Source organism: Bufo bufo, chromosome 2, assembly GCF_905171765.1.
Source record: "Bufo bufo chromosome 2, aBufBuf1.1, whole genome shotgun sequence".
Lineage (NCBI taxonomy): Eukaryota > Metazoa > Chordata > Amphibia > Anura > Bufonidae > Bufo > Bufo bufo.
The window spans coordinates 653,292,262-653,868,977 of NC_053390.1; the positions used below are offsets into that span (position 1 = coordinate 653,292,262).

At 44.2% G+C, this 576,716-nt stretch overlaps 1 protein-coding gene across 2 annotated transcripts; it reads right to left on the reverse strand.

Annotated features, from left to right (window-relative positions):
• Nucleotides 1-1,096: 1,096 nt before the first annotated feature.
• GATB (glutamyl-tRNA amidotransferase subunit B) lies at nt 1,097-250,017 on the reverse strand. 2 transcript variants are annotated; one of them, XM_040418541.1, is made up of 13 exons: nt 249,841-250,017; nt 210,363-210,513; nt 161,138-161,251; nt 134,876-135,074; nt 117,560-117,682; nt 81,014-81,127; nt 80,247-80,331; nt 78,263-78,307; nt 77,210-77,399; nt 24,813-24,946; nt 17,121-17,199; nt 2,335-2,469; nt 1,098-1,768 (listed from the first exon to the last, which is right to left on the reverse strand). In XM_040418541.1, exons 1-13 carry the CDS (start codon nt 249,975-249,977, stop codon nt 1,640-1,642), a joined length of 1,635 nt encoding a protein of 544 aa, XP_040274475.1. In that variant the 5' UTR covers nt 249,978-250,017; the 3' UTR covers nt 1,098-1,639. The 2 variants fall into 2 exon arrangements, with proteins under 2 accessions (XP_040274476.1, XP_040274475.1); XM_040418542.1 differs by lacking the exon at nt 161,138-161,251 and having other exon boundaries at nt 1,097-1,768.
• Between the last annotated feature and the right edge of the window lie 326,699 nt (nt 250,018-576,716).

Here is a 576,716-nt window from a genome sequence, read left to right on the forward strand (position 1 = left end):
TCCACCCGAGGGAACTTTCTAGATACCTCTGAACTCTTATCTACTTGCAGGCTATTATGTAAACAGTTAGGAGAGGTAAAAGTTAAGACATGGTTTGAAAAGTTAATGCATAAGAAGACTGTCCAACCCAAATCGATCTCACTTTTGTACCACTCCCAGTTGACACCAAGGAACAAAGTGACCCCTCAATATATAGACATATATATAAGACCTGGGCCACAGAACTGAACATTGATCTTTTTGAAATAGATATTCTGCGTATACATTCTAACTCCTATGGGTTCTCGAGATGCATACGGGTCCAAGAACACTCTTATAAAGTATTGACACAATGGTACAAAACCCCCAAGCAGATGTACTTAAGGGGTTTACAGGACTCAGGTGCACGCTGGAGATGTGGGACTGGAGAAGGCTGGTTAAGCCACATTTTTGGTTTTGCCCAAATATACTAACTTTTTGGTTGGAAATTACACATTTAATTAATAGTATATCCCCTCCCCTATTACTTTGAACCCAGAAACTGTCCTCCGTTGGTTACTCACGACCTCTTGGCAACCATCTAAAGGGAATTTAGCTACTCACCTGATTCAAGCAGCAAGACTATTAATTCCATTGAAACGGTTGAGTAAGAACCTACCATAGAACATTGGAGGGACATGACTCCTTAGGTATGAGCTCGAACACCGACATCACCATGTGACTGCAGGTCACTTCCAGCATATTTGCAGATGGTTTAACATTATGCATAAGCTTTTTGTGGTCCATTTGCCCGGATCCAGGCATTTTTAAATACTTAAGAGGATAATTGTGTGTCCACCAGGGGAGAGGACAGAAGATGACTTGTCCCTCTCCTCGTACCTTCCTTTCCACCCCCACCTCATCCCCTCCCTCTCCCAGTACCCAACATGCCACTATTTCTAGATTTTGGTGTGGTATTTCATCTGTACCTGATACCTCATTTGTAATTTGCTCCCATGATGCATACCATGTTTGATGAATGGCTATGTCAATTCAGAATCTTATGCTTTTGAACTATTTGTATGAGCCATGTATGTTTCATTTATCCCTTACTTAATAAAAATACATTTTTAAAGAATATAAACATATTTATTTCATGTACATATAGGAAGAGTTACAGCTTAAATTTATTTACTTGACTTGTCACATTAAAGAGAATCTGTCACCACGATCCCAGACTATTATCTGAAGTAAGTAGCTGCACATAATGAGTACAGATCTCCATTTTTTATATTCCTACCCCCCCCCCCCCCCCCAGTTAGTGCACAAAGCTGCACTGAAATACACAGCACATACTCCTGTGCTAACATAATGGAGAGGACTCCTATGTGAATGCACAGCAGTCCTGACAATGTATTTCAATTCAGCTTTAACCGCTGGCAGTGGGGGAACAGGGGCAGTATGAAAAAAAAAAAAAAAAAAAGGTATGATCTGGACTCCTTAGTCCAAGATCCTGCTCTTTAAAAACTAAATGTCTCTTTGAGGTGCATGACCTGATAATCCAAATGCATCACAGGACTTCAATAAGTTGTAGTACACATCAAGGTGATCACCACATAAACTGAAGGAATTCACATGTTCACACATTCCGTTTTTAAGTTAAATGTATTATGATTATACATTAAGGTAACAACTTTTCTTCTAATATAGTCTTTACGAGAACTGGATCTGCTCGTCCTTTCGTAGTCTTCTGGATTAAGCCAATAAGTTTATGCATAACTTTAAGGTTCCCTTGTTGTATGGCAGAAACCTATTAAAGATATAAAAAGTTATATACCATGTGAATACATGCTTCTTAAATGCATCTTCATCTTCAGGTTGTTTTATGTGTCTATTGTCTCACTGTCTGACTAAAAACTGTAGCTGAATGTTGGGTGTATGGCTTTTAGAAACTGCTGGGCAGCGCAGTTCTAATAGTGATGATAACTATAACTGGGGCTGCTGTGCAGCCTCAGTTGCAGTGGAAAATCATTCAGTACATCATACAGGAGCAGCAAGCAATGTTTTTCTGTCCGGCATGGGATGTGGAGCAAGATAGATCCATCATGACACACAATCTAAGTCAATGGTGCTAGATCCATTTTCTAGGACATAAAAAAAAAAAAGGATTCACCCCCATTGACTTACAATGGTTTTACTGACGGATCCGTCATGGCTATTTTAGAGATAATACAACCAGATCCAGTCATAACAGATGCAGACGGTTGTATTATCATGTCGGAAGCGTTTTTCCATGACGAATTCAGCAAAAACGCAGATGTGAAAGTAGCCTTAGCTATGTTTGAAAAATGGTATGAACGTTGGTAAAGGCAATACCTCTTCTTTGTGTCCATCTATAATATTCTGGCAGATATCTTCTAGATGTCCCTTATCAGTGATCAGTCCTAAATTCTTCTCTTGAATTATTTGTGTTGGGGTCTTTCCTTCTTCCTTGCAGAGATCCTGAAACACCTAGAGTTTACCATAAGAAAACAGGTTTCAAATTCTCTCTCTATTTACAATTCACCATTGCTACTAATTACCGCGCGTGACATTTGTAATTTCTATTTCATAGCTTTAAAACTTCCCTTTTATTTGTAACTTAAAAAAGAAAAGAAAGAGGAGATATTGGTTTAAAAGCCCGGCTTGCTATCACTGTACATGTAATTGTTATAGTTTGCCAAGATAGCGCTGGAGCCCGCTTCCACCTGCATTTTTATTGCACCAATCTGCTAATTCATTTTGTTTGACTCTTACTGACAGCCATAGTGATCTGTTAAAAAAACACAGTCGCTCACACTCTGCCACCCTGACATGTTTCGCCAGATCCCTGACATCTTCAGGGGCATTCTTTCAGCGAACAGCGGAATACATAATATGAGAATTAGTGTGCTATCTTGGTCAATAAAATATGCCAACGGCCTCTCTCTCATGTACACCATTCTCGATGTATATATATATATATATATATATATATATATATATACACACACTGCTCAAAAAAATAAAGGGAACACAAAAATAACATCCTAGATCTGAGTTAATTAAATATTCTTCTAAAATACTTTGTTCTTTACATAGCTGAATGTGCTGACAACAAAATCACACAAAAATAAAAAAATGGAAATCAAATTTTTCAACCCATGGAGGTCTGGATTTGGAGTCACACTCAAAATTAAAGTGGAAAAACACACTACAGGCTGATCCAACTTTGATGTAATGTCCTTAAAACAAGTCAAAATGAGGCTCAGTAGTGTGTGTGGCCTCCACGTGCCTGTATGACCTCCCTACAACGCCTGTGCATGCTCCTGATGAGGTGGCGGACGGTCTCCTGAGGGATCTCCTCCCAGACCTGGACTAAAGCATTTGCCAACTCCTGGACAGTCTGTGGTGCAACGTGACATTGGTGGATAGAGCGAGACATGATGTCCCAGATGTGCTCAATTGGATTCAGGTCTGGGGAACGGGCGGGCCAGTCCATAGCATCAATGCCTTCGTCTTGCAGGAACTGCTGACACACTCCAGCCACATGAGGTCTAGCATTGTCTTGCATTAGGAGGAACCCAGGGCCAACCGCAGCATCATATGGTCTCACAAGGGGTCTGAGGATCTCATCTCGGTACCTAATGGCAGTCAGGCTACCTCTGGCGAGCACATGGAGGGCTGTGCGGCCCTCCAAAGAAATGCCACCCCACACCATTACTGACCCAATGCCAAACCGGTCATGCTGGAGGATGTTGCAGGCAGCAGAACGTTCTCCACGGCGTCTCAAGACTCTGTCACGTCTGTCACATGTGCTCAGTGTGAACCTGCTTTCATCTGTGAAGAGCACAGGGCGCCAGTGGCGAATTTGCCAATTTTGGTGTTCTCTGGCAAATGCCAAACGTCCTGCACGGTGTTGGGCTGTAAGCACAACCCCCACCTGTGGACGTCGGGCCCTCATAGAGTCTGTTTCTGACCGTTTGAGCAGACACATGCCCATTTGTGGCCTGCTGGAGGTCATTTTGCAGGGCTCTGGCAGTGCTCCTGCTGTTCCTCCTTGCACAAAGGCGGAGGTAGCGGTCCTGCTGCTGGGTTGTTGCCCTCCTACGGCCTCCTCCACGTCTCCTGATGTACTGGCCTGTCTCCTGGTAGTGCCTTCATGCTCTGGACACTACGCTGACAGACACAGCAAACCTTCTTGCCACAGCTCGCATTGATGTGCCATCCTGGATAAGCTGCACTACCTGAGCCACTTGTGTGGGTTGTAGACTCCGTCTCATGCTACCACTAGAGTGAAAGCACCGCCAGCATTCAAAAGTGACCAAAACATCAGCCAGGAAGCATAGGAACTGAGAAGTAGTCTGTGGTCACCACCTGCAGAACCACTCCTTCATTGGGGGTGTCTTGCTAATTGCCTATAATTTCCACCTGTTGTCTATCCCATTTGCACAACAGCATGTGAAATTGATTGTCACTCAGTGTTGCTTCCTAAGTGGACAGTTTGATTGCACAGAAGTGTGATTGACTTGGAGTTACATTGTGTTGTTTAATTGTCGTTCCCTTTATTTTTTTAAACATTATATATATATATATATATATATATATATATATATATATATACACACACATACACACACTATATATATTTATTTATTTTTTTTGTTTGTAATTCAAGTGCCTAGACAACATCTTTAAAGGGAACCTGTCACATTGAACATGGTGCCTGAGCTGAAGGCAGCATGTTATACAGCAGGAGGAGCTGAGCACATTGATATGTAGTTTTATGGGAAAGGATTCAGCAAAACTTTATTAACTGTTAATTATTATTAATTTACATATTTAAATTCCTGCACATTCTGGGCTTTGAAGTCAAGGAGTTGGTCCTATCAGTGACTGACAGCTGTATCTGTATACACAGTCATAGAGGGAAGGCCGTCAATCACTCATAGGCCCTCCTCTTGTACTTCAAAGTCCAGAATGAGCAGTTTTGCTGAATCTTTTTCCACTACACTATATATCAATCTGCTCTGCATCTCCTGCTCTAAAACATACTGCCCGCAAATTATTTAGCATTTTCATGGAGACAGGTTCTCTTTAATGACCAGTTACTACTTAGCAATTTTTGGTAACTGCTGGAATTAGGGATGAGCGATCACTGCTGTATGGAGATCAGTCTTCATACAGCATTAAAATGTATAGATTCCGACGAGACGAAGTCGGTTATTCCCAAAGTCGCACGAGACTTCGGTGAATAACTTCAGTTTTGAACCGAAAAACTATTTTAAAAGTTTAATCTGAACTGGGCTTCTGTTCCGACTGGTACCTCGGAACTGCAGCAGAGTTCGGATACAGGTTTTCAAATGATTTTCGAGTTTAAAAACAAATACCGAAGTTATTCACCAAAATCTCGCGAGACTCCATACAGGATTAAACTGAAGTTTTGAGCGATTCAACTTCGGATCTAGGATCTGAGGATCGCTTCTCTCATCACTATAGCTATAAATGACATCTGATAGGCTATCGATTTGATTTTTGCCTTTTCCATATGTTCTTACTTTATTATTATATATTCACTTTTAATATTTCATTTTCACAATACAGCTTAGGGATCCCATATAAAAAATTTTTTTTTTACTTTACATCTGTTTTCCTTTGTAGCTGCCACTGCAGCCCCAGTTACAAAGTAAAACTGCCTTTCTTTATGCTTTTTTGGGTCTGGTTAGACTGGCCAACTATTGTTCATGACAGCTGTGGCAATTCTACTTCCTTCGCTGAGTGCTGGGAATGTGGATGCGCTGCTGGATCTTAGCAGACCAAACAAAAAAGAAAAGTTATGTTAAGGGTCTTGCATGTCCTTATGGGGGCACAAATTGTAAAAAAAATATAGGTACCACACATTCGGGCGCTTCTAGCACCACCATCAGAGACCATAAACTATATATCTCTGTATATCAAAATTATCGAAAGGGTACATAATTTAAAATTATATTCTAGTTGCATTTAAAAGTATTAAAAAATGTTTAAAAAAATTAACTCTTTTTCAACATCTTCTCGAGTACGAAAAATGAAAAAGAAATATATAGTAAATAAATAAATAAATGGGAAAGGCCTCTGGTCAGGAAAGGGGGTAAAAGGCCCAGTCTTGAACCAGCCCATCATATTGCAGATGTGAAGTAAGGGCACTTTTAGGCTACTTTCACACTAGCGTTTTGGCTTTCCGTTTCTAAGATCCGTCATGGGCTCTCAAAAGCGGTCCAAAACTGATCAGTTTTGTCCTAATGCATTCCGAATGGAAAAGAATCTGCTCAGAATGAATCAGTTTGCCTCCGTTCCGCCACCATTCCGCTCTGGAGGCGGACACCAAAACGCTGCCTGACGAAGCAGAACCAGACAGATCCGTCCTGACACACAATGTAAAGTCAATGGGGACGGATCCGTTTTCTCTGACACAATAGAAAACTGATCTGTCCCCTATTGACTTTCAATGGTGTTCATGACGGAACCGTCATGGCTATAGAAGACATAATACAACCGGATCCATTCATGACGGATGCATGCGGTTGCATTATTGTAACGGAAGCGTTTTTGCAGATCCATGACGGATCCGCAAAAAACGCTAATGTGAAAGTAGCCTTATCCTGGTGGTGGCATAAATGTACCTCAGCATATTTTGGAAGGTAGCACTGCCATAGAGGAACAGTTCGATTGTAGGCAAATGAGAAAAGCAGAGAGGAAGCAGGGCGTGCAGACCAAAATCACCTCGAAGGTCTGAAGTACCAAGCAAAAATATAGGTAAAAAAGGATGAGTGTTAAGCAATCATAGCTGGTCTTCACGGTCCAAAGAGTGCTCGAAGTACCAGACTGTACAGCAGCAACATTCAAATATTGTAGATTTGATTGAGCAGGAAAAAGTTGAATGATACTGTAGATCGCCAACAAACAAAAATGTTTCATTCTTTTTTGCAAAAAAGCGTATTCCCTGTCTCTTTGCAGAAGGAAAACCAGCTTCTTCAAAAAAGTTGTAATTTCTAAATCTGGAAGCTAGTTGGTTGCCATGTGAAAAACACATAACTAAAGTTGTTTGGAGACATAAGCCTTAGTGTGTACAATGATCTATGGAAACACAGACACACATCAGTCACAACAAAAGTAGCTCACAAAATCATAAAGTTATAAAGCTTAGCAGTTCTCAACATGAATAGACTGACTTTGCAAAGATCAAAAACGTTCTCATGGAATAAGCTGTAATATTTTATTTTGAACCAGGTATATTTAGTCCTATTACTAAATTAAGTGCTGCTGTCATTTGCTCCTAGCTTGTTACACAGAAGAACAAGGGGGATTTTCACCCATTTCCTTTAAGTTAAATGTGGGTGGGGAATGGAATGCAGCTGAAGCATGTCCTCCAGTATTTTTATGGCTAGTATTAATAGCCATGTATTATGTTCTGAATATCATAATTCCATGTTCTCATCGTGCTTTCAAGCCTCCCCAAGCATTTATCACACACTGAAATAAGAATAGACAAGTTACAACCCAGCATTAACACTTTCCTACATGGACACGCTCTTCTTTAATCACTTCAGTGAAGTACAAGGTCACTTTTAGGATACATTCTGCGACAGTGAAAAACATAAAAACACAAAAAACCTTAAGGCTACATTCACAGGAACATATTTTGTTTCCTTGTCCGTTCCGTTGTTTTTGCGGATTGTCCGTATGTCCGTTCCGTAGCCCTGCAAAAAATATAGAGCATGTCCTATTCTTGTCCGTTTTGCAGATAGGCATTGTTACAATGGATCTGCAAAAAAACGGATGCAATATGGATGCCAAAAGGACATCATCTGTATTTTTTGCAGATTGCAAACACATACGGTCTTGTGAATGTAGCCTTAAAATGGATAAACTGTCTGTTTTTCACAGACATTTTGCATCTGTGCATCTATTTTCTGGTTGTTCAACCATTTTTCACTTGTTTTGTATCCGTTGAAAACAGATGAATTTAATATAATTTTTTCTTTAAACTCTAGCTTCTGCAGTGCCCTCAGTATAGTATGCCCCCCACAGTGCCATCAATATAATGTCCCCATAGTTCCCACAGTGTAAATAATGCTCCTATGTTGTGCCCCTAGGACATATAATGCCATGAGTATAAATAATGCCCTTCTGTAGCACCCCAGGACATAAAATGAACCCCACAGCAGCTCCTGTATATATAATGTCTCACCACCACCCATGGTAGTACCGACAAATCCACTTAAAAAAATAAAATACTCACCGCACCAAAAGCACATGCAGGAACACTTGCTTCCCACTGGAGGCAGCAGGACCTGATGCTCCTAGCGTGATCATGTGATGTCACAGCGCTGGGAGTGTCAAGTCCTGCTGCCCCCAGCGTGGAACAAGGGTTCCCACATATGTCTGGTGAGTATTTTTTTTTATAGTGTAGTCCTTTTTTCAAAGTGCATCCCTTTTAACGGGCAGTCAAAATAGTCAAACATAGGACATATACTATTCTTGGACGTCAGTTATTCACGGACCATTAAAAAAAAACGGCCATGTGAATAGCTCCACAGACTGCACTAGTTCTGAAAATGGAAGTGTTACGGCCATTTATCACTATTGTGTGAATGAGGCGTTCCTGTATGTATTTCTTGCAAAGTGCATCAGTTACAAGAAGTCTTCAGTTTTAACCCGTCAAAACTGCTGACTGAGGTAGATGGGAGAGATGTAAAGCTGTTAAAGGGAACCTGTCACCAGTTTTATGGTGTCCTAACTAAGGGCAACATAAATAAGTGATTGATTCTCTTAGCACAATGCTGGGTCACTTTCTTTAATTGACCCAGTCAATCTGCCAACATCTTGTATTGAAAAGCTCCAGCTGATAATGATGAGTCCTGAATATTCATGAGCTCCTGCCTCTCCCCGCCTACCTGCTGCTGAATGACAGTTTGTTTCCATAGGAACCAGCAGCAGGTGGGCAGGGGAGTGGCTATAGCTCTGAATTAAATATACGCTGGACTCAATGACATCACGCTGGACTCAAATTAGCTCATTAGCATGCGGCATGTGGCATCTTTGTGTGTATATTATGAGGTAACCATCTGTCACACCAGTAAGTGAATACATCTAAGGCACTTTTTAGTAGTTAATGATTGTATATAATTAGTTCGATTATAATCAAATATCCACATGACAGGTTCCCTTTAAATATACCTCACAGTGCGCTCAGCGGAAGTTTTAATGCTCCTGCCATGCCGTAAGGGCAGTCCCTTCATGTACAGTGCCCAAAGCTCTCTGCATTAAAGGCTTCCCAACCCCCCTCCCCCTCTGCTCTGAATGATGGCTTTAGTGGCCAACCAGAAGACTGCTAGAGCTGTCATGGAGCAGATGGTAGGGGTTGGAAAGAGTTCTGGACTCTGCATATGAAGGGACCACCTCCATGGCACTTTTGACTGTGCTGCTGGGGGCATCAAAACCTCTCCTACTCGGTCTTAAAATATACACTTGAAAGCTTGTGAAACCTTCAGAATTTCTAGATTTCTGCATTTATTTCACCTAAAACTGAATCAGATTTTCACTAAAAGTGGATAAAGATAACCAATTCAAACAAATGAGTTAAAACATTAAAGACTTGAATGATCCAATATCACATGTCTGTGAGTGGCAAAAATATTTGTAATTTTAACAGATAATTTGAAAGTGAAATTAGTGGGCGACCTGTTTTATTTAAAGGGAATCGGTCACCCGTTTTAGGATGTACTAACTAAGGGCAACATAAACTAGTGACAGGTCTCCTAAACAAAATGCTGCGTCACTTTCTTTAATTGACCCAGCCATTTTGCTTAAATTTTGTATTGAGCATCTCCAGCTCATGCCAATGAGTCCAGAATATTTATCAGCGCCTTGCTTTCTCGACCCACTGCTGCTAATTCAGTTAGAAAAAAACGGTTATTCAGTGGCAGGGGAGCAGAGAAAGCCAGAAGATCATGAATATCAGGACTTATTGGCATGTGCTGGATCTGTTACTTAGCAGCAGAAGGGTCCATTCACACGTCTGTATGTGTTTTGCAAATCCGCAAAACACGGCCACCGGCAATGTGCGTTCTGTATTTTGCGGACCGCACATCGCCGACACTCTCATAGAAAATGCCTTTTCTAGGACATGTTCTATTTTTTGGCGGAACGGAAGTGCGGATCGGCAAATGCGGATGCAGACAGCACATTCTGGCCCCATTGAAAATGAATGGGTCCGCACCTGTTCGGCAAAATTGCGGAATGGATGCAAACCCATTTTGCGGACGTGTGAATGGACCCTAAAACTGGTGACAGATTCCCTTTAACATGCACGACATTAGTGTACAATGGATGTATGGAGTAGGCACACGTGCTGAGATTGTACCATACATGGTAGGGGCCGACTGGCCACGGCAGTGACCGGCTCCCCTTACGTCATGACAAATTGTCCCATGATGCAAGGGGATCCAGTGTCCGCCATGGCCAGTTATTGGCTGAGGTGATGTCAAACCGGATGTTGACATCAAAGGAGCCCCGCAGAGCATTGCAGGCTTGTAGGAGAAGGACAAGGAGTTGGCACCAAAAAGCAGGTAAGTCATCTTTCCTTTACAGGTCTAGCCAAATTGGGGGGGAAAGGGGGTAGGCATTCTTTTGTGATTTACCGCATGTGGTGGTTTATCAGTTGTAACTTTTTAAATTGTTGAACCACTAAAATAATCTTCACACCTTTTTTAAGTGACACATTGGGCTTTTTACAATTTTTTTTCTTTGATTTAGTGTTGTGTGTCTTTGTTATTTGTTCTTATTTTGTTATATATTACAATTATAAACTATGAAAAATAAACTAGAAAAGCAGTGCATTGTTCTCTCAGACTGCAGCCATTTATTCTCCCACTACCTCTCACCCTTAATGCTAGTGCATGTGACCTAAGAGGAGGATGCTGGGTTTAGTCTGGATAATATTTCTCTACACAGTTAGCATGGTCATTTTGTTGGAAGGAATCTCCTAGTTACTAATAGTACAAAATAGATGTGTTAGCAGCCATAGAACATACAGCCGCGAGCCGGTCTGAAATCAAATGCGGTCACCGGGAGCAGGCAGTTCCGAGAACAGCCGCCGGGGGCCTTTGATTTCAGACCGGCTCCCGGCACAGGTAAGGGCTTACCTGTGCATCGCCGGACTTGTGAGTCAAGATGGCAGCCCGCATGTGTTCGCTGGCGAACACTGCGAACTGGCCATCACTGTATGGCACTATTTAGGAGTGAGGAGGGTTTTTTTTTCTTGGCGAAGTTAATATTCTGCATTCTCTATTACAGGTCCACATGGTGGTGACCCACCTTTACACGGACCCTGAAAAGCATATCTGCCTAGCTATGACACTACTTCGGAATGGACAGCAGGATTTATCTGGTAGAGTTTGTATTCTTCAGTCTACTAAAATAGCTTAATCCTTGCCTTTTGGCAGCTTTAGAAAGCTGGGTAGCATGTGGAGGTATGCTGGAGACTAAACTACACACACACACACATTATATATATATATATATATATTCACGGTTGTCCAGCTATTATATTTATGAATATAGTATATATAGACTGAATGTACCAAGTGTTGCCTCCATTACATCTTTACACAGAGATTGCTGAATTACAAATTTGCCTAGTTATGTAGTGATAAATCCCTTCCTATAGCTAAACTAACTTGTCTTTCAGGATCCTGGAAAAGCTGGGTGACAAGACTGTAGTGCTGCATTGGCGACAACGGATTATGTTGCCCTGGTACCATATGATAAACTCGTTTTTCAGGGTCCGGTAAAAGCTAGGTTACCACCATGTTGAACTGTAATAGAGAATATAGAATACGAAATTAACCAAGACAAATCCCCCTCCTCACTCCTAAATAGTGCCATAGCTTGGCAGATTTGCCTTTTAGGGTCCTTGGGAGGCAGGAGTTACTACTATAGAAGTGTAAAAGATCACAGAATACTAAATCTATCAAGACAAATCCCCCTCCTCACTCCTAAATAGTGTCATAGTTTTTGAATTGCCTTTCAGGGTCCTTGGAAAGCTGGGTTACTTGAATAAGGTAAGATAACATTATCTGGATAGAGTGTACAGACCCACAAGACTTGTACTCCAGCTTTCCCACACAAATTGATGAATTTCAGATTTGCCTAGACACACAGTCTAAAATACTTCCTGCATATACAGGCAAACTTGACATTCAGGCACCAGGGAAAGGTGGGTGGCACTTTCTGTAGTGTTAGTGCACTGGTACTGTACAGTATCCCTGCACACACACACACACACACACACACACGAGGAGGCTTTGTAAGAAGCTGCTACATTTCCAGTGCATTCACAGTGGTGTGACTGCCTATTGAAGTGTATTGGAGTTAAACCACATGCCTTCATGAACTTCCTGTGAGAGTGAGGTCATGACAGTAGAAGTTTAAAGATGTCCAAGCAGAAAGAGAAAGACAAAATAAGCAAACTGACAGCCAAATAAATGATTAAAAAATGGTTTCCTATTTTGTGTCAGATATTTTGTGTGAACGAGTTGGCAATGGCAACGATTTTGGTTGATATGGGCGTTTGTATATATATTTTTTATAGTTTATTACGGTATATGTTTTACTTGTATTTTTTAATGTATTTTTGGAACATTGTATTATTATTATTATTATTATTTATTATTAAAGCACCATTCATTCCATAGCGCTGTACATATGATAAGGGGTGCACATACATAATACAGACAAGTGACTAAGCAGGAACAAGACGAGTTACAGACTGGTACAGAAGGAGAGAGGGCCCTGCCCGTGAGGGCTTACAATCTACATGTCTCAAAGAGGTTATGGGACATTGACACTGGCAACCAAAATAGCCCCAGTTACAGGGGAAACGGCCCCCTGTGGCAGCACTGTACATGGCAGAGATGATCAATGTCTGCTAAGACCCTGCAGCTCACTTACTCCATTTACTGCATAGCATTCATTGATTACTACGCACCGAGGAAAGGAGCAAACAGAAATGGTAATATACTGTCACCGACATCCTGGGGCCCAACCTGATAGACTGCAGGCGCTTTAATCCAATGGCATACGTGTACAGCACTCCACATTAAAGACCACCACCAAGTGCCATACATGTACAGCACTTGATCCAAAAGGGGTTAATAAATAAATGTTGTATGATGGTCTGGAAAGTTAATTCTACTTCTAAAAACTGAAGTTAGGTTATGTTCAAAGTGGGCAAAATCTGCAGCGTTTACAGCAGAAGCAATGTGGATGAGATTTTTATTTTTTTTTAAAGATTTTACAATGTTACTTTTAATGTGATCTGGAAGAGCCTTCAAGTATAATTGCATATAAAACATTTCTTAACATTTGTATCCAGGAAGCAAATACCAAATGATTCTAACATAGTTTTTCATACACACCTTTGTATAATTTTATGAACTGTACATGATATAACAGTCAATCTCTCTTTCAAAAGGAAGCTAATTACTTCCTACATGAAAAAGCACATGCCAGCAGGATCAATCATAACAAACTAGGCCTACTGCCTGGTAGGGTTGGTCCTGCTGATTAAAATAACACCTATCTTCTGAAAGTCGGTTGAAGCGTTTCCAAAAAAAAATAAGAGAAAATGCTTTTATTTTTAATGCAAATAAATACTTCAATGCACCCAGGGATGTGGCCAGCACTGGACAGCTGAGGTGCACTGTGGGGACTAGGATCTTCCCCTCGGTGCACTGAAGCCCTCATTTGCATAAAGAATGAAAGTCTTTTCTTTGGATTTTAACAAGGCAAGTATAATTCTAAATCAGCAAGATCAACCCGATGAGACAGCATGCTTGATTTTAATAGGGTTCATCCTGCTGACAGGTGCTCTTTATATTGTATATCAGGCATGGCCAACCTGAGGCTCTCCAGCTGTTGCAAAACTACAAGTCCCAGCATGCTCAGACTGCCTACAGCTATCAGCCTGCAGCAGGGCATGGTGGGAGTTGTAGTTTCACAACATCTGGAGAGCCACAGGTTGGCCATGCCTGTTGTATATGGTAGATAGTGATGAGCAAAGTCACTTCGCTCAAAACATCTTTTGAATACTGTACGAATATTCGTCTCCGCACAGTACCAAAACGTGGATGAGATTTATAAATGTACTTCACATGCAGTGGATGTAAATTTTTGCCCCAGATTTCTACAGTGGATTTCACCCTTTGCATTACATCCGCCGTGCACTTTTTTAGGTTGAATTTAGGTTCTGTGTGGACGTCTCTTTACCGTTTAACTGTGTAACTGGCGGTTTTATATTTTCATTAGAAAGATTCAATTTGACTGTGCTTTTGTGAATGTATACAGAACACTGAAGAGAAATGAATAATTACAATGACACAAACTTTACCTGCAGAGAAACTAAAAGAGCTTTATCCTTCTGTCACGTAAAATCTGGGAAAACAACTAAAATGACAACAAATTGTGCATTTCATGCAGCATATAGCTGAGCTGAGAAGCTCCAATTTATTCTGTCACATCCGACTGGCAGACAATGAGTACGAGTTTGTCAAAAGCAGATTATCATCTAGAATTAAATTTATATTTACTGCTTATTTTCCGTTATGAATGTTCCTAGACGCACTCTGAATTTGAAGTATGTAAAGTGGTAAATTAACTTGTACTTTAAAAGGAAAAAGAATAGCAGAGCCATTACCTCCAGTGAAGCGTAAATGCACAACTTCATTTTGCCATCCGTATTTATAGAATACCTAATATGTATGCAAGGCTAAATTCAGATGTCCAGTACAGAAAACAAGCTCCGTGTGGGAACGCCATTACCCGCTATGGACGCTGCACGTTTCACAGGACTGCAGGGAATTATAATAATAATAATTTATAATGCTGTGCGTCTCTGCCTGACCTTGCATCTACAGAATTGTACCGATATGATGCTGTCAGTATAATTCAGTAGATGCAAGGTCAGCCAGAGACACACAGCATTATGGAATCGCTATGCCATGTGGTCCGGTCCTGTGGAAGGAGCAATGTCCAAAGGGAAATCATGCTTCTACATGGAGCATGTTTTCTGCAGTGGACACACTCATCTAAAATTAATCTAAGGCAGCCAACTGCATGCACCCTATAGATGATGAACCTCCCGGAATACTCGGTAGCTGATAACTAGTCTGTATGAGTGATGCACAGGAGTTTTTCAATAGTGATCCAAGGGAATGCTCAGAATGTTCCAAAATCAGGTAACACCAATGGTGAGGATAATGTCTAATTCCTCAGTCACTGCCCACTTTTATAGGTAGCATTCAGCCTCTGCCTATCACTGGAAAACAGTATGACCGGTGGTATCATACAGCACCATTCCATAAAGTGTACACAGTTCCTGTTAATCTCCAGGTGAACCAGGGGGTATGTTGGACACTTGATGATTTGTGTAAGTCCCTGGAAAAATGTAAAATATTGAAAAACTTTTTTCTGTAAACTTTGTATCACTATAATTTACAACTTTTGAGTGCACCTACATACATGTAGGGGGACATTTATTAAGACCGGCGCAGGCCTCTCCATAACTTCGGCGCATCCAGCTCCAGTCTAAATGTAAAGCCTCATTTACACGTCAGTGTTTGGTCAGTGATTTCCATCAGTGATTGTGAGCCAAAACCAGGATTGGAGCCTCCACAGACATAAGGTATAAGGGAAAGATCTGCTCCAATTCTGTGTTTAGAGCCGCACCTTGTTTTGGCTCAAAATCACTGACCAAAAACTGACTGTGTGAATGAGGGATAAGACAGCCTCCGGAGCTGTCTTACATAAAGAACCTTTTTCTACGCCTAAAACCGGCGTAGAAAATGGTGTATGAGATGGCCCGCCCCCTTCCCTGCCTGCAATTTTAGACCTGGCGTGAGCGGGGAGAAGTAGCAGATTGTGAAATATGCCTAATTTAGGTGTATTTCAGCATAGTAAATGACCCCCATAAGAGAAAGAGAAAAAAAAAAAACTAGTTACGACTAAGGACTTTGTCCGAAACGTGTCAACAAAATACCGCTGGTGTCTGCATGGTCTGTACGTGGATTTATGTTGCTTCAATAAATGGAAGATTTCTACTGCAAAGCATCTACAGTGCCGGATTTTCTTCTCTTTCTCCTCACGTTTTGGATCCCCTGGTCCTTCCGTGCACGCAGAGTATTCATACACAGGTGAGCTGGAATTGTAACTCATTGCACATAAATGATCCCCATAGTCTTGTTTTCTTTGCCTCATTATTTTATAAGAATATTTTTTATTAGCGCTGGTGTAAACGCCATATGTACAAATGTCAGTAAAAAGTGGCTGTGCAATTGCTAGGTGGAGCAGTAAGATCCTGCGTAGTTTGACATGCCACAATAGGCCCAAGGCCATATTTCTATGCGTAACTGAGACTAATCGATGATATAGCAGGTCGATCAAGGTACTTTTCATTGGTAAATAACCCAAATGAATGGCCGGCATGAACAATCAACCAGTACTTATGATCATTTGTTTCCATTATTGGTGGCAACACATCCCCTTTTTACATGAGGTGATGCAATACTTACTTTGTCCACATAAAAAACGTGATCAGCCGACAAGCAAGCAGTTAATTATTTGTTGGCTGATTGCTTGGGGGCAATGTTAAAAAAATGAGTATTCTCAATTGCCACTGTTCGCCCGATCATGTGCCTGTGTAAAGGGCTTGTCCATATTAATGGCCTATTCAATACCCTGTCCCTCCGCCAATCAGCTGTTACCATGTACAGTAGCTCTGGCACAGGAGTGCCATCACTGGAATACACAGCTCCATCCATTAAGTATAACATTGTGCTAATTAAGCATAATGAAACAATAAAAGGTTTCATGATGCAGAAGAAAGTAAGAAAATCCATGGCTGCTGCACTCAAAAACCAAAAGCTGAGAAGGATAAGAGCTTAGAAACACAGTGGGAACAGGAGATTGCATATCCACATGTTACTGTTAACTAGTCCAAGTAAAAGTGGAGCAGGATTGTCTCTCTAATCCTTTATCCCAAGAGATCAACAAATGTTTCTAGGGCTGTAATCTCTTACTTGCAATATGACAATATATGCACATACCTGTTTAGCGGCAGATGAAGAAATTATTCTTTTCTCTAAAAGTGTTAAAAGTTCGGCTAATGAGCTGGGACTGACCATGCTAAAAAAAAATAAAAAAAATAAGACAAACTGATAATAAAAACTTTTTACACATTAAAGAAACACTGATGAGATATACCAATTAAAACACACTAGAATTCTGGTGCAATTTGCACCAAAAACTGACACATGCTTCGTACCACATTTATTAAGTCTTTTAGACACTAATTTTCTCAATACCCAACAAGGGGGCATGGCTTAGAGGAAAATGCACCAACATTTTGAGGATATAAACTGAGAACATTCTAAAGGTTCTCCAGAATAACCTTCCAGCATCAGCCACTGTCCTAAATCTGGTACATTTTTAGACTCTCGAGTCTAAAGGTCCCTTTACACTACTCGGTGGAGCAGATGACTGTCGGGAATGAAGCGTTTCTCCCTGACAATCACCTGATCGTCAGTGATGGAGACCACTGTATTTACATGCAGGGATCTCCTCCACAGTATGGGGAGTAGTGATTGCTAATGCCATCACTCGTCCTCATACACAATCATTGTTTACCAGCAGCAGAGTGCTGTTTAGATGGCACGATCTGCTGCCAGCAAACAATGATTTAGGTGACCGCATCAAAGATCCAATTACCTGATGAATGACACCTTTACACCGGCAGACCACTGCTAACGAGTGTTTGTTACCGATGATCTGCCCGATGTCCAGTGTAAAGTTTTCACTGTCTCAGACAGTAAATCTGCCACGCTGTTGTCACTTTATAAGTATCAATGCATCCTTAAAAGGAACCTATCACCAAGAAAATGCAAACTATCTGCAGGCAGTATGTTTCAGAGCAGGAGAAGCTGAGCAGATTGATGTATAGTTTTGTGAGAAAAGATACAGTAAAACATTTAATTTATTAAGGCATTTGGATTCCAGACTTCTTCTCACGCTTTAGGGCCCCTAAAATGCCAGGGCAGTATAAATACCCGACATGTGACCCCATTTTGGAAAGAAGACACCCCAAGGTATTCCGTGAGGGGCATGGCGAGTTCATCGAAGTTTTATTTTTTGGCACAAGTTAGCGGAAATTTTTTTATTTAGTTTTTCTCACAAAGTCTCCATTTCCGCTAACTTGTGACAAAAAGTTCAATCTTTCATGGACTCAATATGCCCCTCAGCGAATACCTTGGGGTGTCTACTTTCCGAAATGGGGTCATTTGTGGGGTGTGTTTACTGTTCTGGCATTTTGGGGGGGGGGGGCTAAATTGTGAGCAACCCTGTAAAGCCTAAAGGTACTCGTTGGACTTTCGGCCCCTTTACGCACCTAGGCTGCAAAAAAGTGTCACACATGTGGAATCGCCGTACTCAGGAGAAGTAGGGCAATGTGTTTTGGGGTGTATTTTTACATATACCCATGCTGGGTGAGAGAAAGATCTCTGTAAATTGACAACTTTGTATTAAAAAATTTAAAAAGTTGTCATTTACAGAGATATTTCTCACACACAGTATGGGTATATGTAAAATACACCCCAAAACACATTGCCCTACTTCTCCTGAGTACGGCGATACCACACTTTTCTGCAGCCTAGGTGCATAAAGGGGCCAGGGCCCCTAAATGCCAGGGCAGTATAAATACCCAAGTGACCCCATTTTGGAAAGAAGACACCCCAAGGTATTCCGTGAGGGGCATGGCGAGTTCCTAGAATATTTATTTTTTGGCACAAGTTAGCGGAAATTATTTTTTTTTCTCTTACAAAGTCTCATATTCCACTAACTTGTGACAAAAAATAAAATTTTACATGAACTCGCCATGCCCCTCACGAAATACCTTGGGATGTCTTCTTTCCAAAATGGGGTCACATGTGGCGTATTTATACTGCCCTGGCATTTTAGGGGCCATAAAGCGTGAGAAGAAGTCTGGAATATAAATGTCTAAAAATTTTTACGCATTTGGATTCCGTGAGGGGTATGGTGAGTTCATGTGAGATTTTATTTTTTGTCACAAGTTAGTGGAATATGAGACTTTGTAAGAAAAAAATAAAAATAAATAAAATCAATTTCCGCTAACTTGTGACAAAAAAAAAAAATCTTCTATGAACTCGCCATGCCCCTCAAAAGTAATCTTTATAGCGCCGCAGCGATTTTACGGTGTTTTTGCAGTGATCAGAAAAAAAAAAAATTCTGTCTGTGCGGTGGGGCGGACTGAACGCAAGTGTGCGCAGAAGATCAGGCCTGATCGGGCGAACACTGCGTTTTTTGTAGAGCCTATAGAACATGTCCTATTCTTGTCCGCAATTGTGGACAAGAAAAGGCATTTTCTATATAGTTCTGGCAATGTGCGGATCCGCAAAATGCGGAAAGCACATTGCCGGTGTCCGTGTTTGCGGATCCGCGGTGTCCGTGTTTTGCGGATCCGTGGATCCGCAAAACACATACGGATGTCTGAATGGAGCCTTACAGGGGGGTGATCAATGACAGGGGGGTGATCAGGGAGTCTATATGGGGTGATCACCCCCCTGTAAGGCTCCATTCAGACGTCCGTATGAGTTTTGCGGATCCGCAAAACACATACGGACGTCTGAATGGAGCCTTACAGGGGGGTGATCAGGGAGTCTATATGGGGTGATCACCCCCCTGTAAGGCTCCATTCAGACATCCGTATGTGTTTTGCGGATCCGCAAAACACATACGGACATCTGAATGGAGTCTTACAGGGGGGTGATCAATGACAGGGGGGTGATCAGGGAGTCTATATGGGGTGATCACCCCCCTGTCATTGATCACCCCCCTGTAAGGCTCCATTCAGACGTCCGCATGTGTTTTGCGGATCTGTGGATCCGCAAAACACATACGGACGTCTGAATGGAGCCTTACAGGGGGGTGATCAATGACAGGGGGGTGATCAGGGAGTCTATATGGGGTGATCAGGGGTTAATAAGTGACGGGGGGGGGGGGGGGGGTAGTGTAGTGGTATTTGGTGCTACTTTACAGAGCTGCCTGTGTCCTCTGGTGGTCGATCCAAGCAAAAAGGACCACCAGAGGACCAGGTATATTAGACGCTGTTATCAAAACAGCGTCTAATATACCTTTTTGGGGTTAAAAAATCGCATCTACAGCATGCCAGCAAATGATCGCCGCTGGCAGGCTGTAGATGTACTCGTTTACCTCCGGTTCCTGTGAACGCGCGCTCCTGTGTGCGCGCGTTCACAGGAAATCTCGCCTCTCGCGAGAGGACGCGCCGGCACGTCCAGGAGGAATAACAGGTCCTGAGGTGGTTAAGTTCCTGCTCATTCTGGGCTTTGAAGTCAAGGAGGGTGTCCTATCAGTGATTGAAAACTATCTGTGTTAAGTTCCCAGTCACAGCAGGGGCAGACTGGGAACTTAAATTGGCCCTGGAAAAATACTAAAAGTGGCCTCATTTTGTAGTCGGGTGCAAATTGATGGAAGGCAGGGCCAGCAATACCATATTGTGGCACATTATACCCCCCCCCCCCAACAGAGCCAAATATCACAGTCCATCACAAAATACTGCCAGCAGTATAAAATACATCCTCAAAAACTTCCACTGGCCAGCCATGAAGAGGGCCCTGGCGGCGCCCTGGCCATCGGCCCACCGGGAAATTTCCCTCTAAGGTCTATGGCCAATCCGCCCCTGATGCACAGTCATAAAGGAAGGATGTCAACTACTTTACAGGACTGCCTCCTTGACTTCAATGCCGAGAATAAGCATGGATATAAATGAAGTTATACTAGTTTGCTATAAAACTATATACTGTATTTTTTTATTTATAAGACGCACTTTTTTTCAACCAAAAATGCTTATTAGTAGTAGGACTGGGAAGCAGTCCTCCTGGTGCTGGCTTTACTGACTGCCCTCTTTTCTGCCGACACCGTGCTGAGCCCAGTCTGCGTACGCTGGGCAAAATCAGGTCACAGTGCAGTGCTGCAGGAAGAGCGCGCTGAATCTCCTGAGTGGCGGCGCTATCTGGAACAGGAAAGGAGTTCTTTTTGTCTGATCTGAGGTTGATTGACATTGGATTGGAAGGGGGATGAGTGAAGTCTGATCTGTGGTTTGATTAACATTAATTGGAATAAGATATAGCTGATCTGAGGTCTGAATAACATTGGGGGGTCTGGTCTGAGGTGTGGTTAATATGGGGGGGGGGGGGCTGATTACCATTAGGGATCTAATATGAGGTCTTATTAACATCGAGGTTCTGATTTGAGGTCTGAATAAAACTGGGGGTCTGATCTGAGGTCTGATGAAAATGAAGGGTCTGAACTGAGGTATCAATGGGGGTGATTCACATTGGAGGTCTGATCTGAGGGTCACTAACATTGGGGTGTGATCTGAGGTCTGAATGTTTTTTTTTTTCACATTGGGGGTCTGAAGCTGAAGTCTGATTGGGGGTCTTATTAACATCGGGGGTCTGATTGGGGCTCTGAGCACCAGAGGCTACTTTTAGGTAGTGTACCCCTTGGTGAGAGATTGTTGATTGCCAGACATGCCACTACAATGCACTCAAATACATTTTGCTCAGCTCACAGACTTTGAAACAGAATGCATCAATGGATTAAGAGAAGCAGGATAATCAATTTGAATCCACACAAAGAAACTGAAATCCAGCACTGATGTAGATCTTTAGGTCTGGTCTTTATTCACACCTTCTCCCACTCGCACACATTTACTGTAAGGGGAGAGTGGGAGAAGGTGCCACTAGATGTTTATATTGGGGTGAATAAAGACCAGACCTAAAGATCTACATCAGTGCTGAATTTCAGTTTTTTCGTGTGGATTCACCAGGACTTACTGGGGTCGTTCCGTGCACTTATTAGAGGAAAGCTACGGGTTAGCTGGACATTTTTTCTACTACATTAATCAATTTGAAGTATTGCCCATCATCATAGATGTTCTAACCTAGCTGTTAGGACATGCTGGGAGCAGTGGATATCAATAAAATAAATAGCTTGCCTGCAAAAAATGAACACCCACACAGCTTCATCAGCAGAAAAACAAAAAAGTTATGGTAGTCAGAATTTGGAAACACAAATCAATAAAATATAACAAAAAAACATAATTGTACTGATCAACACAATACAGTTAAGATGTCGCTATTATTCCACAATGAATACTGTAAATATGAATCCCTAAAACCAATGGCGGAATTGTGTTGTTTTTTCAGTCAATTCAACTGATGTACCCCAAACTAGTGCCATTAAAAATACAACTTGCCCTGCATAAATCATAGGGCTATATCAACAGAAAAACAAAAGAAGTGGACCTATCGCTATAAATTGCAGGGCAATCTGCAGACAGCAGGAGGAGCTGAGCAGACTGATGTATAGTGAAATGTATAAATTTAAATCTTTCCTCTTTTTGATTTCAGTTGTATATGGGGGGGGGGGGGGTGTTATCAGTGATTGATAGCATTCTCTGTGTAAGTGTGTATACATAGATAGCTGTCAGTCACTGATAGTTGTACACAGGAGAGGTGTTATCAGTGATTGATAGCATCCTGTGTCTAAGTGTGTATACATAGATATCTGTCAGTCACTGAAAGCTGTACACAGGGGAGGTGATATCCGTGATTGATAGTATTCTCTGTGTAAGTGTGTATACATAGATGTCAATGTGAACAATGAAATCAGAAACAGCAGAAACTAAAATATATTAAAATATATTACCCTTCTCAACTCCTCCGGCTCTCCTACTGACTGCAGAATGCATTGCATTTTGTAGCAACAGGTCCTCTTAAAGTAACAAACTAGACAGCATCCTTAAGTTAAAAAATATAAAAATAACCTAAATGCAGAAATTTTTGATGCATTAACTGTGGCTGTGCTTGAATGTTCATATTCTATAACGTTCGGTAACAACAAGCAGTGAAATTATATGTTAATTGGTGAACATGTAACACTATAGTACTGATTCACTAATGACTTTAAAGCGGTTTTCCAGATCCAGTATCTGATCGGTGGGGGTCCGACACCTGGAGCCCCTGCCAATCAGCTGTTTGATAAGGAATTGGCATTCCTGTGAGTGCTGCAGCCTTCTACGTGTTTATCAAGCACAGCGCCGTACATTGTATAGTAGCTGTGCTTGGTATTACGCTCAGCCCCATAGATACCAAGTGTACGGCGCTGTGCTTGGTAAGCAGATGGAATGCTGCTGCCTTCCCAAACAGCTGATTGGCAGGGGTCCCCGGTGTCGGACCCCCACCAATCAGATACTGATGACCTATCCTGAGGATAAGGTCATCAGTAGTAAAATCCTGCAAAAAACTCTTTAACCCCTTAACGCCATATATATATGGCGTTATGCGCCCGCGGGTGTTTCATACAGCCAGCACTCGACCGCACTAACACTAACGGCTGATCGCGGCACCTGTGAGTGAAGGCAGAGGGATGCGGTTCCCTCTGCCTTCCGATCGGAGACCCGGCAGTGAAATTGCGGGGCTCTGATCGGTTGTCATGGCAGCCTGGACACTGCTGAAGCGATCCAGGCCTGCCATTGCATTCTCCATGGTGAGCTATGCACGAGGCACAGCTCAGATAGGAGCGAGTAAAAATCCTATTCACCCTAATAGATCTCTATTAGGGTGAATAGGAGAGGGGATCAAAAGATCCCATGTACTAGGCCCCTATGGGGGCGAATAGTGAAAAAAAGTTTTAAATTTTAAAAAATAACCACCATTAAACGTTTGAATCCCCAAAAATCTAAATATTGGGTATCGCCGCGTCCGCAAATGTCTGAACTATTAAAATTTAATTTTTTTAATTCCTGTTCGATGGACGCTGTAACAGAAAAAAAATGAAAAACACACAATTTTCCATTTTTTTTGTCATCTTGTCCCCCTAAAATATTGAATAACCGTTGTATATACTACAAAAATTGTATTAATAAAAACTACAGTTCGTTATGCAAAAAGCAAGCTCTTATAGAGCTCTGTAGACCGAAATATATAAAAGTTATGGCTGTCAGCGATGCACAAAAATTTTGATTTTTCTAAAGGTTTAAGTTTTTTTAAAGTAGTAAAAAAACAAACAAAAAAAAAAATGTTCAAGTTTGGTAACGCCGCATTTATATTGAGCCGCAGAATAAGAATGTCAGGTCATTTTTAGTGCATAGTGAATGCTGTGATGTCAAAATCCCAAACACCTTGGTGTAATTCTTTTTTTTTTCAATTTTGCCACACAAAGTATTTTTTCCCGTTTTCTAATACAAGACAAGGTAAATTAAATGGTGCCATTAAAAAATGCATCTTGTCCCGCCAAAAATAAGCCCTCATGTAGCTATGTGAACGGAAAAATTTAAAATGTATGGCTATTGGAGCATGAGAAGGAAAAATCAAAAATGTAAAAATTAAAATAGGCCCGGTCTTTAAGGGGTTAATAAAGGTATACGCTAACTGGTAATAGTTTACTTTCACTGATCAGCCACTTCCACTGTAACATATATAAATGCCAGTATAGTTCATTAGAAAATATCTAGTCTAATCATACATTTATTGCTTTAAGTGATCCATTTATCTATAAAGAACACTATAACTAATGATTCTTGAGAAAAGTAGGTATCTTGACATTTTTGAAGTGTGTTACTGGTATACCAAAGGGAAATTATTTCAATTTATGAGAAGAATGGCTTGTTTATTAGGAAACTTACAGTAAACAAGACTGACCTTTGTTTGATGGTGAGATTCTGCTGCCTTAGGTGGCCAAGTAATTCCTTAATTACCCAGCCAATTATCTTCTTAGGGTCAGCTTTAGACAGTTTCACGACTGCTTCAAAGTATTCTTGAAGTCCATCTTCATTCTAAAAAAAAAAGACGATACGAGATGGTTATTAAGAAATAAATAGTTTAGCTTGAATATGCCACACATGATTTTTACAGAAATGATGCTGTATAGGCATAAAACACAGTAAAATGCCACAACCTGCAAGAACAGGATTAGAGCACTTTCACACTAGCGTTTTATTTTTTTTTTCGGTATTAAGTTCCATCCTAGGGGCTCAATACCGGAAAAAAACAAATCAGTTTTATCCTAATGCATTCTGAATGGAGAGCAATCCGTTCCGTATGCATCAGGATGTCTTCAGTTCAGTCATGCTGCAGTATTTTCTCCGTCCAAAATTCCCGAACACTTGCGGAATGCCTGATCCGGCATTATTTTACATTGAAATGCATTAATGCCGGATCCGGCCCTAAGTGTTCTGGAAAAACGGATCCGGTTTTGCAGTCTGCGCATGCGCAGCCCTTTAAAAATGTGAAAAAGATAAATACTGGATCCGTTTTTCCGGATGACAACCGAGAGACGGATCCGGTATTGCAATACATTTGTGAGACGGATCCGCATCCGGATCCGTCTACAAATGGTATCCGTTTGCATACAGATTGCCGGATACGGCAGGCAGTTCCGGAGACGGAACAGCCTGCCGGAATCCAGCGACGCTAGTGTGAAAGTACCCTTATGAAAATGAAAGGGTTTCTGTCACCAGAATTAACCCTATTAAACTAGCTGACATTAGCGATGTCCTAATGTCAGCTGAACCTAACTAGCCTATTCCTACTTTTATCTATGACCCTGTTACTCCAGAAATATAACTTGTATAATATGCTAATTAGCCTCTAGGTGCAGGGGGGGCGTTGCCCCTGCACCTAGAGGCACTGTTCTCCCACATCTGGCCACACCCTGCTACACTAGATTGACAGTGCGAGGCAGCCTTCACCTCCAACTGCGGGCCCTGTGCGCTGGGGAAATCTCGCGCCGTTCAGTATTTGGCGCAGGTGCAGTGAGGAAGCTGTCGAGCGCCCTTCACTCACTGCGCCGAATACTTAACAGGACGGCGCAGGCGTGAGATTTACACGGCAGACAGGGCTGGCAGTAGGAGACCAATGCTGCCTGCCCCTGTCAATCTAGTGTAGCAGGGCGTGGCCAGAGGTGGGAGAACGGCGCCTCTAGGAGCAGCGGCAACGCCCCCCCCTGCACCTAGAGGCTAATTAGCATATTATACAAGTTATATTTCTGGAGTAACGGGGTCATAGATAAAAGTAGGAATAGGCTAGTTAGGTGCAGCTGACATTAGCACATCGCTAATGTCAGCTAGTTTAACAGGGTTAATTCTGGTGACAGAAACCCTTTAAATACTGAAAAAAATGTGTAAACCAAAAAAGTGTATGGTTTATATACGCATTACAACAAATTCCTGTTTTTTTTTTTTGTAAATGTATTTATATTTGTGTTCATGACTTTAAAGAGAAATGGCTTTTGAACACTTATATTTAGTATGTTAATGCAATGTAAGAGGAATGGTAGGACTTAATAATGTGGACCATGTAAGAAACAGATCACTGAATACAGATAAAAGTAATACCAACTTACATCTGATACGTGAAAATTCTAGAACAGGTGTTTAAAAGGGTTTTCACAGGTATTTTTACTGATGACTATCCTCAGGAAAGGTCATCAGTATCTTATCAGCAGTAGCGCCCGCTGCCTCCTCTCAGCTCACCAAGCACAGCACTGCACATTGTAAGGAGGTAGAGCTTGGTATCGCAGCTCAGTCCCATTCACTTCAGCCATGTGACCAATGAACGTGATGCAACATAGCCTAGAAAAAGCTGCAAGAAGGCTGTGGTGCTACTGCGAGTGCAGGTGCCTTCGGTGATCACTCACTTCACCTCACGCCAGAGCGTATACATTTTTAAGCTGTACGGAGACGGATCTCTGTACAGCATTAAAACTAAGTTTAGAGCGAAGCCACTTCGGATCTTGGATCCGAAGTTCACTTCACTCATCCCTAAGGCCTCTTTCAGACGGACGAGATTTCCGCGCGGGTGCGATGCGTGAGGTGAACACATTGCACCCACACTGAATCCGGACCCATTCATTTCTATGGGGCTGTGCACATGAGCGATGATTTTCACGCATCACTTTTGCGTTGTGTGAAAATCGCAGCATGCTAGATTTTGTGCGTTTTTCACGCAACGCAGGGCCCATAGAAGTGATTGGGGCTGCATGAAAATCGCAAGCATCTGCAGGCAAGTGCGGATGCGGTGCGATTTTCACGCACGGTTGCTAGGAGACGATCGGGATGCGGACCCGATCATTATTATTTTCCCTTATGAAATGGTTATAAGGGAAAATAATACCATTCTTAATACAGAATGCATAGTACAATAGGGTTGGAGGGGTTAAAAAATAAATAAATAATAATTTAACTCCCCTTAATCCACTTGTTCGCGCAGCCCGCCTTCTCTTCTGTCTTCATCTTTGCTGTGCACAGGAAAAGGACCTGTGGTGACGTCACTGCGCTCATCACATGGTCCGTCACATGATCAATCACCATGGAGATGGATTATGTGATGGACCATGTGATGAGCGCAGTGATGTCATCAAAGGTCCTATTCCTCAAAGATGAAGACAGAAGAGAAGCCGGGCTGCGCGATCAAGTGGATTAAGGTGAGTTAAATATTATTTTTTAACCCCTCCATCTCTATTGACAGTATTGGCCAGATGAAGCAGTGATACGCGAAACGGCCGTCTGTGATTGCACTGTTTTTGTCATCCCCCTCTCTGTACCCAGTAAAAGATACATTTGCATCGAATGGTGAGTGCCGCTTATTTATTTCTATTTGTGGAACTATTTTTGTACTTGACAAGCCCCGTGGCCCTCGCTTTCTCCATGTGACTAGTGGTGAAGCGAAGTCTGCCGCAGTGCCACCTTATCCTGAATCTTATTTCACCATTTGTACACTTCCATCCCTATTGTTCTATGCATTCTGTGTTAAGAATGCTATTATTTTCCCTTATAACCATGTTACATGGGAAAATAATAAAATCTACACAACCCCTAACCCAAACCCGAACTTCTGTGAAGAAGTCCGGGTTTGGGTACCAAACAGGAAATTTTTCTCACGCGAGTTTAAAATGCATTACAATGTTTTGCACTCGTGGCGGGAAAAATCACGCATTTTCCCGCCACGCACCCGCATCTTATCCGTGCCAAAAACATGACGCCCGTGTGAAAGAGGACTAATGATAATGATGAAATGTAATGACACATTCATTTTCAGAAATCAATGTGACTGAATTTTGTCACATTTACATTAGTAAATCCCATACTAGTTTACAGAAATAGTTTTAAAAAAATGGTTTTCTTTTGCAGGGGTAGTCCACTTGAAACTAAGGTGGGGTAACTACCAAAGAGTCACCTGTGATTTTTATTGTCACAAGGGCAGTTGAGGGAAATATAATCCTTATAGTGCACTGGTCAACATAAAACAAAAAGTTAAAGGGGTTATCCAAAGCTGTACCCCTCCCCCCCATTGCTGGGCCCCTCATACAGACAATACTTACCTGGTCCCCGACGCCTGTATTCTCCCGTATTCCTCCATGGAAATTGCTGCATCTCTCCATCACAACATCTGGCAACGGGAGGTGCAGCCAACCGTGATGGTGACCTACCACTTGCGGGAGAACACAGGCGTCTGGGACCAGTTAAGTATTGTCTGTATGAGGGGCCCAGGCATTGTGTGGGGTATATTGATATTTTAATGGAGGCACCGTTCAAAGCCTCTAGCTGCAAATCCGTCAGATGTGACGGCAGGATTAGTGCTGCAGGTGGATCAACGACGGAACTCCGACAGACTGCATTTTAGGTCAAAAGGATTATTGGGATCCATCGTACAACCAACCAGGAACCGTGATGCTCTGACATGAAATCTTGTATTGTACTTTAGCCATATTTGAGCATAAGTTATGTGAGGGTAAAAAGTTTTTCGCCAGAGCTCTCCTGAACTTGAGCCTGATTAAGAGTAAGTAAACGGGGCAAAGTATAACACACATTTTGTGCGACATCACATCAACCGTCAATTTAGCAGCATACAAACAAAGAGGCTTTGATTTACAGAGCCTTAGAGATGGCGCATACTCTTACACTTCATGGCAAAAAAGAAAATCTAACAAGCAGACAACATGAGTAAACATCCACTGGGAGGTGACATTTGTACTGTGATGTCTGCCAGTTCGTCTTTAGAACGCTGACACATTTTACTGTGTCTGCCAGGACTCCAGCACACTGATAACTACAAAGTGAAAACCAATTTAGAAGATCACAGACATGCCGTTCCAGATGAGAGTCTATTTTAGTCAAGACAATATTCTCTACAAGACAGTTGGGGGCACAAACAAATCTATGTGAAGTCCACGGTCCCATGTAAACATCTGCGGAGCATATACAGGTACATCCTCTTTATCAAGTAGCTCTGTGCTACGCACTGCCTGTACAAAGGGCTTAATAGAAAACCACATCAATGATGGAAATTACAATAGGTACGTGTGTGAAAACAAAACAAAAAAAAAAAACACGCAAGCGACGTATCTCACTCATCTAAGTGAATACAGAAATACAAGGAGAATGTGTATGTGTGTGTGATTATATATATATATATATATATATATATATATATATATACATACAGTCGTGGCCAAAAGTTTTGAGAATTACATAAATATTGGAAATTGGAAAAGTTGCTGCTTAAGTTTTTATAATAGCAATTTGCATATACTCCAGAATGTTATGAAGAGTGATCAGATGAATTGCATAGTCCTTCTTTGCCAGGAAAATTAACTTAATCCCAAAAAAAACTTTCCACTGCATTTCATTGCTGTCATTAAAGGACCTGCTGAGATCATTTCAGTAATCGTCTTGTTAACTCAGGTGAGAATGTTGACGAGCACAAGGCTGGAGATCATTATGTCAGGCTGATTGGGTTAAAATGGCAGACTTGACATGTTAAAAGGAGGGTGATGCTTGAAATCATTGTTCTTCCATTGTTAACCATGGTGACCTGCAAAGAAACGCGTGCAGCCATCATTGCATTGCATAAAAATGGCTTCACAGGCAAGGATATTGTGGCTACTAAGATTGCACCTCAATCAACAATTTATAGGATCATCAAGAACTTCAAGGAAAGAGGTTTAATTCTTGTTAAGAAGGCTTCAGGGCGTCCAAGAAAGTCCAGCAAGCGCCAGGATCGTCTCCTAAAGAGGATTCAGCTGCGGGATCGGAGTGCCACCAGTGCAGAGCTTGCTCAGGAATGGCAGCAGGCAGGTGTGAGCGCATCTGCACGCACAGTGAGGCAAAGACTTTTGGAAGATGGCCTGGTGTCAAGAAGGGCAGTAAAGAAGCCACTTCTCTCCAAAAAAAACATCAAGGACAGATTGATCTTCTGCAGAAAGTATGGTGAATGGACTGCTGAGGACTGGGGCAAAGTCATATTCTCCGATGAAGCCTCTTTCCGATTGTTTGGGGTATCTGGAAAAAGGCTTGTCCGGAGAAGAAAAGGTGAGCGCTACCATCAGTCCTGTGTCGTTGCTTCTCATCCAAGGGAGTGGGCTCACTCACAATTTTGCCCAAAAACACAGCCATGAATAAAGAATGGTACCAAAACACCCTCCAACAGCAACTTCTTCCAACAATCCAACAACAGTTTGGTGAAGAACAATGCATTTTCCAGCACTATGGAGCACCGTGCTATAAGGCAAAAGTGATAACTAAGTGGCTCGGGGACCAAAACGTTGACATTTTGGATCCATGGCCTGGAAACTCCCCAGATCTTAATCCCATTGAAAACTTGTGGTCAATCCTCAAGAGGCGGGTGGACAAACAAAAACCCACTAATTCTGACAAACTCCAAGAAGTGATTATGAAAGAATGGGTTGCTATCAGTCAGGAATTGGCCCAGATGTTGATTCAGAGCATGCCCAGTCGAATTGCAGAGGTCCTGAAAAAGAAGGGCCAACACTGCAAATACTGACTCTTTGCATAAATGTCATGTAATTGTCGATAAAAGCCTTTGAAACGTATGAAGTGCGTGTAATTATATTTCACTACATCACAGAAACAACTGAAACAAAGATCTAAAAGCAGTTTAGCAGCAAACTTTGTGAAAACTAATATTTGTGTCATTCTCAAAACTTTTGGCCACGACTGTATATATATATAGAGAACAAAAATCGGACTGCACTCCAAGCAACTCTTCAGAAAATGTGTTTATTCACCCATTTGGTGGCAAAAGCGACGTTTCGGCTCAAGCATGAGCCTTTCTCAAGCATTGGTGAACAGTAAATAGCAGGTATATAAAGGTGTGTCAAATACATACAATCAAACAACATAATTGATGCATTAAAAATAATACATACATACAATATACAAATATGTGCAAAAACCGCATAATGGTCATGATTATTAAAGTGACTAGTGCATTTCATACAAGGGATTTCCAAGATACAGTAGATTACATGTCAAAATACCATAAGACATATAATTGATTACATCTGTAGCTCATCAATATATCATTCGTGCATCAACCATAATAGTGTACATGTGCAAATAGGGAAGACTGATGATTAACTACCTGGGGTAATGCTGTGGGCGACAGCATTACCCCAGGTAGTTAATCATCAGTCTTCCCTATTTGCACATGTACACTATTATGGTTGATGCACGAATGATATATTGATGAGCTACAGATGTAATCAATTATATGTCTTATGGTATTTTGACATGTAATCTACTGTATCTTGGAAATCCCTTGTATGAAATGCACTAGTCACTTTAATAATCATGACCATTATGCGGTTTTTGCACATATTTGTATATTGTATGTATGTATTATTTTTAATGCATCAATTATGTTGTTTGATTGTATGTATTTGACACACCTTTATATACCTGCTATTTACTGTTCACCAATGCTTGAGAAAGGCTCATGCTTGAGCCGAAACGTCGCTTTTGCCACCAAATGGGTGAATAAACACATTTTCTGAAGAGTTGCTTGGAGTGCAGTCCGATTTTTGTTCTCTATAAGTGGGTAAGCACCTTTTACCGTACTTGGACATTGCACCCGTCCCGTTTTTCCATACTTCCTAGGGTGGTGCTGCCAGTGTTTTTTTTTTTTTTTTTCTGTATATATATATATATATAGATAGAGAGAGAGAGATCAGAGAAAAATGGCGGCACTGGCAACAATTGAAAAAATCGGGTGCACGTTCCAAGGGAATAGACTTCTTACCCCAGTAAATAATCCAGAAAATGAGCGTCACTCCGGTAGGTTAAGAACAAGTGATTCCTTTAATCACCCGTGCTGTGCAACGTCTCGGCTCAGAACTAGAGCCTTTTTCAAGCAGGAAAAATGCTCTAGTTCTGAGCCGAAACGTTGCACCGCACGGGTGATTAAAGGAATCATTTGTTCTTAACCTACCAGAGTGCCGCTCATTTTCTGGAATATATATATATATATATATATATATACATACATACGCTCGGGTCGTTTATGTTTTCTGTTTACCTGATACGTTCAGGTCGTCTTGTGGTCCACTGCCTGATACGCTCAGGTCATGTCATGTCCTCACCTGATACGTCCAGGTCACGTCGTCTCGTCCATCTGCCCCTCGGTTCTGTCTATGTTTTTCCGCCTGATCCACTCAAGCCAGGCCAAGCTTTAGGTATGTCTCTCTTTCCACCCGTCACCTAACCTGTTGTACAGGGTTCCCATGTCTCGCCATCACGTTCACCTCATCTTTCTTCTCAGCACCAACCTCCAGGCCGCATCCCCGTTCACCAAGCCCGATCACCCAGCACGGTTTAAACGTTTTTTTGTGGATTGCCTGACACGCTCAGGTTGTCGTTTCTTTTCTCCTCGTTCAGGTTTCATCTCTCCCTAACCGTCACACTCGGTCCATACGTAAGTCTCCCAATCAGAATGTTCTGGGCGCATCCTTGCACGCAGGCTCCCGTTAAGCTTTTGCTTCCTTACTTACAAAATCTTAGGTTCTCTGGGTTTGAGAAGTTCCATCCTCATTGCGGCCATATCCAGGCTGTTTCAACTACTGGCAGTTAATCCTCAAAAATTCCGTTCTAATCTACCCTTGGCTTCAGGTAAGGTTATAAAAAAAAAAAAAAAAAAAAACTTTGATACATGGGGGTTTGTCAGGTCCTCCCAACAGGGTCCGGCTCAAGCGGTGTGCCCACACTCACAGCGGTACCATGTCCCACGTTTCCGACATAGAAGAGTCGATGTCAATTCCAGAGTCAGCAATCTCCGAACGAGCCAGCCGCGCATCGTTCAGAAATTGGACTATCTCCAAGTTAATTTCCGAACTTAATAAAAAGGGGGATCCGCCACTCTGCATCAGCGCGAAAAGCTGAGCTATATTGGTTACTATTTCCCGAACCGCTCAGGGGCCCCGATGAGCAGGTGTCCATGTCCACCATCCAGTTATCTCTAACCCAACTACATGCACCATTAATAACCTAACATCATCAATTTCCGACATTGATACCAGGCTTCAGGCCATCGAAAATAAGGATACCACGTCTCCTCCTCCCTCAGATCCCGAAGCTGGCCCTTCCACTTCCTGTTCCTCCTCCCCAGGTACGGGTCCCAGCATTCCCGACATCGCCCCCGCTTTCTTTGTAACAGAAAATATCAGGCGAGATATATTGGCAGGGAAAGATATCAATCTTGCCGCTATCCTTATTTCTACCCATGACACGGTTGAGAATAAGACGATTGCCTGTGGTGATGTATCGGTCGTGCTTAAATCAAAGGACGCCCGCCTCAATAGGAAACTCACTATCCCTGAATTCATGCTAACGTTCAGTCTATACCGGGATATTGTGTGCTCCGCACATCCCCACAGAAGGGAAGAATTAGACATTTACATGTACAGGATCACAGAGCTAGGCTACAAATACGGCGGTTTCGCTTTTTACGACCACCACCGATCATTTTCGGCAAAGGCAGCAGCGGCCTTTCTCCAGTACCAGCATGTCACAAATTGGGCCGCCCTTGACATGGAGCTGTTCTGCAGGCATTTTGCCGGGCAAAAAGCCCCAGCATGTTCCAACTGCCAGTCAGTCCTCCATTCCTCCGACTGGTGCCCCCACATCACCGGCCAACCACCAACACCGGAGCACAAAAATCCAACCCATTCACGGACAAACTCGGACGTCCCATCACCTTCCTAGGCAAAAACCAAATTTGTAATAATTTTAAATCTAGGCTTTTGTAGTTACGATAAATGCAAAGCACTACACATTTGCTCCATTTGTTTCAGGGCCCACCCCCAGTCCTCCTGTTCCCAGCGAACGGCCAAGCGCTCCTGACTAGTCGACATCAACATCGATCTATTACTCTCCCTTCTCCAAGACCACCATGACCCTGATTTTGTCCAGTTCCTTAAAAATGGTTTCACCGAGGGCTTTCACACTGGGCTAGTCACCCTTCCACGGGTCACTTGGGAATGCCCCAACCTCCTATCGTCTTTGGCAGACCCTGTCAGTTGACGAGCTGTTGAATGCAGAATTGCAGAAAGGCTTCATGATTGGTCCGTTTTACGTTCACCGTGTTACCCCATAGGCCTAGTATCCAAAAAATCTTCAAATAAAAAGAGATTAATTTACGACTTGTCTGCTCCTCATGCATCCAGCACCCCTAGTCTAAACTCTCTGGTCCCGTCAGAAGAGTACTCCATGCAGTACTCTTCATTGTACGAAGCCATACAACTGATCCTACAGGTCGGAGCAGGGGCTTGGTTGTCAAAGGCAGACATCTCGGATGCCTTCAAGCTGCTACCAATCCAACCACACTTATGGAAGTTTTATGGCATCAAATGGAGAGAACTGTATTATTTCGCCACCCACTTGACATTTGGATCAAAGAGCAGCCCCTGGCTCTTTGATCAGTTCGCCCAAGCGCTTCATTGGATCCTAGTAAATCATGCCCATTGTCCGAGGGTAATTCACTATTTGGACGATTTCCTGCTCATTGAGCACGTAAATCATGTCCCAGATAGGTTGGATAGCCTACTCGGCCTGTTCGGCAGTTTGAACGTCCCAGTAGCCCCTTCAAAGGTAGAGGGACCTTCCAAGGTAATCACCTTCTTAGGTATCACCCTAGATACCATCAAAATGGAGGCCAGGCTTCCCCAGGACAAATTAACCAGACTCAAGGAATCAGTAGCCAGGTTCGTGGGTACTCGAACAGTGTCAAAGCTTGAACTCCAATCTTTGTTGGGGTCTTTCAACTTTGCCGCCAGGATCATGCCGCAGGGCAGATCATTCATCTCCGGACTACTTAGACTCCTACCAATGGCCTCAGACCAGCATTCCCTCGTTCATTTAGAACGCAATGCATTGGCAGACGTGGCCATGTGGTCAGTCTTCTTGTCCAGTTGGAATGGCATCTCACTTTTTGTTCCTCAATATAATGACACCTCCCCAATGGTATTTTCTGATGCCGCCGCATCCCTCGGGTTTGGAGCCATTTGCGGGGATCAGTGGTTCGCCGGTCCTTGGCCCTCGCAAATCTTTTCAAACCAGGAGGCTGCCAAATCTTCTCCCCTTCTTGAAGTATACCCCATCGTAGCAGCTGCTCAGGTCTGGGGTCAGTCATGGAAAAACATGCCAGTATGTTTCATGACAGATAATCAAGCGGTAGTCGACATCCTCACCAGAGGTAGGTCCAGTTCCCCCAAGGTCATGCGTCTAGTTCGCAGACTCACCTGGTTTTCCTTGCAGTTCAATTTTCACATCATCTGTAGGCACGTGTAGGGTAAGAAGAACATCGCAGCCGATGCCCTTTCACGTTTTAATTTCAATTTATTTTTTCAGGTCATGCCAGGAGCTCGGAGAGTCGGAATCAACCCTCCAGGGTTCGAAGCCCTGATCATGGATTAGATAGATACATTTCCGCAGCCCACGGTCTCATTCGCAAGTCACTCTCAGCCAATTCAACTAGAAACTACCAAACTGGGTGGAACACCTTTAAACAGTTCTCACGTCTCCATCCTAGGGGGGGACAAGGACAAAATCTCGTTCGTTTTGGCTTTCTTGGCATACTGCCATAAAGAGCTCAGATTGTCTCATAACACCATCAGACTCTATCTAGCAGGCGTCCAGCATCACTACATGATTAAACATCCCAGTAAAATCTCCTTTTTTTCTTCCCAGGCTGTCAAGGCAGCCTTAAGAGGTATTCAGAAGCTCTCCTCACTGTCCACTCCCTCCAGACAGCCAGTCACAGGGGAATTATTTCAAAAAATTTCTGCCGCCCTAGATGGTAATCCTTTAGGGCCATTTAAAAGCTTGATCCTTAAGGCCGCCCTCTACCTCCGTTTTTATGGGTTCCTTAGACCAGGGGAGGTCTGCTGCACCTCAGTTCAGCATCTAGGTCCAGCTATAAGCCAGATCCACCATAGACTTGATCACTTCATTCTCCTCCTACCCACCTCGAAAACCTCCCAGGTCGGTCCGCCGGTTCAGATTGAGTATTTCAAAACCTTTAACCCCTGGTGCCCAGTGGCAGTGTTAAACAGACTGCTCGCCATACTTGGTGATAGAACACCAGACAGTCCCCTGCTGCCATTTCCCGTGCTCTCACTCACTTCTGCGCAGTTCATTAAACACATCCGCTCTCTAGCTTCAGGTCTAGGGTTCCACTCCACCACCATATCCGGGCACTCCTTCCGTATCGGGGCGGCATCCAAAGACGGCATCCCAGCCCATATAATCCGTAAAATGGGGCGGTGGCGATCATCATGTTTTTCTCGCTACATTCCCCATTCGCAAGTCAAGATCGCCAAAGCTTTTTCTAACTTGGTCTTGTAATTACTTATTTAATAAAAGTTGCCTAAATTCATGTTTTGCCCCCTTTTCTTGGCTTACCCATGTACGTGGCTAAAGGCACACCACTAGACAATTTTAGGTTCTATAGTAATTAGTTAGCCACTCACCTTCGTCCAGTGCTCCTCCCGGAGCCTTGACCACAAATATAATATACACAAACATATATACACTCACCTAAAGAATTATTAGGAACACCATAACAATACGGTATTGGACCTCCTTTTGCCTTCAGAACTGCCTTAATTCTACGTGGCATTGATTCAACAAGGTGCTGATAGCATTCTTTAGAAATGTTGGCCCATATTGACAGGATAGCATCTTGCAGTTGATGGAGATTTGAGTGATGCACATCCAGGGCACGAAGCTCCCGTTCCACCACATCCCAAAGATGCTCTATTGGGTTGAGATCTGGTGACTGTGGGGGCCATTTTAGTACAGTGAACTCATTGTCATGTTCAAGAAACCAATTTGAAATGATTCGAGCTTTGTGACATGGTGCATTATCCTGCTGGAAGTAGCCATCAGAGGATGGATACATGTTCTCATTCTGTTTACGCCAAATTCGGACTCTACCATTTGAATGTCTCAACAGAAATCGAGACTCATCAGACCAGGCAACATTTTTCCAGTCTTCAACAGTCCAATTTTGGTGAGCTCGTGCAAATTGTAGCCTCTTTTTCCTATTTGTAGTGGAGATGAGTGGTACCCGGTGGGGTCTTCTGCTGTTGTAGCCCATCCGCCTCAAGGTTGTGCGTGTTGTGGCTTCACAAATGCTTTGCTGCATACCTCGGTTGTAACGAGTGGTTATTTCAGTCAACGTTGCTCTTCTATCAGCTTGAATCAGTCGGCCCATTCTCCTCTGACCTCTAGCATCCACAAGGCATTTTTGCCCACAGGACTGCCGCATACTGGATGTTTTTCCCTTCTCACACCATTCTTTGTAAACCCTAGAAATGGTTGTGCGTGAAAATCCCAGTAACTGAGCAGATTGTGAAATACTCAGACCGGCCCGTCTGGCACCAACAACCATGCCACGCTCAAAATTGCTTAAATCACCTTTCTTTCCCATTCTGACATTCAGTTTGGAGTTCAGGAGATTGTCTTGACCAGGACCAAACCCCTAAATGCACTGAAGCAACTGCCATGTGATTGGTTGACTAGATAATTGCATTAATGAGAAATAGAACAGGTGTTCCTAATAATTCTTTAGGTGAGTGTATATATACACTGTATAAAACACTGAGGTGCAACTTTGTTGCGGTTGCAATACAAAAGTAAAAATTTACCTTCATAAATGACCCTTGTGGCCCAGAAAATAATCACATTTATTTACACAAAGTAGCAGTAGCTACAAAATTCTGTTTGTGGCCGTGTACTTAAAGTAAAACATCCCTTTTATTTCTAGATCATTAAAAATGTGTATTATTTACACATGTGGCTTCATCAGGGGTGGCGAAACATGTTGGGGGGGAGGCGGCAATAGGGACTCTGATTTTAATAACTGAGGCATAGGCAGGGATGCATGGGGGACGTACTGCAGACGTCTTCTCCCACGTCTAATAGCTAATAATACAGCAATAGCGCTGACAAACAGAGCGCCTGTCATAAGCAGATATCTCAGGGAGAAAGAAAGTAACTAACTTGAGTTTAGATAGTGTTATTACCTCAGCTAAATTAGAAAAGGTGGATATCTGGCATTGAGTAAAAGGGAGCATTCATACGACCGTGTTGGTTTTGCGGTCCGCAAATCACGGAACCATGTGTTCCGTATGTCTTCAGTTATCTTTCCGTTTCCGTTCCGTAAGTCTGTATAATACGGACGTGGTGCTTCCGTGTGTCATCCGTTTTTCACGGTCCGCAAAAAACTGAAATGGGGTTTCCTAGAACGTTTTCAGTCTAAGGGTCCGCAAGAAAACGGATGACATATGGATGCATTTCTGTGTGCTATCCGTTTTTTACGGACCCATTGACTTTCTATAGGGCCAAGGACCGCAACTTGCGGCCAAGTATAGGATATGTTCTAAAATAAAAGGAACAGACAGCACACGGATGACAATGAAAGGCATTCCGCAATTTTTGCGGACCCATAGAAATTAATGGGTCTGTGCAATGTCCGCAAAAATTGCGAAACAGACACGGAAAAAAAACACGGTCATGTGAACGCTCCGTAAGCCAAATGAGGCGGTGATTATAGTGGATATAGTGTGAAAATAACACATCTCCTACTCTCCACCGCAACACACTGCTCTCTCTCATACATAACATATAGCTATATCAGTTAAATAATACCAATGTCTCAGTATGGTTTTAAAATCACATATGGCTTTAGGTAAAAAAAAATACACATTTTTAATGATCTAGAAATAAAAGGGATGTTTTACTTTAAAGGGAACCTGTCACCGGGATTTTGCGGACATGGGTTGCTAGATGGCCGCTAGCACATCTGCAATACCCAGTCCCCATAGCTATGTGTGCTTTTATTGTGTCAAAAAACCAATTTGATACATATGCAAATTAACCTGAGATGAGTCCTGTCACTGACTCATCTCACATACAGGACTCATCTCAGGTTAATTTGCATTTGTATCAAATTGGTTTTTTTACACAATAAAGCACACAGAGCTATGGGGACTGTATATTGTGGATGTGCTAGCGGCCATCTAGCAAACCATGTCCTCAGCTCTATACCCAAAATCCCGGTGACAGGTTCCCTTTAAGTACACGGCCACAAACTGAATTTTGTAGCTACTGTTACTTTGGGTAAATAAATACAAAAGTAAACAAACGGAAAGATATAGCAGTATCCTGGCACTGCTAATCACTCGGAAACATATGCAATTCTTTTACAGCATAATGATAGAATGGAGTGGGTGCCAAATGTGTAATTGCTCTGGTCCCAGTTATCTAACTCTTCAGATGCTGTGGTCATTATGGAGCATCTGAGCAGTTGCAGTGAAGGGGCTCCCTATAGCCTCTGACCAGCCTCCCTCTTGCAGCAAAATCGCAAGGTGTCCATCAATTTCTATGGCAGCCTGGGGCCTTCTGATCTTTAAAAGATGCGCCCACCCTAAAATCCTCTCTTTATTCACGAATCCATAAAATACATAGGCTTTGAAGTGCAAGATGCCAAACAGTGGCGACGGCCGTTTCGCGCTGACTGAGCTTCCACAAGCCTCCACACATGAAGCTGGGGGAGTCTTAAAGGGAACCTGTCACCAGGATTTTGTGTATAGAGCTGAGGACATGGGTTGCAAGATGGCCGCTAGCACATCTGCAATACCCAGTCCCCATAGCTCTGTGTGCTTTTATTGTGTAAAAAAAAAAACGATTTGATACATATGCAAATTAACCTGAGATGAGTCAAAGCTTGAAAATATGACTCTTCTCTGGTCACACGAGTAAGATATGACTCTTTTATGTTAATTTGCATATGTATCAAATCGGTTTTTGTACACAATAAAAGCACACAGAGCTATGGGGACTGGGTATTGCAGATGTGCTAGTGGCCATCTTGCAACCAGTGTCCTCAGCTCTATACCCAAAATACAGGTGACAGGTTCCCTTTAATTATACACATTTTAGGCCAAGTTCACACCTCAGTCACCTGGCCAGCCACCTCCACCAGCCACTGGAAGCCAAAACACAGAACAGGTGCAGATCTTTACATTACACCTAATCTCGGTGTTGACTTCACTATTGGTCCCGGCTCCCAACAATCAATCAATGGAAACAACTGACCAAACAACCGAAATGCAAACTCGCCATTACTCTGACATCACTTCATGTCATTAAAAAACTGAACATATATGATATATAAAAATAGCAAGGTATTCACAGGTCCGCCATTATGAAATGTCCATCAATTAAGCTCTCCCTGCAGTAGAGCTTAATAGGAAGACCACAGAATCCCCATAGGCCGCAATAGCAAACTAATAAAGTCTATATATGCAACTGAACAATCACACGTTCAAGTCTCCTAGAGGGACTAAACATAAAGATAAGTAAAATCATAAAAAATTCAAACTACCCTCCTTTTGCAATTTTACATATAGAAATAAACAAATATAATTTGCATCACTTTGTCCAAAAATGCCTAAACTAAAAAAAAAAATCTAAAAATATTTATTATGCACAGTGAACACCGTTACAAAAAAAACAAACAAAAAGAAACAATATCAATATGCCCAAATTTCCATTGTTTGGTGACCTCACCTCAAAAATTTTGATAAAAAGATATCAAAAAGTTACATGTACCCCAGAATATTACCTAAAAAAAACTACAGCTTAACCAGCTGGTGCCTGATCTGTTTCATTAATGAGAAAAACAGATCCGGCGCCCATTGAATAATTTTCATGCCTCATCAGGTTTGTTCAGTTTTGATTTACTACAACGGATCCAGCCAAAACTGAGCCATCAGGATGTATTAAATGGTACGGATCAGGGGTGTAACTAGAAGTGACTGGGCCCCACAGCAAATATTTGTAAGGGCCCCTCCAGCGCGCTTCGCACCTCCCTCCTCCTGTGTAAACAGTGTAGCGGTATACTGTATATTGTGTGGCACAGTGGATGCTATATGTGTATAACATAAACATATTTCATATGAAAACGTACAGTTACGTACACCACTTCAACACTTGGCCGGGGGCTCGGCGGAGCTGATGTTGTGCTTTATCCTAATGAGAAAGATTTCATAATAAGGATTTGGAGAAGGGGCAGAGGGATAGCAGAGCAGAGAGAGGCTGGTCCTGCTACTAGGGGGTCATACCATGGAGGAGTAATAAAGCCCACTATAATGCCCCCCCCCAGTAGTAATAATTCTCCTTATAATGTGACAGTGCAAAAATACCCGCTTGTAATGCCCCCAGTTGAGCTAATGTCCCCATAGTGCCCCCATAATGTCCCAGTATAAAATACCCTTATATAGTGCCCCCAGTAAATTCCCCCATAGTGCTCCTCTCCCCCCTTCCTGCTAGTGCCCCCCATAATGTACCAGTATAAAATGCCCCATATATAGTGCCCCAGTAGATGCCCCTCAGTGTCCGGCCTCTGATAGGCTGCCGGCCTAGTGTCCCCCATAATGCCCCCCAATAATGTGCCAGTAAGTGTCCCCATAGATGCCCCCCTATCATGTGCCAGTATCAAGTGCCTCTCTCCTCCCCCCCCCACATGTCCCAGTATCATAGTGCCATCTCCCCCCCAATGTGCCAGTATCAAGTGCCTCTCTCCTTCCCACATCCCATGTGCCAGTATCATAGTGCCAAACCCCCCCATGTGCCAGTATCAAGTGCCTCTCTCTTCCCCCCCATGTCCCAGTATCATAGTGCCATCTCCCCCCCAAAAAAGTGCCAGTATCAAGTGCCTCTCTCCCCCCCCATGTGCCAGTATCAGGTGCCTCTCTCCCCCCCATGTGCCAGTATCAGGTGCCAACCCCACCCATGTGCCAGTATCAAGTGCAAACCACCCCCCCACGTGCCAGTATCAAGTGCAAACCACCCCCCCACGTGCCAGTATCAAGTGCCTCTCTCCCTCCCCCATGTGCCAGTATCAGGTGCCTCTCTCCCCCCCATGTGCCAGTATCAGGTGCCAACCCCCCCCTACCCCCCCAAGTGCCAGTATCAGGTGCCAACCCCTCTCCCCCCCCATGTGCCAGTATCAGGTGCCTCTCCCCCCCCCCCCCCCATGTGCCAGTATCAGGTGTCAACCCCCCTCCCTCCAGTATCAAGTGCCTCCCGCTCCCCCATGGCAGTATAACAGTTGGGTATTAAAAAATAATAATAAACACTTCTACTTACCTCCATGACAGCGATGCGATGCAGCCTCTTCCTGTGTCCCGCCCTGTATTGTGTCCTGCCCTGTATGTCCATATATGGAGTCAGTGCTTGTATTTCAGAAAAGTTTCTGCAGGGATTCGAACCCACGACCTTCTGTATCAGAGGCAAAGCACTTAACCACAAGACCATAAGAGATGCCTTGCTGCTGACTGAAAAAATATGAGACTTCTACTGTTATAGCTGGCTAAGTGTACATCTATACACATGACAGCTGCTCATATATAGAGATATAGCAGAGCTGAGTGTGCTGGGACAGCTGTCATATAGAGATATAGCAGTGCTGGGTGTGTTGGGGCAGCTGTCATGTGTAAAGATGTACACTTAGCCAGCTATAACAGTAGAAGTCTAATATTTTTTCAATCAGTTGTAATGCAGCCTTTATGGCTGTGAGGGTAAATGCTTTGCCACTGATACATTGGAGGTTGTGGGTTCGAATCCCAGACACATCAGGAGACGGTAAGATTAGATCACATTAGCGAGGGGGCCTGGTCAGCCGCCGCTGCTGTGAAGGGGCCCTGAACATTAAGACAAGAATCGATATTTAACTAACTTGAAAATAAACTGTCACACAAGCTGCCGGTGGCGCCGGGCCCCCTTGGCAGCCCGGGCCCCGAAGCAGCTGCTTCCCCTGTAGTTACGCCACTGGTACGGATCCTTTTAATTCAGGTTCTGAGATCCTCTGCCGGATCTCAAAACCTGAATTAAAAACGCAGATGTGAAAGTAGCCTTAGGCTACTTTTACACTGGCGTTTCTGGGTTCGCTTGTGAGATCCGTTTCAGGGCTCTCACAAGCGGCCCAAAACGGATCAGTTTAGCCCCAATGCATTCTGAATGGATAAGGATCCGCTCAGAATGCATCAGTTTGACTCTGTTCCGCCTCCATTCCGCTCTTGCATTATAGGTGCAGATCCGTCTGTGAAGATACCAGACGGATCCGAACTGGGGGTCAGTTCTACAACTTTGCCTACCAGTGCCACCTAAACTGAACAGAATTGGAGTGAAAAGTTGGACAGAATTTCAGAATAGATCACTTTTGTGTCACAGGCGTACTTTTACACAAATTGGAGAAAGTATTATGTGTTTGGGCATAATATATTATTACTGCACAACATTTTCATAAATTTGGCACGTATAGCATCTCCATTCGGAAAACTAACCTCCAATACAACTAGCATCAGGGGCGGATTGGCCAAACCCTACAGGGAAATTACCCGCTGGGCCAATGCCTAAGAGGGCCACCCAAGCCCTCCTCACAGCCGCCAGCTAGGTAAATAATGATCTGATTCTCTCTTACGCACTTGGCCAACAGCCAATCTTCAAGTGGTACCTTGGAACCGAAACAGAGTTTGGAAAATGTTTTTTTACAGTAGAAATCAATTTATGAAGTTATTAAGCGAAGTCTCGCAAAGTAATGACTTTGGCTCATCGGAGCCAATACATTCTAATACTGTACGGAGCGCCTGCTCCGTACAGTATTGAAACAAAGTTTTATGCAAATCGACGTTGGATATCTCATCTGAAGTCAATTCGCTCATCCCTAGTCATCACAGTAAATGAGGATCTATGATCGTAACAGTAACAGTTACTTCAGTACTGTCCAAAATAGAATATTTCGTGCAGCAAATAACTTTTTCAGCACAAGCACTTTACTGATGAAAATTTTTGAGCAAAATAAAAAATGGTAGGATTAAGATGTTATGTAGGAGTAAAAAATGGTGGCAAGTACATTTAACAACATCCGGGTTACTCTTATTAGGTCTGTGCTTCGTGTTTTGCCCCCAACAGAATTTCCTTGCTGCCCCGCAGCTGTAAAGTACATAACATGCTTATTGATGAAAATAAATCACATTTTAATTCTTAGCTGTACAAAAAAATATATAGAAGTGAGCGGTGAGGATGCCTGACAGCCCTAGGGTCTTGGTATATGCCAAGCAAATTAGCATACTCTCATTGCTTCATAAATGTTATGGATAACACTGTATAAAAAGCAAATGATATTTTTCAGAATTAAGACTTAGTATAAAATGTTGCCTAAAGACACAGTGAAACAGGTTTATGATAAATTGTACTACATAAAACAGAGGTTTCAGGTGGTTAACGTCTGTTCCCTTACAGACTTGAACACCACCCAGAAATAGAAATTCTAGATATTTTTTAGACATTTATGCTCGCTTGACTAAAAAATATTTAGAGTCACAAAATGTTAGTAATTTAGATTAAAGTTTCAGCAATATTATGCAGACGTGGAATTTCTGAGCATTGTTAGGTCCAAGTGTTTTCTTCCTTTTATCATCACATTCCAAGAGATATTGCGTTTTAATTGAGAAGAGTGCATTTTCTATACTTAGAAAGCTAATAATACATATTACTGCCTTATTCACAGGTACAATACATGATTATAATGAAATCATTAATATGTGTTAGCATTCTAAGTACATAAAAACCACAGTCCTCATTCTGATAAGGCCTCATGCACACGACCATATGTATTTTACGGTCCGCAAAAAATACAGATGACGTCCGTGTGTATTCCGTATTTTGCGGAACAGAACAGCTGGCCCCTAATAGAACAGTACTATCCTTGTCCATAATATGGACAATAATAGGACATGTTTTTTTTTTTTGTGGAACGGAAATACGGACATACAGAAATGGAATGCACACAGTCATTTCCGTTGTTTTTGTGGACCCATTGAAGTGAATGGTTCCACATACGGTCCACAAAAAATACGGAAAGAAAATACATTCGTCTGCATGAGCCCTAAGACTGTAGCCTGGAGGTAAGTGGTCAGCCTTGAATCTAGAGAACCCAGGTCTGAATATTGGGAGAGACTTTGGCCGCTTTCAGACGAGCATATTGAATCCGTCAGTATTCTGGCTCAGGATCCTGATGATATACCATCTGTATTGTTATTGCTTCAGGATTTTATCAGGATTTACATGCGTATTTCTTCCTTCCTTCCTTATTTATGAACTGCACAGACTGTAATGTGCGTATTTGGAAACAAATCTGCACAAAACCTGGACACGCTGAGGATTTCAAATACTGACGGAAATTATACGCCCATGTGAATATCTCCATTTATTAACATTAGCAGCGCATTCTGGTACATTAAATCCGGACTATATACACATTGCAAATACACTCGTCTGAAAGCGGCCTTTCAGATTTTTTTCTTCAGATATTTGTTTCTCCCTCATTTAACCCATAATAAAAGATTATAGCCTCATGTTTTGAATGAGTTTTTTTTATGCTGGAAGCTATTTTCTTTTTAATCATATATTATGGGTTAAATGAGAGAGAAGCACTTAGGATCTCTACATGCAAGGATGATCACTTACCACAAAGCTATAGCCTTACCACATAAAGAAGAATGCTTTTCCTATACTTAGAAAGCTAACACATATTACAGTTTTTTTTTTATAATCATGTATTGTGTCTGTGAATAAAGTAGTAATATGGACATTAGCTTTATAAACATAGAAATCCACTTTTCTCATTATAAGGCTATAGTAAATAGTGTATATGATATGTACATGCTAGGACACAGCTCTGCCCTCAGCATGCTGATGTCTAGCCCTGTCAATCAAGTGGGGGGGGGGGGGGGGGGGTGCAGAGCGTGGGGGGTATTACAAAAGCAGTGCTCTAAGGATTCAGCCCTGCCCCCTGGTGCTTCAACTTGCTCATTTGAATATGACTAATAACACAGACATTGCCGCAGCTGTTAGCATACAGAAAAAAGAAAGGCTATCGTTTTAATCAGCATGGTGAACCCTATGGTATGTCTTAATAGACATACAGAGCCTTTTTAATTTTACTTTTTTCAACTCTAATTTTTACATTTCATACACTTCAGCATTTGGTGACTTTACTGGGTCTTCTGCTTTGAGAGATGAGATACAGGTACTTCTAGTTGTTTCCACTTTGCAGCGACAGCACAGTTTACTGGGCAGATCTAGCAGATCAGAAATTTGAAATACTGGGGGTCATTTACTAAAGACCGTAATTTCACACGCCAATCTTACCAGGAAAGATTAAAGGACCTTAACATGTATAGCTTTGAAGAAAGACGAGACAGAGGGGATATGATAGAAACTTTTAAATACATAAAGGGAATCAAACAAGGTAAAAGAGGAGAGAATATTTAACCTCTTCAGGACACAGGGCGTACAGGTACGTCCTTATGTCCTGGTACTTAAGGACACAGGGCGTACCTGTACGCCCTGTGTATTTCTGATCACTGCTCAGTATTTCTGATCACTGCTCATTGAGCAGGCACCTCGGCTAAATGCCCGGGGGGGTCCCGTGACCCCCCCATGTCGGCAATCGCTGCAAACTGCAGGTCAATTCAGACCTGCGGTTTGCTGCTTTTACCTATTGCGGCGGCGGGCGGTGCCATCGGGTCCCCATGCAGCTGTGGGGGGGACCCGATGGCATGGAAGGCAGCGCGATGTCTAAGGAAGGCATCGCGTTGCCTTCTGGTGAAGAGCCTGTGAGATCCAGCCCCCTGGATCTCACAGGCCCCGGAAGCTGTATGAGTAATACACACAGTATTACTCATACAGCCAATGCATTCCAATACAGAAGTATTGGAATGCATTGTAAAGGAATATACCCCCCAAAGTTCAAGTCTCAAAGTGGGACAAAAAAAAAAAGTACCCCCCCCCCCCCAAGAAAAATTAAAGTTTCAAGTAAAAATAAACAAAAATGTCATTTTCCCCAAACAAAGATAAAAAAAATAGGTAAAAAATAGGGTGGGGGGGGAGAGAGTATACATATTAGGTATCGCCGCGTCTGTATCGACCGGCTCTATAAACATATCACATGACCTAACCCCTCAGATGAACACCGTAAAAAATGAAAACTGTGCTAAATAAACCATTTTTTTGTCACCTTACATCACAAAAAGTACAACAGCAAGCGATCAAAAAGGCGTTTTCCCACCAAAATAGTACCAATCTAACAGTCACCTCATCCCGCAAAAAATGAGCCCCTACCTGAGACAATCGCCCGAAAAATAAAAAAACTATGGCTCAGAATATGGAGACACTAAAACATCTTTTTTTTTCTCGAAAAAAGCTGTTATTGTGTAAAACTTACATAAATAAAAAAAAGTATACATATTTGGTATCGCCGCATTCGTATCGATCGGCTCTATAAAAATATCACATGACCTAACCTTTCAGATGAACACCGTAAAAAAAAAAAAAAAAAAACTGTGCTAAATAAACCATTTTTTTGTCACCTTACATCACAAAAAGTGTAATAGCAAGCGATCAAAAAGTCATATGCACCCCAAAATAGTACCAATCAAACCGTCATCTCATCCCGCAAAAAATAAGACCCTACGTAAGATAATCGCCCAAAAACGGAAAAAACTATGGCTCTCAGAATATGGAAACACTAAAACATGATTTTTTTTGCTTCAAAAAAGAAATCATTGTGTAAAACTTACATAAATATAAAAAAGTATACATATTAGGTATCGCCGCGTCCGAATCGACCGGCTCTATAAAAATATCACATGACCTAACCCCTCAGATGAATACTGTAAAAAATGTAATATAAAAACTGTGCTAAATAAACCATTTTTTGTCACCTTACATCACAAAAAGTGTAATAGCAAGCGATCAAAAAGTCACACGCACCCCAAAATAGTGCCAATAAAACCATCATCTCATCCCGCAAAAATCATACCCTACCCAAGGTGATCGCTCAAAAAATGAAAAAATTATGGCTCTCCGACTATGGAAACACTAAAACATGATTTTTTTTTTTGCTTCAAAAATGAAATCATTGTGTAAAACTTACATAAATAAAAAAAAAGTATACATATTAGGTATCGCCGCGTCCGTGACAACCTGATCTAAAAAATACCACATGATCTAACCTGTCAGATGAATGTTGTAAATTGTGCCAAAACAGCTATTTCTTGTTATCTTGCCTCACAAAAAGTGTAATATAGAGCAACCAAAAATCATATGTAACCTAAACTAGTACCAACAAAACTTCCACCATATCCCGTAGTTTCTAAAATGGGGTCACTTTTTTGGAGTTTCTAATCTAGGGGTGCATCAGGGGGGCTTCAAATGGGACATGGTGTAAAAAAAAAACAGTCCAGCAAAATCTGACTTTCAAAAACCGTATGGCATTCCTTTCCTTCTGCGCCCTGCCGTGTGCCCGTACAGCAGTTTACGACCACATATGGGGTGTTTCTGTAAACTACAGAATCAGGGCCATAAATATTGAGTTTTGTTTGGCTGTTAATCCTTGCTTTGTTACTGGAAAAAATTGATTAAAATGGAACATTTGCCAAAAAATTGAAATTTTGAAATTGTGTCTCTATTTTCCATTAATTCTTGTGGAACACCTAAAGGGTTAACAAAGTTTGTAAAATCAGTTTTGAATACCTTGAGGGGTGTAGTTTCTTAGATGGGGTCACTTTTATGGAGTTTCGTTTGGCTGTTAATCCTTGCTTTGTTACTGGAAAAAATGGATTAAAATGAAAAATTTGCCAAAAAATAGAAATTCTGAAATTTCATCTCCATTTGCCAATAACTCTTGTGGAACAAGACCCTTGCTTTGTAACTGGAAAAAAATTATTAAAATGGAAAATCTGCCAAAAATGTGAAATTTTGAAATAAAGGGTTAACAAAGTTTGTAAAATCAGTTTTGAATACCTTGAGGGGTGTAGTTTCTAGAATGGGGTCATTTTTGGGTGGTTTCTATTATGTAAGCCTCGCAAAGTGACTTCAGACCTGAACTGGACCCTAAAAATTGGGTTTTTGAAAGTTTCTGAAAAATCTCAAGATTTGCTTCTAAACTTCTAAGCCTTGTAACATCCCCAAAAAATTAAATATAATTCCCAAAATGATCCAAACATGAAGTAGACATATGGGGAATGTAAAGTAATAACTATTTTTGGAGGTATTACCATGTATTATAGAAGTAGAGAAATTGAAACTTGGAAATTTGCAATTTTTTTTATAAATAAAATTTTTTTTTTTTGGCTTCATTTAACCAGTGTCATGAAGTACAATATGTGACGAAAAAACAATCTCAGAATGGCCTGGATAAGTCGAAGCGTTTTAAAGTTATCAGCACTTAAAGTGACACTGGTCAGATTTTCAAAAAATGGCCTGGTCCTTAACCCCTTCACGACTGCAATCTGTATATATACGCGATAGTTGCACATGCCCCGTGCAGCTACCACGTATATAAACGTTCTGGCAGCTCTTTAATCCAAGCGCTTGGATTAAAGCTTCTGCCCTTGCCCTGCTGCTGTCACGGACAGCATACAGTGCAGTAATGCCGGCAAGGGACCAATCAGAGTGGCCCCTTGCCGGCAATCGATCCGATGTTAAAATGCCGGTTTCAGGCTCTGATCTGCGCTCTGCAGATCAGAGCCTGAAATCAGGTAATGTGTCCTGAAGCCCCCGATCTGTGCCCCCTTCTTGAAGCCCCCGATCTGTGCCCCCTTCTTGTCCTTCTTCTTATCCTGCCCCCGATGCGGTCCGCCCCCTCCTGCCCCGATCTGTAATTAGTAAAATGCTGCCCCCCCCTCCCCCCTTTCCAGCGCTGCCCCCAATCGGTCCCCCTTCTGTGTGTGATGGCGGCGGCTCCATTCCTGAGCCGCCGCCATCAGCAGCGTGTGTCAGCTCTATGCTGACACTGCTGTAACCCCATAGATGCCGCAGTAGCGGCATCCATGGGGTTAATAGAGGGAGGGGGCTCCCTCTCTCAACCATCAGGGCTGCTGCGATCGCAGCGCCCGATGGTTCCCATGGCAACCGGACGCTTTGCAAAGGCGTCCGGTTGCCATGGCATAGGCGTCCGGTGCTGCCACCTACAGGGCATCTGATTGTATTATACTTTGCAATGCAAGAGCATTGCAAAGTATAGTACAACCATCAGCCCCACTGGATCTTCAAGATCCAAAAGGGAACTGATAAAAAAAAATTTTTTAAATAATAAAAGTAAAAATAAATAAATAAAAATGTAAAAAATAAATTGCCTTTTCTTATAAAAACAAAAACCACACATATTAGGTGTCACCCCGTCCGTAACGACCATCTCTATAAATATATCACATCATCAACCCTGTCCAATAAACACCATAAAAAATAAAATATAAAAACGGTGTAAAAAAATAAGCCATTTTTGTCACCTTACATCACAAAAAGTGCAACACCAAGCGATCAAAAAGGCGTATATATACCCCAAAATAGTACCAATCAAACCGTTACCTCATCCCGCAAAAAATGAGCTCATATTTAACACAATCGCCCAAAAAATAAAAAAGCTATGGCTCTCAGACTATGGAGACACTAAAACATCATTTTTTTGGTTTCAGAAATGCTATTATTGTGTAAAACTTAAATAAATAAGAAAAAGTATACATATTGGGTATTGCCACGTCCGTAACGATCTGCTCTATAAAACTGTCACATGACCTAACCCCTCAGATGAACGCTGTATAAAAAAATAAAAATGTTCCAAAACAGCCAATTTTTTGGCCACCTTGCCCCATAAAGTGTAATAATGAATGATCAAAAAATCATATGTACCCAAAAATGGTACCAATAAAAACCTCAACTCTTTCTGCAAAAAACGAGCCCCTGCACAAGACGATCGGTAGAAAAATAAAAAACATATGGCGTTCAGAAAACCAATCCAGCAAAATCTGCCTTCCAAAAACCATACGGTGTTCCTTTCCTTCTGCGCCCTGCCGTGCGCCCTTACATCAGTTTACGACCACATGTGGGGTGTTTCTGTAAACCGCAGAATCAGAGTAATAAATATTGAGTTTTGTTTGGCTGTTAACCCTTAATGTGTTAAAGAAAAAAATGTAATAAAATAGAAAATCTACTAAAAAAGTGAAATTTAGAAATTTAATCTCCATTTTCCTCTAATTCTTGTGGAACGCCTAAAGGGTTAACAACGTTTGTAAAATTGGTTTTAAGTAACTTGAGGGGTGTAGTTTCTACAATGGGGTCATTTATGGGGGGGGTTTCCACTATTTAAGCCCCACAAAGTGACTTCAGACCTGAACTAGTCCTTAAAAAGTGGGTTTTGGAAATTTTCTTAAAAATTTTAAGAATTGCTTCTAAACTTCTAAGCCTTGTAACGTCCTAAAAAAATAAAATAACATTTCCAAAATGATGCCAACATAAAGTAGACATATGGGTAATGTTATGTAATAAATATTTTATGAGGTATCACTTTCTGTTTTAGAGGCAGAGAAATTGAAATTTAGAAAATTGCAAATTTTTTAAATTTTTGGGTAAATAAAGGTGATATATATTGACTCAAATTTATGACTGTCATGAAGTACAATGTGTCACGACAAAACAATCTCAGAATGGCTTGGATAAGTAAAAGTGTTCCAAAGCTATTACCACATAAAGTGACGCATGTCAGATTTGCAAATTTTGACCTGGACACTGGGGCATCAATGACCGTTGGTCATGAAAGGGTTAAAGAGGACCTTTCACCAGAATAAAAACATCTAAACTAACTATACAGACATGTAGAGCGGCGCCCAGGGATCCCCCTGCACTTACTGTTATCCCTGGGCGCCGCTCCGTTCGCCCGGTATAGCCTCCGGTATCTTCATAGTTAGGCTCCACCCAGGGGAACCTGCCGGCGTCTCATTCTCCCATGCTGTAGCGCTGGCCAATCGCAGCGCTCAGCTCATAGCGGAGCCTAACTATGAAGATACCGGAGCCTATACCGGGAGAACGGAGCGGCGCCCAGGGATAACAGTAAGTGCAGGGGGATCCCTGGGCGCCGCTCTACATGTCTGTATAGTTAGTTTAGATGTTTTATTCTGGTGAAAGGTCCTCTTTAAGGTGAAATAAGGCTGTGTCCTTAAGGAGTTAAAAGAAGAAAAACTGCTACAGAGGACATAGTTTTAAATTAGAGGGGCAAAGGTTTAAAAGTAATATCAGGAAGTATTACTTTACTGAGAGAGTAGTGGATGCATGGAATAGCCTTCCTGCAGAAGTGGTAGCTGCAAATACAGTGAAGGAGTTTAAGCAAGCATGGGAAAGGCATAAGGCCATCCTTCATATAAGATAGGGCCATGGCCTATTTATAGTATTCAGTATATTGGGCAGACTAAATGGGCCAAATGGTTCTTATCTGCCGACACATTCTATGTTTCTATGTAAAAGCCCCTGGTGTAAATTGTGACCAATTTATTAAAAAGCACAGGCCTCCTAATAAATTTGTCTCATCTGTGATGTGCAGGAGACAGAAACTGAAACCTACTCTGATTCCAGTAAATGTGTCAGGCTACTGTGTCTTCACCCCCTGTTGTTAAGCTCTACCAACTTTTGAATAAAGTGACAAAAGCAATGTAAAACTTTAGTGTAAAATTGGAGTACACTTTCGGTGAATCATCCCTACTTAGGCCTCGTTCACATCACCGTTTCTCCTTTCCGTTCTCCTGCTCCGTTGAGGAGCAGGAGAACAGAAAGGACGGATTCTGCAGACAACTGAGACCTAACTGAGCGTAACGGAGCCTAAAGACCCCATAGACTATAATGGGGTCCTTTCGGTGTCCGCTCGGAACATGATTTTTGAGCAGAGACGAAAGTCCTGCATTAATAGTCTATGGGGTCTTTAGCCTCCGTTACGCTCAGTTATCTGCAGAATCCGTCCTTTCCGTTCTCCTGCTACTCAAGGGAGCTGGAGAACGGAAAGGAGGAAACGGTGATGTGAATGAGGCCTTACTTGTGGTAAAGGTTAACATCTATGACAGTGCCATGATGAAAGGGGTTGTCCCATGACAACTTATCCCCGGAGGATAAGTTGTAGTCTCCTACTTTCTAATACAATTTTTTGCTTCAAAACAGGATAAAAGTATAGTACAAATAATGTTAAATGACCTATACATTGGATGGGTCTCCATTATGGGATCTGTTTGGATCCAATACCAGGTACTGCCCACAATCAGATCTGATATTGATGAACTATCCTGAAGAGAGATCATCAATAGTAAAAGCCTGGACAACCCCTTTAAGATGGATCAAAACTGTATTCAGCAGTACATGGCATCCAATCAAACTAGTGGATTGTCCATGTAATGCATGAAAATGTCACTCCTGCACAATGGCCCTGAAAGCCACTTTTTGTAGAGGTCTTTTCATGTCCATTATGGAAGCGCTTCATTAGTACAGAAGGACCAGGAAGCGGTGAAGGATCTGTACTCACCGCTTCCTGGTCCACGGCTCGGCTATCGGCTGTGCAGGGCTGCGCACAGAGTGAGGTCGCTCTGTGACCTCACACTGTGCGCCGCTATACACAGCCGACAGCAGAATAAAGAGGATCGCGATGGTGACCAGGAGCAAGAGAGGTAAGTGTTTTTATTTTATTTTATTTGCACTGGGGGCTGATGTCTGACATGAGGGGCAGACATAGGAGGGGCAGACATATGGCTGACATGAGGGGCAGACATATGGCTGACATGAGGGGCAGACATATGGCTGACATGAGGGGCTGATGGCTGACCTGGGGGGATTATGGCTGACATGGGGGGGCTTATGGCTGACATGGGGGGGGGCTTATGGCTGACATGGGGGGGCTTATGGCTGACATGGGGGGGATTATGGCTGACATGGGGGGGATTATGGCTGACATGGGGGGGATTATGGCTGACATGGGGGCTTATGGCTGACATGGGGGCTGATGGCTGACATGGGGGCTGATGGCTGACAATGTATATAAAGGTCTACAGCAAGCTTTGCAATGTAAAGGTGCTCATAACATTTTAAGACCAGGTGAGTTTACTTGTCAATAAAGTTTTATTTGCAACACAATCAGCAGACACTAAACAAAGGTTAGCAAAAGAAAAATTGTTACGGATAGGAAAGCAGGAATGTTATCAATATTAATCACCTTTCATATTAAAAATGTAAAAACCTCTGAAAATGTCCCTCTTTTAATTGTAGATTTTGAAGTTATCTCTCAAATAAATTTACAGCAATTGGCACACAACTCAGGGGACTGAAGTGCAGTTTAACCCCTTATGACATAACTAATTTTAGCCTTAAAGAGGTTTTCCGAGACTTTAATACTGATGACCTACCGTATCCTCGGGATATGTCCCCCCCCAGCAATTTTACCTTTTCTCGACATGTGACATAATAGTACATCACATGTTAAGTCCGAAGCAGAGCGAGCAGCATAGCCACCAGGTGCCAGCTGTTTCACACAGACACCCAGGCCTTATGTCCGTCATTGGCGGTAATGCCGAATGCAGACAACTAACCCCTCAGATACAATGGTCAAATGTGACCATGTAATCTAAAAGGCAAAAAAAAACAAGAATGCCTCCCCGAGATGAGATCGGGGAAGGAGTTCCATTGCAGTATTAAGCCAACTCCTGCACTTGGCTTTTAGGCCTATTACTGGTATATTCAATTCAGTCCTGCAGGTGGCAGCGCTTTATTGGAATATACTGATTTTTGTAAATGGTAATAGATACAATTCCATTACTTTATACAAATTGCAATTTAATGATTGCATGCTGGGGCCCACTAGGGGGCCTTAAAAAAAAAAAAAAAAAAAGTTAAAAAGTTAAAAAAATAAAATAAAAATTCAAATAAACCCCCCCCTTTCCCCAAAATAAAAAATAAACATAGGCATCACCACATTCGCTGTTTTTCGATCACTTCACTTGAATAAAAAGTGATCAAAAAGTCAGACACGTCCTAATAAAAAATACAGATTGTCCCGCAAAAAATGAGTCCTCACACAGCTCAATATATGCGTAACTATAAAAAAGTTATGGAGGTGAACAAAATAAAATAAAAAAAAAAAGTAAAATTTTAATTACGTTTTTTCCCCCCCGGTGTTAAAACACAAGAAAAACTATACAAAGGTGGTATCCCCGTAAACAGGACTGTCCTTTTCTGCTTGAATGACCAGAGCTAGACTGATCAGTGTGTGGAGGTGGGGGTTAATCTAATGAGTTCATGATACTGATCTAAAAACATTAAAGGAGTTATCCAACCTCTGAAATGCCCCCCCCCCATATGCCCAGGCCCCTCACACACAATGTACTTACCTCGCTCCCCGGCACCCGCGTCGCTTCTGAAGCCCGCACGGGCTGCCCTCCGTTGTCTGGGTGGAGGGCAGCCAATGGCAGGTGGTGACGGGAATGAGCCTCCGTAGCATCGCGGGTGACGCTAGGGAGGCTCGTTCCCGTCAACGCCTACCATTGGCTGAATTCATGTTTTCATTCGCGCACGGCGAGATGCAGCAGGGGCTGTGCGGGCTTCATAAGCGACACGGGTGTCATGGAGCGAGGTAAGTACATTGTGTATGAGTGGCCCAGGCCTGGGGGGAAGGGCATTTCAGGGGTCGGATAACCCCTTTAACAGGTTTTCCACGCAACTGACACTCCTGTGTACATCTAACATCTGATGGGGTTCTCAATGGAACCACAAAAATGACAAATATATTGAATTAGCACTGTCAGTAACAAACACAATGCTGAATAATCCTCTCTCTTTGCAGACAGTTAAGGATCCAGGATGTGAGGCGGCAGTGAACGCACCTCTTCTGAACCTTTCTAGCACGCTTCGATAGTTTCTGAATCTACTTTTCAAACAATAATTGACAACAGGTTGGCATAGAAACAGACTACTTCACTAGTTACAGCACACCTGTCATAACACTTCCACTAAGTACTTTTCATTGTGAGCTACTTCCTCTCCAGCATTTACATTCTACAGGAAGGTGTCTTGTCATCACAAAAAATAAAACTGGGTAACCGCACACACAACGAGAGGGGTAAGGCTACTTTCACACTAACGCTTCCGTTACTGATAATACAACCATCTGCATCTGTTATGAATGGATCCGATGAACATGTGTATCCACGGAATGCGTTCGCTGAGCCATAAGCTCGCACATGCGCCGTGGAAACACATGTCAGAGCCTGGAATCGGCCTCACAGGACGCACTGCACATGCGCCAGCCTGCAATGAGGAGTGAATAAATTAGCAGTGGGCGGTGGCTGGGCTCCAGGGAGAAGGGGCACGGCTGGGCACCAACGGCCGGAGAGACAGCCCCTTGGGCTCCTTACTCAGGTAATTACCATATTAATAAAAGCGATTTTCTAGACAAAGGACAACACTTAGGGCAGTAATACTAGTATATTTTAATACAAAACGAGCAGACTGATGTGATGATGTTAAAAGCTCTGTCACTAAAATCCAGGTGACAAAATCCCTTTAAAAGTCAATGGGGGACGGATCCGTTTTCTATTGTGGCAGATTTTGTCAGTGAAAACGGATCGGTCCCCATTGACTTGCATTGGGGGTCATGACCCTTGATCAGTTTCCCAGGACGGCAAGCAAACTACAACATGTTGCGGTTTGCTCTACGGTATGGGAACACAACTAAACAAATGCATTTTGGAGCATTGCGTTCTGTTCAGTTCAGTTTTGTCCCCGTTGAAAATGAATGGGGACAAAACTGAAGCGTTTTTTTTCCGGTATTGAGCCCCTATGACGGAACTCAATACCGGAAAACTTAAACGCCAGTGTGAAAGTAGCCTCAAAGTAATATCAGTAAACAATTTACTCTTTTCAGTAATGTTTATAGGTATTTAGGGGCACACTTATTAAGACCGGAGTTTTAGACGCTGGTCTTAATAAAGCCCTGCACTGGCGTTGGATCTACCACAGTTATGTAGAGGCGCCAGCCTCTACACAACTTCGGCGGATCCACTGCCGCTTCAAAATATATGACAGCTTCCTAGCTGTCTTACATTTAGGCCATTTTCTATGCCTAAAAGGCATAAAAAAAGGTAAATGAGATGGGCATGACAGCCCGTCACCCTTACCCTCCAACTTTTTTAGACCCGGTGTAAGCTGGGAGAAGTCGCAGATTGCGGCGCAAAGGCCCTTTTGCGCCGCAATCTACGCCAGAAATTCGCCTAAATCAGGCGTACGTCTGTTTAATAAATGACCCCCTTAATGTTGATGGGAAAGTTAGGGGGGCAACTAATATGGCCAACCTTATACCTTTCATGTGAGTGTTCATCGAGCTCCTTCAACCTCTTAAAGAGGAGCTGTAACTTCTTCTAAGACGTCTTAGTAACTCCTTGCATCCCCCATGTAATAAGTCTGTAGCATCTATTATTATGACTCCATATTGCGCCAATCCTTTATTATTCTTGCTAAAAGTTACAAACTAACCGAGTTCACGCTTCAGTTACTTCCATTAGTTAGGACTCTTGTACACGAACGTATTTTTATTCCGTTTCCATTCAGTTTTTTTTGCGGATTGCATATGGAACCATTCAATGGGTCCGCCAAAAAAATGGAAGGTACTCCGTGTGCATTCCATTTCCGTATTTCCATTCCACAAAAAAAATAGAACATGTATTATTGTCCGCATTACGGACAAGGATAGTACTGTTCTATTAGGGGCCAGCTGTTCCATTCCGCAAAATACGGAATGCACACGGATGTCATCCATATTTTGTGCTGATCCATTTTTTGCGGACCGCAAAATACATACGTGTCCGCTGATAGCATTCTGCATTTTTGCGGACCCACAGACTTCAATGGGTCCACTTCCTGATTTTCAATGACAAGTATAGGACATGTTTTATTTGTTTTGCGGAGCTGTAGAACGGAAGAAAAGGGTCCCATAGAAGTGAATGTGTCCACTAGGGATGGGCGAATCGACTTCAGATGAAACATCCAAAGTCATTTCACATAAAACTTCGTTCTAATACTGTACGGAGCAGGAGCTCCGTACAGTATTAGGCTACTTTCACACTGGTGTTTTGGCTTTCCGTTTGTGAGATCCGTTCAGGGCTCTCACAAGCGGTCCAAAACGGATCAGTTTTATTTTGTTTGATCAACTGAGCATGCTCTATAAATGTCCCCTCCGCCAGCAGCCATATCGGATGAACTTCACAACAAACAGGTATGTATAGAAAATTCTATCTATCTTTCTATCTATCATCTATCTATCTTTACTGGCTGGCATGTGGGCAGATTATGGCACTGAGGGGGGCTTTGGCAGATGCCACAGGAGGGGCTGATGGTACAGGGGGGAGAGGAACTGTTGGAGGGTCATGGAATGGGGGTAGATTATTGCACTGGGGGGGGGCGAAGATGGCACTGAATGGGGGCAGATGGCAGAGAGGTGTGGGCTGATGGCAGGGGGGGGGGGGGGGGGGAGGAACTGTTGGGGGGGTCATTGTCATGCCCTGCTCAGACGATGTGCGGAGGTCTGCCAGATTAGCAGCACGTGTCTAGTCATTTGATTTGGAGTCGTGCTAGATCCGCCTCCCTTCAGGTGCTCTGGGTGGGGTCGTTGGTTTAAATTACTCTCACTCCCAGGGTTCCGTGCGGGTTATAGCTTCTGTTAGGCTGTGGAAGCAAGGAAGGAAGGAAGGATTGGCTGTTCCTTCTCTGATAAGATAAGTTGGTTTCTGATTTCTTTGGTTTGCTGTCTAGGCTGTTTGAGTGACGTCTGTCCCCTCCAGGTCCTGAGGGAGCAGGCTGCTCCCTTTTCCCCCTTTCACCATCTCAAGGATTCTAGGGTATTTTCAGCCCAGGCACGAGGACACATTATTCCCACCATAAGGGTCTGAATGTGGGCTTAGCAGTATAGGGAGAGCTGTTAGGGATTTGCTAGGAGGTGACCTTATCCCCAGCTTCTCGCCTAGAAACTTGTTTGTTTAGTTATCTGTGTATCTTAGATCCTGTCCGCCGTGACAGTCATGTAATAGGGGGCAGATTGCACTGGGGGGGCGAAGATGGCACTGAATGAGGGCAGATGGCAGAGAGGTGTGGCTGATGGCAGGGGGGGGGGGGAAGAGGCACTGTTGGGGGCTCAAGGCATGTGGGCAGATTATGGCACAGGGGGTTGAGTTGATGGTACTGGTGGGGGCAGATGGCATTGGGGGGCTGGTGACATGTGGGAAGATTATGGTATGGGGAAAGTTGATGGCACTGGGAGGGGGGCAGATGGCAATGCGGGGAGGCAGATGACACTGAGGGGGGCATCAAAAACAAAATTATGGTAATTTTTTTTTTTAGCATCTTCACTAAAAAAAAAAAAAAAAAAAAAAAAAAAAAAGAATTTCTGTGGTGGCCAAGTGCCAAAAAAAGTAAGTTCATCAAATTAATATTTTATAAATGTGAAAATGTGATATCTGTCAATGTTGGTATAAACATGTTCATATAGCGTGTTTAATCTATATTTGCTTTTGGATTATGTCTCGTACAGATGTCTGAAGGCTCAGAATCAAATACAAGAAGGCCATTCAGAAGGCGCCGTAGAATTCAACAAGCGGTTAATACAAGCGACAATTGGATTTTGTAATACAATTAGATTCATTGCATTAATCAGTATGTGTTTTATTCTATTCTTCATCATCAACCAGCCCACCCGCTGCAGCACCCTCACCTGCTGGGGACAGCTCACCCCAGGCCTCAGCGTCACCAAGGGGAGGTGGACAAAGCACGGACCAGGGCCGGCAGGAAGTAAGTCTATTTCTATATATTCTGTTTAAAAAAAATATAATATATATTTTTTTCATGGTTTTAGGAACCTTCACCTAGAGCCGCTAGGCAGGATCCCCCAGTCTCCTCCAGAGTTCGTGGGAGAACCCGTGGCGGTCGGGGACGTGTAAGTATCGAATACGTAGTTTTAATTTGCATTTGTTTTTTGTACTTTATATAATTTTTATTTTTCTGCCAGGGTTCCAGAGTCTCCACTGGGGAAGATAATGAGTTCGTTGTCCCTCACATCGACAACGAACTCCTTATCCAACTGGTGGAGGCGCGTCCCGCTTTATGGGACAACACCGACCGCCACCATGCCGACCATAACACCCGGCGGCTCTGGTGGGAGATCAGTGAGTCTTTATTCACTGGCTGGCGGGATCTCACTGCGGCTGCTCATAAACAATGTGGTAAGTACAGCAATATTATTTTAATATAATTAGATATATTTTTTGTTCACAGTTGACAAGGTTATCATTCGGTGGCGGTCAATCCGGGACCGCATCAAGAGAGATTACAACAAGGAGGTTCAGGCCCCGAGTGGATTTGGAGCAACCTCAAGGCCGCCATATACAGTGCTGCCCATAATTATTTATACCCCAGGCAAATTTTGACTTAAAGTTACTTTTATTCAACCAGTAAGTAATTTTTTGACTAGAAATTACATAGGTGTCTCCCAAAAGATAATAAGACGATGTACAAGAGGCCTTATTGTGGAAAAAAAACTAACATTTCTCAGCTTTTATTTACATTTGTGCAAAAAGTGTCCAGTCCAAAATTATTCATACCCTTCTCAATAATCAATAGAAAAGCCTTTATTTGCTATTACAGCATTTAAACGCTTCCTATAATTGCAGACCAGCTTTTTGCATGTCTCCACAGGAATTTTTGCCTATTCATCTTTAGCAATGAGCTTCAAATCTTTCAGGTTGGAGGGTCTTCTTGCCATCACCCTGATTTTTAGCTCCCTCCACAGATTCTCAATTGGATTCAAGTCTGGACTCTGGCTGGGCCACTCCAAAACGTTAATGTTGTTGTCTGCTAACCATTTCTTCACCACTTTTGCTGTGTGTTTTGGGTCATTGTCATGCTGAAATGTCCACTGGTGCCCAAGGCCAAGTTTCTCTGCAGTCTGCCTGATGTTGTCGTTGAGAATCCTCATGTATTGCTCTTTTTTCATGGTGCCGTTTACTGTAATTAGGTTCCCTGGTCCATTGGCTGAAAAACACCCCCAAAGCATTAGGTTCCCACCACCATGTTTGACAGTGGTAATGGTGTTCTTTGGGTTGAAGGCTTCTCCTTGTTTACGCCAAATGAAGGAAACATCATTGTGACCAAACAATTAAATTTTTGTTTCATCTAACCATAACACAGAAGACCAGAAGTCGTCTTCTTTGTCCAGATTAGCTTTTGCAAAGGCCAAGCGAGCTTTTGTGTGCCTTATCTGGAGAAGTGGCGTCCTCCTTGGTCTGCATTGTGCAGTGTCTGTTGGATTGTCTGCCTTGAGACATTGCCACCAGCAGAGCCCAGATTCACTAGGATGGCCTTGGTGGTGATCATTGGATTCTTTTTCACCTCTCTAACTATCCTCCTGGCCAGCACAGGTGTCACTTTTGGCTTCCGACCAGGTCATCTGAGATTTTCCACAGTGCGGAACATCTTGTATTTTTTTACCACAGTAATGCCTCCTGTACATCGTCTTATTATCTTTTGGGAGACACCTATGTCATTTCCCGTCAAAAAATGACTTGCTGGTTGAATAAAAGTAACTTTAAGTCAAAATTTGCCAGGGGTATGAATAATTATGGGCAGCACTGTATGTATAGTGCGGCCTTGGGGTTCCTACGAAGGACGCTGGCTCTAAGAAGGTATTTACTTTTTTTCTTTCTGAAAATAAATATAAAATGCTTTTGCTTTCCTCTCTCTCTGAGTGCAAGGGGCTGTCTGAGACAGAGGAGCGTCTTGCGCCTCTGTTTCTGGCAGCCCCTACGGTCGGAGGGACAACTGTTCTCTCCCTCTGACTGCAAGGGGCTGTCTGAGACAGAGGAGCGTTTGGCCCCTCTGTTTCTGGCAGCCCCCCTACAGTGAGAGGTAGGCATAGCATAGAACCTGGACGCATTAATTCATTTTTTTCTCCACAGAACTGCCAGCAGCACTCAGGCGCCTGACCCAGCTCTTGAAGCAGACCCGGAACTGGCCGCCACCCCCAACCCTCCTGTCCATCATGCCCCTGTTCAGGACAATCCTGGTCCCCTACCGGGTCCCTCTTTTCAACATATACTCTCTAATTGGAGACAAAATGTGAGAGCTATGTTGAATAGTAGAAGATCCGTTAGGAGCCGTCATGAAGATTATCAGAACCTTGTAGACATAGTTTCTGATGCTCTAGAAGGTTTTGCCGATGAAATGAGGCGAAGGTTAGATGACTTGGCATGTCGCCTAGAGGGGGCGGAGGCGGCGCGCCAACTCAGCCCTCACCATCATTACGTGCTAACCTTAATCCCCAGGATGGACCAAATGACGCCCGAGCAGGTGCACGAAATTTGACGGAGAATGGGTCATGGGAAATTTTGCACCGCCCACCGTCCCACACCTACCCCCCATCCCACACTTACCCCCCATCCCCTTTCCGTCAACCATCCCATTCTCAACCACCATCCCATTCCCACCCCCCCGAGCATGTGTTCAATCTTCCTTCTTTTTCTTCTACGCCTTCTCCTCCTCACTATGCCGCTCCCACTCTTTCCAAACCCCCTCTTCGACACATGCTCGGGAACATTCCAGCGCAGACCCGTCCTCTCTCCACATCCCTCAAATCCCACTTGCATCTTTTCCTGCGGCCCGTCATTTTTATCCCGCCACCGAAGACAGGGGGCTAGCGCTACTGGCCAAAGAGTGTCCACCCTGCAACGGTCCACCTCCCCGCCACATTGTGAAAATGTATTTCTTTATTTTGTTAATATTTATTTTACATATTAAAAAATGTTTTTGATAATTTTTGTTAAATAAATACGATTACTATACTTCAGTGTGTGTGTGTGTTTTTTATTTCCTGGTACAGGCTATCCTCAACTTTGGCCACTCTAGCTGTTGGGAAACTATAACTCCCAGCAACACAGAACTTTGCGTTTATTATAGCGCTCATATAATTAAAAATAGGTTTCTAGGAGTTTTATTTTCTGAACACCTGTTGTGCCAAAGGTGGCTGAACTTTTGATGTTGCACGATCAATAACGGGCTTTCTTATAGCTCCTTATTGATCATATTCCTGCTGATTGGCACATGAACAAGCTAATGCTTGTTCATCAGTCAATCTTGTGCAAATTCACATGAGCCCTTGTGAGAGTCACGGTACATGTGAATCAGCCTCATCAACAATTCGTTTACTAGAGAGCACCAAATTTAAATTTCGCTCTTTAGTACAGATGAAGCTGTCACATAAACTAGCGTCATTACCACAAGGGACAGGAAAGGGACATTATGCTGCTAAAGGTGTTGTCCGGGTTCAGAGCAGAAGCCGAACCTGCACCCAGCCAATGACACGGATGTTAACAACGGAGCAGTTCAAGCTCCAATGCTCTCCCTTGCCCTGCGCAGGATCGGGCAGTACAAGGGCTGACAATAACACACTGCTAAGCGGAGGATTCCGCCAAACAGTGTGTTTGTTGATGTCACCGTCTAATGGGCAGGCTTTAGCGATGTCCTAGCCGTTTTTCAGGCTATGGCAGGGCTACAACCGGCCCAACAGTGCTGGTGATGCCACGGGACTCACTGATGGGCGCAAACCTCCGCCTGGCAGCGCTATGGAGACCCCAGTACGTCAACAAATCTCCATAAAATGCCTATGCCCTGCAAGATTCAGTGGGGTAGTTGGGTTTAAATTATGGCTACGTCCGGGTTTAGCTCTGAACCCGGATAAACCCTTTAACAAGCATTATTTCTCATAACAAGGCAGATTGTGTGATGTAGTCAAATAAAATATATCAGCAGTGTAGCAGAACAATTCTTGGGGCCGAGTAAAAAAATAAGACAAAATGTGTATAAAATTTTTTTTTTTATTTAATATAAGAGAAAACAGTTAAAACAATTAATCAACATTATCCTGCCAACTCACTCTGCACGCTTCAGAAACAAAGTAATCAGCAAAACTGTCCCTCATTCGGGCGACAGCAAGGGTTGACCGATATGACAAATCTTGCAGCCTGGTGAGTGTGCAATCAACCTCTTGCAGGTCCAGGCACAGTGGTTCCTCTGATAAAAGATAGTTATGTAGAACTATACAAGCCTTGACCATATTGTCTATGGTTTCCACTTTATGATTAATGGCTTTGGTGAGAATACGCCATTTGGCAACTAAAATGCCAAAGGCGCACTCCACCAGTCGTCTAGCTCGTGTCAGTCTGTAGTTAAACACGTACTTTGTAGTGTTCAAGTCATGGCTAGAGTACGGCTTGATTAGGTTCTCGCACATTTGGAACGCCTCGTCCCGTACCACCACAAATGGCATTGGAGGTCCATCAGTACCTAGCAAAGGTCTCGGAGGTGGCAATCCAAATTCCTTTGAATACAGGAGGTGTCCCATAGTTGAGTTTTTGAAAGCCATCAAGTCATTGGTCCGCCCATAAGCTCCAATGTCAATGGCAACAAACCGATAATCAGCATCCGCTAAGGCCAAAAAGAGAATTGAGTAGTAGTTAAAAATTCAGAGCCACTTCTGCAAGGTTTCACAATCCGTATATGTTTGCCATCCACAGCTCCGACACATTTAGGGAATTGGCAGGTTTCCAGGAACTTGTCTGCTATTTGAAGCCACTGTTCTGTAGTTGGATGTGGGATGTAATCCTCGTGCAATACCTCCCACAAGGCACGACAAGTATCGCAGACTGCACAGGCGATCGTCGAAATTCCCATGCGATATTGGTAATGCAGCGATGACCGACTTTCTCCTGTAGCAAGAAACCTGTGAAAAAAAGAATAAAAATATCAGTAAAAAATAAAATTTTATATATATATATATATATATATATATATATATATATATATATATATATATACACACACACACACACACACACACACAGTATATACACACATACAGCTATACAAAAAAGACAATGCTTACCGTATGTCACCATTAGCTGCTCTACAGGAGAAATTGCCCTTCTGTAGCGGGTATACTGTCTTTCAATGCGTGTGGAAATGCGCTGCAGTATCTTGTCATAACTCTCAGTCATGCGCATATAAGTGAAAAAAAATTCAGTATTCGCACGAAGCTCCAAATACACGACAGAAAAAATGCCTCTGGTCATCCGTTTGGAAGTTATCGGGTGGATTCAATACCGGCGTCTTCTCTCCTGGGCACGTCTTCTCCATCTCGCTTTCAGGATTAGAAACCTCAATCGCAGACGTAAGTGTGCAGGCAACATGGTTCCAAAACACAATGAGCCTTAAAGGAGGTTTACCTGCTTAAATACACTGTAAAAGTGGGTGTGGACACTTTGAGACACACCTTCCCCTTAAAAACAAATCCACTAAACGGAAGCCAAAACGGAAGCAAACGTAACAAATGGATCCGCTTTACAGACGGATCCGTTGTAAAATGGTCAGTTTGCATCCGTTTTGCCATTTCTGAGACAGATCCGTTTTAAACTGATCCGTAAAACGCGAGTGTGAAAGTAGCCTTAGAATGCATTGGCGCAATAACTTCATAAATTAATTTGTACTGTAAAAAAAACTTGGGTTCGGTTCCAAGGTACCACTGGCAGTCTGACACTATCCAGTCAGTGCTGCCAGTGTCAGACTGTACAAGGACAAACCACCAACTGGTAACACATCTGGACTTTCACTGCAAACTGTTAGCAATTCAAAACTTTTAGCAGGAATAATAAAGGAATGGCACAACATGAAGTCATAAAAATAGATGCTCCAGAAATGTTATATATGGAGAATGCTAGTAGATGTGAAGACAGACAGACAGACGTTTCAAGAGTGGTGACAGCTCCTCTCTATTTTTACTCTTGTTTGAAAATCCCATAAGGGACAGGGAGAGCAATCAATTGGTTTACTGGCCACTATACTGGAGAATTTTGTACAGTGGTCCCTCAAGTTACAATATTAATAGGTTACCTCAATTGTAAGTTGAAAACAATTTAGCTGGAGTCCATAACTCTGTGGAAAACCAGTAACTGGTTACAAAGCCCGAAATCGCCATCCCAAAATAAGATAAATAAAGCAAGTCTTTACATAAAACAGCCAGGAATAGAAGCTGGAGGCTGTAAATCACTTTCTATGATGAGGGCAGGAGCTTCTTCAGGGTCTTGCATAGCGCAATGTGTACCGGAAAAATAAAATGAAGCCCCAGCTCACCTCATGTTGTCAGAATATTTATACTGCTTCTGATAAACAGTCAAATTTATTTATGTAAACTAATGAGGATCTATAATAGAGGAGACAATTTGTTTTTATAAACAAAAAGCTCACCAGAGCTCTTGATCTGCGTTCAATCGAAGACGAAAAGAACTCAGTTGTAAACAAAATATATATTAATAACAATGCAGTGCAAAATAATCAATATAATATAAAAAATTGTGACAAATAATAATCAATTATAAAATCGGTAACAATAGTATTATAATAATCATAGATATGCAATCAGGAAATCCAAAATTTATCTTCACATACTGCAAAAGGTACACTTGATACTGCAGGTACAAGAACCCAATTCAGTATGTATCCTACACACAAAATATAGTTGATACAAGATATATATATATATGTATATATATTTATTTTGTATCAACTATATTTTGTGTGTAGGATACATACTGAATTGGGTTCTTGTACCTGCAGTATCAAGTGTACCTTTTGCAGTATGTGAAGATAAATTTTTGTCATATTACTGTATCCTCTCCAAAGAACGGTTTTAGTTCTAGTCACATATAGTTGAATATATATACACTGCTCAAAAAAATAAAGGGAACACTTAAACAACACAATGTAACTCCAAGTCAATCACACTTCTGTGAAATCAAACTGTCCACTTAGGAAGCAACACTGATTGACAATCAATTTCACATGCTGTTGTGCAAATGGGATAGACAACAGGTGGAAATTATAGGCAATTAGCAAGACACCCCCAATAAAGGAGTGGTTCTGCAGGTGGTGACCACAGGCCACTTCTCAGTTCCTATGCTTCCTGGCTGATGTTTTGGTCACTTTTGAATGCTGGCGGTGCTTTCACTCTAGTGGTAGCATGAGACGGAGTCTACAACCCACACAAGTGGCTCAGGTAGTGCAGCTTATCCAGGATGGCACATCAATGCGAGCTGTGGCAAGAAGGTTTGCTGTGTCTGTCAGCGTAGTGTCCAGAGCATGGAGGCGCTACCAGGAGACAGGCCAGTACATCAGGAGACGTGCAGGAGGCCGTAGGAGGGCAACAACCCAGCAGCAGGACCGCTACCTCCGCCTTTGTGCAAGGAGGAACAGGAGGAGCACTGCCAGAGCCCTGCAAAATGACCTCCAGCAGGCCACAAATGTGCATGTGTCTGCTCAAACGGTCAGAAACAGACTCCATGAGGGTGATATGAGGGCCCGACGTCCACAGGTGGGGGTTGTGCTTATAGCCCAACACCGTGCAGGACGTTTGGCATTTGCCAGGGAACACCAAGATTGGCAAATTCGCCACTGGCGCCCTGTGCTCTTCACAGATGAAAGCAGGTTCACACTGAGCACATGTGACAGACGTGACAAGAGTCTGGAGACGCTGTGGAGAACGTTCTGCTGCCTGCAACATCCTCCAGCATGACCTGTTTGGCATTGGGTCAGTAATGGTGTGGGGTGGCATTACTTTGGAGGGCCGCACAGCCTGACTGCCATTAGGTACCGAGATGAGATCCTCAGACCCCTTGTGAGACCATATGCTGGTGCGGTTGGCCCTAGGTTCCTCCTAATGCAAGACAATGCTAGACCTCATGTGGCTGGAGTGTGTCAGCAGTTCCTGCAAGACGAAGGCATTGATGCTATGGACTGGCCCGCCCGTTGCCAGAATGTGGTTGTCAGCACATTCAACTATGTAAAGAACAAAGTATTTCAGAAGAATATTTAATTAATTCAGATCTAGGATGTGTTATTTTTGTGTTCCCTTTATTTTTTTGAGCAGTGTATAATTAATGTATAGAAATTTATACTATACCAGAGAATCTGACTGGATGAGATTAGAGTCAAGGTTCAGGAATATAGACTGGTCTGGTCCTATTTGTCACCGTATTGTTGTGGCCTTCTTGGATAGATTGAAGAATGGAATGATGGGTGGATCTGATTCTGAATGGATCAAAAAGTGGCTCTCCAGAAATTAGTGTATCCCCTTGGATGGCTGTAGAGGTGGTAGTGGTAGTCCTCCCTTCTCCCCACTCATGCAGCCTTTTTATCCCATTTAGAAGTGGGATTGGTCAAGTTGATCAGTAACTACTGACATCAATGAAGTTACTCTACCCACCTATTTCACAACACCTGTCTTAATTTCCTCTACCATTAGATGGCACTAGAGATCCATGTAAAAAGGTTTTACAATTACAGCTATTTTCCATTTTGTCTTTTAAAGAGGACCTTTCACCAGAGGAAAGCCTCTAAACTAACTGTACAGAGGTGTAGAGCGGCGCCCAGGGATCCCCCTGCACTTACTGTTATCCCTGGGCGCCGCTCCGTTCGCCCGGTATAGCCTCCGGTATGAAAGTAGTTAGGCTCCACCCACTTGATCCTGCCGGCGTCTTCTTCTCCTATGCTGTAGCGCTGGCCAATCGCAGCGCTCAGCTCATAGCCTAGTTTAGAGGCTTTCCTCTGGTGAAAGGTCCTCTTTAAAGTAGGGATAATCTTTAACCAAGATTTTAGACAGAATTTCTAAAACAAAAGAATGCAAACATAAATGTGTAATAGGGATTTATACCTCTATTCCCACAGACATCTTAAGTATAAACTCCCAGACATGACTAAGGCCTTTTTCATTTATAAGGAGAAAAACAAAGTCGTATAACACTTGTCCTTATTGTCTCTGTGAAAATCCATTGTTTGCTCTTGAACACTTGTGTTTACAATTACCCTTCAAGAGACTGTCCGAAAAACTTACTAATTAACTACCCCCATCTCTGACCTAACACTCAGACTAAATTACAATTTTCACCTCAATCCTAACACATGAATATAATGTAATTACCACACCTCTAGTTATTTAACCACCTCCGGACCGCCTAACGCAGGATTGCGTTCCGGAGGTGGCAGCGCTGCGCAGAGTCACGCATATACGCGTCATCTTGCGAGACGCGAGATTTCGCTCAAAGCCGGCCCGCGCATGCGCATCGCGGGCCGGCAAAATTAAAAGAAGTATTTCGTCACCAGCCTGCCAGCAACGATCATTGGCTGGCAGGCTGGCGATTTTCAAAAAATCCAATCCAAAGTCATATAACAGATCATATTAGTAAATATGATCTGTTATATGGCTTGTCTGCTCCTGTGCTGGTCCTTTTCGTCGGTTGGATCCAGCACAGGAGCAGACTGAACTGTGAGTAGCACCAACACTACACCTTAGCCCCAGATCACCCACCTGCACCCCAATTAACCCTTTGATCACCCCTTTGATCGCCCCTGTCAATCACTAGTGAAAGGAAAAAAAGTGATCAGTGTAAACTGTCACTTTTTTTTTTCCACTGGTATTGGCTGTTAGGTTTTAGGGATAGTTTAGGCCCCTTGGTTAGGTAGTTAGCGTCAGTTAGCGCCCACCCCACCGCACCACAATCACTTTTATTCGCTGTTTAGCGTATCGCTAATCAGCATTTGTACTTTTATAGTATCTGTAAGTGATCAAAACTGATCACGGTCAGATCTATAATAGTATTAGTGTCACTTTAGTTTGCCCTCCACCCAAAACGCAGTGTTTGCCCGATCAGGCCTGATCGGTCGCCCACACGTGCGTTCACCCACGCCCGCCCCACCGCAGTGACAAAAAATTATTATTTTTTGATCACTGCACATTCATTTTACACGCACTGCGGCGATAAAAAAATCAGTTTTGATATTTTTTATCAACCGCAGCAGCCTCCGGTACTTCGCTAGCCTCCCCTTTGTAAGACAGGTTTGCTTTTTTTCTTGGGTAGTCTCAGGGAATACCCCTAAATTTAGTAGTCCAAAATGTCAAACAGGGGGTATTCTTCTGAAGAGGCCTACAGGATTCTGACCCAGTCGGATGAGGAGTGGGAACCCTCATCTGACGAATCTAGCGGGTCAGAATATGAACCTGTGGAAAGCAGTGGCTCTCTGACCCAAAGTTCGGACGAGGAGGTGGAGGTCCCTGGCAGCACCAGGCGTACCCGGCCCCATGTCGCTAGACCACAGGTTACGCAGGATCCGCTTCAAGAGCAGCAGAGTGGGGCTGTCGCTGCCGGATCACGTGGTGAGGCATACACCAGCAGCGCAGCCCTTCCTGGACCTAGTACCAGCACTGCCGTACAACATGGTGAAGTAGCGAGCACCAGAAGGGCAGTTGAAGCTGGTACGGTGGCACGTGCAATAGTTACCCCGTCGCAGCCACCGCAAAGACAGGCCCGTAGAGCCCCTAGAGTCCCTGAGGTGCTGGCAAATCCTGATTGGCAGTCACCAACTTCAGCCGCACCAGTAGTTCCCCCTTTCACCGCCCAGTCTGGAGTTCGGGTTGAGACGGCTCAAATCGGTTCGGCCCTTGGATTTTTTGAGCTGTTCTTGACTGCGGAGCTCTTGGACTTAGTCGTGGCAGAGACCAACCAATATGCCACACAATTTATAACCGCTAACCCGGGAAGCTATTATGCCCAGCCTTTCCGGTGGAAACCAGTCCAAGTTTCCGAACTTAAAATTTTTTTGGGCCTTCTCCTCAACATGGGCCTGACAAAAAAGCATGAATTGCGGTCATATTGGTCAACGCACCCAATTCATCACATGCCCATGTTCTCTGCTGCTATGTCCAGGACACGATTTGAGACCATCCTACGTTTTCTGCATTTTAGCGACAATACCACCTCCCGTCCCAGAGGCCACCCTGCTTTTGACCGGCTCCACAAAATTCGGCCCCTCATAGACCATTTCAACCTGAAATTTGCAGATTTGTATACCCCTGAGCAAAACATCTGCGTAGACGAGTCCCTAATACATTTTACCGGGCGCCTTGGCTTCAAACAATACATCCCAAGCAAGCGTGCCCGGTATGGGGTCAAATTGTATAAGCTCTGTGAAAGGGCCACAGGCTATACCCACAAATTTCGGATCTATGAGGGAAAAGATCAGACCCTGGAGCCGGTCGGTTGCCCTGACTACCTGGGGAGCAGTGGGAAGACAGTCTGGGACTTGGTGTCACCCTTATTCGGCAAGGGGTACCATCTTTATGTGGACAATTTCTACACAAGTGTGGCCCTCTTTAGGCATTTGTTTATAGAACGGATTTGCGCCTGTGGCACCGCGCGAACTAGTCGCGTGGGCTTCCCCCAACGGCTTGTAACCACCTGTCTTGCAAGGGGGCAGAGGGCTGCCTTGTGTAACGAAGAACTGCTCGCGGTGAAATGGAGAGACAAGCGTGACGTTTACATGCTCTCCTCCATTCACGCAGACACGACAATCCAAATTGAGCGAGCAACCCGTGTCATTGAAAAGCCCCTCTGTGTCCACGACTATAATGCGCTCATGGGAGGGGTGGACTTCAATGACCAGATGTTGTCTCCGTATTTAGTTTCCCGCAGAACCAGACGCTGGTATAAGAAGGTGTCTGTATATTTAATTCAATTGGCGCTCTACAATAGTTTTGTTCTCTACAGTAAGGCTGGGAGAACAGGATCCTTCCTCAAATTCCAGGAAGAGATCATCGAGAACCTCCTTTACCCAGGAGGTTCCGTGGCCCCATCCACCAGTGTAGTTAGCCGTCTACACGAGCGACATTTCCCCAGTGTCGTTCCTGGTACCTCAACCCAACCGTCACCCCGAAAAAGATGTCGTGTCTGTAGCAGGAGTGGAATAAGGCGTGACACCCGCTATTTCTGTCCTGACTGTGCTGACCACCCTGCCCTATGCTATGGAGAGTGTTTCCGGAAGTACCACACACAGGTACACCTAGCATAGGGATCACATCTCACCAGGACAGGCACACAGGGCTATTAGGGCCCATTCACTCACAGCTGCTGCAAACCTCTCCTTTCACCTGGGATAAAGTGCATAACGTACTTCGCCACATCTTTGGGCGATTTGCGCTTTGCACATTGTCCCATGGGGAAGGAGAGGTTTGTTCTATAAAAGGTAAAAAAAACTAAACAAAAAAAAAAATACCGGTAAGTAAAAAGTTAAATGTTCAGTTAAAAAAGTTTAAAAAAAGTTTCTATGTTCTGTTCAACAGTTAATAAAGTTATTGCTTTGCGGCCTGGTTTTTTCTTTTTTGTTTTGTTTTTTTTACCTTTCAGGTGGACCAACCGATCGACTAGCTGCAGCACTGATGTGCATTCGGACAGAAGCATTGCGCTGCTGTCAGATTACACGCAAGTCGGTGTATGCGGCGCTGCAAGACGAGATTTCTCCTCTGCAGTAAAAGATACGTTTGCCGAGGCATATGAGCTGAGGAGGTGGCGGTGTTCATATACTTTGGCAAACACTTTGTATATATAAAAAAAAAAATCCCGGCAATGATTTATTCATCCACATCGATTGATGTGAATGGAGAAATCTGGTTTGCCAGGGCATACGAGCTGAAGTGGGTATGGATGTTGGGCGGAGCTCCTATGTCCTGGCAGACGCCTTTCCCCTCCTTTTTCTTTTTTTGGCAGAGATTTTTTCATCCACATTGATCGATGCGAATGAAGAAATCTGTGCCGTTCATTTTTTTCTTTCAGCCCAGAGGCTGAACGGAAAAAAAAAATCTCATTACCCGTATGCTCAATATAAGGAGAATAGCAGAAACTCCTAATGCTGGGCATACATGTAATGATTGCGGAGACCCTCAAATGCCAGGGCAGTACAAACACCCCACAAATAACACCATTTTGGAAAGAAGACACCCCAAGGTATTCGCTGAGGGGCATATTGAGTCCATGAAAGATTGAAATTTTTGTCCCAAGTTAGCGGAAAGGGAGACTTTGTGAGAACAAAATCAAAAAAATCTATTTCCGCTAACTTGTGCCAAAATTTTTTTTTTCAATGAACTCGCCATGCCCCTCATTGAATACCTTGGGGTGTCTTCTTTCCAAAATGGGGTCACATGTGGGGTATTTATACTGCCCTGGCATTTTAGGGGCCCCAAAGCGTGAGAAGAAGTCTGGTATCCAAATGTCTAAAAATGCCCTCCTAAAAGGAATTTGGGCACCTTTGCCCACCTAGGCTGCAAAAAAGTGCCACACATGTGGTATCTCCGTATTCAGCAGAAGTTGGGGAATATGTTTTGGGGTGTCATTTTACATATACCCATGCTGGGTGAGATAAATATCTTGGTCAAATGCCAACTTTGTATAAAAAAAATGGGAAAAGTTGTCTTTTGCCAAGATATTTCTCTCACCCAGCATGGGTATATGTAAAATGACACCCCAAAACACATTCCCCACCTTCTCCTGAGTACGGAGATACCAGATGTGTGACACTTTTTTGCAGCCTAGGTGGGCAAAGGGGCCCACATTCCAAAGAGCACCTTTCGGATTTCACAGGTCATTTACCTACTTACCAGACATTAGGGCCCCTGGAAAATGCCAGGGCAGTATAACTACCCCACAAGTGACCCCATTTTGGAAAGAAGACACCCCAAGGTATTCCGTGAGGGGCATGGCAAGTTCCTAGAATTTTTTATTTTTTGTCACAAGTTAGTGGAAAATGATGATTTTTTTTTTTTTTTTTTTTTCATACAAAGTCTCATATTCCACTAACTTGTGACAAAAAAAAAAAATTTCCATGAACTCACTATGCCCATCAGCGAATACCTTGGGGTCTCTTCTTTCCAAAATGGGGTCACTTGTGGGGTAGTTATACTGCCCTGGCATTCTAGGGGCCCAAATGTGTGGTAAGGAGTTTGAAATCAAATTCTGAAAAAAATGACCTGTCAAATCCGAAAGGTGCTCTTTGGAATATGGGCCCCTTTGCCCACCTAGGCTGCAAAAAAGTGTCACACATCTGGTATCTCCGTACTCAGGAGAAGGTGGGGAATGTGTTCTGGGGTGTCATTTTACATATACCCATGCTGGGTGAGAGAAATATCTTGGCAAAAGACAACTTTTCCCATTTTTTTATACAAAGTTGGCATTTGACCAAGATATTTATCTCACCCAGCATGGGTATATGTAAAAAGACACCCTAAAACACATTCCTCAACTTCTCCTGAGTACGGGGATACCAGATGTGTGACACTTTTTTGCAGCCTAGGTGGGCAAAGGGGCCCACATTCCAAAGAGCACCTTTTGGATTTCATAGGTCATTTTTTACTGAATTTGATTTCAAACTCCTTACCACACATTTGGGCCCCTAGAATGCCAGGGCAGTATAACTACCCCACAAGTGACCCCATTTTGGAAAGAAGAGACCCCAAGGTATTCGCTGATGGGCATAGTGAGTTCATGGAAGTTTTTATTTTTTGTCACAAGTTAGTGGAATATGAGACTTTGTAAGAAAAAAAAAAAAAAAATCATCATTTTCCGCTAACTTGTGACAAAAAATAAAAAGTTCGATGAACTCACTATGCCCATCAGCGAATACCTTAGGGTGTGTACTTTCCGAAATGGGGTCATTTGTGGGGTGTTTGTACTGTCTGGCCATTGTAGAACCTCAGGAAACATGACAGGTGCTCAGAAAGTCAGAGCTGCTTCAAAAAGCGGAAATTCACATTTTTGTACCATAGTTTGTAAACGCTATAACTTTTACCCAAACCATTTTTTTTTTACCCAAACATTTTTTTTTTATCAAAGACATGTAGAACTATAAATTTAGAGCAAAATTTCTATATGGATCTCGTTTTTTTTGCAAAATTTTACAACTGAAAGTGAAAAATGTCATTTTTTTGCAAAAAAATCGTTAAATTTCGATTAATAACAAAAAAAGTAAAAATGTCAGCAGCAATGAAATACCACCAAATGAAAGCTCTATAAGTGAGAAGAAAAGGAGGTAAAATTCATTTGGGTGGTAAGTTGCATGACCGAGCAATAAACGGTGAAAGTAGTGTAGGTCAGAAGTGTAAAAAGTGGCCTGGTCTTTCAGGGTGTTTAAGCACTGGGGGCTGAAGTGGTTAAAACATACAATTTTAGGACATATCATATAAAAACCCAAATCCATTCATATAATGATTAATATAAACATTACAATGAATAATAAAATTATATCCTCCTTCTATTCACTGGGAATATCCAAAACTCATCACATTCCCTCCATTTGGTTACCTATCTACAGACAACATTTTATGATACGTCTCTGTAAAGGCATAAAGACTTTTATGATACGTGTTAAACCCCCTTCTCTCAAGAGAATACTTATACAAACATTTCTGCACAAATCCTTTCTCTCAGAGTTAGGGATTCTAAGTCCAAAGGGTTTGAACTCATATTACCGTTTTGACAAAACCAGAGAAGATGGCTTCTCCTAATGTTCATTTCCATATATCTATACAGGCCTTATACTATGGACTCTTTTTATATCTAATAGTTCTGACAATGTCCAAAGGAGCAGCTCATCCTGGCAGTACAGAACATTTAGTAACACAGAGGAGCTACTAGACAACCAATAAAAGTGTTTTACCAGTGAAATGGCCGTGTTGATTGGTTGAATCTGAGTCTGAGGCATTGTATGTCGAGTTTAGTTTCAACTTACGATGGCCCAGGAAAGATCATGTATATTGAAGGCGTTGTATCTTGAGGGATCGCTTTACTTTGTTCCTAGCTGCCACTGCTCTGACTGATTCACACAGTGTCTGCTGTGTGAAATGGAGATCAAATCTCTCATAGGATAGCCTCAATGTGCTACCCATGATTAGTGGGGGTTGAGTAGCATTACTGCTCAGCATCTGGACATGAATGATTCTGTGCAGGTAAAAATACTAAATGAGCTGCAGCACAAATGGTGTGCACAGTTGTATAACTTTGAAATTTATTGCTGTACATATCTTTAATGATATTGAGTTTTAGCCTGTATGACAATCCAATTTCATCTGCATTTTTAAATGTACTGTAAGATCGGTTTTAATTTTTATTGACGCTTAAAGAGTCCACAATTTAGCCGATTGTCACTGCAAGCCTTTCAGACCTCACCTAACAGCTTAGCTGATCTCCTATAATACAGCACAACAGTTTTCTCTTTCTACTGACATATAGAGGGGAACTCTCCATAATACAAATCCCCAGACCAAACATACTGTTGACTGACAATAGCAATTTCCTCTGCATTTTTAAATCCATTGTAAGATCAGTTTTAATTTTTCTTGATGCTTAAAGGGGTTGGCACCCCACCTGCTGAGCAGACCTGCAAAGGAAAGCATATTGACCTGATCCCTGGCACTGGGTCCCGGCTACTTTGCTCCCCAGCCTCAGCTGCCTCGCTCGGGTCCTACACTATGTCAACATGTGCTTTGACACTGCTGCAGCCAATCGCTGGCCGCAGTGGTGACAGGCTCCTCTTGCATCATGTGAATTGGTCATGTGACACAAGGAGGGCAGGTCACCGCTGCGGCCAGTTATTGGCGGCAGTGGTGACAAAATGCACAATGACAGCGGGGATCTAAGCAAGACAGCGGAGGCCAGGGAGCAAAAGAGCCAGGACCAGGCACCGGGAGCAGATAAGTATGCTTCCCCTTGCAGGTTTGAGAGCCAAAATTCCCCCCTTCAAAGGTGGCCAACCCCTTTAATGTCAGTTCTAGCAAAAATGATTGAGGTTTCTAGGTGCTGGTAAAAGTCCCATGAACTGCAGTAATAGTCCGTACCATGTATAGTTCGGCATTTGTATGATTTGAACTTGGATGATAAGTAAATATGGAGGGCTACTTACCACTAAAGTAAAACTATGTTCAGGTAATATTCCATATTGTTCAACAAGTCTCTCCCTGGCGACACTGGGAAGTTCTGGGAGTCTCTCCTTAAGCAGGTCAATATTTATGACTTGAGCCGCATCCATGTTAGTTGGCAATGACTTGTCATCATAAAGTATCAGAGGGGGGAGGTTAGGTTCTGGCATAAACCTTTATAAACAAGAAGAATAAGAAAAACATAGGCTGGTTCACATCACGTTTTGTCTTCCATTATAGGGGTTTTCTGGAATTGTAATATTAATGACATAGCCTCAGGATGGTTGAAGGGAAGGCCGTGCTCCGTTTCAGCGCTGCCTTCCCTTGTTTGTTTACCTGCTCGCCGGCAACATCACAGTGGTGAGTAGGTGTAATTACAAGAAGTCCCATTCACTTCTACGGGATGGCTCTGTAGTATACACTTGAATAGGAAGGAGCTGTCCCATTGAAGTGAATGGGACAGCTTGTAATTACACCTGCTCACCGCTGAGCTGTCAACGAGTAGGTAAACAAAGGGAAGGCAGTGCTTGCACAGAGCACGGCCTTCCCTTCAACCAGCTGATTGGGGGGGGGGGGGTTGCCACTGATCCTGCTGAACTGAGGATAGGTCATCAATATTCAAATCCCAGAAAACCCCTTTAAACAGGTGCCTATGACTGATGACAGAGTGGCATCCGTCACCACAGAATTCCGTTGTAAAATAAAAAAAATAATGTTAGTTTTTAAATGGACTCCGCAGGATGGAAAAATGTACCACGCTTTTGTATCTTTTTTTCCCCCCAAACGTAGACGTTAAACGCAGAGCCAAAATGTGATATGAACCCAGCAGGTTGACATCCGTCTGAGACATACATATACGTTTTCTTATATGTTAAACGTAAGACAAAAACATAATGTGAACCTAGCCTAAGACAGGGCAGGCTAAATGCATTCACTGTATCAGCATGTGTTCTGTAACACTATAAATGGTGTATATTTCTTATACATGTGTTTACAAAGTTATGCACTTACTGTAAGTAATAAAGCAATATACAAACCTGTAGTCTTGCTTTCCTTCCTTGTCCCTCATAGGTATGGTCACACTTACATAAAATATTAAAAACAGAAATAAAGTATGTTAGGTCTTGTCATAAGCAAACTTTTTGGCTACTTAGCACTTCCATAAAGGGTTTCTGTCATCAGAAAAATCGTTATGTAGCTGGCTGACATTAGTGATGTACTAATGAGAGCAGAACATAACTGTATGACTTATATCTCGCTGCCTGCCGCCGTTCACGCTAAATAGTGACTTTTATAATATGCAAATGAGCCTCTAGGTGGTAGTGGGGCGTTGCTGCAGCACCTAGAGGCTCCGTCCTCTCCCCGTTTGGCACACCCTTGTAAAGGTGATTGACATCCTCGGACTCCTCCGTGCCCCGCAAATCCCGTGCCTGTGCCGTACATTTAATGCTACTTAAAAGTCTCACAAATTTATACTTTTGTACATTTATAGTAAAATGAAAGCTAATGTATAAAGAGCTACATACTTAACCCCTTCACTACCGGAGGTTATTTCGTTTTAATTTTTCTTCACCATCTTCCTTGAGCCATAACATTTTTATATTTCCGTTCACATAGCTGTATGAGGGCTTAATTTTTGCAGGACAAGTTGTACTTTCTAATGCCACCATTAATTATGGCATACAATGTAGTAAGAAGCAGGAAAAAAATTCCAAATGGGGTGGAATTGGAAAAAAACACAATTTCTCCACAGTTTTACAGGTTTTGTTCCCACTGCGTTTGGTTTGCAGCAAAACTGACCCCTGCCATTCATTCTCTGGGTCAGTAGGATTACAATGAGTGAGTGCTGGGACATCGCTGGGCGCCGCTCTGTGTAGGAAAAGTCGTATCATTGGTGGCGCAGTGCGCCCGCCCCTCCTCTGCCCCTCTCTCCTCTCATTGGTGGCAGCAGCACAGGGGGAAGGGAGACACTGCTTCCTTCTCCCCTGTGCTGCTGAGAGAACATGACAGCAGCGCGCTCATGTTCAGAGATACTAGACTGCGCAGCAGCGCAGCCCAGTATCAAAAAAAAATCTAAATCCCGGTATCGTATCGATACCGGGACAAAAGTATAGATACCCGCAACAACCCTAGTAGGTCGGACACTTTAGATGCTTATCTCACTTGATCACGGCATCTAAATGCTTTAATTACCGCAATCGGCATTATTGCCGGTCACGGTAATTAGCGGCAGGTCTTTGCTGTTTGAAAAAGCAGAGACCTGCCGGCCAAGACGCCCGCTGCACGTGCCAGCGGCTGCAATGTTTGCCTATCGCACATGTAAGGCGCTGGTAATGAAAGGGTTAAAATGGTTGTCCATTTATAAACCCCACTTTCCAATCGTCTATTCGGGTCCCCAATTCAGGACACCCAACCATGGACAGCAGCTAAAAAGAGCCTATATTATGATAGTGGACAGGCATGTCTAACAAAAAGTTGCATTTTAAAGCAGATAATGAGGAACATTTACCAAAGCTGGTGTAAAGGAAAACTAGCTTAGTTGCCCATAGCAACCACCTTCTAAGGGGCTTTGAAAAATGAAAGGTGCAATCTGATTGGTTGCTATGAAAAACTAAACCAACCCCTGTAGCACCACCCCTAACAATGCCCAGCTAGTGTATAGCTCCTCCCACCCAGTTAGTTAAATGGAAATTCCCCTATCACTGCCCTTGTTGCTGGTTTGACACGCCCATGGACATAACATCATCTCTTTTTTCCTCCAAGCTCACCTATATGCATGGGGTTCTCCACACCTATGCTTTAGAATTCAAGAGTTCTATGTTTAATGACCAACCAAATGATATTTTCAGTAAGGTGCATCTCCCTGTTCAGCTTGGGAAGTATCATGAGTAATAACGGCAACTAAAGAATAATTTTGACAGGTCACTATCTTATGTTTTATGTCCCCATCAACAGTTTTTAATCAGGATGAGGGAACCAGAAACCTGGTAAAAAGCACACTGAAGACAAGACAATTCTTACCCAAGTTTGTAGTCAAAGGCCCTTGTCTCATTCAGAATCGTTCCGCCAGTGTCAAGTATTTCTGTTTGCCTTTTAATTTCATAATCTAGAAGAAAAAGATGTAGCATAACATTTGTGAAAAGAAGAAAACTGTGGATCAGATGTTTCATTGTTTGAAAATTTAATATTTGATAACTAATGTGACTTGTGTGTTTAATAAATGAACCCAAAAGTATCATGTGATGAAACAACTCTTCTGCAAAATCATGAAATAACTACGAATAACAACAGAGCACTAGTTATAGAGTATAACAACCTTAGGGCCCTTGCACATGACCGTATGCCCTCCAAGACATACTGTCCGTGAGCGGGCCAAATGTCCTGGAGTGGGAATGATCGTGCGCACGGGAGCACACAGCATCATAGATTACAATGATACTGTGCATGGCAGGCCGGCCGTCGGACTATTGTCCCGCACTCCTATGTTCTTACGAGTGCGGGACAATATCCCCGCGGGCGGCCCGACGTGCACAGTATCATTGTAATCTATGATGCTGTGTGCTCCCGTACACACGATTAATGCCGCTTCGGGACATATGGCCCACTGACCTACCGTATGTCTCGGAGGACATGCGGTCGTGTGCAAGGGCCCTTATGTTTAGGTTTTAGAACCGGGAAAAAAAAAACGTGTAGTGTGCATTATTGGAAGATAGCACCAATAATAAAGTAAATTAATTTGTATCAAATCATATGCAAATTATCAAAAAACTGAAAAACAAGTACAGTACCGATTGCTTTTGCGAGAAAGCGTGCACTGTTTATGTTCTTAACCTCTGTCCTCACACCATACGGTTCACCAGGATGATGAACAGAAATGTTTGCATCAACTCTTAACTGGCCCTCTGAAATGAAAAAAAGCAGAAAAGAAAGAAATACAAATGTTGCTCACCTTGAAAAAGTAGTTAAAGGGGTTGTCCGAGTTATGAAAAAAAAATATAGCACTGTAATTCTGATGGTCAGCAATATACAGTCAGGTACATAAATATTGGTACATTGACACAATTCTAACATTTTTGGCTCTATACACCACTACAATGGATTTGAAATGAAACGAACAAGATGTGCTTTAACTGCAGACTGTCAGCTTTAATTTGAGGGTATTTACATCCAAATCAGGTGAACGGTGTAGGAATTACAACAGTTTTCATATGTGCCTCCCACTTGTTAAGGGACCAAAAGTAATGGGACAGAATAATAATCATAAATCAAACTTACATTTTTTAATACTTGGTTGCAAATCCTTTGCAGTCAATTACAGCCTGAAGTCTGGAACGCATAGACATCACCAGACGCTGGGTTTCATCCTTGGTGATGCTCTGCCAGGCCTCTACTGCAACTGTCTTCAGTTCCTGCTTGTTCTTGGGGTATTTTCCCTTCAGTTTTGTCTTCAGCAAGTGAAATGCATGCTCAATCGGACTCCGGTCAGGTGATTGACTTGGCCATTGCATAACAGTCTACTTTTTTCCCTTAAAAAACTCTTTGGTTGCTTTTGCAGTATGCTTTGGGTCATTGTCCATCTGCACTGTGAAGCCCCGTCCAATGAGTTCTGAAGCATTTGGCTGAATATGAGCAGATAATATTGCCCGAAACACTTCAGAATTCATCCTGCTGCTTTTGTCAGCAGTCACATCATCAATAAATACAAGAGAACCAGTTCCATTGGCAGCCATACATGTCCACGCCATGACACTACCACCACCATGCTTCACTGATGAGGTGGTATGCTTAGGATCATGAGCAGTTCCTTTCCTTCTCCATGCTCTTCTCTTCCCATTACTCTGGTACAAGTTGATCTTGGTCTCATCTGTCCATAGGATGCTGTTCCAGAACTGTGAAGGCTTTTTTAGATTTAGTTTGGCAAACTCTAATCTGGCCTTCCTGTTTTTGAGGCTCACCAATGGTTTACATCTTGTGGTGAACCCTCTGTATTCACTCTGGTAAAGTCTTCTCTTGATTGTTGACTTTGAGACACATACACCTACCTCCTGGAGAGTGTTCTTGATCTGGCCAACTGTTGTGAAGGGTGTTTTCTTCAAAAGGGAAAGAATTCTTTGGTCATCCACCACAGTTGTTTTCCGTGGTCTTCCGGGTCTTTTGGTGTTGCTGAGCTCACCGGTGCATTCCTTCTTTTTAAGAATGTTCCAAACTGTTGTTTTTGCCAAGCCTAATGTTTTTGCTCTCTCTCTGATGGGTTTGTTTTGTTTTTTTAGCCTAATGATGGCTTACTTCACTGATAGTGACAGCTCTTTGGATCCTATCTTGAGAGTTGACAGCAACAGATTCCAAATGCAAATAGCACAAATGAAATGAACTCTGGACCTTTTATCTGCTCATTTATCTGGCCATGGAACAGCTGAGAAGCCAATTGTCCTATTACTTTTGGTTCCTTAACAAGTGGGAGGCACATATGCAAACTGTTGTAATTCCTATACCGTTCACCTGGTTTGGATTTAAATACCCTCAAATTAAAGCACATCTTGTTCGGTTCATTTCAAATCCATTGAGGTGGTGTATAGATTCAAAAATGTTAGAATTGTGTCGATGTCCCAATATTTATGGACCTGACTGTATAACTAAGCTAAGCAAGTTTTAGGTAAACAAAACTATTTCCTCATCATCCCGGTTCTCTTCTAGCCCTTTGTTTACCTGCAATAAAAACAATCTCTGAAGTTTCCTTATAAATATTTGTGCCCCTCTTCCTGCTCTGCAAAGGGAGTGAATAACACTGCTATCCTAAATGACATATACAGTCGTGGCCAAAAGTTTTGAGAATTTCATAAAAATTGGAAAAGTTGCTGCTAAAGTTTTTATAATAGCAATTTGCATATACTCCAGAATGTTATGAAGAGTGATCAGATGAATTGCATAGTCCTTCTTTGCCATGAAAATTAACTTAATCCCAAAAAAAAACTTTCCACTGCATTTCATTACTGTCATTAAAGGACCTGCTGAGATCATTTCAGTAATCGTCTTGTTAACTCAGGTGAGAATGTTGACGAGCACGAGGCTGGAGATCATTATGTCAGGCTGATTGGGTTAAAATGGCAGACTTGACATGTTAAAAGGAGGGTGATGCTTAAAATCATTGTTCTTCCATTGTTAACCATGGTGACCTGCAAAGAAACGTGTGCAGCCATCATTGCGTAGCATAAAAATGGCTTCACGGGCAAGGATATTGTGGCTACTAAGATTGCACCTCAATCAACAATTTATAGGATCATCAAGAACTTCAAGGAAAGAGGTTCAATTCTTGTTAAGAAGGCTTCAGGGCGTCCAAGAAAGTCCAGCAAGCGCCAGGATCGTCTCCTAAAGAGGATTCAGCTGCGGGATCGGAGTGCCACCAGTGCAGAGCTTGCTCAGGAATGGCAGCAGGCAGGTGTGAGCGCATTTGCACGCACAGTGAGGCGAAGACTTTGGTAGATGGCCTGGTGTCAAGAAGGCAAGCAAAGAAGCAACTTCTCTCAAAAAAAAACATCAGGGACAGATTGATTTTCTGCAGAAAGTATGGTGAATAGACTGCTGAGGACTGGGGCAAAGTCATATTCTCCGATGAAGCCTCTTTCCGATTGTTTGGGGCATCTGGAAAAAGGCTTGTCCGGAGAAGAAAAGATGAGCGCTACCATCAGTCCTGTGTCATGCCAACAGTAAAGCATCCTGAGACCATTCATGTGTGGGGTTGCTTCTCATCCAAGGCAGTGGGCTCACTCACAATTTTGCCCAAAAACACAGCCATGAATAAAGAATGGTATTAAAACACCCTCCAACAGCAACTTCTTCCAACAATCCAACAACAGTTTGGTGAAGAACAATGCATTTTCCACCACAATGGAGCACCGTTCCATAAGGCAAAAGTGATAACTAAGTGGCTCGGGGACCAAAACGTTGACATTTTGGGTCCATGGCCTGGAAACTCCCCAGATTTTAATCCCATTGAGAACTTGTGGTCAATCCTCAAGAGGCGGGTGGACAAACAAAAACCCACTAATTCTGACAAACTCCAAGAAGTGATTATGAAAGAATGGGTTGCTATCAGTCAGGAATTGGCCCAGAAGTTGATTGAGAGCATGCCCAGTCGAATTGCAGAGGTCCTGAAAAAGAAGGGGCAACACTGCAAATACTGACTCTTTGCATAAATGTCATGTAATTGTCGATAAAAGCCTTTGAAACATATGAATTGCGTGTAATTATATTTCACTACATCACAGAAACAACTGAAACAAAGATCTAAAAGCAGTTTAGCAGCAAACTTTGTCAAAACTAATATTTGTGTCATTCTCAAAACTTTTGGCCACGACTGTAGTGTGCATAAACCAGTAATATTTTTTAGGATTCTAAGTATAAAGAACACTATTCTCAATACAGTAAAGCTATAGCCTTCTTATGGGTTAATGAGAGAGGGGGGAAAAAAAACAAAAAAAACATATATGTCTCTCATGGGACTTGAACTTAGGATATCTACATGCAAGGCCGACCAAGCTATAGCATTACCACAGAGAATTATATTTTTTCTATGCTTAGAAAGCTAACATACAGTGCTGCCCATAATTATTCATACCCCTCTAACCTGAAAGATTTGGAGCTCATTGCTAAAGATGAATGGGCAAAAATACCTGTGGAGACATGCAAAAGGCTGGTCTGCAATTGTAGGAAGCGTTTGATTGCTGTAATAGCCAATAGAGGCTTTTCTATTGATTATTGAGAAAGGTATAAATAATTTTGGACTGGACACTTTTTGCTCAAATGTAAATAAAAGCTGAGAAATGGTTTTTTTTTCCCCACAATAATGCCTCTTGTACATCGTCTTATTATTTTTTGGGAGACACCTATGTCATTTCCCGTCAAAAAATTACTTGCTGGTTGAATAAAAGTAACTTTAAAGAGGAGCTTTCACCGATTCTTACCCTATGAACTAACTATACAGATAGGTAGAGCGGCACCCGGGGATCTCACTGCACTTACTATTATCCCCGGGCGCCGCTCCGTTCTGCCGCTATGCCCTCCGGTATCTCCGCTCACTAAGTTATAGTAGGCGGAGATACCAGTCCCTAAGTTATGGTAGGCGGAGTCTGCCCTAGCGCTGGCCAATCGCAGCGCAGAGCTCACAGCCTGGGAGGTTATTTTCTCCCAGGCTGTGAGCTCTGCAGTGCGATTGGCCAGCGCTAGGGCAGACTCCGCCTACCATAACTTAGGGAACGGAGATACCGGAGGACATAGCAGGAGAACGGAGCGGCGCCCGGGGATAATAGTAAGTGCAGAGAGATCCCCGGGTGCCGCTCTACCTATCTGTATAGTTAGTTCATAGGGTAAGAATCGGTGAAAGGTCCTCTTTAAGTCAAAATTTGCCAGGGGTATGAATAATTATGAGCAGCACTGTATATTACTGGTTTTGTTATAATCATATATTGTGCCTGTGAATAAAGCAGTAATATTTATATTAGCTTCCTAAGCATAGACATCCACTCTTCTCAATGTGGCAAGGTTACAGATCATCGGTAGAGGCGATGAAAAACAGCCGACCTGGCAAGGATCTGTGAGCACCTGACCAAGCTGCCTCGTCTTCCAACCACGGACTTGACTGCTCCAAAGAACAATACCCACTAGATTGGATCACCGGGTTATAATTAGGGGTGCACCGAAATGAAAATTCTGGTCCGAAACCGAAAATTCAGGATGCCCTTGACCGAAAACCGAAACCGAAACTGCCTTTTTGCCCAAATACTTTTAAAATACTTTTTTTTAAATGATTTTATTAATACTTCTTTTTCATGAATGAAATTCATCTGTGGGTGGCGCTGTTATGGAGAGGGGGATCTGTGGGTGGCGCTGTTATGGAGAGGGGGATCTGTGGGTGGCGCTGTTATGGAGAGGGGGATCTGTGGGTGGCGCTATGGAAAGGGGGATCTGTGGGTGGCGCTATGGAGAGGGGGATCTGTGGGTGGCGCTGTTATGGAGAGGGGGATCTGTGGGTGGCGCTGTTATGGAGAGGGGGATCTGTGGGTGGCGCTGTTATGGAGAGGGGGATCTGTGGGTGGCGCTGTTATGGAGAGGGGGATCTGTGGGTGGCGCTGTTATGGAGAGGGGGATCTGTGGGTGGCGCTGTTATGGAGAGGGGGATCTGTGGGTGGCGCTGTTATGGAGAGGGGGATCTGTGGGTGGCGCTGTTATGGAGAGGGGGATCTGTGGGTGGCGCTGTTATGGAGAGGGGGATCTGTGCACTGTTATGGAGAGGGGGATCTGTGGGTGGCGCTGTTATGGAGAGGGGGATCTGTGGGTGGCGCTGTTATGGAGAGGGGGATCTGTGGGTGGCTCTGTTATGGAGGGGGGGATATGTGCACTGTTATGGGCATAACAGTGCACAGATCCCTTTCCCCATAACAGTGCACAGATCCCCTTTCCCCATAACAGTGCACAGATCCCCCCTCCCCATAGCAGTGCACAGATCCCCCCTCCCCATAGCAGTGCCATAGACCGATCCCCCTACCCATAACAGCCCCGGCCCTGCTGCTCACAGCATCACTCACTGCATCTTTATTTTACCTTACAATCGTGAGGCTCCAGTAACTAACAACTCTGCAGGCAGAGCGGAGGGCGGCGTAACGTCACTTACTCACGTGACGCACCTGCTCCGCCCACTTTATGAATGAAGGAGGCGGAGCAGGCGCGTCACGTGAGTAAGTGACGTTACGCCGCCCTCCGCTCTGCCTGCAGAGTTGTTAGTTACTGGAGCCTCACGATTGTAAGGTAAAATTAAGATGCAGTGACAAAGTAAACCGCCCGCCCGCAGATGGTGGGTGACAAATCCCACACCCCATATTTTCGGCCGATATGTAACAATATCGGCCGAAGTGGATTAGGTGCATTTTCGGCCGATATTTTCGGCTGCCGAAATTTCGGTGCACCCCTAGTTATAATAAATATATAGTGCTGAGAGCAGCCCAAACAATTCAATGTACTAAACACACCAAAAATTAGCACCAAACACAAGTATATATAAACATGAAAGAGTCTTTATTTAACCACTTAAGGACCACAGGTTTATACCCCCCTAAAGACCAGGCCCTTTTTTACAAATCGGCACTCCACAACTTTAGCGGTTTATTGCTCGGTCATGCAACTTACCACCAAAATGAATTTTACCTCCTTTTCTTCTCACTAATAGAGCTTTCATTTGGTGGTATTTCATTGCTGCTGACATTTTTACTTTATTTTTGTTATTAATCGAAATTTAACGATTTTTTTGCAAAAAAATGACATTTTTCACTTTCAGTTGCAAAATTTTGCAAAAAAAACGACATCCATATACAAATTTTTCTTAAAATTTATTGTTCTACATGTCTTTGATAAAAAAAAAATGTTTGGGTAAAAAAAAAATGGTTTGGGTAAAAGTTATAGCGTTTACAAACTATGGTACAAAAATGTGAATTTCCGCTTTTTGAAGCAGCTCTGACTTTCTGAGCACCTGTCATGTTTCCTGAGGTTCTACAATGGCCAGACAGTACAAACACCCCACAAATAACCCCATTTCGGAAAGTAGACACCCTAAGGTATTCGCTGATGGGCATAGTGAGTTCATAGAACTTTTTATTTTTTGTCACAAGTTAGTGGAAAATTATGATTTTTTTTTTTTTTTTCTTACAAAGTCTCATATTCCACTTAGGCCTCTTTCACACTTGCGTTGTCCGGATCCGGCGTGTACTCCACTTGCCGGAATTACACGCCGGATCCGGAAAAACGCAAGTGTACTGAAAGCATTTGAAGACGGAACCGTCTTCCAAATGCGTTCAGTGTTACTATGGCACCCAGGACGCTATTAAAGTCCTGGTTGCCATAGTAGGAGCGGGGAGCGGGGGAGCAGTATACTTACAGTCCGTGCGGCTCCCGGGGCGCTCCAGAGTGACGTCAGAGCGCCCCATGCGCATGGATGACGTGATCCATGTGATCACATGATCCATGCGCTTGGGGCGCCCTGACGTCACTCTGGAGCGCCCGGGGAGCCGCACGGACGGTAAGTATACTGCTCCCCACTACACTTTACCATGGCTGCCAGGACTTTAGCGTCCCGGCAGCCATGGTAACCACTCTGAAAAAGCTAAATGTCGGCTCCGGCAATGCGCCGAAACGACGTTTAGCTTAAGGCCGGATCCGGATCAATGCCTTTCAATGGGCATTAATTCCGGATCCGGCCTTGCGGCAAGTGTTCCGGATTTTTGGCCGGAGCAAAAAGCGCAGCATGCTGCGGTATTTTCTCCGGCCAAAAAACGTTCCGTTCCGGAACTGAAGACATCCTGATGCATCCTGAATAGATTTCTCTCCATTCAGAATGCATTAGGATAATCCTGATCAGGATTCTTCCGGCATAGAGCCCCGACGACGGAACTCTATGCCGGAAGACAAGAACGCAAGTGTGAAAGAGCCCTAACTTGTGACAAAAAATAAAAACTTCTATGAACTCACTATGCCCATCGGCGAATACCTTGGGGTGTCTTCTTTCCAAAATGGGGTCACTTGTGGGGTAGTTATACTGCCCTGGCATTCTAGGGGCCCAAATGTGTGGTAAGTAGTTTGAAATGAAAATGTGTAAAAAATGACCTGTGAAATCCGAAAGGTGCTCTTTGGAATGTGGGCCCCTTTGCCCACCTAGGCTGCAAAAAAGTGCCACACATGTGGTATCGCCGTACTCAGGAGAAGTTGGGGAATGTGTTTTGGGGTGTCATTTTACATATACCCATGCTGGGTGAGAGAAATATCTTGGTCAAATGCCAACTTTGTATAAAAAAATGGGAAAAGTTGTCTTTTGCCAAGATATTTCTCTCACCCAGCATGGGTATATGTAAAATGACACCCCAAAACACATTCCCCAACTTCTCCTGAGTACGGAGATACCACATGTGTGACACTTTTTTGCAGCCTAGGTGGGCAAAGGGGCCCATATTCCAAAGAGCACCTTTCGGATTTCACCGGTCATTTTTTACACATTTTGATTTCAAACTTCTTACCACACATTTGGGCCCCTAGAATGCCAGGGCAGTATAACTACCCCACAAGTGACCCCATTTTGGAAAGAAAACACCCCCAGGTATTTCGTGATGGGCATAGTGAGTTCATGGAAGTTTTTATTTTTTGTCACAAGTTAGTGGAATATGAGACTTTGTAAGGGAAAAAAAAATATATAAAAAAATCATCATTTTCCGCTAACTTGTGACAAAAAATATAAAATTCTAGGAACTCGCCATGCCCCTCACGGAATATCTTGGGGTGTCTTCTTTCCAAAATGGGGTCACTTGTGGGGTAGTTATACTGCCCTGGCATTTTCCAGGGGCCCTAATGTGTGGTAAGTAGGTAAATGACCTGTGAAATCCTAAAGGTGCTCTTTGGAATGTGGGCCCCTTTGCCCACCTAGGCTGCAAAAAAGTGTCACACATGTGGTATTGCCGTATTCAGGAGAAGTTGGGCAATGTCTTTTGGGGTGTCTTTTTACATATACTCATGCTGGGTGAGAGAAATATCTCGGCAAAAGACAAGTTTTCCCATTTTTTTATACAAAGTTGGCATTTGACCAAGATATTTATCTCACCCAGCATGGGTATATGTAAAATGACACCCCAAAACACATTGCCCAACTTCTGAGTACGGCGATACCAGATGTGTGACACTTTTTTGCAGCCTAGATGCGCAAAGGGGCCCACATTCATTTTATGAGGGCATTTTTAGACATTTGGATCCCAGACTTCTTCTCACGCTTTAGGGCCCCTAAAATGCCAGGGCAGTATAAATACCCCACATGTGACCCCATTTTGGAAAGAAGACACCCCAAGGTATTCAATGAGGGGCATGGCGAGTTCATAGAATTTTATTTTTTTTGGCACAAGTTAGCGGAAATTGATTTTATTTATTTTTTCTCACAAAGTCTCCCTTTCCGCTAACTTGGGACAAAAATTTCAATCTTTCATGGACTCAATATGCCCCTCACGGAATACCTGGGGGTGTCTTCTTTCCGAAATGGGGTCACATGTGGGGTATTTATACTGCCCTCGCATTCTAGGGGCCCTAAAGCGTGAGAAGAAGTCTGGAATATAAATGTCTAAAAATTTTTACGCATTTGGATTCCGTGAGGGGTATGGTGAGTTCATGTGAGATTTAATTTTTTGACACAAGTTAGTGGAATATGAGACTTTGTAAGAAAAAAATAATAATTTCCGCTAACTTGGGCCAAAAAAAATGTCTGAATGGAGCCTTACAGAGGGGTGATCAATGACAGGGGGGTGATCAATGACAGGGGGGTGATCAGGGAGTCTATATGGGGTGATCACCCCCCTGTCATTGATCACCCCCCTATAAGGCTCCATTCAGATGTCCGTATGTGTTTTGCGGATCCGATCCATGTATCCGTGGATCCGTAAAAATCATACGGACATCTGAATGCAGCCTGACAGGGGGGGTGATCAATGACAGGGGGGGTGATCAATGACAGGGGGGTGATCAGGGAGTCTATATGGGGTGATCACCCCCCCTGGAAGGCTCCAGGGAGACGCCTGTATGTGTTTTGCGGATCCGATCCATCTATCAGTGGATCCGTAAAAATCATGCGGACGTCTGAATGGAGCTTTACAGGGGGGTGATCAATGACAGGGGGGTAATCAATGACAGGGGGGTGATCAGGGAGTCTATATGGGGTGATCACCACAGTCATTGATCACGCCCCTGTAAGGCTCCATTCAGACGTCCGTATGCGTTTTGCGGATCCGATCCATTTATCAGTGGATCCGTAAAAATCATGCGGACGTCTGAATGGAGCTTTACAGGGGGGTGATCAATGACAGGGGGGTGATCAGGGAGTCTATATGGGGTGATCACCACAGTCATTGATCACGCCCCTGTAAGGCTCCATTCAGACGTCCGTATGCGTTTTGCGGATCCGATCCATCTATCAGTGGATCCGTAAAAATCATGCGGACGTCTGAATGGAGCTTTACAGGGGGGTGATCAATGACAGGGGGGTAATCAATGACAGGGGGTGATCAGGGAGTCTATATGGGGTGATCAGGGGCTAATAAGGGGTTAATAAGTGAAGGGGGGGGGTGTAGTGTAGTGGTGTTTGGTGCTACTTTACTGAGCTACCTGTGTCCTCTGGTGGTCGATCCAAACAAAAGGGACCACCAGAGGACCAGGTAGCAGGTATATTAGACGCTGTTATCAAAACAGCGTCTAATATACCTGTTAGGGGTTAAAAAAAATCACATCTCCAGCCTGCCAGCGAACGATCGCCGCTGGCAGGCTGGAGATCCACTCTCTTACCTTCCGTTCCTGTGAGCGCACGCGCCTGTGTGCGTGCGTTCACAGGAAATCTCGGCTAACGCGAGATGATGCCAATCGGCGTTAGCGTAGCCTGGGGGAGCCGCCGCGATGATGCCTTTTGGCGTTACAGTTGCGGCAACTGGTTAACATACATTAATTTAACATGTATAAAAATATACTTTTAGAAAAACAGCAGCAAGGAAGGGGGAAACCTTTAGTGAGGAAAAAACAACCCTAGTGGAGGCTGAGGGGTCAACACACAAGGGTATATAGATTTCAGAGAGAAGCCACACACAAGCAAGCCAGTAAGACTACCCAAGAATGCGTGTGGAACCCTCAGCCGCCTCCTCCCGACGCCATTTCGCCAGTAACACCTGGCTTCTTCCCCGGAAGAAGCCAGGTGTTACTGGCGAAACAACGTCGGGAGGAGGCGGCTGAGGGTTCCACGCGCATTCTTGGGTAGTTATTTGCTTATCCTTTCCACACATAGGTCTGTTTATGCCTTACTTTTGGATTTTTATGTCTGATGGCTTCTATTGTCTTACTGGCTTGCTTGTGTGTGGCTTCTCTCTGCAATCTATATACCCTTGTGTGTTGACCCCTCAGCCTCCTCTAGGGTTGTTTTTTCCTCACTGAAGGTTTTCCCCTTCCTTGCTGCTGTTTTTATAAAGTATATTTTTATACATGTTAAATTAATGTATGTTAAATAAAGACTCTTTCATGTTTATATATACTTGTGTTTGTTGCTAATTTTGGGTGTGTTTTGCTCCAAAGAACAGTTAAAGAGGACCCGTCACCATAAAATTCAATACAATCTGAAAGCACCAGTTATAGAGCAGGAATAGCTGAGCAGATATATATTTGTGGGAAATGATTCAGTAAACCCTGTAATTTATACATTTATATCTCTGCTTTTTTTACTTCCTGTGAACAGCTACTGGTAAAGGAGGGAGGTGTTATCAGTGATTGTATTGTGTATATGCATAAGTGTGCATACAGAGATAGCCGTCAGTCACTGATAAACCTTCCCTCCTATACTGATAGGTATTCACAGGAAGTGGAAAAAAGCAGAGATATAAATGTATGAATTTACAGGTTTTACTGAATCTATTCCCGTAAAAATATATATCAATCTGCTCAGCTCCTCCTGCATGGTGCTTTCAGATTGCACTGCACTTTGTAGTGACAGGTCCTCTAAGTTGAAAAGAGTTTATGATATCAGGAACAGATAGAAGGACAGAGTTTATTCATTTTCTAGCTATATGTGACCTAGACACTGTAAGAATGCGAGAGATCAAATAAACATCAGTAACCGACAGCTGGTCTAATCCTAGATAGAAGAGAGCCAAGGCAGGATTACGTTTTGGATAGTAGACCAAAATGGGTGCAGGATTTCACACTCCCATCAAATATGGAAAATAGTTCCAATCTCTTTGTGGAATTTCTAGCATATGGCTGAAGAATTGGCATATACCTTTGCAAGGGTAGAGAGTCATGTACTACCTATACAAAAGGTTTCTGGTGGCCTGAAGATGTCTAACACATTGGGATGCTCTGCGGCTCAGATTAAAGCGGTTGGCCACTTTCTGTCTAGTTTTGACCAATGTGAATGTAAGATGACTACATGGCACTTACTAGAGCTGAAACGATTACTTGAATCAATCAAGTAACTTGACACACAAAAAAAAATTGTTTGTACCATGTGACAACAGAGCTAGAGTGAAGCACTTGCTATTACTCACTGCTACGTGGTCTCCCGCTGGTTGGCACCGCACTGCACTGTCCTGTCCTCCTGATGTACACACATGTTCAGGATGTAGTACACGTTAGCGCTCACTATGTCCCAATGAATTGCGTGAAGAAGAGGATGGAAGAACTGTGGAGTGTCGGTGGGGCCCCTAGCAGGAAAGGTAAGTATTAGGGGTGCACCGAAATTCCGGCAGCCGAAAATATCGGCCGAAAATGCACCTAATCCACTTCGGCCGATATTGTTACATATCGGCTGAAAATATGGGGTGTGGGATTTGTCACCCACCATCTGCGGGCGGGCGGTTTACTTTGTCACTGCATCTTTATTTTACCTTACAATCGTGACGCTCCAGTAACTAACAACTCTGCAGGCAGAGCGGAGGCCGGCGTAACGTCACTTACTCACGTGACGCGCCTGCTCCGCCTCCTTCATTCATAAAGTGGGCGGAGCAGGTGCGTCACGTGAGTAAGTGACGTTACGCCGCCCTCCGCTCTGCCTGCAGAGTTGTTACCGGAGCGTCACGATTGTAAGGTAAAATAAAGATGCAGTGAGTGATGCTGTGAGCAGCAGGGCTGGGGCTGTTATGGGTAGGGGGATCGGTCTATGGCACTGCTATGGGGAGGGGGGATCTGTGCACTGTTATGGGGAAAGGGATCTGTGCACTGTTATGCCCATAACAGTGCACATATCCCCTCTCCATAACAGCGCCACCCACAGATCCCCCCTCTCCATAACAGCGCCACCCACAGATCCCCCTCTCCATAACAGCGCCACCCACAGATCCCCCTCTCCATAACAGCGCCACCCACAGATCCCCCTCTCCATAACAGCGCCACCCACAGATCCCCCTCTCCATAACAGCGCCACCCACAGATCCCCCTCTCCATAACAGCGCCACCAACAGATCCCCCTCTCCATAACAGCGCCACCCACAGATCCCCCTCTCCATAACAGCGCCACCCACAGATCCCCCTCTCCATAACAGCGCCACCCACAGATCCCCCTCTCCATAACAGCGCCACCCACAGATCCCCCTCTCCATAACAGCGCCACCCACAGATCCCCCTCTCCATAACAGCGCCACCCACAAATCCCCCTCTCCATAACAGCGCCACCCACAGATCCCCCTCTCCATAACAGCGCCACCCACAGATCCCCCTCTCCATAACAGCGCCACCCACAGAACCCCCTCTCCATAACAGCGCCACCCACAGATCCCCCTCTCCATAACAGCGCCACCCACAGATCCCCCTCTCCATAACAGCGCCACCCACAGATGAATTTCATTCATGAAAAAGAATTATTAATAAAATCATTTAAAAAAAAGTATTTTAAAAGTATTTGGGCAAAAAGGCAGTTTCGGTTTCGGTTTTCGGTCAAGGGCATCCTGAATTTTCGGTTTCGGACCAGAATTTTCATTTCGGTGCACCCCTAGTAAGTATTTGATTAGCGCTACAGCTGGGCACTGATGGCTAGGACGGGGAGTGGGGAAACTGATGGCATGGGGGAGTTCATGGCCATCTGATCGAGGGTCATGTGACCACACACCACTAAGTTTCCTCCATTCACACCCCACCTGCAGCCTTTTTTAGGGACAGGACCATGTGTGGACACCACACAAGACTTGGCCAACAAGCGGGCATATCTAATAAAATATAGAAAATAATGTAGAATTTCAACAAATGTAATATTAAGTAACCATAAAGTGGCCAATCTCTTAAAATACAGATTCCCATTGGGAACCAGAAAATACAGCACCTAGGTCAGTCTCCCATCTGGTAAGAACAACAAAGGAATGAGGATCTGGTGACACTTAAAATGTCAGATACAGGTGAAGGGGGAGAGGAAGGGAACCACATAAAGAAAAGGCATGTAAAGGGAAAGAGAATGTTTTTTTTTTAGAACAGTGCAAATAAGAAGTTCCTGTATATGAGAAAGATGTGAGGACAGCCAATATTACATTGTTGCCAAACAGACCAATTTTGTGTTCCTTTCTGCCTTCAAGTATTCTTGTCACTACACCGTCTTATCAGTTGTGCTAAGGGCTCCATCACCAAGTTAAATATTAAAGGAGATAACAGCCACTTCTGTTGTGTGCCATTGGATATATGAAATAGGTAAGTGTAGATTTGCACAGATGGAGAGAAATACAAAGGGAATATTGCTGTTAGCATGGGACCTGTGAAGCAGAACTTGTTCAACACAGCCCATATTTAGCGCCACTGTGCCCTTACAAACGCCTTCTTTGAATCCAACTATATAATGTTAATAAACCATGGGGTACCATCCGAGGTCTGGCAACCCTTCACAAAACGTACGTAATCAAATGATATTAGAGAAGACAACATAGAAGTTAATCTTCAGGCAATAATGGTGGCATACATTTTAAGGTCACTATTTAGCAATGATTGCAGAATGCAGAGGGCTCACCCAATTTAAGAAGAGTGACCATCAACGTTTTTAGCATCTCTTTGGAAAAGGGAGAATCTTGGGCAAAATCATTAAATAAACAGATCAAAAAGGGGGATTTTGTAGTTATACTATTTATAATAATTTGTCAGACCACCCATGGATGGATTAGCCTTAAAGGGGATCTCAAAGCTCCGAAACACTCTTTCCATCTAGAGTAAGTGGTGAATAATTTAAGTCCGATTTTGTAATTTTTATCTATCTACTCACTTGCATTCTGACACAGTGCTCTCATAAACCAGCAGTAAGATGCATTGAGGGGATTCCTGTTTGAGTCCTCTATATTATGCGCATGAGCACAGGAGTCCTCTTAATACATTTTACTGCTTGTTTGAGAGCGGGGTCTGAAAGTAAGCCAGTATAAAGATAAAAATAATCAGACTCAGCACTACTTACGCTATACGGTACATCGCTTACTCTAGTTTGGAGGGTGTTTTGGCTCATAGATTCCTATAACTTTACTATAAAGGGCATAGAGAGTTGTGATACTTGGCTGTGGTTAAACAGGGGTGACACAAGCCATATAGAAATTGATCTATTCCTTCTTGGGTGGGGTGGGTGACCTGTGGGTAAGACGTTATATACGGTAATTTAATGTAGAAGTTAGCCAAAGTGTGCTCCATTCTTTGTGTGGAATTCTGGATTTGGAAGTATGAAGACCTTTGGCTCATAGGGAACCTGTTTTTTTTTGTCTTGCAAGCAAGTAGGACATTTTAAGTCACCATAATGCCAAGTCATATTTATAGGCATTTGATTTGAGTAGTTAAGCTTGTATATTCGTTATTTCCTAGGCTGTATGGGGGAAGAAATCGGATTTATTTAAATTATGTAGAGAACTAAGCCACCTTAGAATATATACAGATATTTCATTTATTTCTGTTTTATCATGGGAGGCTGCTTGAAAAAAAAGGCTTCTCATAAATGCATTGTGGGAAAAGAAAGTCGAGGAAGATACCAAACCTTTATTATTAATACAAAATAATTTCTCTAGGGTTGTTCTAGAAAGAGTGGTGGAGTAACTAGAAGAGTGTAGGATGAAAGTGTTGAGTCTCCACACGTATGGGGTCATTTATCAAACTGGTGTAAAGTAGAACTAGCTTAGTTGCCTATAGCAACCAATCACCTTTCATTTTTGACAACTCGTTTAGAAAATGAAAGGTGGAATCTGATTGGTTGCTATGGGCAACTAAGCCAGTTCTACTTTACACCAGTTTGATAAATGACCCCAGTAGTACAGGGACAAGTTGTACATTTGAGATATCTGGTCATGAACTAGAGAGTGGTCTGACCATCATACTGATGGATGTGGAGAGAAGTCTGGTAGTTGAGTTTATTGACCAAGATAAAGTAAATGTGTGTATACGTTTTATGTGGGTGGGAGAAAAAGGTAAAAGCCCTTTCTGTTTGTTGTGTGTCACCATCACCATTATATTTTTATGGTGGACAAGGTTCAAGAGACAAAGAGTTTTGGCCAGAAGAGGAGGAGATGGAGTCCACTGAGGGCCACATTGTTATTTTAAAATCGACCAGCACGATAAGGAAACCTTTAGTAAGTGGGGTGAGGATTTCAAAGAAATACCTAAAAAAATATAAATAAATAAATACAAATATAATTCAGCAGGTGTTGGAAGTTTAAATTACTAAAATGGTGTATAGGATGTTATTAACGGTACACACCAATATAAGAAAGCTTGTATTAGTAGTTTGTTCAAGTAAGAAGAATGCCAAAGAATCTTTTATGACTACACCGTCCCCCCTTTTTGTTTTTGGTAGGAGCGTGAGAGAAAAAAATGTTGGGGGACTTCTTATATGTGAGTCTAATCACTTTGAAGAATGTGTGTCTCTTGGATGTATATAACTCCAAACCTCATCATCATAGACAAATCAGTTTGAAAATACTGAAAACTGTCAAAGTGGGAGCATTGATAGTAAGAATAAAGATTTGAGAAGAGAATAGTAAACTCAGGAGGTTAAGCAGAGTAGGCCTGTGGGCTAATAAATGAAGGCATGTGTGCATATGTAGGCAAGAGGTGTAGTTATTCTTAGTGTATTTGTGCAGTGGCCTTCTAAGTCCGTTCACTAGTATTAGGAAAGGGGTTCTTGCTGCAGAGGATAGCACTTTGGAAAAGGTGTTTCAGGGTAGCTTGGAAAACCGGACACCTAGCCTGTGCTCCTGTCTCCTCAGCAATAAGAAGTCTTGCGCTGCTGATATGGCTGCATCTCTTAACGAGAGTGTCCTGGCATCAACGGAAGTTCCAGAGAAAAAATCTGGGGCCTACTAACTCTCCTCAAGAGTGCTAGTTTCTCCGGCATGTGTGGCCTCTGGTCCGGCCCTCTTTCATGGAAGACACTCACGGTTTGGTCAGAAAGCTATCTTTCCAGACTCCCCCCAAATCCCTGGTCACCATGATTCTGACAAAATAACTGACCCAGTCTGAACTCTCTAAGAAGACCTTCCCAACCATCTCAGTGCAACATATATTCTATCTCTACAAGCTAACAGAACACTGAAAAACATCTACTTAAAACTACCAACACACTATAAGATGCACTGAACTTTGAGTCTCATTTTTGGGGACTAAGTGCATCTTATTGTCAGAAATATATGATATTTCTGGACCAGAATGTATGTATTATAATCAGCCCATAAGCAAATGAACACTGTAGTGTCTGAAATTGGCACTAGTTCTATTAGGTTACTAACCATGTAATTGAAAAGAAACCTATAAAAGGAACATTCTGCTCGTATGAGCAATTAGAAGCTGCTCACTCTTCAGAATGAGTGGAGGTCATGCTTTCAAATTAAGGTCTGACTGGGTTGAGCCTACCTGGTTTAACAAATGTTATTATTGGCCAGACATTATTTTAAACGTGGGACCAGATGCTTTTTTAGGTTCAATGAAGCATTTCCTTTTTGTCACATGTTCTGCTGCAACATTTATATCTTCCAATTAAGCAACGCTCCATTGCTACAGATAATAAGAAATGCTTTGAAGACTTTAGGCAATTCACAGACGCAGCACACTCTCCTGTGAAGATTGACTACCCATTTATTTAAGGTTTAATATTAAAATGATATCACAATTGCAGTAATAAAGGGCAATGGTTCACAGCACACCGTCTTGGAAGTAGCTTAAGTCTGCTCAATACTATATAAATCGGAAGGATTGATAAGCAAATCAGCTACACATATGGCTAACTTTTGCAGGTCTAATTGTAGTACCCCCCATGCTCACAAAACCATTCTATAACTAACAAGGTATATGTAACAAATTACACAATTACAGTAAGTGGCAATAGCCTTTTCCCATTGATGTGCAAGTGGGAAATGAAAGCACGTAATACAAAACTACACAAACTATTCTGTATGAGAAAACATTGAATGGATAATCGTTGAAGATGTGGCCACTGTGACTTGAACTTTAGCTGGCATTTTTTAGAGGCACGGGTTGATACTGTATGTATTTGTGTAAGTAACCATATGAGGTTACTATGGCCGACAATTTTAAAGGAACTTTTTTGGGGCACTGACTACCATGGTACCAGATGAGAAATGTTTGATACATACTAATGTAACCCTTTCACACGTGCGAGTATTCCGTGCGGATGCGATGCGTGAGTTGAACGCATTGCACCCGCACTGAATCATGACCCATTCATTTCTATGGGGCTGTGCACATGAGCGGTGATTTTCACGCATCACTTGTGCGTTGCGTGAAAATCATAGCATGCTCCTTTTTGTGCGTTTTTCACGTAACGCAGGCCCCATAGAAATGAATAGGGTTGCGTGAAAATCGCAAGCATCCGCAAGCAAGTGCGGATGCAGTGAGTTTTTCACGCACGGTTGCTAGGTGATGATCGGGATGGGGACCCGATCATTATTATTTTCCCTTAAAACATGGTTATAAGGGAAAATAATAGCATTCTTAATACAGAATGCATAGTAAAATAGGGCTGGAGGAGTTAAAAAATAAATAAATAATAATTAAACTCACCTTAATCCACTTGCTCGCGCAGCCGGCATCTCTTCTGTCTTCATCTGTGCTGTGAGCAATAGGACCTTTGATGACGTCACTACGCTCATCACATGATCCATCACCATGGTGATGGATCATGTGATGGACCATGTGATGGACCATGTGATGAACGCAGTGACGTCATCAAAGGTCCTATTGCTCACAGATGAAGACAGAAGAGATGCCGGCTGCGCGAACAAGTGGATTAAGGCGAGTTTAACTATATATATATATTTTTTTTTTTAAACCCCTCCAGCCCTATTGTACTATGCATTCTGTATTCAGAATGCTATTATTTTCCCTTATAACCATGTTATAAGGGGAAATAATACAATCTACAGAACACCGATCCCAAGCCCGAACTTCTGTGAAGAAGTTCGGGTACCAAACATGCACGATTTTTCTCACGCGAGTGCAAAACGCATTACAATGTTTTGCACTCGCGCGGAAAAATCGTGCATGTTCCCGCAACGCACCCGCACCTTTTCCCGCAACGCCCGTGTGAAAGAGGCCTAAGTATTAAGAATATTAGAGCTCACCCTAAACATAAGATCAGACAGGGCAAAAAATGTTAGCAGTGGGAAATGTAGTAATGTTGCCCTATACAGTATATAAAGGGAAACAGAAGTGCAAAATACTACAATGCTAACTACAACTATATAAATATACATGACTTCAATCAAAACCTTACAAGCTTTAATATATCAGACTGTCTACTATACCCTACACAGCGTTTAATAAGATTCCCTCTTTCTTGATGCATGTCTTCTATCCAGAAGCTTTAGGCCCCTTTCACACGAGCGAGTTTTCCGCGCGGGTGCAATGCGTGACGTGAACGCATAGCACCCGCACTGAATCCTGACCCATTAATTTCAATGGGTCTGTGTACATGAGCGTTGTTTGTCACGCATCAGTTCTGCGTTGCGTGAAAATCGCAGCATGTTCTATATTCTGCGTTTTTCACGCAGCCCTGGCTCCATAGAAGAGAATGGGGCTGCGTGAAAAACGCATTGCATCCGCAAGCAAGTGCGGGTGCGATGCGTTTTTCACTGATGGTTGCTAAGAGATGTTGTTTGTAAACCTTCAGTTTTTTATCACGCGCGTGAAAAACGCATCAAAACGCATTGCACCCGCGCGGAAAAAACGGAACAACTGAACGCAATCACAGACAAAATTGACTGAACTTGCTTGCAAAATAGTGCGAGTTTCACTGAACGCACCCTGAACGCATCCGGACCTAATCCGTCACGCTCATGTGAAAGACATGGTTTATACAGTAGGCTTCCAGAAGAAGGTCCATTGGTAACTTAAAAAAATTGTTGTATGAAGACCGCTCTTTCTGAAGAAAAAGCTGGCTGTGTGTAGCGGGTCCACTTTCTGTAACCGCCGTGGATACGCTGCTATAACCTGGGAAAATGACCTAATGTTTAAATCACGTTTTATGTTTAACTTATTTAAAAATAATTTTTGATGATATTATTTTTAATTTTCCATGTTAATATCAAAAACCATAATATCCGGCAGTTTTCACATTAGCAACTAAGCCTAATAATAAGCGCTACTTCTTGGTCTGTACAGATTGCTTTACTGCAGTTATCTGCTTATCTATAGAAAGAGGTGATATCATTACAGGCAGAATTAGAATGACAGATAAGACGGGATCCACCATTCATAATAGGTGAATGTCAGAGCTTATCTATTCTTCCTTGTACAATGACATCTGCACAGGTCACAGAGCATGCCCAGAAAACACTCCCATAGAAGTCAATGAGGTCCCCTCCTGTTCATTGTGTCTATGGCCCATGGGGCTGCCGTAAAGCAATTGTTAAGAACAGCTAAGGCAGAATAAATAAATCTGAAATGAGAAAATAAAAACAGATTAGAAAAAAGGATATGTGTTTTTCTGGTTTTAACCCTTTCGCTCCCAGCGCCGTACATGTATGGCACTGGAGCGATGTGGGAACATGGCGCCCGCTCGCACGTGCAGCGGGCATCATGGCCGGCAAGTCTCTGCTTTTTCAAACAGCAGAGACCTGCGGCTAATTACCGTGAACGGCAATAATGTCGATCACGATAATTAAAGGCTTTAGATGCCGTGATCAAGGGAAATCACGGCATCTAAATGCGCAAAAAAAAACTGCGGCCAATGAGGGCATCAGTAGTTGCACTGAACACTACGAGCCTCACTGACAAGGCTGATAGTGTTTGTGCTGCAATTTTTATTTTGGCCACCAGATGGCAGACCAGGATAAGAAATGATCAATTTTCAGTCCAAACCCCTTTTTAAAAATCCCTGATAGTACAAAATAAAAAATGAATTAAATAAATTAATAATAGTTAAAAAATAAATACCTATATAACAATAAATAAAAACTACATGGGTATCACTGCAGAAAAAAAGGTCTAAATGGCCGATTTGCCATAATTTTTCATTGCTTCTCTAAAATGTGATCAAAAAGTCACACACACTCCAAAATGGTATCAATAAAAACTAAGGATTGCACTGCAAAAAATGAGCCCCTAAACAGCTCAGTAGACATAAGTATAAAAAGGTATGGGGGTCAGAATATGGTGATGTAAAAAAAAAAAAATACCTATATCAAAGTTAACATTTATTTTTACACTATTTAGACATAAAAAACCTATACATATGGGGTATCGTTGTAATCGTACTGGACATGGGTCAGTTTTGCCGCAAAGGAAACGCTGTGGGAACAAAACCCGTAAAACGTTGGAGGAATTGCGTTTTTTTTTCCAATTCCACCCCATTTGGAATTTCTTTACTGATTCCCACTACATTTTATGCCATAATTAATGGTGGCATTAAAAAGTACAACTGGGCCCGCAAACAATAAGCCCTCATACAGCTATGTAAACTGCAAAAGTTATGGCTCAAGGAAGATAGGGAAGAAAAATGAAAACGCAAAAACAAAAAATAAAAATAAAATCTGGTTGTGAAAGGGTTAACTGGCAGAAAACATTTTTGGTGACACATTTTCCTTTAATTTTTGCAAAATGTACCAGCACCAGAGGTTTTCATTTGGTGCATCTGCAGTAGTTGTTCATCATTCTCCCTGAAGTGAGAACTTTTTGGCTAGGCTCTCATATTGCGGAACCTCTGAAACACGGCTGTAAATCAGCATGTAATAACGAGGACTTTCAGATGGTTTTACATTGATCTAACCTCTAATAAAAGTGTGGAGGAAATCCGCCACAAATCTGAAACAAACCCACAGCATAACAAAGCAAGCTGTAGGTTATAAAATCCACAGCATGCTCTGAAATCCATGAAGACTTTTTTTCTGCTCTGCATGAATGGATTTTTTGAAAAACCATTTACATGAACTTTGTTGTAGAATTTTGGTTGCAGTATACCCAAATGTTTAAAGGGTTTCTGTCATCTGAAAAATGGGTATTAAGCTGGCTGACATTAGTGATGAGCAAATGTCAGCTGAGCATAACTATATTAGTCCCATTTCACTATGTGCTGCCGTCATTGAGAAAAACTAACTTGTATAATATGCTAATTAGCCTCTAGGAGTGTCTGCAGTGTAAATCTGCGCAGGCGCAGTGAGGAAGCTGGCAGCCGGCGAGCGCCCTTCACTGACTGCACCTGCGCCAAATACTGAACGGCGCATGATTCACACTGCAGACAGGGCCGGAGGTAGGAGACCAACGATGCCTGCCCCTGTCAATCTAGTGTAGCAGGGCATGGCCAAAGGTGGGAGAACGGAGCCTCTAGGAGCAGGTGCAACGCCCCCCCCTGCTCCTAGAGGCTAATTAGCATATTATAAAAGTTTTTTTTCTCAATAACGGCGGCACGCAGTGAGATGGCACTAATATAGATATGTTCAGCTGACATTAGCACATCACTAATGTCAGCCAGCTTAATACCCATTTTTCAGGTGACAGAAACCCTTTAACCCCTTAAGGACTTAGGACGTACTGGTACGCCATGTTTGCCTTAACGACCCAGGGCGTATCGGCACTTAACTTCAAAATTACATTGCGGCGGGGGTTAATCGCAACAGGATGTCCGCTGAATTCATTCAGCGGGCATCCTGTCACAACGCCGGGGAAGGGGTGTCATGTGACACACACACCCCATCCCCCCCCCCACATCGGCGATCGCAGCAAACCGCAGGTCAATTCAGACCTGCGGTTTTCGGTTTTACCTTATCTGGCGGGCGGCGGTGCCATCGGGTCCCCATGCGGCTGTAGGCATCTGCGCTGCCTTCCGGTGACGAGCCTGTGAGATCCAGCCCCCTGGATCTCACAGGCCAGAAGCATTATGAGTAATACACACAAAAATTACTCATACAGCCAATGCATTCCAATACAGAAGTACTGAAAGTAAAAAAAAAAGATAAAGTTTTCCACCCAAAAAATTAAGTTTCAAGTAAAAATAAACAAAAACGTCATTTTCCACAAATAAAGTTAAAAAAAAAGTTGACATATTAGGTATTGCCGTGTCCGTATCGACCGGCTCTATAAACATATCACATGACCTAACCCCTCAGATGAACACCGTAAAAAATAAAAACAGTGCTAAATAAACCAGTTTTTTGTCACCTTACACCACAAAAAGTACAACAGCAAGCGATCAAAAAGGTGTTTGCCCACCAAAATAGTACCAATCTAACCGTCACCTCATCCCGCAAAAAATGACCCCCTACCTGAGACAATCGCCCAAAAAAAAAAAAAAAACTATGGCTCAGAATATGGAGACACTAAAACATCTTTATTTGTTTTAAAAAAGCTGTTATTGTGTAAAACTTACATTTAAAAAAAAGTATACATATTAGGTATCGCCGCGTCCGTATAGACCGGCTCTATAAAAATATCACATGACCTAACCCCTCAGATGAACACCATAAAAAAGAAAAACTGTGCTAAATAAACCATTTTTTGTCACCTTACATCACAAAAAGTGTAATAGCAAGCAATCAAAAAGTCATATGCACCCCGAAATAGTGCCAATCAAACCGTCATCTCATCCCACAAAAAATGAGACCCTACCTAAGATAATCGCCCAAAAACTGAAAAAACTATGGCTCTCAGAATATGGAGACACTAAAACATGATTTTTTTTTGTTTCAAAAATGAAATTATTATGTAAAACTTACATTAAAAAAAAAGTATACATATTACGTATCGCCGCGTCCGTATAGACCGGCTCTATAAAAATATCACATGACCTAACTCCATAGGTGAATACCGTAAAAAATAAAAACTGTGCTAAATAAACCATTTTTTGTCACCTTACATCACAAAAAGTGTAATAGCAAGCGATCAAAAAGTCACACGTACCCCAAAATTGTGCCAATAAAACAGTCATCTCATCCCGCAAAAATCATACCCTACCCAAGGTAATCGCCCAAAGACTGAAAAAATTATGGCTCTCAGACTATGGAAACACTAAAATATGATTTTTTTTTTGCTTCAAAAATGAAATCATTGTGTAAAACTCACATAAATAAATAAAAGTATATATATTAGGTATCGCAACGTCCGTAATAACTTGCTCTATAAAAATATCACATGACCTAACTCCATAGGTGAATACCGTAAAAAAATAAAAATAAAAACGGTGTAAAAAAAGACTGTCACCTTACATCACAAAAAGTGTAATAGCAAGCGATCAAAAAGTCACACGCACCCCAAATTAATGCCAATGAAACGGTCATCTTATCCCATAAAAATCATACCCTACCCAAGGTAATCGCCCAAAAACTGAAAAAATTATGGCTATCAGACTATGGAAACACTAAAACATGATTTTTTTGTTTCAAAAAAGAAATCATTGTGTAAAACTTACATAAATAAAAAAAATATATACATATTAGGTATCGCCGCATCTGTGACAACCTGGCCTATAAAAAATATCACATAATCTAACCTGTCAGATGAATGTTGTAAATAACAAAAAATAAAAACGGTGCCAAAACAGCTATTTCTTGTTACCTTGCCTCACAAAAAGTATAATATAGAGCAACCAAAAATCATATGTACCCTAAACTAGTACCAACAATACTGCCACCCTATCAAGTAGTTTCTAAAATGGGGTCACTTTTTTGGAGTTTCTACTCTAGGGGCGCATCAGGGGGGCTTCAAATGGGACATGGTGTCAAAAAAAAAAGTCCAGCAAAATTTGCCTTCCAAAAGCCATATGGCATTCCTTTCCTTCTGCGCCCTGCCGTGTGCCCGTAGAGCAGTTTACGACCACATATGGGGTGTTTCTGTAAACTACAGAATCAGGGCCATAAATATTAAGTTTTGTTTGGCTGTTAACCCTTGCTTTGTTACTGGGAAAAATTGATTAAAATTGAAAATTTGCCCAAAAATTTCAATTCAGAAATTTCATCTCCATTTGCCAATAACTCTTGTGGAACACCTAAAGGGTTACCGACGTTTGTAAAATCTGTTTTTAATACCTTGAGGGGTGTAGTTTCTTAGATTGGGTCACTTTTATGGAGTTTCTACTCTAGGGTTGCATCAGGGGGGCTTCAAATTGGACATAAAACTGTCCAGCAAAATCTGCCTTCCAAAAACCGTATGGCATTCCTTTCCTTCTGCGCCCTGCCGTGTGCCTGTACAGCGGTTTACGACCACATATGGGGTGTTTCTGTAAACTACAGAATCGGGGCCATAAATATTGAGTTTGGTTTGGCTGTTAACCCTTGCTTTGTAACTGGAAAAAAATTATTAAAATGGAAAATCTGCCAAAAAAGTGAAATTTTGAAATTGTATCTCTATTTTCCATTAATTCTTGTGGAACACCTAAAGGGTTAACAACGTTTGTAAAAATCAGTTTTAAATACCTTGAGGGGTGTAGTTTCTTAGATGGGGTCACTTTTATGGAGTTTCTACTTTAGGGGTGCATCAGGGGGCTTCAAATTTTTGGTAAATTTAGTATTTTCTTTATAAATAAAAATGAATTTTTTTTTCTTCATTTTACCAGTGTCATGAAGTACAATATGCGACGAAAAAGCCTGGATAAGTCAAAGCGTTTTAAAGTTATCAGCACTTAAAATAACATTGGTCAGATTTGCAAAAAATGGGGCTGAGTCCTTAAGGGGTTAAAGGGAGTCTCACCAACTTTTCATGTTTTACACTGCTTACATTGCGTTTTTGCACACATACGATAATATCGGTACCTTTCTTGTTTTGGGCTGATTCTGTAAAGCTGCAAAAACGAGGTTATAATAGTATGCAAATGAGGCCCCACAATTGCCCAGGTGTTTTGCACACCTAACTCCTCCCCAGTATATCGTTTGGCCAGCCCTTTCATGATGTTACATCAACCTCTCCAGTTCCCGAGATCTCATGCAAGCACAGTTTAGCACTGGGCCCAGGCATGCGCACTCCCATAACCACATTGCCACTGCTGTCTCTTCCCGTTCCACCTCTTCCATCTTTGGCAATTTCGTGCCAGTAGCTACAAATGAAGCCGATGCCCTCGGAGTGCGTGTGCCCGGAGCCCAGTGGTGAACTGTGTACACACATCATGAAAGGGCTGTCCAGACGATACACTGCGGAGGAGTTAGGTGAGCAAAACGCAGAGGGGCCTGGGCACTTACAGCAAGAACGCTGCCCCTGGGCACTTGTGAGCCCTCATTTGCATACCATTATAACCTCGTTTCTACAGCTTTACAGATTTGGAGCAAAAGAAGAAAAGTACCGGTATTATTGTGTGTGCATGTGCATGTCCAAGAACACAATATAAGGGTAAAACATGAAAAGTTGGTGACAGACTCCCTTTAAACAAAAAATAAATTAAACTGGATTATGGACTGTATAGAAAATACCAACATAAAAAATAAAGGAGGTCATTTATGAGGATTTCTTAGTAGTCTTTCACCAATTTTGTTGCGGCCAAATCTGTGACTTCTTCCCCGCTCACCCCAGGTCTAAAAAAGGGGGCATGGCGGGGTCTAGAAACCTGAAAGGTAAGCCTCTCTTAGAAGCATAATGGAATGAATGTATAAGAGCAGATGCAGAGAAGTACAATATACCGGAAAGTGCCGCTTACAGGCCACAATGTACAACCAGCCATTTACGAATACCAAACTGATGTTATTGAAACATGCACTTGCAATAACCCTTTGATTTTTAAGATTTTTTGCTTACAACAGTTTTGTTCTTTTCATAAAATGGATACCTTTCCAACAAAAAAAACGCTCTGTTCACACTTTTCTGCCACGTTTCTACTGCGTTGTTGCACTATTCGGTCCAATAGAAAAAGGGAACCTGACAGACCTTTATGAGGGGACAAAATGTATTATAATATTTTTCATAATATGTGTCCCTAAATGGTTCAAAAGTAGCAAGACTACTAAGAAATTTTCATCTCCGGTAAGTGGAGTCCATAGATTTCCCTTTGTAGAATAACACGTTTCCCTTAAACTAATTCAGAACCAATTTGGGCCTTATACAAACACTGGGCGAGATTTATTAACCAGAATTTGGCGGAATTCTGGAACAATGTGGACCAAAAATCTGGTGGACATGCATTGGACAACATTTATTAATCTGTTTTAGATGCTTTTCTACCCTTACACTACTATATGGGCCCTAGTAGAGACCCGCGGGAGGTAAACCTCGATATTCAACCGGTCAGAGACCAGAAATCCATGTAGGGGCACTACTTATTGTAAATTAAAAGACATATACTTTATTAGATCATTATTAAAATAGTGGTTTCTAGTAAACCATGAACCCCACAACACTAAAACTCTCAGGTACTGCACTGGTTTCTAATCCCTTCAACATTGTAACATTGTAGCAAAAGACGTGTGAGTGGCTACTCATCATATATGCCGTTTGCAATGCCCTGAATGGAATATGTCCCTATAGGAGAGTATGAGTTGGCTAAACCTATCTCAATAAATCGTCTTGGGATTATGTATTTCTATCTCCAGGGTATTAACTCAAATATGCATTGCTTATTCACTGTATATTTCTTTCTTTCCAGCTAGGCTGTAAACGTGCACACACTTCCTCAAAAAAGCCACACTTGTTGTGAATTGGGTGATGGATATGTTTCCATATATTCAAGGACCAAAGCGCCAGTAGCCTGCCTAAAATGAAGCGCCTAACACTACTCCCCACCCGAGATGATTCGCTGTGATGCAACTTCGTCAGAGGTTCGGGGTATTAGTCTTAAGGTCCCTTTACATCGCCCGAGCATTGGGCAGATCATTGCTAACAAGCATTTGGAGGAACGCTTGTTAGCGATGATCTGCCGGTGTAAAGGTGCCGCCAATTACCCAATGAACGAGCGAAACGCTCATTCATCGGGTAATGGGATCTTTTATTTGGTCACTTAAATCATTGTTTGCTTGCAGCAGATTGTGGCATCTAAACAGCGTCTGCCGCCGTAAAACAATGAGTCTGTATGAGGATAAGCAATGGCATTAGCTATCACTCCTCCACATACTGTGGAGGAGATCTCTGCATGTAAATGGAGCGGTCTTCCTCACTGAGGAGCAGGCAAGGAACGCTGGGAAGGAACGCTTCCTTGGTGATGGTCGTCAATTGAGCAGTATAAAGGGGCCTTTACTTTTAGACAGTATTAGTAAATGTGGGCACTGTACCTACCACTTAACACACATACACGTCACACTCTTATATGGGCTTGGCATGTTACTGATAGGGCTTAAAGGGTTTTTAATGGAGGCCATGCAGTCTGCTCATTATCGCCAATGACTGACCATGAAGCTAATGAAAAAGCAGAAGAAAACCACATTGGCAAGTTGCGTTCCTACCTCCAGTGACCTGCAGAGTCCTATGTAATCAATGTAAGTTACCTTTCAAGAGATTGTGTCCTGTATTTAACTTTAAATTAATTAATTAATTAGCTGTAACTATGAAAAGTATTGTCAGTATAGACACTGTTTTGCAGGGAGAAAACGAATGAGTCAATAGAAATGGCATAGATTATGACAAGTAATGGAGATGTATTCAGTGTTATCTGTGTGCATGGTGCTGCTGTCATAAGGCTGTATTACACAGGCCAATATTTTGGCCGATAATCGCTAATGAGCGATCGTACGAACGCTCGTTAGCGATCATCTTGCAGTGTAATACTGCCGCCGTTTGCCTGATTAACGAGCAAATTCTGATTTTTAAGCATGCTTAAAAATCGGCAATTACATGCGGCAGATCGTGCTGTCTAATAGCCGACGGCAAACCACTAGACAGTTTGGGGACGAGTGATGGCATAGCGATCGCTGGATGTAATAGAAGAGTTCTCCTCTGCTAGCTAGCTAGTGATTGCTGGGAGGAAACAATTGCTTGCTGATCTGCCTATGTAATACAGGCTTTAGCCTTACATATGCCTCTAGCTGTACAAAAAAGATGTCATACCATGTCTGATTAATTTGTTCTGGGACAACCATTCTGTGTTGAAACCATTGTAACCTGAGTCCATTACTATGGTAAACTGGTCACTGGTTCCGAAACCCCCAAAATGCCATCCCAAGATAAGAAAAAATGAAAATTTAAAAAAAACAGACAGATAACTAAGGCTACTTTCACACTGGCGTTTTGGCTTTCCGTTTGTGAGATCCATCATGGGCTCTCACAAGCGGTCCAAAACAGATCAGTTTTGCCCTAATGAATTCTGAATGTAAAAGGATCCGCTCAGAATGCATCAGTTTGCCTCTGATCAGTCTCCATTCCGCTCTGGAGGCGGACACCAAAATGCTGCCTGCAGTGTTTTGCTGTCCGCTTGACGAAACTGAGCCAAACGGATCCGTCCTGGCACACAATGTAAGTCAATGGGACAGATCCGTTTTCTCTGACACAATCTGGCACAATAGAAAACAGATCCGTCTCCCATTGACTTTCAATGGAGTTCATTACGGATCCGTCTTGGCTATGTTACAGAGAATTCAAACGGATCCTTTAATGACGGATGCATGCGGTTGTATTATTGCAACGGATCCATTTTTGCAGATCCATGACGGATCAGCCCAAAACACAAGTGTGAAAGTTGCCTAAGACAGACAAAGCAAGTCCTAACATATGAGAGTGAGAAATAGAAGTTGGAGACTGTAAATCGCTTTCTATGAGAAAGAGAGGAGTTTCTTCAGGGTCCTGTATAGCACAACAGTGTACCAGGAAAATAAAACGGAGCCGCCGTCACCTGGTGCCTAGCACAGACAGAGTGCAGTACAGGACATGTAGTACCGCACTGTACTGTAAAGAGGAGCTACTAAACAACCAGTATAGGTGTTTTACCAGTGTAATGGACACATTGATTGGATGGATCTGAGGCATGTTGAGTCCACTGCAGTTTGAACGGAGTCTGTACATTAAAGGGTCTGGGCTGTATTAATCGCTGAATTCTGCCATTCGTTTCTAGGCTTGTTATTTTTTTAGTTTTTAAACGTAAATTTATTAAAAACAACCTATCCTATTGATTCCAAAAATACACAGCACACCTCTCAGCGCTTTGAAATGCAGTTTCAGTGGATGTTCAGTGGTTTGGGCTGTATTAATTGCAGAATTCTGCCATTCATTTCTATGGGAAATTTGTTTATTTTTAAATGCACATTTATTAAAAACTAGAAATCCGATCGACATCAAAAATACACAGCACACCTCTCACTGCCGGGAGCTTCAAAACACCGTTTGAGAGGAGTCTGAATGTTAAGAGGTTCGGGCTTGTATTAATTGCAGACTTCTGGAGAAGAATACAATATAAGAAGATGAGGCGGTGGATCCACAAAAGTTAAGTAGTGGCGCCGGCCTCAACATAAGTTCGGCAGATCCAATGCCGTTTCTAAATGTACAACAGCTTCCTAGCTGCCTTACATTCAGACCATTTTCTATGCCTAAAGGACGTTTGTGTGTCAATCTGCGCCAGAAATACGCCTAATATAATTACATCTTTGAAATCAGGGGTCTCATGGCTATACCAGTATTTTCTGGTGGTGACAGACTCTTCTTAATAGTTACTATCTGAATTGCAGATGATTTGCAGAATATACAAGGACAAGCATCACTGTTTGTTACTTTACAGTTGTCAGCTTTCTGGGACAGTTTAATGGCCTTACTGTCAATGTAATTCCAGAACTGTAAATTAAAAATGACAAACAGGAGATATGAAAATGGGAAAACATGCAGTGATGGAAATTCACTACAGAGTAACCAATTAAGTACTGTGCTAGTCACTCACAAAAACGGAGCACGCACAGAAACTTGCGGGAGTCCCATAGGAAAATAGAAAATAAAGATAATGCACTCCAAGTCTGATTTCATCATGCACTTGATAGGCCGTTCCCCCACCGCCTCTGTATTTTGCTATTAGCAATGAACAAGCTATTTACAGGCAACAGCTATAAGAACATCACAAAATGACTATTAAAAAGGGATTGTTTGTTTTATACAGCCTTTGTTCTATGCCCTAAGAGAGGTAGGTCACCTGTCCTGGGATCCCTGTATTACCTAAAGCTAAACCCACATATCTAGAGGTCTATAGATGCCCATAACAATAATGGCTACGTACTGATTTCAATGGTAGCATTTAGAGAATCTGAACACTGGAAAGCTGCAGTTTAAACTTCTGGTATATTAAAGAAAGAGTATCGGCTCATGCCCAGGCTTTGGCAACAGGTTGGTGGTTGACAAAAGCTTGGGATGGCCCAAAACACCTCCTTCATTAAGTCAAGAGCAGCCTGCAAGATCTGGATATCCTTGAAACTACATTGCATGGTTTGTCATCTCCATGATGACTGCATGAAAGACAGACAACCATCTGCTAAGTTTTTCTCTTATAATGATTTCAACTGGTTCAACATGAGCTCCCTCATCTTCCCTGCAGCACAGTCATTCCTTTACACTAAACTCATCTAAGGCTACTTTCACACTCGCGTTTGGTGCGGATCCGTCATGGATCTGCACAGACGGATCCATTCAGATAATACAACCGCATGCATCCGTTCAGAACGGATCCGTTTGTATTATCTTTAATATAGCCAAAATTGATCAGTTTTGAACACCATTGAAAGTCAATGTGGGACGGATCAGTTTTCTATTGCGCCATATTGTGTCATATTGGCTTAGTTTCGTCAGTCAGACACCAAAACGCTGCAAGCAGCGTTTTGGTGTCCGCCTTTCTAAAGCGGAATGGAGGCTGAACGGAGGCAAACTGATGCATTCTGAGCGGATCCTTATCCATTCAGGATGCATTAGGGCAAAACTGATCCGTTTTGGAACGGATATCACAAACTGAAAGCCAAAACGCCAGTGTGAAAGTAGCTTAAAACAAATGATCAAGCAACTTCCAATAGGCAGACTTTCTCCACAGAGATTAATTTTCAAAGGAAGTCTCAAAGGAAGCAGCTGTTGCTGGGTGATTCAATCATAAGAAGAAAGTCTTTTAAGGTGCCCATAAAGAAAATGGTTTTGTGAGATGTCTCCCTGGGGCTACTGCTAGAAGAGATAGAAGACGTATTATTAATATTGTTAAGCAAGCAAAGCAGGAAGGGGACGTGGATGTTCTTGTCCATCTAGGGACAAATGACCTGGCTTGCAATGAAGTGTCAGAGGTGAAAAAATCTTTTATCACACTTGGTAATGACGTACAGGATTTTGCATCCACCATTTCATTTTCTGAAGTTCTGCCTGTGCATAATGTTCAGAATGATAGGCAGAGGCGCATAAAGGAGTTCAACATATGGCTTGGTAAATGGTGTCAAGAGCAAGGATTTGGCTTTGTTTCTCATGATAGCTCTACTTGGAATAGAAAGGAACTGTACAAAAAAGATAATTTGCATCTTTCTCTCAAAGGAACAAATGTACTTAGTGAACAACTCCAAGAATTTGCGAAAGAGTATTTAAACTAGGAAGGGGGGGCAAAAGAGTGAAAATAAAAGAGTCCATTTGCCCCCCGAAACAATGCCAGAACAGGTCAGAAGCACAGAGGTTAAGAAATGATAAGCTCAGAGTCCTGTCTACAAATGCTCGCAGTTTAGGTAAAAAAATCAATGAACTTGATTCAATAATGGCATCTGAGAATGTAGATTTAGTGGCTGTTACGGAGACATGGTTTAATGAAAGAAATGACTGGGACATAACCATACCAGGGTACTCTTTATACAGAAGAGACAGAGAAGGCAAGAAAGGAGGAGGAGTGGCCCTGTATGTGAAAGATAGCATTAAATCTAACCTAATACAAGTTGGTGAGGCCAACATAGAGTCAGTTTGGGTTACGTTGCAGTTTGCTAACCATGCAGTAACTCGTGTAGGTGTGATATATAGACCACCTGGTCAAGTTAAAGAACTAGATGATCTACTAGTTGAAGAAATAGCTAAAATGACAATGAAAGGAGAAGTTATCATTATGGGAGATTTCAATCTCCCAGATATAAACTGGAAAACCAAAATAGCAAGTTCTACCAGGAGTACAGATATTCTAAATTCCCTACTGGGGTTATCTCTACAACAAGTGGTTGAGGAGCCAACCCGGAGGGAGGCCATTTTGGATTTGGTATTCACAAACGGGGATTCGGTATATGATGTCATTGTAGGCGAAACCTTGGGAACTAGTGATCACCAGTCAGTGTGGTTTAATATAAGAACTGTGAAAGAGTCCCACCACACAAAAACAAAAGTTTTAGATTTTAGAAAAACAGACTTTTCAAAAATGAAATTAGTCATAAATGAGTCCTTATCAGACTGGAACGGATTACATGGAGTCCAGGAGAAATGGGACTACTTAAAAGGTGCATTATTGAAGGCAACAGAAAATTGCATTAGACTTGTCAGTAAAAGCAAAAAAAGGAGGAGACCACTGTGGTACTCAGCAGAAGTGGCCCAAATCATTAAAAATAAAAAGCTAGCATTTTGTAATTATAAAAAAACCCAGAGCAATGAAGATAAGGAAATCTACAAGATTAGGCAGAGAGAGGCCAAGCAAGTTATAAGAACTTCTAAAGCGCAGGCAGAAGAAAAACTAGCTCAGTCTATGAAAAAAGGGGATAAGACATTCTTCAGATATATAAATGAAAAAAGGAAATTAAAACAAGGAATAACTAAATTAAAAACAAAGGACGGAAGGTATGTAGAAGAGAATAAAGGGCTAGCCGACTGCCTTAATGAATACTTCTGTTCAGTTTTTACAAAAGAAAAAGGAGAAGGACCTCCACTAGAAAGAATGACTAATAAATCGTTTGATGCATGTATCTTTACAGAGGAAGATGTTCTAAGTTTGCTGTCTAAGGTGAAGACAAATAAGTCACAGGGGCCTGATGAGATACACCCAAAATTATTAAAAGAGCTTAGTGGTGAGCTGGCAAAACCGTTAACAGATTTATTTAACCAATCATTAGTAACAGGAGTCGTCCCGGAAGATTGGAAATTGGCTAATGTCGTGCCCATTCACAAGAAAGGTAGTAGGGAGGAATCGAAAACTATAGACCAGTGAGTCTGACATCAATAGTAGGCAAATTAATGGAAACCCTATTAAAGGATAGGATTGTGGAACATCTAAAATCCCATGGATTGCAAGATGAAAAACATCATGGGTTTACTTCAGGGAGATCATGTCAAACAAATCTTATAGATTTTTTTGACTGGGTGAATAAAATAATAGACGGTGGAGGTGCAGTAGACATCGCATATCTAGATTTTAGTAAGGCTTTTGACACTGTCCCACATAGAAGACTTATCAATAAACTGCAGTCATTGAGCATGGACTCCCATATTGTTGAGTGGATTAGGCAGTGGCTGAGTGACAGACAGCAGAGGGTTGTAGTCAATGGAGAACATTCAAAACAAGGTCATGTTACCAGTGGGGTTCCACAGGGATCTGTACTGGGACCAATTTTGTTTAATATCTTCATAAGTGATATTGCAAAAAGCCTCGCTGGTAAGGTTTGTCTTTTTGCTGATGACACAAAGATAGGTAACAGGGTTGATGTTCCTGGAGGGAAACGCCAAATGGAAAAGGATTTAGGAAAACTAGAAGAATGGTCAGAACTCTGGAAACTGAAATTTAATGTGGATAAGTGCAAGATAATGCACCTGGGGCGTAAAAACCCAAGGGCAGAATATAGAATATTTGACACAGTCCTGACCTCAGTATCTGAGGAAAGGGATTTAGGAGTAATTATTTCAGAAGACAATGTAATAGAGCAGCACGAAATGCCAGCAGAATGCTTGGATGTATAGGGAGAGGTATAAGCAGTAGAAAGAGTGAAGTGCTTATGCCGCTGTACAGAACACTGGTGAGACCTCACTTGGAGTATTGTGCGCAGTACTGGAGGCCATATCTCCAGAAGGATATAGATACTCTAGAGAGAGTTCAGAGAAGAGCTACTAAATTAGTACATGGATTGCAGGATAAAACTTACCAGGAAAGGTTAAAGGACCTTAATATGTATAGCTTGGAAGAAAGAAGAGACAGAGGGGATATGATAGAAACTTTTAAATACATAAAGGGAATCAACTCGGTAAAGGAAGAGAGCATATTTAAAAGAAGAAAAACTACCACAAGAGGACACAGTTTTAAATTAGAGGGGCAAAGGTTTAAAAGTAATATAAGGAAGTATTACTTTACTGAGAGAGTAGTGGATGCATGGAATAGCCTTCCTGCAGAAGTGGTAGCTGCAAATACAGTGAAGGGGTTTAAGCATGCATGGGATAGGCACAAGGCCATCCTTCATATAAGATAGGGCCGGGGGCTATCCATAGTATTCAGTATATTGGGCAGACTAGATGGGCCAAATGGTTCTTATCTGCCGACACATTCTATGTTTCTATGTTTCAGGGACTGCCAACGTGACCAGTATCTGTCCATAAAAGGGGCTGTCCAGGATTTTTCTACAGATGGCCTACGCTCAGGAAAGAACTCAAAAATCATCATCACATGAAAGAGGAGAGGAGGCAGCGCCTCGTGTGTAGAACCTTACAGTAATAAGTGTTAGAAAATACACTGATTATGCTTACCGACTGGGGTTGTGATGGGTCACAACGCCTCCGAATTGTTTTGCTGGATATTACCCGTCCAGCTTACGGGAAAAAAAACTGCGTCTGCTGCCCTGGTCTGTGTCCCTTGCCGTTACAACAGTTAGCGGGATAAGGATACATGCAGTAAAAAAAAGAAAATTCAGACCATTCTTGGTGGCGCTGATGCAGAAGAAGCTCAATACTCCAATGTTACCAATAAAAGGTAATCTTTTATTCAAAGGTCTACGCGTTTCAGGGGCAAACAGCCCCCTTCATCAGGACAATAAAATTATTACCTAATAATTTTATTGTCCTGATGAAGGGGGCTGTTTGCCCCTGAAACGCGTAGACCTTTGAATAAAAGATTACCTTTTATTGGTAACATTGGAGTATTGAGCTTCTTCTGCATCAGCGCCACCAAGAATGGTCTGAATTTTCTTTTTTTACTATAAAAATCATCATCAGGAATACAGCACCAAGTTCCACCTCCTGGTTAGGCCTCATGAACACAACTGTAGCAGGTCCATGCCCATATTGCGGCCCGAAAAACAGTGGGTGCGCAATATACAGGGATCAGCTGTGTGACACTGTGTGCGCACCATATCAAGGATGTGGACCTATTCACTTGAATGGGTCTGCAATCTGGGAGATCCGGTGCGGAACAGAGGCACGGATCAGAAGCACTACGGAGTGCCTCCGCGCTGCATAAAAAATATTGCAGCTGTAAGTGCCATTAAAAAAGAAAAAACTGACAAAACAGAAATGAACACAATATCATAATACATTACCTGACATGTTTGCGTGACTTGTTCCAAGAGCCTGCAAGATTAGCTGAAGTTCCCGCACAGCTGCTGCAGCTTCAAGTCCACAAGTCATATCAGGTTCCATTACAATTTCCATAAGTCCAATTCCTGTCAGGAAAAACATAAGTCTCAGTAATGTAATTGACTTTCCCTAAAATGAAGGTTCCCCCCCCATTGGGCCATTCTAAACTACAAAATGTTAGGCTAATGTTCGGGGCCAACTTTGTCACCTCAATGTTGAACCTAAAGGAAAGCAGACTTGAAACTAGATAGCTTAGGGATTCTGTCACCTCGTTTTAGGTTATAGAGACGCGGACATGCACGGCTAGATTGCCGCTAGCATGTCCACAATATACCGGTCCTATAGGGCTGTGTCCTTTTATTTTGTTAAAAAAATTATTTTAGAGATATGTAAATGAGCCTTGTAAGGTGCCCAAGGGGCTGTACGAACCTTCTTGGTGCCCAGCCACGCCCCCCTGTGAATGAGCCTAGCACCACCTATGTGCTCCAAATCTCCTCCTTTCGACAGTTAGATTGCCGTAATCTTGCGATGCGCGAGCTCGCACATGCGCAGTTCCTTCCCTGAGGATGATGCCAGCACAGGGAAGGAACACTATACCGGCACTGCGCATGTGCGAGCTCGGGCATCCCGAGATTACGGCAATCTGTGTCGAAAGTAGGAGATTCGGAGGACACAGGCGGTGCTGGGCTCCTTCACAGGGGGGCGTGGCTGGGCTCCAAGATGGTTAGTACAGCCCCTTGGGCACCTTAAAAGACTTATTTACATATCTCAAAAATCATTTTTTTAAACAAAATAAAAGCACACAGCCCTATAGGACAGGTATATTGCGGACATGCTAGCGGCAATCTATCCATGCATGTCCGCATCTCTATAACCTAAAACGAGGTGACAGAATCCCTTTAAAGACTATGGGCACCTTTTTTAGTACATTGCATGTACTTTTATTGAGAGACTGCTCAGTCTTGTTCTGTGCTATATCAGTCAGGCCAGCTCTCTAATTTAAAGGGGTTATCCAGGACTATTAAATGCTCCCAGAAATATGCCGGGCCCCTCACACTGAATGTACTTACCTGGCTCCCCGCTCCCGCTGCTTCTCCCCGGGGACGGACAGCCAGGTAAGTATATTCAATGTGAGGGGCCCGGCATATGGGGGATCATTTTATAGTCTTGAATAACCCCTTTAAGCTCAAATAAAGCAAAAGACAAAATAAAAATAAAACTGGGTTCTCCGGATTCAACAACTGATGACTTGTTCCTAGGATAAGTAATCAATATCAGATTAGCAAGGGTCCGGAGCTGTGTATTTCTGGAGCCAGAGCTACTCCTGAACAGCTGATGGGTGTTGGGCCCATGCCAATCTGATATTGATGTCATTAATGTAATGTTTAAAAAAGTTTTCAATGCTACCCACAGCATTCAAAATGTATATTTTGCTTCAGGAAACATTTCAAAATAAGCTGCTGTGTGTGTACAAAAGACGTAACACTATATATACCACTATATATGTATATACCATTTTTACCAGGTTTCCCCTCTGCAGACTCTCTTTAATTCGAAGGCGTCTCTGAGCTAGTGGATGGACACTAGCTGCTGTGATGTCTCCCATACACAGTACACAGAAAACAGGAGATTTTGCTTCCCTATCATTCTCTCTCATGTGCAGAGAAGCAACAGCAGCATGGAAGACATTATAGAGAAGTACTGGGAAGTATTCGTATGAACGGAGTGGCTGAGACAATAAAGGACCTACAGCATGCCTCTGTGTGTCTTTGTCGGCTCCTTATTTCTCTCCCCTCTGCATAAACTTATATAAGTAGCATGCAATCTGATCCCTTAGTGAGTTGAAAGTCTGTCTCATCTCCCAAGACAGATTTAACAGTGAATTCAAAGTAAGCGGACAGTTTATGACAGGGGTGGGGGTGTTTGGAAAGGAACCTGATAAGTAGAGAAAGAAGCTATTTTTCTGATAAGATGTATTATAAAGTTTCTTATACTTACCTCTACTATTGATCTATGCAAATATGCAAAGTTGGTTGAAAGCATAGTGATCATTTAAGGGCCACCACCCTGCCTTCACTATCTTCTCCTTTTATACTAATCAATATTCAATATACTTTTATCTGCAGTTTTTTTTTTTTTTTTGTAAATTCTTTATTTAAGATTTTTTAATTTTTAAAAACCCAAAGCATGGTGGACAATAGGACTGATAATGAATACAACTCATTAATAAAGCATGAGTACAGTAAATGACAAATGACAAGTCAAAAAATTATAAAACCCTTCTCGGGAATACCACAATATCATGTGGAACAATAAAAAGCAAATTGAATCCGAAATCACTGTCGCGAAATAAAGTAGACAAGGAAAGGGGGGGACAGGGAAGGAAAGAACAAGGGTGGAGGGAAGGGAAAAGGGAAGGGGGACATCATATCCCAACCTGCACTCTCATTCAGATGCTATGAGTGTTTTTCCTTCCACCGATTCAAAGAAGTTCAACCAATGACTCCAGGTCTTGGTGAAACTTTTTTCAGTATGTCTCATTGATGAAGTGAGGTCTTCCATTCTCATAATCTCCTGAACTCTATTGATCCACATTGATATGGAGGGAGCAGATGATTGCCTCCATAGGCATGGGATGCAAGCTCTGGCCGCATTTACCAAGTGCCTTACCACAGACTTGTTGTAGGATGACAAAGGAATCTCGCACTGATGGAGCAGGAAAAAAGCAGGTGTCTTAGGGAGGGTATATGTAGTGAACTTAGAAGTAATTTCCCATACAGAGTTCCAAAATGCCGATAGAAGGGGACAAGACCAGAATATATGTAGTATTGTACCTCTCTCAGAGCCGCATCGCCAGCATAGGGGTGAGGTAGATGGGAATATGGAGTTAAGTCTAGTGGGGACCCTATACCAGCGTGACATGAGTTTGAAACCCGATTCCTGAATATTGCTGGCCATAGATGTTTTGTGAATGCACGTGAAAAGTCTTAACCGTTGGTCCGAAGAAAGTGTGATATCCAAGTCAGCTTCCCATTGAGAGACAAAGTTGGGAGGAGGTTGGTCTGGGGGAGATATTAGTAAGCCATATGCGCGGGAGAGAGTGCGTTTAGTCACTCCAGACTGCTCGCAGATGAACTCAAAGTCCGTCTTTTCACGAACGAACGTACGTAGACGCAGGAGGGAGTGTAGACATGAAATGTGTGAGTTGTCTAGACTGCCAAGGATTGAGAGTAGACGTTCCTGATAACTCTGAGATCTGATGAGGGATAAGCCATTGGTTTGAGGCAGTCAGATGATGGGCCCTAAATTTGTTACATCTTATTAATTCCTTAAAGGGACCGCGCTCTAGTCCTGGAGGGAATTGAGGATTGCCCAGAATAGGAAACATAGGAGAGGGGGATGGAGAGATACCCGGGTGATTTTGAATGCTGGCAAAGGCTTTCAAGGAGGGGCCTATAGTCGGATGTAGGCGTGCTTCCAATGGGGTCTGGGTGGACAACCAAGGAATGGCTGACAATGGAGTAATCAGAAAGGATTGCTCAACTGATACCCATTGTTTATAGGCTTGGTGACGACACCAATCTACTATCCTAAGAAGGTGTGAAGCCCTATGGTATGAGAGGAAGTCCGGGAGCCCAAGACCACCCTCAAGCTTGGGACGGAAGAGTATTGACCTAGCTATCCTGGATGGTTTACCTGCCCATATGAAATGTGTCAACATTTTCAGAAGAGTATGGAAGAAGAGTCTGGGGATGTGGATCGGTAGGGCTTGGAAGAAAAATAGAATTTTTGGCAGGACATTCCTTTTAAAAATAGATATCCTTCCAAACCAAGAGAACGTTCCAATATTCCACCTGTCTAGATCTGTTTTTATATTCCGGAGAAGAGGCGGGTAGTTGACCTGATATAGTTCCGAGAGTGTGGGGGTAAGTAAAATCCCTAGATATTTTAGAGATGACCGAGCCCATTTAAATGGAAAGTTCTCTGAAATAGATTGGACCGTAGAAGGGGGAAGAGTTATGTTTAAAGCTTCGGATTTTTGATAATTAATTTTAAAGTTCGAGAGGTAAGCATATATTTTTAGTTCCTGCAAGAGGTTTGGGAGGGTAACCCTGGGGTTGGTGAGAAAGAACAGAAGATCATCAGCGTAAGCTGCAACCTTGTGCGATGTCTCATGAATCCGTAGACCGGAAATATCGGGGTTCCCCCTTATATGACACAGAAGCGGCTCTAGACAAATCCCGAAAATTAAAGGGGAAAGGGGACAGCCCTGCCTTGTTCCATTGCGAATGGACAGAGGCATGGAAAACTGGCCATTCACCTTAACCACTGCCGTGGGGTTGGAGTAAAGATTAGTAATCCGGGCCATCATTTTGTCCCCCATTCCCACGCAACGTAGAGTTTCAAACATAAATTCCCAATTAACCCTATCGAACGCCTTTTCGGCATCGGTAGATAGGAATAAAGTTGGGGTCTTAGGAATGACGGATTGGTAGATCATGTTAATTGCTCTTGTAGTACTATCACGGGCTTCCCTAAGGGGTAAAAAACCTGTTTGATCTAGATGGATTAGTTTTTGGAAATGTGGTAGAAGGCGAGTGGCAAGAATTTTAGAAAATAACTTTAGATCTACATTGATCAGGGAAATGGGACGGTAGTTTTGGCAATGAGAGGGATCTTTCCCTTCCTTGGGGACTACTGTGATGTGAGCTCTAAGAGTGTCATTTGGAAGAGTGCGGGCCCTATCTAACGAGTTAAAGGCAGCAATAAAATGATCAGGCAAAATGTCCTTAAATTGCTTATAGTAGGAGAGCGTGAGTCCGTCCGGACCAGGAGCCTTCCCAGTTTGGGAGTTTTTAATAGCTGCCTGTAACTCATATAATGATATGGGTGACTCCAAGTCAGAAACCGCTTCTGGGGGGAGAGATGGTAGGCCTGCAGATTCAAGATAAGCTTTCACTGAGGGCTTGAATTCAGGGCTAACGGATTGATGAGAGTCGTCTAGATTGTACAGGGTGTGATAATATGATCTAAATGCTTCTGTTATTTCCTTCGGGAGAGAGGTCTTTCTACCAGAAGTGAGTGACACATGGGGGACAAAGGAGCGTAATTTGGTCTTTTGCAAAGCCCGTGCAAGGGTTCTACCTGGTTTGTTACCATGTTCGTAATAATGCCTACGGCACTTAGTTAAGGTCGCTTTGGCTTTTGAAAGACATAAAGAGCGAACCTGATCTCTCAGCTGGGTAAGTTCCGCTCCCAGCTGCAAGTCCAGAGTCCGCTTATGCTGCTGTTCTATCTCGTGGATGCGCGATAGAAGAGTAGATATCTTTGCTGCTCTTTCCTTTTTCAAACGGGACCCTAGTTTAATAAAAGAGCCTCTGATAAAACATTTATGGGCTTCCCAAATGGTAAGGGGGTCGCTATCGGGAGTCACATTATTCACAAAATACTCGGCCAGGTCTCTCCGGACTTCAGAGGTGACCTGGAGGTCTTGGAGAAGTGAGTCATTTAATTGCCAGTGCCAGGCTCTGGGTTGATGAGTCGGGAAGGAGATGGATATGGAGACTAGGGCGTGGTCAGAGAAGGTAATGGGGTCAATCTCTGCTTTGGAGAGAAGGTCTAGACTAGCATGGTTCAGGAGGAAGTAATCTAATCTGGAGTAGGAGTTGTGGGGGTGGGAAAAGAATGTGTAGTCTCGGGATGTTGGATAGAGGATACGCCAGGCATCAGCGAGTTGGTGGGAAAACAAGAGCTCCTTGAGTTTGGTAATGGCGGAAAGAGGGAAGGAAACTTGGCCCTTGGAGGAGTCCACGCGAGGATTCAGGACAATATTAAAATCTCCTCCCAGAATCAAAAGACCCTCCGTGAACTCCTCCAAGGCCCTGAGGGTCTTAGATAAAAAACCCACCTGACCATTGTTAGGGGCATAGACTGATGCCAATGTAACCTTATAACCGGCTAAGTTACCCTTTAAGAATAGATACCTGCCTGCCCCATCAGTGCGAGAGTCGATCAGGTTCCATGAGATAGTGTTGGAGACGAGAATGGAGACACCTTTTGTCTTGGTATCAGGATCAGTGCTATGGTAGGCATGTGGAAAACGTCTGTCCGAGAGCTTTGGAGTAGAAGAGGAACGGAAATGCGTTTCCTGGATGAACGCTACATGTGCACGTTTCTTCCAGAGGAGACGCAGTAGAGACGATCTTTTTTCCGGTAAGTTCAACCCCTGTACATTAAGGGAGACCAATAAAACATCAGACATGTTTCAACAATCAGAGAACAAATATCAACAAAATATCTCAGTGAGAGTGAGGAGTGCTGACAGCCGGGATAGGAGGAGGCGAGGATAGGGGATGAGGAAAGTGGGAAGGAGGGAAGGTGGAAATCTAGCCCTCACTCGAGGGACGAACACCTAACAAGGTATAAGTAACTGCGAGTATCCCGTCTAGTAGAGTTTACGAAGACAGGAATTCACAGTGCCCTAGTGGGGGAGGAGGAACAGATGGCGTCTTCTAAAGAAAAATGAAAACATAACACACGGAAAGCCATCCGTGACCAGAAACAAAAAAGTATGAACATAATTGCATCTCAAAGACCCCTTCCCCTGAGATTGTGGCATTTTGACTGGGGAGGATAGAGGAGGGTAGTGATAGGAGTAGAAACTCCCCAGAGAGAGGGAGAGGAGTTAGCACAGGGGAAAGACAAAAAGCACTTGAGAGGAGATATTAGGACTATCATAAGACCATAGGAATCCATGACAAATGAAAAGACATGGAGAGCGACTCAGTCGAGCCAACTTCAATAATACAAACAAAGAGTCTCAGCAGAAGAGGCCAGCAACGGAGGATCAGCGAGGAGGTGGAGGAAGACGTCGTGGAGGTTGGTATTGTGATCTGGAAAGATGGTCGCGGTGCGAGCTGGAACGGCCTGGAGATGCCCGCCTCGGGGAGGTGGATGACATTCTTTGCGGGAAATCCGGATCTTGTGGCAGACCTTGTAGAAAAGGAGGCAATGTCCAGTCAGGAACTGTGAAGGGACGGGCGTCGAGGAATCTGAACAGTTCCTGTAGGTCAGCCGGAGAACGGACCTGCATTGATTGGCCGTTAGAGTACCGGACAATAATATGAAATGGATGACCCCAGCGGTAGGATGCTCCTGCGTCTTTAATTGCTTCTAACAGGGGCCTGACCATTCTTCGCATCGATAAGGTTAGGCGGGATACATCAGGCAGGATAGTAATCGGTGTGTCTTCAAAGTAGAGCTCCTTCTTTTCCCAAGCTTTGCGTAGGATACGTTCTTTGATTGTGTAAAAATGAACCCGACATATGACATCTCGTGGTCTCTCCACATCACGATTTCTGGGTCCTGCGGTTCTGTGAACTCTGTCAAGCTCAATCTTGGTTTGAGGAGGATTGTCCAAGACTGAGTTAAAAATGTCGACCACGGTGGAGTATAGCTGGTCGTTGGGAATAAATTCTGGGATGTTACGGAGCTTAATATTATTCCGGCGGCCTCTATTTTCCACGTCGTCGAGGTGTAGAGAGAAGTCCTGCATTTGAGAAGTATGTGCAGATAGTATCTCTGAGTGGGAATGAACCATAGAGGCAGTATTTTCATAGCGATTTTCTAGCGAGGATAAGCGGTCATCTAGTTGATGGACGTCATCTCGGACCGCTTGTATGGCCTGAGCCTGTTTGTTCTCAATACGGGCCACCTGTGCCTCCAGATCAGATTTCGTCGGCAGAGCCCTTATCATTTCCCACAGTTCTGCCAGCGTGCGGTCAATGGAGGGTGGGGGTAAGGGGGACCCCTGTGGCTCTTCTGAGTGCTGCGTCAGCGTAGAAAAGATGACCGGTATACTCTGGCTGGGGGATTGGGGAACTGGAACGGGCCCCATGTGACCCTGAGTGTGGGTAGCGGATACCAAGGGTGGCACCTTATCTCCCATAGAACCCCTTGGGGAGCTGGTAGCAGGGGAGTTCATATAAGCAGAGTCCCTTTCCAGAGGCTGCCCAGGCTCAGTCGTATTTCGACCTGCCGCGCAAGGAGAGGCGGCAACAGCCCGCAGGCCTTCCTTTTCAGTAGGCCCCAAAATGGCCTGAGTGACGGTACCTGCGTAATCCGGCTGGAGCGATGCAGCTTGGCGCCATGGAGGATTCGGACAGGCATCTGGATTCATCAAGGTAGGAGCCGTGTAATAGGTGGTTGCACCGCCCGGGTGCCGATCCTGTGTGCGGGCGGGCTCCGCTGCTGGCGCCATTGAGAACGGCTGCGCTGCTGGGCGTAGATATGCTGGAGCTGCGGCCATTGCGGGTGAGTCACCGCCACCTTGTTGGTTGGAGCGGAGGAAGCGGCCGATAGATTGTTCAGGAGGGACCGCGGACTGACTCTTCGATCGTCTCCCTTTAGTCATGGCCAGGAAAGGCAGGTAGGGAAGCGGTCTTTTTAGGTTCTCCTGAGGCTGGTCACGGAGCTCTCCTAACTCACGTCTTCACGCCGCCATGCCGAAGCCACGCCCCTTATCTGCAGTTTTTAGAGCTGAATTTATCCAGTGATGTCTGTATACAGGTACAGGAGGCGGGTGCTGGCCTCTATGACAAGGCGCTGCGATCAGCTGCTGTTAACCCCTCAGGTGCCGACTATGTGATTCTGCCGCAGGCACCCGCCTCCTGTATCTGTATTAAAGGTTAATTATCATTGGTGGCACAGTGGCCAGGCTTGGTATCTGCTATGCTGGCTGCTTGACTCTGGGGCTCGGGCTGATGCTGAGGAGGACACAAAACACTCAGGAGGAGGAGGCTGCCGCTCAGATGGCGCAGCAGTTTATTACCTCCCTCGTCCCGCCTCCTGCTTTAATTAGCCACACTTCATTGGTGGCAGTGGTGCGGGCAGCTTCAGAGCCCGCTCACTTCATTAGGCTCAGCGGCGGGCGCGTCATAGGAGGGAGGGATTTCCTCCCTCCTTCTCCACTGTCTGAACGGAAAGAACGTAGCGCTCGCCGAGCGCCACGTTCTCTCATAAGAGGGTATACTAGTAGTGCAGCCTAGTATCGAAAAAATGAACATCCCGGTACCGAATCGATACTGGCATGAAAGTATCGATTGTGTATCGAAATTTCGATACCCGAAACAACCCTAGTCAGAGGCAACATCTATGATATTGCTTTTTAAATAAAAAAAATCATGCTAAAATACACTGCTCAAAAAAATAAAGGGAACACTTAAACAACACAATGTCAATCACACTTCTGTGAAATCAAACTGTCCACTTAGGAAGCAACACTGAGTGACAATCAATTTCACATGCTGTTGTGCAAATGGATTAGAAAACAGGTGGAAATTATAGGCAATTAGCAAGACACCCCCAATAAAGGAGTGGTTCTGCAGGTGGTGATCACAGACCACTTCTCAGTTCCTATGCTTCCTGGCTGATGTTTTGGTCACTTTTGAATGCTGGCGGTGCTTTCACTCTAGTGGTAGCATGAGACGGAGTCTACAACCCACACAAGTGGCTCAGGTAGTGCAGCTTATCCAGAATGGCACATCAATGCGAGCTGTGGCAAGAAGGTTTGCTGTGTCTGTCAGCGTAGTGTCCAGAGCATGGAGGCGCTACCAGGAGACAGGCCAGTACATCAGGAGACGTGGAGGAGGCCGTAGGAGGGCAACAACCCAGCAGCAGGACCGCTACCTCCGCCTTTGTGCAAGGAGGAACAGGAGGAGCACTGCCAGAGCCCTGCAAAATGACCTTCAGCAGGCCACAAATGTGCATGTGTCTGCTCAAACGGTCAGAAACAGACTCCATGAGGGTGATATGAGGGCCCGACGTCCACAGGTGGGGGTTAAGCTTACAGCCCAACACCGTGCAGGATGTTTGGCATTTGCCAAAGAACACCAAGATTGGCAAATTCGCCACTGGCGCCCTGTGCTCTTCACAGATGAAAGCATGTTCACACTGAGCACATGTGACAAACGTGACAGAGTCTGGAGATGCCGTGGAGAACGTTCTGCTTCCTGCAACATCCTCCAGCATGACCAGTTTGGCATTGGGTCAGTAATGGTGTGGGGTGGCATTTCTTTGGAGGGCCGCACAGGCCTCCATGTGCTCGCCAGAGGTAGCCTGACTGCCATTAGGTACCGAGATGAGATCCTCAGACCCCTTGTGAGACCATATGCTGGTGCGGTTGGCCCTGGGTTCCTCCTTATGCAAGACAATGCTAGACCTCATGTGGCTGGAGTGTATCAGCAGTTCCTGCAAGACGAAGGCATTGATGCTATGGACTGGCCCGCCCGTTCCCCAGACCTGAATCCAATTGAGCACATCTGGGACATCATGTCTCGCTCTATCCACCAACGTCATGTTGCAGCACAGACTGTCCAGGAGTTGGCAGATGCTTTAGTCCAGGTCTGGGAGGAGATCCCTCAGGAGACCGTCCGCCACCTCATCAGGAGCATGCACAGGCATTGTAGGGAGGTCATACAGGCACGTGGAGGCCACACACACTACTGAGCCTCATTTTGACTTGTTTTAAGGACATTACATCAAAGTTGGATCAGCCTGTAGTGTGTTTTTCCACTTGAATTTTGAGTGTGACTCCAAATCCAGACCTCCATGGGTTGAAAAATTTGATTTCCATTTTTAAATTTTTGTGTGATTTTGGAAGACGCACAGGACTGAAAGAAATATGTAGGAGGTGCAGCCAGTAAAGAGGATCCGCCCTTCCTCTAACAATTGAATAAATAAAGATAAAAAATACTGGGCACTCTCACTTATGTAGAATCATACATTTTATAGTACATATTAAAATAGTATAATCAGTTAATATATAGACACTTAATATATATACGCATAATCACAATGAAACCATTAAATGAATTAAAATGGAATAGGTAACACATAAAACACTATAAGTATAAAATGGATAGAAACAGCCGTAATAGGACTAAAAAAGGGGGTGATCAGTCCATATAAATCAATAAATGAGGGAATCCCGACTATTGGCTAATAGTGGTCTTGTAGCTAAGATAATAATCTCACAATGTCATATGGAGTTCACAATCCTGGTCCTTTTAAGGAGAATAAAAATACTGCAATTGGAACAATTCACACAGGTGAGTGCTTTCGTGGCGTCCCGCTTGTACTCACTGTGCAGTGCAGTTCTTTTTGTTAGTCAACTTGTAGTCCAGAAGACGTTCTTGGGTGCTCCTGTCGTAGCTGTATAGTGCTGTGGCTTTCTTCCCCGTGTCTTTGTGGTCCTCTGGCTACCGCTCCGTAGTAGCTTAGAGCCGGCAAGCCCTGGGACTCAAAGATCCTTTCCCCACGTCGGCTGACCTGCGTCACGATCCTTGGTATCCTCGTGTTTTGCGCTTGTAGCCGCCGGCGTGTCAGGGCTTTGTAAGACACGGAATCCTCAATTGATTATGAGTACAGCGCAGCCTTTATCCTTCCAGCATATCCTTCTTATAATTACTCTGGGGGTCTCTTCTCCAAACGCGTTTCGGGGTACTTGCCCCTTCCTCAGTGGTAGTGACTCCCCCACAAATGTCTACTTTTATAGAGCCATATAGATTACAATTATTCAAACAGGTGATGAACCGCCTCATTTTCCTCAAAACCTGATATGGAATAAGAATCCATTCCAGTCGGGATTCAACCTAATTGTCCAAAAAAACTTGGATTTCAAATTGCATACTGTTTAATGCACATTAGTGTTCGCCGGCTCCTATATGTTCAATAAACTCTTGGGTTAAAATACTATACTATTTGATTCACCTCATTTACTTACAGCCAAAAAACAACCTAAACACATTCCTTGCGGTATCTATGCGGCTTAATCTCTTAGTCGGAGGGTTTTAAATAGCGAGTTGTATATCGGTTACTTTCTTATTCCCCCTGTCAATAACATATACGGTAGCAGAATGACAGTTTTAAAATGAACCAGCAATGGAATAGCCAGATGACTTTTATATATTCCCAGGGATTGGCATGGGGGTTTTAACCCCCTGATAGCCACATCCGATGTTAATCTCCATACTGCTGTGTCTCTCAGTCTCCCATATCCTACTGTTCATATCTCCTGTGGGGACCATATACATCCTTACCACATTCCCAATAGCAAGTCCTTTTTCATTATTTTAATAATTTCTTCTTTTTAATATATTAATTTATTTAATTTAACTTAAAATAATTTTATTGTTCTTCATAAATAGGGGTGGATTAAACCTTCATAATTAGGGGTGGATTGAACCTCCCCAAAATGGGGGGTGAGATGGTAGGTGGAGGTCCCCCACGAAGGGCCGAACCCCCCAGGAGAGAAAAGACCTGGATTCTTATTCCATATCAGGTTTTGAGGAAAATGAGGAGGTTCAACACCTGTTTGAATAATTGTAATCTATATGGCTCTATAAAAGTAGACATTTGTGGGGGAGTCACTACCACTGAGGAAGGGGCAAGTACCCCGAAACGCGTTTGGTGAAGAGACCCCCAGAGTAATTATAAGAAGGATATGCTGGAAGGATAAAGGCTGCGCTGTACTCATAATCAATTGAGGATTCCGTGTCTTACAAAGCCCTGACACGCCGGCGGCTACAAGCGCAAAACACGAGGATACCAAGAATCGTGACGCAGGTCAGCCGACGTGGGGAAAGGATTTTTGAGTCCCAGGGCTTGCCGGCTCTAAGCTACTACGGAGCGGTAGCCAGAGGACCACAAAGACACGGGGAAGAAAGCCACAGCACAATACAGCTACGACAGGAGCACCCAAGAAAGTCTTCTGGACTACAAGTTGACTAACAAAAAGAACTGCACTGCACAGTGAGTACAAGCGGGACGCCGCAAACACGCGCACCTGTGTGAATTGTACCAATTGCAGTATTTTTATTCTCCTTAAAAGGACCAGGATTGTGAACTCCATATGACATTGTGAGATTATTATCTTAGCTACAAGACCACTATTAGCCAATAGTCGGGATTCCCTCATTTATTAATTTATATGGACTGATCACCCCCTTTTTTAGTCCTATTACGGCTGTTTCTATCCATTTTATACTTAGTGTTTTATGTGTTACCTATTCCATTTTAATTCATTTAATGGTTTCATTGTGATTATGCGTATATATATTGTCTATATATTAACTGATTATACTATTTTAATATGTACAATAAAATGTATGATTCTACATAAGTGAGAGTGCCCAGTATTTTTTATCTTTTTTTGTGTGATTTTGTTGTCAGCACATTCAACTATGTAAAGAACAAAGTATTTCAGAAGAATATTTAATTAATTCAGATCTAGGATGTGTTATTTTTGTGTTCCCTTTATTTTTTTGAGCAGTGTACATACTATCCAATGATTTGCAGCTTCTGTGTCCTATTTATTTACATTTCCCATAGTCCCTAGTTGTCTGTACAATACAACCTTCTCCAGGGGCAGACTGGGAACTTAAAGTGGCCTAGAAAAAATACTAAAAGTAACCCCGTTTTGTAGTCGGGTCCAAATTGATGGATGGGAGGGCCAACGCAAGTAGGCGGAGCCAATAATACCATATTGTGGCACATTATACCACCCAACAGAGCCAAGTACCCCAGTCCATCACAAAATACTGCGCCAACAGCACAAAATACATCTCCAAAAACGTCCACTGCCCAGTGGTGAGGAGGGCTCACACAGAAATTTCCCTGTAAGGTGAATGGCCAATCCAGCCAAGTACCCCAGTCCATCACAAAATACTGCGCCAACAGCACAAAATACATCTCCAAAAACGTCCACTGCCCAGCGGTGAGGAGGGCTCACACAGAAATTTCCCTGTAAGGTGAATGGCCAATCCAGCCAAGTACCCCAGTCCATCACAAAATACTGCGCCAACAGCACAAAATACATCTCCAAAAATGTCCACTGCCCAGCGGTGAGGAGGGCTCACACAGAAATTTCCCTGTAAGGTGAATGGCCAATCCAGCCAAGTACCCCAGTCCATCACAAAATACTGCGCCAAAAGCACAAAATACATCTCCAAAAACGTCCACTGCCCAGCGGTGAGGAGGGCTCACACAGAAATTTCCCCGTAAGGTGAATGGCCAATCCAGCCAAGTACCCCAGTCCATCACAAAATACTGCGCCAACAGCACAAAATACATCTCCAAAAACGTCCACTGCCCAGCGGTGAGGAGGGCTCACACAGAAATTTCCCTGTAAGGTGAATGGCCAATCCAGCCAAGTACCCCAGTCCATCACAAAATACTGCGCCAACAGCACAAAATACATCTCCAAAAACGTCCACTGCGCTGTAGGAAGTACACTGGACCAACCCCACCAATGACCAGCCATAAATTATGTTTTGACTACTGGGTCACTGGCATACGGATCCTGCACATAACAATCACCTCCACTGAAAAAACAGCACCCGCACAACCATGTGACTATATTACAAATTGGGGAGAACACCGCCACATTTAAACAGTAAGCAATTCTGAAAATTGCTAGATAGTAGGAGTGCAGAGTGGGGGAGATGGAAAAAAATTGGAAACCCATTAAAAAAACACAAACAAACAGCAATGTGCACATGAATACGTAGTTCTAACAAAGGCCACAAAATGAACATCTTAAAATGAAGAGCAACAACTATCCACTTTATTAAAAAGTCATCACCTTGGATATAAAGCAATATGTTTGCCATTACCACAGTCAGCAGAGAATCTAAGTTCCCCTGTCTCCTCTCTAGGATAAGCTTATAAACCACGCAAACCTGTAATCTTCCTCAGTGCAGGCTGAAGGAGGTGATGGGAGAATATTTCTGACTTAATTAATAAGAGGCTATGCTGCATGGCAGATTCTTCAGACTCCAGTACATTATAATGACCCCATAAAACACAGCAGTCCTGTGATCCTCGGAAAGGTAATCCCAGTGTCTCAGTTTGGATTTAATGTGCCTTAGCTGCATTTTATTGAACATGGCGGCTTTCTTGTGTTTCTCCATCATAACAACATGCTTTACTACTCAAGGGGAAGCAAGACATGTAATATGTAAAGAGCAAAAAGAGAGAGAAAAAAATAAAGAAAAAAAATCAGATTTTTTTTGAATTACAGGAATTGAATGGTGAAAATAAACAGGAGGTAATCTTGCCTACACAGTTTGTCAGTCTGCAGGATTTTCTGCAGCTTTAACAGTCTTGTAAAATCCTAAGGGTAGTTTCACACTAGCAGCATGGGAGTCCGGCAGGCTGTTCCAACCTGTCGGATCCGTCCTGCCGCTAGTTCACGTGTGCCCCCGGACTGCTGCTCCGTCCCCATAGACTATAATAGGGGCGTGGGTGGAGCTCCGGCGGCAGCGCACGGCTGCCTCTAGCCGTGCAGCCGCCGGAGCTCCGCCCCTGCCCCATTATAGTCAATGGGGACAGAGCGGCAGTCCGGGGGCACACGTGAACTAGCGGCAGGACGGATCAGACAGGCTGTTCACATGCCGGACTCCTCTGGCGCTAGTGTGAAAGTACCCTATGGAGAAATGGGTAAAGGCTGTATTAAACAGCCCGATTCGAAGCATTCCTTCCCGCCAATCACCTGCCTGCTAGCGGAGGAGACCGCTGCTATTACATGCAGCGATCTCCTCCACAGCATAGGGAGGAGCAATCATTATACCATCGCTCATCCCCATGCTGTCCAGTATCGCGAGATTACGGCAATCTATAGTTGATGAAAGGAGGAGATTCGGAGGACATAGGCGGTGCTGGTCTCCTTCACAGGCGGGCGTGGCTGGGCTCCAGGAAGGTTAGTACAGCCCCTTGGACACATTCAAAACTAATTTACATATCTATAAAATCCTTTTTTAAAGAAATTAAAAGCACACAGCCCTATAGGACAGATATATTGCGGACATGCTAGCGGCGATCTAGCCGTGCATATCCGTATCTCTATAGCCCAAAACCTGGTGACAGAATCCCTTTAATTTCAGCTATAATTTCAATATGAGAAATAATCTCATATGTTTAGAGACCCTTGCATGCGTTTATGAAAAGCATTTATACTTGCAGAAGAATTACAACATACAAGGGGCCGATATCAGACAACACATTATAAATCCTTGTGCCACTCCAAAGCGGACCATCCCCTGTAGGGTTTACATCTCTTCACAGTGACTACTTCAGCCAACCATTCGCTGCAGAGGTCATTTGCTGAACGTCCTCACACCATATTTTTTACAGTCTAAACAGACAGGTGGAAGACGAGTATACATTGACGTGGCATTTAGACGATGAGTATGTGCATATTTGTTATTGTAGGCCATAACCAGCTCCTAGAAAGTCAATGTGTAGACGTCCCAAAAACCTGCTCTATTGTCCGACAAGGCCACACAGGTCCATAGACAGACAAACCTTTAGGACCATTGTCACTGGTATAATGAGGTATGTTGGAAGGATTGCTAAGCAACGCTGCATATTGTCATGTGCTGTAAAATGACTACAGAAGGAAACACATAAGTAGGCAGCAAGTGAGAAAAACACACTTGCTGCCTACTAACTGCCAACCTCAGATGTGCTTTAAAAGGGATATTCCCATCTGGGACATTTAAGGCATATCGCGAGGATCCTATCTCTGGAATGGGGGCCAATTGTGAGCGGTTCAGCATGCAGGTGCTGCTTTCTTCATTCACTGCTATAGGACTGCCGAAAATAGCTAAGTGGGCTCTCCATTCATGGTGGCTCCCTGTTCTTGAGATAGGAGGTAAGACCCGCACCTATTGGACATTTATGGTATATACTATCAATATACCATAAATATTCAAATACGTCAAATTTTATGTGGATAATTTCACAGCACATCCAATCAAGAAATACGCATCAAATAGAAATTTTTGCAGTTGGGAATTTTAAAAAAAAATATGTTTAATCCCATTCTGCAACTTTTCCCTGTACTCCCAGCACCACCAATACATATGTGATCGTCAAAGTCTGGGAGTCACCGCAACACATCATAAGAAGATTAAACTGTGACCAGCTGGCGGAGCAGGGACGCATCACCATGGCAGCGGGTATACTCATCTACTGTCCTGGTACTGTATTCCCCTTCTGATTTTTCTTCTGCAAATCCAGACAGAAAATCTGTAGCAATTTTGAGCCATGGGGTCATACCAAATACTAATACTGTACATGTAACACTTAGAAAAACTTCACAAGTAGAAACCAAGGAATATGGAGGATACACATGTGAGTGTGGGGAGCACCGGAGCCCTAGTTGGCCAGCACTATCTAATACTGTAAATACAGGATCATTACCCACTGCAGGTACTTACCAGCTCTATTCAAGTCAATGAGCGTCTGGTGCATCACATCATCATGGAGGCTCTTGCCACTGTCCTGCTCCAGCTGGACCTGTTTGATCTGCACGCACTTCGTTATAATCTGATTCCATGATGTTCCTACTTGATAGCGATATGTAAGAATTCCATTTACCGCTATTGGAAGTCTTTGCTGAGTAATTTGATAACCAGCCTGCATAATATTACAAAGCATGTTAGTGAAATACATAGCCTATACCGTAATAAATTACATATTGTCTCTAGTCATTGATATAGTCGACCAATCAGAATCCAGTTTTGTTTTTCAGAAGCCTTTTCTCCAAGACCTGATTATTTGCTATTGGCAATCTCTATGCTTATCTCTCACTTAGAAATCTAAGGAGTGAGAACAGCTTAAAGGGGTTATCCACAAATTAGATATTGATGACCTATCCTCAAAACAGGTTATCAATATCAGATCAGCGGGGGTCGCAATCCCAGCACCAGCACTGATCAACTGTTTGAAGAGGCTGCTGCGCTCACGGGAGCTACAGTTAGCGCTGCGGTCTCTTTACAGCTTAGGCTCACATCAGCATTCAGCCTTTCCGTTCTCCTGCTCCGCTGTAGGAGCAAAAGAACCGAAAGGACGGATTCGGCACATAATTGCCGAATGGAGCCTACGGACCCCATATACTACGATGTGTGAGAGTAATGAGGCCATTATTACTATTAATACTACTTATATAAGGCATATAACATGAATGATTTATATCATATATATTCTTGTAGATGAATCTTATTTCTATAATATATAAATTATGTATATCCTTATTTGGTGTTTATCATGTATTCCACAGTTTCATAATTACTTGGCCTAATAATACATTCTGAAGGCCATCTTTAATTGTGTTGTAACATGAATCTTTGTAAGGAAAAGGGAATATTTCACTCAATTTGGAACACAATGAAGAAGTTTGAGAAAAAGCAGATATATAACAATGTTCTCAGAGATTCTAGGAAATATTTTCTACATAATGGACCCAAATGGTCGGTATACGTGTTGTGGGATTCGCTCTGGTAGGCAGGTTAGCGGACGCAGTATAGAGGCAACAATAAAGTCTTTGAAATAAACAGTTCAGTGTTTATTCACACATTAAGTAAATGACAAAACAAAAAGTCTGCTTCAAGGAAAACAGTCACCTTGTGATTCTGGTGTTCGTTCACACCATGCGGCAAAGAAGTCGTCCTTGGACAAAGCCGAATCCACCTGCTTTCCCACCAACAAGGTAGCAGGCCTAAATCCAGGCCCAAACACCTAGGTCCCAACACAGAGACTGACAGAGCTCTACTGTCAGAGAGGAGTAATCCACTCACAGCTGACACTGCTGGCGGGGTTTATTATAGAAAATATCACAGCTAAGACAATATCCCGTCAGAGGGAGTAATGATCACAGGTGGTGTGTATGTATAATTATTAAGTCACAAGGTACCTCCTGTTATAAAACGTAGCCTTTAATATTAATTACAATTAAAATAACAAACTCCCACAGACAAACAAAACATAGAAATGAAAAGAAAAGAAATAAAGAGACGACACATCAGGGGTACATACTAAATATGCTCTGTGGCAATACTCCTATTCCTCAGTTGTGATTTGAGGATATGCAGGGTGGGCCATTTATATGGATACACCTTAATAAAATGGGAATGGTTGGTGATATTAACTTCCTGTTTGTGGCACATTAGTATATGTGAGGGGGGAAACTTTTCAAGATGGGTGGTGACCATGGCGGCCATTTTGAAGTCATAGAAACATAGAATGTGTCGGCAGATAAGAACCATTTGGCCCATCTAGTCTGCCCAATATACTAAGTCGGACATTTTGAATCCAACTTTTGTTTTTTCAATAGGAAGAGGGTCATGTGACACATCAAACTTATTGGGAATTTCACAAGAAAACAATGGTGTGCTTGGTTTTGACGTAACTTTATTCTTCCATGAGTTATTTACAAGTTTCTGACCACTTATAAAATGTGTTCAATGTGCTGCCCATTGTGTTGGATTGTCAATGCAACCCTCTTCTCCCACTCTTCAAACACTGATAGCAACACCGCAGGAGAAATGCTAGCACAGGCTTCCAGTATCCGTAGTTTCAGGTGCTGCACATCTCATATCTCCACAGCATAGACGATTGCCTTCAGATGATACGAGATGTGCAGCACCTGGAACTACGGATACTGGAAGCCTGTGCTAGCATTTCTCCTGCGGTGTTGCTATCAGTGTGTGAAGAGTGGGAGAAGAGGGTTGCATTGACAATCCAACACAATGGGCAGCACATTGAACACATTTTGTAAGTGGTCAGAAACTTGTAAATAACTCATGAAAGAATAAAGTTACGTTAAAACCAAGCACACCATTGTTTTTCTTGTGAAATTCCCAATAAGTTTGATGTGTCAAATGACCCTCTTCCTATTGAAAAAACAAAAGTTGGATTCAAAATGGCTGACTTCAAAATGGCCACCCATCCATCTTGAAAAGTTTCCCCCCTCACATATACTAATGTGCCACAAACAGGAAGTTAATATCACCAACCATTCCCATTTTATTAAGGTGTATCCATATAAATGGCCCACCCTGTAGAGGTATAGGCAGGGTAGTCTCTTGTGATATTGGGTCTATCCCTAGATATAGCCCTCTACTATTTAATCCCTGCCTGAAAAACGGAATAGCCACCCCGATAGGGGCGATCCCGTATTCTGGAACCTCCTGATATGCCCTAGGCTGACCCTATTGTACTGTTATAGGCAGAGCCGTATTAGATGCCCATTAATAAGTGGCCTAGTCTATCTCCCGGTGGTCCAGTTTGGCCCATGAGCAATCTGTCGGAAACCAGGGGAAAGATGGACAGTGTTAGCCAGAGCCATCATCATGTCACTAACCTCCTTTCTATGGAGCCCGAATCCAGGCTGACATCACTTCAGCAAACACTCACATGTGCCGGCGCCTCACTAGTTCCTTGTGTGAGGTCGCCGGCTATTACCTTGAGTGCGATTTAAATAGCCGGCCCTGCTCGCTGGTGGGAGGGGCTAGTATCGACGTACTCACCGTCGTCAACATGAGTCTCTCTATGGATGGGCGTGAGCATGTGGAGTCATAGACTCTACGTCACCGCGTTCTCAGTCACGTGACAGAACGTCACTACTCACGTGACATCACCGCGCCTCGATGGGAAGTTGGTGGGGTTTGTGATGACGTGGTCCGCATACTACGGAACTCAGGCACTACATGGTGACGTGATCCACGTGATATAAGGACACTGCGCTTACCCCTATTCAACAGATCGTATAGTCATATTATGTAGGCCCCCAATCCTTTCTGGCATACATTCGCCGATTTTCTACACAGTTATTTTAACCCTGGGCCAGGAAGTATATCAGGATATTAAAGTATATCCATTATCTCATTGGAACACACAGATGGAGACTTCCGGTGGTAGGGTCAGTAGTTCAACATGAATATATAACAGGAGTATTCTGGCTATTCATTCTATTTCTGTGCCTGATTGGTGTGGGCAGAAATATTAATATTATTTATGTTTATAGTATTACATATAAGGAAAAAGTGAAAAGCGTATAATATAGGAGACAGCTACAGACCCTCCCCTTCTTCAGATTGACACTATACTTTAGTATACACTAATTCCTTTATAGATAAGTCGATGTTCTCATTTAATCCTAATGGTGACATAGTATTTAACATATGAATCCACTTGGACTCTTTTTGTTTCAAAATAATATCTATGTCCCCTCCCCTGATAGAGTGTTTGATCGTTTCTATCATGGAGAAGCGTAGTGTATTAGGATCTGCTCCATGTTGGAGTACAACGTGTCTAGACAGTGGTTTATCGCGTCTATGGCGAACGTCACCCACATGCTCCAATATTCTCTTTTTAAAGGCCCTACAGGTTTTCCCAACATATGTCAGGCCACATCTGCATTGTGCCATATAGACCAAGCCAACAGTGTTGCAGTTCGCAAAGCTGCGGGCTGTGTATACGTAATCTTGCTTGGCGTTTGAGAAAGAATTCTCTACCTCAATAAAGGAGCAGGCCTTACACCTACCACATTTATGGGTACCACTCCTCCTATCCACAAGCCAGGTATTTGGCGCGGGGGACGCCTCAAAATGGCTATGTACTAGCTGATCTCCTATGCTTCGGCCATGTCTAAAGGTGATAGATGGACGCTCAGGGAGGAGATCAGTCAGGTCCGGATCAGATTTTAATAGTGACCAGTAGCGTACTATTATTTCACGGACCTGGTTGGATTCAGTGTCATAGGTGCCAATAATCCTTATGACATCTTGTGATGTTCTATTTTTCCCTTCAGAGTGAATTACCATATTTTTTGCCCCATAAAACACCCCCCCCCCTGCGTCTTATGGGGCGAATGCAGACAGTTTAACATCGCAGGCTGCGATGTACGAGCGAGCGGGGAGGGACTGGCAGCGTAACTCCCTCATGTCACGTGCCTGCGCCGCCTACTTTATGAATGAAGCAGGCGGCGCAGGCAAGTGACGTCAGTGAGTGACGTGCCGGCCGTCCGGCCAGCCTGCCTGCATTCTACAGAAGCAGTTAGGATGTACGGTAATATTAGGAGTGAGGGGGCATGTTTAATCACTTAATTGAATAAGACATTTTATATTTGTATACTGGAGCGGCGGGCGGGGGGAGCTGTGGATGACAGTTTTATGGGGAACATCCGTGGATGGCACAGTTAAGGGGTGGGGGGTCTGTAGATGGCACTGTTATGGGCTGGGGGGGGTCTGTGGATGGCACTGTTATGGGGTGGGGGGTCTGTGGATGGCACATATATAACAGTGCCAGTCACATATCCCCCCATAACAGTGCCAGCCACATATCCCCCCCTGTAACAGTGCCAGCCACAGATCCCCCCTGTAACAGTGCCAGCCACAGATCCCCCCTGTAACAGTGCCAGCCACAGATCCCCCCCCTGTAACAGTGCCAGCCACAGATCCCCCCTGTAACAGTGCCAGCCACAGATCCCCCTGTAACAGTGCCAGCCACAGATCCCCCTGTAACAGTGCCAGCCACAGATCCCCCCTGTAACAGTGCAAGCCACAGATCCCCCCAATAACAGTGTCCGTCATCCACAGATCCCCCCATAACAGTGTCCGTCATCCACAGATCCCCCCCATAACAGTGTCCGTCATCCACAGATCCCCCATAACAGTGTCCGTCATCCACAGATCCCCCATAACAGTGTCCGTCATCCACAGATCCCCCATAACAGTGTCCGTCATCCACAGATCCCCCATAACAGTGTCCGTCATCCACAGATCCCCCCATAACAGTGTCCGTCATCCACAGATCCCCCCATAACAGTGTCCGTCATCCACAGATCCCCCCATAACAGTGTCCGTCATCCACAGACCCCCCCCCCATAACAGTGTCCGTCATCCACAGACCCCCCATAACAGTGTCCATCATCCACAGATCCCCCCATAACAGTGCATCATCCACAGATCCCCCCCATAACAGTGCGTCATCCACAGATCCCCCCATAACAGTGCATCATCCACAGATCCCCCCATAACAGTGTCCTTCACAGATCCCCCCATAACAGTGCCATCCACAGATCCCCAGTAATAGTGCCATCCACAGACCACCATTAGTTCCAAACCCACCAAAAGCACACCTTTTGGTTAAAAATAATTTTTTTCTTATTTTCCTCCCCAAAAACCTAGGTGTGTCTTATGGGCCGGTGCGTCTTATAGGGCGAAAAATACGGTAATACAGATCTGTCTACAGACCCAGCATGGTTCCATATCTCATATAGACAATCGTCAGAGTAGCCTCTCTGTTCGAAGCGACAAACTGGTTTCCGACAGATTGCTCATGGGCCAAACTGGACCACGGGGGGCATGCCGTAAATCCCAGTGACTGCATGGGACCATCCATTCCTAGTCTGGGCACGAAAGTAACATTATCTAACTTGCATGAGATGGCACAAACTATCGATTATATGTGACCATTCCTATTTGGCTGTCTAGTGGTATATCATCAGGATAATTTATCTGAAAATGGTGTGGAATTCTTAGAGTATCAATACCCCAATGGGTCTCCGCTCCGTGCGTATTATCTCCACTGGGAATGTTTGTGTAGGCGTGTCCTGTGGTTCTCATGTCCGACAGGACGAGCTATTCAAGTATATCATATCTAAAGGGTTATCTACCATGAATGTCTGATGCATTGTCATTAAGATTGATGGCTCTTGACAATTTTGCCGTCTTTACTGAAGTGTTGATGCCTAGTACGACACTGAATTAAGTGTCCCCTGAAGAGCCCAGTTCATTGATGTGGGTGAAACGCGTTGGGATTAAGGTGCCTAGGTGGATGCCGCTGCTCTAGGGCAGCGATTCCAGGCGCTTTCTATGAGAAAATATATATATAAAAAATCATATTTATACCAGTAAATGTGTTTTGGCATTTGAATATATAAATATATACATAGATATCTGCATGTGTCTTGGTATATACATAGATAACCATACATAGTGCCTTTTGGGTATCGAGAAGACGACACATTAAGAGCGATTGCTTATCATCATCTAGGGCAGTGATGGTGAACCTTTTAGAGACCAAGTGCCCAAACTGCAACCAAATACCCACTTATTTATAGCAAAGTGCCAACACGGCAATTTAACCTGAATACCAATATAGTATATCTTTCACGTACTTTTTCATATAGCTATAATAGCTTAATAGCCTACATTCAGTGCGCTGCCTGTGCTGTTCATAGTGCGTCCTGTGCTGATTAATGGCAGGAAAAGTCTAAAGCATATTGGTACGCCATAGAGTTTTTCCTGGGTGCGGGTGCCCACATAGAGGGCTCTGAGTGCTGCCTCTGGCACCCGTGCCATAGGTTCGCCATCACTGATCTAGGGTATCCACGGCCGTGGTGCTCTATTGCTCTTTGTATGACAATTTTGTTACTTTTTTTGTACCTAGACTAGGCCACTTATTAATGGGCATCCAATACGGCTCTGCCTATAACAGTACAATAGGGTCAGCCTAGGGCATATCAGGAGGTTCCAGAATACGGGATCGCCCCTATCAGGGCGGCTATTCCGTTTTTCAGGCAGGGATAAATAGTAGAGGGCCATATCTAGGGATAGGCTCAATATCACAAGAGACTACCCTGCCTATACCTCTATATCCTCAAATCACAACTGAGGAATAGGAGTATTGCCACAGAGCATATTTAGTATGTACCCCTATCAGGGCGGCTATTCCGTTTTTCAGGCAGGGATTAAATAGTAGAGGGCCATATCTAGAGATAGGCTCAATATCACAAGAGACTACCCTGCCTATACCTCTATATCCTCAAATCACAACTGAGGAATAGGAGTATTGCCACAGATCATATTTAGTATGTACCCCTGATGTGTCGTCTCTATTTCTTTTCTTTTCATTTCTATGTTGTTTGTCTGTGGGAGTTTGTTATTTTAAATGTAATTAATATTAAAGGCTACGTTTTATAACAGGAGCTACCCTGGGTTTATTATAGGCCAGTCCCAGCCTGGAACGTGAGGAGTAGTCACCTACCCATCACTTTGGCTACTCCCAGTAAGAGCCGTCCCGGATCAGCTATACAGCCATACTAAAATAGCAAAGTGTCAATAGGCATTAGCTGCCGCTGACACCTGAAAATACCGGCTCTTACTTCACCGAGGCCAGGAACCTCGGTGACACATACCTTCCGTCAACGACGGACCCTTGCGCCTTCCTACAGTGTCCAAATAGAATCCAATTCTTAAGAATGGACTTTTTACCTAGATTCTTGTCCAAATGAACTTTTACCCAGTTTTCAGACTACAAGATATTGCCAATATGTTATCACATGCAATTATGTAATGTGCCATGTTTGATTATTAAGTATTGTAACCGCCCTGAAACACCCATTTACTCCCATTATCATAAAGGTATAATAATAAAGATTTTTGGGGCGCTCTCTCAGATCTCCTTAGATACAGCACATTGTCTGTGTCTTTGTGTCAGGTGACTTAATTATTTAATTACTTTGTACCTGAAAATTAACTACTCTGACAAATGGGTCCGTTACGTTTCCCCACAGAGGGAGATTTTTGAAGCAGAGACAAAAGTTCTGCATGCACAACTTTGGTCTCCGCTTCAAAAATCCTTCTCTGAGCTGTAACCTAACGGACCCACTTACAGGCTCCATTCGGCTCAGTTATGTGCGAGATCTGTCCCTTTCTGTTCTCCTGCTCCTATAACCGAGAAGCAGAACGGAAAGGCTGAACGCTGATGTGAACTCAGCCTTACCAAGCACAGTGCTGTCCACTGCATAGTAGCTGTGCTTGGTATTGCAGCTCAGCCCTATTCACTTAAATGCAACTGAATTGTATCTAGGCCATGTGACCAATATACGGTGACATCTCTGGCCTAGGAAGAGGCCTAAGCACTCACACCGCACTGCAGCCTTTTCCAAGAGCTGATCGACGGGGTTCCCAGGAGTTTCGGACCCTTATCGAACTGATATTGATAACCTATAATGAGGATAGGTCATCAATACCAAATTCCTGGATAACCCCTTTAAGGATAGAGCTACGGGGGGTTGGAATTGTGATGAATCAATATTAAATGAACGCAACATTGTTTTTTATTATTTCATGTGGAAAATGAATTGGTCTAACACTGCACAAGCACACTGTAGCCCTAACCTTATATAATATCCATCAGCTGTGGGCTCCTTGTACACCACTTCCCACCCAAGTACAGACACGCCAAGGTTACACCTATGGCAGCTGAAGAGAACATATTCCTGCAGTGTCCTTGGCTAAAACCTCTCTGATATACACATAACTATAGCTGGACTGAAGATATGTCTGAATATAAATGCGGGTGTTAATATGCTGAATATCACAGCATGATTAAATACTGAAGGACAGCAGACTCAGTACATTAAGTTAATTCATCATTACAGAAGTGTGGCTAGTGTTTATACACATGTACAATGCGGATTGATGGATGCCCAACTCATATCAGTCCGTCCAGAAGCAGACAAGGTCACCAAAACACTGATTGATGAGGACATTAATTCTCATTAAGCAGTTCACATTTAGAGAGAAATCTTTTAAATTGCCAATATTGAAAATAAAACAGTCATCAAGGAAAGAAAACATCTGGCCATCTGCGGATGTATGTCATCCTTAAAAGGTATTTCTAAGGCCGGGACTGGAAGTGTTAATTACTGTATTATCGGATGGAGCTCTTGTCTACATGGGGACAATTAAAGGGGTTGCCTAAGATTCTGAAATTGACGACCTAGCCTTAAAACAATGGTACTACAGATTGGTAATAAAAAAAAATTTGCGGCTCAGTTCATGATGCAAAGGAGGTCACATTTAGTCAATAACGAAAGGGTTAATCCACATAACAAATGCAGATCTGTCTCAGCATGTATCAAAATCCATATTCCTTCAAGCAACTTTTCAGTCACATATAGACCTTTGTGAAGCCGAAACTGGAGTAAACAGGAGATTTTTGCAAATCTGACGTGTCACTTTATGTGGTAAGAACTTTGGAATGCTTTTACTTATCCAAGCGATTCTGAGAATGTTTTCTCGTGACATATTGTACTTCATGCTAGATATTAATTTGAGTTGATATGTTTTTATACTTGTCTACTTTATGTTGCCATCAATTTTTAAATATCATTTTATTTTATTTATTTTATTGGGATGTTAGATGTTTTAGAATTTTAGAAGAAATTGTTGAAATTTTAAAGATATATTTTTTAAAGGACCAGTTCAGATATGAAGTGACTTTAAAAAGGCTTATATAATAGAAACTAGGGGTGGGCGGTATAGGCGATATGCGATATAAATTTGGGCCGCGATATGGATTTTCGCCATATCGCCGGACCGCACCATTTTCTCCTGATGAGCCGGCCGGCACAGTGGAGGGAGAAGGAGGGAGTCCCTCCCTCCCCACTGTGCGCGGCTGCCGCTGAACACCAATGAGGATAGAGTAGGAGGAGGAGGGGAGGGACTGTGGCCACTGCGCCACAAATGAATGTGCCGGCCATATCCCACAGGGTCCCCCTCCCCCCCCCATCATTAGTGGCAGTGGGCAGTTAATGCTGGGGTTCCGATCGGTTACCATGGCAGCCAGGAGTCACGCTACTGAAGTCCTGGCTGCGATGGTATGTTAGTGAGCAGCATTATACTCACGTGCGCCGGTGTTCTGCCAGATTTCTATAGCTTGCCGAAAGTCTATAGCGGAAGTGACGTGGTGCGCTGCGCAAGCGCACAAGCGCACAAGCGCACTTCCACAAATCATCCGAATCATCGTCTTAAAGTGACAGTCATCTCCAGTAAAATACAGCATCTACATTAATTTGTACGCTCGCCACGCATCGGGTTCGGCCTCGCTGCGCTCGGCATTTAGTAAAACTAACTCTATGCCACCATTGATGGTAAAGAAGGAAATGGATAGTAAAGAAAGAGACTATCCATCTCTTTCTTTACTATCCATTTCCTTCTTTACTATCAATGGCGGCATAGAGCTAGTTTTACTAAATGCCGAGCGCAGCGAGGCCGAGCCTGATGCGTGGCGAGCGAAGCGAGCCCGCGAGGGTACAAATTAATGTAGATTAATGGAGCTGTATTTTAATGGTGCTGACTGTCACTTTAAGAAATCTATACCCTTAAGTGTGCGCACGCGCGGTGTGCATACTACTGCAGTGGAGGCTGCAGGAATGCTTCGCTAAAGTATGCTTGTGCGCTTGCGCAGCGCGCCACGTGACTTCCGGCAAACTATAGACTTTCGCAGAACACCAGCGCTCCTTCTTCTGTCTGTGCGGCGGATTGCTAATGCTTATAGCATTAGCAATGCGCCGCACAGACCTATGAGAAGGAGCGCCCAACGGCCACGGCGCACGTGAGTATAATGCTGCTCACTAACATACCATCGCAGCCAGGACTTCAGTAGCATCCTGGCTGCCATGGTAACCGATCGGAGCCCCAGCATTACACTGCTGGGACTTCGATCGGAACTGCCCACTGCCACCAATGATATGGGGGGGGGGGGGGGGGAGAGAGACCCTGTGGCCACTGCCACCAATGATGGGGGGGGAGGGGGACCCTGTGGCCACTGCCACCGATGATTAATACTGGGGAGGGAGGTGGGTTTGAGTTACCAGAGGGGGCGGATCAGAGACTGGGGGGCACATCAGAGGCTGGGGGGGGTCACATCAGAGGCTGGGGGGGTCACATCAGAGGCTGGGGGGGGGCACATCAGAGGCTGGGGGGGGGCACATCAGAGGCTGGGGGGGGGCACATCAGAGGCTGGGGGGGGGCACATCAGAGGCTGGGGGGGGGCACATCAGAGGCTGGGGGGGGGCACATCAGAGGCTGGGGGGGCACATCAGAGACTGGCTGCCATGGTCAGCTCCCTGCTGTGTGTGCACAAAGCACAGGGCAGCAGGGAGAATGTAAAGTCCTATTCACCCTAATAGAGCTCTATTAGGGTGAATATGACAAGGGTTCTAGCCCTTAAGGAGGCTAATAGTTATTAAATAAAAAATAAAAAAAATAAAAAGTTTAAACCCCCCCAATATAGAAAACAATATATCGCGATCTATATCGCACACGCTTAAAATTATATCACAATATAGATTTTAGGCCATATCGCCCACCCCTAATAGAAACCACTCATAAATGACCCCATTTCAGAACAAACACTTATCAAGTTATTCAAAATTGATTTGACAAACTATGTTAACCCTTTAAGTGTACCACAAGAATTAAAGGAAAATGGACATTAAATTTAAAAATATTAATTTTTTTTTGCAGATTTTCCATTTTAATAAAAAAAATCTGCAATATAGCAAGGGTTAACAGCCAAACCAAACTCAATATCTATTGCCCTGATTCTGCAGTTTACAGAAACACCACATACGTGGTTGTCGACTGCTGTATGGGCACATGGCAGAGCTCAGAAAAGATAGAGAACAATATGGCTTTTGGAGGGCAGGTTCACTGGAATAATTTTCAGGCGCAGTGTCGCATTTGAAAGCACTCTGAGGCATTCCACAGTGGAGACACCCATAAAGTGACACAATTTTGGAAACTACACCACCCAAGGAATATTTCAAGGGGTATAGTGAGCACATTCACTCAACATGCTTTTCATAGAATTTAGAAACCCTTGGCTGTGAAAAAGAAAAATTACATATTTTAGAAGAAAATGTCACTTTAGGCCCAAGCTTTTCATTGTCACAAAGAGTAGCAAAAGAAAATCACTCTACAATTTGTTACCCATTTTTTAAATTTTACAAGTAGGATGCCCCCATTGCAAAGGCCCTTTATTTCCCCAGACTTCAGTTTTTGGTTGACATAAGGCTTGGGCAGACGTCTTTGATTGTGGCGTATGGTGCCAAATGCCACTGTCTTTCTGACTGAAAGGCACCTGAAAAGGGGTATGCTGGTGTAATAACTGTTGATGTACAAGTGGTACCCCTTATCTAAAAAGAGGGTGCAAAAGATCCCAGACTATTTTACCTGCCACATTGAGGAAAGGGGGGTATTCAGGAGGGCAAAACTGGGTATCTTTGCCCTAATACACTCTAAATTTATAGGTGTAGCTCTCACAGAGCTTATATATTTTTTAGCCCAAATCGCACCATTTTCCTTGGCAAATATTGCCAAAATTGAAGCCTGCCTTATAAAAAAGGGACTCCTCTGCGTTAATATTTGTTTCTGGGGTGTAGGCCTCTTTACATTTTTCATTTAAATAATTTATAAGGGGCCTAATTTTATAGCCTGTCATGGCTGGGGTCATCACATGGGGGGCACTGTGTGTTGTCAGCAAAATGAAGAAATCGCATCATTGTCTCAAATTGCTGTCTGTACATGTGGGTATAGTACAACACATTTGATGTCCAGAAAGATCTTATAGTGTTTTTTTTTTTTTTATGAGACCCATATTTAGAAAGAGGCCCCAAAATTTCAAAATGTCCACCACAACAATAGGGCACCATACGCCAGTCTTGACGTAAAAATTGTATGTCGGTCATGGACGAAGTCAAAGTAAACTGTAATGCATCATCAATGCTGTTTAGAAAAGTGTAAAAGCTGCGCAACTCAGTATCACTGCCAGTCCATATGAGGAAGACATCGTCTATGTATCTCCACCACCGCAGCACATGTCTAAAGTGGTGGGACACATACACGACGTCCCCCTCAAAACAACGCATAAATATATTAGGGTAAGTTGGGGCCACATTGGACCACATAGCCACGCTCCTCTTTTGCATGTAGTATGTGTCTTGGAACAAGAAGTAGTTGTATCTCAATATGACATTCAAAAGTGATACAATGAAATCAATGGCTTGTGTGGAATAGGAAGACATTTCCAACATCTGTAACACAGCTGTAATACCTTTATCATGGTCTATGGAGGTATATAATGAGACCACATCAAAAGAAGCTAGTATTAGCGACTGTGTCTGTGTCAAATCAATCTCCTCCAATTTATTAAGAAAATCGGATGTATCACGTATGTATGAGGTACCACCCGTATAAAAACTTTGTAAGATGACATCGAAAAAAATTGCAATATGGCTAAAGACGGAATCAGAACCCGACACAATAGGTCGCCCAGGAGGATCAATCAAGGTCTTGTGTACTTTAGGTAAGATATATATGACATGAGTCACTGGATGTATCACAGTAAGATAATCTGCAAGACCTTTATCAATGATTCCTGCTGTTATCACGTCGGATAGATTCCGCTTTATCACATTGCCTATAAAAAATTTGGGATCAGAGTGTATGACACAGTACACATTGGTGTCTTGAAGCTGCCTCAATATCTCCGCAATATATTTATTTGTGAGTATCAAGAATGACCACACCACCGCCCTTATCGACCGGCTTGATAGTGATGGTGGAGTCATTCTTGAGCTGCACAATTGCTTCTACTTCAGACTTTTTCCACCTTTAATGTGACCTATAAACTGTACAACTCAACTGAAAAACAAACTGAAATCTTTTAGGTAGAGGGAAGAAAAAAATATAAAAATTAAATAATATGGTTGCATAAGTGTGCACACCCTTAAACTAATACTTTGTTGAAGCACCTTTTGATTTTATTACAGCACTCAGTCTTTTTGGGTATGAGTCTATCAGCATGGCACATTTTGACTTGGCAAGATTTGCCCACTCTTCTTTGCAAAAACACTCCAAATCTTACAGATTGCGAGGGCATTTCCTGTGCACAGCCCTCTTCAGATCACCCCACAGATTTCCAATCGGATTCAGGTCTGGGCTCTGGCTGGGCCATTCTAAAACTTTAATCTTCTTCTGGTGAAGCCATTCCTTGGTTGATTTGGATGTATGCTTTGGGTCGTTGTTATGCTGAAAGATGAAGTTCCTCCTCATGTTCAGCTTTCTAGTAGAAGCCTGAAGGTTTTGTGCCAATATTCACTGGTATTTGGAACTGTTCATAATTCCCTCTAGCTTAAAGGGGTTCTGCACTTTAATTTAACTGATGATCTATCAGTTAAATGAAAGTGCAGAACCCCTTTAACTAAGGCCCCAGTTCCAGCTGAAGAAAAACAGCCCCAAAGCATGATGCTGCCACCACCATGCTTCACTGTGGGTATGGTGTTCTTTTGGTGATGTGCAATGTTGTTTTTGGGCCAAACATATCTTTTGGAATTATGGCCAAAAAGTTCAACCTTGGTTTCATCAGACCATAACACCTTTTCCCACCTTTAAACAATGAGATCCCGCTGATGCTTTGGAAGCTCTCTGTGGACCATGGCTTTTGCTGTGGAATGCGACTAAGAAAATTTAAGGAAAGACCATCTAGGGCAGCTGAACTTTATTTGGGGTTAATTAGAGGCACTTTAAATGATGGCAGGTGTATGCTGACTCCTATTTAACATGATTTTGAATGTGATTGCTTAATTCTGAACACAGCTACATCCCCACTTATAAGAGGGTGTGCACACCTATGCAACCACATTATTATTTTTTTGTTTTTGTTTTCTTCCCTCCACCTAAAAGATTTCAGTTTGTTTTTCAACTGAGTTGTACAGTTTATAGGTCACATTAAAGGTGGAAAAAGTTCTGAAATGATTTATCTTTGTCTCATTTTTTTACATCACAGAAACCTGACATTTTAAGGCTATTTTCACACTTGCGTTCGGAGCGGATCCGTCTGGTGTCTGTACAGACGGATCCGCTCCTATAATGCAAACGCTTGCATCCGTTCAGAACGGATCCGTCTGCATAACAGTTTTTTTCAGATCTGATTTTTCAAACTCAGATACGACAGTATATTCTAACACAGAGGCGTTCCCATGGTGATGGGGACGCTTCAAGTTAGAATATACTAAAAGAACTGTGTACATGACTGCCCCCTGCTGCCTGCCCCCCCCCCTCCCTCCCCTGTATTTAACTCATTGGTGGCCAGTGCGGTCGGCCCCCCCTCCCTCCCTTGTATTTAACTCATTGGTGGCCAGTGCGGCCGGCCCCCCGTCCCTCCCCTGTATTTAACTCATTGGTGGCCAGTGCCGCCGGCCCCCCCTCCCTTCCCCCTAATTAAAATGACCGACCCCCATCATTGGTGGCAGCGGAGAGTTCCGATCGGAGTCCCAGTTTAATCGCTGGGACTCCGATCGGTAACCAGGACGCTACTGCAGTCCTGGCTGCCATGGTTACTTAGCAATTTTAGAAGCATTATACTTACCTGCGATGTCTGTGACCGGCCGGCCTCCTACTGGTAAGTGAAAGGTCTGTGCTATAAGCAATGCGCCGCACAGACCTTTCACTTACCAGTAGGGGGAGCGCCTGGCCGGTCACAGACATCGCAGGTAAGTATAATGCTTCTAAAATTGCTAAGTAACCATGGCAGCCAGGACTGCAGTATTGTCCTGGTTGCCATGGTTACCGATCGGAGTCCCAGCGATTAAACTGGGACTCCGATCGGAACTCTCCGCTGCCACCAATGATGGGGAGTCGATCATTTTAATTAGGGGGGGAGGGAGGGGGCGCCGGCCGCACTGGCCACCAATGAGTTAAATACAGGGGGGGAGGGAGGGGGGGCCGGCCGCACTGGCCACCAATGAGTTAAATACAAGGGAGGGAGGGGGGGCCGGCCGCACTGGCCACCAATGAGTTAAATACAAGGGAGGGGGGGCCAGCCGCACTGGCCACCAATGAGTTAAATACAGGGGAGGGAGGGAGGGGGGGCCGGCCGCACTGGCCACCAATGAGTTAAATACAAGGGAGGGAGGGGGGGCCGGCCGCACTGGCCACCAATGAGTTAAATACAGGGGAGTGAGGGAGGGGGGGCCGGCCGCACTGGCCACCAATGAGTTAAATACAGGGGGGAAGGGGCAGCAGGGGGCAGTCATGTACACAGTTCTTTTAGTATATTCTAACTTGAAGCGTTCCCATCACCATGGGAACGCCTCTGTGTTAGAATATACTGTCAGATCTGAGTTTCACGATCTAACTCAAATCCGATGGTATATTCTAACATAGAGGCGTTCCCATGGTGATGGGGACGCTTCAAGTTAAAATATACCATCGGATTGGAGAAAACTCCGATCTGATGGTATATTAACCCCTTAAGGACACAGGACGTACCGGTACGCCCTATTTCCCAAGTCCTTAAGGACCCAGGACGTACCGGTACGTCCTGACTTAAAATCTGTATTCCGGCGCCCCAGGGGTTAATTGGAACGGGATTTCGGGAAATCATTCAGCCGGCATCCCGTAACAATGCAGGGGGGGGGGGGGGTATCGGCGATCGCAGCAAACCGCAGGTCAATTCGGACCTGCGGTTTGCTGCGCTTTTTGCAGTTTCTGATCGCCGCGGTCCCTGACCGCGGGGATCAGAAACTTTAGAGTGGCTAAAATAAATATTTTTCACCCCCCCCCCTGCACGATTTTATGCCGGAGGGTGGTGCGGGGGGGGGGGGGGGGGGTGTCGCATGCGGTGGGGGCGTTGCGGGAGACGGGCGGTGCGGCAGGCGGGATCTCGATCCCCCGCCCGCCTCCCCATGAATGATCGTTGGCTTCTAGTGGTTATACCAGGGTGCCAGCATATTGCTGGCACCCTGGTATAAACGGCTGACATCTGTGAAGATGTCAGCCGTTTAACCCTTTCCATACCGCGGTCCGACCGCTGTATGGAAAAAGTTAACTGTCATCGGTCAGGGAGCTCCCTCCCTCTCCATCGGGGGCTGCTGTGCCTTTGCAGCCCCCCGATGGAGAGGGAGAGAGCCCCCAGAGAGCCCCCCTCAGCCCCGTGCTTACCCTTCCCCGTCTGCGAAGTTCTGAGCAGACGGGGAGGGTTCCCATGGCAACAGGACGCCTGCTCAGGCGTCCTGCTGTCCATGGTGCTGAACAGATCTATGCTAAAAGCAGAGATCTGTTCAGTGTAAGTAAAATACAGTACAGAACAATATATATTGTACTGTATTATACAGACATCAGACCCACTGGATCTTCAAGAACCAAGTGGGTCTGGGTCACAAAAATGTAAAAAAAAAGTGAAAAAAGTTAAGATAAAAAAAAACATTTTTTACTGAATAAAAATGAAAAAAATAAAATACACTACACATATTAGGTATCGCCGCGTCCGTAACGACCTGATCTATAAAACGGTCATGTTACTTTCCCCGCACGGTGAACGCCATAAAAATAAAAAAATAAAAACTATGAGAAAATTGAAATTTTGCCCACCTTACTTCCCAAAAAAGGTAATAAAAGTGATCAAAAAAGTTGCATGTACGCCAAAATAGTACCAATCAAACCGTCATCTCATCCCGCAAAAAATCATACCCTACTCAAGATAATCACCCAAAAACTGAAAAAACTATGGCTCTTAGACTATGGAAACACTAAAACATGATTTTTTTTGTTTCAAAAATGAAATCATTGTGTAAAACTTACATAAATAAAATAAAAAGTATACATATTAGGTATCGCCGCGTCCGTATCGACCGGCTCTATAAAAATATCACATGACCTAACCCCTCAGGTGACCACCGTAAAAAAATAAAAACAAAAACGGTGTAAAAAAAGCCATTTTTTGCCATCTTACGTCACAAAAAGTGTAATAGCGAGCGATCAAAAAGTCATATGCACCCCAAAATAGTGCCAATCAAACCGTCATCTCCTCCCACAAAAAATGAGACCCTACTCAAGATAATCGCCCAAAAACTGAAAAAACTATAGCTCTTAGACTATGGAGACACAAACATTTTTTTGGTTTTAAAAATGAAGTTATTGTATTAAACTTACATAAATAAAAAAAATTGTATACATATTAGGTATCGCCGCGTCCGTGACAACCTGCTCTATAAAATTACCACATGATAAAACCTGTCAGATGAATGTTGTAAATAACAAAAAAAAAAAACGTGGCAAAAAAGCTATTTCTATTACCTTGCTGCACAAAAAGTGTAATATAGAGCAACCAAAAATCATATGTACCCTAAACTAGTACCAACAATACTGCCACCCTATTCCGTAGTTTCTAAAATGGAGTCACTTTTTTGGAGTTTCTACTCTAGGGGTGCATCAGTGGGGCTTCAAATGGGACATGGTGTCAAAAAAAACAGTCCAGCAAAACCTGCCTTCCAAAAACCGTATGGAATTCCTTTCCTTCTGCGCTCTGCCGTGTGCCCGTACAGCGGTTTACAACCACATATGGGGTGTTTCTGTAAACTACAGAATAAGGGCCATAAATATTGAGTTTGGTTTGGCTGTTAACCCTTGCTTTGTAACTGGAAAAAAAAATATTAAAATGGAAAATCTGCCAAAAATGTGAAATTTTGAAATTGTGTCTCTATATTCCATTAAATCTTGTGCAACACCTAAAGGGTTAACAAAGTTTGTAAAATCAGTTTTGAATAGCTTGAGGGGTGTAGTTTCTTAGATGGGGTCACTTTTATTGAATTTCTAATCTAGGGGTGCATCAGGGGGGCTTCAAATGGGACATGGTGTCAAAAAAACAGTCCAGCAAAATCTGGCTTCCAAAAACCAAACCGCGCACCTTTCACTCTACGCCCTACTGTGTGCCCGTACAGTAGTTTACGGCCACATATGGGGTGTTTCTGTAAACGGCAGAGTCAGGGCAATAAAGATACAATCTTGTTTGGCTGTTAACCCTTGCTTTGTTAGTGGAAAAAATGGGTTAAAATTGAAAATTAGGCAAAAAAATGAAATTCTCAAATTTCATCCCCATTTGCCAATAACTCTTGTGCAACACCTAAAGGGTTAACGACGTATGTAAAATCAGTTTTGAATACCTTGAGGGGTGTAGTTTCTTAGATGGGGTCACTTTTAGGGAGTTTCTCCTCTAGGGGTGCATCAGGGGGCTTCAAATGGGACATGGTGTCAAAAAAACAGTCCATAAAAATCAGCCTTCCAAAAACCAAACGGCGCACCTTTCACTCTACGCCCCGCTGTGTGGCCGTACAGTAGTTTACGGCCACATATTGGGTGTTTCTGTAAACGGCAGAGTCAGGGCAATAAAGATACAATCTTGTTTGGCTGTTAACCCTTGCTTTGTTAGTGGAAAAAATGGGTTAAAATGAAAAATTTGACAAAAATATGAAATTCTCAAATTTCCTCCCCATTTGCCAATAACTCTTGTGCAACACCTAAAGGGTTAACAATGTATGCAAAATCAGTTTTGAATACCTTGAGGGGTGTAGTTTCTTAGATGGGGTCATTTTTGGGTGGTTTCTATTATGTAAGCCTCGCAAAGTGACTTAAGACCTGAACTGGTCGCTAAAAATTGAGTTTTTGTAAATTTCTGAAAAATTTCAAGATTTGCATCTAAATTTCTAAGCCTTATAACATCCCCAAAAAATCAAATATCATTCCCAAAACAATTCAAACATGAAGTAGACATATGGGGAATGTAAAGTCATCACAATTTTTTGGGGTATTACTATGTATTACAGAAGTAGAGAAACTGAAACTTTGAAATTTGCTAATTTTTTTCAAATTTTTGGTAAATTAGGTATTTTTTTGTGCAAAAAAAATAATTTTTTTGACTTCATTTTACCAGTGTCATAAAGTACAATATGTGACGAAAAAACAATCTCAGAATGGCCTGGATAAGTCAAAGCGTTTTAAAGTTATGAGCACTTAAAGTGACACTGGTCAGATTTGCAAAAAATGGCCTGGTCCTTAAGGTGAAAATGAGCCCGGTCCTTAAGGGGTTAATAGGGACTCCTGACTTTACATAGAAAGTCAATGGGGGACGGATCAGTTTGCAATTGCACCATATTGTGTCAACGTCAAACAGATCCGTCCCCATTGACTTGCATTGTAAGTCTGGACGGATCCGTTTGGCTCCGCACGGCCAGGCGGACACCAAAACGCTGCAAGCTGCGTTCGGGTGTCCGCCTGCTGAGCGGAACGGAGGCCAAACTGATGCATTCTGAGCGGATCCGCATCCACTCAGAATGCATTGGGGCTGTACAGATCTGTTTGGGGCCGCTTGTGAGAGCCTTCAAACGGAACTTACAAGCGGAACCCCAAACGCAAGTGTGAAAGTAGCCTAACAGGGGTGTGTAGACTTTTTATATCCACTGATATATATATATGTTGTTTTGGGTATCGAACTTTTGATACCCAATCAATACTTTTATGCCAGTATCGATTCGGTATCAGGATGTTCATTTTTTTCGATACTAGATCCTCCTCTTATGGCGCTATGAAGTGAGCGGGCTCTGAAGCTGCCTGCACCACTGCCACCAATGAATGCGCCGCTATTATTTAAAGCAGGAGGCGGGACGGCAGAATGAATACACCGCTGCACCCGTGCGCCGTCTGAGCTAGTGAGCTTGACGAACGGCAGCAGCCTCCTCCTCCTGAGTGTCCTCCCCAGAGTCAAGCAGCCAGCATAGCAGGTGCCTGGCCACTGTGCCACCAATGATAATTAACCTTTAATACAAATACAGGAGGGGGTGTGAGGATAAAAAGAAAAGACCGTCAGATCTCCCTACCCCTGAGGACGCACGCACGGTGTCCATGAGTCAGCGCTCCCTGTAATTTTACCTTACCCGTGCCGTGGTAGAATGCTTGCGCTGAGGCACACACCCCCGTAAGTCACGAGGGGTAAGGTATTTTCACGAGTAAGGATTTTTGTTAGAACTGCTGCTGCTCGCCTAAACCCACCCCCCCCCCCCCGCCACCTGACGCGCTACGTTGTGCGTAATGCTACGTCGTGCGTACGTTTATGGAGTCTCAGCCTGCCCTGGAGTACCTCACCCGTACCACGCTAAGTCCACCTGCCGTCGGTAGGCCTTTTGCCCGTTGTATAATGTGCTCAGGGCTCATGCTGTCACTGTTACTGCCGCATTGCCACAGTGTCCCAGGCCTTTGCACATTGCTATACAAATGGGGTTATGTGCAAAGCATTGCACCCTAGTGTCTGTAGGGTACAATGCTCTTCCCAGTCTGCACATACCCCCATATGTATAGTAGGAGTGTACATACTAGTGTATACAGACTAGTTTTATTAAAATGTAAAAAAGCCCCTCCCTCGAAAAAAATTTGTCCCCCTTTTCCTATTGTACTTTTATATAATTAATGTAATTTTTATAATTATGTAATTCCTAAAATTTTTTAATATGGCCTTTGTACCCCTTTTTTGTCATTTTGGTGTTTTTCCCCATTAATCGATGAAATTATCGACAACTAATCGATTATTCAAATAATCGTTAGCTGCAGTCCTAGTTCCAAGATAATGTTCAATTCCAGAACAATCGTATATTAAAACTGTAAAGTGCTGAAAATACGGTGCAGGGGAGTCAGGCCTTGGCGGTGTATACTCCTATGACCTGGACTGAATATTATTATGTTCTGAATTTAAGAAAAAGCAGACTGCTGTATTTAATGTCAGTCTAGTTGTGTATACGACTAGAGGTCACGTGTACTGTTTTTTCTTACAATCAATTGAAAAGGTCAATTTGTAGCAATAATTCCCTATGTGTAACTGGAAAAAAATAATAACGCTATTAAATTCCACTCATTATATGACCTGTTCCTCTTCGTTCGATACTAATCAGATCTTTCTTAGTTTAAACTCATCCACATAAAAAATGCATCCAAATAAGAGTACATGATCTAGAAAATGCCCCAAAACTACCAAGTGCTAGTAGCTCACAGGAGCAGAGTTTAGGAGGGGTAGCAGTTCGATCTGCCTGGCATCTAGCCAAAAAGAACATCTGAAAATATAGTAGAATGTTCTAATTAATGATGATTAAAGGGGTTGCCTCACGTCAGCAAATGGCATTTATCATGTAGAGAAAGTTATAATAAGGCACTTACTAATGTATTGTGATTGTCCATATTGCCTCCTTTGCTGGCTGGATTCATTTTTCCATCATATTATACACTGCTCATATCCAGGTGCTACAACCACCCTGTAATCCAGCAGTAGTGGTTGTGCATACATAAAGTGCCTTGTATTGCATGATAAATGCCCTTAATAATATGACTTCTATTCATTCCGAGGGCGTCCTACGGGCCAACTGAGAATAAGTGGGTGGCATGATCAGAACTGACCATCCCGACTGGCAGAAAGTCCTAAAGCTTTAGTGAGGGAAACACAGGGCTTTCTAGGAGGTAAGGAAATGCCACAGCTGGTCAAATGGTCTTGGTCAGATTAAAGCTCTTGTAGAGGGTGCACTATGAGATCCAGCAGCTAAATCTAATAAGAGAAATCCACTAACAAATTCTAATGAAAAAATGGCCAGGAAGTGTTGTTTAATCATATTTTTCACTTTAAGCTTTTCTGAGATTCTGACATCAATAGTTGAGCGAACTTCTGTTTTCAAGTTCGTCGTACAAGGTTCGGGATATCTAAGAATTCCGTTAGGGATTCCGCTACCACGGACCATAAGTTATGGTCTGTGGTAGCAGAATCCATAACAGAATTCTTAGACAACTTGAACCCGAACCTTGTACGTCAAACTTAAAAACAGAAGTTTGCTCATCCCTAGTCATCAATATCAGATCAGCAGGGGTTCAACACCCGGGGACCCCCACCAATCAGCTGTCCGAGAATGCTACAGCGCTCCGGTGAGCACTGTAGACTCCTCAAAACTTACCAAGCACAGTGCCGGGAATGAGCTGTGCCTAGGCTACATGAGGTCTCTGGCCTAGGAAGAGGCCGCGGCACTCCTCTTCAAAGGGCATGGGTCCCTGGTGTCAGGCCCCCACTTTACTGTCAAAGGCAGATTAAGACCGCAATACCGAATATAGCATGAGAATAATTTCTTTTCACTTCAGAGATAATTCTCATCTAACGCTGCGGATATCATATACCAATCACTAGATAGAAGGGATTAGAGGTGGAAAAGTCAAGCATTAAGTGCCATCATGTTCTAGAGAAAGACCAGACATTCTCTTCTGATCAGAGTTCATGCATCAAAGAATGCATTTTAATCTTCGAGCAGAGCCTAGACTTACTTATATCGTCTCTTTATTATAAACCTTTGAAAGGCTACAAGACAGTAGAATTAGTTCAGAACTGAACAGCCTGATGAATGAAAGACAAAGGAAATCAAGAGCCAAGACTTTGTCTTGCATGTTTAATGTACATACAGTAAATGTACATTTTTCATCATATTAGGCGCTGCCGGGGGAAGCGCCAAAGTTATGTAGAGACGCATGACTCTACATAAATTTGTCTCTTCCTCTAGCAGGCCGCACGACAGACAACTCTGCCAGTTCCCTTGCAGTTGTAGATTTAACCCATATTCCACGCCAAAATCCAGTGTGGAAAATAGTAAATGAACTGGGCCTGCTGGCCCTTTTCGGCTTCCCCGCCACCTTTTCTTGCCACTTAAGGAAAGTGGAGTGAGCAGAGAAAGGTCAAAGATTTTGCCGAAAATGGATATGCAACAAAATCTGCGACTGTAATGCGCTACTATCGTGGGTGTATATCAGTTACTAAATGTCCCCGGAACTGTGCAAAGTCATTATGAGTCATTATATTTATATTTGAATAAATCATACATTTTTAACTATTAAATTGGCCAGAAATTAAAGGCAACCTATCACCTTTAATTTGGGTATAGAGCTGAGGACATGGGCTGCTAGATCACCGCTGGCACATCCGCAATATCCATTCCCCATAGCTCTGTGTGCTTTTATTGTGTCAAAAAAAACGATTTAATATATATGTAAATGAGGCAAGTAACGTTTCCGGAGCCCAGCCACGCCCACAGTGAAGGAGCCCAGCACCGCCCCGCATCCTCAGAATCTCCTCCTTGCTCCACGACGTCACAAAGCTAGAGCGCCGTAATCTCGCGATGCGCGAGCTAGCGCATGCGCAGTGTCGGCATAGTGTTCCTTCCCTGTGCTAGCATCAGCCTCAGGGAACGAACTGCGCATGCGCTAGCTCGTGCATCGCGAGATTACGGCACTCTAGCTTTGTGATGTCGGGGAGCAAGGAGGAGATTCGGAGGATGCGGGGCGGTGCTGGGCTCCTTCACAGTGGGCGTGGCTGGGCTCAGAGTCAGAGAACGCTGGACTCATCTCTGAAGCATGGAGGAGACAGGACTCATCTAAGGTTCATTTACATATATGGCAGGAACATTTATTTTAGGTTTTTCTCTGAACGGATAGTTCGTTCAGAATTGATTTTAATATCATTATTAATGTATTAAAAAGTATTTTTTGAAAAAGTGAGTGGATAAATAGGCTTAGAAAGTGATGACAGGTTTCCTTTAACGTTAAGGGAGCAGATTTACTAGTCCTGTCTAAGACCCAGATCATGTAAACTTAGGCAGTCTAAAGATTGGCCAGGTTTATCACAGTGGCTCATGCTGGATGATAAATTTGGTGCAGGGGTAGACACTTTTGACCAACATGAAATTTTCGCAGAATACAGGAGCAGTCACAACCGTAAACAAGGGCCAATATATAAAATAATATTCTAATTAATGTAACTATTTGTTTCCTCATTCTTTACAGTCATAAAGAAGCCAGCAAATCCAGTTCCACGATCTGTTGAAGATAATAGTTATAATCATTATGATCCAATGGAATGTGAGGAGTTTTCCGAGATTTTGATACTGATGACCTATCCTCAGGATAGGTCATCAGTATCTGATCAGTGGGGGTCCAACAACCGTCCAAATCAGCCGTTGAGAAGGGCGTCAAAATCAGCCGTTTGAGAAGGCAAGGCACCTGCGCTACTGTGAGTGCCACCGCCTTCTCCCTGCTTACCAAGAACAGCACCCTACATTGTATTGCAGCTGTGCTTGCATTGAAGTGAATGGGGCTGAGCGTGATACCAAGCACAGCTGCTATACAATGTACAGCGCTGTGCTTGGTGAGCTGAGAGAAGGTCGCAGCGCTCACAGGAGCACCGGTGCCTCCTCAAACAGCTGATCTGTGGGGGTCCCGGGTGTCGGAACACTGATCAGATACTGAAGGCCTATCCTGAGGATAGATCATCAGTTATCAAAATCTCAGAAAAGCCGTTTCACAATATTTGTCCAGTATAAATAATCCATACTTTTATCTATTGTTGGTGAATATTGATTGTGCATAAAAATGATAGAAGAATAGAACTGCTATTATTTCTAGAATTGTTTGTAGTCATCATCTGACTCATCCCAGTCTACTTAATTAATTGGCCAATCAAGTACATACTTTACTTCTTTTTAGAATGTGATAGTTATGATTGTGGGAACATGAATGTAGAGTCGGCTACTGCTTGGTAGCGGAGGAAAAATGAAAAAATTAAAATAAGCCTTAAAAGACGTTTTCACACATTTCACATTTTCTTGAGGCCCCAAGGATGGGATCCCCACTAATCACAAGAATGGAGGTTCTAAACTCCTTATTGCTGTTCACTACATAACGACAATGAGGAGGAGTTTGAATGGACTGGTGGCTGAGCATCCACACTACCACTCCACCCAGTGTCTATGGTACTGATGGAGATAGCCTAGTGCTGTTCTCGGCAGTCTCCGTCAGTTCAGCAGACAATAAATGGAGAAGCAGCAAGCACTCTCCATTCAAACTCTAACTCACTGTGGTTAGGAGGAACAGAGGGCTTGGGATACCCAACAACAACTATTCCCAGGGTCACAAAAATAAAACATTTTTTTAAATACACCAAATCCACCACTTTACAATGTTACGTGTGCTTAGAGAAAATAGATAGAGATAACGTACAGGCAAGTCAGCGTAGAAATAGTGTTTTCGATCAAAAAGTGACTTCTTGTTTATGGTGCAGTTGAGGGCAAGGCCGGTCATCACAGCTGCTTCTATGCATCTCCTGTTGATGGTCTACAAGAACAAAAAACATAAATCAGGGAATAAGTGTTGTGGACAAGAGTTTAATACCAGGAAGGAGTGAATGAAGCAGTAATATTAAGCTGCTCATAGGAGTCACGTTCTGGAAATGTAGAAGAATTCCTACAGTCTGAGTATGGAGCAGTCAGCCAGGACACAGATTAACAAGCTACCATGCTTATTATCGACAGGAGACTCAGGCACTCAGTGTAAAGGGGGAATTAGAGTCATTGAACTTTAGAGGAAAACAAAGATTAAAGGGGCTTTCCAGTATTTTACTACTGATGGCCTCTGCAGGATAGGCCAGCAATATTTGATTGGTGGAGTGTGAGACCTCATAGCTCCGCCATTAGTTGTTCTAGAGTAGCTCTGGCGTTGGAGCTAAACAACTCCATCCACTGTGTAGTGGACGAAGCTGGTTACTACAGCACTGTTCCCAGTGAAGTGAATGGGAGCACTGATGCAGTAACCAGCTCTGACCATTACACAATATACGGAGCTGTGTATTTCCAGTGCCAACTTCAGGTACTTAAAGGGAACCTGTCACCGGGATTTTGTGTATAGAGCTGAGGACATGGGTTGCTAGATGGCCGCTAGCACATCCGCAATATCCAGCCCCCATAGCTCTGTGTGCTTTTATTGTGGCAAAAAAAACGATTTGATACATATGCAAATTAACCTGAGATGAGTCCTGTTCCTGACTCATCTCACGTACAGGACACATCTCAGGCTAATTTGCATATGTATCAAATCGTTTTTTTTTACACAATAAAAGCACACAGAGCTATGGGGACTAGGTATTGCGGATGTGCTAGCGGCCATCTAGCAACCCATGTCCTCAGCTCTATACACAAAATCCCGGTGACAGGTTTCCTTTAAGTTACTGCTGATAAGATATTGATGGCCTGTCCTTTTTGCTCTTAATATTTCATTTCGGCACTACTATACCATTAAAAATGAACTACAAAATATTGTGCTTCTATAGCAGTCAACAAAAATGTCAAGACCTTCTATAAAGATGGGTAATCCACTGACAGTTTACTGATGCTGTAGGAAGATAGCTTCAATTATGATAGTAGGTGTAGAATTGAAATAAGAGAATGTCAGCAATATAGTTGTCTTCATAGGCCTAGATAAAGATGGCCACAGAAGAGCATTGCTCTCATCAGTGTAATATGCTTTAATTAAGTGAATCATCTCCCTTCTCTCTCTGGTCGCAGTGAATGGTCTGACAGAAAAATCAAGAAAGACTGTTTAATGTGCTAAAAGATTAAACAAAGGGAAGTTAAAGACACAGAACAGGAAGTAGAATAAATAGAGCGTCTTCAAAAAAGCATATTCAGAAATCCATCCACTAATTATTTGTAAAAAAAAAATAAAAATACACTGAATGTTCACATATAAGATGTGACCAAAATGGTTGTCTCTTTAAAATTTTGATTCATCATTCAATGTTTTCTTCACACAGGTTTCATAGAATGACATAACACAGTTTTACCAATGGAGAAACAGAACAATAGGCTAATCAATTTGGTGATTGCAAACCATATACCAGTTTTCGCATGTCCCAGGACGTGGGCGGTTATGTCTTTATGACAGTATTGTTCTTATTCTTTTATTTATGACCTGCTTGTTCTGAACTATGCAGTTTAAAATACAGTTTATTTCCATCCATGAAATTAAACCACCACACCATTATCAAGACTACATCTCCTACTTCCTAATACAACCTCCGTAGCTCAGACATGCACATTTTAAAACTGACCTAAATGATTGCAAACTGTGTGAACGCCACTGGTCCCCTACCATTTGTATTATTTCTCTCCTCTCTAACTTGGGAGCCTGTGCTTACAGCTTATCCAATAACCTGACACCATTCTCCTCCAATGTGAGGAAATAGGTAGCGATGACCGTCTATTACATACATTTACTGTACCTTGATTCTAGATTTTTACTCTATTTTCTGTACTAGATTATGGGGACGTCCATTTTGTTTGAGGTGCTGTTAACAGTATTTAGCAATATACCTTATACCAGCCACATGCACCTGAAGAGGACTCCTTCACAGTCACAGAGCATGCCTAGAAGTCATTGTGCAGAGAGAAGGAGGCTGTGATCATCATTAAAGGCTGTATTAGACCAGCCGATTCTGTAGGAGATTGTCAGGAAGGAAGCGTTCCTTCCCGGCAAATGCCTGCTCGCTAGCAGAGGAGACCACTGCTATTACATGTAGCAATCTCCTCCACAGCAAGGGGAGGAGCGAACATTAGGAACGATTTGCCTACTGCCAAATCATTGCTAACGAGCATTACTGTGAATGTACATTAACTGGTCGGCAATTGGCCATTCTTAGGCTACTTTCACACTTGCGTTCAGAGCGGGTCCGTCTGGTGTCTGCACAGACGGATCCGCTCCTATGATGCAGACGTTTGGATCCGTTCAGAACGGATCAGTCTGCATTATAGTTTATAAAAAATTCTAAGTGTGAAAGTTGTTCAGACGGATCCGTCCAGACTTTACATTGAAAGTCAATGGGGGACGGATCCGTTTGAAAATTGCGCCATATTGTGTCAACTTCAAACGGATCCGTCCCCATTGACTTACATTGTAAGTCTGGACGGATACGTTTGCCTCCGCACGGCCAGGCGAACACCCGAACGCTGCAAGCGTTCGGGTGTATAGCGCAGGTCAAAGTCTTTTTTGGTTCACTTTGGTACACTTCTGCGGAGGCTTCTGCCCAGCAGTGTTCCCGGAGGCGTCACTGACTCTGATGGGCAGGCTTTGGCGCTGCCCTAGCCTGTAAAACGGCTAGGGCAGTTCTGAAGTCCGCCCATTAGTGCTGGTGACGTCACTGGGCTCACTGCTGGGTGTAAGCCTCCGCCTAGCAGTCCCTATGGAGAGCCCAGTACATCACCAGATCTCCAAAAAATGTGTTTGCACTGCGTGATTCAGCGCAGGGCAAAGGAGAGCATCTGAGCATAAAATGCTCCGATGCTCATGTCAGGGGGGCTGGAGGGGTGAAGATAGGGATATGTCTGGGTTTACAGCTGCGTTTTTCTTTTCTGATATTGAGATCTGGCAGAGGACCTTAATACCGGAGAGAAACGCTTCCATTTTGTTCCCATTCATTGTCAATGGGGACAAAGCTAAACTGAACTGAAGGGAATGGAATGCACCAGAATGCATTCCGTTCAATTTGGTTGCGTTCCCATACCGGACAGAAAACCGCTGCAAGCACTGTTTTTCTGTCTGACATGGGATGCGGAGCAAAACGCAAAATGCAATAAAAAATCTGTCATTGCCATTTTAAAGATAATACAACCGGATCCATTCATAACTGTTGTATTATTAATAACAGAATTGTTTTTGCAGATCCCTGCCGGATCAGGCAAAAAATGCGTGTGAAAAGCAGCCTTAAAGGTGTTGTCCGAGTTATAGGAAAAAAAAGATATAGCACTGTAAACCTATGGTCAGTAATATATAACTAAGCTAAGCAAGTTTTAGGCAAAGCTATCTATTTCCTCATTTCCCTGGTTCTCTTCTGGCCCTTTGTTTACTTGCAATAAAAACAATCTCTGCCCCTCCCCCTGCTCTGCTAAGGGAGTGAATACAAGTGCTGTCCTAAGTGACATGTCTGCCTGCTGGGAGACTCAGCAGCATGTTGTATGTGTAGAACTACAAGTCCCAGCTGTATAATGACACTGCTAAGGGAGTGAATACAAGTGCTGTCCTAAGTGACATGTCTGCCTGCTGGGAGACTCTGCAGCATGTTGTATGTGTAGGACTACAAGTCCCAGCTGTATAATGACACTGCTAAGGGAGTGAATACAAGTGCTACCCTGAGTGACATGGTCTGCCAGCTGGGAAGACTCAGCAGCATGTTGTATGTGTAGAACTACAAGTCCCAGCTGTATAATGACACTGCTAAGGGAGTGGATACAAGAGCTGCCCTGAGTGACATGTCTGCCTGCTAGGAGACTCAGCAGCATGTTGTATGTGTAGAACTACAAGTCCCAGCTGTACAATGACACTGCTAAGGGAGTGAATACAAGTACTGCCCTGAGTGACATGTCTGCCAGCTGGGAGACTCAGCAGCATGTTGTATGTGTATAACTACAAGTCCCAGCTGTATAATGACACTGCTAAGGGAGTGGATACAAGAGCTGCCCTGAGTGACATGTCTGCCTGCAGGGAGACTCAGCAGCATGTTGTATGTGTAGAACTACAAGTCCCAGCTGTATAATGACACTGCTAAGGGCGTGAATACAAGTGCTGTCCTAAGTGACATGTCTGCCTGCTGGGAGACTGTGCAGCATGTTGTAATGTGTAGAACTACAAGTCCCAGCTGTATAATGACACTGCTAAGGGAAGTGAATACAAGTGCTGTCCTAAGTGACATGTCTGCCTGCTGGGAGACTGTGCAGCATGTTGTATGTGTAGGACTACAAGTCCAAGCTGTATAATGACACTGCTAAGGGAGTGAATACAAGTGCTGCCCTGAGTGACATGTCTGCCTGCTGGGAGACTCTGCAGCATGTTGTATGTGTAGAACTACAAGTCCCAGCTGTATAATGACACTGCTAGGGGAGTGAATACAAGTGCTGTCCTAAGTGACATGTCTGCCTGCTGGGAGACTGTGCAGCATGTTGTATGTGTAGAACTACAAGTCCCAGCTGTATAATGACACTGCTAAGGGAGTGAATACAAGTGCTACCCTGAGTGACATGTCTGCCAGCTGGGAGACTCAGCAGCATGTTGTATGTGTAGAACTACAAGTCCCAGCTGTATAATGACACTAATAAGGGAGTGAATACAAGTGCTGCCCTAAATGACATGTCTGCCTGCTAGGAGACTCAGCAGCATGTTGTATGTGTAGAACTATAAGTCCCAGCTGTATAATGACACTGCTAAGGGAGTGAATACAAGTGCTTCCCTGAGTGACATGTCTGCCTGCTGGGAGACTCTGCAGCATGTTGTATGTGTAGAACTACAAGTCCCAGCTGTATAATGACACTAATAAGGGAGTGAATACAAGTGCTGCCCTAAGTGACATGTCTGCCTGCTGGGAGACTCTGCAGCTTGTTGTATGTGTAGAACTACAAGTCCCAGCTGTATAATGACACTGCTAAGGGAGTGAATACAAGTGCTACCCTGAGTGACATGTCTGCCAGCTGGGAGACTGAGCAGCATGTTGTATGTGTAGAACTACAAGTCCCAGCTGTATAATGACACTGCTAATACACACAGGATCTTCCCCCTACCTGCAATGCTCTGCAGAACTTCTCTTTCAGTTTCTGTGCCCAGCATTTGTCTCCTCACTGCCTGCAGCTACACAGTAAACACTTCAGCCCCGAATCTGTGCAGGTGAAGGGGTTAAGAATCCTGGGAGAGAGCAATAGGCAGCAGCCAGCAGTGCAGGGGGGGCGTGGCCAGCACTGTGAAGTCATAGGGCCAGATTTATCATTACTCTGACAGCTCACTCTACTTTCACATATGGCTAAAGTCAGTTTTAGCTAAGTCAGATTTATGATCGGCCCTTTAAAGGGAACCTGTCATCTGGGATTTTGGGTATAGAGCTGAGGACATGGGTTGCTAGATGGCCGCTAGCACATCCGCAATACCCAGTCCCCATAGCTCTGGGTGCTTTTATTGAGTAAAAAAACCGATTTTGATACATATGCAAATTAACCTGAGATGAGTCCTGTACATGAGATGAGTCAGGGACAGGACTCATCTCAGGTTAATTTGCATATGTATCAAATCGGTTTTTTTACACAATAAAAGCACACAGAGCTATGGGGACTGGGTATTGCAGATGTGCTAGCGGCCATCTAGCAACCCATGTCCTCAGCTCTATACCCAAAATCCAGGTGACAGGTTCCCTTTAAGACTGTAATAAATGTGGTTTGACGGTAGCAGTTTATCCTTCAGTAAGCGGCTTTACAAAAGTCGCACGTCTTTACGAAAAAGTCGCATGTTCTATTAAAAAGTATCAAAGATAAGCATGGTCCTAACTGGAGTGAAATTGCGCATTTTTTTGCGACTTTTTAAATAGTTGCAATAGTAAATCTGTCTATGAGATTCATTTACATAAGAAAACACGCCCACTTTCAGAAAACTGGCGAGCATAGTGCAGAGCAGAAAAAAAGTTGAAAATTTTTGCACAGTTTTAAGCGATTGCGCAAGAATTTGTGACCTTTTCAATCTGGCCCTTAGTGTACAGATCTCTCAGGCTTGCGCACAAACATTATCAGAGCAGGAGAGAAGCTGACATCACAGGTCATGTGACCCTCAGTGAAATCTGAGAAACCAGCCACTGGAGATAAAGTGAGTTAATTGGAAAGCTGTTACATTTGACTAGTTAGGAACATAGAAAGAACAAAAAAATAACTCGGACAACCCCTTTAAAGGCTATGTACAACCTTCGGAGGCAGTTTTCTTTATTATTGCATTGTACTTATTTTGAGCTAAAAATTATTTTTTCCACTGGTCTTTATTAAATATATAGAATCCTTTTTTGTGTACAGAGCTGACATGCTCTAGTAGCAGCCTGTGGATTTTCTGTCAGACCAGGAGCTGAAGGGCTCCTTGTCTCTGACATTATAAACACTCATTATAGCTCAGTTCTTATCTTACTGATAAGAATGTGGCTTAGTAGTTTAGAGATAAGGTTTATTAGATGACCTCCACAAAGTGAAAGTACCAGTCACACAGTTAGGCCTCATGCACACGACCGTTGTGTGCACCCGTGGCCGTTGTGCCGTTTTCCGTTTTTTTTCGCGGACCCATTGACTTTCAATGGGTCCGTGGAAAAATCGGAAAATGCACCGTTTTGCAGCCGCATCCGTGATCCGTGTTTCCTGGCCGTGAAAAAAAATATGACCTGTCCTATTTTTTTCACGGACCCATTCAAGTCAATGGGTCCGTGAAAAGAACACGGATGCACACAAGATTGGCATCCGTGTCCGTGATCCGTGGCCGTAGTTTAGTTTTTAGGCCTCATGCACACGACCGTTTGTGTGCATCCGTGGCCGTTGTGCGTTTTCCGTTTTTTTTCGCGGACCCATTGACTTCAATGGTTCCGTGGGAAAAAACGGAAAATGCACCGTTTGGCAGCCGCATCCGTGAGCCTTGTTTCCTGGCCGTGGAAAAAAATTATGACCTGTCCTATTTTTTTCACGGCCAACGGTTCACGGACCCATTCAAGTCAATGGGTCCGTGAAAGAACACGGAGGCACACAAGATTGGCAACCGTGTACGTGATCCGTGGCCGTAGGTTAGTTTTTATACAGACGGATCCGAAGATCCGTCTGCATAAAAGCTTTTTCAAAGCTGAGTTTTCACTTCGTGAAAACTCAGAACCGACAGTATATTCTAACACAGAAGCGTTCCCATGGTGATGGGGACGCTTCTAGTTAGAATACACTACAAACTGTGTACAAGACTGCCCCCTGCTGCCTGGCAGCACCCGATCTCTTACAGGGGGCCGTGATCAGCACAATTAACCCCTTCAGATGCGGCACCTGAAGGGGTTAATTGTGCTGATCACGGCCCCCTGTAAGAGATCAGGGCTGCCAGGCAGCAGGGGGCAGACCCCCCCCCCCCCTCCCCCAGTTTGAATATCATTGGTAATAAATCGTTGGTGGCACAGTGTGCGCCCCCCATCGGCCCCCCCTCCCTCTATAGCATTAACAACATTGGTGGCCAGTGTGCGGCCTCCCATCTCTCCCCCCCCCCCCCCCCATTATTGGTGGCAGCGGAGTTCCGATCGGAGTCCCAGTTTAATCGCTGGGGCTCCGATCGGTAACCATGGCAACCGGGACGCTACTACAGTCCCTGGTTGCCATGGTTACTTAGCAATAGTAACAATAGTAGAAGATTCATACTTACCTGCTCCAGGCTGCTGCTGCGATGTTAGTGTCCGGCCGGGAGCTCCAACCTACTGGTAAGTGACAGGTCTGTGCGGCGCATTGCTAAATGAACTGTCACTTACTAGTAGTAGGAGCTCCCGGCCGGACACGAACCTCGCAGCTCCCAAGCTCCCAGGTAAAGTATGAATCTTTTACTATTGTACTATTGCTAGTAACCCGCTGCCACCAATGATTGGGGGGGGGGGGGGGGGAGATGGGAGGCCGCACACTAGCCACCAATGTTGTTAATGCTATAGAGGGGAGGGGGGGCCAATGGGGGGCGCACACTGTGCCAACGATTTATTACAATAAAGGAGGAAGGGGGGGGGGGGCGCACACTGTGCTACCAACGATTTATTACAATAGAGGGAGGAAGGGGGGGGGGGGTGCGCGCACTGTGCCACCAACGATTTATTTACAATAGAGGGAGGAAGGGGGGGGGGGGGCACACTGTGCCACCAACGAATTATTACAATAGAGGGAGGGGGGGGTCTGCCCCTGCTGCCTGGCAGCCCTGATCTCTTACAGGGGGATATGATAGTACAATTAACCCCTTCAGGTGCGGGCACCTAAGGGGTTTAATTGTGCTGATCACGGCCCCCTGTAAGAGATCGGATGCTGCTAGGCAGCAGGGGGCAGTCATGTACACAGTTTGTAGTATATTCTAACTAGAAGCGTCCCCATCACCATGGGAACGCCTCTGTGTTAGAATATACTGTCGGAAATGAGGTTTCACGATCTCACTCATATCCGACAGTATATTCTAACATAGAGGCGTTCCCATGGTGATGGGGGACGCTTCAAGTTAAAATATACCATCGGATTGGAGGAAAACTCCGATCTGATGGTATAAAAGGACTCCAGACTTTACATTGAAAGTCAATGGGGACGGATCCGTTTGAGAAATGGCACCATATTGTGTCAACGTCAAACGGATCCGTCCCATTGACTTGCATTGTAATTCAGGACGGATCGTTTGGCTCCGCGACGGCCAGGCGGACACCAAAACGACTTTTTTTTCATGTCCGTGGATCCTCCAAAAATCAAGGAAGACCCACGGACGAAAAAAACGGTCACGGATCACGGACCTACGGACCCTGTTTTTGCGGACCGTGAAAAAAAACGTTCGTGTGCATGAGGCCTTAGAAAAACAGTTAACCTTTTGTGATAGAATGGCTCAATATTTTTATTAAAGGCCAATTAAAAATAAGATTTTTTGTAGTCAAAAATGAGTAAAATGCAATCAAACAAATATTGCCTCCGAAGGTGTACATAGCCCTTTAAAGGGATTCTGTCACCAGGTTTCACCCCTGTCAGCTAAACATATGCTGATGTTCAGGGCCTCATCAGGATTCCTAATGTGGGCTTCTAAATGTGATCCGTAGCCTTAGGCCTCTTTCACAGTTGCGTTGTCCGGATCCGTCATGCACTTCATTTGCCGGAGGTGCCTGCCGGATCCGTAACAACGCAAGTGAACTGAAAGCATTTGTAAGACGGATCAGTCTTCAAAATGCGTTCAGTGTTACTATGGCAGCCAGGACGCTATTTAAGTCCTGGCTGCCATAGTAGTAGTGGGGAGCGGGGAGCAGTATACTTACAGTCCGTGCGGCTCCCGGGGCGCATCCAGAATGACGTTAGAGCGCCCCATGCGCATGGATGACGTGATCCATGCGACACGTCATCCATGCACGTGGGGCGCCCTGACGTCACTCTGAAGCGGCCCGGGAGACGCACGGACGGGTAAGTATACTGCTCCCCCGCTCCCCACTACACTTTACCATGTCAAACAGGACTTTACCGTCCTGGAATCCATGGTAACCATTCAGAAAAAGCTAAACGTCGGATCCGTAATGCGCCGAAACGACGTTTAGCTTAAGGCCGGAACCGGATAAATGCCTTTCAATGGGCTTTAATTCCGGATCCGGCCTTGCGGCAAGTGTTCAGGATTTTTGGCCGGAGCAAAAAGCACAGCATGCTGCGGGTATTTTTCTCCGGCCAAAAAAACGTTCCGTTCCGGAACTGAAGGCATCCTGAACGGATTTCTCTCCATTCAGAATGCATTGGGATAATCCTGATCAGGATTCTTCCGGCATAGAGCCCCGACGACGGCGGGCACCTTGCATCCCTTGACATCCCCTTGGGCACCTAATTTCTTTGAGTGACAGGTTAGTAAAACCTGTTTTTTAGCAAAATAAGGCTACGGATCACATTTAGAAGCCCACATTAGGAATCCTGATGAGGCCTGAACATCAGCATATGTTTAGCTGACAGGAATGAAACCTGGTGACAGAATCCCTTTAAGTGGCCCCTGGAAAAAGACCACAACCTAAAAGTTAGCCCCATGTTGCAGGTGGGTCCAATTTAAAAGAAGATGGAGCAATATAATTAGGCAAGGACAACAGAAAGTAGGTGGCGCTAGCAATACCATAGTGCAGCACAAAATACTACCCCAGAATAACCAAATACCACAATGCAGCACAAAATACTGCAGATCACGCTGCTGTATTCCAACTGAATCACCATCCAGGTAACTGATGCAGTATTAACCCCTTACAAAAAAAGCCGGTTTCTATCAAATGCAGAAGCAAAACTTTTCAAATCTGACATGCATCACGTTATGTGGTAATAACTTTAAAATGCTTTTTACTTATCAAGCGATTCCGAGACTGTTTTCTCATGATACATTGTACTTCATGTTAGTGATGAATTTGAGCGGATATGTTCTACCTTTATGTATAAAACAAAATTCCAATTTTCCAGGACCATAAGAAAAAATATATCAGGACTTTCAATTCCAGCACTGCAATGTAAGCTGCATAGCCAATGAACTCCGTCCTGCCGCACCCACCCAAACAAGTACGAACTGCCTACCTGCAACTTATATATCCTGGCTAGATACTAGGTTTGTTGTGGGTATCGGATTTCCATTTTTTTCGATACTGGTCTGCGCTAACCTGCGCAGTCTAGTATCTCTGAACATGAGAGCGCTGCTGTCAGCGCGCTCATGTTCCCTCAGCAGCACAGGGGAGAAGGAAGCAGTCTCTCCCTCCCCTGTGTGCTGCCGCTGCCACCAATGAACGGAGAAAGGGGCAGAGGAGGGGCGGGCGCACTGCGCCACCAACGATAGGACTTTTCCTACAAAGAGCGGCGCCCAGAGATGTCCCTGCACTTACTATTATTCCTCTCCTGCTCCATATGCCAATTACTATCGGAGCAATGGGGAGGAGACATCAGCTTCTCTAGTGGGCGTTGCTTCTCCCTGCGCTGCGATTGGACAGCGCTAAAACCAGGGAGAAGGAACACCCACTAGAGAAGCTGATGTCTCCTCCCCATTGCTCCGATAGTAATTAGCATATGGAGCAGGAGAGGAGACAGTAATGGGGCACAACAGGCGAACGGAGCGGCGCTCAGGAATAATAGTAAGTGCTGGGACATCGCTGGGCGCCGCTCTGTGTAGCCTAATACTTAAAGACTACTTTATATGGGTCCAGACTTTAACACATAATACAGGAGGCGGGTGCCGGCAGAGAGTCACATTGCCGGCACCCTGCCCCTGACAAGGAGTTGCGATCAGCGGCAGTTAACCCCTCAGGTGCGGCACCTGAGGGGTTTAACTGCCGCTGAACTGCCAGTACCTGCCTCTTGTATTAAGGGGTAAATATCATTGGTGGCGCAGTGCGCCCCCCCCCCCCTCAACTCCCAGGTTCTAGCCCCTAAGGGGGGGAAATAGTTATTAAATAAAAAGTGCAAAAAAAACACCAAAATATTAAGTATGAATCACCCCCTTTCCCAATTTCACATATAAAATGTATAAACAATAAATAAACATATCACATATCGCCAAGTCAGAAAAGTCCAAACTATTAAAATATTTTAAAAAATCTATGCGGTGAACGCCGGAACAGAAAAAATAAATAAAACGGCGCGATTTGCCATTTTTTTAAATGCAGAATGCATGTGGCTTTTTTGGTTTATTTTTTCACGTGGTATCAAATGGTATCGAGTATCGCAAAACTTTTTTATGGTATCGAAACCGAATCAAAAATTAGGTATCGCAACAACTCTACTAGATACGGGATGAGAATTTAGGAGGTGCACAGAATGAAAGGAGCGTTAACCTACTCTGCAGTAGCAGCCGTACAGCTGCACAACAGGAGTACACTGAGCACATGGCAGAGCTCACGATGGCAGCTGCAAGTGGACTGGAGGAGAAGCCCGCGAGAAGACCGCTCTCCTGCTTTATTTATAGAGGACACTGAAGAAGCGGGCGCGGATGGCATTCTTGTAGACTACAGGCTTCTCGCTCTGAAAGTGGCTAAGAAACTAGCTCCTGATATAAAGGACACCTTCATATCCACTGTGTCAGACTCCCTGTAGCAACTGCAGAATGACTTAGTCGCTAACTATTCAGGCCAACTCAATGAGCTGGAGCAAAAAGTTAGCTGCCTGGATGAAAAAGCAGCAATTATACATGTTCTGGGGTTATCCCATGATTAATGTAAAAAAATAAAATCAGACATCATATAGTACATAAGCTTTTTCAAACAAAGCTAGAACCAGCCCTGTACCTCACATGGGTCCAGAGATCTCCCCATTTATTGCTCCAATTGCTCTGCTGGATTTATATCGAGGTGACAGCTTAAAGGGGTTCTCCTGGAATTAGGAAAATGAAAATACTTAAATATTACTTTATCATAAATATATTCCCAAATACCTTCCATTAATTATGATGACTCATTTTGTCTGCGGAGCAATCATTAGGGGGAAAAAATGGCGCTGTCCTATTCGTACACACAAAACCTGACCTAATTACACAGCAGGACAAGTTACTTCACAACACTGAGCTAAAGAGCTGCCTCATCTTCTTCTATGATCCTGAATACAGTTTAATATGATCTTAAGTTAAATCTATGTAGAAATGGAGTTCATGAGGAGGCATGAAGTATGGAGAGGAGGGTGGGGATATGGCTGATGAGCAGCAGCCCTTGTCTCCATTACCACAGTCTGTCCTGTCCGTCCTCTCTATACTTCATGTCTCCTCAGGAAGCCGTAGGATCGGACAGGCGCAGGCAGATACTGCGGCTGCTGCGAGATTTCATGCACAAGAAAGGATGAAGCAAGGTTCATATGTTAAATAAATTATAAGACGAAGCGGAGGGGGCGGCACCGTTCAGATCGGCGGAGGAGAGAAATAACGCCCATCTGGGCACCATGAAGGTTCATTAGCATAAAAAAATTATAATAATCTAAATGACAACATAAAAAAAAGAAAGAAGAGCCTCGCTGGAAAGAAGATAGTTTATTAACCATTGCAATGGTAACAGCTTAATATGCTCAAACCAGATGACAGATTCCCTTTAAAATCGAGCATGGTGCAAATTAGGTCTTTACAGTGCACTGCTCCTCCTCAAGTCACAAACCAGACAAACTCACATCCTGCCCAAAATGCAGGGAACCGCACTCAGCCCATGGTATTTGGGCTTGCCCCAAATTGTTGAGCTTCTGTAACGAGGTCTTCCGTTTGCTTCACTCTTGAGCACATTTCAGGAGAACTAAGCCCTACTGTGTTTGCAGGGTTGATGCACAATCGAAGATGCTTAAAAAACATTTACTACTGCTAACCTACGCAATTATTATGGCGGCTAAGAAATGTATATTAGCCGAATGGTTATCGGCCCCATTACTATAACACACTTCTTTGCTCTATTAAAAAAGGATTTTTCTTAAAACATAGAAATGAGATGACACAAGTATCGAGCAAAAAATATTTATTTAGCAAATGGTGATCCTTCTGGACTCTTTTACCAGAGAGGAGCTTCAATTCGATAATGCAACCATATGTTAGGGGCTTCAATTTCATACTACTGTGTTGATATCGTGTAATAGAGAGAATGTGATGTATAACTCTTTAATGTCTCAGTTGTATTTGTATTGTGTTACCTGTATTGCTCTTGTTATGTTCTGGAGAATGTTTTTCTTTTTGTTTTTTGTCTACATTAAAAAATAAAATATTAGAAAAAAATGTATACTGTATACAGTCATGTGAAAAAATTAGGACACCCTTTGAAAGCATGTGGTTTTTGTAACATTTTTAATAAATGGTTAATTTCATCTCCGTTTCAACAATACAGAGAGATTAAAGTAATCCAACTAAACAAAGAAAACTGAAGAAAAGTCTTTTCAAGATCTTCTGTAAATGTCATTCTACAAAAATGCCTATTCTAACTGAGGAAAAAAGATAGGACACCCTCACATGTATTCCCTCTTAAATTGGCTCAGATCTCACACAGGTATATCACACCAGGTGCACATAATTAGTAGATCGTTACTCTGCATGTTGAATGAGGCTTGCCCTATTTAAACCTCAGACATTTAGTTTGGTGTGCTCCTGACTGTTGAAGTGAGAGTGAGCACCATGGTGAGAGCAAAGAGCTGTCAGAGGACTTCAGAAAAAAGATTGTAGCAGCCTATGAGTCTGGGAAGGGATTTAAAAAGATCTCAAAAGATTTTGAAATCAGCCATTCCACTGTCCGGAAGATAGTCTACAAGTGGAGGGCTTTCAAAACAACTGCCAACATGCCCAGGACTGGTCGCCCAGCAAGTTCACCCCAAGAGCAGACCGCAAGATGCTAAAAGAGGTCTCCAAAAACCCTAAAGTGTCATCTCGAGAACTACAGCAGGCTCTGGCTACTGTTGATGTAGAAGTACATGCCTCTACAATCAGAAAGAGACTGTACAAGTTTAACTTGCATGGGAGGTGTGCAAGGAGGGTAACCTTTGCTTTCCAAGAGAAACATCGAGGCCAGACTGACATTTGCCAGCGATAAAGTTGACAAAGACCAGGACTTCTGAATAATGTTCTTTGGACAGATGAGTCCAAAATTGAATTATTTGGACACAACAGCAGAGGACATGTTTGGCGTAAACCAAACACAGCATTCCAAGAAAAGAACCTCATACCAACTGTGAAGCATGGAGGTGGAAGTGTCATGGTTTGGGGCTGCTTTGCTGCAGCAGGACCTGGTCAGCTCACCATCATAGAATCCACGATGAATTCTACTGTGTATCAGAAGGTGCTTGAAGAACATGTGAGACCATCAGTTAGAAAATTAAAGCTGAAGCGGGGAACTGGACCATGCAACATGACAATGACCCAAAACATACTAGTAAATCAACCAAAGATTGGCTGAAAAAGAAGAAATGGAGAGTCCTGGAATGGCCAAGTCAAAGTCCAGATTTGAATCCCATTGAGATGCTGTGGGGTGACTTGAAAAGGGCTGTACGTGCAAGAAACCCCTCAAACATCTCACAGCTGAAAAAAGTTCTGCATTGAGGAGTGGGGTAAAATTTCCTCAGACCGATGTCGAAGACTGGTAGATGGCTACAAGAACGTCTCACTGCAGTTATTTCAGCCAAAGGAGGTAACACTCGCTATTAGGGGCAAGGGTTGTCCTATCTTTTTCCTCAGTTAGAATAGGCATTTTTGTAGAATGACATTTACAGAAGATCTTGAAAAGACTTTTCTTCAGTTTTCTTTGTTTAGTTGGATTACTTTAATCTCTCTGTATTGTTGAAACGGAGATGAAATAACCATTTATTAAAAATGTTACAAAAAACCACATGCTTTCAAAGGGTGTCCTAATTTTTTCACATGACTGTATATCAGGCACCTTTATAAAAAGTTCCTCTGTGATAAATATTATGACACTATAGAACCATATTATATGGCACTTGAGGTACTTCTGTATGTTGGAGTATGTTTGCATATAATACTTCACACAAGCATTATAACTGTAATAATTGCTAAAGGTAAACCATACCTACAACCTACAGACACTTTATAAATAAGCCACCTATACTTGTGTAATTTCCAAATCCGTGTCTACTGCCGCCAACAATTTTACAAAAGTGGCCTATCATCTCACTGCCTATATAGAGCATTTAGAAGGATATTTGAAAAATTGGGGCCATTTCATACATGAGGGAACTGAAAAAAGTCCATACCAAATTTATACCCTTTCAAGTCTTCGAGGGTCTAAAATGTATTCCATTTGAATGAACGTTATACTGGCTCTTGCACTTAGCAACATAGTTTGTAGTATTTCAAAATGTGAATAAAGTGATTCATTTAAACAAAAAAAAAAATTGGCAGCCATTTATATGTAACTTTTGTAAGGGTTCTTCATATCTCAAAAGACTACAGTAATCCAAAGGCCCCTGTTAAGTCAATATTAATGCTATTCATTTTTCTGTCAAAAGGTGACATGGCAGAGAAAATGTGATTGCTAATGTGAAATGGAGATAGCACTTTTTTTCAACTTTTAAAAAGAAAATTGGCTTTAGATTCATTTTTATCCGACAAGCAAAATTTTAATAAATGACAGTATAAAAAAATGCCTGCGGTGATCTCTCTCTTCTGGCACCACTGTGATACAAAAATCAGGCAGCTATAAAACGTTCAGAACAAAAGGGAACATTACAATATACATTTAAAACTGTATCATGTCTCTTAAAAGGGAGATTAGCCATCACAAAGAGGTACAATGCAAGCACGCTTCAAGGCTTGTAGATTTCATATGTGTGACATTGTGGAGAGGTATATGCAACTAAATGACTAAGTATGCGTATACAATTATCTACACAACCCAGAATCATGCACTCCTCTGTTAGGCCTCATAGACATGACCATGTCCGTCCTGCAGTCTGCAAAGTAGGGTGCGGTTGGTGTGCCGTCCACACTTTTTTTTTTTTAACGGACCCACTGTGGTGGTGCGCTCCAACCTGGAGTTCATGTGGTGGTAATGAGCAACAGGTGTAAGGGGGTATAATTAATGCACTGGTCCACATTTTGCAGACATTTTCTATATTTTTGAGTAATGAACATACATATACGAAAAGAACATGTGTCCTATACTTGTCTGCAAAATGCAGACCACAGACCCATTGATGTCAATGGTCCCCAAAAAATGTGGATTGAACACAAACAGTATCTGTATTTTGCGGACCACTAAATGCATATGGACAAGTGTATGAGGCCTTTAAACTTACATAAACAGGCACAATAATTAAAGGAAAAGTAAAACTGTTAACAAATGGCTAAATATGCATCTAATATAGCCAACATAAAATCTCCTACTGTACTAAGAATCCACGTAGACTTATCTACTTCACTAGAAGCCCACATAGATGCTACTAATGTCTAGGAACCACTGCCTCCGATTGGAAGAAGAAAAAGTTCAGTCTCCGGAAACGTCAAGCTTCTTTACTGTAAGAAGGTGAAGCTGTGGAATAAACCTACTCAGACATGGTCACAGCAGGAACAGAGGACAGTTTAAAAAAAAGTTTAGGTGAATTCTTAAAAGTAAACAACTTTAATGCTTATGAAAACGTGTAGAAAATCTGAGTCTCGCTTCCTTCTGGGATTCACGTCCCCCACCTATCCCTTGGTGGTACTTGATAGGACTAAGTCTTTTTTTCAACCGTATTAAATATGTAACTATGAATATAGCATTAGCACGAAGTAGGGATGCGTTCACAGTGGGGGCGGTTCACGAAGAAGGCAGTGTAAAAAGAGGAGATGTGTTCCAGGATGGAACACACCACCAAGCATACACTTCCGGTGGAGGCATATCATAGGGGGTATATCCAGTGGAATCGCGAGGCAACCAGGGCAGATATTGGATGCGTTCCATGGTGGTACGCATAGGCCACGGAGACAACAAACCAACCACATGAATGTAGGAAACAAGGAAATGTGGCGTGCGCTCCAACCTGGAGTTCAGTGGTGGTAATGAGCAACAGTGTAAGGGGGTATAATTAATGGCATTGGGGACAATATACAGTGCAATCATCTTTCTTATCTGAGGAGGCCATCTGACATATCTTCATTTGTATTGCCAGATTTAGCCTATTTTACCTAAGGTCCCTGAAGAACCAGATTATTATAGGCACTGGAGACAGCCGTTGGTACGTGGTATTATTGAAGGTCTGGCATCTGAACCCACTGCAGGAACTGTAAGGGTTTAGCCACCAAGAAGTGGGGTCGCCCCTTTTGGGGCGGGCACTCCGCTTGTAGGTAGGGGTAGCCAAGGGAGAAATCAGGGAGAGCTGACCTGATTCCAAGGATAACCTAACAAACCTGAACCCCACTTTTTAATGGAACCAGAAAAGATTATTGGACCTTGGATGAAAATGAATAATTTAACTCTATCGAAATTGGGAACATCTACCCACCTCGGACTACCACTAATTTGAAGACACCAAACAGGGAAGAACTGGGAGTAAAGATGGGCTAGGTGTTAGACACATCTATGCCCCATCTTAGTCAATATATGTCAATTATGCTGCTACTTTAAGGTTGATATCAGACCTATTGTGATATTATGACTATATAAGTTTTGATAACGGTGTGGGGTTTTAATTGTGATTATTAAAAGTTATATTTTAATGGGGGTATTTAAATTCTATGATAGCACATACACAATACCATTGTACTAGCAGTGCACATACTGTAGATTCTACTACGGTAACTAGGAGCCCACATAGATTGTAGTGCTGTCTAGCAGACCACATAGACTCTACTAATGTACTAATAGCTGACATAGACTCGACTATTGCAGTTTGAGACAACACAGACTCTAATACTAGGCACCATCATAGACTCTGCTACAGTAGCAGCCCATTGAGATGCTACTACAGTACTATCACCCCATCTAACCACTATTACTATACTACAGCAGCAGCCGACATACTGTACACACTAGTACTGTACTAGCTGCCCAGGCATACTCTAGTACTGTACTAGCAGCCCACATAGTTGCTACTACTGTATTAGCAGCTCACATACACACAATATACAGTCAGGTCCATAATATTGGGACATCGACACAATTGTACCATTTTTGGCTCTATACACCACTACAATGGATTTGAAATGAAACGAACAAGATGTGCTTTAACTGCAGGACTGTCAGCTTTAATTTGAGGGTATTTACATCTTGCAGTTTGAGACCGCCAATTGTCCCAATACTTTTGGTTCCTTAACAAGTGGGAGGCACATATGCAAACTGTTGTAATTCCTACACCGTTCACCTGATTTGGATGTAAATACCCTCAAATAAAGTTGACAGTCTGCAGTTAAAGCACATATAGTTGTTTACTTTCAAATCCCATTGTGGTGAGGTGTATAGAGACAAACATGTTAGAATTGTGTAGATGTCCCAATATTTATGACCTGACTGTATATACAATCATTAGGCTACTTTCACACTTGGCGGCAGAGTGATCCGCAAGCAGTTTCGTCCAGCAAAATGTATGACAACTGATGCCATTTGTAAGACTGATCAGGATCCTGATCAGACTTAAAAATGCCTGATCAGTCAGAAAAATGCATTGGAATGCCGGATCCGTCTTACCGTGTCATCCAGCAAAACGGATCCGGAATTTATTTTTTTAAACCTCTTTTTCGGTCTGCGCGGAAGGACGGATCCGACATTCCGGTATTTTGAATGCTGGATCCAGCACTAATACATTCCTATGGAAAAAATGCCAGATCCAGCATTCAGGCAAGTCTTCAGTTTTTTTTTTGGCCGGAGATAAGACCGTCGCATGCTGTGGTTTTATCTTTTGCCTGATCAGTCAAAAAGACTGAACTGAAGACATCCTGATGAATCCTGAACGGATTACTCTCATTTCAGAATGCATGGGGATATGCCTGATCAGTTCTTTGCCGGTATTGAGGGCTCTTTCACACCTGCGTTCTTGTCTTCCGGCATAGAGTTTCCGTCGTCGGGGCTCTATGCCGGAAGAATCCTGATCAGGATTATCCTAAATGCATTCTGAATGGAGAGTAATCCGTTCAGGATGCATCAGGATGTCTTCAGTTCCGGTACGGATCGTTTGTTGGCCGGAGAAAATACCGCAGCATGCTGCGCTTTTTGCCTCCGGCCAAAAATCCGGAACACTTTGCCGCAAGGCCGGATCCGGAAATAATGCCCATTGGAAGGCATTGCTCCGGATCCGGCCTTAAGCTAAACGTCGTTTCGGCGCATTGCCGGAGCCGACATTAGCTTTTTCAGAGTGGTTACCATGGCTGCCAGGACGCTAAAGTCCTGACAGCCATGGTAAGTGTAGTGGGGAGCGGGGGAGCAGTGTACTTACCGTCCGTGCGGCTCCCCGGGCGCTCCAGAGTGACGTCAGGGCGCCCCAAGCGCATGGATGACGTGATCCATGTGATCACGTCATCCATGCGCAGGGGCGCTCTGACTCATTCTGGAGCGCCCCGGGAGCCGCACGGACTGTAAGTATACCGCTCCCCCGCTCCCCGCTCCTACTATGGCAACCAGGACTTTAATAGCGTCCTGGGTGCCATAGTGCACTGAAAGCATTTGGAAGACGGTTCCGTCTTCAAATGCTTTCAGTACACTTGCGTTTTTCCGGATCCGGCAGGCACCTCCGGCAACGGAAGTGCATGCCGGATCCCAACAACGCAAGTGTGAAAGAGGCCTGAGCCCTTTTGATGAAACTCAGTGCCGGAAAAGAAAAACGCTAGTGTGAAAGTAGCCTTACCCATGCTCTATGGCCACTTTTTATATGAAACACCAAATAGAAAATGGCATCGGAATTACAAATATTTGAAACTTTATTAAATGTATTAAAATCCTATACAATTAAAATAAATAACTGTGATATGACACACAGGACCAGTGAGGCACCACCATCTGTGACACACAGGACCAGTGAGGCACCACCATCGTGTATATGCGGGCTATGGCTAGAATGACAGCGGATATACGATCATCTCTACAGACAGCCTGGCCATCTGTGACTGCATTTGGGCACGCAAGTAGTATCTTGTTACCTGTTGGCAATGACATCATATTTGGCATCACACATTTGTGACTGTTTATAGGTGTTTGTCACTTTGATCAGTATTTCCGTGATAATCACTTACGCCTGGATATCTATGTGGAAATATATCCACACTGGCGGACTCATTCCATATGCCCCCTGTTTTTTGGTCCTTGTGTTTGATCACGTAAAGCTATGAGGTGATTGAACGTAGGCGACCAGTGAATGATCTGGTCAAAAGGTGCTATCATAAGTGAGGACCTTTACCATTGGTTTGGTTACCTCTCTCTGATACCAAACAACAGCTTTGTACTTTGATATATGTCCCTGAGGAACCCCGAATATCAATCAGGGTGAAACGCGTTGGGACACTGGCACCTGATTGCATACTGATATATGTAGTGTTTCTGGTGCCGTATGTGTATACATACCTTAGTATACACTGATATGTACAAATGTGAACGGCGACTCACTGGGGCTTTGACGTCGCACATCGACTGTGGTGTGTGGGGTCCTGCACAGTGATTTCGTCCATTGGATGATGCACAGTTACAGATAGCATATCTTGGGCTACCCGTGCATCCTTAATGACATATTTATTGATGGCGGCCTTCCACCCACACCATTGAGTATCTATGAATGTGGCTGGTTTGCCGCTCTCTCTACTGGTTATCTATACTTGTTTCTTTTTTGTTTTGTGTACCTAGAGCAGACCCCACACTAGGGAACCCTCAGGATCACAGGGTCTACTCAGGTGTTACAAGGAGGTTCCAGATACGGGATCGCTCTTATCAGGGCGGCTATTCCGTTTGTAGGCAGGGCCATTTAGGCCCAGGGCCAGGAATAGGGTCAGACTAGATTCCACCTCTGTCCATACCGTCCATCTTTGACCCGTTTTATTCTGGACGATCGCAAGTATTATCCTCGATGTCATCAAGGATTATATCCCTTTTTTGTTCTTTCTATGTATGTTTGTGGGAGTTTTTGTTATTTTATATCTAAATTAGATTAAAGGCTACGTTTTAAACAGGTCGTTCCCTGTGATTACATAACTGTGATATAAGACATATATAGAAGTAACAGACAAATCAAGGCAAACCCTAGTTGGATTCAATATCTCTATATATTCTGATTGCATATTGTCCCAAAGTCACATTAGCAGCTCACTAATGTAAAGTGCAAGAGTCTTCTCATAGACATGAGGATGCTAAAGGGATGAACATCTACAATACACAACTATGTCAAAATGTGCACATCAAAAACATAAGGTAACAAGATACCAACCAGGAAGTCCCGTGCGTTTCACCTAACGCTTCATCAGGGGATTTATTTTAATTGTATGGTTTTATTAATTTAATACATTGAATAAAGTTTCAAATATTTGTAATCCCGATGCTACTTTCTATTTTGGCGTTTTAACTGATAGGCGGTGTAAATTCAGATTAGGCTACTTTCACACTGCCGTTTCAGGGTCCGCCTGTGAGATCCGTTTCAAGGCTCTCACAATCAGTTCAGCGCCAATGCATTCTGAATAGATAAGGATCCGTTCAGAATGCATCAGTTTGCCTCCGTTCAGCCTCCATTCGGCTCTGGAAGCGGACACCAAAACGCTGCAAGCAGCGTTTTGATGTCCGTCTGACGAAACTGAGCCAAACGGATCCGTCCTGACTTACAATGTAAGTCAATGGGGACGGATCCGTTTTTACTGACACAATATGGTGCAATTGAAAACGGATCCGCATCCCATTGACTTTTAATGTAAGTCAAAACGGATCCGTTTGCATTATCATGAACAAAAACGGATCAGTTGGTAATCTGAACGGATACAAGCGTTTGCATTATAGGTGCGGATCCGTCCGTGCAGAAAACAGACGGATCCGCAACTAAACGCAGGTGTGAAAGTAGCCTTAGCCAATTTGTTCAGACTTCTCTCCTGCCTGCACTGATCTCACACAGATCGGTGTCAGGCAGGGAGAGATAGAAGTGTACAGATACACACTTCTGTCACTGATCGGGCAAAGTGCTGTATGTACGATCTGCTAGATCATCAAGGAAGCACTGCTAGACCACCCTGACAGCAGATTCTAAGAGGCAGACACTTTTTAGCAAGAAAAAAAATCTTGCTAAAATGTGCATTTTATAGTCTGGAAAATACAGTATATTTTTTCCACCAAAATGTTGATTTAGCCTCTCATTTTTCATTTCACAAGGGGTAACGGAAGAAAAGGCACCTCAGAACTTGCTAACCATTTTCTCCTGAATACGGCAGCACCACAACCGCTCAGAAGAGAAAAAGCGCCATATGGCTTTTGGAGGGCAGATTTCACTGGAATGTCACTGTGGTACCAGTATAGAGCAAAACTCCAAAAAGTTATTCCATTTTGGAAACTAAGGCTACTTTCACATATGCAGTATTGTGATCGGCCGCCAGTTCCCACAGAGAATGCTGGTTATCGTCTGAATACAAACTGCAGCATGCAGAGGTTTCTGTCCAGCCAGTCCTTGGCATATTTGCCAGATTGCGGCCAGATCGCTGCTGGACCACATTATAGTTAATGGGGCCAGTAGACATTCCGATTGCGTCTAGCAGTGCCGAACCCAGAGAATTTGGGCAGGCTGTTCTCTACTGGAATTGCTGCTGCATATGTGAATCGACCCTTAACTATTCAAGGAATTCCCCTATGAGTATAGTGATTGCCTTGACCACCGGGCTTCACAGAATTGTTTCAGATTGGGACGTGAAATAAAAAATTACACTGGATTTTAATTATATGTTAGTTTCAGCTTCAAATGTTTCACTATCACAAATGGTAATAGGCAAAAAGCACCTCAAATTTTGTTACATAAGTTTTCCAAAGACCGCCAATGTGTCGTAAACTGCTTTCTGGGCACAATGCAGGGTCCAGAAGAGAAAGCGCACCATGAGAATTTGATGCCTAGTTTAGAGATTTATACAACACTGCTGACAACTGTAGAGGTGAAATAAAAAAAGAAACCCAACCAAAGAAGTGACCCAGTTTGGGAAACCACACCGCTCACAGAGTTTACCAAACAGGGCTCCAGATGGCAACCAAAATGGTCGCCAATGCGAATTAGAATTGCAAAATGGCGACAAGACTACAAGTCTTGTCGCCATTTGCGCCTAGATCCTCTGCTGCTCTGCCGCTTTAAGAAGAAAGGTCTTGCATCCAGCAAACACACAGCAATTCAAAAACAGAGCTTTGTACAGTACAGAGCTCTGTTATTAGTGAGGAGGCTGCTGATTGGTCAGTATCAGCGTGCTGCCGTACCATTGGCTGCTCCTCTCACCCCTCCCCCTTCTGCCGCACTGAACACATCAGCTTGCTTTTCAGTTATGAAAACGGGGAGTGTGCTCACTGCCGACTGCTCCATAGACAAGGGGCAGCTAAAGTAGTTCTTCAGAGTTATTCAGTCATGCGACGCACGGAGGTGAGCGTTCTGCGTACACTGCGCCATGTGCTGAGGGTACCTTGTGCCCCCCCCCCCCATGTAAGGGGTAAGTGGTGGAGAAGAGAGGGCAATGATGGTGGACAGCTGCAGTGCGCTCAGCCACATACAGAATGCCGAATAACGCTGGGCTTTATGTCTCCTCACACTAGCAAATGAAACGGATTCCATAGCTGGTTAAAGCAATTCTGTCACAGGGCCTGGTGCACTTTATGTCTCTGTGCTAATCAAAAAGAAAGGAATGCACTGTTGCCAGCACGACCAATCATCGTAATGTAGTGCAGGGTTTCAAATCGTGACAGTGAATGGGTTCGCATTGCAACCCTACAGTTGTGAAAATTTTTGGACAGTCATGATAATGTGCAGGTCTCAAACTGACCCCTCTCACTAGTGGCAATGCTGCATTGCTACACTGTGATCTCTGGCCATGTTTGACAAAGTCAAAGGCCCCTTGCATACTAGCGCTCCTCCCGCAGCGAGTCCGCAACGTAGCTCCCGGCCTGACCTCCCAGCACTGCCGGGGGTTACAGAGCATTATATTGATTTATGATGCTATGTAACCCTTACAGTTCTGGAATGTATTGGATAACACTGACATAATGCTGTCCGTGTTACCCAATACATTCAGACTGTAAGGGTTACATAGCATCATAAATCAATATAATGCTATGTGATTCCCATCAGCGCTGGGAGGTCAAGCTGGGAGCTGTGTTGCGGACTCGCTGCGGGAGTAAAGCTCGTCTGCAAGAGGCCAAAGTCACCATGTAGCCCCAGGCTTATTTAACCTGTGGTTATATAATAAATGGCCATTTGGGACAACCACTTACACCCCTCTTTTTTTTTGCACTTAGTCCATCCTTTTTGTATGCACAGTAGGCTGATGTGCAGGAGAGGCCTAACTGCGCTCCTCATTAAAATATGGCTGTTACCTGCCAGGCTTCAGGTGAAGTCTCGACAGAACAGCAGGGTTAGGGCATGCAGCATCGCAGACATGGTGAGCGGGAGAGGTTGCAATTAGGGAACGAAGTTTCATCCGAAGTCAATTTGCTCATCCCTAGTCGCAATAACGACTGTACAAGCGTCATAGACGCCTGTACAGTTTTTCCCCTAAAAAATGTCTAAGGCTACTTTCACACTGGCTTTTCTGGTTCCGCTTGTGAGATCCGTTTCAAGGCTCTCACAAGCGGCCCAAAACGGATCAGTTTAGCCCCAATGCATTCTGAATGGATAAGGATCCGTTCAAAATGCATCAGTTTGCCTCCGTTCAGCCTCCATTCCGCTCTGGAGGCGGACACCAAAAAGCTGTTTACAGCGTTTTGATGTCCGCCTGACGATGCGGAGCCAAACGGATCCGTCCTGACTTACAATGTAAGTCAATGGGGACAAATCAGTTTTCACTGACACAATATGGTGCAATTGAAAACGGATCCGCCTCCCATTGACTTTTAGTATAAGTCAAAACGGATCAGTTTGCATTATCATGAATAAAAAAAGAATGCAAACGGATCCGTCTGGTATCTGCACAGACGGATCCGCACCTAACGCAGGTGTGAAAGTAGCCTAATGCGTATGAATACGCACGATAATTTAACTGCCATTCATGCAACAGGGGAGCACGCGCCACTGCCGACTGCTCATGAAGTGCCAGGGATAGCCTGGCGGGAACAGAGCCTCCTATGAGTAAAAACCATGTGCCCAGGTGATGTCACACCAGAAGTGCCAGCGTGCCCTGCAAGCTTCTATCTTTTGCTGGGAGCTCAATGTGGAGGTTTATGAATGGAAAAACGAATAGCCATGAGGCTAAAGTAAACCCCGTTTCTAACCCTTATGTTACAACAAAAATTTGGCGACTAAAATTTTTTATTTGCTCCTACATTTTTCAGATTAGGAGCCAATGGCTCCTTGATGGGTTTTTTTTGTCTGGAGCACTGCCAAAGGGTGTAGTGAGCATTTATCAAAAATGAATACACAGCAATTTTTACAAGATATGGCATTTCAGTGCCCAATATTTTGTGTCCAGAGTGTGCCAGTTTGAGAACCCTATTCTTCTGCCTGAACGTATGAGAGGGCTCAGGGAGTACACAAATCTGCGCTGAAAATCTGCCTGTAATCCTGAACGCGTGCATTACGTCTTAGAGAGGAAGCCTCCTCTGTAAACCTCTTAAATGCAGCAGTCAACATAGACTGGTGCACCTAAGGGTTTAATCCCCCAGCACTGGAGTTTTCCGCAATGCCAACGGTATTACTGAGTGAGCGGGTGTCTAAAGTTATGTTCGCTGCACTTCATATGTACGGTGCTCATCATCCAGGGGTTAAAAGCTGCACCACAGGTCAATTCCGTAAGTACAAAATACACACGAGATTTGGAAAATCTCAATTACTTAGCTGGTACTGTATTACACTACAAAAACCTGCACAGAAAAAATGCAAGTAATTCACACCATATGCAAGTAGACTAAAATGGCCATAGAAGCAGAAGTGAAATGTGCTGCAAAGCAATGCACTTATGTGATAATGATACGGAACCAGCCTGTAGGTGACAGTGATATTGTCTAGTCAAAAGGGAAAACTGAAAAAACATGTCTTATAATACAATGTATATGACTGCCATCATAAAACCACTAGATGAGTATTCTGAAAATCTTCACTGAGTTTACAGATTTAAGATTTTTTCAACCACTCATACAAGTAACATCCTGATTAGGGATGAGCGAATCAACTTCGGATGAAACAGCCGAAGTCGATTCGCATAAAACCTTTTACCGAACTCGGGTTCGGTTCCAAGGTACCACTTGGAACCGAACCAGAGTTCGAGAAAAGGTTTTTAACTAAAGAAATTAATTTCCGTACAGTATTCAAACAAAGTTTTATGCGAATCCATTTCAGATGTTTCATCCGAAGTCGATTCGCTCATCCCTAATCCTGATATTTGACAGAGATAAACAACCACTAATCAGTGCTTGCACGTCAGAACATATCTGCAGGAAATCTACCTTCAATTGCACCATATAGAGTAACATCTCTCCATGGATTCTGGCAGGTTTAAGCTATCACTTTTTATAATTGAACAGCAAAGGGAATGAGAAAAATACAAAACGCGATCTTTGTATGTTCATAAACCATTTCCCTGAAGGCTGCTTACAAAAGGCAATAACACAATGCTCCATACACGGTACTTGCAGGATGTTCTAGAATGAATTACATTACATATTATGAAGCCAAAATTACACCACTAATTCAGTTTTCTGTTACACAGGAACAAATAGACAAAATACACTGAAATAATCCAGGACTTCAGATGAGACGACGTTCCACTCAGCCTAATTAGTGACGTCAACAAAAATATCAGGAATGATGGAATGTAAAGGACCGTTCGATATTGTCCACAGAATACAGGCCCTTGCAATACAGAGATCACTCATTTCTGGTTAGTAACTTTTAGAAACAATAGACGGTAGCTCTGTGTATGCACAACAATTCCTTGTGTGGGAGACATTACAACATGATATACACTAAGTATTGGGACACCCACACATTACACCTACAGGAGCTTTTAAAGACATCTCCTTCTAAATCTATAGGCATTAATATGCAGTTGATCCACCCTTTGCAGCTAGAACTGCTTCCACTCTTCTGGGAAGGTTTTCTATACAATTTTGGAGAATATCTGTGGGAATTTGTACCTATTCATCCAGAAGAGCATTTGAGAGGTCAGATACTGATGTTGGGTGAGAGGGCCTGGCCTGCGATCTCTGATCTAGTTCATCCCAAAGGTATTTGATGTGGTTGAGGTCGGGTTCTTCCACACTAAACACACCCAACCATGCCATTTGTGGACCTGCACTGGGGCCCAGTCATGGTGGGACAGAAAAGGACCTTCTTCAAACTGCTCCCAAAAAGCTGGCAGCATTCAATTGTCCAAAATGTCTTTGTATGCTAAAGCTTTAAGATTTACTATCATTAGGAATTAGGGGCTTAGGCCAACTCCTGAAAAACAACCCCAGAGTATTATACCTCCTCCACCAAACTTTGCGTTTTGTGAGGATCCGTCATGGACGGATCCGTTCAGATAATACAGCCGTCTGCATCCGTTCAGAACGGATCCGTTTGTATTATCTTTAACATAGCCAAGACGGATCCAGTCTTGAACACTATTGAAAGTCAATGGAGGACGGATCCGTTTTCTATTGTGCCAAATTGGGTCAGTGAAAACGGATCCGTCCCCATTGACTTACATTGTGTGCCAGGACGGAACTGTTTGGCTCAGTTTCATCAAAGCAGAATGGAGACTGAACTGATGCAAACTGATGCATTCTGAGCGGATCCTGTTACATTCAGAATGCATTAGAATGCAAACTGATCCGTTTTGGACCGCTTCTGAGAACCCTGAACGGATCTCACAAACGGAAAGCCAATACGCGAGTGTGAAAGTAGACTAAACCCTACTGTCAAAACCTCCATCCACAGGCATCAGGGGACCTAGGGTGTGCCAAGAAAACATTACCCTCACTATTAGGGTCCATTCACACGTCCGCAATTTCGTTCCGCATTTTGCGGAACGGAATTGCGGACCCATTCATTTCTATATGCACGATATGCTGCCCGGATCCGGAATTGCGGATCCGCACTTCCAGGTCCGCAATTCAGTTCCCGAAAAAAATAGAACATGTCCTATTCTTGTCCGCAATTGCGGACAAGAATAGGCATTATCTATTAAGTGCAGGCGATGTGCGGTCCGCAAAATGCGGAACGCACATCGCTGATGTCCGTGTTTTGCGGATCCACAAAACATACACGGACTTGTGAATGTACCCTCACCCCCATCTCCCCCAGCCTCAACTGCTGATACACCACAGGAAGGGTTTCATGTTACTTATACCATATTCTGAGCCATCCATCAGCATTGTGCCACAGAAATCTGAATTCATCTGACTAGGCGATTCATTTCCATTTCTCAGTGACCCAATTTTTGCACTCATTTTCTTGCCTTCCTGTTACTCTTAGACAGCAATGGTACTTGAACTGGTCGTCTACTGTTACTGCCTGTCTGAGCTAGGGAGAGGTGAATTATGCGTTGAGATACGTTAGTTGGTGCATTAGTCTGTATTCAACGTGTATTCGCTCATGTTGACTGCACCTCAAAAACATCTGTAGAACATGCATTTTTCTTAGGGCTCATGCACACGACCGCATGTATTCATCAGTGCGCAAAAAAAAGGATCTTTTTTTAGGATCTTTTGCAAATTGGACAATAGGACATGTTCTGTTTTTTTGCAGAACGGACATGCAGAAATATAGACAAGGAAAGCACACAGGGTCATTTCCGTTTTTTGTCAAGCCCCATTGAAATGGTTCCGTATACGGACCTGTAAAAACGGAACAGAAACAGAAGAAGAAAAATACATTTGTGTGCATGAGCCCTTACTATGGAAACAAAAACTCTCATTCCTGCTCTGAGCCATTCTCGTTTCAATTACTGTAACTCATTATTAATTGGTTTCCTCCCTAACTAAACTTTCCCCTCTCCAGTCTATTCTTAATGCAGCAGCCATGCTCATCTATCTGTCTAACCACTACTCTGACACCTCCATCCTCTGCCAGTCATTGCACTGGTTGCCCATACCGTATAGGATTCAATTTAAACTGCTCATTCTCACCCATAAAGCTCTTCCCTAACCTCTGTCTATCACCCTATCCCCGCTGCAAATTATTTACGACTAACATCCACCATAATCCAAGCCTCTCACTCCTGTTTTTAAGACTTCTCTTGAGCTGCACCAGTTCTCTGGAATGCCCTACCCCAAGCATTTAGTTTAATTTACAACATCCACAATTTTGGCAATGCCCTAAAAATGCATCTTTTTAGGGTTGCCTAATAACCCCCCCTGATCTAACTCGACCCCCACCCCCCGTCAACATTCTTTTGAGTCTGATGCATCAAACACCATCCACCACACCACATGCACTCAGAAGCACTAAAGATATTGGCTAGTGACGGCTCATGCAGCTTTATATATACAGTGCCTTGGAAAAGTATTCACCCCCTTGACTTTTTTCGTATTTTGGTGCCTCACAACCTAAAATTAACATGGATTGTTTTAGGATTTGCATAATTTAATTTACAGAACATGCCCACAACTTGGAAGATGTATTTATTTTTTTATTGTGAAGCAAACAACAAATAGGACAAAATAACAGAATAAGTCAATGTGCATAACATTCACCCCCCCCTAAAGTCAATACTTTGTAGAGCCACCTTTTGCGGCAATCACAGCTCCAAGTCGCTTTGGATAAGTCTCTATGAGCTTGCCACATCTTACCACTGGGATTTTTGCACATTTCTCCTTGCAAAACTGCTCCGGCTCCTTCAAGTTGGATGGTTTGCGCTTGTGAACAGCAATCTTTAAGTCTGACCACAGATTTTCTATTGGATTGAGATCTAGGCTTTGACTAGGCCAGTCTAACACATTTACATGTTTCCCCTTAAACCACTCAAGTGTTGCTTTAGCAGTGTGTTTGGGGTTATTGTCCTGCTGGAAGGTGAACCTTCGTCCGAGCCTCAAATCCCACACAGAGTGGTACAGGTTTTGCTCAAGAATATCCCTGTATTTAGCACCATCCATCTTTGCCTCAACTCTGACCAGTTTCCCAGTACCGGCTGCTGAAAAACATCCCCACAGCATGATGCTGCCACCACCATGTTTCACTGTGGGGATAGTGTTCTTTGGGTGATGTGATGTGTTGGGTTTGCGTCAGACATAGCGTTTTCTTTGATGGCCGAAAGAGACGATTACTCTTACCGGTAATTGGATTTTCCAATAGCCTCCACAACGGCACTCCAGGAGGGTGTCCCCGCCTCCCCAGGACAGGAAACAACGTAGAAGCTCAATCTTTAAAAGCCCCCTCCCCTTTACCTGCTTCAGTTAATGATATAGGACTCAGTTAGTTCAAGAACTGTATTGATATAATGGAAACAAAACATAACATAACATAATATATCCCACTATAATAACATAACATGGGTAGGGAATCCAGTGCCGTTGTGGAGGCTATTGGAAAATCCAATTACCGGTAAGAGTAATAGTCTCTTTTCCCCGGCGCCTCCACAACGGCACTCAAGGAAGATTAATAAAGAAAACAAACTCGGGTGGGACTACTGCAGACAACACTTTTCTGCCATATAATAAATCACGATTTTTACAATACATCTAATTTATAATGTTTAAAGAAGGTATTTGGGTTCTTCCACGTAGCTGCTCTGCATATTTGTTCCACCGAGGCAGAGGCATTCTCTGCCCATGAGGCCGAGACGGCTCTGGTAGAGTGTGCTTTGATCCCTTTAGGGGGGGTTCAAGCCTTTCTGGGAGGTAACAGAACTCGATGGTGATTTGGATCCATCTGGAAATGGTGCTCTTGCTTGCCGCCGATCCCTTATGCTGGCCTTGATACTGAAGGAGGAGATGGTCCGATCTTCTTAACACTTCTGAGACTTGCAAGTAAGTTAGCATCTTCTGACATCCAAGTTATGGAATTTTCTTTCTAAGTCGGAATCTGGATTTTCACAGAAGGATGGAAGCGACACCTCCTGTTGGCGGTGGAATCTTGAGGCCACCTTGGGTAGGAACATTGGGGTGTGTCTAAGGACAATACAGTCCTCCAACACCGTGAGATAGGGTGCTTTGCAGAAAAAAGCCAGAATCTCCCCTACTCTTCTAGCAGATGTTATTGCTAGTAAAAAGGTCGTTTTTAGGGTTAGAAGTTTAAGAGGGATTTCCTGCAAAGGCTCAAATGGTGCGCCCATTAGGACTTCTAATACTAGATTCAAGTCCCATGGAGGAATGGTAGAATGGACAAATGGGAATACTCTGAATGCTCCTTTTATAAACCGTTTTATCAACGGTAAGTCTGCCAATTTCACTTCAAGAAAGTTACTCAATGCTGAGACCTGTACTTTTAAGGTATTTGTCAAGGCCTGCCTGCAGAAAATCTAGTACGAGTGGAATATTAGCTTCCTGACTATAGTACCATCTGTCCCCATGTTCCATGTTCTTCTATAGATCCCAGAGGTAGAGTCCTTTTTGGTACAAACCAGAGTGGATATTACTGACTCGGATAGGCCTCTTTGTTGTAAGTGGACCCGTTCACTTTCCAGACTGTTAAATGTAGTTTCGCTACGTCTGGGTGGAACACTGGACCCTGGCGTAGTAGTCCCGGATACGATGGGAGAGACCAGAATTGACTTGCCAACAGATTGTAGAGGAGAGGAAACCAGGATCTTTTTGGCCAAAATGGAGAAATCAGTATTGACTGTGCCTCTTCTTCTATTGTCTTTACTAATACCCTTGGAATTATGTCGTAAGGGGGGGGGAGGCATACAAGAGATCCTTGGGCTATGGACAAGACAGGGCGTCCACTATTAGTGGGTGATCCCTGCTGGATAGGGAACCGAATAGATAGAGTTGTTTGTTTTTCTGATTTGCAAAGAGATCTATTTTTGGTAACCCCCATCTGAGAGAGATTTGTTTGCACATTTTGGGATCCAGTAAGCACTCTCCCACCTTCAGATATTCTCTGCCGAGATAATCCGCCACTGTTTTCTTCGCCCTTTAAATGGACATCTACCAGGGACTTTATATTTTTTTCTGCCCAATTGAAAATTTCCCGATAGATGTTGTAGTTCTCTGTTTCTTGTACTGCTTCTTGTCGGTTTAAGTAGGCTACTGTGGTTGCGTTGTCAGACAATATTTTTATGTGATGAGATTTTACATACGGCAGAAGGCATATAAAGAACCTTTAGGACTGCTGACAATTCTCGCACGTTTGAAGAGGCTGATGACATTTCTGGGCTCCAGGTGCTCTGTACCACCTGATTTCCTGAGTGGCCTCCCCATCCTTTGCTGCTGGCATCTGCCAAAAAACTCCTCTTCTACCAGAAGAGAGACATTTAAACTTTTTCCGGAATTTTCACGTAACTGTTTAAGGAGCTTTGGTTCTGCAATGCCCTTGTATGATGCTGGGCCCATCGGACTGCCGGAATAGTTGATGTTAGATGTCCCAACAGTCTCATGATATCCCTGATGGCCACTCTTCTGGATTCGCAGAACTGGGTGATTTTTTGACTTATAACCAACTGTTTTTCTGGAGGTAAAAAGGACTGTGTGAATCTAGGAGGATTCCTAAGAATTTATTTTGCTGACTGCGAACTAGAGCGGACTACTGGGTATTTATTAGCCAGCCTAATTCGATCAGCTTTCCCTGCACTGTGCTCAGATGCCCCTGGAGGTCTTGAAGGGATGAACCTGCTATTAACAGGTCGTCTAGGTATGGGACCACAGTTATACCTTGGAGATGTAAATAACTTGTCACCTCTGCCATAATCTTCGAAAATATTCTTGGGGCTGAAGACAGCCCGAAGGGGAGTGCTTGAAACTGAGAGTGGTACTCCTGACCTCCTAGTAATATTGCAAACCTGAGATATTTTTGGTATGCTCTGTGTATGGGAACGTGGTAATATGCGTCAGAGAGGTCTATAGTTACCATGTAACAATTGTGAGATAGGAGATTAACTGTGGATCTGATTGATTCCATCTTGAATCTTTTGTAGGCCATGCATTTGTTCAGCTTTCTTAAATTGAATATTAGTCTGTAGGACTTGTTTGGTTTCAAAATAAGGAATATGGGAGAATAAAATCCTCGCCTTTTTTGATCTCGTGGGACTGGAACAATTACACCTTTTTTTAGGATAGATAATATTTCGAATTCTAAGGCTTGGTGTTTTTCTGAACCTTTTAATGGCCTGTTTACGGTGAAAAATTCCGGTGGAGGCGTGACGAACTCCAGTTTGTACCCCATGCATATGGTGTTTATAACCCATGGGGAGGAGGAAATTTCTTCCCAAGCCATGGAGAACATTTTTAACCTGCCCCCTACTTGAGGCCTGGCGTCATTGGCCAGGTTTAGAAGTGGATTCAGGGTTGAATAGGAATCCCTTTCCTCTTCCTCTGGAGGACTGCCATTTCCCAGTACCGTCTTTTCTCTTCTGGTCTGGTCTATTCCTCCTTTGATTCCGAAAGGATCGACACTGCAGATAGAATCTTGATTCCGAAGGGAATCCTTTTTTCTTGTCCGATGCTTTATCTAAAATGTCGTCCAGGACTGACCCGAACAACTTATCCCCCTCACACGGAATAGAGCATAGCCGACTCTTCGAACTGGCATAACCGGACCAGGATCTGAACCATATAGCTCTTCTTGTAGAATTAAAGAGGGCTGAGGATCTGGCAGAGAGATTTACTAAGTCTGCGGATGCATCCGACAAGAAATTACACGCCTGTTTTAAGATAGGTATTGCCGCCAAGAGTCCCTGCCGCCAAGTGTTCCTCAAGCTGTGTCAACCAGACTGACAGAGATCTTGAAGTGCAGGTAGCGGCTATGCTGGGCCCAAGCATGGCTGTGTTTGTTTCCCATGCACGTTTTAGCAGACCCTCACATTGTCTTCAAAGGGGAGAGAAGTCTTCTTAGAAATCCTGGCTACAGGCGCATCAATACTAGGCGTTTTGTCCCACAAAACAAAGTCCTCCTCAGTAAATGGATACTTCCTCTTAAAGGAGGTGGGAATTACGTTATTTTGTTCCGGGTCTTTCCATTCTTTTTTAATCAGCATTTTTATATTACTATGTACTGGAAAGACCTTTCCTTTCTCCCAGCCCCTGGAACATTCTGTCTTGAATGGACTGAGGCTCCTTAGTTTCTTCTATTTTCATTGTAGCCCTAATGGTTTTTAATAATCTTTCTGTATCTTCTAGGCTGCAAAGGGGTCTCCTTGATTGAAAGTCAGAGGATTCCGATTCTTCCAGAGATAATATCTCTCCCTCCTCAGAGTCAGACTCCAACTGCAGATCCGACACCTGAGACTTTTGAGAGGTAGAGGGCTGAGGAGAATGAGGAGGCAGTCTTGTATCAATTGCTGATTATACCTCTTCCTTGATCCTGCTTCCGATTGATTGAAGAAAAAAGGGTGCTTCCTCTGAAACTATTTTGTCCGTACATCTTGGACATAATGTTTTTTTTTTATTTAGAGGGTAGGGTCTTTTTACAGACTGCACACTTCCTCTTAGTTATAGAATTCTCAGATCTTCTGGTGCTGGTGTCCCTGCCCTGGAAGGTAATACACTGCGTACAGAATTATTAGGCAAATGAGTATTTTGACCACATCATCCTCTTTATGCATGTTGTCTTACTCCAAGCTGTATAGGCTCGAAAGCCTACTACCAATTAAGCATATTAGGTGATGTGCATCTCTGTATTGAGAAGGGGTGTGGTCTAATGACATCAACACCCTATATTAGGTGTGCATAATTATTAGGCAACTTCCTTTCCTTTGGCAAAATGGGTCAAAAGAAGGACTTGACAGGCTCAGAAAAGTCAAAAATAGTGAGATATCTTGAAGAGGGATGCAGCACTCTTAAAATTGCAAAGCTTCTGAAGCGTGATCATCGAACAATCAAGCGTTTCATTCAAAATAGTCAACAGGGTCGCAAGAAGCGTGTGGAAAAACCAAGGCGCAAAATAACTGCCCATGAACTGAGAAAAGTCAAGCGTGCAGCTGCCAAGATGCCACTTGCCACCAGTTTGGCCATATTTCAGAGCTGCAACATCACTTGAGTGCCCAAAAGCACAAGGTGTGCAATACTCAGAGACATGGCCAAGGTAAGAAAGGCTGAAAGACGACCACCACTGAACAAGACACACAAGCTGAAACGTCAAGACTGGGCCAAGAAATATCTCAAGACAGATTTTTCTAAGGTTTTATGGACTGATGAAATGAGTGAGTCTTGATGGGCCAGATGGATGGGCCCGTGGCTGGATTGGTAAAGGGCAGAGAGCTCCAGTCCGACTCAGACGCCAGCAAGGTGGAGGTGGAGTACTGGTTTGGGCTGGTATCATCAAAGATGAGCTTGTGGGGCCTTTTCGGGTTGATGATGGAGTCAAGCTCAACTCCCAGTCCTACTGCCAGTTTCTGGAAGACACCTTCTTCAAGCAGTGGTACAGGAAGAAGTCTGCATCCTTCAAGAAAAACATGATTTTCATGCAGGACAATGCTCCATCACACGCGTTCAAGTACTCCACAGCGTGGCTGGCAAGAAAGGGTATAAAAGAAGAAAATCTAATGACATGGCCTCCTTGTTCATCTGATCTGAACCCCATTGAGAACCTGTGGTCCATCATCAAATGTGAGATTTACAAGGAGGGAAAACAGTACACCTCTCTGAACAGTGTCTGGGAGGCTGTGGTTGCTGCTGCACGCAATGTTGATGGTGAACAGATCAAAACACTGACAGAATCCATGGATGGCAGGCTTTTGAGTGTCCTTGCAAAGAAAGGTGGCTATATTGGTCACTGATTTGTTTTTGTTTTGTTTTTGAATGTCAGAAATGTATATTTGTGAATGTTGAGATGTTATATTGGTTTCACTGGTAAAAATAAATAATTGAAATGGGTATATATTTGTTTTTTGTTAAGTTGCCTAATAATTATGCACAGTAATAGTCACCTGCACACACAGATATACCCCTAAAATAGCTAAAACTAAAAACAAACTAAAAACTACTTCCAAAAATATTCAGCTTTGATATTAATGACTTTTTTGGGTTCATTGAGAACATGGTTGTTGTTCAATAATAAAATTAATCCTCAAAAATACAACTTGCCTAATAATTCTGCACTCCCTGTATTTGAGAATTTTTAGGGCTCTGTCTGCAATGAATCTCTATTTAACACCAGAACCGCACCAGTGAGGGATATTAATAAGTGATTTCCACCCCCCAACTTAGCAGGATTTAATACCATACAGAAAGGAGGAGGCTTACCCGGCTCTGGGCAGCAGGATCTACAGGCTTACAGGACTCTGGAGCTTCCAAGGGTGCCGACATGATCATCGGACAGCGCTGCTGGACGCCGAACCCCTGCTCCCGACTCATATCCACCAGTTCTCTGACGTCACCCGCCACCGGAAGTGACGCAGAGAACTGGCATTAGTACTTCAGGCCTGTGCGCACACGCGCGAGATCCCTTGTTTCCGGAGAGCAAGGGAACAGAAGCCCGGGGCTTCCTTCAGCGAAGGACTTATGCCAAAGAACGGGGATGAAAACAGCCAACCCCCGCCTCTGCACGGCCCTCCCGGATGGGGCGATTTTCGTCCAGGACGTGCGACACGAATCCCCTGACCTAGCAGGAGCAGCTTCCACGCTATTCCTGAGGACAGGAAACAACAAACTGAAGCAGGTAAAGGGGAGGGGGCTTTTAAAGATTGAGCTTCTACGTTGTTTCCTGTCCTTGGGAGGCGGGGACACCCTCCTGGAGTGCCGTTGTGGAGGCGCCGGGGAAAAATGGATTTTTGTACTCACCGTAAAATCCTTTTCTCGTAGGATGCATTGGGGGACACAGCACCATGGGTATATGCCCAGCTGCCACTAGGAGGCTGACACTAGAAAGAAAAGTGTTGGCTCCACCCATCTGGGCTATACCCACTGCACCTGCTGGAGCTAACCAGTTGGACAAAAGAGAAGTAGGATCAACAAACCAAAAAAAATAAGGCCTCTTTCACACTTGCGTTGTCCGGATCCGGCGTGTACTCCACTTGCCGGAATTACACGCCGGATCCGGAAAAACGCAAGTGTACTGAAAGCATTTGAAGACGGAACCGTCTTCCAAATGCGTTCAGTGTTACTATGGCACCCAGGACGCTATTAAAGTCCTGGTTGCCATAGTAGGAGCGGGGAGCGGGGGAGCAGTATACTTACCGTCCGTGCGGCTCCCGGGGCGCTCCAGAGTGACGTCAGAGCGCCCCATGCGCATGGATGACGTGATCCATGTGATCACATGATCCATGCGCTTGGGGCGCCCTGACGTCACTCTGAAGCGCCCCGGGAGCCGCACAGACGGTAAGTATACTGCTCCCCACTACACTTTACCATGGCTGCCAGGACTTTAGCGTCCCGGCAGCCATGGTAACCACTCTGAAAAAGCTAAATGTCGGCTCCGGCAATGCGCCGAAACGACGTTTAGCTTAAGGCCGGATCCGGATCAATGCCTTTCAATGGGCATTAATTCCGGATCCGGCCTTGCGGCAAGTGTTCCGGATTTTTGGCCGGAGCAAAAAGCGCAGCATGCTGCGGTATTTTCTCCGGCCAAAAAACGTTCCGTTACGGAACTGAAGACATCCTGATGCATCCTGAACGGATTTCTCTCCATTCAGAATGCATTAGGATAATCCTGATCAGGATTCTTCCGGCATAGAGCCCCGACGACGGAACTCTATGCCGGAAGACAAGAACGCAAGTGTGAAAGAGCCCTAAGAAGCCAACATGTCCTAAACCAGAGATAGGACGAAAACAAAACCCCTGGGAAAAACCCAGAAGTCTAGAAACAAAATAACCTAAGAGGGCGGGATCTGTGTCCCCGAATGCATCCTACGAGAAAAGGATTTTACAGCGAGTACAAAAATCCATTTTTCTACTGAATAGCATTGGGGGACACAGCACCATGGGACATCCAAAAGCAGTCCACGAGGGAGGGAAGAAACAGCCATGCAAGTGACCTAACACACAGCTGCTTGCAGAACCTTGCGATCCAAGCTGGCATCGGCAAAAGCCAAGGAATGGATCTGATAGAACTTCGAAAAGGCATGAAGCGAAGCCCAGGTGGCGGCCCCGCAGACCTGGGAAGCAGAAGCCTGATGCCGAACCGCCCAAGAGGAGTGAGCAGTCAACCGAAAGGGTGGAACCCGACCCTTTGCAACATAAGCCTCCTTGACAGCTGACCGAATCCAACGGGAGACGGTGGCTTTGGAAGCTTGCAGACCCTTACGAGGTCCGTCAGTAACAACAAAGAGGGAGTCTGAACGCCTGAAGGACTCTGTTAACCAAAGGTACAGGCGGAACGCCCGAACGACATCCAGACGATGAAGGGATCTGTCCCTGGGATGAGCGACATTAGGACAGAAAGATGGAAGGACAATCTCCTCATTAATATGGAATGAGGACACCACCTTGGGGAGAAAAGAGGGAGCCGGACGGAGGACCACTTTGTCCTGGTGGAACACAAGGAACGGAGACTTGCAAGAAAGCGCAGCAAGCTCAGAGACTCTATGGATAAAGGTAATTGCCACAAGGAAGGCGACCTTAAATAAGACTAAGGAAAGAGAGACATCCTTCAGTGGCTCGAAAGGAGAGGACTGAAGAGCGTCAAGGACAAGGTTCAAGTCCCATGGTACCACAGGGGAACGAAAGGGGGGAGCACGGTGAGTGACCCCCTGGAGAAAGGTCTTCACCTGAGGACGGGAAACCAGAGACAGGGCTCCAGATGGCGACCAAAACGGTCGCCAATGCGCCTTAAAATTTGCAGATGGCGACAAGACTTTTTAGTCTTGTCGCCATTTGCGACTGTACCGCCGCGATCCTGCGCAGCCTAAGTTCTCTTCACTAGCACACGGCACAGTGGAGAAGGAAGGAGTCCCTCCCTCGCCACTGTGACGCGGCCGCCACTACCACCAATGGGGAGATAGCAGGGAGGAGGAGGGGAGGAGCTGTCGCCACTGCGCCACCAATGAATGTAAAACATAAGTGTCTGCAGCGGTATCACAGACCCGGCACCCGGCCTAAATAACAGGGCATGCGATCCGCGGCCAATTACCCCTCAGGTGCCCCAGATCGCATGCCCTGTTATTGAGGCCGGGTGCTGGGTCTGTGATACCGCTGCAGACAATTGTAAGACCTTTCGTGGGAACAAAGAATATGAACTTAGTAGCTACATAGAGCGGCGCCCAGGGATCTAAGTGCACTTACTATTATTCCTGGGCGCCGCTCCGTTTGTCCGCTGTGGCCCCCGGTATTTTCAGCATTCAGAGGAAGGAGGAGGAGACGTCAGTGTCTCTCCGTCTCCATAACAGCAGCGCTGTCCAATCACAGCTCAGAACTCAGAGCCAGGGAGAGAAAAAACCTCCCTGGCTCTGAGCTGTGATTGGACAGCGCTGCTGTCAGGGAGAAGGAGAGACACTGGCGTCTCCTCCTCCTTGCTCTGAATGCTGAAAATACCGGGGGCCACAGAGGACGTACGGAGCGGTGCCCAGGAATAATAGTAAGTGCACTTAGATCCCTGGGCGCCGCTTTATGCAGCCTGCTACTAAGTTCATATTCTTTGGACCCACGAAAGGTCCTCTTTAAACATTGATTGGTGGTGCAATGCGCCCCCCCCCCCCCCCAAAGCCTCCTCCCCCCCCCCCCCCCATTTTCACTGGCCACAAGTCGTCGTTTTCCTTCCCCCCCATTGTTATATGGTGGCCACAGGGTCCCATCCCCTTCATTGGTGGCAGTGGCAGATTACACTGCTGGGGCTCAGATCGTTACCATGGCAGCCAGCACCCTATTGAAGCCCTGGCTGCCATGTTTAGCTCCCTGCTGCTGTGTGCACAAAGCACAGGGCAGCAGGGACAGTGTGAGATCCTATTCACCCTGATAGAGCTCTATCAGGGTGAATAGCACAAGGGAAGAAAAGATCCAGGTTCTAGTACCTAAGGGAAGAAATGGTTATTAAATAAAAATAAAAAAAAAACACAAAAAATAAAAAACACCAATATACTAAAAGTTTAAATGGCCCCCTGCCCAGTTTTACATATAAAATTTACAAACAATAAAGAATAAACATATTACATATCGCCACGTCCCAAAAAGTGTGAGCTATTAAAATATTTAAAAATATTTCCGCTCGGTAAAGGCCGTAAAAGAAAAAAAAAACTCTAAACCACGCAATTCACCATTTTTAGTCACCTTGTCCCCCAGAAAATGCCCCTGGATATGAGAGGTATGTGGTGCTGTTTTCTCCTATATGTAGTGCACCTGCGTCTCATCTACTCAAAGTCCTTTTTTTTAAAAATTATATGCATTTTAAATTTGGCGACTAAAAAATGTAATTTGGCTCCTAAATTTTTTCGTTTAGGAGCCAATGGCTCCTGGTCATTTTTTTTTGTCTGGAGCACTGAGAGATCACTGGAAAAGAACGGACAGGGCCGAAATCTGACCCTTAAGAGAGGCCAGTCGAAGACCCTTGTCAAAACCAGCCTGGAAAAAAATACAGGATTCTAGGCACAGAAAAACAGAGAGGGTGAAACTGGCCAGATTCACACCAGGAAAAATGAAGGGCGTGAAGCATAGTCTGAATGAAAGACTCCAAGAGACTGCGGTACCTCAGCCACGCCGTTAAACGCAGTTGAGGTAAATTCGGGTGGAATAGCGGACCTTGGGAAAGGAGGTCGGGGCACAGGGGAAGCTGCCATGGGACGTTGGCGAGCAGAAACACGAGTTCTGTGTACCACCCTCTGCGGGGCCAATCCAGAGCCACCAGGATCGCTGGGACCCGAGCCTCCTTGAGGCGTTTGAGTACCCTGGGAAGAAGCGGAAAAGGAGGGAAGAGGTAAAGGAGGCTGAACCGAGACCAAGGAAAAACCAGAGCATCCACCACCAGAGCCTGAAGGTCCCGGGACCTGGCAACGTAAGCAGGAATCTTGTGGTTCAGACGAGAAGCCAACAGGTCCACATCTGGGGTTCCCTACTGGTGACACAGGTCCGTGGGTTTTGGTGGGCGGCCGTCTCTTGGAAGGTTTGCTGTTGTGCCATGTTCTTTCTATTTGGTTATGATAGATTTGATGGTGCTCCTGGGGATCATCAAAGATTTGGATATTTTCCTTTTATAACCTATCCCTGACTTGTACTTCTCAACAACATTGTCCCTTACTTGTTTGGAGAGTTCCTTGGTCTTCATGGCAGTGTTTGGTTAGTGATGCCTCTTGCTTAGGTGTTGCAACCTCTGTGGCCTTTCAAAAAAGGTGTGTATATGTAATGACAGATCGTGTGACATTTAGATTGCACACAGGTGGACATCATTTCACTAATTATGTGACTTCTGAAGGTAATTGGTTGCACCGGAGCTTTTTATGGGCTTCCTAACAAAGGGGATGAATACATACGCACATGTCAATTTTCCGTTTTATATTTCTAAACAATAGTTCTATTTATATATTTTTCTCATTTCACTTCACCGACTTAGACTATTGTGTTCTGATCTATCACATAAAATTCAGATTAACAAAACATTGAACTTAAGGCTGTAATGTAAAAAAAAGTCAAGGGGGGTGAATACTTTTGCAAGGCACTGTACCCCCCTATTTTATTAAGATGGCTGGACCATTGTATAAAACAAGCACTTTTTACCTTTTGCGTCACCCCTATCTTCTTATAGATTGTAAGCGCTTGCGAGCAGGGCCATCATTCCTCTTGTTTTATTTGTTGACTTGTTTATTACTATGTAAAGTATGATTTTGTTTGTACATGAACCCCCTGCTTATAAAGTGCTGCGGAAAATGCTGGTGCCATAATAAATAATTAAATTATGAAGCTACACACTCCAAGCAGTGTTGACAGTGTAACACTCCCACATCAGCTGTATGAGCAGGCCACAGTGCTCTGGTGAGTGCCGGTGTTCTGACAGATTACTATACCTTATCAGAATGCTATACCCTCGTCACTTCCGGTGACGCGGCAGCACCGGAAGTGATGAGAATCAGCTGGAGGAAGGGGTGTAGGGCACTTTGCAAGCGCAGATCCACGAGTAAGTCAAAAAGGAGATTTTTGTATAACTTACCAGTAAAATCTCTTTCTCGCTCTTCATTGGGGGGACACAGGAACCGTGTGTATAGCTATATCCTCTTGGAGGCGTTGACACTAGATAAAGCTGTTAGCTCCACCCCTGGCAGCTATACCCCCTCCAGCCTGGAGAGAGAGCTTTAGTTTGTGCACAAGCAGTAGGAGAAGCAAGCCAACCAAAGAAAAAACATGGAACACCAACCATGCCAAAAGACCCAATGGGGTTCAAACCAACAACTGCCACAACTGTGGTCGAACAACAATACTGGGTGGGTGCTGTGTCCCCCAGTGAAGAGCGAGAAAGAGATTTAACTGGTAAGTTATACAAAAATCTCCTTTTCTGGCCCATATTCATTGGGGGACACAGGAACCATGGAACGTCCAAACACAGTCCACAGGGAGGGAAAGACCACAGACCCATGGAAGCAAGCGTCCCTCCAGGCAACTAAGAAACTTCCGCCTGCAAGACCATGAGGCCCAAGGCAGCGTCCGCCAATGCATAAGTATGCACCTGGTAAAATTTTGTGAATGTGTGTAAGGAGGACCAAATAGCCGCCTTACACAACTGTGCAGCCGAAGCGTGATTCCTCCAAGCCCAAGATGCGTCCACTGCTCTGGTGGAGTGAGCCGTGACACCTAAGGGCGGAATGCGGTATGCTTCAGCAATTGCAGACCGAATCCAACATGTGATTGCCATCTTGGAGGCCACCAATCCCTTGCGAGGACCCTCTGGAATGACAAAAAGGGGGCCCGTACGGCGGAAGGGACCGGAGGCTGCAAATTAGATCTTCAGAGCTCTGACAACGTCCACATGGAGTAACTCCTTTTCCTTAGGGTGTGAAGGAGATGGACACAGTAAGGGAAGGACAATTTCCTTGTTATGGAAGTCAGAGACCACCTTCGGAAGAAAAGAAGGGACAGGCCGGAGAACCACTTTGTCCCTATAAATAACCAGGAAGGGTTCCCTGCAAGAGAGCGCCGCCAACTTGGACACCCATCTGATGGAAGTGATAACGACCAGAAAAACTACCTTCCAGGACAGGAGTCGGAGAGAAATCTCCCGCAAGGGCTCAAGGGGGAAGCCTGGAGCGCTGAGAGGACTAAATTCAGATCCCAAGGCGGTAAAGGAGGGTACGGAGGAACCGTATGTGCCACTCCCTGAAGAAATGTCCTTACAGGTCCCAGGGGGGCCAGAGGGCGCTGGAAAGGGATAGAAAGCGCCGACACCTGACCCTTTAAAGAACTAAGGGCTAGACCAAGGTCCAACCCTGATTGAAGAAAGGACAGGACGGTATGGAGAGAAAAATGAAGTGGGGGGATGTTCCGGCTTTCACAGAAACCCTGGAAGGACCTTCAGGTCATGTAATAGATCCTGGACGATGCAGGCTTCCTGGCCTGAATCATAGTGCGGATGACATCCGTCGAAAAACCTCTTCACGTCAGAATGGCGGTTTCAATGGTCACGCCGTCAAACAAAGAGACCTTAAATGCTGATGGAAAACCGGTCCCTGTGAAAGAAGGTCGTCTCTGAGAAGAAGTGACCAAGGGACGTCTCCTAGAAGGAGATCGGCGTACCACGCGCGACGGGGCGACGAGGTTTGTTGGAATGCCCTCCATCCTGATTTTCCGTAGAACCCTGGGTAGGAGGGGGAAAAGACGTAAAGGAGGGAGAACCCCTGCCAAGGGGAGATCAGGGCGTCCACGCCGCAAGTTTCCGGATCCCTGCTCGGGAGAGGAAGGTGGGAAGTTTCCGATTGAGCCTTGAGGCCATCAAGTCCACGTCGGGGCGACCCCAACGCAGCCAGATCGCCTCGAACACCTCTGGGTGCAGGGACCACTCGCCCCCGGATCTATCGTCGTCCTGCTGAGGAAGTCTGCAGTCCAGTTCTCCACACCCGGGATATAGATTGCTGAAATTGCCGGTACATGGATCTCCGCCCACCGTAAGATCTGGGCAAATTCTTGCATCACTGCAGAGCTGCGCGTTCCCCCTTGGTGGTTGATGTCCAGAGTATGTAATGGCTACGCCAGAATCCTCGTACCGTAGGAGCCGCGGTATGCCCCGACACGCAAAACTGAGGGGGAGGCTTGAGGATATCCAGTAGAAGCCATGGTACCATACTGCCCGAGGGAAGTAGAGCTAATCTTAAACACTCCACCTGGTAAGGGCGTTGAACAGGAACAACCGCCAAGCCAGCGTCAGGGTAGGACCCCTAATTGATGAGGGCTGCCCCACTGCAGCGATCACGAACGCTAGGACTAGCGTAATATCTGCACCTGCGGAGGAGAACACGCTGCTGTAGCTAAACCAGAGTGCCAGCATAACCACTTTCCACATCAGGAATGGTGGACAGAGAATATAGAGTCAGTGCAACACTCGACTCCTGGAACGTAATCACAATATTATGTGCCATGGTGTACGCACTACATATTGTTGAGGACACATACTGGAACAACGGAGGACCATGGAGATGGGGGACACTAGGACACAAGTGTTGCTGCGTAACCCCCTGAGAGGAGAGAGGTTGTCATATTCATGCCCCAAACCAGCACCGAAGAAAAAGATACAACATGGAAAAGCAACAGTATCGACTGGCGGAACCCATATACCACTAGATGAAGAGTACAGGGCACTAGCGTGTATGGATACTCTCTACGCCCCACTTGTAGAAGAAGGTAAGGCATCTAGAGCCGTGGTGTAGTTAAAGTGCAGCATCCAAGATGTGTACTCATTTCCCACGTTAGCGGATCACTAGTGGAAGGGGGCAATGTAACCGGAAGCATAGTGCTGGCCATGCGACTGATGAAAAAGCACCCAGTGGTAGGGCAATACTCCGCTGAAGGAAGGGGTAGCGCGACAGTCAGAACCGAGTCCAACGGTAGTGTAATTATCCCACCAATGGAAGGGGGTAATGCCTACGGCAAGCACTGCACCCAGTGGTAGTGCAGTACTCCACCATGAAGGATGGTAATGCATTAATGCCTACAGCAGGAACGCAGTCCAATGGTAGAGAGAATACGCCGCGTGTGGAAGGGGTAAGGCAAATGGAGAGTCCTATACCCGGTGTGAGTGCCATTACTCCACCTGCGTAAAAGGGGGTAATGCATACGGTAAACACTGAAACCGTTGATGATGCCATAACGCCACCTATGGAAGAGGCTAATGCATACGCTAAGTACTGTCGCCAGTGGAAAAGCAATTCCGCTGGAGGGAGGTAATGTCTAAGGGAAGTACTGCACCCAGTGGGTAATGCATACGACAAGTACTGCTGTCTACCTTGGACGCAACCTTGGAGGTTCGCACCGGAATCCCAGCAGAGACCGAACCACTGATCCCCCCCCCCCCCCCCCCCTCAGACCGAACCTCTCCCGGGAGGGCGGGTGCGTCTGAGCGTGACCCTAGGGAGGATGGGTGTGGGTGCGGAGGTGACCGAGGAGGAATGTATCCTGCTCTGGCCCGCTATGTGCAATTCTACCTCTCAAGAACTCGCCCATGGCAGTTGGAGGCTGCGCTGGTGAGATTTATCAACCAAACTACTCGGGGGTCGATTGGGAAGGTCCGGAGATCCACCATTGGATTGCGCAGGCAGCGCTTCATCAACCAAACCGACCCGGAGGGTGATTGGGAAGGTCCAGATGTCCACCATTGGATTTAGACCAAATGACCCAGGATGGTGGATTGGGAAACTGAAGGGTCCTCCTCTGTCCGTGATGGGACACAGGCCCAGTCTGACAGACAGGGCGGTCCTGCGGTGATGAGGACTGAGGATGCCCATTCTCAATTGGACAAGAGGAGGTAAATTCCTCAACATTAAAGCCCTGCAGATAGAAACCATATAATCCTGTGCCAGCCTCACAAGATGGCTGCCCAGGAAGGGTTAACTGCCTGAGGACCGAGGGCAGGGCTCTGTGAGATACTGGGAAAGGGGAAAGCAAGGCGGGAAAGATTGGAGCCAGACCGCCCCCCTCTCCGGGGATGAAAGTTGAGGGCTAGTAGGCCGCAAGCCGGGGCCTAAAGTTATGGGATACGGCAGACTAGAATGTACTGCCGGAGCACAGAGGGCTGCGGGGACACAACGCGTCATGACCGCAGCTGGCCGAGAGGCCAGCACGCTCACGTGACACCAGCGCATTACTGTAGTGGCAGAGAAATGCGTACGCTTGCACACACCGGCCGGGGGGAGAATGTCGCGCGGGCCGGAGTGAAGGCGGGGCCTAAATTTTCCAGTGCTGGCGTTTAGCCTTCTGGAGCAGCGCGGTGGCGCCCGCTTCCAGGGGTGGATTATGGTGCTGGGGAGCGGAAAGCCGCCTCCGCTCCCCTCTCTGCATCCGGACCACAGCGGTGCGCACGGTCGCCCGCTGTGTCTAATAGTGCCTGCGGGAAACATGGCAATTAACCCCCTATGTGCCCGTGTACCGTCGGCACAGAGGGGGAGGGGAGGGAATACCAGCAGACGAAGCTGGGCTAGGATAAATGAAGCCCATGACTGGCCAAGGAGGGAGGGGGAAGAGGGAGCCTGGGGCTTGGCCAAATAGGAAGGGAGGGAGGGAGAGGGGTTAAACATACTCACCTTGTCCCGTGTACTCACCTTATCTTTCTCCTCTTCACTTCACTCTCCCTAAGTGGGCCCATAAGGTCACCTTTTCCAGCAGGGTCACCTCCTCAGCAGCTGGCACCGGAGTGGCAGGAGTCTGGTATGGCGGGACGGTCTTCTCTTTGTCGGACCTAGGTGACCCCTTGGCTGGCGGGATGCAGGCGAGCTGGGCTGCCCTGGTCCACCTCGTCTTCTTGTGGGGGAGGAGGCAGTGTGGCGGACCGACACTGGCATGCTCCCCCGGGGGAACAGGGAGGCTGGGCGACCACTGTTTCCCACCTAAAAGAAGAGAAAAAAATAAACTAAAATAAAAAATCTTAAGGAGCTACCCTGCAGAGCAGGGAGGTCTTGCCTCCTATTGACACTAGAAAAAACTGATGCTCTCTCTCCAGCCTGGAGAGGGTATAGCTGCCAGGGGAGGAGCTAACAGCTTTATCTAGTGTCAACGCCTCCTAGAGGACATAGCTATACCCACGGTTCCTGTGTCCCCCAATGAATATGGGCGATAAATTATAGCACCGCCACGTGAGAAGCGCCCACTTAATGCGCATGCGCGAAACCGGCTGGGACACACTGCGCCCGCGTCCGCGCAGCTATATACTCCCGCTGGCCACACACATCAGGATTACACCGCGCGTGCGCACTCAGGGATAGGTAGATTTGTCAGTGCAAAATGTTACATCGGATCTCCCTACCCCTGAGTGCGCACGCGCGGTCACACCTCTCCTACCCAGCCGTGGCTTCGGGTGCTGGCGCAGTGTGTCCCGGCCAGTTTCACGCATGCGCATTAAGTGGGCTCTTCTCCCGCGGCGGTGCTATAATTTTGACTTAACCGTGGATCTGCGCTTGCGCAGCGCCACACACCCCTTTCTCCAGCTGATTCTCATTACTTCCAGTGCGGCCGCGTCACCGGAAGTGACGAGGGTATAGCATTCTGATAAGGTATAGTAATTGTCAGAACACCGGGTCTTTTTCACAGCTTACTAAGCACAGGAGCGTCCGTTAAAGATCACCTGTGCTTGGCATTACAGCTCAGCCCAATTCTCTTCAATGACTGAGTAATATCAAAATCTCGGACAACCCCTTTAACAAAACTATTACAATATCTAAGTACTTACATTAAAAAAAATTCATTTTTTTGCTCCCATAGATAACGTTTAAAGGCAGGCGTTTTCTGAGATTTTCTGAGGATAGGTCATCATTATCTGATGAGAGGGGTCTGACATCCGGGAATGGGTCGGAGCTGCGATACAAAGCACAACCACTATACAATTTACGGAGCTGTGCTTGGTGAGCTGAGAGAAGGCAGCGGCACTACTGTGAATGCCGATGCCTTCTCAGACAGCTGATCGGCGGGACCACCGCAGATCAGATACTGCTGACCTATGTGAATGCCGATGCCTTCTCATACAACTGATCAGCGGGACCCCCGCAGATCAGATACTGCTGACCTATCTAGGTTATCAGTATAAAAAAAAAAAAAGTCTTGGAAAACCCCTTGAATTACAAAGCTACATCAATACAATAAGGAAACATGAGATATAAGCAATAATCAACAATGCATGCATATCAGGTAAGTACATACCGGCAAAGTTCCTGGCAACGATGCGTCAAAAAATGATACCGTTGAGTTTGGAGGTGCTGCAAACTTAACTTCAGAGCTTGAAAAAAGCTTGGAGGCGGAATTAATCTGTGCATGGATTTCAAGTCCGACAACGCTTTCCCAGGGCAAAGAGCTGCAAGAGAACGACACTATATCATTGGCCGAGTGCTTTAAATCACACCAGTTTAAAAAGCAAACGGTGCACAAGAGTTATTGAAGTGCTTAATCCTTTGCACAGTGCGAGCCACGTGGGACTAAGCAGGAATAAAACCGGCATTTGTAAATATTAAAATGATTATAACACCATCGGAAAGTCTCCGGTGCTGGCAAACATCGGTGAGTGATCATGCCTTAAAGAGCCGAACTGGAAAGCCTTATTGGGAAGCTGGGAATGGTGTCTTTTAAAAGATTCAGCGGGAAAATAAAAATCATAAAGAAATTTAGAAAGCAGCTACCTAAAATGTGATAGAGATAAGCACAGGCGTGGGCAGAGCAATCAATGGATTTGAGACTGAACACATTGTGCGACCTGGGCTTCTATTCAGTGCGTCCCTCTCAGGAGTCTTTTAGATCTGACAGTAATCCAACAGCACTATTGTTTATTGATCTCTTAGTCATAAAGCACTTCAACTGACAGCAGCTCAGAGCCCAGAGAACATTTTCTTATGTTTCCTTATTTACTCGAACATCATATTCCCCACTCTGCGTTCAGTACCTTAGCCCTGAACTAAGCCCAGCCATTCCTGCACAATGTTATCAGTTATATCCCTGACACTTTGCAATGGGATTGTCATTGGTTTCGCAATATGAAAGGGCTGCATTCTGCTAAATTCTGCCTACTGACCTTCCAATCGATCTGCAGACTTCATTTCTTTAGGCAAGAGTAAAATCACAATGGCAACTCACATCATACCTATATACATTGATGGCACAACGTACAGTAAAATACACAGGCTGAAAGCCTAATACGTCCCTTTTATTGGGTCCCCCCGATAATTTAAAACTTAAAAGGGTTCTCCAGGATTTTCTAACTGATGACCTATACTCTGATCGGTGGGGGTCCGACACCTAGGACCCCACATTAATCAGCTGTTTTGAGAAGGCAGCATCGCTATTCTGTGCTCCAGAGGATAGGTCGTCAGTATAAAAATTTCGAAAAACCCCTTTAACTATAAAATAAGAAACTTTAAATGTTAAAAATTTAGAAATAATAAAAAGAACAAAGAGCAGGTGGCGCTATGCAGATACATTTTATCGAATAACTGAGCGGCTATGCTAAAGCCGATATTACACTGGCCGTTTTTTTGCGGCAGATAATCACTAACGAGTGTTTGTATGAACACTCTGTGGCAATCATCTTACAGTGTAATACTGCCGCTGATTGCCTGATGAAAGAGGAAGCGCTTGATTATCGGTCAATTAAATCTTTTGACATGTTAAAAAATTATCGTTTACAGGTGGCAGATCGTGGTGTCTAATCAAACCACTATACAGCATGAGGACAAGTGATGGCATAGCGATTACTCCTCCCCATGCTGCAGAGGAGATCAGTGCATGTAATAGCAGTGGTCTCCTCTGCTAGTGAGCAGGCGATTGCAGGGAGGGTACGCTTCCTTCCTGACAATCGTCTGCCACATGGGGCTGTGTAATACAGCCTTAAAGGGGTTATCGGGACAAAAAAAATGTACCCCATATGCCCAGGCCCTTCACACTGGATCTACTTACCTGGCTCCCCGAACCGCCACTGCTGCTTCTCCCCATGCGCGGAAGAAAACATCCGGTGTCGGGGGGAGTAGGAAGCAGCCAATGGCAGGCGGTGACGGGGACGAGCCTCACTAGAGTCACCCGCGATGCTAGGGAGGCTCATCCCCGTCACCGTCTGCCAATGGCTGCTCCACCCCAACACCGGATGTTTTCATCCGTGCACGGGGAGAAGCAGCTGTGGCCATGCGGGGACCAGGGAGCCATGTAAGTAGATTCAGTGTGAGGGGCCTGGGCATATGGGGGACATTTTGTAGTCTCAGATAACACCTTTAAATTTTTTATTACATGCAATGACAAAAGTATTCAGATCCAGGTGCTGGTTTGAAAAAATTGAGAAAGTTTTTTTGTGGGACAACTCCTTTAATTTCATTTCTAATGTTGTGTGAGAGACTGAGGCAGATGTGTTCTGATTAAGCGCATGATCCGGTGGCTGTTCGAAAGGATTAAATCTATGCCAGCTCTCTTAGTAACATAGTACATAAGGCCGAAAAAAGACACCTTGTTCGGCCTGTTATCCTGCAAGTTGATCCAGAGAACGGCAAAAAAAAAATCTCCTGTAAGGTAGAAGCCAATTTTCCACACTTAACTCCCTGGATCAACGACCCATCTCTAGTAACTATAGCCTGTAATATTATTACACTCCAGAAATACATCCAGGCCCCTCAAACTCTTTTAGTGAACTCAACATCACCACCTCCTCGGGCAGAGAGTTCCATAGTCTCACTGCTCTTACCGTAAAGAATCCTTTTCTATGTTTGTGTACAAACATTCTTTCCTCCAGACGCAGAGGATGTCCCCTCGTCACAGTTACAGTTCTCGGGATAAATAGATGATGGGAGGGATCTGTGTAGAGTTGTTGCGATACCAAATTTTTGATTCGGTTTCGATACCATGAAAAAGTATTGCGATACTCGATACCATTCGATACCACGCGAAAAAAATAAACAAAAAAAGCCACGTGCATTCCTCATTTTTAAAAATGGCGAATCGCGCAGTTTTTATTTTATTTTTTCTGTTCCGGCATTCACCACCTAGATTTTTTTTTTATATTTTAATAGTTTGGACTTTTCTGACGTGGCGATGTAATATGTTTATTTATATATTTTATATGTGAAATTGGGAAAAGGGGGGTGATTTATACTTCATATTTTAGTGGTTTTTTTTTTTTTCACTTTTTATTTAATAACTATTTCCCCCCTTAGGGGCTAGAACCTGGGATCTTTCATCCCTTTTCCTATTCACCCTGATAGATCTCTATCAGGGTGAATAGGACTCCACACTGTCCCTGCTGCTCTGTGCTTTGTGCACACAGCATCAGGGATGTTACCATGGCAACCAGGGCTTCTGTAGCGTCCTGGCTGCCATGGTAACCGATCGGAGCCCCAGGCTTACACAGCTGGGGCTCCGATCAGAAGCTGCCACTGCACCACCAATGAGGGGGAGTGGAGAGGTCCCTGTGGCCACTGCCACCAATGATTTTAATACTGGAGGGTTGAGAGGGGCCGGCGCACTGTGCCACCAATGATTTTAATGGGATGGGGGGATTGAGGGGGGGGGGCACACTGCACCACCAATGATTTTACCCCTTTATACAGGAGGCGGGTACTAGCAGATCAGCGGCAGTTAACTGCCGCTGATCGCAGCTCCCTGTCAGGGGCAGGGTGCCGGCAATGCGATTCTGCTGCCGGCACCCGCCTCCTGTATGTGTTAAAGACTGACTACTGTATATGAGTCCAGACTTTCACTATTAGGCCACACAGAGCGGCGCCCAGCGATGTCTCAGCACTCACCATTTAGTCCTGGGCGCCGCTCCGTTCGCCCGCAGTGCCCCATTACTGTCTCCTCTCCTGCTCCACATGCTGCTGATTACTATCGGAGCGATGGGAGGAGACATCAGCTTCACTAGTGGGCGTTCGTTCTCCCTGGCTGTAGCGCTGTCCAATCGCAGCGCAGGGAAAAGGAACGCCCACTAGTGAAGCTGATGTCTCCTCCCATCGCTCCGATAGTAATCCTATCATTGGTGGCGCAGTGCGCCCGCCCCTCCTCCGCCCCTCTCTTCTCATTGCCGCCCCTCCTCCACCCCCTCTCTTCTCATTGCCGCCCCTCCTCCGCCCCTCTCTTCTCATTGCCGCCCCTCCTCCGCCCCTCTCTTCTCATTGGTGGCAGCGGCAGCGGCACAGGGGGAGGGAGGACAGCTTCCTTCTCCCCGTGCTGCTGAGAGAGAACATGAGCGCGCCGATAGCAGCGCGCTCATGTTCAGAGATACTAGACTGCGCAGAAGCGCAGCCCAGTATCGAAAAAACGGAAATCCCGGTATCGTATCGATACCGGGACAAAAGTATCGATTGGGTATCGAAATTTCGATACCCGCAACAACCCTAGATCTGTGTACTGCCCCCTGATATATTTATACATAGTTATTAGATCTCCCCTCAGTCGTCTTTTTTCTAAAATGAATAACCCTAATTTTGATAATCTTTCAGTACTGTAGTCCACCCATTCCAGTTATTACTTTAGTTGCCCTCCTCTGGACCCTCTCTAGCTGTGATATGTCTGCCTTGTTCACAGGAGCCCAGAACTGTACACAGTACTCCATGTGTGGTCTGACTAGTGATTTGTAAAGTGATAACTATGTTCTCATCACGGGCATCTATGCCCCTTATTTGTGTAGATTTAAGTCATTTTCTACTCCAAAAACAGGCTTAGAAAATGATGAATGAGACAGGCCTGCCAGCCCTTCCCCGCCCACGCCATGGGCAGATTTTGCCACAAAACACCTTTGCGACATAATCTGTGCCTTAAATAAGCCAAAAAGTGGCGTATATTTATTCATAAAAACAGATTTCAGAGGCTCTACTGGCAATATATCACAGATAGGTGCTCTCTCCAATATGGCAGTACCAATTGCCAAAAATTGGGTATATTGTATATAGTCAGGAGATGGAGGGCACTCAAATGGATGGGTGTATATAAGAGGAATCAATTGTGGTATATGACCATACGTTTATTACACAATACATGACATTCAGCACATCACTGAATAGCTTATACGTTCTAATTAATCGCGATTATATATATCCTCCTATGTTGGGGAGGATTCAAATATGCATAGGATTAAGAACTTGCACAGAACTATAAGAATTGCATGGAATACTAAAACTCTAAAATTATAAGATGAAGACCTACTATTGCAGGTGATCAGTCTGCATGTAGGTGCTAATTCAGTGTACACTGTTGGTGAACGTGGGTTAAATGAAGTTAAAATATGCACTGATGTGCAGTTGGTTACTGTCCCAAGGAGCGGTGACTTAAACTGGAGGGAGAGAGATCAGATAGTCTTACCCCGTGTAGCCGGATTCCAGGCGGCTATTGCAGGGGAATGTCTCTCTCAGGGATTGCTCAGGTCCTGTGTCTCGTCGGTGCGCACGTGTTTCTTCGGCGTCCTCGGCGTGTTCCTCTGTAACCGGATGTACTCTCCGTAATGCAGGAGGTTACAGATACTGGAATTGGAAGTGACAATGAATTCGTCCGGTCAGCTGACTATTGCGTCAGCAAGTTGTATGATGAATAATCGCCTATTATTTCTATCTGTATGGGCGATCTTTATTGGGTCCAGAGTCCATGTACTATTCTTTCTACCAAACGCGTTTCGGTGCACTCTTGCACCTTCATCAGTGGTGAATAGTACAACTGATCACCTTCCTTTTATAGGGGAGGGAACATGAAAAATTAGGATCGAACTCAAAACATGGAATGGATGCACCTTAAAGCAACTAGAACTTATGTCTTTTGTTTTCATAGTAATTATATAGTTGCTAAAGTGCAGATATAGGTTCAACTAATATGCATATTTATAACAATTGATAATCTAAAACTGTAATATGTTAGAGAACAATGCCTCAGTAATAATAATTATGAGATTAAAATATATAAAAAACATCACATAGTAATAGATGATAATATATAATACATTAATATATAATACACTAATAAGGGCACACATTGGCACTATAAAAATATAAAATATAAATATGTAGTATAGATGTAATAAAATAGAAATGTATAAATATGTCACATAATATCAATTTCACATAATATTACATAAAAATTTCTCAAAACATTTTTCCTTAAAAAATTCTCTCAAAAACTTCAATAAATTTCTTCAATAAATCCTTCAGTAGAAGCTTATAGAATGGTCTTCTCACAGTTTTGGACTTATGAAGCTATGTCAAATATATATCAATTATGTAAGTGGGGGAGGGGCCCAACGGGGAGAGACTGTCGAGGTGCTGATAACCAGCCAGAACTCGACAGAGTGTCCCCGGAGGGCACATCCCCCTATAAAAATCCAAATAGCTCCAATTCTGCATTGAGACCAGCCGGAGTGATGGTTTCAAATTCAAATATCTTATGGGACTCTGCTCTGGACATACTTGATATGTGATTGCCCCCTCTCCAGGATTTATGGACTTTTTCGAATGCTATATAAGTTAACCCAGAGGGGTCCTTATTATGGTGTGTTTTGAAATGTTTAGACAGTATGTGGTTTTCGTAGCCCTTTTTGATATTACCTATATGTTCGGCTACCCTCTTTTTAAACAATCTTTTAGTACGTCCCACATACTGCTTGTGGCACGGGCATTCCAAAATATAAATAACGTCTGAAGAGTTACATGACAGGTTGTCTCTAATTGTATAACTGAATGAGTTTTGTCTTGATTGGATCGGTGTTTTTTTTGGAAAATGTGTTAGTTTACAATTATTACAGATCCCACACCTGTAAAAACCTTTTAGGTTGAGCCAATTAGGCTTAGTGTTCTTGTTTGAATTTTTTACAGTGGGGGCAATCAACAGGCCCAGATTGGGAGCCTTTGTGTAAGAGATTAAGGGATTCGCTGGGAGAAGGGGGCCTATAATTTTATCGCTTTGTAAGTGATGCCAATGTTTACGCACTAAGGTGTTGATTTTCTTATACTGTCCATGAAATGGGAGTATTAGTCTTATGTTTTCCCTAACTTCTTCTTGTTTCTTTTTATTTCCAAAAAACAATTTTCTCTCCATATTCATAACCTTATTTAGGGCCAAGTCTACAGTCTCTATTGGGTATTGTTTAGTTATAAATTGTTCTTTTAGTATTATTGCTTCCTTCTCAAAATCTTCGTTTAGGGTACAGTTTCTTTTAAGCCTTCTAAATTGACTCGTTGGAATATTGAGTAACCAACGGGGAAGGTGGCAACTCGTATAGAGTATATACCCATTTTTCGTGACTGGCTTATGGTATGTGCTACATACCAATTTTTTGTTTTTAATCTCTATTTTTAGGTCTAAAAATTCTACTCCAGAGTCGCTAATTTTAGTAATGAATTTTAGATTCCTATCATTCCTATTGATTTCCGTTAAAAATTGGTTTAAAAGTGTTTTAGTACCCTGCCAAATAAAAATAATGTCGTCAATATAACGACGCCAGAGCACTATACCCGCCCCCAGATGTGGTGTGATGGTCTCGTATTCCCAATGCGCCACAAATAAATTGGCGTAACTGGGGGCGAACCTGGTGCCTATGGCTGTGCCCCTTTCTTGAATATAAAAATCAGAATTATGGTAAAAATAATTATGTGTTAAAATATATTGTATGCCCTCTAAAATATATTCTATCTGTTCTAGATTGAGATTCTTCGCCATTATTAACTGTTGTTTAATGGCCTCTAGACCTTGCTCATGGTCTATGATCGTGTATAATGAGCTCACGTCCATTGTGCCCAGATACCAGTGTTCCTGAGTCTCCAATTGCTCTAATGTTTTTATTATATCCGTCGTATCTTTTATATAAGATGGGACCTTTTTTACTGCAGGTTGGAGTAGTTTATCTAGGTATTGTGAAAGGTTTGATGTTATAGAACCTATACCTGATATTATAGGCCTATAATATCAGGTATAGGTTCTATAACATCAAACCTTTTACAATACCTAGATAAACTACTCCAACCTGCAGTAAAAAAGGTCCCATCTTATATAAAAGATACGACGGATATAATAAAAACATTAGAGCAATTGGAGACTCAGGAACACTGGTATCTGGGCACAATGGACGTGAGCTCATTATACACGATCATAGACCATGAGCACGGTCTAGAGGCCATTAAACAACAGTTAATAATGGCGAAGAATCTCAATCTAGAACAGATAGAATATATTTTAGAGGGCATACAATATATATATTTTTTTAATAAATCTTTATTATTTTCTTTTTTTAAATACAAACAACAAAACAAAGTAAGGCACTTCAAGTGCCCCAGACAGTACAATCATAAATATAGAGCAGTATATTTTCCGCAGTACAAAGCAGCCATAGTTTACAATCAATGTAAGGAAGTATAAACAATCAATACACTTGCATTAAATCAAGAAGAGTTGGCTAGACTAAGTAGCAGACGACCAAGTGTCCCTTTCAATTGTCCCATTATGTACCATTCCGTGAGTGTAAATGGTTTCATAATCAACTGTATCTCCGTATTTGACATACAATACTCAATAAACGGTTTCCATTTTTGAAACAACCCTTTTGCTTGTTTTTCCTTTTCTGCAAGAGAATTTAACCTTTCTATATGAAAGACATGCTTTAGCTGTTCAATTATAACCTGTAAACTTGGGGTATCATCTTGAAGCCATTGTCGCAGGAGGCTACGCTTCGCTACCATGCATATCGTATGGAACAAGCGGGGAATCCCACCTTGCCCTACCTCTCCCTCCACATAGTGAAACAGGTACAAAGTGGCTGATAATGGAAGCTTTCTTCCCCAAATCCCTTTAACCAAGTTTCCTACTTCCTCCCATAACCTTTTACTCTTTGGGCACGTCCACATCCCATGGAATAGATCAGGGAACCCTATCCCACATTTCGGGCAACTTGTAATCCTGTCTGGTTTAGCTGGATGAGGGGGGATATTAAACCCATAAATAGCTCTGTGCATTAGTCTAACCTGGGTGTCCCTCCTACTTCCCACCCTTTCACTATCTTTGTTTCAATGTCGTCATCATCCAATTGCTCCGCCCATTTTCCAAAACATTTACCCCCATCCCTAATCCCTTCTTCCTTCCGCATGTCTGCGTATATCGTAGAAATCGAGACCCTCCCTCCCCCCAGGTACAAGATCTTATCTAGAATATTCTTTCGTATTTCCTTCTGCACCAACACTAACTGGTTCACCACTGCCTCCTTCACTTGAGACCACTGAATAGTCTGAAATGACGACAACGAAAACTTTTCAATCACTTCCTCTCCTGTCAACCACCTAGGGTCCGAATCATGTAATAACTGTTTCACGCCTAAAATCCCCTTCCTCCTCCACTCCTCGAACAGCTTGTTTCTGTTACCCTGTGGGAATTCAGGATTGTTCCACAATGGAAGATGCTTGGAAACCCTGTACGACAACCAGGACTTTTTTCTAAGAATCCTCCATGCAGCTATCGTGTCCTTAATCAATAAAGACTGTTTGATCCAAACAGGAATCACCTGCAACCTCGAATGCAGCAACGCCACCGGAGACCAGGGAGCACAGAATTCCTTTTCCAACGTAAAAGCTGAGTAAAAACTAGAATCATTAATCCAGTCACAAATATGCCTAGCCATACACGCCAGATTGTAGTTTCTAATATCAGGAAATGCTATCCCTCCTTGCTCGATTCCCTTCGTCAAGGAACGCATTAATATCCTAGGTCTCTTGCCATGCCATAAATTTTTTTTGAATGCTTTGACCAGTTTGGAGACATCTTTATGTTTTAACAAAATAGGGATCGTCTGCATGGGATAAGGCAGTTTAGAAACTGACATCATCTTAATAAGATAATTACGCCCCAACAATGACAGCGGCAGATCATGCCACCTATGCAGTTCTTGAATTATTTTAGTAACTAATGGGTCATAGTTAAGTCTATATAAAGACTCGGGAGTAATCCCCACTTTAATCCCTAAGTAAGTTATGTAAGATCTCGCAATAGGTATACCCCCCATTTCATCACCTGACACCCTCTGCCCTCCACCCTTTAAAAATAGTATCTCGCTTTTTGATTTATTAATCTTTAACCCTGAAAGAAGGCCGAACTCCTCTAGTGCATCCATAATCCTCCCAATATCCCTTTGAGGGTCAGATAGGAAAAGCAAGATATCATCGGCAAACAACGCCGTACGCAGTTGTTTCTTGCCCACCTCCAAACCTTCAAAGAAATCTCCTGAATCAAGCCATCTAGACAAGGGCTCTATTGCCAAGTCAAACAGGAGAGGAGACAAGGGGCATCCCTGCCTAGTTCCCCTTTCTAACAGAAAAGAGTCAGATATACATCCCCCTGTACAAACCCTTGCCTTTGGACCTAAATATAACCCATCTAATAGAGTGCGGAACAATCCCGTAATACCCGCTGAATCCAAAGCTAGACCCAGCCATCTCCAATTAATGCTATCGAAAGCCTTTTCCGCATCTAGAGTGAGGATGGCTGGGTCCCGCCCCCGGTACTCCGCCCTACCAGTCACAGAGAGGGCCAACAATACTTTTCTCAAATTAGTGACAGCCGCCCTACCTTTAATAAACCCAACCTGTGCGGGGGAGATCAAAGAGGGAAGAACCGATGCCAACCTATTGGCAAGCAATTTTGAAATGATCTTGATGTCATGGTTGATCAGGGATATTGGCCTATAAGATGCTAAATCCTCCGGATCTTTCCCAGCTTTATGGAGTAACGTGATATACGCTGTGTTCATATGTTCTGACAACAGAGTCCCCTCCACTATGGAAGAATACAGTGTCGTCAAATAAGGCACCACCTGAGCATCTAATGCTTTATAAAAGTCCGCCGTATACCCGTCTGGGCCTGGGGCTTTACCGGAAGGAAATGACTTTATAGTTGCTTGGACCTCAACTGCTGTCAAAGGGGCATTCAAAACATCCAACGGTTCCACTGTCAGAGTTGGCAAGGACATATGCTCCAAGAAAGCTTTCCCCTCTTCCACCCTATGCCCGGTATTCTGATAAAATGCTGCCATATACCGTTCAAACAATTTATTGATCTGTTGTGGTCTGTGCTCCCTGGTCCCATCCCCTTTCCTCACCACCTGGATATGATTCAGAGGACGTCTACCTTTAGCTAAAGAAGCTAACAGCTTCCCTGACTTATTGCCAAATCTATGCAACCTGGCCTCCATATGACACCTCTTCGAAATCTCTATTTTCTCTGCCCATTCATCGAAGTCTCTCTTAGCCGAGATCCAGCGTTCTTTAGTATTCTGGGTCTGGGCCAAGAGAAAGTTGCTATAGGCTTCCCTTAAACATGTACTTGCCTTCTCATACTGACTCCTGGCTATTTTCCTAATGGAGGACACATACGCCATCAACCTTCCCCTCAATACGGCTTTGGCCGTTTCCCAAAATAATAGCGGATCATTCACATGCTGCCCATTGTCATCAACAAATTCCATCCACCATCCTTTCAGTAATTTTACAAATTCAGCATCCTTCACCAGGTAATTAGGAAATCTCCATATATATTCCCCTCCCCCCTTGTACACTTCCCTGATATCCATTAGGAGAGGTGAATGATCCGATATTACCATATCCCCTATAGCAATGTCGGTTACTCTATGCACAATAGCTGCCGATACAAAAAAATAATCAATTCTCGACCAACTCTTGTGCACATGAGAATAGTGAGTAAACTCCCGACCTTGGGGGTTGGAGACCCTCCACATATCTCTGAGAGACAACGACTCGGCAAAGTCCCCCAGAGGATTATAACGACAACTCTCACTAGTAGTCCTCCTATCCTCGTGCTGATTCATTACGGCGTTAAAATCACCCCCTAGTACTTTTACACCATGTGTATCTTGCAACAGTCTAGTACATAAGGAATCAAGGAAGGCTTTCTGGCCCATATTGGGTGCATAAATGTTGTAAAGGCTAATGTCCCCAAACAGGCCAGAAATGTGCAAACGTAACACCCTGCCTGCATCGTCCGCAGTAACTGAGTGCACAGTATGTGACAAGTGACGGCTTATCAAGACTAAAACCCCTGCTTTTCTGTCCACCACCGCAGAGCCATATACCTCCCCAACCCATAACTTCTTCATCCTATGGAAGTCCGCCGCCGCCAGGTGGGTCTCCTGCAACAAGGCAATATCAGCCTTCAATCTGCGCAAGTGTCTCAGAATTTTCTTACGCTTATTAGGAGATTTCAACCCCTTTACATTCCATGAGATAATTCTCATAAATGGAATAGTTACGTAAGACCCACCTGACGGCAGAGAACCCCTCCCCACCTTGCTGTTATATCTTGAATATTATTCAAAGAAGCACTGCCTCCCAGCCCGACAGCACTCCATTCATCATCATACATTGATTGCACATAGACTGCCCTATAACATAAAAAAAAAAATAAACCACATAGGAACTATGGTTAAAGCAATATAAGTAAACTCAAAAGAACCACATATAAAACACAATTAGTTGTAGAACTCCCTTTTTTCTAGTATTAGACGCTCACCACCACCGCCTATTAGCAGGCACATACCAGAGTCTACGGGCATTGTAAAAGTCACTGTGAATACTTCTGTCATAGCTAGAGGTGATTTTATGAACCCGGTGCCAGCCATTATCTCCCTGTCGTATGGAAGTAACTTGACGATCCTCCTCAATATCAGCAGCTCCCGGACCACGGTTCACTTGGTTCCGCATAAATTCTTCCGCTTCCACTGGATCCGTGAACTGTTTAGCGCCACCATCCGACAACTGTATGCGTAGAATAGCAGGATATGCTAGCTGAAATCTTGTTCCGTTTTTGTAGAGGCTAGAGCAAACAGGCCTAAAAGCCCTCCGTTTACGCGCCACTTCTGCGGAGTAATCAGCAAAAAGTAGCACCTTTGACCCTCTCAGTATTTAACGGCTCCCTTCTTGCTCGGTAGGCCCGCAGAATGTCCTCTTTGTCAAAGTATTTGCAAATCGCCTGCCTTGGCCTTTGGTCTGTTCTGGTGTTAGCAGACGAGCCTTGGTCCTTCCATGGACCTACTCTATGAGCCCTTTCCACTTTTCTTCTTCCGCCCTGAAGCCCCAAGGCCTAAGGCAATTCCAATTCAAAAACTCGCCGAAGTTCTATCACCGGTACCGATTCAGGCACCCCAACCAAACGCAAATTGATGCGTCTGGACCTGTTTTCAAGGTCCTCAATGCGGTCATTTAATTTATCCGCCAGTAGATGTAAATCCCGCATCCTCTGTGCGGTATCTGATGCCTCCTCCTCCATGCAGGCCACCCGTTGTTCCACCTCAGATACCCTATGGTCTTGTAAGTCCACCTCCTCCTTAAGCTTATTCAGTGCAGCTTGCAGGGTGGTAGATAGAGAAGCTATAATATCGGGGGCTAGCTGTTTCGCCACTTCAATGGCCAGAGTTTTCACATCAATCGCCTTACCAGCGCTTTCAAACAAATCCAGCTGCGTGTCAGCCATCTGGGGATCTTGTTCCTCAGGAGACGCCGGTTTCGGCGAGGGGGGAGGAAGCGGCGCCATCTTTAGAGAAGTTCCGCTTGCACTATCAGCGTCGGCTGCCGTCTGAGTAGAAGTTTTCTGCCCACTTCTTAGCAGGTAACGCTCCATACACCCTTCAGGGCTCCACTCCGCCAGAAGCAGCCCTCTCACAGCTCCAAGCTGGCCGATGTTAGCAGATGTATTTGGCGGCGATACGGAGCAGCAGTCTCCAGCGTCCTCACATACTAGCACCAGAACCGGAAGTACCATACAATATATTTTAACACAATTATTTTTACCATAATTCTGATTTTTATATTCAAGAAAGGGGCACAGCCATGGGCACCAGGTTCGCCCCCAGTTACGCCAATTTATTTATGGCGCATTGGGAATACGAGACCATCACACCACATCTGGGGGCGGGCCTGGTGCTCTGGCGTCGTTATATTGACGACATTATTTTTATTTGGCAGGGTACTAAAACACTTTTAAACCAATTTTTAACGGAAATCAATAGGAATGATAGGAATCTAAAATTCATTACTAAAATTAGCGACTCTGGAGTAGAATTTTTAGACCTAAAAATAGAGATTAAAAACAAAAAATTGGTATGTAGCACATACCATAAGCCAGTCACGAAAAATGGGTATATACTCTATACGAGTTGCCACCTTCCCCGTTGGTTACTCAATATTCCAACGAGTCAATTTAGAAGGCTTAAAAGAAACTGTACCCTAAACGAAGATTTTGAGAAGGAAGCAATAATACTAAAAGAACAATTTATAACTAAACAATACCCAATAGAGACTGTAGACTTGGCCCTAAATAAGGTTATGAATATGGAGAGAAAATTGTTTTTTGGAAATAAAAAGAAACAAGAAGAAGTTAGGGAAAAAATAAGACTAATACTCCCATTTCATGGACAGTATAAGAAAATCAACACCTTAGTGCGTAAACATTGGCATCACTTACAAAGCGATAAAATTATAGGCCCCCTTCTCCCAGCGAATCCCTTAATCTCTTACACAAAGGCTCCCAATCTGGGCCTGTTGATTGCCCCCACTGTAAAAAATTCAAACAAGAACACTAAGCCTAATTGGCTCAACCTAAAAGGTTTTTACAGGTGTTAGATCTGTAATAATTGTAAACTAACACATTTTCCGAAAAAAACAACACAGATCCAATCAAGACAAAACTCATTCAGTTATACAATTAGAGACAACCTGTCATGTAACTCTTCAGACGTTATTTATATTTTGGAATGCCCGTGCCACAAGCAGTATGTGGGACGTACTAAAAGATTGTTTAAAAAGAGGGTAGCCGAACATATAGGTAATATCAAAAAGGGCTACGAAAACCACATACTGTCTAAACATTTCAAAACACACCATAATAAGGACCCCTCTGGGTTAACTTATATAGCATTCGAAAAAGTCCATAAATCCTGGAGAAGAGGGGGCAATCACATATCAAGTATGTCCAGAGCAGAGTCCCGTAAGATATTTGAATTTGAAACCATCACTCCGGCTGGTCTCAATGCAGAATTGGAGCTATTTGGATTTTTATAGGGGGATGTGCCCTCCGGGGACACTCTGTCGAGTTCTGGCTGGTTATCAGCATCTCGACAGTCTCTCCCCGTTGGGCCCCTCCCCCACTTACATAATTGATATATATTTGACATAGCTTCATAAGTCCTAAACTGTGAGAAGACCATTCTATAAGCTTCTACTGAAGGATTTATTGAAGAAATTTATTGAAGTTTTTGAGAGAATTTTTTTAAGGGAAAATTTTTAGAGAAATTTTTATGTAATATTATGTGACATATTTATACATTTCTATTTTATTACATCTATACTACATATTTATGTTTTATATTTTTATAGTGCCAATGTGTGCCCTTATTAGTGTATTATATATTAATGTATTATATATTATCATCTATTACTATGTGATGTTTTTTATATATTTTTATCTCATAATTATTATTACTGAGGCATTGTTCTCTAACATATTACAGTTTTAGGTGATCAATTGTTATAAATATGCATATTAGTTGAACCTATATCTGCACTTTAACAACTATATAATTACTATGAAAACAAAAGACATAAGTTCTAGTTGCTTTAAGGTGCATCCATTCCATGTTTTGAGTTCGATCCTAATTTTTCATGTTCCCTCCCCTATAAAAGGAAGGTTATCAGTTGTACTATTCACCACTGATGAAGGTGCAAGAGTGCACCGAAACGCGTTTGGTAGAAAGAATAGTACATGGACTCTGGACCCAATAAAGATCGCCCATACAGATAGAAATAATAGGCGATTATTCATCATACAACTTGCTGACGCAATAGTCAGCTGACCGGACGAATTCATTGTCACTTCCAATTCCAGTATCTGTAACCTCCTGCATTACGGAGAGTACATCCGGTTACAGAGGAACACGCCGAGGACGCCGAAGAAACACGTGCGCACCGACGAGACACAGGACCGGAGCGCTCCCTGAGAGAGACATTCCCCTGCAATAGCCGCCTGGAATCCGGCTACACGGGGTAAGACTATCTGATCTCTCTCCCTCCAGTTTAAGTCACCGCTCCTTGGGACAGTAACCAACTGCACATCAGTGCATATTTTAACTTCATTTAACCCACGTTCACCAACAGTGTACACTGAATTAGCACCTACATGCAGACTGATCACCTGCAATAGTAGATCTTCATCTTATAATTTTAGAGTTTTAGTACTCCATGCAATTCTTATAGTTCTGTGCAAGTTCTTAATCCTATGCATATTTGAATCCTCCCCAACATAGGAGGATATATATAATCGCGATTAATTAGAACGTATAAGCTATTCAGTGATGTATATTTATTCATAAATGACCCACTAAGTGTCTAACTTGGTTTCAACAAATATAGCCTGGACTGGCTTTTAGATTAGATATACAGGTGAAACTCGAAAAGTTTGAATATCGTGCAAAAGTTCATTTATTTCAGTAATGCAACTTAAAGGGTTTCTGTCACCTGAAAAATGGGTATTAAGCTGACTGAGATTAGCGATGAGCTAATGTCAGCTGAACATAACTATATTAGTGCCATCTCACTCCCTAAAGCCTTTATTGATAAAAAACGAACTGTTATAATATGCTAATTAGCGTCTAGGAGCAGGGGGCCTTGCACTTGCTCCTAGAGGCTCGGTTTGCCCACCTCTTTTCACACCCTTCTTCTCTTGATTGACAGGGCCAGGCAGCGCTGCTCTCCTCCCGCCGGCAGTGAGATGGCACTAATACAGTTCTGTTCAGCTGACATTAGCACATCGCTAATGTCAGACAGCTTAATACCCATTTTTCAGGTGACAGAAACCCTTTAAAAGGAGTTGCATTAATGCAACTTAAAATTAGAATATTGTGAAAAGGTTCAATATTCTAGGCTCAAAGTGTCACCCTCTAGTCAGCAAATTAATCCATACCCCCTGAGCAAAGGGTACCTGAGATTGTGACTTTGGGGTTTTAATAAACTGTAAGCCATAATCATCCAAATTATTCCATGTAATGCAAAGAGAGATATTTCAATCCTTTGTTTGTTATAATTTGGATGATTATGGCTTACAGGTACCCTTTGCTCAGGGGGTATGGCTTAATTAGTTTCACCTTTTAAGTTGCATTACTGAAATAAATGAACTTTGCACGATATCCTAATTTTTCGAGTTTCATCTGAAGATCATTAGCTAGTGGTCATACTTGGGGAACACAATTTTGCAACCTAATTGAAACACTTATCATTGGGAGAGTAAGTTTAGATTACTGAGGGTGGAGGTTGTGTTATAGTGAAGGATGACCTTAGTAGAATTCTGTCCTTTTCTCCCCTCCTAGCGCAGAGACGGGTATACTGTCCCCTGTTAGACATACGGTACACACTGCCACACAGTAATCCCTAGACTCGCTGATACATCCCACATGTCCATTCACACCAGGGTAATTACTTATCTTATCCCAGCTATAATAGCTGCTATTAGTAATCGGTGAACGAGCGCTGGTATCATAACCAGACACACTTAGGGGGACATTTATTAAAATCAGCAATTTAGGCTACTTGCACACTAGCGTTTTCTGCGGATCCGTCATGGATCTGCAAAAACCCTTCCGTTACAATAATACAACCACATGCATCTGTCTTGAACACCACTGAAAGTCAATGGGGGATGGATCTGTTTTCTATTGTGCCACATTGTGTCAGAGAAAACGGATCCGTCCCCATTGATTTACATTGTGTGTCAGAACTGATCTGTTTGGCTCCGCTTCATCAGGCGGACAGCAAAACGCTGCAGGCAGCGTTTTGGTGTCCGCCTCCAGAGCGGAATGGTGACTGAACGGAGGCAAACTGATGCATTCTGAGCCGATCCTTTTCCATTCAGAATGCATTAGGGCAAAACTTTTTGGACTGCTTTTGAGAGCCCATGACGGATTTCACAAACGGAAAGCCAAAACGGGTGTGTGAAAGTAGCCTAACTTATGTCTACCTTGCCCGTGCTTTTTTCCCAACTAACTCTCTTGACTCATTTTCACAAATCACTCTGGTTTGTTCCCATCCTGTATGTGACATTTCCTGTTGCTGTGAGAGCACTGCTCCAGCCGGACACTTCCTCTGCCAGTCAGGGGAATGTCAGATCCAGTAACCAGGGGACCAGGAGAGCAGGGCAGGCCAGACAGGTGCTGGTAGTGGGAGACTCAATTATTAGAGGTTCAGATAGGGAGATCTGTCATAAAGATCGGTATAGTGTCGAAAGGTGTGTTGTGTTCATGGCGCTCGAGTTCAACACATCGCGGATCTGGTTGACAGATTACTGGAAGCGGCTGGAGAAGATCCAGCAGTCATGGTCAATATCGGAACCAATGACAAAGTTAGAGGTAGGTGGAGCGTCCTTAAAAATGATTTTAGGGATTTAGGTCACAAGCTTAGGGCAAGGACCTCAAAAGGTAGTATTTTCCAAAATACTACCTGTACCACGAGCCACACAAGAAAGGCAGCAGGAGATTAGAGAGGTTAACAAGTGGCTCAAGAACTGGTGTAGGAAGGAGGGGTTTGGGTTCCTTGAGAACTGGGCCGACTTCTCTGTTGGCTACAGGCTCTATCGTAGGGATGGGCTGCACCTCAATGGGGAAGGGGCAGCTGTGTTGGGGGAGAAGATGGCTAGAAGGTTGGAGGAGTGTTTAAACTAGGGACTGGGGGGGGGGGGGGGGTAATTCACTTATAGAATGGGAAGATAGAGACCGGGGGCGAGGTGATTGAATTGTATGTATACTAATGCCAGAAGCCTGACCAATAAAACTGGGGAACTGGAATTAGTGATGTGTGAGGAGGACTATGACATGGTGGGAATAACTGAGACATGGCTGGATGATAGCTATGACTGGGCAGTTAATGTACAGGGTTACAGTCTGTTTAGAAAGGATCGCCAAAACAGGAGAGGGGGAGGGGTCTGCCTTTATGTAAAGTCCTGTCTACAGCCCACAGTCCGAGAAGATATAAGTGAGGGACATGAACATGTGGAGTCACTGTGGGTAGAAATACATGGAGGCAAAAACAATAATACTAATAGAAGTTTATTATAAACCACCTAATATACCAGAGTCCACAGAAAATCTACTACTAAATGAAATAGACGAGGCGGCAGATCATAATGAGGTCATTATTATGGGGGACTTCAACTACTCCTATAGGTGTCCTATAAAGGAAACAGGTTCTTGGCAATAACCAAAGACAATTACCTTTTCCAACTGGTTCAGGACCCGACTAGAGAGACGGCCATATTGAACTTAGTATTAACCAAAAGACCTGACATAACAACAGATGTGCAGGTTGGGGGACACCTGGGAAATAGTGACCATAAAGTAATAACCTTACAATTGTCATTCAAATGAGTGTTTCTTCAGAAAGGAAAGGTGCTTCAATTATATAAATGGTAAAAAGTATAAATCTGAAAGTGTTGGTCCTCTACAGAGTAATGAGGGGGAAGATGCAGAAAGCGATGAGGAGAAAGAAAAGCTATTAAATAATTTTTTCTCCACTGTATTCACTGAGGAAAATAAACTGTCAGATGAAATGTAGAATGTAAAAGTAAATTCCCCATTAAAAGTGCCCTGTCTGACCCAAGAAGAAGTACAGGACCAGATGGCATACACACCCGTATCCTAAGAGAATTAAGTAATGTCATAGCCAGATCCTTATTTCTGATATTTAACCGCCTCCGAACCGCCTAACGCAGGATCGCGTTCCGGAGGCGGCAGCCCTGCGCACAGTGACGCATATATGCGTCATCTCGCGAGACGCGAGATTTCCTGTGAACGCGCGCACACAGGCACGCGTGTTCACAAAATCGGAAGGTAAGCGAGTGGATCTCCAGCCTTCCAGCGGCGATCATTCGCTGGCAGGCTGGAGATGCGATTTTTTTTTAACCCCTAACAGGTATATTAGACGCTGTTTTGATAACAGCGTCTAATATACCTGCTACCTGGTCCTCTGGTGGTCCCTTTTGTTTGGATCGACCACCAGAGGACACAGGTAGTTCAGTAATAAATAGCACCAAGCACCACACTACACCCCCCCCCCTGTCACTTATTAACCCCTTATTAACCCCTGATCACCCCTTATAGACTCCCTGATCACCCCCCCTGTAAGGCCCCATTCAGACGTCCGTATGAATTTTACGGATCCACTGATACATGGATCGGATCCGCAAAACACATACAGACGTCTGAATGAAGCCTTACAGGGGGGTGATCACCCCATATAGACTCCCTGATCACCCCCCTGTCATTGATCACCCCCCTGTCATTGATCACCCACCTGTAAGGCTGCATTCTGATGTCCGTATGTTTTTTTACGGATCCACGGATACATGGATCGGATCCGCAAAACACATACAGACGTCTGAATGGAGCCTTACAGGGGGGTGATCACCCCATATAGACTCCCTGATCACCCCCCTGTCATTGATCAACCCCATATACGGCTCCATTCAGACGTCCGTATGATTTTTACGGATCCACTGATACATGGATCGGATCCGCAAAACACATACGGACGTCTGAATGGAGCCTTACAGGGGGGTGATCACCCCATATAGACTCCCTGATCACCCCCCTGTCATTGATCACCCCCCTGTCATTGATCACCCCCCTGTCATTGATCACCCCCCTGTAAGGCTCCATTCAGACATTTTTTTGGCCCAAGTTAGCGGAATTTTATTTTATTTTTCTTACAAAGTCTCATATTCCACTAACTTGTGTCAAAAAATAAAATCTCACATGAACTCGCCATACCCCTCACGGAATCCAAATGCGTAAAAATTTTTTAGACATTTATATTCCAGACTTCTTCTCACGCTTTAGGGCCCCTAGAATGCCAGGGCAGTATAAATACCCTACATGTGACCCCATTTCGGAAAGAAGACACCCCAAGGTATTCGCTGAGGGGCATATTGAGTCCATGAAAGATTGAAATTTTTGTCCCAAGTTAGCGGAAAGGGAGACTTTGTGAGAAAAAAAAAAATCTATTTCCGCTAACTTGTGCCAAAAAAAATAAAATTCTATGAACTCGCCATGCCCCTCATTGAATACCTTGGGGTGTCTTCTTTCAAAAATGGGGTCACATGTTGGGTATTTATACTGCCCTGGCTTTTTAGGGGCCCTAAAGCGTGAGAAGAAGTCTGGGATCCAAATGTCTAAAAATGCCCTCATAAAAGGAATGTGGGCCACTTTGCGCGTCTAGGCTGCAAAAAAGTGTCACACATCTGGTATCGCCGTACTCAGGAGAAGTTGGGCAATGTGTTTTGGGGTGTCATTTTACATATACCCATGCTAGGTGAGAAATATCTTGGTCAAATGCCAACTTTGTATAAAAAATGCCCCTTTGCAGCCTAGGTGGGCAAAGGGGCCCACATTCCAAAGAGCACCTTTCGGATTTCACAGGTCATTTACCTACTTACCACACATTTGGGCCACTAGAATGCCAGGGCAGTATAACTACCCCACAAGTGACCCCATTTTGGAAAGAAGACACCCCAAGGTATTCCGTGAGGGGCATGGCGAGTTCCTCGAATTTTTTATTTTTTGTCACAAGTTAGCGGAAAATGATGATTTTTTTTTTTTTTTTTCTTACAAAGTCTCATATTCCACTAACTTGTGACAAAAAATAAAAACTTCCATGAACTCACTATGCCCATCACGAAATACCTTCTGGTGTCTTCTTTCCAAAATGGGGTCACTTGTGGGGTAGTTATACTGCCCTGGCATTTTAGGGGCCGAATGCGCGAGAAGTGGTTTGAAATCAAAATCTGTAAAAAATGGCCGGTGAAATCCGAAAGGTGCTCTTTGGAATGCGGGCCCCTTTGCCCACCTAGGCTGCAAAAAAGTGTCACACATCTGGTATCCCCGTACTCAGGAGAAGTTGGGCAATGTGTTTTGGGGTGTCTTTTTACATATACCCATGCTGGGTGAGAGAAATATCTTGGCAAAAGACAACTTTTCCCATTTTTTTTATACAAAGTTGGCATTTGACCGAGATATTTATCTCACCCAGCATGGGTATATGTAAAATGACACCCCAAAAGACATTGCCCAACTTCTCCTGAGTACGGCAATACCACACGTGTGACACTTTTTTGCAGCCTAGGTGGGCAAAGGGGCCCACATTCCAAAGAGCGCCATTTTTTACAGATTTTGATTTCAAACTACTTCTCACGCATTCGGGCCCCTAAAATGCCAGGGCAGTATAACTACCCCACAAGTGACCCCATTTTGGAAAGAAGACACCCCCAGGTATTTCGTGATGGGCATAGGGAGTTCAAGGAAGTTTTTATTTTTTGTCACAAGTTAGTGGAATATGAGACTTTGTAAGAAAAAAAAAGAAAAATCATCATTTTCCGCTAACTTGTGACAAAAAATACTAAATTCTAGGAACTCGCCATGCCCCTCACGGAATATCTTGGGGTGTCTTCTTTCCAAAATGGGGTCACTTGTGGGGTAGTTATACTGCCCTGGCATTTTAGGGGCCCTAATGCGTGAGAAGTAGTTTGAAATCAAAATGTGTAAAAAATGACCTGTGAAATCCTAAAGGTGCTCTTTGGAATGTGGGCCCCTTTGCCCACCTAGGCTGCAAACAAGTGTCACACATGTGGTATTGCCGCACTCAGGAGAAGTTGGGCAATGTGTTTTGGGGTGTCATTTTACATATACCCATGATGGGTGAGATAAATATCTTGGTCAAATGCCAACTTTGTATAAAAAAAAAAGGGAAAAGTTGTCTTTTGCCAAGATATTTCTCTCACCCAGCATGGGTATATGTAAAATGACACCCCAAAAAACATTGCCCAACTTCTCCTGAGTACGGCAATACCACATGTGTGACACTTTTTTCCAGCCTAGGTGGGCAAAGGGGCCCACATTCCAAAGAGCACCTTTCGGATTTCACAGGCCATTTTTTACAGATTTTGATTTCAAACTACTTTGCACGCATTTGGGCCCCTAAAATGCCAGGGCAGTATAACTACCCCACAAGTGATCCCATTTTAGAAAGAAGACACCCCAAGGTATTTCGTGATGGGCATAGTGAGTTCATGGAAGTTTTTATTTTTTGTCACAAGTTAGTGGAATATGAGACTTTGTAAGAAAAAAAAAGAAAAATCATCATTTTCCGCTAACTTGTGACAAAAAATAAAAAGTTCTATGAACTCACTATGCCCATCAGCGAATACCTTAGGGTGTCTACTTTCCGAAATGGGGTCATTTCTGGGGTTTTTCTACTGTTTGGGCATTCTAGAACCTCAGGAAACATGACAGGTGCTCAGAAAGTCAGAGCTGCTTCAAAAAGCGGAAATTCACATTTTTGTACCATAGTTTGTAAACGCTATAACTTTTACTCAAACCATTTTTTTTTTACCCAAACTTTTTTTTATCAGACATGTAGAACAATAAATTTAGAGAAAAATGTATTTATGGATGTCGTTTTTTTAGCAAAATTTTACAACTGAAAGTGAAAAATGTCATTTTTTTGCCAAAAAAACATTAAATTTAGATTAATAACAAAAAAAGTAAAAATGTCAGCAGCAATGAAATACCACCAAATGAAAGCTCTATTAGTGAGAAGAAAAGGAGGTAAAATTCATTTGGGTGGTAAGTTGCATGACCGAGCAATAAACGGTGAAAGTAGTGTAGGTCAGAAGTGTAAAAAGTGGCCTGGTCATTAAGGGTGTAAGCTAGGGGGGCTGAGGTGGTTAAGGACTCTATACTGACAGGGAGTGTTCCACAGGATTGGAGCATAGCAAATGTGGTGCCAATATTCAAAAAGGGTCCAAAAACAGAGCCTGGAAACTGTAGGCCGGTAAGTTTAACATCCGTCTTGGGTAAACCGTTTGAAGGTTTTCTGAGAGATGCTATCTTGGAGTACCTCAATGAAAACAAGCAAATAACGCCATATCAGCATGGCATCATGAGGGATCGGTCATGTCAAACTAATTTAATCAGTTTCTATGAGGAGGTAGGTTCTAGACTTGACAGCGGCGAATCAAAACATTTGACACTGTACCACATGAAAGGTTAGTATATAAAATGTGAATGCTCGGACTGGGAGAAAACGTCTGTATGTGGGTAAGTAACTGGCTCAGTAATAGAAAATAGAGGGTGGTTATTAACGGTACACACTCAGATTGGGTCACTGTCACTAGTGGAGTACCTCAGGGGTCAGTATTGGGCCATATTCTCTTTAATATATTTATCAATGATCTTGTAGAAGCTTGCACAGTAAAATATCAATTTTTGCAGAGGACACTAAACTGTGTAAAGTAATTAACACCGAAGAGGACAATATACTGCTACAGAGGGATCTAGATAGATTGGAGGCTTGGGCAGAGAAGTGGCAGATAAGGTTTAACACTGACAAATGTAAGGTTATGCACATGGGAAGGAATAATGCAAGTCACCAGTACATATACTAAATGGTAAAACACTGGGTAAGGCTACTTTCACACTAGCGTTCGGGGCTCCGCTTGTGAGTTCCGTTTGAAGGCTCTCACAAGCGGCCCCGAACGGATCCGTCCAGCCCTAATGCATTCTGAGTGGATGCGGATCCGCTCAGAATGCATCAGTCTGGCTCCGTTTGTCCTCCGCTCCGCTCAGCAGGCGGACACCTGAACGCAGCTTGCAGCGTTCGGGTGTCCGCCTGGCCGTGCGGAGGCAAACGGATCCGTCCAGACTTACAATGCAAGTCAATGGGGACGGATCCGTTTGAAGTTGACACAGTATGGCTCAATTTTGAAACGGATCCGTCCCCCATTGACTTTCAATGTAAAGTCAAAACTGATCCGTTTGCATTATCATGAACAAAAAAAAAAAAAAAAAAATTTTTTTTTTTTTTTTTTGGTTCATGGTAATGCAAACGGATCCGTTCTGAACGGATCCAAGCGTTTGCATTATAGGTGCGGATCCGTCTGTGCAGATACCAGACGGATCCGCACCAAACGCAGGTGTGAAAGTAGCCTAACATTGACATGGAAAAAGACTTAGGAATTTTAGTGGACAGCAAACTAAGCTGTAGAAACCAGTGTCAGGCAGCTGCTGCCAAGGCCAATACGATAATTGATTGCATCAAAAGGGGCATAGATGCCTGTGATGAGAACATAGTCCTACCACTTTACAAATCAGCATTCAGACCACACATGGAGTACTGTGTACAGCTCTGGCCTCCTGTGAACAAGGCAGACATAGCAGAGCTGGAGAGAGTAAAGAGGAGGGCAACTAAAGTAATAACTGGAATGGGTGGACTACAGTACTGAAAGATTATCAAAATTAGGGTTATTTACTTTAGAAAAAAGATGACTGAGGGGATATCTAATTACTATGTATAAATATATCAGGGGTCAGTACAGAGATCTCTCCCATCATCTATTTATTCCCAGGACTGTGACTGTGACGAGGGGACACCCTCTGCGTCTGGAGGAAAGAAGGTTTGTACACAAACATAGAAGAGGATTCTTTACGGTAAGAGCAGTGAGACTATGGAACTCTCTGCCTGAGGAGGTGGTGATGGCGAGTTCACTAAAAAAGTGGGGCCTGGACGTATTTCTGGAGTGTAATAATATTACAGGCTATAACTACTAGAGAGGGGTCGTTGATCCAGGGAGTTATCCGATTGTCTGATTGGAGTCGGGAAGGAAATTTTTTCCCCTTAAGTGGGGAAAATTGGCTTCTACCTCACAGGGGTCTTGTTGCCTTCCTCTGGATCAACTTGCAGGAAAACAGACTGAACTTGATGGACAAATGTCTTTTTTCGGCCTTATAAACTGTTACCATGTGTCCAACCAAACCCATGATGCACTTCTCCTTTCTCCAGCACAGCACCAGCACCTCCCCTAATAACGCCCAGCTTGCCTCCCACCCCTATCACTGCCACTGATGATGTTTTATCCACATGATAGGGGATAACTATTCCTACCACTGTGACCCCCACTGATCACGAGAAGGGGCCCCGTACCCCTAGGAGCCCCTCTGAGATAGACAGTCGTTGGTCTGAAATGCGCACCACCGTTCAATCCATTTTTATGGCAGCACTGGAGATAGCTGAGGAAGGTGAAAAATGGCTCTGTCTTGAAGGGGTTAAGCAACAAAACACCTCTGGAAAACAGCAGTGTTCATCATCAGATTTTTCAGATGCCTTTTGGTTGCTCAGAACCACAACACAAACAACCTGTGTAAAATCAGCCTGAGGCCTCATACAGATGACCGTGTCTGTATTGAGGTCCTCAAAACGCGGAGCAGCAAAACACAGACACTTCCTGCGTGCAATCCGCAATTTTCTCCCGCCCATTACTAAAAATTACTATCCTTGTCTGCAATACAGACAAGAATAGGACATGTTCTATAACACGGATGCACACAGCACACATATAAAAGAAATGTTGTGGAGTCGCACTCACCAGAACTTGTGGTCATCCGGAATGCAACAGCCTGCCTGGAGTCCTAGATCCATCAGGGCTCCTGAACATACAGTCCAATGAATGAAGATGGAGGCAGCATAAAATCCCTTTATTGGGAGCCGCTTAGGTGAACAAAACGTGCAGAAGGTAGTTACGTTTCGGCTAACACATAGCCTTTATCAAACACCATGTGTACTCTAAAAGATCCTGTTTAAAAAGATCCTGATTGGAGCCCTGTTCCCCTTTCCCCTCTGTTAGGAACTCTGGCCCATAGATATGGGATTCCTGCATTGACGGCAGAGATGTGGGCGGGTGGCTCTGTGTGCGTCTCTAGCAGCGATGCGCTGACTGGGGGAGGAGTTCTGACGTCACTATGATCGCTTGGGCGGATTTTGCTTGCGATCACGTGACTCGCGACGGACATGTGATTACATGGCCCGCCTCCCCAGACATGCGCACTGACTGCCGGAGGACACTCTAGAAACATGCATCATGAAGGTATGTGGATGGCTGGATCTTATGCCCTAAGTGGGCGAATACTATGACATTGCTTATGTGCACGTATGTATACACCTGAGACATAATGAGCAATCTACTGAGTGGGCAATTGGCCACAGTTGTGAGAGTGGGTGTGGTTTATGGTTTTTAAACAGGATCTTTTAGAGTACACATGGTGTTTGATAAAGGCTATGTGTTAGCCGAAACGTAACTACCTTCTGCACGTTTTGTTCACTTAAAGAGGACCTTTCATTAGCATCAAGTATGTAAACTGAATATACATACATGGAGAGCGGCGCCCAGGGATCCCCCTGCACTTACTATTATCCCCGGGCGCCGCTCCGTTCTCCGGTTACAGGCTCCGGTAAAGTCATAGTTAGGCTCCACCCATTTGAGCCTGCCGGCGTCTCTTTCTCCTATGTTGTAGCGCTGGCCAATCGCAGCGCTCAGCTCATAGCATGGCTAAGAGCTGAGCGCTGCGATTGGCCAGCACTACAGCATAGGAGAAGGAGACCGCGGCAGGCTCAAATGGGTGGAGCCTAACTATGACTTTACCGGAGAACGGAGCGGCGCCCGGGGATAATAGTAAGTGCAGGGGGATCCCTGGGCGCCGCTCTCCATGTATGTATATTCAGTTTACATACTTGATGCTAATGAAAGGTCCTCTTTAACCCCTTAAGGACCTAGGACGTACCGGTACGCCCTATTTCCCGAGTCCTTAAGGACCTAGGACGTACCGGTACGCCCTATTTCCCGAGTCCTTAAGGACCGAGGACGTACCGGTACGTCCTGACTTAAAATCGGAACTCCGGCGCCGCAGGGGTTAATCGGAACGGGATTTCGGCTGAAATCATTCAGCCGGCATCCCGTAACAATGCAGGGGGGGGTCATTTGACCCCCCCGTATCGGCGATCGCAGAAAACCGCAGGTCAATTCAGACCTGCGGTTTGCTGCGCTTTTTGCAGTTTCTGATCGCCGCGGTCCCTGACCGCGGGGATCAGAAACTTTAGAGTGGCTAAAATCATTATTTTTCACCCCCCCCTGCACCCCTGCACGATTTTATGCCGGAGGGTGGTGCGGGGGGGGGTGTCGCAGGCGGTGGGGGCGTTGCGGGAGGCGGGCGGTGCGGCAGGCGGGATCGCGATCCCCCGCCCGCCTCCCCATGAACGATCGTTGGCTTCTAGTGGGTATACCAGGGTGCCAGCACATTGCTGGCACCCTGGTATAAACGGCTGACATCTGTGAAGATGTCAGCCGTTTAACCCTTTCCATACCGCGGTCCGTACGGACCGCTGTATGGAAAAAGTTAACTGTCATCGGTCAGGGAGCTCCCTCCCTCTCCATCGGGGGGCTGCTGTGGCTTTGCAGCCCCCCGATGGAGAGGGAGAGAGCCCCCAGAGAGCCCCCCTCAGCCCCGTCCTTACCCTTCCCCGTCTGCGAAGTTCTGAGCAGACGGGGAGGGTTCCCATGGCAACAGGACGCCTGCTCAGGCGTCCTGCTGTCCATGGTGCTGAACAGATCTGTGCTAAAAGCACAGATCTGTTCAGTGTAAGTAAAATACAGTACAGAACAATATATATTGTTCTGTACTGTATTATACAGACACCAGACCCACTGGATCTTCAAGAACCAAGTGGGTCTGGGTCACAAAAATGTAAAAAAAAGTGAAAAAAGTTAAGATAAAAAAAAAAACATTTATCACTGAATAAAAATTAAAAAAATAAAATAAACTACACATATTAGGTATCGCCGCGTCCGTAACGACCTGATCTATAAAATGGTCATGTTACTTTCCCCGCACGGTGAACGCCATAAAAATAAAAAAATAAAAACTATGAGAAAATTGAAATTTTGCCCACCTTACTTCCCAAAAAAAGTAATAAAAGTGATCAAAAAAGTCGCATGTACGCCAAAATAGTACCAATCAAACCGTCATCTCATCCCGCAAAAAATGAGACCCTACTCAAGATAATCGCCCAAAAGCTGAAAAAACTATGGCTCTTAGACTATGGAGACACTAAAACATGATTTTTTTTTTTTCAAAAATGAACTCATTCTGTAAAACTTACATAAATAAAAAAAAAGTATACATATTAGGTATCGCCGCGTCCGTATCGACCGGCTCTATAAAAATATCACATGACCTAACCCCTCAGATGACCACCGTAAAAAAATAAAAATAAAAACAGTGTAAAAAAAGCCATTTTTTGCCATCTTACGTCACAAAAAGTGTAATAGCAAGCGATCAAAAAATCATATGCACCCCAAAATAGTGCCAATCAAACCGTCATCTCATCCCGCAAAAAATGAGACCCTACTCAAGATAATCGCCCAAAAACTGAAAAAACTATGGCTCTTAGAATATGGAGACACTAAAACATTTTTTTGGTTTTAAAAATGAAGTTATTGTATAAAACTTACATAAATAAAAAAAAATGTATACATATTAGGTATCGCCGCGTCCGCGACAACCTGCTCTATAAAAATACCACATAATCTAACCTGTCAGATGAATGTTGTAAATAACAAAAAAAAAAAAACGTGCCAAAAAAGCTATTTCTTGTTACCTTGCTGCACAAAAAGTGTAATATAGAGCAACCAAAAATCATATGTACCCTAAACTAGTACCAACAAAACTGCCACCCTATCCCGTAGTTTCTAAAATGGGGTCACTTTTTTGGAGTTTCTACTCTAGGGGTGCATCAGGGGGGCTTCAAATGGGACATGGTGTCAAAAAAAACAGTCCAGCAAAACCTGCCTTCCAAAAACCGTATGGAATTCCTTTCCTTCTGCGCCCTGCCGTGTGCCCGTACAGCGGTTTACGACCACATATGGGGTGTTTCTGTAAACTACACAATTAGGGCCATAAATATTGAGTTTTGTTTGGCTGTTAACCCTTGCTTTGTAACTGGAAAAAAAATATTAAAATGGAAAATCTGCCAAAAATGTGAAATTTTGAAATTGTGTCTCTATTTTCCATTAAATCTTGTGCAACACCTAAAGGGTTAACAAAGTTTGTAAAATCAGTTTTGAATAGCTTGAGGGGTGTAGTTTCTTAGATGGGGTCACTTTTATGGAGTTTCTACTCTAGGGGTGCATCAGGGGGGCTTCAAATGGGACATGGTGTCAAAAAACCAGTCCAGCAAAATCTGGCTTCCAAAAACCAAACCGCGCACCTTTCACTCTACGCCCTACTGTGTGCCCGTACAGTAGTTTACGGCCACATATGGGGTGTTTCTGTAAACGGCAGAGTCAGGGCAATAAAGATACAATCTTGTTTGGCTGTTAACCCTTGCTTTGTTAGTGGAAAAAATGGGTTAAAATTGAAAATTAGGCAAAAAAATGAAATTCTCAAATTTCATCCCCATTTGCCAATAACTCTTGTGCAACACCTAAAGGGTTAACGACGTATGTAAAATCAGTTTTGAATACCTTGAGGGGTGTAGTTTCTTAGATGGGGTCACTTTTATGGAGTTTCTACTCTAGGGGTGCATCAGGGGGGCTTCAAATGGGACATGGTGTCAAAAAACCAGTCCAGCAAAATCTGGCTTCCAAAAACCAAACCGCGCACCTTTCACTCTACGCCCTACTGTGTGCCCGTACAGTAGTTTACGGCCACATATGGGGTGTTTCTGTAAACGGCAGAGTCAGGGCAATAAAGATACAATCTTGTTTGGCTGTTAACCCTTGCTTTGTTAGTGGAAAAAATGGGTTAAAATTGAAAATTAGGCAAAAAAATGAAATTCTCAAATTTCATCCCCATTTGCCAATAACTCTTGTGCAACACCTAAAGGGTTAACGACGTATGTAAAATCAGTTTTGAATACCTTGAGGGGTGTAGTTTCTTAGATGGGGTCACTTTTAGGGAGTTTCTCCTCTTGGGGTGCATCAGGGGGCTTCAAATGGGACATGGTGTCAAAAAACCAGTCCATAAAAATCAGCCTTCCAAAAACCATATGGTGCACCTTTCACTCTACGCCCCGCTGTGTGGCCGTACAGTAGTTTACGGCCACATATGGGGTGTTTCTGTAAACGGCAGAGTCAGGGCAATAAAGATACAATCTTGTTTGGCTGTTAACCCTTGCTTTGTTAGTGGAAAAAATGGGTTAAAATTGAAAATTAGGCAAAAAAATGAAATTCTCAAATTTCATCCCCATTTGCCAATAACTCTTGTGCAACACCTAAAGGGTTAACGACGTATGTAAAATCAGTTTTGAATACCTTGAGGGGTGTAGTTTCTTAGATGGGGTCACTTTTAGGGAGTTTCTCCTCTTGGGGTGCATCAGGGGGCTTCAAATGGGACATGGTGTCAAAAAACCAGTCCATAAAAATCAGCCTTCCAAAAACCATATGGTGCACCTTTCACTCTACGCCCCGCTGTGTGGCCGTACAGTAGTTTACGGCCACATATTGGGTGTTTCTGTAAACGGCAGAGTCAGGGCAATAAAGATACAGTCTTGTTTGGCTGTTAACCCTTGGTTTGTTAGTGGAAAAAATGGGTTAAAATGAAAAATTTGACAAAAATATGAAATTCTCAAATTTCCTCCCCATTTGCCAATAACTCTTGTGCAACACCTAAAGGGTTAACAATGTATGCAAAATCAGTTTTGAATACCTTGAGGGGTGTAGTTTCTTAGATGGGGTCATTTTTGGGTGGTTTCTATTATGTAAGCCTCGCAAAGTGACTTCAGACCTGAACTGGTCGCTAAAAATTGAGTTTTTGTAAATTTCTGAAAAATTTCAAGATTTGCTTCTAAACTTCTAAGCCTTATAACATCCCCAAAAAATAAAATATCATTCCCAAAACAATTCAAGCATGAAGTAGACATATGGGGAATGTAAAGTCATCACAATTTTTGGGGGTATTACTATGTATTACAGAGGTAGAGAAACTGAAAATTTGAAATTTGCTAATTTTTCAAAATTTACGGTAAAAATTGTATTTTTTTATGCAAAAAAATTAACTTTTTTGACCCAATTTTAGCAGTGTCATGAAGTACAATATGTGACGAAAAAACAATCTCAGAACGGCCTGGGTAAGTCAAAGCGTTTTAAAGTTATGAGCACTTAAAGTGACACTGGTCAGATTTGCAAAAAATGGCCTGGTCCTTAAGGTGAAAATGAGCCTGGTCCTTAAGGTGAAAATGAGCCCGGTCCTTAAGGGGTTAAGCGGCTCCCAATAAAGGGATTTTTTGTACCGTACATGCTGCCTCCATCTTCATTCATTGGACCCCACAGCACACATATGACATCCATATCCAGATGACAACCCATTCATAAAAATGAATGGGCTTCTGTGCAATCCACAAAAAATGCAGATTGGACACAAAATAAAGCCAAATTGCATGCGTTTTTCACACGTGTGAAGAAAAACTGCAGAATTACAATCTACATCTCCTAGCAACCATCAGCAAAAAAACACATTGCGCCCGGATACTTTCTGTTTTTTCACTCAAGCCCCATTCACTTCTATGGAGCCAGAGCTGTGTGAATAGCGCACAATATAGAACATGCTGCGATTTTTCCTGAACGCAGAAATGATGCAAGTGCACTGACCCATTGAAATGAATAGGCCAGTATTCAGTCCGGATGCTACGTGTTCAAAATAAGAGGCCTTAGGTCTCGTTCACATTTCCGTTTTTCACTGACGTGTTCTGTCCACATTTTCTGCGGACAGCACACATACCCATTGATTTAAATGTGCCTGTTCACCTTTCAGTATGTTTTTTACTGATCGTGGGTCAGTAAAAAAAATCACGGGGGCATGCACTACTTTGATCCATGATGCGGACCAAGCACACCCATTGAAGTCTATGGGTCCATGAAAAACACTGACACACATCCGTGTTGTGTCCGTTTTTCACTGAAGACTAATAGGAGATTCTTTGGAAATTAATTTTCAGCTGAGAAACGTCAATGAATTACAGATGACACACGGATGGTAAAAACAGACACACGGGCTAACCACGGATCCTTCACGGATGAAACACATACGCCTTTTTCATGGACGGGATACTGACACGGAAATGTGAATGAGGAGTTAGGGTTGATTCACATCTTATTAGGGAATAAAAGGTTAAGGAACAAAAAGAAACCAATGTGGATAAACAGAACTGTAAAGAAAGCAATAAATGACAAAAAGAAAGCATATAAAACCCTAAAACAGGAGGGTAGCACGGAAGCACTGAAAAACTATAAGGAAAAAAACAGAACATGTAAAAAACAAATAAAAGCGGCCAAACTAGAGACCGAGAGATTAATTGCCAAACAGAGTAAAACTAACCCTAAAATGTTCTTCAATTATATAAATGTTAAAAAGTATAAATCTGAAGGTGTCGGCCCTTTAAAGAGTAATGAGGGGGGAGTCGCAGAGAGCGACGAGGAGAAAGCAAAGCTGTTAAATATTTTTTTCTCCAATGTATTCACTGAGGAAAATAAACTGTCAGATGAAATGCTGAATGCTGAAATAAATTCGCCATTAAAAGTGTCCTGTCTGACCCAGGAAGAAGTACAACAGCGACTTAAAAAAATCAAAATAGACAAATCGCCAGGACCGGATGGCATACACCCCCGTATCCTAAGGGAATTAAGTAATGTCATAGCCAGACCCTTATTTCTGATATTTGCGGACTCTGTACTGACAGGGAATGTCCCACAGGATTGGCGCATGGCAAATGTGGTGCCAATATTCAAAAAGGGTCCAAAAACAGAGCCTGGAAACTATAGGCCGGTAAGTTTAACATCTGTTGTGGGTAAACTGTTTGAAGGTTTTCTGAGAGATGCTATGTTAGAGCATCTTATGGGAAATAAGCAAATAACGCCATATCAGCATGGCTTCGTGAGGGATCGGTCATGTCAAACTAATTTAATCAGTTTCTATGAGGAGGTAAGTACTAGACTTGACAGCGGCGAATCAATGGATGTCGTATATCTGGACTTCTCCAAAGCATTTGACACTGTACCTCATAAAAGGTTAGTATATAAAATGAGAATGCTCGGACTCTGAGAAAACGTCTGTAAGTGGGTAAGTAACTGGCTCAATGATAGAAAACAGAGGGTGGTTATTAACGGTACATACTCAGATTGGGTCACTGTCACTAGTGGAGTACCTCAGGGGTCAGTATTGGGCCCTATTCTCTTCAATATATTTATTAATGATCTTGTAGAAGGCTTGCATAGTAAAATATCAATTTTCGCAGATGACACTAAACTGTGTAAAGTAATTAACACTGAAGAGGACAGTATACTACTACAGAGGGATCTGGATAGATTGGAGGCTTGGGCAGATAAGTGGCAGATGAGGTTTAACACTGAGAAATGTAAAGTTATGCACATGGGAAGGAATAATGCAAGTCACCCGTACATACTAAATGGTAAAACACTCGGTAACACTGACATGGAAAAGGATCTAGGAATTTTAATAAACAGCAAACTAAGCTGCAAAAAACAGTGTCAGGCAGCGGCTGCCAAGGCCAATAAGATAATGGGTTGCATCAAAAGGGGCATAGATGCCCGTGATGAGAACATATTCCTACTACTTTACAAATCACTGGTCAGACCACACATGGAGTACTGTGTACAGTTCTGGGCTCCTGTAAACAAGGCAGACATAGCAGAGCTGGAGAGGGTCCAGAGGAGGGCAACTAAAGTAATAACTGGAATGGGGCAACTACAGTATCCTGAAAGATTATCAAAATTAGGGTTATTCACGTTAGAAAAAAGACGACTGAGGGGAGATATAATTACTATGTATAAATATATCAGGGGGCAGTACAGAGATCTATCCCATCATCTATTTATCCCCAGGACTGTGACTGTGACGAGGGGACATCCTCTGCGTTTGGAGGAAAGAAGGTTTGTACACAAACATAGAAAAGGGTTCTTTACGGTAAGAGCAGTGAGACTATGGAACTCTCTGCCTGAGGAGGTGGTGATGGTGAGTACAATAAAGGAATTCAAGAGGGGCCTGGATGTATTTCTGGAGTGTAATAATATTACAGGCTATAGCTACTAGAGAGGGGTCGTTGATCCAGGGAGTTATTCTGATTGCCTGATTGGAGTCGGGAAGGAATTTTTTATTCCCCTAAAGTGAGGAAAATTGGCTTCTACCTCACAGGGTTTTTTTTGCCTTCCTCTGGATCAACTTGTAGGATGACAGGCCGAACTGGATGGACAAATGTCTTTTTTCGGCCTTATGTACTATGTTACTATGTTACTATGTTAAAAAGGCAGCACGCCATGTTCTTGTATCCTGCAGCGTCCGGTATAAAAAAAAAAAAAGGATTTTTTTTTGTTTTGTTTTTTACAATGAAACTCTATGGTGAACGGATGCCAGTGTATGACATCAGTCTGAAGCATCCGTTTAAGGCCTCATGCACACGACCGTTGTTGTGTTCCGTGTCCGTTGTTCCGTTTTCTGTGATTTTCTGCGGACCCATTGACTTTGAATGGGTCCGTTGAAAACTCGGAAAATGCACCGTTTGTCATCCGCGTCCGTGATCCGTGTTTCCAGTCCGTTTTTTTAACGGACAACGGTTTGCGGACCCAATCAAGTCAATGGGTCCGTGAAAAAACACGGAGGCACACAAGATTTTCATCCGCGTCCGTGTCCGTTTTTTTCCTATAATTTTCAAGGCAAACTTGACTTAGATTTTTTTTTTCACTTTTCATGTCTGGTGATCCTCCAAAAACCAAGGAAGACATACGGAAACAAAAACGGAAACGGATCACGTTACAACGGAACCCCGTTTTGCGGACCGTGAAAAAATACTGTCGTGTGCATGAGGCCTAACTCATATGTTTTTTTGTATAAGCTAAACGGATGGGAAAAATGGGATGTGTGCCCAACCTCAGGGTATGAACCAACATTGTGGTTGAATGCATGCCCACCCGCAACAGCCAATGCTGTAAAATCATGCATTCATTGGCTGCTGCAGGTGGCCGTGGCTTGGCCAGATGCAGCCTGTCGCACCATCGGTTGTGCCCAAAGAGTTAGTAAACCTAAATTCGACTACTAAAATCAGATATTAAAGGAGTATCCCAGCGCTTCACATTTATCACCAAACTACAGGGTAGGGGTCGCAGCGCACAGTCAAAGAGGCCGGGTATGGGATATAGCCAACACCCGCAGCCTGAGTTTGTATTCAGGCATAAACTATATTCACTGGTGGCGCAGTGGCCACAGTCCTTCCCCTCCTACTCCCCCTCTTCTCAGTATTATATTCATTGCGGTCCACGCGCCTCCCCAAAAAAAATATAAAAATTTGAAATGGCCCCCTTTCCTAATTTTACATATAAAAATATAAACACAATAAAAAATAAATATACTACATATTGCCACATCCGAAAAAGTCAGAATGATTAAAATATCAAAAAATATCTCCTATGTGCTGAACGCTGTAACAAAAAAAAAAAAAAACACGCAATTTACTATTTTTTGGTCACCTGGTTCCTCCCCAAAAAATAGGGTAGGACTGTTCTATTATGGGCCTGACGTTCCATAAAATGCGTAATGCACAAGGCTTTTTTTGTGTTTTTATTTTTTTACGTGGTATCACATATCGCAATACTTTTTTATGGTATTGAAATCGAATCAAAATGTTGGTATCGTGACAACCCTAGAACACACAGCATTTAAAGGGTTTCTACCACTTCGTTTCACATAATTAGCTTTCATACACTAGCAATCCGCTAGTGTCTGCTCTAACAAACAATCCTAATATAATAGCTTTTGGGGCAGCCGTTTCGCTAAAAAAGAACTTATATCTATATGCTAATGAGCCTCTAGGTGCTATGGGGGCGTCATTAGCACCTAGAGGGTCGGTCTACCTTTATAAAATGCCGCCGCCCAGCGCGTCCCTCCAGCCCGCCCATCTCCTCCGGAATGCGATCCTCCCTGTGAGCGTATGTATTCGGCGCATGCGCAGTGAATGTCTGACCGCTTTCTGCACAGACATCTCCACTGCGCCTGTTCCTCGGAGCACTATGACGTCATCGGCGCAGTGGAGATGTCTGAGCAGGGAAGCGGTCAGACATTCACTGCGCATGCGCCGAATACATACGCTCAGAAGGAGGATCGCATTCCGGAGGAGATGGGCGGGCTGGAGGGACGCGCTGGGCGGCGGCATTTTATGAAGGTAGACCGAGCCTCTAGGTGCTAATGACGCCCCCATAGCACCTAGAGGCTCATTAGCATATAGATATAAGTTCTTTTTTTAGCTGCCCCAAAAGCTATTATATTAGGATTGTTTGTTAGAGCAGACACTAGCGGATCGCTAGTGTCTGACCGCTAATTATGTGAAACGAAGTGGTAGAAACCCTTTAAAATCATTAAAATGCTGTGAGTTCATGTCACAGAAGCAGATGGGGAAATAATGCTGTCACGTGGAGATTATTCCACAGAACACATTCATGTCAAATTGCCCCTTCAATTTGTATCGGCCTGTGTAATCAGACGGGGCAAACAAGTGCCAATGGACGGGTCATCATTCATCTGTGATCATGCTGACCACACACTGACATATGAAACAGACCTAAGGCCTCTTTCAAATGGGCGTCCTGGATTTGCTCCGGATGCGTTGCGTGTGCATTGCAGGAAACCCACGAGAGTGTGCACACAATTTCAGTCAGTTTTGACGGCGATTGCGTTGCATTGGTCAGTTTTTATCGCGCGGGTGCAATGCGTTTTGCAGGCGTGTGATAAAAAACTGAATGTGGTACCCAGACCCGAACTTCTTCACTGAAGTTTAGGTTTGGGTTAGGTGTTGTGTAAATGTAATTATTTTCCTTTATAACATGGTTATAAAGGAAACTAATAGCATTCTAAATACAGAAAGCTTACTAAAATGTTGCTTGAGGGGTTAAAAAATAAAAAAAATTAACTCACCTCATCCACTTGATCGCGCAGCCGGCATCGTCTTCTTTCAGGACCTGCAAAAGGACCTTTGATGACGTAATCTCACTCACCATGTGGTGAGCGCGATTACATCATCAAAGGTCCTTTTGCAGGTCCTGAAAGAAGACTATGCCGGCTGCGCGATCAAGTGGATGAGGTGAGTTATGTTTTTTTGGGTTTTTTTTAACCCCTCAGTCCACATTTTACTAAGCATTCTGTATTAAGAATGCTATTTTCCCTTATAACCATGTTATAAGGGAAAATAATAAAGTGAATAGACTTTAATGGGGTCCGGGGTTGCTCATCCCTATCATCTCCTAGCAACCGTGCGTGAAAAATCGCACCGCATCCGCACTTGCTTGCGATTTTTACGCAGCCACATTCATTTCTATGGGGCCTGCTTTGAGTGACAAACGCAGAATATAGAACATGCTGCGATTTTCACGAAACGCACAAGCGATGCGTGAAAATCACCGCTCATCTGCACAGCCCCATTGAAGTGAATGGGTCCGGATTCAGTGCGGGTGCAATGCGTTCACATCACGCATTGCACCCGCATGGAAAACCTGCCCGTGTGAAAGAGGCCTAAAAGTTGTATGATTTGTCAGAGTGGGTATGTGGCCAACTTCATCCAAATCCTCATTGTAAGTATCCTGGTGATGACAGGGGAGTGTGGTCCCCCGTTACAGCCATCAGTGGAGGTCCCAGCTGCAGGACTGCCTGGGTGGGTGAAAGATGATAAGGCCACTGAACTTTTATTACAGTGTTTAGATTCATACACAATGCCATGCTGGCCATACAGAGGTCACATCATGTAATGCCCCATAGTCATATTTATGGCTAACCCCTCATGTTTCTAAGCCCAGGACTGGAGATGAACATGTAAGGCCCCTTTCACACGAGCGAGTATTTCCACCAGGTGCAATGTGTGATGCAAACGCAACGCGCCCGCACGGAATCCGGACCCATTCATTTCAATAGGGCTGTGTACATGATGTTGGTTTTCATGCTGCATCTGTTCTGCGTTGCGTGAAAAATCGCAGCATGTTCTATATTCTGAGATTTTCACGCTGCCCTGGCCCCGTAGAAGTGAATGTGGCTACGTGAAAAATTGCACTGCATCCGCAAAAATGAGCGGATGCGATGCGTTTTTCACGGATGGTTGCTAAGAGATGTTGTTTGTAAACCTTCTGTTTTTTTATCAAAACAAATTAAATCGCATTGCACCCGTGTGATAAAAATTGAACGTGATCGCATACAAAACTGAATGCCCTTGTATACGAAATCACGCATTTTCACTGAACGCATTCGCAACGCACCCGGAACTAATTCGCTCACGCTCGTCTGCAAGGGGCCTAAGAGCAAGCAGCCCCTTAGGGCTCATGCACATGGGCATTGCCCGCATTGCGTCCAGCATTCACTTGAATGGGTCCACAATCCGGGAGAAAAAGTGCGGTGGGGAACAGAGGCGCAGATCAAAAGCCCAGGGAGGCATTACGGAGTGGCTTTTGGGTCTAAGCCGCTGCACCACCTCTTTTCTTGTGCACACCATCGGATGCAGATCGCGGATTCATGTGAATGGGTCCGGCGTCCGCATACGGTGGTCCTACGGTCAGCACGGGCCCGGCCAGCATACATTCATGTGCATGAGCCCTTACACACATGTATGTAGCTATATCTGCAGGCCTCAGTGCTGACATGTGTCCCACCGAAGACCACAGCACCCACCCCACAGGAGACAGACGAGCCGTTTATTTCCCGGTCACCATACTGGAAGTCTTGCTCCATCACAAGGAATAACATGCAGCACTGTACTAGACTGGTATCTACCCTGTGTCTTTGGCATGTTGGCAGCTGGCGCTGGCAGTCCTCGAGGATCTCCTGGCATGGCACTGACCAGTTTGCCTAACTTGCGCCAAGAACAAGAAACAACCACGTCTGCCGTCATGCAGCAAGGTCGCAGCCATATCTACCGGGCAGCAGCCAGGTCCTATCCGAGAGGCGCGCGATGACGTCACTGTCACGTGTCTGCATTGTCGTTGTACCACGTGATCGCTTATTCCGTACGCGGCTGGCTCAAATGTGGCGAGGGAGAGAGCGCCGTGTGTTGTAAGGGTTCTGTGTAATATAAGGGGCAGGAGTCTGGTGAAGGTGGTCGCTGTGTAATGATTGATAGTGATGTGCAAAGGTGGTGGGTATGGTATGTGAGGTGGGTGGTGTGCAGGTATGTGAGGTGTTAGGGGTGAGGGTGCCATGTAGGGTATGTAAGGTGGTGGGGATGATATGTATGGTATGTGAGGTGGTGGTGGGGATGACATGTATGGTATGTGAGGTGGTGGGGATGACATGTATGGTATGTAAGGTGGTGGGGATGACATGTATGGTATGTGAGGTGGTGGGGATGACATGTATGGTATGTGAGGTGTTAGGGGTGAGGGTGCCATGTATGGTATGTGAGGTGTTAGGGGTGAGGGTGCCATGTAGGGTATGTGAGGTGGTGGGGATGATATGTATGGTATGTGAGGTGGTGGGGATGACATGTATGGTATGTGAGGTGGTGGGGATGACATGTATGGTATGTGAGGTGTTAGGGGTGAGGGTGCCATGTATGGTATGTGAGGTGTTAGGGGTGAGGGTGCCATGTAGGGTATGTGAGGTGGTGGGGATGGTATGTGAGGTGGTGGGGATGATATGTATGGTATGTGAGGTGTTAGGGGTGAGGGTGCCATGTATGGTATGTGAGGTGTTAGGGGTGAGGGTGCCATGTAGGGTATGTGAGGTGGTGGGGATGATATGTATGGTATGTGAGGTGTTAGGGTGCCATGTGAGGTGTTAGGGGTGAGGATGGTATGTGAGGTGTTAGGGGTGAGGGTGCCATGTAGGGTATGTGAGGTATATGTCCCATCATGGATGATCATGAAATGAAATTGATTTGATAACTAGAGGTGTAGCTATTGGAGGTTACACAGAGGTTTGCACCCCAAAGGCCCCTCTACAACATAAGAAAACCAGTATTAAGGCTACTTTCACACCTGCGTTCGGTGCGGATCCGTCTGGTATCTGCACAGACGGATCCGCACCTATAATGCAAACACTTGTATCCGTTCAGAACGGATTCGTTTTCATTACCATGATAATGCAAACTGATCCGTTTTGACTTACACTGAAAGTCAATGGGAGGCGGATCCGTTTTCAATTGCACCATATTGTGTCAGTGAAAACGGATCCGCCCCCATTGACTTACATTGTAAGTCAGGACGGATCCGTTTGGCTCCGCTGCAAGCAGCGTTTTGGTGTTCGCCTCAAAAGTGTAACGGGAGACCAAACCCAGCCAAACTGATTCATTCTGAACGGATCCTTATCCACTCAGAATGCATTGGGGCTGAACTGATCCGTTTTGGGCGGCTTGTGAGATCCCTGAAACGGATCTCACAGGCGGACCCAGAAGCGGCAGTGTGAAAGTAGTACAACATTTTCACTAGGGCCCAGGAATTTCACTCTACATTTCTGTTAAAGAAGCACTCCGGGAATTGTTTTTTTTTTGCCTATATAGTGCAGGATAGTCCGTTATTAAAGAAAAAGATATTCTTATGTATACCTGTTATATTTGATGTGTAACTTGTGGGTTGGCAGCCATCTTGATTCATTCTCAGATATGGTTTTCCTAATGAATCCTACATTTCCCATCATGCCTGGTTTTGTAGGGACAGGGGCCGGAGTACCACCACACTGCACTGCTTTGTGTTTTCTGTCGCCTCTAAGAATCTGAATCACAGTCTTACGGCTCATGCACACAATATTATTTTTTGCCCCCATCCGCTCCACATTTTTTGCAGATCAGATGCAGACCCATTTATTGCGATCTATGGGCCAGATTTATCATTAGCTCAAGTCAGAATAATGGAGTGAAAAAGTCCCAAAAAAGTCCCAAACGCTAAAACTGCGCACAAATTTGCGACTTTTTTCTGCTCTGCACTATGCTCGCCAGTTTTCTGAAAGTGGGCGTGTTTTCTTATGTAAATGAATCTCTAGACAGATTTACTATTGGGACTATTTAAAAAAGTCGCAAAAAAGTCCCAATTTCACTCCAGTGAGGACCATGCTTATCTTATGAGACTTTTTAATAGAACATGCGACTTTTTCATAAAAACGTGCGACTTTTTCGTAAAGATGTGCGACTTTTGTAAAGCTGCTTACTGACGGATAAACTGCTACCGTCAAACCACATTTATTACAGTCTTAAAGGGCCGATCATAAATCTGACTTGGCTAAAACTGACTTTAGCCATATGTGAAAGTGGAGTGAGCTGTCAGAGTAATGATAAATCTGGCCCTATGTGTCTGTTCTGCGGCTCTGCAAAAAAAAAAAAAAGTCCTATTCTTGTCCTGATTACAGACAAGGATAGGACTGTTCTATTATGGGCCATACATTATGTTCTACAAAATGCTGAACGCACACAGCTGGTATTCGTGTTTTGTGGACCGCAAAACAGGCAACGGTTGTGTGCATGAGCCCCAAATATTAGACAAATTTACTATTCTGGTGCATGGACCTTTGTAAATTTGGAGCATTATAAATCCTGCACCAGATTTAAAGCAGCATTTTGTCCGTGCGTCACAAAACTGTTTACACCAGATATAAGTTGTGCGTAGTTTTACAGAGGCTACAAGGAGACATTATACTGTATGGAGGCTACAAGGAGACATTATACTGTATTGAGGCTACAAGGAGACATTATACTGTATGGGGGGGCTACAAGGAGACACTATACTGTATGGGGGCTACAAGGAGACATTATACTGTATGGGGGCTACAAGGAGACATTATACTGTATGGAGGCTACAAGGAGACATTATACTGTATGGGGGGCTACAAGGAGACATTATACTGTATGGGGGCTACAAGGAGACATTATACTGTATGGGGGCTACAAGGAGACATTATACTGTATGGGGGGGCTACAAGGAGACACTATACTGTATGGGGGCTACAAGGAGACATTATACTGTATGGGGGCTACAAGGAGACATTATACTGTATGGAGGCTACAAGGAGACATTATACTGTATGGGGGGGCTACAAGGAGACACTATACTGTATGGGGGCTACAAGGAGACATTATACTGTATGGGGGCTACAAGGAGACATTATACTGTATGGGGGCTACAAGGAGACATTATACTGTATGGAGGCTACAAGGAGACATTATACTGTATGGGGGCTACAAGGAGACATTATACTGTATGGAGGCTACAAGGAGACATTATACTGTATGGAGGCTACAAGGAGACATTATACTGTATGGAGGCTACAAGGAGACATTATACTGTATGGGGGCTACAAGGAGACATTATACTGTATGGAGGCTACAAGGAGACATTATACTGTATGGAGGCTACAAGGAGACATTATACTGTATGGAGGCTACAAGGAGACACTATACTGTATGGGGGCTACAAGGAGACATTATACTGTATGGGGGCTACAAGGAGACATTATACTGTATGGAGGCTACAAGGAGACATTATACTGTATGGGGGGCTACAAGGAGATATACTGTATGGGAGCTACAAGGAGACACTATACTGTATGGGGGCTACAAGGAGACATTATACTGTATGGGGGCTACAAGGAGACATTATACTGTATGGAGGCTACAAGGAGACATTATACTGTATGGGGGCTACAAGGAGACATTATACTGTATGGAGGCTACAAGGAGACATTATACTGTATGGGGGGCTACAAGGAGACATTATACTGTATGGGGGCTACAAGGAGACATTATACTGTACAGAGACTACAAGGAGACATTATACTGTATGGGGGGCTACAAGGAGATATACTGTATGGGGGCTACACGGAGACACTATACTGTATGGAGGCTACAAGGAGACATTATACTGTACAGAGGCTACAAGGAGACATTATACTGTATGGGGGGCTACAAGGAGATATACTGTATGGGGGCTACAAGGAGATATACTGTATGGGGGCTACAAGGAGATATACTGTATGGGAGCTACAAGGAGACAATATACTGTATGGGGGCTACAAGGAGACATTATACTGTATGGGGGCTACACGGAGACATTATACTGTATGGGGGCTACAATGAGACATTATACAGTATGGGGGCTACAAGGAGACATTATACTGTATGGGGGGGCTAAAAGGAGACATTATACTGTATGGGGGGCTACAAGGAGATATACTGTATGGGGGCTACAAGGAGACATTATACTGTATGGGAGGCTACAAGGATACATTATACTGTATGGGGGTTACAAGGAGACATTATACTATATGGGGGCTACAATGAGACATTATCCTGTATGGGGGCTACAATGAGACATTATACTGTATGGGGGTTACAAGGAGACATTATACTGTATGGGAGCTACAAGGAGACATTATACTGTATGGAGGCTACAAGGAGATATTATACTGTATGGGGGCTACAAGGATACATTATACTGTATGGGGGCTACAAGGAGACATTATACTATATGGAGGCTACAATGAGACATTATACTGTATGGGGGTTACAAGGAGACATTATACTGTATGGGAGCTACAAGGAGACATTATACTGTATGGGGGCTACAAGGAGACATTATACTGTATGGGGGGCTACAAGGAGACATTATACTGTATGGAGGATACAAGGAGACATTATACTGTATGGGGGCTACAAGGAGACATTATACTGTATGGGTGGCTACAAGGAGACATTATACACTATGGGGGCTACAAGGAGACATTATACTGTATGGGGGCTACAAGGAGATATTATACTGTACGGGGGCTACAAGGAGACATTACACTGTATGGGGGCTACAAGGAGACATTATACTGTATGGGGGCTACAAGGAGACATTATACTGTATGGGGGCTACAAGGAGACATTATACTGTATGGGGGCTACAAGGAGACATTATACTGTATGGGGACTACAAGGAGACATTATACTGTATGGAGGCTACAATGAGACATTATACTGTATGGGGGGCTACAAGGAGACCTTATACTGTATGGGGGCTACAAGGAGACATTATACTGTATGGAGGCTACAATGAGACATTCTGTATGGGAGGCTACAAGGAGACATACTGTATGGGGGGCTACAGGGAGATATTATACTGTATGGGAGGCTACAAGGAGACATTATACTGTATGGGGGCTACAAGGAGACATACTGTATGTGGGGCTACAAGGAGATATTATACTGTATGGGGGCTACAAGGATACATTATACTGTATGGGGGTTACAAGGAGACATTATACTGTATGGGAGCTACAAGGAGACCTTATACTGTATGGGGGCTACAAGGAGACATTATACTGTATGGGGGGCTACAAGGAGACATTATACTGTATGGGGGCTACAAGGAGACACTATACTGTATGGAGGATACAAGGAGACATTATACTGTATGGGGTCTACAAGGAGATATTATACTGTATGGAGGCTACAAGGAGATATTATACTGTATGGGGGCTACAAGGATACATTATACTGTATGGGGGCTACAAGGAGACATTATACTGTATGGGGGCTACAAGGAGATATTATACTGTATGGGGGCTACAAGGAGACATTATACTGTATGGGGGGCTACAAGGAGACATTATACTGTATGGGAGCTACAAGGAGACATTATACTGTATGGAGGCTACAAGGAGACATTATACTGTATGGGGGCTACAAGGAGACATTATACTATATAGAGGCTACAAGGATACATTATACTGTATGGGGGGCTACAAGCAGACATACTGTACGGGAGCTACAAGGAGACATTATACTGTATAGGGGCTACAAGGATACATTATACTGTATGGGGGCTACAAGGAGACATTATACTGTATGGAGGCTACAAGGAGACATTATACTGTATGGGGGCTACAAGGAGACATTATACTGTATGGAGGCTACAAGGAGACATTATACTGTATGGGGGCTACAAGGATACATTATACTGTATGGGGGCTACAAGGAGACATTATACTGTATGGGGGCTACAAGGAGACATTATACTGTATGGGGCTACAATGAGACATTATACTGTATGGGGGCTACAAGGAGACATTATACTGTATGGGGGCTACAAGGAGACATTATACTGTATGGGGGCTACAAGGAGACATTATACTGTATGGGGAGCTACAAGGAGACATTATAGGAGGGAGAGATTATAGTCAATGGGGACGGAGCGGCGGCACTGCGAAATAGCGGAAGGACGGATCCGACAGGGTGAACAGCCTGTCGGATCCGTCTTGCCGCAAGTGTGAAAGTACCCTTATCCGTTCAGGATGCATCAGGATTTCTTCAGTTCAGTCATTTTGACTGATCAGGCAAAAGATAAAACCACAGCATGCTACGGTTTTATCTCCGGCCAAAAAACTGAAGACTTGCATGAATGCCGGATCCGGTATTTTTTTTCCATTGGAATGTATTAGTACTGGATCCAACATTCAAAATACGGGAATGCCAGATTGGTCTTTTCAGTCTGCGCACGCGCAGGCCGAAAAAAAGGTGAAAAAAAAAAATGCCGGATCCGTTTTGCCGGATGACACCTGAAATACGGATCTGGCACTTCAATGCATGTTTCTGACTGATCAGCCATTTTTAAGACTGATCAGGATCCTCATCAGTCTTACAAATGCCATCAGTTGGCATACATTTTGCCGGCGACGGAACTGCTTGCCGGATCACTCTGCCACAAGTATGAAAGCACCCTTAGCTGTCCCCTAACATTAGTGAAGCTCTTGTTGTGGAGTAATTTTGCTGTCCCCAACATTTGTGAAGCCCCTGTTGTGTTAAATTAAAAATAATGTAATACCTAGTCCAGTTCCCCCAGAGCACATCCAGCTGTCTCCAGCAGCCACAATGCGATGACCAGTGGCGTAGCTATAAATGACTGGGCCCCACAGCATATTTTTGAATGGGGCCCCCCTCCCCCAGCAATTTTTTCGCAACCTCTTCCTTTCATGCCGCCCCCATTCCTGTGGCTAGTAAAGATCGCTCTCTCAGACCAGGCCCGGCAGCTGTTCCATCCGTTTTCTACACTGTCTATACTGTCACTGTATATAATTTCATTGTGTAATACTGTTGAGGGAGCCCTAACAAAATCTTTTAGCCCTCCTCCTGGATGGGCCCCTTCGGGGTCAGGTCCCCAAAGCAGCCGCTTCCCCTGCTTCCCCTATAGTTACGCCCCAGGCGATGACGTTTTCACACCTGCTGAGCCGAGAGAATGCACAGGCCAGGCAATGATTATGCACTGTTCTGCCAAGCCTAGAAGGTGCAATGATGTCACTGCATCACTCTTGCTGGGGAAAGCACAGGCTGGGGAGTGAGACCCGGTCCATAAAGGAGGATAGACATCTATTATGGCCCAAATCCCCCTGCCACTGCAGACACTGTAGCAGCTGCTACGGTGGTAGTTCCACCCCTGGGTGCAGCCTGAGAATTAACGGAAACCGAGGTCCCATACTCAGCTAGTCACATGTTTAATAGCACTCTTTTCCTTTCCTACAAAAGGAGTAATGAAAACCATTATCTGAACTGTAGCAAAGAAAATATGTCGCTCTCCAGTGTAATTTTCAGCTTTGTAAGTGCGTAGTAGCTCATCAAACACCTGCAACCCCAGGAGTGCATTGCAGTTAGCTCTTGTTGACCCCTCTCTTTCCCACATAAAAATAGTCCCTCACACACAGCCCAAGCAATTCTGTGGTATGAAATGCAAATTGTCCTACACAAAACAGCCCCTCATATGAAAGAAATTAAGAAAAAAATTGCTGTGCCATATGTACCAAACTAGGATTTGTCCTTAAAGGGGTTGTCCCAATAAAGCAATTTACAGTATAAGCGTCTGATTGGCAGGGTCTGGCTGCCAGTCTCCCACTGATCACAAGAATAGAGCACCAAACAAGGATCTGTGTCTGTCAGAACGGGCAACTCTTTGGGACTGCCAGAGATAGCTACGTGCAATCAGGAAGTTCCATAATGCTAAATTGATTTGAAATGCATATTTGACAGCTACTCCATTTAACCCCTTAAGGACCAGACCATTTTTTGCAAATCTGACCAGTGTCACTTTATGTGTGAATAACTTTAAAAACGCTTTAACTTACCAATCCTTTCTGAGATTGTTTTTTTCATCACATATTGTACTTAATGACACTGGTAAACTGGAGTCAAAAAATTCATTTTTATTTATAAAAAAAATTACCAAATTTACCAAAAATGTGGAAAAATTTGCAAATTTCCAAGTTTTAATTTCTCTACTTCTATAATACATAGTAATACCTCCAAAAATAGTTATTAATTTACATTCCCCATATGTCTACTTTATGTTTGGATCATTTTGGGAATGCCATTTAATTTTTTGGGGACGTTACAAGGCTTAGAAGTTTAGAAGCTTTTTTAACATCATTTTAATTTTTTTACGGTGTTCACCTGAGGGGTTAGGTCATGTGATATTTCTATGGAGCAGGTTATTACGGACGCGCCGATACCTAATATGTCTACTTTTTTTTATTTATGTAAGTTTTACACAATTATTACATTTTTTAAACAAAAAATCATGTTTTAGTGTCTCCATAGCCCGAGAGCGATAGTTTTTTCAGTTTTTGGGCTATTATCTTGGGTAGGGTATGATTTTTGCGGGATGACATGACGGTTGGATTGGCACTATTTTGGGGTGCGTATGATTTTTTGCTCGCTTGCTATTACACTTTTTGTGATGTAAGGTGACAAAAAAAGGCTTTTTTTACACCGTTTTTATTTTTTTACGGTATTCACCTGAGTGGTTAGGTCATGTGATATTTTTATAGAGCAGGTTATTACGGACGCGGCGATACCTAATATGTGTACTTTTTATTTATTTATGTAAGTTTTACACAATTATTTCATTTTTGAAACAAAAAAAATCATGTTTTAGTGTCTCCATAGTCCGAGAGCCATAGTTTTTGGGCGATTATCTTAGGTAGGGTATTATTTTTGCGGGATGAGATGATGGTTTGATTGCCACTATTTTGGGGTGCGTATGACTTTTTGATCGCTTGCTATTATACTTTTTGTGATGTAAGGTAACAAAAAAATGGCTTCTTTTTACACCGTTTTAATTTTTTTATTTTTTATAGTACTCATCTGAGGGGTTAGGTCATGTGATATTTTTATAGAGCAGGTTATTACGGACGTGGCGATACCTAACATGTTTACTTATTTTTTATTTATGTAAGCTTTACACAATTATTTAATTTTTAAAACAAAAAAAATCATGTTTTAGTGTCTCCATAGTCCGAGAGCCATCGTTTTTTCAGTTTTTGGGCGATTATCTTGGGTAGGGTATGATTTTTGCTGGATGAGATGACTGTTTGGCACTATTTTGGAGTGCGTATGACTTTTTGACCGCTTGCTATTACACTTTTTGTGATGTAAGGTGACAAAAAATGGCTTTTTTTACACCGTAATTTTTTTTTAGGGTATTCACCTAAGGGGTTAGGTCATGTGATATTTTTATAGAGCAGGTTATTGCGGACGTGGCGATACCTAATATGTCAACTTTTTTTTATTTATGTAAGTTTTACACAATTATTTCATTTTGATCGCTTGCTATTACACTTTTTGTGACCCCGGGGATCAGAAACTTCCGACAGCGCTGCAAACTGCAGGTCTGAATTGACCTGCGATTTGCAGCGATCGCCGATACGGGGGCGTCACAGGACCCCCTTCGACATTGACACAGGCACCCAGTTCCGATCACTGCCTGCCACACGGTGGTGATCGGAAATACACATGATGTACCCGTAAGTCATGTGTCCTTAAGTACCGGGACATCATGACGTACCGGTACGTCATGTGTCCTCAACAGGTTAAGGAGTAAAGAGGGACAGAGGGAATTGGGTTAAAAACAGGGACAGTCCCTCCAAAAGAGGGACACTTGGGAGGTATCACTCCTGGTTTTAGCCTCAAAACTGCATCAGAAAATCTGATCAAACCCTGAACGTGTACTGGCAGCTAGTGTTGATCAAGCACCATAGTGCTCGGGGGCTCAGACCGAACACATCGGGAGTATAATGGAAGTCAATAGGAGAACCCGAGCATTAAACCAGTCACGGTCACGTACACACACACACAGGGTTGAGGATAGTAACCACTGCGCTCCACCCTCACCCCTGGCCCTGCCTAAATGCTTTGCAAGCCCTCATGACAGGGGACAACTGTACGGCAGTCCCTAGCTTAGAATACGTGCTGGGAGGACAGACAAGACAAACAACGGATAGTGAACGGACCGAATCAATACCTAGAGAGCGACGAAGTACAAATGGAGTATACAGAGAATAGTCAGGAGAAGCCGGGGTCAAATACCAAAAGAGTAATAAAGTACCACAGGAATGAACAAGAACAGGTCAGGTCACAAGCCGAAGGTCAAGCCAAGAGGTTACGTCAGGAACTAGGAGCAAGCAGTAGCGGATCAAAAACAGGCACGGGTCAAAATCCAGATAGCGCAGGGAACACAATAACAAATAAGGCAGGTTGCCTGTTTATATACTGAAGAGTAGAGGTCATGTGACGTGGCCGGCGCCACATGACCTCCCCTCAGGTCAGTAGCCGAATGCCTAGCTCGGCGCTCAGCCCCTTGAGCATAACTATGGGAACGGGGGACGCCGGCCGCACATAGAGGAAGCGTGCGGCCGGGCACGCTCCGCCCCCCCGTTACCCTAGCAACCAAGAAGCTGAGCGGCTCCCCGCTGTCACACCAGGGCACCAGCGGCGCAGGAGAGGGTAAGCACGTCGCTGGCGTCCTGTGACAGGCACCCCCTTCTCTGAAGAGAAAAGGGTGCCTGGTTCATAGGAATAGGTCAGAAATTTATGTAAACACCACCTAAATGGTTCGGGAACAGCATGGGAAAACATTTTTTCCTGTATATTTACTTGTATATAAAGTGCAAGTGCTGACAAAAATTACAAGGAAGAGGCACTCCGATACAACCTGTATATCACATAAAGAAGGGCCTCATTCACATAGTGGTACAATTGTTCAGGTAGTGGGACTCTTACACTCATAAAGCCTATGCACTAAGTGAAAGGGCTGCCAAAAATTACAAGGAACCGGCACTAAAATACACCCTTTGTTACACATAAAGGAGGGCATCATACACAGCCTTGAAAAATTATGATTGATGGCCTGCTGGTGACCCTCAAAAACATTTGGCGCAAGGGCCTGCTGATCTGACCATCTAAAACATTATGGGCGAGGGCCTGCTGCCGCTTTGGTGACTCTAGATAACCTGGGCCCGATCACACGTCCCTGTGAAAGCGACGATCCATTCGGATGTCTGCCCTATCAACTTTAGATGTTATTTTTAGAGCAAACCACGGTGACCATGGGTAACGGGGAATCAGGGTTTGATTCCGGAGAGGGAGCCTGAGAAACAGCTACAGCTACCACTTCCAAGCAAGGCAGCATGCGCGCAAATTACCTATTAGGTATAATAAGGTGAGGGCCTGCAGGTGAGCTGACCCTGTAAAAGATTGTAGGTGAGGGCCTGATGGTGAGCTGACCATCTAAAAGATTGTAGGTGAGGGCCTGCAGGTGATCTGACCCTGTAAAAGATCGTAGGTGAGGGCCTGCTGGTGAGCTGACCCTCTAGAAAATTATATGCGAGGGCCTGCTGGTGAGCTGACCCTGTAACACATTGTAGGTGAGGGCCTGCTGGTGAGTTGACCCTCTAAAAAATTATATGCGGGGGCCTGAGCTGAACTGACCCTGTAAAACATTGTAGGTGAGGGCCTGCTGGTGAGCTGACCCTCTAAAAAAATTATATGCGAGGGCCTGCAGCTGAGCTGACCCTGTAAAACATTATATGCAAAGGGCATATATGCGACAAATAAGCATGTTGATATGATGGAAGAGGAGGATGAGAAAAGGAAGATTCAACCATATACCCTTGTTTGTGGTGGAAGAGGTACATGGGAATACAGTGTATTCATTACACCATAAAAGCCACATTCAAAGTGCCTTTATGTTCAGCTGCTTTCCTCTGGTGGAGTAGAGAAGTCATGGTCAATCCAGGCCTTGTTCATATTAATAAGATTCAATCTGTCAGCATTTTTAGTTGACAGGTGGATACGCTTATCTGTTATAATGCCACCAGCAGCACTAAATACCCGCTCAGACAAAACGCTGGCAGCAGGGCCTGCCAGCACCTCCAAGGCGTAGACAAGGCTTGGACACCCAGTAGTTGTAAGACCCTGTGGGATCATTGAGGACGCTGACACGGTCTGCTATGTATTCCTTCACCAGCTTCCAAAAATTTTCCCTCCTCAGGGTGAGGGTGCTGGCGGGGTGTCATGAAACTCCCAGGCTTTGGAGAGTGTTGCCCTGCCTCTATTGGAACTGCTATGTGTTCCCCTTGTCTCCCCTCCTTGGTTGGCCAAAGAACTACGGACTCTCCCGCAAGCGTTGTCAGATGGAAATTTTTGGAGCAATTTTTCAACAAGGATCTTCTGGTATTGCACCATTTTGCTCATCCTTTCCACCAGAGGAATGAGAGATGAGAAGTTCTCTTTGTAGCGGGGGTCGAGAAGGGTGAACAACCAGTAATCCGTGTTGTCTAAAATGCGTATAACGTGCGGGTCGCTGGAAAGGCAGCCTAACATGAAGTCAGCCATGTGTGTCAGAGTACCAACAGGCAAGACTTCGCTGTCGTCATCAGGAGGATCACTCTCAATCTCCTCATCCTCTTCCTTCTCTTATGCCCACCCACGCTGAACAGATGGAATTAAACTTTAATGGGTACTACCCTCTGTAGCGGAGGCAACCGTCTCCTGCTCCTCCTCCTATTCATCGCCCCATTTGCACTGTGAAGACGAACTGAGGCTGGTCTGGCTATCACCCTGTGTAATGTCTTACCCCATTTCCACCTCTTCCATATGCAAAGCGTCGTCCTTAACTGTGAGCAGCGAGCGTTTGAGTAGACAGTCACAGAAGTGGGATGGTTACGCTGATAATAGCGTTATCGCCACTCACCATCTGTGTTGATTCCTTAAAGTTTCTTAAAACCTCACAGAGGTCAGACATCCATGCCCACTCCTCGCTTGTGAATAGCGGAAGCTGACTTGAAAGATGACGACCATGTTGCAGCTGGTATTCCACTACTGCCCTCTGCTGCTCACAAAGCCTGGCCAACATGTGGAACGTGGAGTTCCAGCGCGTGCTCACGTCACACAACAGCTGCAGCATTGACAGACCGGCTGAAGCTGTCGGTGACTTGCGGAAATGTGCACACACGTGGTGCACCTTCACCAGTAGCTCAGGCAAAGTGGGGTAGGTTTTGAGAAACCGCTGAACCATAAGGTTGAACACGTTGGCTAGGCATGGGATGTGTCTAAGCTTGCCGAGCTCCAAAGCCGCCACCAAGTTACGGCCATTATCCGACACAACCATGCCTGGTTCTAGTTTGAGTGGCGAGAGCCATAGCTCAGTTTGGTCTCTTATCCCCTGCCACAGCTCTGCAGCGGTGTGCTGTTTGTCCCCTAAGCATATTAGCTTCAGCACGACCTGTTGCAGCTTCCCCACTGCAGTGCTACACTGCTTCCAGCTACCGACTGACTGGTGCTGCACGCGGATAATTCGGAGGTGGAAGCGGAGGAGGAGAAGTGGGGTTTGGAGCCACTAACGTAGGTGCTGGCGGAAACCCTGATCGACGTAGGGCCCGCAATCCTTGGCATTGGTAGCACCTGTGCCATCCCAGGGTATGAGTCGCTCCCGGCCTCCACAACATTCACCCAGTGTGCCGTCAGGGAAATGTAGCGTCCCTGGCCGAATACACTTGTCCATGTGTCTGAGGTTAAGTGGACCTTACCAGTAACTGCGTTGGTCAGGGCATGTGTGATGTTATGGGACACATGGTGTAAGGCGGGCAGGGCACACCTTGAAAAATAGTGGTGGCTGGGGACCGCGTTACGCGGGACGGCCGCCGACCTCAGGCTGCGGAAGGCCTCAGTGTCCACAAGCCTAAATGGCAACATTTCAAGGGCCAGTAATTTAGAAAGCTGCGCATTTAGTGCTATGGCCTGTGGGTGGGTGGCTGGGTATTTGCTCTTGCGGTCAAAGACCTGAGGTAAGGACATTTGGACGCTGTGCTGGGACATGGAAGTGGATGTGGTCGCTGATGGTGCTTGTGAAGGTTCAGGGCGGGAGGCATCTGGGCCTGCGTCTTGGACAGGGGATTGGCCAGCACGTAACACTGGGGAAAAGGAGGCAGTAGTGTGACCCGCAGACACAGAATGTGGACCCAGGCGTTCGACCCACCTATTACGGTGCTTTGATTCCATGTGGCGGATCATGCTGGTGGTGGTGAGGTTGCTAGTGTTTACGCCCCTGCTCATTTTTGTATGGCACAGGTTGCAAATTACAATTCTTTTGTCGTCTGCACTTTCCTCAAAAAAGCGCCAGACTGCAGAACACCTACCCCTTGGCAAGGGAGATTTACGAAAGGGGGTGCTCCGTGGAACAGTTGCGGGCCTGTTTGGTGTGGCCCGCCTTCTCCCTTTTGTCACCCTACTGCATCTTCCAGCCTGTTGCGGTACTGCAGATCCCTCCCCCTCTGTACTGCTGTCCTCGCTCGGCTTTCCACCTTGCCAGGTTGGGTCAGTGACTTCATTGTCCACCACCTCCTCTTCCACTTCCTCACTCTGCTCATCCTCCTGACTTGTTGACCTAACCACAACCTCAGTGATTGACAACTGTGTCTCATCGTCTTCCTCAACCTCTTGAGAGAGTAATTGCTGTTGAGTTATTGGCAACTGTTTCTCATCATCATCCACCTCATTAAACAATAATTGCTGTTCCACCGTCATCTTCTTGTGACTGTGGATGCGCAAGGGTTTGGGAATCAGGGCACAAGATCTGTCCCTCTTCAAGCGTGCTTGGCGAGAGGGCCAAATCAAGGAATTGCGAGGAAAAGAGGTCCTTGGAATATCCAAGTGTGGGATCACTTGTTTGGCCAGACTCTCCATGGTGGGAGGAAGGAATATTAAGACTGGACTTGCTGGAAGACAGGTTGGTGCTTAACTGACTGGAAGCATTATCTGCTGCAATCCAACCAACCACCTGGTCGCACTGGTCTGACTTCAAGAGTGGTGTTCTGTGCTTCACTGCAAACTGTGACATGAAGCTAGGTATCGTGGATGACTGTTTTTCTTGTGCTCTGGCAGCGGGCACATTTTCAACTCGTCCAGGGCCACGGCCTCTGCGTGAACCATCAGCATCACAGCCACTTGTCCACCCCTTACTGCCTTCTTCATTTTAAATGTGATATATGCTTGAAATTCTGTCACACGTACAGTAGTGTAGGATTTGGAAGTGTATGTGCAAAAAAATTTAAAAAGGTATTTGGGATGTGGAAATGTCACACAGGAGATATCCCGCACATAATGTCAATGCTGTCATCACTCAACAGTGGCTAATGAAAAATTTGAGGGAATGTCACAGATATTTGGGATAAGGAGGTACAACAGGTAATGTCACTGTCCAAAGCGTCTACATAAAAAGTACACTGTATGTCACAAATAAAATTTTTAGGCGCACACTTTTCATCGGAGATGTGGCACTGGTAATGTCACTGTCCGCAGCGAACACAGTCTATTGAAAAAGTACACTGGATGTCACAGATATTTTTTGCATGCGCACACTTTAAACTGGAGATGTGGCGCAGCTAATGTCACTGTCCGCAGCGGACATAGTGTATTGAAAAAGTACACTGGATATCACAGATATTTTTTGGACGTGCACACTTTACACAGGAGATGTGGCATGGATAATTTAACTGTCCGCAGCGGACACCATCTACGGAAAAAGTACACTGGATGTCACTGATAATTTAGGGATGCACACAGTTTACACAGGAGACGTGGCGCGGATGATTTAACTGTCCGTAGCGGACACTGTCTATGGAAAAAGTACACTGGATGCCACTGATATTTTAGGGATGCACACACTTTACACAGGAGATGTGCCACGGATAATTTAACTGTCCGCAGCGAACACCGTCTATGGAAAAAGTACACAGGATGTCACTAATATTTTAGGGATGCAAACACTTTACACAGGAGATGTGGCGCGGATAATTTAATTGTTCGCAGCAGACACCGTCTACGGAAAAAGTACACTGGATATGACAGATATTTTAGAGATGTGCACACTTTACACTGGAGATGTGGCGCAGCTAATCTCACTGTCCGCAGCGGACACAGTCTATTGAAAAAGTACACTGGATGTCACCGATATTTTTTGGATGCACACACTTTACACTGGAGATTTGGAGCAGCTAATGTCACTGTCCACCTTAGTATTGGAATCTCGTAGTGATCACAGCACTCTATCTATTCTGACCGCTTCGGGTGCACGTCGTGGTATGTTCCTAGCTCCACCTCTTGGAACTATAAATATTCATCAATTTAGACAGCACTCCAGATTTTGATTAGATAATTTTTATTTGCTTAGCCGGACATAGTGGTCCTTTTGATAACACAACGTTTCGGGCAGAAAGAATGCCCTTCATCAGGCTGATGTAAAAAATAAATAAAACATTAGTAAATACATGATTCTTATAATACATGATTCGTGTGATACATGATTACAACAAGAAAAATAAAAAACCTTTGTAAATACATGATTCATATGGTACCTGATTCTTATGAAAAAATAGTTAATCCCATTTCCTCCATGGGATAAATTCATAATCAAATAATGTGCAATATCACTTAAATATGGCTGTTAAGTTCATGATGCAGACAATTATATGTCAAAGAAAACATGCAAAAACTTAAATACATTAAACATCAGGACAGGGGACCACCAGGTAGAAATCATATATGATATGTACAACAGATAGAGTAAAGGAAGGTAATATTACAAAGACAAGGGCACTAATTGTATACACTAAGCTGCGTCGTGTATACAAGGAGGAAGGGGGAAGTCTGGACCTTCCCATCAAGTTAGAGATAAGTGAAAGATAAGTGAGACACCGTCTGGGAGGGTAACCATGCAATATCAGCAAAGGGAAAGCCAGGAAATAAGTCACTACAGGCTATATGAAGAGTGAAATGCGAGTTGCTTACCTAGTCGTATACACGTGGGAATGTGGATGGCCGGCATGTTCGATGCGCTCATTTCTGCTCTTTAAATAGGCGGTTTCGCGCCATGCTACGGGCGGGCGCTCGAAATCTCGCGATATCGCGAGTATGTCACTGAGAAGCGCTGGCCCGAGTCAGGTGACGTGTGGTTAGATACACGTCCGCGTGCATGCGCACAAGAGACGGAGGACGGAAAGGGGCCATCTTAGAATAGGGAAAACACTCATATATTATGAAGGCTAGTATGGATGTAATCGCATGGCTTAAGAAATCGCATGGTAACAAGAAATACATATGTGGCATAGCCTAAGTAGGGATAGCACTATTACAATGAGGCTATGTGACAGGAGTAATAATATGTAACCACACAACCTAAGGGGCGCAGGTGTGCGTTCCTACATATGATATATATGTGCTAAAAAATCGCGAGGCGACAAAATTATGTATAAGGGATAGCACCATAATATTAAGGCAATGTGATCACAAACAATGGTGTATGACCGCACAGATTATATTGGCACCATTATATTAAGGCAATGTGATCACCAATGATGTATGACTGCACAGATTAGGGGTCGCGGAGGCGTGGTCCTACATGTAATATGTATATATTGGTATGCACAGGAGCCCTAGCAGATAGTTGGTGAATAAGTACATCAGAATCTAGAAAACGGTTATAAAATCCTTATGAGCATATATGGGAAGAGTAATATGACCTCAATAATACAGTTATTCTGGTTATACATAATGATTATAATCTTGAAACAGACACCAGTGAGGAATATATACCAACTTCAGGACAGGGTGTACAAACCCATCAGGCTAGGGCGTGCTTCGCGGGTGTCGCCACCCGTTATTAGACGGCTCTGGCCCTAGAATAAAATATAAGGAAAAATTAGAAAGGAAGAAGAGGATGAATTTTCAATAGTCTAAAACATAATCTTTGTTAAGGCCATTAGGTTGGAGGGTATTGAGACGTCGGATCCACGACATCTCTCTCTCCTGTAGTTGCAGCTCACGATTACCACCTCGTCTTAGAGGGGGTATCCAGTCAATAACCTGGAAGCGAAGTTGACTAACTGCGTGATTGTGTGTTATGAAATGTTGTACCAGGGGGGCCTCTATCTTTACAGTGCGTATGTTGTATTTGTGTTGAGATATACGCTCCTTGATTTTTTTAATTGTTTCGCCAACGTATCCCAGGCCACAAGGACATTTGATTAAATAAACTACATAGTTGGAAAGGCAGGAATAGTGTCCATTGATATTATATGTCTTAACGGTAGATGGGTGTGTAAAGGTAGGACCTTTAGTGACATTGCCACACTGTGCACAGGAAAGACAGGGGTATGTTCCCTTGTTGATAGTACCAGTAATTGTGCTTTGGATACTGTGTACCTTGTTGGAGCCGAGATCGGATCGCACAATTCTGTCCTTTATGTTTTTAGCCCTCTTATAGGACATTAAAGGTTTCTCGTGAAATATATTAGGGAAATTACCTGATAAAGTGGACCAATGTTTGTATATGATCCGTTTGATTTCAGGGCTCAGGTGAGAAAATGTGGTAACGCATGGGATACATTGGCGGTCAAGTTTAAGAGGTCTAGGCTTGAGTAAGTCAGTTCTGGAAAGATGAGTCGTTCTCTCAACATGGTCTTCTAAGACATGTTGTGGAAAACCTCTATTGAGGAATTTATTGGACATCTCTGATAGTCGAAAATTGGAAATATCAGGATCCGACACAATACGTTTGACTCTCATGAGTTGTGAACGTGGGAGAGAGCGAATTAACCCTGGGGGGTGAAATGTATTGTGCCTTAGAAGACTGTTCCTATCTGTGGGTTTTGGTGTAGAGGTCTGTATGTAATGTGTTGTTTCTTACCTTAAGGAGAACGTCCAGAAAATAAATCTCGGTTTCGCTGCAATCCAAGGAGAGAGAGATGGAGTCTCTTGGCCGAGTCAATGGTTCTGTGAAATGTATGCAAATCTTCTGACGGACCCTGCCAAATACAGATGTCATCAAATATATCTGTACCAACATTTAACATATTGGCAAAACAACTCATTGGTATATACGATACAGTTCTCGAAATGATTAATGTACAGAACTGCGAAAGTGGGTGCCACATTACAGCCCATGGCTGTCCCAGAGGTCTGGAGGTAAAATTGATCTTCAAAAAGAAAATAGTTATTTTTTAGCACAAAAGATAAGAATTATGCAAGAAGAATTACGTCATCTATAACTGCTTCTAACGAATTCCTATCCAGTACTAATCAGAGAGTTTTCATTGACTCGCTGGAAAAGGTTCACAAAAAATCAATCTCACTGGAATTACACATAGCCACATTGGTCGAATACCACAAAAAGAAAATCATTCCGAGGGGTCTGCTGTGCAATTTGCGACTAACGCTATTTTCTGATGATTCCGAATTTTGCAACCAATTAGAAAGAATCCTGAATAAAGCATCCCTCGACATCATCCTCCTCACCTTGGAACATGCAAGTACAGAATTAAGAAAAGTGAAAGACGAGATTAACTCTTTAGAACAGAGGCTTTTCCAAGAAATACCTGGGGAAGAGGCTGCTTTAATTAGAAATAACATCACACAAAAAGATCATTTCTTCAGACGAAATCTAGAGGATCGCAAGATGTCAAAGTTTCAAAGGGACGTCCAAGACTATGCAACTAATCAAGTATATCGCACAGTCACGCAAAATTATCCAACATTTGGACAGTCCACTGCTCATGCGTCAGCCTCATCCAGCACCAGTGGTGAGACTGATTTTTTAGAGAGGGGTTCGCCAAGATCCAGAGGACGAGGCTGCCAAGGAGGGCGGGCAAGAAACACAAGAGGAAGAGGACGAGGTTATTATCAACAACAGAGGGAACCGATTGGAACAAGATCCACCCACCAGATATGATTACCCAGACCGACCAACCCACTTCAAATGACCTAGTCATCAACCTATCAAATAAAACCTTGACAAATGATGAAATATCCACATTAAACTTAGGGCTTGGATTTGTCCCCACCAACTTCACGGACCCTTATCTCTTGGACAAAGAAATGTCAAAGTTCGTCAGAGCTATCAGACTCCGGGCCTACATAGAGATCGAGAAACCGTCATGGACCCTAGTGAACAAAGACGCCCTTTCGCCCTTCCAGGATCACATTAAAGGTTGTAAACTACCAAGCAAATTCATCCCCCCTACAAGATACGAGGTGGTTGAAGAATACATCGCGCATGTCTTACAAGACCTTAGAAAAAAGATCTCCAGCAAAGTAAGACACAACATATCTAAGAAACAGTCTCTTGCTATAAAAAAACTTATGTAACAACAAAGACACAATCATCAAGCCGGCTGATAAAGGCTCGGGGATTGTAGTGATGAATAAAGCGGACTATAGACAGGAGATCCTTCGGCAACTTGCGGATCGAGGGATCTACTTACCTTTAGACTATTACCCTACTAGAGACTGTCTTAAGGAACTCTCTGCCATAGTGGAGACAGCTCTAAGTAATGGTATTATAAGTAAAAATAAGTATTATAAGTATATTATAAGTAAAAAAGCAACTGACTACCTCATCCCGACACATCCTCGCATTCCCGTTATTTACACACTACCAAAGATTCACAAGAATAAAGATCACCCCTCAGGCAGGCCTATAGTCTCTGGTTGTGATTTCCATTTTTCAACCAGCAGCTAAAATGTTAGATAATCTTTTAAGATCATATGCCCAAAAAGGTGTCTCTTGTATTCAAGATACCACTGATTTCTTGAATAAAATTCAATGCCTGAAACTGGAAGGTGATGATATTCTATTGGTTACCATGGATGTTACTAGCCTTTACACTAACATCCCTACTAAGGAAGGCATTGAGTGTGTCAGATAAGTCATCAGACGAGAAGCCGAGTTCTCTATTCTAGAACAAGAACTTATTATGTCTTTATTATCTTTTGTGCAAAAAAATAACTATTTTCTTTTTGAAGATCAATTTTACCTCCAGACCTCTGGGACAGCCATGGGCTGTAATATGGCACCCACTTTCGCAGTTCTGTACATTAATCATTTCGAGAACTGTATCGTATATACCAATGAGTTGTTTTGCCAATATGTTAAATGTTGGTACAGATATATTGATGACATCTTCTGTGTTTGGCAGGGTCCGTCAGAAGATTTGCATACATTTCACAGAACCAGTGACTCGGCCACAGACTCCATCTCTCTCTCTCCTTGAATTGCAGCGATACCGAGATTTATTTTCTGGACGTTCTCCTTAAGGTAAGAAACAACATATTACATACAGACCTCTACACCAAACACAACTCATGAGAGTCAAATGTATTGTGTCAGATCCTGATATTTCCAATTTTCGACTATCAGAGATGTCCAATATTTTCCTCAATAGAGGTTTTCCACAACATGTCTTAGAAGACCATATTGAGAGAACGACTCATCTTTCCAGAACTGACTTACTCAAGCCTAGACCTCTTAAACTTGACCGCCAACATACACGTATCCCATGCGTTACCACATTTTCTCAAAACATAAAGGACAGAATTGTGCGATCCGATCTCGGCTCCAACAAGGTACACAGTATCCAAAGCACAATTACTGGTACTATCAACAAGGGAACATACCCCTGTCTTTCCTGTGCACAGTGTGGCAATGTCACTAAAGGTCCTACCTTTACACACCCATCTACCGGTAAGACATATAATATCAATGGACACTATTCCTGCCTTTCCAACTATGTAGTTTATTTAATCAAATGTCCTTGTGGCCTGGGATACGTTGCGAAAAACAATTTAAAAAATCAAGGAGCGTATATCTCAACACAAATCCAACATATGCACTGTAAAGATAGAGGCCCCCCTGGTACAACATTTGATAACACACAATCACGCAGTTAGTCAACTTCGCTTCCAGGTTATTGACTGGATACCCCCTCTAAGACGAGGTGGTAATCGTGAGCTGCAACTACAGGAGAGAGAGATGTCGTGGATCCGACATCTCAATACCCTCCAACCTAATGGACTTAACAAAGATTATGTTTTAGACTATTGAAAATTCATCCTCTTCTTCCTTTCTAATTTTTCCTTATATTTTATTCTAGGGCCAGAGCCGTCGAATAACGGGTGGCGACACCCGCAAAGCACGCCCTAGCCTGATGGGTTTGTACACCCTGTCCTGAAGTTGGTATATATTCCTCACTGGTGTCTGTTTCAAGATTATAATCATTATGTATAACCAGAATAACTGTATTATTGAGGTCATATTACTCTTCCCATATATGCTCATAAGGATTTTATAACCTTTTTCTAGATTCTGATGTACTTATTCACCAACTATCTGCTAGGGATCCTGTGCATACCAATATATACATATTACATGTAGGACCGCACCCCCTAATCTGTGCGGTCATACATCATTGATGATCACATTGCCTTAATATAATGGTGCCAATATAATCTGTGCGGTCATACATCATTGTTTGTGATTACATTGCATTAATATTATGGTGCTATCCCTTACACATAATTTTGTCGCCTCACGATTTTTTAGCACATATACACTCACCTAAAGAATTATCAGGAACACCTGATTTTTTTATTTTTTTTCTCTGCTTAATTAAGGGGAGTGCCCTGGGCAACCAGGTGCTATAAATTGACCCACTTACACTCTCCAGAGCCTGCTCTTCCTGAGGCTTGCTCTACTAAGTGGCTTCTTATTAAGTGGAGTTAAAAAACAAGGAGTTCTAGAGCTGTGTGTGGTTTTGTGGGAGTGATTGCAGGTGGCTGAGTGTGGATTGCAGCAGAGATCATTGAAAGTTAAGTGTTTGTATTCTAGTACTGGCATTTAAAATCCCCTTTTTTTTTTCTCTGCTTAATTAAGGGGAGTGCCCTGGGCAACCAGGTGCTATAAATTGACCCACTTACACTCTCCAGAGCCTGCTCTTCCTGAGGCTTGCTCTACTAAGTGGCTTCTTATTAAGTGGAGTTAAAAAACAAGGAGTTCTAGAGCTGTGTGTGGTTTTGTGGGAGTGATTGCAGGTGGCTGAGTGTGGATTGCAGCAGAGATCATTGAAAGTTAAGTGTTTGTATTCTAGTACTGGCATTTAAAATCCCTTTTCTTTTTTTTCTTTTTTTTCTCTGCTTAATTAAGGGGAGTGCCCTGGGCAACCAGGTGCTATAAATTGACCCACTTACACTCTCCAGAGCCTGCTCTTCCTGAGGCTTGCTCTACTAAGTGGCTTCTTGCTCTATTAAGTGGAGTTAAAAAACAAGGAGTTTAAGAAAAGGAGTTTGGAAACTAAGGTTGGATATAATTTCCTTGTGTGTTGTTGGCTTAATTTTACGTAGTCCTTCAACTACAGCAGACAGGGTCTAAATCTAAATCATATATACTGTTTTACTTTTTTTCTGTTGTAATCCCCATTTAGTATGTGTTGCACAATTTACAACGCAGTCCAGTGCACATCTTGCATGATGTATGCAGTCCTGGAACAGGAGTTCAAGGGTGCATATCTTTGTTCTAGATGTGAGCAAATTACCCGTTTGGAATCGCAAATCGAGTCTCTAAACGGGCAAGTTGCAACACTGAGAGGCATTGATAATTTGCAAAAGAGTTTGCTTCTCACCGAGCAAGCACTCTTTGGGGTAGATGAGGGGGAGGGTGACAAGAGAGGAGGCTGAGGAAAGTGAGGTAGGTAGCTGGGTAAAAGTTAGAAAGCGGGGTAGAGGGAAGAGTGCCAGGAAGGCTAGCCCTGATCTGACACACCCCAACAAGTTTGCACGTTTGGCAGATGAGGGGGATGTCAGTCCGGGGACGGCACTGCTGCAGCCAGACACTTCCTCTGCCAGTCAGGGGAATGTCAGCTCCAGTAAGCAGGGAACCAGGAGAGCAGGGCAGGCCAGGCAGGTGCTGGTAGTGGGAGACTCCATTATTAGGGGAACAGATAGGGAAATCTGTCACAAAGACCGTGATCGCCGAACAGTGTGCTGTCTTCCTGGCGCTAGAGTTCGACACATCGCGGATCGGGTTGACAGATTACTGGGAGGGGCTGGAGACGATCCAGCGGTCATGGTCCATATCGGAACCAATGACAAAGTTAGAGGTAGGTGGAGAGTCCTTAACCCTTTCACGACTGCAATCTGTATATATACGTGATAGCTGCACATGCCCCGTGCAGCTACCACGTATATACACGTTCTGGCAGCTCTTTAATCCAAGCGCTGCAAAGCGCTTGGATTTAAGCTTCTGCCCCTGTCCTGCTGCTGTCACGGACAGCATACAGTGCGGTAATGCCGGCAAGGGGCCAATCAGAGTGGCCCCTTGCCGGCAATCGATCCGATTGGTTAGTCTGTGCAGACTAACCAATCGGATCGCGGCAGTGTTAAAATGCCGGTTTCAGGCTCTGATCTGCGCTCTGGTGATCACAGCCTGAAATCGGTAATGTGTCCTGAAGCCCCCGATCTGTGCCCCCTCCTTGTTCATGTCCTGCCCCCGATGCGGTCCTGCCCCGATCTGTACCCCCTCCTTGTTCTTGTCCTGCCCCCGATGCGGTCCGCCCCCTCCTGCACCGATCTGTGCCCCCTTCTTGTCCATCATCTGATCCTGCCCCCCCGAAGTGGTCCGCCCCCTCCTGCCCCGATCTGTAAGTAAAATGCTGCCCCCCCCTCCCCCGTTTCCAGCGCTGCCCCCTTGCCCCCGATGCGGTCCCCCTTGTGTGTGTGATGGCGGCGGCTCCATTCCTGAGCCGCCGCCATCAGCAGCGTGTGTCAGCTCTATGCTGACACTGCTGTAACCCCATAGATGCCGCAGTAGCGGCATCCATGGGGGTAATAGAGGGAGGGGGCCCCCTCTCTCTCAACCATCAGGGCTGCTGCGATCGCAGCGCCCGATGGTTGCCATGGCAACCGGACGCTTTGCAAAGGCGTCCGGTTGCCATGGTATAGGCGTCCAGTGCTGCCACCTACAGGCATCTGATTGTATTATACTTTGCAATGCAAGAGCATTGCAAAGTATAGTACAACCATCAGCCCCACTGGATCTTCAAGATCCAAGAGGGAACTGATAAAAAAAAAAAGTGAAAATAATAAAAGTAAAAATAAATAAATAAAAATGTAAAAAATAAATTTCCTTTTCCTATAAAAAAAAACCAAACAAACAGAAAACCACACATATTAGGTGTCACCGCGTCCGTAACGACCATCTTTAAATATATCACATCATCAACCCCGTCCAATAAACACCATAAAAAATAAAAACGGTGTAAAAAAATAAGCCATTTTTGTCACCTTACATCACAAAAAGTGCAAGTGCAAAACACCAAGCGATCAAAAAAGGCGAATATACCCCAAAATAGTACCAATCAAACCGTTACCTCATCCCGCAAAAAATGAGCCCATATTTAAGACAATCGCCCAAAAAATAAATAAGCTATGGCTCTCAGACTATGGAGACACTAAAACATCATTTTTTTGGTTTCAGAAATGCTATTATTGTGTAAAACTTAAATAAATAAGAAAAAGTATACATATTAGGTATTGCCACATCCGTAACTATCTGCTATATAAAACTGTCACATGACCTAACCCCTCAGATGAACGTTGTAAAAAAAAAAAAAAAACTGTTCCAAAACAGCCAATTTTTTGGCCACCTTGTCCCATAAAGTGTAATAATGAATGATCAAAAAATCCTATGTACCCAAAAATGGTACCAATAAAAACCTCAACTCTTTCTGCAAAAAATGAGCCCCTGCACAAGACGATCGGTAGAAAAATAAAAAACATATGGCGTTCAGAAAACCAATCCAGCAAAATCTGCCTTCCAAAAACCATGCGGCGCTCCTTCCATTCTGCGCCCTGCCGTGCGCCCTTACATCAGTTTACGACCACATGTGGGGTGTTTCTGTAAACCGCAGAATCAGAGTAATAAATATTGAGTTTTGTTTGGCTGTTAACCCTTAATGTGTTAAAGAAAAAAATGTAATAAAATAGAAAATCTGCTAAAAAAGTGAAATTTAGAAATTTCATCTCCATTTTCCTTTAATTCTTGTGGAACACCTAAAGGGTTAATAATGTTTGTAAAATTGGTTTTGAATACCTTGAGGGGTGTAGTTTCTACAATGGGGTCATTTATGGGGTTATCCACTATGTAGGCCCCACAAAGTGACTTCAGACCTGAACTAGTCCTTAAAAAGTGGGTTTTGGAAATTTTCTTAAAAATTTTAAGAATTGCTTCTAAACTTCTAAGCCTTCTAACGTCCTAAAAAAATAAAATAACATTTCCAAAATGATGCCAATATAAAGTAGACATATGGGGAATGTTATGTAATAAATATTTTATGAGGTATCACTTTCTGTTTTAGAAGCAGAGAAATTGAAATTTAGAAAATTGCAAATTTTTTAAAAATTTTGGTAAATTTAGGATTTTTTTTAAAAAAAAGGAGATATATATTGACTCAAATTTATGACTGTCATGAAGTACAATGTGTCACGAGAAAACAATCTCAGAATGGCGTGGATAAGTAAAAGTGTTCCAAAGCTATTACCACTTAAAGTGACGCATGTCAGATTTGTAGATTTTGACCTGGACACTGGGGCATCAATGACCTTTGGTCATGAAAGGGTTAAAAATGATTTCAGGGATTTAGGTCAAAAGCTGAGGGCAAGGACCTCAAAGGTAGTATTTTCCGAAATACTGCCTGTACCACGAGCCACACAAGAAAGGCAATGGGAGATTAGGGAGATTAACAAGTGGCTCAAGAACTGGTGTAGGAAGGAGGGGTTTGGGTTCCTGGAGAACTGGGCCGATTTTTCTATCGGCTACAGGCTCTATCGTAGGGACGGGCTGCACCTCAATGGGGAAGGGGCAGCTGTGCTGGGGAGAAAGATGGCTAGAAGGTTGGAGGAGTGTTTAAACTAAGGACTGGGGGAGGGTAATTACGTTATAGGAGGGGAAGATAGTGCAGATAGAGACCGGGGGCAAGGTAGTGGGACTGGGGGAGGAATGGAAGGAGGGACTAGAACAGTTCAGAAGGAAAGGTGTAGGGTAAAAAATATACATAAACCTCTCAAATGTATGTATACTAATGCCAGAAGCCTGACTAATAAAACTGGTGAACTGGAATTAGTGATGTGTGAGGAGGACTATGACATAGTGAGAATAACTGAGACATGGCTGGATGATAGCTATGACTGGGCAGTTAATGTACAAGGTTACAGTCTGTTTAGAAAGGATCGTCAAAACCGGAGAGGGGGAGGGGTCTGCCTTTATGTAAAGTCCGGTCTAAAGCCCACACTCCGTGAAGATATAAGTGAGGGACATGAACATGTGGAGTCACTATGGGTAGAGATACATGGAGCTAAAAACAACAATAAATTACTAATAGGAGTTTACTATAAACCACCTAATATACCAGAGTCCACAGAAAATCTACTACTAAACGAGATAGACGAGGCGGCAAATCATAATGAGGTGGTTATTATGGGGGACTTCAACTACCCAGATATAGACTGGGAAACTGAAACTTGTATATCTCATAAGGGAAACAGGTTCTTGGCAATAACCAAAGACAATTACCTCTCCCAACTGGTTCAGGACCCGACTAGAGGGACGGCCATACTGGACTTAGTATTAACCAATAGGCCCGACAGAACAACAGACGTGCAGGTTGGGGGACACCTGGGAAATAGTGACCATAAAGTAATAACCTTCCAATTATCATTCAAAAGAGCGTTTCTACAGGGAGGAACAAAAATACCAAACTTCAAAAAAGCTAAATTTAGCCAACTAAGAGAGGCCATAGGCCAAACTAACTGGGACAAAGTCCTCAAAAATACAGCCACAAAATGGGATATCTTTAAAAACATCCTAAAATCTCATTGTGAGAGGTACATACCGTATGGTAATAAAAGGTTAAGGAACAAAAAGAAACCAATGTGGATAAATAGAACTGTAAAGAAAGCAATAAATGACAAAAAGAAAGCATATAAAACACTAAAACAGGAGGGTGAAAAACTATAAGGAAAAAAATAGAGCATGTAAAAAACAAATAAAAGCGGCCAAACTAGAGACCGAGAGATTAATTGCCAAAGAGAGTAAAACTAACCCTAAAATGTTCTTCAATTATATAAATGTTAAAAAGTATAAATCTGAAGGTGTTGGCCCTTTAAAGAGTAATGAGGGGGGAGTCGCAGAGAGCGATGAGGAGAAAGCAAAGCTGTTAAATATTTTTTTCTCCAATGTATTCACTGAGGAAAATAAATTGTCAGATGACATGCAGAATGCAAAAATAAATTCCCCATTAAAAGTGTCCTGTCTGACCCAGGAAGAAGTACATCAGCGACTTAAAAAGATTAAAATAGACAAATCGCCAGGACCGGATGACATACACACCCCGTATCCTAAAGGAATTAAGTAATGTCATAGCCAGACCCTTATTTCTGATATTTGCAGACTCTATACTGACAGGGAATGTCCCACAGGATTGGCGCATGGCATATGTGGTGCCAATATTCAAAAAGGGGCCAAAAACAGAGCCTGGAAACTATAGGCCGGTAAGTTTAACGTCTGTTGTGGGTAAACTGTTTGAAGGTTTTCTGAGAGATGATATATTAGAGCATCTCAACGGAAATAAGCAAATAACGCCATATCAGCATGGCTTTGTGAGGGATCGGTCATGTCAGACTAATTTAATCAGTTTCTATGAGGAGGTAAGTTCTAGACTTGACAGCAGCGAATCAATGGATGTCGTATATCTGGACTTCTCCAAAGCATTTGACACTGTACCACATAAAAGGTTAGTATATAAAATGAGAATGCTCGGACTGGGAGAAAACATCTGTAAGTGGGTAAGTAACTGGCTGAGTGATAGAAAACAGAGGGTGGTTATTAACGGTACACACTCAGATTGGGTCACTGTCACTAGTGGAGTACCTCAGGGGTCAGTATTGGGCCCTATTCTCTTCAATATATTTATTAATGATCTTGTAGAAGGCTTGCATAGTAAAGTATCAATTTTCGCAGATGACACTAAACTGTGTAAAGTAATTTACACTGATGAGGACAGTATACTACTACAGAGGGATCTGGATAGATTGGAGGCTTGGGCAGATAAGTGGCAGATGAGGTTTAACACTGATAAATGTAAAGTTATGCACATGGGAAGGAAAAATGCAAGTCACCCGTACATACTAAATGGTAAAACACTCGGTAACACTGACATGGAAAAGGATCTAGGAATTTTAATAAACAGCAAACTAAGCAGCAAAAACCAGTGTCAGGCAGCTGCTGCCAAGGCCAACAAGATGATGGGTTGCATCAGAAGGGGCATAGATTCCCGTGATAAGAACATAGTCCTACCACTTTACAAATCGCTAGTCAGACCACACATGGAGTACTGTGTACAGTTCTGGGCTCCTGTAAACAAGGCAGACATAGCAGAGCTGGAGAGGGTTCAGAGGAGGGCAACTAAAGTAATAACTGGAATGGGCCAACTACAGTACCCTGAAAGATTATCAAAATTAGGGTTATTCACTTTAGAAAAAAGACGACTGAGGGGAGATCTAATTAATATGTATAAATATATCAGGGGTCAGTATAGAGATCTATCCCATCATCTATTTATCCCCAGGACTGTGACTGTGACGAGGGGACATCCTCTGCGTCTGGAGGAAAGAAGGTTTGTACACAAACATAGAAGAGGATTCTTTACGGTAAGAGCAGTGAGACTATGGAACTCTCTGCCTGAGGAGGTGGTGATGGTGAGTACAATAAAGGAATTCAAGAGGGGCCTGGACGTATTTCTGGAGCTTAATAATATTACAGGCTATAGCTACTAGAGAGGGGTCGTTGATCCGGGGAGTTGTTCTGATTGCCTGATTGGAGTCGGGAAGGAATTTTTTATTCCCCTAAAGTGGAGAAAATTGGCTTCTACCTCACAGGGTTTTTTTTTTTTTTGCCTTCCTCTGGATCAACTTGCAGGATAACAGGCCGAACTGGATGGACAAATGTCTTTTTTCGGCCTTATGTACTATGTTACCTGTTCTATTTCTCATTAATGCAATTATCTAGTCAACCAATCACGTGGCAGTTGCTTCAATGCATTTAGGGATGTGGTCCTGGTCAAGACAATCTCCTGAACTCCAAACTGAATGTCAGAATGGGAAATAAAGGTGATTAAAGCAATTTTGAGCGTGGCGTGGTTGTTGGTGCCAGACAGGCCGGTCTGAGTATTTCACAATCTGCTCAGTTACTGGGATTTTCACGCACAACCATTTCTAGGGTTTACAAAGAATGGTGTGAAAAGGGAAAAACATCCAGTATGCGGCAGTCCTGTGGGCAAAAATGCCTTGTGGATGCTAGAGGTCAGAGGAGAATTGGCCGACTGATTCAAGCTGATAGAAGAGCAACGTTGACTGAAATAACCACTCGTTACAACCGAGGTATGCAGCAAAGCATTTGTGAAGCCACAACACGCACAACCTTGAGGCGGATGGGCTACAACAGCAGAAGACCCCACCGGGTACCACTCATCTCCACTACAAATAGGAAAAAGAGGCTACAATTTGCACGAGCTCACCAAAATTGGACTGTTGAAGACTGGAAAAATGTTGCCTGGTCTGATGAGTCTCGATTTCTGTTGAGACATTCAAATGGTAGAGTCTGAATTTGGCGTAAACAGAATGAGAACATGTATCCATCCTCTGACGACTACTTCCAGCAGGATAATGCACCATGTCACAAAGCTCGAATCATTTCAAATTGGTTTCTTGAACATGACAATGAGTTCACTGTACTAAAATGGCCCCCACAGTCACCAGATCTCAACCCAATAGAGCATCTTTGGGATGTGGTGGAACCGGAGCTTCGTGCCCTGGATGTGCATCCCTCAAATCTAAATCAACTGCAAGATGCTATCCTATCAATATGGGCCAACATTTCTAAAGAATGCTATCAGCACCTTGTTGAATCAATGCCACATAGAATTAAGGCAGTTCTGAAGGCAAAAGGGTGTCCAACACCGTATTAGTATGGTGTTCCTAATAATTCTTTAGGTGAGTGTATATCATATGTAGGAACGCGCCCCTTAGGCTGTGCGGTTACATATTACTCCTGTCACATAGCCTCATTGTAATAGTGCTATCTCTTACTTAGGCTATGCCACATATGTGATTTTGATCCATTGTATACTGCTTGTTTATACGTGTGCATTGTGAGTATAATAAAACCGTTTTTACTCCGACTTGCATGACGGTACTTCACTATTGGATGCAATTTTGGTGTTCCATAGAAGCCTGGAAAGGAGAGGAGGAGAGGTTTTGACTGGCCTGTTTGCTTCCCCATGCTTGTGAATATCTTGCTGGCTTCGATTGTGGATTCTCTGTGATTCCAGAGGTAGCGCGGTCCTATCCAAAGAAACACTATGCCACATATGTATTTCTTGTTACCTTGCGATTTCTTAAGGTCCAGACTTCCCCCTTCCTCCTTGTATACACGACGCAGCTTAGTGTATACAATTAGTGCCCTTGTTTTTGTACTATTACCTTCCTTTACTCTATCTGTTGTACATATCATATATGATTTCTATCTGGTGGTCCCCTTGTCCTGATGTTTAATGTATTTAAGTTTTTGCATGTTTTCTTTGACATATAATTGTCTGCATCATGAACTTAACAGCCATATTTAAGTGATATTGCACATTATTTGATTATGAATTTATCTCATAGAGGAAATGGGATTACCTATTTTTTCATAAGAATCATGTACCATATGAATCATGTATTTACATAGGTTTTTTCTTTTTCTTGTTGTAATCATGTATCACACGAATCATGTATTATAAGAATCATGTATTTACAAATGTTTTATTTATTTTTTACATCAGCCTGATGAACGGCATTCTTTCTGCCCGAAACATTGTGTTATCAAAAGGACCACTATGTCAGGCTGAGCAAATAAAAAATTATCTAATCAAAATCTGGAGTGCTGTCTAAATTGATGAATGTCACTGTCCACAGCGGACACCGTCTATTGAAAAAGTACACTGGATGTCACAGATATTTTTTGGATGCGCACACTTTACACTGAAGATGTGGCACGGATAATTTAACTGTCCGCAGCGGACACCGTCTACGGAAAAAGTACACGGGATGTCACTGCTATTTTAAGGATGCGCACACTTTACACGGGAGATGTGGTGCAGATAATTTAACTGTCCGCAGATGACACGGTCTACGGAAAAAGTACACTGGATGTAACTAATATTTTAGGGATGCGCACTCTTTACACAAGAGATGTGGCACGGATAATTTAACTGTTTGCAGCGGCCTATTAGACGCTATTTAGCACAGGATGCGCTATAAATATATATTGCTGCTATCACACACAAGTCCTTAAAAGGACTTTTGGGTCTCAGAAAAGTTTTTCTAATAAAAATCTTCCAATAACACTCCCTACACTGTCTTTCCCTTCCTATGCACAGCTCTCCCTAAGAGTGAGCAATTTAGCGCATGTTGAGCTACAAACATACACTGCTCAAAAAAATAAAGGGAACACTTAAACAACACAATGTAACTCCAAGTCAATCACACTTCTGTGAAATCAAACTGTCCACTTAGGAAGCAACACTGAGTGACAATCAATTTCACATGCTGTTGTGCAAATGGGATAGACAACAGGTGGAAATTATACGCAATTAGCAAGACACCCCCAATAAAGGAGTGGTTCTGCAGGTGGTGACCACAGACCAGTTCTCAGTTCCTATGCTTCCTGGCTGATGTTTTGGTCACTTTTGAATGCTGGCGGTGCTTTCCCTCTAGTGGTAGCATGAGACGGAGTCTACAACCCACACAAGTGGCTCAGGTAGTGCAGCTTATCCAGGATGGCACATCAATGCGAGCTGTGGCAAGAAGGTTTGCTGTGTCTGTCAGCGTAGTGTCCAGAGCATGGAGGCGCTACCAGGAGACCGGCCAGTACATCAGGAGACGTGGAGGAGGCCGTAGGAGGGCAACAACCCAGCAGCAGGACCGCCACCTCTGCCTTTGTGCAAGGAGGAACAGGAGGAGCACTGCCAGAGCCCTGCAAAATGACCTCCAGCAGGCCACAAATGTGCATGTGTCTGCTCAAACGGTCAGAAACAGACTCCATGAGGGTGATATGAGGGCCCGACGTCCACAGGTGGGGGTTGTGCTTACAGCCCAACACCGTGCAGGACGCTTGGCATTTGCCAGAGAACACCAAGATTGGCAAATTCGCCACTGGCTCCCAGTGCTCTTCACAGATGAAAGCAGGTTCACACTGAGCACATGTGACAGAGTCTTGAGACGCCGTGGAGAACGTTCTGTTGCCTGCAACATCCTCCAGCATGACCGGTTTGGCATTGGGTCAGTAATGGTGTGGGGTGGCATTTCTTTGGAGGGCCGCACAGCCCTCCATGTGCTCGCCAGAGGTAGCCTGACTGCCATTAGGTACCGAGATGAGATCCTCAGACCTTTTGTGAGACCATATGCTAGTGTGGTTGGCCCTGGGTTCCTCCTAATGCAAGACAATGCTAGACCTCATGTGGCTGGAGTATGTCAGCAGTTCCTGCAAGACTAAGGCATTGATGCTATGGACTGGCCCGCCCGTTCCCCAGACCTCAATCCAATTGAGCACATCTGGGACATCATGTCTCGCTCTATCCACCAACGTCACGTTGCACCACAGACTGTCCAGGAGTTGGCAGATGCTTTAGTCCAGGTCTGGGAGGAGATCCCTCAGGGGACCGTCCGCCACCTCATCAGGAGCATGCACAGGCATTGTAGGGAGGTCATACAGGCACGTGGAGGCCACACACACTACTGAGCCTCATTTTGACTTGTTTTAAGGACATTACATCAAAGTTGGATCAGCCTGTAGTGTGTTTTTCCACTTTAATTTTGAGTGTGACTCCAAATCCAGACCTCCATGGGTTGAAAAATTTGATTTCCATTTTTTTATTTTTGTGTGATTTTGTTGTCAGCACATTCAACTATGTAAAGAACAAAGTATTTCAGAAGAATATCAAATTAATTCAGATCTAGGATGTGTTACTTTTGTGTTCCCTTTATTTTTTTGAGCAGTGTATATTGCTGCTGTCACACACAATAGTCCTTAAAAGGACTTTTGGGTCCCTGAAAAGTTTTTGTAATAAAAATCTTCCAATAACACTCCCTACACTGTTTTTCCCTTCCTATGCTCAGCTCTCCCTGACTAAGACTGAGCCAAACACGTGTCATCGGGTACTTTATAGCACCCGATGACGCGTTCCGGTCAGCCAGTCACTGTAATGCCAGTAGCCAACATGGCTACGGCATTACAGTGCGTGCCAGTACTTCCATGCACGTTTTTTGGCTGCGTTGCAGCCAAGAAACGTGCAGGGAGGAGACTCAAGCATTGTGCTCGAGCACATGCGGTACTCAGCCGAGTACCGCCGTGTGCCGAGCATCAAGATGCTCGAACCGAACAGGTGTTTGGCTGATGGAGTTTGCACATGCAAAATTTGCCTCCTATTCTGCGGCAGAAACCTCGGTGGTTTCTGCTGCAGTTTTTCAGCTTTAATGCGGCAGACCTCCTGGCAGTTTAGCCCCATTGAATAGAACTAAATCACAAACAGACACATGCTATGGCTGTGATGGCTAACCTCCGGCACTCCAGCTGTGGTTAAACTGCGACCCCCAAGATTCCCACTTTCTTGGCTGTTCTCAGAACTCCATAGAAATGAATGGAGCATGCTGGGAGTCGTAGTTTCTCCACAGCTGGAGTGCCGGAGGTTAGCCATCAGTGAAGGCATCTGTCCAAAGACCGTGCTAAGAAAGGATTGGTCCTTTGGCTGCAGCTTTTGCGGCTCGGATGCGGACCCATTCACTTCAATGGGGCCGCAAAAGATGCAGACAGCACTCCGTGTGCGGTCTGCATCTGTTGCACTGTTCCGTGGCCCCGCAAAAAAAATATAGCATGTCCTATTCTTGTCCGTTTCCGTGGCTTGCGGACCGCAAAAAACGGCACGGTCGTGTGCATGTAGCCTAAGACTGAAAGATGAATAACCAGATTCCATGTGCCACTGCTGGATTTTTGGCACAGAATCTGCACCAAAATTCTAGCGTTAATATGTCATGTTTATGGGCCCTTACACTATATGGTAATTAAGGGTTATTATGTGACATCTTTAACTAATGTTCAGATAAGGTCAGTACAAAGCACAGTATTTTATTAACAATTGTTTATACATTTCCCCGTTATCTATTGTATTTTCATGCTGTGCTTGTTTCTCGTCTAATAAAGGTAATTAGTCCTTGTCCTCACTTCTTGCCTTAAACCTTTCTGTATAATCAATATGAAGCAAACCAGGGTCTCTTGACAATGCATTTTGTACTGCATCCTAAATCTGTGTGGAAGCACCTGGAACAGTACAGTCGTGGCCAAAAGTTTTGAGAATGACACAAATATTAGTTTTCACAAAGTTTGCTGCTAAACTGCTTTTAGATCTTTGTTTCAGTTGTTTCTGTGATGTAGTGAAATATAATTACACGCACTTCATACGTTTCAAAGGCTTTTATCGACAATTACATGACATTTATGCAAAGAGTCAGTATTTGCAGTGTTGGCCCTTCTTTTTCAGGACCTCTGCAATTCGACTGGGCATGCTCTCAATCAACTTCTGGGCCAATTCCTGACTGATAGCAACCCATTCTTTCATAATCACTTCTTGGAGTTTGTCAGAATTAGTGGGTTTTTGTTTGTCCACCCGCCTCTTGAGGAGTGACCACAAGTTCTCAATGGGATTAAGATCTGGGGAGTTTCCAGGCCATGGACCCAAAATGTCAACGTTTTGGTCCCCGAGCCACTTAGTTATCACTTTTGCATTATGGCACGGTGCTCCATCGTGCTGGAAAATGCATTGTTCTTCACCTAACTGTTGTTGGATTGTTGGAAAAAGTTGCTGTTGGAGGGTGTTTTGGTACCATTCTTTATTCATGGCTGTGTTTTTGGCCAAAATTGTGAGTGAGCCAACTCCCTTGGATGAGAAGCAACCCCACAAATGAATGGTCTCAGGATGCTTTACTGTTGGAATGACACAGGACTGATGGTAGCGCTCACCTTTTCTTCTCCGGACAAGCCTTTTTCCAGATGCCCCAAACAATCGGAAAGAGGCTTCATCGGAGAATATGACTTTGCCCCAGTCCTCAGCAGTCCATTCACCATACTTTCTGCAGAAGATCAATCTGTCCCTGGTGTTTTTTTTGGAGAGAAGTGGCTTCTTTGCTGCCCTTCTTGACACCAGGCCATCTTCCAAAAGTCTTCGCCTCACTGTGCGTGCAGATGCGCTCACACCTGCCTGCTGCCATTCCTGAGCAAGCTCTGCACCGGTGGCACTCCGATCCCGCAGCTGAATCCTCTTTAGGAGACGATCCTGGCGCTTGCTGGACTTTCTTGGATGCCCTGAAGCCTTCTTAACAAGAATTGAACCTCTTTCCTTGAAGTTCTTGATGATCCTATAAATTGTTGATTGAGGTGCAATCTTAGTAGCCAGAATATCCTTGCCTGTGAAGCCATTTTTATGCAACGCAATGATGGCTGCACGCGTTTCTTTGCAGGTCACCATGGTTAACAATGGAAGAACAATGATTTCAAGCATCACCCTCCTTTTAACATGTCAAGTCTGCCATTTTAACCCAATCAGCCTGACATCAGCCTGATCTCCAGCCTTGTGCTCGTCAACATTCTCACCTGAGTTAGCAAGACGATTACTAAAATGATCTCAGCAGGTCCTTTAATGACAGCAATGAAATGCAGTGGAAAGTTTTTTTTGGGATTAAGCTAATTTTCATGGCAAAGAAGGACTATACAATTCATCTGATCACTCTTCATAACATTCTGGAGTATATGCAAATTGCTATTATAAAAACTTAAGCAGCAACTTTTCCAATTTCCAATATTTATGTAATTCTCAAAACTTTTGGCCACGACTGTACATTCACATCCAATAATCAGTGCAAGTTCCAATGCAGATTTAACAGGAAGATGGATATCAAGCTGTACATCTCAAATCATAGGCACAGTTCAAAGATTTAAAAGAAATTTTATTTTATTTAAAATAATATTAAGTGCTAATCCATTATCTGGTGCCTTATGACTGCGGAAGCAAGGAAGTTCCTATACCTTCACAATGTGCTTATGGCCTATTTTTGATGTATACACTGGAAAAACTCCACAGTCCTCCCTAATTCCACTGATGGGTGTAAAAAACTGTCCTTTTGGCAGAGGCCTCCTACCAGATTGGCTCCTATGTTTTCTTTCCCACCCATTCCTCCCTCATCTCCCACGCCTCCTGGGGATGGTGTGTCTGGCAGTGAACCTATGCAGCTGGGATTCATTTGCCTTTTTGAGGCTGAGTGGGCCTTTAGGAGGATGGAGGGTCGGTGTCTGTATTGCAGTCTCAGAGGGCATTTCCTGAAGTCCTGCCCCCGACGCTCGCACCTAAGGTCCTGTCGGGGGGCAGATCTTGGATGGAATTTCCTTGTCCCCGGCTTCCCGTAAAGATAAACCGCTGATCACAGTTGTCCTCTCCTGGACAGGAGGCACAGCGGTTACTCAAGAATTGGTGGACTCCGGTGCTGATGGTTATTTTATTGACAGTACATTTGTTACTGCAAATTCCATACCCCTGCAGCCTCGTCCTACTCCACTGGCCATCGAGGCCATTGATGAGAGACCTCTGCGACCGGCGCAGGTTACCCACGAGACTGTCCCGGTCGATATGGCGATTGGGGCTGTTCACAGGGAATCTGCCTGTTTTCAGGTTATTTCATGCCCGCACTACTCCGTGGTTTTGGGGTTCCCTTGGCTTCGGCGGCACAATCCGACCTTTGATTGGCAGTCGGCCGAGATCCCCTCTTTGTCTCCACAGTGTGGCGCTGTTTGCATAAATGGGCCTGTTAAGGTACTTTGTACCTCCTCGGAATCTGTGTTGCCTCCTGAATATCTTGAGTATCTGGATGTACTGTATTTGACAAGATGCGCGCTGGTGCCCTTCCTCTTCATCGTCCCTACGATTGTGCTGTAGATCTGCAACCCGATGCCATTCCCCCTCGTGGCAGGGTTTATCCTTTTTCCGTTGCGGAGAATAAGGCGATGGAGGAGTACGTTGCGGACGCACTTTTCTGGGGACACATTCGCAAGTCCACTTCTCCAGCGGGTGCTGGCTTTTTCTTCATAAAGAGGGAGTTGAGACCTTGCATTGACTATAGGGGTCTCAATCGCATCACTGTCAAGAATGCATACCCGATTCTGTTAATTACCGAATTGTTTGACCACCTCAAGGGAGCAACGGTCTTTACCAAGCTTGACCTAAGGGCAGCATATAACCTTGTAAGGATCAAGGAGGGTGAAGAGTGGAAGACCGTGTTTAACACCAGAACTGGTCATTATGAATATCTGGTCATGCCTTTTGGCTTGTGCAATGCGCCTGCTGTCTTCCAGGAGTTCATTAATAATGTCTTTCATTATATGTTGCAGCAATGTGTGGTGGTCTATTTGGATGAAATCTTGGTTTATTCGGACTACCTTGAATCACACTACCTGGATGTCAGACGGGTGCTTCAACGGTTACGTAGGAATGGGCTTTTCTGTAAGCTTGAGAAATGTGAATTTCACCTGTCTTAGGTTGCTTTCTTGGGCTATATCATTTCTGCTGAAGGGTTCTCCATGTACACTCAGAAGGTTTCGGCAGTTATGCAATGGCCTCGCCTCAGTAGTCTCCGTTCCATTCAGCGTTTCCTTGGGTTTGCCAACTATTATCGGAAATTTATCAGTAACTTTTACGCATTGGCCAAACCCATCTCAGATCTGACTAAGAATGGACGCTTGCTGCTTCCCAGGCTTTTAAAGGCCTTAAGACTGCTTTTGCTTCGGCTCCGATTCTGTCTAATCCCAATCCTGGTTTGCCCTTTGTCCTAGAGGTGGATGCATCTGAGACAGGAATAGGCGCCCTCCTGTCACAGTGTCAGACGCCTGATTGATCCTTGCTTCCTTGTGGGTTCTGGCCGTCTCTCCGCACTGATGTTCCTGCGTATGTGGCTGCATGTTCTGTCTGTGCGTAGAACAAATCTTCCCGCCGCCTACCCTTGAGTCTACTGCATCCCATTCCCAATAGGGAGTGTCCCTGGTCTCACCTGGCCATGGACTTTATTGTGGAACTTCCTGCATCCCGAGGTTACACAGTTATCCTTATGGTTGTCGATCGGTTCTCCAAGATGTGCAACTGTGTTCCATTTAAGAAGCTGCCTACCGCTCAAGAGCTGGCCTCGGTATTTGCCAGGGAGGTCTTCCGTTTACACGGGTTGCCTAAGGAGATTGTCTCAGACCGTGGGAGTCAGTTTGTCTCTAGGTTCTGGCGTGCGTTTTGTTCTCAGTTGCCTGTTCACCTCTCCTTCTCCTCAGCCTACCATCCAAGCCCTGGAGCAATTTCTCCGCTGCTATATCTCTGACCATCATGACAATTGGGTTGATCTGCTGCCCTGGGCGGAGTTTGCCAGGAAGTCTGCCATGAACTCATCCTCCAGAATGTCTCAGTTTATGGCGAATTTTGGTTTCCAGCCCTCTGTGTTGCCTGAGTCGTTCTGGCCACAGGACATTCCGGCTGTGGAGGATCATCTTTGTGCCCTCCGTTCCTCTTGGGTGCGGATTCAAGAGTCATTACGGGTTTCTGCTCAGCGTCAGAAGCTCCAGGCTGACCGGAGGTGTTTGCCTGCTCGTTCGTACCGAGTTGGGGAGAGGGTGTGGGTATCGACTCAATAATATAAACCTCAAGGTGCCTGCTTCCAAACTGGCCCCCCCGTTTTGTTTTACCTTTTCGCATCCTCTGTAAGGTCTACCTGCTTGCCTATGCCCTTGACGATCCTCCTGGCATGCGTATCTCCAACGTCTTCCATGTGTTGATTTTGAAGCCACTGGTTTCCAATCGCTATACCGCCTTACTTCCTCATCCTTGTCCCATTCCTGTGGGCAATCATGAGGAGTATGAGATTAGCAGCATCCTGGATTCTCGTCTGTTCCGAGGTCAAGTCCAATTCCTAGTTCACTGGAGAGGTTATGGTCCTGAGGAGCGCTCCTGGGTTTCCTCCGCTGATGTTCGGGCGCCTGCCCTTCTCCATGCTTTCCATGCTCGCTTTCCGCAGAAACCGTGGAGGAGGGGCCATTGAGGGGAGGGTCCTGTCAAGGTATTACCTTGTCCTCATGGTGGCACCATTTTGGACATCTGCAGACTGCAGTCTCTTACAACCTCTAAGTGCATCATCACTTACCTGCTGCCTGGGCATTTCACAGTGATAATGTAGCAACACCTGACTATATCAGTCTGCTCAGGCTTCAGGTACATTGCCCTTGCGTTTTTTCTCCAAGGTGCATCTCTGGCAGTCTGAGCTCCTTGTGTGTTCCTGTGTATGATTCGGCATGGCTGAAGTTTCCTCTGGCTCTCGACCCTGCATTGGCAGACGTACCCGCTTTGGATCTGACCCCGGCTTGGATGACTACCCGCTTTCGACCTGACCCCGGCTTGGACAACTTCCCGCTTTGGACCTGATTCCGGCTTGGTCGACTACCTGCATTGGACTTGACCGGCTTCTTCCTAACCTCGCTGTCCCTGATGAATGTTTTTTTTATGTTCCTTTAAATAAATGACTTTATTCTACCTGCGTTTGCATGTGGTCTGGTTTCCTAGCTCCCATGACACTTACTTTATCTGCATTTGCTGCTTTCTCAGATTTCGCTGAGGGTCACATGACCTGTGATGTCAGCTTCTCTCCCTGCTCTGATGATGATTCGTGCACAAGCCTGAGAAGCAGGTCTGTGTCTGTGCACCAGACGTCACTGTGCTGGCCATGCCCCCTGCAATGCCCTCTGCTGCTGCTGTCTGCTCTCTCCCTGGATTCTTCAGGAAAAACTTTAACCTGTTCAGCAGCACAGACTCAGGACTGAAGGCTTTACTGAGTAGCTGCAGGCAGTGAAGAGACAAAGGTTCTTCCCTCCTCATCCTGCAGACAAAGAGCTGACAGACTGGAGGAGTTCTGCAGAGCATTGCACAAGAACAGGTAGGGGGAGATCCTGTGTGTATCAGCAGTGTCACTGTACAGCTGGGACTTACACATACAACAAACTGCTAAGTCTGAGTTATTCACTCCTTTCGCAGAGCAGAGGGAGGGGCACAAATATTTATGAGGAAAACCTCAGAGATTGTTGTTATTGCAGGGGAAATGAGGAAATATAATTTTTTTTGCCTAAAACTTGCTTAGCTTATACATTGCTGACCATCAAATTTACAGTGCTATATATATTTTTTTTTCATAACTCGGACAATCTCTTTAAGTGAATGCTAAGAAGTGAACCTACAACAAATACAAACAGTGTGTATTTGTTAATAAGCAACAAATATACTTCTCAACATCAAAAAGGACAAGGCATAAAATTAGGCAAATTGAGGAAACAGCAGGTATTGGTAAGATCTGCAGATGATCACATTTTTAGGCACTTAGCTCCTTTCTGTGGCATGTGGGAGGGGCATAAAACCCAAATTTAAAGCAAAGTTTTTTTAGCCATGATACCTCAAGTTCTGTGCGATGCTTTCTGTTCGTTAATGTGCCAGCTATTGCCACTTGACGCAAGCTAAGAGTGACAGTCTTTGAACTGAGAACACTCCAGCAAATCACTGTGCACCTGGGTCAAGATGTCATCACCGTACAATGTTGTATATCCTGGTGGCTGAGAGAACGAACTGGAATAATAGCAAGAAGTACACAGAGGTGAACCTCTGCATGGATAGACCGTCTTATTAGAAGAATCATGTATAGTGATCCACTCTGTAGTACAAGTGAAATTGGACATCACATCCCAAGTAGGGTGGCCAGACAGTCCGGTTTACTGGCTCCCTGCCCTCCGTCCGGCACAAGGCCTGGACAGACACAGGGATGTCCTCCTTTTCAGTAGCTCACACTCAGACAGCACCATTTAGTGGCAGACAGTACTAGACAAACTATCAGAAGCTGTTTGCACAACACTATGCTACAAACCAGACATCCAGCTATTGACCTCATGCTACCACTTTTATAGTCTATCATGGTGCAGAGCAAGATGGCAATCAAAGCTGTAATGGAGGTCTCTCTTCAGCGATGAGTCCAGCTTTTGCCTTGGATGCAATGATAGCCGTAGATTGGTCTGGAGACCACCATGACAGTGCCTGAAGAAGCCTTTACAAGGGAACGTCACACTGGTCCTGCTCCTGGGATTATGGTGTGGAGTGGCATAATGTACAGTAGCTGGACCCCTCTAGTCTTCATTTCAGGTACATTAATAACTCAGTCTTACTTTGATTTGGTCGTTGAACTAGTGGTATGGCCATTTCTCCAAAGTGTCCAAGGAACTGTTTTTCAACAGGACAATGCCAGGCTGCATGTTACTTATGCACATCTGGGACATCGTTGGTCGGCAATTACAAAGGGAGCTGCCAACAGCAAATCTTGATGAGCTGCATGCCCAAGTGCAGTCAGTATGGCAGGATATTCCTCAGACCATTAATAACCTCATTGCTAGCAAGACAAGACAAGTGCTGGCATTTCTGCACATGGCTCTCCTATTATTTTGAATATTTGCTTCCATTTTTATCATTTGCATATCATTAACATGTCTATTGGCCCTGTGAGTTCCTTAATTCCATGACTTTTCCTCCATGGTGTTGCAACTTCACTGTTGAAGACTATATATAAGGTAGCAAGCATGCATAATAAAGGAACAATGAGATTCCAGTTGGTTCTTGGTGAGATTTCATTATGTGCACCATGTGTTATGTGTTTTGAAAGATGTTGTTATGGGCAGTGAGTGTGGACCCACTGTGCCAACCAATCAGTTTGCTTTGGGCTAGTCCTGAGGGAGTTATCCTGATGGTCCCCTGGTTTTTACCTTTTAACCCATATACAGGGATCTGGCCTTCACTGTAGGGGAGCCACTAAACAGCTACCTCTTGGAATATACAGAACCTACAAAACAAGGAACTGAAGTGACACCCTTAATGTATCTGAAAATATAAAATCTGTTTTTATTGAGAAAATTAAAATCATATAATTTCACACTAGATGATTATGAGAATAACATCAAACATGTATACAATACTCATACAATGCTGTACCAAAAACGTCATTTCCCGGCAACACATACAGTCTCCCAATAGAATAACATGTACCTTTGGAAAAACATAGACATAAGGAGTACAGGAGTCTGTAGGGGGGAATGAAGGGGGATTCCTCTTGGAATAGTCCCAGTGTGGTTAGCTGCTGACCATTGCAAAGCACTTAGTGATCAAGTAATCCAAGCAGTCAGGTAACCGGCAGAGGTCAGGGCTGGCAGAGTTTGTGCAAATCCCTGAAACAGTCGAAAGATCAGAGCAGGTGGCACAGGATCATTACAGTGAACAGGCCAGGTGGAAAAGGGTCTGGATCTAGGAAACAGACAGCAGTCAGTACCCTGACAGACAAATGGATTATACCACTTTACAAGCTATAGCAAGCTAGAGAGACCTAGCAAGATCTGTAGAGGCCAACTGCTCCAGGAAGGAACTGGGGTCAGCAGCACAGCTGTATGGGATTGTTGATTAGCTCATTTATTAGTCAAGCAGCTGAGCATTAGATCAGAAACGATGTTTCTATGGTGTATTTCAGTAAAAAAAATGAAAATATATACGCACTGCACTGTTGCAGTTATTTCTGGTGAAAGCATATAGGGGCGTATTTTAGTACTACAAGAAAAATATACATGCACTTCACTCTTTAGGTCACTCTTTAGGTTTTTCTTGGTCAAAGCGTATAGGGTCGTGTTTCAGTACAACAAAAATATATTCTGCAGTTAATTCTGGTGAAAGCATATAGTGGCCTATTTCAGTCCAACAAGAAAAATATATAAAATATATTCTCAGTTCACTTCTGCAGTTATTTCTGTTGAAAGCGTATAGGGGCGTATTAAAGTAAAAAAAAGAAAAATATATACGCACTACACTGTTGCAGTTATTTCTGGTGAAAGCGTATAGGGGCGTATTTCAGAAAAAAAAATAGAAAAATATATACGCACTGCACTGTTGCAGTTATTTCTGGTGAAAGCGTATAGGGGCGTATTTCAGTACTACAAGAAAAATCTATACGCACTTCACTCTTTAAGTTTTTCCTGGTCAAAGCGTATAGGGTCGTATTTTAGTACAACAAGAAAAATATATTGTGGTGAAAGCGTTTACTGGCCTATTTCAGTGCAAAAAGAAAAATATATTCTCAGTTCTCGTTGACGGTTATATGTGTTGAAAGCGTACAGAAAGAAAAAAATATACGCACTTCATTGGTGCACTTTTTTGTGGCAAAAGTGTTTAGTTGGCTTTTTTATTATACACTGCGTGCAGAATTATTAGGCAAATGAGTATTTTGACCACATCATCCTCTTTATGCATGTTGTCTTACTCCAAGCTGTATAGGCTCGAAAGCCTACTACCAATTAAGCATATTAGGTGATGTGTATCTCTGTAATGAGAAGGGGTGTGGTCTAATGACATCAACACCCTATATTAGGTGTGCATAATTATTAGGCAACTTCCTTTCCTTTGGCAAGATGGGTCAAAAGAAGGACTTGACAGGCTCAGAAAAGTCAAAAATAGTGAGATATCTTGCAGAGGGATGCAGCACTCTTAAAATTGCAAAGCTTCTGAAGCGTGATCATCGAACAATCAAGCGTTTCATTCAAAATAGTCAACAGGGTCGCAAGAAGTGTGTGGAAAAACCAAGGCGCAAAATAACTGCCCATGAACTGAGAAAAGTCAAGCGTGCAGCTGCCAAGATGCCACTTGCCACCAGTTTGGCCATATTTCAGAGCTGCAATATCACTGGAGTGCCCAAAAGCACAAGGTGTGCAATACTCAGAGACATGGCCAAGGTAAGAAAGGCTGAAAGACGACCACCACTGAACAAGACACACAAGCTGAAACGTCAAGACTGGGCCAAGAAATATCTCAAGACTGATTTTTCTAAGGTTTTATGGACTGATGAAATGAGAGTGAGTCTTGATGGGCCAGATGGATGGGCCCGTGGCTGTATTGGTAAAGGGCAGAGAGCTCCAGTCGACTCAGACGCCAGCAAGGTGGAGGTGGAGTACTGGTTTGGGCTGGTATCATCAAAGATGAGCTTGTGGGGCCTTTTCGGGTTGAGGATGGAGTCAAGCTCAACTCCCAGTCCTACTGCCAGTTTCTGGAGGACACCTTCTTCAAGCAGTGGTACAGGAAGAAGTCTGCATCCTTCAAGAAAAACATGATTTTCATGCAAGACAATGCTCCATCACACGCGTCCAAGTACTCCACAGCGTGGCTGGCAAGAAAGGGTATAAAAGAAGAAAATCTAATGACATGGCCTCCTTGTTCACCTGATCTGAACCCCATTGAGAACCTGTGGTCCATCATCAAATGTGAGATTTAAAAGGAGGGAAAACAGTACACCTCTCTGAACAGTGTCTGGGAGGCTGTGGTTGCTGCTGCACGCAATGTTGATGGTGAACAGATCAAAACACTGACAGAATCCATGGATGGAAGGCTTTTGAGTGTCCTTGCAAAGAAAGGTGGCTATATTGGTCACTGATTTGTTTTTGTTTTGTTTTTGAATGTCAGAAATGTATATTTGTGAATGTTGAGATGTTATATTGGTTTCACTGGTAAAAATAAATAATTGAAATGGGTATATATTTGTTTTTTGTTAAGTTGCCTAATAATTATGCACAGTAATAGTCACCTGCACATACAGATATCCCCCTAAAATAGCTAAAACTAAAAACAAACTAAAAACTACTTCCAAAAATATTCAGCTTTGATATTAATGAGTTTTTTGGGTTCATTGAGAACATGGTTGTTGTTCAATAATAAAATTAATCCTCAAAAATACAACTTGCCTAATAATTCTGCACTCCCTGTATGTATTTCAGTACAAAAAGAAAAATACATTCTCAGTTCAGGTTGGCGGCGGTTGTATGCCTTGAAAACGTTTAGTGGCCTATTTCAGTCCAAAAAGGAAAAATATATATGCATTTCACTTCTTCAGCTACAGTCAGGTCCATAAATATTGGGACACCGACACAATTCTAACATTTTTGGCTCTATACACCACCACAATGGATTTGAAATGAAACGAACAAGATGTGCTTTAACTGCACACTGTCAGCCTCAATTTGAGGGTATTTACATCCAAATCAGGTAAACGGTGCAGGAATTACAACAGTTTGCATATGTGCCTCCCACTTGTTAAGGGACCAAAAGTAATGGGACAGAATAATAATCATAAATCAAACTTTCACTTTTTAATACTTGGTTGCAAATCCTTTGCAGTCAATTACAGCCTGAAGTCTGGAACGCATAGACATCACCAGACGCTGGGTTTCATCCCTGGTGATGCTCTGCCAGGCCTCTACTGCAACTGTCTTCAGCTCCTGCTTGTTCTTGGGGCATTTTCCCTTCAGTTTTGTCTTCAGCAAGTGAAATGCATGCTTAATCGGATTCAGGTCAGGTGATTGACTCGGCCATTGCATAACATTCCACTTATTTCCCTTAAAAAACTCTTTGGTTGCTTTTGCAGTATGCTTTGGGTCATTGTCCATCTGCACTGTGAAGCGCAATCCAAGGAGTTCTGAAGCATTTGGCTGAATATGAGCAGATAATATTGCCCGAAACACTTCAGAATTCATCCTGCTGCTTTTGTCAGTGGTATGCTTAGGATCATGAGCAGTTCCTTTCCTTCTCCATACTCTTCTCTTCCCATCATTCTGGTCCAAGTGGATCTTGGTCTCATCTGTCCATAGGTTGTTGTTCCAGAACTGTGAAGGCTTTTTTAGATGTCATTTGGCAAACTCTAATCTGGCCTTCCTGTTTTTGAGGCTCACCAATGGTTTCCATCTTGTGGTGAACCCTCTGTATTCACTCTGGTGAAGTCTTCTCCTGATTGTTGACTTTGACACACATACACCTACCTCCTGGAGAGTGTTCTTGATCTGGCCAACTGTTGTGATGGATGTTTTCTTCACCAGGGAAAGAATTCTTCGGTCATCCACCACAGTTGTTTTCCGTGGCTCACCGCTGCGTTCCTTCTTTTTAAGAATGTTCCAAACAGTTGTTTTGGCCGCGCCTAATGTTTTTGCTATCTCTCTGATGGGTTTGTTTTGTTTTTTCAGCCTAATGATGGCTTGCTTCACTGATAGTGACAGCTCTTTGGATCTCATCTTGAGAGTTGACAGCAACAGATTCCAAATGCAAATAGCAGACTTGAAATGAACTCTGGACCTTTTTATCTGCTCATTGTATTTGGGATAATGAGGGAATAGCACACACCTGGCCATGGAACAGCTGAGAAGACAATTGTCCCATTACTTTTGGTCCCTTTACAAGTGGGAGGCACGCATGCAAACTGTTGTGAGTCCTACACCGTTCACCTGATTTGGATGTAAATACCCTCAAATTAAAGCTGAGAGTCTGCAGGTAAAGCACATCTTGTTCGTTTCATTTTAAATCCATTGTGGTGGTGTATAGAGCCAAAAATGTTAGAATTGTGTCGATGTCCCAATATTTATGGACCTGACTGTATATGTGGTGAAAGCGTTCAGTGTCCTATTTCAGTACAAAACGGAAAAAAATATACGCACTTCACTGGTGCATTTATTTCTGCTAAAAGCGTTTACTGGCCTTTTTCAATACAAAAAGGAAAATATATACGCATTTCACTTCTGCAGTCATTATTATTTCAGTACAAACACAAAATATATTCAGCGTTCACTCATGCTGCTGCCACCTCCAGACTCTGTCGATGTGCCATTCTGTGGCTTCCACATGCTACTGCCACCTCCAGACTCTTTCATTGTGCCACTCTGTGGCCTACTCATTCTGCTGCCACCTCCAGACTCTGTCATTGTGCCACTCTGTGGCCGCCTCCTGATGCTGCTGCTGCCGACACCTCCAGACTCTGTCGTTGTGCCACTCTGTGGCCTACTCATGCTGCTGCCACCTCCAGACTCTGTCGCTGTGCCATTCTGTGGCTTCCACATGCTGCTGCCACCTCCAGACTCTGTCATTGTGTCACTCTGTGGCTTCCACATGCTGCTGCCACCTCCAGACTCTGTCGTTGTGCCACTCTGTGGCCTACTCATGCTGCTGCCACCTCCAGACTCTGTCGCTGTGCCATTCTGTGGCTTCCACATGCTGCTGCCACCTCCAGACTCTGTCATTGTGTCACTCTGTGGCTTCCACATGCTGCTGCCACCTCCAGACTCTGTCATTGTGCCACTCTGTGGCCTCCTCTTGATGCTTCTGCTGCCACCTTCAGACTCTGTCATTGTGCCACTCTGTGGCCTACTCATGCTGCTGCCACCTCACCACTATGTCATAGGTCCACTCTGTGGACTTCTCATGCTGTTCCCACCCTTCCCCACTTCATGACTGGTCCACTATTTTGGCTTTCGGCCTGGCTGACGTCATCATTTATTTAACACTTCTTCTGATCTGTCAGAAGGAAGGAAAAATGAGACTCACAACAGATCCTGTCTGTATAGCAGCTGTAAGGCCTGTATGATCATAATTGGCTTATGATTTGGTAGCCAAAAGCTAGAAAACACAGAAGAAATGCAAATATTCGGTTCAGTTGTCATTTCTGTTTTAGATCCACTCCTGTTTTTTTGGGCGTTAGCAATACTGATGGATTACTGACCAAATGATGACCGAGTGAAGACAAATGCTCAAAAGACAGGATCCGTTTTTTTGAGGGGTTATTGTTGTGACGGATCAGAGGAAGGGCAAAATAATCAGTGACGTCAACACAAACTGACTGCTGAAACCCTCTCCACTCTCTCAGGGGGGGCTCTACTTTTATAAGCGTTTAATAGAACAGGTTCTGTAGACATCTATGTGGAATCAGCTGACGAGGGTGTAAAAGGAGTGCGCTTCTTCTTGACGCTAACATCTACCTGTAAGGCTGAGTTTATAAAAGTTATTTGGTCAGTTTTGGCCCCGTGACTGCCCAAATAAGTGAAGTTTACAGTGATTCTTAGAGCGACGGCTGTCATCTGCATGTTATACGGACTCACAGTATTATTTCACTACCACAGCAGATTCCCTATGCGTGTTACTGCAAGGCATAGTGTTCTACACCACTATAAAAGCTCTCTGCAGCCTGGAAATAGCCGTTTTTAACGTGATTCGCTGTGAATAAATTTGGATCGAAGCGAATTTTTCGGAAAAATTAGGCGAACCTGCAGAATAGAATTTATGAAAAATCCGCTCATCTCTAGTATTAAGTGACCCTGCTTGGTGATTGTACACTTATTTGAACACCTTCTCTTTCAACCATTTTGGTCCTTTAGGGTGATCTATCAGATTTTGCAGTCAACTGAGCATTGCCATATGTCGCTAGATGTTGGGAAGTTATCCTCTCTACTGGAGTGGCGTAAAGTTTCATGTAGTGTCATGTACAGGAAAAGAATGATAACATTCTTTTTCAGTGCTACATACTGTATATCCCTCATTGCACAAAATCGTTCTCTATGTGTCTAAACAGTGTTTAGCCTGGTTGCAGTGACAATGGAGCCACGCTTATATCTGGTGGAGTAGTCCACTTCTGCAATTCTTTGAAGCCAACATGTTTGCCGTTTTGAACATATATTTTATGTACAACCTATCACCCAAATTGCACTTATAATGACCAAACCTGGTCATATGTCAGCCATCAAACATAGCATTCTCTGACGCTGCTGTACTACATCTCTAACAGTTATCCCCCAACGCAATCCATTACTGTCTCGTCTATGGGGAATGGGTGACTGAGATAAATATTTGAAGAACATTGGTGTGATCCTTAGATATTGCCAGAATATGCCACTAATGTCAGATAGGTGAGGGTCCCGCCTCTGGGACTCAAAACTATCTTCAGAACGGGACACCCGAATGGAGTGTAAACCACTGCGGTCATCCTCCGTCTGTGGGGCTGCCAAAAATAGCTCAGCGCTGGCTCAACTATAGCCAGTCCCATAGAAGTGAATATAGTGGTGGCTGCGCTTCCACGTTGCGGTCTCCATTCATTTCTGAGGGTTGCGTAGTCCGCACGATAAATAGGCAGGGGTCACTTTTGCTACATTTTCCAAGCTGCTAGAAGTTTCCTGAGACTGGAGAAAATGGTTGGCACAGCAGAACATTAAAAATGGCTTTATATGCAGTTAGAGTGCACAAATATATTCGCAATTGCGCTAATCGGCACTAATGATGCAAATATTTTGGCGCAATAAGTGAAACTTCTCATTTTAGCAGGTCTGCATGTATGTATGGACAGCAGAACCTATCACACTACCTAACACACTGCACTGCTACACTATATCAGGATATAACCTACACTGACTATCTCCCACTAACTACCTGTATTATATATATAAGCTATCTAACTATCTATCTAATGTAGTGTGGAAAGCACAGAGCACAGCAATGACACTGCTGTCTCTCTCAGAACTTTAAAAAACTGCAGAAAATGGCTGCTGGGGAGGTTCTTATATAGTAAGGGGTAGGCAACTTTCCTATTGGTTGCTAGGGATGTTGCTAAGCTCAGACAAAGACATTGTAGCCTTCTCATTGGCCCACAAACAAGAAGGGAGGTTACTGATGAAAACATTATTTTTTTCGAAATTACAAATATATATCACTATATTGTAAATATTCGCGGATTCTCGAAGGGACGGTATTCACAATTATTTTTCGCGATTAGAATTTTCGCGCCCAACACTATTCTGGAGGTAGGGTCTCAGAATTGTGACCCGAACCTATATGACTGATGGCATATCCTATAGATATGCTATCAAAGTCTGAGATGACACAACTCCTTTAAGATTCTTTCTTGTTTTCTTCAGTGTGCCAACCACATTTTGGGTGAATAGCACACTGACCCATTACTTGGTGTATGCATGCTTGACAAAGGCTCTTTAGCCGAAACGTTGCATCTGGAATAAATTCCAAATATTGGACGTGCTGTCTCCATCCTTTTTTATTTTTTTCTATGTGGATTACCCTTTTTTATTCCAATTCATTTATATGGGACCATGCACACATCAATATATTTAGCGGATCCGTTTTTTGCATACAGCTGCTTCTAAGGCCACCAGGGTATTGTCATGCATTAAACGAGGCATGGACTCGCAGGGCAGGGATGTATTACTACCACTTTACAAAGCGCTGGTGCGACCTCATTTGGAATACGCAGTCCAGTTCTGGGCACCAGTACATAGAAAGGATGCACTGCAGCTGGAACAAGTACAGAGGAGAGCGACTAAAATGACAAGGGGTATGGAGGGTCTTAGTTATGAAGAAAGATTAAAAGAATTTAATTTATTTAGTCTTGAGAAGAGACGTCTAAAGGGGGACATGATTAACCTGTACAAGTATATAAATGGGCCATACTAAAAATACGGTGAAAAGCTGTTCCATGTAAAATGTCCTCAAAAGACAAGGGGGCACTGCCTCCGACTGGAGAAGAAAAAGTTCAGTCTACAGAAGCGTCAAAGATTCTTTACTGTGAGAACTGTGAATCTGTGGAATAGACTTCCTCAGGACGTGGTCACAGCAGGAGCAGTGGACAGTTTCAAAAAGGGTTTAGACGAATTCTTAAAAGTAAAAAATATAAATGCTTATAAAAACGTGTAGAAATCTGAGTCTCACTTCCTTCTGGGATTCGCGTCCCCACCTATCCCTTGGTTGAACTTGATGGACGTTTGTCTTTTTTCAACCGTATTAACTATGTAACTATGTAACTATCATTGCATATAAAATGCATTACATGAACAGAATGTATAATATACACTGTATTTGCAGTTAATATATTGCTTAAAGTTAGCACTCCCATAATTTTTTTTATTCTTGGACCTATTAGAAAGGTACATGATGTAATCTGTTGTAAAAGTAATCTTCTTACCAGTGACTGTAAGTTATAATCTCCCTTCTGATCCTTAGCTGTGTCATGTGACCAGTACTCTGATCTCCAACTGACACAGGACAGGAAGTCAGATACTTCTCTAATCATTCCTATGATAATGACATTAAGGTTCCCATAGGAATACATGGTGAGACTTCCTGTCCACACATGGTATGTTATTTAGAAAAGCTAGAGTGTTGGTCTGGCTAAGGATCAGAAGGGAGGTTATAACTCACAAATACAGTTCCTGGTAAGAAAATGTCCTTTACTACAGTTTACATCAAGTACTTTTCTAAGAGGTCAAAGAATATACATTTTTGTGGGAGTGCTTCTTTAATTTGAAAAGTATTTATACTATCAGTGTCTTGAAAAGTTTTCTAGAGAAACTGCAAAAGAATACATGAGTGGGATTGACTATAAAAATTATTATGCTGTAACCAAGTTTGATTGGGGTTAGTAGATACAAAAAGACAAGGGGAAAACTATATTTTCATAATGGAAGGTGCATAATCCTTCTGAATGGGGCCCTGATATCAGGGATTAATGTTGTCATGAAGGGATGTACTTGTTCTGCAACATTTTTAGGTAGGTGGATCTTGTCAAAGTAACCTCCACATGAATGCAGGAGCCAAGTTTTTCCCAACAAAACATTACCCAGAGCATAATTCTACCCCCTTGCTTTCTTCTCATAGTGCATCCTGGAACTGTCTATTTACCAGGTAAGTGATGCACACAAACCCAGATGTTCACATGATATAAAAGAAAATGTGATTCATCGGACCACCTTCTTGCACTGCTCCATACTCCATTTCTGATGCCCATTTGCCTATTGTAATCGCTTTTAGAGGTCAGTATGGGCACTCTGACAGTTCTGGGGCTACAAAGCCCAATGCTCAGCAAGGAGTGATGTATTGTGTGGTCTGCCACCTTTTTATGATAGCCAGCTTTAATTTTCTTAGAAAGTTGTGCTACCTTTGCTCTTGTGGAAACAGACTAGACAGGCTTACCTTTCCTCTTCAGGGTTTACAGGTTGTCCTTCCTTGGACCCTATTTTTGGAGGTTCTGTAATGACCCAAACTATAAAATTATTAAGTTATGTATCCTGCACAGTCAATTCCATTAAAAGAAACAATGGCAGAATTACAATTTTTTTATTCATCCAATAAACTTAATAAAAAGGGATCAAAAAGTCTTGTATCTTATGTAGTTATCATGTTAGTTTTAACACGTGAATAATCCTTAAAAAATTGCAAAAATTAATAGTTAAAACTAGTGCCGTTACAAAACATAACTGCAAAAAATAAGTCCTCATACTTCAAGCTGACGGAACGATCAAAAAATTATTACTTTTGAAATGTGAGAAAGAAAAGATGAAAAAATCACTGTGGCATTAAATACCAAACTAGGCTGCATTCTTATGGGGTCAGTGTAAATCCCAGCCTACAAATTACTGAAAAAAATTACTCTCAGGTAGATTTAATACCTCTGCTGTCCTGGAAGATCCCAACAATGAAAATTACCGTATTTTTCGCCCTATAAGATGCACCGGCCCATAAGACGCACCTAGGTTTTTGAGGAGGAAAATAAGAAAAAATATATTTTTAACCAAAAGGTGTGCTTTTGGTGGGTTTTGAACTAATGGTGGTCTGTGCATGACACTACTATGGGGGATCTGTGGATGGCACTGTTATGGGGGGGATCTGTGGATGGGTGGATGGCACTGTTATGGGGGGATCTGAAGGGGGCACTGTTATGGGGGGGATCTGTGGATGGCACTGTTATGGGGGGTGATCTGTGGATGGCACTGTTATGGGGGGAGATCTGTGGATGGCACTGCTATGGGGGGATCTGTGGATGGCACTTTTATGGGGGGGGAGGTCTGTGGATGGCATTGTTATGGGGGGGTGATCTGTGGATGGCACTGTTATGGGGGGGGTGATCTGTGGATGGCACTGTTATGGGGGGGTGATCTGTGGATTGCACTGTTATGGAGGGGGATCTGTGGATGGCACTGTTATGGGGGGTGGATCTGTGGATGGCACTGCTATATATGTGTCACCCACTGATCCCCCACCCCATAACAGTGCCATCCACATATCCCCCACCCCATAATAGTGGCATCCAAAGATGCCCTAATGTACCGGAACTAAACCTGTGGGAGGGGCCGGTGGCATGCAAATGCAGCAGGGCCGATGCGGTCACTGTACTCCAGCCCCGCCGCTCACTCACTGCTTTATTGCCTAAACCTTTTATAATAATAACTTTAATTGAAGTTCCGATCCCCAGCCCCATCTGTACTACTTACTAAATGTCCTGTAGCAGGCAGAGCAGGGCGGGCGGCAAGCCGTAACTCACTGATGTCACGTGCCTGCGCCGCCTACTTCATTTATAAACAAGTTTTTCATTGTGAAAAGTGCATTATGCTGCTGAAAGGAGCCCAACAGACTCCATCATACATCAATAGGGGTCCGTTTTGTTACACTGATAACAAAAACAGATGAACAGAAAAACAGAACCATTACAATATTTTGATGTCTTAAATGGGTTCTCCAGGAATTAAAATAATGAAAATTGTTAAATATTATTTTATAATAAATATATTCACAAATACCTTTCATTACTTAGAATGGCTTGTTTTGTCTAGGGAGCAATCATTAGGAGAAATAAAATGTCCGCTGTCCTATCAGTACACACAAAACCTGTCCTAATCACACAGGAGGACAAATTACTTCACCACAATGAGCCATAGTGTTGCCTCATCCTCCTCTCTGCTATACTTGTCAGGAATCATGATCCTGAATACAGGTGAATCTCTGTGGGAATGGAGATGATCAGGAGACATGAGAGGAGCCTGAGGTGTGGCTAATGAGCAGCAGCACTTGTATGTAGTGATGGATGAACATCGGCCGGGACGGTTCGCAAACGCAATAAAATGTTCGTGAACCGCAAGTTCGCGCCGGGCCCTATTAACTTTAATGGCAGGCGAACCTGAAAAACCTTCAGCTCATATTTGCAGCCACACATATTTACAGGCCCCAAACATTAGGCATTCACAGGACAGAAAAGATCAAGTGATTACGTGGCCGGAGGTATATTACACGGTCAATGGATATCAATTTTACTGCAGGCCAGTACAAATACAGGTCAAATACATATGTTTAAAAGAACTAAAAATATAAAATTTGATTAAAAACATGGCTAATGAAATCTCCCCTCTTGAAAAAAAAACTAATGATAATAGTTAAAATTCGATAACACAAATGCTACACTACCCAAATGCACTATATAGAAAGTATATAATTGGTATATAACACCCCTGCTTCAATCAGTTTTTTGGGGGGGCAACTGGTATATCACACCAGTTAAAATTATTTGTTCCAATAGCATTCATCACTATCTGTAGCTGAGGTAACGCAGCAAAACCGCAAACCAATGCTGCACTACCCAAATGCACTATATAGAAAGTATATTATTTGTATATAACACCCCTGCTTCAATCAGTTTTTTAGGGGCAACTGGTATTTCACACCAGTAGAAATTATTTGTTCCAATGTCGTTTGTCACTATCTGTAGCTGAGCTAACACAGCTAAACCGCAAACAAATGCTGCACTACCCAAATGCACTATATAGAAAGTATATTATTGGTATATCACACCCCTGATTCAATCAGTTTTTTTGGGGGGCAACTGGTATATCACACCAGTAGAAATTATTTGTTCCAATAGCGTTTGGCATTCTGTGTAGCTGCGGTAACGCAGCAGAACCGCACACAACTGCTGCACAATACAAATGCACTATAATATACTTTCTATGTTAGAAAGTATATTATAAGTATATTACACCCCTCAGTAAGTCACACCTATCGATAGCACACCTATACCAGTCCTTAAAAGGACTTTTGTGGCCCTATTAGCTAGCGTTTGGTGTCCCTAAGGGCTGTTTCACACGAGCGGATGCCGTGCGTGACATCCGCTGCGTGAATGACAGCCAAGACCCGATGCGGACAGCAGAAGCACGGAGCATTAACCCCTTAGTGACCACCCATACGTGTTTTTACTGACGTAAACAAAGGGGGTTTTAGCTAAACGGCTGGCTTTAATCAATCATTACATGTACTTAAAATGGTGTATTAAAAACTATAACTTGTCCTGCAAAAAATAAGACCTCCTACAAGTACATTTATGAAAAAACAAAAAAGTTCTAGCTCTTGGAATGCAATTTTTTTTTAAAAATGTGCTTGGTCACTAAGGGTTTAACATGACTGATAATGCTCTGTGCCTCTCTGTGATCTCTTTACTATGAAATCACAGTGACAACTTTATCTCACTGTGATTTCGTAGTAAAGAGATCACAGAGAGGCATGGAGTATTATCAGTCATGTTAATGCTCCGTGCTTCTGCTGTCCGCATCGGGTCTTGGCTGTCATTCACGCAGCGGATGTCACGCACGGCATCCGCTCGTGTGAAACAGCCCTAACAGTCTGTCCCTGCTCCACACAGCAACCTATCCCTACACTGGCAAAAGACTGAAAGTAAAATGGTGGCCAGATCAGGTTTATTTATAAGGTAGGGGGTATGTCCATGTGCTGAAATGTCTCAATTGGCTGTCCTCTACCACCTGATGGATGTGTCATGGGTCAAAGTTCTTCACAATGTAAAAGAATATGGCGCCGGCGGACATCGCCATATGTTCGCCCATTTGGCGAATCGCGAATGAGCAAAGTTCGCCGCGAAACGACCGCCGGGCGAACCGCAAGGCCATATCTACTTGTATGCAGTCTCCATTACCACAGCAACACATTACCACAGCCTTTCTTGTCCGTCCTCTCTGTACTTCATGTCTTCTCATGAACTAAATTCCCCAGAGATTCAGCTAAAGTTCTTATCATCTATATTTAGGATCATGATCCCTGACAAGTAGAGAGGAGGAGTTGGATGAGGCAGCTCTTTACCTCAGTGTTGTAAAGTAACTTGTCCTCATGTGTGATCAGGACAGGTTTTGTGTGAACATATGGGACAGAGGCCATTTTGTTTCCCCTGATGATTGATCTCCAGACAAAACGAGCCATTATAAATAATGAAAGGTATTTGAGAATATATTTATAATAAAGTAATATTTAAGTATTTTCATTTTCTTAATTTTCGGAGAACCCCTTTAAGTATGACTGATTTGTATAAATATTTGTAGAATACCGGCGCTGGCACACAGAGGGTAAGGGGAGGGTAAGGCTACTTTCACACCTGCGTTCGGGTGTCCGCTCGTGAGCTCCGTTTGAAGGGGCTCACAAGCGACCCCGAACGCAACCGTCCAGCCCTAATGCATTCTCAGTGGACGCGGATCCGCTGAGAATGCATCAGTCTGCCAGCGTTCAGCCTCCGCTCAGCGAGCGGACACCTAAACGCTGCTTGCAGCGTTCGGGTGTCCGCCTGGCCGTGCGGAGGCAAGCGGATCCGTCCAGACTTACAATGTAAGTCAATGGGGACGGATCCGTTTGAAGATGACACTATATGGCTCAATCTTCAAACGGATCCGTCCCCCATTGACTTTCAATGTAAAGTCTGGACGGATCCGTTCAGGCTACTTTCACACTTAGAAATTTTTCTAAGTTATAATGCAGACGGATCCGTTCTGAACGGATGCAAACGTCTGCATTATAGGAGCGAATCCGTCTGATGAAACATCAGACGGACCCGCTCCGAACGCTAGTGTGAAAGTAGCCTTAAAAAGTCATACATATATACAGGACACTAATTGTAAAGTCTCTACCTGTATCTGATAGATGATCGTTCCGTAATGTGGTGTGGTCCCATTGTTCCAAGAAGCGCTGTATAGATCTAATAGGACGCTTCTTGCTCTAACTCACACCTCGCGCGCTGCCCTGGCCGGTAGCTAATGCGCGCGTGGAGGAGCCTGCAGGGATGAGTTCAGGAGCGTCTTCGTGTGACGTCACAACTTTGCTCTGGGTGCCTCCAAAGGACAAGTTTCCATCCAACGCGTTTCTGAACCTACTGGTTCCTTCGTCAGGGATGATTCATGGTACGAGTCCTAGGGATTAAATAGGTTTCCCATTCCCAAAATCATTCCTGCAGTGTCTACTCAAATACATAGGGGCACACCACCATTAAATATAGCTCATCCCAGGCCATTATTACATAGGGTCTATGTCTCTATTTGAATGCAAATAGTTAGATCTCCTGATTCAGGCCCTTTGGTGCCAAACTGTTTAATCTAAAGATCCACTTACTTTCACAGCGTGACATTTGCTGAATGTGATTCCCACCCCTCATATCTGTTTTAACCCTTTCAATGCCGCCAAAAATTGAACCTGCAAATGAACTACCATGATATTCTATATAAGGCTTGGACAATGGATGTCCATCAAATTTTTTGTTTATGTTCCTAATATGCTCCTTGATTCTAATCTTTATTTGACATTTAGTCCTACCAACATAGGTTACCCCCTTTGTGTCACAGGTGATATAATTTTTTATTTTATAAGTAGTTGGGTCATCTCTAGGGTTGAGCGAACCCGAACTGTAAAGTTCGGGTTCTCACCGAACTTTAGGATTTTGGGACCCTGGACCCGAACATTTCCATAAAAGTTTGGGTTTGGTGTGCGCCGCTTTCTTGGCACAGCAGCCAATCAACAAGCGTCATACTACTTGCCCCAAGAGGCCATCACGGCCATGCCTACTAATGGCATGGCTGTGACTGGCCAGAGCAGCATGTGACCCAGGCTCTATATAAGCTTGAGTCACGTAGCGATGCATGTCACTCTGCTGTTACAAGTGTAGGGAGAGGATGCTGCTGGACTTGTGATTTCAGGGAGAGCATAGGAGAGGATCTAACTCAGCGATCTACAGACAGATAGTTGTGTGGGTGCAGGGCACTAATGTTTTACCCTGCCCTGAGCTCATTGACCAAAAAATACTAACTTTTAGAATTCTGTTAGTTAGGTGGGTGGCAGCGGCGGCGGCCATTTTATGCATGCTCAGTGCACCAGCACTGCATCTGAGCTTTTGGGACATTGCAAATCACCATTTTTTTGGGGGCAAACTACAACATCTGTATTAGTCAGTGTGCAATTTAAGGTAGAAATACATCATTTTCTGGGGTTTGAAAAACACACTATTTTATTTTAAAAAAAAACAGTATTTTCCAGATATGCAAGTGTTAAATTAAAGTTTAATATCTATAGTTTTCATATTCTGTTAGCAAAAAAAGACCTTTTTGGCAATCTACAACATCTGTATTAGTCAGTGTGCAATTTTAGGTAGAAATACACCCATCATTTTCTGGGGTTTGAAAAACACACTCTTTTGACAAAAAACACAATTTTCAGGCCTTGCAGCATCAGCACGTGTGAAATTATAGGCTTATATACTGCTGTCAAATTCCGTTTTTTTAAAAACACTCATTTGGGCACAAAAAATTTAGTTGGCAGCTGTTGATGCAGATGTCATTGTGAGATACACCCTTAATACATTTGGGTTACATTCAGAGATTTTAAATACCGCCATTTGGTGCACCAATATTGAATTCAGGCCTACACTAGTTCAGGCCCTGTGAGATACCCCCTCTACATACAGGGGTTTGAATTAGGCATTTGAAATACAGCCATTTGAAATACAGCCATTTGAAATACAGCCATTTGAAATACAGCCATTTTGTGCAAAGATATATTTACTTCAGGCCTACAGAGGTTCAGGGCGTGTGTGATCCCCCCTATACATACAGGGGTTTGAATTAGGCATTTGAAATACAGCCATTTAAAATACAGCCATTTTGTGCAAAGATATATTTACTGCAGGCCTACACTGATTGAGGGCATGTGTGATCCCCCCTATGCATACAGGGGTTTGAATCAGGCATTTGAAATACAGCCTTTTTGTGCAAAGATATATTTACTGCAGGCCTACACTGATTCCAGGCGTGTGTGATCCCCCCTATACATACAGGGGTTTGAATTAGGCATTTGAAATACAGCCATTTGAAATACAGCCTTTTTGTGCAAAGATATATTTACTTCAGGCCTACACAGGTTCAGACCGTGTGTGATCCGCCCTATACATACAGGGGTTTGAATTAGGCATTTGAAATACAGCCATGTGAAATTCAGCCTTTTTGTGCAAAGATATATTTACTTCAGGCCTACACAGGTTCAGACCGTGTGTGATCCGCCCTATACATACAGGGGTTTGAATTAGGCATTTGAAATACAGCCATGTGAAATTCAGCCTTTTTGTGCAAAGATATATTTACTTCAGGCCTACACAGGTTCAGACCGTGTGAGATACTGTCATGCCCTGCTCAGGCTATGTGCGGAGGTCTGCCAGATTCGCAGCACCTGTCTAGCCTTTTGTTTTGATTTGGAGTCAAGCTAGAACCGCCTCTTTTCAGGTGCACTGGGTGGGGTCGTTGGTTTCAGTTTAAATCACACCCACTCCCAGTGTTCCCTGCGGGTTATAGCTTCTGTCTGGCTCTGTGTATGCAAGGAAGGAAGGATTGTCTGTTCCTGCTCAGAAAGATAAGTTGGTTTATTGTTCTCTTGTGGTTTGCTGTCTGGGCTGTTAGAGAGACGCCTGTCCCTCCAGGTTCTGAGGGAGCAGGCTGCCTCTTTTCCCCTTTCACCATCTTAGGGTTTTTAGGGTATTTTCAGCCCAGGCAGGAGGACACATTATTCCTACCTTAAGGGTCTGAATGAGGGCATAGCAGTATAGGGAGAGCTGGTAGGGATTTGCCAGGAGGTGACCTTGATCCCCAGCTTCTCGCCTAGAAACTTGTTTGTTCATCTTTCTGTGTATCTTATACCCTGTCCGCCGTGACATTATAACCCGCCAATACTTTGACTGCCATTGCTCAGCGGTTTTGAGATGGAGTCAATTGATGCGCTAGTTGATCGCATGCAGGGATTATCCCTAGAGGTTGCGGATCTGCGTAATTCGGTCACATGGTGTCAGAATGCTCTGGCATCAGGTGTAAGTCAAATTTATGGGGAACCTAAAGTCGCTCTCCCTGATAGATTTGCAGGGGGTGTGGATGACTTTATCCGCTTTAAAGAATCATGCAAGTTGTATTTTCGGCTGCGTCCATCTTCATCTGGTGATGAGAGTCAGAGGGTTGGTATAATCATTTTTCTGCTTAAGGGGGACGCGCAATCCTGGGCCTTTTCTCTGCCGCCCGGTTCTCTGGCCCTCCGGTCGGTGGAAGAATTTTTTAAAGCCTTGGGATTAATATATGATAATCCAGATCGGGTCTCGATGACAGAATCTAAATTGCGCAATTTATTACAAGGTGAACATACTGCAGAGGCTTATTGCGTTAAGTTTAGGAGATGGGCTACTGAGTCAGAGTGGAATGACCCCGCGTTACGTTGTCAGTTTTGTCAGGGGTCATCTGAGAGATTGAAGGATGCTCTTGCCTTTCATGAGTATCCGGATACTTTGGAGAATGCTATGTCTTTGGCAGTACGGTTAGATAGACGTATTAGAGAGAGGTGTAAAGCTCCCTCCGTGCAAGGGATCCCTCCTGTGAGTGGTTTCATCTCACCTGTTCCCCAGGGTGATATTACATGTAACTCTGGGGTAGGGGAGGAACCCATGCAGCTGGGTCAGGTATCTTTCCGTTCTGGTAGTAGAGACTTTAGGAGGTTGCATAAACTTTGTTATTACTGTGTTTAACTTTGTTAAAAGTGGTCATTTTATTTTTTCTTGTCCTTTTGTTAAACCGCATGTTGATGAGAAAGAATCACAAAGAGGTTTACTTAAAGAGAAAAAGAAAACATGCCTGACTCTTGGTAGTGTGAAAAGAGTGGTGGCGCAAGCAGGTATGCAAGCCCCCTGTAGTACTCATTTTCTCCTTCCAGCTATGGTGGCGCTAGACTCAAGAATTTTTTGTTGTTGAAGTATTCATTGACTGTTGTGCTGGGGTAAACCTTATTGATTTTCTTTTTCTTCAAAATCTGGGTCTAAATACTTGCACTTTAGAAAGAGAGATTCCGTTTTTTGCAATTGATTCTTGCCCTCTTTCTCAAAGGAGTCTCACTCATATTGCTCATGGTATTCTGTTAAGGGTGGGTGATGCACATGTTGAGATTATGTCTTGTTTTGTCATGAAGGACTTGCCCGCTCCTATAGTCTTAGGGTTACCATGGTTGACAAAACATAACCCAATTATAGATTGGCAAGCAAGACAGATCATTGGTTGGAGTGAGTTTTGTTTGGATAATTGTCTTGGCACATCTATCTCTGGTGTGTCTACTACGGCTCTACCTCTGTATCTCTCAGATTTTGCTGATGTCTTTTCGGAGGGTGGGGCTCAGGAATTGCCCCCTCATCGTGACTATGATTGTCTAGTTAATCTGTCACGGATGGTGTACAGGAAACAAGACAATACAATATAAACAATGACTCACTGGATCCACAACTAAGGAACAAAAGGGAGACCCCTGCATGAGACCTGCCGCTCTCCCTTATTGCTCAGCCTATGCGACCACCCCAAAGGTGGATGGGCACATATCCACGTACCTCGACTATCTTACACCTGAAGACCCTACAATAGTGAGGGGACACGACCACCGGCTCCCTACACAGACACGGAGGGAGTCAGGGTCACCTGGATCCAGAAAACAGAAAATCATAAATACATAAACAGAACTTATCTTGCAGACGACTGGGGACTGTGGACTGGGAACTAGGAACAGCATGCACACACACTCCAGGAAGTTGTATAAGCCGCACACTACTGCATTCTGGGGAGGAAATAAAGGGCAGCAATCAGTCCAACTGCATGACAGCTGAGATAGACCAACGAGATGAGGAACCAAAACAAAACAAAGAAATTCAAGGAGGAGGATCTGAAAGGCTCCTGTCAGAGCTTCTCAACTGTCTGGCTGTGACAGTACCCCTCCCTCTACGAGTGGACTCCGGACACTCAGAGCCCACCTTCTCAGGATGGGACCTATGGAAAGCCCTGATGAGACGAGAGGCCTTAATGTCCGTCACTGGGACCCACATCCTCTCCTCAGGACCATAACCCTCCCAATGAACGAGGTACTGGAGGGAACCGCGGACAAGACGAGAATCCACAATCCTAGAGACCTGAAATTCAAGATTTCCATCAACCACATTTGGAGGAGGAGGCAAAGGCGAGGGTACAATAGGTTGAACATAAGGTTTCAATAAGGACTTATGAAAAACATTATGGATCTTCCAAGTCTGAGGAAGATCAAGACGGTAGGCAACAGGATTGATGACAGACAGGATCTTGTAAGGCCCAATAAACCTAGGACCCAACTTCCAGGAGGGAACCTTCAATCTGATATTCTTGGTAGACAACCACACCAGATCACCAACATTCAGGTCCGGACCAGGCACACGTCTCTTATCTGCCACACGCTTATATCTCTCACTCATGCTCTTTAGATTATCCTGAATCTTTTGCCAAATAGATGACAAAGACGAGGAGAATCTGTCCTCATCAGGTAAACTAGAAGACCCCTCTCCCGAAAAAGTCCCAAACTGCGGATGAAACCCATATGCACCAAAAAATGGTGACTTATCAGAGGACTCCTGACGACGGTTATTTAAAGCAAACTCAGCAAGGGACAAAAAAGAACACCAATCCTCCTGATTCTCCGCCACAAAACAGCGCAGATATGTCTCCAGATTCTGATTGACGCGCTCTGTCTGGCCATTCGACTGCGGGTGGAAAGCAGAAGAGAATGACAACCGAACCCCCAAGCGAGAACAGAAAGCCTTCCAGAATCTGGAAACAAACTGTGTGCCCCTATCAGAGACTATGTCTGAAGGAATACCATGCAATTTGACAATGTGGTCAATTAATGCCTGCGCCAGCGTCTTAGCATTGGGCAAACCAGGAAAAGGGATAAAATGCACCATTTTGCTAAAACGGTCCACCACCACCAGAATCACAGTCTTCCCCGAGGAACGAGGCAAGTCCGTTATGAAGTCCATGGACAGATGTGTCCAAGGACGGGAAGGAATGGGCAAAGGGAGGAGAGGACCTGATGGCAAGCTGCCACAAAACCCTCAACCGACTTACGAAGCGCAGGCCACCAGAATCTCCGAGCGATGAGATCCAGTGTGGCTTTTGCCCCCGGGTGCCCAGCAAGGACCGTATCGTGGTGTTCTTTAAAAATCTTGTGTCTCAAAGCGAGAGGCACAAACAACCTCCCAGGAGGACAAAGATCAGGAGCTTCTGACTGGGCTGCCTGCACCTCTGCCTCCAATTCAGGAAAAAGGGCAGAGACCACCACACCTTCAGCCAAAATGGGACCCGGGTCTTCAAAATTCCCACCTCCCGGAAAACAACGTGACAGGGCATCTGCCTTCACATTCTTAACCCCAGGGCGGAACGTGACAACAAAATTAAACCTTGAAAAGAACAAAGACCATCTGGCCTGTCTCGGGTTCAGACGCTTGGCTGACTCCAAGTAGGCCAGATTTTTATGGTCAGTAAACACAGTAATAGGGTGTCTGGCTCCCTCTAGCCAATAGCGCCATTCTTCAAAAGCCAACTTGATGGCCAACAATTCCCTATCTCCCACATCATAATTTCTCTCTGCGGAGGAGAGTTTCTTTGAGAAAAAGGCACACGGTTGCCATTTGGCAGGAGAGGAACCCTGAGACAAGACCGCACCCACCCCTACCTCAGAAGCATCAACCTCAACTATGAAGGGTAACGAAATATCAGGTTGTACCAGGATGGGAGCGGAAGCAAAACTCTCCTTGATATTAGAAAAGGCCTTACGCGCCTCTACCGACCAGGAAGAAAAATCTACCCCCTTTCTGGTCATATCAGTGAGTGGTTTAACAACAGAGGAATAATTCAAAATAAATTTCCTGTAATAATTGGCAAAGCCCAAAAAACGCATCAGCGCCTTCTGATTCTCAGGAAGCTCCCACTCAAGCACAGTGCGGACCTTCTCGGGGTCCATGCGAAAACCAGAAGCGGAGAGAAGAAACCCCAGAAATTGAATTTCTGGAACTGCAAACACACATTTTTCCAGTTTTGCGTATAATTTATTCTCCTGCAGAATGAGCAAGACCTGACGTAAGTGTTCCTTATGAGTCTTGAAATCAGGAGAAAAAATCAAAATGTTATCCAAATACACTAATACAAATTTTCCCATTAAATGATAAAAAATGCTGTTCACGAAATGCTGAAAAACGGCTGGGGCATTCATCAAACCAAAAGGCATAACCAAATTCTCAAAATGGCCCTCAGGGGTATTGAAAGCCGTCTTCCATTCGTCTCCTTCTCTGACCCTGACCAGGTTGTATGCCCCTCTTAGGTCTAATTTGGAAAAGACTTTAGCCCCAACAACCTGGTTAAACAGGTCCGGGATCAGAGGAAGCGGATAAGGATCACGAATAGTGATACTGTTCAGCTCCCTGAAATCCAGACAAGGTCTTAAAGAACCATCTTTTTTCTTAACAAAGAAAAAGCCAGCGGCAACAGGTGACTTCGAGGGTCGTATGTGTCCCTTTCTCAAACTCTCAGAGATATAAGCACGCATAGCGACCCTCTCAGGTTGGGAGAGATTGTATAAACGAGATTTAGGCAGCTTGGCGCCTGGGATGAGATTAATAGGGCAATCATACTCCCTGTGCGGAGGCAAAACCTGAACTCCACTCTCCGAAAAGACATCCGAAAATTCAGAGAGGAAAGGTGGTACAGTCTTAGTAGAAACCTCAGAAACAGATGTTATGAGGCAATTCTCTCTGCAAAAGTCACTCCAACCATTTATTTGCCTCGCTTGCCAATCAATGGTGGGGTTATGTTTAGTGAGCCAGGGTAGTCCCAACACTAGAGGAGTAGGCAAACCGCTAAGGACGAAACATGACACATCCTCAACATGAGCATCACTCGCAATTAAACGGATATTGTGAACTATGCCCTTTAATGATTTCTGAGAAAGTGGAGCGGAATCAATAGCAAAAACAGGAATATCCTTTCCCAAAGTGCATACCTGGAAACCATGAGTTATTGCAAATTGATTATCAATGAGATTGACAGCTGCTCCACTATCCACAAAAATCTCACAAAAAATGCTCTTGCTCTCTAGCGCCACCCTAGCAGGTAGGACAAAACGGGAACTACAAGCAAAAGGAAAACCTTCAATTTCCGCCTCAACCCTGCCAATAGTAACAGACGGAACATTTTTAAAAGATTTTTTCCTTTTTGTCTCTTTATTACTCCCAGAAAACTGCCTGAATCTCCTAGAGGGACAAACATTTGCCAAATGATTTATACCTCCACAACAAAAACAAACCCTCCCATGCGGGCTGAATCTTCTATTGTCAGAGGCAATCAACCCCAGCTGCATGGGCTCCTGCTCAGAAGGGGCTGACAGCGACTGAGACCCCTGCGCACAGAATGAGACCGCTGCACTGTCCCGGGACTGAGTATGACAGGAAGGAGAGATCTCTCCTCTCTCACTAAGATGCCCGTCAATACGAACGGCCTGAGACATAGCAGAGTTCAGGGAGATTGGCCTCTCATGAAAGGCAAATGCATCTTTCAATCCCTCTGAAAGACCCTGGCAAAATTGACTTCGGAGTGCAGCATCATTCCAACCAGTATCAGCTGCCCATCTCCGAAATTCTGAGCAGTATATCTCTGTGCATTGTTTACCCTGGCATAACAGACGTAGTCTAGACTCAGCCAGAGCAATACGATCCGGATCATCATATATCTGACCCAGGGCTAAAAAGAATTCATCCACTGAGCGGAGGGGCCGTGCCCCCTCCGGTAGCGAAAAGGCCCAGGATTGAGCATTACCCCTGAGCAGCGATACAATGATCCCCACCCTCCGTTCTTCATCACCAGAGGAATGGGGAAGAAGGCGAAAATGGAGTTTGCAAGCCTCTTTAAAACGCACAAAATTCTCACTACCCCCAGAGAACGTATCCGGGAGCGAGATCTTAGGCTCAGCACAAACTCCATGAACGCAAGCTGAACCGGTCACTTGAAACTGAGAAAAAATCCTACGGAGATCAGCTACCTCCAATGAAAGACCCTGGAGGCGTTCAGCCAAAAGTGAAACCGGATCCATGCTTGAGACGGTTTTGGCGGCTTATAATGTCACGGATGGTGTACAGGAAACAAGACAATACAATATAAACAATGACTCACTGGATCCACAACTAAGGAACAAAAGGGAGACCCCTGCATGAGACCTGCCGCTCTCCCTTATTGCTCAGCCTATGCGACCACCCCAAAGGTGGATGGGCGCATATCCACGTACCTCGACTATCTTACACCTGAAGACCCTACAATAGTGAGGGGACACGACCACCGGCTCCCTACACAGACACGGAGGGAGTCAGGGTCACCTGGATCCAGAAAACAGAAAATCATAAATACATAAACAGAACTTATCTTGCAGACGACTGGGGACTGTGGACTGGGAACTAGGAACAGCATGCACACACACTCCAGGAAGTTGTATAAGCTGCACACTACTGCATTCTGGGGAGGAACTTAAAGGGCAGCAATCAGTCCAACTGCATAACAGCTGAGATAGACCAACGAGATGAGGAACCAAACCAAAACAAAGAAATTCAAGGAGGAGGATCTGAAAGGCTCCTGTCAGAGCTTCTCAACTGTCTGGCTGTGACATAATCTCAACCTAGGGGCTAAGTTGCCAAAGTCTCGGCTTTACAATCTTTCTCAACCTGAAAGAGAGGTCATTCGGAAGTATATTGCCGAGAGTTTGGTAAAAGGTCATATTAGGCCATCTAAGTCTCCAGTGGCAGTGGGTTTATTCTTTGTAAAGAAAAAGGATGGATCGCTGAGACTTTGTTTGGATTTCCGGGAATTGAACCGTATTACGGTCCGTGAACCGTATCCCCTTCCTTTGATCTCCGATCTTTTTGATCAGATTGTTGGAGCCAAGGTGTTCTCCAAGTTGGATTTAAGAGGGGCCTACAATCTGATCAGAATCAAGGAAGGGGATGAGTAGAAAATGGCCTTCAACACGCATGAGGGTCATTTCGAAAACCTGGTTATGCCTTTTGGGTTAACGAACGCGCCAGCGGTATTTCAGCGATTCGTCAATGACATTTTCCATCATTTTGTGGGAGGTTCATGGTAGTTTACTTGGATGACATTTTAATTTACTCTCCTGATCTGAAGACCCATCAGGATCACGTGAGACAGGTTTTGACGATTTTTCGGGAGAATAAATTATATGCCAAATTGGAAAAATGTGTGTTTTCTGTGCAGGAGCTTCCGTTTTTGGGATATCTGCTTTCTGACTCTGGTTTTCGTATGGACCCCGAAAAGGTCTGGGCGGTTCTGGAATGGGACCAACCGGAGAATCAGAAAGCTTTGATGCGGTTTTTGGGGTTTACTAATTATTATAGAAAATGTATTTCGAACTATTCTACCATTGTAAGACCTCTGACCGATATGACTAAGAAGGGCGCCAATGTCTCTGTCTGGTTGGATGAGGCATTGCAGGCCTTTTCGACTATTAAGGAATGTTTTGCGTCTGCTCCCATTCTGGTGCAGCCCGATGTGTCTCTGCCATTCGTGGTGGAGGTTGATGCATCAGAGGTGGGGGTTGGAGCAGTGCTGTCTCCTGGCAAATGGGTTCCATGTGCTTTTTTTTCCAAGAAGCTCTTTGTCGCCGAGAGGAATTATGATGTAGGAGATAGAGAATTGCTAGCCATCAAATTGGCCTTTGAGGAATGGCGTCACTGGTTGGAGGGGGCATCTCACCCCGTTACAGTATATACGGATCATAAGAATTTGGCTTACCTACAATCTGCCAAGCGTCTGAACCCTAGACAGGCCAGATGGTCACTGTTTTTTACCAGGTTCAATTTTGTGGTTACTTTTCGCCCGGGGGTTAAAAACGTTAAGGCAGATGCGTTGTCTCGCAGTTTTCCTGGGGGATGTGATTCAGAGGACCCTGCTCCGATTTTGGCCGATGGGGTGGTGGTCTCCACTCTGTACCCTGAATTGGAGATGGAGGTGTTGGGAGCCCAGGAGGGGGCTCCTGGTTCTTGTCCCCCACGGAGGTTGTTCGTTCCTGACGGACTGCGATACAAGGTATTCAAGGAACATCACGATACTGTCCTTGCTGGACATCCTGGTGGTTAGTCCACCTTTGATCTTGTGTCCCGAAGGTTCTGGTGGCCCGGGTTACATAAGAGCATTGAGGATTACGTGGCAGCTTGTGAAACCTGTGCACGGTCAAAGGTTGCTCATACTCGACCTGCTGGTTCACTTCTTCCTTTGTCTATTCCATCTCGTCCTTGGACGCACTTGTCTATGGACTTTATTACGGACAGTAATTTTGGTGGTTGTTGACCGTTTTAGTAAAATGGCTCACTTTGAATCGTTAGCTAGTCTGCCCAATGCCAAGACTCTTGCGCAGATTTTTGTGGATAATATCGTGAAATTGCATGGCATTCCTTCGGATGTGGTTTCTGATAGGGGCACACAGTTTTTGGAGGGCGTTCTGCTCTCGGCTTGGCATTCAACTTTCGTTCTCTTCGGCTTTTCATCCGTAGTCGAATGGGCAGACAGAGCGTACTAATCAAAACCTGGAGACCTACTTGAGGTGCTTTGTGGCTGAGAATCAGGAGGACTGGTCCTCATTCTTGTCCCTAGCAGAGTTTGCTTTGAATAACCGTAGGCAGGAGTACACGGGTAAGTCGCCATTTTTTGGCGCATACGGTTTTCATCCTCAGTTTGGTACCTTTTTTGGGACTAGTTCCTCTGGGATGCCAGAGGAGGAGAGATTTTCTTCTGCCTTGTCTTCTATCTGGCGGAGGATCCAAGTGAATTTGGAGAAGATGGGTGAGAGGTACAAACCGGATTCCAAAAAAGTTGGGACACTATACAAATCGTGAATAAAAACTGAATGCAATGATGTGGAGGTGCCAACTTCTAATATTTTATTCAGAATAGAACATAAATCACGGAACAAAAGTTTAAACTGAGAAAATTTACAATTTTAAGGGAAAAATATGTTGAATCCGAATTTCATGGTGTCAACAAATCGCAAAAAAGTTGGGACAAGGCCATTTTCACCACTGTGTGGCATCTCCCCTTCTTCTTACAACACTCAACAGACGTCTGGGGACCGAGGAGACCAGTTTCTCAAGTTTAGAAATAGGAATGCTCTCCCATTCTTGTCTAATACAGGCCTCTAACTGTTCAATCGTCTTGGGCCTTCTTTGTTGCACCTTCCTCTTTATGATGCACCAAATGTTCTCTATAGGTGAAAGATCTGGACTGCAGACTGGCCATTTCAGTACCCGGATCCTTCTCCTACGCAGCCATGATGTTGTGATTGATGCAGAATGTGGTCTGGCATTATCTTGTTGAAAAATGCAGGGTCTTCCCTGAAAGAGATGACGTCTGGATGGGAGCATATGTTGTTCTAGAACCTGAATATATTTTTCTGCATTGATGGTGCCTTTCCAGACATGCAAGCTGCCCATGCCACACGCACTCATGCAACCCCATACCATCAGAGATGCAGGCTTCTGAACTGAGCGTTGATAACAACTTGGGTTGTCCTTGTCTTCTTTGGTCCGGATGACATGGCGTCCCAGATTTCCAAAAAGAACTTCGAATCGTGACTCGTCTGACCACAGAACAGTCTTCCATTTTGCCACACTCCATTTTAAATGATCCCTGGCCGAGTGAAAACGCCTGAGCTTGTGGATCTTGCTTAGAAATGGCTTCTTCTTTGCACTGTAGAGTTTCAGCTGGCAACGGCGGATGGCACGGTGGATTGTGTTCACTGACAATGGTTTCTGGAAGTATTTCTGAGCCCATTCTGTGATTTCCTTTACAGTAGCATTCCTGTTTGCGGTGCAGTGTCGTTTAAGGGCCCGGAGATCACGGGCATCCAGTATGGTTTTACGGCCTTGACCCTTACGCACAGAGATTGTTCCAGATTCTCCGAATCTTCGGATGATGTTATGCACAGTTGATGATGATAGATGCAAAGTCTTTGCAATTTTTCACTGGGTAACACCTTTCTGATATTGCTCCACTATCTTTCTGCGCAACATTGTGGGAATTGGTGATCCTCTACCCATCTTGGCTTCTGAGAGACACTGCCACTCTGAGAAGCTCTTTTTATACCCAATCATGTTGCCAATTGACCTAATTAGTGTTAATTGGTCTTCCAGCTCTTCGTTATGCTCAAATTTACTTTTTCCAGCCTCTTATTGCTACTTGTCCCAACTTTTTGGGGATTTGTTGACACCGTAAAATTTTGAATCAACGTATTTTTCCTTTAAAATGATACATTTACTCGGATTAAACGTTTGATCTGTCATCTACGTTCTATTACAAATAAAATATTGACATTTGCCATCTCGACATCATTGTATTCAGTTTTTATTCACAATTTGTTTAGTGTCCCAACTTTTTTGGAATCCAGTTTGTATAAGCGAATGGCTGACAAGAGATGTATGACTGGTTCGGACCTGTGTGTGGGTGATCTAGTGTGGTTGTCTACTAAAAATATTAAACTGAGAGTACCATCTTGGAAACTGGGTCCAAGATTTATTGGACCGTACAAAATATCTGCGGTGGTCAATCCAGTAGCATTTCGGCTGGATCTTCCGCAAACTTGGAGGATCCATGATGTGTTCCACAGGTCTTTACTGAAAAAATATGTGAAAATGGTGGAACCATTGCCATTGCCTCCTCCTCCTGTTCTTGTTGATGGAAATTTAGAGTTCGAGATCTCCAGGGTTCTTGACTCAAGAGTTCTTCGGGGTTCCCTTCAGTACCCGGTACACTGGAGGGGATATGGCCCTGACGAAAGGATCTGTGTTCCAGCTCTGGATGTTAGTGCCAGCCGACTGGTGAAGGCTTTTCACAGATCCCACCCGGATAAGGTTGGGCCGGGGTGTCCGGAGGTCACCCGTAGAAGGGGGGGGGGGGGGTACTGTCATGCCCTGCTCAGGCTTTGTGAGGAGGTCTGCCAGATTAGCAGCACGTGTCTAGCCTTTTGTTTTGTTTTGGAGTCAAGCTAGATCCGCCTCCTTTCAGGTGCACTGGGTGGGGTCGTTGGTTTCAGTTTAAATCACACCCACTCCCAGTGTTACCTGCGGGTAATAGCTTCTGTCTGGCTCTGTGTATGCAAGGAAGGAAGGATTGTCTGTTCCTGCTCAGAAAGATAAGTTGGTTTATTGTTCTCTTGTGGTTTGCTGTCTAGGCTGTTAGAGAGACGCCTGCCCCTCCAGGTTCTGAGGGAGCAGGCTGCCTCTATTCCCCTTTCACCATCTTAGGGTTTTTAGGGTATTTTCAGCCCAGGCACGAGGACACATTATTCCCACCTTAAGGGTCTGAATGTGGGCATAGCAGTATAGGGAGAGCTGGTAGGGATTTGCCAGGAGGTGACCTTGATCCCCAGCTTCTTGTTCATCTTTCTGTGTATCTTATACCCTGTCCGCCGTGACAGATACCCCCCTACATACAGGGGTTTGAATCAGGCATTTAATATACAGCCATTTGAAATACAGCCATTTTGTGCAAAAATATATTTACTGCAGGCCTACACTGATTCAGGGCGTGTGTGATCCCCCCTATACATACAGGGGTTTGAATCAGGCATTTGAAATACAGCCATTTAAATAACAGCCTTTTTGTGGAAAGATATAGTTACTTCAGGCCTACACTGGTTCAGGGCGTGTGAGACCCCCCCTATACATACAGGGGTTTGAATTAGGCATTTGAAATACAGCCATTTGAAATACAGCCTTTTTGTGCAAAGATATATTTACTTCAGGCCTACAGAGGTTCAGGGCGTGTGTGATTTCCCCTATACATACAGGGGTTTGAATTAGGCATTTGAAATACAGCAATTTGAAATACAGCCTTTTTGTGCAAAGATATATTTACTTCAGGCCTACACTGGTTCCGGGCGTGTGTGATCTCCCTATACATACAGGGGTTTGAATTAGGCATTTGAAATACAGCCATTTGAAATACAGCCATTTTGTGCAAAGATATATTTACTGCAGGCCTACACTAATTCAGGGCGTGTGATCCCCCCTATACATACAGGGGTTTAAATTAGGCATTTGAAATACAGCCATTTTGTGCAAAGATATATTTACTGCAGGCCTACACTGATTCAGGGCGTGTGTGATCCCCCCTATACATACAGGGGTTTGAATCAGGCATTTGAAATACAGCCATTTGAAATACAGCCTTTTTGTACAAAGATATATTTACTTCAGGCCTACACAGGTTCAGACCATGTGTGATCCCCCTATACATACATGGGTTTGAATTAGGCATTTGAAATACAGCCATTTGAAATACAGCCATTTTGTGCAAAGATATATTTACTGCAGGCCTACACTGATTCAGGGCATGTGTGATCCCCCCTATACATACAGGGGTTTGAATCAGGCATTTGAAATACAGCCATTATGTGAAAAGATATATTTACTTCAGGCCTACACTGGTTCCGGGCGTGTGTGATCCCCCCTATACATACAGGGGTTTGAATTAGGCATTTGAAATACAGTCATTTGAAATACAGCATTTTTTTTGTACAAAGATATATTTACTTCAGGCCTACACTGATTCATGGCGTGTGTGATCCCCCTAAACATACAGGGGTTTGAATTAGGCATTTTAAATACAGCCATTTGAAATACACCCTCTTTGTGCAAAGATATATATTTTTTTAAATCAAATCGTTTTTATTGAACCAATAAATACAGAATATAACATAAAACAATACGTTGTATTTTTTCTTTGCTTTATCCACCGTGTGGAATCAGTGTACAACAGTAATCATAGAAGTACCAACACACAGTTTTATCAAGTATCTATACATTGCGTGTACAAATGCTAAAACAAATACTTGAGACAGAGAATTACCAATATCTGAACCTCCCCAACATCCCTCCCCCCCACCCTACCCTAACCCCCCCCCCTCCCTGACAACTGGTCTTGACCATCACGAGCCTATATAACCACATGAGTATGAGATAACCATTCATTCCACATTTTATCAAACTTCTGAGGACACCCTCTCTTCACATACACCCCTTTTTCAAGTATCAGCATGTCATGCACCTTCCGTTCAAACTCACTCAGTGTAGGCGGACTTCCCTGGATCCACCTCATAGCAATCAGTTTCCTGGCCACATACAGCAACCTCCCCACAGCTACCTTGACCGATTCAGTCCCTCCAATCTCAGACACATACCCCAGAATACACACCTTAGGGTCTTTTTGAATTTTCAATGTCATTTTGCTATTAATCATATTTCTAACATCCTCCCAATAATTACCAACTACTGGACAAGACCACAGCATATGTAACATGTCCGCACCATCTTCCATACACTTTGGACACTTGTCATCACTTCTCACTCCAATCTTTTTTAGGAACACCGGTGTTTTGTACACTCTGTGTATAATAAATAATTGGGACAATTTGCCCTGTTTGCTCAGGGACACCTTGGGGACCCCTTCCAGTATATCTTCCCACTTATCTTTAGACATATCCCCCATGTCATCCTCCCATTTTTTCATTCTTGAAAGCGGAAACCCCTCTAAGAATTTTTCCAGTAAAAGAGCGTACACCTGTGATATCAACCCTCTTTTTCCCCCACCTGTCGGAAGAACAAGCTTATGAACCACCTCCATTTGAGCTATCACACATCCTTTCCGCAGTGTGACCTCAAGGGCATGCCTTATTTGAAGATATTTATAGAACCACTCCCTTGGAACATTAAATTCCTGCTGCAGGTTTTGAAATGACTTACATATCTTGTCCTTAATTAATTGGCCAATTCTCGTCACTCCATACATTTCCCAGTTCCTTAGTCCTGGTATGGCAAATAATTCGGGCAACAGGAGATTCTTTCCAATAGGGGAAAGTTCACTAACTCCACCCACACCTCTTAGCTGCTTCACCTTTGCCCAAACTTTTTTCATAAGTTCAATAAGAGGGATTTTTTCCCTCCCAGCATGCATTCCTGAGCCTTCCAGAATGCCCATGAGGTCACGACTGCCCAGCCAATGCTGTAATATCTGCCCAGTCATATCCGGTGCTTGTAGATCAATCCATCCCTTAAAATGCTGACATTGGGAAGCCAGAAAATAAATCCATGCGTTAGGGACAGCCAGGCCCCCTTCCGACTTAGGATACTGCAATGTCTCCAGTTTGATCCTAGCCTGCCCATACTTCCAAGTAAGATCCCTAAATATAGAGTGAATTTTCTTGAATCTATCCAGGGGGATCCATACGGGAGCATTATTCAGCACATAGAGCAACTGGGGCATCATAACCACTTTTAAAAGGTTAACTCTACCTACCACCGAAAGAAAGAGTCTACACCATGACCTCACTTTAAGCCTAAATGTAGCCAGCAATGGGGACAGATTAAGGTCTTCAAAATCCGATAGTCTCTGTGTTATATGCAATCCCAGATATTTAAATTTATCCACCCAAGGAACCCGACTATCTACTTGTCTGCCTGACAGGGCCTGACCATCAATTGGCATCAAAGAGGATTTTTGCCAATTTATCCGAAGTCCAGAGATGCTACCAAATCTGTCAATCAATGCCATGGCCGCATCCAGGGACGCACCAGTATCGCCCATAAAAAGTAGAGTGTCATCAGCGTACATAGCCACTTTATTGTGCAGCCCACCGTATCTAGACCCCTCTATATTTGTTGATAAGCGGATATGCGCCGCGAGCGGCTCTATTGCAAGAGCAAACAATAAGGGCGACAATGGGCATCCCTGCCTGGAGCCCCTGGCAAGGGGAAAACAATCTGACAACCCTCCATTCGCTCTAATTCTCGCCTTAGGACTAGAATACAGGACCTGTACCCACTAAATGAACCGCTCTCCAAAGCCCATAGTTCTCAGGACCCCCCACAAGTACCTCCATTCCACACTGTCAAACGCCTTAGCGGCGTCAAGCGCAAGTAAGGCCCTGTCTCCACTGTTATCCGCCGGAATATTTAAACTAGTGTACAGCCTACGAAGATTAATAGCAGTCGATTTCCCTGGCATGAACCCCGTTTGGTCCGGGTGTACTATGGTCAGAATCACCTTGGACAGCCTGTTCGCCAACACCTTCGCCAGGAGCTTAACGTCAGCCGTGAGAAGTGAAATTGGTCTGTAGGAATCCGGTATTTTAGGATCCTTTCCAGGTTTAGGTATAACCACAATTATAGCTTCCCGCATCGAATGTGGTAACGAACCTGCCTCCAATGAGTGCTCAAACACCTTAAGTAATTCAGGAAGTAATATCCCCTGCAGCTTTTTATACACCTCTACTGGGAGACCATCAGCTCCAGGCGCCTTACCACTTGCCATGTCCCCAAGTGCCGCTTCCAGTTCCTCAAGTGAAATCGGCTCCTCCAGCCTTTCTCTATCCTCCTCTGACAACGCCGATAGCTGTGCCTCCACTAGGAAATCATTCAGAGCCTCATCAGAACTAGATCCAGTGGAAGTATATAGAGATACATAAAAGCTTTTTAGAATATCTAATATTCCTTTCGTGTCCTGGCTACTATTCCCCATATCATCTCTCAGTTCCTGAATACAAGAGGAGCCTCTCTGGGCCTGTGAGACCACCGACAGCAGATGACCCACCTTCTCGCCTTCATCAAAGGATCTCTGACGATAAAAGCTTCTCTTTCTTTCTGCGGCCTGGACTAAATGACATCTCAGCTGCTCCTGAGCTACCGCCAGCGCCTCACTACTAACCATGGTGGGGGATCTACTAAACTCTCTCTCCGCCTCAGCCACTAGTACATGCGCCTTAACATCTGCCTCCCTAGTCCTAGATTTATGCTTGTTAATTTCTTTCATCAAAACTCCCCTCAGGAATGCTTTCATGGCGTCCCATACACCTGGTATCGAAGCCGTCCCTGTATTGATATCATAAAATTCCTTAATGTCACGAGAGATCCCAGACAGGTCACCCAACACATTAAGCCAATGAGAATTACACTTCCACAGCCTCGGTCCCTGTCTGAGCACCCCCAGGCACAAGTCAATCTGCACCAGAGAATGGTCAGACAACGACCGAGGATGATAGACAACATCCTTAACCAAAGGTAGCATTATATCGTTAACAAGGGCCAAATCTATACGCGATAGCGAATGATGCGCGGCTGATCTACACGAGAATTCACGCTTATCAGGGTTACGCAGTCTCCATACATCCTGTACGCCTATTTCACCCATAATATTCCTGAGAGCCACACTCCCAGGTAGACCACCTGCTCCCTCCACCCGGCATCTATCTAGGGAGTCATTCAGCGTGCAATTGAAGTCCCCCACCAATAGCCACGGCAACCCAGGGAAGTCCGCCACAAAGTCCACAATCTCTCTTATTAATGGGGAAGCAAACGGAGGAGGCACGTACACAGACACCAGCACCACCTGTATTCCGTCCACCTTGCACACAACACACACATATCTACCCTCAGCATCCACACAATCCTGCATATGTTCATACCTAATACTACTATGCACAATCATACTTACCCCTCTAGAATGAGAGGAATGAGTTGAATGTAACGCATGGATCAACCTTGTTAATCGTCAAGATTTTCCTGTATAAATCGTTGGTTGTTACGATAAAAAATGTCAGTTAAATATATCATATAGGAGACACACACAGTGATATTTGAGAAGTGAAATGAAGTTTATTGGATTTACAGAAAGTGTGCTATAATTGTTTAAACAAAATTAGGCAGGTGCATAAATTTGGGCACTGTTGTCATTTTATTGATTCCAAAACCTTTAGAACTAATTATTGGAACTCAAATTGGCTTGGTAAGCTCAGTGACCCCTGACCTATATACACAGGTGAATCCAATTATGAGAAAGAGTATTTAAGGGGGTCAATTGTAAGTTTCCCTCCTCTTTTAATTTTCTCTGAAGAGTAGCAACATGGGGGTCTCAAAACAACTCTCAAATGACCTGAAGACAAAGATTGTTCACCATCATGGTTTAGGGGAAGGATACAGAAAGCTGTCTCAGAGATTTCAGCTGTCTGTTTCCACAGTTAGGAACATATTGAGGAAATGGAAGACCACAGGCTCAGTTCAAGTTAAGGCTCGAAGTGGCAGACCAAGAAAAATCTCGGATAGACAGAAGCGACGAATGGTGAGAACAGTCAGAGTCAACCCACAGACCAGCACCAAAGACCTACAACATCATCTTGCTGCAGATAGAGTCACTGTGCATCGTTCAACCATTCGGCGCACTTTACACAAGGAGATGCTGTATGCGAGAGTGAAGCCTTTTCTCCACCCACAGCACAAAAAGTGCCGCTTGAGGTGGGTTAAAGCACATTTGGGAAAGCCAGCTTCATTTTGGAATAAGGTGCTGTGGACTGATGAAACTAAAATTGAGTTATTTGGCTATAACAAGGGGCGTTATGCATGGAGGAAAAAGAACACAGCATTCCAAGACAAATACCTGCTACCTACAGTAAAATATGGTGGTGGTTCCATCATGCTGTGGGGCTGTGTGGCCAGTGCAGGGACTGGGAATCTTGTCAAAGTTGAGGGACGCATGGATTCCACTCAGTATCAGCAGATTCTGGAGACCAATGTCCAGGAATCAGTGACAAAGCTGAAGCTGCGCCGGGGCTGGATCTTTCAACAAGACAACGACCCTAAACACTGCTCAAAATCCACTAAGGCATTTATGCAGAGGAACAAGTACAACGTTCTGGAATGGCCATCTCAGTCCCCAGACCTGAATATAATTGAAAATCTGTGGTGTGACTTAAAGAGAGCTGTCCATGCTCGGAAGCCATCAAACCTGAATGAACTAAAGATGTTTTGTAAAGAGGAATGGTCCAAAATACCTTCAACCAGAATCCAGACTCTCATTGGAACCTACAGGAAGCGTTTAGAGGCTGTAATTTCTGCAAAAGGAGGATCTACTAAATATTGATTTCATTTCTTTTTTGTGGTGCCCAAATTTATGCACCTGCCTAATTTTGTTTAAACAATTATAGCACACTTTCTGTAAATCCAATAAACTTCATTTCACTTCTCAAATATCACTATGTGTGTCTCCTATATGATATATTTAACTGAAATTTTTTTATCGTAACAACCAACGATTTATACAGGAAAATCATGACGATTAACAAGGTTGCCCAAACTTTCGCATCCCACTGTAGCCGGCTGAAACCGCCCCAAGTATTGAAAAATGCACTGTCTTTTCCGTGCATCCGCCATCCCTCTCACATTCCAACTTAAAACTCTAATCACCTGTGACATGGTAAAACATCAAACCATACTTGAATCTCACAACCCACTCAGACAACATTTGCTCATAGTTCAAGACCTTAACCCATACCCCCAACCTTCTCCCTACCCTCCCACCCCCCTCCCTCCCTCTCATAATCAGGTAACTGCAACTGGGGATCACTGTCCCCACTGTATCCAATTCACACATTAAAACGGGGCAATCTGAGAGCAACCTGCCCCCCAACCTACAATAATCATAACAGTTTATAACACGTTTCCTCAGGTACAGAATCCTCCCCACATCTGAGAAATACATTTTACTTTTTCTACCGCCTGCTCCCTCCACAGGAACTACCATGTGGTAGCATTACATAGTACACTCCTTAACTGGTGCAACATTTAAAGCAACCCTAGAGTGCAAATGCATATATAAAGTGAACAAATGAACCATATATCTGCCTCCTTCAAGTGTCCAGGGCTCCACTTCTCAATTGTCGCTCGTGGACGTCCAGCCACTGCGCCGCCTCCTCCGGATCTTCAAAAAATCTGGTGGATCCCAATGCCACCACACGCAGTTTAGCAGGAAACAGCATAGCGTACTGGACTTGTAGAGCTCTCAGCCTTTTCTTTATATCCATAAATCTACTTCTCCTCCGCTGCACTTCGTTGGAATAATCCGGAAATATGGACACTTTAACCCCATTCAGGACCATCTCCTCATTGTCCCTTGATTGCCGCAGGATAGTGTCCCGGTCTTTGAAATGCAGGATCTTCGCCAGTATAGGACGGGGAGGTCTGCCTGGCGGAAGCGGCCGCATGGGGACTCTGTGCGCCCGCTCCACCGCATATAGGGAAGATAGACCTTTCTCATGAAATAGTTGATGCAACCATTTTTCCACAAACTCTGTGGCATTATCCCCCTCCGTCTTCTCTGGCATACCCACAATCCGCAGGTTATTCCTTCTGGACCTGTTCTCCAAATCATCTGTTTTGGCATATAACGCAGCTATATCTTTAGCAGTTGTTTTTGCCGCCATTTGCAAAGGCTGAATAACGTCCTCTATGGTGGACACCCTCTTCTCCAATTCAGAGGTGCGCTCAGAAATTTTGTGTAGGTCATGCCTAATTAAAGACACATCCGACCTCAGGCTGCCAACTTGCACTGTAAGCACCTTCAGTGTGCTGTTACAGCTGGCCACAGCGGCCATGATATCTTTTAAAGTAGGCTCTGCATTGATCACAGCTTTAGGGCCTACCACGTCTTCTGCCGGCCGTGCAGGGGTTAATGGCGGCCAATTCACCGCATCCAGGGCCTCCCCATCGATGGATCCATCCTCCTGTTCAGAGGAGGTATGAACATCCGTCTCCTTTCCCTCGGCCCAATCTCCCACATCGCTATCTGTGTGAGCAAACCTGCTCAGCTTTGCGGCCGCACTCTGGCTCAGCTTGGGCTGTAAGGCCGGCCCCTCTTCTTCCTCGGCGCCATGCCGGCTCACCTCTGGCCTGTCGGATCGCGGCCCTTTACCGGACTTCCTCGGCATGTCGGAGCTCAGGAATTTACCACCGCACCCTCTTGTCACCTCTCAACCACCAGGTAAGAAAGGATCAGCGATTCAGGGGGTTGCTACTACTCGGAAATCAGGATATCTGCAGGAGCTCTGTGCGGTGCGACCTACTCCATGCGCTCTCAGGCCACGCCCCGCAAAGATATATTTACTTCAGGCCTACACTGGTTCCGGGCGTGTGTGATCCCCCATATACATACAGGGGTTTGAATTAGGCATTTGAAATACAGCCATTTGAAATACAGCCTTTTTTGTGCAAAGATATATTTACTTCAGGCCTACACTAGAGTTGAGCAAATACCTGGATGTTCGGGTTCGAGAAGTTCAGCCGAACTTCCCAGAAATGTTCGGGTTCGGGATCCGAACTCGACCCGAACATCGCCCCGAACCCCATTTAAGTCAATGGGGACCCAAACTTTTCGGCACTAAAAAGGCTGTAAAACAGCCCGGAAAGGGCTAGAGGGCTGCAAAAGGCAGCAAAATGTAGGTAAATCCCCTGCAAACAAATGTGGATAGGGAAATGAATAAAAATAAAATAAATAAAAATTAACCAATATCAATTGGAGAGAGGTCCCATAGCAGAGAATCAGGCTTAAGGTCAGCAGAGAATCAGTTTTCATGTCATAGCAGAGAATCAGGCTTCACGTCAGCCAAAACTGGAACAGTCCATTGTCATATATTTAGGCCCCGGCACCCAGACAGAGGAGAGAGGTCCCATAACAGAGATTCAGGCTTCATGTCAGCAGAGAATCAGTCTTCATGTCATAGCAGAGAATCAGGCTTCATGTCACACACCACTGGAACAGGCCATTGTCAGATATTTAGACCCCGGCACCCAGACAGAGGAGAGAGGTCCCATAGCAGAGAATCAGGCTTCAAGTCATAGCAGAGAATCAGGCTTCATGTCACCCAACACTGGAACAGGCCACTGTCAGATATTTTTAGGCCCTGGCATCCAGACAGAGGAGAGAGGTCCCATAGCAGAGAATCAGTCTTCATGTCATAGCAGAGAATCATGCTTCATGTCACCCAACACTGGAACAGGCCACCGTCAGATATTTTTAGGCCTCGGCACCCAGACAGAGGAGAGGTGCATTCAACTTTGGGTTGCCCCGCAATATAATGGTAAAATTAAAAAAAAGAGGATTGAATGAAGTGCCCTGGAGTTCAAGAATATATTGTTAAGGGGATGTAGTTATAAATGTCTAATCTGCACAAGGGATGGACAGGTCCTGTGGGATCCATGCCTGGTTCATTTTTATGAACGTCAGCTTGTCCACATTGGCTGTAGACAGGCGGCTGCGTTTGTCTGTAATGACGCCCCCTGCCGTGCTGAATACACGTTCAGACAAAACGCTGGCAGCCAGGCAGACCAGCACCTCCAAGGCATAAAAGGCTAGCTCTGGCCACGTGGACAATTTGGAGACCCAGAAGTTGAATGGGGCCGAACCATCAGTCAGTACGTGGAGGGGTGTGCACACGTACTGTTCCACCATGTTAGTAAAATGTTGCCTCCTGCTAACACGTTCCGTATCAGGTGGTGGTGCAGTTAGCTGTGGCGTGGTGACAAAACTTTTCCACATCTCTGCCATGCTAACCCTGCCCTCAGAGGAGCTGGCCGTGACACTAGCTGCGTTGGCGATCTCTTGCTCCTTCTCTGCCTTCGCCTTGGGCTTCCACTTGTTCCCCTGTGACATTTGGGAATGCTCTCAGTAGCGCGTCTACCAACGTACGCTTTTACTCGCGCATCTTCCTATCACGCTCCAGTGCAGGAAGTAAGGTGGGCACATTGTCTTTGTACCGGGGATCCAGCAGGGTGGCAACCCAGTAGTCCGCACACGTTAAAATGTGGGCAACTCTGCTGTCATTGCGCAGGCACTGCAGCATGTAGTCGCTCATGTGTGCCAGGCTGCCCAGAGGTAAGGACAAGCTGTCCTCTGTGGGAGGCGTATCGTCATCGTCCTGCGTTTCCCCCCAGCCATGCACCAGTGATGGGCCCGAGCTGTGTTGGGTGCCACCCTGCTGTGAACATGCTTCATCCTCATCCTCCTCCACCTCTTCCTCATCCTCGTCCTCCAGTAGTGGGCCCTGTCTGGCCACATTTGTACCTGACCTCTGCTGTTGCAAAAAACCTCCCTCTGAGTCACTTCTAAGAGACTGGCCTGAAAGTGCTAAAAATGACCCCTCTTCCTCCTCCTCCTCCTCCTGGGCCACCTCCTCTTCCATCATCGCCTTAAGTGTTTTCTCAAGGAGACATAGAAGTGGTATTGTAACGCTGATAACGGCGTCATCGCCACTGGCCATGTTGGTGGAGTACTCGAAACAGCGCAACAGGGCACACAGGGCTCGCATGGAGGCCCAGTCATTGGTGGTGAAGTGGTGCTGTTCCGCAGTGAGACTGACCCGTGCGTGCTGCAGCTGAAACTCCACTATGGCCTGCTGCTGCTCGCACAGTCTGTCCAGCATGTGCAAGGTGGAGTTCCACCTGGTGGGCACGTCACATATGAGGCGGTGAGCGGAAAGGCCGAAGTTACGCTGTAGTGCAGACAGGCGAGCAGCGGCAGGATGTGAACGCCGGAAGCGCGCACAGACGGACCGCACTTTATGCAGCAGCTCTGACATGTCGGGGTAGTTGTGAATGAACTTCTGCACCACCAAAATCAGCACATGCGCCAGGCAAGGGATGTGCGTCAAACCGGCTAGTCCCAGAGCTGCAACGAGATTTCACCCATTATCGCACACCACCAGGCCGGGCTTGAGGCTCACTGGCAGCAACCACTGGTCGGTCTGTTGTTCAATACCCCGCTACAACTCCTGCGCGGTGTGGGGGCTGTCCCCCAAGCATATGAGTTTCAGAATGGCCTGCTGACGTTTACCCCGGGCTGTGCTGAAGTTGGTGGTGAAGGTCTGTGGCTGACTGGATAAGCAGGTGGAAGAAGAGGAGGAGGAAGCCGAGTAGGAGGAGGAGGCTACAGGAGGCAAAGAATGTTGCCCTGCGATCCTTGGTGGCGGAAGGACGTGCGCCAAACAGCTCTCCGCCTGGGGCCCAGCCTCCACTACATTTACCCAGTGTGCAGTTAGGGAGATATAGCGTCCCTGGCCGTGCTTACTGGTCCACGTATCTGTGGTTAGGTGGACCTTGCCACAGATGGCGTTCCGCAGTGCACACTTGATTTTATCGGATACTTTGTTGTGCAGGGAAGGCACGGCTCTCTTGGAGAAGTAGTGGCGGCTGGGAACAACATACTGTGGGACAGCAAGCGACATGAGCTGTTTGAAGCTGTCTGTGTCCACCAGCCTGAATGACAGCATTTCATAGTCCAGTAGTTTAGAAATGCTGGCATTCAGGGCCAGGGATCGAGGGTGGCTAGGTGCGAATTTACACTTTCTCTCAAATGTTTGTGAGATGGAGAGCTGAAGGCTGCCGTGTGACATGGTTGAGATGCTTGGTGACGGAGGTGGTGGTGCTGGTGGTACATCCTCTGTTTGCTGGGCGGCAGGGGCCAACGTTCCTCCAGAGGCGGAGGAAGAGGCCGAGGCAGCAGCAGAAGAGGTAGCAGGGGGAGCCTGAGTGAGTTCCTTGTTTTTAAGGTGTTTATTCCACTGCAGTTCATGCTTTGCATGCAGGTGCCTGGTCATGCAGGTTGTGCTAAGGTTCAGAACGTTAATGCCTCGCTTCAGGCTCTGATGGCACAGCGTGCAAACCACTCGGGCCTTGTCGTCAGCACATTGCTTGAAGAACTGCCATGCCAGGGAACTCCTTGAAGCTGCCTTTGGGGTGCTCGATCCCAGATGGCGGTGGCCAGTAGCAGGCGGACTCTCTTGGCGGCGTGTGTTCTGCTTTTGCCCACTGCTCCCTCTTTTGCTACGCTGTTGGCTCGGTCTCACCACTTCCTCTTCCTCCGAACTCTGAAAGTCAGTGGCACGACCTTCATTCCATGTGGGGTCTAGGACCTCATCGTCCCCTGCATCGTCTTCCACCCAGTCTTCCTCCCTGACCTCCTGTTCAGTCTGCACACTGCAGAAAGACGCAGCAGTTGGCACCTGTGTTTCATCATCAAAGACGTGCTGAGGTGGTATTCCTATGTCCTCATCATCAGGAAACATAAGTGGTTGTGCGTCAGTGCATTCTATGTCTTCCACCGCTGGGGAAGGGCTAGGTGGATGCCCTTGGGAAACCCTGCCAGCAGAGTCTTCAAACAGCATAAGAGACTGCTGCATAAGTTGAAGCTCAGACAGTTTCCCTGATATGCATGGGGGTGATGTGACAGACTGATGGGCTTGGTTTTCATGCGCCATCTGTGCGCTTTCTGCAGAAGACTGGATGGGAGATAATGTGAACGTGCTGGATCCACTGTCGGCCACCCAATTGACTAATGCCTGTACCTGCTCAGGCCTTACCATCCTTAGAACGGCATTGGGCCCCACCAAATTATCGCTGTAAATTCTGGCGTCTACTGGGACCTGAGGAAGTTGGTACACTAGGACGTTTGGCTGTGGCAGAACGGCCACGTCCTCTCCCAGCACCAGAGGGTCCACTAACACCACCACGACCATGTCCGCGTCCCTTACTAGATGTTTTCCTCATTGTTACCGTTCACCACAATAAGAAAAAAATTATTTGGCCCAATGTATTGAATTCAAATTCAGGCCTTTTTTACAGGCACCTAATACTATCTGGCTATCTACTTAGGTACCGTATTACACTAATACAGGCACAGCAGAAACCACAGATTTAGCTGAATATAAATTGTAGGCCTAGTATTTAGGCGGTGGATGACAGGTATACGTTTACGGACAGAATTAGACTTGGAGATGCATTGTAGCGTTTGAAGTTATTGAGAATGACCCTATCAGCACCTTCAATGTAATATACCCTTTTATGGATAGATTTAAACTTGGCCTGCTACAGCAGAAACCACTGATTTAGGGAATTGCTAATTTGTGAATTGTATTTCAACCCAGAAAAAAATCAGGCCCTCTGAGATACCACCTCTACATACAGGGGTTTGAATTAGGCATTTGAAATACAGCCATTTGAAATACAGCCATTTTGTGCAAAGATATATTTACTTCAGGCCTACAGAGGTTCACGCCCTCTGAGATAGCACCTCTACATACAGGGGTTTGAATTAGGCATTTGAAATACAGCCATTTTGTGCAAAGAAATCTTAACTTCAGGCCTACACTGATTCAGGGCGTGTGAGATCCCCCTATACATACAGGGGTTTGAATTAGGCATTTAAAAAACAGCCATTTGAAATACAGCCATTTTGTGCAAAGAAATCTTTACTTCAGGCCTACACTGATTCAGGGCGGGTGTGATCCCCCCTATACATACAGGGGTTTGAATTAGGCATTTGAAATACAGCCATTTGAAATACAGCCATTTTGTGCAAAGATATTGCAGCACGCCAGACCTGCAGGGTATTGCGATAGTGAGGTCACGGTTATGGGCAATCGAGGGTTACTCACTGTATTGGAGAACCCTGGGCAGGCATGTGGCAGTGAAGGAGAGGTAGACACAAGTTCCTCTGGGGCACACTCTGTATGTAGGGACCAGGCCTGATGGTGGATGAGGTGCCCTGGATGTTACAGGTATTTTGAGTGCCTGGGGCAAGATCCCTTTAAGGATCGTGACGCCAGTGCCTGTAACGGTGGCACACCGATTTGTAGGAGCAGTAATGGAGGTACACAGATGGTATGATGAACCAAATGTTGTTTTACATCAGTTGGTAATGATGCAGCCCCTTTTAGCATATCTTCCACAAGCAGGCTTACATTCAATAATGGCAGGTATAATCTTGCAAGATACTTGGAGGGTATACAATTAATGCTTCACAGTCCAGGCTGCACTATCTCCACAGCTATTCTGGCTGGCTGTATCCCAAGGCCCGGATGCGTAAATGCTGGCTTTAATCCTTGGTACAATAATCTTCCTCCCGTATTTACTCTTGCTTCTATTTTATAGTACCTCTGCCCATCAGCTTACTTATCTGAGCTGGTTGTATTGTCCTTGCTTGGTATGCAGGTGGCTGCAGGTTTCTCCCAGAAGGTACATCTCTTCTCTTGGGGTAATCTTCTGAGCTAACTGAGGCTCACTTTATCAACAGGCAGGCTAGAGTTCTTCACTAGCCTCCTGGTAGCAGCTAGCAGCCAGGACTATCTAGCTGCATGTCAGGAGGAGGCCCTTAGCATATCTCTGGCTAAGATGCCCTCTCACTTCTGTGTCCACAGACTCCCGACTACAGACTTCCTCCTCCCTGTCTGGGCCTGAAAATTTATACTAGGGGCTCTCTATCTCCCTCTATTGTCTAGGATGCCTAACTACACCCTCATAGGCCTGCTATGCATGACACAGGGGAAACAACACATGTAAAAGCACATAGAAAATACATTAAAGTATATAGTTAAATATAACATCACTGTTCCTTAGGAGTAGGAGTAACACGTGGCCCTTGTGTAGTGCCCACCCCTACCTAGTGGGACACTACAATATAATTACTGCAGGCCTACAGAGGTTCAGGCCCTCTGAGATATTACCTCTACATACAGGGGTTTGAATTAGGCATTTGAAATACAGCCATTTTGGGCAAAAAAATATTTTATTGAGGCCTAGTCTGGTTCAGGCCGTGTGAGATACACCCTTTACATACTGTCGTTCTATTTTACTATTAATTAAACACCCATTTAGGGCAAGATCCTAAATTTAAAAAATATGAGGAGAGCGTCAAATAAGGGACGTGTCCCAGGTCGTGGTGCTGTTGGTGTAGCTCCTGTTGCAGGGAGAGGACATGGTCGATCTATGCCAGCTATACGCACAAGTGAAACCCCTTCCTCAGGTGCGAGTAGGCGACAAAACCTGCAGCGGTATTTGGTCGGGCCTAATGCTGCTCTACGAATGGTGAGGCCTGAACAAGTACAGGCGATAGTAGATTGGGTTGCTGACAGTGGATCCAGTTCCTTCACATTGTCTCCCACCCATTCTCATGCTGAAAGACCACAGTTGGCACCTGCAGCCGATGTCCATCAGTCTTTCACCTCACCCCCTTGCAAATCAGCCAAGCAGTCTGAGCCCCAAGTCATGAAGCAGTCTCTTCTGCTTTTTGATGTCTCTGTTAGCAGGGTTTCCCAGGGCCATCCACCTAGCCCTGCCCCAGAAGAGGAAGAGATTGAGTGCACCGATGCCCAACCATTTATTTTTCAAGATGAGTACATGGGAGGACGATCGCAGCACGTCTCGGATGATGACGAAACACAGGTGCCAACTGCTGGGGCTTTCGAAAGTGTGCAGACCGACAAGGAAGTCAGGGGTGAAGACTGGGTGGAAGATGATGTGGAGGACGATGAGGTCCTCGAGCCCACATGGAATCAAGGTTATGCGAGTGACCGATGTAGTTCGGAGGAAGAGGCGGTGGTCGCACAGAGCCACCAGCACAGCAGAAGAGGGAGCAGGGTGCAAATGCGGAGCGGCCGTCCTCAAGACAGTATGCTTCCTACTGCCCACCGCTGCAAAGTACAGAGCACACCAAACCCAGCTCCAAGGAGTTCCCTGGCGTGGCAGTTCTTCAGACAATGTGCTGACGACAAGACATGAGTGGTTTGCACGCTGTGCAATCAGAGCCTGAAGCGAGGCATAAACGTTCTCAACCTGAGCACAACCTGCATGACCAAGCATTTAAGTGCAAAGCACGAGCTGCAGTGGAGTAGACACCTCAAAAACCAAGAAAGGTCTCTGGCTCCTCCTCTGCTGCAGTCGCGGCCTTTTCATCCACTTCTGGAGTGACAGTGCCACCTGGCACCCCGCAAACAGAGCATCTGCCAACAACGCCAACACCTGGGTCACCAAGCATCTCCACAATGTCCACGGAAGCGTTCAGCTCTCCATATCCCAAATGCTGGAGAGGAAGAAGAAGTACCCCCCTACCCACCCGCGATCCCTAGCCCTAAATTCCAGCATTTCTAAATTACTTGCCTTTGAAATGCTGTCATTACGTCTGGTGGAGACGGATAGTTTTAAAGGCCTTATGGCGGTGGCTGTCCCACAGTACGTCGTGCCCAGCCGCCACTACTTTTCAAGGCGAGCCAACCCTTCCCTTCACAACCAAGTAGGGGACAAAATCAGGTGTGCACTGTGCAACGCCATCTGTGGCAAGGTGCACCTGACTACGGATACGTAAGCACGGTCAGGGACAATATATATCCATAACAGCACACTGGGTAAATGCAGTGGCGCCTGGGCCTGAGGCGGATAGCAGTTTGGCGCATGTCGTTCCACCACCGAGGAATGCAGGGCAATTCAGTTTGCCTCCTGTTGCTTCCTCCTCCTCCTACTCTGCTTCCTCATCCTCTACCAGCTCCTCATCCGGTCAGCGTAACACCTTCACCTTCCAACTTCAGCACAGCCAGGGGTAAACAACAGCAGGCAGTTTTAAAACTTATCTGTTTGGGGGACAAACCCCACACCGCGCAGGAGCTGTGGACGGGCCTTGAACGACAGACCGATGAGTGGTTTGTGCCAGTCAGCCTCAAGTCCGGCCTGGTGGTGTGCGATAATGGGCGAAATCTCGTAGCAGCTCTGGGACTAGCCAGTTTGACGCACATCCCTTGCCTGGCGCATGTGCTGAATTTGGTGGTGCAGAGATTCCTTAAAAAATACCCCGACATGTCAGAGCTGCTGCATAAAGTGCGGGCCGTCTGTGCGCGCTTTCGGCATTCTCACCCTGCTGCTGCTCGCCTGTCAGTGCTGCAGCGTAACTTCGGCCTTCCCGCTCACCGCCTCATATGCGACGTGCCCACAAGGTGGAACTCCACCTTGCACATGCTGGCCAGACTGTGCGAGCAGTAGCAGACGATAGTGGAGTTTCAGCTGCAGCACGCACACGCACGGGTGAGTCGCTCGGCAGAACAGCACCACTTCACCACCAATGACTAGGCCTCCATGCGAGACCTGTGTTCCTTGTTGCGCTGTTTTGAGTACTCCAACAACATGGCCAGTGCCGATAACATTGTTCTCAGCGTTACTATCCTACTCCTATGCCTCCTTGAAAAAACGCTCATGGCGATGATGAAAGAGGATGTGGCACAGGAGGAGGAAGAGGGATCATTTTGTAGGGTTTCCGGCCAGTCATTCCCAAGTGGCTCCGATGGTGGGTTCCTGCACCCACAAACCCAAGGTACACAATTGTCCAGCCAGGGCACAGTTCTGGAGGATGAGGAGGTGGAAGATGAGGAGGAGGAGATGCAGGAGGAGGAACCATGTTCACAGCAGGGTGGCACCCAGACCAGCTCATGGCCATCACTGGTGCGTGGATGGGGTATACAGAGGACACAGACGATACACCTCCCACAGAGGACAGCTTTTCATTGCCTCTGGGCAGCCTGGCAAAACTGAGTGATTACATACTGCAGTGTCTCCACAACGACCGCCGAGTTGCCCTTATTCTATCTTGTGCTGATTACTTGGTGGCCACGCTGCTGGATCCCCTTTACAAGGACAACGTACCGTCCTTAATTCCATCACTGGAGCGTGATCGTAAGATGCGCGAGTACAAGTGCACGCTGGTAGACGCGCTGCTGGTGGCATTCCCACCTGACAGCGGGGGCACAGTGGACGAACAAGGCGAAGGCAGAGGACGAGGAAGAGGTCGCCAACGCAGCTGGGGCGCCGCCAGCACCTCAGAAGGCAGGGTTAGCATGGCCGAAATGTGGAAAAGCTTTGTCAGCACGCCAGCACCACCAGCTGATATGGAACGTCTTAGCAGGAGGCAGCATTTCACCAACATGGTGGAGCAGTATGTGTGCACACGCCTACACGTACTGAATGATGGGTCTGCCCCCTTCAACTTCTGGGTCTCCAAATTGGGCACATGGCCTGAGCTTGCCCTTTACGCCTTGGAGGTGCTGGCCTGCCCTGCAGCCAGTGTATTATCTGAACGTGTGTTTAGCACGGCAGGGGGCGTCATCACAGACAAGCGCAGCCGCCTGTCCACAGCCAATGTGGACAAGCTCACATTCATTAAAATGAACCAGGCTTGGATCCCACAAGACTTGTCTGTACCTTGTGCAGAATAGACATTTATACCACCATCAAACATACATTCTTGTACTCAAGTAAAGTGCAATGATTCTTTGTTTTCTTTTTTTTTATTTGTCCCAATATTTTGGGGGCTACCTACCCCAATAAAAAAAATAAAAATAAACATTGTTGGCTACCTCCTCCTCCTCCATTGCTGCCTTTACCTACAACACCACATTCAACGCCTCCTCAACCTCCTACTCCATTTCCACCTCCTTCTCTGAGTTTCAGGTTAATAATTTTGTAATTTTTAGTTATTTAATTTTAAGTTATCTCCCTATCCACTTTTGTTTTCAGAGCAGTTGCCATGCTCTTAAGCACATTTTACTGCCTTTTACATCCGTCTAGCTTTTTCAAGGACTATTTTAGAGCCTTTTTAATGCAAAAAAAGTGCCAATTTTAGTGCCCTAAATTGAAAAAATTCTTATTTTCAATTGTCAGGTGACATTTTAAAATTTTTGGCGTATACCAACCCCTGCTGTGCCTGGGTGACAGGGGCCTAAATCTCTCAAAATCCTCTGTTCTATTGCTGGGTGACATGAACCCCCTTTTGCCATGAATGAACCCCTGCTGTGCCTGGGTGACAGGGGCCTAAATCTCTCAAAATCGTCTGTTCTATTGCTGGGTGACATGAACCCCCTTTTGCCGTGAATGAACCCCTGCTGTGCCTGGGTGACATGGGCCTGATTCTCTCAAAATCCTCTGTTCTATTGCTGGGTGACATGAACCCCCTTTTGCTGTGAATGAACCCCTGCTCTGCATTGCTGACAGGGAACTAAATTTAGTGAAAACAAGCGCACGCTGCTGATGGCATTCCCACCTGACAGCGGGGGCACAGTGGAAGCACAAGGCGAAGGCCGAGGAGGAGGAAGAGGTCGCCAACGCAGCTGGGGCACTTCCAGCACCTGAGAAGGCAGGGTTAGCATGGCCCAAATGTGGAAAAGCTTTGTCAGCCTTGGAGGTGCTGACCTGCTCTGCAGCCAGTGTATAGTGTGAACGTGTGTTTAGCACGGCAGAGAGCATTATCACAGGCCGCAGCCAATGTGGACAAGCTTACGTTTATTAAAATGAACCAGGCATGGATCCCACAGGACTTGTCCGTACCTTGTGCAGAATAGACATTTATACCAGCCTCAACCATCCATTCTTGTACTCAAGTGCACTTATTCTTGTTTCTATGTTTCTATGTTTCTATGTTCTTTGTTTTATTTTGTTATATGTCCCAATATTTTGGGGGATACCCCAATTTAAAAATGAAAAATAACACAAATCAGTGTTGGCTACCTATTCATCCTTCACCGCCGCTTCCACCTACACCGCCACTTCAACCTACACCGCCACATCCACCCATCCACCGCCTCCTCAACCTCCTACTCCTAGATCCAGATTGTTATTTTTAATTTTCCTGTATTTTATGTTATTTTAAGTCATTTCCCTATCCACATTTGTTTGCAGAACAGTTGCCATGCTCTTAAGCACATTTTGATGCCTTTTGCCATTTTAGTGCCCAAAAGTTCGGGTCCCCATTGACTTTAATGGGGTTCGGGTTCGGGGTCAAGTTCGGGTCCCGAACCCGAACTTTTTTTTCAAGTTCGGCCGAACTCGTCGAACCCGAACATCCAGGTGTCCGCTCAACTCTTGTCATCTCCTTTTTCCAGAACAGGGTTATATTGTTTGGTCACCCTACAGTTTTTGCACATTTTACAGGGGAAGAAACCTTATTTTTCTTTAGAACGTTTTTAACGGATGGAGCTATTAGCTATGCTAGATTTTGTGCTTTTCTAAAAATGAAGGTAGGTGCTTTTGGGATTCTTTCACCTATCAATTTGTCCTGTTTTAGGATATCCCAATGCCTCCTAACGATCCGTTTGAGGACCCTATCTCCTTCACTATATCTGGTTATAATTGTGATTTTAAGCAAAATGTCTACATTTTCATTTTTATTTATATTTATATCCTTTACTGTCCCGCTTATTGATACTGGGGATTCTTGTTCTTTGTTAGTTGGTTTATTTTTTATTAATTCACTACGGTCTAACTTTTTCACTATCTGCACTATTGGTTCTAAATCAGTTAATCTATAGCCTTTTTCAATGAATTTTCTATTAAGATAAGGGGGAAGGTGAAGCACTAATTAATATAAACACTCAGCCAACACAAGGGGGAGCCACGTACCTGGGGGACCAGAATAAGGAAATAATTGCTGAAGAAATAATTGCTGAAGAAATAACAAATAGTACAAATCGGATTCCAAAAAAGTTGGGACACTATACAAATCGTGAATAAAAACTGAATGCAATGATGTGGAGGTGCCAACTTCTAATATTTTATTCAGAATAGAACATAAATCACAGAACAAAAGTTTAAACTGAGAAAATGTACCATTTTAAGGGAAAAATATGTTGAATCAGAATTTCATGGTGTCAACAAATCCCCAAAAAGTTGGGACAAGGCCATTTTCACCACTGTGTGGCATCTCCCCTTCTTCTTACAACACTCAACAGACGTCTGGGGACCGAGGAGACCAGTTTCTCAAGTTTAGAAATAGGAATGCTCTCCCATTCTTGTCTAATACAGGCCTCTAACTGTTCAATCGTCTTGGGCCTTCTTTGTTGCACCTTCCTCTTTATGATGCGCCAAATGTTCTCTATAGGTGAAAGATCTGGACTGCAGACTGGCGATTTCAGTACCCGGATCCTTCTCCTACGCAGCCATGATGCTGTGATTGATGCAGAATGTGGTCTGGCATTATCTTGTTGAAAAATGCAGGGTCTTCCCTGAAAGAAATGACGTCTGGATGGGAGCATATGTTGTTCTAGAACCTGAATATATTTTTCTGCATTGATGGGGCCTTTCCAGACATGCAAGCTGCCCATGCCACACGCACTCATGCAACCCCATACCATCAGAGATGCAGGCTTCTGAACTGAGCGTTGATAACAACTTGGGTTGTCCTTGTCCTCTTTGGTACGAATGACATGGCGTCCCAGATTTCCAAAAAGAACTTCGAATCGTGACTCGTCTGACCACAGAACAGTCTTCCATTTTGCCACACTCCATTTTAAATGATCCCTGGCCCAGTGGCAACGGCGGATGGCACGGTGGATTGTGTTCACTGACAATGGTTTCTGGAAGTATTCCTGAGCCCATTCTGTGATTTCCTTTACAGTAGCATTCCTGTTTGTGGCGCAGTGTCGTTTAAGGGCCCGGAGATCACGGGCATCCAGTATGGTTTTACGGCCTTGACCCTTACGCACAGAGATTGTTCCAGATTCTCTGAATCTTCGGATGATGTTATGCACAGTTGATGATGATAGATGCAAAGTCTTTGCAATTTTTCGCTGGGTAACACCTTTCTGATATTGCTCCACTATCTTTCTGCGCAACATTGTGGGAATTGGTGATCCTCTACCCATCTTGGCTTCTGAGAGACACTGCCAATCTGAGAAACTCTTTTTATACCAAATCATGTTGCCAATTGACCTAATTAGTGTTAATTGGTCTTCCAGCTCTTCGTTATGCTCAAATTTACTTTTTCCAGCCTCTTATTGTTACTTGTCCCAACTTTTTGGGGATTTGTTGACACCGTGAAAATTGTAATCAACGTACATGATACATTTACTCGGATTAAACGTTTGATCTGTCATCTACGTTCTATTACAAATAAAATATTGCCATTTGCCATCTCCACATCATTGCATTCAGTTTTTACTCACAATTTGTTTAGTGTCCCAACTTTTTTGGAATCCGGTTTGTAGCTATAGTGATATAGTTAAGAGAAATATTGTAACAAAAAGGCATGTGGGAACGAAACATCCATCTACTAGTACGAATACTAAGAGGAAGACGGTAAATAAGGATTTTTTCAAAGTAAAATCCCCCACAAAAAGAAAAAAACGCAAAGAGGAAGACGGGGGAAAGGATTAACAAAGAAAACTAACAAGAAAAATAACAAAAAGACAGGAGAAGGGATCTTTAACCTGAGCAAATATATACTGAAGAATGATGAATTGAGATTACTTGAAAAAGGTCTGAAATTTGCCCCTTCATCTAAATTCTGTCCTTTTGATGTCTTTATTGGTATAAAAAAATTCCTACTAAACCTAGCTCTCAAAAAATACTTTATAAAGAAGGAGCATAGGGGAAAGAGTCAGGATAAAAGGACAGGGGCACCTTTGATAGAAAAAATGGAAAAAAATGATAATTTTACCAATACCGAGCTAAAACCAAAATCCTACTTCAATCCTGTAGGTGAATATTCAGAGGCCTTTTTAACCTTCCAGACCCTGGTAATAAGGGATCTACGAAGCTTTAACCACACAACAAAAAAGGGATGGCAAAATTTATCAAAAAGAGAAAAGGCAGCCATTAAGGTACTACAGACCAACAATCAAATTGTCATAAGACCAGCTGACAGAGGTGGGGGGGTATTGTAATCCTCGACCAGGACGCCTATCATAAGGAAGCCCTTAGACTATTGATGGATCAAAAAACATATAAAAAATTACAATTAGACCCCACAGAAGCATATAAAAGGAAATTGAATATACTAGTAAAGAAAGGGAAATCGAAAGGTATTCTTTCTAGTGAGGAGGCATTATTTATAGAATTTTACCTCCAGATGTGGGGGACCGCTATGGGGATTCGATTCGCACCAAGTTTCGCAAATCTATATGTAGGTAGGTGAGAGGAGCTTACCATTTGCCCAACTGGCGAACTCGGTGCGGATCTAGTTCTCTGGAAAAGATTTATTGAGGATGTGGTTTTTATTTGGAAGGGAGGGGAATCTCGTCTGAACCAATTTTTAGATAATTTTAATAAAAATGAATTTTATTTGCATTTTACATTAACTTGGAGCCGACAACAGATAAAATTTTCTGGACCTAACAATTTTTATAGAGAAGGGCAAAATACAAACAAGAACATTGCACAAACCCACAGACTGTAATAGCTTTATACCGTTGGAAAGTTGCCATCTGTCAACCTGGCTGACAAATATCCCCAGGAGCCAATTTATCAGGACTCGCAGAAATTGTAGCAGTATAGCACATTTTGAGGCGGAAACAGCAGAGCTATATAGAAAATTCATTGAAAAAGGCTATAGATTAACTGATTTAGAACCAATAGTGGAGGAAGTGAAAAAGTTAGACCGTAGTGAATTAATAAAAAATAAACCAACTAACAAAGAACAAGAATCCCCAGTATCAATAAGCGGGACAGTAAAGGATATAAATATAAATAAAAATGAAAATGTAGACATTTTGCTTAAAATCCCAATTATAACCAGATATAGTGAAGGAGATAGGGTCCTCAAACGGATCGTTAGGAGGCATTGGGATATCCTAAAACAGGACAAATTGATAGGTGAAAGAATCCCAAAAGCACCTACCTTCATTTTTAGAAAAGCACAAAATCTAGCATACCTAATAGCTCTATCCGTTAAAACCGTTCTAAAGAAAAATAACACAAAAAATGGAACAAAAACAGGTTTCTTCCCCTGGTAAATGTGCAAAAAGTGTAGGGTGACAAAACAATATAACCCTGTTCTGGAAACAGGAGATGACCCAACTACTTATAAAATAAAAAATTATATCACCTGTGACACAAAGGGGGTAATATACTTTATCAAATGCCCCTGTCAGAAAACCTATGTTGGTAGGACTAAACGCCAAATGAAGATTAGAATCAAGGAGCATATTAGGAACATAAACAAAAAAATTGATATACATCCATTGTCCAAGCATTATATAGAATATCATGGTAGTTCATTTGCAGGTTAAATTTTTGGCGGCATTGAAAGGGTTAAAACAGATATGAGGAGTGGGAATCACATACAGCAAATGTCACGCTGTGAAAGTAAGTGGATCTTTAGATTAAACAGTTTGCCACCAAAGGGCCTGAATCAGGTGTGAGTTAGAGCAAGAAGCGTCCTATTAGATCTATACAGCGCTTCTTGGAACAATGGGACCACACCACATTACGGAACGATCATCTATCAGATACAGGTAGAGACTTTACAATTAGTGTCCTGTATATATGTATGACTTTTTTACCCTCCCCTTATCCTCTCTGTGCCAGCGCCGGTATTCTACAAATATTTATAGCAATCAGTCATTTATTATCGGTGAGAGTAGGTTGGACACTCACCCCTAATACCAGGCAGCGGCAATCTAGGTGAATACATCAGCCTCAGAGAAGCACCTGACGGTAGCGCAAGTGTCTCTCTTCTCACAAATTCAGTTTTTACCCTTTAAGTATGTCTTGCTTAGATTTTGTATCAAAAATATTGATAACGAAAATAATTTTCTTGTTACAAGTTATCCCAACGTTCGAGCATGCATGCTACTATTCCCTTCATTTGTTAAGGGTCTGCTGGTGATAGCCAAGTACAGCGTTCCGCTTTTTCTGACAGTCCTATAAATAATGAATGGCGCAGCAGCGCTCAAACTTGACCTGCTGTTCCATTTGGAAAGGAGAACAAGACCACAGTTCTCAGGAGAGTAGGGGTCACAGTGATTGGGCCCCCAACGATTAGGTAGTTAGTTCAATGGATAGGGGATAACTTTTAGTAGCTGGAATATTCTTTTAAAAAACATTCACTAAGTTTTAATGCTTAAGTTAAAGCTACCTTAAAATTATGTGCAGCTTTTTTGTGTTTCTGTGTACCATACCTGGAGAGGAGCAAGCTGATTCTATCTCTTCCTTCATTTTCAGAGCTGCCTCTCTGACATGATGCTTGTGAACTCACTGGGGTAGATTTATCAAACTGGTGTAAAGTAGAACTGGCTTAGTTGCCCATAGCAACCAATCACATTACACCTTTCATTTTCCAAAGGAGCTGTGAAAAATGAAAGGTGGTATCAGATGGGTTGCTATGGGCAACTAAGCCAGTTCTTCTTTACACCAGCTTGATAAATCTCCCCCACTGGATGTTATTAGTGCTTTAACTCACAAATGCTCTTTTTGCTGAATGGGCACAAATTAACACAGATACATTCCAAAGTCTTTTGAAAAACCTTCTGAGAAATGTGGAGGCTGGTAATGCCACACAATCGTGTCTAACTGCATATTATGTGACACTGGCATAAGGTGAAGAAAGTACACCAATTGACAAAAAAAATGTACTCACCAATAAATTGTTGAAATCAAATCAAACTTTCTATGTGTGAATGTAATGCTGATATATCTATATTAGAGGAAAAGTATAAGTTTATTGGGGAAACTGTATAATAGAAAGGAGGCTCTCGTGCCCTGTTGGGCTGCCTCTAGCCTGGATACGACATGGGATATGGTTGAACATGGAGGTGTACAGGTTCTGTATGGTATCCTGTGGCACATTTGCCCACAGGTGTTGAGGCTGAGCCAGGAAATCCTGCACACTCGTAGGTTGCTGAAGCTGGCATCCCAGCTAGTCCCATAAATGCTCCATTGATGATAAATCTGGTGACCAGGCAGGCCAAGGAAGTGTTACAATCTGGGGGAGACATTCCTGGGAAACCCTTGCTGTGTGTGGGTGAGCATTATTCGGCTGAAAATGCTAATTAGAAGCCCTGCCATAAGAGGCAACACATGTGGCCGCAGGATGTCCTTCACATATCACTAAGCTATTAGTGTCCCTCATATCACTACTAGTGATCGACTGTCATATGTGATGGCTCCACAGATCATCACACCAGCAGTTGGGGCAGTGTGTTGCTCCACAGCAAAGGCAGGAATAAAGTGCTCACCATGAGACCTCTATACTGGAACACGACTGTTATTGGATCCCAAACAGAAGTTTTAAACAGCAGGCACCCAGGACTAATGTATGCGATCAGTGATAAGGTTGGTTGTCTACATTTAACCCCTCACATGCAGTGGTCAAATGTGACCACGGCATCTTGGAGAAACACACGCTACTGGCCATGCATTGGCTACCACTAATGAGGATTGGGAGAGCCGGAGTATGCGTGGCAGCTTCTGTATTCCTGAGTGATACGAGGCTGCCTCATATTAGTTCCTATGGAGCCCCTGCCTGTGGCACAGAGTACTGTATTTTTCGCCCTATAAGACGCATCGGCCCATAAGACACACCTAGGTTTTAGAGGAGAACAATAACAAAAAAATATTTTTCATTAGACCCCAGGTCAGACCAGCAGTCAGACCCCCAATGTTAATCAGACCTCAGCTTACAGCCCCTATCAGACCCCCAATGTTAATAAGACCTCATATCAGACCCCAATGTGAATGACCCCCAATCAGACCTGAGATAAGAGCCCCATGCCTCTTATCAGCCCCTATATGCTTCTCATCAGCCCCCATTGCCTCATATCAGACCCCATATACCTCTTATCAGCCCCAATACCTCTTATCAGCCCCATATGAGCCCACATGCCTCTCATCAGCCCCATATGAGCCCTCATGCCTCTTAGCAGCCCCCATATGAGCCCCCATGCTTCTTAGCAGCCCCCATATGATCCCCCATGCCTCTTAGCAGCCTCCATATGAGCCCCCATGCCTCATAGCAGCCTCCATATGAACCCCATGCCTCTTAGCAGCCCCCATATGAGCCCCTATGCCTCTTAGCAGCCCCTATATGATCCACCATGCCTCTTAGCAGCTCCCATATGAGCCCCCATGCCTCTTAGCAACTCCCATATGAGCCCCCATGCCTCTTAGCAGCCCCCATATGATCCACCATGCCTCTTAGCAGCCCCCATATGATCCACCATGCCTCTTAGCAGCTCCCATATGAGCCCCCTGTCACGGAACCATGAACCAGACGTACAACAAGAGATAAGTGAAAATAAGAAGGCTTTATTGAAAATAAAGCTGTAAAGCAAAAGTCCAAACGGATGGTGAAACCGAGCAGAGTCTTTGCGAAGCCAGAGGTCAGGAACCAGGAGGGTAGTCAGACGAAGCCAGGATCAGGAACCAGCAGGGTAGTCAGACGAAGCCAGGATCAGGAACCAGCAGGGTAGTCAGACGAAGCCAGGATCAGGAACCAGCAGGGTAGTCAGACGAAGCCAGGATCAGGAACCAGAAGCAGCAGCAGTCTTAGAAGCATGTGAACACAAGAGGACCAAGCAAGGAACTGAAGCCACAGACCTCCTATATATATGAGCTAGGCATCCAGCTCCTCCCAGGGGAAGGAGGAGCCGCAGGGTGGAAGGCTACAAGAAACCCAGAAACCAAGATGGCCGCCAGCACATGTCAAACGAAGGAGAGCAGCAAGCAGGTAAGACCATGACAGTACCTCCCCCTCAAGGGCCCCTCCTCCGCGGAGCACAAAACGGTTTCTGAGGGAAGCGTGCGTGGAAGGCTCGGAGCAAGGCAGGAGCATGGACATCTGCGGAGGGAACCCAGGAACGCTCCTCTGGACCATAACCACGCCAATGGACCAAAAACTGCAACTGACCGCGGACCAGGCGTGAGTCCAGGATATTGCTCACCTCATATTCCTCACGATTGCCCACTTGGACCGGACGAGGCCGAGGAACCGAGGAAGTGAAACGATTACACACCAGTGGCTTCAACAGGGAGACATGAAACACGTTGGAGATCCGCATGCCAGGAGGAAGCGCAAGGGCATAGGCTACCGGGTTTACCCTGCGAAGCACTCGGAAGGGACCAACAAAGCGAGGCGCCAGCTTGGGAGTGGGCACTCGAAGGTTGAGGTTGCGGGTGGACAACCATACACGGTCTCCGACCTGGTAGGAAGGAGCAGGCGCTTGTCTGCGATCAGCCTGGAGTCTCTGGCGCTGCGCAGAGACCTCAAGGGACTTCTGGATCTGTACCCAAGAAGCACGTAGGACGGAAAGGTGATCCTCCACAGCCGGAATATCCTGGGGAGAGAATACCTCCGGTAACACGGCAGGTTGGAACCCATAATTGGCCATGAAGGGAGACGTCCCAGAGGAAGAGTTCACCGCCGTGTTCCTGGCAAACTCAGCCCAAGGCAGGAGGTCAACCCAATTGTCTTGGTGATCGGAGACATAGCAACGAAGGAATTGCTCCAAGGCCTGATTGGATCGTTCTGCGGCCCCATTGGACTGAGGGTGGTAGGCCGAGGAGAAGGAGAGATGAATCCCCAACTGGGAGCAAAAGGCGCGCCAGAACCTGGACACAAACTGACTCCCCCGATCCGACACAATCTCCTTAGGCAAACCGTGCAACCGGAAGACCTCCCTGGCAAAAATCGTGGCCAACTCTTGTGCAGAGGGTAACTTCTTGAGAGGAACACAGTGGCACATTTTGGAAAACCGATCCACAATCATGAGAATGACCGTATGGCCTCGGGATGCAGGGAGGTCCACAATGAAATCCATCCCCAGGTGTGACCATGGGCGCTCCACGGTGGCTATGGGTTGCAGAAGGCCCAACGGAAGGTGCCGAGGGGACTTACTCTGGGCACAAACGGAGCATGCCGCTACATATGCGGCGATGTCGGAACGTAGGGAAGGCCACCAGAACAGACGTGAAACAGCCCAGGACAGCTGATTCTTTCCAGGATGCCCCGCGGTCTTGGAGTTATGGTAGGTTCGCAACAACCGAGTGCGCAACTCCTCAGGCACAAAACATCTGCCGTTGGGTCTCCCAGAGGGAGCACCAGATTGAGCCGCCAAAATCTGCTCACCCAGGGGAGAGGTCAGGCTGGTGCGAATGGCGGCCAGGATCTGATTCGGAGGTATGACCGAAGTCGGAATCGACTCCTCCCTGGACAGCTCGGAGTACTGCCGTGATAAGGCATCCGCCCTGATGTTCTTGGAACCGGGTAGGTAGGAGACCACGTAATTAAAACGTGACAAGAACAGAGCCCATCTGGCCTGACGTGGTGTCAATCTCTTGGCCTCAGAAAGGTAGGTCAGATTCTTGTGGTCCGTCAGGATGAGAACCGGAACCACCGAACCCTCGAGCAAGTGCCTCCATTCTTTAAGGGCCTGCACGATGGCCAATAACTCCCTGTCACCAATCTGATAGTTGCACTCTGCGGAAGACAGTTTCCGGGAGTAAAACCCACAAGGAAGCAGAGGACCCTCTGGTGTTCTACGCTGAGACAGAAGGGCGCCTACTCCCGTCTCAGACGCGTCCACCTCGAGGACAAAGGGCAACCCAGGGTTGGGATGCGACAGAATCGGAGCCGACACAAAGGCAGACTTTAGGGCCTCAAAAGCTCGGATGGCCTCGAGCGGCCAGACCTGGGAATTACTGCCCTTCCTGGTCAGATCCGTGAGAGGCTTGGCCAGCATGGAAAAGTCCCTGATGAACTTCCGATAATAATTGGCGAAGCCCAAAAAGCGCTGCAGGGAATGAAGACCACTGGGCTGGGGCCACTGTAAGACAGCCGAAACCTTCTCAGGATCCATGGAGAACCCCTCAGCGGAAATGATGTAACCTAAGAAGGTTACCTGGGATCGGTGAAATTCGCATTTCTCAAGCTTACCGAACAGCTTGTTCTCTCGTAACCGTTGCAACACTCGTCTGACATCCAGAATGTGGGCCTCCATGGATTCAGAATATACCAAGATGTCATCCAAATAGACTACCACACACTGCTGCAACAGGTCACGGAAAACATCGTTGATGAATTCCTGAAAGACTGCGGGCGCATTGCACAACCCAAAGGGCATAACCAAGGATTCATAATGACCGGTCCTGGTGTTAAACGCGGTCTTCCACTCATCGCCCGCCTTGATCCTTACCAAGTTATATGCCGCCCTCAGGTCGAGTTTGGTAAAGACCGTGGCCCCTTTAAGGCGATCGAACAGCTCGGAAATCAAGGGTATCGGGTAAGCGTTCTTGATCGTGATGCGATTGAGACCCCTGTAATCGATGCAAGGCCTCAACTCACCGCCCTTCTTTTTCACAAAGAAAAATCCAGCCCCTGCCAGGGACGAAGATTTGCGAATGTGTCCGCGTGAAAGCGCCTCCCTCACGTACTCCTCCATGGCCTCATTCTCCGCTACCGACAGTGGATAGACTTTGCCACGAGGAGGAACGGCACCAGCTTGTAACTCTATGGCACAATCGTATGGGCGGTGCGGAGGTAGGGCAACCGCGCGCACCTTATCGAATACATCCCGGTACTCCTCGTATTCAGGAGGCAACAGAGAGTCCGAGGAAGTACACAGCAACTTGACAGACCCATGGATGCAACTAGCCCCACACTGCGGTGACCACGAGAGGATCTCGACCGATCTCCAATCGAAAGTCGGATTATGCTTCTGGAGCCAGGGGTACCCCAAGACCACCGAGTAGTGTGGAGACGAAATAACCTGGAGGCAGACCGACTCTCTGTGAACGGCACCAATGGCTATCCCCACTGGAAGGGTCTCATGAGTCACGTGTGGCGGCAGAAGGGGTCTGCCGTCTATCGCCTCAAGAGCCAGTGGGGAACCTCGAGCCTGCAGAGGAATGGAATTGGCGGCAGCGAACACACTATCAATGAACAAACCACCAGCACCAGAGTCCACCAACGCCTGGGTCGTCACCGAGCCCCCGACCCAGGAGAGGACAACAGTGATCAGTGGTTTGTCAACACGGGAAACCGGGGACGAGGAGACTCCACCCAAGATCTGCCCCCGACAGGATCTCAGGGTACGAGCGTTTCCCGGACGGTTCGGACATGCCAACCGAAAATGCCCACCGAGACCACAGTACATGCATCGGCCCTCGCGTCTCCGGAGTGCCCTCTCCCCCTCGGACAGGCGAGCAAACCCCAGCTGCATGGGTTCACCCCCAGACAAGTCATCCCCAGGAGGCGTGGGAGGAGAGGGAGGCACGGGTGGGACAGCAAACGTAGGCACCAATCTGTTAGAAGACCTCCGCAGGTTCTCCTTAAAGGAAGGTCTCTCCCTGAGTCTGGTGTCAATCAAAATCAGGAAAGAAATAAGAGACTCGAGCTCAACTGGTGGGTCCTTAGCTGCAACCTCATCCTTCAAGGCATCCGAGAGACCATGAGAGAAAGCAGCGACCAGAGCCTCATTATTCCAGCCCACCTCTGCTGCCAGGGTACGAAACTCAATGGCGTATTCAGCTACGGATCGTGAACCCTGTCTGATGGACATAAGGAGCTTCGCAGCAGAGGCAGCACGAGCCGGCACATCGAATACCTTCCGAAGAGAAGCAACAAAACCGGAAAACTCGGCAACCACCGGATTGTTGTTCTCCCATAAAGGGCTGGCCCAGGCCAAGGCCTTGTCCGAGAGCAGCGAGATCAAGAAGCCCACCTTTGATCTCTCAGTAGGAAAGGCATGTGGCAGCAACTCGAAATAAATGCCCACCTGGTTAAGGAAACCTCGGCACTGAGTTGGCTCTCCCCCAAAGCGCTGTGGAAGAGGGGCAGAACCGGTCATACCCCGAAACACCGCAGGCGCAACAACAGGTGTCGGGGTAGACTCTGGCGCAACAACCGGAGCGGCAGTAGGAGCGAGCCCAGGAGCGACAACCGACCCATCGGCAACGGGAGCGAAATGAGCCGTGCGTTCAAGCAGGGTTTGCAACGCCACAGCGAACCGACCCAACAGGTGATCCTGCTGATCAAGTCTGGCAACCAGCGTGGGTAGCGAGGATGGCCCTGTACCGTCAGAATTCATGGCTTGGTCCTAATGTCACGGAACCATGAACCAGACGTACAACAAGAGATAAGTGAAAATAAGAAGGCTTTATTGAAAATAAAGCTGTAAAGCAAAAGTCCAAACGGATGGTGAAACCGAGCAGAGTCTTTGCGAAGCCAGAGGTCAGGAACCAGGAGGGTAGTCAGACGAAGCCAGGATCAGGAACCAGCAGGGTAGTCAGATGAAGCCAGGATCAGGAACCAGCAGGGTAGTCAGACGAAGCCAGGATCAGGAACCAGCAGGGTAGTCAGACAAAGCCAGGATCAGGAACCAGAAGCAGCAGCAGTCTTAGAAGCATGTGAACACAAGAGGACCAAGCAAGGAACTGAAGCCACAGACCTCCTATATATATGAGCTAGGCATCCAGCTCCTCCCAGGGGAAGGAGGAGCCGCAGGGTGGAAGGCTACAAGAAACCCAGAAACCAAGATGGCCGCCAGCACATGTCAAACGAAGGAGAGCAGCAAGCAGGTAAGACCATGACACCCCCATGCCTCTTAGCAGCCCCCATATGATCCCCCATGCCTCTTACTGTAGTGTCCCACTACGTAAGGGTGGACACTACTCAAGGGTCAATTTTGTTACGTTGTTCTCCACCTCCTGTGGAACATGGTTATGGTATTTTATATTGCATTGTAATGTATACTTTCATGTTTATTTCCTGTGTACCAGGCCTGCTAGGGGTGTAGTTTCTCCTCCCAAGCTGTAGAGGGAGCTAGGGAACCCCCTAGTATATATAGTCAGGTCCAGTCCAGGGAGAGTGTGTGTTTTAGAAGCCAAGATTCACTTCAGCCAGGCAGGAGCTGAGGTCCAGCTTCTAACATGCAGCTAGATAGCCCAGGATCCTAACCTGCTTTTAGGAGAAGAAGTTCCCTCCTGAAGTTATTCTGCATCAAGTAAAGTACAGAGCAGTGCTAATTGTATCCAGCCAAATAGAAAGCTGAAGGGCAGAAGTTTATTTGCAGCAAGTGGATTTATACCAGAGGAAGGTTTCCCTACCCAAGGATAAAGCCAGCTATTAGGCATTCGGGCCTTGGAGAAAGTCAGACAGGATTCTGCAGAAAGTACAGCCTGATCTGTGAGTTTATTCCCTCTGAGTTATCTTGCTAGGATTCTACCTGCCATTTATGTAAAGCCTGCCTGTTACCAAATCTACTTCATATGGAACTATCTGAAGCCTGTATATAGTTGAACTGTTCAGTAAAGAGGAGTTCTAGTTCACCACAATCTTGTGTACCTCCATTATTCCTCCTAACAAATTGGTGTGCCACCGTTACCGACACTGGCGTCACGAACTGTAAGGGATCTTGCCACAGGCACGCTAAACTTTCAACACCCAGGGCACCTCACCTATCACCTGGCCTGGTCCCTATATCCAGAGAGTGCCCCAGAGGATCTACGTGCCAGCCTCTCCATCACTGCTGTACGCCTGCCCAGGGTATATTACAAACTGTAAGTACAAAGAGCAACCCTCGGTCTGTTAACTGACCCCCGTGACCTCACATTCGCTCACCCTGCAGGACTGGCGTACTGCATTAGCAGCCCCATATGATCTCCATGTCTCATAGCAGCCCCTATGCCTCTTAGCAGCCCCCATGCCCCAAATACTCCAATGCTAATACATTGGGGTCTATGAGAGAAGCAATCGAATGATTGCTTGTTAAAGTTCCCTAGGGGAACTATTAAAAAGTTTTTTTTTAAGTTCTTAAAAATATTTAAAAAATATAAAAATTCAAATCACCCCATTTTCCCCAAAATAAAAATAAAAATACATAATTAAAAAAATAAACATCATGGGCGGCGTGTGAAAAAGCCAATAGTATTAACATAAAAATATTTATCCCATGTGGAAAATGACGAAATGGAAAACAAAGTCAAAATGACCGATTCACTATTTTGGGTTGCTTCACCTCCCACAAAATTTTTTATAAAAAGTGATCAAAAAGTCGTACACACCCCAAAATTGTATCAAAGTATAGATTAGATGAATTAGATGGATTAGATGAATTATTGAAGCACACCCCTTACAGTACTTATACCTCTAACACACAGTTTTTTTTTTTTTTTTTTTTTTTTTACATATAAGTACTGCATGTGGCCAACAGAATGGGGACACTGCACTGTACCATCACACTCACATGAGCTTGATGGATATCCCGTTCTAAAGCCATGGGTTAAAGGGGTTATCCAACCCCTGAAATGCCCCCCATACGCCCGCGCCCCTAACACACAATGTACTTACCTCGCTCCCTGACACCCGCGTAGCTTCTGAAGCCAGCACGGCCGCCGCTGCTTCTCCCTGTGCGGGATTCAGAAGTGACATGTTTTAGAAGGGAATATCCATCAAGTTCATGTGAGTGTGATGGTACTGTATAGGGTGTGCTTCAATAATTCATCTATTCCTACGTAAAGAGATTCACTTTTTGGCAATCACATTTCTACAAGACTTTGTAAAATATTACTACACAGAAAGAAAATAAATTAGAAGATATTTTCCAGAAATTATACATTTCTGATCAGACAAACTTCATAATAGATTCATGTGTGTGATCCCTAAAACAAACAAATCCCATGTCCACCTATGCATGACGACTCTTTTTTAGGTGAATATAAATTATGGAATTCTAGTATTAGTCCCATAAAGATATTAAACCTTTAACCCGTTCTGTCCCAGTGCTGTACATGTGTGGCGGAAGGAGGGGTTTTAAATATGATGCCTGCTCATGAGAGCAGTAGGCGCTACAGCTAGAGATGGCCTTGCGGTTCGCCCGGCGGTCGTTTCGTGGCGAACTTTGCGTGTTCGCGATTCGGTGAACATGCGAACATATGGAGATATTCGCAACCGCCATATTCTTTTACATTGTGAAGAACTTTGACCCATGACACATCCATCAGGTGGTACAGGACAGCCAATTGAGACATTTCAGCACATGGACATACCCCCTACCTTATAAATAAACCTGATCTGGCCGCCATTTTACATTCAGTCTTTTGCCAGTGTAGGGAGAGGTTGCTGTGTGGAGCAGGGACAGGCTGTTAGGGACACCAAACGCTAGCTAATAGGGCCACAAAAGTCCTTTTAAGGACTGGTATAGGTGTGCTATCGATAGGTGTGATATACTGAGGGGTGTAATATACTTATAATATACTTTTATAATGAGTCAAAAACACATAGATCTATATAGTGATCACCTGGAAGTCAGGGGCCTAGGGGCTAGGGGGTTACTAGGGCCATTTTTATATAGGATAAGGTTCTGGACGGGGTCGCTCTTATCAGGGTGGGTGGTCTGTGGTTAGGCTATCAGGGCCAGAATAGCACCCCCCTGTAGGGCAATATCATGGACAGTTCTTTGCCCACCCTGTCCTTCAATACCACATCATCATCTAGCCCAGGGATAGATGTTTTTTGCTTTCCCTCCGGGATTCATGGATGTGCCCTGGAACCCCCCGAATATGGTTTCTGATTTGGTGCCACGAGCACCTGATTTAGTGCAGCCGAGCACTTATTATTGCCTACCACATCTATGCTTTTTGCTTAACTTTAATTATTTATTTTCATTTTGAGGGATATGTTTTCCATTCACACGTCCGCAAAATGGGTCCGCATCCGTTCTGCAATTTTGCAGAACGGGTGCAGACCCATTCATTTTCAGTGGGGCCGGAATGTGCTGTCCGCATCCGCATTTGCGGATCCACATCCGCATTTGCGGAACCGCACTTCCGCATCCGTGTTTCTGTTTCCGCCCAAAAATAGAACATGTCCTATTCTTGTCCGAAATTGCAGACAAGATTAGGCATTTTCTATTATAGTGCAGGCGATGTGCGGTCCGCAAATTGCGGAATGCACATTGCCGGTGTCCGTGTTTTGCGGATCCGCAGAACACTTACGGACGTGTGAATGGACCCTCATAGTAATATTATTAAAGGTTACATTTTATCTTTATGTATATTCTAATGGATTGCCTTTCTTGTACAATGTTATAATATACTTTCTATGTTAGAAAGTATATTATAGTGCATTTGGATTGTGCGGCAGTTGTGTGCGGTTCTGCAGCGATACTGCAGGTATATAGAGGGACAAGCGTTATTGGAACAAATAATTTCTACTGGTGTGATATACCAGTCGTCCCCCCAGAAAAATGATTAAAGCGGGGTATTATATACCAATATACTTTCTTTATGGTGCATTTGGGTACTGTATAGTGCATTTGCGTATGCGCGTACGTGAAAATTATTATGCCGATATTTTGCATATTAAAATGAATGGGACCCGCCGCGAACTTGCAGTTCGCGAACATTTGATCGCGTTCGCAAACCATTCCAGCAGATGTTCGTCCATCACTAGCCACAGCTGCTCTGAAGAGACCCAGCATATCAGAGTTGTAATTCTTATGGAGACCTACAGGTGGCAGGGCTCCATAGGATAACAGCAGATTGTACTTCTATTAACCCCTTAAGGACCCGCGCTGTAGATGTACGGCGCTGGTCGACATGACTTAAGGATCAGCGCCGTACATGTATGGCGGGCTGATCGGGCGGGTGCAGGTGCTCCGCCCGATCAGCGGCAGGGGTCGGGCTGTCACTCATAGCCGCCCCCCTGCTGTATGCGCCGGCATCAGTGAAAACACATTAACCCTTGCACTACCGCGGTCCGTACTGACCGCGGCACGTGCGGTATCCTTTCGGGTCCAGGGTGGCCATTGGGTCACCGAGCTGCCGTGACGAATACCCAATGGCAGGGAAGGCAGCCCGATGCCTTTCTTAAGCATCGTGGCTGCCTTCTGTGAGAGCTTGTGAGATCCAGCCCCCTAGATCTCACAGGCAGGAAGCTGTAAGTGTACTACACTGTGTAATACACTTACAACCAATACATTACAATATAGAAGTATTGCAATGCATTGTAAAGGGGATCAGACCCCCAGAAGTTAAAGTCCCATAGTGGGACAAAAATAAAAAGTTAAAAAAAGTTAAAAAAAAACATAGGTTTTTTATATAAAAAAAAAATAGTTTCAGGTAAAAAAGCCCCTTTCCCAAAGTAAAACACATAAAATTGTAAAAAAAAAAAAGGAAAAAATAGAAAAACAGACATTTTTGGTATCGCCGCGTCCATAACAACCAGCTCTATAAAAATATCACATGACCTAACCCCTCAGGTGAAAAAACTAAATAAAACCTTACATCACTAAAAGTGAAACACTAAACGATCAAAAAGGCGTATGCCCCCCAAAATAGTGCCAATGTAACCGTCAAAAAACGTCATGTTTTTTTGGTTTCAAAAATAAAAAAATAGTAGTAGACATATTAGGTATTGCAGCGTCACCTTACATCACAAAAAGTGTCATTGAAAGTGATCAAAAAGTCATATGCACCATAAAAACAATCAATCAAACCGTCATGTCATCCCGCAAAAATGATACCCTATCTAAGGCAATCACCCAAAAAATAAAAAAACTATGGCTCTCAGACTATGGAGACACTAAAACATGACGTGGTGCCAAAATGAAGACAAAAAAATGAAAAATCCTCTGGGACTCTAGTGGTTATTGACCAGGCCTGAAAAAGCTTTAGGCCGCATGCACACTTTTGCGCTTTTTTCTTGTGGTATGCACTTTTTTTCTGTGCTCAAAAACAGCAGCGTATTTCAGTACCAGCAAAGTGTATGAGATTGCACAAATTTCCGCACAGCATCTAATCCGCACCAAAAACTGCAATTAGACATTGTGGATTTTGGTGCGAATATGCTGCACAAACACACATAAATCTACATGGAAATTTGTGCGGATCTTATTTGCATTCACTTGCACCCATGTGCAGGTGGCTTTAACCACCTCAGCTCCCCTAGCTTAAACCCCCTTACCAGGGCAGTATAAATACCCCACAAGTGATCCCATTTTGGAAATAAGACACCCCAAGATATTCCGTGAGGGGCATGGCGAGTTCCTAGAATATATTTTTTTTGCTACAAGTTAGCGGAAAATGTTTTTTTTTTTCTCTTACAAAGTCTCATATTCCACTAACTTGTGACAAAAAATAAAATTTTACATGAACTCGCCATACCCCTCATGAAATACCTTGGGGTGTCTTCTTTCCAAAATGGGGTCACTTGTGGGGTATTTATACTGCCCTGGTATTTTAGGGGCCCTAAAGCATGAAAAAAATGCCCTGTGAAATCCTAAAAATACTCATTAGAATTTGGGCCCCTTTGCACACCTAGGCTGCAAAAAAGTGTCACACATGTGGTATCGCCGTACTCAGAATTAGAGCAATGTGTTTTGGGGTGTATTTTTACATATACCCATGCTGGGTGAGAGAAATATCTCTGTAAATGACAACTTTTCCCATTTTTTTATACAAAGTTGTCAATTTACAGAGATTTCTCTCACCCAGCATGGGCATATGTAAAAAGACACCCCAAAACACATTACCCTACTTCTCCTGAGTACGGAGATACCACATGTGTGACACTTTTCTGCATCCAAGATGCGCAAAGGGGGCGAAAGTCCAACGAGTACCTTTTAGGAGGGCATTTTTAGGCATTTGGATTCCAGACTTCTTCTCACGCTTTAGGGCCCCTAAAATGCCAGGGCAGTATAAATACCCCACATGGGACCCCATTTTGGAAAGAAGATACCCCAAGGTATTCCGTGAGGGGCATTGTGAGTTCATAGAAGATTTTTTTTTTTGCCACAAGTTAGCGGAAATTGATATTTTTTAGTTTTTTTCTCACAAAGTCTCCCTTTCCGCTAACTTGTGACAAAAAGTTCAATCTTTCATGGACTCAATATGCCCCTCAGCGAATACCTTGGGGTGTCTTCTTTCCAAAATGGGGTCATTTGTGGGGTGTTTGTACTGCCCTGGCATTTGAGGGTCTCCGCAATCATTACATGTATTGCCAGCATTAGGAGTTTTTGCTATTCTCCTTAGGCCTCATGCACATGACCGTTTTGGCGGCTCGGATGCGGACCGATTCATTTCAATGGGGCCGCAAAAGATGTGGACAGCACTCCGTGTGCTGTCCGCATCCGTGGCTCCGTTCCACGTCCCCGCTAAAAAAATATAACATGTCCTATTCTTGTTACCAGCGGCAACCACACATGAGGCAACATACCAGCAGCCCTCACCATGTGGTTGACAATAAAACCAAACCGCAGGCAACTGCATGCGGATCCTGAGTCACGACCATGACCATGGTCGTGACAGTAGGGTCTCATTTTTTGCAGGATGAGATGATGATTTGATTGTTACCATTTTGGTACACCTTTTTGATCGCTTAATATTTCACTTTTTGTGAGGCAAGTTGACCAGAAAATGGTTGTTTTGGCACAGTTCTTTTTTAGTTTTTTTTACGGCGTTCACCTGACGGGGTGGATTATGTGATATTTTTATAGAGCCGGTCGATATGGACGCAGCAATACCTAATATGTCTACTTTTCTTTTTTTCCCTATTTTTTTTTACATTTTTTCAACTTTATATTGTAAAAAGGACGCATTTTTTAACTTGAAACTTTTAATTTTTTATTTTGTAAAAGTTAATTTTTTTTTAACTTTTTTTTTTTTTTTTACTTTTTTTGGTCTGATTCCCTTTACAATGCATTACAATACATCTGTATTGTAATGCATTGGCTGTAAGTGTATTACTGAGTTTAATACACTTATAGCCTGCTTCCTGTGAGATGCAGGGGGCTGGATCTCTCAGGTTCACAGGGATTGCAGCCACGATGCCTAAGGAAGCCATTGGGCTGCCGTCCAAGCCATTGAGTCCTCGTCACAGCAGCGTGGGGACCTAATGGACACCCAGGAGCTGTCAGGATACCGCACATGTCACGGTCAGCAGCAGCAGTAATAAACATGTATGGTGCTCCGGATTAAAGGGGTTGTCCAGATTCAGAACTAAACCTGGACATAACCTCATCTTCACTCATTTAACATGTCTGAGTGTAGCATCGGAGCATTTCTTGCTCCGATCGTCCCCTTGCCTTGCGCTACATTGCGCAGGGCAAGGGCTTTTTCTTTACTACCAGTGACGAAGTGGACTTCACAACATTACGCTAGGTGGAGACTTCTGCTTAGCATTGATCACCGACACAAATGGGCTGTCTTTTATTGCTCACCTAGGCTGTTTTAGAGCTATGGCAGCGGTATAGACCACCCATTTGTGCCGGTGATGTCACCGGGATCACTGATAGATGAAAGCCTTTGCCTAGAATATTGAAGATGTAAACAAAACAGAACTAGCCCTGTGAGATGCAGCTCAGGGCAAGGTGGAGCATTGGAGCAAGAAATTCTCCGATGCTCCACTCAGACATGCTCAATGAGTGAAGATTAGGTTATGTCCGGGTTCAGCTCTGAACCTGGACGACCCCTTTAAAGCATGGATGGCACTTGTTCCTTATCAGGTTGACATTTCTCATATCTTTACTGGTTTTCAATGGCCCACATTTACTAATGTATGTGATCCTAGATTCTGGTGTAAATTGAGGCAACATTTTTTACAATTTGATGCATCTATGTTTGGAAAAATGATTTTAGCATAGCCTGGCAAGGGGGCGTGACTGCGTAAGAAAGTGGCATCGCTTACTATGTGACATTTAGCACCAAAATTGTTCAACAATTCTGGCATAAATTCTGTCTCAATGTAAGCCAACCAATTGTTGTTCTAGAGTCAAAGTGTCTATAGGATTAGTAAATCTGCCCCAATATGTGTAGAAACATGAGTATTTTGCATAATTTCTAAAAACTAATATCAACCTAAAAAGAAATAGAAAAGTCATATGATTTCCTAGTCAAAAACGTTACTCATCTTGTGCGTACATGTTCATACATTTCCACAAGTATTCTCTTTTGTGAGTGTTTATGTAGTGAAAATCTAAATTATTGAATGGACATAGACATAACTCTAATACCTTATATGTAAAGGTGCTGTACATGCAGTAGTTACTACTGCTATCTACTGGAAGGTTTCTCATGACATATGTGTAAAAGGTAACGAGTGACTAGGGGATATTGGCTCAAAATTGAAATATACAGATGTTACAGATGTAGCAATCCTCATCTTGCGTCTTCATGAGTTAAGTTAATAATGGCAAGAAACTTAAAGGGTTTCTGTCATCAGAAATTACGTTATGTAGCTGACTGACATTAGCGATGGGCTAATGTCAGCAGTACATAACAGTATGCTTTATAAGTCTCTGCCTGCCGCCATTCTCTTAAAAGAAACACTTTTAAAATATGCTAATGAGCCTCTAGGTGCTATTAGGGTGTTGCTTCAGCACCTAGAGGCTCGATCTACTCACCCTTTGGCACGCCCAGGTCCAGTTGATTGACTGGCGAGTTCTCCTCTTCGTCCACTAAATCCAGCGCCTGCGCCGTCCTGTTTAGTATTAGGCGCAGGCGCAGTTGAAAATATGTCATATTCTAGGTTCTTCAAAGTAGCCACCTTTTGCTTTGATTACTGCTTTGCACACTCTTGGCATTCTCTTGATGAGCTTCAAGAGGTAGTCCCCTGAAATGGTCTTCCAACAGTCTTGAAGGAGTTCCCAGAGATGCTTAGCACTTGTTGGCCCTTTTGCCTTCACTCTGCGGTCCAGCTCATCCCAAACCATCTCGATTGGGTTCAGGTCTGATGACTGTGGAGGCCAGGTCATCTGGTGCAGCACCCCATCACTCTCCTTCATGGTCAAATAGCTCTTACTTTCAAAGTTTTCCCAATTTTTCGGCTGACTGACTGACCTTCATTTCTTAAAGTAATGATGGCCACTCGTTTTTCTTTACTTAGCTGCTTTTTTCTTGCCAGAATACAAATTCTAACAGTCTATTCATTAGGACTATCAGCTGTGTATCCACCTGACTTCTCCTCAACGCAACTGATGGTCCCAACCCCATTTATAAGGCAAGAAATCCTACTTATTAAACCTGACAGGGCACACCTGTGAAGTGAAAACCCTTTCAGGGGACTACCTCTTGAAGCTCATCAAGATAATGCCAAGAGTGTGCAAAGCAGTAATCAAAGCAAAAGGTGGCTACTTTGAAGAACCTAGAATATGACATATTTGTAGTTTTTTCACACTTGTTTGTTATGTATATAATTCCACATGTGTTAATTCATAGTTTTGATGCCTTCATAGTCATGAAAATAAAGAAAACTCTTTGAATGAGAAGGTGTGTCCAAACTTTTGGTCTGTACTGTATGTCATGAGAAACCTTCCAGTAGATAGCAGTAGTAACTACTTGCATGTACAGCACCTTTAAATAACGTCATTTCTGATGACAGAAACCCTTTAATCAACTTTTTCAATGGCTTTTGTTACGTAATATAATGCTGTGACATGATTTCACAAAAGTTTAGAACTGCTCCATCTGTGCATTGATTTATGAAGAATGTTGTTGATATCCTTAAAGAGGTTGGGCACTTTCTGACTACTGTTGATCAATGTTTATATAAGATAACTATATGGCACTTACTAATATAGCCTTTATTCATATTCTGCACCCTTTTATTTATTTCATAAGGTATGCCCCCTTGTTTACAAAATCTGTTGTGCTGTCCACACAGAGATCCTGTCCATAAAATGGTCACTGAAGGAGGGACATGTGACCAGACACATCACTCCACCTCCTCCATTCCAATACACATCATTGAGTCTCCTCCATTCAAAAACACTGAACCCGCCATCAGCACTTGCACCGTTGGTAGTTAAGTGCAAGTGCAGTATTTTAGAATAGTAGATAGGGCTGGGTGATGTGTCTGGTCACATGACCCTCCTTCAGCCGCCATCTTATGGACAAAACAGAGTCTATACAGACAGCACGGAAGATTTCACCAGCAAGGAACATGGCTTATGAAATCTAGCAAACGGCTCAGAATATCAACAAAGGCTATATTAGTAAGTGTTATATAGTCATCTTACATACACATTGGTCACAAGTAGCCAGAAAGTGTCAGATCCCTTTAACCACATATATGGTCAACAGGCAGTTGGCATATATTTCTGCACAGACATTTTAAAATGTCTTTGCAGAGATTAATGCTCCTTTTTGGCCCCCATTCTGCTTGTGTTAAAAAAAAATAAAAAAAAAATAACCTCATCCACTTGTATGCTTGAGACATTTGCTCCTCCCTGGATGTAGCAGGAAATGACCTGCACTAAAACCATCTCCTCCTGCTGAATCTGGTGAGGAGCAAATTCTCCTGCACTTTCTAGGAGATGAGGTGAGTAATTTCTTAAAATGGCCACTGTTAACAGTCATGTGAATGTAGCCTTAGGCTACTTTCACACTAGCGTTCGGGTGTCCGCTCGTGAGCTCCGTTTGAAGGGGCTCACGAGCGGCCCCGAACGCATCCGTCTGGCCCTAATGCATTCTCAGTGGAGGCGGATCCACTGAGAATGCATCCGCCTGCCAGCGCTCAGCCTCCGCTCCGCTCAGTGAGCGGACACCTGAACGCTGCTTGCAGCGTTCGGGTGTCCGTCTGGCCGTGCGGAGGCGAGCGGATCCGTCCAGACTTATAATGGAAGTCAATGGGGACGGATCCGCTTGAAGATGACACCATATGGCTCAATCTTCAAGCGGATCCGTTCCCCATTGACTTTCAATGTAAAGTCTGAACGGATCCGCTCAGGCTACTTTCAGACTTAGAAAATTTTCTAGGTAATAATGCAGACGGATCCGTTCTGAACGGATGCAAACGTCTGCATTATAGGAGCGGATCCACTCCGAACGCTAGTGTGAAAGTAGCCTTAGAGTAGTTAAACTGTTGAAAGTTTAGTAGTAATGGCACTATGATACTATGTTAGCATTTTAAAAACGGTTAGATACTTAGATAATAGCAAACGGCATTAAGGGCTATAATTAAACTTACAACATTGTACAATTGGTCTGGAAAAGGTTGAACATGATGGACCTGTGTCTTTTTTCAACCTGTATAACTATACAACTGATTTAAAAAAAAACGCCAATGCATGCTAAGATGCATCTTCTAGCCCCTTCTTCAGTGACAATAACCCACACATTTTATATATCAAAATGAACGTTATAGAAAGGGAACATAATAAAAAATCTTTTAGTTGCAAAATTTTCCTATTAACACAAAAAAAGAAAAAGAAAAACTATTTCCCTTCTACTTTTTTTTTTTTTTTACATTTTTCTGGTTAAAAAGGACATAAAAATAAAGCCCCACTTATGACTGAAAAAAAGATGCAAAAATTATTTGCACAACCAAATGGAAAAAGTTATGGCTATCGATGAGCAAACCCAAACTCCAAAGTTCGAGTTCGCACCGAACTTTGCGAGTTCAGGAACCCAGACTTTTTCCCGGAAGTCCGGGTTTGGTGTTTGGGTGATTTTATTACTTTCCATTATAACATGGTTATATCGGAAAATATTACTATTCTTAAGACAGAATGCAAGACAATATGGCCATTTAGGGGTAAAAACAAACTGACCTCATCCACTTGATCGCGCTGCAGCAGCTTCTTCCTTCTTCACTGAACAGGACCTGCCAAAGGACCTGCGATGTACGCAATGACATCACCGCGCTCTCCCACGTGGTGACGTCATCACGCATGTCATAGGTCCTTTGGCAGGTCCTGGATAGTGAAGATAGAAGAAGCAGCTGCAGCGCGATCAAGTGGATGAGGTGAGGTTATTTTTACCCCTAAATGGTCATATTGTCTTGCATTCTGTCTTAAGAATGCTATTATTTTCCGATATAAACATGTTATAATGGAAAATAATAAAGTGAAGTTTGGGTTCCTATTGAAATCAATGGGGTTCAGGGTAAATTTTGGGTCCCGAACCCGCACTATGACCTGAAATTCGGCCGAACCCGGCGAACCTGAACTTCCACGGGTTCGCTCATCCCTACTTATGGCTTTCAAAGGCGCATATATACTGAAAAAGTGGAAAATATGCCTGGTCAGAGATGGCCTGGTCTGAAAGTGGTTAAAAGTTTTCATGAATGTATCATAAAAGGGGAAGTTGTGCAAAAAATATCATTAATTACATTTATATGGAAGGTTTCATTAGCTTGTATAAGAGTTGGCTATAGAAGAGCTTCGGTTGGACCCCAATGAGCAGTCTGTGGCTGGCTATAAAAGCAATATTTCTATCAAGAAGTAGAATAAACCAAATTTAAAGCCTACTTGCAGGAAAGTGTCCTCACAACACCACTGTTTACTTTCTGCTCTAGAAAACCATATTTCTATATTTTTCTTTTATAAAGTTGTAAACTGGCAGACCACTTATAAAATAGGTATCAGTCATGTGTGAAATGAAATGATTCAGTGAAATCTTTGACTGTGTTCAATAGGAAACCTTAGTATGTGACTAATGCTGAAGCAAGCATTCTGAGATATTAATCCTGCATTCCCCTTAGCATTGCAGATGTGTGAATCTCAGCACTCTACAGATGAAGCTGTTTACAGTGCTTGTCTCAAGCAGTGATAAATAGACGCAAATGGCTAATTAGAAATCTATTAGTGCTGTCTTGCTGGTAGTCATGCTCTGAGCACCACTGGAGGTAAAAAGATAACCAGGTTTTACTCCACATAAAATGTACATTGCCTGCAGTATAGAACATTTTAATGTGTCTGACATGCAGTGCACAGAAAATAGCACATAAGCAAACCGCTGCAATATCACTTTTTTCTCAATGTCTTCCACTTTTAAAATATTTTTGGCTAAAGTAATTTCACGTTGCATTCTGACTGCATTGTATTCTTTCTAAGTATTCTGTTCTTCGCAGGTTCTGAAATTGTTTCCAAAGAATAAAGAAACCACCACACTGTGATAAGCATAATGGGGCTACTATATGTAGAAAACTAGAGATGAGCGAATTTCTCAAAAATTCTATTCGGATGGTCCGCCAAATTTCTTTAAAAGATTTGATTCGATCCGAATTTATTTTGTGACAAATCTCGTTAAAAAACAGCTATTTCCTGGCTGCTGAGAGCCTGTACAGTAGTGTAGAACACTGTGCGTTGCAGAAATATGCATAGGAAGTCCGCTGTGCTAGTGAAACAATACTGGGAGTCAGTATGACACGCAGATGACAGGCGTCACTGTTAGAATCACTTCACACTTCACTTATTTGGTCAGTTACAGTGCCAAAACTGACCAAATAACGCTTCAATGTTCGCTTCAAGAAGAAGCACACTCCTTTTACACCGTCATCAGCTGATTCCACATAGATTTCTACAGAACCTGTTCTGTTACAGGCTATATACTTTTATATATGAAATAAACACACCCCAAAACTGGTTGTATTAGACCACACTTTTACCAAACAAGCAAGAAGGAATGGACGTACTTTTATATATGAAATTAACACACCCCAAAATAGTTTGTATCAGACTGCAAACGTAACGCCCCAGAGTGGAATTACCACTTCTGCACCCTGCTACTGTCTTTATTGGTCTAACAAAATGTAATCTTATGCAGTGCTTGAAGTGGGCCGGAACGCGGCGGTACTCAGTACCGCCACTTCCAAAAATTGCCCTGGAGAGTACCAGCACCTCTCCGTGCGCCCAGTACGTGGGTTTCCGGTACCGGAGCGCAGCGGAGAGCTGGCAGTATCTCCTCCCTAATGTCGTTGGCTGGGCAGCTAGTGGAGGGGGGCGGGTCGTTGCAGAGTACGGCTCAGGCTGGCGCAGGCAGGGAGTTGACCTCACGTTAGGTGACGTCAACTCCTTCCCGCGCGCCTGTGACTGAGGAGCGATCAGTGCGGCGACCAGTGACTGGTCCTCCTTGGAGTCAGGAGTCGGACGGTGCAGCAAAGAACATCGACTTTGCTTTGGAATCCAACTTCTGAAGAGTACTGGTGAGTGACAGGCACCCCCCCCCCCCCCACACACATTAGTTCCTCTCTGTACCAGTACCCCCCCCCCCCCCCTGGCAGGGGGGTACTGGTACAGAGAGGAATTAATGTGTGTGATGAGGGGGGGGGGGGTCTGATGTGCAGGGGGGTACTGGTACAGAGAGGAACGAATGTGCGGTGGTGGGGGGGGGGGGGTACTGGTACATAGAGGAACTAATATATATGTGTCTGATGGGTGGGTCTGATGTGTAGGGGGCCCCTGCACATCAGACCCCCCCATCACACACATATATATTAGTTCCTCTATGTACCAGGACCCCCCCCCCCACCACCGCACATTCGTTCCTCTCTGTACCAGTACCCCCCTGCACATCAGACCCCCCCCCCCCCTCATCACACACATTAGTTCCTCTCTTTACCAGTACCCCCCCCCCCCCACCACCACCACACATTAGTGCCTCTCTGTACCAGTACCCCTCTGCACATCAGACCCCCCATCACACACATATATATTAGTTCCTCTATGTACCAGTACCCCCCCCCCCCACCACCGCACACTCGTTCCTCTCTGAACCAGTACCCCCCTGCACATCAGACCCCCCCCTCATCACACACACACACACATTAATTCCTCTCTGTACCAGTACCCCCCTGGCAGGGGGGTACTGGTACAGAGAGGAATTAATGTGTGTGTGTGTGATGAGTGGGGGGGGGGGTCTGATGTGCAGGGGGGTACTGGTACAGAGAGGAACGAATGTGCGGTGGTGGGGGGGGTACTGTACTGGTACATAGAGGAACTAATATATATGTGTGTGATGGGGGGGTCTGATGTGCAGGGGGGGGGAGCACCGGCGCCTAATAGAGTACCGGCACCTCTTTTGGCCCACTTAAAGCACTGATCTTATGTATTTTGTTCAGGTCCTATACACTGTGCATTTCTAATGTTATGCAACTGTTATGTTTACATGTAATATGCCTGGTTCACCAGCAGGTGGCAGCAAACATGGCAGAGCTACAGTTAGGTAGAATGGATCTTTCCATTACATTCTAAACCCCTCTGTGGAGAAGTAGGCTAGTCCCACTAGTGTTGGGCAAACACCATTTTGACTCCAGTCTCCTCCCCTCACGTTTGTTGGCTGCTACGCAGCCAATAAACGTGCAGGAAGGTGCTGGCACTCACTGTAATGCCGTAGCCATGTTGGTTACTGGCATTGCAGTGATTGGCTGGCCGGAACGCATCATTGGGTGCTATATAGCACCCAATGACACGTGGTTCGGCTCAGTCTTAGTCAGGGCGAGCTGCAGCAGAAGGGACAGATAGTGTAGGGACAGGAATTGTATTTTTTTTAGTCAGGGTTTAGTGTTGAAAGGTGTTAGAGACCCAAAAGTCTTTTTAAGGACTATTGTTTTATATGGCTGCAATATATATTATTAGCATAACCTGCGCTAAATTGCGTGCAATTGTTTGGCCGCTGCTGACAGTAACACAACCTCTGCTACATCTGTTGTGTTACATTTGTGCATCCTAAATATCTGTGACATTCAGCGCAATTGTTTGGCCGCTGCTGACAGCAACATTACCTGCACTACATCTCCTGTATAACGTTTGCGCATCCTAAATATCTGTGACATTCAGTGTTATTTTTTCGCCGCTGGTGACAGCGACATTACCTGCGCTACATCTCCTGTATAACGTTTGCGCATCCTAAATATCTGTGACATTCAGTGTAATTTTTTCTTAGCCGCTGGTGACAGCGACATTACCTGCGCTACATCTCCTGTATAATGTTTGTGCATCCTAAATATCTGTGACATTCAGTGTAATTTATTTGCGCATACACTTACAAAACCTGCGCTACTGTACGTGTGACATACTTGCAAGCATATATACAATTTAATATGCTCAAGGCGAGCAGTAAGGGACGGGGAAGTGGCCGTGCTGCTGATGGTGCACGCAGAGGCCGCGAACCCTGGGCGTGGTGAAACTGTGCCTGCTGCCAGAGCACAAGAAACACACTCATCCACGATACCTAGCTTCATGTCCCAGTTTGCAGGGCGGTGCAGGACACCACTCTCGAAGTCACACCAGTGCAACCAGGTGGTCGGTTGGATTGCAGCAGATAATGCTTTCAGAACCCTGTCTTTCACAAAGTCCAGTCTCATTAGCCAAGAGTCTGGTCAACAGAATCCTCACCCTGATCCTCCTTCCTCCCAGCATGGAGAATCTTGGCAAACAAGTGATCCCACACTCGGATCTTCCGAGGAGCTCTTTTCATCGCCATTCCTTGATTTGGGCCTCTCGCCAAGCCCGCTTGAAGAGGGACATGAGGAGATATTGTGCACTGATTGAGAATCCACAGTCAAAAGAAGATGACGGTGGGGAACGACATTTGGTGTTTCACGAGGTTGATGATGATGACGAGACACAGTTGCCAATAAGTCAACGGCAATTAGTGTCTCAAGAGGTGGATAATGAGGATGAGACACAGTTGTCAATAAGTGAGGTTGTGGTTAGGTCAACAAGTCAGGAGGATGACCAGAGTGAGGAAGTGGAAGAGGAGGTTGTGGACGATTAAATCACTGACCCAAACCTGGGAAGGTGGCAAGCCAAGCGAGGACAGCAGTACAGAGGGGGAGGGATCTGCAGCACTGCAAAAGGCTGGAAGAGGCATTGGGGTGGCAAAAAGGAGCAGGCGGGCCACTCCAAACAGGCCAGCAACTGTTCCACGGAGCACCCCCTTGCGGTAATCTCTCTTGCCAAGGTGTAGGTGTTCCGCAGTCTGGCGCTTTTTTGAGGAAAGTGCAGACGATTAAAAGAGTTGTCATTTGCAACCTGTGCCGTACCAAAATGAGCAGGGGCGTGAACACTAGCAACCTCACCACCACCAGCATGATCCGCCATATGGCATCAAAGCACCCTAATAGGTGGGCCGAATGCCTGGGTCCACAATCAGTGTCTACAGGTCACACCACTGCCTCCTCTCCCCCTGTGTTACATTCTGGCCAATCCCCTGTCCAAAACACAGGCCCGGATGCCTCCCGCCCTGCACCTGGACCTTCACAAGCACCATCAGCTAGCACATCCACTTTTGTGTCCCAGCGCAGCGTGCAAATGTCGATACCCCAGGCTTTTGAACGAAATCACAAATACCCAGCCACCCACCCACAGGCCATAGGACTAAATGCGCACCCTTCCAAATTGCTGGCCCTGGAAATGTTGCCATTTAGGCTTGTGGACACTGAGGCTTTCTGCAGCCTTATGGCGGCGGCTGTCCCTCGTTACTCAGTCCCCAGCCGCCACTATTTTTCCAGTGTGCCGCCCCAGCCTTACACCTGTAACATCACCTGTGCCCTGACCAACGCAGTTATTGGGAGGGTCCACTTAACGACTGACACATGGACAAGTGCTTTTGGCCAGGGATGCTACATTTTCCTGACTGGGTGAGCGTTGTGGAGGCCGGGAGCGAGTCGTACCCTGGGATGGCACAGGTGCTACCGACACTAAGGATTGCAGGCCCTACTTCCATCAGGATTTCCACCACCGCCTACATTAGTGGCTGCAACCCTCCCTTCTCCTCCTCCACCTCCTCCTCCACTTCCACCTATGAATTCTCATCTTGCTGCACCAGTCAACCATCAGTCAGTAGCTGGAAGCAGTGTAGCACTGCAGTGGGGAAGCGGCAACAGGCCGTGCTGAAACTTATTTGCTTAGGTGACAAACAGCACACCGCCACAGAGCTGTAGGAGGGTATAAGGCATGGTTGTGTCTGATGATGGCCGTATCTTGGTGGCGGCTTTAGAGCTCGGCAAGCTCACACACATACCATGCCTAGCCCACGTGTTCAACTTACTGGTTCAGCGGTTTCTCAAAACCTACCCCAATTTGCCTGAGCTACTGGTGAAGTTGCGCCGCATGTGTGCCCATTTCCAAAAGTCATCTACAGCTGCTGCCGGTCTGGCAACGCTGCAGCAGTGCTTGCAATTTCCAGCTCACCGACTGTTGTGCGACGTGAGCATGCGCTGAAACTCCACGTTCCACATGTTGGCCAGGATTTGTGAGCAGCAGAGGGCAGTAGTGGAATACCAGTTGCAACATGGTCATCACCTTTCCAGTCAGCTTCCGCTCTTCACAAGCGACGAGTGGGCATGGATGTCTGACCTCTGTGAGGTTTTATGCAACTTTGAGGAATGAACACAGATGGTGAGCGGCAATGCCGCTATTATCAGCATAACCATCCCACTTCTGTGTTTACTGAAATGCTCGCTGCTCACAATGAAGGCGGCCACTTTGCATGTGGAAGAGTTGGAAATGGGGGAAGACAGTACACAGGGTGATAGCAGACCATCTTCAGTTCGTCTTCTCAGCGCAAATTGGATTATGATGATGAGGAGGAGGAGCATGAGACGGTTGCCTCCGCTACAGAAGGTAGTACCCATGGAAATTTTATTCCATCTGTTCAGAGGAGGAAGAGGATGAGGAGATTGAAAGTCATCCTCCTGATGAGGACAGTGAAGTCTTGTCTGTTGGGACTCTGGCACACATGGCTATGTTAGGATGCCTTTCCCGTGACCCTCGCGTTGTACACATTTTGGTCAACACCGATTACTGGTTGTTCACCCTTCTCGAAACCCGCTACAAAGAGAACTTCTCATCTCTCATTCCTGTGGTGGAGAGGACGAGCAAAATGGTGCAATACCAGAAGGTCCTTGTGGAAAAATTGCTCCAAAAATTTCCAGCTGACAATCCTGGCTGCAAAGTACATAGTTCCTTGGCCAGTTGAGGAGTGGAGACGAGGTGAACACACAGCAGTTCCAACAGAGGAAGGGCAACACTCTCCGAGGCCTGGGATAGTTTTATGACACCCCGCCAGCATCCTCACCCTGATGCACTGCCTAGTGTCACAAGGAGGGAAACATTTTGGAAGATGGTGAAGGAGTACGTAGCAGACCGTGTCAGCGTCCTCAGTGATCCCTGTGTACCTTACAACTATTGGGTGCCCAAGCTGGACTTGTGGCACGAATTTGTGCTCTACACCTTGGTGGTGCTGGCCTGCCCCTCAACCAGCGTTTTGTCAGAGTGTGTATTTAGTGCTGCTGAGGGCATAATAACTGATAAGCGCATCCGCCTATCAACTGAAAATGCTGACCGGTTGACTCTTATAAAAATGCACAAGGCCTGGATTGCTCCTGACTTCTCTACTCCACCATAGGAAAGCAGCTGAACATAAAGGCACTCTAAATGTGGCTTTTATGGTGTATTGAATGCACTGTATTCCCATGCACCCCTTCCATCACTAAAAAGGGTATATAGTTCAATCTCCCTTTTCTCCTCCTCCTCCTCCATAATATCAACATGTCTATTAGGCTGCCCGCACTCCTAATGTTTTAGAGGGTCAGCTCAGCATCAGGCCCTCACCCATAATGTTTTTGAGGGTCACCAGCAGGCCCTCAACCATAATGTTTTAGAGGGTCAGCTCAGCATCAGACCCTCACTCCTAATTTTTAAATGGTCAGCTCGACAGCAGGCCCTCGCCCACAATTTTTTTTAGATGGTCAGCTCGGCAGCAGACCCTCGACCACAACATTTTTTAGTTGGTCAGCTTGGCAGCAGGCCCTCGCCCACAATTTTTTTTAGATGGCCAGCTTGGCAGCTTGTAATTTTTGGCAGCACGTGCACTTTATATATAAGTAAATAAACAGGAAAGAATGTTTCCTAACAAATTTTCCTCTAAAATCGATTTTATCTTCGGTTTGGTGCGTATTATTGTCGGTCTGTAAAAGTGGCGTACTGCTCGGACAACATCATTCCCAGCAGCGACCTGGGAGTCCAAGATGCATCCAGACATCCTCCCCATGCTGTTCCTAAACCATTTCAGTGGTGTTTCCATCGATTTCTGAACTTTTCTTGTGAACCAGTCACCCTGCCCTCTTCAGAGCAGGGGGGGCCTGGTTTAATGCTCGGGTTCTCCCATTGACTTCCATTGTGCTCGGGTGCTCGGTAGAGCACCCAAGCATCCAGAGGTCTTCTACTCGAGCACCCGAGCACTTTGGTGCTCGACGAACACTACTCATTAGTATTTGCCCCCTAAGATGCAGCGACATCGGGCAAAAAATACTGTATCTTCTCCTATGGCATTTACAACAATTGCATTTTGTTCTCATGTTTGCAACCTATACACAATTTTAGATATAAACTGAGAGCCAACATAAATATACAGTATTACTGCATTTTTTTTTATATACATACTAATATCTTAATAGTTCTTTACTGATTACAAATGCAACATTGAATAATGAACTTTATGAAAGTATGCACAGTGCAGTCAGTAAGTATGAAATCTTGTATGCTGAAAATATTTCTGAGGTCAAACAAGATTACGTTTCTTCCATTCCTAGATAATTGAAATATAACAGTATAGTAGTCATCCCAAGCAGGAATGCATATGAAGCCCAATTAAATTGAATCTGTAACCAGTTTTATACTGACCTAAGATCCCTTTAGCAAAACCGTGGATACTTTCATCGACTAAAATCTTGTTTTGATAAAGTCTTATATTGAATAGCTTGAGAGCATGCTGATGACTCCTTATATTCATAAGTTCACGGCTCTTCTTGCCTACTTGTTGATTGCAGTAGAAGAAAACCTGACAATCAGCGGCAGGGGGTGTGGGGAGACAGGAGCACATGAATATGAGGACTAACCAGCATGCACTGGAGCTGTTAGGCAGTATAAAACTGGTTCAATATTACCAGATCTGTGCCGCAGGAACAATCAGAAACTACTTGAAGAGCTAAGTACTTCAATCTTCAGTACGAAGCAGCTGCTATCCCCAGATTTATGCTCCAGATCCCTGGTCTCTACCTTCAATCTCCACTGCATCTATGAATCACAATCAATTGGTGGTGATGTTTTTTCTCTGTGCAGTGGTCTGCTGTAGCCTTTAATCAAGAGTGAAGCCACATAGTGAAGATCCACTTACACAGGTTACGCAAAGATTTACTCAAGAATTTACTCACAAGATAAAAGCTTTTTAAACAGCATAAAAAAAGCTTCATTTCTTTGTTTCTTCATCTAAGCAGTGGGCAGTTTGTTGGCCCATCCAGGGCTGTGTTGTCCCATCACCAATGTGATGCCATGGCTCCCTGTGATGAGGATTGAGACCCAGCTGTAACATGTGACCAGGGTTGTCAACCGTCTGTAGATTCACGGACAGTCAGTAAAAACAGGGTGATTTCTTTTGCCATTCGTAGCATCTGGCCAGCGATCCATGCAAGTGTTGCCACCAGTGTTACGACTCCCTTGATGTAGGCCACAGGCCTCTTGTAGCTAGCCTTACTCTGTCCCAGCTTATGCGTATGCCAACTTCACGTGTGCGAATTTGCAATTACATCATTGCATGGTGCCCTGTTTGCCTGGGACAGACTCAACTCTTCAGGAAGAGGTGTGAGGCCTAAATCATGGAAGGAAGAGGGGAGTAAGAATTAGGTGAGTATTTAATTTTTGTTATATTTTCAGCTCTGAGCTACAGACCATGGGCCACATGGGCACATTAGAGGGCTAAACTTCTGGGGGCACCATGAGGGGCTATCTAAACTACTAGTGACACTATGATGGGCTACCTAAACTACTACGTGCACTATGATGGGGTACCTAAACTATTGGGGGTACTATGAGGAGCTATCTAAATTAGAAATGTTCATACGCTGGAACCTAGTGCCCTATCTGACCCTAAAGGGCCCTGGAAATAGTGTCAGGACAAGAGATGACCTGTTCCTTCCCAGCTGAAGGAACAGGAGACTCCCTCAGGTCTAATACCAAAGGGTAGGGGAAAACCACGAACAAGAAATAGGGTAAAGACACTTTCCACAGTTGACTCCTGGGTAGAAACAGCAAAGAAGGGAACATAGAGTTATCCCATAAGGGAGTTTCGGCCATACTTTCCTGACATGTATGTAACCTCTTGCAAGTCTCCCATACCTGTATCGCTAGTTTGTGTATCGGCAAAAGCATTCGTGAGAATAGCCGAGGCTTCTCCAACATCGGCCGCAAGGATTTGAAGTTTAACTATGTGGCTAAGTGAGCCTCTGAATTAGTTAATTGTTCCGTATGAGATACCCATGTCCTCAGGTGTCGCAACTGCCTAGCTAAATAATATAACTGAAAATCAGGTAGAGACATTCCCCCCTCTCCCCTAGGACGACATAGGTTTATTATAGACAATTTAGGTCTATTAGTACCCCATATAAACGGGGACATTATTGAGGTGAACTGTTGAAATATTGCTTTGGGTACTATATAGGATGCATGTTCTAGCACGTATAAGCATTTAGGTAATATAATTAACTTAATTAAGTTAATTTGGCCTAATACTGATAATGGTAGACCTCTTCACACCCGAAAATACTATAATCAAGGAGGGGTTGTATATTTAGGGCATGGAAGGATGCGGTGTCCGTTGTGCTAAATATGCCCAGATATTTAAAACTGGGAACTACAGGCAAAACTCCGGTGTAAAGCGTCTCTTCAAATGAATATAGCGGGAGCAGGACAGATTTGGACCAGTTAATCCGTAATCCTGAGAAATAACTGAAAGCATCGATTAAAGAGATGGCACGAGGAAGGGTATCCTCCACCTCTGACATAAAGAGTACCATATCGTCGACATATAGGCCCACTCTATCCTCCCTCTCTCCTACCTGTGTCCCCTTAAATTGTGAATCGCCTCTAATTCGCATGGCTAGCGGTTCTATTGCCAAAGCAAATAGTAAAGGGGAAAGCGGACACCCTTGTCTGGTCCCCCGCCCCAGCTGGAAAAATGCAGAGCATACGCCATTCACTAGTACATTGGCTCTTGGTTGTTGGTATAAAATAGAGATCCATTTAATAAAATTGGGCCCAAATCCAAAGTATTGAAGAGTGGCTAACAAATACGGCCATTCCACTGAATCAAAAGCTTTAGTGGCGTCTAATGATGCCATTGCCCACTTCTGCTTCTGCCTAATACCTATTTGAGTTAACACTTGCACCCGTCTGATATTATCAGTAGTGGATCTGCCAGGCAAGAACCCAGACAGGTCAGTATGGATAAGATCAGTTATGATTACAGTTAAACGCATGGCCAGTATCTTGGTTAATATTTTATAATCAAGATTTAATAGAGATATAGGCCTATACGAGCTGCACTCAGTCGGATCCTTGCCCGGTTTAAGAAGCACCACGATAGTAGCTTCATATAATGATGGAGGTAGACTCCAGTGGCGTACCTACCATATAGGCAGTCCACGCAGCTGCTATGGGGCCCGTGAGGAAGGGGGGCCCCGCAGTGGAGGAGAGTCCCCGCCCCTGTTTATCTTCCTAACTGTCTCCCGTCTGCTAGCCCCGTCTACTAGCTCCACCTCCTGTCTGCTAGCTCCGCCTCCCGTCTGTTAGCTCCACCCCCACCTGATTCCTCTGGATTGCCAGTTGCCACAACCCCGCCAGTAATGAAGTAAGTGACGACTTGTAGGTGAGGACAGTGCAGAGGTGTATGTGTGTGGAAAGGGGCAAGGTCACTCAGCTTTCCCAGGCTATTCCTCTGCACATATGCCATTCAAAACAGGAGGAAAGCTGGTTGTCACTACATTATGTAATGTGACTCAGCTTTCCTGATGTCCTGCATGGCACAAGTGCAGAGGCATGAGAAGATATGAGGATAGGTGGGAGTTGTGTTACTCAGCTTTCTCATGTCTCTCCACATGTGCCATGCAGGACAGCAGAAAAGCTGGGTGCTATTACATCATGTGATGTCACTTAGATTTCCTGCTATCCTGCAAGGCATGAATGCAGATAATAAGAACATGGAAAGGCAGGGGGGAGGGGGGTCACTCAGCTTTCCCAGAGACTCCTGTCTCTGCACATGTGTCATGCAGGATAGCAAGTAATGTCAGTGTCTCCCAGCTGTCCTGCATGACACAGAGGATGGGGGAAGGGGGGCACTCACTTCAAATAAACTAAAGGGGGCAGTAACTACTAAAATATGACTTTTAATGATTAAGGAGTAAAACAACGGCCCCTACAGACACACAACAAATAAGATACAAACATACACAACCTGGTACACAGAAAGTGACCAGTAACTAGAGAAATTGGTAGGTGTGAATGATGGACTGGACCAAGATGGCAGGCCGAGCACGGCTGTGTCACAGGTGAGTAAGTAATCCCTAGTGACTCCCTGCTTGGCCTGGTCCGCCCTATAACCAGTATCCTCGGGACGGGGTCCAAAAAAGCCCCGCAAGGGGTGGCCCAGACAGGAACTCTTGACCTATATAGATGACCCTAGTAAGGCCCTCACAAGTAGGAAGAGAAAAAAATGTGTCCAGTGGAACAAGGAAAACACACCAATTTACCAATGTAAGCATAACCCCACCACAGAATTATCCACAAGAGAGGATAAGGTGAAAGGAATACTCAAGTGTCCCGACGCGTTTCTTCACACAGTATGCCCCAGGATTCATCAGGGGACACGGGGCAGTACTACAGTCAGGTTACGGCTGGATCTAAAGGTTATATCAAATACAGAAACCGAATAAGTAAGACAGCATACACATGCCCCCACACCGATAGCCCAAAGGGCCATGGAGGCCAGTAACTTACTTTTGTATGGCAGCGGTCAGGCATATGGCTCCAATTGCACCAGCAGACTGTGACCCAGGGTGGTGGTGTCCACAGTGGTGGGGTGACCGGCAGTTGTTGTAGCGATAAACGCTCTTTTTATAGGGCTGTGGGGCCATGTGCATTGTCCAGGCACACCTCCGGCGCCCCGTGTGACGTCACCACAAGTGCGTCCGTCACCGGGTCTTGTAACCGCAAGTGCCGCTGTAGCGCATGCGCAGAGAGGTCTCCCTGCGTTCCATAGGCCCGACGTGGAACGCACAGACGCGCTTCCGCATCACGTGACCGCCGCGATCTGCCCGCATCACAGGCCATCAGAATATCGAGGGGGTCACGTGATCGGAGCGCCGCCAGACCAATCCCAGGTGAACAGGTAGTAGCCAGGTCAGGCTCCAACAGAACAACATCACCATAGGATATTGAGAATGGCATGCATAACCACTCCTAAGGTCTACATGCCATAAAGATTTAGTCACCCCCCCTCACTAGGAAATGACAATAGGAGGGGCTTATGACCCCCATCATGGAAAACTGGGAATCTGACTATAAACTAGGTACAGGGGGGGAGCGGAACACCGCTCATAGGTCTGGTGGGACCACAACCTCCCCATCCCTCATATTCACAGGGTACTTGGCCGTATCAGACCACTGTTCCCCCGATAAGACCAATTATACAGAGGTTATATGACCAAGACAAACTGTTTGCAGGAATATGACTGAAAAAATGGATATTTAGAGAAAACAAGAAAAATTCAATTGTTCATTGAGGCCCTGAGGGGTGACTGTGTTGAGGGTGAAGGTCCACCAACACTCCCTCTGTAGAATAAGCTTATTCCAGTCTCCCCCTCGTTTGGGTCTTGGCACCCTCTCAATGGCCATGAAAGTGATGGACGAGGTGCGTCCATCATGTGCCGTCTTCACTTGGCGTGCTACGGGGGTATCCTTGTTGTTACGGATATCCCCGAGATGTTCCCCCATGCGTTTGCGGAGCTCCCTAAAAGTTTTTCCTATATAGCGGAGTCCACAAACGCATGTCACCAAGTAGATCACGCCCGCCGTGCGGCAATTCATGAAGTCCTTCACCTGGTAAACAGTGTCATCTGGTTCCCCAGTGAAGGACTTGCCTTGTGAGAGGCTGCCGCAAAAGCTGCAATGTCCACATCTGTGGCAGCCCGTCACAGGAGTGTTCAACCACGTCCGTGGCTTCGCCACGGGAGCAAAGTGGCTGTGCACAAGTCTGTCCCGCAAGTTATTGCCCCTTCGGAAAGTGAGTGAGACACTAGGGCCCAGCACATCCGAAAGGTCTGGGTCCATGAGAAGTGTCTTCCAATGTCGTGACAGAATCCCCCTCACTTGAGAGGCCGCGGCATCAAACGTTTCTATCACCCGGACAGTACCTTGAGATTCCTTCTCCATGCTGTTTACAGGATGGAGAAGTTCTGTCCGAGTCCGTGATTTGGTTTTCTCATACGCCAGTCTGAGGGTCCTATCAGGGTACCCCCTCTCTTGAAACCTCGCTCTGAGGTCCCTCGCCTGGCGCCTGAAATCACCGGACTCCGAACAGTTGCGTTTCAATCTCAGGTACTGTCCGGTCGGGATCCCTCTCTTGAGGGGCACAGGATGGCAACTATCCCACCTGTAGAGATGGCCCGAACTATCCGACGGCGAACAGTTCCCGGCGAACATAGCTTGTTCGCGTTCGCCTCTGCCGGGCGAACACATGCGATGTTCGGTCCGCCCCCTATACATCATCATTGAGCAAACTTTGACCCTGTACCTCACAGTCAGCAGACACATTCCAGCCAATCAGCAGCATACCCTCCCTCCCAGACCCTCCCACCTCCTGCACAGCATCCATTTTAGATTCATTCTGAAGCTGCAGTCTTAGTGAGAGGAGGGAGACTGTAACTGCTGCTGATTTAATTGGGAAATCGATAGCTAGGCTAGTGAATTCAGTGTCCACTCCAGTCCTGAAAGACTCATCTGATCTCTGCTGTAAGGACAGCGTCCTGACAGCACCCCAAAAAGCCCTTTTTAGGGCTGCAACATTAGTCTGCTTTTTTTTTTTCCTTTATATACATATTGCAGTTGCCTGGCCTGCCTGTGTGTGAGGAGCTGCAGGCCCACAGACTGTAGTGTGCCCACTGCCAGTGCTCACCCCTGTCATTCCGTGTGGCACAGGACTTTGCTTAAAAAAAGGCACTTAATTTTTACACTTTAATCTAAGGTTAGTTGCCTGCCAGTGTGTGTCAGGCTGACTTCCACTGACTGTAGTGTGCCCACTGCCAGTGCCCACCACTCATACCGGCTGGCACAGGACTTTGCATAAAAAAGGCATTTAATTTTTACACTTTAGTGTAATTTCAGCTGCTTGCCTGCTGCTAGTGTGTGTCAGGCCGACTTCAACTGACTGTAGTGTGCCCACTGCCAGTGCCCACCCCTGTCATCCCGTGTGGCACAGGACTTTGCTTAAAAAAAAGGCACTTAATTTTTACACTTTAATCTAAGGTTAGTTGCCTGCCAGTGTGTGTCAGGCTGACTTCCACTGACTGTAGTGTGCCCACTGCCAGTGCCCACCACTCATACCGGCTGGCACAGGACTTTGCATAAAAAAGGCATTTAATTTTTACACTTTAGTGTAATTTCAGCTGCTTGCCTGCTGCTAGTGTGTGTCAGGCCGACTTCAACTGACTGTAGTGTGCCCACTGCCAGTGCCCACCCCTGTCATCCCGTGTGGCACAGGACTTTGCTTAAAAAAAAGGCACTTCATTTTTACACTTTAATCTAAGGTTAGTTGCCTGCCAGTGTGTGTCAGGCCGACTTCAACTGACTGTAGTGTGCCCACTGCCAGTGCCCACCCCTGTCATCCCGAGTGGCACAGGACTTTGCTTAAAAAATAGGCACTTAATTTTTACACTTTAATCTAAGGTTAGTTGCCTGCCAGTGTGTGTCAGGCTGACTTCCACTGACTGTAGTGTGCCCACTGCCAGTGCCCACCACTCATACCGGCTGGCACAGGACTTTGCATAAAAAAGGCATTTAATTTTTACACTTTAGTGTAATTTCAGCTGCTTGCCTGCTGCTAGTGTGTGTCAGGCCGACTTCAACTGACTGTAGTGTGCCCACTGCCAGTGCCCACCCCTGTCATCCCGTGTGGCACAGGACTTTGCTTAAAAAAAAGGCACTTCATTTTTACACTTTAATCTAAGGTTAGTTGCCTGCCAGTGTGTGTCAGGCCGACTTCAACTGACTGTAGTGTGCCCACTGCCAGTGCCCACCCCTGTCATCCCGAGTGGCACAGGACTTTGCTTAAAAAATAGGCACTTAATTTTTACACTTTAATCTAAGGTTAGTTGCCTGCCAGTGTGTGTCAGGCTGACTTCCACTGACTGTAGTGTGCCCACTGCCAGTGCCCACCACTCATACCGGCTGGCACAGGACTTTGCTTAAAAAAGGCATTTAATTTTTACACTTTAATGTAATTTCAGCTGCTTGCCTGCTGCTAGTGTGTGTCAGGCCGACTTCAACTGACTGTAGTGTGCCCACTGCCAGTGCCCACCCCTGTCATACCGAGTGGCACAGGACTTTGCTTAAAAAATAGGCACTTAATTTTTACACTTTAATCTAAGGTTAGTTGCCTGCCAGTGTGTGTCAGGCTGACTTCCACTGACTGTAGTGTGCCCACTGCCAGTGCCCACCCCTGTCATACCGAGTGGCACAGGACTTTGCTTAAAAAATAGGCACTTAATTTTTACACTTTAATCTAAGGTTAGTTGCCTGCCAGTGTGTGTCAGGCTGACTTCCACTGACTGTAGTGTGCCCACTGCCAGTGCCCACCACTCATACCGGCTGGCACAGGACTTTGCTTAAAAAAGGCATTTAATTTTTACACTTTAATGTAATTTCAGCTGCTTGCCTGCTGCTAGTGTGTGTCAGGCCGACTTCAACTGACTGTAGTGTGCCCACTGCCAGTGCCCACCCCTGTCATACCGAGTGGCACAGGACTTTGCTTAAAAAATAGGCACTTAATTTTTACACTTTAATCTAAGGTTAGTTGCCTGCCAGTGTGTGTCAGGCTGACTTCCACTGACTGTAGTGTGCCCACTGCCAGTGCCCACCACTCATACCGGCTGGCACAGGACTTTGCATAAAAAAGGCATTTAATTTTTACACTTTAGTGTAATTTCAGCTGCTTGCCTGCTGCTAGTGTGTGTCAGGCCGACTTCAACTGACTGTAGTGTGCCCACTGCCAGTGCCAACCACTGATACCGGGTGGCACAGTAGCTTGCCGATAAATAAGGCATTTAATTTTTAGACAGTAGTCTAAATTCAGTTGCTTGCCTGCTGCCAGTGTGTGTCAGGCCCGCTTCCACTGACTGTAGTGTGCCCACTGCCAGTGCCAACCACTGATACCGGGTGGCACAGTAGCTTGCCGATAAATAAGGCATTTAATTTTTAGACAGTAGTCTAAATTCAGTTGCTTGCCTGCTGCCAGTGTGTGTCAGGCCCTCTTCCACTGACTGTAGTGTGCCCACTGCCAGTGCCAACCACTCATACCGGGTGGCACAGTAGCTTGCCGATAAATAAGGCATTTAATTTTTACACTTTAGTGTAATTTCAGTTGCTTGCCTGCTGCCAGTGTGTGTCAGGCCCGCTTCTACTGACTGTAGTGTGCCCACTGCCAGTGCCAACCACTGATACCATCTCCCCGTTCGAAAAATCTATTCAATAAATGGCACCCAGATTGGGGACGTTAGAGGGATTAAACTGATGAGAATAGTACTACAGAAAATACCACTCATATCGGGTGTGACAGTAAATTGCACGGCGCAGACGCAGTCACCGTGGATAAAAACAAAGGGGAGGGAGCCAGCGTTTTTTTAACCATCTCCCCGTTCGAAAAATCAATTCAATTGACCTTTCGGGGACCCTTGGTGTTGTACGTGGCTGGGTGGAGGAAGAAACCTTCAATGACATCACCGGGACGTGGCTAGCTTGGTATCCAACCTTGTGCAAATGGGGAGTTTGCGGTTGTGCAAATGAACTGTTTGCGGTGCATTAAAAGGGGAGTTTGGTCTGTCAATGTCTGTGATGCGGGCGTAACCCTTACACTACCTGATCGATACAACATCATACCTGATCGTATACACACACTGGATGTTTTAAAGCACGTTATTCCAAACAATTTAGGAATGTTAGTTGATTTATGCCCTTTATGGATTAAAACCCGACTCTGCGTCCACTACGTAATTTTCCATGGGAGTTTTGCCATAGATCCCCCTCCGGCATGCCACAGTCCAGGTGTTAGACCCCTTGAAACAACTTTCTCATCACTATTGTGGCCAGAAAGAGTCCCTGTGGGTTTTAAAATTCGCCTGTCTATTGAAGTCTATGGCGGTTCGCCCGGTTCGCCAGTTCGCGAACATTTGCGGAAGTTCTCGTTCGCTGTTCGCGAACTGAAAATTTTATGTTCGCGACATCACTACCCACCTGAGGAGGGAGTTGGTGGAAGTGGGTTTGCGATAGATGGAGGTACTGAGGCAGCCCCTCCCGTCCCTACAGATCACCACATCCAGGAACGGGAGGCGGTCCTCCACAATCACCGAGGTAAACCTCAGGTTGAAGTTGTTGGTATTCAACTCCGAGATGAACCTCTCAAAGTCGCTCTCTGGTCCGCTCCACAGCACGAAGATATCGTCAATGTAGCGTGACCAGAGAGCGACCATATCAGCGAACCATGGTAACGGTTCGGCAAATACCACAGACTCCTCCCACCAGCCCAGGAGCAGGTTAGCATACGATGGGGCACATGAGCTACCCATCGCGGTGCCCCTGAGCTGGTGGTATACGCGTCCATCAAATAGGAAAAAATTGCTTGTCAATATAAACCTCAAGAATTCGAGAGTGAAGGCATTGTGTTCCACAAATTGCTGGCCCCTAGTCTTCAAAAAGTGGCTGCTCGCTTCCAAGCCTCGTTCGTGTGGAATGGAGGAATACAATGCCTCCACATCCACCGAGGCCAGAAACCAGTGTGGCTCGATGCAGATGTCTTCCAATTTTCCTAATAGGTCACCCGTGTCCCTAATATGAGACGGCAAAGATGACACAAATGGGCGTAGCACCTTGTCCACGTAAATGCCGCAGTTTTGGGACAAACTACCCACCCCCGAGACAATAGGTCGTCCCCTGATTGGAGTAGTCTCCTTGTGCACCTTCGGTAGACAATAGAATGTAGCCGTGACCGGATGGAGTGGATACAAAAATTCATATTCCTCACCACTGATGAGGGAGGCTTTCTTTGCTCTATCCAGGATGTGTCTCAGAGTCCCCTGCAGACCGGTGGTGGGGTTGCTGGGGAGTATTTCATATCCCAACCCATCCTCCAGGACTGTGAGACACATTCTTCGATAGGCCGGCGTGTCCATTATTACGATATTGCCCCCCTTATCTGAGGGCTTGATAACAATATCTTTATCCCTTTCAAGGTCGGCAATCGCCATCCTCTCCTCCCTGCTGCAGTTACATTTTTGTGGGATATGGTGTATGGTGGATAAGTCTGTGGTCACGTGTTGTAAAAACACATCCACACACGACACATCACCCATCGGGGGCATTCTAGTGTTTTTATTTTTAAGGGCCGTGAAAGGGCCTAGCCCTTCTGCATTAGGCAACGGTCGATCAAGGTTGTAGAGGAGATGTACATCCTTCAAAATATCCATAGGAACACCCAGCTCTCGGCTCTCTTTCCTATCCCTAAGCTTGTGAAACTTGTGCCACTTTAATTTTCGGGCAAAGAGGTGGAGGTCCCTCGTCCACCTAAAAGCATCAAACTTATTGGTAGGAACAAACGAGAGTCCGCGACCCAGCAATTTCAGTTCCACTTCGGAGAGAGCACGAGAAGAGAGATTAATTACCCGTTTATCTGGTGAAGGAGGTATATCAGTCACAGGTGCAGTATCTATGACTGAGCGTTCCGACTCCTCAAGGGGTAATAATGTGCCCCCTGATCTAAAAAAGGGGAGCCAGATGCCGGTATCGGGAGAGTTTGAGGGGGGGGGATTTTGGGGATTCTGTCTAGGGCGATAGTTGCGCCCCCTAGATCTATTCGACCCACGTCCTCGCCCCCTGTTTTTAGGGAATCTATCTCTTTCTACGTCAGATGCCTCCGTGTCCGTAGAGGAGATATCTGTATTCTGAGTAACTGGTGGGTTAGTCAGAAACTGATATGCCCTATTATCCCGAAAGTCTTGAGAGTCTCGATTGAATTGTTTGTGTTTGCGGCCCTTTAGTTGATATTGAAACCGCTCCACCGCATTCTGCAACTGGACCTCCTTGGTTGAAAACTCTGGTTCAGACTGAAATTTCTTAGCAATCTCAATCTGTTCGTTGAGACTGCTTTCTACTCTAGCCAAGACCTGCCTCTCCTCATCCAAGAGAAGCTGCATAAGTCTCAGGGAACTGGATGTTGCCTCCCTCTCCCAGCTCTTCAGAAATTCGGGATTCCTGATGCGGTGTGCAGGAGACAAAGTAATCCGCAGACCCCTGGGCACTATACCCTGTTTAATATAGTGCTCCAGGCCCTGCACCTCCCACCAAGAGCTAATATGTTCCCTGTAGAGGCGAGTAAGTTCCGAAAAGGCACCATTCAGAGTAGGGGTGTATTTCTTCTGAACAAATGTTTGTTCAGAAAAAACCACACTGGCCTCCGATACCCAAATGTTCCTGTCTAAACCTGTACTCAGAAATCCTGACATTCCCCTGTTGAATTAAATATGGACTAAAGATGGTCAGTCAGGCGAAGACAGGAGTGTCTCCCTGATTACTGCTCATAGAACAAGACAAATAAACTAAAGGGGGCAGTAACTACTAAAATATGACTTTTAATGATTAAGGAGTAAAACAACGGCCCCTACAGACACACAACAAATAAGATACAAACATACACAACCTGGTACACAGAAAGTGACCAGTAACTAGAGAAATTGGTAGGTGTGAATGATGGACTGGACCAAGATGGCAGGCCGAGCACGGCTGTGTCACAAGTGAGTAAGTAATCCCTAGTGACTCCCTGCTTGGCCTGGTCCGCCCTATAACCAGTATCCTCGGGACGGGGTCCAAAAAAGCCCCGCAAGGGGTGGCCCAGACAGGAACTCTTGACCTATATAGATGACCCTAGTAAGGCCCTCACAAGTAGGAAGAGAAAAAAATGTGTCCAGAGGAACAAGGAAAACACACCAATTTACCAATGTAAGCGTAACCCCACCACAGAATTATCCACAAGAGAGGATAAGGTGAAAGGAATACTCAAGTGTCCCGACGCGTTTCTTCACACAGAGTATGCCCCAGGATTCATCAGGGGACACGGGGCAGTACTACAGTCAGGTTACGGCTGGATCTAAAGGTTATATCAAATACAGAAACCGAATAAGTAAGACAGCATACACATGCCCCCACACCGATAGCCCAAAGGGCCATGGAGGCCAGTAACTTACTTTTGTATGGCAGCGGTCAGGCGTATGGCTCCAATTCCACCAGCAGACTGTGACCCAGGGTGGTGGTGTCATCAAACTTTTCTCATGTCTTTTCTCATGTGCATGTGCCATGCTGGACAGCAGGAAAGTTGGGTGGTATTAAATCATGTAATGCCCCAGATTCTTGTCAATATATGCTGAACACCGCCAGAACCTACCAGATCCCATTCACTATAATGGGTCTGTTGGGTTCCAGCGTGAGTACTGCCATTTTGTAGAACAAAATACTGCTGCACGAGGTGGGGCAGGGGAGAAGTTAGGGAGGGTAGTGAGAGGAGCCAGGGCGCATAGTGGGAGGGACTAGGAACGGGCATGGGGGCCCAATCTAAATTCTTGCTATGGGGCCCAATGATTTCTGTGTACGCCCCTGGTAGACTGCCTGTCGCAAATGAATCTGCATACATTTGCATCGACTGGTGGGATAGATTATCCGAATATCTGGCATAAACCTCTAATGGCAATCCATCTGGGCCGGGGGAATTCCCATTCGCCAATGAGGCTATAGCGTTTGCGACCTCTTGGGGTTTTATTGGGGCTTCTAACAGTTCCATCGCTTCGTGTGTCAGTTTGGGAAATTCCAATTCCTGGAGGTAATCTAATACTTCCCCTGAGGTATATCCCACCCGTGCCTTATATAATTTCTGATAAAATTCCCGAAATCTCTGGGCGATTGCACCAGACTCCGTTATCAGACTGTTATCTTCAGCCTGGATACGAAGTACTGCAGGGGTTGCCTGATTCTGTCTGACTATATGTGCTAATAGTTTACCAGACTGATTACCCAACTCAAAGTAGGATTGTTTAATGAAAAACTATTTACGTTGAGCTTTATGTATTTAAAAGTTTCTATCATATCCCCTCTGTCTCGTCTTTCTTCCAAGCTACAGTAGGTGTTTGTGATATTGTGCTTTTAGCACGACAGCGTCGCGCTGATACTCGGCGACATGGTGCCGAGATCTCGCACTCACTGGAATAGTGACAGCACATCCCAGCAAGCGCGTCATAGAAGCGACGGGAGATCCGACTTGGATTCCCGCCAATTCTACACGTGTGCGGCGTTTGTTATGAATCCTGAGGGGGAAGTCCCCGCCGGATTTTAAATAAAAATCCGGCATGGGTCCCCACCTCAGGAGCATACCGGGCCCTTAGGTCTGTTATGGGTTGTAAGGAGAGCCCCCCCTACGCCGAAAAAAACGGCGTAGGGGGTCCCCCTACAATCCATACCAGACCCGTATCCAAAGCACGCTACCCGGCCAGCCAGGAAGGGAGTGGGGACGAGCGAGCGCCCCCCCCCCCCCCCCCCCCCCCCCCCCTCCTGAGCCGTACCAGGCTGCATGCCCTCAACATGGGGGGGTTGGGTGCTCTGGGGCAGGGGGCGCACTGCGGCCCCCCCACCTCAGAGCACCCTGTCCCCATGTTGATGAGTACAGGGCCCCTTCCCGACAACCCTGGCCGTTGGTTGTCGGGGTATGCGGGCGGGAGGCTTATCGGAATCTGGGAGCCCCCTTTCTTCTTTATTAGCTCTTTTACCAGGGGGGGCTCTTCTTCTTCCGCTATCCCGATGGGTCTTCTCCGCTATCCGGGGGGTCTTCTCAACTCTCCGGGGTTCTCCTTCTGTCTTCGCCGCTCTCCGTTGTTGACTCGGCGCACCCCGGTTCTTCGTCTCGCGAGATCTCGGATTTTAAATAAAAATTTAGCGAGACGAAGAACCGGGGTGCGCCGAGTCAACAACGGAGAGCGGCGAAGACAGAAGGAGAACCCCGGTTCTTCGTCTCGCTAAATTTTTATTTAAAATCCGAGATCTCGCGAGACGAAGAATCGGGGTGCGCCGAGTCAACAACGGAGAGCGGCGAAGACAGAAGGAGAACCCCGGTTCTTCGTCTCGCTAAATTTTTATTTAAAATCTGAGATCTCGCGAGACGAAGAACCGGGGTGCGCCGAGTCAACAACGGAGAGCGGCGAAGACAGAAGGAGAACCCCGGAGAGTTGAGAAGACCCCCCGGATAGCGGAGAAGACCCGTCGGGATAGCGGAAGAAGAAGAGCCCCCCCTGGTAAAAGAGCTAATAAAGAAGACAGGGGGCGGCCTCCGGAGCAGAAAAATAAAATATTTTAATACACTGTGTGGTTTATTTGTGTTTTTACCACTTTTCTTGCAGGTGAATGGGTAGGGGTACGATGTACCCCATACTCATTCACTTAGGGTGGGGGGCCGGTATCTGGGGGCCCCCTTATTAAAGGGGGCTCCCAGATTCCGATAAGCCTCCCGCCCGCATACCCCGACAACCAACGGCCAGGGTTGTCGGGAAGGGGCCCTGTCCTCATCAACATGGGGACAGGGTGCTCTGAGGTGGGGGGGCCGCAGTGCGCCCCCTGCCCCAGAGCACCCAACCCCCCCATGTTGAGGGCATGCAGCCTGGTACGGCTCAGGAGGGGGGGGGGGGCGCTCGCTCGTCCCCACTCCCTTCCTGGCTGGCCGGGTAGCGTGCTTTGGATACGGGTCTGGTATGGATTGTAGGGGGACCCCCTACGCCGTTTTTTTCGGCGTAGGGGGGGCTCTCCTTACAACCCATAACAGACCTAAGGGCCCGGTATGCTCCTGAGGGGGGGACCCATGCCGGATTTTTATTTAAAATCCGGCGGGGACTTCCCCCTCAGAATTCATAACAAACGCCGCACACGTGTAGAATTGGTGGGAATCCAAGTCGGATCTCCCGTCGCTTCTATGACGGCTCTGTCTCCATCGCGGCAAGCCAGCTCGGCGCTGGCTCCCGCGATGGGGCTCGTAGGTGCTCAATCTCGCCGAGAAAGAGAGCGAGATTGACACAAAATCGGGTTCACCTACTGTATACATGTTAAGGTCCTTTAATCTTTCCTGGTAAGTTTTATCCTGCAATCCATGTACTAGTTTAGTAGCTCTTCTCTGAACTCTCTCCAAAGTATCAATATCCTTCTGGAGATATGGTCTCCAGTACTGCGCACAATACTCCAAATGAGGTCTCACTAGTGCTCAGTAGAGCTGCTTGAGCACCTCCCTCTTTCTACTGGTAATGCCTCTCCCTATACACCCAAGCATTCTGCTAGCATTTCCTGCTGCTCTATGACATTGTCTGCCTACCTTTAAGTCTTCTGAAATAATGACCCCTAAATCCCTTTCCTCAGATACTGAGGTTAGGACTGTATCACTGATTTTATATTCTGCTCTTGGGCTTTTACGCCCCAGGTGCATTATCTTGCACTTATCAACATTAAATTTTAGTTGCCAGATTTTTGACCATTCCTCTAGTTTTCCTAAATCTTTTTCCATTTGGTGTATCCCTCCAGGAACATTAACCCTGTTACAAATCTTTGTGTCATCAGCAAAAAGACACACCTTACCATCGAGGACTTCTACAATTTCGCTGATAAAGATATTAAACAATATGGGTCCCAGAACAGATCCCTGAGGTATCCCACTGGTAACAAGACCATGGTCTGAATATACTCCATTGACTACAACCCTCTGTTGTCTGTCCCTCAGCCACTGCCTAATCCATTCAACAATATGGGAGTCCAAGCACAAAGACTGCAATTTATTGAAAAGCCTTCTATGTGGGACAGTATCAAAAGCCTTACTAAAGTCTAGATAAGCGATGTCTACTGCACCTCTGCCATCTATTATTTTAGTCACCCAATCAAAAAAATCTATAAGATTAGTTTGACATGATCTCCCTGAAGTAAACCCATGCTGTTTTTCATCTTTCAATCAATGGGATTTTAGATGTTCCACAATCCTCTCCTTAAGTATGGTTTCCATTAATTTCCCCACTATTGATGTCAGGCTTACTGGCCTATAGTTGCCCGATTCCTCCCTAATACCTTTCTTGTGAATGGGCATAACATTTGCTAATTTTCAATCTTCTGGGATGACTCCTGTTACCAGTAATTGGTTAAATAAATCTGTTAATGGATTTGCTAGTTCACAGCTGAGCTCTTTTAATAGCTTTGAGTGCATCCCATCAGGCCCCTGTGACTTATTTGTATTAATTTTAGACAGCTGACTTAGAACCTCTTCCTCTGTAAAGACATATGCATCAAAAGATTCATTAGTCTTCCTTCCTAACTGAGGTCCTTTTTCTTCATTTTCCTTTATAAAAACTGAACAGAAGTATTCATTGAGGCAGTCAGCTAGTTCTTTATCTTCTTCCATATACCTTCCTTCTTTTGTTTTTAATTTGGTAATTCCTTGTTTTAGTTTCCTTTTTTCATTTATGTATCTGAAGAATCGCCTTTTTTCACTGACTGAGCAAATTTTTCTTCTGCCTGTGCTTTAGAAGCTCTTATAACTTGTTTGGCCTCTCTCTGCCTAATCTTATAAATTTGCCTGTCATCCTCGTTTTTTATTTTTTTATTAATTAGTAAATGCTATCTTTTTGTTTTTAATGATTTTGGCCATTTCTGCTGAGTACCACAGTGGTCTCTTCCTTTTTTTGCTTTTACTGACAAGCCTAATGCAATTATCTGTTGCCTTCAATAGTGCCACTCTTAAGTAGTCCCATTTCTCCTAGACTCCATTGAAACTGTTCCAATCTAATAGGAACTCGTATACCACTAATCAAATTTTAGAAAAGTCTGTTTTTCAAAAATCTAAAACTTTTGTTTTTGTGTGGTGTGATTCAGTCACTGTACTTATAGTAAACCACACTGACTGGTGATCACTAGATCCCAAGCTTTCCCCTACAGTAATATCAGATACCAAATTCCCATTTGTGAATACTAAATCTAAAATGGCCTCCTTCCAGGTTGGCTTCTCAACTACTTGCTGTAGAGAAAATCCCAGTAGGGAATTTAGAATATCTGTACTACTGGCAGAACTAGCTATTTTTGTTTTCCAGTTTACATCAGGAAGATTAAAGTCTCCCATAATGATAACTTCCCCTTTCAATGTCATTTTAGCTATTTCCTCAACTAGTAGATCATCAAATTCTTTGACTTGGCTAGGTTGTCTATATATCAAACCTACACGAGTTACCTTATGATTATCAAGCTGCAAGGTAACCCAAACTGACTCTAAATTGGTCTCGCTAACTTGTATTAAATTAGATTTTATGCTATCTTTCACATACAGGGCCACCCCTCCCCCTTTCTTGCCTTCTCTGTCTGTCTTATATAGAGAGAACCCTGGTATTGTTATATCCCAGTCATTACTCCCATTAAACCATGTCTCAGTAACAGCCACTAAATCTATATTCTCAGATGCCATTATAGACTCAAGTTCATTGATCTTATTCCCTAAACTGTGAGCATTTGTAGACAAGACTCTGAGCTTGTCATTTATTAACCTATGTGCTACTGGCATCTTCTGGCATTGTTCCGGGGGCAGTCGGACTGCTGGATTATCACTCTTTTGCCCCCCTTTTCTATTTAAATGCTCCTTAGCAAATACTTTGAACTGTTCACTGAGGACATTCGTTCCCTTGAGAGAAAGATGCAAACCATGTTTCTTGTACAGTTAGTTTCCATTCCAACAAGAGCTAATATGAGACACAAAGCCAAACCCTTGTGACATGTAGTCTATGACCTGTGAATCCCAAAGATCTCAATATAATTAGCCTATTTGGCTCTCGGTCACATCCAGTCCATATGAGAGGTATTCCAAGTAGGGAATTAAGACTACACAAATGCAAAGAAAAAGACAGCAGGTATTAAGAAGTAGATAAGGCGTGCAGGTTTTTATAGAGAAGGATCAACAGTATAATAGAGGAGGAAATATACAGGGTGGGCCATTTATATGGATACACCTTAATAAAATGGGGATGGTTGGTGATATTAACTTCCTGTTTGTGGCACATTAGTATATGTGAGGGGGGAAACTTTTCAAGATGGGTGGTGACCATGGCGGCCATTTTGAAGTCGGCCATTTTGAATCCAACTTTTGTTTTTTTCAATAGGAAGAGGGTCATGTGACACATCAAACTTATTGGGAATTTCACAAGAAAAACAATGGTGTGCTTGGTTTTAACGTAACTTTATTTTTTCATCAGTTATTTACAAGTTTCTGACCACTTATAAAATGTGTTCAATGTGCTGCCCATTGTGTTGGATTGTCAATGCAACCCTCTTCTCCCACTCTTCACACACTGATAGCAACACCGCAGGAGAAATGCTAGCACAGGCTTCCAGTATCCGTAGTTTCAGGTGCTGCACATCTCGTATCTTCACAGCATAGACAATTGCCTTCAGATGACCCCAAAGATAAAAGTCTAAGGGGGTCAGATCGGGAGACCTTGGGGGCCATTCAACTGGCCCACGACAACCAATCCACTTTCCAGGAAACTGTTCATCTAGGAATGCTCGGACCTGACACCTATAATGTGGTGGTGCACCATCTTGCTGGAAAAACTCAGGGAATGTACCAGCTTCAGTGCATAAAGAGGGAAACACATCATCATGTAGCAATTTCGCATATCCAGTGACCCCCTTAGACTTTTATCTTTGGGGTCATCTGAAGGCAATTGTCTATGCTGTGGAGATAGGAGATGTGCAGTACCTGAAACTACGGATACTGGAAGCCTGTGCTAGCATTTCTCCTGCGGTGTTGCTATTAGTGTGTGAAGAGTGGGAGAAGAGGGTTGCATTGACAATCCAACACAATGGGCAGCACATTGAACACATTTTATAAGTGGTCAGAAACGTGTAAATAACTCATGAAAGAATAAAGTTACGTTAAAACCAAGCACATCATTGTTTTTCTTGTGAAATTCCCAATAAGTTTGATGTGTCACATGACCCTCTTCCTATTGAAAAAACAAAAGTTGGATTCAAAATGGCCGACTTCAAAATGGCCGCCATGGTCACCACCCATCTTGAAAAGTTTCCCCCCTCACATATACTAATGTGCCACAAACAGGAAGTTAATATCACCAACCATTCCCATTTTATTAAGGTGTATCCATATAAATGGCCCACCCTGTAGAAGTGGAATACCTCACATTGAAACTCAAAATCCACTATGTCTTCTTATAGTAAAGATGGTAATAGGGCTATTTAGAAGGACATCTCATCTCTGTGCTTTTGCTGGTCTAGCTTTGCCATCCAACTATTGGGTGAACTCCATCGGCGTGTTAAAGAACTTGCTGATCTCTCCGTCCACGACCCGTAGCCTGGCTGGATATGTCATTGAATATGGTAGATTCAGCTCCTTAAGCCGTAGGGTAAAGACACTTAACTCCAAAATATGCAGATGAGCAGGAACTTAGAGGAGAATCAGACACCAGCTTAAGCTACACCTGAGACAAGAGGTGTGGTCATACCCAGCAACAACACAGAAGAGTGCAACCAGAAAGGCTGTCAGATCAAATCACGTGCAGCCAGTCTCCTAGATCTTCTGACCCCTATCACAGGAGGAACCCCCCTTTAACGGGTGGCCTCCGGACACCCAGGATTGACTTTATCCGGATGAGCTCTAGCATTAACGTCGGCCGCTGGAACCCACATCCTCTCCTCTGGTCCGTAACCCCTCCAGTGAACGAGATACTGGAGGGATCTATGGAGAATTCGGGAGTCAACTATCCTGGAGATCTAAAATTCCAGATTACCGTCCACCATGACAGGAGCAGGAGGCAAGGAGGATGGTTCAACAGGTTCGACACATCTTTTCAACAATGACTTATGGAACACATTATGAATCTTCAAAGCCGGAGAAAGTTCAAGATGAAAGGCTATCGGGTTAATAATGGCAGTGATCTTATATGGACCAATAAACCTTGGATCCAACTTCCAAGAAGGTACTTTCAACTTAATGTTTCTTGTGGACATCCACAAAGAATCACCCACTCTTATGTCCAGACCATTCATATGTCTCTTGTCAGCCATAGGTTTATACTTGTTGCCCATTTTTTTTAGATTATTTTGAATTTTCCTCCAAATAGATGATAAAGAAGAGGAAAATCGTTCCTCTTCAGGTATACCAGAAGTCTCCGTACCATAAAATGTGCTAAATTTCAGGTGGAACCCATATGTCCCAAAAAATGGTGACTTATCAGTGGACTCCTGTCTACAGTTATTTATGGCAAACTCGGCTAAAGACAAAAATGAGGACCACCCCCCCCTGGTTCTCCGAGACAAAACATCTCAAATAAGTCTCCAGATTCTGGTTAGTGCATTCAGTCTGTCTGTTCGACTGAGGATGAAAGGCCGAAGAGAAGGGCAATTGTACCCCCAGACGAGTACAGAACGCCTTCCAGAATTTGGAAACAAACTTAGTCCCCCTATCAGACACCACATCAGAATAAATACCATGTAATTTCACGATGTTATCGACAAACACTTGTGCCAGAGTTTTAGCGTTAGGTAGACCTGGCAATGCTATAAAGTGCGCCATTTTACTAAAGGGATCAACAGCCACCAGAATCACAGTTTTTCCTGCAGAATTGGGTAAATCTGTGATAAATTCCATGGATAAATGAGTCCAAGGTCGGGACGGGATGGGCAATGGACATAAAGATTCGCAAGGCCGAGTATGTGTCACCTTAGCACGTGCACAAGTACTACAAGCTGACACATAGTCCTCAACACACTTACTCAACCCTGGCCACCAGAATCTAGGAGAGATGAGATAGACAGTAGATCTGCTCCAGGCATCTCCCTGGGCCTCTGCCTCAAGCTCGGGATATCGGGCGGATATTATTACCACTTCAGGCAATATCGGACCAGGATCTTCGGAATCACCCCCACCAGGAAAGCTACATGACAAAGCATCAGCCTTGACATTCTTAACCCTAGGGCGATAGGTGACAATGAAATAAAATCTGGTAAAAAACAAAGACCATCTGGCCTGCCTTGGTTTCAGTCGCTTAGCCGACTCCAAGTAAGCCAGATTTTTGTGATCAGTAAGCACAGAAACAGGATGAATTGCTCCTTCCAACCAATGATGCCATTCCTCAAAAGCCAACTAAATGGCCAACAATTCTCTATTACCCATGTCATAATTCCTTTCTGCAGCCAAGAGTTTCCTAGAAAAGAATGCACATGGGCGCCATTTATTAGCTGAAGGACCCTGCGACAAGACTGCTCCTGCCCCTACCTTGGATGCATCAACTTCCACAATGAATGGCTGTGACACATCTGGTTGCACCAGTATAGGAACAGAATCAAAACATTCCTTCACCACTGAAAAGGCTTGTAATGCCTTATTAGACCAGACTGAGACATCCGAATCTTTCCTAGTCATGTCCGTTAAAGGTTTAACCACAGTCGAGTAGTTCAAAATGAATTTACAGTAGTAGTTGGTGAACCCCAAAAACTGCATAAGCAATTTCAGATTTTCGAGTCGATCCCAGTCTGTAGCTGACCAGCTAAGACTTGTCCTAGTTTGCTAATATAACTTGTATGTTTATGCAGCTGGACCTGCCAATAACCTTAGTACAGTTCCTATGTTTATGTGTTAGAGACAAAGGCAGAGTTATTTACTGTAACATCATGTTTTGGATGTCATATAACTGTTATATTTTGTGTTTACAGAAGCAGAAAAAGATAATATGCCTTTAATATTAATTTTGTAATGTAAGGTAAGCTCAGTAACATGGCAGAAACAACAGAAAGCATAGTGTTAATCTGTTGTTGCTGGGCAAAAGTCTAGACCAATCGCAGCCAGCTTCTCACACAGCAAGAGTTTTCACCAAAAGTCTAGACTAATCGCAACCAGCCTCACACACAGCCTGTCTGGGAATTCCCCTGACAGGAGCTGCTAGAATCATTATTCACCAGAGACAGGAGCTGAAGAGACATTCACTCCACTGAGAGCTGTGTGTTTATGGAAGCAGAAAGGCCAAAATAGGTATTTAAAACAGTTATATAATGTTCCTACTGTTAGTATAGTGATTAGAACTGTATACTGAACCAGTTATATGTGTGTTTACTTACAGTTCCACCAAATACATACTGAGCCATACAATCATACAATCCAAATCAAATCGCAAATACAAATTGCAAGTATACAAACCAGATTCCATACAAATTGCATACAAACTGCGAACTGCTCATACCAGATCATAAGCAATTGCATACTGCAAACTGCAAACCAAGTTGAGCAAGTAGAACTATTGGAAAAGAAGGTGAGTGAGCGCTCACAACACTTGGACCATAGGATACAAGATGAATTTATTAATTAGAATAGGGCCTGTTGTGTCCATTAAATAAAATACATAACATATACTAAAATACAATCAAATAGTATAAAATAGCAAATTGGTACAAATGAAAAAATACCCTGTTGGTGGGGTGAGTCGCTTAATGGCAAATATCGCACATAAATATTTCTTCAAGCACATATAACCGGCACTGTTCGTATTTGTTGTGCCACCATCCACAATTTTAGTATTTGATTCCCAAAAATGTTAAATGGATTATTGTTGTTATTAACAGTTCACAGTTCAAATAGAAATGTCCCAAATGTCTGTGATAGATCAATCCAAGTACTAATTTAGGGCTCTTTCACACTTGCGTTGTCCGGATCCGTCGTGCACTCCATTTGCCGGAGGTGCCCGCCGGATCCGTAACAACGCAAGTGAACTGAAATCATTTGAAGACGGATCCGTCTTCAAAATGCGTTCAGTGTTACTATGGCACCCAGGACGCTATTAAAGTCCTGGTTGCCATAGTAGTAGTGGGGAGCGGGGGAGCAGTATACTTACAGTCCGTGCGGCTCCCGGGGCGCTCCAGAATGACGTCAGAGCGCCCCATGCGCATGGATGACGTGATCCATGCGACACGTCATCCATGAGCGTGGGGCGCCCTGACGTCACTCTGAAGCGCCCCGGGAGCCGCACGGACGGTAAGTATACTGCTACCCCGCTCCCCACTACACTTTACCATGGCTGCCAGGACTTTAGCGTCCTGGAAGCCATGGTAACCATTCAGAAAAAGCTAAACGTCGGATCCGGTAATGCGCGGAAACGACGTTTAGCTTAAGGCCGGATCCGGATTATTGCCTTTCAATGGGCATTAATTCCGGATCCGGCCTTGCGGCAAGTGTTCAGGATTTTTGGCCGGAGCAAAAAGCGCAGCATGCTGCAGTATTTTCTCCGGCCAAAAAACGTTCCGTTCCGGAACTGAAGGCATCCTGATGCATCCTGAATGGATTTCTCTCCATTCAGAATGCATTGGGATAATCCTGATCAGGATTCTTCCGGCATAGAGCCCTGACGACGGAACTCTATGCCGGAACCCAACAACGCAAGTGTGAAAGAGCTCTTAATAGCTGATTTGATAGTGCATACAAAGTTCCAATACGGTAAATGTCTCCGTCGGTTCTCCTCTTACAGCTATGATTGTGACCGCCTAGACCGGTACACTTAGATCGCCACTATTCCAGATAGTAGTATAAGTTCCTCCTGAGTCCCGGCACTGCGTCCCGCTGCTGTATCAGCCGGTCAGTCCTTCCACGAGGTGTGTGTGCTTCGGCGTCCCGTCGCGCACGTCTCAACTGGATGACGTCACACTCGCAGGGCTGGATCGACAGGACTAGTGCCTTAGTAGTAGCGTATGTTGCTGTATAATGGAGCGATGGTTATAGTTGAAAATTTTCTTATCGCATGGCCATGCAATTTTTTAAGAGAGGTTCCGCAGGTTAAGTGGGCGCTTCTTCCTATCACCAGACGCGTTTCGGGGTGTCTGCACCCCTTCCTCAGTGGTTGAAGCGCTCAACATCCCACTCCACCCTTTATAGCGCATTCAGTACTTAGGAAATTCTGGATTCTGGATCATTTGGGTGCTAGCATTCCGTTCTGGTTTTAGTGCGGTTTTTGGTGCGGTATGATTGCGATTTTTTCATTAAAATGCGTTTTTCCCAATTTTGCAACTAGTATATTACAAAACCTATGCCAACTTGGATACTAAAGTATAACATCACATTTAATAAATAATACACAAATAATTTACGTTATAAAAATGAATATGTGTGTTTTAAAATATAAGCTGAGAGGCCCTTATCCTGACTGGGAGAGATTGCAAAATATAAAAAAAAATATATATATATATACATATGAGGAGGGGCTGGATTTATGCTTGCAGTAAATAGTGTGGTTCAGAGCAAGCATAAATCCAGCCCCTCCTCATATGTATATATATATATATATATATATATTTTTTATATTTTGCAATGTCTCCCAGTCAGGATAAGGGCCTCTCAGCTTATATTTTAAAACACACATATTCATTTTTATAACGTAAATTATTTGTGTATTATTTATTAAATGTGATGTTATACTTTAGTATCCAAGTTGGCATAGGTTTTGTAATATACTAGTTGCAAAATTGGGAAAAACGCATTTTAATGAAAAAATCGCAATCATACCGCACCAAAAACCGCACTAAAACCAGAACGGAATGCTAGCACCCAAATGATCCAGAATCCAGAATTTCCTAAGTACTGAATGCGCTATAAAAGGTGGAGTGGGATGTTGAGCGCTTCAACCACTGAGGAAGGGGTGCAGACACCCCGAAACGCATCTGGTGATAGGAAGAAGCGCCCACTTAACCTGCGGAACCTCTCTTAAAAAATTGCATGGCCATGCGATAAGAAAATTTTCAACTATAACCATCGCTCCATTATACAGCAACATCCGCTACTACTAAGGCACTAGTCCTGTCGATCCAGCCCTGCGAGTGTGACGTCATCCAGTTGAGACGTGTGCGACAGGACGCCGAAGCACACACACCTCGTGGAAGGACTGACCGGCTGATACAGCAGCGGGACGCAGTGGCGGGACTCAGGTAGGAACTTATACTACTATCTGGAATAGTGGCGATCTAAGTGTACCGGTCTAGGCGGTCACAATCATAGCTGTAAGAGGAGAACCGACGGAGACATTTACCATATTGGAACTTCGTATGCACTATCAAATCAGCTATTAAATTAGTACTTGGATTGATCTATCACAGACATTTGGGACATTTCTATTTGAACTGTGAACTGTTAATAACAGCAATAATCCATTTAACATTTTTGGGAATCAAATACTAAAATTGTGGATGGTGGCATAACAAATACGAACAGTGCCGGTTATATGTGCTTGAAGAAATATTTATGTGCGGTATTTGCCATTAAGCGACTGACCCCACCAACAGGGTATTTTTTCATTGGTACCAATTTGCTATTTTATACTATTTGATTGTATTTTAGTATATGTTATGTATTTTATTTAATGGACACAACAGGCCCTATTCTAATTAATAAATTCATCTTGTATCCTATGGTCCAAGTGTTGTGAGTGCTCACTCCCCTTCTTTTCCAATACTCTTTACCATTTAGGGTCGGGCACTCAAGTTGTGAGCTAGCAGCACCCGTCATAGTTCACTAGGTGAGAGCCAAGCACCCATTCCAATTCAAGTAGAACTATTAGATAGACCTCAGATATACCTCTCAGAGAGATCATAAAGTGCTTAAATAACTTAAAGCGACAGTACAGATACTGAAGAGAGAAAAATATCCACCATTTTATGTTGAATGACAATATTGAACAGTTGAACTACCATCTTATGCATACCGCCATTTTGTAATATCTTTTCAACACGTGTTATATACATGGACTATCTGCTGCGGAGGCGGCAGTGTTATATATGAAGAAAAGTTGAAGTTAATAAAGAAGTTATTTGAAGCATTTGGTGTGCTCTTTAAACCTGCTGTTTACATAGAACGGCGCTAGAGGAATTACAGAGTAATAGACAGTCTGGTTAGACTAAAAGTCAGAGATATCAAAATTCTTCTAATGCCACAGCGCAAAAAGCACTTCATAGTGCTGCGTCTGCCACACAGTCCAACAGAGCACCGACCTTCTCAGGATTCATATGAAAACCTGAAGATGAGAGTAAGTAACCCAGGAATTGCACTTCCTGAAATGCAAATACACACTTCTCCAACTTAGCATACAATTTATTTTCTCTTAGGATCTGTAACACCTGTCTTACATGATCCTGATGAGTCTCCATGTCTGGAGAATAAATTATAATGTTATGTCATCCAGATACACAACAACAAACCTCCCCACCAGATGATGAAAGATATCATTAACAAAATGCTGGAAAACCGCAGTAGCATTAGTTAACCCAAACGGCATGACCAAATTCTCAAAATGACCCTCTGGGGTATTAAACACCATCTTCCATTCATCCCCTTCCTTGATCCTGACCAGATTTTATGCCCCCCTTAGTTCCAACTTGGAGAACACCTTGGCACCAACAATCTGAATAAACAAGTCAGGAATCAAAGGAAGGGGGTACGGAAAATGAACCATAATCCAATTGAGCTCACGGAAGTCCAGACATGGCCTAAGATTTCGGTCTTTCTTCTTTACAAAGAGAAACCCTGCTTTCACTGGGGATTTGGAAGGTCTAATATGCCCCTTAGCAAAATACTCTCGCGTGGCCGCTCTTTCGGGTTCAGAAAGGTTATATAACCTAGATTTGGGCAACTTCGCTCCAGGAATAAGATTGATGGGACAATCATATTCCCAATGTGGGGGTAAATGCTGGCAACCACTCTCAGAAAATACATCAGAAAAATCAGAAATGAAAGAGGGTACAGCTTTAGTGGTTAAGACAGAAAGAGATGTATTAAGACAGTTTTCCATGCAATAATCACTTTAATCGAGAATCTGTCTCGCTTGCCAGTCAATGGTAGGATTATGTTTACTTAACTAAGTTAAACCCAGAACCAACTGATCAGGCAGACCCTCCAGCACAAAACAGGAAATGGATTCCTGATGAAAATCATCTACTCTTAAACGGATATCCTGCACTATCTATGACAAACAGTTCTGAGTAAGTGGTGCAGAGTCAATTGCAAACACCTAAATATTTTGTTTTCCAATGCAATTGTAATTAAACCATGCATACGGACGCACTGACCATCAGCTAGGTTAACTGTCAATAAACACCTCAGTTCCCACCGTTTTGGACTCTAGCGCCACCTCGGCAGACAGAAGAAATTGAGTACTACCAGAAAATGACAAAAGTTCGTTTTCTGACTCCCCACCCACACCACCAAGAGTAAGATGGGGACTAAACGTTTTTTTGTTTTTGTTTTCCCCTTGATGCTGAATGTAACAAAAAACATACTCCCTTCTTATGACTAAAACCCTTGCAAGCAGGCCCAGGGGTAGCTCCCCCTAACTGCATAGGTTCATCACAAGACATTAACTCAGGAGTCTCTCCACCCAAAGTGTCAGAGGAAGCTGCCACGTTATATGATGATTCGTCCTGAGAGGGAGGGACCTTAGATCTCTCTCTCTCAGGCGTCTATCAATACATACGGCAAGAAACATAGCCGCTTCCAAAGACTCAGGATATTTGTGAAAAGCCAATGCGTCCTTTAGCCTCTCGGATAATCCCTGACAGAATTGGCTACAGAGAGCTGGATCATTCCACTGTATTCGTAGCCCATCTACTAAATTCAAAGCAATAGGTCTCCACAGAACGCTCTCCCTGCCGTAAACCACGTAACTTAGTCTCTGCCAGGGAGATCCGATTCGGATCATCGTAGATAAGACCTAGAGCTCTGAAAAATGTATCTACCGACTGGAGGGACTGTGATCCGGTCGGTAGAGAAAAAGCTCAAGACTGACCGTCCCCTTTAAGCAACGAAATAATAATACCAACTCTTTGACTCTCATCCCCAGATAAGAGCGGACGTAACTTAAAGTACAATTTACACGACTCTGGCACCAGCAGCCTATGATTAGAGATGGCCTTGTGGTTTGCCCGGTGGTCGTTTTGCGGCGAACTTTGCGTGTTTGCGATTCGCCGAACATGCAAACATATGGAGATATTCGCTCCTGGCATATTCTTTTACATTGTGAACAACTTTGACCCATGACACATCCATCAGGTGGTACAGGACAGCCAATTGAAACTTTTCAGCACATGGACATACCCCCTACCTTATACATAAACGTGATCTGGCCACCATTTTACATTCAGTGTTTTGCCAGTGTAGTGAGAGGTTGCTGTGTGGAGCAGGGACAGGCTGTTAGGGACACCAAATGCTAGCTAATAGGGCCACAAAAGTCCTTTTAAAGACTGGTATAGGTGTGCTATCGATAGGTGTGATACACAGAGGGGTGCAATATACTTATAATACACATAGATCTATATAGTGATCACCTGGAAGTCAGGGGCCTAGAGGCTAGGGGCTTACTAAGGCCATTTTTATATAAGGTAAGGTTCCGGACGGGGTCGCTCTTATCAGGGCGGGTGGTCTGTGGTTAGGCTATCAGGGCCAGAATAGCACCCCCCTGTAGGGCAATATCAGGGACAGTTTTTTGCCCACCCTGTCCTTCAATACCACATCATCATACAACCCCAGGGATAGATGTTTTTTGCTTTCCCTCCGGGATTCCTGGATGTGCACTGGAACCCCCCAGATTGTGGTAGGACATATGGTTTCTGATTTGGTGCCGCCGAGCACCTCATTTAGTGCCGCCGAGCACTTGTTATTGCCTACCACATCTATGCTTTTTGCTTAACTTTAATAATTTAATTTATTTTCATTTTGAGGGATATCTTTTCCATTCACACGTCCTCAAAATGGGTCCGCATCCATTCTGCAATTTTGCAGAACGAGTGCAGACCCATTCATTTTCAATGGGGCCGGAATGTGCTGTCCGCATCCGCATTTGCGGATCCGCACTTCCGCATCCGTGGTTCCGTTTCCGCATAAAAGTAGAACATGTCCTACTCTTTTCCGCAATTGCAGACATGATTAGGCATTTTCTACTATAGTGCCGGTGATGTGCGGTCCGCAAATTGCGGAATGCACATTGCCGGTGTCCGTGTTTTGCGGATCCGCAAAACACTTACGGACGTGTGAATAGACCCTCATAGTAACATTATTAAAGGTTACGTTTTATCTTTATGTACAGTACAGACCAAAAGTTTGGACACACCTTCTGATTCAAAGAGTTTTCTTTATTTTTATGACTATGAAAATTGTAGATTCACACTGAAGGCATCAAAACTATGAATTAACACATGTGGAATTATATACATAACAAATAAGTGTGAAACAACTGAAAATATGTCATATTCTAGGTTCTTCAAAGTAGCCACCTTTTGCTTTGATTACTGCTTTGCAAACTCTTGGCATTCTCTTGATGAGCTTCAAGAGGTAGTCCCCTGAAATGGTTTTCACTTCACAGGTGTGCCCTGTCAGGTTTAATAAGTGGGATTTCTTGCCTTATAAATGGAGTTGGGACCATCAGTTGCGTTGAGGAGAAGTCAGGTGGATACACAGCTGATAGTCCTAATGAATAGACTGCTAGAATTTGTATTCTGGCAAGAAAAAAGCAGCTAAGTAAAGAAAAACGAGTGGCCATCATTACTTTAAGAAATGAAGGTCAGTCAGTCAGCCGAAAATTTGGGAAAACTTTGAAAGTAAGGGCTATTTGACCATGAAGGAGAGTGATGGGGTGCTGCGCCAGATGACCTGGCCTCCACAGTCACCGGACCTGAACCCAATCGAGATGGTTTGGGGTGAGCTGGACCGCAGAGTGAAGGCAAAATGGCCAACAAGTGCTAAGCATCTCTAGGAACTCCTTCAAGACTGTTGGAAGACCATTTCAGGGGACTACCTCTTGAGAATGCCAAGAGTGTGCAAAGCAGTAATCAAAACAAAAGGTGGCTACTTTGAAGAACCTAGAATATGACATATTTTCAGTTGTTTCACACTTGTTTGTTATGTAAATAATTCCACATGTGTTAATTCATAGTTTTGATGCCTTCATAGTCATGAAAATAAAGAAAACTCTTTGAATGAGAAGGTGTGTCCAAACTTTTGGTCTGTACTGTATATTCTAATGGATTGCCTTCCTTGTAGAATGTTATAATATACTTTCTATGTTAGAAAGTATATTATAGTGCATTAGAATATTATTGTGCAGCAGTTGTGTGCGGTTCTGCTGCAATACTGCAGGTATATAGAGGGACAAGCGTTATTGAAAAAATAATTTCTACTGGTGTGATATACCAGTCGCCCCCCCAAAAAAACTGATTGAAGCGGGGTCTTATATACCCATATACTTTCTTTATAGTGCATTTGGGTACTGTATAGCGCATTTGTGCATGCGTGTACGCGAAAATTATATTGCCAATATTTCGCATTGAAAAAATTTATGAATGGAGATCGCAAATTCGAATAATACATCTGGTATGTCACTGTCCATGTTGTGGGACTATTTGTGCACTTCTAGTAATTATTTCTTGGCTGCAAATATGAGCTGAAGGTTTTTCAGGTTCGCCTGCCATTAAAATGAATGGGACCCGCCATTTGATCACGTTCGCGAACCGTCCCAGCAGATGTTCGTCCATCACTACCTATGATACCTGGATCTGCGTGCGGAGGTCGACTACCTCCAAAGACAGACCCTGCAATTGTCTATCCAGTGCAACAATAGAATCCATAGTCTCACTGAAACAAACAAAAATGACGTTTTTCGGCAGTTGATAATCTCTGCGCGACAGTCTCTGCGCGGTGTGGGAAGATAACTCTACACCGACTACAAGAGTGAAGGAAAAAGTTACTAGCCTGGAAACTAGGGAAAGGGGGAAAGGTCACCACCTAATGAATCCCTAAGCCGAGCCCTGACTACTATAAGTATGAACAGACCTTGATGGTAGAAATGTTCATACGCTGGAACCTAGGGCCCTATCTGACCCTAAAGGGCCCTGGAAATAGTGTCAGGACAAGAGATGACCTGTTCCTTTCCAGCTGAAGGAACAGGAGACTCCCTCAGGCCTAACACCAAAAGGTAGGGGAAAACCACGAACAAGAAATAGGGAAAATACACTTAACTCCAAAATATGCAGGCAAGCAGGAACTCAGAGGAGAACCAAACACCAGCTCTTCACAACCAAAAGGAGTTATCAACCGCATAGCATGATGGGTGAGGCCAGACTAAATAGAGGAGTAGGAATGACCAATTAAGCTACACTTGAAACCAGAGGTCTGGTCATACCCAGCAACAACACAGAAGAGTGAAACCAGAGATGCTGTCAGATCACATCACGTGCAGCTAGTCTCCTAGATCTTCTCACCCCTGTCACAGGAGAGACTGTGACACTGACCTACTAGGGGCACTATATTGGGTATTTAAGTTATTGGGGACATTATAAGGGGTATTATAATTACTGGGGGCACTATAAGGTGTATTATACTTAATGGTTAAGTTTAAGGAAAAAAATGGCAGTACTACCGGGGCTAGAGATGAGTGAATTGAAGCTGATGAAGTGGAATTCAATCAATTTCAGGAAAAATTCGATTCGCAACGAATGCGAATTTCCTCGCGCTTCGTGGGGTAATGAATTGCACTTTTCCTAAAATGGCGGCTACACGTGTGAGGACTGAGGACATGGGGCAAGGAACTCTGGGAAGGCGGGATCACCCAGATTGACATGCCTGCATGCAGCCAATCAGCAGCCAGCCAGCCCTGTGATGTCACAGCCCTATAAATTCCAGCGTTCAGAGTGCAGGGACAGACGTGTGAAGGTGCTACGGACAGCAATTGGAAAAACCTCATTGTGGAAAAAAAAGACAGAAAAAATTATTTATAAGTGCAGGGAAAGTATAGGGAGGAATCATTTCACAGCATCTCAGGGAGAGTCTTAGTGCAGGGAGAGACGTCAGAAAGCACTAGGGACATTGATAGGAAAGCGATTTAAAATTGAAGGGAAAGATTATTTGGGGATCCAAATAGCCATTAGACAGCTCTGTCATTCCAGCTATTTGTTATTGGGCTGCAAGTGCTATGTTGAAAAGCCTTTAGTGGCTTATATCTTAGTATCTTTAGTATCTTATATCAGTACTACAAGAAAAATATATCCGCGTTTCACTTCTGCAGTTATTTCTGGTGAAAGTGTATAGGGGCGTATTTCAGTAAAATAACAAAAAAATATACGCGCTGCACTGTTGCAGTTATTTTTGGCGAAAGCGTATAGGAGCGTATTTCAGTACTATAAGATAAATATATACGCACTTCACTCTTTAAGTTCTTTCTGGTCAAAGCGTATAGGGTCGTATTCCAGTGGTTAGGTCACAGGTTGTCTAGATCCACTGGATATGGTGGGCAGGAGTACCATCCAATGAAGAGATGCCGAACTGTATTGGCTGTAGTGTAGATACAGGTCAGGAGCGGCTCACCCTAAATAACCCTGTCCAAGGATGGGGTCTAGCAAACCCTACCCACCTACACAGAGCACTCGCCCCGAAAGGGGCGACCCCGTACGGATACCTGTCCCTGTACCCAGGCGGAATCCCTAATAAGCCCTTACACAACAATGGGGCTGTGCAGATGAGCGGTGATTTTCACACATCCCTTGTGCGTTGCGTGAAAATCGCAGCATGTTCTATATTCTGCGTTTTTCACGCAACGCAGGCCCCATAGAAATAAATGGGGCTGCGTGAAAATCGCAAGCATCCGCAAGCAAGTGCGGATGCGGTGCGATTTTCTCGCATGCTTGCTAGGAAATGATAGGCATGAGCAACCCGCACTCCATTAAAGTAAATTCACTGTATTATTTTCCCGTATAACATGGTTATACGGGAAAATAATAGCATTCTTAATACAGAATGCTTACTAAAATGTCGATTGAGGGGTTAAAATAAATAAATAAATAACTCACCTTATCCACTTGATCGCGCAGCCGGCATCGTCTTCTTTCTTCTTCTTTCAGGACCTGCAAAAGGACCTTTAATGATGTAATCCTTCTATCTTTATTCAGCAGGACCTGCGCTGACATCACCACGCTCACCACGTGGTGAGCGTGATTACGTCATCAAAGGTCCTTTTGCAAGTCCTGAAAGAAGAAGAAAGAAGATGATGCCGGCTGCGCGATCAAGTGGATAAGGTGAGTTATTAAAACGCAGAATATAGAACATGCTGCGATTTTCACGCAACGCACAAGTGATGCGTGAAAATCACCGCTCATCTGCACAGCCCCATTGAACTGAATGGGTCTGGATTCAGTGCGGGTGCAATGCGTCCACCTCACGCATTGCACGCACACGGAAAACTCGCCCGTGTGAAAGGAGCCTTACTGTGTTAATTCTACCCACTTCACTACAGGACCTGCAGCGCAAGACTGATAGGCAACGTATTGGAGACATTTTATTGTTTTATATGAGTAGGCCACAGAGTGGCACAATGACCAAGTCTGGAGGTGGCGACAGCAGCAGCATCAGGAGGAGGCCACAGAGCGGCACAATGACAGAGTCTGGAGGTGGTGGCAGCATCAGGAGACCACAGAATGGCAAGGTGACATACTGTGGAGGTGGGTGGCAATACCAGTGCCCGCTGAAGATGGTGGGTTAAAGAAGGAGTACTTGGCATCAGATGTGTGGCATCAGGCGGGTAACAGCATCAGAATAGTAGCTGAGGCAGGTAGCAAGAAGAAACCGGTCTCTTTTGTCAAATTGTTGGTGTGGCACCATGGATGATCTAGTCTGATGCAGCAGGCATTGGTGTGTGGCAATCCTGGCTGATCCAGCCCTGATTCATCTTGATGCAGTGTCCCACCATGTGCTATATGTGGGTACTTTAAACTCTTGCTAAATGTCATATCAAATGTATTGTGGTATCATGTTGTAATTCCCTTTAACAGTCTGGCAGTGTCATTTAACTTTATTCGCCCATAGGTGGTGCTGGCACCACTTATATATATAGCTGGGGGATGTCAAGCGAAACCCGGGTTGGGGAAGAGCAAGAGGACTTTTATCTTTTATGAGATGTTTTAATTCACTTATTTGCAAGTATAATAAATCTTTTTATAATTGTCCCTGGCTGACGGTGCTTCACCATTTGTGCGACTCCCTTGCTAATTTACAGAGTGGCTCAAGGATTAAGAGAACATCTTTTGTGGATACCGATGTGTCTCTATATCTGATGGTGCATATGGCTTCAAACTAAAGAGGAATACCTCCGAGGGATTTAAAGCAGCGTGGTCTGATATCTACAAATACTGTGGCCTTCTCATGCTGCTGCCACCTCCAGACTCTGTCATTGTACCGCTCTGTGGTCTCCTCATGCTGGCGCCACCTGCAGCCTCTGTCATTGTGCCACTCGGTGGCCTCCTCATATTGCCGCCACCCCCAGACTCTGTCATTGTGCCACTCGGTGGCCTTCTGCTAATGCTGCAGCTGCTGCTGCCGCCACCTACAGACTGTCATTGTGCCACTCGGTGGCCTCCTCATACTGCTTCCACCTCCAGATCCTGTCCTTGGGCGACTCTGTGGTCTCCTCATGCTGCTTTCACCTCACCACTATGTCATAGGTACACTCTGTGGACTTCTCATGCTGTTCCCACCCTCCCCACTTTATGACTGGTCCACTATTTTGGCTTTCGGCCTGGCTGACATAATCATTTATTTGAAACTTCTTCTGATCTGTCAGAAGGAAGGAAAAATGAGACGCACAACGAATCCTGTCTGTGTAGCAGCTTTAAGGCCTGTATGGTCCCATCAGAATTGGCTTATGATTTGGTAGCCAAAAGCAGGAGTGAGTAGGAAAAACAGAAGACATTTAAATATTCTATTCACATGTCATCTGTTTTAGATCCACTCCGTTTTTTTTTTACCTTTAGCAATACTGATTGATTATTTAGCAAATGCTGACCGAGTGAAGGCATATGCTGCACAGACAGGATCCGTTTTTTCTGGGTAATTGTTCTGATGGATCAGAGAATGGGAAAAATTAATCAGTGACGTCAACACAAACTTACTGCTGACACCCTCTCCACTCCGTCGGGGGCCTCTACTTGTATAAGCGTTTAATAGAACAGGTTCTGTAGACATCTATGGGGAATCAGCTGGTGACTGTGTAAAAGGAGTGTGCTTCTTCTTGACGCTAACATCTACCTGTAAGGCTGAGTTATTTAGTCAGTTTTGGCCCCGTGAACGCCCAAATAAGTGAAGTATGCAGTGATTCTAAGAACGATGCCTGTCATCTGCATGTCATACAGACTCACAGTATTATTTCACTACCAAAGCAGACTCCCTATGCGTGTTACTGAAAGGCACAGTGTTCTACACCACTATAAAGGCTCTCAGCAGCCAGGAAATAGCTGTTTTGTAACGCGATTCGCTGCGAATAAATTGGGATCAAAGCTAATTAGTCCAAAAAATTCGGCGAACCCGCCAAATAGAATTTTTGAAAAATTGCCTCATCTCTAACCAGGGTGCTAATATTTAACCACACTTTATTTTAGTGTAAAACTAGTCATAAACAAAGTTTAGCTATGCGTTTCACCGACGCTCCATCGGCTTCTTCAGACTGACCCAGAGCTGTGGCACACACCACAATTTACAAAAAACAACAAAAGGAAATGACATTATTAGAATGACAGGTTCAGTCCACAGATACATTTAGTAGCATAAATAATTAAAAGCTAAATGAAACAGTGTGCAAATATATTATATACAGGCAAATAAATAATTAATAGTTACGGTATATATATATATATATATATATATATATATATATATATATACACTGCTCAAAAAAATAAAGGGAACACTTAAACAACACAATGTAACTCCAAGTCAATCACACTTCTGTGAAATCAAACTGTCCACTTAGGAAGCAACACTGAGTGACAATCAATTTCACATGCTGTTGTGCAAATGGGATAGACAACAGGTGGAAATTATAGGCAATTAGCAAGACACCCCCAATAAAGGAGTGGTTCTGCAGGTGGTGACCAGAGACCACTTCTCAGTTCCTATGCTTCCTGGCTGATGTTTTGTTCACTTTTGAATGCTGGCGGTGCTTTCACTCTAGTGGTAGCATGAGACGGAGTCTACAACCCACACAAGTGGCTCAGGTAGTGCAGCTTATCCAGGATGGCACATCAATGCGAGCTGTGGCAAAAAGGTTTGCTGTGTCTGTCAGCGTAGTGTCCAGAGCATGGAGGCGCTACCAGGAGACAGGCCAGTACATCAGGAGACGTGGAGGAGGCCGTAGGAGGGCAACAACTCAGCAGCAGTACCGCTACCTCCGCCTTTGTGCAAGGAGGAACAGGAGCCCTGCAAAATGACCTCCAGCAGGCCACAAATGTGCATGTGTCTGCTCAAACGGTCAGAAACCGACTCCATGAGGGTGATATGAGGGCCCGACGTCCACAGGTGGGGGTTGTGCTTACAGCCCAACACCGTGCAGGATGTTTGACATTTGCCAGAGAACACCAAGATTGGCAAATTCGCCACTGGCGCCCTGTGCTCTTCACAGATGAAAGCAGGTTCACACTGAGCACATGTGACAGACGTGACAGAGTCTTGAGACGCCGTGGAGAACGTTCTGCTGCCTGTAACATCCTCCAGCATGACCGGTTTGGCATTGGGTCAGTAATGGTGTGGGGTGGCATTTCTTTGGAGCACCGCACAGCCCTCCATGTGCTCACCAGAGGTAGCCTGACTGCCATTAGGTACCCAGATGAGATCCTTATGATAACCTTCTAGGCCTTAGGTTCACTGCGGAAATAGACAAAAGAACTATCAATTTTTTAGATCTGACGATCTCCTTGGAAAATGATGGCAGCGTCAATACCACCATATACAGGAAACCCACTTCTACTAACAGCCTGTTACATTGGCAAAGTCATCATCCTATCCCCCTTAAAAAGGGAATTCCAATAGGGCAGTATCTTCGAGCGAAACGCAACTGCTCGACTTTGGAGAGCGTTGAAGATGAATGCAAGCTCCTGTATAATAGATTCTTAGTGAGAGGATATCCGAAAAAAACCTTACATTATGAGTACAACAGGGCTAAAAAAAGTGATAGGACCACCTTACTTCGCAAAAGTCAACAATATGGAAGTCAGAAGAGAGAAGTGGTACGGTGCATAGGGAACTATGATGGACAGCATGAAAAAATACGCAATATCTTGGGACGACACTGGCATATATTGCTCGCAGACGATGAACTAAAGGCGATCAATCCCCCCAGACCAGCCATCACATACAGGAGAAGACAAAACATAAGAGAGAAACTGGTGCATAGTCACTACATGCAAGATAATAAACAGGAGAAACTTACCTGGCTTCACACGGTGGGATCCTATCCATGTGGTGACTGTAATTTCTGTGGAAAAATGACACCCAAAAAGGAATTTAACAACCCAGCTGATAATAAAAAGTAGCAGATTAAGGAATATATAAACTGTAAATCGATGGGAGTAATATATGCCATCCAGTGTGGCTGTCCCAAAATCTATGTGGGTAAAACCACACAAGAACTCAGAAGGCGTATTTCCAAACACTATAACAAAACAATAACAAACATAGGTGCACTCTGCAGTCTCACTAATTCTCAAACTGATTTTAAAATTGAGAGATTAGTCAACATGTCCTACGGTGTAGAACATGTCTTAAGCCCGGACACCACGACAAGGTTTCTCAAGTAGCCCGGGACCCTACACTCTCCTACCTGAGCCATATGGGCAATACCAGGAGCCAGTGGGCAAATTACAGGAGCATAGGGCCGACTCGCAAACAACTCACCAGTTACCTCCAGCATGTGGCCATGCTTGCAATGGGAGGAGGGAGGAGTCTGTGAGTCCCACTCAAGACTTGCTGATATAGCCCAGGCTTCACAGGTGCACCTAAATGTGACCTGTAGATGGAAAACAGGCACATTTAAATAGGAGTTTATACACCTCCAGGAATCTATATATACAAACTAAGAAGACAGGTTGGCATCAGCAGGAGCTGCTCAAACCCACATGCAGTTGTGCATATATATAGGGGAGCAAATCCTGCACTTGTGGCCCGTTGCTAATGGCAATCCCCAGCAAAATGCATACAATGGAGGATGCCCGCGGCGAACCACAAGTACCACAATAGACATCCTACACAAGGTAACAAGTGCGGATGTGATAATTAATATAACAATATAACAAAACAATAACAAAGTGTAGGGTCCCGGGCTACTTGAGAAACCTTGTCGTGGTGTCCGGGCTTAAGACATGTTCTACACCGTAGGACATGTTGACTAATCTCTCAATTTTAAAATCAGTTTGAGAATTAGTGAGACTGCAGAGTGCACCTATGTTTGTTATTGTTTTGTTATATTGTTATATTAATTATCACATCCGCACTTGTTACCTTGTGTAGGATGTCTATTGTGGTACTTGTGGTTCGCCGCGGGCATCCTCCATTGTATGCATTTTGCTGGGGATTGCCATTAGCAACGGGCCACAAGTGCAGGATTTGCTCCCCTATATATATGCACAACTGCATGTGGGTTTGAGCAGCTCCTGCTGATGCCAACCTGTCTTCTTAGTTTGTATATATAGATTCCTGGAGGTGTATAAACTCCTATTTAAATGTGCCTGTTTTCCATCTACAGGTCACATTTAGGTGCACCTGTGAAGCCTGGGCTATATCAGCAAGTCTTGAGTGGGACTCACAGACTCCTCCCTCCTCCCATTGCAAGCATGGCCACATGCTGGAGGTAACTGGTGAGTTGTTTGCGAGTCGGCCCTATGCTCCTGTAATTTGCCCACTGGCTCCTGGTATTGCCCATATGGCTCAGGTAGGAGAGTGTAGGGTCCCGGGCTACTTGAGAAACCTTGTCGTGGTGTCCGGGCTTAAGACATGTTCTACACCGTAGGACATGTTGACTAATCTCTCAATTTTAAAATCAGTTTGAGAATTAGTGAGACTGCAGAGTGCACCTATGTTTGTTATTGTTTTGTTATATTGTTATATTAATTATCACATCCGCACTTGTTACCTTGTGTAGGATGTCTATTGTGGTACTTGTGGTTCGCCGCGGGCATCCTCCATTGTATGCATTTTGCTGGGGATTGCCATTAGCAACGGGCCACAAGTGCAGGATTTGCTCCCCTATATATATGCACAACTGCATGTGGGTTTGAGCAGCTCCTGCTGATGCCAACCTGTCTTCTTAGTTTGTATATATAGATTCCTGGAGGTGTATAAACTCCTATTTAAATGTGCCTGTTTTCCATCTACAGGTCACATTTAGGTGCACCTGTGAAGCCTGGGCTATATCAGCAAGTCTTGAGTGGGACTCACAGACTCCTCCCTCCTCCCATTGCAAGCATGGCCACATGCTGGAGGTAACTGGTGAGTTGTTTGCGAGTCGGCCCTATGCTCCTGTAATTTGCCCACTGGCTCCTGGTATTGCCCATATGGCTCAGGTAGGAGAGTGTAGGGTCCCGGGCTACTTGAGAAACCTTGTCGTGGTGTCCGGGCTTAAGACATGTTCTACACCGCGTAGGACATGTTGACTAATCTCTCAATTTTAAAATCAGTTTGAGAATTAGTGAGACTGCAGAGTGCACCTATGTTTGTTATTGTTTTGTTATATTGTTATATTAATTATCACATCCGCACTTGTTACCTTGTGTAGGATGTCTATTGTGGTACTTGTGGTTCGCCGCGGGCATCCTCCATTGTATGCATTTTGCTGGGGATTGCCATTAGCAACGGGCCACAAGTGCAGGATTTGCTCCCCTATATATATGCACAACTGCATGTGGGTTTGAGCAGCTCCTGCTGATGCCAACCTGTCTTCTTAGTTTGTATTTCCAAACACCTCAGCACAATTAACACTCTTAGTGATACACCTCTTGCAAGACACGTGCAAAATATACATAATGGAAACAGTCAGAGCTTAAAAGTTTGGGGAATCCAAAAATTTAAATTAGGCCCAAGAATGGGCAATTTGGATCAAAGGCTACAGCAGGAGGAAGCTCGGTGGATATACCGCCTACACAGCCTAGCCCCGCACGGTCTCAATGAGGGATTTACATATGCATCGTACTTATGAAAGAGATTCCAAGAACACTTGTAAACTAATGAAGAACCAAGAATGAAGAAAATATACAGAACCTCATTTGAATTGATAGGAGAGGCGGGAAAGTAGGCACCTCAATAAATCTGAAAATATGAGTCCATAATGCATCCTCACACGCAACCAAGGAACTGAGTAAGGACTCCAATTAATATTAACTATAATACGAATCTGAACTGAGGCTATTACAATATACATACCTGGCGGGAGACATACTAGATGTAAATCTGGAGGACCCCCGACACCTACAAAATATAGTAAAGGATACATAGAGCGAGTGAGTACTCCTGACTAGCGGGAACACATACTTGTAGATGAGCAATCACAATACATAATACATGCTCAAAATAATTATACACACCATTATGAGGTTAGGTTGAAGGGATGGGTCCCATCTCCCCCTTCCACCCCCCCCACCCCCCACCCCCCCTCCTCACAAATAATAATCAATTAATAAATTTTATATAATTTAATATATATAATAAGTAGAAGGACCTGATGGCTACACTGAAGTGGTGGATCACTATAAAATATAGTAGGAGTCCCCAAAAATTCAGATCACAACATCTAAGGGAGGAGTTGGGGGATCACAGGTCACTATAGGATATCCAGGACTATAGTCCACAATTATTGAGTAGGAACAAAAGGAAATAGCCCCAACAAGTGCAGAACCCGTATACAATACAGGCATCCCTACAGCGAAGAACGATAACGAAAGTAAAAACAGAAACTAAAAAAATCTGAATGTAATTTACCTTTATATCCAGCAGATGGCGCATAGAACTATTACATTCTAAGATTTGAACATACCTACAGACAATTTGCAATGACCACACTAGCACTTCAACTATTTTTAATTCTATCATTAATTTAATAAACTATTAATCAAATTTTATAGTTTATATTAATCCTACTATTTAGAATTATTTTATTAAAGTTATTTTTACTTAAATACCTATTTATAACACAACACAAAAAAACACACAGGCTACGTGCCAAAAGCCGGGTATAATGCAAGAGCTGGCACCTATTCATAAAACAGGTAACCAGGATACCTTACAATGGCAGCCTGGTGCACTATGAGACATTTAAAACCATCTCTCGTCTAACTGAGAGTCAGTAAGTCTCAATGTTGGCTGAGAACTCTTGGATAGCTTGGGGGACCATGCACCTAAATCTTTATCATTAGGGTGACAAAATTATATATTTTTTTATTTTTTTATTTTTTGTAAGGTATCCCGGTTACCTGTTTTATGAATAGTAGCCTGTGTGTTTTTTTGTTGTGTGTTATAAACAATATTTTGAAATAATTAAAATAATATCATAATAAGAAAATAATATGTAACTGTTTAAAAATTAAGTTTATAAAATCCTTTAATATATAACTTAATGTGTTAAAAAGAGGTAGATATAGTTTAGTTTAAACAGTTACTGTGGTTTTCATTAGGATTGGTTAATGCTGCCATCTACTGGCTTTGTTATAAATTGCAGGTTAGTATATTCGTTGCTTTCATTATGAGAAAAAAGGGATCGCTAACGTTGCTATATCTGTAGTCTCTCCCACGTATAATAGTTGACATGGGCACCACAGAACATAAATTACATGTGTGGTATCATGGGTCAAATAAAATTTAATTTTGCGTTTCTTCAGAGTTATCGGATGTACAAAAATATTACCTATGTGTATATATTTACAATTGACACAATTTAAACACGGGTAACATCCCGTCTTCGGAGCCCTTAAAAAGGTCTGTGTAACGGGGTTCCGAAGGTGCACTCAGTCCCCCATTAGCCGCAGATCTGCTGCTTAGCTTCGGGAGCGAGGATCTGTGTTTGACCTCGTTCCCAGGGCGGCTTTACTAGCTGGGTGGCTCCCTGCTCCTAAGTCTGCCTTGAGCGCCGAGCTGATCACTCGGTGCTCGACTGGTTGGTCACGTCACATGACCCTCGCTCCCCACTGTAAATACAGGCAGCCTGCTGGCCACAGGTTGCCTGTTAATTTAGGTTCCACCTGTGGTTTTGTGTTTCCTGGCGTAATTACCTCCTGCTGAATTCCTGACGATCCTCTGCCTGCTCCTTGTGTACTTTGCTGCTCTCCTGGTATTCTGACCCCGGCCTCCTCCTGACGATCCTCTACTGACTCCTTTGGTACTACACGACTCTCCTGGTATTTATTTATTTATTTTTTTTATTTTTTTCAAATATCCTTTTTATTGAAGAAGATAAGTCAGATTCAGTTACAACTTAGTGACATCATATCGCATATACAATTATAGTGACAGCAATCCAGCAATATACAAATTTTCATATTCATTACAATGCAATCTGTATACAATTTGAAGTCCTGGATATTCATGTGGTGGTACACATACTATTTATCCTTCATAGTACAGTTGTCCTATGACCTCATGAGTCACCTTGTTATGTCAAAACCTTTTTTCTTTTTCGGTTTCATGACTATCCACTTTTATTTTCTATATAGCTTTAACCCCAAACTTTATTACAACTGACCCCAACTAACCCTACCTCCCTCCCCCCCTTTCACCACAGGTCTACTATATGGTTCGGTACCTACACTCATATGCTAAAAGCTAGGTTATTTTCTAGTCTTCAGTCTACCTGCAACGTCCCTAAGGTATTTGCTATTTTTCTTTTCAGGTACCACTCTGAGCCTGTGAATGGTTGCATAGTTTCCAGCAATTCAGTGCTGGTTAGGGCTACCTTTATGAAAGGCTCCCATCTGCTAAAGAAAACATTGACCCTCTTTCCTTTAAATTGTTCTGCCTCTGCTCTTTCCAGCAGAAAGCATGACTTAGTATGTAGGAAAACTTCATCCATTGAGGGTGTTTTAGGTTGAAGCCACTCCCTGAATATACATCTCTTGGCAGCTAGCAGCAGTAAATGCACCAACGGGGTTATCCTTTGTCCCTCGGAAGCTACCTGGAATATCAGAAGCTCCGGAGCCAGCGAAATTTCCACTTTCAAGTGATTTTTAATTTGAAAAATGATCTGTTTCCAGAACCTCTCCGTCTCCAGACATGACCATATCCCATGATATAAGTCCGTACCTGTCTCTTGACATTTTGGACACTTAATGATTCTATCCGTTTGGAGCAACCGAGGGGCAAAGTGGAAGCCATAAATAGCCCTATGCATCATCCTGAAGTATGTCTCTCTCCATCCTTCGTTTGGTGTCACCTTTCTAATTGTCTCCCATCCTTTCAGTATAATTTGTTGTATATCTATAAGCGGGAATTCTTTCTTCCATTTAGAGAATAGGCGTTCTGCTATCTGCCTTTGCTTCTTCTCCCTCAAGCCCCCGTATATCTCTGAGAGTGACCTCTTCCTGAGTCCCTGACCTGTAAGCAAATCGAAATCTTTCAGCCCCATTTCTGGTTAGGTTTATTACCCGTTTAGTTAAAAAATCTTTAATTTGTGAAAATGCTAGCGGATGTTGGTTGCGTAATGCAGGAAATCTCACAATGAATTCCTCGTATTTAAGGTAGCTCCCTGTCTGCGCATCCCAAAGATCCCTTACCTTATCTATCCCCAATTCTTTCCAATTCTGAAAATGTTTAGCTTCACTCCCTGCTGGGAATTCTGGATGGCCCCAGATGCTCATGTGTTTAGACAAACTGAAAGGCAGTGAAAATAATTTGCGTACCGCCTTCCAGCTTGCCACTGTATCTTTTATCAAAAGACTACCCTTTACCTCAGGAGGCATGGCCCCATATCTAGTGTGCAGCAACGCTGTCAGTGACCAAGGTGCCACCAATTGTTCCTCTAATTTGGTATTCGTGTAAAATTGCGTTCCATATATCCAGTCTATGCTGTGTCTTAGGAGATTAAGCTAAATTGTACGCTCTTATGTCCGGGAAGTTTAGACCCCCCAAATTTTTGGGCAATTGCAGTTTTGCCAGTGAGATGCGACACTTTTTCCCCCTCCATAGAAATGACCTAAATGCCTTTTCCAAGGTTTCTACATCCTTATGTTTAAGTAAGATAGGGATTGTTTGTATGGGGTATAGGAGTTGGGCTATACTCATCATTTTTAAAAGTTGACACCTCCCTCCCAAGGATAGTGGCAAGGACGACCACCTCCCTATATCTGCTAGGATTTTTTTGATTAATGGTGGGTAATTCAATGAATATAATGAATCAGGCGTACTTCCTACATGTATACCTAGGTACTTAATCGAATGATTGGCTAACTGTAAGGGAAACCCTAATGATCTTTTTTGGGCTTTCTTGGCCTGAGGTCCTATAAACAACAGCTCCGACTTATCGGTATTTACCTTGAATCCCGAGAATGTTCCAAACGTCTCCAATAATTCTATCAAGCGCCCTATGTCCCTATGTGGTTTCTCCAAAAATACCAGCAAATCGTCGGCAAAAAGCGCATGTTTTACTACCTTCTTCCCGGACTTGCCAATCTTTATCCCTTCTAGTTTGTTGTCCTTCTCAATCTGTCTGGATAAAGGCTCCAGTGCCAGATTGAAGAGGAGTGGAGAAAGTGGACAACCCTGCCTTGTCCCTTTGCCCAAGTGAATAGCCCTGGACAAAAATCCTGGCGTGGCTACTCTAGCCTGAGGATCTGAATAAACTCCATTCAGGAATTTTCTAAACGGTCCCACAAAACCCATATTGTCCAATACCTCTCCCATCCACCCCCAGTCCACGTTATCAAACGCTTTTTCCGCATCAATAGATATGATGGCTGGGAATGAATGGGAAGAGGGTCTCAACTTCACCTCATCCAACGCCAGCAAAACTTTTCTAATATTCGTCACTGCCGACCTACCTTGCACAAATCCCACCTGGGCCAATGAAATCAATTTAGGTAGCAGGTTTGAGAGTCTATCAGCTAATATCTTAGAAATGATCTTGAGATCCACATTAATGAGGGAAATTGGACGATATGAGGCTGGGTCTGTGGGATCCCTCCCGGGTTTTGGAAGAACTTTAATGTATGCTGTATTGGTCAATGACGGTATTGGGTCACCATTCATATACCCTGAATATATCTGAGCAAGAGTCGGCGCTATATCTTGGGCTATTAGTTTATAAAATTCCCCACTATATCCATCTGGCCCCGGTGCCTTCCCCAAGTTCAGGTTTTTAATATATGTAATTACTGTTTCCGTGGAGACCGGGGAATTCAATGTCTCCCTGTCCTCCGCCGACAATTTAGGCATCTGAACTCCCGCTAACCAACTTCTACCATCTTTATTCTGAGAGGAATTTGCTGCATATAGATCTTCGTAGAAATCTCCCAGTATTTTGTTGATTTCTCCTGGGTGCGAAGTCATTTTCCCATTTTTCCCTTTAAGGGAGTGAATAGTAGATGTCCCTCTTTGCCCTTTCGCCAGCCTTGCCAACAATCTGCCTGCCTTGTTACCATAACGGTAAAGATGCGTTTCCCATCTTGTGGTGGCGAAACTATCCCATTTCTTAAGCCAGGCCTCATATTCTATTTTAGCGTTTTGCCAACTTATACGAGAATTATTTGTGGGGACGGCTTGAAAAAAGGTATAAGCCTTTCTAAGATCACTACTCAGCTGACTCAACTTTTCCTTTATCACTCTGCGTTTACCGAACATATATGCCATGATCCGTCCCCGAAGCACTGACTTCCCCGCATCCCAGAGTATTTGGTGGTTGTCTATGCCCTTGTTTTCTTGCTCGTATTCTAACCACCAACCTCTCAAAAGATTTGCAAATTCCTCATTTTTGTATAGCGCGGCTGGAAACCGCCATAAGAAGTCAGTACCCCGGGGGGTTTCCCTCCTCAAAATGACAGATACCGGAGAGTGATCCGAGATTATCATGTCCTCTATGTGCGGTTCTGAGAAATGCCCTGAGTCTGAATTACCACATAAAATATAATCCAGTCGTGACCACGACTGATGGGCATGCGAATAGTGTGTAAATTCCCGTTCTTCCGGGTTTCGGGTCCTCCACAAGTCCACCAAATTTGTGTCAGCTATAAGTTGTGCTAATCTAGTATCAATAGGCCCTTTTTTCTCTCCCTTTCCTGGGTCTCTTTTCCTATCCTCCTTCTCATCTAATACCGCATTCATATCCCCAGCTATTATTTTCAGTCCCGTTGGTTCTGCAAATATGTCCCCGGTAAGTGCATTGAAGAAGGGTTTATCCCGATCGTTAGGTCCATAGACATTGAGAATACTGATAGCTTTCCCCCCCCCTCTGTAATTTGTAATCTGGATATTCTACCTTGCAAGTCATGTGTGTGACCTATCACTTTGTACGGTAGCCCTTTCTTTAACAACGTTAACACTCCTGCTTTCTTTCCTATAGCTCCTGAGCTATATACTTCTCCCACCCATAGCGTTTTCATTCTTCTAAATTCCTCCTCTGGGAGATGAGTTTCTTGCAGGAGGGCAATATCCGCTCCCAATTTTTTAAGATATTTCAAAACTAACCTACGTTTTCTTGGAGACCTCAGCCCTTTGACGTTCCAGGAGACGATTTTAATGTGACTATCCATTAGGCTTTTTCCTAGCTATTAAATGTCCCTGCAGACCTGTAGTGGAAAACTGAAACCCTCTCCCCCCCCACCCTCCCCTGTGCAGAACTACAACCTCAAGATGGTTTAACAGTGGAACAACCCGGGGCAAACTGTACCCTCTAACTATCCACTGCATTATACCTCTAAAACACATTTAAGTTTAGGTTTAGGCTTCACTTTTTTCCAACGCAAGAGATAAACTATTACGTTTCTCAACCTCCTCCGACATCTTTGCATGTTAAACAACTGTTAGCAAACAGATGAGAAAAACATAGGTAGCATATATCATCAGTGCTAATAACATATTACTCATTTCTCCATTTACATCATCCTTCCTGCTTAATGAAAAAGATATGGCAGGTTACCTAGATGAAAACTCCTGCAGCAATCATTTCAACAAAAGCCAGTATGACCAGCAATGTCCTACTAACATGTTAGGAATTCCAACATAACTGAAAACTTTTAAATACTTATCAGTCTCTTCGACATGCATATAGACCTTTAATCAATCTGCGACTGCATCTTCCCGTGGCGACCTTCTCACCGATCCAGAACCACACCAGGAGTCCTCCCTGTTTCTTTGCGGGGAAGTGCGCTCTGAGGCCTTGTAAGCGATCGCTGGTATTCCTCGTCTTCTTGTAAGCACACCTTTCAATGCGTTTTCCGCCTCCTCTGGATCCGTGTACGACTCCATTTTGTTGTTGGGGAAAAATACCCTCAGCGTCGCAGGGTAGAATAGAGAAAATCTTATTTGATTTTTGAACAGTGCTGAGCATAATGGAGCAAAGGCCTTTCTTCGCTTGGATACCTCAGCTGAAAAGTCCCCAAAAATTAGAACTCGGTGTCCTCTTATCTCAATGGCCTTGCCGCTTTGTTTGAACGCTCTTAATATGAGTGCTTTATCCGCGTAGTTCAGATATTTAGCATTTACTTGGCGCGCCCTGCTTTTGGCCTTTGTTGTGTTTGCATCTTTGGCGCCTCTCTCTTGACCCGCTTGTGCGTTGTACGGGCCGACTCTGTGAGCTCTCTCAATTTTGCAGGTAATATCTAGGCCCAATGCTTCTGGGATTTCTCTGGCGCAGATTATTTCTAAGTCCTTTGGCATTACTGCTTCAGGGAGGCCTATTATTCTCAGATTGCTCGTACGAGAGCCATTCTCTAGATCATCCACTTTATCCCATAATCTGGCATTTTCCATTAGAGCCCTTTTGAGTTGTCTGCGTACCTCCTCATATTCACCCTCCATCTCCTCCATTCTTGTCTCCAGCGTCTCCAGTCGCGTGTCATGCTGCGCGACCTCTGCCTTCAGCTCATTAAAAGAGATCACCACTGTGGATGACAGGGCTTCTTGCAGGTCAGGTAAGATCCTCGTCGCCACCTCCACCGCTAAGAACTTATAGTCGATGGCTAGCCTCTCGTCGCTAGTAGTAGTCAGGTCACCCGCATCATTGCTCTGCTCTGATTGTGACAAATCCGGAGCTCCTTCCTCTGGCGGCTGCGCCATTTTAACATCAATTGGCGCCTTTCCAGGCTTAGCTGCCGTTTTCTTCGATTTGCTCCCCATTTGTGTCACGTATCGGTCCATCCACCGACTCTGTATATAAGCAGTCACTCGATCGCCCGAGTTGTGCCACTGAATTGGTCGTTTTGTTAGGGATTTTTTTTACGATTGTCGATGCCTGTCGGAGCGGAGCGCTTAGTGCGCACCTCTCATCACGTTGGCGCCGGAACCGGAAGCCCCCCTCCTGGTATTTATGACCCCGGCTTCTCCTGACAATTCTCTGCTAGCTCCATTTGTACTTTGTAGCTTTCCTGATATTGACTCGGTCCGTTCACGTTCTGTTGTTTGTCTGTCTGTCATCCCTGCACTTAGTCCAAGCTAGGGATTGCCGTCCAGTTGTCCTCTGTCATTAGGACTCGCGAGGCAAGTAGGCAGGGCCAGGGGTGAGGGTGGAGCGCAGTGGTCACTTCCCTCCCCCCTGTGTGTGTGTGTGTGTGTACGCGACCGTTACAGATCAACAGGCCCAATAACCACTGCATAATGAATCCTCAGGTGACCCTGACTGACCATGTCTCTAATCTGACGCAGAGGGTGCAGGAGTTAGGGGAAAAACTCAGTTCTTTTGAGTTAGGGCAAGGTTCTTTCACTCCTCAGGCCTCCAGTCCGCATTTTGAGCCCCAGATTAAGCTCCCAGAACCCTTTTCTGGAGACCGGAAGAAGTTTCTCTCTTTTAAGGAGAATTGCAAACTTTACTTCCGTTTGTGCCACCTGTGTCCTCTGGCCCCGAGAGTCAACGCGTGGGCATTATCATTTCCCGACTACAGGATGATCCCCAGGACTGGGCGTTCTCTTTACCTGCTGGCGCCAGTTGTTTATCTTCTGTGGAGGCGTTCTTTCAGGCCCTAGGTACCCTCTATGATGAACCAGACAGGGCTCTAGTAGCCGAGATGGCTCTAAAGGCACTGGTTCCCATGCAGGTTGGCATGACCCGAGGGAATCTTTGCCGCAGACGTGGAGAATGCTTTTACTGTGGAGATCCTGACCATTGGATCAACCAGTGTCCTAAGAAGGTCCTCTGTCAAGGCTCCTAAGGCAAGGCAACCTAAAGACCAGGTACACCCTGAATTTCTAAATGTAAGCTTTTGGTACCCATTACGATTTCTCTGGGAGTAGATAAATGGCCGGGTAAGGCCTTTATTGATTCTGGCTCAGCGGCTAGCTTTATTGACTCTGAGTATGCTGTAAGATTGGGTATTCCTATAATTGCTTTACCAACTCCTATCCATGTCATGGCTATTTAAGCTACTCCTCTTATTGGTGGTACGGTGAGCTCATGTACCTCAGAGATTTCTCTAACCGTGGGTGTGTGCCACTCAGAGAGATGTTCCCTGTTAGTCCTGGAGAACCTACCGGCTGAGGTGGTACTAGGGTTGCCTTGGCTCCGACTACATAACCCCACTATAGATTGGTCCAGTGGGGAGTTGGTGAGATGGGGGCCTAAGTGTGACTCGTGCTTGTCCGTGGTACAGGCTGGGATCTCAGTAAAGTCTGATACCTTACCCACTGTTGTTAGGGAATACTCTGATGTATTCTCATCACCAACCCCGGAGGTTCTACCCCCCCCCCATAGACCTTATGATTGTACCATAGAGCTAGTAGAGGGGGCCAAGTTTCCTAAGGGGCGAATTTATAATCTTTTTAAGCCCGAACGCAAGGCCATGGAAGATTATATTAAGCAGAGCCTTGGTAAAGGGCATATTAGACCTTCTGTCTCTCCTATGGGGGCGGGGTTTTTCTTCGTTAAGAAAAAAGATGGTGGTCTTAGGCCATGTATCGATTACCGGAGATTAAATAAAATCACTGTCCAGAATAGATACTCCCTCCCATTGATTCCGGATTTATTTAACCAGGTTCTGGGGGCAACCTGGTTTTCCAAGATTGACCTGAAAGGGGCATACAATCTAATCCGAATCAAGGAGGGAGACGAATGGAAGACGGCGTTCAATACTCCGGTAGGACACTTTGAATATCAGGTGATGCATTTAGGACTCAGCAATGCCCCAGCTGTGTTCCAAAACTTCATGAATGACATTCTTAGGGAGTTCTTAGGTAAATTTGTTATTGTCTATCTTGACGACATTTTGATATTATCTCCTGACTTCGAATCCCATGTGTCTCATGTTAAACAAGTATTAGAGGTGTTGAGGGAGAATCAGCAATTAAGGAATGGGTAAGAACTTCATCCTTAAAGGCCTTACAACGGTTCCTAGGTTTCGCTAATTACTATCGTAAATTTATTATGAATTTTTCCGTAATTGCTAAACCGTTGACCGACCTTACTAAGAAAGGGGCGGATTTGGAGAATTGGTCTACTGAGGCCATTTCTTCATTTGAAAAATAAAAAAGGCATTCAGTAGCGCTCCCATTCTGATCCAGCCTGATCAGGAGAGACCTTTTATTGTGGAGGTGGATGCGTCCGAGGACGGCGCAGGAGCAGTCCTTTCACAAGGTCCTGCTACCCTCACTAACCTGAGACCATGTGCATTCTTCTCCAGGAAATTCTCTCCCACGGAGAGAAACTACGACATAGGGATGTCAAGTCCTACGTGTCAGCCTTTGAGGTTTGTGCCAGGTCCAAGACACCTAGGACTCGCCCTGCTGGTAACCTACGACCCCTACCCATTCCCAGTAGACCCTGGTCCCATATCTCGATGGACTTTATAACTGACCTACCGCCGGCGGAGGGTAAGACTGTAGTTTGGGTAGTGGTCGATAGGTTTAGCAAGATGGTCCATTTCATTCCCCTGTCTAAACTCCCGAATGCCAAAACTCTGGCGTCTATTTCTGTGAAAGAAATTGTTCGATTGCATGGTATCCCGGAAAATATTGTTTCTGACAGGGGTGTGCAGTTTGTGTCCAAATTCTGGAGGGCCTTCTGTCAAAAATGTAACATTTCATTGTCTTTTTCCTCTGCCTACCACCCTGAGAGTAATGGGCTGACTCAGCGCCATAATCAGTCTGTGGAACAATTCTTGAGGTTGTATGTTGCTGATGACCAGCAATTATGGGTGAAATTTCTTCCATTGGCTGAATTTGCTTTGAATAACCGTGTCAATTCTTCTGCTGGGGTTTCACCTTTCTTTTTTAACCATGGTTTCCATCCCCGTTTTCATTCTGGGTCATCCGTCTCCTCCTCTAACCCTGAGGCGGATTGGCTCTCCTCTGAACTGTGCACAGTTTGGGCCCGAGTTCAATCGAACTTAGAAAAGGCTCAAAGTTCTCAGAAACTCAAGGCCGATAGGAGACGTTCAAGTGGGGTGAATTTTCAGGTTGGGGATAAGGTATGTGTCATGCCCCACTCTGACGATGTGCGGAGGTCGGCCAGGATAACAGCACGAGTTTAGTTTTTGTTTTGGAGCCGTGCTGGATCCGCCTCTCATCAAGTGCACTGGGTGGGGTCATTAGTTTAAATAGTATACCAGCCCAGTGCTCTGGGCTGATTATACTAATCATTGTTGTCTTGGAAGCTAGGAAGGAAGGTTGGCTGTCTGCTCCAGCTCAGGAAGATAAGTGTTATTTCAAGTTTGGTTGTTTTGTGTCATCTATCCCATCCAGGTTCTGTGCGAGCAGGCTGCTCCTATTTCCCTACTTTACCATCTCAGGGAATTTAGGGTTTTGTCAGCCCAGGCACGAGGACACCTCATACCTACCTTAAAGGTCTGTAGGTGGGCTGAGCAGTGCAGGGAAAGAGGTCAGGGATTAGTTAGGAGGTGACCCTTCCCCTGTCTCTCGCCCAGAGCCTGGTTGGTGCGTTATCTGTTAGACTGAGTGCACGTCCGCCGTGACAGTATGGTTGTCCTCCAAGAATCTCTCTCTTAAGGTAGATTCTAAAAAGTTTGCTCCTTTTATTGGACCATATAAGATCACGCAGGTGATTAACCCGGTATCATTTAGGTTGGAGCTGCCCGAGTCATTCCACATTCATAATGTGTTCCATAAATCTCAACTTAAAATTTTTTTTGAACCGGTAGTACCATTGAAAGCCTCGCCTCCGCCGGTTCTTGTTAATGATGCTGTCGAGTATGTGGTGTCTAAAATAGTGGATGCCAGGAAGGTGCGTAATTCCTTGCAGTACCTGATTCACTGGAAGGGGTATGGACCTGAAGAGAGATCTTGGGTACCTGTCAGGGAGGTTCATGCTCCTAGACTTGTTCGAAAATTTCATTTAGAACACCCTGAAAGGCCATCGCCTGAAGTCTTGGGTCCGGTGGCCCCTCGTAAAAGGGGGGGTACTGTAACGGGGTTCCGAAGGTGCACTCGGTCCCCCATTAGCCGCAGACCTGCTGCTTAGCTTCGGGAGCGAGGATCTGTGTTTGACCTCGTTCCCAGGGCGGCTTTACTAGCTGGGTGGCTCCCTGCTCCTAAGTCTGCCTTGAGCGCCGAGCTGATCACTCGGTGCTCGACTGGTTGGTCTGTCGGTCATGTGACGCTGGCCACGTCACATGACCCTCGCTCCCCACTGTAAATACAGGCAGCCTGCTGGCCACAGGTTGCCTGTTAATTTAGGTTCCACCTGTGGTTTTGTGTTTCCTGGCGTACTTACCTCCTGCTGAATTCCTGATGATCCTCTGCCTGCTCCTTGTGTACTTTGCTGCTCTCCTGGTATTCTGACCCCGGCCTCCTCCTGACGATCCTCTACTGACTCCTTTGGTACTACACGACTCTCCTGGTATTTATGACCCCGGCTTCTCCTGACAATTCTCTGCTTGCTCCATTTGTACTTTGTAGCTTTCCTGGTATTGACTCGGTCCGTTCACGTTCTGTTGTTTGTCTGTCTGTCATCCCTGCACTTAGTCCAAGCTAGGGATTGCCGTCCAGTTGTCCCCTGTCATTAGGACTCGCGAGGCAAGTAGGCAGGGCCAGGGGTGAGGGTGGAGTGCAGTGGTTACAGTCTGTCCAACTATCTTTTGGGGGCCAACATCTGCATGTACGAATCAATCTTTTAAATTCATGGGTCTTTTGTAGGACATTAAGGGTAGGGATTTAAATTCCTCAATGTTGTCAAAACTGTATTTTAAGATATTCCAATACTTATTTACAATATTTCTAACATTGTAACTATTTTGAGTAAAAGTAGTTGCTAGTGTAATTCTATCAACCTTTTTCTTTCTATTCATTTTTTGTGTGAGAATCTGAATTCTGTTATATTCTTCTATTTTAGTCAAATGTGCATCCAAGATAGCTTTTGGATAACCCCGTGCACAGAACAATTTACTCAATCTATCCTCTTTTGGAACCTTTCTTAACCTCTTAAGGACACATGACGTACCGGTACGTCATGATGTCCTGGTACTTAAGGACACATGACGTACCGGTACGTCATGAATGGTTCCGATCACTGCCGCTCGGCCGGCGGTGATCGGAACCCGGTGCCTGCTCAAATCATCGAGCAGGCACCTGGGGCAAATGCGTCGGGGGGTCCTGTGACCCCCCCATGTCGGCGATCGCAGAAAACCGCAGGTCAATTCAGACCTGCGGTTTTCTGCGTTTCCGGGATATTCGGGTCTCTGAAGACCCGATAACCCGGAACAGGATGGTGATGGTGGTGTGATTTCACTCCACCAATCACCATCCAGCGATCCTGAGTGGTGATGGTGACATCACCACTCAGGATCGCTTTCTGATTGGTCTGTGGGCGGTCCGGCGGCAAATTCAAAAGAGGCAGGCGCTCCTCTCCTCCTCCTTTTGTGTTCCGGAGCCGGAGGAGAGAGGAGCTGCCTGCACGTGTCTCTGCCAGCACCCCAGGACCCGATCTGTGCCCCCAGGACCCGATCTGTGCCCCAGCACCCCCCATCAGGTACATAGGGACAGCACAGGGAAAGTTTGGTTTAGGCAGGGAAAAAAAAGGGAAAGTTAGTTTGTGAACTTTTATTGCATCACCCTAGTTAGGGTGTCTGGGGTCCACAGCACAGCTGTGTGACCCTAGACCCCCCAGGGGTGCTGCTCCTTCCCCCCCCCCACTCCCTGCCCCCCCCCAACCACCTTTTTTGGGGTGCATTTTTTTCTTATTTTTTTTCTTTTTTGGTGTACGCTGACTGTGGCCGGCACTTAGTGTCCGGCCGCTGTTAGCGCATCGCACACCTCACCGCTGATCAACTTCGGACGGTTGATCAGCGGTTTTGAATTTTTTTTTCCACCTTTTTTGGCCTTTTTTTAGTTAGTTGTTTTTTTTTTTTTTCTGTTAGTTTTAGGGTTAAGTCCGCGAACACCCGTGCCCCCACACACACGCACACAAAATAAAGAGTTACACACACGCACATATACACGCAGACACACACTCCCCTATGGCCCGCCGGACGTTCTCGGCCGAGGAGGCATACGCCCAGCTTGCCTCTGACTCCGAGAGTCCCAGTGAGGATGAGGATGACCCCACATTCCTGTTGTCATCCGCGTCCTCCTCATCATCTAGCGATGATGATGAGCCCCCAAGGCGGCGGAGACGCCGCCAGGCGGAGCAAGGGGACCGCCATGTTAGGGACCCTGTGGCCCAGCCTGGTACGAGCAGCTCTGGGGCTCGTACTGGTTTCCCGGCCCACCAGTTAAATCCACCGGAGCCCCCTGCCGGTGAACTTGTCTGGTGTAGCCCAGAGCGATACGAGCCTGTGATTCCTGATTTTGTAGGCCAATCAGGAATCCAGATTTCCACAGTGGGCTACACTGAATATGACTTTTTTTGTCATTTTTTCAGTGACCCACTGGTAAATCTGATGGTGGAGCAGACGAATCTGTACGCCCAACAGTTCGTCGCTCAACACCCGGGCTCCTTTTTGGCCAGGCCCGGTGGCTGGACGCCGGTCAGTGCAGCCGAAATGAGGACATTTTGGGGCCTCGTGCTGCATATGGGCCTGGTCAAGAAACCCAGTGTCAGGCTGTACTGGAGTGGGGACGTCCTATACCAGACCCCACTTTACAGTACAGCCATGACACGCTCCCGGTTTGAGGCCATCCGGAAATGTCTGCATTATTCCGATAATGCAGCATGTCCACCCCGAGGTGATCCTGCCCATGACCGTCTGTATAAGATACGGCCGGTCATCGATCACTTTGGGGCCAAATTCATGGAGGCCTATGTACCTGGAAGGGAGGTCGCAGTTGATGAGTCTCTCATTGCGTTCAAGGGGAGACTCATTTTCCGCCAGTATGTGCCCTCCAAGCGGGCGAGGTATGGCGTAAAGCTATACAAAATTTGTGAGAGTACCTCAGGGTACACTTACAAATTTCGTATATACGAGGGGCGAGATTCCCGGATTCAACCACCAGAATGTCCCCCCACTCTGGGTGTTACCGGGAAACTTGTGTGGGACCTTATGTACCCACTGCTGGATAAGGGTTACCACCTGTACGTGGATAACTTTTATACCAGTATCCCCTTGTTCCAGTCCCTTGCCGCCAGATCCACGTTCGCTTGTGGGACCGTGCGGAAAAATCAACGCGGCCTCCCTGCCCTCCCCCTCCAGGTACCTATCCCCAGGGGTGAGACCCGTGCCCTTACCACTGGAAACCTGTTGCTGGTCAGGTATAAGGACAAGAGGGATGTCCTTGTACTGTCCACAATTCATGGTAACGGCATCACCCCTGTCCCTGTGCGAGGTACCGCGGCAACGGTCCTCAAGCCCGATTGTATCGTCGCCTACAATCGGTATATGGGAGGAGTTGATCTCTCGGATCAAGTCCTCAAGCCATATAACGCCATGCGCAAAACCCGGACATGGTACAAAAAAGTTGCGGTCTACTTGGTGCAGGTTGCCATGTACAACTCTTTTGTACTATCCCGAAGCGCTGGCAGCACAGGGACATTCCTGCAGTTCTATGAGGCAGTCCTCATGGCCCTGATCTTTTCGGACCGGGAAAGAGCAGGCCGGAGTACCTCGGGAACTGTAGGTGCCCGGATCGTCCCTGGCCAACACTTTCCAGGTGTGGTCCCCCATACTGGAAAGAAGGGACGAACCCAAAAAAGGTGCAGAGTGTGTCACAGGAGGGGGATACGGAAGGACACCACTACTCAATGTGACACGTGCCCCGATCATCCGGGCCTCTGCATTATTGGTTGCTTCAGGGAGTATCACACTTCCATGGAGTACTAAATTTATATCCCAATTTAGCACTGACATCGTAAAAAAAAACTGGTTCTCAGACTTGAGACACCCAAAAAAATGAAAATAATTTATTAAAAGTAGACATGTTAGGTATTGCCGCGTCGGTAATAATCTCCTCTATAAAAATACCCCATGACCTAACCCCCCAGATTAACACGGTCAAGAAAAAAAAAAAAAAAGGTGCAAAAAAAGATTTTTTTTTTGTCACCTTACATAACAAAAAGTTTAATAGCAAGCGATCATAAAGTCATATAGCCCCCAAAATAGTGCCAATAAAACCGTCCACTCGTCCCGCAAAGAATGAGCCCCCACATAAGATAATCAGATAAAAAAAAAATAAAAAATGACACCTAGACTTTAGAGATACAAAAATTTTTTTTTTGTATCAATAAGGATAATATAGTCTAAAACCTAAATAAATGTAAAAAAAGTAGACTTATTAGGTATCGCCGCGTTCGTAAGAATCTCCTCGATAAAAATACCCCATGATCTAACCCCCCAGATTAACACGGTCAAAAAAAAAAAAAAAAAAAGTGCAAAAAACGATTATTTTTTGTCACCAAACATAACAAAAAATTTAATAGCAAGCGATAAAAAAGTCATATAGCCCCCAAAATAGTGCCAATAAAACCGTCCGCTCGTCCTTCAAAAAATGAGCCCCCACATAAGATAATCGGATAAAAAATAAATAAAAAAATGACACCTAGACTTTAGAGATCCAAAAATTTTCTTTTTGTATCAAAAAGGATAATATAGTCAAAAACCTAAATAATTGTAAAAAAAAAGTAGACTTATTAGGTATCGCCGCGTCCGTAAGAATCTCCTCTATAAAAATATCCCATGACCTAACCCCCCAGATTAACACGGTTAAAAAAAATAAAAAAAACGGTGCCAAAAACGCAATTTTTGGCACTTTTCCATTTCAATCCGTTTTTTCCGGTAACAAAACGAGGGTTAACAACCAAACAAAAGTTAAAATTTATTACCCTGATACTGCAGTTTACAGAAATGCCACATTTGTGGTCGTAAACTGCTATATCAGTAAAAGGGAGGCCGCAAAAGGAAAGGACCGACATGGTTTCTGGAAGGCCGATTTTGATGGCCTTTTTTATTGACACCATGTCCCTTTTGAAGACCCCCTGATGCCCCCCTAGAGTAAAAACTCCCTAAAAGTGACCCCATCTAAGAAACTACACCCCTCAAGGTATTCAAAACTGATTATACAAACTTTATTAACCCTTTAGGTGTTTCTCAACAGTTAATGGCAAATGGAGATGAAATTTCAGAATTTCAATTTTTGGTAACCTTGCCTCACAAAAATGTAATATAGAGCAACCAAAAATCATATGTACCCTAAAAATAGTCCCCCAAAAAATGCCACCTTATCCCCTAGTTTCCAAAATGGGGTCACTTTTAGGGAGTTTCTACTCCAGGGGGGCATCAGGGGGGTTGAAACAGGACACGGTGTAAATAAACCGGTCCATAAAAATCAGCCCTCCAAAAACCAAACGGCGCACCTTTCACTCTACGCCCCGCTGTGTGGCCGTACAGTAGTTTACGGCCACATATTGGGTGTTTCTGTAAACGGCAGAGTCAGGGCAATAAAGATACAGTCTTGTTTGGCTGTTAACCCTTGCTTTGTTAGTGGAAAAAATGGGTTAAAATGGAAAATTTGGCAAAAAAATGAAATTTTCAAATTTCATCCCCATTTGCCAATAACTCTTGTGCAACACCTAAAGGGTTAACGACGTATGTAAAATCAGTTTTGAATACCTTGAGGGGTGTACTTTCTTAGATGGGGTCACTTTTAGGGAGTTTCTACTCCAGGGGGGCATCAGGGGGGTTGAAACAGGACACGGTGTAAATAAACCGGTCCATAAAAATCAGCCCTCCAAAAACCAAACGGCGCACCTTTCACTCTACGCCCCGCTGTGTGGCCGTACAGTAGTTTACGGCCACATATTGGGTGTTTCTGTAAACGGCAGAGTCAGGGCAATAAAGATACAGTCTTGTTTGGCTGTTAACCCTTGCTTTGTTAGTGGAAAAAATGGGTTAAAATGGAAAATTAGACAAAAAAATGAAATTCTCAAATTTCATCCCCATTTGCCAATAACTCTTGTGCAACACCTAAAGGGTTAATGACGTATGTAAAATCAGTTTTGAATACCTTGAGGGGTGTACTTTCTTAGATGGGGTCACTTTTAGGGAGTTTCTACTCCAGGGGGGCATCAGGGGGGTTGAAACAGGACACGGTGTAAATAAACCGGTCCATAAAAATCAGCCCTCCAAAAACCAAACGGCGCACCTTTCACTCTACGCCCCGCTGTGTGGCCGTACAGTAGTTTACGGCCACATATTGGGTGTTTCTGTAAACGGCAGAGTCAGGGCAATAAAGATACAGTCTTGTTTGGCTGTTAACCCTTGCTTTGTTAGTGGAAAAAATGGGTTAAAATGGAAAATTAGACAAAAAAATGAAATTCTCAAATTTCATCCCCATTTGCCAATAACTCTTGTGCAACACCTAAAGGGTTAACGACGTATGTAAAATCAGTTTTGAATACCTTGAGGGGTGTAGTTTCTTAGATGGGGTCACTTTTAGGGAGTTTCTACTCTAGGGGTGCATCAGGGGGCTTCAAATGGGACATGGTGTAAATAAACCAGTCCATAAAAATCAGCCCTCCAAAAACCAAACGGCGCACCTTTCACTCTACGCCCCGCTGTGTGGCCGTACAGTAGTTTACGGCCACATATTGGGCGTTTCTGTAAACGGCAGAGTCAGGGCAATAAAGATACAGTCTTGTTTGGCTGTTAACCCTTGCTTTGTTAGTGGAAAAAATGGGTTAAAATGGAAAATTAGACAAAAAAATGAAATTCACAAATTTCATCCCCATTTGCCAATAACTCTTGTGCAACACCTAAAGGGTTAACGACGTATGTAAAATCAGTTTTGAATACCTTGAGGGGTGTAGTTTCTTAGATGGGGTCATTTTTGGGTGGTTTCTATTATGTAAGCCTCGCAAAGTGACTTCAGACCTGAACTGGTCCCTAAAAATTTAGTTTTTGTAAATTTCTGAAAAATTTCAAGATTTGCTTCTAAACTTCTAAGCCTTATAACATCCCCAAAAAATAAAATATCATTCCCAAAACAATTCACACATGAAGTAGACATATGGGGAATGTAAAGTCATCACAATTTTTGGGGGTATTACTATGTATTACAGAAGTAGAGAAACTGAAACTTTGAAATTTGCTAAATTTTTCCAAATTTTTGTTAAATTAGGTATTTTTTGGTGCAAAAAAAAATAATTTTTGGACTTCATTTTACCAGTGTCATGAAGTACAATATGTGACGAAAAAACAATCTCAGAACGGCCTGGATAAGTCAAAGCGTTTTAAAGTTATCAGCACTTAAAGGGACTCTGGTCAGATTTGCAAAAAATGGCCTGGTCCTAAGGTGTAAAAAGGCTGTGTCCTTAAGGGGTTAAGCAGTGATACATAACAAAAGTGCATGGTGCATATAAATAGGGTAATCGATTTACAACAATGATTCATACAATTATGTGCAAAACAATCAAAAACAACATAATTATATAGTACATACATAAAAATTCATTAGTGTATGCAATGCAGTGCCCTCAATAATAAAGAGTGTTCATAATAATGTGTCATTTAAAAAAATAAAATCATAAATTCATAAAAATGCTTAATAAGTTATCAGGTGACCGTGATGTATATAATGGTGATCAGGTGTAATTAAAATCATTAACTAAATGAAGGAAGTGAATGGTCACATGTGCGCTTCACATGTGTTCCATTTGGACTGGAAGTGAAGAGCACGTGCGGTAGTGTATATACCACACCGAGAGCCTCATGGCGCAAGGGGATCCCAGCTGGTCCAAACAATCTGTGTGGGCATTTTAAATTAATGATTTTAATTACGAATGATCACGATTATATACATCACGGTCACCTGATAACTTTTATGAATTTATGATTTTTTCTAAAAAAATGACACATTATTGTGAACACTCTTTATTATTGAGGGCACTGCATTACATAGTACATAACATAGTAACATAGTACATAAGGCCGAAAAAAGACATTTGTCCATCCAGTTCGGCCTGTTATCCTGCAAGCTGATCCAGAGGAAGGCAAAAAAAACAAAACTGTGAGGTAGAAGCTAATTTTCCCCACTTTAGGGGAATAAAAAATTCCTTCCCGACTCCAATCAGGCAATCAGAATAACTCCCTGGATCAACGACCCCTCTCTAGTAGCTATAGCTTGTAATATTATTACACTCCAGAAATACATCCAGGCCCCTCTTGAATTTATTTATTGTACTCACCATCACCACCTCCTCAGGCAGAGAGTTCCATAGTCTCACTGCTCTTACCGTAAAGAATCCTTTTCTATGTTTGTGTACAAACCTTCTTTCCTCCAGACGAAGAGGGTGTCCCCTCATCACAGTCACAGTCCTGGGGATAAATAGATGATGGGATAGATCTCTGTACTGACCCCCGATATATTTATACATAGTAATTAGATCTCCCCTCAGTCGTCTTTTTTCTAAAGTGAATAACCCTAATTTTGATAATCTTTCAGGGTACTGTAGTTGCCCCATTCCAGTTATTACTTTAGTTGCCCTCCTCTGGACCCTCTCCAGCTCTGCTATGTCTGCCTTGTTCACAGGAACCCAGAACTGTACACAGTACTCCATGTGTGGTCTGACTAATGATTTGTAAAGTGGTAGGACTATGTTCTCATCACGGGCATCTATGCCCCTTTTGATGCAACCCATTATCTTATTGGCCTTGGCAGCAGCTGCCTGACACTGTTTTTTGCAGCTTAGTTTGCTGTTTATTAAAATTCCGAGATCCTTTTCCATTTCAGTGTTACCGAGTGTTTTACCATTTAGTATGTACGGGTGACTTGCAATATTCCTTCCCATGTGTGAGTGTTTAACCTGATCTGCCACTTATCTGCCCAAGCCTCCAATCTATCCAGATCCCTCTGTAGTAGTATACTGTCCTCTTCAGTGTTAATTACTTTACACAGTTTAGTGTCATCTGCGAAAATTGATATTTTACGATACAAGCCTTCTGCATTGCATACACTAATTAATTTTTATGCATGTAATATATAATTATGTTTTGGATTGTTTTGCACATAATTGTATGAATCATTGTTGTAAATTGGTTACCCTATTTATATGCACCATGCACGTTTGTTATGTATCACTGCTTGAGAAAGGTTTCAGAAAGAGGACCGAAACGATGCTGTTTGGTGAATAAAACACAGAATTCATTTTACTGATGGGAGCGCCATGGAATTTTTGCACTATATTTCCAGGAACTTTAACTTGGATTGTTACTAAAGCCGCTGGCACCTATTTTAATTTTTTTTTTGCAGTTCTGCCTACATTTGCTTTGATTATATATATATATATATATGTATGTGTGAGTGTGTGTGTGTGTATGTCCGCTAAAGGAATCCGCACCGTCGCATTTACAATCACGAACACACATCAGGTGTCCAGGAAGGTTTTAGACCAGGTCTCAGCTCTCTAGGACATACCGTTCCTGAGATATTCCCAAAAAATGCATTAGCCAATAGAAGCTTGATCACATGACCCTTATCAGCCAATAGAAGCTCGCAGGTCCTCCAGTCTCCACATATACAGTTTTACTCCTGGTTTCCATAACAACCCAGCCATTTATCTTCACTGCTGTAGGAGAGCTTTAAGGAAATCTGTCACCAGGATAATTGCTATTGAAGTAAAGCCATGGCCTAATAGCACTTAGTACCTTATTTCAACATGTGCCTTTGTTCCAGCAATAGATGTTTTTATTCTTTAAAAATCCAGTTTAATTGGTAAGCAAATGAGCCAGTAAGGCGTCACTCTTGCAGGAAGGAGCCCAGACACGCCCCTGCCACAATGTGTCCACCCTCAAAAGACCTCGCCCCCAGGTTCCTCCAAGCCACGCCCCTGATATGGTTAGGCCATGCCCCCTCCCACTCCTGAGCCAACGGGGATTGAAAATATGAAGGTAGGGGTGGGAGGGAGGGTAACTTTTTCCCTGCAGCTTACACTCAGGCAGCACAGTGCTGCTGTCTTAGAGTGAGCTGTTGAAAAGGACACGCCCCTTATCTGGTTAGACCATGCCCCTTACCACTCCTCAGCCGAATGAGATTGAAAAAATGAAGTTAAAATCAACTTCTAGGTCCCTCTAGGCCATGCCCAGATCTGGTTAGGCCATGCCCCCTTCCACTCCTGAGCCGACGGGGATTGAAAAAAATGAAGGTAAAAATCAACTTCTGTCAGATGCAGGGGTGGGAGGGAGGGTGACTTTCTCCCTGTAGCTCACACCCAGACAGCCCAGTGCTGCTGTCTTAGAGTGAGCTGTTCAAAAGGACATGCCCCCGAACCAGTTAGGCCATGCACCCTCCCACTGAGCCAACTGAGATTGAAAAAATATAGTTAAAAATCAACTTCTAGGTCCCGCTGATCCACGCCCCTGATCTGGCTAGGCCATGCCCCCTCCACTCCTCAGCTTCTGTCAGCTGCAGGGGTGGGAGGGAGGGTCAATTCAGACCTGCGGTTTGCTGCGTTTCCAGGTTATTCGGGTCTCTGTTGACTCGATAACCCGGAATAGGATGGTGATCGGTGGTGTGATAATACACCACTAATAACCATCCTTAGATCCTGAGAGGTGATGGTGACATCACGCTTCTGATTGGCTGCACTAGCTGGCGGGGCGGTTGACTTCCCCCAGCTCTGCTTCCTCCTCCACACTGCGTCCTGGAGCATGGAGAGAGGAGCCACAGGTGGCTTTTTTTTTTGTAACTTTACATCACAAAAAGTGTAATAGCAAGCAATCAAAAAGTCATATGCACCCCAAAATAGTGCCAATTAAACCGTCTTCTCAAAAAATGAGCTCCTACTTAAGACAATAGGCTAAAAACTTAAAAAAACTGACTCTCAGACTATGTTGTTTAAAAAAGGATATTATAGTGTAAAACCTAAATAAATGTAAAAAAGTAGACATATTATGTATTGCCGTGTCCGTTCGAATTTGCTCTATAAAAATAACACATGACCTAACCCCTCAAATGAACACTGCTAATTTTTGGCAAATTTTCCATTTTAATCCATTTTTTCCTTTAACACACCATGGGTTAACAGTCAAACAAAACTCTATATTTATTGCCCTGATTCTTTAGTTTTTAGAAACACCCCATATGTGGTCGTAAAATGCTGTATGGCCAAACGGCAGGGCGCAGAAGGAAAGGAGCGCTATATGGTTTTGGAACGCAGATTTTGCTGGACTGTTTTTTTTTACACCATGTCCCATTTGAAGCCCCCCTGATGCACCCCTAGAGTAGAAACTCCATAAAAGTGACTCCATCTAAGAAACTACACCCCTCAAGGTATTAAAAACTGATTTTACAAACTTTTGTAACCCTTTACGTGTTCCACAAGAGTTATTGGCAAATGGAGATGACATTTCAGAATTTCAATTTTTTGTAACCTTGCCTCACAAAAATGTAAAATAGAGCAACCAAAAATCATATGTACCCTAAAAATTGTCCCAACTAAACTGCCACCTTATCCTGTAGTTTCCAAAATGGGGTCACTTTTTGGGAGTTTCTACTCCATTTGCCAATAACTCTTGTGGAACACCTAAAGGGTTAACAAAGTTAGTAAAATCAGTTTTAAATACTTTGAGGGGTGTAGTTTCCAAAATGGCGTCACTTTTGTGGAGTTTCTACTCTAGGGGTGCATCAGGGGGGCTTCAAATGGGACATGGTGTAAATAAACCAGTCCAGCAAAATCTGCCTTCCAGAAACCATATGGTGTTCCTTTCCTTCTGCGCCCTGCCGTGTGCCCGTACAGTAGTTTACGACCACATATGGGGTGTTTCTATAAACTAAAGAATCAGGGCAATAAATATTGAGTAAATATAAAACTCAAATAAATATTGGGTTTTGTTTGGCTGTTAGCCCTTGCTTTGTAACTGGAAAAAAATTATTGAAATGGAAAATTTGTCATAAAATTTTAATTCTGAAATTTCCTCTCCATTTGCCAATAACTCTTGTGGAACACCTAAAGGGTTAACAAAGTTTGTAAAATCAGTTTTAAATACCTTGAGGGGTGTAGTTTCCAAAATGGGGTCATTTTTGGGTGGTTTCTATTATGTAAGCCTCACAAAGGGACTTCAGGCCTGAACTGGTCCTTAAAAAGTGGGTTTTGGATTTGCTTCAAAACTTCTAAGCCTTGTAACGTCCCCAAAAAAATAAAATGGCCTTCCCAAAATGATCCAAACATGAAGTAGACATATGGGGAATGTAAATTAATAACCATTTTTGGAGGTATTACTATGAATTATAGAAGTAGAGAAATTGAAACTTGGAAATTTGCAAATGTTTCCAAATTTATAAAAAATTTGGTATTTTTTTTATAAATAAAAATTATTATTTTTTTACTCCATTTTACCAGTGTCATGAAGTACAACATGTGACGAAAAAACAATCTCAGAATGGACTGGATAAGTAAAAGTGTTTTAAAGTTATTCACACATAAAGTGACACTGGTCAGATTTGCAAAAAATGGCCTGGTCCTTAACCACCTCCCGACCGCCTAGCGCACGGATGCGTCCGGAAGGTGGTTGATTCATTCCTCCTGGACGCATCCGTGCGTCATCTCGCGAGACGCGAGATTTCGGTCAGAGCCGGCCCGCGCATGTACATCGCGGGCCGGCAAAAGTTAAAGTACAATTTCGTCACCAGCCTGCCAGCAACGATCATTGGCTGGCAGGCTGGCGATTTTCAAAAAAACGAATCACAAGCCGTATAACAGATCATATTAGTAAATATGATCTGTTATATGGCTTGTCTGCTCCTCTGCTGGTCCTTTTCGTCGGTTGGATCCAGCAGAGGAGCAGACTGAACTGTGAGTAGCACCAACAGTACAGTGTAGCCCCAGATCACCCCCCTGCACCCCAATTAACCCTTTGATCACCCCTTTGATCGCCCCCTGTCAATCACTAGTGAAAGGAAAAAAGTGATCAGTGTAAACTGTCACTTTTTTTTTACTGGTATTGACTGTTAGGTTTTAGGGATAGTTTAGGCCCCTTGGTTAGGTAGTTTAGGGATCAGTTAGCGCCCAGCCCACCGCACCGCAGTCACTTATTCGCTGTTTTGCGTATCGCTAATCAGCATTTGTACTTTTATAGTATCTGTAAGTGATCAAAACTGATCACGGTCAGATCTATAATTGTATTAGTGTCACCTTAGCTCGCCCTCCACTCAAAACGCAGTGTTTACCCGATCAGGCCTGATCGGTCGCCCACATGTGCGTTCACCCACGCCCGCCCCGCCGCAGTGACAAAAAATATATATTTTTTGATCACTGCACATTCACTTTACACGCGCTGCGGCGATAAAAAAAATCAGTTTTGATATTTTTTATCAACCGCAGCGGCCTCCGGTACTTCGCTAGCCTCCCCTTTGTAAGACAGGTTTGCTTTTTTTCTTGGGTAGTCTCAGGGAATACCCCTAAATTTAGTAGTCCAAATGTCAAACAGGGGGTATTCTTCTGAAGAGGCCTACAGGATTCTGACCCAGTCGGATAAGGAGTGGGAACCCTCATCTGACGAATCTAGCGGGTCAGAATATGAACCTGTAGAAAGCAGTGGCTCTCTGACCCAAAGTTCGGACGAGGAGGCTGAGGTCCCTGATAGCACCAGGCGTACCCGGCTCCGTGTCGCTAGACCACAGGTTGCGCAGGATCCGCTTCAAGAGCAGCAGAGTGGGGCTGTCGCTGCCGGATCACGTGGTGAGGCATACACCAGCAGCGCAGCCCTTCCTGGACCTAGTACCAGCACTGCCGTACAACATGGTGAAGTAGCGAGCACCAGAAGGGCAGTTGAAGCTGGTACGGTGGCACGTGCAGTAGTTACCCCGTCGCAGCCACCGCACAGACAGGCCCGTAGAGCCCCTAGAATCCCTGAGGTGCTGGCAAACACTGATTGGCAGTCACCAACTTCAGCCGCACCATTAGTTCCCCCTTTCACCGCCCAGTCTGGAGTTTGGGTTGAGACGGCTCAGATCGGTTCGGCCCTGGGATTTTTTGAGCTGTTCTTGACTGCGGAGCTCTTAGACTTAGTTGTGGCAGAAACAAATCGGTATGCCACACAATTTATAACCGCAAACCCGAGAAGCTTTTATGCCCAGCCTTTCCGGTGGAAACCAGTCCAAGTTTCCGAAATTAAAATTTTTCTGGGCCTTCTCCTCAACATGGGTCATATTGGTCCACGAACCCAATTCATCACATGCCCATGTTCTCTGCTGCTATGTCCAGGACACGATTTGAGACCATCCTGCGTTTCCTGCTTTTTAGCGACAACACCAACTCCCGTCCCAGAGGCCACCCAGCTTTTGACCGGCTCCACAAAATTCGGCCCCTCATAGACCATTTCAACCAGAAATTTGCAGATTTGTATACCCCTGAGCAAAACATCTGCATAGACGAGTCCCTAATACATTTTACCGGGCGCCTTGGCTTCAAACAATACATCCCAAGCAAGCGTGCCCGGTATGGGGTCAAATTGTATAAGCTCTGTGAAAGGGCCACAGGCTATACCCACAAATTTCGTGTCTATGAGGGAAAAGATCAGACCCTGGAGCCGGTCGGTTGCCCTGACTACCTGGGGAGCAGTGGGAAGACCGTCTGGGACTTGGTGTCACCCTTATTCGGCAAGGGGTACCATCTTTATGTGGACAATTTCTACACAAGTGTGGCCCTCTTTAGGCATTTGTTTCTAGAACGGATTTGCGCCTGTGGCACCGTGCGACCTAGTCGCCGGGGATTCCCCCAACGGCTCGTTACTACCCGTCTTGCAAGGGGGGAGAGGGCTGCCTTGTGTAACGAAGAACTGCTCGCGGTGAAATGGAGAGACAAGCGTGACGTTTACATGCTCTCCTCCATTCACGCAGACACGACAATCCAAATTGAGCGAGCAACCCGTGTCATTGAAAAGCCCCTCTCAGTCCACGACTATAATTTGCTCATGGGAGGGGTGGACTTCAATGACCAGATGTTGTCTCCGTATTTAGTTTCCCGCAGAACCAGACGCTGGTATAAGAAGGTGTCTGTATATTTGATTCAATTGGCTCTGTATAATAGTTTTGTTCTCTACAGTAAGGCTGGGAGAACACGATCCTTCCTCAAATTCCAGGAAGAGATCATCGAGAACCTCCTGTATCCAGAAGGTTCCGTGGCCCCATCCACCAGTGTAGTTAGCCGTCTACACGAGCGACATTTCCCCAATGTCGTTGCTGGTACCTCAACCCAACCGTCACCCCGAAAAAGATGTCGTGTCTGTAGCAGGAGTGGAATAAGGCGTGACACCCGCTATTTCTGTCCTGACTATCCTGACCACCCTGCCCTATGCTTAGGAGAGTGTTTCCGGAAGTACCACACACAGGTACACCTAGCATAGGGATCACATCTCACCAGGACAGGCACACAGGGCTATTAGGGCCCATTCACTCACAGCTGCTGCAAACGTCTCCTTTCACATGGGACAAAGTGCAAGACGCACTTCGCCACATCTTTGGGCGATGTGCGCTTTGCACATTGACCCATGGGGAAGGAGAGGTTTGTTCTATAAAGGTAAAAAAAACAAAAAACACCAGTAAGCAAAAAGGTTAATGTTCAGTTCAAAAAGTTAAAGTTTATATGTTCTCTTCCAAAGTTAATAAAATTATTGTGTTGCGGCCTGTTTTTTTTTTTTTACCTTCCAGGTGGACCAACCGATCGACTAGCTGCAGCACTGATGTGCATTCTGACAGAAGCATTGCGCTGTCAGATTACACGCAAGTCGGTGTATACGGCGCTGCAAGACGAGATTTCTCCTCTGCAGTAAAAGATACGTTTGCCGAGGCATATGAGCTGAGGAGGTGGCGGTGTTCCTATGCTTTGGCAAACACTTTGTATATAAAAAAAATATAAAAAATCCCGGCAATGATTTATTCATCCACATCGATTGATGTGAATGGAGAAATCTGGTTTGCCAGGGCATATGAGCTAAGTGGTTATGGATGTTGGGCGGAGCTCCTATGTCCTGGCAGACGCCTTTCCCCTCCTTTTTTTTTTGGCAGAGATTTTTTCATCCACATTGATCGATGCGAATGAAGAAATCTGAGCAGTTCATTTTTTTCTTTCAGCCCAGAGGCTGAACAGAAAAAATAAATCTCATTACCCGTATGCTCAATATAAGGAGAATAGCAGAAACTCCTAATGCTGGGCATACATGTAATGATTGCGGAGACCCTCAAATGCCAGGGCAGTACAAACACCCCACAAATAACACCATTTTGGAAAGAAGGCACCCCAAGGTATTCGCTGAGGGGCATATTGAGTCCATGAAAGATTAAAATTTTTGTCCCAAGTTAGCGGAAAGGGAGACTTTGTGAGAAAAAAATCAAAAAAATCAATTTCCGCTAACTTGTGCCAATTTTTTTTTTTTTCTATGAACTCGCCATGCCCCTCATTGAATACCTTGGGGTGTCTTCTTTCCAAAATGGGGTCACATGTGGGGTATTTATACTGCCCTGGCATTTTAGGGGCCCCAAAGCGTGAGAAGAAGTCTGGTATCCAAATGTCTAAAAATGCCCTCCTAAAAGGAATTTGGGCATCTTTGCCCACCTAGGCTGCAAAAAGTGTCACACATGTGGTATCTCCGTATTCAGGAGAAGTTGGGGAATGTGTTTTGGGGTGTAATTTTACATATACCCATGCTGGGTGAGATAAATATCTTGGTCAAATGCCAACTTTGTATAAAAAAATGGGAAAAGTTGTCTTTTGCCAATATATTTCTCTCACCCAGAATGGGTATATGTAAAATGACACCCCAAAACACATTCCCCAACTACTCCTGAATACGGAGATACCACATGTGTGACACTTTTTTGCAGCCTAGGTGGGCAAAGGGGCCCACATTCCAAAGAGCACCTTTCGGATTTCACAGGTCATTTACCTACTTACCACACATTTGGGCCCCTAGAATGCCAGGGCAGTATAACTACCCCACAAGTGACCCCATTTTGGAAAGAAGACACCCCAAGGTATTCGCTGATGGGCATAGCGAGTTCATATAATGTGTTTTGGGGTGTCATTTTACATATACCCATGCTGGGTGAGAGAAATATCTTGGCAAATGACAACTTTTCCCATTTATTTATTCAAAGTTGGCATTTGACCAAGATATTTATCTCACCCAGCATGGGTATATGTAAAATGACACCCCAAAACACATTCCTCAACTTCTCCTGAATACGGAGATACCACATGTGTGACACTTTTTTGCAGCCTAGGTGGGCAAAGGGGCCCACATTTCAAAGAGCACCTTTCGGATTTCACTGGCCATTTTTTACAGATATTGATTTCAAACTCCTTACCACACATTTGGGCCCCTAGAATGCCAGGGCAGTATAACTACCCCACAAGTGACCCCATTTTGGAAAGAAGACACCCCAAGGTATTCCGTTAGGGGCATGGCGAGTTCCTAGAATTTTCTATTTTTTGTCACAAGTTAGTGGAAAATGATGATTTTTTATTTATTTTTTTCCTTACAAAGTCTCATATTCCACTAACTTGTGACAAAAAATAAAAACTTCCATGAACTCACTATGCCCATCAGCGAATACCTTGGGGTGTCTTCTTCCAAAATGGGGTCACTTGTGGGGTAGTTATACTGCCCTGGCATTCTAGGGGCCCAAATGTGTGGTAAGGAGTTTGAAATCAAATTCTGTAAAAAATGACCGGTGAAATCCGAAAGGTGCTCTTTGGAATGTGGGCCCCTTTGCCCACCTAGGCTGCAAAAAAGTGTCACACATGTGGTATCTCCGTATTCAGGAGAAGTTGGGGAATGTGTTTTGGGGTGTCATTTTACATATACCCATGCTGGGTGAGAGAAATATCTTGGCAAAAGACAACTTTTCCCATTTTTTTATACAAAGTTGGCATTTGACCAAGATATTTATCTCTCCCAGCATGGGTATATGTAAAATGACACCTCAAAACACATTCCCCAACTTCTCCTGAATACGGAGATACCACATGTGTGACACTTTTTTGCAGCCTAGGTGGGCAAAGGGGCCCACATTCCAAAGAGCACCTTTCGGATTTCACCGGCCATTTTTTACAGAATTTGATTTCAAACTCCTTACCACACATTTGGGCCCCTAGAATGCCAGGGCAGTATAACTACCCCACAAGTGACCCCATTTTGGAAAGAAGACACCCAAAGGTATTCGGTGATGGGCATAGTGAGTTCATAGAACTTTTTATTTTTTGTCGCAAGTTAGTGGAATATGAGACTTTGTAAGAAAAAAAAAATCAAAAAAAAAATCATCATTTTCCGCTAACTTGTGACAAAAAATAAAAAGTTCTATGAACTCACTATGCCCATCAGCGAATACCTTAGGGTGTCTACTTTCCGAAATGGGGTCATTTGTGGGGTGTTTGTACTGTCTGGGCATTGTAGGACCTCAGGAAACATGACAGGTGCTCAGAAAGTCAGAGCTGCTTCAAAAAGCGGAAATTCACATTTTTGTACCATAGTTTGTAAACGCTATAACTTTTACCCAAACCATTTTTTTTTTTACCCAAACATTATTTTTTTTATCAAAGACATGTATAACAATAAATTTAGAGCAAAATTTATATATGGATGTCGTTTTTTTTTGCAAAATTTTACAACTGAAAGTGAAAAATGTCATTTTTTTTCAAAAAAATTGTTAAATTTCGATTAATAACAAAAAAAAGTAAAAATGTCAGCAGCATTGAAATACCACCAAATGAAAGCTCTATTAGTGAGAAGAAAAGGAGGTAAAATTCATTTGGGTGGTAAATTGCATGACCGAGCAATAAACGGTGAAAGTAGTGTAGGTCAGAAGTGTAAAAAGTGGCCTGGTCTTTCAGGGTGTTTAAGCTTTAGGGGCTGAGGTGGTTAAGGTAAAAATAAGCCCGGTCCTTAAGGGGTTAAAAGTGCAGCAATTTACTGTTTTGGTAACAAATTATAGTTCAATAATAAATAATTAAATACATTAAATAAATAAATAAAAATCAAGATGGTTGACATAAAATCATTATTTATAATAGAAAGCTCTGTTAAAATAATTATTTATTCTTCTATAGTGAATATTTATTCATCTATAGTAAGTACTTGTGGTTGGAAGCCTGGGTACTACTTATTTAGTATGTTCTATGACTTCATTGAGACCTTCAGGTACCAGGGTCTGCAGTCCAAATATCCAGTAGGATTCTTTATTTACTAATTGTTAGAATCTATTTTTAATGTTTGGAGCATTCCAGTCGATGATGGTGAGTTTTAGAACAGATATATCGCGATTGTGCCGTGTGTCAAAATGTCTAGAGACACTATGGTGTTGTTTTTCAGGTTACAGGGACACTCCAAAAGATACACAGTTGGACTGCGGCTCATGTCTTTTTATTTGAACATTTTCCCCTGTGATGAAGTAAAATCTGATTGTCCAGGGGTGATGTTTTTTTATTTATTTTTATTCACCATACTTTGTGCCGAGATGTTTTTATGGTTATGTTTCTTCTGTATGAGATATTTGGTTTCTGTGGTAATATTTTTTTCAGGATGGGGTCATTCAGTAGGGGAAAGCCAGAAGAAGCGCACATATGCGCGAAACGGCTGTTGCTTGATGCTGTGTTTGCACTTTTTGTACCCCACTCCTGCTATGGATTAAAGCATACCTTTCTACAATTGGTGAGTGCCGCTCGTTTTGTTTTTCTCCTTCGTTTGAAGATATCATTCAGTAGAATGTTCCAGTTTTTTGTAAAGATATTTTTTATTTCATTATGGGCAGTGTTATTTGTGGTAATACACAGTGGGGTAACTAGAGTGTTATGGGCCCCAGTGCAAACTTTCAATCGGGCCCCCCCCCAATTTATACAGAGAGGCGGCAATTTTTTTTACTCTAACCCCAATGAATGGTCCTACCTCATCCAGGGTGTCGCTGGCGTCTGTGTGATGTCCACTGGATCCAGAACAAGGTCCCTGTGGTGATAGAGAAAAAAAGAATAATCACATAAGGAAGGGATGGTGACTGTGCCTGGTAAATCACCAGCAGGGGGCACTGTGCTGGCCTGTAAGACTGAGCCATGCCAATGTATAGCAGGGTAATCTAGGACATTTCCCCTAAGTGCTACCAGACAGTACTAATTCCCACATTGTGGCCCCTCACAGTAATGAAGCCCACCTTTGTTCCTGTCACAGTAGTTATGCCCACTTTTGTGCCCCCTCGCTGTAGTTATGCCCAGATATGTGCCCCCTCACAGTAGTTATGCCCAGATATGTGCCCCCTCACAGTAGTTATGGTCAGATATGTGCCCCTCACAGTAGTTATGGTCAGATATGTGCCCCCTCACAGTGGTTATGCCAGATATGTGCCCCCTCACAGCAGTTATGCCAGATATGTGCCCCCTCACAGTGGTTATGGTCAGATATGTGCCCCCTCACAGTAGTTATGCCCAGATATGTGCCCACTCACAGTAGATATGCCCAGATATGTGCCCTCTCACAGTAGTTATGCCCACATATGTGCCCCCTCACAGTAGTTATGCCAGATTATGTTCCCCCTCACAGTAGATATGCCCAGATATGTGCCCACTCAATAGTATATATGCCCAGATATGTGCCCTCTCACAGTAGTTGTGCCAACATATGTGCCCACTCACAGTAGTTATTCCAGATTTTGCGCCCCTCAGTAAAGATACCCACTTGTGTGCCCCCTCACTCTAGTGGTTGCCCCCCTTTTGCCTCCAGTCTGCAGCTTTATGGGGGAAAAAACCCCACATACTTACCTTCTTCCCTGATGACACACTCCCACACTCACTTTGCGATGCTGACTGTGCTGGAGGCCGATTTCCGGGCTTTCAGTGCTCCTCCCACAGCCAGCAGTGCCATGTGCGGCCTGCAGGGGGAGCGCCGGAGCTCAGAAGAACAGTGAAGCAGGGAGCGGAGAGTGCTCCCTGCTTCACTCTGGAGACAACAGCCTGGCAGTGACAAGAACTGCCAGTTGAGTAGGCATGCCCCCCCTTGCCTCTGCGCTCCCCCTGCCTCTGTGCATATACATCATGTTTGAAGAGCGCTGTACTTCATGCCGGGCCCTCTCAGAGCGCTCTCCTTACATGTAAGTGCAGTGGACTCCTCCCCCTGCCAGTCCCGATTAGGGTCGCACCCTCTGCAACCGCAATCGTTACACCCGTGGTAATACAATTATATTTGAATTGATCTTTATTTTTATTTTTATTGATTATTTTTTTATTCCCTGTTAGACAGTTATTTTGAGTCAGGAGACATGTTTTTTTTATATGCCGTGGATAACATTTTTGATGGGCATTTTTTCTCTTTAAATCTTTTTTGTAGGATTTTGGCTTGTTTGGTAAAATCGTCAGTTACGATACAATTTTTCCTTATCTGGCGGTATTGTCCATATAGGATATTCTTCAGCCATTTGTGGTACTTACTGGGGACACTATATGGGAGTATTATAATTACTGGGGGCATTATAGAGGGGCCCTATTACTTCTGGGACTACTACTGGAGGCACTATGGGTACAAATATTTATATTATAAGGAATTATTACTATTACCGGGGGTACTATTGGAGAGTGTTATAATTATTAGGCACAATATGGAGGGCACTACTGCTATCAGGGGCACTTTTGGGAGCATTATCAATATTGGGGCACTATTACTAATAAGGGCACTCTGGGAGAGAATTATTAGTATTATTGGGGGCATCCCTATATGGCACTATTATTTCTACAGTATAGTAGTTGGGGACATTGGGGAGCACAGCAGAAACAGTATTGGGGGCAGCAGAAGGATAACACTGTTGCGACACCAGGAGGAGGAGGATGATTGAAAAGTGAGGAATATAAGATGTCTGTGTGGCTGAAAAAACTCATCATGGCAGTCTGGGACGAATAGAGAAGATTAGGAAAGAGAATGTTTTCATCTGAGGAGATGTCACTAGATTTAAGAGGCATGTGGTGCTGTATCATCTTGTATGTTTGGTTTTGGTGAATGTAATGTCCGTCCAAATATGTCTCACCTATTTCTTTAGAACCATTCTCCGAAGCTCTGGTCTGTTAACAAAATGCAGGGGGACTTTCCGGTATATGGCATGTTACTTCAGCAGCGGTCTAAATTCTGAGGACGGTGGTTGGCTGCAGTGGTCACATGCTATACACCTGCACATCAGTGTGCACATCACTGACACGGTGACAGATGTGTGCATGTTTACATGGCCGCAGCAATGATGCCAGAAATTCCAGCTCGTCACATGCATTATCACTGCAGCCATATAAACAAAGCACTCAGACTAGAGTGGCAGGGATATAACAGCTGAGAATTGATTTTTCTTTCCATATGCTGCTGCCATAGCAAAAAAAAGGGGTTTATGTCTGTAAAAATTTTGGACTATCTATGAATTTTTGTTCAGTTGTCCAGAAAAAATTGAAGGGAAGGTTGGCAATCCTGCATGTGACATCTGCATCCAGGGACTTTTAAAGGGGAACTGCTCTAGAAATTGGATCCCACAGGAAAACGTTGCTCAAGATAAGCCTGGAATCTATAATAAGGAATGTGGCATGGACTGTCAGTATCCTCTATAAAGGAAGCCAAAGAATTTCAAAACACCTAGGAAATGAATATTGGTATTTGCAGTCCGCCATACCTAGTAGTGTGATGTCACACAGGGCTAACAGGTGCAACTGTTTACTTTCACTTTTGGCTGGCTGGAGTGTTCTCTGAGTGGAGAGGAGCCAAGCCTAAGGATGGAAACTGAATTGTGCCAATTGGAGTAGACAACACCTAGGGAGAAGAAGTAACAGATCAGAACATAACATGTATAGGAGCATCACTAGCGGTACCACCACAGGTAACACCATTCACTAGTGTTATTTATGCTGCATTGTATTGTTGCATTAGTAGTTACCTGATGTCTGCATCTGATCTGTAGGGTATTGTATACGTTGCTGAACATCTACATCTGGTACAGCATTGTGGATAGATTTTGGGTAGATACCATTAAGGGACTTTTTAGAAGGCAGTCCTATTGTACTGTGCAGCTACACAAATTGCCATGTATGGAAGTTGTTGGACTGCCCTGGTGGTAATTTTCCTCATTATTTATTGTTGATTTCTTTTGTTTCACTTGGCTTGCCTGTCTTGCCTTTTTTCTGACTTTTCATGTACAGACCCTGGTTTGATGAATTGCACATATCTTTTGGTACCAATTATTTGATCTGATGATTTCTACCCATAACTCAGATCTCAACACTCAGATCTGAACTGACCCTTGCCCACTACATGCCATTGGAGACAATCATTGGGACTGTGACCTGGGTATTCTGTCTTGCAAAGGTTAAAGTTGAAGAATGGGAAGATCCCTTAGACTTAGAATAGCCTATGCATTCTCAATATCTGTCTCTCTGAACTGTCTCTTCACATGTCAAATTTCTTATATATTCTTGCAAATCTGGTCTGATAAAGCTTCCTTTGCAACTTTGCATTACCATTCTGAAACCTATCACCTGAACACCAACTGTTATCTAGCCAGGGACCATCATCCAGGTATGCTCTTGGACAAGAGTCTAATAAAGGACTTTATACTGTAGTATTGCTGAACTTGCAACATGTGGCTGGGATGGGTGCTATGCTCAATGATCTATATTGCAAATATGTACATTTAGACCAAGATGTCGTGGAATAGCAGCATCCTGAAATCATCACTGCTTTACCTTCCCTATATTCTTCGTCAATGGTACTTACTGCAGCAGATTTTGGGCCAGTTGCTGCTGAAACAAGGTTACTCTATTGGAGATATTTTCTATTAAAAAAATATATTTCTTTCCTATTTTTCTGTCCAACAGATGTCAGGGCTCAAGTCCTGTAAAATGATCACATGTTCCCCAAATCACAAAATTTTTTACTTCACCAGAACAAGAGCCAATTCAGATTGATTAAACATTGTTTACCCTTTTGATCTAGAAGCAAATCAATCCTGCTTACATTACAAACACTCTGGACACTTCCTGAGCACTTGTCCTACTTGACTGCATTGTGTGGATGATTACTTTGGTTGATTTCTGTAGTACCAGAATTCTGAGAGAGCAGAGAGGAGGATGAGGCAGTTCTTTAGCTTAGTGTTGTGAAGTAACTTGTCCTTCTGTGTGATTAGGACAGGTTTTGTGTGTACTAATAGGACTGTGGCCATTTTAGTTGTCCTAATGATTGCCCCCTAGACAAAACTAGTAGAGTTGAGCGAACACCTGGATGTTCGGGTTCGAGAAGTTCAGCCGAACTTCCTGGAAATGTTCGGGTTCGGGATCCGAACTCGACCCGAACTTCGCCCCGAACCCGAACCCCATTGAAGTCAATGGGGACCCGAAATTTTCGGCACTAAAAAGCCTGTAAAAAAGCCCAGGAAAGGGCTAGAGGGCTGCAAAAGGCAGCAAAATGTAGGTAAATCCCCTGCAAACAAATGTGGATAGGGAAATGAATTAAAATAAAAATAAAATAAATTAAAATTAACCAATATCAATTGGAGAGAGGTCTCATGGCAGGGAATCAGGCTTCATGTCATAGCAGAGAATCAGGCTTCACGTCACCCACCACTGGAACAGGCCATTGTCAGATATTTAGGCCCCGGCACCCAGACAGAGGAGAGAGGTCCCATAGCAGAGAATCAGGCTTTATGTCATAGCAGAGAATCAGGCTTCAAGTCATAGCAGAGAATCAGGCTTCATGGCATAGCAGAGAATCAGGCTTCATGTCACCCACCACTGGAACAGGCAATTGTCAGATATTTAGGCCCCGGCACCCAGACAGAGGAGAGAGGTCCCATAGCAGAGGATCAGGCTTCATGTCATAGCAGAGAATCAGGCTTCAAGTCATAGCAGAGAATCAGGCTTCATGGCATAGCAGAGAATCAGGCTTCATGGCATAGCAGAGAATCAGGCTTCACGTCACCCACCACTGGAACAGGCCATTGTCAGATATTTAGGCCCCGGCACCCAGACAGAGGAGAGAGGTCCCATAGCAGAGAATCAGGCTTCATGTCATAGCAGAGAATCAGGCTTCAAGTCATAGCAGAGAATCAGGCTTCAAGTCATAGCAGAGAATCAGGCTTCACGTCACCCACCACTGGAACAGGCCATTGTCAGATATTTAGGCCCCAGCACCCAGACAGAGGAGAGAGGTCCCATAGCAGAGAATCAGGCTTCATGGCATAGCAGAGAATCAGGCTTCACGTCACCCACCACTGGAACAGGCCACTGTCAGATATTTTTAGGCCCCGGCACCCAGACAGAGGAAAGAGGTCCCATAGCAGAGAATCAGGCTTCATGTCATAGCAGAGAATCAGGCTTCAAGTCATAGCAGAGAATCAGGCTTCATGTCATATCAGAGAATCAGGCTTCACGTCACCCACCACTGTAACAGGCCATTGTCAGATATTTAGGCCCCGGCACCCAGACAGAGGAGAGAGGTCCCATAGCAGAGAATCAGGCTTCATGTCACCCAAACGGATATGCCACTGACTATACTGGCTAGTCATAAATACAGATATTAAAAGCTGAGACTTTCGCCAATATATTCCTGTCAGGAAAATATCGGAGCCCTTCATGCACCACATCACGGTCACTCAGCATGGCAAAGGGTCCTACCACTACGCTAACTATGGTGTGAACAAGGTCTGAAGGTGATGTAATCCAGCTCACAGCCAGGCTTCCACACAAACGCCTAGCAGGACAACTAGTGCAATGTGAACAAAGCCAGGCTGCAAGCCACACCCATATCAAACCCTGTGATGGAGGTCACCAGGTGCAAAAGAGTGTTTAAATGCCAGGTGAAGGCACATACACTACATATAAAACAAGACAAAAACACAGAAATATAGTGGCAATACTGGAGGAGCTGCTCAACCCCTAACACTGTAGCGTGTTTTTCATTGGGGGAGCAGCCCCACCGTATGTGGACCTCAGCGAACGACTATCCCCAGCAAAAAATGCATACGGTGGAGGATGTCGGCGCGATCCACATGCACCACAAGAGCATCCTACACAAAACGGAGCATTGTGCGGATGTAAATACAATCATATGCACCTGGTGACCTCCATCACAGGGTTTGATATGGGTGTGGCTTGCAGCCTGGCTTTGTTCACATTGCACTAGTTGTCCTGCTAGGCGTTTGTGTGGAAGCCTGGCTGTGAGCTGGATTACATCACCTTCAGACCTTGTTCACACCATAGTTAGCGTAGTGGTAGGACCCTTTGCCATGCTGAGTGACCGTGACGTGGTGCATGAAGGGCTCCGATATTTTCCTGACAGGAATATATTGGCAAAAGTCTCAGCTTTTAATATCTGTATTTATGACTAGCCAGTATAGTCAGTGGCATATCCGTTTGGTGCATTTTTTGATTTATATGATTGTATTTACATCCGCACAATGCTCCGTTTTGTGTAGGATGCTCTTGTGGTGCATGTGGATCGCGCCGACATCCTCCACCGTATGCATTTTTTGCTGGGGATAGTCGTTCGCTGCGGTCCACATGCGGTGGGGCTGCTCCCCCAATGAAAAACACGCTACAGTGTTAGGGGTTGAGCAGCTCCTCCAGTATTGCCACTATATTTCTGTGTTTTTTTCATGTCACCCAACACTGGAACATGCCATTGTCAGATATTTTTAGGCCCCGGCACCCAGACAGAGGAGAGAGGTCCCATAGCAGAGAATCAAGCTTCATGTCATAGCAGAGAATCAGGCTTCATGTCATAGCAGAGAATCAGGCTTCATGTCATAGCAGAGAATCAGGCTTCATGTCACCCACCACTGGAACAGGCCATTGTCAGATATTTTTAGGCCCCGGCACCCAGACAGAGGAGAGAGGTCCCATAGCAGAGAATCAGGCTTCATGTCATAGCAGAGAATCAGGCTTCAAGTCATAGCAGAGAATCAGGCTTCATGGCATAGCAGAGAATCAGGCTTCACGTCACCCAACACTGGAACAGGCCATTGTCAGATATTTAGGCCCCGACACCCAGACAGAGGAGAGAGGTCCCATAGCAGAGAATCAGGCTTCAAGACATAGCAGAGAATCAGGCTTCAAGTCATAGCAGAGAATCAGGCTTCATGTCATAGCGGAGAATCAGGCTTCATGTCATAGCAGAGAATCAGGCTTCATGTCACCCACCACTGGAACAGGCCATTGTCAAATATTTTTAGGCCCCGGCACCCAGACAGAGGAGAGAGGTCCCATAGCAGAGAATCAGGCTTCATGACATAGCAGAGAATCATGCTTCATGTCACCCAACACTGGAACAGGCCACTGTCAGATATTTTTGGGCCCCGGCACCCAGACAGAGGAGAGAGGTCTCATAGCAGAGATTCAGGCTTCATGTCATAGCAGAGAATCAGGCTTCATGTCACCCAACACTGGAACAGGCCACTGTCAGATATTTTTAGGCCCCGGCAACCAGACAGAGGAGAGGTTCATTCAACTTTGGGTTGCCCCGCAATATATAATGGTAAAATGAAAATAAAAAAAGGATTGAATGAGGAAGTGCCCTGGAGTACAATAATATATGGTTAAGGGGAGGTAGTTATAAATGTCTAATCTGCACAAGGGATGGACAGGTCCTGTGGGATCCATGCTTGGTTCATTTTTATGAACGTCAGCTTGTCCACATTGGCTGTAGACAGGCGGCTGCGTTTGTCTGTAATGACGCCCCCTGCCGTGCTGAATACACGTTCAGGCAAAACGCTGGCCGCCGGGCAGGCCAGCACCTCCAAGACATAAAAGGCTAGCTCTGGCCACGTGGACAATTTGGAGACCCAGAAGTTGAATGGGGCCGAACCATCAGTCAGTACGTGGAGGGGTGTGCACACGTACTGTTCCACCATGTTAGTGAAATGTTGCCTCCTGCTAACACGTTCCGTATCAGGTGGTGGTGCAGTTAGCTGTGGCGTGGTGACAAAACTTTTCCACATCTCTGCCATGCTAACCCTGCCCTCAGAGGAGCTGGCCGTGACACAGCTGCGTTGGCGACCTCTTGCTCCTCCTCTGCCTTCGCCTTGGGCTTCCACTTGTTCCCCTGTGACATTTGGGAATGCTCTCAGTAGCGCGTCTACCAACGTGTGCTTGTACTCGCGCATCTTCCTATCACGCTCCAGTGCAGGAAGTAAGGTGGGCACATTGTCTTTGTACCGGGGATCCAGCAGGGTGGCAACCCAGTAGTCCGCACACGTTAAAATGTGGGCAACTCTGCTGTCATTGCGCAGGCACTGCAGCATGTAGTCGCTCATGTGTGCCAGGCTGCCCAGAGGTAAGAACAAGCTGTCCTCTGTGGGAGGCGTATCGTCATCGTCCTGCGTTTCCCCCCAGCCACGCACCAGTGATGGGCCCGAGCTGCGTTGGGTGCCACCCCGCTGTGAACATGCTTCATCCTTATCCTCCTCCACCTCCTCCTCATCCTCCTCATCCTCCAGTAGTGGGCCCTGTCTGGCCACATTTGTACCTGGCCTCTGCTGTTGCAAAAAAACTCCCTCTGAGTCCCTTCGAAGAGACTGGCCTGAAAGTGCTAAAAATGACCCCTCTTCCTCCTCCTCCTCCTGGGCCACCTCCTCTTCCATCATCGCTGTTGAGGAAGGGTTGAGACACATGCATATATATACTGTGGCAATGTGAACATTGAGGTGGTGTTTCCCCAGGTTCCAGTCCAGGACTTAGGGCATGCTCATGTCCAGGGATTCTATTTAATCCTGCTACTGGATCTTGGGTGTGTCTCACTCTGGAGAGTGTGCAGACAGAGGCCTGGTGAGGCTCTGTCAGTGTGGTCTCAGCTAGGCAAGGCTGAGCTGACACGAGGCCAGGCAATAGCCTGGACTTTGGGGGACTTGCACGCAGAAGGCTGGAGTGGCTCTGTGTGGTCTGAGCCGGGAGGGCTGAGAGACCACTATCCCACAAGAGACACTGGTGTGGGAGCAGCCTGGAGGCTGCTGGAGGTTAGGATGGGAAAGCTGCATCTCATCACGGGTGTGAACTGTGGTACGCTTTAGGTGAGTCAGGGAAACCTATGTGTTTAGATAGGGCCCTGACGGGCAAGGTATTTTATTTTGGCATTGTGTTTTTCTTTATGCCGTGTGCCACAATAAAGCACAGTTTGGCCCCTAGATCCTGGTGTCTGTGAAGAAGTGTGTGATTGCAACCCCCGGAAAAGAGCTAATCCCCCTCAATACATATATGCATGCAAACATGATATATATGCATGCATTAATGGTCACTCTATAGGGTGATGTGCGCAGATGTGCCATGCATCTGCGCACATCTGCCCTTAGTGGCCCACAGGGGCTCATGTTGGGCCCTGTGGGAAATATGTGGTCCCTGGTTGATCTGTGCCCCGAAAAATAATAAAGGGTGGTCCCTTGGGGTATAGTGCAAGGGCACCCCCCAAAATAGACTACTCGTAAATAGACAGAAAAAATGTAAAAAAAGGGGTAGTGACGTTTTAAAACCTAACTTTTAATAGGATAGTTACAAATCCCACCTGGGAAAAGGACCCCTACCTAACAAACAAAACATAGACACAAAAGAACAGGGGACCTGGTGTGACAGGTACACCCAATGGTCAAATAAACAGGCGCGTCCCGGGATGGAGCGGGACGTGAGTGCTTGACCAGTAAACGTAAGCAAGCAAGATAGCACTAATACTGAAGACCGTGGCTTGTGCCGTGGTCTATAAACATGCCAGGGAGGCAAGAAAGAAAGGGTAGGTCTTACCGGTAGATGGGCAAGAGGACCAGCCGGTCCAGTGCCCTTAGGGGAGATGTTCGCACGTGTGAATGCGTCCCTTTGTGCCGGATGATGGTCACTTAGTGCAGGAGGGCCACAGGGAAGAAACTGTCCCTGGTGTTGCCCTACTTGGCCTAAAGCTGCCCTAAAGTGCCTGCTAATACGGGGTCCAAACCCCGCAAGGGGTGGCCCCGTCCGGAACCTAGCCCTAAAAACAGTGACCCTAGATAGCCCTGTAAGGACAGGGAAAAAAAGGCCCTATGGGGCTCCAATGGCCTGGGTCAGCCAATGAAAGAGAGGGAGGGGGATATAGGTGCTAATGTGGATAGATGTGTAATATCTCCTACACTAGTATAGATAAATACTCTGTGTCCCTACGCGTTTCGTTGGAGAGTAAAAGGATGCTATATATGTCCTATGATAAAGGAACTATAGGTAGTTGCCTATGGCAAACCCCACAACTCGTCGGGGGACAGGGGTAAAGGGTACAGTATACCTCCCCTACTCGCAACCTATCTGTATGATCAGGACAGATATGGGGGAGGGGAGGGAAGGAATGCAAGAGTACCAAGGTGGCGCAGACTTGACGGGACTAGATAGTCCTAGATAACCCAGAATCCTATGAAATGGAAAAAACACATACACAGTGGTGCAATCAGTCTGGGGTGCGCAATACCTAAATATGGTTGCATACTATGGCACTCAGTCTAATGGCATGTTGAATGGGGTTACTCACTGTTAGGCATGGGGGTCATGTGACTTCTCCTCATAGGATGCGGCACAGCAGATACAGGTGCCGATCATCTGCCTGGCGTCTGACAGCGCAAAAGGGCGCGCTGAGGGGTTTAAATGTGAGGTAGGAGGTCCTGAACGCATGCGCAGTGGGCGCAGCTGCCGCTCACGTGCCAGGATAGGTGTCACGTGACGCGGACGGGCGCGTCCTTCGATGCGCATGCGCAGATAGCAGAGCTGGCAGCCGCATCACAGTGTGAACTCACCGCGTCACGCCTGCCCATATTAGTCATGTGATGGGGGCGTGACAGTGACGGATCGCTGCAGGAGCTGTCCAGCTGTAAGTATGGGAGTGGCTGCTATATATGATAGTCCAGCCCCTACAACAACATACGTACCGATGCTGGGGGAAGAAAGTAGCAATCCACCCCAGCATGGGACCGAGGAGGAGACTTATTTGGCAGTCCATTGACGGGCATAGAAAGAAATAATAACAGCAATATAGGCCAAACAGCGCACGGCTATACATTAGGGTAGGAGACGAACTACAAAGAGTCGCTACCGATTGATAATCAATCAAACAAACAATAAAACCATCAAACGGGGGGCATAGCTGAAATATATCTTCCACCTGCTAAAATAGTGATGACGTATCGCATATCGCAGAGCGGCCTCCAGGTGGAGTTGGTCAGTGCCATGAGAAATCAGCCCATGGTATATCTGGCATGTATGGGGTCAAAGATGGAGACCGCGATATGCGAATTAGGCATGGTGGAGATAATTAGGGGTAAAGCTCCAAACACATATGGTCCCAGTGGGAGGGGAGTGAAGGATGCAAGCAGTATGTATACATGGTCCACGCTGCAGGTAGCCAATCTTAAAAAGACTGTGTGCTAATACTGTATATAATATACAGTGAGCTGACCTGGGAGGGGATCACAGGAAGCAGCCATATTGTAATTGTCGTTCAAGCCGAGGGGTTGGGTGGTCTTAAGTTTAAAAATCCACCAGGACTCCCTCTGGAGGATCTTTTTGTCCCAATCTCCCCCTCGTGGTGGCCTCCTGATGTGTTCTAGGCCTATGAATGTGATGACGGATTGGCGTCCGTCGTGGGCAGAATGAACGTGTCTTGCCACCGGGGTATCCCTGTTGTTGCGGATATCCCCCATGTGTTCTCCTATGCGTACCCGCAGCTCCCTGCGGGTTTTGCCCACATATCTCATGCCGCACTCACAGGTTAGAAGGTAGATAACCCCAGTGGTGCGGCAATTGATGAAATCGCGGATATGATGGACGAAGCCCTCCGGATCCGCTGGCAGGGACTTACACTGTATAATGAATTTACAGAAGGTGCAGCGGCCGCACCTAAAACAACCACGGACTGGACTAGGCAGCCACGTATTTTTCTTAGGGGGATTATAGTGGCTGTGAACGAAACGGTCTCGCAGATTAGTCCCTCTCCTAAAGGTCACTGACGGGTGGGGGCTAACTGCGTCGACCAGGTCAGGGTCCATCAGAAGGGTGCTCCAGTTCCGTCCAAGAATCTCTTTAATTTTGGCTGCAGCAGTGTCAAATGTACCTATAACTCTTAGTACTTTAGGACTCTCCACTTTCTGGTCCCCAGTCGGATGCAGCAGTCTAGTGCGCGTCGTCTGCTGCGCCACGGTCTTCAGTATTAGTGCTATCTTGCTTGCTTACGTTTACTGGTCAAGCACTCACGTCCCGCTCCATCCCGGGACGTGCCTGTTTATTTGACCATTGGGTGTACCTGTCACACCAGGTCCCCTGTTCTTTTGTGTCTATGTTTTGTTTGTTAGGTAGGGGTCCTTTTCCCAGGTGGGATTTGTAACTATCCTATTAAAAGTTAGGTTTTAAAACGTCACTACCCCTTTTTTTACATTTTTTCTGTCTATTTACGAGTAGTCTATTTTGGGGGGTGCCCTTGCACTATACCCCAAGGGACCACCCTTTATTATTTTTCTGTTACCCATTAGGGGACATGGCAGGTTTCCTGACCACGGGCTTAGATAGAGATTCGTGGCTCACTGAAGCCCAAACTGTTTTTTCAGAACAGGCCTTTACCCAAAAAAAGTACACTCCCACCCTGAACGGGGCGTTTACAGAACTTACCCGAATATACAAGGAACACATCAGTTCATGGTGGGAGGTACAGGCATTAGAAAACTATATCAAACAAGGGATAGTTCCCCGAGGCCTTCGCATATCACTTAATCCATCCAGCCGGATCAAAAATCCAGGGTTACTAAAGAAGTGGGAGAAGGAAGCCACCGCCAGTTCCCTGCGGTTCATGCAGCTACTGCTAGACGAAGAAAGGGCACTACTAACAAGAGCAGAGGGTAATTTAGCGGATCAAATCGAGACCACCAAAAAATTTAAACAAGAGGCCGATTTTAGCATCAAAGAGAACCAGTTGCAGAACACAATAGAAAGGTACCAATACCATCTGAAGGAACGAAAACACAGGCAGTTCGCTAGGGATTCCCAGGAATTCAAGGAGAACAAGGCCTATTTATTCCTCACTACCCCAGACTATTCTCAAAGAACGGACGTGTCTTCCACTGATACCGACGTCTCAGATAGTGAAAGGGATAGATACCCTAGAACTAGAGGACGTGGGCGTGGTAGATCTAGACGCCGGGGAGGTCGGGGCGGTCGCTATAACACCTACCAGTCATACGACCAAGTACCATGCGCACCTATCAACCAACAACCCTCTGCTCCGCAGCCCTCATCATCTGCCTCTTTTTTAGAACAAACTATGCACTACCCACTCCGAAACCGCAACATCAACCCTCCACCCAACTAGTAGGGCATACTGAAGACAAACTAGTCATTAACCTCTCATCCCGTCCCTTAACAGAGACAGAGTATAAGGTACTCAGACGAGGCTTGTCTTTTGTCCCTACCACGCAATTTGATCTTTTCCGCTGGACCAAGGATCTCCACCTGTTCGCCCGTAAGTTGAAGTGGCACAAATACTTCAAGCTCAAAGATAAGAAGGAGAGCTGTGAGCTGGGCGTGCCGGTGGAGATCCTGAGTGATGTGCATTTTCTGTTCAACCTGGACAGCGTTCCAGACTGCCCAGATGGCACTGGTCCCTTCACTAATCTAAAAAACAGGAGCACCAAAATGCCTCCGGTGGGGGACATTTCCTGTGTGGACGTCTTTCTCAGACAGACTACCGCTGAGCTGTCCAAGATTACTCCTAATCATATGAGATCCAACTGTAACTGGAAGGAAAGACAAGCCATCTTAGAGTTGTCAAAGGACAGTAATATCGTGATCAAGCCCTCCGACAAAGGGGGTAATGTGGTCATACTGGACACCTCGGCCTACCGAGACATGTGCCTCACGCTTCTCAGAGACAAACAAGGCTACGAGATATTAACATCTGATCCGACCCCCAGACTTCAGCAGGAGCTAAGGGAGATCCTATCTAAAGCTAAAACAGATAGACTCATTAGCAGTGAGGAATTCGAATTCCTCTACCCAGCGCATCCCATAATGGCCACGTTTTACGGCCTACCCAAGGTCCACAAGGGCACCTTGCCCCTCAAAGGCCGGCCCATAGTGTCAGGGGTAGGTAGTCTCCCGCAAAACTGCGGGATCTATGTGGATCGCATATTAGGGCCCTTCGTGCAGTCCCTCCCTTCGTATGTGAGGGATACAGGTGACTTACTCTCGAAACTTGAGCACCTCAACCTCGAACCTGGATGGTTCTTGGCTTCCATCGACGTTGAGGCCCTGTATTCCTCCATCCCCCACGATAAGGGTCTTGCAGCCACTGCCCATTATCTGAAGGCTAGAGGTTTACAGTTCGCGGCGCACAATGAGCTGGTTATCCATCTTTTGAATTTTGTGCTTACGAGCAATTGCTTCCTTTTTGACGGACGCATCTACCACCAGCTCAGGGGCACCGCGATGGGCAGCTCCTGCGCGCCATCGTATGCCAACTTGCTCCTGGGCTGGTGGGAAGAGACCACTGTCTTCAGTGACGTGCCTGGGTGGTACACGGAGTTCATCGTCCTCTGGGCCCGCTACATAGATGACATCTTCATCTTGTGGAGCGGCTCAGAGGACGACTTCGGTAGGCTGGTGGAAGAGTTAAATCACAACAGCATTAATCTGAGATTTACTTCTTCCATTGTACAGAACAATCTCCCCTTCCTTGATCTATGTATATCGAGAGACACTAAAGGGGGCCTACAGACCACCATATACCGCAAGGAGAGCTCCACCAATTCCCTGCTTCGCTAGGACAGCTGCCATCCCGTCCCTTTGAAGCGGGGTATCCCTGTGGGCCAATACTTGCGGCTCAAACGCAACTGTTCCGACCAGCAGGAATTCACACGGCAGGCAGGTGAACTGAGAGAACGCTTCTTGGCACGGGGATACCCAGACAACACCCTCAGACAGGCCTACCAGCGAGCGCAGCAGACGACGCGCACTAGACTGCTGCATCCGACTGGGGACCAGAAAGTGGAGAGTCCTAATGTACTAAGAGTTATAGGTACATTTGACACTGCTGCAGCCAAAATTAAAGAGATTCTTGGACGGAACTGGAGCACCCTTCTGATGGACCCTGACCTGGTCGACGCAGTTAGCCCCCACCCGTCAGTGACCTTTAGGAGAGGGACTAATCTGCGAGACCGTTTCGATCACAGCCACTATAATCCCCCTAAGAAAAATACGTGGCTGCCTAGTCCAGTCCGTGGTTGTTTTAGGTGCGGCCGCTGCACCTTCTGTAAATTCATTATACAGTGTAAGTCCCTGCCAGCGGATCCGGAGGGCTTCGTCCATCATATCCGCGATTTCATCAATTGCCGCACCACTGGGGTTATCTACCTTCTAACCTGTGAGTGCGGCATGAGATATGTGGGCAAAACCCGCAGGGAGCTGCGGGTACGCATAGGAGAACACATGGGGGATATCCGCAACAACAGGGATACCCCGGTGGCAAGACACGTTCATTCTGCCCACGACGGACGCCAATCCGTCATCACATTCATAGGCCTAGAACACATCAGGAGGCCACCACGAGGGGGAGATTGGGACAAAAAGATCCTCCAGAGGGAGTCCTGGTGGATTTTTAAACTTAAGACCACCCAACCCCTCGGCTTGAACGACCAATTACAATATGGCTGCTTCCTGTGATCCCCTCCCAGGTCAGCTCACTGTATATTATATACAGTATTAGCACACAGTCTTTTTAAGATTGGCTACCTGCAGCGTGGACCATGTATACATACTGCTTGCATCCTTCACTCCCCTCCCACTGGGACCATATGTGTTTGGAGCTTTACCCCTAATTATCTCCACCATGCCTAATTCGCATATCGCGGTCTCCATCTTTGACCCCCATACATGCCAGATATACCATGGGCTGATTTCTCATGGCACTGACCAACTCCACCTGGAGGCCGCTCTGCGATATGCGATACGTCATCACTATTTTAGCAGGTGGAAGATATATTTCAGCTATGCCCCCCGTTTGATGGTTTTATTGTTTGTTTGATTGATTATCAATCGGTAGCGACTCTTTGTAGTTAGTCTCCTACCCTAATGTATAGCCGTGCGCTGTTTGGCCTATATTGCTGTTATTATTTCTTTCTATGCCCGTCAATGGACTGCCAAATAAGTCTCCTCCTCGGTCCCATGCTGGGGTGGATTGCTACTTTCTTCCCCCAGCATCGGTACGTATGTTGTTGTAGGGGCTGGACTATCATATATAGCAGCCACTCCCATACTTACAGCTGGACAGCTCCTGCAGCGATCCGTCACTGTCACGCCCCCATCACATGACTAATATGGGCAGGCGTGACGCGGTGAGTTCACACTGTGATGCGGCTGCCAGCTCTGCTATCTGCGCATGCGCATCGAAGGACGCAACCCGTCCGCGTAACGTGACACCTATCCTGGCACGTGAGCGGCGGCTGCGCCCACTGCGCATGCGTTCAGGACCTCCTACCTCACATTTAAACCCCTCAGCGCGCCCTTTTGCGCTGTCAGACGCCAGGCAGATGATCGGCACCTGTATCTGCTGTGCCGCATCCTATGAGGAGAAGTCACATGACCCCCATGCCTAACAGTGAGTAACCCCATTCAACATGCCATTAGACTGAGTGCCATAGTATGCAACCATATTTAGGTATTGCGCGCCCCAGACTGATTGCACCACTGTGTATGTGTTTTTTCCATTTCATAGGATTCTTGGTTATCTAGGACTGTCTAGTCCAGTCAAGTCTGCGCCACCTTGGTACTCTTGCATTCCTTCCCTCCCCTCCCCCATATCTGTCCTGATCATACAGATAGGTTGCGAGTAGGGGAGGTATACTGTACCCTTTACCCCTGTCCCCCGACGAGTTGTGGGGTTTGCCATAGGCAACTACCTATAGTTCCTTTATCATAGGACATATATAGCATCCTTTTACTCTCCAACGAAACGCGTAGGGACACAGAGTATTTATCTATACTAGTGTAGGAGATATTACACATCTATCCACATTAGCACCTATATCCCCCTCCCTCTCTTTCATTGGCTGACCCAGGCCATTGGAGCCCCATAGGGCCTTTTTTTTCCTGTCCTTACAGGGCTATCTAGGGTCACTGTTTTTAGGGCTAGGTTCCGGACGGGGCCACCCCTTGCGGGGTTTGGACCCCGTATTAGCAGGCACTTTAGGGCAGCTTTAGGCCAAGTAGGGCAACACCAGGGACAGTTTCTTCCCTGTGGCCCTCCTGCACTAAGTGACCATCATCCGGCACAAAGGGACGCATTCACACGTGCGAACATCTCCCCTAAGGGCACTGGACCGGCTGGTCCTCTTGCCCATCTACCGGTAAGACCTACCCTTTCTTTCTTGCCTCCCTGGCATGTTTATAGACCACGGCACAAGCCACGGTCTTCAGTATTAGTGCTATCTTGCTTGCTTACGTTTACTGGTCAAGCACTCACGTCCCGCTCCATCCCGGGACGTGCCTGTTTATTTGACCATTGGGTGTACCTGTCACACCAGGTCCCCTGTTCTTTTGTGTCTATGTTTTGTTTGTTAGGTAGGGGTCCTTTTCCCAGGTGGGATTTGTAACTATCCTATTAAAAGTTAGGTTTTAAAACGTCACTACCCCTTTTTTTACATTTTTTTGATCTGTGCCCCCTTATATGATCTGTGTCCCCTTATAGTTAGTATATATTTCCTGTCCCTCTCGTGTGTGTGTGTGTGTGTATATATATATAATATATATCACACAGAGGGGAATAAAGGATCCACTATCTTTTTCACCTGACGTCTGGAGTGCTGCCTCATTTTTTTTATTTTATATTTAAAATAATAATAATAATAATATATATATATATATTATGGGATGTGTGTAAGCAGTGCATACATCTATATATGTGTATCTACCATGGCTCTCCCCCAGGTATGTGTGTGTGTGTATATGTATGTGTGTGTGTGTGTGTGTGTGTATGTATATATGTGTGTGTGTATGTATGTACGTATATATATATATATATATATATACCTACAACTGCCCATGTATGCCCCAGGTTTATAATGAGTGTATGTGTATGTAGATGCGCCCCAAGTATCTATATATATATATATATATATACTTAAATGCCCCCCATAGGGAGAGCATTTAGCCAGTTCCTGCAGTGGGGTGGATATGTCTCCAGGTGGCTGGTGACTTCCAAGGCTACGGAATCAATAGATCTGAGGCCTTTTGTTGAGTTTATCAGCCTAGTTACTTATGTTTGGGACATGGCTGGGCGTGTGGTGCTGCTAGCCTCAGGGGGCCAACTGGCTGTTCTGAGGGCAGGCACATGTCACAGTGAGACTATGATGTCACATCCCTGAGGAGGGGGGAGGTGGTGTTTCTGAGGCTGATATAGGAGCCCGAAGCCAGAAACAAGGGTCTCTTGCAACTGGACTAGAATGAGAGACACATGGGAGAGAGCAGCTCCATGACGGGCACCTGGAGAAGGCCGGCCTACTAACTCTGGAAGGATTAATTATCTACCTGTCTAGCCCCTACCTACCCCTCACAAACCCCCTATATCCCCAATAATAGTAGTAGTAAGAGGGTATATGTTTCGTCAAAGTGACAGGTACCACGCCCCTTTTACACGCCCCCTTTTATATCGCTTGATATAAATTTTATATCGCTTGATATAAATTTTATATCGCTTGATATAAATTTTATATCGCTTGATATAAATTTTATATCGCTTGATATTTGGTTTATATCGCTTGATATTAGGTTTATATTGCGTGATATTAGGTTTTATATGTTTAAAAGTATGATAGATTACTAATATCCTTCAGACTTAAATTCTTCAGACTTAAATACAGCCGTTTCTAATGCATAGGTCATGACCTCTTACTACAAAAGCTTTGTTCTACAAGGTAGTGACAGCTGTTTAGGATTTCTACGGCCATGCTCATTAAAACGTCTTGACATGCCAGAGGCTGTATTCTTGTAATCGAGACGTTTCTAATGCATAGGTTACCCCATCTATCTAAATTCTATCTATCAATTTATCTACCTATCTATCCTTATATCTATCTATCAATTATCTATCTATCTTTTCTATCTACCTATCTATAGTCTATCTTTCCATCTATCTGTTATCTATCTATCCATTTATCTATCTAGCAATCCATTTTTATCCAGACAACTGTCTATCTATCTATCTATCTATCTATCTATCTATCTATCCATCTATCTGTTATCTATCCATTTATCTATCCAACTATCTAGCTATCCAGCTATCTGTTATCTATCTATGTATCTATACAGCCATATACCCCATCTATCTAAATTCTATCTATCCTTCTATCTATTATCTATCTATCAATTATCTATCTCTCTATCTACCTATCTATAGTCTATCTAGCCATCTACCGGTTTTCTATCTATCTATCTATCAATTTATCTACAGCTCTATCCTTCTATCTATCAATTATCTATCTTTCTATCTATCTACCTATTTATAGTCTATCTTTCCATCTATCTGTTAGCTATCTATATATCCCTTTATCTAAATATCTATCTATGTTTCTATACATCCATATACCTAATCTATCTAAATTCTATCAATTTATCAATTTGTCTATCTATATTTTTATCTACATATCTATGTATCAATTACCTATCTATCTATCTATCTATCTATTCTGTCTATCTACAGACATGTCAGGACATGTCCTAATATAAAGTCTATACATATATCTATCCATCTATCAGTTATTTATCTATGTAGCTAAACAACCATATACCCCATCTATCTAAAATGTATCTATCAATTTATCTATCTATCTATCTATCTATCTATCTATCTAGCTATCTATCAATTATCTATCTATCTATCTATCTATCTCATATCTATCTATCTATATCTCTATCTATCTTTCTATCTACCTATCTATAGTCTATCTTTCCATCTATCTGTTATCTAACTATCTTTCCATTTATCTATCTAGCTATGTATCTATACATCCATATACCCCATCTATCTAAATTCTATCTATCCTTCTATCTATCGATCAACTATCTATCTATCTAGCTATATATCTATCTTTCTATCTACCTATTTATAGTATATCTATCCATTTAGCTATCCAACTATCAATCTATCCATCTATCTGTTATCATATATGTATCTATACATCCATATACCCCATCTATCTAAATTCTATCTATCTATCTATCTATCTATCTATCTATCTATCGATCTATCTATCTATCTATCTATCAACTATCTATCTATCTATCTATCTATCTTTCTTTCTATCTACCTATCTATAGTCTATCTATCCATCTACCTGTTTTCTATCTATCAATTGTCTATCTATCCATCTACCTGTTTTCTATCTATCAATTATCTATCTATCTACTTATCTGTAGTCTAGCTTTCCAGCTATCTATATTTATAGTGCTTGATATTAAATGTTATATTGCTTGATATTAAATTTATATTGCTTGATATAAAATTGATATACTGTTGTGCACTGTCACAGATGTCCTAAGACATATCCTACACAACCAACCAACCAACCAACCAACCCCCCAACACTCTGTGTCAATACACACCTTAGTATTTCTCTGTGCCAACCATCTCCACCACTCTGTGGCAATACACACCGCAATGTTGCAAAGTTGTATTCATTTAAAATGTTTACACATACAAACTAAGAAGACAGGTTGGCATTAGCAGGAGGTGCTCAAACCCACATGCAGTTGTGCATATATATAGGGGAGCAAATCCTGCACTTGTGGCCCGTTGCTAATGGCAATCCCCAGCAAAATGCATACAATGGAGGATGCCCGCGGCGAACCACAAGTACCACAATAGACATCCTACACAAGGTAACAAGTGCGGATGTCATAATTAATATAACAATATAACAAAACAATAACAAACACGGGTGCACTCTGCAGTCTCACTAAATCCTCAAACTGATTTTAAAATTGAGAGATTAGTCAACATGTCCTACGGTGTAGAACATGTCTAAGCCCGGACACCACGACAAGGTTTCTCAAGTAGCCCGGGACCCTACACTCTCCTACCTGAGCCGTATGGGCGATACCAGGAGCCAGTGGGCAAATTACAGGAGCATAAGGCCGACTCGCAAACAACTCACCAGTTACCTCCAGCATGTGGCCATGCTTGCAATGGGAGGAGGGAGGAGTCTGTGAGTCCCACTCAAGACTTGCTGATATGTCCCAGGCCTCACAGGTGCACCTAAATGTGACCTGTAGATGGAAAACAGGCACATTTAAATAGGAGTTTATACACCTCCAGGAATCTATATATACAAACTAAGAAGACAGGTTGGCATTAGCAGGAGGTGCTCAAACCCACATGCAGTTGTGCATATATATAGGGGAGCAAATCCTGCACTTGTGGCCCGTTGCTAATGGCAATCCCCAGCAAAATGCATACAATGGAGGATGCCCGCGGCGAACCACAAGTACCACAATAGACATCCTACACAAGGTAACAAGTGCGGATGTCATAATTAATATAACAATATAACAAAACAATAACAAACACGGGTGCACTCTGCAGTCTCACTAAATCCTCAAACTGATTTTAAAATTGAGAGATTAGTCAACATGTCCTACGGTGTAGAACATGTCTAAGCCCGGACACCACGACAAGGTTTCTCAAGTAGCCCGGGACCCTACACTCTCCTACCTGAGCCGTATGGGCGATACCAGGAGCCAGTGGGCAAATTACAGGAGCATAAGGCCGACTCGCAAACAACTCACCAGTTACCTCCAGCATGTGGCCATGCTTGCAATGGGAGGAGGGAGGAGTCTGTGAGTCCCACTCAAGACTTGCTGATATGTCCCAGGCCTCACAGGTGCACCTAAATGTGACCTGTAGATGGAAAACAGGCACATTTAAATAGGAGTTTATACACCTCCAGGAATCTATATATACAAACTAAGAAGACAGGTTGGCATTAGCAGGAGGTGCTCAAACCCACATGCAGTTGTGCATATATATAGGGGAGCAAATCCTGCACTTGTGGCCCGTTGCTAATGGCAATCCCCAGCAAAATGCATACAATGGAGGATGCCCGCGGCGAACCACAAGTACCACAATAGACATCCTACACAAGGTAACAAGTGCGGATGTCATAATTAATATAACAATATAACAAAACAATAACAAACACGGGTGCACTCTGCAGTCTCACTAAATCCTCAAACTGATTTTAAAATTGAGAGATTAGTCAACATGTCCTACGGTGTAGAACATGTCTAAGCCCGGACACCACGACAAGGTTTCTCAAGTAGCCCGGGACCCTACACTCTCCTACCTGAGCCGTATGGGCGATACCAGGAGCCAGTGGGCAAATTACAGGAGCATAAGGCCGACTCGCAAACAACTCACCAGTTACCTCCAGCATGTGGCCATGCTTGCAATGGGAGGAGGGAGGAGTCTGTGAGTCCCACTCAAGACTTGCTGATATGTCCCAGGCCTCACAGGTGCACCTAAATGTGACCTGTAGATGGAAAACAGGCACATATAAATAGGAGTTTATACACCTCCAGGAATCTATATATACAAACTAAGAAGACAGGTTGGCATTAGCAGGAGGTGCTCAAACCCACATGCAGTTGTGCATATATATAGGGGAGCAAATCCTGCACTTGTGGCCCGTTGCTAATGGCAATCCCCAGCAAAATGCATACAATGGAGGATGCCCGCGGCGAACCACAAGTACCACAATAGACATCCTACACAAGGTAACAAGTGCGGATGTCATAATTAATATAACAATATAACAAAACAATAACAAACACGGGTGCACTCTGCAGTCTCACTAAATCCTCAAACTGATTTTAAAATTGAGAGATTAGTCAACATGTCCTACGGTGTAGAACATGTCTAAGCCCGGACACCACGACAAGGTTTCTCAAGTAGCCCGGGACCATACACTCTCCTACCTGAGCCGTATGGGCGATACCAGGAGCCAGTGGGCAAATTACAGGAGCATAAGGCCGACTCGCAAACAACTCACCAGTTACCTCCAGCATGTGGCCATGCTTGCAATGGGAGGAGGGAGGAGTCTGTGAGTCCCACTCAAGACTTGCTGATATGTCCCAGGCCTCACAGGTGCACCTAAATGTGACCTGTAGATGGAAAACAGGCACATTTAAATAGGAGTTTATACACCTCCAGGAATCTATATATACAAACTAAGAAGACAGGTTGGCATTAGCAGGAGGTGCTCAAACCCACATGCAGTTGTGCATATATATAGGGTAGCAAATCCTGCACTTGTGGCCCGTTGCTAATGGCAATCCCCAGCAAAATGCATACAATGGAGGATGCCCGCGGCGAACCACAAGTACCACAATAGACATCCTACACAAGGTAACAAGTGCGGATGTCATAATTAATATAACAATATAACAAAACAATAACAAACACGGGTGCACTCGGCAGTCTCACTAAATCCTCAAACTGATTTTAAAATTGAGAGATTAGTCAACATGTCCTACGGTGTAGAACATGTCTAAGCCCGGACACCACGACAAGGTTTCTCAAGTAGCCCGGGACCCTACACTCTCCTACCTGAGCCGTATGGGCGATACCAGGAGCCAGTGGGCAAATTACAGGAGCATAAGGCCGACTCGCAAACAACTCACCAGTTACCTCCAGCATGTGGCCATGCTTGCAATGGGAGGAGGGAGGAGTCTGTGAGTCCCACTCAAGACTTGCTGATATGTCCCAGGCCTCACAGGTGCACCTAAATGTGACCTGTAGATGGAAAACAGGCACATTGCAAGCATGGCCACATGCTGGAGGTAACTGGTGAGTTATTTGCGAGTCGGCCTTATGCTCCTGTAATTTGCCCACTGGCTCCTGGTATCGCCCATACGGCTCAGGTAGGAGAGTGTAGGGTCCCGGGCTACTTGAGAAACCTTGTCGTGGTGTCCGGGCTTAGACATGTTCTACACCGTAGGACATGTTGACTAATCTCTCAATTTTAAAATCAGTTTGAGGATTTAGTGAGACTGCAGAGTGCACCCGTGTTTGTTATTGTTTTGTTAAAATGTTTACACAATACAAAATTTCAAAAATGTTGTACAATATGCTGTAAAAATGTCAAAATGATCAATTTATCCGTATATCTATCTATCACAATCTAACGTTTCAATAGATAAATATTTTATCTATTTATCTATCAATCTATCTAACAATTTATCCATTTATCTATCTATCTTTCTATCTATTTCTAACCATCTAGCTACTATAACATGGCTATCTATCAAACATCTATCTATTTACATTTCTATCTATCAAACATCTATTTATCTTTCTATCTATCTAACTGGCTGTCTTTCTATCTTTCTTTCTATCTATTATTTATCTTTTTATCTATCTAACCATTTTATCTAACAATTTATCCATTTATCTATCTTTCTATCAATCTTTCTATCTATCCATCTATCTAACAATTTATCATTTTTTTTATTTTTATTTTTATATTTTGTCTAGCTAACACATCTATTTATCTAATTATCTACCAATCTATTTTATCTATCTATTTATCTAGCTGCTAATATCTATCTAACGTCCAATCTTTCTATCTATTTTCCTATCAATCTATCCATTTATCTAACAATTTATCCATTATCTATCTATCTTTCTATCTATTTCTAACCATCTAGCTACTATAACATGGCTAGCTATCAAACATCTATTTACCTTTCTATCAAACATCTATTTATCTTTCTACCTATCTAACTGGCTGTCTTTCTATCTTTCTTTCTATCTATTATCTATCCATCTTTCTATCTATTATCTATCCATCTTTCCATCTATTATCTATCTGTCTTTCTATCTATTTTATCTATTTATCTAGCTTCTAATATCTATCTAACGTCCAATTTTTCTATCTATTTTCCTATCAATCTATCCGTTTATCTAACAATGTATCCATTTATCTATCTGTCTTTCTATCTTTCTATCTATTTCTAACCATCTAGCTAACAAAATGATCAATTTATCCGTATATCTATCTACTTCAATCTAACGTTTCAATAGATAAATATTTTATCTATCTACCTATCAATCTATCTAACAATTTATCCATTTATCTGTCTATCTTTCTATCTATTTCTAACCAGCTAGCCACTATAACATGGCTATCTATCAAACATCTATCTATTTACATTTCTATCTATCAAACATCTATTTATCTTTCTATCTATCTATCTAACTGGCAGTCTTTCTATCTTTATTTATATCTATTATCCATCTTTCTATCTTTCTATCCATTTATCTAACAATTTATCCATTTTTTTTTTGTCTAGCTACCACATAGCTATTTATCTAATTAGCTACCAATCTATTTTATCTATCTATTCATCTAGCTTCTAATATCTATCTAACGTACAATCTTTCTATCTATTTTCCTATCAATCTATCCATTTATCTAACAATGTATCCATTTATCTGTCTTTCTATCTTTCTATCTATCTTTCTATCAATTTTTTCTATCTATCCAGCTATCTAACAATTTATCCATTTATCTATCCGTATATCTGTGCCAATATAGACAGACAAACCCCACCACTCTGTCAATACACACAGCAATGTTGCAAAGTTGTATTCATTTGAAATGTATACACAATTCAAAATTTCAAAGTGTTGTACAATATGCTGTAAAAATGTAAAAATGATCATTTTATCCATATAGCTATCTATCTTTCTATTCTTTTAGCAATCTATCTATTTATCTTTCTATCAAACATCTATTTATCTTTCTATCTAACTGTCTAGCTTTCCACTATCTTTCTATCTATCACATATCTATTTATCTAACAATTTATCTATCAACAATCTATCTAAATATCTGCCAATGTATTTATCTAGCTTCTAATATCTATCTAACAGCCTATCTTTCTATCAATCTATCTATATATCGACCTATCTATTTTAGCTGTCTTTCTATCTATCTTTCTATTATCTATCTTTCCATTATCTTTCTATCACATATCTATTTATCTATCTATCAATTTATCTATCCATTTATCTTTATATCTATCTTGCCATTAAGCTGTCTATATATCTACCTATCTTTCCACTTTCTATCTAGCCATAGATAGGGTTTTACGGGACGCCGATCCGGGTGATTTCATACAATTGCGTTTAGACGGCGGCGAAACATTTGATTTGATTTTTTGTAATAGGTATTCTAGAGATGTATTTAGAGCCGAAACATTTTTGGACAATAGCGCTAACGCTTTACAGAGTAACGCGGAGTGCATAGCCGGTAATACACTTAAACTAGTTGTCATCATTGTCAGGGGTCGCCGTGGTGGGGCCAGAAGCCATTTGGGCGGTGTCACGTATTGTCGGATTATTGATCGTAAAAAACAACATTTATACGATTTTAATAGTTACAATAATAACGTCTGTCTGGCCGCAAAGTGTTTACACTATTTTGGAGGGTGCTGCTTTGAGCGTTTTCGGGTTACATGTTTATAGCTCACAATGCCGGACGCTACGACGCTTATTTTGTTTTACAGGAGTTGATTAATGAAAAATTTAAAATTGATATCATAAATCAAGGCGGTCGGTTAATGTGCGTCACCCTGAAGGACTTAAAAATTAGGTTCATAGACTCGCTGAATTTCATGCCTATGAAGCTCAGCAAGATGCCCCGAGGCTATGGGTTTTTCATATTAACCGACCGCCTTGATTTATGATATCAATTTTAAATTTTTCATTAATCAACTCCTGTAAAACAAAATAAGCGTCGTAGCGTCCGGCATTGTGAGCTATAAACATGTAACCCGAAAACTTACCGTCGGCAAAAAAATCGCACAAAGTCAAGCGTACAGGATTTTCCGCTAAAATGCCAGGAGTTGGGGCTGTACAGTGTGGTTGCGTAAATGAAATTGGGTATATGCAAGCCTGTTTCTTGCATGCATTCAAAATCGTAAAAGATATACTTGGCAGTCATTTTTTGGGGTTGTATGGCTGCATCTAACCAACATGGTCGTCAAATTTGTCAACCTGCCCGCCGCAGATGGTGCATTTTAAACCGTTACATTTGTGCTCATCGTCGCAGTTTATATATTTGTAACAAAATCCGCAAAAAGTTTTTTTTCTTACAAAGAGCTTTATCACTAAGTGACAGGTTTCTATGTGTTTCAAAACAAGCCTCTGAACGGCAATACGTCCTACATATCGGGCACTGTGTATTATTAGACTGCTCAACACAATTCAGGCTCTGGCACGCTTTACAAAACTGCATACACCCGTGTCGGTATTTATGTTTGTATACAGTGCAACAAACGTCGCAAAAATAATTGAAACCGATAAAGGCTTTTAGATTTTTTATGCCATAATAACGCTTTTCATGATGCAATATATAGACGGTCTTTTCTTTAGCTGTGCGGGCTGTGTGATAATAACGCCACTGCCCACTATTGTGGTACAAAATGTTAATTGTGATGTTTAATTATTATTATTTTTTTTTTTCAAATTCAGCAACGTCAGTAAAAGACACCAAATACCCCTCGGGTATTTGTAAGTCTCTATGCAGTTGTTGAGCTTTCTCTAACAAGGCGACGTCGCTCAAAGCAGCACCCTCCAAAATAGTGTAAACACTAGCGGCCAGACAGACGTTATTATCGTAACTATTAAAATCGTATAAATGTTGTTTTTTACGATCAATAATCCGACAATACGTGACACCGCCCAAATGGCTTCTGGCCCCACCACGGCGACCCCTGACAATGATGACAACTAGTTTAAGTGTATTACCGGCTATGCACTCCGCGTTACTCTGTAAAGCGTTAGCGCTATTGTCCAAAAATGTTTCGGCTCTAAATACATCTCTAGAATACCTATTACAAAAAATCAAATCAAACATTTCGCCGCCGTCTAAACGCAATTGTATGAAATCACCCGGATTGGCGTCCCGTAAAACCCTATCTATGGCTAGATAGAAAGTGGAAAGATAGGTAGATATATAGACAGCTTAATGGCAAGATAGATATAAAGATAAATGGATAGATAAATTGATAGATAGATAAATAGATATGTGATAGAAAGATAATGGAAAGATAGATAATAGAAAGATAGATAGAAAGACAGCTAAAATAGATAGGTCGATATATAGATAGATTGATAGAAAGATAGGCTGTTAGATAGATATTAGAAGCTAGATAAATACATTGGCAGATATTTAGATAGATTGTTGATAGATAAATTGTTAGATAAATAGATATGTGATAGATAGAAAGATAGTGGAAAGCTAGACAGTTAGATAGAAAGATAAATAGATGTTTGATAGAAAGATAAATAGATAGATTGCTAGAAGGATAGAAAGATAGATAGCTATATGGATAAAATGATCATTTTTACATTTTTACAGCATATTGTACAACACTTTGAAATTTTGAATTGTGTATACATTTCAAATGAATACAACTTTGCAACATTGCTGTGTGTATTGACAGAGTGGTGGGGTTTGTCTGTCTATATTGGCACAGATATACGGATAAATTGATCATAGATAGATAAATGGATAAATTGTTAGATAGCTGGATAGATAGAAAAAATTGATAGAAAGATAGATAGAAAGATAGAAAGACAGATAAATGGATACATTGTTAGATAAATGGATAGATTGATAGGAAAATAGATAGAAAGATTGTACATTAGATAGATATTAGAAGCTAGATAAATAGATAGATAAAATAGATTGGTAGCTAATTAGATAAATAGCTATGTGGTAGCTAGACAAAAAAAAAAAGGATAAATTGTTAGATAAATGGATAGAAAGATAGAAAGATGGATAATAGATATAAATAAAGATAGAAAGACTGCCAGTTAGATAGATAGAAAGATAAATAGATGTTTGATAGATAGAAATGTAAATAGATAGATGTTTGATAGATAGCCATGTTATAGTAGCTAGCTGGTTAGAAATAGATAGAAAGATAGACAGATAAATGGATAAATTGTTAGATAGATTGATAGGTAGATAGATAAAATATTTATCTATTAAAACGTTAGATTGGGGTAGATAGATATACGGATAAATTGATCATTTTGTTAGCTAGATGGTTAGAAATAGATAGAAAGATAGAAAGACAGATAGATAAATGGATACATTGTTAGATAAACGGATAGATTGATAGGAAAATAGATAGAAAGATTGGACGTTAGATAGATATTAGAAGCTAGATAAATAGATAAAATAGATAGAAAGACAGATAGATAATAGATAGAAAGATGGATAGATAATAGATAGAAAGAAAGATAGAAAGACAGCCAGTTAGATAGGTAGAAAGATAAATAGATGTTTGATAGAAAGGTAAATAGATGTTTGATAGATAGCCATGTTATAGTAGCTAGATGGTTAGAAATAGATAGAAAGATAGATAGATAAATGGATAAATTGTTAGATAAATGGATAGATTGATAGGAAAATAGATAGAAAGATTGGACGTTAGATAGATATTAGCAGCTAGATAAATAGATAGATAAAATAGATTGGTAGATAATTAGATAAATAGATGTGTTAGCTAGACAAAAAATAAAAATAAAAATAAAGAAAAATGGATAAATTGTTAGATAAATGGATAGAAAGATAGAAAGATGGATAATAGATATAAATAAAGATAGAAAGACTGCCAGTTAGATAGATAGAGAGAAAGATAAATAGATGTTTGATAGATAGAAATGTAAATAGATAGATGTTTGATAGATAGCCATGTTATAGTAGCTAGCTGGTTAGAAATAGATAGAAAGATAGACAGATAAATGAATAAATTGTTAGATAGATTGATAGGTAGATAGATAAAATATTTATCTATTGAAACATTAGATTGGGGTAGATAGATATACGGATAAATTGATCATTTTGTTAGCTAGATGGTTAGAAATAGATAGAAAGATAGAAAGACAGATAGATAAATGGATACATTGTTAGATAAACGTATAGATTGATAGGAAAATAGATAGAAAGATTGGACGTTAGATAGATATTAGAAGCTAGATAAATAGATAAAATAGATAGAAAGACAGATAGATAATAGATAGAAAGATGGATAGATAATAGATAGAAAGATGAATAGATAATAGATAGAAAGAAAGATAGAAAGACAGCCAGTTAGATAGGTAGAAAGATAAATAGATGTTTGATAGAAAGGTAAATAGATGTTTGATAGCTAGCCATGTTATAGTAGCTAGATGGTTAGAAATAGAAAGATAGATAGATAAATGGATAAATTGTTAGATAAATGGATAGATTGATAGGAAAATAGATAGAAAGATTGGACGTTAGATAGATATTAGCAGCTAGATAAATAGATAGATAAAATAGATTGGTAGATAATTAGATAAATAGATGTGTTAGCTAGACAAAATATAAAAATAAAAATAAAAAAATGATAAATTGTTAGATAGATGGATAGATAGAAAGATTGATAGAAAGATAGATAAATGGATAAATTGTTAGATAAAATGGTTAGATAGATAGAAAGATAAATAATAGATAGAAAGAAAGATAGAAAGACAGCCAGTTAGATAGATAGAAAGATAAATAGATGTTTGATAGATAGAAATGTAAATAGATGTTTGATAGATAGCCATGTTATAGTAGCTAGATGGTTAGAAATAGATAGAAAGATAGATAGATAAATGGATAAATTGTTAGATAGATTGATAGATAAATAGATAAAATATTTATCTATTGAAACGTTAGATTGTGATAGATAGATATACGGATAAATTGATCATTTTGACATTTTTACAGCATATTGTACAACATTTTTGAAATTTTGTATTGTGTAAACATTTTAAATGAATACAACTTTGCAACATTGCGGTGTGTATTGCCACAGAGTGGTGGGGATGGTTGGCACAGAGAAATACTAAGGTGTGTATTGACACAGAGTGTTGGGGGGTTGGTTGGTTGGTTGGTTGTGTAGGATATGTCTTAGGACATCTGTGAGAGTGCACAACAGTATATAAATTTTATATCGAGCAATATAAATTTAATATCAAGCAATATAACATTTAATATCAAGCACCATAAATATAGATAGCTGGAAAGCTAGACTACAGATAAGTAGATAGATAGATAATTGATAGATAGAAAACAGGTAGATGGATAGATAGACAATTGATAGATAGAAAACAGGTAGATGGATAGATAGACTATACATAGGTAGATAGAAAGAAAGATAGATAGATAGATAGATAGATAGTTGATAGATAGATAGATCGATCGATAGATAGATAGAATTTAGATAGATGGGGTATATGGATGTATAGATACATAGATGATAACAGATAGATGGATAGATTGATAGTTGGATAGCTAAATGGATAGATATACTATAAATAGGTAGATAGAAAGATAGATATATAGCTAGATAGATAGATAGTTGATCGATAGATAGAAGGATAGATAGAATTTAGATAGATGGGGTATATGGATGTATAGATACATAGCTAGATAGATAAATGGAAAGATAGTTAGATAACAGATGGAAAGATAGACTATAGATAGGTAGATAGAAAGATAGATAGAGATATAGATAGATAGATATGAGATAGATAGATAGATAGATAATTGATAGATAGATAGATAGATAGATAAATTGATAGATACATTTTAGATAGATGGGGTATATGGTTGTTTAGCTACATAGATAAATAACTGATAGATGGATAGATATATGTATAGACTTTATATTAGGACATGTCCTGACATGTCTGTAGATAGACAGAATAGATAGATAGATAGATAGATAGGTAATTGATACATAGATATGTAAATAAAAATATAGATAGACAAATAGATAAATTGATAGAATTTAGATAGATTAGGTATAGAAACATAGATAGATATATAGATAAAGGGATATATAGATAGCTAACAGATAGATGGAAAGATAGACTATAAATAGGTAGATAGATAGAAAGATAGATAATTGATAGATAGAAGGATAGAGCTGTAGATAAATTGATAGATAAAATAAAAAACCGGTAGATGGCTAGATAGACTATAGATAGGTAGATAGAGAGATAGATAATTGATAGATAGATAATAGATAGAAGGATAGATAGAATTTAGATAGATGGGGTATATGGCTGTATAGATACATAGATAGATAACAGATAGCTGGATAGATAGATAGTTGGATAGATAAATGGATAGATAACAGATAGATGGATAGATAGATAGATAGATAGATAGATAGATAGATAGACAGTTGTCTGGATAAAAATGGATTGCTAGATAGATAAATGGATAGATAGATAACAGATAGATGGAAAGATAGACTATAGATAGGTAGATAGAAAAGATAGATAATTGATAGATAGATATAAGGATAGATAGGTAGATAAATTGATAGATAGAATTTAGATAGATGGGGTAACCTATGCATTAGAAACGTCTCGATTACAAGAATACAGCCTCTGGCATGTCCAGACGTTTTAATGATCATTGCCGTAGAAATCCTAAACAGCTGTCACTACCTTGTAGAACAAAGCTTTTGTAGTAAGAGGTCATGACCTATGCATTAGAAACGGCTGTATTTAAGTCTGAAGAATTTAAGTTTGAAGGATATTAGTAATCTATCATACTTTTAAACATATAAAACCTAATATCACGCAATATAAACCTAATATCAAGCGATATAAACCAAATATCATGCGATATAAACCTAATATCAAGCGATATAAAATTTATATCAAGCGATATAAAATTTATATCAAGCGATATAAAATTTATATCAAGCGATATAAAATTTATATCAAGCGATATAAAAGGGGGCGTGTAAAAGGGGCGTGGTACCTGTCACTTTGACGAAACATATACCCTCTTACTACTAATAGTCCCTTCCCTGCTACCAACACATCCCATTTCAATCCCTATAGTTATACCCATACCCCCTACAACCCCTTGCCCATAACTCACCACCCTATGATTCCTCTCCCTGCCATCCACTCCTACCATTGCCGTGTACCTCAGCAATCACTTGCAAGGTATTAACCCTTGCATTGCTGTATCCTAACAGGAGATCCTAACAGGAGCATCCCTGTTATCACTTGCAAGGTATTAACCCTTGCATTGCTGTATCCAACCCTTGCATTGCTGGATCCCTACCCTTTAGTTCCCCTTACTCTAATCCTACTATACTTGCAAGGCATTAACCCTTGCATTGCTGGACCCCTACCCAATGTCTGTGGACTGCATTCACCCCTGCAGTGCCACCAATAACCCTTCGTCGTACCCCCATAGGGATAGAATTAGACAGGTGGGGTGGGCTGCTAATACGTGTGTGTATGTGTGAATTGTATAGTTAGTTTGTGGGTGGAACTTGGGAACTGTGTAGTGTAGTTTAGTGCTGTATCTATAGTACTGTATTGTTAGTGTATTGTGTGCGTAGTGTATTGTTGGTATTAATAAATACTATGTTTTATTTATAACTATCTGTGTAATGTGTGGTTATTAGTGATAGTTTAGTAAGGCGCATGCAGCTAGCTTAGTGATTAGCGTAAGGCAAAGTATAGTGAAAGTATTGTATTATTGTTATATAAAGGTATAAATGGGCGGAGCCATCAATAGATGGCTCCATCCATTTATGAATATTAATTATTGATATTTACATAAATATTGGTGATTAATATTCCCCCTTTACAATCGCCCTAAGTGTTTTCTCAAGGAGACATAGAAGTGGTATTGTAACGCTGATAACGGCGTCATCGCCACTGGCCATGTTGGTGGAGTACTTGAAACAGCGCAACAGCGCGCACAGGTCTCGCATGGAGGCCCAGTCATTGGTGGTGAAGTGGTGCTGTTCCGCAGTGCGACTCACCCGCGCGTGCTGCAGCTGAAACTCCACTATGGCCTGCTGCTGCTCGCACAGTCTGTCCAGCATGTGCAAGGTGGAGTTCCACCTGGTGGGCACGTCGCATGTGAGCGCGAAGGCTGAAGTTACGCTGTAGCGCAGACAGGCGAGCAGCGGCAGGATGTGAACGCCGGAAGCGCGCACAGACGGCCCGCACTTTATGCAACAGCTCTGACATGTCGGGGTAGTTGTGAATAAATTTCTGCACCACCAAATTCAGCACATGCGCCAGGCAAGGGATGTGCGTCAAACCGGCTAGTCCCAGAGCTGCAACGAGATTTCGCCCATTATCGCACACCACCAGGCCGGGCTTGAGGATCACCGGCAGCAACCACTCGTCGGTCTGTTGTTCTATACCCCGCCACAACTCCTGTGCAGTGTGGGGCCTGTCCCCCAAACATATGAGTTTCAGAATGGCCTGCTGACGTTTACCCCGGGCTGTGCTGAAGTTGGTGGTGAAGGTGTGTGGCTGACTGGATGAGCAGGTGGAAGAAGAGGAGGAGGAAGCCGAGTAGGAGGAGGAGGCAACAGGAGGCAAAGAATGTTGCCCTGCGATCCTTGGCGGCGGAAGGACGTGCGCCAAACAGCTCTCCGCCTGGGGCCCAGCCTCCACTACATTTACCCAGTGTGCAGTTAGGGAGATATAGCGTCCCTGGCCGTGCTTACTGGTCCATGTATCTGTGGTTAGGTGGACCTTGCCACAGATGGCGTTGCGCAGTGCACACTTGATTTTATCGGATACTTGGTTGTGCAGGGAAGGCACGGCTCTCTTGGAGAAGTAGTGGTGGCTGGGAACAACATACTGTGGAACAGCAAGCGACATGAGCTGTTTGAAGCTGTCTGTGTCCACCAGCCTGAATGACAGCATTTCATAGGCCAGTAGTTTAGAAATGCTGGCATTCAGGGCCAGGGATCGAGGGTGGCTAGGTGGGAATTTACGCTTTCTCTCAAATGTTTGTGAGATGGAGAGCTGAACGCTGCCGTGTGACATGGTTGAGATGCTTGGTGACGGAGGTGGTGGTGTTGGTGGTACATCCTCTGTTTGCTGGGCGGCAGGTGCCAACGTTCCTCCAGAGGCGGAGGAAGAGGCCGAGGCAGCAGCAGAAGAGGTAGCAGGGGGAGCCTGAGTGAGTTCCTTGTTTTTAAGGTGTTTACTCCACTGCAGTTCATGCTTTGCATGCAGGTGCCTGGTCATGCAGGTTGTGCTAAGGTTCAGAACGTTAATGCCTCGCTTCAGGCTCTGGTGGCACAGCGTGCAAACCACTTTTGTCTTGTCGTCAGCACATTGTTTGAAGAACTGCCACGCCAGGGAACTCCTTGAAGCTGCCTTTGGGGTGCTCGGTCCCATATGGCGGTGGCCAGTAGCAGACGGACTCTCTTGGCGGCGGGTGTTCTGCTTTTGCCCACTGCTCCCTCTTTTGCTACGCTGTTGGCTCGGTCTCACCACTGCCTCTTCCTCCGAATTCTGAAAGTCAGTGGCACGACCTTCATTCCATGTGGGGTCTAGGACCTCATCGTCCCCTGCATCGTCTTCCACCCAGTCTTCCTCCCTGACCTTCTGTTCAGTCTGCACACTGCAGAAAGACGCAGCAGTTGGCACCTGTGTTTCGTCATCATCAGAGACGTGCTGAGGTGGTATTCCCATGTCCTCATCAGGAAACATAAGTGGTTGTGTGTTAGTGCATTCTATCTCTTCCACCCTTGGGGAAGGGCTAGGTGGATGCCCTTGGGAAATCCTGCCAGCAGAGTCTTCAAACAGCATAAGAGACTGCTGCATAACTTGAGGCTCAGACAGTTTCCCTGATATGCATGGGAGTGATGTGACAGACTGATGGGCTTGGTTTTAAGGCGCCATCTGTGCGCTTTCTGCAGAAGACTGGGTGAGAGATAATGTGAACGTGCTGGATCCACTGTCGGCCACCCAATTGACTAATGCCTGTACCTGTTCAGGCCTTACCATCCTTAGAAAGGCATTGGGCCCCACCAAATATCGCTGTAAATTCTGGTGACTACTGGGACCTGAGGTAGTTGGTTCATTAGGACGTGTGGCTGTGGCAGAACGGCCACGTCCTCTCCCAGCACCAGAGGGTCCACTAACACCACCACGACCATGTCCGCGTCCCTTACTAGATGTTTTCCTCATTGTTACCGTTCACGACAATAAGAAAAAAATTATTTGGCCCAATGTATTGAATTCAAATTCAAGCCTTTTTTTACAGGCACCTAACACTATCTGGCTATCTATTTAGGTACCGTATTACACTAATACAGGCACAGCAGTAACAACAGATTTAGCTGAATATAAATTGTAGGCCTAGTATTTAGGCGCTGGGTGACAGGTATCCCTTTTACGGACAGAATTAGACTTGGAAATGCACGGTAGCGTGTGAAGTTATTGAGGATGACCCTATCCGCACCTTCAATCTAATATACCCTTTTATGGATAGATTTAACCTTGGCCTGATAGAGCAGAAACCACTAATTTAGGGAATTGCTAAGTTGGGAATTGTATTCAACCCAGAACAAAAACTGTGCTTCGGCAGACAGTATTACAATTGGCTAGCCACAGCTGAAACACCAGATTTAGGGTACTGCTATTTTGGCAATTGTATTTTACCCCTCAATAAAATAGCAAGCACAGCCAAGCCCCTGATGTAGGATATAGCAAAAAAAAACAAAACACACTATTGATGGTTAAAAATGGACTTGGTGGCAGCTTGTGCTGGCGCACCACAAGACACAAAGTGGCCTCCGATCACCCCAGAAAAAAGTGACTGAAAAACGCTCTGGGCAGCCTTAAAACATTGAGCAATTGAATAGCAGAGGTTGTATGATACACAGCTGTATATCGATCACTTCAGTAAATAAATCCCTGCCTAATCTCGCCCTAACAGCAGCAGCTGCATCCTCTCCCTACACTGATCAGAGCAGAGTGACGTGCGGCGCTACGTGACTCCAGCTTAAATAGAGGCTGGGTCACATGCTGCACTGGCCAATCACAGCCATGCCAATAGTGGGCTTTGCAGCCTTTCAAAAAGCGCCAAGAAAGCACCGAACCCGAACCCGGACTTTTACGAAAATGTTCAGGTCCGTGTCACTGACACCCAAAATTCGGTACGAACCCGAACTATACAGTTCGGGTTCGCTCATCCCTAAAAACGAGCTATTATAATTAAGGAAAGGTATTTGGGAATATATTTATAATAAAGTAATATTTAAGTATTTTCATTTTCTTAATTCCCGGAGAACCTTTTTAAGGCTACTTTCACATTAGCGTTTTTCTTTTCCGGCATAGAGTTCCGTCACAGGGGCTTTATACCGGAAAAGAACTGATCAGGCATATCCCCATGCATTCTGAATGTTGAGTAATCCATTCAGGATGCATGTCTTCAGTTTAGTCGTTTTGACTGATCAGGCAAAAGAGAAAACCGTAGCCTGCTACGGTTTTATCTCCGGCGAAAAAAACTGAAGACTTTCCTGAATGCCGGATCCGCAGACCTTTAAAAATGAGACAAAAATTTATACCGGATCCGTTTTGCCTGATGACACAGGAAAAACGGATCCGGTATTGCAATGCATTTTTCTGACTGATCAGAATCCTGATCAGTCTGAAAAATGCCTGATCAGACAGAAAAAATGACATGCGCTTGCATACAGTTTGCCTGATCAGGCAGGCAGTTCAGGCAACGGAACTGCCTGCCGGAATCAAACAACGCAAGTGTGAAAGTACCCTAAATATTCAAGTTTTAAAGTTTATAGCTTTGCGGATTGTTCCTTTACTCATACCTTTTAAACTGTAACTGTCATTTCAAATGAGCAAATGTGTAGGTACAGTCATGTTGATAACTTGCAGTGTATTTTATTAGGAAAATGTGTAATTTAATTTAAAAAAAACGACTCTGAAGTGTGCCCTTCACAACCCTCTAGCTAAGCATTGCTAAGGAGAATCTCTTTTCAGTGTTCTATTGAACGCTGAATTCTGCTTACTGTAAGATACAGAGACCATCTTCTCAACCGATCTCTCCTCTCCCTGCTCCAACCACTGCTTCCAAATGTGTAACTAAGGTATTTTAATAATGGGTTTACTATGAACTGAACTGATTCCCTTCGCTGTACTAAAAGTCCTTGCCTATGTCATATGCCATCAATGCTGAGTGCTGGAGCCCTGCTCCTCTCCTTATTTTTTCCCAGCGCTAACTGGAGACTCACTGGAAAGATAGAGAGAAGGGTTGCAGTGATTATCCCCGACCATACTTTTACTGTATGCTTGTGTTTACCAATTACTGTTTTAATGCATGTCTTCTCTATCTCCCCAGTGCTTACTAACTAACCAAAGATGGCATTTGCGTTGATAAAGAATAGAGCTGCAGCAAACAGTAAGTGCTAAACACAGGCATATAGTGCACTTACTGTGAAGGCTGATCTTTGAGCCCCACTCTTCCGTATCTTCCCTTTAAGTTTCTGGTTAGCATTGGGAAGTTAGATGACTGGAGCTACAGCATTCAGCACTGACAGTAGATGATAAAAGCAGATATTCTTAGTATAGGGAAGGGATGCGTTAGTGCAAATATAGTAAACCCCTTATGTTAGTTGCACATAGGGAGAAAGTGGCTGGTCAGAAAGAGAAGAGGCAGGTGCAGAAACCAATCTCTGCATCTTATATAAGCTGTTTAATAGTAATGCTAGAGGGGGGAACTGTAGAGGAGTTTATTACTAAAATTGTACATATTTCACTAATAAACTATACTACAAAATGACAGTTACACCCCCCACTCTACTTTTCTGGCCTAAGAAAAGTTACAAACACGTGATTGCAATTTTTTTAATGTCACGGTGACAAAAAATTGTAGCAAGTGGGATTTGTACACAACCCTCATCACTATTCAAAATGGCATGAGAAGGGTGAGGAGGGAGCTTGACCAGTAGGGCTGGTCCATAAATTTCACTTACCCCAGTTTTTTGGCTTAAATGAAGACAGAATTTTAAGGCAGCTCCTATGGCAAGGCCTGCACCTCTTGACCACCACATCTGGAAGTGCGTGCATCAGCTCTCCCTAGGGATCAGGGGAGCCGGATAGTATGTACAGCAGCCTCAGTCCTCCTGAATAATCTGAGGCTGCTACACATAGGAACATAGTATAAGTCTCATAGGCTCCAATGCTAATGCATTGGGGTCTATAAGAGAAGCAATCTGATGATTGTTTGTTCAAGTTCCCTAGGGGAACTATACAAAAAGTGTAAAATAAATAAATAAATGTTTTTAAAAATATAAAGCAAATTACAAAATATAAAAATTCTAATCAACCCCCTTTCCTCAAAATCAAAATAAACAATAAAAAAAATAAACATCATGGGCCTTGACACATGCAAAAACGCTCATACTATTATGATATAAAATATATGAATCACATATGGCAAACAGCAAAACGGAAAAACAAGTCAAAATGGCCAATTCACCATTTGTTGGTCTCTTCACCTCTGACAAAAATTGAATAAAATGTAATCAAAAAGTCATACACACCCCAAACTTGCATCAATGAAAAGTATTGAGCCCTACACAGCTCTATAAACTTAAAAATAAAAAAAAGTTATGGACCCCTTGGACTAGCTTCGAAATAAGTACCAAACAAGTGGGTGCTCATTAGGTGGGATTGGAGGGGTGCTCACCTAGAGGGGTTGTGTTAGAGACACTAAACTCTGATGGGAGTTACTTAGCTGTAACTGACAGAGTAATATATCCAGGAGTAAAGGGAGAAAATGAGGGAGTGTTGAAAGGTGTAATTTTCCAATAACAAATATTAAAAGGATCATACTTGCTCAGCTCTTTTCATCCACCGATACAGACAGTTCTCCCTCTGCTCTCGGATTCAGACAATTTGGAATACTCAAACCTTCAGCATCCCTGAGGGCTAAATCTTCTTTTTCAGCTGTGGTCTCTTCATTTTCCAAACAAGCTAAAGTAATTTGTGATGGGAAAAATACAGATCTCTTATGGATAAAGCCATAGGGAGAAAGAGTATGGAATAAAACATCTAATATAGACAAATCACTTAACTGAATAAATGTGACCATGCCAATCTGGATATGCAGCACTCCTAAAATATGTATAACCTATAGCGATAGTAAGTTAAAAGTAAACACCCTATTAGTTTCTAGTTATGAGTACACTGTATAATGATCATGTATACAGTGTTCTCTGAATATGACATTTCCTAACAGTGCAAAAATGTATTTCAGTCAAATCATATTTTTTGATATTTATACTGAATTAAACATTGCAGTCAGTACATTTTTGTTGGTATGTTAGATTAAAGTTGAAAACACAAGATATGAGCCTTCAGAGACTAGAGTGTAATTTGCATATGTGATCAAGGAGCATCAAATTGTTTTTTTGGCACTGAAGAGCCAATTACAAGTTGTAGTCTTTCAGAAGCAAGAAAGGATTAGCCTTCTGTTCCGGTTGATTGATCTTTTATCTCCAAAGTAAAAACAGCACAGATTGCTGTTGACCACTAAAGATGAAGGTGACATGAAATGTCTAGAAATATGGATAGCGGAGTTTTATCTTTTAAAGAGGGACTCTTTATCCAAAAGAGGGATGTTTTCTGAATTAAATATTCAGAAAACAATAATATGTTCTCAGACATTGAAAAATTAAGTTTATATTTTGGTATATATGTCATTTGATTATAAAAAAAAAATTCAAATGATATATATATATATATATATATATATATACACACCTAAAGAATTATTAGGAACACCATACTAATACGGTGTTGGACCCCCTTTTGCCTTCAGAACTGCCTTAATTCTACGTGGCATTGATTCAACAAGGTGCTGATAGCATTCTTTAGAAATGTTGGCCCATATTGATAGGATAGTATCTTGCAGTTGATGGAGATTTGAGGAATGCACATCCAGGGCACGAAGCTCCCGTTCCACCACATCCCAAAGATGCTCTATTGGGTTGAGATCTGGTGACTGTGGGGGCCATTTTAGTACAGTGAACTCATTGTCATGTTCAAGAAACCAATTTGAAATTATTCAAGCTTTGTGACATGGTGCATTATCCTGCTGGAAGTAGTCATCAGAGGATGGATACATGTTCTCCTTCTGTTTACGCCAAATTCGGACTCTACCATTTGAATGTCTCAACAGAAATCGAGACTTATCAGACCAGGCAACATTTTTCCAGTCTTCAACAGTACAATTTTGGTGAACTCGTGCAAATTGTAGCCTCTTTTTCCTATTTGTAGTGGAGATGAGTGGTGTTGTAGCCCATCCGCCTCAAGGTTGTGCGTGTTGTGGCTTCACAAATGCTTTGCTGCATACCTCGGTTGTAACGAGTGGTTATTTCAGTCAACGTTGCTCTTCTATCAGCTTGAATCAGTTGGCCCATTCTCCTCTGACCTCTAGCATCCACAAGGCATTTTTGCCCACAGGACTGCCGCATACTGGATGTTTTTCCCTTTTCACACCATTCTTTGTAAACCCTAGAAATGGTTGTGCGTGAAAATCCCAGTAACTGAGCAGATTGTGAAATACTCAGACCGGCCCGTCTGGCACCAACAAACATGCCACGCTCAAAATTGCTTAAATCACCTTTCTTTCCCATTCTGACATTCAGTTTGGAGTTCAGGAGATTGTCTTGACCAGGACCACACCCATAAATGCATTGAAGCAACTGCCATGTGATTGGTTGACTAGATAATTGCATTAATGAGAAATAGAACAGGTGTTCCTAATAATTCTTTAGGTGAGTGTATATATATATATATATTTCTTACTGTCCCTGACTGATTTTTCACTGTCCCTGACTCCCTAAGATTGTTTTCCAAGCAGACACTGTAAGACCCAACCACCATCTTTCACAGTCCACCACAGAATGCGTTCTTCTCGTTCTGCTAGGGTTCCTCCCTGCTTGCTGCAGCACTGATTGGCTCATCCAGGCTGTTTGTTAGACTGGAAGCCAATCAGGAGAAGCCCCCCCCACACTTCCTCTCAGGATTGTATGAGAACCCTTCTTCTGTCTCCCTAAAGCTTTTTTTTCCGGCCATGCGCACTAAAACTGTGCATAGCCGCACAGCAACCAAAACAAACCCGGAAAGATTCAGATTCGTCTGCCGTCCGAAAAATAGCAAAGTTTGGACTGAACTGGTTTACTCATCCTTAACCACCTCCGGACCGCTGTACGCACAGACGCGTCCTGGAGGTGGTTGATTCATTCCTCCTGGACGCGCCGGCGCGTCCTCTCGCGAGACGCGAGATTTCCTGTGAACGCGCGCACACAGGCGCGCGCGCTCACAGGAACGGAAGGTAAGAGAGTTGATCTCCAGCCTGCCAGCGGCGATCGTTCGCTGGCAGGCTGGAGATGTGTTTTTTTTAACCCCTAACAGGTATATTAGACGCTGTTTTGATAACAGCGTCTAATATACCTGCTACCTGGTCCTCTGGTGGTCCCCTTTGTTTGGATCGACCACCAGAGGACACAGGTAGCTCAGTAAAGTAGCACCAAGCACCACTACACTACACTACACCCCCCCCCGTCACTTATTAACCCCTTATTAGCCCCTGATCACCCCATATAGACTCCCTGATCACCCCCCTGTCATTGATTACCCCCCTGTCATTGATCACCCCCCTGTCATTGATCACCCCCCTGTAAAGCTCCATTCAGACGTCCGCATGATTTTTACGGATCCACTGATAGATGGATCGGATCCGCAAAACGCATCCGGACGTCTGAATGAAGCCTTACAGGGGCATGATCAATGACTGTGGTGATCACCCCATATAGACACCCTGATCACCCCCCTGTCATTGATTACCCCCCTGTCATTGATCATCCCCCTGTAAAGCTCCATTCAGACGTCCGCATGATTTTTACGGATCCACTGATAGATGGATCGGATCCGCAAAACGCATCCGGACGTCTGAATGAAGCCTTACAGGGGCATGATCAATGACTGTGGTGATCACCCCATATAGACTCCCTGATCACCCCCCTGTAAAGCTCCATTCAGATGTCCGCATGATTTTTACGGATGCACTGATAGATGGATCGGATCCGCAAAACGCATCCGGACGTCTGAATGAAGCCTTACAGGGGCATGATCAATGACTGTGGTTATCACCCCATATAGACTCCCTGATCACCCCCCTGTCATTGATTACACCCCTGTCATTGATCAACCCCCTGTAAAGCTCCATTCAGATGTCCGCATGATTTTTACGGATGCACTGATAGATGGATCGGATCCGCAAAACGCATCCGGACGTCTGAATGAAGCCTTACAGGGGCGTGATAAATGACTGTGGTGATCACCCCATATAGACTCCCTGATCACCCCCCTGTCATTGATCACCCCCCTGTAAAGCTCCATTCAGATGTCCGCATGATTTTTACGGATGCACTGATAGATGGATCGGATCCGCAAAACGCATCCGGACGTCTGAATGAAGCCTTACAGGGGCATGATCAATGACTGTGGTTATCACCCCATATAGACTCCCTGATCACCCCCCTGTCATTGATTACACCCCTGTCATTGATCAACCCCCTGTAAAGCTCCATTCAGATGTCCGCATGATTTTTACGGATGCACTGATAGATGGATCGGATCCGCAAAACGCATCCGGACGTCTGAATGAAGCCTTACAGGGGCGTGATCAATGACTGTGGTGATCACCCCATATAGACTCCCTGATCACCCCCCTGTCATTGATCACCCCCCTCTAAAGCTCCATTCAGATGTCCGCATGATTTTTACGGATGCACTGATAGATGGATCGGATCCGCAAAACGCATACGGACGTCTGAATGAAGCCTTACAGGGGCATGATCAATGAATGTGGTTATCACCCCATATAGACTCCCTGATCACCCCCCTGTCATTGATTACCCCCCTGTCATTGATTACCCCCCTGTAAAGCTCCATTCAGATGTCCGCATGATTTTTACGGATCCACTGATAGATGGATCGGATCCGCAAACCGCATCCGGACGTCTGAATGAAGCCTTACACGGGCGTGATCAATGACTGTGGTTATCACCCCATATAGACTCCCTGATCACCCCCCTGTCATTGATTACCCCCCTGTAAAGCTCCATTCAGATGTCCGCATGATTTTTACGGATGCACTGATAGATGGATCGGATCCGCAAAACGCATCCGGACGTCTGAATGAAGCCTTACAGGGGCATGATCAATGACTGTGGTGATCACCCCATATAGACTCCCTGATCACCCCCCTGTCATTGACCACCCCCCTGTCATTGATCACCCCCCTGTCATTGATCACCCCCCCTGTCATTGATCACCCCCCTGTCATTGATCACCCCTCTGTAAGGCTCCATTCAGACATTTTTTTGGCCCAAGTTAGCGGAATTATTATTTTTTTTTCTTACAAAGTCTCATATTCCACTAACTTGTGTCAAAAAATAAAATCTCACATGAACTCACCATACCCCTCACGGAATCCAAATGCGTAAAATTTTTTAGACATTTATATTCCAGACTTCTTCTCACGCTTTAGGGCCCCTAGAATGCCAGGGCAGTATAAATACCCACATGTGACCCCCTTTCGGAAAGAAGACACCCCCAGGTATTCCGTGAGGGGCATATTGAGTCCATGAAAGATTGAAATTTTTGTCCCAAGTTAGCGGAACGGGAGACTTTGTGAGAAAAAAATTAAAAATATCAATTTCCGCTAACTTGTGCCAAAAAAAAAAAATTTCTATGAACTCGCCATGCCCCTCATTGAATACCTTGGGGTGTCTTCTTTCCAAAATGGGGTCACATGTGGGGTATTTATACTGCCCTGGCATTCTAGGGGCCCCAAAGCGTGAGAAGAAGTCTGGTATCCAAATGTCTAAAAATGCCCTCCTAAAAGGAATTTGGGCAGCTTTGCGCATCTAGGCTGCAAAAAAGTGTCACACATCTGGTATCGCCGTACTCAGGAGAAGTTGGGGAATGTGTTTTGGGGTGTCATTTTACATATACCCATGCTGGGTGAGAGAAATATCTTGGCAAAAGACAACTTTTCCCATTTTTTTATACAAAGTTGGCATTTGACCAAGATATTTATCTCACCCAGCATGGGTATATGTAAAAAGACACCCCAAAACACATTCCTCAACTTCTCCTGAGTACGGAGATACCACATGTGTGACACTTTTTTGCAGCCTAGGTGGGCAAAGGGGCCCATATTCCAAAGAGCACCTTTAGGATTTCACAGGTCATTTACCTACTTACCACACATTAGGGCCCCTGGAAAATGCCAGGGCAGTATAACTACCCCACAAGTGACCCCATTTTGGAAAGAAGACACCCCAAGGTATTCCGTGAGGGGCATGGCGAGTTCCTAGAATTTTTTATTTTTTGTCACAAGCTAGTGGAATATGAGACTTTGTAAGAAAATAAAAAAAAAATAAAAAAATCATCATTTTCCACTAACTTGTGACAAAAAATAAAAAGTTCTATGAACTCACTATGCCCATCAGCGAATACCTTAGGGTGTGTACTTTCCGAAATGGGGTCATTTGTGGGGTGTTTGTACTGTCTGGCCATTGTAGAACCTCAGGAAACATGACAGGTGCTCAGAAAGTCAGAGCTGCTTCAAAAAGCGGAAATTCACATTTTTGTACCATAGTTTGTAAACGCTATAACTTTTACCCAAACCATTTTTTTTTTACCCAAACATTTTTTTTTTATCAAAGACATGTAGAACAATAAATTTAGAGTAAAATTTATATATGGATCTCGTTTTTTTTGCAAAATTTTACAACTGAAAGTGAAAAATGTCATTTTTTTGCAAAAAAATCGTTAAATTTCAATTAATAACAAAAAAAGTAAAAATGTCAGCAGCAATGAAATACCACCAAATGAAAGCTCTATTAGTGAGAAGAAAAGGAGGTAAAATTCATTTGGGTGGTAAGTTGCATGACCGAGCAATAAACGGTGAAAGTAGTGTAGGTCAGAAGTGTAAAAAGTGGCCTGGTCTTTCAGGGTGTTTAAGCCATAGGGGCTGAGGTGGTTAATCCATACCAAGACAGGAAATCATCTAGGCCACTGGAAAGTTAGATTCATATTGGGACTACATGCCCCATAATCTGTTCCAATAACTGATTATTATATTATACAACATTCTCTTAAATTCCATATCTGTTAACTGTAGTCAACCATTCAGACACTTATGAGGTATTTATTGATATCCATTTCCATACTAAAATGAATTTGATCACAAATAACATTTTCAAAATTAAATATTTTTGATCACTGTTCACAATCAAACCCCAAGTACAGTTAACACCCACTTCCAGTGTAAATGTACATGAATATGTATGTTTATCTGTCTATATCCTGTTATCTAACTTGCTAGAGGTTCATTAAAGAAAACAAAAAGTAAAAAATGAAGGTGATAAAGTAAATGAATCATTCTCTTCACATTAACCTTACTCATCGCTGTAGGATTAGTATAAAAATGTTTTACCTAATAAGTAAAGTTATCCCCCAGTCCAATCCTGGACATCACCTTCCAGAGAAAAATCCACGGTACCCTGTCAAATGCCTCAACGGCATCCAATGACAGGATGGAGCAGGTTTCCCTGCTGCCCAAATGGATATTACCAAATAGTCTACACAGATTACAAATAAGTCTCCTATTTGGGATAAACCTATTCTGGTCAGGATGTATTGTTGAACCAATCGCTTTTTAAAGTCTAAGAGCGACTATTTTCGCTAACATTTTAGCATCGGTGTTTAATAGAGAAATCAGTCTATAAGATTCAATTTCTGTTAAATCTTTATTTTTCTTTGAAATGAATGTGATATTAGCTTTTATGGCAATCCCCCTTCTTTATATCCACCATTAAAGATTTCCATCATATCCACATGATAAGTTGCCTGAGAACTATTCTAATACTCTCTTAACAACAGCCTCTATATCTACCTTAAAGGGGTTGTGTCACTTCAGCAATGGCGTTTATTATGTAGCAAAAGTCACCTACTAATGTATTGTTGTTGTCCATATTACTTCCTTTGCTGGCTGGATTCATTTTTCCATTACATTATACACTGCTAATTTCCATGGTGGTCTTGCTTGTACACTATAGGAAAAAGTGCCGATCTCCCTGGTGGCCGGGACCATGGGAGTTCACATAGGCTGGTGCTTTTTTTTCTATAGTGTGCAATCATGGCCACCGCTGATGTATTGCAGGGTGGTCGTAACCATGGAAATGAGCAGTGTATAATGTGCCTTGTATTAACTTTCTCTACATAATAGTATTTATTACTTGCTGAACTGACACAGCACCTTTTATTGTGGATTTATATAGGGTGGGCAAAAAAGCTAATTCATCATCTTTAATGTGTATAGTATCCTGAGAAAGAGTTCAATAGCATGTCTTGATTGCACTCATTTTACATTGCTACATTTGGATTCTGAATAATGTGTAGTAGAGCATCTTCTTGCTTTATTGCTTTCTGTGGGTTATATAAACATGGACATGAACATCTAGATGACGGCCGTTTCGTGCATACTTGCACTTCATCTGGATTCTGAATAATGTTTGATAACAGTTTATCCAGTTTTCCTGTTTCCACATAGTACAGGTGCATCTCAATTAATTAGAATTAATCACTTGCCATCTGGGCCATTTGCCCCCTTCCTGACCAGGCCTAATTTTGCAAAACTGACATATCTCACTTTATGTGGTAATAACTTTGGAGCGCCTTTACTTATCCAAGTCATTCAGAGATTGTTTTCTCGTGACACATTGTACTTCATGATAGTCATAAATTTGAGTCAATATATTTCACCTTTATTTATGAAAAAATCCCAAATTTACCAAATTTCAATTTCTCTGCTTTTAAAACAGAAAGTGATACCTCATAAAATATTTATTACTTAACATTCCCCATATGTCTACTTTATCTTGGCATCATTTTGGAAATGTCATTTTATTTTTTTAGGACGTTAGAAGGCTTAGAAGTTTAGAAGCAATTCTTAAAAATTTTAAGAAAATTGCCAAAACCCACTTTTTAAGGACCAGTTCAGGTCTGAAGTCACTTTGTTGGGGCCTACATAGTCGATACCCCCATAAATGACCCCATTGTAGAAACTACACCCCTCAAGTTACTTAAAACCGATTTTACAAACTTTGCTAACCCTTTAGGCGTTCCACAAGAATTAAAGGAAAATGGTGATCAAATTTTTAAATTTCACTTTTTTGGCAGATTTTTCATTTTAATCCAATTTTTTCTTTAACGCTTCGATGGTTAACAGCCAAACAAAACTCAATATTTATTACCCAAATTCTGCGGTTTACAGAGACACCCCACATGTGGTCATAAACTGCTGTATGGGCACACGGCAGGGCGCAGAAGAAAAGAAACTCCACATGGTTTTTAGATACCATGTCCCATTTGAAGCCCCCTGATGCACCCTAACAGTAGAAACTCCCAAGAAGTGATCCCATTTTTGAAACTAGGGGCTAAGGTGCCAGTTTTATTGCTACTATTTTTGGGTACATATGATTTTTTGATCATTCATTATAACACTTTATGGGGCAAGGTGACCAAAAAATTGGTTGTTTTAGCACAGTTTCTATTTATTTATTTTTACAGCGTTCACCTGAGGAGTTCAGTCAAGTGACACTTTTATAGAGCAGATTGTTACGGACGTGGCGATACCTAATATGTATACTTTTTTTTATTTATTAAAGTTTTGCACAATAATAGCATTTTTGAAACAAAAAAATTATGTTTTAATGTGTCCATGTTCTGAGAGCTATAGTTTTTTTCACTGTTGATTTCTCCTGTAACTGGGGCTGACATAGTAGCCCCAGTTACAGCAGAAATACACCCCCCAGAGAGGCTGTACAGCGCAATACAGCGCTGTACAGCCTCAGTGGAGGGCTGATCGAGGTCTGTAGAAGACCTCACACAGCTCCTGCACTCTCCGGTCTCGGCCGTCACATGACCGCTGGGCCAGAACAGGAAGCGATCCAGAAGGCAGGGACACCTGGGCACTGTCCCTGCCTTCTCTCTGGGTTGCCCTGCTGTCACTGACAGCAGGCAACCTGATCAGCAGCTGCACGATTAGCGTGCAGCTGCATTTTCTGAACGGACGTTCTGGAACGTCCATTCAGAAATAAAGAACCACCTCCCGGACGTTTATATCCTATGGGCGGACGGGAGGTGGTTAAGGATGAGCTAACCTGTCGAGATTTGGTTTAGTTCAGGTTCACCACATTTTTCAAAAAGTTCAATTTGGACCCAAATTGATTTGTGCCAAACCAAAATGGCTCCAATTGCCCTGAAATTGATATATAACCCCTTCTAGTCTCCTAAGACAGAATGTTTAGGAAAACCTGTTATCTCTTTTTGTTAATTTTTATTTTATTTAGCTTTTTCCTTCCCCGCTCCTCAAGCTCTACACTTTAATGACAGCGATAGTAAATGATGTCTGAGTGACACTGACATACATAGCTTTGAGTTAAACACGTTTGATGATGTTAACAAACAGCATGCTTAAAAAAACACTGCACCACATGTGTTATGCTTTCTCATATTTCCAAAGCTTCCAAAAATTGTCCCATATTAGGGGCAGATGATGTTTAAACACACATGGTGTAATGGGATAACTCCCCTCCCCCCAAAAGAAAAGTGGCTTGACGGGGTCAGAATGCCTGCTCATACGACATGCAGAAGTACTCATTGTCAGAAGAAAAAGTGGCTCATTGGGAACAAGCCTATAAAAATGCTACCTTTTAATCTTTTAATTGGGAGCAGCAGCAATGCAGTATGGATGTGGAGAGGGTAGGTTAATTGTAAGAGGCACATGGCCGCAATAGTACCAGCAGTAGAAGCAGCATAGCATGGAACTTAGAAGGCTGTAGGTCAGATGTCTATGGGTAGTAGTAGTTATAGTGGTAGTAGCAGTGGTAGTGGTAGTAGTTGCAGATGCATAGCATTAACACTGGGTTCAGACCTGAGCGTATTTGATATGCGTGTTTAACGCGCGTTTTTGTGGCGCGTTTTTGTGCGCGTCTTTGTCCATAGTCAACGTGCGTATTACGCGCGTTTGTGTGATTGACAGCAGTGTCCTATGGCCGCAAACGCGCGACAAAACGCCCCAAAGAAGCTCAAGAACTTGTTTATGCGTCGGGCGTTTTTCAGCGCGTTCGAACGCGCTGTAAAACGCAAAAATATAAACCAGTCCCATAGGGAAGCATTGGTTTGCATCGGTTATGCGCTTTCGAACGCGCTGTAAAACGCGCAAGTGTGAACTTAGGGTAAGAGTATGGCTACATGCAACTATTTGTTGCAGCAACATTCCACAACATTTTCTGTAATGATAGTCAACGGTGTCGCAGTGCAACATGCGACTTGCTGTGACTGCGATGCGACAGTCACCAAAAATTCCAACTTGGATGGATTTTTGTGCACCAGTTGCATCGCAGTGGCAGCATGTCGCAGTGCAACACCATTGACTATTATTGCAAAAAATGTACAACATTGATGTGACAAATGTCGTCATGTAGTCCTAGCCTAATAGTGGTGGCAGAGGGGGATTAGCAGCGAGGAGCAGCAGCTGAGGTGGCAGCAGCAGCCATACGGTACATGTTAGAAGGCAGGCAGTAGCATGATGGAGGAAGCAGCCATTTGGAACATTAATTATGGCAGGCAGCATCAGTACTATCATGGGGGCAGTAGCATGATGGAGGCAGCAGCAGTCATACAGAATATGATGGTTGTCAAGTCGCAGCAGTGGCATGTTGGCGGCAGTGGTTTGATGATGACAGCAGAGGCCATACAGAATATAATGGTTGGCATGTTGCAGCAGTGGCATGACGGAGGCAGCAGAAGAAGCAGCAACCTTACAGATATGATGGTAGGCAGACAGCAACAGTGGCATGAAGGCCACAGTGGCATGATGGATGCAACATTGTGGTAGGCCAGCAGCATGATGGAGTCATGGCAGCTGGCAGGTAGACAGCAACAATATCAAGATGGGGCACCATCAGCAAGGCCACATCTATTCATCAGCCTCAAGTGTAAAAATCCTCCCCAATCCAGGCTTGGTTCATTTTGACTAGAGATGAGCGTATAATTAAAGTTTGATTTTACAAAAAAATTTGCTTTGTGACGAATTACTTTGTCACAAAGCGCATTTTTTGTAAGTAGCAGGGGGAATGACAGGGAGCTGATATAGCGCCGCCCCCGTCATTGTACCCCTCAGATGCCGCGTTCATACATGATTGCTGCATCTGAGTGTAAAAACAGTTTAAAATTAACAATAAAAAAATTTTTATTCAAACTTACCTCCTCCATTTGCTTGTGACGGGCCGGCCGCCGCCATCTTGCTTAAAGATAACGGGCGAAATCTCGAGATTTCGTCCGAGATCTTCAATCAAGATGGAGGCTGGTGGCCCGTTGCGAGCAAATGGAGGAGGTAAGTGTGAATTTTTTACACTATTTCAGGTTAAATTGATTCGCTGACATGAAGCATGAGGAAATTCGGCTTCGAGGCGAATCGAATTTATCCTGAAATTTGGATCGAATTCCACTTAGTGGGATTCGATTCCCTCATCTCTAATTTTGACAAAAGTAATGTTTCGGACACTGATGGAGGACTACTTGGTATGCTTTGATGTCACTGTACCCCCAGCTGTACTGGATACACTCATAGTTACATAGTTAATACGGTTGAAAAAAGACCATCAAGTTCAACCAAGGTACAGGTGGGGATGCAAATCCCAGAAGGAAGTGAGACTCAGATTTCTACACATTTTCATAAGCATTAATGTCATTTACTTTTAAGAATTCATCTAAACCCTTTTTAAAACTGCCCACTGTTCCTGCTGTGACCACGTCCAGAGGAAGTCTATTCCACAGATTCACAGTTCTTACAGTAAAGAAGTTTTGACGCTTCTGGAGACTAAACTTTTTCTTCTCCAGTTGGAGGCAGTGCCCCCTTGTATTTGAGGGCATTTGATATAGAACAGTTTTTCACTGTATTTTTTGTTTGGCCCATTTATATATTTGTATGGGTTAATCATGTCCCTCCTTAGACGTCTCTTCTCAAGACAAAATAAATGTAATTCTTTTAATCTTTGTTCATAACTAAAACCCTCCATTCCCCTTATCAGTAGAGATGGCCTTGTGTTTCGCGGCAAACTTTGCGAGTTCGCGATTCGCCAAACATACGAACATATGGCGATGTTCACATGCGCCATATTCTTTTTCATTGCGCCGAACTTTGACCCATGACACATCCATCAGGTGGGACAGGACAGCCAATTGAGACGTTTCAGCACATGGACACACCCCCACCCTACAACAGAACTTAATCTGGCAGCCATTTTACATTCTGTGTTTTGCCAGTGTAGAGAGAGGTTGCTTTGTGGAGCAGGGAAGACTGTTAGGGAAACCAAACGCTAGCTAATAGGGTCACAAAAGTCCTTTTTTAAGGACTGGTATAGGTGTGCTATCGATAGTTGTGATATACTGAGGGGTGTGATATACTTTTAATATAATTTCTAACATAGAAATTATATTATAGTGCGTTTGTATTGTGCAACAGTTGTGTGTGGTTCTGCTGCGATAACGCAGCTATATAGAGGAACAAATGCTATTGGAATAACTAATTGAAACTGGGGTGATATACCTGTTGCCCCCCAAAAAAACGGATTGAGGGGTGTGATATACCTATAATATACTTTCTAACATAGAAAGTATATAGTGCATTTGTATTGTGCAGCAGTTGTGTGCGGTTCTGCTGCGATACCGCAGGTATATAGAGGGACAAGCGCTATTGGAAAAACTATTTGCAACGGGTGTGATATACCTGTTGCCCCCCAAAAAACCTGATTGAGGGGTGCAATATACCTGCTTCCACAAAATACTGATTAAGAGGTTTGATATACCTGTTTCCACAAAATACTGACTAAGGGGTGCGATATACCTGCTTCCACCAAATATTGATTGAGGCCTACGATATACCTGCTTCCACAAAATATTGATTAATGGGTTTTATATACCTGTCTCCACAAAATTCTGATTGAGGGGTGCGATATACCTGCTTTAACAAAATATAGATTAAGGGGTTTGATATACCTGCTTCCACAAAATTCAGATTGAGGGGTGTGATATACCTGCTTCCACAAAATATTGATTAAGGAGTTCTATATACCTGCTTCCAAAAAATACTGATTAAGGGGATTGATATACCTGCTTCCACAAAATACTGATTAAGGGTTTTTTATATACCTGCTTCAATAAAATACTGATTGAGGGGTGCGATATACCTGCTTCCACAAAATGCTGAATAAGGGGGTTTGATATACCTGCTTCCACAAAATACAGATTGAGGGTTGTGATATACCTGCTCCCACTGAATATTGATTAAGGGGTTCTATATACCTGCTTCCACAAAATACTGATTAAGGAGATTAATATATTAGCTTCCATCAAATATTGATTGAGGCCTGCGATATACCTGCTTTCGCAAAATACTGATGAAGGGGTTTGATATACCTGCTTCCACAAAATACAGATTGAGGGGTGCGATATACCTGCTTCCACCAAATATTGATTAAAGGGTTCTATATACCTGCTTCCACAAAATACTGATTAAGGGGATTGATATACCTGCTTCCACCAAATATTGATTGAGGCCTGCGATATACCTGCTTTCGCAAAATACTGATGAAGGGGTTTGATATACCTGCTTCCACAAAATACAGATTGAGGGGTGCGATATACCTGCTTCCACCAAATATTGATTAAAGGGTTCTATATACCTGCTTCCACAAAATACTGATTGAGGGGTGCGATATACCGGCTTCCACAAAATACTGATTAAGGGGATTGATATATCTGCTTCCACCAAATATTGATTGAGGCATGCAATACACCTGCTTTCACAAAATACTGATTAAGGGGATTGATATACCTGTTTCCACTAAATATTGATTGAAGCCTGTGATACACCTGCTTCCACAAAATACTGATTTAGGGGATTGATAAACCTGCTTCAACCAAATATTGATAGAGGCTTGCGATACACTTGCTTCCACAAAATACTGATTAAGGAGTTTGATATACCAGCTTCCACCAAATACTAATTGAGCCCTGCGATATACCTGCTTCCACAAATACTGCTCTTCTCTGGGTACTTTGGAACAGGCTCATTTTGAAAATGACAGGCAGAGGAAGAGGCAAGCCATTCCGCAGGTGTGCTAAAGGTCGTGCAAGTGCACCAGGCCGGAGCCTAAGAGGGAAGTTGGAGAAGGTGCGTGCGATTACGTCAAAAGATGCACCAGAGTTAGTTGAGTGGCTCACTCAGCCTTCCGCTTCTGCACCCTCCTCATACTCTGTATCTGCACCCTCCTAACTCTCTGTGTGCACCCCCACCACCACCACCATAGCCTCTCCACTCGAGTCAGAGGAATTATTTTCCCATCCATTCCCAGACCTTACCGATGCGCAGCCTTTCTTGGCATCGGATAAGGAAGAGGAGGTAGCAACAGTAGCCACCCAGCAGTCTGACGACAGCACCCAGATCAGCCCAAGGAGAGGGGTCCCCGATATTGCTGCCTACTCTGAGATCTCTAATGTCAGCAGTGGTGAAGGTGACGATGATGGCGTGTCGATGGACGTCATGTGGGTGCCCACAAGAGAGGAAGAGGAGGAGAGTTCAGAGGGAGAGACGGAGCAGCAGATAGGGAGGAGAAGCAGGCAGAACTCGTAGTGCACCGGAGGCAAAAAGCTAATTACAAATGTATCTGGAGCGAGCCATCCACCATGCACGGTTACATCTTGCGCTCCCAGGATGCCGGCACATGGCTCCGCAGTGTGGGATTTTTTTAAAGTGTCAGCTGCTGACAATAGTGTTGCCATCTGCAGCCTGTGCTGTCAACACATAAGTCGCGGTAAGCCCAACACTCACCAAGGGACAACCGCCTTAAGAAGGCACCTGGCCTCCCATCACCGAAATCAGTGGGAGCAGTGCCGTCAGAACCAAACAAGACACACTCCCGGCGCTCCACGTCCTGCCTCTTCTCCTCTCTCATCACATTTGTCCTCCACTACACCGTGCCGTCGTTGCGTTCATCTGGCAGAAGGCCGGCTTCCATGGCCCAAATGTTAGAGCGTAAAAAGTTGATGACGCTGGATAACCCTCTTGCTCAACGGCTGACCGCTGGCTTGTCGGAACCGCTAGCCAGGCCCACTACTACCATATAAACTGGTGGACTCGGAGGCCTTTAGAAAATTTTTGGCCATTGGCACACCGCAATGGAAAGTCCTCGGAAGGAAATATTTCTCCCAGAAAGGCATCCCAGAGCTATATGGCCTCGTTCAGCGGCAAGTGAATGTACCTCTGGCACACAGTGTCTGTGCCAAGATACATCTGACCACAGACAAGTGGTCTAGCAAACACGGGCAGGGAAGTTACATAACTTTTACTGCCCACAGCCATCAAGCATGTAACCCGTGGCACCCGTGTGGATTTGGTGTTACTGCCACGGATTGCATGCAGGCCTGCCTCTTCTTCTCCTCCTCCTACTCCGTCCTCCGTCTCCTCCTTGACTGACTCCTCCTTTTCCACTGCTACCGCCTCTTCCGTTGCACCCCCAAAGCTCCCCAGAACCTATTCGACTTGCCAGGTGAGACGTTGCCGTGCTATGCTGCGGCTGTTGTGCCTGTAAGCCAAGAGCCACACCGATCCTGCACTTCTTTCAGCTCTGCATTCACAGGCCGATCAGTGACTAACCCTGCTCAATTTGACAGTTGGTAAAGTGGTGTGCGACAACAGTACTAATCTGCTGAGCGCGCTGAAACAGGGCAAAATAACACACTTGCCATGCATGGCATACGTCCTGAACTTAGTCGTGCAGCGATTCGTTGCCAAATACCCGGGGTCCAGGACTAGGGTTGAGAGATCCCGAACTGTAAAGTAAAAGTTCGGGTTCGGTGTTCGGCCAAATAATGGCGCTTTTTGAAAGGCTGCAGAGCAGCCAATCAACAAGCGTTTAACTTGTTTGCCCTTAGAAGCCATCACAGCCATGCCTACTAATGGCATGGCTGTGATTGGCCAGTGCAGCATGTGACCCAGCCTCTATATAAGCTGGAGTCACGTAGCGTTGCACATCACTCTGCTCTGATTAGTGTAGGGATAGGATGCTGCTGCTCTGAGGGAGGGAATAGGAAAGAATCTTTAATCAGAAGTGCTTGTTAACATAGCGATCTACATAGATTTTCTTTTGTGGGTGCAGTGCACAATATTTTTACCCTGCCCTGAGCCCAGTGACAACAGAAAAATAACTTTTATCCGTCTGTTAGTTAGGTGGGCATCGTCAGCCATTTTATGCAAGTTCAGTACACCAGCACAGCACATGTGCATTTGTGACAGTCAAATACAAGCAAGACCCTACATCTGTGGCCTTTGCAGCATTTGTCAGTGTGAAATACAATCTTGAAATACTGCAATAATTTTCTGGGTTTAATAAAGCACCCATTTTTGTCAATACCCTACATCTGGGGCCTATGCTGCATTTGTTAGAGTGAAATACAAGCTTGAAATACTGGAATAATATTCAGAATTTAAAAAAAAAACACCCATTTTTGGCAATATCATGCATCTGGTGCCTTTGCAGCATTTGTCAGTGTGAAATATACGGTAAGCTTGAAATACTGCAATCATTTTCTGGGTTTAACAAAAAAAAACATTTGGGGGCAAAATACTAAATTTCTAGCCTTTGCTGCATTTGTCATTATGAAATACACATGTTATATACTGCTGTTACATTCTGTTATAAAACACCCATTTTGGGCAAAATACTAAATTTGCGGCATTTGCTGCATCTGTCAGTGTTAAATACAAGCTTGAAATGCTGCAATCATTTTCTGGGTTTAAAAAAGCACTCATTTTTGGCAGTACCCTATATCTGGGGCCTATGCTGCATTTGTCAGTGTGAAATATAAGCTTGAAATACTGAAAATTAATTTTCTGGGTTTTAAAAAAACACAATTTTTGGGCAAAATACTAAATTCGCAGCCTTTGCTGCATCTGTCTGTGTGAAATACACGCGTTAGATACTGTTGTATTCTGCTATTAAGAAAAAAAACATTTTGGGCAAAATACAAAATTTGCGGCATTTTCTGCATCTGTCATTGTTAAATACAAGCTTAAAATACTGCAATAATTTTCTGGGTTTAAAAAAGTACCCATTTTTGGCAATACCCTATATCTGGGGCAGGCCCGTCTCTAACAGACAGGCAAAACAAGCAATTGCTTAGGGCCCCGAGCTGGCCCGGGGCCAAGCAAAGCCGGTGCTTGTTTTGCTTCCTTTAAGGCTGAGTAACTCAGAAGATCCGATAGTATATTCTAACCCCCAGGCGTTCCCATGGTGACGGGGACGCTTGCCTGGGGGTTAGAATATACCATCGGATCTGAGTTTTACAAGCTCAGTGAGATCGTAAAAACTCAAATCCGATGGTATATTCTAACCCCCAGGCCTTCCCATGGTGACAGGGACGCTTGCCTGGGGGTTAGAATATACAGGGCCACGCCGCTCACAGCAGTATATTTATAAACTAATCAGTAATTACTTTAACTTTAATCATTGCTCATTGCTGAGCTCTTTACTTGGATTATTTGGATATCTTACTTTGTCTTAGCTCCGGTAATAGCAGGCAGTGCGGGGGGCGGCGCTCACTCACTGACGTCACGCGCCTGCTCCTCCCACTAGGCGGCACAGGCGCGTGACGTCAGTGAGTGAGCGCCGCCCCCCGCACTGCCTGCTATTACCGGAACTAAGACAAAGTAAGATATCCAAATAATCCAAGTGAAGAGCTCAGCAATGAGCAATGATTAAAGTTAAAGTAGTTACTGATTAGTTTATAAATATACTGCTGTGAGCGTCGGGGAGGGGGATCTGTGGATGGCACTGTAGGGGGATCTGTGGATGGCAGTGCCATCCACAGATCCCCCTACAGTGCCATCCACAGATCCCCCCTCCCCTAAACAGTGCCATCCACAGATCCCCCCCTAAACAGTGTCATCCACAGATCCCCCCCTAAACAGGATGGCACTGTTTAGGGGGGAGATCTGTGGATGGCACTGTTTAGGGGAGGGGGGATCTGTGGATGGCACTGTTTAGGGGAGGAGGGATCTGTGGATGGCCCTGTTTAGGGGGGAGATCTGTGGATGGCACTGTTTAGGGGAGGGGGGATTTGTGGATGGCACTGTTTAGGGGGGGATCTGTGGATGGCACTGTTTAGGGGGCGATCTGTGGATGGCACTGTTTAGGGGGGGATCTGTGGATGGCACTGTTTAGGGGAGGAGGGATCTGTGGATGGCACTGTTTAGGGGAGGGGGGATCTGTGGATGGCACTGTTTAGGGGGGGATCTGTGGATTGCACTGTTTAGGGGGGGATCTGTGGATAGCACTGTTTAGGGGAGGGGGATCTGTGGATGGCACTGTTCAAATTTCATGCACATTAAATGCAACAGCAGTATTTGCACTGTAAACCTCCTTTTTTATTTATATAAAGTGTGGGTGAACTTAAACTGTATGGCTATACTGTGGTTCCTGTAGGCTTTGCGTTCCTGGGGAGGGCGTGGAGGGGGGGGGGGCCTCCATGTCTATTTGGCTTGGGGCCCCCAAATTCCTTCAAACTGCCCTGATCTGGGGCCTATGCTGCATTTGTCAGTGTGAAATATAAGCTTGAAATACTGCAATAATTTTCAGGGTTTTAAAAAACACCCTTTTTGGGCCAAAGACAAAATTTGCGGCCTTTGCTGCATCTGTCAGTGTGAAATACACGCATTATATACTGCTGTTATATTCTGTTATTAAAAAAACACCCATTTTGGGCAAGATCCTAAATTTGCGGAGAATAAGGAGAGCGTTGAATAAGGGACGCGGCCCAGGTCGTGGTGCTGCTGGTGGAGCTCCTGTTGCAGGGAAAGGACGTGGTCGATCTGTGCTATACGCACAAGTGAAACCCCTTCCTCAGGTGCGAGTAGGCGACAGGACATTCAGCGTTATTTGGTTGGGCCTAATGCTGCTCTACGAATGGTGAGGCCAGAACAAGTACAGGCGATAGTAGATTGGGTTTCTGACAGTGCCTCCAGTTCCTTCACATTGTCTCCCACCCAGTCTCCTGCTGAAAGATCAGAGTTGGCACCTGCAGCCGATGTCAATCAGTCTTTCACCTCACCCCCTTGCAAATCAGCCAAGCAGTCTGAACCCCAAGTCATGCAGCAGTCTCTTCTGCTTTTTAAAGACTCTGCTAGCAGGATTTCCCAGGGCCATCCACATAGCCCTGACCCAGAAGTGGAAGAGATTGAGTGCACTGATGTCCAACCACTTATGTTTCAAGATGAGTACATGGGAGGACCACCGCAGCAAGTCTCGGATGATGACGAAACACAGGTGCCAACGGCTGTGGCTTTCTGCAGTGTGCAGACTGACAAGGATGGCAGGGGTGAAGACTGAGTGGAAGATGATGTGGAGGACAATGAGGTCCTCGACCCCACATGGAATCAAGGTCATGCGAGGGACCTGTGTAGTTCGGAGGAAGAGGCGGTGGTCTCACAAAGCCACCAGCACAGCAGAAGAGGGAGCAGGGTGCAAAAGCGGAGCGTCTGTCCCCTAGACAGTACGTCTGCTACGGCCCAACGCAGCATGGGACCGAGCACACCAAAGCCAGCTACAAGGAGTTCCCTGGCGTGGCAGTTCTTCAGACAATGTGCTGATGACAAGACACGATTGGCTTACACGCTGTGCAATCAGAGACTGAAGCGAGGCATAAACGTTCTCAACCTGAGCACAACCTGCATGACCAGGCATCTAAGTGCAAAGCACGAGCTGCAGTGGAGTAGACACCTCAAAAACAAAGAAAGGTCTCTGGCTACTCCTGCTTCCTCTTCTGCTGCAGTTTCAGCCTCTTCATCCACCTCTGGGGTGACAGTGGCACCAGCCACACCGCAAACAGAGGATCTGCCAGCAACACCACCACCTGGGTCACCATGCATCTCCTCAATGTCCCACGGAAGTGTTCAGCTCTCCAAAATTACTGTCCTTTTGAAATGCTGTCATTCCGTCTGGTGGAGATGGAGAGTTGTAAAAGCCTTATGGAGGTGGCTGTCCCACAGTACGTCATCCCCAGCCACCACTACATTTCCAGGCATGCCATCCCTTCCCTGCACAACCAAATGGGGGACAAAATCAGGTGTGCACTGCGCAACGCCATCTGTGGCAAGGTCCACCTAACTACGGATACGTGGACCAGTAAGCACGGTCAGGGACGTTATATCTCCATAACAGCACACTGGGTAAATGCAGTGGCGGCTGGGCCTGAGGCGGATAGCAGTTTGGCACATGTCCTTCCACCACCGAGGATTGCAGGGCACTTCAGTTTGCCTCCTGTTGCTTCCTCCTCCTACTCCACTTCCTCATCCTCTACCAGCTCCTCATCCGGTCAGCGTAACACTTTCACCACCAACTTCAGCACATCCAGGGGTAAACGACAGCAGGCAGTTTTAAAACTTATCTGTTTGGGGGACAAACCCCACACCGCACAGGAGCTGTGAACGGGCCTTGAACAACAGACTGATGAGTGGTTGGCGCCAGTGAGCCTCAAGCCCGGCCTGGTGGTGTGCGATAACGGGCGAAATCTCGTAGCAGCTCTGGGACTAGCCGGTTTGACGCACATCCCTTGCCTGGCGCATGTGCTGAATTTGGTGGTGCAGAGGTTCCTTAAAAATGACCCTGATATGTCAGAGCTGCTGCATAAAGTGCGGGCCGTCCGTGCGCGCTTTCGGCGTTCTCTCATTCTGCTGCTGCTCGCCTGTGAGCGCTGCAGTGTAACTTCGGCCTTCCCACTCACCGTGTCATATGCGATGTGCCCACAAGGTGGAACTCCACCTTGCACATACTGGCCACACTGTGCAAGCAGCAGCAGGCGATAGTTGAGTGTCAGCTGCAGAACGCACGGGTGAGTTGCTCTGCGGAACAGCACCACTTCACCACTAATGACTGGGCCTCCATGTGAGACCTGTGTTCCTTGTTGCGCTGTTTCGAGTACTCCACAAACATGGCCAATGCCGATAACGCCGTTCTAAGCATTACTATCCCATTTCTATGCCTCCTTGAAAAAATGCTGCTGGCGATGATGGAAGAGGATGTGGCACAGGAGGAGGAGGAGGAAGAGGGATCATTTCATAGGGTTTCCGGCCAGTCATTCACAAGTGGCTCGGAGGGTGGGTTCCTGCGCCCACAAACACCAGGTACACAATTGTCCAGCCAGGGCACAGTTCTGGAGGATGACGAGGAGGAGATGGAGGAGGAGGAACCGTGTTCATAGCAGGGTGGCACCCAAACCAGCTCATGGCCATCACTGGTGCATGGCTGTGGGGATACAGAGGACACAGACGATACACCTCCCACATAGGACAGCTTGTCATTGCCTCTGGGCAGCCTGGCACACATGAGCGATTACATGCTGCAATGTCTCCGCAATGACCGCCGAGTTGCCCACATTCTAATTTGTGCTGATTACTGGGTGCCACGCTGCTGGATCCCTGTTACAAGGACAACGTACCGTCCTTAACTCCGTCACTGGAGCGTGATCGTAAGATGCGTGAGTACAAGCGCACGCTGGTAGACGCGCTGCTGGTGGCATTTCCACCTGACAGCGGGGGCACATTGGAAGCACAAGGCGAAGGCAGAGGAGGAGGAAGAGGTTGCCAACGCAGCTGGGGCACCACCAGCACCTCAGAAGGCAGGTTTAGCATGGCCGAAATGTGGAAAAGCTTTGTCAGCACACCACAAAAACCAGCACCACCACAGCCAATGTGGACAAGCTCACGTTTATTAAAATGAACCAGGCATGGATCTCTCAGGACTTGTCCGTAACTTGTACAGAATAGACATGTATACCGGCCTTAACCAGTCATTGTTATACTACAGCGCAATTGCTCATTGTTGTATTTTTAGCAATTTGAGCAGAAGTGTTAAGTACATTACCCCAGCATTACCATCACTTTCAGGACGTGTTCAGTCCACAGGGGACTGATGTGTTACTTCCCCATAGGTCATATGATTGTCCCATAGATCTGTTGCCAGGTACCATGCCACGCCGGGGACATCTATATATTCTCACTGGGCCTGAGATTCAGGCCCAGCGTGATTATATTAAAGAGAATCTCGAAGGGTTTCATTCGTCCATCCACTTCCTCCGCTGAAGCTGGGTTCTTCTTCGTGGAGAAGAAGGATGGAGGCTTGAGACCCTGCATTTATTTTCGCACCCTCAATCAGATAACGGTGAATAACTGGTACCCTCTGCCTCTGATTGACGATTTGTTTTCTCAGGTGGCAGGGGCCCGGATCTTCACGGTACGCGTCAGAGAAGGTGATGAATGGAAGACCGCATTCAACACCAGGGACGGCCATTACGAGTATCTCGTTATGCCTTTTAGTCTCTGTAATGCTTCTGCCGTATTCCAGGAGTTCATCAATTATGTCCTATGGGATTTCTTAGGTAGATTTGTTGTTGTCTTTTTAGACGACAAACTAAACTACTCGTCAGATCTGGTGTCTCATCGGAGGTCAGGTTTTCCAGAAACTGAGGGACAACCGCTTCTTTGCAAAAATAGAGAAGTGTCTGTTTGATGTAACGGAATTGCCTTTTCTGGAGTACATTATCTCAGAAAGGGGACCGGCTATGGAGCTATCCAAACTTTCTGCTGTCTTGGATTGGCCTCGTCCTAAGGATCTGAAGGGACTGCAGCGTTTCTTAGGCTTTGCCAACTTCTACCGCAAGTTTATTAAGAATTTTTCTGCAATAGTGGTACCTCTCACAAACCTCACTAAGAAGGGAGCTAATCCTTCAAAGTGGAGGCAGAGAGAGGCAGACAGAGCCTTTGAGACGCTAAAGCAGGCCTTTTGCACTGCACCATTCCTTACTCATCCAGACACTTCCCGACCTTTTGTCCTCGAGGTCGACGCCTCCGAGGTGGGTGTTGGGGAAGTTCTTTCACAGTATTCTGGGGTCCCTGAGAGGTTACATCCTTGTGCCTTCTTTTCTCGGAAGCTCTCTCCAGCTGAGTATAATTATGACATCGGCAATAGAGAGCTTCTAGGCGTAAAATTGGCTTTTCAAGAGTGGAGATATTGGCTAGAGGGTGCGGAACATCTCATTACGTTTTACACTGACCACTAAAACTTAGAGTACCTAGAGACTGCCAAGAGACTCAACTCCCGACAAGCTGGGTAGGCATTGTTTTTACCCACTTCAATTTTCGCCTCACGTATAAGCCAGGTTCTAAAAATGTGAAGGCAGATGCCTTTGCTTCCCTGAGGCTACTTCCATCCTGATCTCTGAGCCAGAGACTATTCTTCCAACTAAATGTTTTCTGGCTGCCCTATGGCCCGCATAGTTAATGGAGGACTTGTCCTCTCTTCTCGAGCTGTCACAGGCAGAGAGTCCGCCTAGCAAGCTCGAGGGGAGGTGGTTTGTACCAGTTAACCTTTGGTTAAAGGTTATCCAACAGCTTCACGACTCCAAGTCTGCAGGGCATCTGGGTGTTAAGAAAACACTTGCCCTTGTTAACCCCTTAGGGACACATGACGTACTGGTACGGCATGTTTCCCGAGTCCTTAAGGACACATGACATACCGGTACGTCATGTGTTGTTCCGATCACCGCCTCCCGGCGGGCAGTAATCGGAACAAGGTGCCTGCTCAAATCATTAAGCAGGCACCTCGGCTAAATGCACGGGGGGGTCCCGTGACCCCCCCGTGTCGTGATCGCCGCAAACCGCAGGTCAATTCAGACCTGCGGTTTGCGGCTTTCTATAGTGCGGCAGCGGTGCCATCGGGTCCCCATGGGTCTGTGGGGGGGACCCGATGGCATGGAAGGCAGCGCGATGCCTTCCTGAGGCATCTGCGCTGCCTTCTGGTTAAGAGCCTGTGGGATCCAGCCCCCTGGATCTCACAGGCCCCGGAAGCTGTATGAGTAATGCACACAGTATTACTCATACAGCCAATGCATTCCAATACAGAAGTATTGGAATGCATTCTAAAGGAATATACCCCCAAAAGTTCAAGTCCCAAAGTGGGACAAAAAATAAAGTGAAAAAAAAAGTTGAAAAAAAAAGTTGAAAAAAAAAAGTTTCCCCCCCAAAAATTAAAAGTTTCAAGTAAAAATAAACAAAAACGTCATTTTCCCCAAATAAAGTAAAAAAAAAAAAAGGTAAAAAATAGGGGGATTTTTTTTTTATACATATTAGGTATCGCCGCGTCTATATCGACCGGCTCTATAAACATATCACATGACCTAACCCCTCAAATGAACACCGTAAAAAATGAAACTGTGCTAAATAAACCATTTTTTTTTGTCACCTTACATCACAAAAAGTACAACAGCAAGCGATCAAAAAGGCGTTTGCCCACCAAAATAGTACCAATCTAAACGTCACCTCATCCCGCAGAAAAAATGAGCCCCTACCTGAGACAATTGCCCAAAAAAAAAAAAACTATGGCTCCGAATATGGAGACGCTAAAACATAATTTTTTTTGTTTGAAAAAAGCTGTTATTGTGTAAAACTTACATAAATAAAAAAAAAGTATACATATTTGGTATTACCGCATTCGTATCGACCGGATCTATAAAAATATCACATGACCTAACCTCTCAGATGAACACCGTAAAAAATAAAAAATAAAAACGGTGCTAAATAAACCATTTTTTGTCACCTTACATCACAAGAAGTGTAATAGCAAGCGATCAAAAAGTCATATGCACCCCAAAATAGTGCCAATCAAACCGTCATCTCATCCCACAAAAAATTAGACCCTACCTAAGATAATCGCCCAAAAACAGAAAAAACTATGGCTCTCAGAATATGGAGACACTAAAACATGATTATTTTTTTTTGTTTCAAAAATTATATTATTGTGTAAAACTTACATAAATAAAAAAAAAGTATACATATTTGGTATTACCGCATTCGTATCGACCGGATCTATAAAAATATCATATGAACTAACCCCTCAGATGAATACCGTAAAAAATTTAAAATAAAAACTGTGCTAAATAAACCATTTTTTGTCACCTTACATCACAAAAAGTGTAATAGCAAGGGATCAAAAAGTCACACGCACCCCAAAATAGTGCCAATAAAACCGTCATCTCATCACGCAAAAATCATAACCTACCCAAGGTAATCGCCCAAAAACTGAAAAAATTATGGCTCTCAGACTATGGAAACACTAAAACATGATTTTTTTTGCTTCAAAAATGAAATCATTGTGTAAAACTTACATAAATAAAAAAAAGTATACATATTAGGTATCACCGCATCCGTGACAACCTGGTCTATATAAATATCACATGATCTAACCTGTCAGATGAATGTTGTAAATAACAAAAATAAAAACGGTGCCAAAACAGCTATTTCTTGTTATCTTGCCTCACAAAAAGTGTAATATAGAGCAACCAAAAATCATATGTACCCTAAACTAGTACCAACAATACTGCCACACTATCCTGTAGTTTCTAAAATGGGGCCACTTTTTTGGAGTTTCTACTCTAGGGGTGCATCAGGGGGCTTCAAATGGGACATGGTGTAAAAAAAAAAACAGTCCAGCAAAATCTGCCTTCCAAAAACCGTATGGCATTCTTTTCCTTCTGAGCCCTGCCGTGTGCCCGTAAAGCTGTTTACGACCACATATGGGGTGTTTATGAAAAACTACAGAATCAGGGCCATAAATATTGAGTTTTGTTTGGCTGTTAACCCTTGCTTTGTTACTGGGAAAAATGGATTAAATTGGAAAATTTGCCAAAAAATTTAAATTCAGAAATTTCATCTCCATTTGCCAATAACTCTTGTAGAACACCTAAAGGGTTAATGACGTTTGTAAAATCTGTTTTGAATACCTTGAGGGGTGTAGTTTCTTAGATGGGGTCACTTTTATGGAGTTTCTACTCTAGGGTTGCATCAGGGGGGCTTCAAATGGGACATGGTGTCAAAAAAAACAGTCCAGCAAAACCTGCCTTCCAAAAACCGTATGGCATTCCTTTCCTTCTGCGCCCTGCCGTGTGCCCGTACAGCGGTTTACGACCACATATGGGGTGTTTCTGTAAACTACAGAATCAGGGCCATAAATATATATATAAATATTGAGTTTGGTTTGGCTGTTAACCCTTGCTTTGTAACTGGAAAAAAATTATTAAAATGGAAAATCTGCCCAAAAAGTTAAATTTTAAAATTGTATCTCTATTTTCCATTAATTCTTGTGGTACACCTAAAGGGTTAACAAAGTTAGTAAAATCAGTTTTGAATACCTTGAGGGGTGTAGTTTATAGAATGGGGTCATTTTGGGTGGTTTCTATTATGTAAGCCTCGCAAAGTGACTTCAGACCTGAACTGGTCCCTAAAAATTGGGTTTTTGAAAATTTCTGAAAAATTTCAAGATTTGCTTCTAAATTTCTAAGCCTTGTAACATCCCCAAAAAATAAAATATCATTCCCAAAATGATCCAAACATGAAGTAGACATATGGGGAATGTAAAGTAGTAACTATTTTTGGAGGTATTACTATGTATTATAGAAGTAGAGAAATTGAAACTTGGAAATTTGCAATTATTTTACACATTTTTGGTAAATTTTGTATTTTTTTATAAATAAAAATGCATTTTTTTTTACTTTTATTTTACCAGTGTCATGAAGTACAATATGTGACGAAATAACAATCTCAGAATGGCCTGGATAAGTCAAAGCGTTTTAAAGTTATCAGCACTTAAAGTGACACTGGTCAGATTTGCAAAAAATGGCCTGGTCCTTAAGGGGTTAAGCATCACGTTTTGTGGCCCAGTATTTCCGTGGATGTTAAGGCCTACATCCAGGCATGTAGTGTGTGTGCTCGATGTAAACCGTCTCAGTCTGTCCCTTCTGGTTCTTTGCTCCCACTACCCATTTCTCAGGTTCCATGGACTCACATCTCCATGGACTTCATCACAGATTTGCCAAGGTCCTCTGGAAGTACGGTAATCCGGGTAGTGGTGGACCGTTTTAGTAAAATGGCCCATTTTATCCCACTTTCCGGATTGCCCTTGGTCAGAAAATTGGCAGATCATTTTTTGAATCATGTCTTTCGATTACACGGAGCGCCGGATGATATTGTTTCAGATAGAGGTGTTCAATTCATCTCTCGGTTCTGGCGTTCTTTCTGCTCTCGGTTGGGTAAAAAAAATTGTCTTTCTCTTCCGGTTTTCACCCAAAGACAGAAACTACCCGTGAAGCATCCGTTTACCTGGCAAGTTGCACAGAGACTTATGTACGGATCGGGACTACTCCTGGCTTTCCTTGGTTTTTTGTTTGCCTGATATGTGCCCAGTGAAGTTTAACTGGACTTTGTTTATTTTGTTAATAAACCCCTTTGACTTCATCCTCACTGGTCTGTTTAGTTGGTGCCTTGATTTATACTGCTATACAGAGAGAGATATATTGTCTTGTATTTGTGGTCGTGGCTATCAGGAAAGTGAAAACGCCAGGGGACAAGACCCTCAACCTACCTAACTAACTAGGACTAAGCGGCTTGAATTGTGCCATTACCGCTGCGTAGTAGGTATACCTGAAAAGAGGGCAAAACACCAAACTGCAGAATTAGCAAATTTATTTACAGCAATCTTACATGACCAAATTCTGAAACGCGAGCGACATTTCTTGTTTGGGCTGCTGAATATATCTATTGAAACAAGAGGAGCGCCAACGGCCTAGTTTACGAATAACATAAGCCGGGACCCTGTTCTTGGAGGCAGCTGATGCAGCGCCTATCCTGAAAGGGTGCCCTGACACCATAGTAGGATTCAACCCTAAATTTGAGACTAAAATGCGGACATGCGTAACAAACTGTGAGGTGGTGAGGGATGTAGTGGGAAATGGCAACAACGGTCCCTCTGGGTCTCTGTCCGCTAGGGCAGTTAGTAACTGCTGGAGAACCAGCACCGGGCACCAGGAATGGGAAGTCAGAAAGAAGGTGACCTGAGTGGGGGGACCTTTCTGGGAAGTCTTGGTTCTGGTTGATGAACTGGTTGATGCTGATAAACCTGCTGCTGGCGTTCTTAGACGTGAACTCGCCTGGCCTCATGAAACCATAATATGCTAAGTAGATAGCAGTTTTAAGCACTAAGCTAGGCAGTATACGGATAGGGGCTCTATCCAACATGTCTGACAATTGTCGAAACAGTGTACCTGAAATGCCTTCTCTGCCCAACTGGCCTCCCGGACTAGACTTCTCTAAACCCCTCAAGGCGGCCTTAATAACGTGAGTGGAGAATAGGGATCCCCTGTCTGGACGACTAATGGAGGTGAAATGTTGTACTCCGGCAAGGTAGGATCGGTTCTTATTATGCGACAGCTTACATTCCGAATGGCAGTAGCCAATGAAGGCCAAAACATACTCAATAAACCTTATGTCCCTCTGGGGATATATTTCTTGAAATCTGCAGAACAAGTTCCAACCCATGTTGTAAGTCCTAGGCGTATTAGCTGACAGTGACCAGGCCACCAAGCGATGTGCGGTGACCAGATGGCTGGTTAGTCCAGAACTAACGCCGAGAGAGGTGGAACTGTGGCCCCTATGTCGTCTGCTTCTGGCATGACCTGCAAAGAAAGGGAGAAGTTAGCCCGTGACAAGGCGTCAGCTGCCACGTTCTGGGTGCCTCGAATATGAGAACAACAATAATGGAAATTATGCAACAGGGAGAGCTGAACTAGACGTCTATTGTAGCAGAATTATCTGAAACAAAGATGACTGTGGAATTGGCCCATAAGCTACGCCAAACGGGTGAAGCCGCCACTATGGGGTAGAGTTAAAATAATGCTGAAGTCTGCAGGAAACCCGGAATCTGCCCAACTTCGTTGGGCCATGTTCCAGCTAACCAGTGGGTGCCAAAAATGGCAGCAAAACCAGTACCGGCTGACGTATCAGAAAAGACCGCGGGAGAAGAATCACTGGCGGCGGGTATGAAAAAAAAAACCCCATTTCAGTGACTAAAAAAATGATCCCACATGATCAGATCTGCCATAGCCTGAGCATCTAACTGCACTGGGCTATCCTGATGAGGTGCTTCGGGAAGAAGAGCCAACAATCAGGAAATAAACGACCTGCCCTGGGGAATGATGCGCATGGCGAAATTTAACATACCTAATAGAGACTGTAGATCTGCCTTCGTTGTCACCCTAACTTGCGTAAACTTGTGGATGACTTCTTTAATCCTCACTAACTTTTCTTCTGGAAGTCTAGCCATTATATTTACTGAATCTAGCACGATCCCTAAAAAGATAATAACACTGGAAGTGCCCTCAATCTTCTTGGGTGACACTGGCTCGCCTAGCTGGGAAAAGACTGCCAACAGGTTTCGAGAGCCTGTGGCGGTCTATTCGGGGGTTCGATCAATAGAAAGTCGTCCAGATAGTGGATAATATGTTCACAGTGGAACAAAGACTCCAGGATCCAATGCAGGGCCTGCACAAACTGATCAAATAACTAAGGGCTACTCTTGGATCCAAATGTTAACTTCTTAGCAAAGTAGTATAGCTCCCTCCTTATACCATGCCATTGCCAGAGCGCAGGCGTAATGGGAAGGAGTTTAAAGGCATCAGATATGTCTGCCTTGGACAAATGGGAACCCGCCCCTAACTGCATGATGGTAGCTATGGCGTGATCTATGGTGGAATATTTCATGCTCACTTCTTCTGAAGGAATGAGGGAATTTAAACTGGGAATATGAGAACCGTGCGGGGCGGAAAGGTCATAAACTAGCCTTTCCTTGTTGCTAAACTTGCCCGTGACTACCCCCACCAGGCTGACTCTCCAGCTATCAAATGGTGACACCGAGAAGGGCCCGATAAGAAACCCTTTCTCTACCTCTGTTTGTAGCAACTTGTCTACTGAATTTGGTGCTTTCTCAGCCGACTGCAAATTCTTGCACTCGTACGTAACCTCAGGCAGTGTGACCGGACCTGTATGGAAGCCCGTCACGAACCCTGTGACCAGGAAATTTAAAAACTCAGGGTCATTATGACCTCGCAGACAAAGCTGTAAATAATCAGGGTTAATCCACTCATGTAGGATTTATCAGATTTTAATGTACACGCTACCTTGGGGTGAGCCCTGAAACAATTGGTGCACACGTGGAGCAGACGACATTGACCGTAATTGCAAGATGAGAAATAAAAATTATTGCAAATTTGGGACCTGCCTAAAAATTTGATAGGGCGACCTAACTTGTCTACTGCGCCAGTACCCTTGTGAGCATCTGGCAGGCCAGCTGGAGAGACTCTGGGGGTTGTCTCCTAACCAGAAGCTGCGAGATGACACCACTCAGCCATAAGAAAAATAGATTGACACAGGGAACACGATGGTGCTTTGAGCCTAGCAAAGTGTCTGCAGAAGAGCTCAGTATCAATGTTGGCCCAGTTTGTAGTGAATTGAAACTGACAGAGCTGCTGCAGCTCTCGCGGAGAAAGAACAATGGTAGTTGTAAAATGCGGTACCACCGTACTTATGCCCCAAATCAGTAACTCTGTAAAGGTACAAATCCAACTCTTCTCTTCTGTCAGGATGGACAGAACAGATGACATCTCTATATAGGCTAAATTCCAGAACAAATTCTATAATCGTTAATTTTCTATTGAGCCTGTGATCGCGGCTCCTAGGAACCACGGAAACATAACCACATGCAATAACCTTATTTTCAGATCTATCCCACGTAGCAATCAGTAAGGATGCGAGATTCACATCTCTGCCCTCCAGTATGATGTTAGGCGGGATGAAGTGTGTCGGCGTGATGTTTGGCACAGAGGACACGGTACCTAAGGGGCCAGCAGCAGATGTGGAGGCGAGAGGTATATCCTGGGCAGGATTAGCAGCAGCAACATCCCAAGATTCTACTGTCTCAATGCTGTTAATCAACGATGTCAAGTTATTAACCAACACATGCAATTGAGTAAGACAAGTATGTAACGTAGACATAGAAGCTTCGTCCTGAGGAGAACCCGCTGTATTCACCACCAGTAAGCGGTACAGTTCTGCCTTTCTAGCTGAGGCCGAGAAAGGGATACCCGTTTTTAACAGCTCTGATGTAAGACTGGAAATGGTCCAGCTACGAAGTGATTGTATGCTGCCAGCTTCAGACATCCTGGTGATGTTCTCATCCACGGAAGCTTCCACAATATCAGACGCATGCAACATGTCTAACTGTGGACAAGACTGAGATTTAGGACAAACTCAGCAGCATAACACCACCATCTGGAGAGTTAGCTATCAGCGAATTGCCAGAGGACGAGTAAATGCATGCATACCGGCGTGGCATCAAAACCGTCGAATCGGGCAAGCAGTGAAGGTGAAACAATCGCCATGTGAAGTCTGACTAGTAAAGAGAATTGCCAACCTAACATGACCACCGCCAATCGTGGTGACGTGAACTTACCAGGATCCTGGAAAATGAACCTGCATTGAACGGACAATAGAGGACCCGTAAGCTGACCATGAGTTCAACAAGAAAAAGCAAAACCACGACCACCTGCCACCCCTGTTTTTTTTTTTACTACCTGAGCCAATGGATTTTCCCCAACAAGGGACAAGGAGGGCTGACCTGAAACAAGACGATTGGCAATTACAGGTCTATCTCACACGCAAGCCCAAGTAACTAAAACCCAACTCTGCGTGCAGAGCACCACCAACCCCCTCATTTAATACGGCACAGAGTGAAGTGGGGTGACCCTGGGCACGGCACCATGTACACCTAGCATGGCGCCGTGCCAGGACCTCCTGTAAGTATGAAAGTGGTGCCTGCAGGCACAGGCTGCCATAATGCACACCAGCTGACTGACCCAATCAGACCCCTCCTCCCTACCCCCTGCCTCTCTGCGAGCACGGCGGCCCGTGCAATACACTGCGTGCAGAATTATTAGGCAAATGAGTATTTTGACCACATCATCCTCTTTATGCATGTTGTCTTACTCCAAGCTGTATAGGCTCGAAAGCCTACTACCAATTAAGCATATTAGGTGATGTGCATCTTTGTAATGAGAAGGGGTGTGGTCTAATGACATCAACACCCTATATTAGGTGTGCATAATTATTAGGCAACTTCCTTTCCTTTGGCAAAATGGGTGAAAAGAAGGACTTGACAGGCTCAGAAAAGTCAAAAATAGTGAGATATCTTGCAGAGGGATGCAGAACTCTTAAAATTGCAAAGCTTCTGAAGCGTGATCATCGAACAATCAAGCGTTTCATTCAAAATAGTCAACAGGGTCGCAAGAAGCGTGTGGAAAAACCAAGGCGCAAAATAACTGCCCATGAACTGAGAAAAGTCAAGCGTGCAGCTGCCAAGATGCCACTTGCCACCAGTTTGGCCATATTTCAGAGCTGCAACATCACTGGAGTGCCCAAAAGCACAAGGTGTGCAATACTCAGAGACATGGCCAAGGTAAGAAAGGCTGAAAGACGACCACCACTGAACAAGACACACAAGCTAAAACGTCAAGACTGGGCCAAGAAATATCTCAAGACTGATTTTTCTAAGGTTTTATGGACTTATGAAATGAGAGTGAGTCTTGATGGGCCAGATGGATGGGCCCGTGGCTGGATTGGTAAAGGGCAGAGAGCTCCAGTCCGACTCAGACGCCAGCAAGGTGGAGGTGGAGTATTGGTTTGGGCTTGTATCATCAAAGATGAGCTTGTGGGGCCTTTTCGGGTTGAGGATGGAGTCAAGCTCAACTCCCAGTCCTACTGCCAGTTTCTGGAAGACACCTTCTTCAAGCAGTGGTACAGGAAGAAGTCTGCATCCTTCAAGAAAAACATGATTTTCATGCAGGACAATGCTCCATCACACGCGTCCAAGTACTCCACAGCGTGGCTGGCAAGAAAGGGTATAAAAGAAGAAAATCTAATGACATGGCCTCCTTGTTCACCTGATCTGAACCCCATTGAGAACCTGTGGTCCATCATCAAATGTGAGATTTACAAGGAGGGAAAACAGTACACCTCTCTGAACAGTGTCTGGGAGGCTGTGGTTGCTGCTGCACGCAATGTTGATGGTGAACAGATCAAAACACTGACATAATCCATCGATGGCAGGCTTTTGAGTGTCCTTGCAAAGAAAGGTGGCTATATTGGTCACTGATTTGTTTTTGTTTTGTTTTTGAATGTCAGAAATGTATATTTGTGAATGTTGAGATGTTATATTGGTTTCACTGGTAAAAATAAATAATTGAAATGGGTATATATTTGTTTTTTGTTAAGTTGCCTAATAATAATGCACAGTAATAGTCACCTGCACACACAGATATCCCCCTAAAATAGCTAAAACTAAAAACAAACTAAAAACTACTTCCAAAAATATTCAGCTTTGATATTAATGAGTTTTTTGGGTTCATTGAGAACATGGTTGCTGTTAAATAATAAAATTAATCCTCAAAAATACAACTTGCCTAATAATTCTGCACTCCCTGTACATTTAGATCATGGCCGAGATGGAGTCCCGCTGACTCCTGCACCCTAACGACACTGCCGTGTGGGGAGCCGATCAGCTGCCAGGCAGGATCGCTCCGGTGCGGTGATGTTCCTCCTCACCTAAGGAGCCGAACACACCACCGGCCGGACTGAAACTACGTGCTGTGCCTGCAGCGACATACGCGATCTGGATACCAGGCTGAGGCCGGGACGACTCTCAGGTTAGTGAAATGCTGATTCGTGCACTAGGGAAGTAGTGACGTACGTAGATGCCGCATCCACTATGGTCAGAAGAAGGGAGGAGGAACGCCCGGTTAATGAAGGCTACAGGCGCCCCTCCCACAAATACAGGCCAATAAATCGGCCTTCCTATATATCACATCTTAATTAATGCACAAAGATCTATACAGATGCTAAAAAAATCAGAATGAAAATGTTCTATTAATGAAGCATTAATCATTACTGTGATCATAAATAGACCACTATGCATGCCTGGTTTTTAATACAAATCTAGCTGGTAGATTAGATTTTAATGGTAGGTTATTTGAGGACACATTCTCACTTAAAAGAATATATCATTATCTGGCTTGGATCCTAAAGCAGGTTGTTTTAAAATTCAAACTTTGCAGCAGGGAACCTTACAAAGAAACACTGACATCAGATTCTGCTGTTTTTGTCTGCCAGTTTTTTTTTCTTCAAAGTAATGTAGAATTTTAGATGAGTTGTGCGAAGTAGGGAAAAGAAACTCAACCTCCAGCACTACTACCTACTACTACTAATCTACTACTGTGTTAGTAACTGGTTGTGTGCACTAAATAATAAATCACTGTAAATGTTAAAACCAAAGATACAGCTTCTTTCAATACATCATTCTTTACACAGCATGCCGTTTGTACTTAACCACTACCAAAGGATACAGCAGTTAAATATTTAATATCCAAAAACAAAGTCTAAGGAAGTTGAATATAGATACTCATTTTTAAAGGGAACCTGTCACCGGGATTTTGTGTATAGAGCTGAGGACATGGGTTGTTAGATGGCCGCTAGCACATCCGCAATACCCAGTCCCCATAGCTCTCTGTGCTTTTATTGTGTAAAAAAAAAACATACATATGCAAATTAACCTGAGATGAGTCCTGTCCCTGAGATGAGTCAGGGACAGGACTCATCTCAGGTTAATTTGCATACAGTATGTATGAAATCGTTTTATTTACACTATAAAAGCACACAGAGCTATGGGGACTGGGTATTGCGGATGTGCTAGCGGCCATCTAGCAACCCATGTCCTTAGCTCTATACACAAAATCCCGGTGACAGGTTCCTTTTAAAGAGGAACCTTAAACCTGTCCTGTTATGTCTATTAGTAACTAGTGTTGAGCGCGAATATTCGAATCGCGAATTTTAATCGCGAATATCGCCACTTCACGAATTCACGAATATTTAGAATATAGTGCTAAATATTAGTATTCACGAATATTCATATCGTGAATTTATCGCAAATTTATTGTGAATTTATCACAAATATCGCCACTTAACAACATCCCTAGCAACCAATAGGAAAATTGCCTATAGGAGTAGTGCTGATTGTGAATATTCGTATTGCAAATTTTATTGCAAATTTTCCGATTGCCGATTTTCGCAATCAATAAAATAATGACGAGATCACGAATTCTCAAATTCGCGAATATATAACGAATATTCACCCAAATATTCGCAAAATATCACAAATTTGAATATTGCCCCTGCTGCTCATCACTGTTAGTAACTACTTGAATTCCCCACATAGTAACAATTCTGACATGTATTCTTATGCCACTTCGTTTTGCTATGCAGATTCTTGATAGAAGTTTTGAATAAATTGCTAACAGTTGGCAATGAAGGTCCAGATGGGTGTTAACAGTGTCCCTGCACAGTCGGACACTATCCAAATCAGTGTTTCCGGTGTCGGACTGTGTGCAAATTCTAAATGGCCTGAAAATGTGTGTATGACACTGAGGTCTTATAGAACTTGTTTCTTTTTTTTTTTTTTATAATTTTTCTATTATTTTATATAGCTATGGGTAAACATATGGTTGATGGTGTTAACAAACAGCCTGTTTTAAAAAAAAGCTGCACCATCTTATTCATTATGCTTATTTAATGTAGAAAATTTGCAAAAGGTTTTTGTGAAAAAAAAGTTCAATTGGACAATGTCTATGACCAAAATAGACCCTGCTGGTGGTAAAATACGCTTATTTGTAGACCTATCAAAAGCATTTTCCAAGCGTTTTCCAAAATTTTTGAATTAATCACCTATCCTGTAGATAGGTCATCACTATCTAATCAGTGGGGGTCCAACAACTGGGACCCCTGCCAATCACCTGTTTGAGAAGGAACTGGCGCTCGCAGGGCTGGTTCTAGGTAAAATGGGGCCCTGGGGCGAAAAACAATAAGGGCTTCCCCTATGACACTTGCTGACTTTAACGCCCCCCCCCCCATCATTACAGAAATACAGCGCCCCATACCTCTTACATCCAGTGACCTTTGATGTAGATGTTCTCTCTCCTCGTCTTCTCCTTTCAGACCTTCAGACCACCATTTTGTTGCCATTATCCGTCTCTGCAATCTGACAACAAACAAAAAAAATCTTAGTTTACTACTTTTCCATCATCCTCCCATCTTCTGGACAAATCATCCTACTACCCCCAATACTGTGCCACTGTGCTTCCCAATACTATACTGCAGAAACAGATAATACTAGTACCACACAGAGCCCCCCATATAAAATTCTTTGTGGCCTCAGTAGAAGCCCCCATAGTGCCCCATAATAATGTGGCAGTGTCAAGTGCCTCTCTTCCCCCCTCCCATGTGCCAGTAACAAGTGCCTCTCCATGCCCCCCATGTGCCAGTAACAAGTGCCTCTCCATGCCCCCCATGTTGTGCCAGTAACAAGTGCCTCTCCATGCCCCCCATGTACCAGTAACAAGTGCCAAACCCCCCATGTGCCAGTATCAAGTGCCAAACGCCCCCAGGTGCCAGTATCAAGTGCCAACCCCCATGAGCCAGTGTCAAGTGCCAAACCCCCCCATGTGCCAGTATCAAGTGCCAAATTGGGAAAATTTGAAATGCCACTGAGGGGGGGGGGGGGGGGGGGTGTCACTGGGAGACATAACTTCTTGCTCTGTATGTAGTATCGGTGAGATAATCAGTGGGCTGAGGTCTGTGAGGGGCTGGAACAACAGGGACACAAGATGTGCAGGGGCAGCAGTTTCAGAACTCTAACTTCCCTCCCACAGTAACTTACACAATTACTGCTGTGTAGGAGGACCAGCGAGGGACTGAACTTTATACTGGAGGCACAGTGACACAGGAGGTCAGAAGGTACAGCGTCTCCATCATCTCCTGCTGCTGCCTCGGCTCCTCTGGCTTCGCCACCTCCTCACACATGAAGGAATATCACACTGCATAGAGGAGGGGGGCTGTCTGCTCGTGGGGTCTGTGAAGTTTACTTTGGAGAAAGGAACAAGCCCTGCAAGGTACTGTGCTGTCCCTTTCACCAAAGTAAAACTAAATGCAGTCCAGCAGCAGAGAAGAGCCTGTGGTGGTAGCTGGGAGCCAGCCCTTGCTTCCATGCACTCCGCCCCCCCCCCCCCCACGATTGGCAGTAGCCACTGGTTCATCTCCCTGTGACCTGCCGTTAGTTGCAGGCCGGTGTTGGGTGGTGGGCTTGGGGGCCCCTAATGACTCGGGGGCCTGAGGGCAATTGCCCCCCTTGCCTATATGGAAGCGCCGGCACATGGCGCTGTGTACAGCCGCTGTGCTTGGTATTGTGCTCAGCCCCATTCACTTGAATGGGGCTAAGGGGCGCCTAGGCCACATGACCAATGAATGTGTCATCGCTGGCCTAGGAAAAGCTGAGAGAAGGTCACGGTGAGTGCCGCTGCCTTCTCAAACAGCTGATCTCCAGGGGCCCTAGTTGTCGGACTCCCACTGATCAGATACTGATGACCTATACTGAGGATACAGTAGATCAACAGTTATAAAGTGTCAGAAAACCCCTTTAGCTATAGAAAATTTGCAACAGGTTTTATTGGGGAAGAAGTGGTGCAATTGCTCAGTAATGATGGCCTTGCGGTTGGCCCGGCGGTTGTTTTGTGCGATCTTTGCGCATTCACCGAACATGCGAACATATGACGATGTACGTTAGTGCCATATTATTTTGCATTGCGCTGAACTTTGACCCATGACACACACATCAGGTGGGACAGGAAAGCCAATTGACACAAAAGTCCATTTAAGGACTGGTATAGGTGTGTGTCACGGCCACGGTTTTGGCCGTGACTCCTTGGGAGCCGCATACAGTTGCCCGCGGTTTGGGTTGTTTCAACCGCAGCTTGAGGCTTGATGTTGTATGCCTCAAGTGCGGTTGCCGCGGACAACAGGTATGTGTGCGGTCCCTTTGGAGTTTGTGTGCGTGTATGTATGCACTCTCGTTTGTCTGTGTGCACTCTGTGTAGTGTGTGGTGTGCACGGACACCTTTCCTGCACTGTGGTTGCCCGTGGCAACGTTTGGTGATGTGTACATGTGGTGGCAGTGTCCCGGCCCTTGGGGCTGACTCCCAGGACTCGTTTGTCACTCATGTCGTTGCCTGCGGCAACAACCACAGTGTGTTTGTCGTGTTGGACACTTTCCCTTTAAGTTGCTGTTTTCCCTTTCCTGTGGTGCTGGAAGGGTTAACTCCCTTCCCAGTGTGTGTGATGTCACTGGTTGTGTCTGACCGTTGGGTGTGGCCTCTTAGGCCTATAAAGCCTCTCACTTTGGCATGGCTCAGTAGGTTGCTTCAGTCATGCTTTGCTGTAGCAGCCTCCTGTGATTTCCATCTTCTTGTAAGGGCCACCCTTCCGGTCATAAGTTCTAATACCGTGATGTGTTGTTAATGTCTTGTGTCTTTGGTTTTTGTGCAGCTATGGATGTCCTGGTCCCTGTGTGTCTTCATGTGTGTGCTGTTTACCTTTGTCTGTGTGGACAGCCTTCCCTTAGCACGGGTTCCAGTCAGCAAGGCTGAGACAGGTTTGTGTGAAACTGTTTGGTTCACCTGTCTTATCCATAGTCCTGTTTATGTACCCCCTTCTTCTTGCTGCTTGGCCAGTGAGACTCCTGCTCCTCCGTGCCTGCTCCTCCTCCGAGGTTCCTGCGCATGGGTCCTCCTACCATTAAGGTCGGCCCATGCAGGTAGGAGACAGGGTCAGCGTTAGGGACGCAACAGGAGGTGACCTGCTCCCTGATTCTGTGTTCCTGGCCAGTAGCGACTGGACATCTTCCACCACCGCATGGCTGAGGATTTCCCCCATCCTCAGCCGTGACAGTGTGCTATCGATAGGTGTGATATACTGAGGGGTGTGATATACTTATAATATACTTTCTAACATAGAAAGTATATTATAGTGCATTTGTATTGTGCAGCAGTTGTGTGCGGTTCTGCTGCGATACCGCAGCTATGTAAAGGGACAAACGCTATTTGAATAACTAATTGCAACTGGTGTGATATACCTGTTGCCCCCAAAAAAACTGATTGAGGGGTGCAATATACCTGCTTCCACAAAATACTGATTAAGGGGGTAGATATACATGCTTTCACAAAATACTGATTGAGGGCTGCGATATACCTGCTTCCACAAAATATTGATTGAGGCCTGAGATATTCTTGCTTCCACAAAATACTGATTAAGGGGCTTGATATACCTGCTTCCACAAAATACTGATTGAGAGGTGCGATATTGTCACGAGGGTGTCAAGAGCCACGTCTGACTCCGTTATACCCGGGGTCAGGAAGTCGCAGCGGGTTGCTGCGCGTTCGATGTACAAAGACAGTGCTGTTTCGTAATGGTAGCTTTCTGGGTTTGCCTTGCAATCCTTTTTGGCTCACTCAGGGATCCGTAGCTTCTCCTCCTCAGCTGTTTCTTGTCCAGCAATCCCAACCTCCTTATATTCCCATCTCCCACTTCTCTGGTTGCCAGATATAGAGCTTCCTGCCTGGACTTCTATACTGACCCACTGGAGCTGAGTAGCTGAGATCCCTGGTTGTTGTTCCAGAGTGTTACCCTCCGGATCCCTGTTGGGCCTTGGTGGTCTGCTGTTGTCGCCCACCTGGGATTATATGTTTGTCTGTATTGTCTGTCCTCTCCTTGGTGTTTTCCTCTTAGTGTCAGTGGTGCGGACTAGTGATCCCACCGCCCTGTTCACTACACAGGGCTCATCTTAGGGAACGCCAGGGTTTAGGCACGTGATCGGCGTACGGGTGAGGAACCCATCTAGGGACGTCAGGGCAGTCAGGTGCCAGCCGCAAAGTGAGTCAGGGGTCACCACCTTTCCCTCTCCCTTGGACAGGGCCTTCCCATTTCCCTCCCTTTGCGTGACGCCGGTCATTACAGATATACCTGCTTCCACAAAATACTGATTAAGGGGTTTGATATACCTGCTTCCACAAAATACTAATTAAGGGGTTTGATATACCTGCTTCCACAAAATAAGGGGTTTAATATACCTGCTTCCACAAAAAACTGATTGAGGGGTGCGATATACCTACTTCCACAGAATATTGATTAAGGGGTTCTATACATCTGCTTCCACAAAATACTGATTGAGGGGTGCGATATACCTGCTTCCACCAAATATTGATTAAGGGATTCTATATACCTGCTTCCATAAAGTACTGATTAAGGGGGTTGATATACCTGCTTCCACCAAATATTAATTGTGGCCTGCGATACACCTGCTTCCACAAAATATTGATTAAGGGGTTCTATATACCTGCTTCCACAAATACTGCTCTTTTATAGGGACTTTGGCACAGGTTCATTTTGAAAAAGACAGGCAGAGGAAGAGGCAGGCCATTCCTCAGGTGTGGTATGGTCGGGCAGGTGCACCAGGCCGCAGCCTAAGTGGAAGGTTGGAGAAGGTGCGTGCGATTTACGTCAAAGGATGCACCAGAGTTGGTTGAGTGGCTTACTCAGCCTTCCGCTTCTACACCTCATCCTCTGTATCTGCACCCTCCTCACTCTCTGCTGTGTGCACCCCCAAAGACACCACCACCATAGCCCCTCCACTCGAGTCAGAGGAATTATTTTCCCATCCATTCCCAGACCTTACTGATGCGCAGCCATTCTTGGCATTGGATGAGGAAAAGGAGGTAGCAACGGCCGCCACCCAGCGGTCTGACGACAGTACCCAGATCAACCCAAGGAGGGTGGTCACCGCTGTTGCTGCCTACTCTGAGATCTCTAATGTCAGTTTTGGTGAAGGTGACGATGATGACGTGTCGATGGACGTCATGTGGGTGCCCACAAGAGAGGCAGAGGAGGGGAGTACAGAGGGAGAGACGGATCAGCAGATAGGGAGGAGAAGGAGGAGAAGCAGGCAGAACTAGCAGTGCACAGGAGGCAAAATGCAGACTGCAAATGTATCTGGAGCGAGCCATCCACCATGCACAGTCACATCTTGTGCTCCCAGGATGCCGGCACATGGCTCCGCAGTGTGGGCTTTTTTTTAACGTGTCAGCTGCTGACAATAGTGTTGCCATCTCCAGCCTGTGCTGTCAACGCATAAGTCGTGGTAAGCCCAACACTCACCTAGGGACGGAGCCTTAAAGGGCTTCTGTCACCCCACTAAGCATTTATTATTTTTTTTGGTTACTTATAATGCCTATAATGCGATTTATGCATACATACTGTAATTAATCATTTTCGTTCAGCAGATTCTGTTAAAACTTACTTTTAAAATATGCAAATTACCTTGCTACCAGCAAGTAGGGCGGCTACTTGCTGGTAGCAGCCGCATCCTCCTATCATAATGACGCCCCCTCCGCATGTTGATTGACAGGGCCAGCGGACGGGATCTTTCTCTGGCTGGCCCTGTCTGCTATCAAGATCTCGCGCCTGCACCGTAACTGTATTCAGTCGGCGCAGGCGCACTGAGAGGCGGACGCTTGCTCGGCCGCTCCATCCTCAATGCGCTTGCACCGATGACGTCACATCTACACCCGGCGCAGGCGCATTGAGGAAGGAGCGACCGAGCGAGCATCCTCCTCTCAGTGCGCCTGCGCCGACTGAAGACAGGTACGGCGCAGGTGCAAGATTTTGAATGCAAACAGGGCCAGCAGAGAAAGATCCCGTCCGCTGGCCCTGTCAATCAGCATGCGGAGGGGGCGTCTTTAGGATAGGAAAATGCGGCTGCTACCAGCAAGTAGCCGCCCTACTTGCTGGTAGCAAGGTAATTTGCATATTTTAAAAGTAAGTTTTTAACAGAATCTGCTGAACGAAAATGATTAATTACAGTATGTATGCATAAATCGCATTATAAGTAACCAAAAAAATAAATAAATGTTTAGTGGGGTGACAGAAGCCCTTTAAGAAGGCACCTGGCCTCCCATGACCGAGCCCAGTGGTAGCAATGCCGTCAGAACCCACAAAGCCACACTCCCGGCACTCCACATCCTGCTTCTTCACTTTCTCCTTCTTCTCTCTCCTCCCATTTGTCCTCCACTCCACCTTCTATCGTGCTATCGTCACGTTCATCTAGCAGAAGGCAGGCTTCCGTGGCCCAAATGTTCGAGCGTAAAAAGTTGATGATGCCGCCATGGATTGCCAGCAGGCCTGCCTCTTCTTCTCCTCCTACTCCATCCGCCGTCTCCTCCTCGGCTGACTCCTCCTTTTCCACTGCTACAGTCTCTTCTGCTGCACCCTCCAAGCTCCCCAGAACCTATTCGACATGCCAGGTGAGACATTGCCATGCTGTGCTGCTTGCTGTTGTGCCTGGAAGCCAAGAGCCACACCGGTCCTGCACTTCTTTCAGCTCTGCAGTCACAGGCCGATCAGTGGCTAACTCCGCTTAATTTGACAGTTGGTAAAGTGGTGTGCGACAACGGTGCCAATCTGCTGAGCATGCTTAAACAGGGCAAAATGACACAAGTGCCATGCATGCCACACATCCTGAACTTAGTCGTGCAGCGATTCGTTGCCAAATACCCTGGGGTCCAGGACGTCTTGCGACAGGTCAGGAAAATCTCTGGGCATTTTAGAAGATCTTACGCGGCCATGGCTCGCCTTGCTGATGTTCAGCGGCGACACCACCTTCCCGTCAGCCTGACTCGCTTGAACTCCACCTTGTATATGCTTGATAGGCTGCTCCAGTTCAACGTGCCGTTAACTACTACCTGTACAAACTCTGCAGCAGCTCAGGTTCTGGGGAGCTTGGTTTCTTTTCACCGCGCCAGTGCCTGCTCATGCACGACATTTGATGAGATCAACAAACTGGTCATTCACAGCCAGGGCACCATCAGTGACATCGTACCTTACGCCTTCTTTATGGAGCGTGCATTGCGTCATGTCATTGATCAAGCCGTCGAAGAGCAAGAGCTGGAAGATGAGGAAGTCGCAATGCTGAATGAATTCCCAGGGCGGACTACTCCATCTGAGTCAAGTCAGCAGGAGTCTGAAGAGGGGTCAGAGGAGGATGGTGGCTGGGGGGAAGAGGAGGAGGAGCAAGTAGAGCAGGCTTTGAGGGGGACTTTAAACTTTTCGGGGATCCGTGGTGTTGTCCGTGGCTGGGGGGAGGAGACCGAGGACGACATTCTCCTGGACGATGAGCAGGAGCCAGGGCGCTCCACCGCTTCCAATTTAGTGCAAATGGTGGCCTTCATGCTCCAGTGTTTGAAGAGGGACCCCCGTATAAAAAGCATAAAGGGAAAGGACCAGTACTGGGTGGCAACGTACTTAGACCCCTGGTACAAACACAAAATGGCGGACATGTTACCAGCATCACAGAGGGCTGGCAGAATGCAGCATTTCCAGGCCTTGCTGCGAGACATGCTGCATTCTGCTGTTGAGGGCGCTGGCAGAGGAATTTTCACCCACAGAGAAACAGGTGCGGGTACCAATCCTACTGTGCCTGCAAGAAGAGTGTGGTTTGAAGATGTGTTGGTCACTTTGGATATGAGATCATTCTTTCAGCCAACCCATCGACAGCTGGCCTCCGGATCCAGCCTAGGGGAACGCCTAGACCGACAGGTGTCCGACTACATCGGGTTAACGGCCGATATGGACGCTTTGAGAAGCTAGGAACCCCTGGACTACTGGGTGTGCAGGCTTGACCGGTGTCCAGATCTGGCACAATTTGCCATGGAATTCTTGGCTTGCCCCTCGTCGAGTGTCCTGTCCGAAAGGACGTTCAGTGCAGCAGGGGGGATCGTGACCGATAAGTGCACTCGCCTAGCTCACGACAGTGTGGACTACCTCACATTTCTAAAAATGAATGAGGCATGGATCTCGGAGGAATTCAACACCTGTGACGACCACGTGTAATTCAATTTCCTCATGCCAGCCCACACATATCCTCCACGACCCAGAACAAAGAATAGTCCTTGTCTTATGTATATACAGCGGCATAAAAGGCCTTTTCTGCCAGTGACCGCCTAATGTGCCTCCAGCCACATAATCACAAGTTCTTTTCTGTTAGGTAAATGCCTAATTTCTGGGGCCCGTACTCCCGTGTCCTAAAATAATTTTTTTCTAGGCTCCAGCAGGGCATATTTTTGAGAGTTTCCCTTTAAGACGCATATAAATGGCCCCTGATTAAGATACATATTTTTTGTGGGAATTTTTGCCATTGATCCCCCTCTGGTATGTCACTGTCCATGTTGTGGAACTATTTGTGCACTTCTAGTAAGTATTTGGTGGCTGCAAATATGACCTGAAGATTTTTAAGGCTGGCCTGCCTTTAAAGTGAATAGGGACCGCAGTGAAACCGTGGTTTGCTAACATTTGATTGCGAACGTGCGTTCATGAAACGTCTCGGCCGATGTTCGTCCCTCAATATGGTTCAGTGTCCAGTGCAACTATGATGATAAAAATCTCATCAGCTGTGTAGCAGAGTTTGTATGTAAGTGAACAGCTCAAGACTTGCAACACACAGAATAAACAAATGCATCTTATTCTATCTCTAGTGCTAAAACCTGTATTTATATCAAGTAATAACACCTGTCATGTCAAGCTTTTTGGGAATTTTGTAACAAATTTGATTCATTTAGAATGGCTCATCTCTACTAGTAATTCATTCATAATTTCTAGCAGGAATACTACATCACATAGTCAAAAGAATGGAAGCTCCAGAATTACTTTTACAAGGAAGATGCAAGTAGCTGCTAAAAAAGACAGGAGGGGTTACAGGTCCTATTTAAGTAAAATATCATAAAGTACATTTTGAAATACAGTGCAAACTAAATTGGATTCTCTAATCCATGCCCTTCCAAAACCATGAGTGTTAATATGGACTTGGTTTTCTCTTTCAGACTGTACTACCCTCCACAATTCTGTGATTTAGTAGTGTGTCTGTCAGAATTTGTGCCCATTGAGCCAAAAGGGCATTTGTGAGGTCAGACACTTTTTATGACTGCTCTTACAGTTTACTGTTAGAAAGTTGGTATGAACTGGTATTTGTTATTCAGTGTACTGTAATGTCATCTTTTATAGAACATATAATAACTAATATAATGCTGAAATTGAGCATCATTAATAACACTTCTCCCCCTGATCCTGTGCTCTAGATCCCAAACTTAATGCCCTGAGCCCATGTGAGTGATTGGGTAGAACTACCATTGCATCCCGAGCATTCTTCCTTAATCACAAAGAATGGATGTTTTCATTTGACAGACATCTGTGTAACAATCTCTTTGTAGCAATAAAAACTGATGGAAAAAAAAACCTGTATTAATTTTATCAAATACCTGGAATAGACTGCTACCTCCTGGGATGGTCCTGAAGTCTTCAGTGCAAAACTGTAGTTTATTCACCAAAATAGTGTAACCTTTCGACCTTACATGGTCTTTTTCAAACGCTTTAAAAAGACTATGTAAGGTTGAAACATTGCACTATTTTGGTGAATAAACTACAGTTTTGCACTGAAGACTTGAGCGTGCTGTGGTCCTCTTCTATATTCTGGATAATAGGGGCACTACAGTCTGGTACCAATTACCGCTTGCACCCCCACACTCATGATATAACTTCTTCTGTAAATGCTGCTACAACTTTTTGTTTATAATACTGTATGTCCTGGGATGGTCCCGCTACACTTGGCAGCTGACCTGCATGGAAACAGTAACACTGGTGCAAGGTACCAGTAATCAAGAGATATCATATAGAAAACTGTTCAGACACAAGACCAGGATACAGGATCACAGACAGAGCTACATAGCCAGGAACCCATGCAAATCTGGATACACAGAGCATGGCGAACATAGACAGATCAGAACATCATCAGAGAAATACAAGCATGTCTGGAACCCATGCAGAACAGAAAGCATGATGTTTATGGACAGGGGCATAACTACCATAGTGGCAGACCATGCAACTGCTATGGGGCCCAGGGCAAGAGGGGGCCCAGTTGGGCTCATCTCTTCTTCTACTGGGGGTAAAAACTTGGTCAGAACTCTACCCTCTAAAGAAACAACTTTTATCAAAAGAGGCAGTGGACAAAAATGTCCCACGGGTCACTAAAAAGAGGTTTAGGCGGAAACTCTTCTGTCCTATGTGGGGTGCCTGGTTTGATCCTTGCTATGCGGCCCTTACTTCTCTATGTACTCCACTGTAGACATGCATTCTAACAGGGAATAAAAAAATGGGGGTTAGTCAGCACATCCCATTGCGCAGGTGCAATGGGATGGCTGGAAGCTCAAAAGCAAAAGCAAACAATGCAACAACATTCTGCAAACACAAATAATAAAGTTAATACAACAGTGCCATACTCACTATAGAAAATAGACACATGCTAATACTACATTATAAGGGCTCATGCACAAGACCGTATGCCCTCTGAGACATACGGTCCGTAAGTGGGCCATATGTCCCGGAGCGGCATACATCGTGCACATATGAGTGTGGGACAATAGCCCCGCGGGCGGCCCGATGCGCACAGTATCATAGTAACCTATGATGCTGCGCGCTCCCGTGTGCATGATGTATGCTGCTCCAGGACATATGGCGCGCTCACGGACCATATGTCTCGGAGAACATACGGTCGTGTGCATGAGCCCTAAAGGTGAGACTCTTCACAAATACATTTTGTACAACATTATTTGTGCCTGTCCGCCAGTGTCAAGGCAATATCTTTAGGACAGGAACCTACACTAAATACTACCTCTGCTGGTGCAATACTGGCCTGCATTATATTCAGAGAATGCAGTTTCCACATGCATGCTAAGCCCACACTGTATTATACCTCTTTTGGTGCCACAATGACCTCCATTAAAGGGGTTTTCTGGGTTCAGAGCTGAACCCGGACATATCCCCTTCTTCGCCCAGGCAGCCCCTCTGAGATGAGCAGCGGAGCATTTAATTTCACATTTATAACGTAGCATTAGCATGAGTACATTTTCTATAGTGAGTATGGCTCTATTGTATTTACTTTATTATTCATGTTTGTAGAGTTGTCACGGCGGACGTGCACTCAGTATAAAAGATGACACACCAACCAGGCTCTGGACGAGAGACAGGGGAAGGGTCACCTCCTAGTTTATCCCTGACCTCTTTCCCTGCACTGCTCAGCCCACAGACAGACCTTGAAGATAGGTGTGCTGTGTCCTCCAGCCTGGACTGAGAAAATCCTGAACTCCCTGAGATGGTGAAGTGGGGAGATAGGAGCAGCCTGCTCGCACAGAACCTGGATGGGATAGATAACACAAACAACCAAACTAGAAATGACACTTATCTTCTGAGAGCAGGAACTGACAGCCAACCTTCCCTCCAAACTTCCCAGACCAAAATGATCAGTATAATCCGCTCAGAGCACTTAGCTGGAGATCATTTAAACTAATGACTCCACCCAGTGCACCTGATGAGAGGCGGATCCAGCACGGCACCAAAACAAATACTAAACTCGTGCTGCAATCCTGGCCGACCTCCGCACATCGTCAGAGTGGGGCATGACAGTACCCCCCCTTCTACGGGTGACCTCCAGACACACTGGACCAACCTTATCCGGATGGGACCTATGAAAGGCCCTCACCAGTCGGCTGGCGTTGACATCTGACGCCGGAACCCACATCCTCTCCTCAGGACCGTATCCCCTCCAGTGCACCAGGTACTGGAGGGAACCCCGCATAACTCTCGAGTCGAGAATCCTGGAGATCTCGAACTCCAAGTTTCCCTCGACTAGAACAGGAGGAGGAGGCAATGGCGATGGTACCACCGGTTTAACATATTTTTTTAGTAAAGACTTGTGGAAGACATCATGGATCCTCCAAGTCTGCGGCAGATCCAGTCAAAACACCACAGGATTGATCACCGCAGAAATTTTATACGGACCAACAAATCTTGGACCCAGTTTCCAAGATGGCACTCTCAACTTGATATTCCTAGTGGACAACCACACCAGATCACCCACACACAGGTCCGGACCAGTCACACGTCTCCTGTCAGCCATTCGTTTATACCTCTCACCCATCCTCTCCAAATTCCCTTGAATCCTCCGCCAGATAGAGGACAAGGCAGAAGAGAATCTCTCCTCCTCTGGCATCCCGGAGGAACCAGACCCAGAAAAGGTACCAAACCAAAATGGCGACTTACCCGTGGACTCCTGCCTACGGTTATTCAATGCAAATTCTGCTAAGGACAAGAATGAGGACCAGTCCTCCTGATTCTCAGCCACAAAGCACCTCAAGTAGGTCTCCAGGTTTTGATTGGTACGCTCCGTCTGACCATTCGACTGTGGATGAAAAGCCGACGAGAAAGAAAGTTGAATGCCAAGTCGAGAGCAGAACGCCCTCCAAAACCTTGAGACAAACTGCGTGCCCCTATCAGAGACCACATCCGAAGGAATACCGTGCAATTTCACAATATTATCCACAAAAATCTGCGCAAGAGTCTTAGCGTTAGGTAGACTTGTTAGTGCTATAAAGTGAGCCATTTTACTGAAATGGTCGACTACCACCAAAATCACTGATCTCCCGGAGGAACTCAGCAGGTCCGTAATAAAGTCCATGGACAAATGCGTCCACGGACGAGATGGAATAGACAATGGAAGAAGTGAACCAGGCGGTTGAGTATGAGCAACCTTTGACCGAGCGCAGGTTTCACAAGCTGTCACGTAATTCTCAATACTCTTACGCAACCCAGGCCACCAGAAACTCCGGGACACCAGATCACAGGTGGACTTACCACCAGGATGTCCACCGAGAACAGTATCGTGATGTTCCTTGAACACCTTGTATCGTAGGCCCTCAGGAACAAACAACCTCCCTGGGGGACACAAACCAGGAGCCCCCTCCTGAGCTCCCAATACCTCCATCTCTAATTCAGGGTACAGAGCGGAGACCACCACTCCATCCGCCAAAATCGGCGCTGGATCTTCTGAATCACCTCCCCCGGGGAAGCTGCGAGACAAGGCATCTGCCTTGACGTTCTTGACCCCTGGGCGAAAGGTAACCACAAAATTGAACCTGGTAAAAAACAATGACTATCTGGCCTGTCTAGGGTTCAGACGCTTGGCAGATTGCAGGTAAGCCAAATTCTTATGGTCTGTATACACAGTAAAGGGGTGAGAAGCCCCCTCTAACCAGTGACGCCATTCTTCAAAGGCCAACTTGATAGCCAACAACTCCCTATCTCCAACATCATAATTCCTCTCGGCGACCGAGAGCTTCCTGGAGAAGAAGGCACACGGGACCCACTTGCCAGGAGAAGGACCCTGCGAAAGCACCGCCCCAACCCCCACCTCTGATGCATCAACCTCGACCACGAATGGCTGAGATACATCCGGCTGCACCAGAATAGGAGCAGACGCAAAACGTTCCTTAATAGCCGAAAAGGCCTGTAATGCCTCATCCGACCAGACAGAGACATCAGCGCCCTTCTTGGTCATATCAGTAAGAGGTTTGACTAGCGTGAAATAATTCAAAATACATTTTCTATAATAATTCGTAAACCCCAAAAACCACATCAAAGCTTTCTGATTCTCCGGTCGGTCCCACTCCAGAACCGCCCGGACCTTTTCGGGGTCCATACAAAAACCGGAATCAGAAAGCATGTATCCCAAGAATGGAAGCTCTTGCACCGCAAACAAACATTTCTCCAATTTGGCATACAACTTATTCTCCCGAAGGATCGTCAACACCTGTCTCACATGATCCTGATGGGTCTTCAGATCAGGAGAATAAATTAGAATGTCATCTAGGTAGACTACTACGAACCTCCCCACGAAGTGATGAAAAATATCATTGACGAATCGCTGAAATACAGCTGGCGCATTCGTCAACCCTAAAGGCATTACCAGGTTCTCAAAATGACCCTCGTGCGTATTGAAGGCCGTTTTCCACTCATCCCCCTCCTTGATCCTGATCAGATTGTATGCTCCTCTCAAATTCAACTTGGAGAACACCTTGGCTCCAACAATCTGATCAAAAAGATCAGAGATCAAAGGCAGGGGATATGGATCCCGGACTGTAATACGATTCAGCTCCCGGAAATCCAAACACGGTCTCAGTGATCCATCTTTCTTCTTCACGAAGAACAACCCTACAGCCACTGGAGACTTAGATGGTCTAATAAGACCCTTTGCCAAACTCTCAGCGACATACTTTTGCATGACCTCTCTCTCGGGTTGAGAGAGGTTGTAGAGCCGAGACTTAGGCAACTTAGCCCCCGGAATGAGATTCACTGGACAATCATAGTCATGATGAGGGGGCAATTCCTGAGCCCCACCCTCCGAAAAGACATCCGAAAAATCCGAGAGATACTGAGGCAAGGCCGTAATGGACACTTCAGAAATAGATGTGACAAGACAATTATCCGAACAAAACTTGCTCCAACCAATGATTTGTCTCGCTTGCCAGTCTATAATTGGGTTATGTCTAGACAACCATGGCAACCCCAAAACTATTGGAGCTGGCAAATCCTTCATGACGAAACAGGAAATAATCTCAGCATGTGAATCACCCACCCTTAAATGAATACCATGAACAACGTGAGTAAGGCTCCCTTGAGAAAGAGGGGAAGAATCAATAGCAAAAACACGAATCTCATTCTCTAACGTGCAAGTACTTAGTCCCAGGCCCTGAAGAAACAGAAAGTCAATTAAATTTACCCCAGCACCACAATCAAGAAAAACATCAACAAACACATTTCTAGACTCTAGCGCCACCATAGCTGAAAGGAGAAAACGGGAACTGCAGGGAACTTGCATACCAGTCTGCTCCACCACACCATTCATACTACCAAGTGTGAGGGGAGTTTTTTTGTTTTTTTTTCTTTATCTCTTCCCCCTGTGATTCAACATACGGACAAGAAAAAACAAAATGACCCCTCTTCCCACAATAGAAACATAGATTGTGCACTTTTCGAAAGACAATGGCAAGACATCTGACCTAACTGCATGGGTTCCTCCCCTACCCCAGAGTAACAAGCAATATCCCCCTGGGCAGCTGGTGAAACAAAACCACACGCGGGAGAAATCCCCTGCACAGAGGGACCCTTACACCTCTCTCTGATACGTCTATCCAAACGTATAGCCAAAGACATTGCGTTCTCCAAAGTATCTGGGTATTCATGAAAAGCCAGAGCATCTTTCAACCTTTCAGATAACCCCTGACAAAACTGACTACGTAACGCGGGGTCGTTCCACCCCGACTCAGTAGCCCACCTCCTAAACTCTGTGCAGTAAACCTCAGCAGTATGTTTACCCTGTAGTAAGTTACATAATTTTGACTCTGCCATCGAAACTCGATCTGGGTCATCGTAAATCAATCCCAGGGCTTTAAAAAATTCCTCCACCGACCGGAGGGCCAGAGAACCGGGCGGCAGAGAAAAAGCCCAGGATTGCGCGTCCCCTTTAAGCAAAGACATGATGATACCCACCCTCTGATCCTCATTACCTGATGAAAATGGGCACAATCGAAAGTACAAATTACATGACTCTTTGAAACGGAAAAAATCATCAGTACCCCCTGCAAATTTCTCAGGAAGAGCGACTTTAGGCTCCCCAACAATTTGACCTGTACCTGAAGCCAACACCCTCTGACACTGTGTGACCGTACTACGCAGATCCGCAACCTCCAGGGACAAACCCTGCATGCGGTCAACCAGTGCATCAATTGACGCCATCCCATAAACGCTGAGCAATGGCAGTCACAGTATGGTGGATTATAATGTCACGGCGGACGTGCACTCAGTATAAAAGATGATACACCAACCAGGCTCTGGACGAGAGACAGGGGAAGGGTCACCTCCTAGTTTATCCCTGACCTCTTTTCTCTGCACTGCTCAGTCTACAGACAGACCTTGAAGGTAGGTGTGCTGTGTCCTCCAGGCTGGACTGAGAAAACCCTGAACTCCCTGAGATGGTGAAGTGGGGAGATAGGAGCAGCCTGCTCGCACAGAACCTGGATGGGATAGATGACACAAACAACCAAACTAGAAATGACACTTATCTTCTGAGAGCAGGAACTGACAGCCAACCTTCCCTCCAAACTTCCCAGACCAAAATGATCAGTATAATCCGCTCAGAGCACTTAGCTGGAGATCATTTAAACTAATGACTCCACCCAGTGCACCTGATGAGAGGCGGATCCAGCACGGCACCAAAACAAATACTAAACTCGTGCTGCAATCCTGGCTGACCTCCGCACATCGTCAGAGTGGGGCATGACGAGTGCTGTTGTGTTGTTTGTTTCTGCTTTTGTGCTTCCAGACATACAAACATGCCTGGACCCACGTGGAACAGGGAGCATGGCATTCTCAGACATACAAACATGCCTGAAACCCATGCAGAACAGGGAGCATGGCATTCACAGACAGGACAAGAAGACATTGCAACATAAAACCATAGTTACATAGTCTGGAACCCATGCATATTAAGTTACAGGGAGCATGGCATTTACAGACAGACATACAAACATGCCAGGAACCCATGAGGAACCGGGATACAGGAAGCATGGCATTCACAGACAGATCCGGACATAAAGACAATCCAACATAGAAACATGGTTACATAGCCTGGAACCCATGCAGATTAGGGTACAGAGACCATGGCATTTACAGACAGCGATTCAAACATGCTTGGAGCCCATGTGAAGCCAGAGATAGGAAACAATGCATTCACAGATACAACGGGACATAAAGACATTACAACATATAAATGTGGTTACATAGCTGGGAACCCATTCGGAACTGGGAGCATGGCAATCACAGACAGACTAGGAAAGAAGACATTGATGAATAACCAGGCTGACCACGCAAGTAAGGGTAGAGTAACAAAGACTCTGGTCAGGAGAGCGAGCACTCTGCACTCCTGGAGACAGACTGAACTCCTAGGCATACCGCACACAGGTCTGAATGGCAGGGAGATAAAAGCACCTGACCACCTGGTAATCAAACACTAATGATGTCTCCTCTTTTTGAAATCATTCCTGATTTTGGCTTCGAAAACTGCATTGGGAAGACTGACTGTGTGGCCATACCCCTAGCAGTCAAAGGGTGCAATGGGAGAGATTAATCAACACTGGTCTAAAGGAAAACTGGTTTAGTTGTCCATAGCAACCAATCAAATTCCACTTTTAATTTTCCAAAGCAGCTCTGAAAAATGAAAGGTGATATCTGATTGCTATGGGAAACTAAACCAGTTTTCCTTTAGTCTCCCATATTTTTTTTGTACCGTTTTGGCTACTAGTAGTTTGGACCTCAAGCTGTAATATTCTACAATTACATAGGTACATAATAGTCAAATGTACTAACCCCATTCCGACCAGCGCCATACATATACGGCGTGGGGCGGGTCTTTAAAGATGGTGCCTGCTTGCAAGCGCAGCTGGCGCCATAACTGCCAAGTGCCTGTTGTTATAAATAGCAGACATCCGGGACTAATGTATGCAATTGACGATAACATCGATAGTGTATATATTTAACCCCTCAGGTGCCATGGTGAAACGGGACATAGCATCTGGGAGTGCAAAAACCCGTAAGAGTGCTCTACCGGATGTGTACCTGCTCACCCTAGGTGGATGGTGTGCGTGTCAGCATCTGTACTCCTGATTGATATGATATGAGAACCCTTGCCTGTACAGGACTCCATAGGAACATAGTATAAGGCCTCATGCACACGACCGTATTTTTTTGCGGTCCGCAAAACGGGGTTCCGTTTTTCCATGATCCGTGACCGTTTTTTCGTCCGTGGGTCTTCCTTGATTTTTGGAGGATCCACGGACATGAAAAAAAAGTCGTTTTGGTGTCCGCCTGGCCGTGCGGAGCCAAACGGATCCGTCCTGAATTACAATGCAAGTCAATGGGGACGGATCCGTTTGACGTTGACACAATATGGTGCAATTTCAAACGGATCCGTCCCCCATTGACTTTCAATGTAAAGTCAGGAGTTAATATACCATCGGATCGGAGTTTTCTCCAATCCGATGGTATATTTTAACTTGAAGCGTCCCCATCCCCATGGGAACGCCTCTATGTTAGAATATACGGTCGGATTTGAGTTACATCGTGAAACTCAAATCCGACAGTATCCGACAGTATATTCAGGTTAGAATATACTAAAAGAACTGTGTACATGACTGCCCCCTGCTGCCTGGCCCCATTGGTGGCCAGTGCGGCCGGCCCCCCCCCCCTCCCTCCCCTGTAGTTAACTCATTGGTGGCCAGTGCGGCCGGCCCCCCCCTCCCCTGTAGTTAACTCATTGGTGGCCAGTGGGCCCCCCCTCCCCTGTAGTTAACTCATTGGTGGCCAGTGCGGCCGGCCCCCTCCCTCCCCTGTAGTTTAATCGCTGGGGCTCCGATCGGTAACCATGGCAACCAGGACGCTACTGCAGTCCCGGTTGCCATGGTTACTTAGCAATTTGTAGAACCATTATACTTACCTGCGAGCTGCGATGTCTGCATCCGGCCGGGAGCTCCTCCTACTGGTAAGTGACAGGTCATCGCAGACATCGCAGCTCGCAGGTAAGTATAATGGTTCTACAAATTGCTAAGTAACCATGGCAACCGGGACTGCAGTAGCGTCCTGGTTGCCATGGTTACCGATCGGAGCCCCAGCGATTAAACTGGGACTCCGATCGGTACACTCCGCTGCCACCAATGATAGGGGGGAGATTTTAATTAGGAGGGGGAGGGAGGGGAGAAGGCCCACTGGCCACCAACGAGTTAACTACAGGGGAGGGAGGGGGGCCCACTGGCCACCAATGAGTTAACTACAGGGGAGGGAGGGGGGCCGCACTGGCCACCAATGAGTTAACTACAGGGGAGGGAGGGGGGCCCACTGGCCACCAATGAGTTAACTACAGGGGAGGGAGGGGGGGCCGGCCGCACTGGCCACCAATGTGTTAACGAAGTGAAAACTCAGCTATGAAAAAGCTTTTATGCAGACGGATCTTCGGATCCGTCTGTATAAAAACTAACCTACGGCCACGGATCACAGACACGGATGCCAATCTTGTGTGCATCCGTGTTCTTTCACGGACCCATTGACTTGAATGGGTCCGTGAACCGTTGTCCGTCAAAAAAATAGGACAGGTCATATTTTTTTGACGGACAGGATACACGGATCACGGTCTCGGCTGCAAAACGGTGCATTTTCCGATTTTTCCACGGACCCATTGAAAGTCAATGGATCCGCGAAAATAAATGGAAAACGGCACAACAGCCACGGATGCACACAACGGTCGTGTGCATGAGGCCTAATCCTCATAGATTCCAATACTAATGTGTTGGAGTCTATGAGAGAAGCAATCTGATGATTGATTGTTATACTGTAGTTCCATAGAGGAACTATAAAAAGTGTAAAAAAATGTTTTAAAAAATATAAAGAAATTAAAAAAATATCAAAATTCAAATCACCCCTTTTCCCCAAAATCTAAATACATAAATGATAAAAAAAATATATATCATGTGTATTACCGCGTGTGAAAATGCCCTTACTATTAAAATAAAAAAAATATTTATCCCATACGGCAAATGGCAAACTGGAAAAAAATAAAAATGGCCTCACATAAAAAAAATTTGAATTAAAAGTGATCAAAGTCATACACACACCAAAATAGTATCAATGAAAAGTACAGATCACCATGCAAAAAATTTGCCTCACACAGCTCCGTACACATAACCACAAGAAATTATAGGGGTCAGAATATGGTCACGGGAAAAAAACAAAAACATTTTTTTTCAGTATTAAGGGTAGTTTCACAGTAGCGTTTTTCTTTTCCGGCATAGAGTTCCGTCTAGGGGCTCTATACCAGAAAAGAACTAATCAGTTTTATCCCCATGCATTCTGAATGGAGAGAAATCCGTTCAGGATGCATCAGGATGTCTTTAGTTCAGTCTTTTTTACTGATCAGGACAAAGATATAACCGCAGCATGCTACGGTTTTATCTCCGGCCAAAAAACTGAACACTTGCCTGAATGCCAGATTCAGCATTTTTTCCATAGGAATGTATTAGTGCCGGATACGGCATTCAAAATACTCTCGCGAGAATTTGAGCTCCTTCTCCCTGGCTAAGAGTGGGGCGCTCTGATTGGATGCGCTCGCAGCCAGGAAGAAGATAACCACGCCCAGGAGAACTTCAAGTCCACACCTAGTATAACCAAGTTGCCTCATTAGCATATGAGGCGCCAAAAGATACGGGGAGCACATATTTAGAAAAAAAAAAATTGCCATCACTGGGGGACTCCGTATAAGGTAGTATAAGAATTACATTATAGATATCCAGGTGAAAGGTCCTCTTTAAGTAACAAATCTGGTATAAGGATTGTATGACGAGACCAGTCTCGCCACATTGCATTGGAGAAGCCTGGTTGCCCGCCTGCTTCCTTTAGACTATGGCCCCATGTTGAAACGCTTGATTTTCCCCTGCAAAGACATGAAAGCCGGGTCATTTGGTACTTGTCCTATTTGAACAGTGATACCCAAGATAGCTATGCCATGGAGCCCATTCGGATAACGAAAGACTATGTGAAAGAATTTGGCTCCATGGCAATTGAACTATATGTATGTGATCTGAGCGCCATTCATTAATAATGTGCACTCAGATCCAAGCTATCTGGGAATATGTTGAATGTACCTGTTTTATGCAATAGCTGCACAGTTATATATTTTTATGTCTTTTATTGTCTTTTGCTACCATGTGGCTAATGGAGTTTTGCCTCTGTCCTTGGAGATAAATTGGATTACTCCCAATTATCTCCAGGACAGAAGACTCTGTGGAAACAGTTTTGGGCCAGAAAGCCATGCTTCCTTTGGTCACAAAGGACTTCGATCTAACTTTTGATCCACTGGACTAAGTTGTATGATTTTGACGTATGTTTGTATTTGGAGTATGCGATTCTGTAAAAGTTTTATGTGAATGTGATGCATACTTTTAAAGTTATGAATATTGTGTAAAACTGTGTATTTTCCTGCCTGTGATAATTACATTAACCCATTGTGTAAGGTAATCGTATCACAGGCAGAGGGGAGGATTTTGTGTCTGAGTGTATTGTACGTGGTTACTGGTTGTTTTACAAAACCCTGTGGGTGGTACTAATGTGTAAGAATGTGTATAACAATAAACCCACAGCTCTGGCTGACCACTGCTTGACCCTCAACACGGCGCCTTGTCTCGTTCTTGGGGGGATTTATTGTATGCTGTTCCAGTTCGACTGCTAGAAGTGTAAACCTTTCATATGGTTTTTCCTATTCGGCTGTATGCAGCATTCATATGGTTTCCAGTTCGGTAGAGGGGCGTCTTTAGTAGCTGCCTTTGCATCTGCAAAAGGAATATCTCTTAAACGGCTTTTACCCCCTTTTATGCCCAGGGTGCCGTTACAATTGGTGGCAAGCATTGGGATTGTTCCCACAGCCAGAGGGACAGCAACAGGAGACACCATTCCGTGGATTTACAAGTTGGGGGCAACCTATGTCCCAGTACAGAGACCCTAAGAGCAACAGAATGGAAACAACAGTGCAGTATGATGAGGGTGTCATGGATGACCGAGATGCAGTCCGCAAACGCATCTGGTACCAGGCACTGGGTATTGTGGAGTATCTGCGGGACGAGAGACTCCCCACGGAAGACCAGCGGTTTCAGAATCAAGTAGCCCTGCTGATGCCCTTCTTGGGAGAGCAGCCCCGGGAGAAATGGGTAAAGAAATTGGAACACCTAGTATGGCAGGAGCTGTGGCTGAAAGATGCCTACCAGGTGCCCAGGACAGCTGAGCATGACAAGCCAGAGGGAGAGGAGTTTTATGGTCCTGGCTTGTTATGGGAGACTTTTTCAGAGCTGGAGTTTGGGAGCCCTACACAAGCCCGGTTCCATGATCTCTTTGAATGGAGGGAGAGCAGGTATGACTGGGACGACACTCATGAGATTGAGCAGGACCTGGTCCACCTGGTGACCCGGGAGATGGAGCTGGAACAGGGCTACCAGCAGCTGTCCCACTCCAGTGAGAAGGCTCAGCAGGAGAGCAGAGTGACAGACCCAGAGCCAGACCCCTTCAGCTGGGAAGATATTGTGGAGGTTTACTGGGAAGAACCCCAGGGGGCCGGTGGAGATGGGACCGAGATCTCTCCACTGGTCCTGCAGGGAATTGGGACCCCAGTCTCCATTCCCCAGCGGCAGGCTGAGTTACAGGGGGCAGAGACAGTCGGTCCTGTCCCCCAGCGGCAAAGTGTCCTACAGGGAATAGAGAGCCCAATCTTCTTTCCCCAGCAACAGGACACTGTATTGGGAGTGGAGACAGTCGGTCTCCCTCCCCAGAGGCTGGAGGTATGTATATGTCTCCCCTGGTTGTTTTACAAAACCCTGTGGGTGGTACTAATGTGTAAGAATGTGTATATAAGAACAATAAACCCACAGCTCTGTCTGACCACTGCTTGACCCTCAACACGGCGCCTTGTCTCGTTCTTGGGGGGATTTATTGTATGCTGTTCCAGTTCGACTGCTAGAAGTGTAAACCTTTCATATGGTTTTTCCTATTCGGCTGTATGCAGCATTCATATGGTTTCCAGTTTGGGAGAGGGGTGTCTTTAATAGCTGCCTTTGCATCTGCAAAGGGAATATCTCTTAAACGGCTTTTAACCCCTTTTATGCCCGGGGTGCCGTTACAGATAGTTTTTTTGTTTTTTGCCAAAGAGGCTAAAAAATATTTAAAGGGGTTGTTCTGTATAAAGGTAAACGAAACAACCCTGCCTGCTATAAAGAATGAATGATTACTTACCTGACACATCCTTCGCTGCTGCTGTGACAGGTCTCTGTATTCCTGGTGAAGTCACATGAAAAACTATTGATGTCACCTGTGCAGCCAATCAATGACCTTAGCAGAGCCCCGAAGAGGCCAGTGATTGGTTACAGTGGCCACGTATTGTTAATGTGATGTCACAGCTGCAGCCAGGAACACAGGACTCTTTCGGAGAAGAAGCACAGGATCTCTTTGGTAAGAGATTCTCTATTACAGACAGATCCTCTTTGTTAAAGACAGATCCTCTGAGTTGTCCAGTTATATAAATTTATATACAGTTATATAAATATATATATACACTCACCTAAAGAATTATTAGGAACACCATACTAATACGGTGTTGGACCCCCTTTTGCCTTCAGAACTGCCTTAATTCTACGTGGCATTGATTCAACAAGGTGCTGATAGCATTCTTTAGAAATGTTGGCCCATATTGATAGGATAGCATCTTGCAGTTGATGGAGATTTGAGGGATGCACATCCAGGGCACGAAGCTCCCGTCCCACCACATTCCAAAAATGCTCTATTGGGTTGAGATCTGGTGACTGTGGGGGCCATTTTAGTATAGTAAACTCATTGTAATGTTCAAGAAACCAATTTGAAATGATTCGAGCTTTGTGACATGGTGCATTATCCTGCTGGAAGTAGCCATCACAGGATGGATACATGTTCTCATTCTGTTTACGCCAAATTCGGACTCTACCATTTGAATGTCTCAACAGAAATCGAGACTCATCAGACCAGGCAACATTTTTCCAGTCTTCAACAGTCCAATTTTGGTGAGCTCGTGCAAATTGTAGCCTCTTTTTCCTATTTGTAGTAGAGATGAGTGGTACCCGGTGGGGTCTTCTGCTGTTGTAGCCCATCCGCCTCAAGGTTGTGCGTGTTGTGGCTTCACAAATGCTTTGCTGCATACCTCGGTTGTAACGAGTGGTTATTTCAGTCAACGTTGCTCTTCTATCAGCTTGAATCAGTCGGCCCATTCTCCTCTGACCTCTAGCATCCACAAGGCATTTTTGCCCACAGGACTGCCGCATACTGGATGTTTTTCCCTTTTCACACCATTCTTTGTAAACCCTAGAAATGGTTGTGCGTGAAAATCCTAGTAACTGAGCAGATTGTGAAATACTCAGACCGGCCCGTCTGGCACCAACAACCATGCCACGCTCAAAATTGCTTAAATCACCTTTCTTTCCCATTCTGACATTCAATTTGGAGTTCAGGAGATTGTCTTGACCAGAACCACATCCCTAAATGCATTGAAGCAACTGCCATGTGATTGGTTGACTAGATAATTGCATTAATGAGAAATAGAACAGGTGTTCCTAATAATTCTTTAGGTGAGTGTATGTCACATCAATACAGATCCCACACAAATTCAACCGAAAAAGGGGGCAAAATTCCTAAAGATATATGGAAAATCACAAAACGAAATGCAATTGGTTACAACCGGGTTGCAGAATAAACGTCAACCACGTATTAATTCAGATGCTTCACACACCCATGGCCACTAGCGGGAATAAAATAATCCACTCACAGTAGTCTCATACATTAAAGAAAAGAAAAAGAACCTATATCTACAGAAAGCAACTAAAGGTCAACCTTTCATTAAGACCTCTGGGGGACTGGGATCGGAAACGATAAATCCATTCTGATTCCTTTTGTAGGATTTTCCTATCCCAGTCCCCCTTCCTTAGTGGTGGAGGAATCGTCTCCATCACCGAAAACCGTAATACCTTAAATCCCCTGAATGTTTCTCCATTACATTTTTCTTCAGAACGTGATTGATGTGTTCACAGACTCTCCTCCTCAACTCGCGGGTGGTTTTGCCAACATAGTCCATTGGACAAGGACACTGGCACACATAAACCACCCCCCAGGTCTTGCAGTTGACAAAGTCCCTAATCAAAAAAATGCGGTTGGTGACTGAATACGTAATTGTTTTCGAGATAGAAATAAAGGTGCATGCCTTACAACCTCCGCATTTAAACATACCGATAGGTTTCCTAGACAACCAGGTGTCTTTACCAGGTGGAGCCACATAGTGGCTATGAACTAAACTGTCATGGAGACTCCTGCCCTTATGATAAGTAACGCTAGGGTACTTCGTGATGGTATCATCAAGGTCAGGGTCCATCAGCAAGATAGACCAATGTTTGTTGAGGATCCTTCTCATCTCCACATTAGCACTATTAAACGTGGAGATCAGTTGGATAGGAGTCTGATTTTGTTTTGATGTTTTAGGGATTAAGAGGGCCCTCGTATCTATGGTCTGCACTTCTTGAAAGGCCTTCCTTAAGACCCCCTGTGGGTAGCAACGATCACGAAACCTAGTATAGAGCTTCTTGGCCTCACTGTGGAATTCCTCTGGATTGGAACAATTTCTCCTTACTCATAAGTATTGACCCTTAGGTATACTCCTTTTCAGGAGGAGAGGGTGGCAACTATCCCAATACAAAACACTATTGGCCACAGTTGGTTTCCTAAAGATAGTTGTCGCCAGCCTCTCCCCCTGTTTGGAGACCCTGACATCCAAGAAGGTGAAAGACTCCTCATGGATTTCATAAGTAAATTTCAGGCCAACCTCATTGATGTTAAGACTGTCCACGAACTTAGTAAATTCAGCCCTACTGCCAGTCCAGAGGATGAAAACATCATCAATGTAACGAGTCCATAAAATGATTTTATTATGCCAACAAATTTGGTCATATCAACCCACAATCCCAGAAACAAATTCGCATAGGTGAGGGCACATGGGCTCCCCATTGCGGTACCTCTGAGCTAGTGGTACAGACGTGCATTAAATAAGAAAAGTTGTGAGTGAGGACAAAACTAAGGAGGTTAAGGATAAATTCATTGTGATATCTGCAGTGGGTGCCCTGAGTGCGTAGATAGCGATCGACTCCAACTAAACCCTTTTCATGGGGAATACTACTGTATAGAGATTCTACGACGATGCTAGCCAACCGACAAGAGGGATCAACGTTGATAGTTTCTATCTTGCTCAGGAAATCCATCGTATCCCTGGTATAGGAAGGCAATGCAAGTACAAATTCTCTCAATACACGATCTAGATAAAAACCGCAATTTTCTATTAAGAAATTAACTCCTGAAACAATGGGGCGACCGTACCTTGGGCAATCTGTAGAAAGTTGCGATTTGTGGATTCTCTGGCAGCATAAAATTCAACTCTGCTTGACTAATCACCCTCCTGTCAATCCCAATCTTAAGAATCTTTTCCAATTCCCTCAAGTAGTCCGCACTCGGGTCATATGTCAAGATCTCATAGCCCTCCCTGTCTCTTAACAGATCAACACACATTCTACAATAGTCCTCATGGCTCATAATAACCAAATTGCCACCCTTGTCAGATGGTTTTATGACCATGGTTTTACCTCTTTCAAGCCCTAACAGAGCCTCTGTCTCAATTTTGGACAGATTCCGATTAGACAGATGTCCAATGTCCAAGTTCTCGAGATCAGATATGACAAGTTGAAGGAAAATGTCAATATGTTCATAGTTGAACAAGGGTGGCAATCTGGTACTAGTGGGGCGCAGGTTTGTAAATGGACCCTCACCAGCCCCCCTAGAGCTTTCCTCCATGAGGTCTAAAAACATCTGTAGGTCAGGGAAATCCTCCTCATTTATCCCCAATTTATCACACGTCTGCCTATTGTTGTTTCTGCAAAAGTTATGCTATTTTAACTTTCTGCAAAAAAGGTGCAGATCCTTGACCCAAGTAAAGGGTCTGAAAACACAGCTTGTACAAAGGATAGACCCCTCCCTAACACGCCAATCTCAACCTCACTCAATGGCCGCGAGGAAAGGTTTATGATCTGTAAGGAGCTGTCAGTGCATGGTTTTCCCTCCTTCTGTCTTGTAAATGATATGGCACCTGGCCCTGTGCTAAAAAAGAGGAGGAGGTACTCACATTGCCATAGGAGGAGGCCAAGGAGGAAGATGGTGACTGCCCATCTTGACCCATTCCTTATTTGTTGCCCGGTTCTCTGGTCCACCTTCACCATTTTTTGCCTTGCTTTTTGTCTGAGGGTGTCCTTTTCCCCTGTTCTCCTTTGTAATTATGACCTTGATTGGTCTCGATGTCTGACAGGTCTGGTTAAGAAGATGAAATTTCTGATCTAGACGGAGGTACAGTGGATATAAAAAGTCTACACACTCCTGTTACAATGTCAGGTTTCTGTGATGTAAAAAAATGAGACAAAGATAAATAATTTCAGAACTTTTTCCACCTTTTAATGTGACCTATAAACTGTACAACTCAATTGAAAAACAAACTGAAATCTTTTAGTTAGAGGGAAGAAAAAATATTAAAATAATATGGTTGCATAAGTGTGCACACCCTTAAACTAATACTTTGTTGAAGCACCTTTTGACTTTATTACAGCACTCAGTCTTTTTGGGTATGAGTATATCAGCATGGCACATTTTGACTTGGCAAGATTTGCCCACTCTTCTTGGTAAAAACACTCTAAATCGGTCAGATTGCAAGGGCATCTCCCGTGCACAGCCCTCTTCAGATCACCCCACAGATTTTCAATCGGATTCAGGTCTGGGCTCTGGCTGGGCCATTCCAAAACTTTAATCTTCTTCTGGTGAAGCCATTCCTTTGTTGATTTGGATGTATGCTTTGGATCGTTGTCATGCTGAAAGATGTTCAGCTTTTTAGCAGAAGCCTGAAGTTTTTGTGCCAATATTGACAGGTATTTGGAACTGTTCATAATTCCCTCTAGCTTAACTAAGGCCCCAGTTCCAGCTGAAGAAAAACAGCTCCAAAACATGATGCTGCCACCACCATGCTTCACTGTGGTTATGGTGTTCTTTTGGTGATGTGCAGTGTTGTTCTTGCGCCAAACATATCTTTTGGAATTATGGCCAAAAAGTTCAACCTTGGTTTCATCAGACCATAACACCTTTTCCCACATGCTTTTGGGAGACTTCAGATGTGTTTTTGCAAAATGTAGCCTGGCTTGGATGTTTTTCTTCGTAAGAAAAGGCTTTCATCTTGCCACTCTACCCCATAGCCCAGATATATGAAAAATACTGGAGATTGTTGTCACATGTACCACACAGCCAGTACTTGTCAGATATTCCTGCAGCTCCTTTAATGTTGCCTCTTGTGTTTTATTTACACTTTCGGCAAGTGACAAAACAAGCAGTCATAATCAACTAAAAAGTCACTGTGGCGAAACCAACCTCGCCACGGTGTTTTGGAGGGGGCTGTTTGCCGGCCTCCTGCCCCAGGATCATGGCCCATACTAACTTTGAAGGAGAAGACCAACCGGCCGCACAGCTTATATCTGTGGAACTGTTTTGGGAAGAAAAGCCATGCTTGCGGCCGGCCAAATGTGACTTCCATGGAATTCGGGAACCCCTGCTCGGATCTGGGTGATTTTTGGATATGTTGTTCACCCAGATCAGAGCTATCCATGGATGTATACATTATGGGGATATGTGGGGTTTTGAGGTGTTTTCTGTGTGTTGGGAAAAATGTGTGTTTTCTGTCTGGTAGTGATTAAGTTAGCCCATTACGTTTGGTAATTGTATTTTGTGGATTGCATCTGAGGTATCCCCTACTTCCTCACCAACTGTGGAGGTAGGGGACTTCATAGACTGGTACTGGGAGGAACCCCAGTTGGCAGGTGGAGATGGGACCGTAGTCACTCCACCGGCCCAACAGGGTGGCTGGGGAGGCGGCCCAGATCCCCAACTGCCACTGGGAGTCCAGGGGGAGGAGATGGGCGGTCCCTCACCCCTGCAACAACCAGCATCACGGGTAGTGGAGACAGTCGGTCTCACTCCCCAGTGGCAGAGTACTTTGAAGGAAGAGGAGACAACCGGTCTCTCTCCCCAACCACAGGGGGACAGCACCCCTAACTCCGATGGTGCAGATGGGACCGCAGTCTCTGCACCAGGCCTATTGGGATGCTGGACGGCCGGTACGGATCCACCACCAACCCTGCAGGAATGCCAGGAGGAGGAGGTAAACGATCCCTCCTCTCCACAGCTGATCCGCAACAAGCTCCTGGGGGAAGGATTCCCTGACCCCATCCCAGCGGAAGAGCTGGCATCTGGGCAGAGCGCAGTCGGCCTCTGCCCTCCCCTATCCTCTTCTCCAGAGCCAGACTTCCCACAGGCTACCCCAGCGGAAGAGCTGGCATCTGGGCAGAGCGCAGTCGGCCTATGCCCTCCCCTATCCTCTTCTCCAGAGCCGGACTTCCCACAGGCTACCCCAGCGGAAGATCTGGCATCTGGGCAGAACGCAGTCGGCCTCTGCCCTCCCCTATCCTCTTCTCCAGAGCCGGACTTCCCACTGGCTACCCCAGCGGAAGAGCTGGCATCTGGGCAGAGCGCAGTCGGCCTCTGCCCTCCCCTATCCTCTTCTCCAGAGCTGGACTTCCCACAGGCTACCCCAGCGGAAGAGCTGGCATCTGGGCAGAGCGCAGTCGGCCTCTGCCCTCCCCTATCCTCTTCTCCAGAGCCGGACTTCCCACAGGCTACCCCAGCGGAAGAGCTGTCATCTGGGCAGAGCGCAGTCGGCCTCTGCCCTCCCCTATCCTCTTGTCCAGAGGCTGACTCCCCACTGGCTACCCCAGCGGAAGAGCTGGCATCTGGGCAGAGCGCAGTCGGCCCCTGCCCACCAAGTACCTACAGCTCCAAGCTAGAGAACCACAAGGAAGCAAGGAGTAGCAGATGCCCACTCAACAGCTGGGGACATACAGAACAGAGTCAGGCCCCAAAATTCAACAGGTCCAGTATTGGGTTGTGGGTGGACTGCCAGACTAACTCAGGTACTGACCGGCGTGAGGTCAGGTATCTGGTTAGTCTTCCCTGGGAGGGGGAGATGTGTGGCGAAACCAAACTCGCCACAGTGTTTTGGAGGGGGCTGTTTGCCAGCCTCCTGCCCCAGGATAATGGCCCATACTAACTTTGAAGGAGAAGACAGACCGGCCGCACAGCTTAAATCTGTGGAACTGTTTTGGGCAGGAAAGCCATGCTTGCGGCCGGCCAAATGTGACTTCCATGGAATTCGGGAACCCCTGCTCGGATCTGGGTGATTTTTGGATATGTTGTTCACCCAGATCAGAGCTATCCATGGATGTATATATTATGGGGATATGCGGGGTTTTGAGGTGTTTTCTGTTTGTTGGGAAAAATGTGTGTTTTCTGTCTGGTAGTGATTAAGTTAGCCCATTACGTTTGGTAATTGTATTTTGTGGATTGCGTCTCAGACAATGCCAGTGTGTTAGTTAATTGCGTCTCAGACAATGCTCATTGTATTTTGTTGATTGCGTTACAGACAGAGGGAAGGGGATTTTGTGTACAATTGCTGGGAGGGTTTCAATACTGTAAATGAATGTGATTAGCTAAAATATAAACTGTCACAGTCTTTTACAAGGGCCCCAGGGGGAGTGTCCCTTGCTAGGAGACCTGCATAAAAGGCTGAAAAATAACCCATTAGAGTTCCTGTTTTTATACCTTCATGAAGTTTTGGCTCATGTTTGGGGAATGGGATAACTACACTCTTGGGGATTGCTATATCACAATACTCCCCTGAGTATAAGCTCTTGTAAGAGCTTGTTCATGGTTCCTGCTCTCTGAATTTAGGAGAGGTTCACCCACTGGAGCCTGGAGCCTTGTTGTAGGTCCAGGGTGGGTAGGAGACGGCGAGACCTCCACCAAGCTGTGGCGGTTCGTGGGGTCTGCAGTTCTGACGGTGTCAAGTGGAGTGCTTGGAGTCCTCTGGAAGCACTAGGAGCACTATCAACGGGGGTACCCGGTCGGGGTGCTAGGCGTTCCGTTACAGTCACCTTGCGGTGTTGGTGGTAATTCACACCTTGCGGCAATTTTGCCTCAAAGAGTAGTTGACCATAGCAGCACCAACCTATTTTCACGCCATTCAGACACAAGGCTCCCAGATCCCAACACAGAGATGTTGCTTCTGAGCCCAGCTGCCTATTTAAGGACAGTCAGGTGCTGCCAAAACCCAGACCGGCACTAAAATCCGGTCCGGTATTTGAACTCACCTGGCTGTAAATCAGCCCAGCTGGGAGGAAAATACCTGTTTTCCCAGACAAAACCTCTTACTGTGTCACAGCAGTTAGAGTGCTCCAATATATTTGTGATTCCTCTAATTTGCACTAATGTTGCGAATATTCGAATATTCGCACCCAACACTATTCTTTATGTGACACTGTTTTTTTTCCGCAAAATGTACGAGTGAATGTACACCTCTTTTTGCGGTATGGAACAACTTACTTAGTGGTGAAATTCTTTATGTGACACTGGCTTTTTTTCCGGAAAATGTATGGGTGAATGTACACCTCCTTTTGTTGTATGAACTGAAGTACTTAGTGGTGAAATTCTTTATGTGACACTGTTTTTATTTCTGAAAATTTATGGTTGAATGTACACCTTCTTTTGAGGTATGGAACAACTTACTTAGTGGTGAAATTCTTTATGTGACACTGTATTTTTTTGGGAAAATGTATGGGTGAATGTACACCTCCTTTTTCGGTTTGGAACGACTTACTATTTCTTATGCCATACACGCAGAGGACTTCAAGACTTTATGGAATGATATTCATAAATCAAAGGACGAGGTCACATTGGAGGAAGTGGACAATTTATTCCAATGTCTTTACTCGCATTTCTTCAGACACTTTAGAATCCACTTATCAGCAACCCAGCTCATCAAGGTGACGGCATCTGTGGCATCAGCGCATTGTGAAGTTCCTCAGTAAGGACTACCTAATCCGAGTGCTGGGATTCATGATGGAGCTGGCCATCAATAACATCCAGTATTGAACACATGGATGACTCTCATCTCGGACCTTGTCCACAATGTTCGGGACCCCCCCGGACATCTTACATGTCTTAGACATGCTCCCTGCAGTGCTTAATACATGTTATACCACTTCTTACCGTTCTGTTACAGCGGCTGTGAGACCTGCACATACTAAGGCTTATTTATGGAGATTTTCAGGTGTTGTCTGTACTGACCAGTTACCTTCCAGCTGTGATTCTGTAGCCTGCACTGTAGGAATGAGCTGGAGTTGGCTTGTTTGATGGACTGTCCTCCAGTTATCAGCCATAGCCCTGTAATGCAAGGCACCAACGAAACAGACCAGTGAGGATGAAGTCAAAGGGGTTTATTAACAAAATCAGCAAAGTCCAGGTAAACTTCACAGGCAAACAAAAAACTAAGGAAAGCCAGGAGTAGTCCTGATCTGTGCATAAGTCTCTGTGCAACTTGCCAGGAAAACGGATGCGTCACGGAAAGTCCCGGGTCCTGGGTCCCACTGGAACGGACAGAGTCCAGGCAATCTTCAGTCAGTAGCTAGCAGTACTGACCTGCACCTGGATAAGGAAGGATAACAGTGGGCACTGACCGACCTGGGAGGCAACCTTTTATGTGCCTGCTAACAAATCCCAGGGCGCCAGGTGTCCACTCCCCGTAGGTCATGATTCTGCCCTACACCTGTGTACAAGACTTTTGAATGTACACGCGGATGCACGACAGGATCTACGATAGAGCGCAAGCGCGTCGACATGAACACCGGAATCCGCAATAGGCACCGGAGACAAGTTCGGCAGCAGCGCACTGCCACTAGCCCGGCCAAGCTGTCTCCGAAAGCCATGCGGTCTTCCCCTCCGGAGCACATGCGAACGCATCCCCGAATTGTTTCGCAAAGGGGTCGGAGCCGGTGTATCAATGGAGACACGCGTAACCAGTCCTGCAGCTCCACGAGGACCCTTTTTGCGAGACAGTGAGGATCTTACAACCCCATACATTTCTTTATCCGTATGCATTACCATCATGGTCACCCTGACTCAGGTCGTCAATCCATTCTTGTTGATGAAGCACTTTGTTTTTCCAGTTTGTCTTTTAAATGTTGTGGTTTTGCCCCTTCTGTGTTGCATTTTATGTGTGTTAATATCCTGTTTATTAAATAAACGTTGTTTTTTCTCCCCCGTTCAAAAAAAATAAATAAAAATTGGTTTGTGATTTGGTTCACGTGTCATCTCTGTTTTGGATCCACTCCTGTTTTTTTTTTTGGCATTAGCAATACTGATGGATTACTGACCAAATGCTGACCGAGTGAAGGCGGATGCTACACAGACAGGATTCGTTTTTTGTGGGTTATTGTTCTGACGGATCAGAGGAAGGGCAAAATAATCAGTGATGTCCACACAAACTTACTGTTGACACCCTCTCCACTCTGTCGGGGGGCTCTACTTGTATAAGCGTTCAATAGAACAGGTTTTTTAATGTAATACGCTGCAAATTTATTCAGATCAAACCAAATTTTTCCAAAAAAATTCGGCAAACCGGCGAATCAAATTTTTAAAAAATTCGCTCATCTCTATTCACAATGTTATCTTCTTTGTCCGCTATAATAATGTGGCACCTATTGGATGACAGGTACCTATCAGATGACAGTCTCCTGGTATTTCTACTACTACTACTGGTGGCCAGAGGGCTGGTGCTGCTACTGCTGTTCGCACTACTACCCACATTTTGACTCTCGGATCACGAGCCCTAGGTCTTTTGTTTTGCATTCTTTCATTTTACAGATATTTTGTTATGAGACCTATAAGTAAAAAGTCACAGATTTGGTAAACAATTTTTTAAATGATACTAGCAAAATTGCAATAGTTTCTTCTACAAACACACTGGTATTGACAATTTACAATGTTAATATTGCAGTTTTGGCAGTAAAACTTGTTTACTAACATGGGTACGTTAATGCAGTTTTTGAAGCAAAACGCATTCATTAGCACAGATATAGTAATGCAGTTTTTGCAGTAAAATGCTTTTGCTCTAACTGAACGGTATCTTGTAGTAATATAATGCGTTCACTCACATGTTTATTGTAATGAAGTTTTGGCAGTAAAATACTTTTTTGCTGTAACCACATGAAACCTTTACAACACATTCACTAACACGGGTATAGTAACGCAGATTTTGTAGTAAAATGCTTTTGTTGTAACTGAATGGTATCTTGAAGTAATACAACACATCCTATAAAACGGGTATAATAATGTAGTTTTTGAAGTAAAATGTATTTACTAACATGAGTATAGTAATGCATTTTTTTCAGTAAAACACTTTTAAAAACATGAATATAATAATGCAGTTTTTGTAGTAAAACATGTTCACTAACACGGTTATAATAATGCAGTTTTTTGCATTAAATGCTTTCGCTGTAACTGAATGATATCTTGAAGTAATACAACACATTCACTAACATGAGTATATTTTTGTTGCAAATAGTAAATTGTTGCAAATAGTAAATTAAGGTTTTAAAGCAAAAAAGGGCAACTGATCAATGTTTGCAGCAGAATGCATGCAATAAGCCTATGAACTATAGAAACGTGAAGTTTTTGAAAAAAAAATTGACTATCCATATACAGAGAAGATGAGTTTGTTTCAGAATAGAAATTGCCAGCAAGCTGTATGAACTATGAAACAACATAGTTTGTAACAAATTTAATTCGTTTAGAATCAATTCACTCATTTCAAATTTGGAAGCATCATTTATCCTATGGTAACACTGTAACTCTTAATTATCCTGAATAGTGGTTCCATATTACATTGATAATAAACTGCATGAGCACTTTTGAAATGTCACTAATTTTGTTACATGCAGAACATGTTTTTTGAACAACTTTTTAGACTGAAACTCAGAATCGTTACAGGAAGGAATTATTCTGCATGATTGACAGCATAGCACTGTGAGCCTACAATGCAAAAAGTGACAGGAATCCTTAATCACACTCTTACTGCAAATGCTGACAGCCAATATGGTATAATACACATCATTTCAGGCAAATCGAAGCTGCTTGTCCTTAGTATAGGGTGATCTGAAGTCCTACATTTACTAATATTATAAAAAATATATGTACTGTATTGTAGATGATAAACCCACAATACAACAGCAATGTAAGCAGTCAATGGCAAGTATCTTTATGTAAACTAAAAGATATAATATGCCTTAATGCTAAGATGGTGCCACATAAATTGTGAAGGCTGAATTCAGAATTATGTTGTCATAAAAATCAAATTTGACTGTCCCAAACTGTATGTGAATCATCATACTGAACATTTCACCTTTTCGCTGTGATTGTTGTTAGGACATTTTGCACCTCTGATAGCCAGAACAATTTTTATAGTGTTGACATATTCAAATAAAACCTAAAATGCAAAATAAAAAAGTCATATTAACCCCCCATACACATATTTTCTGAAAGTAGACAACTGGCACATTATAAAAATTAAACTCATTAGTTTATACACACAAACACCTTCATGCAACTTTGCATCAAAGTATGTTTTTTCACAAAAATTGCATAAAAGTTCATATTAGTGGGTAAAAGTGTTACTCAAGTAGAAAGTTATATGGACCCCACCTCCTCAAAAAAACATTTTAACATGTACGGAGTTCATACATACCACTTAGGCCATCTTCATAGAATCACCAGAACTATAAAGTCTACAAATTTGGTTTTAAAGGGGTCGTGCAACGCTACATTAATGATGACCTATCCTCAACATAGCTCATTAATATCAGATCCGCGGGTTCTAAGTCTCTGCACTCCCTCCAATCATCTTGTTTGAAGAGGCAGCGGCGCTCGTGGGAACACTGCTTCATTTTCAAAATTATATTGCGCGTCATCTTACTTGTAGAGACGGTGCAGTGTAATTAAAACTGCTCCATTCCATTACTTCAATGCATGTTAGATTATAATGCACTGTGTCTGTTTTATTGGGGATTCTGGAATATAGCAATAAAAAGGCTTAAAGGGTTTCTGTCACCCCATTAAACCGTTTTTTTTTTTTTTTTTCTTTACTAATATTCCCTATAGTGCGATCTCATGATACATAAGCAAATTAATCTTTTGGTTCAGTAGAATTTGCTAAAAATCGATTTTTAAAATATGCTAATTACCTTGCTACCAGCAAGTAGGGCGGCTACTTGCTGGTAGCAGCCGCATCCTCCGATGGTAATGACGCCCCCTCGGCATGCTGATTGACAGGGCCAGGGAAGGGAATCGTTCTCTGCTGGCGCTGTTAGAATTTGAAATCTCGCGCCTGCGCCGTACCTGTCTTCAATCGGCGCAGGCGCACTAAGAGGCGGCTGCTCACTCGACCGCTCCATCCTCAATGCGCCTGCGTCAATGACGTCATCAAGTACACCCGGAAGAGAAGACGCCGGCATCGCTGGAAGGAGGCGGAGAGTCTGGTGACGTCGCTTGATGCTCGAATCAGGTAAGTATGTACATAATAAGCATGCTGCCACAAAAACCACCAACGAAATGGGAATAAATAATTTTATAAAAATGACAGTTATTAACACTATACCACCAACGATTATTAATAATAAATCTCTTCCGGGTGTACTTGATGACGTCATCGACGCAGGCGCATTGAGGATGGAGCGGTCGAGCGAGCGGCCGCCTCTCAGTGCGCCTGCGCCGATTGAAGACAGGTACGGCGCAGGCGCGAGATTTAAAATTCTAACAGCGCCAGCAGAGAACGATTCCCTTCCCTGGCCCTGTCAATCAGCATGCCGAGGGGGCGTCATTACCATCGGAGGATGCGGCTGCTACCAGCAAGTAGCCGCCCTACTTGCTGGTAGCAAGGTAATTAGCATATTTTAAAAATCGATTTTTAGCAAATTCTACTGAACCAAAATGATTAATTTGCTTATGTAACATGAGATCGCACTATAGGGATTATTAGTAAAGAAAAAAAAAAAAAACGGTTTAATGGGGTGACAGAAACCCTTTAACAATGGCTAAGCGAATAAATGATTTACTAATAATAATAGTGATATAAAAGACATACACAGATATAATCTTATCTTTAGGAGACCCACAGTTTAAACAGATGTTTCCAAGATTTATGTACATAGCAATGTTATATAGACCTTAAAGGGTTTGTCTCACTTCGGCAAATTACATTTATCATGTAGACAAAGTTAATACAAGAAAATTTCTAATGCATTGTGATTGTCAATATTGCCTTCTTTGCTGGCTTAATTTATTTTTCCACCACATTATACACTGCTTATTTCCATGGTTATAGCAAATCTGCAATTCAGCAGCCATGGTCTTGCTTGCACACTGTAGCAAAAAGCTACATCTTTTTCCTATAGTGTGCAAGCACGGCCACCATTGCTGGATTTCATGGTGGACAATCACAATACATTATTAGTAAGTGGCTTGTATGAATTTTGTCTACATGATAAATACCATTTGCTGAAGTGACCCCCCCCCCCCCCTTTAAGGCACATTTTGTGCTGGATATACCTTACTGTTGTCAGTTTTGTAAATGACTTGCCATTCATGGTTGGTCTGTGTAAGTTGGTGTACTTGATGACATTGTCTGCCTTGATTTATGTCCTAGTTTGGGGTTCCAGTGATAAGATGCACAGATGTCATTTATAATAAATTATTTTCCAATGACTGTACATTAAAAAAAAAATCAAGTGAACCAGATCATTTTTTCCGTAGATAAGCCTTCAGTTGGTGTCTATCAGAATTTATTGTGATTGTATACCAACAATTTTCCGAAAATTATCTAAATCTGTCCTTTTGTTTGCCTAAAATCTCTAGCATGTGATCAGCATTAGTTGGGATCCTGTATTTGGCTATGTATGTGAAATGTAAAACAGCATATTTAATGAAAGGTCAAATTAACGATTCGCCGAATTTTTGAAGTTTGGTTCAGATCTAAATCAATTAGGGCCAAACCAAATATGCTCCAATTACCCTGGAAATTGGTACATAACACCTTCTAGTCTCCTAAGACTCAGAAATTTTAGGAAAACATGTTTTTTCATTCCTTTTTTATGATTTTTTTCTCCACTTCCCTGCCCCCCCCTCGCCAAAGCTCTTAAAGCAATGATAGCAATAGTAAATCGTGTCTGAGTTTTAAAAAATACTGCACAGTGGCATGTGTTATGCTTTTTCATAATACAAAAATTGTCCCTAATTGGAGACAGATGGTGTTTAAACACACACTGTGTTATGGGAAAAAAAGAATATTGTTGGAGTACCAAGCGTCCAAAAATTGTGCCTTGATAGGGTCAGAATGCCAGCCCATACGACATGCACAAGTGTTAATTGTCAGAAGAAAAATTAGCACTTTCTGAACAAGCCTATAAAAATTCTCCCTTTTATTGGGAACAGCAGTAGTACAGTGTGGATGTGTAAAGGGTAGGGTATTAGAGGCACTTGGCCACTTTACTAGCAGCAGCAGAAGCATCATAGCATGGAACATACAATTGGCTGTCTATGAGTGGTAGTAATAATTGTAGTGGTAGCAGTGGCAAATGAATAGGGTTAATAGTGGTGGCAGTAAGGAATTAGCAGTGAGGAGTAGCAACTAAGGCGGTTGTAACGGTCGCGTACACACACACACAGGGGGGAGGGAAGTGACCACTGCGCTCCACCCTTATCCCTGGCCCTGCCTACTTGCCTCGCGAGTCCTAATGACAGGGGACAACTGGACGGCAATCCCTAACTTGGAGTAAGTGCAGGGATGACAGACAGACAAACAACAGGACGTGAACGGACCGAGTCAATACCAGGAAAGCTGCAAAGTACAAATGGAGCAAGCAGAGAATTGTCAGGAGAAGCCGGGGTCATAAATACCAGGAGAGCAGAGAAGTACAAGAGGAGTCCTAAGAGAGTAGTCAGGTGGGAGCCGAGGTCACAATACCAGGACGGAAGCGCAGTACAAGAGGAGCAGGCAAGAGGATGGTCAGGAACAGGATCAGGTAAGTATTCAGCAGTCCAACAAATAGCCAGGAACCTAGAAATTAACAGGCAACCTGTAGCCAGCAGGCTGCCTGTATTTATAGTGGGGAGTGAGGGTCATGTGACGTGGCCAGCGTCACATGACCGTCAGACCAACCAGTCGAGCACCGAGTGATCAGCTCGGCGCTCAAGGCAGACTAGGAGCAGGGAGCCACCCAGCTAGTAAAGCCGCCCTGGGAATAAGGTCAAACACAGAACCTCATTCCAAAAGCTAAGCAACAGTTCTGCGGGCAATGGGGGACCGAGTGCACCTTCGAAACCCCGTGACAGTACCCCCCCTTTTACGAGGGGCCACCGGACCCAAGACTTCAGGCGATGGCTTTTCAGGGTGTTCTAAATGAAATTTACGAACAAGTCTAGGAGCATGAACCTCCCTGGCAGGTACCCAAGATCTCTCTTCAGGTCCATACCCCTTCCAGTGAATCAGGTACTGCAAGAAATTACGCACCTTCCTGACATCCACTATTTTAGACACCACATACTCGACAGCATCATTAACAAGAACCGGCGGAGGCGAGGCTTTTGATGGTACTACCGGTTCAAAATATTTTTTAAGCAGAGATTTATGGAACACATTATGAATGTGGAATGACTCAGGCAGCTCCAACCTAAAAGATACTGGGTTAATCACTTCCGTGATCTTATATGGTCCAATAAAACGAGGAGCAAATTTTTTAGAAGTTACCTTGAGAGATAGATTCTTGGAGGACAACCATACTTTATCCCCAACCTGAAAGTTTACCCCCCTTGAACGTCTCCTATCGGCCTTGAGTTTTTGAGAACATTGAGCCTTTTCTAGGTTCGATTGAACCCGGGCCCAAACTGTGCACAGTTCGGAGGAGAGTTTATCCGCTTCAGGGTTAGAGGAGGAGACGGACGACCCAGAATGAAAACGGGGATGAAAACCATGGTTACAGAAGAAAGGGGAGACCCCAGCAGAAGAATTGACACGGTTATTCAAAGCAAATTCAGCCAACGGAAGAAATTTGACCCATAATTGCTGGTCATCAGCAACATACAACCTCAAGAATTGTTCCACAGACTGATTAAGGCGTTCAGTCTGCCCATTACTCTCAGGATGGTAGGCGGAAGAAAAAGACAATGAAATTTTACATCTTTGACAGAAGGCCCTCCAGAATTTGGACACAAACTGCACACCCCTGTCAGAAACAATATTTTCCGGGATGCCATGTAAACGAACAATCTCTCTCACAAAAATAGATGCCAGGGTTTTAGCATTCGGAAGTTTAGACAGGGGAATGAAATGAACCATCTTGCTAAACCTATCGACCACTACCCAAACCACAGTCTTACCCTCCGCCAGCGGTAGGTCAGTTATAAAGTCCATCGAGATATGGGACCAGGGTCTACTGGGAATGGGTAGGGGTCGTAGGTTACCAGCAGGGCGAGTCCTAGGTGTCTTGGACCTGGCACAAACCTCACAGGCTGACACGTAGGACTTGACATCCCTAGTTAGAGTGGGCCACCAATAAGATCTAGAAACCAGATCCTTAGTGCCCTCAACACCCGGATGTCCACAAAAGGCAGAATCGTGACACTCACCCAACAGCTGGAGCCGAAATTGTACGGGAACAAAAACTTATCTGTTGGGGTGGATACCGGTGCCAGATGTTGTTCAGACCTAATGCGAGCCGAGATTTCCTGGGTAAGAGCTGCTAAGAAGATTTTTGCTGGTAGGATGGATTCAGGTGGTACCTCAGTAGGTTGAAAAGCCTGGAAGCTCCGAGATAATGCGTCCGCCTTCACATTTTTACTTCCCGGCCTGAACGTGATGGAAAAATCAAAACGAGTAAAAAACAGAGCCCATCTGGCTTGACGGGGATTCAACCTCTTAGCAGACTCGAGAAACATAAGGTTCTTATGGTCAGTGACAACAGTTACACAATGTCTTGCCCCCTCCAGGAAATGCCTCCACTCCTCAAATGCCCATTTAATGGCCAGCAGCTCCCTATTCCCTATGTCGTAGTTTCTCTCCGTGGGAGAGAATTTCCTGGAGAAGAAGGCACATGGTCTCAGATTAGTGAGGCTAGCAGGACCTTGTGAAAGGACTGCTCCTACGCCGTCCTCGGACGCATCCACCTCCACAATAAAAGGTCTCTCCTGATAAGGCTGGATCAGAATGGGAGCGCTACTAAATGCCTCTTTTAATTTTTCAAATGAAGAAATGGCCTCAGTAGACCAATTCTCCAAATCCGCCCCTTTCTTAGTAAGGTCGGTCAACGGTTTAGCAATTACGGAAAAATTCATAATAAATTTACGATAGTAATTGGCGAAACCTAAGAACCGTTGTAAGGCCTTTAACCCCTTCAGGACCAAGCTCATTTTCACCTTAAGGACCAGGCCATTTTTTGGAAATCTGACCAGTGTCACTTTAAGTGCTAATAACTTTAAAACGCTTTGACTTATCCAGACCATTCTGAGATTGTTTTTTCGTCACATATTGTACTTCATGACACTGGAAAAATGAAGTCAAAAAAATTATTTTTTTTGCACAAAAAAATACCTAATTTACCAAAAATTTGGAAAAATTAGCAAATTTAAAAGTTTCAGTTTCCCTACTTCTGTAATACATAGTAATACCCCAAAAAATTGTGATGACTTTACATTCCCCATATGTCTACTTCATGCTTGAATTATTTTGCGAATGATATTTTATTTTTTGGGGATGTTATAAGGCTTAGAAGTTTAGAAGCAAATCTTGAAATTTTTCCGAAATTTACAAAAACTCAATTTTTAGGGACCAGTTCAGGTCTGAAGTCACTTTGCGAGGCTTACATAATAGAAACCACCCAAAAATGACCCCATTCTATAAACTACACCCCTCAAGGTATTCAAAACTGATTTTGCATACATTGTTAACCCTTTAGGTGTTGCACAAGAGTTATTGGCAAACGGGGAGGAAATTTGAGAATTTCATTTTTTTTGTCTAATTTTTCCTTTTAACCCATTTTTTCCCACTAACAAAGCAAGGGTTAACAGCCAAACAAGACTGTATCTTTATTGCCCTGACTCTGCGGTTTACAGGAACACCCAATATGTGGCCGTAAACTACTGTACGGCCACACAGCGGGGCGTAGAGTGAAAGGTGCGCCGTTTGGTTTTTGGAAGGCTGATTTTTATGGACTGGTTTATTTACACCATGTCCCATTTGAAGCCCCTCTGATGCACCCCTAGAGTAGAAACTCCATAAAAGTGACCCCATCTAAGAAACTACACCCCTCAAGGTATTCAAAACTGATTTTACAAAAGTTGTTAACCCTTTAGGTGTTCCACAAGAGTTAATGGAAAATAGAGATTCAATTTCAAAATTTCACTTTTTCGGCAGATTTTCGATTTTAATATTTTTTTTCCAGTAACAAAGCAAGGGTTAACAGCCAAACAAAACTCTTTATTTATGGCCCTGATTCTGTAGTTTACAGAAACACCCCATATGTGGTCATAAACTGCTGTACGGGCACACGGCAGGGCGCAGAAGGAAAGGAACACCATATGGTTTCTGGAAGGCAGATTTTGCTGGATTGTTTTTAGACACCATGTCCCATTTAAAGCCCCCTGATGCACCCCTAGGTTAGAAACTCCAAAAAAGTGACCCCATTTTGGAAACTAAGGGATAAGGTGGCAGTTTTGTTGGTACTATTTTAGGGTACATATGATTTTTGGTTGCTCTATATTACACTTTTTGTGAGGCAAAGTAACAAAAAATAGAAATTCAGAAATTTCATCTCCATTTGCCATTAACTCTTGTGGAACACTTAAAGGGTTAACAAAGTTTGTAAAATCAGTTTTGAATACCTTGATGGGTGTAGTTTCCAAAATGGGGTCATTTTTTGGAGTTTATACTCTAGGGGTGCATCAGGGGGGCTTCAAATGGGACATGGTGTCAAAAAACCAGTCCAGCAAAAATTGCCTTCCAAAATCCATATGGCATTCCTTTCCTTCTGCGCCCTGCCGTGTGCCCGTACAGCAGTTTACGACCACATATGGGGCATTTCTATAAACTAAAGAATCAGGGCAATAAATATTGAGTTTTGTTTAGCTGTTAACCCTTGCTTTGTTATGGGAAAAAATGAATTAAAATGGAAAATTTGCCAAAAAATTGCTGTTTTGGCACTGTTTTTATTTTTTATTATTTACAACGTTCATCTGACAGGTTAGATCATGTGCTATTTTTATAGAGCAGGTTCTTACGGACGTGACGATACCTAATATGTATACTTTTTTATTTATTTAGGTTTTACACAATAATATCATTTTTGACACAAAAAAAAAACATGTTTTAGTGTCTCCATAGTTTTTTCAGTTTTTTGGCGATTGTCTCAGGTTCGGTATCATTTTTGCGGGATGAGATGACGGTTTGATTGGCACTATTTTGGGGTGCATATGACTTTTTGATCGCTTGCTATTACACTTTTTGTGATGTAAGGTAACAAAAAAATAGCTTTTTTGACACCGTTTTTATTTAATTTTTTTTATAGTGTTCACCTGAGGGGTTAGGTCATGTAGTATTTTTATAGATCAGGTTCTTACGGACATGGCAATACCTAATATGTCTACCTTTTTATAATTTATCAGGGTTTTACACAATAATATAATTTTTGAAACAAAAAAAAATCATGTTTTAGTATCTCCATAGTCTGAGACCCATAGTTTTTTTATTTTTTGGGCCATTGTCTCATGTAAGGGCTCATTTTTTGCGGGATGAGGTGACGGTTTGATTGGTACTTTTTTGGCGTACATTTTGATCACTTTTGGCGACCTTTTTGATCACTTTTATTACCTTTTTTGGGAAGTAAGGTGGGCAAAATTTCAATTTCCTCATAGTTTTTATTTTTTTATTTTTATGGCGTTCACCGTGCGGGGAAAGTAACATGACCGTTTTATAGATCAGGTCGTTACGGACGCGGCGATACCTAATATGTGTAGTGTATTGTATTTTTTTTATTTTTATTCAGTGATAAATGTGTTTTTTTGAAACTTTACTTTTTTAACTTTTTTTAACTTTTTTTTTGACCCAGACCCACTTGGTTCTTGAAGATCCAGTGGGTCTGATGTCTGTATAATACAGTACAGTACAATATATATTGCACTGTACTGTATTTTACTTACACTGAACAGATCTATGCCTTTTAGCACAGATCTTTTCAGCACCATGGACAGCAGGACGCCTGAGAGGCGTCCTGTTGCCATGGGAACCTTCCCCGTCTGCTCAGTACTGGTCAGAACTGCGCAGACGGGGAAGGGTAAGCACAGGGCTGAGGGGGGCTCTCTGGGGGCTCTCTCCCTCTCCCATCGGGGGGCTGCAAAGGCACAGCAGCCCCCCGATGGGAGAGGGAGGGAGCTCCCTGCGCTGTTAACCTTTTCCATACAGCGGTCCGTATGGACCGCTGTATGGAAAGGGTTAAACGGCTGACATCGCATCGCAGATGTCAGCCGTTTATACCAGGGTGCCAGCAATGTGCTGACACCCTGGTATAACCACTTACCACCAACGATCATTCAAGGGGAGGCGGGCGGGGGATCGCGATCCCGCCTGCCGTACCGCCCTCCTCCCGCACCTTACCGCACCTCCCCACCACCTGCATCATTCAGGGGTGCAGGGGGGGTGAAACATCTTTATTTTAGACATATTAAAGTTTCTGATCCCCGCGGTCAGGGACCGCGGGGATCAGAAACCGCAGAAAGCGCTACAAACCGCAGGTCTGAATTGACCTGCGGTTTGCAGCGATCGCCGATAGGGGGGGTCACAGGACATTGACCCAAGGGGGGGTCACAGGCATTGACCCAAGGTGCCCGGCTGTGTGTGACAGCCGGGATCTCAGCGCTGTCACCATGTCTGCAGACATGGTGACAGTTTACAGCCATGACGTGTATACTCATCATGGCGCGCTAAGTAGCAGTGCGCCATGACGAGTATACTCGTCATAGGTCGTGAATATTTTCACACTTTCTCCTTCTCTGATCACTTCCCTGACAGGAATTGGGGCGATCAGAGAAGGAGAAGCACATAGTCCCTACCTAACCCCCCCTTACCTGCCCAGATGCGCTGCGATTGGTCCCTCTGCAGTAATGGACCAATCACAGCGATCGTGGGCGGGTCAGAGCTCCAATACAGCTCCTGCCGGCTTCTCTGGTTGCCTAGCAACCCCAGCACGCCGGCTTCACTGGAGCTTCAGCGCTTCGCTCCCTGCGCTGACAGTGAAAGCCGATCACGTACATGCACGTGGGGATGCGGTGAGGCACCACATTCACCCACGTACATGTACGTGATGTTGCGTGAAGGGGTTAAGGATGAAGGTCTTACCCATTCCTTAATTGCTAGTACCTTACCAGGATCCATCTTGAAGGCGTGAGAAACAGCCGTTGAGGTGAAACGCGCGTCGAGGTCTCGCGCTCAGGGTCTGACATTTTATCCATCACCATGTCCTCAGGTACGTCCCGTTACTAGCATCGCTCCACACTGCCTATAGGGATCTCTGCTTATATCCATAGTGAGTCCCTCATATATCTTCTGTGCATATTGTTACCTTCTTTATTCTGACCGTGACATTGCCTCTCATTTTTGAACACCCACAATTATGGTTGGTTCAGATATTTATGCATTTTGTCAGTGTGAGATAGCTCATGGATCATCAGTCATGGTCATTTGCACTTTTTGTGCATAGCCTCACTGCGGCGACCTTTGCGTCCGGCCATCCTGGTTCTCCTTGAGCTGTTATCATTATTTTTTATGGATTGTACCTTCTGTGTGCTATATTTCACAGACTCATTGGTGACTGGGGTGTCATTGACCCTGTGCTTTTTCCGTATCTTTGCATGTCATCTTGTAGTTTTTCCATTTTTTTTATTTTATAATAAAATAATATTTTGATACATCATTTCCACTTGTTCGTTTTGGTCTTTACTGAGACCCCAGCCTGTACCACGGACAAGCACGAGTCACACTTAGGCCCCCATCTCACCAACTCCCCATTGGACCAATCAATAGTGGGGTTATGTAGTCGGAGCCAAGGCAACCCTAGTACCACCTCAGCAGGTAGGTTCTCCAGGACTAGAAGCGAACATCTCTCTGAGTGGCACACACCCACGGTTAGAGAAATCTCCGAGGTACATAAGCTCACCGTACCACCAATAAGAGGAGTAGCATCAATAGCCATGACATGGATAGGAGTTGGTAAGGCAAACATAGGAATACCCAATCTTACAGCATACTCAGAGTCAATAAAGCTAGCCGCTGAGCCAGAATCAATAAAGGCCTTACCCGGCCATTTATCTACTCCCAGAGAAATCGTAATGGGTACCGAAAGCTTACATTTAGAAAATTCAGGGTGTACCTGGTCTTTAGGTTGCCTTGTCTTAGGAGACTTGACAGAGAGGACCTTCTTAGGACACTGGTTGATCCAATGGTCAGGATCTCCACAGTAAAAGCATTCTCCACGTCTGCGGCGAAGATTCCCTCGGGTCATGCCAACCTGCATGGGTTCCTCGGTGGAGACCTCAGCATTGTCTCTGGGATAGGCCTCTGGCTGGACCACCATCTGGGAAGAGAACTGTTGTTCCTGTCGTCTCTCTCTAACCCGTCGGTCAAGTCGGACAACAAGGGTCATCATCTCATCTAAGGTCTCTGGAAGTTGATAACTGACCAGAAGATCCTTTAATTTATCAGACAGACCTGACCTGAACTGACTCTTCAGGGCTGGTTCGTTCCATCCTGAGGGGACACACCACCTTCTGAATTGGGTGCAATAATCCTCCGCTGGTAAATTGCCCTGAACCAGTGCCTTTAGAGCCGTCTCGGCTACTAGAGCCCTGTCTGGTTCATCATAGAGGGTACCCAAGGCCTGAAAGAACCCCTCCACAGAATATAAACAACTGGTGCCAGCAGGTAAAGAGAACGCCCAGTCCTGGGGATCACCCTGTAATCGGGAAATGATAATGCCCACGCGTTGACTCTCGGGGCCAGAGGACACGGGGCGCAAATGGAAGTAAAGTTTGCAACTCTCCTTAAAAGAGAGAAACTTCCTCCGGTCTCCAGAAAAGGGTTCTGGGAGCTTAATCTGGGGCTCAAAATGCGGACTGGAGGCCTGAGGAGTGGAAGAACCTTGCCCTAACTCAAAAGAACTGAGTTTTTCCCCTAACTCCTGCACCCTCTGCGTCAGATTAGAGACATGGTCAGTCAGGGTCACCAGAGGATTCATAATACAGTGGTTATTGGGCACACACACACAGGGGGGAGGGAAGTGACCACTGCGCTCCACCCTTACCCCTGGCCCTGCCTACTTGCCTCGCGAGTCCTAATGACAGGGGACAACTGGACGGCAATCCCTAACTTGGAGTAAGTGCAGGGATGACAGACAGACAAACAACAGGACGTGAACGGACCGAGTCAATACCAGGAAAGCTGCAAAGTACAAATGTAATAAAACAAATTTATCATGAGTCTAAGTAGAATCACTAGACCAAAATTCTGAGCATATACCAAATTCTATGACAATAATAAAACTGTAAAATCTCTAATTAAACTGTAATAAGTTTGATCCATGTCTTATCTTTAAATGTTAATGAGTTAATATTTCTTGAGGCACCATTCTTTTCATGAGTGATATACAGAATTAGGCCTCATGCACACGGCCGTTGCCAGGCCATGGCAGTATTGCGGCCCACAATCCGGAGCTGCGGTGCGGAACGGAGGCACGGAACCCCATGGAAGCACTACAGAGTGCTTCCGTGGTGTTTCTGTCCATGCCTCCACCCCGCAAAAAATAGAACATGTTCTATTTTTTTAGCGGTGCAGACGGATCACGGATCCATTCAAGTTCGATCCGTCCTGGCCGCTGCACGGACGTTGCCCGTACATTGGGGACCGCAGATGCACGGCCGCACAACAGCCGAGTGCATGAGGCCTTATCAATCATGTGTTTTTCAAGTTTGCCTTCTGATGTGAGTAATTAGGATGGCCATTACATGATTCAAGGATGAGTTCTTGATTTTAAATAGCTCTTCATATAATACATTGTACATACTGTATATAGATACCGAAAGGTGCATGGATTGCTATGAAGGGGCAGAGGCAAAGTATTTGAATTATGAAACAATAAATTTACATTTCTTGTTGTTTTTTTTTTGGTAGATACCCGACTTCTGATTATATTAAAATAAATTTAATAATCACACTGGAATACCAAAGGTACATTCCACAAATAATATTTTATGCATTTTGTTTCCAAGTGTTGTTGAAATGCAATTTAACAGTCTTTTAAACACTTTCTGCTTAGTCACATATTAGCAATGATCTATCTACCTATCCATTCTCTAAATTATGACAAATCTCAAGTTCCCAAAACTTTTCTTGTGCTGCACCTCTCTGGAATACACTGCTCTTTATATGGACCACCATTTTTTATTTTTTTTGTGAAAGATAATTTTGACCATCGTACAAAGCAATCACCTTTTAGCTTTTGCATCATCCCTATTTGTCTTGTGAGCAGGGTTCTAGTGCCTCTTATTTGAGTTGTTAGTTTATTATTCTGTCCGATTTTTGCCTTTACATGTGTCCTCTGAATTGTCAAATGCTGCAGAATATGTTGGGGCTATACAAAGATTATTATCACCAAACCTAAGTTTAATTAAAACTACAACATCTACAGCAGGAATGCTATCTATCTATCTATCTATCTATCTATCTAGTTCTCTATTATTTTATACATTCATATGTAAAGTCTTAAACTGAAATACTTTTGTCTAGGTAGATTAAGAATAAAGACCTTCACTGACATGCCTAACATGTATCCATTATTTCTCTCCAATTAGTAAATATAAAGGCCATCTATAAATAATAAAAGCACACAAATCACAAATGCTATAGTGTGTGTGTGTGTATATATATATATATATATATATATATATATATATATACACTCACCTAAAGAATTATTAGGAACACCTGTTCTATTTCTCATTAATGCAATTATCTAGTCAACCAATCACATGGCAGTTGCTTCAATGCATTTAGGGGTGTGGTCCTGGTCAAGACAATCTCCTGAACTCCAAACTGAATGTCAGAATGGGAAAGAAAGGTGATTTAAGCAATTTTGAGCGTGGCATGGTTGTTGGTGCCAGACGGGCCGGTCTGAGTATTTCACAATCTGCTCAGTTACTGGGATTTTCACGCACAACCATTTCTAGGGTTTACAAAGAATGGTGTGAAAAGGGAAAAACATCCAGTATGCGGCAGTCCTGTGGGCGAAAATGTCTTGTGGATGCTAGAGGTCAGAGGAGAATGGGCCGACTGATTCAAGCTGATAGAAGAGCAACGTTGACTGAAATAACCACTCGTTACAACCAAGGTATGCAGCAAAGCATTTGTGAAGCCACAACACGCACAACCTTGAGGTGGATGGGCTACAACAGCAGAAGACCCCACCGGGTACCACTCATCTCCACTACAAATAGGAAAAAGAGGCTACAATTTGCACGAGCTCACCAAAATTGGACTGTTGAAGACTGGAAAAATGTTGCCTGGTCTGATGAGTCTCGATTTCTGTTGAGACATTCAAATGGTAGAGTCCGAATTTGGCGTAAACAAAATGAGAACATGTATCCATCATGCCTTGTTACCACTGTGCAGGCTGGTGGTGGTGGTGTAATGGTGTGGGGGATGTTTTCTGGCCACACTTTAGGCCCCTTAGTGCCAATTGGGCATCGTTTAAATGCCATTGGCTACCTGAGCATTGTTTCTGACCATGTCCATCCCTTCATGACCACCATGTACCCATCCTCTGATGACTACTTCCAGCAGGATAATGCACCATGTCACAAAGCTCGAATCATTTCAAATTGGTTTCTTGAACATGACAATGAGTTCACTGTACTAAAATGGCCCCCACAGTCACCAGATCTCAACCCAATAGAGCATCTTTGGGATGTGGTGGAATGGGAGCTTCGTGCCCTGGATGTGCATCCCTCAAATCTCCATCAACTGCAAGATGCTATCCTATCAATATGGGCCAACATTTCTAAAGAATGCTATCAGCACCTTGTTGAATCAATGCCACGTAGAATTAAGGCAGTTCTGAAGGCAAATGAGAAATAGAACAGGTGTTCCTAATAATTCTTTAGGTGAGTGTATATATACTTTTCTTTATATGTCTTAATTTAGAGATAGAAGCATTTAAACGAAAGTATTTTTAATGATACTAAGGCCTCTTGCACACGACCGTATGTATTTTGCTGTGTTTTGCGGTCCGTTTTTCACAGATCCGTTGTTCCATTTTTGTGTTTCCGTTGGGTTTCCATTTCGTAGTTCCGCAAAAAATCTCTGTATGGTTTCCGTATGCGATCTGTTTTGTAATCATCACTGTAATGTACAGTAATGTTTTTAAACAGTAAACACATGGGCAAAGTGGGCATGGATCCGCAAAAACGGATTACATACGGATGTGTTTCGTATGCATTCTGTATTTTTTACGGACCCGTTGACTTGAATGGAGCCACGGAACGTCGTTTGCGGACAATAATAGGACAAGTTCTATCTTTTAGCTGAATGGATATACGGAAATACGGAAACGGAATGCATACGGAGTACATTCCATTTTTTTGTGGAACCATTGAAATGAATAGTTCTGCATACGGACCATGAACAGAACCCGCAAAAACGGAAAGGAAACGGGAAAAAAAAACGTTCATGTGTAAGAGGCCTAATTCTGATGTTCTTTAGGAATGTTTCTTCCAAATAGCCTTGACATTGAAAGGTAATGAAAAGGTACAGGGATGCCCATAATTATTCATAACCCTGGCAAATTTTTACTTAACGTTACTTTTATTCAACTAGCAAGTAATTTTTTGACGGGAAGTGACATAGGTGTCTCCCAAAAGATAATAAGACGATCTACAAGAGGCATTATTGTGGAAAAAAATCTCAGCTTTTATTTTGATTTGAGCAAAAAGTGTCCAGTCCAAAATTATTCATACCTTTCACAAACTGTCAGTCTGTGGGAAAATCAAAAGTTCTATACCATTCCAAATAGTCCAAGCTGTTCTAAAGCATCCTAATTACCCTGATTAATTGGGAACAGCTGTTTTAATCAACTCAACAGGTGAAAAACAGCAGCTCTCTGCAGTTGGTTTGTGGACAGTCATGGCTAAGACAAAGTAGCTCAGTGAGGACCTGCAGCTGCGCATTGTTGCTGCTCACAAGTCAGGAAAGGGCTACAAGGCCATTTCTAAATGTTTTCAAGTTCCAGTGGCTACAGTGCAAAGTATTATTAAAAAATACAAGATGGAAAATCTCAGAGGACGTGGTCGGAAGCCAAAAGTGACACCTGTGCTGGCCAGGAGGATAGTTAGAGAGGTGAAAAAGAATCTAAGGATCACCACCAAGGCCATCTTGGTGAATCTAGGCTCTGCTGGTGGCAATGTCTCAAGGCAGACAATCCAACGGACACTGCACACTGCTGGGTTCCACAGATGCAGACCAAGGAGGACGCCACTTCTCCAGATAAGGCACACAAAAGCTCACTTGGTCGTTGCAAAAGCTCATCTGGACAAAGAAGAAGACTCCTGGTCTTCTGTGTTATGGTCAGATGAAATAAAAATTGAATTGTTTGGTCACAATGATGTTTCCTTCATTTGGCGTCAAAAAGGAGAAGCCTTCAACCCAAAGAATACCATCCCCACTGTCAAACATGGTGGTGGGAACCTAATGCTTTGGGGGTGTTTTTGAGCCAATGGACCAGGGAACCTAATCACAGTAAACGGCACCATGAAAATAGAGCAATACATGAGGATTCTTAATGACAACATCAGGCAGTCTGCAGAGAAACTTGGCCTTGGGCACCAGTGGACATTTCAGCTTGACAATGACCCACATCACACAGCAAAAGTGGTGAAGAAATGGTTAGCAGACAACAACATTAACGTTTTGGAGTGGCCCAGCCAGAGTCCAGACTTGAATCCAATTGAGAATCTTTGGAGGGAGCTAAAGATCAGGGTGATGGCAAGAAGACCCTCCAACCTGAAAGATTTGGAGCTCATTGCTAAAGATGAATGGGCAAAAATACCTGTGGAGACATGCAAAAAGCTGGTCTGCAATTATGGGAAGCGTTTGCTGTAATAGGCAATAAAGTCTTTTCTATTGATTATTGAGAAGGGTATGAATAATTTTGGACTGGACACTTTTTGTTCAAATGTAAATAAAAGCTGAGAAATGTTTTTTTTTTCCCCACAATAATGCCTCTTGTACATCGTCTTATTATCTTTTTGGAGACACCTATGTTATTTCCCGTCAAAAAATTACTTGCTGGTTGAATAAAAGTTA

Bases quoted from the DNA above. Each gene is read 5' to 3' on its own strand.
- GATB (XM_040418541.1), bottom strand. From the start codon at position 249,977: ATGGCTGCGACCTTGCTGCATGACGGCAGACGTGGTTGTTTCTTGTTC. The intron at 80,332-81,013 runs GTACTGTACTTG...TTTTTCTTCTAG, and splicing joins CTTTCTCGCAAAAGCAATCG to ATTATGAAATTAAAAGGCAA. The intron at 78,308-80,246 runs GTAAGAATTGTC...ATTTTATGTAAG, and splicing joins GCCTTTGACTACAAACTTGG to TGTGACCATACCTATGAGGG.